This window comes from Erythrolamprus reginae, chromosome 9 (genome assembly GCF_031021105.1).
Source record: "Erythrolamprus reginae isolate rEryReg1 chromosome 9, rEryReg1.hap1, whole genome shotgun sequence".
Classification (NCBI taxonomy): domain Eukaryota; kingdom Metazoa; phylum Chordata; class Lepidosauria; order Squamata; family Dipsadidae; genus Erythrolamprus; species Erythrolamprus reginae.
Window position 1 is genome coordinate 35,732,631 of NC_091958.1, and position 576,716 is coordinate 36,309,346.

At 42.5% G+C, this 576,716-nt stretch overlaps 1 protein-coding gene across 2 annotated transcripts; it reads left to right on the plus strand.

Moving 5' to 3' along the window:
• The first annotated feature begins 2,914 nt into the window (after positions 1-2,914).
• Positions 2,915-441,228, plus strand: RBFOX1 (RNA binding fox-1 homolog 1). 2 transcript variants are annotated; one of them, XM_070760820.1, is made up of 13 exons: positions 2,915-2,955; positions 162,806-163,048; positions 215,878-216,021; positions 230,485-230,538; positions 243,295-243,387; positions 245,545-245,605; positions 258,626-258,679; positions 282,358-282,438; positions 319,337-319,469; positions 330,560-330,599; positions 374,482-374,546; positions 423,965-424,040; positions 440,927-441,228. In XM_070760820.1, the coding sequence occupies exons 2-13, from the start codon at positions 162,839-162,841 to the stop codon at positions 441,047-441,049; spliced, it is 1,134 nt and encodes a 377-aa protein (XP_070616921.1). In that variant the 5' UTR covers positions 2,915-2,955; positions 162,806-162,838; the 3' UTR covers positions 441,050-441,228. The 2 variants fall into 2 exon arrangements, with proteins under 2 accessions (XP_070616921.1, XP_070616922.1); XM_070760821.1 differs by lacking the exons at positions 2,915-2,955; positions 162,806-163,048 and adding an exon at positions 203,377-203,464.
• The last annotated feature ends 135,488 nt before the right edge of the window (positions 441,229-576,716 follow it).

The window sequence follows — 576,716 nt, forward strand, 5'->3', positions numbered from 1 at the left end:
TACAGTCCAGTTCAAAGAGTCCGTGTTGAGACTGCATAGCTGAGTGTGGCTGTATAGCTTTGACACACACCCACTCCCTTCCATCCTGCTTCTGCAATTGGCTTCAGGGGGCTGTGCTCCTGCCATTCCTTTGTCCTTGGCATTGGGTAGCCTAGGATAGAACCAAAAAACCCCATCTTTCTAACCAGAGTGGTGCTGCCTTAAATGCAAAGCTCACCTTGACTGATAGAGGGGAAAATATAGGAAAAATCTTTGCTAAAGAAACATAGAATGCAGCTCTTGCTTCTCCTGTTTTCTTCTCCTTTCTCCCTTCTCCCTTCTCTTCTCCTCCTCCCTTCTTTTTCTCTTCCTTCCTTCTTTCTTCTCTTCCTCCTCCTTCTCCCTTTCTTCTCTTCCTCCTTTCTCCTTCTCCTCCTCCTTCTTCTCTTCATTCTTTCTTCTCTTCCTTTCCTCCCTTCCTTTCTTTTCCTGTTTTCTTCTCCTTCTCCTTTTTCCCTTCTCCCTTCTCTTCCTCCTCCACCTTCCTCTTCCCTTCTTCTTCCCTCTCCTTCTCCTCCTCCTTTCTCTTTTACTATTTTGAGTGTCAAAGGAGATACAAAGCTCTTTTTCTCGCTCTTTTGGGGGGCATTGTTATTTGATGCTGTTGTAGCCTGCCTTTGATGTCATTCCTCCATGAAAACTCTTGGTTTTGTTATGTTTTCCATTATACATAAAACACACATTTATGATTGCAAACCAGTCTAATATTCCTTCTTCCTCCTATTTTCCCCACAACCAGCATCTATCCAGGTGCTTTTGGCTGAGAGGTTGGGACTGACCCAAAAATCATCCAGCCAACTTTCACAGAAGTCAAAAGCTTTCAGCTCATCAATGTTATATTATATTCTAACCTCCACACTGCTGCTGAACGTTTTGCAAGTCCAGGAGGAGTTGGTGTGATATTACTTATTATAAGCCAAAATCTAATTCTTCTTGTGCCAGATTAAATTATAGCCTGCTAGAAGAGACTTTGGAAGAATTTAGTGGCTTTAAGGGTTGAATTAGCACCAGGAATCTCCAAAGCAAGTTTACCCTTCTGCCACAGAACCTCACCAGGTGGCTGTGATCCTGTTCCCCTCCCCCTCTCTCTGCCCAGCCTACCTCACAGGGTTGGGTTTTTTGACATGAGAATAAATGTCTCTCCTTGTTAACCACTTAGAGCTCTTAACAGAATACAGATGTGGGGACAATTAAACCAGAAACCTTCTCATTCATTCATTCATTCATTCATTCATTCATTCATTCAATCAATCAATCAATCAATTTATTTATTAGATTTGTATGCCGCCCCTCTCCGAGGACTCATCCCTTGCAGCACATCTTCAGAACTCAGCAAAAGGGTTTTTTAAAAAAAAAAATGCAACAAGAGACAAACTACCTAGCGCTAGCAGTGCAGGTATAAGGCAACAATTTTGCTTCCTGGTTTACTGAAAGCTGCCTACCCAAGAACGGAAGCCTGCTTTGTTTTAAATCCCATTATTTCCATTCCCTGATTTTTGATTGATTGGATTTATATGCCGCCCTTCTCCAAAGACTCAGAAACGATTAAATTAAATAACATTTAAATGTTATTAAATTACACACACCTCAAGGGGGGGAAATCCCCACGATATCCCCCCCCCCCCCCATAAAAACGGGTCGGGAAGGAAAGCTGCTCGATTTTCCTTTGATTTTTCTTTTGCTCCCTTAGAGACCGACCCACAGCTCGGGAAAGCCCGGCCCTGCCCCGCGCGTGGGGTCACTTCCCAAGCTGCCAATTCCACCGACGAAGCTCGGGGACTCCCTCTCTTTCAAGTCGCGCCCGGCTCCGTTTCCTCGGTTGCAAGCTGCTGGGATTGATAGCTGGCTTTGCAAAGCGAGTTTATCGCCTCTCTCCCTCAATTAATCCATCAAATCCGAATCCGAAGTGGGGGCTGCGTCCTCCCTCCCTCCCTGCCTGAGAATCCAGAGCTCTGCGTTAGGACGCCCGCCCGCATCCCCCCAAAAAAACTCCCATTGTCTTGCCTCTCGTGTAGGTGTCTCTGCCAAGCACCCACACAGGAAAAGCCAGCAAGTGAGGTGTGAAATATATTCATTGTTGAGTTCCGGGAGATGGAGGCGAGCAATTGGCAGTAATAATGTAAGACAGCCGACAGGAGGGGGAAGCCAAAGGTGGGCGGTGATATTTGGGGGTCGCCTTTTTTCCCCTCATTACATGCTGCGGAAATAAGGCAGCGGTTTTGATTAGGGCTCGTTGGGGGCGGGGCGGGTGGGCAAGCGGGGGCGCTGAGAATGACTTTGCCGGACACGGAGGGAACCAGACGGGGAGTCGGCTCCCATAAAGTTTGGAACTGATTTCACCGGACTCAGCCTCCTCTCCTGCCTTGGAAAGGCGGTCTCTGTTTCTCCTCCTTTTCTTGCCAAGATTAGGCTGGCGCTGCTCGGATGTATTTGTACCTTAAGGCGAAAGAAGGAAGGAAGGGGGGGGGAAAGGCGGGGGGTTGAATAAAATAAAAATAAAAAAGAGGGATTGGCTGTGAGGTGGAGGAATGAGTCACCGCAACCAATGGAGGGGTTTTCTCCATCTCTCCCGTAATCGCACCTCGGCTTCTCTAAGGCTCCCTAAAAGGGGCGCTGTGATTAATAACACCGGGGGAAGCCTGTCTTTTGGATTATTAATTTCCCGTCTCGCCCACCCGCCCCCAACCGCCTGGGCACAGATCCCCCCCCCGACGCTTCGCCTTTAAAAGGAGAACGAAAGAGAGAGGGGGAGAGAAAGGGGAGGGGGGAGGATCTTAGGGGGGAATGACTAATTTTTGTGGGGCACTTTTATTTCTAATTTTTGGTTTTTAAACCGCGATTCGGAGCGCGCCCTTCGCCGCTCAGCCAATCGGAAGGGAGGGGGCCCTGCCGTCCATCCTGGCCAAGGACAGAGGGGTGAGTGCGGGGCTTCCCGTTTTGGGGAGACACAGAAGGGAGGAAGGCCAACCCCGGAGGAGGAAGGGAAGGGGGCGCTTGGGAAGTGGTGTTGGGGGGGAGGAAGGAACAGAGGAAATGAAGGCAGAAAGCCAAGCGGGAGCCAGGACGGTCTCTTCTCTAGGTAGTTTAGCCTTTAACTCCCGCAACTCGGCTCCGGGCAGGGGTAGGGGTGGAGGGGGGGCGGGGGGGCCGCAAAACGCTCAGTGGAAATCCTGCGCGCGCGTGTATGCGCATGGGTGGGTGGGGGTGGGTGCGCCTGGATGATGCTCAACCATCTCCGGGATGATGCGCCTCTTGGACGTAGCATTTGCTTGCAAAGGTTTGCCAAGGGGTGGTTTAGGAGAGGCGGAGAAGTCCCAGATGCCTTTGATTCTTTCCTCCTCCTCCCCTCCTTCTCCTGCTCCTCTTCCTCTCTTCTTCCTTCCCCTCCTTGTCTCCTCCTCCTCTCCTCCTTTTCCTCTTCCTCCCCTCTTTCTCCTGCTCCTCTTCCTCTTCTTTTCCTCCTCCTGCTCCTCTTCTCCTGCTCCTCTTCCTCCTCCTCCTCTTCTCTTCCTCCTCCTCCTCTCGGCAGGAGGAGTTCTAGATGGGTGAAGGCGTCTCAGCGAGGAGGCGCGGCTTGGACGAACCGGCCGGGTGTGTGTCTCCCCCCCCCCCCCACCAGGGCAGCGACTGAATGATGCTGAAGGGGCAAATCCCAGCACTGGGACGTGGAATTGGACTCCGTCCGCTCAGCCCGCGGGGATAAACGGGGGGCTGCCTTCCTTTTCCTTGATTCGTTGACCGGATCATGTGGTCCAGTTGATAAAAGAGAAAGGGGGGCAGGGGCGGAAGGAAGTGGTGGGGCATCTCCCTTGAGCCTACACCATCAGGATGTCTTGAATCGAGATTTCGGAGCGACTTTTTCCTACGGCATCCGCGTTCCGTGGACGTGACTGTTCAAGGCGATCCGCGGTCTTTCCTAAAAGTGTTCAGCAAATAATAATAATAATAATAATAATAATAATAATAATAATAATAATAATAATAATAATAATAATAATAATAATAATAATAATAATAATAATGGCATTATTTATATATGTGCGTGTATAAATTGAAAGTTTATAACACGGGAGTTTGCACAGAGCGGCACATCGTTGTAAAAAATAAAACAACCTAACCGAAGGAGAGAGAATAAAATAAAAACAAACTCTCTTCGTATTTTGGAGTTGGGGAGGGGGCGCCGGGGGGGGGAGAAAGTTACGGGGAAAGGGAAATTTGCAATGGATACCTGGGCTTTCCCTGACAGCTGGGAAGCAGAGCAAATATTTAGGGCCAAGCGTCAAAGTCAAGAAGAAGGGCAGGAGTAAAAAAAAAAATGCTTTCCGCACCCCAGAGCCCCTCCTCCTTTCAAAGTTTGAGGGTGATGTGGGTGATAATGGTGGTGGGGGCGGAGGTGGTGATTTCCACCCCACCCCGCACCCGCGCGTGGCGGCCTGTCCATTTAAAACATGCATTCCGAAGAATGACATTTTCTCAGTCTTTGAGCCCCGGTGCTTAGGCGACAGGCACCCCCAGGTAAATTATATCCGGCGTCCCTTTCTCATACTGCTTTTGGCATGGTTGTTGTTGTTGTTTTCTGGGAACCCATGCACTGTAGTAAACTTGAGGCTTCTTTGTTCTTTCTTTCTTTCTTTCTTTCTTTCTTTCCTTCCTTCCCTCCTTCCTTGCTTCTTCCCCCCCCCCCCTCTTTCAACGCTCGCAACGCAAACGATACAGTACTATTATTTGAAGTCAGGTGTTCTCCCTCTGTTTCTTGGGGCTTCTCGCTTGGAGATGCGAAGTGGCTTCGCCAGGCTGAGAGCGAGAGCGAAAGGAACGTGGTTAATTTCAACTAAACATTCGGGAAGGTATTTGTCTTGGAAGAGCGACACGAGTTTCCGACCCCCCTAAAACTATTCCTAATACTTTCCGGCGTGGGGGGGACCATTAGTTTTAAAGCCGTTAGCTAATCTAGCTTTGGTTTGGGAAGGAAGGAGGGAAGGAAGGGGGGAGGGAAGGAAGGGGGCGGGAGGGAGGGAGAGAGAAAGAAAGAAAAGAAAGAAGTGTGAGGGAGGGACATTATATAGTTTGAATATTTCTCCAGGTTTTGTTCTTCTGTTTTGTTTAGTTCTGTTTTTCTTCAAAAAAAATTTCTGGGCGCATTATTAGAAAAAAAAAATTGGCATTGATTGATTGCAGAGCTGTGGCGGCGCTTCCTCTTCCTCCTCCCTCCCTTTTGAACCCCCAACAAATATTAACGAAATAGCAGGGTGGTATCTGAGAATAACCTCGTGATCCCCCCCCCCAGTCTAAATGGAACCATTCGGATGTTTTGCTGTTTTACTGGGGGAGGGAAAGCGAGGTAGCGCGATCAGACAATTATTGGGACACGTTTGGTGTATTTCTTTTTTAAGAAACTAAAAATTCGCTGTTAAGACTGGAGGGTTTAATTGTTCTGCTACAATGACAAAATATATTTGTGCCGGGGGAAAAAAGAAAGAAAAGAAAAGAACGCCTCTTTTCTCCTCCTTTGGATGGCTGCTTAGGTTGAGCGTATTTTTATTTTTTAATCTGCTCTTGTTCGTAATCAATGGTGGATGTACAGCAAAACGATGCTGTTGTGACAATTAGATGCCGTAATTCAGATCTGGAAAGTTGCTCGTAGCTGAAAGGGCGTCCTTTGATTTTAAGCACAGTTAAAAGAATCAATTATTCTCCGGTTTTGTTTTGTTTTTCCCTTCCCGTAGTAAAATATTAATTCCCACGGAACTGAAAAATCTAATTATTTGCTGTCTTTTCTATAACCCGTTTTAACTGCATGGTCTTTCTTTCTTTCTTTCTTTCTTTCTTTCTTTCTTCTTTCTTTCTTTTTTTCTCTTTCTTTCTCTCAAAATGAGTTTTGGAGGGAGAGATTACACGATGCTTTCTGGTTTCACAAATTGGATCGTTGCTTGTATCCCTTGCTAGCCTTTCCTGTCTCGTGTCAGATTTATGAAACGGCATGCATAATCTAGATGGAGACTTCAAAGCTAATTCATTGAGGGGGGAATTCAATTAGTTTGTCATCTGGGGGGAAAATATGAAAAGAATGCAGCTGAAATGGTTGATGAGCAAATCTACTTATTGAATTTCTCATTCTGTTTTTTTCTTGGTCAAAATTTATGGTGCTTGCAATTTTATCTCCCACCCCCTTTTATGAATGTCTAATCTAGTATTTTAAAAAAATCTAGTAAATAAAAGATTCCATTAAAAATATAGTCCCTTATATTTGAATGCTACAATCAGGCATGAAAACATAGGTGTGAGGATTTGTTGTTTTCTAAAATATTTGTTTAGTTCCTGTTTAATTAATTGAAATGCCACAAAGGGTGAGTCTATGATACATCATCCATCCATCCATCCGTGCGTACGTACATACATACATACATACATACATACATACATACATACATACATAATTATTTAGTCTTACATGATGCTCCCAACGTGTAGGATGTGGATAATAAGAGCAGATGCATAGAGGTAGATCAGTAGGTATCTATTAAAAACTGTTTCAGTTGGATTTATTTCTACATCTTTCAGGATTCCTAAAATGGGAACTTTTGCTAAATCCAGAGCATTATTTGATCCATCTGAAAGGAAAGCTGAGCTTCGGCACTTAAATTTTGCCTTTTCCCATTCATTTTTTTAAACATTGAAAGTGTCATGTGGAAGTGTTCACAAAATGTTTATGTGCCAACCATGACCATTTAAGGATCATTGTGAGGAGGCTTTCCAACTCCCTCTTCAAATCTCTGGAAACTATCGTGTTGACATGTTCTTGGTGTATGGTGAGATAAAGTTACAGTAGTTCATTTCCCCCCCCCCCCTTTCTAAGTCTGCCTGTTTGTTAAGCACAAAACCATTTGGAATGACATTCGGAATGAAGCCGGTTATTTTATTTTATCTTATCTTTCCCAATTAAAATCATTTAAAAAATGGATAACAAGTTACACCCCTCCTTCACCACTGATGTTCATCTTGAAAGACCCTGACTGTGATCTCGATCACATCTAACAGGGCATTGCATGACGCTTAAATGTTGCTCTCTTTTTGCCCAATTCAGAATAATTCTCAAGGTAAGTCCTCGACTTACAACTGCAATTGAGTCCAACATTTTTTGTTGTTAAGCAAGGTGCTTGTTTAAAATCTGGCCCCTCATTTTAATGATCTTTCTTGCTTCAGTGAATTTATTTTATTTATTTATTTATTGCATTTTTTTATGCCGCTCACTCCAAATGGACTCTGAGCAGCTAATAACAGGTATAAATACAATATAAGTAAAACACCAATTAAAAAACATCACTAAAATCACATGTATCTATAAAACCATACTTGCAACAATCAGTCTTAATTCCAGGCCTGCCAGAAAAGCCAGGTTTTGACAGCTTTCCGTAAAACCTGTAGGGAGGAGATGATGCAAATCTCTGGGGATAGTTGTTTCCAGAGGGTCGGAGCCATCACAGAGAAGGCTCTTCCCCAAGGTCCTGCCAACTAACATTGTTTGGTGGATGGGACCTGGAGAAGGCTTATTCTGTGGGCCCTTACTGACCGAAATGAGGTATGAATCACTTGCAGTGGTTACGTTAGTGACACTGCCGCTCCGAGGCTTCAGAGAGGGGCGGCATACAAATATAATAAATTATTATTAGTATTAGTATTAGTACCGTGTTTCCCCGAAAGTAAGACAGTGTCTTACTTTCTTTTTACCCCCAAAAGCCCCACTACGTCTTACTTTCGGGGTATGTCTTACATTGGAAAAAAATTGAAAGGGTCGCGTTCCCGAAGGCATCTCCCCAGAGTCCAGAAGGGCAGCCGTGGGACAGGATCCTCGTGAGCCCTTTTCCAAGTTCAACCTCAGGGCTCCAAGCGGCGTGCACGCATGGAGCCACAGACGCGTGTCGGGGAAGCGTGTGTCTGGAGGGGAGGAGCTGCTCTGCGCAGTTGGGCAGCCCCACCTGCCTGCCGGAAAGGAGGCGGGCGAAGGAGGGCGCAGCTCCGGCCGCTCGCCTCGGAGCAGGTCGGCCTCGCTGGCCGCTTGCAGCCGAGCCTCGGCAGGACTCGGTTGCTGGGACGAGCGCCTTCGCTGCAAGCCGCCGCCCGCTCGGCTAGCTTCGGACCAGCGCCGTCCTTCGCTTTGCCAAGCCAGGGAAGAGGCGGTGGCGCCGCGACGAGGTGAAGGCAAGGGGCGCGCGGGGAGCTTGGAAGCAACATCATCGGGCTCCCCCCCCCGGCAATACCCTCGTGTTTCCCCGAAAGTAAGACATATGTCTTACTTTCGGGGTACGGCTTATATTAGCCGACCCCCCTGAAACCCCCGATACGTCTTACAATCGGGGGTGTCTTACTATCGGGGAAACAGGGTATTAGTATTGGTATTAGTATTAGTATTTGGCTTCCCCCTTGACTTTGTTTGACAGAAAGTCACCAAAGGGAATTCCGTGATCCTCTGGACACTGCAACTGCCGTAAATATGAACCAGTGGCCAAGCTGGTTCATATTTCTGAACACATGATCACAGGGATGCTGCAATGGTCTAAGTGTGAAAAATCGTTATCAGTCACTTTTTTTGATGCTTGTTGTCAACAGACTTTCTGTTCTCTCCAACTTTCACCCTTCGCGAGATTGGATTCCTCTTCGCTCAAAATGAGTCCCCGAAGTTCTCAAGCAGCTTCTGCTTTTAGATCTTAGATATCGTATCAATTTTTTTCAGTGGATGAGTAATTCTCAAAGTAATCCAAAGAAAGGAAGAATGAGGGGGGACATGATAGCAGCATTCCAGTATTTGAGGGGCTGCCACAAAGAAGGGGGGGTCAAATTAGCACCGGAGGGCAGGACAAGAAACAATTGTCCCTCCTATATCTTTTATTTATATATATATCTTTTCTTCCATTAGTATTTTCCTCTATTCCTCATTAACGTATTTTATTCTCCTATCTCTTCTTCTACCCTTTCCCTGATATTTACTACTACATGTTTTTATTCTATTTGACTTTCACTTTGTATTGGACAAAATAAATGAATGAACAAACAAAGAAACAAACAAACAAACAAACAGTCTGAAACGGTATAGGTCAGTGATGGCGAACCTATGGCACGGGTGCTAGAGGTGGTACTCGGAGCCATATCTGCTGGCACATCAGCTCCAATGTGCATGTGTTGATTGATTTTGATTGATTTTATTGGATTTGTATGCCGTCCTCTCCATAGTGTGTACTGGCCAGCTGATTTTTGGCTCACGCAAAGGCTCTAAGAGGCATTTCTGGCCTCCAGAGGTCCTCCTGGGGGTGGGGGAAGCTGTTTTCGCCCTCCCCAGGCATTGAATTATGGGTGTGGACACTTGCGCATGCACAATAGTGCACGCGAACGCTCTTTTGGCACCTGAGGGGAAAAAGGTTCGCCATCACTGGTATAGGTTCTCATGCTTGAGCAGGGAGCTGGACTAGAAGACCTCCAAGATCCCTTCCAGTTTATTTCTATTCTGTTATGTTCCTTGTTATTCTGTTACGTTACGTTCCATTCCACTCCACTCTACTCTATTCTACTCTTCATTCCAATATTCCTATCCTATCCTATCCTTCATTCCAATATTCCTATTATTCTATTCTATTCTATATTCTATGTGATATTTTATTCTATATTCTATTCCACTCCTCTTCACTCCACTCCATTCTATATTCTATTCTATATTCTATTCTGTTCCACTCCACTCCATATTCTATTCTATTCCATTCCATTCTATTCCATTCTATTCAAATACCTGCAAATATTAACAGTATCCCAAACGAAAACACCTGAAACCATATTGCTGAATGCTAGCAACTCTAGAATCCGCTTTGGAGGATGGAGCAGTGAAGGGCATGCAAAGCCTAAGATGAGAGCTAGGCTTTTCATTAATGCAGAAAACTAACAAGTTTCTATAATGGGATCAACGAACTGAGGAGAAGTTTTGTAAATTGGGAGTCGTGTGGAAAATGGCCTCTCAGGTCACCCAGGAAGATAATTTCCATACTGTTCAATCAATACAATTTACTATGGTCATTGACCAGTAATGAATGCAATTTCCAAACACCTTTTTCTTCTTCCAGTCAAGCTTGATTTAGTATCTGGGGTTTATTTTTTATTTTTTTTAACACTCAGCTCAAGAGACACCGAGCACTTCCATTTGCATGGGGGTACATACATACATATACACATACATACATACATACATACATACATACATACATACATACATGCAGTCAGGTGCGCTTGCATTCAAAGTCCAGGAAAGAAAAAACCCAACTCCATGTTGATAGAGATGAGTAGTTTTATTAGACAAGACAAATGGAAAGGAAGTTCCGAGGCAAAACACATGTAAATGTATATACAAATACAGTGGTACCTCTACCTAAGAACGCCTCTACTTATGAACTTTTCTAGGTAAGAACCCGGTGTTCAGGATTTTTTTGCCTGTTCTCAAGAAACAGTTTCCACTTACAAACCGAAACTGTAGCCGGAAAAGGCAGGGAGAAGCCTCTGCGGGGCCTCTCTAGGAATCTCCTGGGAGGAAACAGGGACGGAAAAGGCAGAGAGAAGCCTCAGTGGGACCTCTTTAGGAATCTCCTGGGAGAAAACAGGGCCTCCACCCTCCCTGTGGTTTCCCCAATTGCGCACATTATTTGCTTTTACATTGATTCCTATGGGAAAAATTGCTGCTTCTTACAAACTTTTGTAGTTAAGAACCTGGTCACGGAACAAATTAAGTTTGTAAGTAGAGATACCACTGTTTATGTATATTATTCTGTCGAATCACCCTGGAATACCCATATATGGGAAGGGGATACTCTATATGTTAATTATTCTATATGTTACATGTAGAGAATATAGTTTGCTGGCTATAAAAATTTAACTGCCTTGGATATGCCCCTGCTGGGGCTGAGTGGCAAAAAGGAAGCAGTATGCTCCCTCCCATATTTGGATATACCTGGGTGATTGGCAGAAAAAAACATTATCTATCTATCTATCTATCTATCTATCTATCTATCTACCTACCTACCTACATACCTACCTACCTGTTTTATTTATTAATTAGATTTGTATGCCGTCCTTCTCTGAGGACTTGGAGCAGCTAACAGCATATAATATAACAATACAGTACAACAGCAAATCTAATTAAACTTAAAATTACAATCTAAAAATCCAATAATTTAAAAACAATCATACCAGTTCAATCATACAACATATATCTCATTTTGTTGGCCAGGGGGCTGAGACCTAATTGCCCCAAGCCTGGCGACATTGGTGAGTCTTAAGACTCTTACAGAAGGCAAGAATTTTTTTATTTATCTATTTATCTATGTACACACACACACACACACACACACACACTAATATAAAATAATATAAAAATGAAATCAAATCATAAGGGAATTGGGAAAAAGAGGAAATGGTACCAGGTAAAAAGGAAAGAAAGGGAGAGAAAAAAGACAGTGACTTCCAATGTTTTTTTCCAGTGCAGTACAATACAGTTACAAACTCAGTCTTTTGCTTCCCATATTTAATAAGTACTAGCTCTTTCTATAACATCAGAGTTAATTCAGTGATTTAAAACCTAAAATTGAAAGTTTAATTTCTTTCTATTGTGAACACAAAGTCCAGAAATGGTTTCCAAGTGGAAATGATATTGGATAAACTGCAATCTTCAATTAAAATAGTTCATTTGGCTGCCTCCTCCAACTTCATCATGTTCTCCATCCATTCTTCCACCGTGGGAATGGATAAAATAAAGAGATCAGATTTCTGATACAATAACTTTTTGAAAGCAGATGTATAAATTCTAGGACAAACTTAAAGAGTTGATAGTGAGTCAAACAGTACTACATTAATTTAATTTATTATTGTTGTTGTTGTTGTTGTTGTTGTTATTATTATTATTATTATTATTATTATTATTATTATTATTATTATTATTAAATTAGATTTGTATGCTGCCCTTCTCCGAAGACTTGGGGTGGGCCATGGAATACAAAAAACAGTATAACAAGAAATCTAACAATTAAAATTACTACTAAAAATCCCATATATATTAAAATCAACCAACCAACTCATTCACAACCACACATTACATTTCATAGACAGGGGAAGGGGGCTTGATCTATTTGTCCCATGTCTGGGGACATAAATGAACTGAAATAAACTCCCCTGGCTTGCACCATAAGAAACGAAGCTTAGCAGGGCTCCTCCTGAAAACTTCTCCTCCCAAATCCCCTACCCCACCCCCATTACTTATGACGGCTGAAACGTAATTGAAAGATGAAACATAGGGAGGCTGACACTACCTCTATAGGAACACCTGGTAGATTTCTGCTAGATTTCCGCTCCATTCCAATAAATCAGGTGTCTATATCTAAAATGGTGACAAGGTGTTCCTGTAGTCCTTCAAAGTTACAGCATTAGTGCTTAAAACATATTTACATTCATGCAGAGAAAGATCCAGATACATAGCTTCCACATTTTTGAGTGTAATTTAAAATCTCTCTACGGGGTAATGGTGTACTTTCATAAAGGTGGATAATTAAATTTCAGAATTAAAGCAATTAAATCTTTCTGCCTTTTCAACCATGCTGCTGCCGCTAAGACCTCAATCCGTGGGCAGGTGAGCTGGCTCAAAGCTATTGAAATGTTCGATTTTGGCTACAATTATTTAATGAGAATTCCTTCCCTGGATCCATAATTAAGTTGCAGACATCCTCACAAATTATGGTGATCACTACCACCATAGGTGGGTTCAAGGTAATCTTGTGCTAAACCAAAGTACTGTTACTATGGTCTATGACAGTGGTGGTGAATCTATGGTGCATGTGCCAGAGGTGGCCCACCGAGCCCTCTATGGGTACACATGCCATTGCCCCAGCTCTGTTTTGGTCTCTGCTGCGCATGCGTGAGAATCAAACAAACATGCATCCATGCCTTGCAGTTTGGGCAGAGCATAGGTACATGTGTGGAGTGCAAACACATGTGTGGAGGACATCCATGTGCATATGCCCACACCTCAGTGCCTAAAAGGTTCACCACCGCTAGACTATAATAACTGAGTCCACTGTTCATGTACGACGGTAGCATTTCTGGAAATGTAGGGCCCTGGGAGGCCATGAAAGAAATGCATAGGGGAAACAACATTTGGAAAATAACATTGTGCTTCTTGACGTTTGTGCTCTTAAAGCACCCTAACCACTAGATACAGTTGTAGTATCAGAGAGGGTCTATGAAGGTCTTCTTCTGCAACCCTCTGTTCATGCAGGATGCCATGTTGCATATAGCCGCCCCGAGTCTACGAAAATACAAATAAATAAATAAATGAATAAATGAATAAATGAATAAATGAATGAATAAATAAATAAATAAATAAATAAATAAAATATCGAATAGAATAGAATTCTTTATTGGCCAAGTGTGATTGGACACACAAGGAATTTGTCTTGGTGCATATGCTCTCAGTGTACATTTATTTATTTATTTATTCGATTTTTATGTTGCCATTTTCCTTAGACTCAGGGTGGCTTACAACATGTTAGTAATAGCACTTTTTAATAGAGCCAGCCTATTGCCCCCACAATCCGGGTCTTCATTTGACCCACCTCGGAAGGATGGAAAGCTGAGTCAACCTTGACCCGGTGATGAGATTTGAACCGCTGACGTGCAGATCTAGCAGTCAGCTTTAGTGGCCTGCAGTCCTGCACTCTACCTGCTGCGCCACCCTGGTTTTATACATAAAAGAAAAAGATAAATTTGTCAAGAATCATGAGGTACAACACAATGATTGTCATAGGGGTCAAATAAGGAATGGGGAAACTATCACTATTAATAAATGTTAGTATACAAGCAACAAGTTACAGTCCTACAGTCCTGAGTGGGAGGAAAAGGATGAGCCGCCCCAAGTTTTTGGAGAAGAGCAGCATACAAATCTAATTAATAATAATAATAATAATAATAATAATAATAATAATAATAATAATAATCCCATGGAATTAAAAATAATTTTAAAATATTGCGGTGCCCATGAATTGGCACTGACCAAACTGGTTCCATGATGTCATCATGACATCGCCAGTGGTTTGCTATCGGTTCGGGTGAACCGGTCCAAACCAAGAGGAACCCACCTCTGAGGGAAAGTTGAAAATCTCCAAATATTGCTGAATTTCTCACCTGTGTTGGCTAACTGGAAACAGTGAAAGTGAACACACACATACCCATGGTTAAGTTTTAACCCATGGATAAGTTTTCGGGTACAAATGTTTTTCTCTGCCTTAAAAATAAAACATACATTGATACAAAGCACATAATCATTACCTAACAATATACACCACTCAAAAAAAATAAAGGGAACACTTCAACAACAGAATATAACTCCAAGTAAATTAAACTTCTGTGAAATCAAATTGTCCCCTTAGGAAGCAACACTGATTGACAATCAATTTCATAAGCTGTTGTACACATCCAATTTTATATAGAACAAAGTATTCAATGAGAATATTTCATTCATTCAGATCTAGGATGTGTTATTTGAGTGTTCCCTTTATTTTTTGAGCAGTATAAAATTCATACATTCTAATGGAGCATCTTGTGTTTCTATATTCAATTAAATTTTCATAAATTTGTCTCTCCAACATTCCATTTGCTAAACAAAACTAAATATTTAAAGGTAAAAAAAACATTTTAACACCTAAAAATATCTCTCTAAATAAACTTAGCATCCCCTAACACTGCAACACTTATGTTAAGTTTCAGTTCCTTACTATAAATCATTCTCAGTTTAAATTTTCCAGTTGCACAAGTTTCCATACAAATTTGACAGGGGATTCCAAGACCCTTTTGCTTTGTTGTGATTCTGGAGTTCCTTCGCAATAGTTCCTTCGAGGTATGTTTTGAGTTGAGTTGAAAAAGTCTACTACTCTCCAACTAAAACAAACGTTGCAAAGAAATTCTTAACTTATCTACCGTTTCATTTTTTAAAATTAATATTTAGTCATGCCTACAAATTATTACCAGAATTATCCTAGTATTCACATGCAAACCTGGTTTGCATTTTATGAGAGCTTACCTTACTGCATGGGCTAAACTCAGTTATTGCTTGAAATGTGCATTTCTTCAGATATCCCAGGACAGTCCTTGCAAATCTCATGTTCAAATAAAAACCTACTAAGCCTATGTATTTTAAAGGAGAATACAGGCAAACTTGGGCATGCCAGAAAAAACAAAATAACAACATACACTGTCCTGGGAATCCAAATTCCATGCAAAAAATTATTTATTTATTTATTTATTTATTATTTAGATTTGTATGCTGCCCCTCTCCGAAGACTCGGGGCGGCTCACAACAAGATAGAACAAATCATAAATAATCCAAATAACTTTAAAATATTTAAAGATTTAAAAGAACCCCATATACTAACAGACACACACACAAGCATACCATGTATAAATTGAACATGCCCGGGGGAGGTGTTTCAATTCCCCCATGCCTGACGGCAAAAGTGGGTTTTAAGGAGTTTACGGAAGGCAGGAAGAGTAGGGGCAGTTCTAATCTCTGGGGGGAGTTGGTTCCAGAGAGTCGGTGCCGCCACAGAGAAGGCTCTTCCCCTGGGGCCCGCCAACTGACATTGTTTAGTTGACGGGACCTGGAGAAGGCCCACTCTGTGGGACCTAATTGGTCGCTGGGATTCGTGCCCCTATAAGCAGAAAGACACATAGAAATGTATGTTGCTTCATATATTCCTTGAGAACATTTCAAAATAATAACTTTTGAGAATTTAAGATTGAAAAGGAAGCATTAAAGTATGGGAAGCTACTTGCCCACCCAGAAGAATTAAATATTTTGAGAATATTCAAAACGGCAGAATATTATGTTTCACTGGAAGAGAAATTGAGAAACATGCTCTTGGAGACAGAAAGCAGCCCTCACCTTTTTTGATGGCCCTCAGCATGTGTCCGTGCTTAAGAGATAAAGAGATAGCTGGTCTATTCATAAGCAAATTCCATGTAGCAAGGTCTGAACAAAGGATCCTAACCCTATAGCCCTCAGCCACAATAGGAATTGCCCAATAAACCCCTTCATTGCATCAGATAAACTTCAACCAAACTTATCTCAGGCAAATTCCTAGGATTTGTACATGGCCCCTTTGGAGTCTGACAACATCCAATAAAATGCATGTTCTTGCACAGAAACAGGACACTCAAGTGATAAATCCAAGAGAAGACCCTGACTCTCAATTCTGTGTGGTCAGCTGCCCAGAACCCATGTGGTTCTGATTCATCATTAAACAATCTTTCCAATCAGCCCCCATGTTTCCAGTTTCTTTCTCCTAGCTGGGAAGGGAACCAGAGGGATATTTCTTCAAACAAAGGAGAGCAGGAGAAAAAATGACTTATCCCTCATTTCTAGGAGAGCACGTGGCAATTTGCAGAACAGGTCCGAGAAAGAATCTCCTGTTTCCAGAGGCTTAAATTTGTCACCTTTGCTTTAGGGAAGATGGAGGAAGAGAGTGTAGTGATAATGAAGGAATGTATTCACCTTTCAATTCACCTTTTGGGATGGAATCAATGGTGGGATTTAGCAGGTTCTGACCAGTTCTGGAGAACCGGTAGCGGAAATTTGGAGTAGTTTGGAGAACCAGTAAATACCACTGCTGATTGGCCCCGCCACCATCTATTCTCTGCCTCCCCAGTCCCAGCTGATGGGGAGGAAATGGGAATTTTATAGTATCCTTTCCCTGCCATGGCCACCAAGCCACACCACATCCACCAAGCCACCCTGCCTGCCAAGCCATGCCAGGCCCACCAAGCCACAGCACACCTATCATGCCCACCAAGCTACACCATGCCCACCAAGCCACATCACTCCCACCATGCCCACCAAGCCACCATGTCCGCCAAGCCATGCCAGACCTACCAAGCCATGCTACACCCACCAAGCCATGCTACACCCACCAAGCCATGCCCACAAAACCAGGGGAAAATTTTTTGAACCCCACCACTGGCTGGAACAAAGTTTTGCTTGGTTGGGGGTGGGGAGGAAATTATCCAAAGCAAAACAGCCTTGTCTATCTTTGGGCAGAGATTATGTGCAAGGCTGTTTTAAGCTTCCCTGGCTGGGATCTCTCTCTGTACTGTAAATATGCTGCGTCTGGCTACACTTAGGAATTTCTGAAGCTTTTAAAGAAGCAATTACAGTCATGATCGCTCACAAATGGAGCCTTTTTTTCTGCTTGACACTGATCCTGTGATACTCTCCCCACTTAATCCTCCCTGGCAATTTGCGTATAGTAGCTGCTAACAGGAAGTGATTAGAGGAGAGTTTTCTCGTTGCCTTTCCTACTCCCCCACCCAATAACTGGTGTGTTCCAGGCTCCAGAATCAAAGCCGTTTCCCTATTTAACTTAACACACCCTGATGTGTGCTGGCCCCACTTTGATCTAACAAAAGTGCTCTTCTTCTAACATTATTTTAATGTTATCTGTTGGACCATTTGCAATGCCAGTATGAACATTAACAAAGAGAAAGGGGAGGGAGGGGGAGGGAGAGGGAGAGGATGGGAGGGGGAAGAGAGATGGGAAGACAGGGAGAAGGAGAGATGGAGAGAGAGGGAGGGGTAGAGGGAGAGAGAGAGGAAGCCATGGAGAGGGGGAGACGGAGAAGGAGGTAGTGAAAGTTAGAGAGGGAGGGGAGAGAGGGGGGATACAGAAAGGGAGGGAGGGGAGAGAGGGGGCAGAGAAAAAGAAAGGGAGGGAGATGGAGGGAAAGAGAGAGGGAGAGAGAAAAGAAAGAGAGGAGGGAGAGAGGGAGTGGAGAGAGAGAGAGAGAGAGAGAGAGAGAGAAATAAAAATGAATGTAAGGCAGTGTTTGCAGTGTTGTGAGGTTGGGAAAGGACAGAGAGGAAATCATTTCCACTTGAAATGCTCTAACCCACAAATAGAGTCCATCCAATGCCACACGAAACCTATTATCCACTTTCCTCTGCATAAAACTGAAAATTTAACCTCAGCTGCCCATTAAAGATGCATCGAAGGAGAGGACAGGCTCCCGAGAGCTGTACTAAAGAGCTAAAAGCAAAGAGCTTATAATGGCAAAATTTATGTAACTGAGGTTGAGAGGTGGAAGGAAGTTAACTTTTTTTAATGGGAATTTGTAAACAATTTCAATTTTGTTGTCATTTAAAAAAATCACATCCAGTACACAGGTAACACACATCCAAGCCATAGAACACAGTTTTATAACAGATGCTATTTTTTGTGAAAATATGCCTGGGATGCTCAATACTCATATGATGTAGTGGTTGTGACATTGGACTGGGGAGATCAGGTCCAACTTCTTACTAGACCCATGTTATTAAATAAGTAATCTTAGATTACTGTATCTCAATCTTAGCATCCTGAAGATAAGTGGACTTCAACTCCCAGAATTCCCTACCTAGCCAACCCATGCTGGCTAGACAATTCTGGGAGTTGAAGTCCATGCATCTTCAGGATTGCCAAGGTATGATACACTGGACCACTTTCTCAAACTTTTTCATCCTGATAAAGAGGCAGAGATTCATTCCCTTGATGATTTGTTGAACAGTTGCAAATAATTTTCTTGGTAGTAACATTGTACTGGAATTCTTTGAGCCTGAAAATGGGAAAGCAGATAGAAGTAGGTCGGTCAGTCGGTTGGTAAGTAAGTAGGAAGGAAGGAGATAGATGATAGATAGATACATACATAAACAGATGATGGATGGATAGCACTATGAGGCGGTATAACTTAAAAACAGCAATTGTGAGAGGGATCTTGGAGTCCAAGTGGACAATCACTTAAGCATAAGCAAGTTGTGTGTAGTAGCAGCCAAAAATAGCTGATACCCTCCTTGGTTGCACAAACAGAGACACAGAATCAAAATCATGTGAAGTATTTTAGTACCGATTTATAAATCCTTAGTAAGACCACATCTGGAATATTTTATCCAGTTTTGGTCACCACATTTCAAAAAAGAGGTGGAGACTTTGGAAATAGTACAAAAAGGAGTACCTAAGATCCTGGAGACAAAATACTGTTATATGAAGGATGATTGCAGGAATTGAGTTTGGCCAGTCTAAACAAAAGACACGGCATACATGCCCTTGTGTCTCGCTGGAGGAAGGCCATAGAACAGGACGGAGATTATATGGAAAATTAGGGAGTGTAGAAGAAACATCATTTTTTCTTGTGTGTAAATTTCATTGTGTTCAATAAATAATTGCTGAAGGAAAAAAAATGTGGTGCATTACTTTCTGGGTGATCCTCATATGTGTCTCTCTGTGTGTGCGTGCACACACACAGATGCATACGTATACATATTCCAAATTTGCAAAGAACTGATTGGTTATGTAAGTCATGATGTCAGTAGATGGTCTAATAGGGAGTTGTTTAAGAGGGATGGTTTGCATCCATCATACAGAGGTACCCAGGTGCTCGGTGAGGAATTCAGAGCTTTTTTGGACAGGCATTTAAACTAGGTAAAGGGGACAGAGATGTACCAGATGTGGAGGATTTCTGTCCCCGACCAATGAGGATACATCAGTTTCTGGAAGCTTATGAAAAGGGAGCTGAAAATAAAATAGATGTAGTTGTTGATGATAAGGGGCAAACTAATAATGAAAATAATGTTCTTCGGGTAATGTGCATGAATGCTCGAAGCTTGAGCAACAAGCTCTGTGAGTTAATGGCCATAATATCTAGAGATAATTTGGATCTGGTTGCCATAACTGAGACATGGTTTAAGGATTCCAATGAATGGGAAATATCCATACCAGGATATAAACTGTATAGGAAGGATAGAATAGAGAGAAGGGGAGGTGGAGTAGCCATTTATGTTAAAGAAAGTCTAAAAACAATACTAATTCAAAATACATGTAAAGATCTGGAGACCCTCTGGATTTGCATGCAAAATAAAGACGGTTCTGTCATTAGAATTGGGGTGATCTATAGGCCTCCAGGGCAATCTGAGGAACATGACAACAAGATGGTGGATGAGATTACCCTAATGGCAGTAAAGGGAGATATTGTGGTTATGGGTGATTTCAACATGCCTGATGTTGACTGGAATATCCCCAGTGCCCTTACATGCAAAAGTAAGAATATAGTAGAGGCCTTTACAGGAGCAGCTATGGCACAGCTAGTTAAGACACCAACTAGAGGGGAGAATATTCTAGATTTAGTTTTTACAAATGGGAATCGGGTTTCAGAGGTCAAGGTGGGAGAAAATTTAGGTTGCAGCGACCATCTATGTTTGTGGTTTGATGTAAAAACTGATTGTGAGCAATCCTATACTGCAACCAAAGTATTGGATTTCAGAAAAACAAATTTTAATGCAATGGGGGAATATTTAAATAATGAATTAAAGGGGAGGGATAAAATGGCAGGAGCGAGCACCCAGTGGACTGTATTAAAAAAGGCCATCTTAAAAGCCACAAGACTTTATGTAAAGCAAGTAACTAAAGGTAAAAGGAAGAAGAAACCGCTATGGTTTAGCAATGATGTAAGGGCTATAGTCAATGAAAAAAAGGCTGCCTATAGGAGGTATAAAGAGTCTGGAAGTATAGCTGATAGAGAGGTGTATAAAATGAGACAGAAGGAGGCGAAACAGATAATATATGCTGCTAAAGCCTCAAAAGAGGAAGAAATAGCAAAATCTGTAAAGAAGGGGGATAAAACCTTCTTCAGATATATTAGTGATAGGAAGAAGAAAAACTGCAGCATCACAAAGCTTAGTACCGGGAATAATACATGCATTGATGGGAATAAGGAGATCGCTGACCATTTCAATAGCTACTTCTGTTCAGTTTTCTCAAAAAACACCTTACAAAATAATACTATAGAGGGATATAGCATTGCTTCCAGCTGTACGGATTCAGCTCCAGTGATCTTAGAAGCCGATGTCTTAGAAGAACTTGAAAGATTAAAGATAAATAAGGCAATGGGTCCAGATGGCATCCATCCCAGAGTTCTTAAAGAACTCAGATCTGTCATTGCTACCCCCCTGACTGATTTGTTTAACCAATCCCTGTTAACAGGAGATGTTCCTGAGGATTGGAGAATGGCCAGTGTTGTGCCTATCCACAAGAAGGGCAGTAGAGAAGAAGCTGGAAACTACAGGCCAGTTAGCTTGACATCAGTTGTAGTTAAAATGATGGAGACTCTACTCAAAAAGAGGATAAATCAGCATCTAAAAAACAATAACTTATTGGACCCAAATCAGCATGGCTTTACTGAAGGCAAATCGTGTCAGACTAATCTCATTGAGTTCTTTGACTATGTCACAAAGGTGTTGGATCAAGGTGGTGCCGTGGATATTGCCTATCTGGACTTCAGCAAAGCCTTTGATACGGTTCCACATAAAGAGCTGATAGATAAATTAGTGAAGATTGGACTTAATCCCTGGATAGTTCAGTGGATTTCAAGCTGGCTGAAGCATAGACATCAGAGAGTTATTGTTAATGGCGAGTATTCTGAGCAGAGACAGGTTACAAGCGGTGTGCCACAAGGGTCTGTTCTGGGTCCTATTCTTTTTAATATGTTTGTGAGTGACATAGGGGAAGGTTTGGTAGGGAAGGTTTGCCTATTTGCCGATGACTCTAAAGTGTGCAATAGGGTTGATATTCCTGGAGGGGTCTGTAATATGGTAAATGATTTAGCGTTACTAGATAAATGGTCAAAGCAATGGAAACTGCAGTTTAATGTTTCCAAATGTAAAATAATGCACTTGGGGAAAAGGAATCCTAAATCTGAGTATTGCATTGGCAGTTCTGTGTTAGCAAAAACTTCAGAAGAGAAGGATTTAGGGGTAGTGATTTCTGACAGTCTCAAAATGGGTGAGCAGTGTGGTCGGGCGGTAGGAAAGGCAAGTAGGATGCTTGGCTGCATAGCTAGAGGTATAACAAGCAGGAAGAGGGAGATTGTGATCCCCTTATATAGAGCGCTGGTGAGACCACATTTGGAGTACTGTGTTCAGTTCTGGAGACCTCACCTACAAAAAGATATTGACAAAATTGAACGGGTCCAAAGACGGGCTACAAGAATGGTGGAAGGTCTTAAGTATAAAACGTATCAGGAAAGACTTAATGAACTCAATCTGTATACAGTGATCCCCCGTTTATTGCGTCCCCAACCATTGCGAACAGGGTACTTCGCTATTTTTCAACCCGGAAGTCAAAAATACCATCTACGCATGCGTGCCGGGCACGCATGCGTAGATGGCAGTGGCTTCCCTGGGTCTTCCCCCTCTTGCTGGCGTCAGCGAGGAGTTTCCCCACCGCCCACGCAAACTCCTCGCTGCCGCTCGCCCGCCCTTCGCCTGCCCACGCCGTTCGCTCCCCCCTCTTGCTGTCGTGAGGGCGAGAAGCCCTCCCCAGCACCCGCTCGCCCGCCCTTCGCCCTGGCGGAGAAATTCCAGCCCCCACCTGGTCCCGCCCGATCCTCCTCCCTGAGGCAGCTCGCCCTCCCATGGCCGCTTCCTCCACCCTCTATTGCAAGCCTCTCTCCTCCCATATTCTGCCCCCCTCCCAGCTTCCAAGCCACATTCGCCTTCCTCCGCCACCACCAGCATCCAGCTCCCGGCCAAGCAGCCAGGAAAGCCGAGCCGGGCGTGGCGGGGAACATCGGCGCGGGAGGCAGGAGACGGCCGCCGTCACCGCCATACGCGGCTCGGCTTCCCTGGCTGCTGCTCCGGTCGCCCGATCGTCTCCTGCCTCCTGTGCCGATGTTCCCTGCCAAGCCTGGCTCGGATTCCCTGACTGCTTGGCCGGGGGGGGGGGGGCTCGGCCGAAAGGAGCTGGAGACGCAGAGCTGAACACACCCCTTCATCCCCAAAGGCCGGCCTTTTTGTCTGGGAGGGAAGATGACGTGCCGGTGGCACAGGGGCGAGGGGCGGGAGGCAAATCGCTGCGTCTCCAGCCCCTTTTGGCCGAGCCCCCCCCCCTCCGGCCAAGCAGCCAGGGAAGCCGAACTGGGCTTGGCGGGGAACATCTGCACGGGAGGCAGCTTCTGCCGGACATGGGCAATGGGCGGGACAGAGAAGCGGGGAGAATCAGGAGGCTCCTTTGGCAGCTGGGGGCTGCCTGGCTTTGTTGTTTTGGCTGCAGCGGGTGCCAGGCAGCCTCCAGCCGCCAAAGGAACCTCCTGATTCTTCCCGCTTCTCTGTCCCGCCCATTGCCCGTGTCCGGCAGAAGCTGCTGCCTTATTGCTCTTTGCCGGCGGGATGCAAAGTGCTGGGGTGGGAGGGTGTCCTGACAGCCCCCCCACCCATATGCTTCACCTCCCGCCGGGCAAGAGCGCTCGGGTGGCAACTTCTTCTAGATACGGGCAATGTCCACGCTCTCTCTCGGCGCTTTCGAGCCGAGTCCGTGAGCGAGTTCGCTCCCGGACTCGGCTCGAAGGCGGCGAGAGACAGCGCCAAGGAACGGGCCTGTCCACGCTCTCTCTCTGCGCTTTCGAGCCGAGTCCGTGAGCGAGTTCGCTCCCGGACTCGGCTCGAAGGCGGCGAGAGACAGCGCCAAGGAACGGGCCTGTCCACGCTCTCTCTCGGCGCTTTCGAGCCGAGTCCGTGAGCGAGTTCGCTCCCGGACTCGGCTCGAAGGCGGCGAGAGACAGCGCCAAGGAACGGGCCTGTCCACGCTCTCTCTCGGCGCTTTCGAGCCGAGTCCGTGAGCGAGTTCGCTCCCGGACTCGGCTCGAAAGCGCCGAGAGACAGCGCCCCCCGGACCCCCAACCCGGGTTTGGGGGGCTGCTAGGAAGCCCTCCATGCCGGCGGCAAACAGCCGCGCCGCCCCCAATCTTCGGCTCCTCGCTAGCGCTGTGGGAGTAAAAACACCATCTGCACATGCGCAGACGGTGTTTTTACTTCCGCATCGCTACTTCGCGAAAACCCGCTCGTTGCGGGGGCTCCTGGAACGGAACCCTCGCAACGAGCGGGGGATCACTGTAGTCTGGAAGACAGAAGGAAAAGGGGGGACATGATCGAAACATTTAAATATGTTAAAGGGTTAAATAGGGTTCAGGAGCGAAGTGTTTTTAACAGGAAAGTGAACACAAGAACAAGGGGACACAATCTGAAGTTAGTTGGGGGAAAGATCAAAGGCAACATGAGAAAGTATTATTTTACTGAAAGAGTAGTAGATCCTTGGAACAAACTTCCAGCAGACGTGGTTGGTAAATCCACAGTAACCGAATTTAAACATGCCTGGGATAAACATATATCCATTGTAAGATAAAATACAGGAAATAGTAAAAGGGCAGACTAGATGGACCATGGGGTCTTTTTCTGCCGTCAGTCTTCTATGTTTCTATGTTTCTATAAAGAAATAAAGGGAAACTAGTTGTTGTGGTTGGATCTGGGCCAGCTCCTGCCCCGGGGAATTTGGATGTTGGTTTAGGACAGTGATGGCGAACCTATGACACGCGTGTCAGCACTGACACGCATAGTCATTTTTAGTGACACGCGGCCGCCGGAGAAACTTTCGGAGAGAATGCGCCAAACGCACGCGACGAGAGCCAAAAAACCCAAAAAACTCCTCACTCTCACCACCCCCTCCTGTTTCACCTTTGTTGCTGCTTGGAGAAGCCCGCGCCTCCTTCGCCTCCCCCCCACCCAGCCCGGGAAGGAAAAAGCCTGCAGAGCGCAAGCGCAGGTTCTTAAAGGATCCGCGTTGTTGATTTCCAAGCACCAAAAAAAAAAAAAAAAAGGGACGCGGGCGTACGAAGAGCAAGAATAGGAGCCCGGCCCGGCTGGAGCTTCCCTGGTGGTGATGGCAAGTGAGCTTTTGGGGCCCGGTGGGAGGGCGCCGGCCATTATGTGCCCGCACAACCATTAGGAACCCCCTCCCCCGGCAGAAATTTTTGAAGTGGCGCAAAGCCACGCAGTCCTGAATCGCTCCCTTCTCCGGCCAGCAAAGTCGGCTGCCCAGGAAAGCGCCGTATTTGAAAAGCGCACATTTAAAAATCGCGCCACTTTCCCAGGCAGCCGGCTTGCTGGCCGGAGAAGCGAGCGATCTGGGACTGCCTGGCTTTGCGCCGTGATGACAACAATGGCGCCATGGTGGCCTTCAAGCGTCGCCCTTTGTGGCGCCCAACCACCCGTTCCTGAGGTAGATGTCTGGCGCGCTACCGGGAGGTGGAGGCGGCGCATGGCCAGGCGCTGAGCTCCATGGACACCTGGGAGGGCGAAGGGGTGAATGTGGCTGCTGCCTCTTAGGCGGAGGCGAAGGCGATGGCAGAGTCTGCGCTGGGGCCATGCAGGGACGCTGATCCAGGGGGCCACGGACCGGCAAGCCACCCTCCACTCTCTCTCCGCTTTCCCTCTCTCTTTCTCTCTCTGTTGCCGGCGTGGTGCACGAGAGAGAAAGAGAGAGAGAAAAAGGAGGAGAGAGAATAAGAGAGAAAGAGAGAGAAGGAAAGCAAGGGAGAGAGAGAGAGAGAAAGAGAGTGTGTGTGTGAGAGAGGAAGAGAGAGAAAGAAAGAAAGAGAAAGAAAGCAAGAGAGAGAGAAAAAGAGAAAGAGAGAAGGAAAGTAAGAGAAAGCAAGAGAGAGAGAGAAAGCAAGAAAGAGAGGAACAGAGAGAGAGAAAGAGAAAGAAAGAAAGAGAGAGAAAAAGAGAGAAGGAAAGTAAGAGAGAGAAAGTGAGAGAAAGCAAGAGAGAGAGAGAGAAAGCAAGGGAGAGAAAGAAAGCAAGAAATAGAGAAAGGGAGGAAGAGAGAGAGAGAGAGAGAAAGAAAGCAAGAGAGAAAGAGAGAAGGAAAGCAAGAGAGAGAGAAAGAGAGAGAAAGAAAGAGAGAGAAAGAAAGCAAGGAAGAAAGAAAGAGAGAAAGAAAGCAAGAGAGAGAGAGAAAGAAAGCAAAAGAGAAAGAGAAGGAAAGCAAGAGAGAGAGTGAGAGAGAGAGAGAATAAAAGAGAGATAGCAAGAGAGACAGAGAAAGAGAGAGAGAGAAAGCAAGAAAGAGAGAAAGAGGAAAGGAGGGAGAAAGAGTAAAAAAGAGAGGAAGGAAGAAAGAAAGAGGGATGGAGAGAGAAGGGGAAAGAAAGAGGGAGAGAGAGAGAAATAGGGCGAAAGGGAGGAAAAGAAGGGGGTTTTGTCCAAACTTTTTTTAGCCCCCCCCCCGCGCACTCACCGTCCCCCAGGATTTTGTAAATGTGAATAATGTGCCGCAGCTCAAAAAAGGTTGGGAAACACTGCTATAGGCCATTTGGGATTTCTGAATAAAATATAGCCTGTAAATAAAAGAAATATTTTTTCTTTAACAAGAAAAAAGATAAATAAGAGGGAATCTTGTATTCCTTTTCTTTCCTGTTAAAAGCTGGGTCTCTACACATTTGAGTGGATGCCTTCAACCTCAATTGAAGATTTAGCCAATGAAATTCAACAACAAAAAAGTCACTAAATCAGTGATGGTGAACCTGTTGCTGGACTGCCACAGGTTCGCCATCACTGGAAGAATTCCCCCTCCCCCTCACTTATCTTAGTTCATGGCACCACACACAAGTTAAATAATAGCAAGACCAACAAAAGAAACCAACTGACAGATTAACAAAGAAGTCACTAAGCAGATAAGTTAAATAATTATACATATTTGTTATTTAAACTATAAATATCACAAAATTATGTTTTTTTCTCAAGGTGACACACCACCCGAGTTATGCTTGGTTTTTTGGCAAATTTTGACACACCAAGCTCAAAAGGTTGCCCATCACTGGTTTAGGAGAATCTTCAGGTTCCCAGAGACTTGTCTTACTGCCATCGGTTTCTGACAGTGAAGATTCACTGCCAAGGTCAGAAGCTGGGGGAGAAGAATCAGATAGAGAGATGGATGCAGCCAGCCCATTAGTTAATGACCCCATTAGTACATCATCAGACTCTAAGGAGGATCGATGGATAGATGCAAGAATGCGCAGGCTCATGGCTAGAAGAGACCAACTGCGCAGGTGTCGTCGGAGATAAGGGAGAACACCTATTGCTGAGGCAATTAGGTTAATGGGGTTGCTGATAAATTTCCAGTGTTGCAGAGAGTGCATGTGGGAGTTTATCCGTTTGGAGAAGGACGAGTGTTCTTTGGTTTGGACTATTCCAGGACTTACAAAGACTTTTTGGATATTTCACAGTTAAGTACATCTTGTGGACTCTTAAAGGGCGGGGTGTGTGTGTGTGTGTGTGTGGCTGTGATGCCTTCACAGCTGCCTTTATCTGCTTTGTTTTGTTTCTGCCTCTTGCAGCATTCCAGACTTGTTGTTTGTGGGAGAGCACTTTGGCTGTTTAAAGTGCATGCGTACAGCACTCTTTTTTTGATAAACTGACTTTCTGTTTACTGAGACAGTGTGTATGTTTGAATTTACTTTGCTAACTCATTAGAGGGGCTCTTAGCCAGCATAAAACTAGTATAGATTTATTTCAAGCTATTTAGCTCTCATCAGCTAGGCATACCCTTACTGGGATTCGAATCTGGGCTGCTTGCCTTGCTAGGCAGTACTTTTACTCTCTAAGCTATGGGTTCTTCTCCCAAATAAGCTGAGCCAGGGAAAGATTACATGTTTTTTTTTGTTGAGTCACCTGGGTTATCCAAATATAGGAGGGAGCAAATATATATGGCAGAGTATGTGTGCAATGACTAAATTGAGTGGCATTACATAAAAGCAAGCATCTCTTCAATATGGATTTTACACTCTGACAAAGTTAGCAGGGGCTGATGAAAGCTTAGTAGTTTTTTATTAGTTTTAAATAATGTTTTTAAACATTCCAGAGATAGTGAAGTCTATCACTTCTTTATCTATAACTATACATGGGACTTGCTTTTTTGGACAATTATGTATGTATGTATGTATGTATGTATGTATGTATGTATGTATGTATGTATGTATGTGAATGAAGTTTGCAAAACCCAGCAAGTACCCAGCCTCAGTTGTGCCACTGTATTTCTTCTGTAGTACAGATATGCTCATTGTTTGCCGAAGGGAAAAGAAACTAGCATACTATAGTAAGTCATTGGTTGTATTCATGTAGAGAAGTGAAATAGGGCCCTTAGGATAAAAGAGACTAGGATGATTGAGTGCTGGGTTGACTGCAAAGGTTTGTTTGACAGGGTGGGCCTGTCGCCAAACATGAATGAGAATCAGTCAGCCCTCTAAGAAATGAATCTTCCTGGTGATTTACTTTTCCTCCTGCTGTTTTACTTACTTTTTCCTTTTGTTTTTCCATTTTTTTATTTTTTTTTTCCTTTACATCATCATTAATATACTGTACATATACCTTAAAATACCTCTCTGTACTCCTTCTCTTCCTCCCCTTCTACTTCCCTCTTCTTTTGTCCTAATTTACTTCATAATTAGCAGAATGACGGTATATTCTCAAATTTTAAACTCACAGTGGCTCTTCCAGAAATCCTTATTATTGTGACTCCTCCTCCTCCTCCTCCTCCTCCTCCTCCTCCTCCTCCTCCTCCTCCTCCTCTCTGCTGTTTTGTTCAGCAATACAGTTGGAGTCTCCCCCGCCCCATTCTATGGAATAGGAGTAATAGGAGTAGGAAAGAGTATAATAGGGATAGGGATAGCGATAGAACAGAACAGAACAGATTTTGAAATGAAGAATGGAGTGGAGGGGATGGGAGGGAAGGGGAGGGGAGGGAATGGAAGGGAATGGAAGGGAAGAGAAGAGAAAAGGAGAGAAAAGGAGATGGAAGGGACATTGGAGGTCTTTTAGTCCAACCCCCTTCTCAAGCAGTGATGGGCTCCTATGGGAACGATCAGGAACGCAGTTCCGGTAGCAAAATTTGGAGCTCCATCCCAATCAAGGAGAGATTCAACCTAGAAATAAGGAGGGATTTTCTGACAGTGAGAACAATTAATGGAGCAGAAGTTGCCTTCAGAGGTTATGGGTGGTTCATCATTGGAAGCTTTCAAGAAGAGACTGGACTGCCATCTGACAGAAATGGTGTAGGGTCTCCTGCTTGGATGTCCTGCAAGCCCCTTCTGTTAATCTGTTACAAACTTTTCAATCTATCAAGTCTGCATATCTCAGTAGACAATTTTGCAGGTCACCAATGCTAAGGTATATACCCAGGTAAATTAGTTTAGTACCAGGCCAGCAGAAACAAACTCTATTTTTATTCCTGTAATTATAGGGATGCTATGAATTCACTGACTGCATAAATTACAAAACCCTGCATGTGATTTATTTAACAAAAAGGAACAGAGGTTTCTTTTCCCCCCACCCCCAAATGGATCAAGAATGGAGAAGCTCTGTACAATATGAAATCCCAGGGTTTAGAAGGGGAGGGGGAAATACTTTGTGCAATCTTAAAGGGAAAGAGTGCTATGTCTGAGAAGTTGAAGACCTATTTGCTGCAAGCATGTTAGGTAGGTAGTGGAGATCACTGGAGGTATTGGGGTATCTCTACAGTAGTTGAAAGAATTGGGGTAAAATCAAGGAGACCTACTGACCAGAGTAAGTGGCCTAACCCAGGACGGATCTTATTCTTAAAGGAAGAGTAGCTACAGTATTCTTTATGCTTCTTTGGGGAAAAGTTCCTAAATGCAGGGGTAACCTAGTTAGTACTTGAAGGGCTGCACTGTCAGGCAGCCACTTACCTCTCTACCCAAATGGTTCCTGGCAGCCAGTGTGGGAGCTCCTGATACATGCGTATATGTGCAACCCCATGTGAGATTTGGCTCCTGTGCATGCACACCAAACCAAATCTCATTAGATTTTGGCTATTTTAGCTGATATTTTTACTTCTGCACATGCACAGAAGCAAAAAAATGCCGCTTTTTGCCAGAAATCTGTCAGTCAGTCCATTCCTGGGCCATTTCTGCTACCTGGATGGAGTGCCCCCATGTGAGGGAAGGAGCCCATGACTGAAGGACTGTCACAGAGAAGAGGATCAACCTAACCAAGTAACGTAGGAGAGAAACAACCTAGAATGAAGAAAAAAATTTCTAACGATGTGAGCAATCAACCAGTGGAACAGCTTGTCTTTAGAAATTATGGGCGCTCCATCACCAGGGATGGGCAACAGGCAGGACAAGGTGGAACAGAGTTCCACCAGAGGAAATGAATATGCGTGCGCAGATCCAGCTGATTGGCAGCTGTCACTTTCTGGATTACTGGTCTCGGCTCTGCTCTCCTTTTCCCCCCTGCTGCTGCTGCGTCTGCGCTCCTTGCTTTTTTCCTCTTTCCTCCTTCCTGGCCTCAGACGAGTTTTCCTCTCTCTTACCGGCTCCGCTCCAACCTCACATGGCCACCTCCCGCCTGAGGTGCAAGCAGAAGGCATGGGTGGAAGTGGCGCTGGCAGAATTTATGCTTCTGGCAGCACCTGTTTGCCTAGCTACCCAGTCTGAGGTGGGGGACGGCGACTCAGGAAGGAGAGTGCGGGAAACGCAAAGCAAATTGTCACCCCAGTGAGTGACACTGGGAAGATTGTAAGTCAATGACTTAACAGTTCACTTGAACAATGATGATCGTTTAAGCCACTCCCGCCTGGTCACATGGCCAGCAAGCCACTCCTACCCAGTCACATGATCATTAAGCCATGCCCACAAAATAAGCCACACCCACAGTGTGGCAGTAAAATTTTTGGCTGCTCATTACTGTCCATCACTGGAGGTTTTCAAAAAGAGATTGGACTCATTTCTCTGAAATGGTATAGGCAGTGAAGGGCTACCAAAATCTTTACTACCACACTGGCTTATGCATTTTCTTTCAACATATTTCAGTGCAAATTGGGTGCTCTGGGGTGGAGCGCCATTTTCACTACCCCACTGTGTTCCTCCCTATCTGGGCAGTAGCCCACCCTGGATATAGGATAGTGATGGCACACCCCCCATTGCCCCTGGGGGTGCATACAATCCCCCCTTCATCTCCACGCCTGCACACAGGCCTCACTGGGAAGGTAAAAAATCTGGGCAAACCGGCAAACCAGAAGTTTAAAAAAACAGACTTCCAGTTTGCCCATTAGGCTGTTTTTTGCACTCCGGAGGGTACCTGCAAGCTTCCCTGAACCCTCTGGAGTGCAAAATGGCCTTCCCCATGTCTGAAAATCTTCTGTCTAGTGCGTGCATGCATTCTGGAGCTGACATAGGGCAATGCCTCACATGCTCTTTGATGTGGCTCCACATGCAACCTGTGGCATGTGTGCCATAGTTTTGCCATCATAGGTATAGGGTAGTGATGGTGAACCTATGGCACAGGTGCCTCAGGTGGCACACAGAGCCATATTTACTGGCACACAAGCTGTTGCCCTAGCTCAGCTCACACAGAGGCTCTGGGAGGGCATTTTTGGCTTCCAGAGAGCCTCCAGGGTGATGGGGAGTGCATTTTTACCCTCCTCTGGCTCCAGGGAAGCCTTTGGAGCCTGGGGAGGATGAAACATGAGCCTACTGGGCCCACCAGAAGTTGGGAAACAGTCTGTTTCTGGCCTCCAGAGGGCATCTGGAAGGTGGGGGAAGCTCCCCCCCTCTCCGGGCATTGACTTTTGGGTGTGGGCACTCGCATGTGCACAATAGTGCATACACATGCTCTTTTGGCACCGGAGGAAAAAAGGTTTGCCATCACTGGTATAGGTTCTCATGCTTGAGCAGGGGGTTGGACTACAAGACTTTTTTCCCAACGCTGTTGTTGAACGTTCTATTTTCTATGTTCTGTGTTCTAGCTTCCAAAACACCTTTCTGAGGAGGGGAGGTACCCTATTCTTAGCTTAGAATAGAATGAATGAGCTGAAGGTCTTGGAGGTCTTCTAGTCCAGCCCTCTAGATGGAAGATCCAACAATTACTGGATGAAAGATCCTTAAAGGGAGAGCCATCATAAAAATAAGGAGAAATTTCCTGACAATGAGAACAATTAGTGAAAGGGACGGCTTCCCTCCAAAACTTGTGGGTTCTCTGTCAATGAAGGTTTTCAAGAAAAGACAGCCATTTGTTGGGATGATATAATCGCCTGCTCCACCAGAGAGTTGGACTAGAAGACCTCCAGGATCCCTCCCAACCCTGTTATTCTACATTCTATGAACCAACTTGATTATTTTTTGCTTAATCCCAAGAGGCTGGCACCTCCAAACTAAAATGTTTGAAGAGTGATCAAAAGACTCTTTCCAAAAGACTGGAGGGTTATTAAGAAAAAAGTAGTCTTTATTTTGGCTTAGAGATCATGATAGGACCAAGTCTCATGGGCATCTCCATGGAAAAATAAAGGATAAATAAAGGAGGATAAATTTCCTGTTACAGAATTTTACATGTCAAAGTGGTTTGTAGGTGGTAAATATGAAGCTGCAAAGGTTTTCTGAACAGAGTCAAACCAAACACTACTTACACGATGTTTCAATGAAAACATTAACGGCTAATTCTAATCTGGAGCTAAGAAGCTCAAAAGTCTTTCTCAGATTTAAAACTTATTTTTATCGCCAGTGAGTAGGGGCAAAATTGTGTGATTCTTGATGTCTTTTCCTTTGGCCATTATCTGCAAAAAGCAAGAAAATTAAATGTGTCAGGAGGAAAATACATCTGTGAAAAGTAATTAGAAGTCAGACTGTTAGCACTGTGTAGAAATAACTTATTTCAGTTAATTTTCTAAAGCTTTGGAAAATGCTTGAGGTTGCAGTTTTTTATCCACTCAGGTTATAAAACTAGACAGATGGTTTCTCCAGGCTCCCAGCTTTACAAGGAAAGAGAGAGAGTTGGAGAGAGAGAGAGAAGAAAAAATAGAAGAATGAAAGAGAATGAAATAAAGACAGAGTTAATGAAAGAAAAGAAAAGAAAGAAAGGGAGAGGGAAAGAAAGAGAAAAAAGAAAGGAAAAAAGAAAGAGAAAGAAAGGGAGGGAAAATGTGTGTGTGAGTGAGTGAGAGAGGAAATGTATTAATAAATCTTTTAAAACTTAACTGTGTTAAGTATTTTTCAAACAGTCTTTAAAAAGAACAGGAGTGATGCTTATTGATGCCTTCTGTTTTGTTCACTCCTTGAAGGTTAATGCCTCACCATGCCAAAAGTGAAGATCCTTGTACCACAAACTAAAGGTCAATGTAAATTTGCTCAGATAATGCAATATCTTGCTCAGATAATAGAAGTGCGAGGCATGTGAAGCTGCTTCCCAGAGACAGCTCTATCACTGCATTTTATACACCTGGTTGTCAGACACAAGCGATACCACAACAAGTGACAATGAGCGGAGATGATGGGATAGCTTGCAGGACGTAGAGCTTGGAGCATCACTGCTTTTCCAAAGAAAAGTTTCTTTTTCCTAGACCAGACACACCCAATTCCTGCAACAATTCTTCCCAGGTTTTATCCTCCAGCCCCATAATCATCTTTGTTCATCTTCTCTGCACTATTTCCAGAGTCTCAGCATCTTTTTTAGCATTGTGGTGGTGATATATACTAAACATATATAAATTTGTTTAATTCATGATAAATACATAAATCACATTAGTCTCCCCTCTAATTCAAACGCCAGACATTTTGAGTTCTACTATTACAGTTGGGAAACACACAACGAATGTAGACTTACATTTAGATTTAGAATAACTTTATTGCCACTTTGAATGTATACTAATCAGCATACATTAAAATGAAATTTTGTTGCATTCAGCTCTCAGAGGGTCTCCACCTCCAATATACAGTACATAAACATCACTAAATACATACATACAGGGGTGGGCTACTGCTAGGATGGGGGGGAACTCAGTAGGGTAGCGAAAATGGAGCTCCACCCCAGAGCACCCAATTTGCACTGAAAGATGTTGAAAAAAATGCAGGGCATCCTCAGGGCCGCCGATAGATCGGTATTACTGGGAGTGGCGTCAGGGGCCCGGCCAAATTGAAAAATGGGGGGGCGGCACCCGCCAAAAACTCCCCAACCCAGATTGCGACGAACTCTGCCTCTGCGGAGCTTCTCCGACAGCAGCCCGCACCTTCTTCCCACCCCCGCGAGGAAAGAAGGCAGGGAGGCTGGCAGACAGGCAGGGAGCCCCGATGGCAGCCGCCGAAGGAGGAGTCACCGTGGTGGTGTCTCGGCCCTCCGGAATCCAAGCCGCGCTGCTGGGGAAGCGGAATTGGGGAAGCCGGGAGAGGGCTGAGCCCGGCCGGCTTCTCTGCCGGTCTTGTGTCCCCCCGAGGATTGTGAGGGCAAGAGAGCCGCGCCCTTTGGCCTCCGGAGGTGCTGGGCCGGAGGTTCAGGGGGCCATGAACACCGCCCACAGCCTGGAGCCAATGGCTTCTTTTGGGCGGGCGCCGGCTTACTCGCTTGCATTCCTGCTGCTGGCGCTGGGAGCAGGTAAGCATGAGGGGAAGGCAAGTGGAGATCCAGGTCCCTCTTTTCATGCATCCACTCAGTGAGCCTTTCTTTGGAGTTGCCTTTCTTTTCTTTTTTTTTCTTTCTTTCTTTCTTTCTTTCTTTCTCTCATTCTCTCTTTCTCTCTTTCTCTCTTGCTCTTTCATTCTTTTTTTCTTTCTCTTGCTTTCTTTCTTTCTCTTTCTTTCTCTCCTTCCTTCCCTCCTTCCATTTCTTTCATTTCCCCTCTCTATTTTTATTTCTCTTTCATTCTCTTTCTTTCTTTCTTTTGTTCTTTCTTTATTTTGTTCTTTCTTTCTTTCTCTCTTTCTCTTTCATTCTTTTTTCTTTCTCTTTCTTTCTTTCTCTTGCATTCTCTCCTTCCTTCCCTCCTTCCATTTCTTTCATTCCCCCTCTCTATTTTTATTTCTCTTTTATTCTCTTTCTTTCTTTCCTTCTTTCTTTCTTTTGTTTCTTTTTCTTTCTTTCTTTCTCTCTTGCTCTTTCATTCTTTTTTTCTTTCTTTTTCTTTCTTTCTTTCTTTCTCTTCCTTTCTCTCCTTCCTTCCCCCCTTCCATTTCTTTCATTCCTCCTCTCTATTTTTATTTCTCTTTCATTCTCTTTCTTTCTTTTCTCTTTCTTTCCTTCTTTCCTTCTTTTTTTCTTTCTTTCTTTCTTTCGTTTCTTTTTCTTTCTCTCTCTTTCTCTCTTGCTCTTTCATTCTTTTTTCTTTCTCCTGCTTTCTCTCCTTCCTTCCCTCCTTCCATTTCTTTCATTCCCCCTCTCTCTTTTTATTTCTCTTTCATTCTCTTTCTTTCTCTTTCTTGCTTTCTTTCTTGCTCTTTTTCTTTCTCTCTTTTACCTTCCCTTCCTCTATTTCTTCTTTTCTTTCTCCTTCCTACCTTCTTCCCTCCCTCCCTTCCTTCAGTCCTCCCTCTCTTACTCTCCCCTTTCATAAGTTTCCTTGCTTCCTTGCTCTGTTCCTGTCCCTTCCCCCTTTCTTTCTCTCTCTCTTTCTTTCTTTCCTTCCTTCCTTCCTTCTTTCTTTCTTTCTTTCCTTCCTTCCTTCCCTCCCTCCATTTCTTGCTTTCCTTCTCCTTCCTCCCTTCTTTCCTCCCACACTCCCTTCTTTCACTCCTTCCTCTCTTACTCTCCCCTTTCACACTTTTCCTTGCTTTCTTTGCACCCTTCCTCTGTTCCTGTCCCTTCCCTCTTTCCTTCCTTCCCACCCTCCATCCATTCACCCATTCCTCTCTTGATCGCCCCTTTTACCATTCCTTCCTTCCTTCCTTCCTTCCTTCCTTCCTTCCTTCCTTCCTTCTTCCTTCCTTCATAGCTTGCCCTCGCCTTTCTTCCCTTCCTTCCAGATGGGAGTGCCCCCTCAAGACACCTGCCCGACTGCTGGTACCATGCTTTTTCTCTCCCCTCGTCCTTTCCAGCTCCTTGCCAGTGGCTGCCAGGTGTGGGATCCCCCTCCCCTCTCCCCTCGCTAGAAAGCACATGGTTTTGTCAACAAGAAGGGAGAAGTGCCAAGGAGCTGTAAATAAGCCAATGCCAGGAGGCTCTTTCTTTCCCTCGCTGCTCCCGCTTCTTTCTTTCTCCTGGATGAGCCCACACAATCGGCTTAACCCAGTTCCTGAAATAGCCTATGGCAGTGCTTCCCAACCTTGACAACTTGAAGATATCTGGACTTCAACTCCCAGAATTCCCCAGCCAGCGTTCCAGATATCTTCAAGTCTCCAAGGTTGGGAAACACTGGCCTATGGGACCGCCTCGCTTGGCATGAAGCGGGAAATGATCCCCGGGGGATGGAGTGGCTTGGTGACTTAAAATAGTTTTAAAATGGCGGGGGGGGGGCAGACACTTAGGCTGTATGGGGCCCCAAAATTCCTGGGCATCCTGCATAACCATGCCCACAGTGTGGTAGTAAAAAATTTGGTAGCCCTTTCACTGCATACATACATACAGTGGTACCTCTACTTAAGAACACCTCTACTTAAGAACTTTTCTAGATAAGAACCGTTTGTTCAAGATCTTTTTGCCTCTTCTTAAGAACCATTTTCTACTTAAGAACCCAAGCCCGGAAAAACCTCCCAGGAAATTTGAGAGCGGCACAAAGGCCTGGCCAGTTTCCTGCCATTCCCCTTTAATCCCGGCCATCTTGGGCTTTTCTGGGCTGCCAGAGGAGCCTTTTGGTGACGCTTAAGGAGGCTTTGGTAGTCCAGAGCGAACGGAGCATTTTCCTTTCTCTGGGCACTTCAAGAGGAAATAAACCTCTGCAAGTGCCCAGAGAAAAGAAACGCTCCCTTCGCTCTGGGCAGCCCAGAGTGAAAGGAGCGTTTTCCTTTCTCTGGGCGCTGCCTCAGAGTCCCTCTTTTTTTTTAAGCCTTAAAGTTTTGGATTCTTTTGATTCCCCTCACCTCACCTTCTTCCTTCAGCAGCGACTGTCCTCCTCCTCTTCTTCCTCCTACTCCCACCCAAATTCTGAGCTTTTATTTCTTTCCTATTAGGTTTGCATGCGTTATTTGCTTTTACATTGACTCCTATGGAAAAAAGTGCTTCTACTTAAGAACGTTTCTACTTAAGAATCTGCTCATGGAACAAATTAAGTTCTTAAGTAGAGGAACCAGTGTACATATGTGCATACATATTTAATTGTGCATATAAATGTAGTGTAAATCCTTAAATACATTTAAATTCTTCAAGCCCAGAATGGCTCCACCATTTTCCAGTTCTAACCCAATATATCAGAAGCAGTTGAACAGGGTCCTTACCCTTGCTTGAGGATAAATTATATTGTGTAAAAGAAAAGTCTGACTTGGTGGTTATTTGGCTAGACATCCCTTGACAGATATTCTAAAACAAAAGTTTCCCTATGCCAAGGTGGCACAGTAGTTACAACACAGCACTGCAAGCTACTGCTAGCTGTAGTTCAGCAGTTCAGATCTCACCACCGGCTCAATGTTGACTCAGCCTTCCATCCTTTTGACGTGGGTAAAATGAGGACCCAGATTGTTGGGTGCAATATGCTGGTTCTGTAAACAGCTAAGAGAGCTGTAAAAGCACTATGAAGCACTATATAAGTCTAAATGCTATTGCTTAACATCTGCAGACTGCTAGCAGTTCAATCCTGACCAACTTAAGGTTGACTCAGCCTTCCAACCTTCTGAGGTGAGTAAAATGAAGACCTAGATTGTTGGGGGCAATATGCTGATTCTGTAAACCGCTTAGAGAGGGCTGTAAAAGCACTATGAAGTGGTCAGTGCAGTCAGGTGGTAGAGAAAGCGAGTAGAATGCTTGGCTGCATAGCTAGAGGTAGAACAAGCAGGAAGAGGGAGATTGTGATCCCGCTGTATAGAGCGCTGGTGAGACCCCTTTTGGAATAATACTGTGTTCAGTTCTGGAGACCTCACCTACAAAAAGATATGGATAAAATTGAATAGGTCCAAAGACGGGCTACAAAAATGGTGGAAGGTCTTAAGCATAAAACTTATCAGGAAAGACTTAATGAACTCCATCTGTATAGTCTGGAGGACAGAAGGGAAAGGGGGGTAAATAAGGTTCAGGGGAGAAGTGTTTTTAATAGGAAAGTGAGCACAAGAACAAGGGGGCACAATCTGAAGTTAGTTGGGGGAAAGATTAGAAGTAATGTGAGAAAATATTATTTTACTGAAAGAGTAGTAGATGCTTGGAACAAGCTTCCAGCAAATGTGGTTGGTAAATAATAATAATAATAATAATAATAATGATGATGATGATGATGATGATGATGATAATAATAATAATGTTGGTTGTTGTTATTATTATTTTATTATATTATTATTATTATTATTATTATTATTATTATTATTATTATTATTATTATTATTATTTAGATTTATATGCCGCCCCTCTCCAGAGACTCACAGTAACTGAATTTAAACATGCCTGGGATAAACATAGATGCATCCTAAAATAAAATACAGGAAATAGTATAAGGACAGACTAGATGGACCATGTGGTCTTTTTCTGCCGTCAATCTTCTATGTTTCTATGATGCAAATTCTTCCAACAAAGTGAAATATCAGTGACGGAGGACAGCTACTGTTTTAATAAGGGCAGGTCACCTAGAAGGAGATTTGGCTGTTGTGGTCTGCTTTCTGCAAGTGATTAGCCTAGCTTTGGAAAGAGGAAGGTAATTTTACAGCTCAAGTTGATTTATTTCTCAACCTGCCACTTTGCAAATAAAAAGTGGAGAGTCCAGTTGTTTGGGAACCGGGATGAATCTCCAGTGAATCTTGGCTGAAATTAAGCCCGGCAGTCAAGAGGCAGATCAGAAATGCCAGGGACATTGGGAAGCTCTCCCCTAGAGGCAATGCTTCAGGCTGGGCAACTCCAGGATGTCATTCTCATGACCTGCAGAGCTTAAATATCCTTATTTTGAAACTATTATTTATTTGAATCTCTGTCTCTCTATGTATATACTTTGCCCTTTCTCTAGTTTTCCTCACAAAACTAAAGCAAAACAAACTTCAACCACCAGACTCTGGACATTTTTCTCTTGCAAAGCATACATCTGATATTAGAAGTGACCTACATTTGAATGGAGAGTTGTTGAATATTATTATTATTATTTATAAGATTTGTATGCTGCCTCTCTCTGAAGACTCAGAGCAGCTCACAACAGCGATAAACAAAGTGACGAATCCAATACTCAAAAACATATAAAAACCCATATCATTAAAAGCTATACAATTCAATCATACCATACATAAATAAACCACATTAGCCTGGGGATATCTCAAGTACCCCATGCCTGGCGGCATAGGTGGGTTTTCAGTAACTTATAAAAGGCAAGGAGGGTGGGGGTGGTTCTAATCTCAGAGGGGAGTTGATTCCAGAGGGCCGGGGCCGCCACAGAGAAGGCTCTTCCCCTGCGGCCCACCAGATGACATTGTTTAGTTGACGGGACCTGGAGAAGGCCAACTCTGTGGGACCTTATCGGCCACTGGGATTCGTGTGGCAGAAGATGGTCCCGAAGGTATTCTGGTCCGATGCCATGTAGGGCATCGGACCAGAATATGGCCTCTGAGCCTGCTTTGATTTGATTTTCAGGCATACATCCTTTGCAAACTAGATCACTTAGGTCCCAAAACAGAGATAGCTTCTTCCTGGTTCAAGACGGTTTGCCCGAACTGGTAGTAAAACTACTGATGCTATCACAATGACATCATGGAACTGGTTCGGTCGGTGCCTGTTTGAGGGTGCCTCGATTTTTTAAAAAAATTATTTTGGGAAAAAAATGGAATTTTCTTTTTTTGGGGGGGGGGTTCTGGGTTTTTTTCTTATGCGCATGCACAGAAGCTTAGTTTTGGGCACTGCATTTGTGTTGCCATCTTGTTTTCAGATTTTTTTGGGGGGTGAATTTTTTTTATTTTTTATTTTGGCACTGCGCTACAAACTGGTAGTGAGGTAAGTTAAAACCCACCCTGTCTGAAAGGTGTTTTTTCAGGAGGCAACTGGACTTTCTTGGTTTCTTCTTTTGAAAAGGTTTTGCTTCGCATCCAAGAAGCTTCTTCAGCTTTGACAGGATGTTGGGGAATGGAAGGATTTATATTCCTTGCAGACAGCTGGTCACTTGCATCCTTTTAGAGGGTCCTTGAGGCACTTAAGGGTTCCTAAGTGAGTTCCCCAACCAGCATTAAGAGCATTGGCAGATTACTCGAGTATCGATTACAAGATACAGGTCTAAGCTAACTCAATCTCCCGCCAACAATTTTGTAACAGATGAAATCCTAGACTAGTCCAACAAAGTAGGGCCTCTCTAGAAACTCATTTTTTATATTCTTTTTTTCCCCTTTCATGTTACAACCATCCTCTATAACCACACCAGAAAATAAAAATTGGGGAGAAAGAATAAAAAATATAAGCCACCGAGAGCATATACATGCTATGGTGGCCAATATAAATTGGATGGATGGATTGATGGATGGATCCCAATCTAGCCATGGTAGTATCTACCCAATTAGATCAGGGGTAAGCAAAGTTGGTTGTTGTATGACTTGTGCACTTCAACTTTGCCAACTTTGTTTGACCCCTCTGCCCACGCTCGTGCCAGCTCCCCCCACCTCCCGCACTGCCGCTGTTTGACCCTGCTGGGCTTGCTCACAATGGCTCTGTCCACACTCGTGCCAGCTCAGCATCACCACCGCCCCGAGAGCGAGAGGCGAACAGCAGCAGCGCAGGTGGCCACTTACCTTATTTTTGTCAGTTTCTGAGTTTTTTTGCTTCTGCGCATGCACACAAGCCAAACCCCCAAAATCTCGCACATATGCATCCTTGTGTGAGATTCGACTTCTGCACATGCGCTGAAGCTGAACTCCATGTGGGGACAAGTGCACGGGGCATGTGCCTGCCCTCCTGGCTCGTTCCGGTAGGGCGGGTATGGTGGCCAGCTCCTGGGTAGCAGGCATTTCTGCATTACCAACTTATATCTGAAGATGGTCTCTTTTCCTGTATATTTCTAGGTGGATTTTGGGATTGGTTTTGGAGGCCTGCTACATAAAGTCTTATTAGTTGGATGTTAACCTTTGCAATCATGTTTCCTTTGCCTTGCTTCAGGAAAAGGAGTATGTCCAGGATACAATAAGGTATCTTCCCTTAGTCAGTAGAATGTCTTGCTTCTAGAAGTTGTAGATGCTCCATCACTAGAGGTCTTTAAGAAGACATTGGACCACCCTTTGTCTGGAAAGGTCTCCTGCTTGAGCAGGGTGTTGGACTAGAGAACCACTGAGGTCCCTTCCAACTCTGTTATTCTGTTACTTCTGTTGTCTTGACCTGCCTTCAGGTGCTTTGGAGAATAGGTTGACTCCCTCCACTTTTTGGCAACACCTGAAATATTGGAACACTACTATCATGTCATGCTCACATGTTAAATGGATTATTTTTATTTCCTCCCTTCTATGTTTATTTTGCTTTTAAAAAGGTAGAAAGAAAATGGTCGCATATGGTGTGAATATAATTTGAGAATCTATTTTAAATCATCCCTTACAGAATGTCTTTAATATGCTTATGGGTACTCACTTTTTTAATATTCCCAGATTTCAAGTGTGTATCATAAATATGCATAGACATGTAATTGTCTTATTTTATCTCTCTCTCTCTCTCTCTCTCTCTCTCTCTCTCTCTCTCTCTCTCTCTCACACACACACACACACACACACACACACACACACACACTGGTTTTTTGCACTGCTACCTCAGAGGAGGGATTGCATGTTGAATTTTTAAAAATATAGATATTTTTCGCTACCTCTGCCTTTAGAAACACAACGAATATGTGAACCATTCTGTCTCTAAAGGTGAACATGTCATGTAGTGCGATAATTGTGGCTGAAAAGGATGTTCTGATATGTGTGTGTGTGTGTGTAAAGGTGCGGTGAAAAGACACCTTTGCTGTGTTATTAATATTAGGAAAGGTTGCTGCTTTTCCGTGGAGTGTGGTTTTTTACTAATTAGATGAAAGCTACAGTCTTCCATTTCCATAATCAGCATGGGAACAGAAACTCAGCAAAAAGAAAAAAGAAATCCAGTGGTATTTGCCACCGCTTCTCAGTAACATAAAAATGGCTTTTCTTAACATAAAGGCTGTAATTAGAATAAGTCAAACCAGTTGGCAACGATTAAAAGCAAGGACAGAGTAATCTTCCTTCGGTGTATTTTGTCTGGAGCTTACTTCTTACTGCCAAGGTGTAGGTTTGATTCGTGCAGAATGCTTGATGTGACAATTGTAATCTTTCTAAAGGCAAATGAACCTACCTTCCTAGAGAGCTACTGAAGTTCTCTCTCTCTCTCTCTAATATATTGTTCATTGGATGGGGAAGGAAAACCTTGATGTGAATTCAGGGCGGGCCGCCACAGCTGTACGGCTGGGGAATTAATTGAATTGAATTGTGATCCTTCATTTGAAATTCTTCGTTTCTGCTTATCCAAAGCGCCGCTGCGCTGATGGAGGCACTTTAGAGGTCCCTGTGGAATAATTTGCCACATGTCACCGCGACAAGTTGATGCAAGACTCATTGTGTTTAAAATTATAGTCCTGAGGTAGGGATTTTCTGCGTGTTACTTCTCTGACATCAGCTATTAAAAAGATACAAGCGAATCTTGGCAGGTATAGATTTGAAGAAGAAAAGAGATTATGTAAGGAAATCAGAAGGGTTTAATATTAATTAGGCTCCAAAAAAGTCGGGATATTCATTTGGTGTTTCTTTGTAGGGCTGGTTTCTCCATTCATGGACATTTCATTCGTATCCAGGGAACGCCTACAGTTCTGTGAAGGTTTTCACTGCTTTTTTCAGTTACAACTACACACAGAGATAGATGCATGTAATCTGGAGTTATTTGGAGCTCTTCCCCCACCCCCCCATAATTTTGTCCTCCTTCCGGAGAACTCCACATGAGAAGGCAAATGAGTAGATATCTTGATGGAGTAGCTTGCACCCAAGCTTTGAATCCAGGAATGGAGAGAACCTTTCAGACCAAAGATTTTCACTCAGCCAAGTGGATAAAAGAAAGACAAAATGAAATAGTTGTGCAAATGAAATATTCAATGAGAATATTTCATTCATTCAGATCTAGAATGTGTTATTTGGGTGTTCCCTTTATTTTTTGGAGCAGTATATATTTAACTTTTTTGGAAGAGAAATAATCTAATACATGGCATAGGACCCTACATGGCATAGGACCTACATGGCATAGTACCCTACATGGCATAGGACCAGACTATCTCCGAGACCGCCTTCTTCCGCACAAATCCCAGCAACCAGTGAGGTCCCACAGAGTTGGCCTCCTTAGGGTCCCATCAACCAAACAACGTCAGCTGGTGGGGCCTAGGGGAAGAGCCTTCTCTGTGGGAGCCCCGACCCTCTGGAATCAGCTCTTACCAGAGATTTGCACTGCCCCCACCCTCCTCGCCTTCCGAAAGAGCTTAAAAACTCATCTTTGCTGCCCGGCTTGGGACTTTTAGATCTTCCCCCTGACCAATGAATGTTTTCAGTATGATTGTTGAATGATTGGTTTGATAGGTTTTTCTTTTTTAATTGAATTTAAATGGTTGTTTTTTGGATTCATACTATTGTTCTGTTTTTATGTATGTTGTGAGCCGCCCCGAGTCCTCGGAGAGGGGCGGCATACAAATACAAACAAACAAACAAACAAATAAATAAATAAATACATAAATACATACATAAATAAATAAATAAATAGATAAATAAATAAATAAATAAATAAATAAATAAATACATACATACATACATACATACATACATACATACATACATAAATAAATAAAACTCCAAATTGCCTGCTTGTAGCTAGCATTAAGAAAAGTCAGCTCAGTTATGTTTTCAGCATTTTGGTTTACAAGGTTAGCATGTTAAGCTTCCCTCCTGATAAGATTTAATTAGAGTTAAAGCTGCCATTTGCATATTTAATGTCACTCCATTGTTTTCCTTTATGACTTATCTTTTATGTTCCTACATTCTTCATAAACGATCTGTGTTCTGGATATTTGCTTAAATGCTGCTTTGTGGCAAGAAGAGATTAGGAGTTGTTTTTCTTCAAACAAGTACAAAAGAAAACAGAGAGGGTTCTTCATAGGATGAATAAGTGGTAGCTTTGTGTGGTTTAAATTAAACATCCATACTGGTTAACTTGCTTCTCTGTGTGTGGGTCTACATATGTAGTGGTGGAACAAGTAGATCAGTTCACATTACTTGAAAGTAGCCGCCCCGAATCCACGGAGAGGGGCAGCATACAAATCCAATAAATAAATAAATAAATAAATAAATAAATAAATAAATAAATAAGTAATGCATCTGCCAGTCTGTTTATGAGACTGTCTTCTGCCATATAACTCCCAGAGACCAACAAGGAGTTGGCCACCTCCTGGTCACGTTGACTAAACAATATAAGTTGACAGGCCTGTGGGGGAGGGCCTTTTCTTTGGCTGCCCAGACCTTATGGAGTTAACCACCCCCCAATGTCCATACGGCTCCCGCCCCTCTGTCCTTTCGAAAGGCTGTGAAGACCTGGCTTTGCTGGCAAGCCTGGGAACTGTGAATATAACATCTTATTGTGTCCAATTTGTAACTAATTCTGTATATATTATGGGTTTGATTGGATAGTTCATTAGGATTTATTATGGCTTTTACTGTTCTTATTACTGATATTTGACTTTGTTTATTGTATGTACTATTTACTGCTGTAAACTACCCTGAGTCCCATTGGGATTGGGTGGTGTAGAAGTCAAATTATTTATTAATTTATTTATTTATTAATTAGATTTGTATGCCGCCCTTCTCTGAGGACTCGGGGTGGCTCACAACATATCAAAACAATATACAATATACATATCTAAAAAATGCAATTAATACAGCTAAAAAACTTTAAAAACTCTAATAACATTTAAAATCATTCATTCCCATATCAAGACATACTACACTCATTGGCCAGGGGTCTAGGGTCTAATGGCCCCAAGAAAGGTGGCACAGAAGGTCTTTAAACTTTTACAGAAGGTGAGGAGGGTGGGGGCAGTTCAAATCTCTGGGGGGAGCTGAAATTCCGGAGGGCAGGGGGAGGCCATTTTTGTCCTCCTCGGGCTTCAAGAAAGCCTCTGGAGCCTGTGGATGGAGAAAAACGGGTCCAGGGTGACTACCGGAAGTTCTGAAACAAATTTAAAGTTGGGCCATTGGTGACTAATTTTTTTACAATGAAAAGGAGGATGAAAAAAATTAAGAAAAGACGTAAATAAAAGAAACATTTATGTCATTATGAATAAATAAAATTAATAATTAAAACTTAAAACTTGAATAACAAAAGCGATAAAACTTTACTAAATCTATATTTAAATTATTTTACACTTGTGTTGAAAACAGGGTTGTATAAAATTGAATTAATGAATTAATAAAACGTGAATTGCACTTACCTGAGTATAATATTCACTGAGAAAGAAATAATTTAATATTTCCGTTAGAAGTGAACATGAAGTATAATATAGAGGCAATGATGGGAGAAAAGCGTGAGACACATGAAGTTCTCCTGTGCCCTGTGCATGCGTTTCATAATTGCGTCTTTCCGAACTGCACCATCACATGATGTGTAACAGTTTGGCTTGGCATCTCTGAGTACAGAGATTAACAGATTAATTTTAAAGTATCAAAAAGGAGGACAGGTAGGAGGACACTTTTCGAGGAAGGACAGAACCTATAAAAGAAGGACTGTCCTCCCTAAAGGAGGACAATAGGTCACCTTACCATTGAGACATTTTTTGCCCTCCCCAGGCTTTAAGAAAGCCTCTTGAAGCCCGGTGAAAGTGAAAATGGCTTTCTCTTGCCCTCTGGAAGGCTGAAAATCAGTTGGCCAGCATGTACATGTGTGCTGGAGCTGACAAAGGGCAACATCTCACCTGCCCTCAAATATGGCTCTGCGTGCCACCTGTGGAACACATGCCATAGGTTCGCCATCACGGGCATATAACCTTGGACTCCTCTGTAATCTGACATTACTTAGCTTTTTGAGATAAAGTCAAGATTGGCTAGATGTTTCCACCTAGGGACTTTCCTTATCTGAGAGGACTACATATTCCATAGACATGCATTTCTATTCTCCCCAATTCTACAATTGGTGTCCTGACCCAGCTCCCCAAAACATGACAAAACATCTCAAGGTTCCTTTAATTAGGAATGGCGGCAGCCTCAATAAAAAGTTGTTCTCTCACCACAGGCTAATAAGTCTGTCTGGCAGGGAGATGAGTAGTTGTCTGCTACATTTATTCATCTCCACTCCCTGCCTTTTATCCCCAGAGCTTGGGTGGGCTTCACTAGCAGCAGTGATTCTTCCATCCCAAGGATCAGTCCATAGATTTCCCCTGTTTTCCTCTCTTCTTCCTATTGGGCATCAGTGTGTCAGGCATTGGACCCAGCTATTCCTCCTCATCCACATCAGCTACCTCCAGACCTGGGGCCTGTTGACTCTCAATTTGAGGACTGACAGTCACTGCCCAGAGCAAAGGGAGTGTTTCTTTTCTCTGGGCGCTGGCAGAGGTTTATTCCCTCTCCAAGCACCCAGAGAAAGGAAAATGCTTTGTTCACTCTGGACTGCCAAAGCCTCCTTAAGCACCAATCTCTCTCCCTGCCAAATCCATTCCCTCTTCCCCCTCAGAGCTCTCAGGTTGCTTGATGCTGACCCTGACTCCTACACCTCTGTTTCTTCCTTCTCTTGAATCGTCTGTTGGAGGGACAGGCCACAACAGCTGGAATTACAGTGGTACCTCTACTTAAGAACTTAATTCGTTCCATTACCAGGTTCTTAAGTAGAAACGTTCTTAAGTAGAAGCATTTTTTCCCGTAGGAATCAATGTGAAAGCAAATAATGCATGCAAACCCATTAGGAAAGAAATAAAAGCTCGGAATTTGGCTGGGAGGAGGAGAAAAAACAAGAGAAGAAGGACAGTCACTGCTGAAGGAAGAAGGTGAGGCGAACGCCTCCTTTTTCCTTTCTGTGCCCATATGCTCTGGGAGGCAACCTCGTGCTAGATGTATGGGAGGCAGCGTGAGGGAGTCACCACAGTGAAGTGGTTTAGTCCCTCTCCAAGTGTCCAGAGAAAGGAAAATGCTCTGTTCACTCTGGGCTGCCAAAACCTCCTTAACCGCCACTGAAAGGCTCCTCTGGCAGCCCAGAAAAGCCCGACTTGGCCAGGATTAAAAGAGAAATGGCAGGAAACTGGCGGGGCCTTCGTGCCGCTCTTAAATTTTCTGGGAAATTTTTCCGGGCTCAGGTTCTTAAGAAGAAGCAAAAATATCGTGAACACCCAGTTCTTATCTAGAAAAGTTCTTAAGTAGAGGTGTAGAAGTACCACTGTATGTGAAGGAAAATTTCAGAATTGAGGACTAAACTTCATCTGGGGCCATATTACTTCTGCCAAGTTCTTCCCTTACTCCAAAAGCGAGACCAAGAAACCAGTCTGACAATTTTGGTGTGAATCCACAGACGCAATGTTTACAGAAGCTCAGATTTCCTCAATCATCTCTCCGTAAGCAGCAGCTTGATATGTGGGAATCAGCAGGAGGAATGTTTTCACGGCAAAGCCATAACCGCTTTCACTTACAGATCAAGAAAGTATTTTAAGTCGGAGCTGCAGGAGCTTCTACACCACTTAACAATCCCATTCATATCAGGCACGGTGCAGTTGAAAACCCAAGGATACATTTCATCCCATTGCGTTCCCCTATGAGAGGTCAAGCATATCTGTATCGAAAGCTTTTTTGTTTTTTCATTTGAATAGCCTTCTACGACCCTTGATTTAATAAGGGTCTTGTGAATAGGGGCTTTCCCCCTTTCCTACCCTCTGTTTTAAAAATAAAACCTTTTTAAAAAAATGATTAGCCTGGGAACCCACTGAGGCATCCTTTCTAATTTCTTTCTCTCTTTGAGGGCCAAATCATCACAGGTTTCCTGACGTGAAAATGACATTAGAGTTGACAAGACATAAGGACTTACATTTTGACAAATCCTGAGCTGTGTCTCTAAAGTTGCAGGGTGGTTGGATGAGGGGGGGGGGCGACAATCCATCTTTTTCAATTGCAACAGAAGAGGCTCCACGCAACAGACAAGCCCCCCCACGTGAAAGGTGTAAGGGAAAAGTGAATAAAGATGAGCCTAGGCTCACAAAACTGCTTTCGCTCCAGGGTTGGTTTTAATGAGCTATTCCCTAATGACTTGTCCCTGCAACTAGCTTTAGGCCTAAACAGATGAGGCAGGGGTCCTGCTAAATTTTTGATAGGGTTTGCTTGGGTTTTTATGAGCGAGCAGGCAGACAGCGAGTACAGGGTTCTGCCATGAATCTTTTACGAGCGCTCGATTGTTGTTCAACTTGTCAACAAGGTTTTGTAAGACCTGATTTCTACTTGAAGAGGCTGGAACGTGGTTGTAAGTGGGATTGACAAAAAGGTAGCGGTGAGAAGAAGAAGAAGAAGCAGGCTACATCATGGAGGAATTTTATTCTTTAAGGAACAGGGAGACAAAGCCTGGATGACTTTCTTAATGATTAGACAAAGTCAACATTGAGATTCAATCAACACTATCAATGGATGGGATTATTTTTACTCAAAATAACATGCATACAAATACATATGCATACAGTGGTACCTCTACTTAAGAACGTAATTAGTTCTTAAGTAGAAAAGTTGGTAAGTAAAAGCAATCTTTCCCATGGGAATCGATGTAAAAGCAAATAATGCGTGCAAATCCATTAGGAAAGAAATAAAAGCTCAGAATTTGGATGGGAGGAGGAGGAAGAAGAGGAGGAGGACAGTCACTGCCAGAGCAAAGAGAGTGTTTCTTTTCTCTGGGTGCTAGAAGAAGTTTACTCTCTCTCCAAGCGCCGAGAGAAAGGAAAATGCTTTGTTCGCTCTGGACTGCCAAAGCCTCCTTAAGCGCCACCGAAAGGCTACTCTGGCAGCCCAGAAAAGCCCAAGAAGGCCGGGATTAAAGGGGGAATGGTAGGAAACTGGCCGGGCCTTCATGCCACTCTCAAATTACCTGGAAAATCTGGGAGTTGAAGTCCAAATATCTTCAAGTTGCCAAGGTTGGGAAACACTGGTCTATTGTGGATTTGTTTATAGAATTATTTCTGTTGTTGTTGTTGTTGCGGGCATATATGTTTCCTACTCTGGTTATTAAATATCTCCCTTTAGAATCTGTATATATTTCTTTGATTTTAATTTCATTTCTAATATATGTCGCTATACTTTTTTTTCTTTTTCTCCCCCAATGATGTATTCAAATCTCTACTGTGGCGTTTTTCACACTCCAGGAGTTTCAGGGAAGCTTTCTGAAACCCTGGAGTGCAAAAAACCACCCAAAGGGCTGAAGCTTCCGGAGGGTGAAACGGGCTTCCCCAAGGCCAAAAATCAGCTTTGTGCTGGAATTGACATAGGTCAACACCTCGCGTGCCCTCCGATATGGCTCCACGTGCCACCTGTGACATGTGTGCCATAGGTTCACCACCACTGATTTAGGGTCTCCTGCTTGAGCAGAGGTTTGGAGTAGACCACCTCTGAGGTCCCTTCCAACTCTATTTTTCCATGTTCTATGTATAGCTTGCCAATTGCAGAGGTTGATAAAAGCTGTGCTTTGATCTCCTCTCTGAAAAGAACTTGTAGCCATTCAGGTTGCTCTTAAATTAATATTGAGGGGTCTATTCACTCCATCCCACAAGTTTAATCTCTCTGCTGGGGTCAACCCTGAAATGGGTCTGGCTCAGGCGAACCCCACTCCCCTTTCTATACATGTCATTGTTTCTCTTAATTATATAGATTGTCTTTCCGGCTAATAAATTCTTCCCAAGTTTGCAGTCTGAAGACAAAAAATATATGCATGTTCAGCAGTCTGGAATGCATTTTTGGGAAACTGCCACTATGCACATTTAACAAATGTAATAAGCCTTCGCTGCTTCAGTTGCTCCCTATAGGTTTTTGCATCCTACCCTGACATCCACCCACTGGACTGGAAGCAAAATCAATGGCATCCCCCCCCCCCCGTTGGCCGAGTTGCTCTCATTCACGACGTTTGTGTAACATGGGTGTCCATCAGGGGTGGGTTCTGACTTACCTCGCTGCCGGTAAACTTAATTGCATGCAGTGGTGGGCTCCTGCCGAAATGCCTAATTGTGCACAGCTCTATGGCTCTGGCATGCAAGTGCATGTTTCCAGACATTTTTGCTTCTTCCACCTGTGCAGGAAGCGAAATCTCGTGAAGGGACACACGTGTGGGCAAGATTTTGGTGAGTTGTTCCTTCTGAAGCACAATTAGCACAATTAGCTAAAAAAAGCAAAATTAGCTGCGCACAATTAGACATTTCTCAGGAGTTCACCACTGCTTACGTACCGTATTGCTGATCATGTGCTAAAACCCCTGCTTCTGTGCATGCACAGAAACAAAAAACAGTTTATGCACATGCGCAGAAGCAAAAAAGAAGAGGGCGCTCCCTTTGGCGCTGCCAAGAGAACCAGTTTTGGGGCATATCCAGCCGGTCATCACTACCAGTTAGGTGAGCGGTGGGAAATTCCCACTACTGGTTCTATAGAACCGGTCTGAGCTAGCAGGAACCCACCTCTGGTGTCCGTGCATTTTTATATCACACCTTCAGTGAAGGGCTGCCCGTCGCTGGTGCTACTTGTGCGCTACTGGTGACCATTGGGGGCACAAGCATGTCTGGCATGTGTGCACATACCAGCATGAAATTCAGCTTCTCGCGCATGCACAGGAAGCAAAATATCACACAAGGAAACTTGCACGCCCGATATTTTGTCGATTTTCAACAGTAGTGCATGTGCAGAAGCAAAACAATACTGAAAATCGGCAACATCTCACACACACGAGCACCCTCACATGAGATTTAGCTTCCTGCACATGTGCAGAAGCTGAATGTCACACTGATGCATGTGCACGTGCCTTGGGGATTTTCCAACTGAGACTGCACACCGGACCATCCATGCACCAGCCCACTTCTGCACTATTTACACACTGGTTGAAGCAATTGGGATCAGGCAAGAGAAAAAGGAAATAACCAGCTTGCTGATGACTGCCATTCATTTTATTTTTATTTTTTAATCCCATTTCACACCTCAATGAAATTTGTAGTTCCCTGGGTTTGCTTTTTTTTTTAAAGCGGTCGCAGCCGTGCTGCTTCCATCCTTATCTCACACATGCTTTTCATCAGAAGCGTTAAATTAATTAAGTGCCCGAGGAGGCTTTTCTCCATGCCCCCAATCCCCATCGAAAAAAGGGAACAGCCTATGTATGTGCAGCGGTTAGTTTTTAGAAGACGACCGTAATAAGTCTGCTTTTGTTCAAAGCAAGATCCTTTGCTTTGAATCGGCTCCTTTTCATCCTTGCAAATTTAACATTAATTAAAATCCCCCCTTAAAGAGGTAGGACGATGTTGTATATTATTTAGAGTGCCAGCTGGTTTGAACTATTGTCAAATCAGATCGGATAAGAAAGAATATGGGTGAGCTGTTTTCCTTTGATACAGAATTTTGTTCAGTTTCAATATTTGGGAGCTACAGTGGTACCTCTACTTAAAAACGGCTCAAGAACTTTTCTAGATAAGAACCGGGTATTCAAGATTTTTTTGCCTCTTCTTAAGAACCATTTTCTACTTAAGAATCCGAGCCCGGAAAAATCTCCCAGGAAATTTGAGAGCAGCACGAAGGCCGGTCCAGTTTCCTGCTATTCCCCTTTAATCCCGGCCATCTCGAGATTTTCTGGGCTGCAAGAGGAGCCTTTTGGTGGCGCTTAAGGAAGCTTTGGCAGTCCAGAGTGAACGGAGCATTTTCCTTTCTCTGGGCGCTTAGAGAGGGAATAAACCTCTGCCAGCGTCCAGAGAAAAAAATGCTCCCTTCGCTCTGGCCACCCCAGAGTGAACGAAGCATTTTCCCTTCTCTGGGCACTGCCTCAGAGTCCTTCTTCTTCTTTTTTTTAAAGTCTTAAAGTTTTGGATTTTTTTGATTCCCCTCCCCTCCCCTTCTTCCTTCAGCAGTGACTGTCCTCATCCTCTTCTTCCTCCTCCTCCTCCTCCCACCCAAATTCTGAGCTTTGGTTTCTTTCCCAATGGGTTTGCACACATTATTTGCTTTTACATTGATTCCTATGGGAAAAATGGCTTCTACTTAAGAACTTTTCTACTTAACGACCTGATCACAGAACGAATTAAGTTCTGAAGTAGAGGAACCACTGCATTTGTGACTTCTTTAAACAGAAAGAATCTGTGTGCTGGAGAATGCTAGTAAAAGATGCCAAAGGCACACTCATCCTTCCCACATGAGATTTGGCTTATGTGCATGCCCAGGAAGCAAAATCTTGTGTGTGGATGCTCACCTGAGCAAGATTTGGGCAATTTTTGCTGATTTTTTGCTTCTGCACATGTGCGGAAGCAAAAGTATTGGTGAAAATCACCAAAATCTCGCTCCCACATGTTCTCACACAATATCTCCCTTTTTGTGCATGCACAGAAGCCAAAACTTGTGCCAATGGGTGTGCATGTGCCCGATAAGTACATGCACGCCAAAAACAGCCTAGGAGGGCACTCTGGTAGGAGGTAAGACAAGAGCCCCTTCACTGAAAAGGAGTAAAAGAAAAGAATTAAAACATAGTGGCAGGGTTATCTATTATGCTAAACTGTGGTTTATGGAATTGCTAACCGTTATTATATAGGCCATGGTGGTCTGAATCATACATGATCCTAAACATCATAATTGCAGTTTTAAAAGCCCAAAGGGTTGGGTCAGGGGTGAAATGCTACCAATTCGGCCCGGTTTGGGTGTTCCGGTAGCAGCAGTTGCCATTGGTTGGGAGAACCATACCACATCTTGGACATTAACACCCTCGAAAATGTCCAGAGATACTTCACCAGAAGAGCCCTGCATTCCTCCTCCTGTACGAAACTAGACGTACAATCCTGGGTCTTGAAAGCTTAGAACTAAGACGCCTTAAACATGATCTAAGTATTGCCCACAAGATTGTATGCTGCAACGTCCTGCCTGTCAACAACTACTTCAGCTTCAACCACAACAACACAAGAGCACATAACAGATTCAAGCTCAATATTAACCGCTCCAAACTTGACTGTAAAAAATACGACTTTAGTAATAGAGTTGTTGAAGCATGGAACTCATTACCGGACTCTGTAGTATCATCCCCTAACCCCCAACATTTTACCCTTAGACTGTCCACGGTTGACCTCACCAAGTTCCGAAGAGGTCAGTAAGGGGCGTACATAAGTGCACTACAGTGCCTTCCGACCTCTGTCCTATTGTCTCTCCTATATCCCCTATATCTTCTCTTCTATCCCTATATATTTTTTCAATTCTCTCATCGATTTATTTTATCCTGTATTCTCTCTTCTATTCTTTCTCTAATTCTATTTCCTTGAAGGTATCCTCTATTACCTTCATTGTGTATTATTGTGTATTGGACAAAATAAATACAGTGATCCCTCGTTTTTCGCGGGGGATGTGTTCTAAGACCAGCTGTGAAAAATGAATTTCCGTGAAGCAGGGGAAATATAGTTTTTAATGTATTTAATGAGTATTTGGACTTTTAAAATCCACCCTTTGCATTAAACAGTCATTCTATAATGTTTCTCAGCTGGAACTACATGTGATATCCTACCAGTTTCTTTAATAGAGTACAATAGTAGAAGAATATTATGAATTTTTAATGGATTTAAAATTATCAATGGATTTAATGGATTTAAGTCCCCTTTGAATCCGCAAAAGATGAACCGTGAAGTAGCGAGATATTACTGTAAATAAAATAAAATAGTGGCAGCATCACGAGCCTCCGCCTACCTGCCCAGACATCACCATTTTCTTTTTTTTAACCATCTACGCATGTGCAGAGGGTGAAAAAACACAGGCAAACCAGTACGGAAAATAAGTAGATTACACCCCTGGGCTGGGTTCATGGTTTGTGGGAAAGTAAACTCAACAAATAAGATTATAAGGATTGAATGAAAAATATGTTGGTATATTTAATGTGGCATTTACGGAACTGAGGACCACGTTGTGGGAATGAAGAGCCTTGCTTGATGTCATCGGACATTTTGTGGTCAAAAGAGATTTATTTATTTATTTATTTAATTTATTTTATTAATTGGAATTGTATGCCGCCCCTCTCCCCAGACTCGGGGTGGCTCACAGCATATACCAAAAACATAACACAGTTTATCCAATTAATATACTAAAAAGATTCTTAAAAATTCTAACGTTAAAACATCCATTTGCATTCATTCAATAATTACACTAATGACATTCATTGATCAGGGGGAAGGTCTAATGTCCCCAGGCCTGGTGGCAAAGATGTGTCTTTAAACTCTTTCGGAAGGCAAGGAGGCTGGGGGCAGTGCTAATCTCCACGGGAAGCTGATTCCAGAGGGCCGGGGCCACCACAGAGAAGGCTCTTCCCCTAGGCCCCACCAGCCAACATTGTTTTGTCGATGGGACCCTAAGGAGGCCAACCCTGTGGGACCTCACCATACGCTGGGATTCGTGCGGCAGCAATTGGGTTAGAAGAATAAGAAGACTTTCAGAAGGCTGAGGACATATTAAGAATCAGACTATAGAAAACCAGGAAAACATTTCAAGTCAACCCCTCCATTCTTATAAGTCAATCTGCAACCTATAAATAGGGTTATTTTAAATAAAATATTTCCAGCTTCCAGAAATAAGAGCAATACTCTCTTGGATATAGGTGGTGGTACATCAGAAATGAAGCTATACTGAGTAAAGTCACTGACAATTTTAATCCCCCATAGATTTGTCTAAGCTTTTTTACAAGTTGCTTACATCAGTGGCTTTTATTATTTCTTGTGTTTTGCCCTTTCCAGCAATAAGCTGAATGAAGAACTATTTCTTTTGATCTCTCTTCAGTCTTTTTTCTGTGGAGCTTATTCAGATAATTCTTGGTTTTATGAGACATTAATTATTTTTGTTTACATTGTGCACGCCTATAAACATGTTTGAGGTTTCTTCTGTTGATTGCCTTTTAGAGGAAAGATCAGATTCATTCTCGACAGCTAACTTTACTAACAGTCTGTTATTTTTACTAACCGTGAACTTTGGTTATTTTCACACATCATACTAAGCAATCAAAGATTTCATTTGATGAATGGATGGATAAAGCTCCAGCCATAGAAGCTTATAATATGCTATTTTATGGTTATCTTATTGTTTATAATCAAATACTTTGGTCAAGCTATACATTGCATTTAGTCAACCTTCTTCCATGATGAATTTTCACTTCGTGGATGCAATTAAAGCTGCTAAACAACCCAGCACATTTTAAATTGCACAAATAACAATTTATAGCTTACTTCTAATCAGAACATTAATTATAGTAGTGCAAATCATGCCATTTTAATTCAGGGATTTGCATATATTGACATTTTGAGGCCTCTAGTCCATTTCTGTCTTATTCACATAGAATGGGAAAGGGAAAGGGAAGAGGAAAGGGTAGGATGGGATTGAGAATAGAATAGAATAGAATAGAATACTTTACTGGCCAAATGTGATTGGACACACAAGGAATTGGTGCATTAGTTTACATTCCACATGAAATATGTAAGTGAAAACTCATGATCATAGTCATAAATCATATGATTTAGTGTTGTGGCAATCTACATGAAGTCCAAATAGCAATGGGTTATAAAATAAATAAGAGCAGGCCTTTCTTTTGCATGAGGTGGAATGCATATTCATGGGATTTAATTTGAATTTGTATGCTGCCCACTCCCGAAAGATCAGCTCAAGATTAAGTGATGACTTCTATTCTGCCCGGCAGTGAAAACTCTTTTCAGACCCCATTTGCACCAATAAAATTGACTTCATTGCACTTGGGTTGTTGTGGTCTTTGCCTCTTGATTCATCTCCCCTCCATTGAAGGAGGCTGAGTCTCAATAGGCTGTTATTATTCTATTTGCTTTCTTGCTCTCTTGCTCCTGGCTATACTTAAACCCAAACCTTTTTTCTTTCACCTCCTTTGTGGGTCAAACAGGCTCACATGGAAACAAAAAAAGTGTTGTAGGATCGTGCTTTTTCTCTGAGAGAAGGTAGCGGTATTCTCCATCTCTGGAACAGATGCCTACGTCTTAGCTGCCTTTAAGGAAACACAAGAAATATACAACTGGGTGAATTAATATTTGAAAATGGCCCTCATCACTCATCTTTCTCCTTCCATATTGTTTTGATCCAGTTTGCCCAAGCTGTGAACCAACCACTGTGTTGCTAGGCCTGTGGCTAATCAGATATGATGAAGTGTCAGGGGAAAGCAGCCCCGTTGTAGAAAAGAAATTTGATTCCTAAAAGTAGACAGTGTAATAACTGGAACTCACGTATAATTCAGGCCGTTTATTATAAGAACTCGTGCCAGAGCAGGCAGATACACACATGAAAGGTTTCAGCAACAGCATAACATTTATACAGCAGACAGGCTGAGGAGCCAACCAATACAGAACAGCATAATCTCCCGCCTGCATTGTTACTTAGTAAACGCGGCCAATCAGCACCTTGGAGAAGGCGCCAATCCCCGCGGCTTTCCCTGCTGCCGGTCGTCAGGCAGATATAACACTCCTTTCTTCTTGGTTGGAGCAAACGTAATCCCTCAGATAGGCGGGTCTTTTTGAAATCCTGCTGGAGCGTCTGAGTCCTTCCTGACACTCCGGCTTGGCCTCCAACTCTGTCAATCTTTCCCTTAACTCCCTGTGTGGAGAAGCCACTCCTGAACAGATGTCTGGGGCAGGACTTCCTAATTCCCTGACTTGGGGTGGTAATGGAAACACCTCTCTTTCCAGCAACCCTTCCCCTCTCTCAGTGACTTCCTGATCTCTTGCCCGGTCCACCCTGATTTGGTCTAAGTGCCTTTTCCAAACCCGGCCATCCCTTAATATTGTTTCAAAGGAACGAGGCCCCAATGCTCTACTTATAGTTGCCCGCTTCCAGTTCTGCCCCCCTGCGTATGCCCGCACATACACCCTGTCACCTACCTCTATTCTCCTTCCCGCTGGCTCTGGCCACTGTGCAGCAGGGGCATATAAGGGATGTAACCTGTCCAGGGTAATCCTCAGCTTCCTGCCCATTAACAATTCGGCCGGAGTCTTACCCGTTGCCACACATGGCGTGGAGTGCTGAGCCATTAGCAACTCCGTGACTCTCTGGTGCCATGACCCATGTGGCATCCGTTTGAGGGCATCCTTGGCAGAGCGCACCATGCGTTCCGCCTGCCCATTTCCGGCGGGATGCCAAGGCGATGCCAGGGCATGTCTGATGCCCACAGCTGCTAAAAACGACTCAAAAGCCACAGAAGTGAATTGAGGGCCATTGTCCGAGACAAGTATGTCAGGGAACCCATGAGACGCGAACAACGTTTCCAAAACTGTCACAATAGCCATAGACTGAGTAGACCTCAAGCGGGCCACCTCCAGCCACTTAGAGTGGGCATCCACGACTATTAAAAAATTCTCGCCCATAAAAGGACCGGCCAGATCAATGTGTAGCCTTGCCCATGGCCCCGCAGGTGGCTCCCAACTCAACGATTCCGCTCGGGGGGGAAGAGACCTACTCTCTTGGCACACCTGGCAAGCTGCCACCCGCTGTTCTATCTCCTTATCCATGCCAGGCCACCAAACATAGTCCCTAGCTAGCCCTTTCATACGGACAATGCCGGGATGTCCTTTGTGTAACACAGACAGTACATGTGCACGTTGCTTGGGGGGAATTACTACTCTACTCCCACGGAGCACACAACCCCTTTCCACTGACAGCTCTGTCTTGCTACGGAAATATAGGGCAAATTCTTCCCCAGGAGAAGAGGCAGGCCAGCCTCGGAGAATCCACTGCTTAACCCTGGACAAAACTAAATCTTTCCCCGTCTCCCTGGCTACCTCCGGAGCTGCCAATAAAACAGGCTCATCCCCAATGGCCAAAACCGTGCTGGCTGGAGCAGGATCTGACAGGAGCTCCGTAAGGGGACATCTACTCAAGGCATCCGCGTGAGCAATGTGACGGCCCGGCCGGTAAGTCAACGTATAACAATAATTGGCTAAAAATATTATCCAGCGCGACATGCGCGGAGACAGCACAATCGGACTCTGCCTGTTCCCAGCTAGTAACCCTAACAAAGGCTGATGGTCCGTGACGAGCTCAAAGTGCCGGCCATACAGATAGTTGTGGAATTTCCGCACCCCCGCGATCAGAGCCAAAGCCTCCTTATCGATATGCCCATAATTCCGTTCTGCCTTAGCTAGAGTGCGGGAGAAGAATGCCAATGGAGCCTCCTTCCCATCTGGCAACTTATGGCTCAGCACCGCCCCCACGCCGAACTGTGAAGCGTCGCATGTAAGAATTAAAGGCAACGTTGGGGAGTACTGGGCAAGTACACTGTTGGAAGTCAGAATTTCTTTTACCGCCAAAAATGCGGACTCTTCCCGCCGCCCCCAATGCCAAACAGCTTCCTTATCCAGCAGCCTATGGAGCGGCTCAGCGACCGATGCCTTGTGAGGCAAAAATACGGCATAAAAATTTAATAAACCTAAAAATGCTTGCAGCTCTTGTTTTGACTGTGGCCTCGGCGCCTCCTTAATTGCCCTCGTCTTATCCCCTGTGGGGTGGATTCCCTCAGCATCTACTGTGAAACCTAAAAATTCCACACTCGGGACCCCATAAACACACTTTTTTGCCTTTAACTTGAGTCCAGCGTCTCTAAACTTAGACAGTACCTGTCTCGTTCTCATTTCCAACTCCTCCACCGTCCCCCCAGAAACCAATACATCATCGAAATAGGGGACAGTTCCCCCAATTCCGTAGAGCAACCGCTCCATGAGCCCCTGGAAAATTCCAGGGGCAATAGACACCCCGAATTGAAGTCGGTTGCACTTAAACACCCCCCGGTGAGTAATTATCGATTGCGCCTCAGCAGTTTGGGGGTCTACAGGTAACTGCTGGTACGCTTGCGTTAAATCCAGCCTCGCGAACAACCTGCCCTTTCCTAGTGAGTGGAGCAGCTGCTGCACCACTGGCAGGGGGTAGGAATGATGTGCAAGCGCCCGGTTGATAGAACATTTATAATCGCCACACAAGCGAATTCCCCCATCCCCCTTGACCGCAATAACTACTGGGGTTTCCCATTTTGCCTGGTCAATAGGTTCCAAAACCCCTTGGCTAATTAATCTATCCAATTCTTCGTCCACTTTGGGCCTCAGAGGAATGGGTACACGGCGGGGTTTAAGTCGGACAGCTGGGACATTTGGGTCTAAGCTAAAAGAAATCAATGAGCCCTTGTAACAGCCCAGGCTGGAATCGAACACCGAGGGAAATTCCTTGGCCCACCTGTCAAAACCCGTCTCCTCCCTTACAGTATTCACTCCCGTAACAGATAACCCCAAAGCAGTAAACCAGTCCAAACCCAACAAATTGGCAAAAGGCCCATTGACAATAATTAAAGGTAATTTGCCTGAAAAAGCCTTAAATTGAACAGTAAAGGTACCCTCCCCCACAAGAGGAATGAGAGTTCCCTGATAGTCCTTGAGGTTGAGCTGACACGGCCGAAGTTGAGACTTCCGTAGCGCGGGAAAACATTGTTTTGCCGTCGACCAGGACACCAGGGACCGGGCGGATCCAGTGTCGACTTGCATCGGGCAAACAGTGTGGCCCAGGCGCACACACACAGAAATCTTGTCCACCGAGGAGGACGTCTTTCGCACGTACGCTGTAGTCGAACGCGGAGAAGTAAAAATAGCATTGCAGTCTTCCCGGCGAGAATACGAGGATCGTCGCTGCCACCGAGAGCCTGAGTTAGAATAGTCTTTTTGCTCCCTTTGAGCCGGCGGAGGAGATCTACGGGACCGGCAAACCTTAGCGATATGCCCTTTTGCACCACAGCGCCAGCAAGAAGCGCCACGGAAAGAGCAATTTACTCTGAGATGCCCCCCTCCGCACCCACGGCAAGGAGACAGTGGGGCCCGGGGCCGGGTGGCAGGCTGCTCCCGTCCACGACTCGCAGTCAACCGACAAACTTCCTCCTCAGTAGGCGCCGCTGCCCCGTCTGCTTCTGCAGGCACCCCTGGCTTGTCTGGGGAAGGGCTACTTGGCAAGGTGACATTGACTGAGGAGTCCATGGCTGCCACAGATTGCGTGGACAATTCAAATGCCCTGGCCTCTGACAAAGCTGTGTGAAATGATAAATCCTGGATGGCCAATAAACGCCGCTTGAGGCGACCATCTCTTATGCCAAATACCAGTCTATCAAGGAGGTAATCGTTCAAATCCAAAAACTCACAATAAAGAGCTGCCCTGCGTAAAGCAGCTACATAGTCATTTATCGATTCCCCCTCACCTTGATTCCTTTGATAGAATTTATACCGTCGAGCACAACGGGAGGGAGCCGGGGCATAATGATCTTGAAGAGTTTTAAGAAACTCGTCCCAGGGCACATTGTTTATGGAAACCGGGGCAAACAAGGCTCGAGCTGTCTCGAACATTTCCGTGCCGCAAAATCCGAGGAAATAAGCCCTTTTACGGTCACCGGAAATCTCTGAAAATCCATTTGCAATTAGAAAACAGTCAAACCTGGCCACGTATGAGTCCCAGGTCTCCCCTTGTGGATCAAAGGGGGGAAAAGATACGTGGGTAGACATTGTGGTAAGTATAGTTACCCACAATAGTAGGAATCCTCGTCGCCAAATGTAATAACTGGAACTCACGTATAATTCAGGCCGTTTATTATAAGAACTCGTGCCAGAGCAGGCAGATACACACATGAAAGGTTTCAGCAACAGCATAACATTTATACAGCAGACAGGCTGAGGAGCCAACCAATACAGAACAGCATAATCTCCCGCCTGCATTGTTACTTAGTAAACGCGGCCAATCAGCACCTTGGAGAAGGCGCCAATCCCCGCGGCTTTCCCTGCTGCCGGTCGTCAGGCAGATATAACAGACAGCATGAGCTTGAGACTCATAACAGTTCCTCCTGGTTTATGTTAGGTATATGTTAATGTAGACAAAGGCTTTTATAGGCTCTCAAGGTTCTGTTCTAGTACTCTAACCATTGTGGGAAGAAATATCCATCTGGTTCAATTCCTAGCCAGGAGAAAGATAATGGAAACATTGAGGCTGATTGGAAAGATGGTTTAATGATGAAGCAGAACCACCAGGCCCAAGGTCCTGAAGCAGTTGACCATATGGAGTTGAGAGTCAGGAGTAATTATATCTTCTCTTGGGCTTTGCCCTTGAGCTTCCTCTTCCTGTACAAGAAGATGTATTCTATTGGATGTTGTCAGATTCTCATGAGGCCATGTTGGGGTCATGTAAGGGTCATCAGAGGCTCTATAGGCAAAGTACAAATCCTAGGTGTTTGTCTGAGCTATGTTTGGGTGAAGTTTCTGAGGGTGAGGCAATGTACATTGGTACCTCTACTTAAGAACGCATCTACTTAACAACTTTTCTAGATAAGACTTGGGTGTTCAAGGGTTTTTTTTGCCTCTTTTTAAGAACCATTTTCTACTTAAGAACACGAGCCCGGAAAAACTTACCAGGAAATTTGAGAGCGGCATGAAGGCCCAGCCAGTTTCCTACCATTCCCCCTGGGTTTCTCTCTCTGGCACAGTGTATAGGAGGCAGCCTCACACCGGATGTATGGGAGTGTGCTCCTCCTCGCTGCCTCAGTCCCTCTTTTTTTTAAGCCTTAAAGTTTTGATTTTTTTTTTGATTCCCCTCACCTCACCTTCTTCCTTCAGCAGCGACTTTCCTCTTCTTCCTCCTCTTCCTCCCACCCAAATTCCGAGCTTTTATTTCTTTCCTAATGGGTTTGCACGCATTATTTGCTTTTACATGGATTCCTATAGGAAAAATTGCTTCTACTTACAAACTTTTATACTTAAGAACCTGGTCACGGAACGAATTAAGTTCTTAAGTATGGGTATCACTGTACTTAGGAGATTGTGCAACACAGTGAGATCTGTGTCTTAGTGGGTTAATGCCAGGAATGGGCTATGGGCCAGTATGGTGGGAACACTATTCCGGTGTCAGCAATGGAGCATGTAGCTTTGCACCATTGTTGCCAGGCATATGCATGCTATGCACACACAAATGGCACCATTCCAGTAAAAAAATGTCGGGTTTTTTGCTTCTGCACATGCATGTGTGTGCATGTGCATTTACATAAGCAAAGAAATTGCCCAAAATAGGCAAACTCTCTCACGCATGAGTGTCCTCACATGAGATTCAGCTTCTGCACATGCCGAATCTTGTGTGAATGCCCGTGCCCACCACCAGGATTGCACTGCTAGCACTGGCAATGGGTAGCCCTTCCCTGGGACCACCTATAACTAAGCTGGTGAACCTATGGCATGCTTGCCAGAGGTGGCACACAGAACCCTTTTTGTGGGTAAGTACTCCATCACCAGCTGCTCTTCTGGTTACTGGCTCATTGGCCAGCTGGTCTCCATTGGCACCACAGTGCCAGAAAATAGCCGAAAAATGGCTTGAAAACAGCTCCCAAACGCCTCCAAAACAGGTATATATGCACTGTCCAGCTGTTCTTTGGGTTTCTGGTACTCTGGCACAAAAGACCAGCTGGCCAGCTTGCATAAATGTGCCATAAACCCAAAGACCAGCTGGAGGGCGCACACATGCACATTGCCCATCTGGTCTTCGGGTTTCCGATTCTCCAGCATACTCACATGCACAGACATGCATGCACGTTCTGGTTTGAGCGCTCGGTGCCAAAAAGATTCGCCATCACTGACTTATAATATCAGTCTTTAAAAAAGGGGAGAATTGGAGCATCAACAAGCAACCTTGCCTCTGTCATTATTCCCTTGCTTGTCTTCTCCATATATCTGGGATGAAGGTAAAAGATGGAGAACCCCCGCTACCTGCTGCGAGATTTGGAACAAGATCATTGATTTTCTGTATTCAGAAGTATACCTGATGGAGATGAGCTTTTCCATGGCCTTAAAGTTTTTAATGAACAGGAGATGCAATCTCCAAAGAAGGCAGAGACCGTCTCTTCTATGCCAGATATATAGTTTGATGGATCGATCAAACGGAGTCAAAGAAGAGAGACTGTAAATCAGAGGACGCTCTAGTTCCAAATTTCAGGTTGTCATGATAGAAACTCTACAGAGAATTGAAAATACGCAATTGTTTTGCTTCCCCCACACCTCTTATGTGCCAAGGTCTTTGTCTCTTTTCCACATTGTTCCTGCTTATCCCACCATTGTAGTTGCCTGGGAACCTGAGCAGGGGTGTTACCAAGAGGCAGATTTCAAGGCATAACTGGAGCATTCTTTGTGGCCTCCTGGAAATGGAAATAGCACAGTGTCAGCGCTCCAATGAGCATCTGAGAAATAAATCAGAATCCAGTCCATTTCTCTCATCCAAGGTTCGATTTATTAACAGAGCCATGTTGGTTACACTGTAGACATACTGATATTAACTTCCTTCCAGTATCCTACCCAGGATGAGGTTCACCCCTTGTCCCCACACCCACAAGTTCATCAAGTCTGGTTTCGAGAATTCCACCGACCTCCTTCATACATCCGTTGGTGCAGAACAAAGGATGACCTTGGACTCTAAGAAAAGAATTTGTTGTGGCTAGTAACTCTCCCCCTCATGCAACCACCCCTCACAGTACCCATTCTACTGTGGCAGACCAAAGTCTATAACTCCCAACAGTGTTCCCTCTAATTTTTTTTGGGGGGTGGGCGGAAAAGTATAGTGTCTGAGCGGCAGTCCCTTCGGGACTGGGCAGCACAAAAATAATAAATAAATAAACAAGCAAACAAACAAACAAATAAAAAACCCACTCTGTTTTGCCTCAGAGAATTTCAAAATAAAATACTGTACTGTGTGTCTATAAGAGTGAGCTCATAATAGGGCAACTCTATCAATATCAAAATGCCACTTAAATAGTTGAGCTAGTTTCAAACTAGATTTTGATTTTCTTTCTCTCTTCCTTACTCCCATTCTTTTTCTTTCTCTTTTCCTTCCTCTCTTTTTTCTGTTTCTCTCTCTTCCTCTCTTCCTCTCTCTCTCCTTCCCTCTCACTCTTTCCCTCTCGGCTTCTGGGCAGGTTTGGAAAACTCTGAGTTGATGATGATTTTTAAGTGAGCGATTGCTCACTGCTCAGCTTAGAGGGAACTATGACTCCCAATGATGGCTTCAGCCTGACACACAGGCTGCATCAACAGACAGTGGGAAAGTCTCTGTCTCTCTGTGTGTGAGTGAGAGATAGAGACAGACAAGTAGGCAGGCAGATGGACAGACAGACAGAGACAGAGGTATTGGCATGTTGGCTCAATGGTTAAAGAGACTGAAATTGTCAGTTGGACAGTCTGGGTTGGAGACCCGAGTTCTGCATAACAGGGTGAGCTCCCATTCCTTGCTCCAGCTTCACCCACCTAGCAGTTCAAAAGCATGCAAATTTGAGCAGATTAATAGGTACCACTTTGATGGGAAGAGAACAGCATTCTGTACATATTTGAGGCATAGCCATGCTGGCCACATGACTGTAGAAAGTCTCCAAACAACGTTGTCTCCCTCAGCCAAGAAACGGAGATGATAGCAATAGCATTTAGACTTATATACTGCTTTATAGTGCTTTTTAGGCTTCTTTAAGCAGTTTGCAGAATCAGCATATTGCCCCCAACAATCTGGGTCCTCGTTTTACTCACTTCGGAAGGATGGAAGGATGAGTCAACCTTGAGCCTGGTGAGATTTGAACTGCTGAACTACAGCTAGCGTTTAGCTGAAGAAGCCTGCAGTGCTGCAGTCTAACCACTATGCCACCCCGGTTCTGATCAGCATGCTCTAAAGTTAGACATAACTGACAGGAAAGCCTTTATACATATACATACACATGCATATGCACATATAAATATGCAGCACCCAAGGGTAAAACAAGAAGCAATGGGTGGAAACTAATCAAAGAGAGAAGCAACTTAGAACTAAGGATGAATTTCCTGACAGTTAGAACAATTAATCCATGGAATAGCTTTTTTCCAGAAGTTGTGAATGCTCTAAGACTGGAAGTTTTTAAGAAGAGATTGGATAGCCCTTTGTCTGAAATGGTATACGGTTTCCTGCCTAAATGGGGTTAGACCACAAGGTCCCTTCCAACTCGGTTATTCTAAATTCTAAATATACATATACTGTATTTTTCAATGTATAAGACACACCTTTTATGGAGCTAAAAGAGGCTGATAATATGGGTGCCTCTTATACTCTGAATGTACCTTTTTCCCCCCAGCCCTAACTAGCTGCTAACGATCTTCCCAGGTCTTACCTTGCAGGCTCTTTCACTTTTTCTCTCTGCAAAGAATGTTTTCCAAGCCCTAAATCTTTGCAGGTTTTTTTTTCATTGCTCTACTTGCTCAGACTGTTTATTTCCAGGTGCTAATGATGTTCCCAGCTCCTAATGGCTTGCAAGCTCTTTCATTGTTACTCTCTCAGAATCAAATATTTTTAAGCCCTTAACCAGAGGATAAAATAATGTACTGAAGCTGACCAGACTAAGGATGCTAGCCAGATGAATACCTGATAAGCAGATTCTTTTCCCTATTTTCCTCCCCCAAAACTAAGGTGCATCTTATATTCTGGTGCATCTTATACTCTGAAAAATGCGGTAAATATAAATATACATACACATAGTAAGATTTAAATGTATGATCACATGCATGTAATGATCACAATCATGTAAGGAATCGGTAGAACAGTGTTTCCCAACCTTGGCAACTTGAAGATATCTAGACTTCAACTCCCAGAATTCCCCAGCCAGTATTCGCTGGCTGGGGAATTCTGGGAGTTGAAGTCCAAATATCTTCAAGTTGCCAAGATTGGGAAACACTGTGGTAGAAGACATGTTGGTTTCTTCTGAACTGGACATTTTCACGATATTGTTTTATTTGTCCTTCATATCTTTCCGTTTTCTTTCCTCTTGCTATTATACGTTGTTATATTTCTTCCATTATTTCCATTATTGTTTTATCTTCCAGGTTGTATTTCTTGTACAAACTATTTTCCAACTTTTTCTTCTTTAGTTTTCCTTCTTTCAAGTACAGTACTTTAAATTGCTGACATCCTCTCGTAGTTCTTTTTATTTTATTTTCAAGTCGAATTTTCTACTTTGGTGTTCCAGTAGGTTTCTTTTTTTGACATTTTATAACCCAGTTCTGCAGTTATAACAGCAGCTGTGCTGTACATTAATTGGTTGGTTTCATATAGTGTGCTGGATGGAATAGAAGTGAAAATATTATTCACAGCAATTATCAGATCTTTCACTCATTTGCTATGCACTTCTTTTTTCTTTATATGTTTTCTTTGATGTGATTTTCAATCTTTTCTTTCAGCATTTTTGCTAGATCACTTAGCTCCACATCTTTGAGATGTTGCACAGGAGGATCTTCATCCTGTGTGTTGGTTTCTTCCACTGGCTGTTCAGTTTATTCATGTATTTCAGCAGTTTCTTCGACTTGTTCATCATTGCAATATTTCTAGATGTGAAAACTGTATTAAGTATGATGAAGCGTCTTTGATCCACTAATCTTTGGTTAGTTACATCACTTTCTGGGTGTTTTTTCTTCCACAGTTACATCATTTAGTTTTGAAATCCACTGTTAGTTGGATTTAATGGTAGTGATTTCTGACAGTCTCAAAAATGGGTGAACAGTGCAGTCAGGTGGTAGGGAAAGCAAGTAGAATGCTTGGCTGCATAGCTAGAGGTATAACAAACAGGAAGATGGAGATTGTCATCATGCTGTATAGAGCGGTGGTGAGACCACATTTCCAATACTGTGTTCAGTTCTGGAGACCTCACCTACAAAAAGAGATGGATAAAATTGAACGGGTCCAAAGATGGGCTACAAAAATGGTGGAAGGTCTTAAGCATAAAACTTATCAGGAAAGGCTTCATAAACTCAATCTGTCTAGTCTGGAGGACTGAAGGGAAAAGGGGGACATGATCAAAACATTTAAATATGTTAAAGGGTTAAATAAGGTTCGGGAAGGAAGTGTTTTTAATAGGAAAGTGAACACAAGAACAAGGGAGCACAATCTGAGGTTAGTTGGGGAAAGATCAGAAGTAACGTGAGAAAATATTATTTTACTGAAAGAGTAGTAGACGCTTGGAACAAACTTCCAGCAGATGTGGTTGCTAAATCCACAATAACTGAATTTGAACATGCCTGGGATAAACATATATCCATGCTAAGATAAAATACAGGTAATAGTATAAGGGCAGACTAGATGGAGCAGGAGGTCTTTTTCTGCCATCAATCTTCTGTGTTTCTATATTTCTACCTGGTAGTAATATTTGATGATTTCTCAATTTTCTTTGGTTGTCCAAGTTTTGCGCTTTGGTTCCGGTCATTTTGCAGTTGCATGCCCCGATTCTCTTGCAGTAACAACTGAGCCCCGTAGCCCATTTTTTGAGAGATGTCCAGGAGCCCTAGCATCTGAGGCGGTCCTTGTTGACCCGGGCAACAACCAACCCAATATGGAATTCTGTTGATTTCGTCTCATCATTCCTGATGGTAGGTGCCTAGGTTGGTTCATGGTGGTTGAATCACTACTGATCCAAAGATGGTATTCCTATAACCGCAGGAACCACAGAGGATTGCTGTCCAGGCCTAGCCACCTGCCTGTTGGCGACAAAATTGTTGTTATTGTTATTGTTGTCATTGCTATTGCTGTTGTTATTCATTGCATAGTCATCCAGATGTTCAGACTAGGTTTGGCATTTCTGTCTACCTATTGAGTCCTTACCAAGAACTTGGGATAAGTAAATCTTGATGTTTGACTGTGTTAGAGATATTGTTGTAGGATGGAAGCTGTTGTTGTTATTGTTTATTAATCTCTTTCATTCATTAAACATGTAACTCAGTCAACTGAACATTTAGAAAATGTATCACAAATATTGACTGGTGCTGATACGGGTTGCTGCCATCATTCTAGGTATCAAAGAACTATTATTATTCTTATTGTTATCTCTTTTATTGATTAAACAAGAAACTCAGTCACCTGAATATTTTTAAAAGTGTCACAAATACCACTGACTGGTGCTAATGGTTGATAGGGGTTGCTGCCAGTATCCTAGGCATCAACCAAGTGTCTTCTTAAAATACAATGCTCAAAAAAATAAAGGGAACACTTAAACAACACAATATAACTCCAAGTAAATCAAAGTTCTGTGAAATCAAACTGTCCACTTAGGAAGCAACACTGATTGACAATCAATTTCACAAGCTGTTGTGCACATTCAGCTTTGTACAGAACAAAGTATTCAGTGAGAATATTTCATTCATTCAGATCTAGCATGTGTTATTTGAGTGTTCCCTTTATTTTTTGAGCAGTATATATGATGTTCCAAGTGGCACAGTTTTTTGTAATTCTGATGGTGTTATTGCAAGAAGCTGCAATTTCTTGATGTGTTTTTTGCAATTCTTGGACATGATACCAAGTGCCCCGCTGACAATGGCTATCAATGTTACATGGTTCATCCATGGCCAGGTCGCAATATTTCATAATTTTTTTACAGTTATGTTTTCTTTGACTCTGGCATCTCCTGGTACAATGATATCAATAAACTATACTCTTGGGCTCTCGACAACTGTGATAATGGGCATGTTGTGTTCCAAATGATGATCAGTCTGTATTCCAAAGTCCCACAAGATCTTTACTGCTTCATTTTCAGTAATTTTTTCCACTTTGTGCTCCCATGACTTTTAGGATACAGGTACGTCATATTTTTTACATAATGACCAGTGGACTAATTTAGCAACTCGATCATGTCTAACTTTGTAATCACTTTGTGTGATTTTGCTGCATTCACATATTAAATGTGGAACAGTTTCAATTTTTTTGTTGCAAAGTCGGCAGTTTAGATTGTCAGTAGATTTTTGTATCTTCGCTTTCGTGGCATTAGTTTGTATTGCTTGTTCTTGAGCAAAGAGTATTAAACTTTCCATTTCTTTCTTGATGGTCCCCATTTTAAGCCATACCCATGTAAGGTTGTCACCACGTTTTCCTTTAATGTTTTTCAAGTGTTGTCCATCTATTTGGTTTTCCATCTATTGAATCTGTCATCCAGCTGTTTTCCCTTATATTCTTCCTTTGTTTCTGTTGCTTTTATAATGTTCTCCATTTTCACAGCCTGCAACAATTTTTCTGTTCTCTGGTTCACATAATCTTTCAAACTTCGTTTTTCTTCTTCTACATTTTGATAGATTTGTAATAGTCCTCTGCCTCCTTTTTTTTTTTTTTTGGCAGATACAACCTGTCAATGTCACTTCGTGGATGTAAAGCGTGGTACATATTGAAAAGTTTGTGCACTTTCCGGTCCATGTTTTCCAGTTGATGATTCTAGCTGAGTAGCGTGTCACTGGAGTTGCCCATGTCTTAATGGCTTTAATTAGGTTTATAGCATTCAGCTTTGATTTTAATAGTTTGTGGACCCCCTATGTATGCAGATTCCTCTTTTAAACCAAAGCAAAATATCAGTTTGGGAACAATAACTGGCTTTTATTTTCATTTTTACAAACTTCAACAGCCAGTTGTTGATTTTCAGTTCAGCAGTAGGGTTTCTTTTCCAGGTTGTTCTCTTATGTCTTGTCCTGTTCCTTTGCTTTTATATTTATCCTAGGGTGGGCAGGTATTTATTTTATTCATTTATTTGTTTTGTCCAATACACAATAATACACAATGAGGGTTATAGAGGATATAATCAGGTAGAATGTATTAAAGGGGAACTAGAGGAGAAAATAAAGGAGTGAAATATAACTATGAGAGAATAGCAGAAAAAGATATAGGTATAGAAGAGAAGATATAGGAGAGATAATAGGACAGGGGACAGTAGGCACTCTGGTGCACTTATGTACACTCCTTACTGACCTCTTAGGAACTTGGTGAGGTCAACTGTGGATAGTCTAAGGGTAAAGTGTTGGGGGTTAGGGGATGATACTACAGAGTCCGGTAGTGAATTCCACGCTTTGACAACTCAATTACTAAAGTCGTATTTTTTACAGTCAAGTTTGGAACAGTTAATATTAAGCTTGTATCTGTTGTGGGCTCTTTTGTTGTTGTGGTTGAAGCTGAAGTAGTCATTGACAGGCAGGATGTTTCAGCATACGATCTTGTGGGCAATACTTAGATCATGTTTGAGGCATCTTAGTTCTAAGCTTTCTAGACCCAGGATTGTAAGTCTAGTTTCGTAGGGTGTTTCGTAGGTATGGGGGAGAAGGAGGCTGATAAAAACCCAAGAAAATTATCACAATTTCAGAAAGAGCTCAGGCTTCCTCTCCAAGCAATTCCTGAGAGATATTATATCCTTATCTACTTCAGTTGAGATCTTTGACCGGGCTTGTGCTCACCTCCCAATTCTCTAATCTAATCTAGCTCTGTGGTGTTTATGGAGGTTCATTTTTAAGCAGTCAAAGCTGTGCTTTAATTGTTACCTGTGCCAGCAGCAATTTGTAACATCTGGGTATGGAAAAAGAAAAAAGAAAGGAGGAAAAGAAATATATATAGGGGGAGAAAGCTATGAGCAATATAATTCAAGAATAACTTTTGTTATCCGTGATAAAATGTCAAATAATATTGAGACAAAGCAAGAGATAGGGGGAATCTGCTACTTTATGACAGGAGCCAACTTATAAGCAGGTAAATACATATATGAGTAACAATATGGATGGAATGTCAGACATATAGCAGGTTTGGGGATGTCCTGTCTATCATCCCAATTTCAAGCCACCAACTGGTATTTTTTAAAAAAATAGGGATTTTTTTTAGAACGACGTAGGACAATGAGCTTAAAATCGGGACTGTCCCACAAAAATCAGGACATCTGGTCACCTTACCCTAGATGTATCTAGGAATGTATCCCAGTCCATAAGGAGTTGGGTGGCCTACAAATCTCATTAATAAATCTTTTTGCTTTAAATGGAAGATCCCCAGAAGTAGAAGCTGCTATTGGCCTCCAAAATCAATCAAACAAAATTTTAACGGAACTTAAAGGGTCAACATGATGGAAATGTCTGTCTGTTTGCTTGCCTGCATCTATCTATCTATCTATCTATCTATCTATCTATCTATCTATCTATCTACCTACCTACCTACCTACCTACCTACCTACCTATCTATCTATCTGTTCTGTCGGGCTCTCTGGTAGAATCCTCCCAAAAATTCACAGGTACAAATTTCAGACACACACACGTTTGAAAATTCAAAACAATATTCTTTATAATGAAAATTCACTTAAACCAAGCCCTCTTTTGGTATAGCCAAGAGCACTCGTCTCCAAACAAACTGGTAATTTGTACAAGTCCCTTATCAGTTCTGTGATACTTAGATTGCAGCTATGAGGCAATTCACAGTCCTTCTTCTTTCACAAAGTGAAACACACTTTGCTCTGGTTTAGTTTCAAAGTGGGGAAAAATCAGCACACAAAAAGTCAAAGTCAGTAGAGCAGTCACAAAACACAATGATCAGATAATCCTCCACAGGCTGCTATTTATAGCAGCCTCACTAATTACCACAGCGCCACCCAACCACAGGTGGCCTCATTTTCTTTGATAATAATCTCTCAGTTGTTGTTGCCTATGCATCGCTCTCCGCATGCATGGCTGTATCATTAACTCTTGTTCTGAATCCAAGGAGGAGATAGATAATTGATCTCCTTCTGAGCTGTCTGGCCCACTCTCCTCCTCCTTGTCACTCATGTCTTCTTGGTCAGAGGAGCCTTCATCAGCAGATTCCACCGAGGGCAAAACAGGACTGCAGCATATGGATGTCTCCCCCACATCCACAGTCCTTGGGGCAGGAGCAGGGCCAGAGCTAACCACAACACTATCTATCTATCTATCCTCTTCTGAATCCCAAAGGACCCTTTACAGAATGAAACATTAAATAAAAAGCATAGTAATATACAGGGGTTGGCAGCAGGCAGGACAGGGTGGAATGCAGTTCCACTGGCGGAAATGAAGATGCGTGTACAGCTCCAGCTGATCGGTGACTGTTACTTCCGGGATTCCTGGTCTCGGCTTGGCTCTTCTTTTTCCCCCTGCTGCTGCTGTTTCTGCGTTCCTTGCTTTTTTCCTCTTCCTTCCTTCCTGGCCTCGGAGGAGCTTCCCTCTCTCCTGCCCAACTCCCCTCCAGCCTCACGCGGCCACCTCCCGCCTGAGCTGCTAGCAGAAGGAGTGTGTGGAAGCGACCCTGGCAGAATTTATGCTTCTGGCAGCACCCGTTCACCTAGCTACCCAGCCTGAGGCAGGGGGGGGGGGGAGAAACCCAGGAAGCAAACACAAAGCAAACGACACTGGGAAGTTTGTAAGTCGAGGACTTAACAGTTCACATGAACGATGATCGTTCAAGCCACTCCCACATGGCTGGAAAGCCACTCCTACCCAGTCACATGACCATTAAGCCACACCCACAAAATAAGCCACACCCACAATATGGCAGTAAAACTTTTGGCTGCCCATTACTGGTAATAGATATCTACGAAGATTCTCAGTCATCCAGGTCATAGTTGTATCAAAAGTGGTTTTTATTTTTGCAAAGGCAACTGGACTGATTTAAGGAAGAAGAAGAAAAATACATTTGCTTCCCATTCCGGAAACTCCAGTTCATAATTTAAATGATTATTCTTGTTGATATGCATGTGGAATGAATAGAATGAGCTGGAAAGACCTTGGAGGTCTTCTAGTCCAGACCCTGGCTCAAGTAGGAGAACCTATTTCAGATAAATGACTATCTAGTCTCTTCTTAAAACCTCCAGGGATGAAGCCCCCACAGCTTCTGGAGGAAAGCTGTTCCACTGGTTAATTGTCCTCACTGTTAGGAAGTTTCTCCTTAATTCCAGGTTGTTTCTCTCCTAGATTAGTTTCCAACCATTCTTTCTTTTCCTGCCTCATGGTGCTTCACGATATCCAAAACAAACGATGAAGCTTTCAGGATAGGAAGCAAGATGTATGTTTCTCATTCTTCTTCCTTAAAAAATTTAGTCCAGTTGCCTTTGCAAAAATAAAAGCCACTTTTTTGATACGTACATAATTTAAATTCAAATCAATACCGGGCCCAAAAGTAATTATACCAAAAAGAGACAAAGCCTACATTGGCTATTTTTTCCCCATCAAAGTACAACTATTTTTATATCCCATATCCTTGCCAGAGAATACTGTTCTTGAAAATAATAATAATAATAATAATAATAATAATAATAATAATAATAATTTATTAGACTTGTATGCCGCCCCTCTCCAAAGACTCGGGGCGGCTTACAACAGCAATATTTTATTTATTTATTTATTTATTTAGATTTGTATGCCACCCCCTCTCCGCAGACTCGGGGCGGCTCACAACAAAGTGAAAAAACAGTTTACAACAAATCTAAATTTCTACTAAAAACATTTAAAAGAAACCCCATTTTCTAAACACACATACATACACACATACCATTCATAAATTGTATATGCCCGGGGGAGATGTTTCAGTTCCCCCATGCCTGACGACACAGGTGGGTCTTAAGGAGCTTACGAAAGGCAAGGAGAGTAGGGGCAGTTCTAATCTCCGGGGGGAGTTGGTTCCAGAGGGTCGGGGCCGCCACAGAGAAGGCTCTTCCCCTGGGGCCCGCCAACTGACATTGTTTAGTTGACGGGACCCGGAGAAGGCCCACTCTGTGGGACCTAATCGGTCGCTGGGATTCGTGCGGCAGCAGGCGGTCTCGGAGATATTCTGGTCCAGTGCCATTGAAGGGCTTTAAAGGTCATAACCAACACTTTGAATTGTGACCGGAAGTTGATCGGCAACCAATGCAGACTGCGGAGTGTTGGTGAAACATGGGCATACCTAGGTAGGCCCATGACTGCTCTCGCAGCTGCATTATGCACGATCTGAAGTTTCCGAACACTTTTCAAAGGTAGCCCCATGTAGAGAGCATTACAGTAGTCGAACCTCGAGGTGATGAGGGCATGAGTGACTGTGAGCAGTGAGTCCCGGTCCAGATAGGGTCGTAAATGATGCACCAGACGAACCTGGGCAAACGCCCCCCTCACCACAGCTGAAAGATGGTTCTCTAATGTGAGCTGTGGATCGAGGAGGACGCCCAAGTTGCGGACTCTCTCCGAGGGGGTCAATAATTCCCCTCCCAGGGTAATGGAAGGACAGATGGAATTGTCCTTGGGAGGCAAAACCCACAGCTACTCCGTCTTATCCGGGTTGAGTTTGAGTCTGTTGACACCCATCCAGGCCCCAACAGCCTCCAGACACCGGCACATCACTTGCACTGCTTCATTGACTGGACATGGGGTGGAGATGTAAAGCTGGGTATCATCAGCGTACTGATGATACCTCACCCCATGCCCTTGGATGATCTCACCCAGCGGTTTCATGTAGATATTGAATAGCAGGGGGGAGAGGACCGACCCCTGAGGCACCCCACAAGGGAGAGACCTCGGAGTCGACCTCTGACCCCCCACTAACACCGACTGCGACCGACCGGAGAGGTAGGAGGAGAACCACTGAAGAACAGTGCCTCCCACCCCCAACCCCTCCAGCCGGTGCAGAAGGATACCATGGTCGATGGTATCGAAAGCCGCTGAGAGGTCAAGAAGCACCAGGGCAGAGGATAAACCCCTGTCCTGGGCCCACCAGAGATCATCCATCAACGCGACCAAAGCAGTTTCCGTGCTGTAACCGGGCCTGAAACCCGACTGCTGGGGACCTAGATAATCGGCTTCTTCCAAGGATCGCTGGAGCTGGAGTGCCACCACCTTCTCGACAACCTTCCCCATAAAGGGAAGGTTGGAGACTGGCCGGTAGTTATTAAGTACGGCTGGGTCCAGGGAAGGCTTCTTGAGGAGGGGGCGCACAAGCGCCTCTTTATAGGAAGATGGAAAAGATCCCCTCCCCAAGGAAGCGTTGATAATCTCCTGGACCCAGCTCCGTGTCACCTCTCTGCTGGCCGAAACCAGCCAGGAGGGACACGAATCCAGGAAACAGGTAGCAGAACTCACAGCTCCAATGGCCTTGTCCACTTCATCAGGTGTCACCAGATCAAACTCTTCCCAGACAGGTGGACAAGTACGTGCCCCAGTCACCTCAACTGACTCGTTGTCAGCCGACTCTGTTTTCCAATTGGAGTCGAGGTCCGCCTGGATCTGAGATATTTTATCAGCAAAAAACATGTTAAAATCCTCGGCACTACTCTGTAAGGGCTCCCCAACTCCCCTCTGATTAAGAAGGGTGCGGGTCACCCTAAACAGAGCAGCCGGGCGGGATTCCGCTGATGCAATCAAGGCGGCATGATACGCGCATCTTGCCGCCTTGAGCGCCACTTTGTAAGTCTTAATAAAAGCTCTTACAAGTGTTCGATCAGAATCAGACTTACTCTTCCTCCATCGCTTCTCTAGACGTCTCTTCTGGCGTTTCAACTCCCGGAGCTCCTCGTTGAACCATGGAGCTCTACGGGGTCTAGCGCCACGGAGAGGTCGCAAAGGCGCAATCCGATCAAGAGCCTCCACTGCAGCCTTGTTCCAGGCTTCTGCAAGAGACTCCGCCGAACTGTGGACGAGTGCATCTGGAATAACCCCAAGCGCCGTCTGAAAGCCCTCTGGGTCCATCAGGCGTCTGGGGCGGAACATCTTAATTGGTTCCGCCTCCCTGCGAGGAAGGATTGGAGCCAGGAAGTCAAGCCATAGTAGAAAATGGTCTGACCATGACAAAGGCAACACTTCTAAGCCCCTTAGTCTCAGACCATTGCTCAATTGCTCAGAGAGGAATACCATGTTGGGTGCGTGTCCTCCCTCGTGAGTCGGACCCTGTATTACTTGAGTCAGGTCCATGGCTGTCATGGTGGCCATGAACTCCTGTGCCAGTCCAGAGGCTTCGCCAAGTGACGGCAGATTGAAGTCCCCCAAGACAATAAGTCTGGGGAACTCCACCGCCAACCCGGCTACCTCCTCGAGCAGCACAGGCAGGGCTTTTGACACGCAGCTGGGAGGCAGGTACGTGAGAAACAAGCCCACCTGAACCCCTAAGTCCAACTTCATCAAGAGAGACTCACAACCCGCAATCTCTGGAGCAATGAGTCCACGTAGGCAAAGGCACTCCCTGGCTATAATAGCCACTCCTCCCCCCCTTCCCTGGGGTCGAGGTTGATGCCATATCTGAAACCCAGCTGGGCAAATTTCAGAGAGAGGAACTCCTCCCTCAGGGCCCAGCCAGGTTTCAGTAATACATGCCAGGTCGGCCTCCTCATCCAGGATTAAATCCCGGATGAGGAGAGCTTTATTTACCACCGACCTGGCATTAAGCAGCAGCAACCTGAGCCCAGGGCCAGAATTACACTCATCACCAGTACCCAAGATTGAGCTCACAGAGCCAGAACAAGGGACCGTTATTAAGCAACGGTCCCTCGTTCCCCTGGAACGGCTAACTCTGTGGCCCCCGCCATATCTGCCTCTCCCCAGCAACACCGGAATATTCTCACACTCTGTCACGCCAGAGATTAGTGCCCCTTCCCCTCCCGCCTCTCCGGCGTCAGGTGGGCCAAGTCTATCATTCATACTATTTCCATTTATCTCATTCATACCATAATCCCACCCGCCCCAACCATTGCATTCATACCAATCATTCGTCCCATATCTACCCCAATCATCCATTAATTACGAAACCCCCTAGCAATATTAAAATGAATTAAATTAATAATAATTAAAATACTAATAATATATATCACAATATAAAATAGAGAATAAAAGTTCATAGATTAGTAGTTAATAATATAAAATCAGAGCTTAGCTATAAATTAAAGTTGGTAAAGTGCAAAGTTCTAAAGTGCTAAAAAATATAGGAAATGATTAAAAATCAACTATCCATCAAGTCAGCAATACTGACACCAGTTCTTAAAGGTGAGTTCTGGGGAAAAAAGAATTGATCAGGGGAAAGATGTTGTTGAGGGAGAAGTCTTGGCATATTGTTGTTAAGTTTTTGGTGCCAGCCACTGCCACTGGCTGGCACTCTCAGGTCTTTCTCTGGGTTCTCAGTCCTCTCCTCTGCTCTTACAATGCTTCCAGGTCTCCAGACCCTCTGCAGTCTTATAAGGTCTTAATAGAAACTCCATGTGGACTCAGTAGGGCGAGCTTCAGGCACTGTCTCAGTCTCAGTTCCTCTTTCCTCCTTCCTCTTTCTTTCCTCTCCTTCCTCCCACTAGTTCATTCCTCCATAGTCCCTCTGGCGCTGGGTGCTCCCACCATACAGCTCCTTGGCGTCTCGGGTCTATGCAGTGGGGGGAGGGCAATTTCAGACGTCGCCCCTCTTTCTCCCCTCTCTCCTTCCTCTCGGTGCACGCTCTCTCCTCCCGTCAGCTGTCCTTCCTTGTACACTCGAGACCCCTCCAGGGGACCATCAGCTTCAGGAGACCTCCTCCAAAAAAGGCTTCCCCCGGAGTCTGGGTCGTCCAAGCCAGTTGTTTCTTGGTTGGCTCCCTCTCCCTCTCCCTGGCCGTCATGGTCCTCCACTCTTCCCTTCTCCGACTCACCTGACTCACTCCTGACTCACTCCCGGCAGCGCGGCTCAGTTGTAGATGGTAGCCGCCATTCCTCCGTGTCTCCGCCAACCCGACTCCAGGCGTGTTCGTGGCCAAACAGCTCGCCACCGCCACGAACACCGCCGAATCTAGGATTTCAGGAAACGGGGACACTTCGCCTCCCCAGAACTTCAAAGCAGGTTTGCTGACTCAATGGGGGGTTCCTATATTTTTCCTTTGATGTTTAGCCGTAGTCCGGTGGAGCTATATTCCACCCTCCTCCTCCCACCTGATAAAACAGTACAATACAAATCTAATAGATAGATAAAACCCGCTATCTTAAAAAACAATCAATGCTATACAATCACAACCACACATAACTAAATGGTCAGAGAAGGGGGTACAATAATTGAAAATGGTTCTTCAAATCTGCAAATAGAAGGAAATACCTTTCATTGATGCATCCATTCCTATTAATAGTCATTCGAAGTTGCAGGAACTTACATGTCCCAATGAAAACCAATTTAGGATCCCAAGTTAAATTCAGCAGTGTGGGAGGAAGTCTTCAATAGCCTGAGATTAATTAATGAATTTAATTAATCTCAGGCTATGTAAAGCTTCCTCCCATGCCAAGGGAGTGGAAAAGCACCGAGTCTAATTACCTTTTAGCATCAGTTAAACTCTTACCTGTGCTCTCAAGGTTCCTCATTTAATCTGCCTTTCTGCATCACGTTTATCCGGCATGATTTTGCCTTTTTGTGATCTTGTATCTGTTGAAAACTTTTAATCTCATACTGTTTTCACTTTTGAGCTTTGTGGGGTTTCTTTGTACCTCATGTTGAGCTTGCATTGAATGGAGAAGTGGATAAAGGCTGCTGTGAATTAATGCATCCAATAGATAAGAGTCACCGTATTTGTTACCTACTGAGCCCTATTAACCAGATCATTTGGGGGGAGGGGGAATGGGGTTAACATTGCAGACAGTGGAAAGTTAGATGGTCTGTAGCTATTTAACAGGGTTCCCCAGTGGTTAGAGTGCAGCATTGCAGGCTACTTCAGCTAACTGCTAGCTGTAGTTCAGCAGTTCAAATCTCACTGCTGGCTGAAGGTTGACTCATCCTTCCATCCTTCCGAGGTTGGTCAAATGAAGTCCCAGATTGTTGCGGGTGATATGCTGATTCTGTAAACCTCTTAGAGAGGGCTGTAAAATCACTATGAAGTGGCATATAAGTCTAAATGCTATTGCTATTACTACTTCAATGGTCACTGCTAAAAGCTACCTGTCTTTAGTAGTGACGTCAGAGCTGAAGAAAAGGCAAGGATAAGCTCGATGGAGTTCATAAGACAAAGAGATAGCTGGGAAGGAGAATTGATCATAAATTAAATTCCTTCTGCTCCTCCTAGCCTTATTTACTTCAGGCAGGCAGATTTATAGGGAGTCATGGTGGTGCAGTGGTTAGAATGCATGATTTCCGGCTGATTCTGCCCACTGCCAGCAGTTCGATCCTGACCAGTTCAAGGTTGACTCAGCCTTCCCTCCTTCCGAGGTCAGTAAAATGAAGACTCAGATTCGTGGAGACATCATGCTGATTCTGTGAACTGCTCAGAGAGGGCTTTAAAACACTGTGAAGCAGTATATAAATCTATACTGTATATCTATTGCTATTTGCAAAACACCATGGGGAGAAATGAATATTACATGCGTAAACAGAGAAATATTGAGTGGCAGTATTTACCAACTGTCAACTGTCACATGCAGGTCATTCAGCAAATATAGACTTGTGGGCCAGTTTCATTTTCCAAGAGTACAATTTCCTGAGCTGGCATGGATACGGAAGTAACAAAGCTAATTCTAATAGCTTCCCTTGCTAATAGTCTAACTCCTCCTCCAGACTTCAATTACTATGTTTAGAAAATTTACAGCTACGCCGCCTCCGAACTGATTTAACTGTTGTTCATAAAATCATACATCACAATGTGTTAGCGACTACTTCACCTTTAACAACAACAACAACACAAGAGCATGCAATAGATACAAACTAAATGTAAATCGCTTCAAACTAGACTTCAGAAAATATGATTTCAACAATAGAGTGGTAAATGCCTGGAATTCATTACCGGACTCTGTTGCTTCTTCCCCCAATCCCAAAATCTTCAACCTTACATTATCTACAATAGACCTCTCAACTTTTCTAAGAGGTCTGTAAGGGACGTGCATAAGTGCACCTTTGTGCCTACTGTTCCTGTCCTAATGTCTTTTTTTATCTTTCTAATCTCTACTTTATACTTACATTATGTTAAACATACAATACAATACTATATTTGTAAGCAAGCAAGCAAGCAAGCAAGCAAGCAAGCAAGCAAGCAAGCAAGCAAGCAAGCAAGCAAGCAAGCAAGCAAGCAAGCAAGCAAGCAAGCAAGCAAGCAAGCAAACAAGTCAAGTTGCAAATGAGAATATTTTTTCTTCTCTGCTAAAAAGTGTACAAAGACAGTTTCATCAACTATTTCATTAACAGCTACCCATTATTTTTATTGGTAAGCAGCCAATGTCTGATTCGACATTCACTGGGAACCATATGTATTATGCAACTGATGGGGGGGAAACACATTTTATTTTATCTCCCCCCCCTTTTTTTTCATGTAACATTTGTTAGCACCCTTGGTACGAAGCCACAAAATGTTGGCAAATTTTTGAACCTTGAAATGAAAAAGTGTCGTAAATATTGTCCAACACTTCTTGCAGAAGTAGAAGCAGTGTTGCTACCATGAAGATATTGGGAAAGCAAATTGACTGAGCTGGATGAAAATAAATATTAAATGTCAGAAATATGCAAGCGGTAGAGCCGTCTGTTCTGAACGAGGTTGACATTTATGCCAAAATTTAGTTCTGTGCTGTTTGCTAAAAAAGGAAACTGAATAGATCCACGAAAGTCACCAGGCACTGAACTTGACTTGAAGAAGGTTTTACTTTCAGTGATTAATGTAAGAACTGTAAACTGCAAAATCCATTTGTCTGCAGCAAGCAACCGAAAAGCAGATCAAAGAAAGAGCGAAACAGCATGGACAAAAGATTATTTTTTCTTGCTTTCTCCCAGCTTCTCTCTGTTTAGCTCAAGCAGATGAGTTTTACATATTTTGCACCTTCAGACTGGATGCTTTCAATTCTCCATCCATCCATCCGTCCGACCAACCATCCATCCATCCATCCATCCATCCATCCATCCATCCATCCATCCATCCTATTAAAAACACTTCCCCCCTCCCCCTCCTCCTCCTCCTCCTGCAGGACCAAATTCAGTTGTGGAAGTTTTGGTTATTCCTGTCCTCGGTACATGCTCAAAAGTCAGGTAAACAGAAAGCCCGAGAAAAAGAGGAAAGGGAAGAAAATCAGAATTCTGGGCATCTGAACAGCCCACCCCCTCTGGCAGAGTGATGGCCCTTGACAGGCACTTCGCAGTGCTCTGCTCAGATGCCATGAACTCCACGTGATGATGTCAGGTTACCTGTGGTGTTCTTACCTTGATGACTGAAGGGGCTTCGAGCTGGTACTGCCTGGTTAACCTCTTAGGGTGTGCCCAGCTCATACGTACTTGGAACCTTAATTAGGCCTCGCGACACAGTTGTTTTTGAAGTGGAAATGTTAAGTCCCAAATGGGGCCCATCACAGTGTGTAGGTGGCATTCAGAGATCAATATATGGCTATCATGTCAGTGAGCGTGTTGTAGAGTCTCAACGATTCCCTCCATCTTAAGACCCCAAATGCAGCAGGCCTGAAGTTAACAGCCTTCAAAAGTCTGGAAAGCAATCTACCTACCCACAGGAGGGTCCCTTTCCATGGCAATAAAGGGGACAGGGGAAATGAGATGCAGAGATTTAGAGTGTGGTGAGAACTGCTGGATGTAACGGAAGCATATCTGAATTCTGGATTAATTTAATGACTGCTGATTTTGTAAGTGTTGGATGTGAATGTCCAAAGTCTTCTTTCACAGACCCAGGCATATTTAGTTGTGTTTGGCTTTCTGGTGACCTGATCAAAGTGTATGAAATCATGCATGGGATAGAAAAGGTGGATAGAGAAAAATTATTTTCTCTATCACACAATACTAGGACGAGGGGGCCCTCCCTAAGCTCATAGGTAAGAAAGTGAGGACAAATTAATATTTCTTCACCCAGAGGGCCATTGGTTTATGGAATTCACTTCCAGAAGAGGTTGTGACAGCTGTCAGCCTGGATAGCTTCAAGGCAGGATTAGACAGATTCACGGATGCCAAGTGTATTGGTGGTTATTGAAACGGATGTCCATGTGCCACCTCTATGTTGGTTGAGGCAGGCAGGATTCCCTTGGTCCCATTTGTTGGGGGTCAAGGGAAAGGGAGGGTCTTGCCTTCTCTTTCTGCTCAAGATCCCCATGTACAATTGGTGGGCCACTGTGGGACACAGAATGCTGGACTCGATGGGCTTTGGCCTGATTCAGCATGGCTCTTCTTAGGTTCTTTATGTTCTTATGATCACCTTGCAGTCCAAGGGACTCGCAGGAATCTTCTCCAGAGTTCAAAGGCCACAATTCTTTGGCGCTCAGCCTTTCTTATAGCCCAACTTTCACAACCATACATTGCAACTGGGAAAAACATTGCCTTGACTATACACACTTTTGTTGGCAGTGTGATGTCTCTGCTTTTTAGTATGCCGAGAATTATACTACTATACCTTATCTCAACAATTAGATCCAATTCAAAGGGTTGGTTTAACCTGTAAAGATCTTTATTGCATGGGACCAGGTTATTTGGTCTATATCTATCCATCCCATCAGATTTAGCAAGAGAGGCAACCAACAGGTCCCATCTGTTAGAAATGCAGAAGAAAGACTGTGTGGCCTACTTGGAAATCAACCCTATCCCTTCCTTATTTTCCCGAAGACCTCAACATCTGGCTTTATCATCAGATCTGGGGGCTTTTAGATTATTTTCAATCCTACCTTTATTATTTGTTATAAATATCTCAAGGCAGAAAAATGATCTAATACTCCTTCTTTCTCCTGCATTGCCCAGAGCATCCTGTGAAGTGAAATGGACTGAGAGAGATGTATTGGCCCAAAGTTGCCCAATCTTGTTTTTTCTTGCCTGAAATGAGACTAAAATTTACAGACTCCTGGTTTCTAGCCTGGTGCTTTAACCATTAGGCCAAACAGGCTGTTTTTGGGGATGTCGTAAGACTTCAAATCAAGATTGTAGTGTTACGGCTTCTCTTAGTTCCTAAACTACTGCTGACCTTTGGGCTTCAAAAGTTTTAGCAAGGGGTTCTCTGCCTGGTTGCTGAGTGACCATAGTGGGCGTGGTCTACTCAGTCTCCTGTGAAGGGATGGGCTACTGCCTGGACAGGGGTGGGATGTTGTGGTGTAGCAAAAATGGAGCTCCACCCTAGAGCACCCAATTTGCACTGAAAGATGTTGAAAGAAAATGCAGGGCATCCTGCATAAGCCTCACCCACAGTGTGGCAGTAAAAAATTTGGTAGCCCTTCACTGCTCCTGCACCACGACAGGGGGGGGGGGCATTGTTGCCCTCCTCAGCAGGCGGGGGTTGCTACTTGCCACCACTACCAATGTGATCCATGTGCAGGTGTGCAAGCCTATGCCTGCCGTCGAGATTTTGCTTCTGCGCATACGTAGGAAGCAAAATCTTGTGAGAGGACGCACGCACGCATGAGATTTTGGTGGGGGTTTTTTTTGCTTTTGTGCATGCACAGAAACAAAAAAAATTGCCAAAATCTCATGCGTATGAGTATCCCCTAACGAGATTTAGCAAAATCTTGCTGGGACGCATGTGCATGCACACCAGAGCTGCAGAGCTGTGCGCGCAGCTACATTTTTGCTACCGCCATGCAGTGTGGCCCATACCGGGTAGCAACCCGATACTGCTCCCCAGACTTTGGAGGCTTTTTTTGAGCCTCCGGGAGGGTGAAAACAGCCTCCTCCCAGGCTCTGGAGATTGATTGATTGATTGATTTTATTTGATTTGATTTATATGCCGGCCCTCTCTGAGGACTCGGGGCTAGAGTCTAATTGCCCCAAGCCTGGTGGCATAAATTAGTCTTAAGACTCTTGTGGAAGGCTAGGAGGGTGGGGGCAGTATGAATCTCTAGGGGGAGTTAATTCCAGAGGGCCGGGGCTGCCACAGAGAAAGCTCTTCCCCTAGGCCCCACCAAGCGACGTCGTCTAGTTGGCGAGCTCTGAGGGATCTGACCGGTCACTGGGTCTCGTGCGGCAGAAGGTGGTCCCACAAGCAATCTGGCCCAATGCCATGTAGGGCTTTATCGGTCATTACCAACACTTTGAATTGCATCGGGAAAACAATCAGCTGATTGGTTGGAGGCTGGAAACAGGCTCATTTCCAGCCTTCTTGAACTTCCAGTGGCCCTGTTTTTTGCCCTCCTGAGCCTCCTCATTTGCCCCACACTTACCTACATCAAAAATGGGCTACATGGGGATTTCTGGGGAGGGAGTGTGCAGGGTCAGCCAGGAGTGGGATTTGGGATAATCCAAACTGCACATTATTTTAGCTAGCAAACTCCCAGCAGCCCACCACTGCCTTTTGGAAAATATTGGTTGCACATAGCTGTGATGAGGGGAAAAAAACCCCTGTAGCTTAGAGATGTGGAGAATAACATGGGGGGGGGGGGGGGACCAGCAAATTGAGATTTTAATCATATCATATTTGGGAAGGCAGTTGGTAATTTATTGCTCCCAGGGAGGAAAAGCACAGAAAGATTTTCAGTTCTAGTTGATAAGTGGCTTTCCAATTTAAATTTTCAAGATCAGATAGCTGTTTTAAAGCACGTTTAGGACTAAAACGGTATTCTAATTGGAGGATTGATACACACAAAATCAAGAGCTAAGTTGTTGAGTGTAATGGAGATTAAGATGTTTCTTTGGGAGTAAAACCAAACTTTTGCAAAGTAGATTTCACTCAGAAATATAGGGTTCCAGACCTTGTAAGATGACCTGGCATCTGTTCTGTCTGTCCTTGCAAACCGCAATCACTTGATATAACCTAGATATTTGGCTATTGGCTGTATTAAACCTGAAAACAAAAAGAAGTAAAGTTGAAGCCTTCACAATTGAAGTACATTCAGATTTTTAAAATCTCAAAATGCTCTCTTTACTTCTCTGTTTATAAGTATTGCCTTACTTCCCCACAAAGATTTTTGTTACCTGGACTGCTTAAAATGCAATGCAATCCCAACATACAAGTAATAAGCACGATCAAACTATGTTAAAACGTTAATTGCCATTCGAATTCCAAATGAATATAATACACTGCTCAAAAAATAAAGGGACACTTAAACAACCCAATATAACTCCAAGTAGATCAAATTTCTGTCAAATCAAACTGTCCACTTAGGAAGCAACACTGATTGACAATCAATTTCACCTGCTGTTGTGCACATTCAACTTTGTACAGAACAAAGTATTCAATGAGAATATTTCATTCATTCAGATCTAGAGTGTGTTCTTTGAGTGTTCCATTTATTTATTTATTTATTTATTTATTTATTTATTTATTTATTTATTTATTTATTTATTTATTTATTTATTTATTTATTTATTTATTTATTTAGCAGTATATTTTAGTCTGGCACTGGGAGAAAAATGAAATTGTCAAGGTGTGAAATTTACTGTTTTCAGTAGTACTGTTGGGCATCAATGTAGTTAGTGGTAACAGTAGAGAAGTGCATAGGAGACAATACAGTATTATCAAAAGCTATCTGTACACCCACAATAGCACAAAAAGAGACAGACAGACAAAGAGACAAGGGAGAAAGAAAGAGAGAGTGGGAAGGAGACACTATATTCTGTATGTATGTTCTGGCCTCATCAGCTAGCTATATTATTATTATTATTATTATTATTATTATTATTATTATTATTGTTGTTGTTGTTGTTGTTGTTGTTGTTGTTGTTTGTTGTTGTTGTTGTTATTATTATTGTTATTATTGTTACTATTATTATTATTGTTGTTGTTGTTGTTTTGTTGTTGTTTGTTGTTGTTATTATTGTTATTATTGTTACTATTATTATTGTTGTTGTTGTTGTTATTTTGTAAAGGAGAATTACAGTTGACCTCTGGCTTTTATTCCTCTTGGATAAAATGATTAAAATGTCCTCCTTACACAATTACCTGTGTGCTACTCAACAGCCTCTCTGGCTTTGCACTCTTTCCAGTTTGGGGGGAAAAAGGGGGGGGGGGGGAAAACAATTCTATGGATGCATGAAAGTCGGAGAGACTCCATACTACTGGAGAGATAATTATATATTGAAAAACAAGCATTCCCCATGTGTGATTTTAGCTCATCCTAAAGTGAGCCTGCTGTAAATCAGTTCACAAATACTACCAAGAGAAATCTGAATTAATTTTCCCAGCATTCTAAGAGAAAGGTTTTTTTTAAAAACCAATGAGAAAAAAAATGTAAGGCAAGTTTTAGGATAAGGCAAAAGTAAACGTTCCCCCAGACATGTGTGCTGGTTATTTCCAGCTCTCTTCTTTCTAGAACACAATGATGACACCTTTGCAGTCTTTGCAATCCAGATGCAGCCCTGGAAATCACATAAAATGGGGGTTAGCTAGGGCTGTGGTTTGATAAAGCAGGCGGTACTTTTGCATGTCTCTGTGTGTGCGTGCATGTTGCCTCCCTTTTAATCAAAATAGTTTACAATTCATATTTAATTTACAATTAAATATGGTAAAGGGTTGTGTTTTTATTAGGAAAGTGAACACAAGAACAAGGGACCACAATCTAAGGTTACTTGGGGGAAAGATCAGAAGCAACATGAGAAAATATTATTTTACTGAAAGAGTAGTAGATGCTTGGAACAAATTTCCAGCAGACGTGGTTGGTAAATCCACAGCAACTGAATTTAAACATGCCGGTAATAAAAAATAGATCCATCCTAAGATAAAATACAGGAAGTAGTATAAGGGCAGACTAGATGGACCATGCGGTCTTTTTCTGCCGTCAATCTTCTATGTTTCTATGTTTCTTCATTCCCCATTAACAGGAGCACCTGTTGCTCTGAGGAAGGAACCAGACAGTGGTGGATTGGTCTCTTTAAAAAAAAATTACTGTGCAAAGCAGCTCTGGCTATTAGGCAAAACAAAGTGCTTCTGCTTGGAGATAAACTTATTATTTCTTCGTTGGCTTTGTGTCAGGGTGTATCTTGATGGCTGATGGGGAAAATCCAGTAATAAACACAGTTACTGAAAAGTGGAACACCTACAGGCAACCAAAACCAATATAAGCCTTGCGCTTATTCAAAGGATGTAACAGTTAAAAACAAATGACCCAGCAGCCGGAACCACTTGGCTACAAAAATGTGGCTTTCTAAACTGTTATCTTAGCTTCTCCAAGCAGTACAGGGTATTCAGCTATATTGCAGACACCTTAACCATCAAAGATGATGTTGGAGGACCTTGGAACAGGCTCTTGTTGGACAACTGAACTGAACTGAATCACCTCCATAAAAGTGAGTCAAGAAAAACCCGGTTTGGTTTGTTAACCCCCTTGAGGTCTAAAACATTCAGCAATGGAGGAGAGACTATAACCGTGATGTTGAACCTAAGGCATGTATGCCAGAGGTGGCATGCAGAGCCCTCTCTGTGAGTATGTGCGCCATCACCAGATGCTCTTCTGGTTTCTGGCGTGCCTGCGTGCCGGCCACCTGGTCCTTGGATTACCAGCTGTCCTGTGCACATACATGTGCCAGGAACCCAAAGACCAGGTGGCTGGCACATGCATGCACACTGGGCAACTGGTCTTCAGGTTTACTGGGCTCTGGCACGTGTGCATGCATGTTCCAGTTTGGGCACTCTGTGCCGAAAAGGTTTGCCAACAGTGGACTATAAGATGGTAAAAATCAGTTGAAAGGATTGGGATTCCTTCCTTCCTTCCTTCCCTCTTTCCTTCCTTCCTTCCTTCCTTCCTCCCTTCCTCCCCCCTCCCTCCCTCCTTTCTTTCTTTCTTTCTCCACAAAAAAGCAGATGCCCTTATTGAAAAGGGGATCAGCTCCAAGGTTCATTACCCAGAAGGACCTCAGAAATGGGTGACTAATTTATTCTTTGCTACAGGGAAATAGTATAGGCCCAGTAGGAGTTGTGCAGAAGGAGGTATCATATTTTGGATAGGTGCAGGTCAGGTTATCTCAATGGCTAAGGTGATCTCTGGCTCTTCTCTTCTGCACTCCTTTTAAAATATTTTATAAAATACAAAAGAAAAAATAGGAAATTAAAGGTACATAAGAGAATGGGGGGAAAGAGGGTATAAGATAGATACAAAAGGGAACAGAAAAAGGAAGAAAAAGGGTGTTGACTGGTAACTCTCTTAGCAGTCCAAATAAACCCACTTTCATTTATCTGTCTGTCTGTCCGTCCATCCATCTATCCATCCATCCATCCATCCATCCATCCATCCATCCATCTGGTTAGTTAGTTAGCTAGTCAGTCAGTCAGTCAATCAAATACGTATTGGTATATATATAAAAATAAAATCTACGAAAAAAACGATATAACAATATTTAAATACATGATCCTAGTAAGAGAGAAACATTAGGACAGAGGATGGAAGGCACACTGGTGAACTAATGCAGGCCCCTTACTGAGGGGCAGAGTGGTCAACAGTGGATAGTCTAAGGGTAAACCTTTTGGGTAGTGAGTTCCATGCATTAACTACTTGGTTACTAAAGTCGTATTTCCTGCAGTCAAGTTTGGAGCGGTTTACTCTAAGTTTGTATTTGTTCTGTGCTTGTATGTTGTTTTGGTTGAAGCTGAAATAGACTTTGACAGGAAGGACATTGAAGCAGATGAGTTTATGGACTATGCTTAGGTCTTGTTTAAGGTGATGTAGTTCAAATATATATGCAGCATATATGAGGGTACACATACACATACATACATACATACTTTCCAAGGAGGGTTGCCCAGAAAGTAATACATCACATTTTGTTTCTTCAACAATTATTTATGGAACACAATGAAACTTACACACAAGAAAGAATGATATTTCTTCTACATTCCCTATTTTTCCATGTAATCTCATCCCATTCTGTGGCCTTCCTCCAGCGAGACAGAAGGGAATGTATGCCCAGTTGGTACCACTCCTTGTTCTGGTCACGAAGCCATTTTTGCACTGTGCGAATCATGTCTAATGGCCTCACCCTTTGTGCCCAGTGACTAACCTGTCAATTGCAGATTTTCCATAAATGTACTCAAGCATTTGTGAATGTTCCCAATAGTTTCTTTCTCCACAGTGAGAAATTCAATGATGACACGTACATCACTTACACACACCATTTTGAAACACTGCTGCCTCTATGCTATCTGTCTGAAGTAATACAAAATTTACATATGCACTCCTGACAATTCAAATAATGTATATCTAAAGTTTCACATTTGTACCATTACTGTAGGCTGAGAAAAAAATCCCATTACTTTCTGGGCGACTCTCGTACCTCTACCTAAGAAGGCCTCTCCTTATGAACTTTTCTAGATAAGAACCGGGTGTTCAAGATTTTTTTGCATCTTCTCAAAAACCATTTTCTACTTAGAAACCCGAGCCTCCGAAACTGTAACCAGAAAAGGCGGGGAGAAGTCTCTGTGGGACCTCTCTAGGAATCTTCTGTGAAGAAACAGGGCCGGAAAAGGTAGGGAGAAGCCTCCATGGGGCCTTTCTAGGAATCTCCTGGGAGGAAACAGGGCCTTCACCCTCCCTGTGGTTTCCCCAATCGCACACATTATTTGCTTTTACATTGATTCCTAAGGGAAAAATTGCTTCTTCTTATAAACCTTTCTACTTAAGAACCTGGTGACGGAACAAATGAAGTTCATAAGTAGAGGTACCACAGTATATGTATATTATTCGAGGCCTGAAACGTATTGATTTTTTTTTCAGGACAGAAAATTGTGAGGTTTTTATCAATACTGCAAATAAATTAAAACTCAGTAAAGTTTTCAGGCTACCTCTTGATGGTTGGTTCCCCCCTCTCCTCTCAATACTGAAATCTAGTTTTATTTTAGTAGCAAAGAAGGAAGTTAGTGTCAATTGCCCATCTTCGAAAGCTCTCAGGACACGGTCAAGTATAAATTTTATAACTGTAATGAAACTTTATGAAACTTTGCTTCTCTCCAGGTAGCAAATGCACATCAATTGGTGGCAATAGGGATTTCTCTATGCCGGATAGCTAATCTGCATTATTGATTGTCTTATTGTCTTTATGTTTTAAAGGGGAGAAATCTTTATTCAATGGAGAGATCATTAGATATATGTTTCAAGTGGTTTCCTTGACTTTTTAAACAGTTTGGCAAAATGCGTGATTTGCTCTTTGTTGAAGAAAGAAAAGGATATTTTAAGTTAGAGCTTAGGGATCCTTTAATTTATTTATTTTTCACTTTTAAAAGAATTTACAATTTATTTATTTTTTTGCTGGCTTCCAATTTTATTTCAAAACAGCAAGGGAAATCTTCCAGAATGTTGTTTTTCAAGTAACTTGGTTTGCCAAAATCACATTTTTGTTGTAGTTAAGAATAAGTTAGGAAAGATTTTAGTTTGGAAACGGTAGTCCTCTGTCTGAGGACTGAGCAGCATATCTGTAAATAACTTTCAATGGTGGTTTCTTTCTCTATTAAACCCAAGCAACGTCCTCCTCCAATTTGAATGACTTTGAGAATTGGACTCCCAGAATTCCCTAGTTAGCATACTGAGAATGTAGAAAAGTCTGTGTCTTTTAGAATTCATAGGGGGGAAAAATGGAGTTAGAAAGTACCTTAGAGCAATGTTTTTCAACCAGTGTGCCGCGGCACACTAGTGTGCCATGAGACATGGTCAGATGTGCCGTGAGGAAATTAAACATGATTTCCCCAAACTATGGCCCGCGTGCTGGATACGGCCTGCGGAGGCCATTTATCCGGCCTGCCGCCAGCCACCTCCATCCGAACATAAACATTCCCCTCATAATCCCTCCAGCTATCAGCGATAGGAAGAGTGGAGGCACAGGGAACACTCACTGACCAATCACCTTCCAGGATTCATCCCGACCACTAGCAATGAACCAATAGCAAGCCGCCTCTCATCCACACCCAGGAAGGTCCCCACTGCTCAAGCAGAAGAACCTATACCAGTGATGGCCAACCTTTTTTGACTCGAGTGCTGAAAGAGCATGGGCGCAAGCTATCGTGCCTGCGCAAGTGCCCACACTCATAATTCAATGCCTGGGGAGGGCGAAAACAGTCCATCCCCCCCCCCCCTTGGAGGCCCTCTGGAGGCCAGAAACAGCCCATTTCCCAACTCCTGGTGGGCCCAGTAGGCTCGTGTTTCGCCCTCCCCAGGCTCCAAAGGCTTCCCTGGAGCCGAAGGAGGGTAAAAACACCCTTCCAGCCCCCAGAGGCTCTCTGGAAGCCAAAAACACCCTCCCAGAGCCTCTGTGCAAGCCAAAAATCAGCTGGCCGGCACTCACATGCACGTTGGAGCTGATCTAGGGCAACAGCTCACATGCCAGCAGATATGGCTCTCTGTGCCACCTCTGGCACCCGTGCCATAAGTTTGCCATCACTGGCCTATACTATTCTATATACACAATATACAGTATAGTATACGATCCTATACTATAAAGTTCAGGTTGGGTTTTTAAAATGCCTGGAGTTCTCAACTTGCATCCACAACTGAGCCCAAATGTTCTGCTGTTAAGTGAGAGAGATAATTGATAAGTGTGTTTTGTCCCATTTAATTTCAATCCCGCTTATCTTATCTTATCTACATTTAAGGCAGAGGGTTCTTAAATCTTGTTTCTAACAAGGAAGGGAGAAAAAAGGAGGTCTTTTTCATTGACAATGGAGAAACTGTTTCTATAATAACCTCCTGAATCTTGATCGATCTTAGAATCTCACCATTCTGTGATGATTAAATAGATGCATTCCCAAGTCATAGTATCCAGTTCCTTATATCCTTTAACTCTCTCTTGCAATGAGCACTGATTTCTGAAGGACATTTTCATTAATGTGGATACCTACTTTAGTTCTGCGGTCATCTCTAATCTAAAAAAGATTTAAAATTACATTCAAAATCCAATAACAGTTTTGTTTCTTGTTTGTGGGATGGATCTCAGAATAGAATAGGGTAGGGTAGGGTAGGGTAGGGTAGGATAGGATAGAACTCTTTATTGGCCAAGTGTGATTGGATACACAGGGAATTTAGTCTTTAGTGCATATGTACCATGGTTATATATGCAGAATTTCTTTAAGAATGAAGACCTTGCAGCTTGAAATGTAATTGACTATTGACAAATGTTATTGGATATTCTCCTGCAATCTCTTGAAGTCTTTACTTTCACATCTCATCAAAGGAAGGAATAATAGGGACAATTGTAACTGTGCATCACAAAATAATAGAAGGGGTCCAACTACATGAATGAATCAATCCTATACAGATAGTCTTTGATTCATGATTACAATTCAGTGCAATTTTTTCTTGTTAAGTGAAACGTTTGTTAAGTGGGTTTTGCCCCATTTTACAGCTTGTCTTCCCACAGTTCACCAGACTATAAAAAACTTGTTGAGACTTCAGAAAAAGTGCAGAGAAGAGCAACAAAGATGATTACGGAACTGGAGGCTAAAACATGACAAACAGTTAAAGGAACTGGGCATGGCTAGTCCAGTGAAGAGAAGGACCAGGAGAGACATGATCACATCTTCTAACAGTTGAGAGGCTGCCACAGAGAGGAGGGGCTCAAGCTATTTTCCAAGGCACCTGAAGGCCGAAAAGACAAGGAATAATGGATGGAAACTGTTCAAGGAGAGATTCAACCTGGAAGTAAGGAGAATTGAGTGAGAACAATCAACCAAAGGAACAGAAGTTGCCTTCTGGGACCTTCATCACATGAGACTTTCAAGAAGAGACTGGACTGGCATCTCTCAACAATGATGTAGGGTTTCCTGCTTGGGTGGTGAGGGTTGGACTAGATGACCTCTAAGGTCCCTTCTAACTCCATTAACCTGTAATCTCTTCATTGTTAAGCGAATCACAGCAGTTGTTAGTGACACAGTTGTTAAATGTATCTGGCTTCCTCATTGACTGCGTGTCACAAGGTTGGAAAAGGGGAATACATCACCTTGGGACATAGCAACGGTCATAAATATGAAGCAGTGGCCAAACATCTGAATTTTGGTCACATGATTATTGTGATGCAAAGGACACAACTTCGTGAAAAAAAATCATAAATCTCTCCCCCCCCCCCAGTGCTGTTGTAGCTTTTGAACAGTCACTAAACAAACTATTGCAAGTCAAGGACTACCAGCAAGGAAATAGATCAATGAACACATTTTCTCTTTCTGGACACCTTATGGACTCTATAGAGTGTTTTTGGTCCAGGACTGGTTCTTTTGGAGCAAGTAAGCCATCATTTTAATGAAATCTTTAATGAGTGAAGAAACAGTAATCTTTACAAAATGCATGATGTATGATGGCATCAAAGACAATCTTTGGAGAAGGCTTATATTCAGGCCAATTTTTATTTGACTAAGATGGACTGTGAGATCTCATGGAAAATGCGATGCTCCTCTTTCAATTGTTTTGTTTTGGGGAGAAGGATGAATTTACTGCTTGTAAAAGTGAGGAACTTTTTATCACTTTCTCCCACAAAGTAGAACTAAATCAAATTGATAAGACAGGCATCTCCTGCAAATCATGAGAATTAACGTCAATAATGAAATAAAACATTGCAAGCTTTATTTTATAGCTTTCTGAGGTTTATATATATGTGTGTGTGTGTGTGTGTGTGTGTATATATCAGCAAAAACATGTGATATATATATATGACATATATATATATATACATATATCACATGTTTTTGCTGATATATATATATATACACACACACACACACACACACACACATATATAAACCTCAGAAAGCTATAAAATAAAGCTTGCAATGTTTATATATATATATGTATGTATGTATGTATGTATGTATGTATGTATGTATGTATGTATATGTATATGATGGTCTTGGTATATTCGGGTTTCTTCCCGTGTAGGATTTGGAAATTTCTGCCGACGTTTCGATGAGGTCCCACTCATCATCTTCAGGCTGCTGTTTCTCTCCTTGATCTCAAGTGAGCACTGCGAGACCTGAGCTGCATTCCTTCTATAAATACTGGTGGCTGGGTGTGGTTTGATGGCACAGCAATTGCCTGCTGTGTAGAAACTTCCTGGTGAGTCAGAGGGGTAACAATTGGGGTCGTTGATGTAGCTGAGGTATGCTGATTAGTTAATGGTTGTAGATTAGGCGTGATGTCCTGAGTAGTTGGGACTTGCAGGTTACTTGATTGCTTTACAATGTGTGTCCTGAGTCTGGTTTCTGTGGCTGGGATACGTTTGAGGGCTGGTTTCCAAATGTCTGGTAAGCGAGAGGTATCATCTCGCTTGTTCATATTTTGGGGATGTTTTTCTATCTCGATGGCTTCCATGATTATTCTTTTGCTGTAATGTTCTGTTTTGGAAATTAATTTGGTACTGTCAAAATCAATTTCATGTCCTGTGGTTTTGAAGTGTTGGAAAAGGGAGGAGGTTTTTTCTTTTTTCTTTAATGCATTCTTATGTTCTGCAACACGTGCATTTACTCTCCTGTTTGTTTGTCCAATATATGTGGCTGGGCAGATTTTACATGGTATTTGATAAACTCCCTGGTTTTCAAGTTGGATATTGTCTTTCGGGTTTCTTAGGATGTTGGCTATTTTTTTATCTGTACCAAAGGCTGTCTTGATGTTGTGTTTGCGGAGAATTTTACTGATTTTATCTGTGGTGCCTTTGATGTAAGGGAGGAGGGCGATGCCATTGTCCTGCTCTGTGTCTTGGTTCCTGGGGGGTGTCTCTTTTTGGATTAAGTTGTTGATAGCCTCTCTTTGGAATCCATTGGAAATTAATACATTAGTGAGACTGTGTAATTCAGGTTCCAGGTGGTCTTTGTCGGCTAGGCGTTTGGTTCTGGAAATGAGGGTCTTGGCTACGGAATTGATCTGTGCGGGGTGGTGGTGGGATTTTGCGTTCAAGTAGCGGTTGGTGTGTGTCTTCTTCTGGTAGACGGTGTGTCCTAGGGAGCCATCGGGTTTTTTGTAGATTAGGACGTCCAGGAAGGGAAGTTTGTTTTTGGTTTCTATTTCCATGGTGAATTGTATTTTGGGGTGTAGGCTGTTGAGATGTATGAGAAAGCTGTCTAGTTTTTCTTTCCCATGTGGCCAAATTACGAAGGTGTCATCTACATATCTAAGCCAGAGTTTGGGTTTGTATTCAGATTTGTCCAAGGCATTGGTTTCAAAATATTCCATGTATAAGTTTGCGATGACAGGTGACAGGGGTGATCCCATGGGGGCTCCTTCTATCTGTTTGTATCTTTGTCCATTGTGGATGAAGTATGTATTCATCAGGCAGTGGTTGGTCAGATCTAAGATGTGCTTCGGGGGGTTGTATTTGTTTTGGATGGCTGTCAGGGCTTCTTTGATAGGCACTTGGGTGAAGAGAGATATGACATCGAAGCTTACGAGAAGGTCACTGGGTTGTAGGTTTTGTTCCTTTATGATTTCTATGAAGTGGAATGAGTTTTGTACATGAGACATGATGGATTCTGCATAGGGCTGGAGTTGTTTGGCGAGAAATTTGGCAAGATTCTGTAGGGGTGAGCCTATGGAGCTGACTATGGGTCTGAGTGGTGTTCCTTCTTTGTGTATCTTGGGGAGGCCATAGAGCTTGGGGCATCTGGATGATTTTTCTCTGGGGATGATTCTTTGCTGGATTTCTTGACTGATGGGAGAAGCTTTTATTTTGGATTTGGTGGTTTTTTCCAGGTAGGAATAGAAGGAATGCAGCTCAGGTCTCGCAGTGCTCACTTGAGATCAAGGAGAGAAACACCAGCCTGAAGATGATGAGTGGGACCTCATCGAAACGTCGCCAGAAATTTCCAAATCCTACACGGGAAGAAACCCGAATATACCAAGACCATCATACCTGTACCATATTCATAGCTCCGACTTGCTGTGAAATTTTGAAACAAAATGGAAAGGGCGAATATTACTAAAGGTTTGTAGTGTTACTATGACTGAAAACCTTCAAAAACCTTCAAAATCCAACCTATTATAAGATTAAAATCTTCTATGTGAATGTAATACTTAAGCAAAATAAAAGATTGTAAACAGAGGCATACAATCGAGATTAGGTGAAGTACTAAAACCACTTTGTAAAACCCTATTAAGACCACTTCAACCAATTTCGGTCACCATTCTACAAAAAAAGATGTTGAGACCTTGGAAAAAATCCAGAGAAGAGCAAGTAAGTCTAAGATGATCAAAGCTCTGGAGACTAAACCCTGGGACGCCTGCAGGATTTGGGTCTGGTTAGTCTAAAGAAAAGCAGAATTAGGGGTGAAATGATAGCAGTATTCCAATACTTGAGGAAGGGGGGGTGTCAAATTATTCTCCAAAGCACCAGATGGCAGGAGAAGAAACAATGGATGGAAACTAATCAAAAAGAGAAGCAACTTGGAATTAAGGAGAAGCTTCCTAACAGTGAGGACAATACAGAGCCGGGGTGGTACAGCAGGTAGAGTGCTGTACTGCAGCCACTGAAGCTGACTGTAGGTCAGCAGTTCAAATCTCACCACCGACTCAAGGTTGACTCAGCCTTCCATCCTTCCATCCTTCCGAGGTGGGTAAAATGAGGGCCCGGATTGTAGGGGCAATATGCTGGCTCTGTTAAAAAGTGATATTGCTAACATGTTGTAAGCCGCCCTGAGTCTAAGGAGAAGGGCGGCATAAAAATTGAAATAATAATAATAATAATAATAATAATAATAATAATAATAATATAACCAGTGGGCTTGCCTCCAGAAATCATGGGTGCTTCATCACTGGAGATTTTTAAGAAGAAACTAAATAGTCATTTATCTGAAATTGTATAGGTTCTCTTGCTTGAGCAGGGGGTTGGATTAGAGCAGTGTTTCCCAACCCAGGCGTGATAGCAACCCAAACACTGGCTGGGGAATTCTGGGAGTTGAAGTCCAAATATCTTCAAGTTGCCAAGGTTGGGAAACAATGGATTAGAAGACCTCTAAGGTCCCTTCCAGCTCTATTCTATTCTAATTGGTCAAATTATTGATCACATTCAGCATTCCTATCTGTGTTATGGAAGATGCTATCAGTAAAAGAATTATCAGCAAATGGTCAAGTTACCTGTCTCAAAAGGGCCCTTGGTTGAGTACGCTATATTTTTAAACCCATAGAACCTGGATGTTCATCCTTGAAAACCTATTCAGGCTTAAAGATCTAACAGGTCTGCCATTGCCATCAGTTTTTCATGATGTTCTTAGTCAACAAATGGGTCTAGAAATTGTATTCCAAGAAATCCAGCCCCCACTATCAGCCCCCATGAATGCCGCCACAGCTCTGAACACAACGGCACTTTCAAAAGTCCTCAAATCACTTTAAACTCCAAATAAAAATAATTACCTGGGAAGGAGATTACTCTTATGCTCTTGTTATCGGCATTCTTCTCTTTGGATGTTAAAATGTTTAGCACTCCTGCAACATTTGTCTTGATATCACGGTGGACTTGCTGGAGTGTTTCTTATTTATCATGTTTGACCGTGTCTACAAAGGAAACTTGAGTCTGTGGCGCTCAATATCTCCTATGGCATTGTGCACAACTAGATTTCTACTCCCAACTTTTTTCTCTTTTGGTAAAGCCATTGGGTGGTATGTTTTCTTTCTTTCTTTCTTTCTTTCTTTCTTTCTTTCTTTCTTTCTTTCTTTCTGTCTTGCTGTCTTTCTGTCTTTCTGTCTTTCTTCCTTTCTTTCTTTTTCCTTCCTTCCTTCCTTCCTCCCTTCCTTCTTCCTTCCTTCCTTCCTTTTTCTTTCTTTCTTTCTTTCTTTCTTCTTTTTGCTGAAAAGTAAGTCTGCGAATTGACTTGACACAAATTCAATCTAAGTTACAAAGAGCAGAGGAGGTGGGGGAGAGAAATAGAAGCCCTTTTCTAGGTTGTGAGCTTTATAGCTGCTTCTTCTTCTTGCAGACTCAGCTCTGTAAAATGCCTTACAGATGGAATGCTTTGGAAGTGAGGTTGAACATATATACAGTGTGTGTGTGTGCGCGCGCACGTGTGTGTGTGTGTGTGTGTGTGTGTATCCAGCAGATTAAATGCAGGTGATAAAAGAACAGGATGGGCAATCGTCAAACAAGATAAAAATTGTCTTCTTTAACCATTCTAGTTCATTTTGGAGGTGGGAAGGAAAGAGACAATTAGTTTTGTATATTCACCCCTTTTTTTTTAATTCTATCTTTGTAATCACAAGGCATTCAAGGAACCTAATGGGCTTATCCTAAAAATCTTAAGCATACAAACACACACAATTTGGAAAGCTGAAACAGTTTGCAGTGCCTTAATGCTGAAAAAGAGGAGAAGAGAATGGGATTATTATTGTTGTTGTTGTTGTTGTTGTTGTTATTATTATTATTATTATTATTATTATTATTATTATTATTAATATTATATATTAATTAGATTTGTATGCCGCCCCTCTCCGAAGACTTGGAGTGGCTCACAACAAGCAATATACAGAGTACAAATCCAATATTAAAAACAGTATTTAAAAACCTTATAATAAAAAACAATCATACAACCCAAATAGACCATACATAAATCATAATAGCTGAGGGGTATATCAATTTCCCCATGCCTGGTGGCAGAGGTGGGTTTTCAGGAGCTTACGAAAGGCAAGGAGGGTGGAAGCAGTACGAATCTCCGGGGTGAGTTGATTCCAAAGGGCCGGGGCCGCAACAGAAAAGACTCTTCCCCTGGGTCCCGCCAGACGGCATTGCTTAGTCGACAGGACCCGGAGAAGGCCAACTCTGTGGGACCTAATCGGTCGCTGGGATTTGTGTGGCAGAAGGCGGTCCCAAAGGTATTCTGGTCCGATGCCATGTAAGGCTTTATAGGTCATTACCAACACTTTGAATTGTGACCGGAAACTGATCGGCAGCCAGTGCAAGCCACGGAGTGTTGATGAGACATGGGCATACCTAGGGAAGCCCATGATTGCTCTCGTGGCCGCATTCTGCATGATCTGAAGTTTCCGAACACTTTTCAAAGGTAGCCCCATGTAGAGAGCATTGCAGTAGTAGGGATTGTTGGGTGTTTGTATTCAATCACTTGGGAGCGATGCCAAAAAAGAGAAACTCTTTAATCCATATAGACATCAGACAAGCCTTGAAAAATACAGGCATCTTTAAGGAAGCTCCTCTCCTGCCAACCTAATTGAAGAGATGGATTCCTGCAGAGATACACCATTGTTCCATCTTCAAGTCCTAATCTTCTTAGAGCTTTCAAAGCCAAAGCCGGACCCTGAACTCTGCTTAGAAAACAAGCCACTGGAGGTCTTTGAAACACAGGGATAATTTCTTCCTAGAAGCATGTACCAGTTACCAGTTGAAATTGCAGAATACTTGATGTATGGGAAGATTAATGCGGTAACTTCCCAGATGCAATCATGACATAATAGAATAGAATAGAATTTTATTGACCAAGTGTGATTTGCCAAGGAATTTGTCTTTGGTGCATATGCTCTCAACGTGCATAAAAGAAAAAGATACATTTGTCAAGAATCATGTTGTACAACACTTAATGATTGTCACTGGGGTCAAATAAGCAATGAAGAAACAATCAATATTAATAAAAATCTTAGGATACAAGCAATAAGTCCGCGGAGAGGGGCGGCATACAAATCCAATAAATAATAATAATAATAATAAAGTTACAGTCATACAGTCCTAAGTGGGAGGAGATAGGTGATAGGAATGATGAGAATAATTGAACCAAAAGTGTCCTGCCTGCCAGAGCCAATCTTAATTCCACTTACTTACTTACTTACTTACTTACTTACTTACTTACCCTAACTTACTTACTTACTGTACCTACCGGTTGGTCGGTCTGTCTGTCTGTCTGTCTGTCTGTCTGTCTGTCTGTCTGTCTGTCTGTCTGTCTGTCTGTCTGTCTATCTATCTATCTATCTATCTATCTATCTATCTATCTATCTATCTATCTATCTATCTATCTATCTATCTATTGGATTTATAGGCTGCCCCTCTCTGAGGACTCTGGGTGGCTGACAACATATCAAAAACAATATACATATCTAAATATCCAATTAATTTAGCTAAAATCCTTTAAAAACCCTAATAATATTTAAAATCACTCATTCTCATTCAAATAGCAAAACACACATCGGCCAGGGGCCTAGAGTCTAATGGCTCCAAGCCTGGTGGCACAGATCAGTCTTTAGACTCTTACGAAAGGCAAGGAGGGTGGGGGCAGTACAAATCTCTGGGGGGAGCTGATTCCAGAGGGCTGCCCCCACACAGAGAGAGAAGGCTCTTCCCCTAGGCCCTGCCAAACGACGTTGTCTAATTGACGGGATCTGGAGAAGGGTGATTCTGTGGGATCTAACTGGTTGCTGGGACTCATGTGGCAGGAGGTGGCCCCATGAGTAATCTGGTCTGATGTGATGTAGAGCTTTAAAGATCATAACCAACACTTTGAATTCTGTCCTGAAACCAATTGATAGCCAATGCAGTCTGCAGAGTGCTTGATAAATATGGGTACAGCTTGGAAGGGGCAGCGACTGTCCTCCTCCTCTTCCTCCTCCTCCTCCTCCCACCCAAATTCCAAGCTTTTATTTCTTTCCTAATGGGTTTGCATGCATTATTTGCTTTTACATTGATTCCTATGGGAAAAATTGCTTCTACTTACAAACTTTTCTACTTCAGAAACTGGTCACGAATGAATTAAGTTCTTAAGCAGAGGTACCACTGTATTTGGACTTGAACCCCCAGAATTCCCCAGCCATCACAGGATAGCTGGCTGGGGAATTCTGAGAGCTGAAGTCCAGACATCTTAAAGCATCCAAGGTTGAGAAATACTGTCCTGCACCTTAACTACCAAGCATGCTGCTCTAGCATCCTGTCCTCATGATTTGGAAGCCATCATTTCTGCTAGTGTTGTGTGAATGTAACATTTGGATTTCTTTCATAATGTACGCCTAAGAAAACTATAGTCTAATGCAATGTATGAAGCCACTTGACTTGTTTTATAATAACCTAGTTGGCTTCTCTTTGTTCTTCCTCATCAATCTGGATTGTTTATGCTCCCTGTCTATGCCAGGATGAACATCAAAAGCTTTTCAGAATGGTAGAACAAACAGATGTGAACAGCTTGGTGTTTGGTCCTCAATAGATTATGCATGACACATCTGGAATAAAATTGTTCTACTTGCTCTCTCCCTGCCCTAGTATCCCTTTAATCACTGTGCTTGCACAGTGTTCCAACCCACACTTCATAACACTTGTCATTAGAGACTCTGTAACATCTGTTTCCGATTTCACTCCTTCCTCTGTGTGTATGGAGGAAAAAGGCATTAGGCTGAGATCAAAGAGAGGTAGGTTGTTGGGGTTTTTTTAAGGAAAAGGTTTGCATTGTATCATCTATTGAAACATGGAAAAATTGTTGCTAATAGTTGGAAGTTGGAAGTTCTGTCAGATCTTTGTGATTCTGTCAATCTAACTTCCCAGATGCAATCTTGACATAATTGAACCAGAGTTGTACTGCCTTCCAGGGCCAATCTTAATTCCATATACTTATTGCTTGCTTACTTGCATGTATGTATGTATGTATGTATGTATGTATGTATGTATGTAGGTAGGTAGGTAGGTAGGTAGGTAGGTAGGTATCTATCTATCTATCTATCTATCTATCTATCTATCCACCTATCTTTATCATCTATCTCCATCTATCCATCCAGCTATCCATTCATCCATCCATCCATCCATCCATCCACTCCTATCTATCTAGCCATCTGTTTGTCCGTATTTATCTGTCTATCGGACAGGGGTGGGATCTTCTTTGGATTGTTTTCCAATTTTTTTTTTTAAATCATATAATGCAAAGTTTTTTAGACTTTGGCATTGTGAGCTGGGGATGGTTTCCCAATAAATCTGGGGATTTTAACATTACCATATTGTCTAATTATTAAATGTGCTTTTGAAAGTGCAGCTTGTACTGTAAGGGGGTTGCTGTCATTGACAAACTTGGTCTTAAATGTGCTCTGATACAGTCAGGATACATCAGTTTCCCTTTGTGTAGTTTGCTTTGTTTTAGTTGGGCAGTAAATAGATTTAAATAGTAGATCTAGATAGAAAAATAAACCAACCATGTTCCCATGATAAGGAGTACCATGTACTTTAGTTCCATTGTAATGCAGTAGTTGGAATGCAATATTGCAGGATAAGTCTGAGCACTGCCAGAAGTTCAATCCTGACCAGCTGAAGATTTCGCTCAGCCTTCCATCCTTCTGAGGCCAATAAAATGAAGACCCAGATTGTTGAGGCCAATAGGCTGACTCTATAAACTGATTAGAAGGGGCTGTAAAGCTTCCTGGTTGGCAAGGAGGGGCGAAGCAGCTGTGAGGAGGATCTCTCCTCCCCATGACTGCTATTTCCTTCGATTTCTGAGACCTTTCGGGGCACAGTTCGTTTGGAGGGCGACGTGGGTAATGAGGGATCATCCAGGCATCGATTGGTAAAGGCATTTCACAATCGGTGCGAAGGACACCCTCTCTATCGGAGATCAAAGGCGTCTGTCAAGCTGTCACCAGTATGGCGGACCTGAAGCCTCAATGAGCCACCGCAGAGGGAAGCAAGTGAGATAAACAGATTTTCAAATCTTCAGCTTATATTTGTACTGTTGTTGTTAACTTTAAGAAGAACAAGCCTGGCACAATTAAAATTAGACTTACTTTTATTTTGAAAAACACCCACCCCCAATCGGAGATCGGAAGAAAGAAAAAAAAAAACAAAAACTTAAATTAGTAAAAGCGGCGAAGGCGAGAGGAGGGAAATGCCTGATATCTGACCAGATTTGGAACTAAAATATCTGAAGATCAGATCTCTGTAGGGGGAAGAGAATATTCCCAAGCATATTAACTTTGTGATTCTTTCATCTTTGCCTAAAAAAAACAAAACTGACGCAGACATCTAATTGACATTCACTTTCGCTGGGATTTACGAACCGGAAACTGCCTGGGTGAGCCGGAGTTCAACGTGGGAAATTTCTCTGTTTGTTGTGGTGATCAAAACCTTGAAGATTTAAACTGCAGCAGATAATTATTATACAACGGGAGAGACGGTGATTTATAACTGAAGCGACGGTGAGGTTTGACAAGCAGCCGATAAGAAAAGTGAGTGGAGAAGTGAGCGGAGAAACCGGAACAGCACAGGGAGAAAAATCTGACAGAGAGAGTGACCCTGAACACAGCTAAACAGAAAGGAAAGATTTGTTTTGGTGAGACTCTGCTGTCGGGTTTTGGTTTACTTGAACTAGTGAGACTTTACAAGATCTTATCTGGCGGCAGAAAGACTGTGACAGGAGTAAAAGACTTTAGAATAACGGCCAAATTGCAAGAGGCGAAGAGAACAGTAAATGAACTGACATCATATCCGGCTATTAAGTTGCAGTAGAAGATTTGGAACTTGCATATTAGGGGAGTAGGAAACGCTAAGCAGCAAAGAAAGTGTTTTCACAATTTAAAAAGTTAAAAATTTCCTTCTCTCCTTCCTTTTTCTTACCTTTTTCTCTCCTTTTTTCTATATTCTATGTTACAACCTATTAGTTCTCTTTTTATTTAAATTAATACATATATATTAAGTGTTTAGACAAATTATAAAATAGAAGTCTGTATTAATAGATTAATAGCATAGATAATACATAAGTATAGATTTAGACATAGCCTTATAGATACAGTGTTACTTCTTTAAAAAAAAATATATATAGCATATATATATATATATAGTATAAAAATATTAATTGTTTATTATTATTATTTTTGATTCTTAGATATATTTACATAATTGTTAATAGATTAATTGTTTATAACTACACTGATACTCAGATATACTTATATTTAGATATTTAGATATATTTAATATACTAAAATAGTTATTAAGTCATTAAGTGCTATAGAAATTTTAATTAATTATTATAGAATTTGTAGCCTTGTAAAAAACGTTAACATTTCTAAGAAAAATAATAGAACTTTTAAAGTGCATAAATATTTCCTATGGTCATATGGAATAGAATATATAATATTTTAGAAAAGCAAAACCAGATTATAAAAGAAATGGCCAATTACCAGCCCAGAGGTGGTAAAAAAACAACCCCAGCCACACCTTCAAATACACTATCTTCAGCTTCTTCAGCATCACAAAGACAAATAGATGATATGTTAAATCCAGAGAAAGAAAAAGAGAAAGAAAGTTCCTCACTAATGCAAAATATGAATAAAACATTGACAGTTATGCAAGAAGCAATGCTGAAACTACAAGAACTTATTACCAATAACCACCTAGAGTTAAAAACTGATATCCTTAGGTTAGAAAACAGACTGGAAACAGCACAACTTGCAACACAGAAAAATGAACAAAAAATTACACAGGTGGAAGAGAAAATAGAACAGAGTGGGAAAAAAATTGAACAGGTAGATCAAAAACTTAAGGAATCCCATAAGGATCTCGAAAACTCCCTCATTCAGCTGGAGTTGGAACGATCTTCTTATTTTTTAAGATTTCAAAATGTGATAGAGACAGAGAATGAAAACTTAGGGGAGATTATGATAACCATAATTTCAGGAATATTACAAACCAGTCGGGAAGAGGTAATAAGTGAACTGGATGAAATTTACAGAATTAACACTAATTATGCCCGTAGAAACCGACTCCCGAGGGAGATCCACCTGAGATTTGCTAGAAGGATCATGAGAGACAGGGTATATGCAATTTCTAGAGGAAGGAAAATGACATATAAGGGTAAAGAATTAAATATATTAAAGCAAATCCCTAGAAAGGTAAGAGAGAGAAGGAGAGATTATAAGACACTAGCCTCTGTCCTAAACAAAAAAGAAATTACATTTAGATGGATTAATCCCGAAGGGATGATGATAAATATTGATGGCAGAAGAGTTAAAGTGGACTCCCTTGAAAAAGCACAAGAAATATACGAACAATTGGTTAACACTGAGATAGAGTTAGAGAGCGGGGAGAGATTAGAATCTAGTAAAGAAGAAGAAATTGAAATTGACAAACAAACAGGTGGAAGGACGGGGGAGACGGGGGGAGAAAGAGAAAGGGAAGAAGGGGCTAAGACCAGATCCCAAACAGCAGCAGCAGCAGCAGACAAATAGAAACAAACAAACAAAAGGAACTAAAAACAACCAAGAAGGAAAAGCCCTCTTTCTTTTATTCTTTTATTCTTGTTTATATATTCTCTTTCTACCCATTCAAAGCTAAATGCCACTGGGAACTAAACTAATTTCAATAAACATAAATGGTCTCAACAACAATCAGAAAAGAAAAAAGGTTTTCTCCAAACTCCTGAAACAGAAAGCACAGATAATATGTCTACAAGAAGTACATATCAAACTTGCACACAAAAAATATTTAGAATACACCAAATTGGGAGAGCTATACACTTCTCTAGATGAAAAAGAAAAGAAAAGAGGGGTAGCCACATATGTGAAAAAAGAATTAAACCCAAGAGAGATAAAAACTGACCCAAAAGGAAGATATATTATAGTAGAAGTAGAAATCAAAGGAGAGAAAATATTATTAGTAAATATATATGCACCAAATCATGAATTGAAACAATTTTATAAAAAAATACATGAAATATTATTACAATTTAACCAAACAAATATATGTATAATAGGAGACTATAACGGAATAGTGAACCAAAAACTGGACTACAAAATAGAAACCAAGAGTAAAATAAAAAGAGCCACACTACCAACCACATTTGAGAAAATGACGGATGAACTAGATCTGGTAGATATGTGGAGATTAATACATCCAAATGAAAAACAATTTACATTCTACTCTGCCCCACACAACTCTTTCTCTAGGATAGATATGGTATGGCTAAGTAAGAATATGCACAAAAAAATAAAATCTGTTGACATAGAACCAAATACGTGGGCTGACCATAACCCAATAACAATCACTTGGCAGGGGGAAAAGAAAGAATTTAGAAGATGGTCATTAAATACAAACCTACTTCGAGATGAAAAATATACAGAAATGCTAAACAAAGAAATAAAATTATTTCTAGAGGAAAATAAGAAACAACCCACCTCAACTCAAATACTATGGGACACACTGAAAGCATATACTAGGGGAGTTACTATATCATATACAGCTAAAAAACAAAAAGAAGAGAAGGCAGAATATAATCACTACGTAAATAAAATAGCCAACCTGGAAAAAACTCTTCAACAAAACCCAACAAACAAACAGACACAAATATCACTAAGGGAAGCTAAATCCAAAATAAATATATTAGAACAGCAAGAATTTATTAGAAATTTAAAACAAACGAAACAAAAATACTTTGAAACAGCTAACAAACCAGGTAGATGGCTTGCACAGAAAATCAAAAAAATGAGAAGCGAAAAATTAATTTATCAATTAGAGGATAAAGACGGGACAATACAACACATGGAACAACAGAAAAAGGAAATAATACAAGATTATTACAACAACCTATATAAAGAAGAACCAATCGAAATGGTAAAAATTACTAAATACATACAAGAAAATAATACCATACAAATTGAAGAACTCGATAAACAAATTTTAAATGAAAAAATTACTTTACAAGAAATCCAATTAGCATTAAAAAAACAAAAAAACAATAAAACCCCAGGGCCGGATGGACTCCCGGGGGAATTCTATAAAGGAAATAAAGATCTATTTGAACCCATATTACTGGAGACATACAATGAAATATTAGAACAAGCAAAAATTCCAGAATCCTGGAGAGAATCATACATAACGATGATACCAAAGGAGGGGTTAGACAAACAGAAAATAAAAAACTACAGACCAATTTCTCTGCTTAACGCGGATTATAAGATCTTTATGGTAATCTTAGCAGACAGAATAAAAGAAATATTAAATAAAATCATCAACACAGACCAAAATGGCTTTCTACCCTCCAGACAAATTTTCAACTGCACCAGGACAGTTTTAGACGTCTTAGAATATGGTGAAGCCCATCCAGGAAAACAAATAGCTCTTGTCTTCCTGGATGCCCAGAAGGCATTTGATAATGTTAATTGGCAATACTTAAATGAGTTAATTAGAGAATTAAAATTAGGTAACAGATTTGAAAACATTATCAAAAATATATATACCACCCAAAAGGCCAGAGCAATAATAAATGGAGACACTACAAAACCAATTTTGATAGAAAAAGGAGTCCGCCAAGGCTGCCCAATGTCACCCTTATTATTTATACTGACACAGGAACTACTACTAAATAAAATAAGAAATAATAAAAATATACAAGGAATTAAAATTAAAAAAGAAGAATACAAATTACAGGCATATGCGGACGACATGGTGTTCTTTTTAGAAGAACCAACCAGCTCTGGCCCAGAGCTAATTAAAGAAATTGAAATTTTTGGGGAATTTGCAGGTCTAAAAATAAATAAACAGAAAACAATGTTAATGACAAAAAACATGAGTATACGACAAATTAGGAAATTAGAAGAAACTACTAAACTCCAAACTACAAAAAAAATGAAGTACTTAGGATTAATATTAACAAACAAAATAATTACACTTAAAAAGGACAATTATGACAAATTATTGCAAGATACCAAAAAAAATTTAGAGAAATGGAAAGACCTACAAATATCAATGTTAGGCAGAATATCTGTAATAAAAATGGATATTCTTCCCAAATTTTTATATCTTTTTCAGACAGCTCCGATTAACTTGGAACCAAATTTTTTTAAAGAAATCAATAAAATCATCTCCAAATTCATCTGGCAAAACAAAAGGCCAAGAATAAAATATGTGTATCTCCAAGATAATAGAATTAGAGGAGGCCTGGGGCTCCCGGATCTAAAATTATACTACAAAGCGGCAAGCCTAATTTGGATAAAAGAGTGGATTAACTTAAAAAATAAGAGAATACTTGTATTAGAAGGTCATGACTTACAAACAGGCTGGCATGCGCATTTATGGAAAGATAAATTGCAAAAACAAACTATATTTGACAGGCACTTGATCCGTAAATCACTACTAAAAACCTGGTACGAAATTAAAAATAAACACTACGACAAAATTCCAAGATGGCTTTCCACTATGGAAGCCATCATCTACCCAAATTTGATCGACATAGCCAAAACCATCCAGTACAGAGACATATTACACCCAAACGGGGAACTCAAATCTAGACAAGAACTGGAAAGATTAAATCATAAAATGGATTGGTGGACATACGCCCAAATAGAATCCAGATTTAAAAAAGACAATCAAACACCCGGTATTCAAAAATCTATGAACCCATTAGATAAGATTCTGATAGGAAATGAAAACAAACAAATAAGCAGAATATACCAAATACTTTTAGAACAGGAAAGAATAAAAGATACGACCAAAACACCAATGATAGCGTGGGAAAAAAATCTGCAACACACCATCCATATTGCCGACTGGGAAAGAACATGGACCACAATATCCAAAATAACCCTTTCGGCAGCATATAAGGAAAACTATTACAAATTATTCTACAGATGGTACCTCCCACCGGCGAGATTAGCAAAGATCCACCCAACGTTATCAGACTCATGTTGGAAGTGTAAAAAGGAAAGAGGTACGTTTTTCCACATGTGGTGGTCCTGCCCCATGATACAAAAAATTTGGACAATAACTCATACTTGGCTCACAGAGATCACGAAAGAGGAAATAGAACTCACACCGGAAGCTATGCTTTTAGGAGTTTGGAGAAAACATTATTCAAAACAAACAATGCTCCTCACAACACATATTAACACCGCCACGAGAATTGCGATAGCACAACTCTGGAAAAGTGATCAGATACCAACGGAAGATTTAATTATAGATAAGATATATGCATGTGTAGAGATGGACGAATTCACGAATTCAATTAAGGGAAATAAATTAATAGAATCAAAAAGAACATGGCAAAAATGGCACGAATGGGTTCAAAAGAGAACATAAAAGCAACATAATATGAAACAACAGTACAATTGAAACGACCTACAGTTACCGTGTATAATTAATGAACGTAATAGATTTTAGAATTTAAAAATATAAAATACAATGTATATAATGAAAGAAAACCGGTCAAAACTTACTGTCAGAATGTTAACTGAGAACATGTATAATCTGTAATTCAAAATAATATGTGATGGGAATGACATAAGAAAAATTAATAAAGAGATTTAAAAAAAAAAAAAAAAAAGAAGGGGCTGTAAAGCACTAGGAAGCAGTATATAAGTCTAATAGCTATTGCTGTTGTTACTGGCTCCATGTTTTGTATGAAGTTACTCATTGCAGTTTTCAAACCACAGTTTATGTTTGAGCAAAATATATGTAACCTAAACTATTGTGATTTGTTCAACCATCATGAATCCAACAGTATTTTAGTATAGAATGCAAACCTGGCTATAACACCACTGTCTTCTTTGTTTTGGAAAATTCATTTGCAGCAGTCAATGCACAAAAACATTTGATAAAAATGAGCAGGATTTGGAGCAGAACCTTCTAATCCCTTTCCTTGTTCATGAAACTGTGTAAGGAGATTTGCAAGTGACAAAAACTAGCTGCCTACCCACCAAAACTTCATTAAGAAATTGTATTTCAGAAGCTCATTATATACCAATCTTTCTAAAAAAAGAAAAAAGAAAAAGAACAGCCTTTGCAAATTATGCAACAGGATAATGTTCTTTCTCTTGACTTTCCCTTTTTGCTAATTAGCACTGTTACAAAGCATAGTGAATGTAAAACTTCATTTTTTATTGAATGGACATCATCAAAAATGCTATTCTGACTACATTCTTCTTTTCATAATTTCTTTACTCTCTGGCTTGTTCTCTCAAGTATTATCTTTATATATGTAAATTAGATCTGATAAACTCTGGGAAGACAATATTAATTTATGGCTAGGTAGAGAAATTCTGTGGTTTTTCCCAACTTTTCCTACTGTTGGAAGAAATATCCATCAGATTCACTGTGAACATATGCATTAATGATAAATTCTTTATGTGTCCAATCACACTTGGCCAATAAATTATTCTGTTCTGTTCTATTTATTCTATTCTGCCTAATCTAGTCCATTCCATTCCATATATTCTATTCTATTCTATTCCACTCACCCCACACCACTATCTCCTCCCACACTCATTGTTCTCTTCATTAGACTACAAATATCTGATTCCTTTAAGTGTTTGTCCTGCAATTTAGCCTCCAGGCCCCCTGATCATCTTTGTTGCTCTTCTCTGCACACTTTCTAAGGACTCAACCTCTTTTTTTTCTTTTTTTCTTTTTTTGTATCATGGCAACTGGAAAGAGAATTTACTTTCTGAGAAATTCTCATGAGTGGGAAGATTCAGAGCCTGCCACAGCCTTCAGCTTACTCAAAAGTTTACCAGTTCCTATTCTTAAAGACAGTTATATAACATATTATCTTTCAATTAAAGGGGAAAAAAAGGTTAGCCGTTCTTTTCCATAGATGGAGCATAATTCAGACATAAAGAACTAGTCAAGATAGTCCTTGACTTACAGCCACAATTTCCCCCAACATTTGTTGTCCTCTCCCGATTCTTAAGAGGTCAGTAAGGGGCGTGCATAAGTGCAACAACTTACCTCCTGTCCCCTGTCCTAATGTGGCTTTATATCTTACTGTTACCATGCATACGAATGCAGTGGTACATCTACTTAAGAACTTAATTTGTTCTGTGACCAGGTTCTTAAGTAGAAAAGTTTGTAAGTAGAAGCAATTTTTCCCATAGGAATCAATTTAAAAGCAAATAATGTGCGTGATTGGGGAAACCACAGGGAGGGGGGAGGCCCTGTTTCCTCCCTGGAGATTCCTAGAGAGGCCCCATAGAGGCTTCACCCCACCTTTTCCAGCCCTGTTTCCTCCCAGGAGATTCCTAGAGAGGCCCCACGGAAGCTTCTCCCCACCTTTTCCAGCCCTGTTTCCTCCCAGGAAATTCCTAGAGAGGCCCCATGGAGGCTTCTCCCTGCCTTTTCTGGCCTTGTTTCCTCCCAGGAGATTTCTAGAGTGGCCCCATGGAGGCTTCTCCCTGCCTTTTCCGGTTACAGTTTTGGAGGCTCGGGTTTGTAAGTGGAAAATGGTTCTTGAGAAGAGGCAAAAAAATCTTGAACACCCAGTTCTTACCTAGAAAAGTTCTTATGTAGAGGCGTTCTTAGGTAGAAGTACCACTGTACTATTTCTAATGTTCTTCTAATCTTCTACACATGTATATTAATATGTTTATTTCTCTACATCCCTACCTTATATATTTGACAAAACAAAACAAAACAAATAAAATTTCTATCACTCGCCAAGCGGAACTTTTCTCCTTCCCTTCACAGTGGAGCAGCTCCCTTTATAGTCCACCCCTGGCCCCCCCACTCCCGTGTGTCGAAGTACCTTAAAGGGACAGGCAGGCTTCCCTTCGCTGTGAAGGGAGGAAGGAAAGGTCTCCTCCTTCATGGACCAGAGTGGGAGGGGTGAGCGGTAAGCAGTCAGGGATAAGCTTAACTAGTGGGTTGCTATGCCTTGGGATTCATGTGGCAGAATGCGGTCCCATAGGTATTCTGGTCTGATGCCATGCAGGGCTAAATCCCAGCTGATTGGGAGGAAATGGAGATTTTACAGTGTCCTTCCCCTGCTATGCCCACCAGCCACACCCACCAAGCCACGACATGCCCACCAAGCCAAGCCACACCCACAGAACCAGTAGTAAAAAAAAATTGAATCCCGCCACAAGGAATATAATAAACTTTTCCATTCTGCACCATCCAGTCAGAACTGACAAAGCCTCTTGGATGAGAAGCCAAACGCCTTCAAGGAGAAACATGGAAACTCTAATTGCCTTTTGAAAAACTACATGACCCAATGAGAATCTCCATAGACTTTTGATGATAATGTTTGTATGGTTGAATCTCTTGGGTGATCTGAAAATACATTAATTTAATAATTTAATTTAATTTAATTCATTTGATTTCTACATTGCCCAATCCCATGGGACTCAGGGCAGCTTACAAAAATTATAAAATACAATACAATGTTTAAAAAGGTCAAATATTAAACCCTAAAGAACAGTAAAACCCCATTAAAAAACCCAATAAAACTCTCTCCCTCTCTATCTTCTTTTCCTCCCTATTCTTTTACTTTATATTTCTCACATTTGATACTGTATTCTGCACTTATATGCTTGAGATTATATATTACTATTATTATATTACAATACGTATTATACTTTTACTTTATAATTTCCATATCTGATATTGTATTTAGCACATATACACTCGAGAATACAGAGAGAGAGAGAGAGAGGGAGAGGGAGAGAGAGAGAGAGAGTAATCCCTCGCTACTTTGCAGTTCATCTTTTGCAGATTCGCTACTTCACAGGTTTTCAAAGGGGGCTTAAATCCATTAAATCCATTGAAAATTTTAAATCCATTAAAAATTCATAAAATTCTTCTACAGTACTCCTGTACTCTATTAAAGAAACTGTTAGGATATCACATGTGGTTCCAGCTGAGAAACATTATAGAATGAGTGTTCAATGCAAAGGGTGGGTTTTAAAAGTCCAAATACTCGTTAAATACATAAAAGAAATCTTTCCTCTACTTCACGGAAATTCGTTTTTCACAGGTGGTCTTGGAACGCATCCCCCATGAAAAACAAGGGATCACTGTATATATATAAACTGTCCAATCAGAACAAACATACATACCAAATCAATCACCCTTCGGCTATGACAAGATGGTAGTATTCACACACACACACACACACACACACAGGCCTGCCATCAAAGCCAGGTCTTCACAGCCTTTCGGAAGGCCAGTAAAGTGGAAGTAGTACGGACATCGGGGTGGAGTTGGTTCCATAGAGCCGGGGCAGCTGCAGAGAAAGCCCTTCCCCGTGGTACCACCAACTTGCATTGCTTAGTTGATGGGACTTGACTTGTCCCTTGGCAGATGGCCTAGAGATATTTTAAAGAAAAAAAGAACAATAAAGGAGATGAATGCAATATAATGTAATTTTAAAGCAATGTCTCTGTATGAGTTGTAGATGTAATGTACTGTATGTGACCATCATTACTTCTTAATTGAAGACGTAAGAAAGAGAAACGATTGATAGACTGATAGACTTTCTGTCTGGGAGGCCCAATTCCAAATATCAATAAGCATTGACTTATTTATTTAAAACCGATCTTTTTGGTTCAGTGATCCAGCCTCCACCAGCGTTAGCCTTCAGATCTCAGCTGTATTCTGCATATCGGTATTCAGTCTGCTTTGCCAGTTCCCTGAAGATAAAATTTGCTAAGTGAACTTGACGGATTCCAGCTTTTCTCCATATGGCAGGGATAGAGCTCATGCTTTGGAGGGTCCTTGGGATTCAAAGCCAGCTCTTGCCTTATTAAAATGGCAGTGGTTACATCCAAGTCAGATTTGGAGATATTGTTTAATTCTTTTGAACTTTGATATCTGGTTTTCTTGCTGCTGTATATCTTCCCCATTTCACTTTCCTTCTCATGAGAATAGAATAGAATGGAATGGAATGGAATGGAAGAGAACAGAACAGAACAGAACAGAATAGAATATTGGAATGAAGAAGAGAAGAGAAGAGTAGAGAAGAGACTATTGGAATTTAGAATAGAATAGAATAGAATATAGAATGGGATGGAATAGAATAGAATATTGGAATGAAGAAGAGAAGAGACTATTGGAATGAAAAATAGAATAGAATGGAAGGGAGGGGAAGAGAAGAGACTATTGGAATTTAGAATAGAAATGAATATAGAATGGAATGGAATAGAACAGAACATAGAATAGAATAGAATATTGAAATGAAGAAGAAAATAGAATGGAATGGAAGGGAATGGAAGGGAAGAGAAGAGAAGAGACTATTGGAATGAAGAATAGAATGGAATGGAATAGAACAGAACAGAATAGAATAGAATATTGGAATGAAGAAGAGAAGAGACTATTGGAATTTAGAATAGAATAGAAATGAATATAGAATGGAATGGAATAGAACAGAATATAGAATAGAATAGAATATTGGAATGAAGAAGAGAATAGAATGGAAGGGAAGGGAATGGAAGGGAAGAGAAGAGAAGAGACTATTGGAATGAAGAAGAGAATGGAATGGAATGGAATAGAACAGAACAGAACAGAATAGAATAAAATAGAATAGAATAGAATATTGGAATGAAGAAGAGAAGAGACTATTGGAATTTAGAATAGAATATAGAATGGAATAGAACAGAATATAATAGAACAGAATAGAACAGAATAGAATAGAATAGAATATTGGAATGAAGAAGAGAAGAGACTATTGGAATGAAAAATAGAATAGAAGAGAATAGAATGGAATGGAATGGAAGAGAAGAGAAGAGAAGAGACTATTGGAATGAAAAATAGAATAGAATGGAATGGAAGAGAAGAGAAGAGACTATTGGAATGAAAAATAGAATAGAAGAGAATAGAATGGAATGGAAGAGAAGAGAAGAGACTATTGGAATGAAAAATAGAATAGAAGAGAATAGAATGGAATGGAAGAGAAGAGAAGAGACTATTGGAATGAAGAATAGAATGAAGAATGGAATGGAATGGAATGGAGTGGAATGGAATGAAAACTAGACTAGACTAGACTTTTTTTGCTGGTAGACTTTTTTTGCTCGGGTCCCAAAAGCGCTCCTGTGTGATAACGCATGCACATGTACCCACACCCATAATGCAATGCCCTCCCCCCATGCATGCATGCACAACCTCCCTCCACTGCCCCCTGTGAACTTCCGGTAGGCCCATTGGGCCATTTTTTGCCCACTCCTCTAGGCTTCAGGAAAGCCTCCAAAGCCTGTGGATGATGAAAAACAGGCCCAATGAGCCTACCGGAAGTTAGTTTCACAATCCACAGACTCCAGAGGTTTTCCTGAAGCCTGGGAAACTGACATGGGCAATGCCTCAGGTGACCTAGGATATGGCTCCACGTGTCACCAGTAGCACACATGCTATAGCTTTGCCAACACAGCTCTATACTGTCTAATTGTTTCTTTAAAACCTCCAATGATGGAGCATCCATGATTTCTGGAGGCAAACTGTTTAATTGTCCTCCGTGATAGGAAGTTCCTCCTTAATTCTGGATTTATTGGTTGATTGATTGATTGATTTTGACCAATACACAATGAGCGTTTTAGTGGGTATACACATAGCAAAATACATAATGAAGGTTATAGAGGATATACTCATAGTAAAATATATGTAAGAAAGAAGAGAAGAGAAGAAATAGGAATAAAATGAATCAATCAAAGAATAGAAGAAGAAACATAGGAATAGAAAAAAAGATATAGGAGATATAGGCGAGACAATAGAACAGGGGATGGAAGGCGCTCTGATGCACTTGTGCACGCCCTTTACTGACCTCTTAGAGCCAGGGTGGCGCAGCAGGTAGAGTGCTGTACTGCAGGCCACTGAAGCTGACTGTAGATCTGAAGGTCAGCAGTTCAAATCTCATCATCGGCTCAAGGTTGACTCAGCCTTCCATCCTTCCGAGGTGGGCCAAATGAGGACCTGGATTGTGGGGGCAATAGGCTGGCTCTGTTAAAAAGTGGTATTGCTAATATGTTGTAAGCCGCCCAGAGTCTAAGGAGAAGGGCGGCATAAAAATCAAATAAGTAAGTAAGTAAGTAAGTAAGTAAGTAAGTAAGTAAATAAATAAATAAATAAATAAATAGGCAAGCAAGCAAGCAAGCAAATCTGGAGAGGTCAACCGTGGATAGTCTAAGGGTAAAGTGTTGGGGGTTCGGGGATGACACTATGGAGTCCGGTAATGAGTTCCACGCTTCGACAACTCGGTTACTGAAGTCGTATTTTTTACAGTCAAGTTTGGAGCGGTTAATATTGCTTCTCTCTTTGATTAATTTCCAACTATTGTTTCTTGTCCTGCCTCCAGGTGCTTTGGAGAATAATTTGATCCCCTCTTCTTTGTTGCAGCCCCTCAAATACCGGAACACTATCATGTCACCCCCCAATTCTTCTTTCTCTAGACCAGCCAAACCCAAATCCTGCAGCCATTCTTTATATTTTTTTAGTCTCCAGGCCTATGAACATCTTAGTCGCTCTTTTCTTAAGCTTTTTCCAAAGTCTCAACATCTTTTTTTATAATATGGTGAACTAAGTTGGTTGCAGTGTCTTACTAGGGTTTTATAAATACTTTGCTAATTTATTTATTTCCTAATATTTCACGTGATCTTGATCCTATGCTTCTGTTTATAACACCCTCCATTTCAACAAGTTAGAATATGGGGTGTTGCAGTCATTGGGAGAAGTTAAAAAAACAAAAAAAGTAGCAATATTCAGTTAATAACTTAAGTGAAGTTGTTCTTTAACCAATTTACTCAATGAGGGGCTCCCAGATTATTTACTGCCACACTGTGGGCGTGTCTTATTTTGTGGCTATGTCTTGATAGTCATGTGATTGCGTAGGAGTGACTTGCCAACCATGTGACCAGGTGGGAGTGGTTTGACAATCATGTGACTGGGGGATGGCTTAAAGGTCATGTGACTGGGTGGGAGTGGCTTACTGACCAAGATAAGTTTTCAAATAGGTGCTTAGGCTCTTTTTCAGTGGATTATTAAGTCACATTATTTGAAGAGCCCCAAAAGGGACAAATGATAAACAGCATTATTTGTTGAGGAGCACAGTATCATTTTAAGGTTTTGTACTGAACCCACAAATTTCAATATGATAACAGATTAGGCAAGTAGCTCAATTTTCTTTAATTGCTATAAAAGTTCAGTTCTAGATAATGATTAAAATGGTTAAAGCGTTTATGGGTAAAAACATACTATTTAATTATTTCCTATTTTAAATGTCATTAAGGATACCAGAGAAGGATGGACAATTAAAAAAAGGAGAAGGAAGGACAATTAAAAAAACCTATTAAGTATTCAATAAATAGTGCATAAATTTACTACCCCCACTGTGTCCTGCCCTCCCTTGGGGGCAGCAGCCCATTACTGATGTTACTAACTGAAAAACTGCAGTGAATTACTTACCTATTGTGGCAAGAAAGTTCATAAAATGGAACAAAACTCACTTAACAACTGTCTTGCTAGGATATAGAAATTTTGGGTTGAAGTATGGTCAAAATTGTGGTAAATGTTGAGGACTACCCATACAGCAGATAAACTACAGGGTTATTCAAAAAGAATTAACAGATTTCGTAACGCATTGTTTCAGTTCTCAAGCATTGTCATGTAATCACTTAGTGACCATTTGAAAGAGGAATTATGGAACTTTTGAATGGCTGCCACAGAGGTGATGTAGTCATGTTGTTCTTCTGGCAACATTCAGTTGTTTGTTTACCCTCTGAATGGCGAGTCCAAAGGAAAAGGCATTCTGCATTGCGGGCCCAAGACTTTGCTCTTTGTGCTTGGCCTGCAAGATCCCCAGACCTAACCGTGTGTGATTTTTCTTTTCTTGTGGGGATAAGTAAAAGTTCACATTTATGTTCCAGTGCTACCTACTAACCTCAATGACCTTAAGCATCGAATAACAACAACCAGTGGTGGGCTCCTATGGGTACGGTCAGGTAGAATAGAATAGAATTTTATTGGCCAAGTGTGATTGGACACACAAGGAATTTGTCTTGGTGCAGATGCTCTCAGCGTACATAAAAGAAAAAGATAAATTTGTCAAGTATCATGTGATACAACACTTAATGATTGTCATAGGGGTCAAATAAGCAATGAAGAAACAATCAATATTAATAAAAATCTTAGGATACAAGCAACAAGTTACAGTCATACAGTCCCAAGTGGGAGGAAAAGGATGATAGGAATGATGAGAAAGACTAGTAGAATAGAAGTGCAGATTTAGTAAAAAGTCTGACAGTGTTGAGGGAATTATTTGTTTAGTAGGGTGATGGCGTTTGGGAAAAAAACTGTTCTTGTGTCTAGTTGTCTTGGTGTGCAGTGCTCTGTAGCGACGTTTTGAGGGTAGGAGTTGAAACAGTTTGTGTCCAGGATGTGAGGGGTCAGTAAATATTTTCCCCGCCCTTGTTTTGACTCGTGCAGTATACAGGTCCTCAATGGAAGGCAGGTTGGCAGCAATTGTTTTTTCTGCAGTTCTGATTCTCCTCTGAAGTCTGTGTCAGTCTTGTTGGGTTGCAGCACCAAACCAGACAGTTAGAGATACAGATGACAGTCAATGATTCCTCAGTACGCAGTACCTGTAGCAAAAGTTTGATTTTTTTTCCTTTTTTTCCCCTTCTGGGCTCTGGGTATATTTTTCCTTTCACAGTAAATGAGGTTGAATGTGTATAATTTTAGAAGAGCTGTGTGTTTGTGTACATACACTTTATATAGTAGATAATCAGGGGTGGGCTACTGCCTGGACGGGAGGGGGAAACACAGTGGGGTAGCGAAAATGGAGCTCCAGAGCACCCAATTTGTACTGAAAGATGTTGAAACAAAATGCATAAGCCCCGCCCACAGTATGGTAGTGAAAATTTTGGTAGCCCTTCACTGACAACAACTATCCACTCAGTGGATTGTGATATGCTGATATGCGCCTGGGAGGAATTTTCTTATCACATTGATGTTGCCAGTGGGGGCCACACTGAATGCTTATAAGACAGGAAATAAAAGTTGATTGTGAGTAGAATACTTGTGACCTGGCTACAGTTTTGTATTACCGTATTTCTAGGAGTATAAGACCCACCGGAGTAAAAGGTGCACCTTAGTTTTGGGGTAGGAAAATAGGAGGGGAAATCTAACTACCAGTTATTCATCTGGCTAGTCTCCTTAGTCTGGACAGCTTTAGCACATTGTTTATGCCCTGGTTACAGCTGGGGGAAAAAAACTTCGAATGAGTAGCAATGAAAACAAGCCTGCAAAGACTTAGGGCTGGAAATAAACTTCTGCAGAGGGAGTAGCAATGAAAAAAATAATGCAAGCTGGGAAGATCATTAGGGCTGGAAGGAAAAGCTTTTAATTAATCAGAATATAAGACGCATCCAAATTTTCAGCCTATTTTAGCGGGGGGGAGGTGCTTCTTATATTCCCAAAATATGGTACTGTTCCTTAATAAAAAAATTGCATCATGAAATCAGTTAATTCTTTTTGAATTACTCTGTATTCAGTTTATGTTACACATTTGGGGGAAAATAAGATTTACACGTATACTGGTTCTAGGGCAACTTACCTACTCGCTGTGGCTAACCCACTGTGGGGCTACTTACTGCTGCCAATTCACTGCAGAAGAACTCGGTTTGGGGCAAACCAATCCGGGATTAGTTATTATTATTATTAATAATAATAATTAATAATAATTTATTAGATTTGTATGTCACCCCTCTCCGAGGACTCAGAGTGGCTCACAACAAGCCAATCCAATTTTAAAAAACAATTTTAAAAACCTCTTATAAAAACAATCATACATTCCAGACAAATCATACATAAATTATAACAGCTAGGGGTATGTCAATTTCCCCATGCCTGGCGACATAGATGTGTTTTCAGGAGTTTGTGAAAGGCAAGGAGGGTGGGGCAGTCCTAATCTCTGGGGGCGGGGGCGCCACAGAGAAGGCTCTTCCCCTGGTTCCCGCCAGATGACATTGTTTTGTCGACGGGACCCGAAGAAGGCCAAAAAAGTGAATTCTGTGGCACTGTTCCACAACCAGATGGCTGTGATGAGTTGGCCACAGGGAATGGGGTGTATCAAGTCAGCTATAAGAAGGTGTCTGCGGGGAGTTGTCCTACTCCACCTTTATATACAGTGGTACCTCTACCTAAGAATGCCTCTACTTACAAACTTTTCTAAATAAGAACCAGGTGTTTTTTTGCCCCTTCGTAAGAACCATTTTCCACTTATAAACCCGAGCCACCAAAACTGTAACTGGAAAAGGCAGGGAGAAGTCTCCGTGGGGTCTCTCTAGGAATCTCCTGGGAGGAAACAGGGCTGGAAAAGGCGGGGAGAAGCCTCTGTGGGGCCTCTAGGAAACTCCAGGGAGGAAACAGGGACGGAAAATGTGAGGAGAAGCCTCTGTGGGGCCTCTCTAGGAATCTCCAGGGAAGAAACGGCCTCCACCCTCCCTGTGGTTTGCTTTTATATTGATTCTGATGTGAAAAATTGCTTCTACTTACAAACTTTTCTACTTAAGAACCTGGTCATGGAACAAATTAAGTTCCTAAGTAGAGGTACCACTGTACAAGTGTAAAGCTGGTTCTTAAAAAACTGCATTATCTTAGGTAGCCTGGATAGTTTAAACATTCTACACATGCTTAGCTTTGATGTGGCTCTTCTGTACTTAGCTTGCCCTTGTGCGAAATGACTGCACCCCTCGCTTCACCTTTAATTGATTTAATTTCTATCCAGTTACTGAATTGAATGTGAAGAGGTATCTGCTCTGATGAAAAGATTTTCTGTCAGAAATTTGCAGGCAGGTGTGTGTGACACGGGTGGATCAGATTTTTGCTCTCGGAGGAAAGAATCGATGCTTTTCTTAAACCATTCTTTGTGTAACACAAGACAAGCAAAAGGGTTTCAGAATTCTCTTGGTTTATCTACAAAATAAACAACAATATTTTAGGTAAACTGCTAGGGAAAACTTTCAAAATCTAAGTAGGAATCATTTTCTTCATAGGAATATTGATTGATGCAGAATGTTGCAGGTAGCAAAAGTGAAATATTCAGATTTGGAATGGGTAGCTTTTAAAAAGTTTGAATCTGGGCCTCCATATGTCACTGAGTTTATAGGATAAAGTGTGTGTGTGAGAGAGAGAGAGACACAGAGACAGAGAGAGACAGAGAGAGAAACAAAGACAGACACAGAAAGGGAGAGAATTAATTGTTCAAATCAAAATTTATTATTACATTCATAGACCAAACCAAATAAAAACACTTAGTAAATAAACAGCCAAAAGTTGTAGGATAAAATGATAAATAACAGATAAAATCCATGATAAAATCCAGTCTATCAATTACACACAGTCATACTACTAAAATTACAATCCATAGGCTGTGAGGTCTATAGTCAGTTTACTACTATTAGAGAAAGAAATAAACACGGTTGCCACATTAGGCACTTAAAGGCTATTTATTTTTAAACTGCACTGCTAAAGGGCGATTTGAAGATCTACCTATGGAATGTTTTTATTTTTATTTATTTATTTTATTTGTCAAACATGTATAGTGTCAGGATTTAGCAATATAGTGAGGTAATATCTCAATTCAGAAGGAAGGAATATGTAGAGCAGTGTTTTTCAACCAGTGTGCCGCGGCACACTAGTGTGCCGTGAGACATGGTCAGGTGTGCCATGGGGAAATTAAACATGAGTCCCCAAACTACGGCCCGCGTGCCGGATACGGCCCACAGAGGCCATTTATCTGGCCCGCCGCTAGCCGCCTCCATCCGAACATAAACATTCCCCTCACAATCCCTCCAGCTATCAGCGACAGGAAGAGTGGAGGCACAGGGAACAATCACTGACCAATCACCTTCTAGGATTCATTCCAATCACTAGCGATGAACCAATACAAATCTAAATAATAAATAAATAAATAGCAGGCCGCCTCTCATCCACACCCAGGAAGGTCCCCACTCGGGCTGCCATGCACTTGTCATTGTGTGGCCATAGCGAGTAGTTGAAGCTGCTAGTCCTCCCTATGGTCCTGATTTCTAATCCTGGTCAGGACTGGAGGTAAATGTTGCCACCACTAGATGAAGCCTCAGCCTCAGCTGGTTATGTCTATCCTGATGGTGTATATAGATATTTGACCTTTTTCTTTTTATTAGAGGCCTCCCGGGTTTTACACTAAGTAAGTATAAATACATTTAGAAAATATATTATTAAATACTGTATATGTATAATAGGTACTGTGTTAGAGTGTCATTTTTTGTCATTTTGGTTGGTGGTGTGCCCGAGGATTTTGTAAATGTAAAAAATGTGCCGTGGCTCAAAAAAAGTTGAAAATCACTGATATAGAGAATGTTGAGTCATTCTGAGTTAATGAAGCATGCAGCAACCTGATTGAGTGATAAGTATTTAAATACTGTATGTAAGAGCTGTAGTATTGCTCTCTCTGATTCTCCAGTTCTCTGCTCTGTGGTGTGTGCTCTGTTCTCCCTGCACTGATCTGAAGTTCCTGTTGCTGTATTGAAGTATTGATCTGTTGGTTCTTATGAGTTACTGTAATTGAGATAGTTGTAGTGAGATACTAGTGTGATGTATGTATGGAAAGATAGAATACAGTTAATAGTGTTAATGAGAAGTAAATATATTTTTGCAAGACTTCCTGCTGCTGCTGTGTTTCATTGAAGACTTCAACTCCATATCTATTGGTCTGTGGCTGGCTGGTTGGGTTGGTTAGCTGGTTGGGCAAGTTAGCTGCTTGGGCTGGCTATCTTCCGAAAGTGCAGCCCTGACATATAGGATAGTAGTTTGTATAAACATAGCATACGGCAAGTAAAAAGCAATGATAAAAGAGGACAATAGGACAGGGATGGTAGGCACAATGATAGAGGGAGGGGGTGAATTCCAGAGGAGTAGGAGGCATAGGATATTCTGTGTGAGAGAAAGAGGGTGAAGACAGCCTCTCCCCAATAGTTTCCAAAGTATATAGTAGTGTCCTCAGCCTGGAAAGATTTCGGGTGTAAAACAATAAAGAATTCAGATTAGAAAAACTGCCATGTGTCATTCTTGGTCTAAAATGTAAGGAATCTGTGCCTCTCAGGATTGAACTGTCAATTCTTCTATCTTCTCTGAGCTTGAATGCTCCTATAGACATTTCATTGCCCAACTGGGTAATTTCATCAGTATAGAGGAGAGTGAAGTTTGCTCTTAGGAGCTTTTCCTGCCAATCTTGGATTCAGATTATTTATGTATTCACCATCACATTTCTAGACCTTTGGTGCCAAAGGACCATTTCAATTCCACTCAGATTAAGGGTTCTGAATTTTACTTTGGATATTTTTTTTTATTTCACCCTCATTATTATCACGGGATGAAGAGAGGAGATGGAGCTCCAAAAGTGCCTTGCCTGAAGGATTGGATAGGTTAGAATAGAATAGAATAGAATAGAATAGAATAGAATAGAATTCTATTGGCCAAGTGTGATTGGACACACAAGGAATTTGTCTTTGGTGCAGATACTCTCAGCATACATAAAAGAAAAATACATTTGTCAAGAATCATGTGGTACAATACTTAACGATTGTCATAGGGATCAAATAAGCAATGAAGAAATAATCAATATTAATAAAAATCTAAGGATACAAGCAACAAGTTACGGTCATACAGTCCTAAGTGGGAGGAAAAGGATAATAGGAATTATGAGAAAAAAACCTAGTAGAAATAGAAGTGCAGATTTAATAAAAAGTCTGACAGTGTTGAGGGAATTATTTCTTTAGTAGAGTGATGGCATTAAGGAAAAAACTGTTCTTGTGTCTGGTTGTCTGGTGTGCGGTGCTCTGTAGCAATGATTTGTGGGTAGGAGTTGAAACAGTTTGTGTCCAGGATGCGAGGGGTCAGTAAATATTTTCACAGTCCTCTTTTTGACTCATGCAGTCTACAGGTCCTCAATGGAAGGCAGGTTGGCAGTAAGAGGCAACTCAGTCTAGCTATGATATGTGGGAGAAAGAGGATGAAAACAGCCCCTCCATCTTATTCTTATACATGGAGTAAATAGGTGCAGATAATGGAGTCCTTATTTTGGCAAGATTTTGTCTACAGGTGTGAAACAATAAAGAACTCAGCTTGGAAGAATTGCCATGTGTCAATCTTAGTTTTGGGCCTGCAACCTGATCGTTTAAAAGTAATATTGTGTCAAGTTCAACTTCATTTCAAGTTGAAATCAGGAGAAATATTGGGCCAATCTTCTATCTTTCATGAGAAATTAGATTGGAAGCAAACAGCCAATAATCTCAAACCAAGATAAGAGCTACTGATTCTACAGAGGGGACTTTGGTGGTAGCTCCATTTGGAAACAAAACAACTGGTGTTACAGAATGTACACTTGAAGAAAGGGGGAAGGGAATCTTAAAAACACTGCAACATGACAAATTTCCAGGGTGTAGTCAGCACATTCCAAAGAGGGACCCAAACCAAGGGACTGCACAGTCCTGAACTGGGTGGGGGGAAGGAGGAAGAAGGTAGCCACATAATAGAAACTCTCAGGATATACAGTGGTACCTCTACCTAAGAATGCCTCTACTTAAGAACTTTTCTAGATAAGAACCGGGTGTTCAAGATTTTTTGCCTCTATTGAACTTAAGAACTATTTTCTACTTAAGAACCCAAGCCCGGAAAAATTTGAGAGTGGCACGTTTCCTGCCATTCCCCCTTTAATCCCAGCCATATGGGCTGCCAGAGGAGCCTTTCAGTGGTGCTTAAGGCGGCTTTGGCAGTCCAGAGCGAATGAAGCATTTTATTTTATTTATTTATTTATTACTTGGATTTGTATGCCGCCCCTCTCCGAAGACTCGGGGCGGCTCACAACATGTAAAAAGACAAATCATAAGTAATCAACAATTTAAAATTTTAAAGATTTAAAAAACCCCACAAACTAACAGACTCACACACAAGCATACCATATATAAATTCAACGTGCCCAGGGGGGGGGGAAGTTTCAATTCCCCCATGCCTGACGGCAAAGGTGGGTTTTAAGAAGTTTACGGAAGGCAGGAAGAGTAGGGGCAGTTCTAATCTCCGGGGGGAGTTGGTTCCAGAGGGCCGGTGCCGCCACAGAGAAGGCTCTTCCCCTGGGGCCCGCCAACCGACATTGCTTAGTTGACGGGACCCGGAGAAGGCCCACTCTGTGGGACCTAATTGGTCGCTGGGATTCGTGCGGCAGGAGGCGGTCTCGGAGATATTCTGGTCCAGTGCCATGAAGGGCTTTAAAGGTCATAACCAACACTTTGAATTGTGACCGGAAACTGATCGGCAGCCAGTGCAGACTGCGGAGTGATGGTGAAACATGGGCATACCTGGGTAAGCCCATGACTGCTCTCGCAGCTGCATTCTGCACGATCTGGAGTTTCCGAACACTTTTCAAAGGTAGCCCCATGTAGAGAGCATTACAGTAGTCGAACCTCGAGGTGATGAGGGCATGAGTGACTGTGAGCAGTGAGTCCCGGTCCAGATAGGGCCGCAACTGGTGCACCAGGCGAACCTGGGCAAACGTCCCCCTCGCCACAGCTGCGAGATGTTGTTCTAATGTGAGCTGTGGATCGAGGAGGACGCCCAAGTTGCGGACCCTCTCTGAGGGGGTCAATAATTCCCCCCCCAGGGTAATGGACGGACAGATGGAGTTGTCCTTGGGAGGCAAAACCCACAGCCACTCCGTCTTATCCGGGTTGAGTTTGAGTCTGTTGACACCCATCCAGGCCCCAACAGCCTCCAGGCACCGGCACATCACTTCCACCGCTTCGTTGACTGGGCATGGGGTGGAGATGTAAAGCTGGGTATCATCGGCATATTGATGATACCTCACCCCATGTCCTTGGATGATCTCACCCAGCGGTTTCATGTAGATGTTAAATAGCAGGGGGGAGAGGACCGACCCCTGAGGCACCCCACAAGGGAGAGACCTAGGAGTCGACCTCTGTCCCCCCACTAACACCGACTGCAACCGGCCAGAGAGGTAGGAGGAGAACCACTGAAGAACAGTGCCTCCCACTCCCAACCCCTCCAGCCGGCGCAGAAGGATACCATGGTCGATGGTATCGAAAGCCGCTGAGAGGTCAAGGAGCACCAGGACAGAGGATAAACCCCTGTCCCGGGCCCGCCAGAGATCATCCATCAACGCGACCAAAGCGGTTTCCGTGCTGTAACCGGGCCTGAAACCCGACTGCTGGGGACCTAGATAATCGGCTTCTTCCAAGGACCGCTGGAGCTGGAGTGCCACCACCTTCTCAACAACCTTCCCCATAAAGGGAAGGTTGGAGACTGGACGGTAGTTATTAAGCACAGCTGGGTCCAGGGAGGGCTTCTTGAGGAGGGGGCGCACAAGCGCTTCTTTATAGAGTGATGGAAAAACTCCCCTCCCCAAGGAAGCGTTGGTAATCTCCTGGGCCCAGCTCCGTGTCACCTCCCTGCTGGCCGAGACCAACCAGGAGGGACACGGATCCAGTAAACAGGTGGCGGAACTCACAGCTCCAATGGCCTTGTCCACTTCATCAGGTGTCACCAGATCAAACTCTTCCCAGACAGGTGGACAAGTACGTGCCCCAGTCACCTCGACTGACTCGTTGTCAGTCGACTCTGCTATACAATTGGAGTCGAGGTCGGCCCGAATCCGAGCAACTTTATCAGCGAAAAACGAGTTAAAGTCCTCGGCACTACTCTGCAAGGGCTCCCCAACTCCCCCCTGATTAAGAAGGGAGCGGGTCACCCTAAACAGAGCGGCCGGGCGGGATTCCGCTGATGCAATCAAGGCGGCATGGTACGCGCATCTTGCCGCCTTGAGCGCCACTTTGTAAGTCTTAATAAAAGCTCTTACAAGTGTTCGATCAGATTCAGACCTACTCTTCCTCCATCGCTTCTCTAGACGTCTCTTCTGGCGTTTCAACTCCCGGAGCTCCTCGTTGAACCATGGAGCTCTACGGGGTCTAGCGCCATGGAGAGGTCGCAAAGGCGCAATCCGGTCAAGGGCCTCTGCTGCAGCCTCATTCCAGGCTTTCGCAAGAGACTCTGCCGAACTGTGGACAAGTGCCTCTGGTATAACCCCAAGCGCCGTCTGAAAGCCCGCTGGGTCCATCAGGCGTCTGGGGCGGAACATCTTAATTGGTTCCGCCTCCCTGCGGGGAAGGATTGGAGCCAGGAAGTCAAGCCGTAGTAGAAAATGGTCTGACCATGACAAAGGCACTGCTTCTAAGCCCCTTAGTCTCAGACCATTACTCAGTTGCTCGGAAAGGAATACCATGTCGGGTGCGTGCCCCCCCTCATGAGTCGGACCCCGTACTACTTGAGTCAGGTCCATGGCTGTCATGGTGGCCATGAACTCCTGTGCCAACCCAGAGGTTTCGCCGAGTGACGGCAGGTTGAAGTCCCCCAAGACAATAAGTCTGGGGAACTCCACCGCCAACCCGGCTACCTCCTCGAGTAGCACAGGCAGGGCTTTTGACACGCAGCTGGGAGGCAGGTACGTGAGAAATAAGCCCACCTGAACCCCTAGGTCCAACTTCATCAAGAGTGACTCGCAACCCGCAATTTCCGGAGCAATGAGTCCACGTAGGCAAAGGCTCTCCCTGGCTATAATAGCCACTCCTCCCCCCCTTCCCTGGGATCGAGGTTGATGCCATATCTGAAACCCAGCTGGGCAAATTTCAGAGAGAGGAACACCTCCCTCTGGGCCCAGCCAGGTTTCAGTAATACATGCCAGGTCGGCCTCCTCATCCAGGATCAGATCCCGGATGAGGAGAGCTTTGTTTACCACCGACCTGGCATTAAGCAGCAGCAACCTGAGTCCAGGGCCAGAGTTACACTCATCACCAGTACCCAAGATTGGGCTCACGGAGCCAGAACAAGGGATCGTTATTAAGCAACGGTCCCTCGTTCCCCTGGAAAGGCTAATTTTCCTTTCTCTGGGTGCTTGGACAGGGAATAAACCTCTGCCAGCACCCACAGAAAAGAAAAGGCGCTAGCTACAAAGCGAGTGAGCGAGAGGGGAGCCCTTCAGCATGGGAAGGAAGAGGCAGCAGTTAGCAGCAGCAGCAGCCAGTGTATGGGAGGCAGCCACGTGCCGGGTGTATTGGAGGTGCGTGCTCCTCCTCGCCGCCTCAGAGTCCCTCAGAGCCTTAAAGTTTTGGATTTTTTTGATTCCCCTCACCCTCACCTTCTTCCTTTGCCAGCGACCCTCCTCCTCCACTTCTTCCTCCTCCTCCTCCCACCCATATTCCGAGCTTTTATTTCTTTCCTAATGGGTTTGCACGCATTATTTGCTTTCACATTGATTCCTATGGGAAAAATTGCTTCTACTTAAAAACGTTTCTACTTAAGAACCTGGTCATGGAACGAATTAAGTTCTTAAGTAGAGGTACCACTGTATATCATTTAGCTTAGGTGTTTATAGCTTTAGTCTGGCAGAAATCTGTCTATTGGATTTTCAGAAAACATGGACATCACTGCATGTGCACTGATTTAGTGATGACATGGTCAAGCAATGTGTAAAGGCAGACTTTTATGATGCAATCCTTTCTCCTGTAATTCTTCTTCCTCCCCTCCTCCTCCTCTTCCTTCATTTTTGTCTTCTTTGTCTCCATCTTCTTTGTCTCCTCCTCTTCTTTCTCCTCTCTTCCTTCATCTTTTGTTCTTCATCTCCTATTCCCTTGTCTTCATTTGTCTCCTCCTCTTCCTTCACCTTTGTCTTCTTGGTCTTCATTTACTTTATCTCCCCTTCCTCCTCCTCTCCCCTTCCCTCTCCTCCTCCTTCACTTTTGTCTTCTTTGTCTCCATCTTCTTTGTCTCCTCCTCTTCTTTCTCCTCTCCTCTTCCTTCATCTTTTGTTCTTCATCTCCTATTCCCTTGTCTTCATTTGTCTCCTCCTCTTCCTCCTCTTCCTTCACCTTTGTCTTCTTGGTCTTCATTTACTTTATCTCCTCTTCCTCCTCCTCTCCCCTCCCCTCTCCTCCTCCTCCTCCTTCACTTTTGTCTTCTTTGTCTCATCCTCATTTGTTTTCATCATCATCTACTCTTCCTCCATCATCAAAATTTAAATGTATCCAAACATAGCATGCTCCTATGTTTGCAGTGGATTCAGCATATTACAGTGTGATGACCGTGTCGTATGGATCCAGGTTAGCTTTGTGAATCCCATGTTTGAATCCCAATCACTCACCAAAGAGATTCTCTTACATTTGTTGGTCATCTCATCATCACTTGGGATCAAACCTGAACAGGTGCATGGACAAAGAGAAGGCACATTCTTATCAACTGAACAGAGGTGCAGGATCATTTAGGCATGGCTTCAAAAATACCTGGTATGGCCAGGTATTTCTGTTTCAATTTATCCCTTTGCAAAACATTCAGAGAATCTTATTTTAAGAAGATAGCAAGGGAATAATTTTTTTGTACAGAGATATGTTATAGATAATTCTAGAGGCATACCTGGCTTCCTACATGTCTATTTTTGTATAATTTTTCACTAGCACATGTCCAAATAGAGCCCACACATTGTTCTAATATATATCAGATACACACCTTCTACCTCATTACTTCATACCTTCAGTGTGCAATTTTTGCCAACTCCAGCGCTCCCGAAGAAAATTCCGCAGCTATAATTTGGGTCACATATCTTCCAAGTTACAGTGGTTTAACTATAGTTTCTTAAAGAACTCACCTTAGGTTAAAACAGTGTCTCCCAACCTTGGCAACTTGAAGATATTTGGACTTCAACTCCCAAAATTTCCTAGCCAGTAGATGCTGGCCGGGGAATTCTGGGAGTTGAAGTCCAAATATCTTCTAGTTGCCAAGGTTGGGAAACACTAGGTTAAAGGATGCAGTAACTACAATAGCCAGACTGAACTTTGGAATGAAATGAACCTTTTCTCTCTAAGTACAGGTAGTCCTTAACTTACAACATTCATTTAGTGACTCTTCACACTTACAATGGCACTGAAAAAAGTGTTCTATCACTGTTTTCAATGCTTACAACCACTGCAGCATCCTTCAAAGGGAGGTCTTTTCATGTAAAAAAAAAATTACAAAAAAGGACGCCACAGCGGCGCTGCAAGCAAAGGGAAGTCTTTTCATGTAAAAATATTTTTTAAAATTTTTACGTGAAAGGACCTCCCTTTGCTTGCAGCGCCGCTGCGGCGTCCTTTTTCGTAAATATATATATATATATTTCTTTTACATGAAAAGACCTCCCTTTGAAGGAGCTGGGGAATCCCTCCCATGAAGAGATTCCAGTTTCTGGTATATATCATTCATCCTGTGCTACCTCCTTTCCAAATGCTATCATCTGGGTTTTAGAAAATGCGCTTCACTCTCATTTATATTTAAAGTGCTATAGCTTTCTAAATTTCTCTAGGCTATTTGCTGTTTTTCCTAACTATGCCATTGTGCTTCGGTCCCTTTCTAGCATTCTTAGAAAACATATTCCTACTTTCATTTGAAAAAAACCCCTCATTTTATCATAACTGCCCTTAACAATAGAAAATACAGTATCCAAATTTACGTCTCTTTAAAAGCCCAGGAAGGAAAGGAAAAAAAAAAGAATAAAAGAAAAAATTAAAGAAAAAAGAAGAGTGGAAAATATGAGACCTATGTTGGCCTTGTATTATAAAATCAAATCTATACCATGTTCTTGTGATGGAATGAGGTTCGGATTCCCTTGAGGGAAGATAGTGAAATCAAAGGTGCCTTTGCAAAAAGCAAATGGACTTTCTTTGTGTTTTCCCCTTGAAAATGTTTCACTTTTCATCCAAGATGCTTCTTCATTGCTGACTGAATGGTGAAGAACAGAAGGGTTTATATTTATAGTCCTTGCAGACATCTGGTCACTATAAAATGAGAGATAAGTGCTGTGATATCCTTCCTCCTTCCTGAATCTTCACGTTTACAACATGGTCCTTTGAGCATTTCCAAGAAGGTTCCACACCTATTTTCACTATTCAGGTGATCCTGAGGACACAGATAAGTCTCCAAATGGCCTCAACAACTCTCAGAAAGAGTTTAGATTTAGCCGCCCCGAGTCTTCGGAGAGGGGCGGCATACAAATCTAAATAATAAATAAATAAATAAATAAATAAATAAATAAATAAATAAATAAAGATTTAGATTTATATATCACTTCACAGTGCTTTACAGCCCTCTCTACGTGGTTTACAGAGAGTCAGCATATTATTATTATTATTATTATTATTATTATTATTATTATTATTATATAATATATAATATATAATAATAACTACTACAACAACAATAACAATAACAACAATAATAATAATAATAATTTATTTGATTTGTATGCCGCCCCTCTCTGAAGACTCGGAGCAGCTCACAAGAGTAATAAACAATGTTCAAATCCAATACTTAAAAAACCCCATCTAAAACCCATATCATTAAAAAACCATACAACTCAGTCATGCCATTCATAAACCATAATAGCCTAGGGATCTCTCAATTACCCCATGTCTGGCAACATTGATGGGTCTTCAATAACTTGTGAAAGGCAAGGAGGTTGGGGGCAGTTCTAATCTCCGGGGGGGAGTTGATTCCAAAGGGCCTTGGACCCCACAGAGAAGGCTCTTACCCTGGGGCCTGCCAGATGACATTGATTAGTCGATGGGACCTGGAGAAGGCCAACTCTGTGGGACCTTATCAGCCGCTGGGATTCGTGCGGAAGAAGACGGTCCCGAAGGTATTCTGGTCCGATGCCATGTAGGGCTTTATAGGTCATTACCAACACTTTGTATTGTGACCGGAAACTGATCAGCAGCTAATGCAGGCTGCGGAGTGTTGACGAGATGTGGGCGAATCTAGGAAGCTCCACAATTGCTCTTGCGGCCGCGTTCTGCACGATCTGAAGTTTCCAAACACTTTTCAGAGGTAGCCCCATGTAGAGAGCATTTCAGTAGTCAAATCTTGAGGAGATGAGGGCATGAGTGACTGTGACCAATGACCCCCTGTCCATATTGCCCTCCACAATCTGGGTCCTCCTATTTTACTGACCTTGGAAGGATGGAAGGCTTAGTCAATCTTGAATCTACTGAGATTCGATCTGCCAAACTGCTGGCAGCCAGTGATCAGCACAAGTAGCTTGCAGTACTGCACTCTAACCATTGCACCACCGAGGTTCTCGGTGAAGAAGAGTACTACCGTGTTTCCCCAATAGTAAGACCCCCCCGATTGTAAGACATATGGGGGGTTTCAGGGGGGTCGGCTAATATAAGCCATACCCCGAAAGTAAGACATATGTCTTACTTTCGGGGAAACACGGTATGAAGAGACAGTAGAACCTCGACATATGTCCCCCCCGCCGCCGCCTGCAAGCGCTCTGCCAGGCGGCTCTCCCCGCTCCGCTCTTCGATATGCCGGAGAGCCGGAGAAGGGGGTGTCCGGACCCCCCCCAGCAGAAGCCAAGGGGGGGGTCCTTTCAAGCGGCGCTGGGCGAAAGAGGGCGGGCGGCCAGCAGCAGAAGGTGAGAGGTGCCTCCTTCTCTGGCTCTCCAGCAGATCGAGCGCGCGAAGAGGCACCTCTCACCTTCTGCCGCTGCTGGCTGCCCTCTTTCGCCCAGCGTCACTTCGGAAGCCGGCGAACGCTGTCAGGGGGGCGCTTGGCGACCGCCACTTGGCGAGCGGATGACTCGGGGCGGCTTTCTTTTTGGGGGTAAAAAGAAAGTAAGACACTGCCTTACTATCGGGGAAACACGGTATGATCTGATGATTGCAAGGAATATAAATCCTTATATCCTCCATCATTCAGTTATAACTGAAGAAGCAACATCGGCAATAATCACTAGAATTGATGCCTCCAGAAATTATGGATGCTCCGTCAATGGCGATTTTAAAGAAAAGATTACAAAGCTATTTGTCCAGAATGGCATTGGGTTGAAAACCAGGCTTCTCAGATGTTACATCTTTTGTATCCTGTTCTACAGAGTAGATAGTTGGTTTCTGATAGAAAGCCACTTGAAGTGTTTAAAATGTGGATTTACAGGTGGCTAGTACGTACAAGTTAAGTTGACAAAATCAGAAATGAGAAAGTGATAAGCCACCTGGGAAAGCCAAGGGAAATCATCAAAATCATTTTTAAAAAAGCAAAAATTAGAATATTTTGGATATGTGATGTGACACCCAGTAAAATACGGCGTCCTTCACTTAATCCTCCAAGGAAAAATGGAAGGCAAACGAAGTCCAGGCAGAAGAAGAAATATCATGGTTTCAAAATCGAAGGGACTGGTTTGGACAAAACCCAGCAGCACTTTTTTGTGTAGCTGTAGATAAAAATAGCATTGCCAACATGATGAAAGATAAAAAGAAGGAGAAGAAGTAGGAGGAGATGATACAGGATATACATATATCAGGAGACTTTCAAGGTCCCTCTCAACCCTATTATTCTGTTCTCTGTGATCTACATTCTCGAGAATTTCCAATAGGAATGCTTGAAACTTCACCAAAACAAATGCAAAGGCAATTCTCAAGCACACCGAGAACACGATACGACAAAGGAGATTTATTTTGCAGAAAAAGAGAAAAAAATACCGGAGAAACGTTTCCAAGCACAGCTTTATGATACATATATTTATGATACAGCCATCGTAACGGCATAATTCACCCTCCGAGTTGTCTACCTCAGGCACAATCGGCCACATCTGCTCCAGAGTGGGGCGATGCCATGTGCCTAGGCGCACATATGTGCACACAATTGTCCTGCCCAGGTGGAGGAGGTTATAGGCAAGATGCCATCAACAACCTCATTGCAGCATTTCTTAATTCCCAGGGCCTTGCTTTCTTTTTATCTACCATGATTGTACATCCTTGGGTATTAAGAGCTGGCAGGTGTGGAACGGCTAATGAGCATCACCATGAAATCAGCTTCCTGTCCCTTCCAGCAGGATAAAGCCTGCCGAAATTCCTCCGTTATCAGCAAATGTTCTCTTTTATGTCTTTCTCATGAGCTGCAGCTTCACCGATAGGGCAGGCTCGCCTCTGACATGTCAAATTCCAGCCGCCATAAATAAAGCCCACGGAAAGGCTGCTTAATTAAAGCTGCTGGGATGCAGAAATAAGAAACGAGGAAACAGTAAGAAATGGTCAACCTGGACTGAATTATCATCTCTAGCTCAGCAGTCTCCCAACAGCGATTGATTGCCTAATTCCATTTTACGTCTTCATTTGCATTGTGTGCTAATATCTCCAGGCAGTGATATTATGGGCCACCAGATGGGATCTCGCGCTTAATGTAGGTTAATGTGGTAATGGGAAAAAGGGGAAGAAGAAAAAAAAATGATTTTGTTTTTTAAACAGGCCACCAGGCTTTCTGGTCGATGAGAAAGCCAAGCCTGTCTTTGAAGGGACGATAGTTAAAGATGTCTTACATAGAAACATAGAAGACTGATGGCAGAAAAAGACTTCATGGTCCATCTAGTCTACCCCTATACTATTTCCTGTATTTTATCTTAGGATGGATATATGTTTATCCCAGGCATGTTTAAATTCACTTCCTGTGGATTTATCAACCAAGTCTGCTGGAAGTTTGTTCCAACTCTACTATTCTTTCCGTCAAATAATATTTTCTTACATTGCTTCTGATCTTTCCCCCAACTAACCTCAGATTGTGCCCCCTTTTTCTTGTGCTCACTTTCCTGTTAAAAACACTTCACTCCTGAACCTTATTTAACCCTTTAATATATTTAAATGTTTCGATCATGTCCCCCCTCTCCCTTCTGTCCTCCAGACTATACAGATGGAGTCCATTAAGTCTTTCCTGATCAGTTTTATGCTTAAGACCTTCCACCATTTTTGTAGCCCATTTTTGGACCCGTTCAATTGTATCCATATCTTTTTGCAGGTGAGGTCTCCAGAACGGAACACAGCATTCCAAATAGGGTCTCACCAGCGTACTTTCATTCCCCCCCAGTGGTTTATCAGCCTCCTCCTTCCAAGAAAGGAAGAATAATTGGAAAGGAAATTTGCTGTTGTTCCAATCTCACAAAGCCCTACTTGCTTTTTCTCACCATATTTTTTCTCTCAGTTGAATTGACAGGCTAAATTGCACTCGCCGCAGCGGCTCATAAGTTCCTGTGGGGCCAGCGCGATTTTGCTGCTGCACCTGCAGGTGTGCCCATGTTTCGGCAAGGGTTTTTTGCTTCCGCACACGCCAAAACACGGACTCACCTGCGGCTTCGTGCGTGATTTTGCTGCCTCCAGTAGATAACTCTGAGTAGATAAAGAGGTACCACTTTGGTGGGAAAGCAACAGTATTCTGTGCACCTTTTGCATACAGCCATGCTGGCCGCAGGACAATGGAACTGACCTTTGGATAACATTGGCTCCTTCGGCCATGAAACAGAGACGAGCGTCATGCTTTAGAGTTGGACATGACTGGAATCTTGTTCTCTCTTGGTTCAACCAAGAGAAAATAAAAATGAATGGAAGAATGCCATCATCTTGAGTTCTTGGGAGAAAGGAAGGAAAGGAGTCCTTCTAGCGCAGTGATGGCAAACCTTTTTTCCTCAGGTGCCAAAAGAGCGTGCATGTGCACTATTGTGCATGCACAAGTGTCCCACACCCATAATTCAATGCCTGGGGAGGGTGAAAATAGCTTCCTGCATCCCCCGGCCCCCTGAGGCCCTCTGGAGGCTGGAAACAGCCTGTTCCCCAACTTCTGGTGGGCCCAGTTTTGACCTCCCCAAAGGCTTCCCTGGAGCCAGGAGAGGGTGAAAACGCACTCCCCCATCCTCCAGAGCCTCTGTGCAAGCCAAAAATCAGCTAGCCACCAAACACATGAACGTTGTAACTGACCTAGGGCAATGGCTCACATGCCAGTAAATATGGCTCCGTGTGCCACCTGTAGCACCCATGTCACAGGTTCGTCATCACTGCTCTAGAGCCTTGGTGGTGCCTTGGTGGTGCAGTGGTTAGAGTGCAAGTACTGCTGATCGCCAGCAGCCAGCAGTTTGGCAGATCGAATCTCAGTAGGCTGAAGGTTGATTCAGCCTTCCATCCTTCCAAGGTCGGTAAAATGAAGACCCATATTGTTGGGGGCAATATATGTTTAACTCTGTAAAGTACTTAGAGAGGGCTGTAAAGCATTGTGAAGCAGTATATAAGTCTAAATGCTACTGCTATTTTGGGTTTTTCTCCTCTAGGCATTGCTGACTATGGGGGGTGACTATGGTGGCCAGTGCTGTCCAAAAACATTTCTGTGGTCATATGGCCAGCATGACATCACAGAGCCCTTTTTCCTTTTCCACTCCCATCCCCCAAGGTAGTTCCTAATTATCTACTTGCACTGGCATGTTTTCAGACTGCAGGAGCTAGGCAAAGACAGTGTTCGATCCTTCATGCCGTGCAAGGGATTCAAACCTGGGTTGTCAGCTCCCCAGCTGACAAACCCAGCATCCAAATTACTGAGACATTATGCATCCCCCTTCGAAGAAAGGAGATTTTAATATGAAAGCAGAATGGAATGGAAGGGAAGGGAAGAGAAGAGAAGAATTGGAAGGGACCTTGGAGGTCTTCTAGTCCACCCTCCTCCTTAGGCAGGAAACCATATACCATTTCAGACAAATGGTTATCCAATTTCTTCTTTAAATCTTCCAGTGTTGGAGCATTCACAACTTCTGGATGCAAGTTGAAAGAATAACAATAGCTTGGTAATTTCATGATCCCTATCACTATTTTCCTGTCCCATAGCTGCTGTTAAAGCTTTGATAATTTTAGATATGTTACTAGTCTTTCAAGCCACCGATAAAGAAACTGATTGAATCCTTTCAACTGTTATTTATGAGGAGGAGAGAAAAGTCTCCTTAAATTTTATTTCAGGGTAGCAGTATTGGCAGTGGCAATAATAAATATTTTTTTCCTCACCCTGTGATTGCAGTGTTTTCTTTATTATAGTTTCTGCCAATAACATATGCCGCATTAGATCAGTGTAAGCACATGTCATTAAAAAGTTATAAACAGTCAAGAAAAGAAAAGAAAAGAAAAGAAAAAACTAGCTTTGACCAAGTCTCTACTTGATCGGAGAACCTAGAGGAGATTTTGCATCAGCCATTCTTACCAGACATTTGTGGTGACCCTATGTAAGCCATTTTTATTTCTCAGAGAAAAATGGGATACATCCAGGGGTTAAATTCAGCAAGTTCTGGAGAACCGGTAAAGGAAATTTAGAATAGTTCAGAGAACTGGCAAATACCACCCCTGGTTGGCCCCAGAGTAGGGATTTTGCAGTATCCTTCCCCTGCTACGCCCATCAAGCTTTGCTCACAGAACCAGCAGGGAACATTTTTGAATTTTACTTCAAGATACATCTTAAATAAATTACAAAAACAGCACACTTCAAATGAACCATACTAGGAGATTTGTTTGCAATTGCTTTTTTTTAAAAAAAGCTATGTATAGACAGTTAGCACCCAGCCTCTCCTAGAACAATGAAATATTTTGAGAAATATTTTAAAAGGCAGAATATTATGCTTCTCTGGATGAGAAAATGAGAAACATGCTCTTGGAGACAGAAAGCAGTCCCCACCTTTCTTTATGGCCTTCAACGTTAAGCCGCTGTAGAAGCTGGTTATAAAGGTAGCTTGGATGCTATCTTGAACCTTTATGTTTAGCAGGTGTCAGCACTTAGGAGATAAAGAGACAGATAGCTCTATTCATAGGCAAAAATTGTCAGCAGCAAGGTCTGAGCAAAGGTAGGATTAGCCCTCAGTCATTGTAGGAATTGCCCAACAAGCCTCTTCATTACATCAATCAAACTTCAACCAAACTTATCTCAGTCAAATTCCTAGGATTTGTACATGACACAATGGAAGTCTTTCAAGAGCCAATTGAATACATGCAGAGTGGTACCTCTAATTACAAATTTAATTCATTCCGTGACCAGGTTCTTAAGTGGAAAGGTTTGTAAGAAGAAGCAATTTTTCCCATAGGAATCAATGTAAAAGCAAATAATGTGTGTGATTGGGGAAACCACAGGGAAGGTGGAGGCCCTGTTTCCTCAAAGGAGATTCCTAGAGGCCCCACGGAGGCTTCTCCCCACCTTTTCTGGCCCTGTTTCCTCCCAGGAGATTCCTAGAGAGGCCCCTCAGAGGCTTTCCCCTGCCTTTTCCGGTCCTGTTTCCTCCCAGGAGATTCCTAGAGAGGCCCCACAGAGGCTTCTACTTGCCCTTTCTGGTTACAGTTTCATTTCAGAGGCCTAGGTTATTAAGTGGAAAATGGTTCTTGAGAAGAGGCCAAAAAATCTTGAACACCCAGTTCTTATCTAAAAAAGTTCGTAAGTAGAAGCGTTTGTAGGTAGAGGTACCACTGTACTTGCACAGGAACAGGAAGTTCAAGTGCAAAGCCCAAGAGAAAGAATAAACACTCCCCATGTTTGACTCCATGTGGTTAGCTGCACCAGAACCTCAAAGCCATGTGGTTCTACTACATTGTTACAACCATCTTTCCAATCAGCCTCCATCCCAGGAGTAAAATGCTACTGGTTTGGTCCAGTTCGAGCATAATGGTAGCAGTGGCCGCCGATGGTTTGGAGAATCATTAGCAGCGGCAGAATGAGGCTCCGCCCACCCACCCGGACACTGCCATTTTTTTTAACCCTTTACACATGTGCAAAGCCTGCGCATGCCGCAGAGGATGAAAAAGTGTGCACTTCCAAATCAGCAGGGAAAGTAAGTAGATTTCACCACTGCTCCAGCTTTCATTTTGTCTCCCGTGCCTTTCTCCCAGCTTGGATCCGGACTTGGATATTTCTTCCAACAAATGGATTTGATACGGACATTCATTCGTTTGTTCGTTCATTCGCTCATTTGTTTGTTTGTTTGTTTGTGTACATATGTATTGGTAGTATACAAAGATATAATAATGTTTATATACCTGATACTAGTAAAAGAGAAACATTAGGACAGGGGACGGAAGGCACCTTGGTGCACTTATGCACAGCCCTTACTGACTTCCTAGGAATCGGGTGAGGTCAACAGTGGATAGGGTAAACTTTTGGGGGGTTAGGTGATGATACTACAGAGTCAGGTAGTGAGTTCCATGCATTAACTACCAGGTTGCAAAAGTCGTATTTCCTACAGTCGAGATTAGAGCGGTTTATTTTGAGTTTGTATCTGTTCTATGCCTGTGTATTGTTGTCGTTGAAGCTGAAGTAGTCATTGACAGGAAGGATGTTGTAGCAGATGATTTTATGGGCTATGCTTAGGTCATATTTAAGGTGACGTAGTTCACCTTAAACATGACAGATCGATTGGAGGAAACAAAAATGCAAGTGTATTTTTAGGGTTTTCAAGGAATTCTGAATGTGAGACATCAAAGCAGAGTCTTAACAAAGCAGCATCTCGATGCAATTTGTTGGAGTTCACAAGGTGGTTGTAGCCTACATGGTGACTCCTTGTTACTATTACCATTGTCCCAGGATTGGACTAGATCTCTCTTTGCTCTGATCCAGCCCAGCTTTTCCTTATGTTCTTATGCTGGAATTAAATCTCATTCAGCTGCATTTTAATCTGGCCCCGTCATGTGTTTTCATGATGCATTGAAAAGGCAATCAGCAGAAGAGGTTTGTTGTGGTATATACTGCAGATCCAAATTGCTTAATGCAGACATGAGATGATTAAGTAAAATGAAGCCTTCATATTACTGTCACCCTTTGGCAGGGAAGAGAGTTGGCTTTTTGAATATGTCTTTTTAAATATATATATATATATGTGTGTGTGTGTGTGTGTGTGTGTGTGTGTGTAAAAAAAATCCTAATATGATTAAATTTAACTTGACACGAGCGATGTGCCATAACATGCAATTGTGATATTTAAAATGATACATTTTTTTTCCTGATTGCATACCTACAAGCAATCCATTTCTACATAAGGTGGCAATATCTATTCAAAATTCTCTCTGTGTGTGTGTTTTCTCCCAGCCAGAAAGTTCTTGCATACTAAAGCAGAATTTCTGCATTCACGATCCTGCCTGTTCAGGAAATGTAAAGCAAATTAGAATATAATATAAAAACAAAGCAAAACCCTTTTTTGAGCAGAAGAATATTTGCAAAACTAGTGGCTGAGATTTCCCCCTCCCCCCAGTAAATCAGGAGAAAGGCCCTGATGGATATTAATAGTGAATAGGAAGTAGATGGATTAAATGGGTGAACTACAGGCAGCCCTTGTTTTACAACAGTTCATTTAGTGATAATTCGAAGTTACAACAGCCTCGGAAACAATGACTTATGACTGTTTTTCCCATTTACAACTGTTAGAGTGGGGGTGTAGAACTCGATTTCATTGAAGGCCGCATCAGGATTGTGTTTGACTTGGGGAGGGGGCATGGCCAGGGTGGGCGTGGCCAGAGTGGGCATAGCCAGTTCAACTTCACTCATGTCAGGGGCACCTGTGATGACCCAGGCAGGGCTGGTCCCCTAGGATAAGGTGACCAGATTATAACTTTGGTTAAAACGGAACACCATTGATGAGGCAGGGGGAGAGACGCCCCCCATCAATGGTTTCCTGCTTTACCGATGGATGTCTCAGAGCGAATAAAGGGTTTCAGGGTGGCTCTGGATGGCTCAGAGCGAATAAAGCCTTTCCTTTTTTTGGGCTCCAGTGTAAGGAAGCTTCTCCCACCAGCGCCCAGAGAAAGGAAAGGCTTTATTTGTTCTGAGCCATCCAGTGCGAATAAACATTTTTCAGTCATCTGTCTGTCTGCCCCCAATGGTGTCCTGCTTTATCAATGGATGCCTCAGAGCGAATAAAGCCTTTCCTTTCTCTGGGTCCCAGTGGGAGGAAGGAAACGCTTTATTCGCTCTGAGCCATCCAGAGAAAGGAAAATCGAGAATTTTTTAAAACCCCGCTGGATGCGGGACAAATTATTAAAAAGCGGGACTGACCTGCCAAAAGCGGGATGTCTGGTCACCTTAGCCTAGGAGGGCCATTTTCACTAGCAGAGGGCTGCAGGAGGCCATTGCAGCTGAAAACAGGGCCTGGATAGGCCATGCGCCTCCTGATTTCTGTTTTTACTGGCAAAGGCATCTGCTATTTCCAGGGTGACCCCACTGGCCAGATCTAAGCACCCCACAGGCCTGATGTGGCCTGTGTGGGCTGTCGATTTGACATCCCTACATTATGGCAATCCCTGTGGTGTGTGATCAAAATTCAGGTGCTTGGCAACAGACTCATTTTTATGATTGTTGCAGTGTCCTGGTGGAGGGGGGGCATCATGGAGTTTCCTTTTGCCCCCTTCTGACCAGCAACGTCAATGGGGAAGTCAGATTCACTTAACCCTGCTGTTCTCTTCGGATCCTTTTAGTCCGGAAATGAAATTTGAAACCCTGTAAAAAAATCTCCCTGCATATTTGAAACTTGAAATTACATGGCTTTGTCTCATTTGAGGGGTTCTTTCTAAGGGGGGTGGAGGTTTTTTTGGTTATTTAGTTTTTGCTGGGTGAAAATACTTACACTTGTTATCCTCCAGGTCCTTTTAGACCCGGGGTAAAAAAAAGGTTGGTTTTACCTACTGGAAGTGTTTTTTTGAAATGAAAAAAAAAATGATGCTTATTTGTTTATTTTGCTCAGAAAAGGGCCACACACCCCAGGCTAATCTATCTATAAATTGAAAAAATTGCACACAGCCGGGAGGCTTTTCTGAGCAAAATAAACAAATAACCATGATTTTTTTCATCCCATTTTTCATTTTATTGTGTTCAGAAATGTTCAAATTAGTATACTAGTGAAAAAAGTATTCAAAAAAACACTTTCAGTAGCTAAAACCAACTATTTTTTTTACCCCAGGTCCAAAAGGACCCGAGGACCAAAAGTGTACAGTAAATGTGAGGAGAACAGCAGGGTTAAAAGAGTGTTATTAATTTAACAAACTGTGGCAAGGAAGGTTGCAAAAGGTGGCAAAGCTCACCTGGCAAATGTTTCACTTAACCGTAGAAATTTTGGTCTCAACTGTCATCATACGTCGAGGACTATCTGTCCATGAAGATTCCTCCTAAGCAGGCTAGCTCAAAATGAAGTCAAAACTTCCAGAATGTTCTTTATATGAAAGAGAAATCAAAATAGGTCACTAAACAATGGTCTTTCACATTGGCACCACAGAGTTCCTTCCGGAAGCTACTTGAATTACCTCAGTAATGGTGTTCTACCTAGAAGAGTGATTTTTCACCTTTTTTGATCCGCGACACATTTTTTACATTTACAAAATCCTGGGGCACACCACCAACCAAAACGACACAAAATGACACAGTACATATTATACATATAGTTAATAATATAGTTTCTAAATGTATTTATACTCACTTGGTGTGAAACCTGGGCCTGTTTCGATGAACACAAAAGGGATATCCTGGCAGGAATGGTAGAAAGACACACACAAAGCTCTTCCTCAACAGTTCTCAGTCTCTCTCTGTTTTGAGTTTTTATCGCAGTCAAGCCACAATGACAAGCACACGGCAGCCCGAGAGGGGACCTTCCTGGGTGTGGATGAGAGGTGGCCTACTATTGGTTCATCGCTAGTGTTTGGGATGAACCCTAGAAGGTGATTGGTTGGTGAGCATTCCCTGTGCCTCCATTCTTCTTGTCGTTGATAACTGGAGGGATTGTGAGGGGAATGTTTATGTTCGGATGGAGGCGGCTAGCGGCGGGCTGGATAAATGGCCTCTGTGGGCCGTTTCCAGCATGCGGGCCATAGTTTGGGGACGCATGTTTAATTTCCCCATGGCACACCTGATCATGTCTCATGGCACACTAGTGTGCCGTGGCACAGTGGTTGAAAAACACTGATCTAGAAGATGGTGGAAAGTACAGTGGTACCTCAAGATACGAACCCCTCGTCTTATGAACAACTCGAGATACGAACCCGGGGTTCAGAAAAAATTTGCCTCTTCTTACGAAATTTTTTCGTGTTAAGAATGCCAAACCCGAACTTCTGTATTCGGCGTTCGGGAGGCTGCTGGGAAGCCCCCCGGCTGTTTTAAAAGGTGACAGCCGGGCGGCGGGGCTTCCCAGCAGCCTCCGAACGCAGAACCCGGAAGTTCGGGTTTGGTTCATAACACGAAAAAAGTTCGTAAGAAGAGGCATTTTTTTTCTAAACCATTCGGAGGCTGCTGGGAAGCTGCGCGGGTGTTTTAAAAGCTGACAGCTGGGCGGCGGGGCTTTCCAGCAGCCTCCAAACACCGAATGCGGAAGTTCGGGTTTGGCGTTCGGCTTCGGGAGACGGCTGGGAAGCCACCCGGCTGTTTTAAAAGGTCACAGCCGGGCTTGGGGGCTCCCCAGCAACCTCCCGAACCTCGAACTTTTGCCGAATTTCCGGGTTCAGGGTTTGGGAGGTTGCTGGGAAGCCTCCCAGCCCGGCTGTCACCTTTTAAAACAGCCGCACGGCCTTACAGCAGCCTCTGAACGCCGAACGCGGAAGTTCGGGTTTGGCGTTCGGCTTCGGGAGACGGCTGGGAAGCCGCCCGGCTGTTTTAAAAGGTCACAGCTGGGCTGGAGGGCTCCCCAGCAACCTCCCGAACCCCAAACCTTTGCCGAACTTTCGGGTTCGGCATTCGGGAGGCTGCTGGGAAGCCCCCCGGCTGTTTTAAAAGGTGACAGCCGGGCGGCGGGGCTTCCCAGCAGCCTCCGAACGCAGAACCCAGAAGTTCGGGTTTGGTTCGTAACACGAAAAAAGTTCGTAAGAAGAGGCAATTTTTTTCTACACCGTTCGGAGGCTGCTGGGAAGCTGCGCGGCTGTTTTAAAAGGTGACAACCGGGCGGCGGGGCTTCCCAGCAGCCTCCGAACTCCGAACGCGGAAGTTCGGGTTTGGCATTCGGCTTCAGGAGATGGCTGAGAAGCCATGCGGCTGTTTTAAAAGGTCACAGCCGGGCTGGGGGGCTCCCCAGCAACCTCCCGAACCCCGAACTTTTGCCGAACTTCCGGGTTCGGGGTTTGGGAGGTTGCTGGGAAGCCTCCCAGCCCAGCTGTCACCTTTTAAAACAGCCGCGCAGCTTTCCAGCAGCCTCTGAACGCCGAACGCGGAAGTTCGGGTTTGGCGTTCGGCTTCGGGAGACAGCTGGGAAGCTGCTCGGCTGTTTTAAAAGGTCACAGCTGGGCTGGGGGGCTCCCCAGCAACCTCCCGAACCCCAAACTTTTGCCAAACTTCCAGGTTTGGGGTTCTGGATGTTGCTGGGAAGCCCCCCGGCTGTTTTAAAAGGTCACAGCCAGGCTGGGGGGCTCCCCAGCAACCTCCCGAAACCCAAACTTTTGCCAAACTTCCAGGTTTGGGGTTCGGGATGTTGCTGGGAAGCCTCCAAGCCCGGCTGTCACCTTTTAAAACAGCCGCACGGCTTTCCAGAAGCCTCCGAACGCCGAACGCGGAAGTTCAGGTTTGGCGTTCGGCTTCGGGAGATGGCTGGGAAGCCGCCCGGCTGTTTTAAAAGGTCACAGCCGGGCTGGGGGGCTCCCCAGCAACCTCCCGAACCCCGAACCTTTGCCGAACTTCTGGGTTCGGGGTTTGGGAGGTTGCTGGGAAGCCTCCCAGCCTGGCTGTCACCTTTTAAAACAGCCACGTGGCTTTCCAGCAGCCTCCGAACGCCTAACGCGGAAGTTCGGGTTTGGCGTTCAGCTTCGGGAAGCTGCTGGGAAGCCGCCCGGCTGTTTTTAAAGGTCACAGCCGGGCTGAGGGGCTTCCCAGCTTTTCCCGAACTTTTGCCGAACTTCCGGGTTCGGGGTTTGGGAGGTTGCTGGGAAGCCTCCCAGCCCGGCTGTCACCTTTTAAAACAGCCGTGCGGCTTCCCAGCCGTCTCCCGAAGCTGAACGCCAAACCCGAACTTCCGCGTTCGGCGTTCGGAGGCTGCTGGAAAGCCGCGTGGCTGTTTTAAAAGGTGACAGCTGGGCTGGGAGGCTTCCCAGCAACCTCCCAAACCCCGAACCTGGAAGTTCGGCAAAAGTTCGGGGTTCGGGAGGTTGCTGGGAAGCCCCTCAGCTCGGCTGTGACCTTTAAAAACAGCCGGGCGGCTTCCCAGCAGCTTCCCGAAGCTGAACGCCAAACCCGAACTTCCGCATTCGGCGTTCGGAGACTGCTGGAAAGCCCCACCGCCCGGCTGTCACCTTTTAAAACAGCCTGGGGGCTTCTTGGCGGCCTCCCGAATGCCGAACCTGGAAGTTCCAGTTTGGCGTTCGGCGTTCGGGAGGTCGCTGAGAATCCCCCAGGCTGTTTTAAAAGGTGACAGCCGGGCGGCAGCGGTTTTTTTTTTTGGGGGGGGGGGGTTGGGTTGCACGGATTAATTGACTTTACATTGTTTCCTATGGGAAACAATGTTTCGTCTTACGAACCTTTCATCTTACGAACCTCCCCCTGGAACCAATTAGGTTCGTAAGACGAGGTATGACTGTATATTGCTTTGGAAGATACTGTGTTAATAATTGTGTTCGACTTGGAGTCAAATTTTATGGATTGGTAGTTTTGGTTGACTTGTGTAATTATATGAATGCTTTTTTTTGTTTGTTTTTACTATGAACATTTTGATTGTAGGCCTGGGATTTGATGACACACATTTTGTGTGTGTGTTTCTAATGTTATAAGATTTGACAGTTTTACAAATTTAACGACTGAATAAAACCAATGAAATATTCATCCTAGGAAGTTCTGTTAGGCTCTGATTTGAATCAAGGCTGTGATTTGGGGGAGCTTAGTCGATCGGTATAGAAGCATCCACTTTGGATTCTATAATTTGAATGAAATTGAGGATAGAATTGTTGTTTTTAATGAATTTTTTTAAAAAAATTCATGCAGCTCTAATATTGTACGGCAGGGTTGTCAAACTAGATTTCATTGAGGGCCGCATCAGGGTTGTTTTTTACCTTAGTGGGTGGCAGGGTAGCTGTGGCCAGGTGGCTATGGCCAGCTTGACATCACTCCTGTCCAGGGGCGCAAGTATCGGCCTGAATGCTCTGCCAGCAAAAATGGGCTCCTGAGCTCCATTTTCGGCTGCCACAGCCTCATTTTATTTGTTTGTTTGTTTAATTTCAATTTGTATGCCACCCAACTCCCTAAAGATTCTGGTGGATCACAACCAGAAAAGACAAAACAAGACATACAATGTTTACATCGAAACATCTAACCCCCCCCACACACACACACAATTTAAAAACAATTTAAAACTACAATTAAAAAACTATATGTGCCATTTATCACTGGATCTCAATGGTACACCAACCAGTCAACAGCCCCAGCCCCAACAGAAGGCCAGTAGGGTGGGAGTAGTCCAGATTTCAGGAGGTAGCTGGTTCCAGAGAGCCGGAGCCACCACAGAGAAGGCCCTACCCTGCCTGACACTGTTTGGCTGATGGGACCCAGAGGCGACCACTATACGGTAGAAGGTGATTGCAAAGATAGTCATGCAACTCTCTGCCACTGAAAATTGAGCTTGTGGTCCTCCTGGCAGCCAAAAAAGGAGCTCAGGAGCCCATTTTTGCTGGCAGGAACACTGCTGTTGGCCCTTTTCTATTTCCTGATTGGCCCCATGGGTCGGATCTAAGTACCCCATGGGCCGGATCTGGCCCTTTGGGACTTCAGTTTGACATCCTTATCTTACAGGGTTTTAGTGCTGTTTTTGTTTTGTTTTTTTCATTGCTAGATCTTTGAATTTCAGAATGATACTGGCTGTGATTCAGTATTTGCCAAGTCACCTGCTGGAAAGTCCATATCGTTGGAGGTTCCTGGCAAAAAAACTGAATGAGAAATATGCCTAACCAGGTTAGTAGGGATATACGGTAACAGGCCTATGTGAATCAGACAAAATCCAATCCAATTTATTTATCTTTTCCTGTTCAGGAAATCATTCCAATTTGATTTGACTCTTTGAACTGATTTGAAGGAGAGGGAAAAAAGGTGCAGTTTGATTCCTCTGTTCAAATCAAACTGTCAGCTCAGATCTATTTAATTTGCAGGAACGTGTCCTGTGTCTGAGAGGAGTGATACGTGGCTTGTAAAATATTGAGAAGTAAATTTGCATTTAGGAAAAAAGAAAGAAAGAAAAAAATGTTTAGAAAGGTTCTAAATTGGGCATTTAAGACTACCAGATGGGGAAATAAAATGGAATTCACCACCAGTTGTATCATTTTTAGCTGTGTAGACGAAATAAATCTACGGCTGGATAGAACTTTGGCTTCTTCGTTTTCAGCAAAAAATTAAATTCCGCCTTTCAGTACATCTGTCAGTGGCTGGGAAATCCAAACGAGAAAGGGTTTCACAATTTCTGCTCCTCTGTTATTGTGCTGATAGCAAAGCTATTAGTATTAGGTTTAGAAGCCTTATTTTCAGCAAAGGTACAGTGATAAAGATGGTGCAATTATCAAACTGTCCTCCATTCAACTGGGCAAGTCCATGATGGCCTTCAGTCAAAGACTCCCCTGGCCTCTGAAGTTGTCCCTTCACTATCATTCTCAGGGGAAATTAAGGAGAAAAGATAGCTAAACATGGCATCGGACCAGAATACCAGAATGCCGCACGAATCCCAGCGGCCGATTAGGTCCCACAGAGTTGGCCTTCTCCGGGTCCCGTCGACTAAACAATGTTGTCTGGCAGGACCCAGGGGAAGAGCCTTCTCTATGGTGTCCCGGGCCCCTCGGAGATTAGAACTGCCCCCCCCTCACCTTTTGCAAGTTGCTGAAAACCCACCTATGTTGCCAGGCATGGGGTAATTGATATACCCCCTAGCTATTACGGTTTATGTATGGTATGATTGGATTGACAAGGGTTTTTTAGATAGTTTTTAAGTATTCGATTTGTTACACTGTTTATTATTGTTGTGAACTGCTCTGAGTCTTTGGAGAGGAGTGGCATACAAATCTAATAAATTATTATTATTATTATTATTATTATTATTATTATTATTATTATTATTTATTATGTCAGTACAACACAGAAAATGAGATCATTGTGCTGGATTTTGTATTTCATCACCAGTTGGGTGCTTCCCAAGCACCTAGGACTGAGTGAAGTAGCGGCGAATTATGTTTGCTGATCCCAGTAAAGCGGCCTTTTGCAATTGACAGATGGAGATTTTGTCAATTCCAATGGTTTTCAAATGTCCGCTGAGATCCTTTGGTACTGCGCTCAGCATGCCAAGTACCACTGGGACCACTTTCACAGGCTTATGCCAGAGTCGTTGCAGCTCGATTTTTAGATCTTCGTATTTCGCCAATTTCTCTAGCTGCTTCTCCTCAATTCTGCTGTCTCCTGGGATTGTGATGTCGATGATCCATACTTTCTTTTTCTCCACAATCACAATGTCTGGTGTGTTATGCTTCAGAATTCGGTCAATCTGAACTCGGAAGTCCCATAGTAGCTTTGCTTGCTCATTTTTGACCACTTTTTTGGGCTTATGATCCCACCAGTTCTTTGCCACTGGTAAATGGTAGTTCCGGCACAAGTTCCAGTGGATCATCTGTGCCACAGCATCATGTCTATGCTTGTAGTCAGTCTGTGCGATCTTTTTGCAGCAGCTGAGTATGTGATCGATTGTTTCATCTGTTTCTTTACAGAGTCTGCACATTATTATTATTATTATTATTATTATTATTATTATTATTATTATTATTATTATTATTAAACACACAGCTTCTACAAGTCTATGGCAGGTTGTATTTTTCTGTCAAATCACCTGGTATACTCAAATATGGGAGGGACCATACTGCTTACATACATAGGTATTACATACATAGGTATGTATGTGTGTGTGTTTGTGTGTGTGTGCTTTCAAACAAGTGTGTTTATGTGTGTTTGTGTAACATATTTTTGCTGAATTGAAAATGAAGGGAGACTACTATAGATCTATTTTGAGATTGTTTCCCCACATCAGCTAGCCATATCCTCACTGGGATTTGAACCTGCAGCCTCTGCCTTGTAAGGCAGAGAATTAACCTCTGGGCCACATGATCTTCTCCTTTCAGCTTTGTACCAGGGAAGTGGTGTGTGTGTGTGTGTGTGTGTGTGTGTGTTTGTGTTTGTGTTTTCGTAGATTTTCACGGGTACAGGTATGACGGTCTTGGTATATTCGGGTTTCCTACACGGGAAGAAACCCGAATATACCAAGACCATCATATATATATATATATCACATGTTTTTTTGCTGAATTTGAAAATTAAGGGAGACTAGGATAGATCTACAGTGATCCCTCGAGTTTCGCGATCTCGATCTTCGCGAAACGCTATATCGCGATTTTCCCCACCCGATGACGTCACTCTCTTCCTTCCTTTCTCATCTTTCTTTCTCTCTCTCTTTCTCTATCTTGCTTCTTCCTCTCTCACACTCTCTTCCTCCCTCTCTCATCTCTTTCTTTCCTTCTCTCTCTTTCTCTATCTCTCCCCCTCTTGCTGGCGGGCAGCGGGCGGCGGGCGAGCGGGGGCATCAGCGAGGAGCCGGGGTTTCCCCTTTGCGTGGACGGCGGGGAAACCCCGATCTTCGTCTGCTCGCTGACGAAGATCGGGGTTTCCCCGCTGCCCACGCAAAGGGGAAAGCCCGATTCGGCTCCTCGCTGCTGCCGCCGAGCAGATCAGCTGCTGGGCGGCCGCAGCAGCAGCGAGCAGACAAAGATCCGGGTTTCCCCGCCGCCCACGCAAAGGGGAAAGCCCGATTTGGCTCCTCGCTGCTGCCGCCGAGCAGATCAGCTGCTGGGCGGCTGCAGCAGCAGCGAGCAGACGAAGATCCGGGTTTCCCCGCTGCCCACGCAAATTCCACCATCTGCGCATGCGTGGCCATGGAAAAAGGGCACGCATGCGCAGATGGTGTTTTTACTTCCGCAACCCTACATCGAGAAAAATCGATTATCGCGAGGGGTCTTGGAACGGAACCCTCGCAATAATCGAGGGATCACTGTATTTCGGCCTTATTTTGGCCTCATCAGCTAGCCATACCCACTGGGACTTGAACCTGCAACCTTTGCCTTGTAAGGCAGAGAATTATCCTCTAGGCTACAGTTTCTAATCCCTTCAGCTCTGCACCAGGGAAGGGTTACATATTTTTGTGTCGAATCACCCTGGTGTATTGAAGGAACATCACAGCTCCTTATTTGCCTCTCGGCCCAACCCAGGGCCATATCCAAGGCAGTTAATTTTATTGATAGCCGACAATTCTATCTGTATGTGTCACATGTTTTTTTGCTGAATTTGAAAATTAAGGGAGACTAGGATAGATCTATTTCAGCCTTATTTTGGCCTCATCAGCTAGCCATACCCACTGGGACTTGAACCTGCAACCTTATTTTTGCTGATAAGTGAAAAGGAAGGGAGCTTGTTGTAAACCTAGGTAAACAGATGCATAGTTTCCCATCTAGTCGGTTGTGATACTGTATATCTCCTCTATATCATCCAAAGATATTTTCTAAAGAGACAACTGGACTTTTGTTTATTTTTTTTCTTTGAATATTTATTTATTTATTATTTATTTATTTATTTATTGGATTTATATTCCGGCCCTGTCTGAGGACTCAGGGTGGCTTACAACATATAGAAGATACAGTAAAATACAATAGATAAATCCAATTAGTTAAAAACTAGGTAAACTAATCTAAAATCCCCAATTTTGTTAAAAAAATCAATCGTACCCATTCAGACAACAATCACATGTAACATTCAGCAGCCAGGGGGCTAAGATCTAATCGCCCAAGCCTGGCGGCATAAATGAGTTTTAAGACTCTTGCGGAAGGCGAGGAGGGTGGGGGTAGTGTGAATCTCTGGGGGGAGCTGATTCCAGAGGGCAGGGCCCTCCACAGAGAAGGCTCTGCCTCTAGGCCCCGCTAAGCAACATTGTCTAGTTGATGGGTCCTGGAGAATGCTGACTCTATGGGACCTAAGTGGTCACTGGAACTCATGCGGCAGAAGGCGGGCTCACAAATACAGTAATCTGGACCAATGCCATGTAGGGCTTTATAGGTCATTACCAACAATTTGAATTGTGTCTGGAAACAAATCAGCAGCCAATGCAGGCTGCAGAGTGTTGGAGAAACATGGGCATGTCTAGGAAGGCCCATGACCGCTCACATAGCTACATTTTGCACGATTGTAGTTTCCGAACACTTTTCAAAGGTAGCCCCATGTAGAGTGCATAGCAGTAGTTGAATCTTCAGGTGATAAGGGCATGAGTGACTGTGAGTAGAGACTCTCTGTCCAAATAGGGCCCCAAGTAGTGAACCAGGCAAACCTGGGCAAATGCCCACCTCACCACAGCTGAAAGATGATGATTCAATATCAGTTGTGGATTGAGGAGGATGCCCAAGTTGTGGACCCTCTCTGAGGGAGTTAAAAGTCCCCCCCCCGAGAAATGGAGGGACATATGGGCATGTCCTTGGGAGGCAGAACCCACAGCCACTCCATCATGTCGGGGTTGAGTCTGAGTCTGTTAGCCCCCATCCAGACGCTAATAGCCTCCAGACACTGGCACATTACTTCTACTGCTTCAATGAGTGGAAATGGGGTGGAGATGTATAGCTGAGTATCATCAGCATACTGATGGTAACTCACCCCGTGCCCTTGGATGATCTCACCCAGTGGTTTCATGTATATTAAGAGTCCTCGGATAAGGGTGGCAAACAAGTCTAATAAATAATAATACAAATAATAATAATTAAACAGCAGGGAGGAGAGGACCGACTCCTGAGGAACCCCACAAGGGAGGGACCTAGGAGTCGACCTCTGACCCCCTGCTAACACTGACTGCAACTGACCAGAGACGTAGGAGGAGAACCACCTTAAACCGGTGTCTCCCACTCCAAACCCCTCCAGCCGTTGCAGAAGGATACCATGATCAATAGTATTGAAAGCCACTGAAAGGTCAAGAAGCACCAGGATAGAGGATAAACCCCTATCCCGGGCCCACCAGAGATCATCCATCAGTGTGACCAAAGCAGTTTATGTGCTGTAGCCGGGTCTGACTCCTGACTATTGAGCGCCCAGATAATCGGCTTTGTCCAAGGACTGTTGGAGCTGGAACGACGCCACCTTCTCAACAACCTTCCCCATGAAGGGAAGGTTGGAGATCGAATGATAGTTATTGAATACAGCTGGGTCCAGGGAAGGCTTCTTGAGGAGGGGGCACACAAGTGCCTCCTTGTAGGGAGCCAGAAAGGACCCCTCCCTCAAGGAAGCATTGACACTTTAATAGCATCCCATGCAAAATTAGCTGTGTCTTGTTGAATTTAATACAACATTGGGGCAGGCACAGACAGATTTCATCTCCCGTTCGTTTGTCTTATTATGTGGACAGAATGTCAGAGCTAGTGGTTTTTCTCTGTCTATATTCCTTTTTCCTTTTTCTTCCTTCCTGGGGATTTTGAGACATCTCTACATTAAAAAGAAATGCATCCCGAATCCCTATGGCAGCACATGATAGAATAGATTGATGAGAAATATGTATTCTCTAGAGTTCTTTGTATCTCGGCCTGTTTTTTTTTTTTTGCCCCCCTTCAGATCTGTGATTTAATTAGAACTTTAATCTTTCTGTGGACAAGCTGCAGGAGCCTCTAAAGGTCCTTTAAATAATGATTAGATAGCTTAACTTTGCAGGACATATACAAAATGTGGTTGAGGATCATTTCCCTTGCCAGAGCGCAAGAAGGCCATAACCATTTCCAGTTATTAAAACGGGGAAACGGGGATCACATCTTTTTAATTGACACAAGATAACGCTTTGTCCTGTGTGCCTATCAATTCCCCCAAATTCAGAGGCTTTCGTCTTCGTCTTGGCGAAGGAGGTCAATTCTAGGCCTATGGAAAAGAGCCACGGGCACCTTCCTCCCCACTGAAACGCACACTGGGGCTTTTGCGGCAATAGAGAGTGTCGCAGGGTGCATATCAAACGTTTGTTAGACTGGAGGGATTCCAAAAGTCCCTTCCATCTCGTATCCTTGAAATTAGATTTCATGGCACATTGAAAGCATCAGGCGAAGCCAAAATGAACTGTGGAGAAAGCTGGCACCAGGTTGGCATACATAATTCGGGCAAAATCTGCTGAAGCTCCTCTTTCAGAAGAGCCACCCCCACCCCCACAACCCCCAGAAATGAATAAATGCTGTACAGGAAAATCAGCCAAAAATTCAGGAAAAAAACCCACAAATGGCAGCAAGCGAGAACCAGCACAGACAGAATCGGATCCATGATGCCAAAATTACATCACCAGAGGGTTAGGGGGGGTACATCTTTATTCTCATTTGTATTTTTGATTTAATCTTTTATTAGCATAAAAATTTAGTAGTGAAGATAATTAATCATTGCAACATATTATACAAGGATTTCAACAATCATTGGGAAGTTTTCACTTTTTCTGGCTGATCTGAAAATACAGATTGATCGGTCATAGGGAATTTAGGTTTTTTACTGACAAAGAAATAAAGGGATTTTTAGATCTGTTTCAAGCTATTTAGCTCTCATCAGCTAGCCATACCCTTTGGGGGATTTGAACCCTTGTATTAATACACTTGTATTAATCTCTAAGTCACGGGCTCTCCTTGCTTTGTTGGCTATACCAGGAGAAAGATCTTTTTTTTTCAGGGCAACATAGTGTCTCCAATTATGGGAAGGAGCAATAATTAGAGTTTCGTTGGTGCAGTGGTTAGAGTGCAGCACCGCAAGCTACTTCTACTGACCATCAACTGCCAGCAGTTTGGCAGATCAAATCTCTCCAGGGTCAAGGTTTCATCTTTCAAGGATTGGTAAATGAAGACCCAGATTTTTGGGGGCAACATGCTTTCTCTCTGTAAACCATTTAGAGAGGGCTGTAAAGCACTGTGAAGCAGTACATAAGTCTAAATGCTAATAGGGAATATTTTTGTGATTTTAAATATTTTGTTAAGGCATCATTTCTCTTACACATTTGGATCAGCCTCAAAAGTACCTTTTTATTATTACACTATCTAGGAATTGCCAGCAGAGGTTTCCTCCAATTATACATTTAGCTGCTTTTGTTATCTATGTAGCCCTTAGCACAATCTTTCTCAACCTTAGAAACTTTAAGAGGTCTGGACTTCAACTCCCAGAATTCCCCAGCCAGCACTTCTTAAAGTTGCTAGGGTAGAGAAACGCTACCCTAGCAACAGTGAAGATGAACTATAAGAACACAATTTATATCACAGCTTAAAAGGTGGTGGGCTTGCGTTGCTTTTCCAAATTAACCTGGTCTTCTTTGCTTTTGGATCTTCTTCAGCTCCTTACAGTGTTTTTCATCCCTGTGTATGGTTGTTTGAGAGGGGGGGGGGGAAAGAGGGGGAGAGATTATATATACTTTTATGTGTCTCCCCCACAACGCAGTTAAAAAGAACTAAACTTCTAAGTGAGCCCATTTTGGGTGGAAGGAGGGTGAGACAAGGAGAAGCAGGGGTCTTCTTAATTTTTGCATTTTTCTCCTTTGTCCTTTTACCCCAAGGGAACAATGCATTTTGGTTCATTTAACTACAGAATGGATTGTGTGTTTCTCTTAAGAATGCAAAGTATTTCCTACCCGAAGGAACAAAATGGAATGAAGACAGGCAGGGTATTAAAATAAAAACTGGTGGTCTCCTCCTCCTCCTCCTCTTCTTCTTCTTCCCCTCCCTCTCACCCTTCCTCCTCCTCCTCCTCCTGCTCCTCCTTTTCCTTTTCCTTCTTCCTCTCCTCCTCCTCCTCCTTCTTCTCCTTCCCCTTCCTCTTCCTCTTCTTATTCCCTTCCAATCACTTTCCCCCTTCCTCCTCCTCCTCCTCATTATTACTATCATTAGTAATAGCAGTAGTATTATGTGAGTAGACTTTGTCACTCTCAGCCGCCAGGAAGAGAAAGGAGGGGCTGCTCTTCTCCCAGTTCTCCCCACACCCACAACCCCCAGAAATAAATAAATGCCGCCTCATTCAGCAAATGTGCGCTTAACACTAAGCCTCACATAAGTAACATTTTATCTCCCTCAGTTTGTGTGCAAACATAACAAGATTGCTCCTTCTGTTTTGACACTTTTCACACCATTTCTTAATTAGAAAAGCTTTGCGTAACAGATGAAATGGTGCTGGAGGAAAAAAAATAAAATAAATTGGAGACAGGAGGCGTTCAGTGCAGAACATCTGAAACGGTGGCATTTTTAAAAATCGGCATAATGATTTGAAGGATTTTATATATATACAATACACACACACACACACACACACACACACACACACACACACCAAAAGCTTGCATCCCGAAATGATTATTTCCCCCACCAGGTTCTTTCTCTCTTCCCTCCCTTGCTTTCATTTCGCAGCGTTCGGCTTGTAAACAGAAAGCAATACGCCAAGTTTTATACCTTTGCCACGTGAGGCATATTTTCTGAGTTGAAATGTGGATTTCATTAAATTCCAGGCCAGAAACCCCTTTAGCGCAGAGGTTCCTGCATCCTCTTTTAAAAACAAAAACAAAACAAACCCAGACACAATCCTGACACTGTTATGAAATTGAACAGTGCCAATTTCTTACTCGACCAGATGCCTTTTGAAGTTGCTTTTAATACTGTCGTCCTGTTTGTACCAGATCTTCAATTCCAGTCGTTTTGGGTTTTTTTAAAGTAGCACACCAACCCTGGAGGTTCAGCCATTGTCAGGGCATAAGCTAACTTGGGAAGAGCTGCCATTTATTCATTTCGGGTGCCAAGCTTCGCATCAGGCACAGCTGTAAATCTCAACTCTCCAGACACTTACCGTAATCCCTTCTTTCAGGGATTGGTTTACTGGGCAAAAGTCTATCAGATAATAAATGATCATCATCATCATCAACAACAACAACAACAACAATAATAATAATAGTAATAGTTTATTAGATTTGTATGCCACCCCTCTCCGAGGACTCCGAGCGGCTCAAAACAACAATACACAATGTACAAATCTAATGTTAAAGGAACAATTTAAAACTCTTATTTTTTTAAAAAAAACAAAAACACAACCTAACAGATCATACATAAAAACCATAGTAGCTAAGGGACATATCATTTTCCCCATGCCTGGCAACATAGGTGAGTTTTCAGGAACTTTTGAAAGGCAAGGAGGGTGGGGGCAGTCCTAATCTCTGGGGAGAGTTGATTCCAGAGGGTCGGGGCTGCCACAGAGAAGGCTCTTCCCCTGGGTCCCGCCAGATGACATTGTTTAGTCGATGGGACCCGGAGAAGGCCAACTCTGTGGGACCTAATCGGTCTCTGGGATTCGTACGGCAGAAGGCGGTCCCAAAGATATTCTGGTCCGATGCCATGTAGGGCTTCATAGGTCATAACCAAACACCACCGTTCCCCGTAAGCTGTGTGTGTGAGCACGCGCACACCCCAAAATAACCCCCGCGCACCCTTTTCCACAGGCACGCGCTCCCCATCCCCCTGCCAGCCCGCGGGGGGCGGGGAGGCACCGGCAGTAGAAGGTGCTGCCCCCCACCCGCCCGATCTGCCCCCTCTCCTCCTCTTCCGCCGAAAGAAAAGCACGGAAGCTGCCTGCTTGAGCCTCCTGTAGCTCCACCCTGCTTCGCCCTGCCTGTCATCCTCCGTTGTGTTTTCGGGGGGAGTGGCGGGAAAGCCCTGTGCCGGCCAAGAAAGCCGGCTTTCTGGGAAAGCAGCGTGCCTTTTAAACACGCTGCTTTCCTGAACCTCTTTCCGGGGGGGGGGTTGCCTCCTCCCTCCCCCCTGCCCAGGAAAGAGTTGCAAGAAAGCAGCGCATTTGAAAAGCCCTGGCCGGCACAGGGCTTTCCTGCCGCTCCCCCCTGAAAACACAATGGAGGTCCAGGATGACAGGCGACGGGAGGCTCAAGCTGGTGGTGGCAGACCTCTGTTGTGTTTTTGGCTGGGGGGGGCAGGAGGACCTTCCTGAGCCTTGTGCCGGTCAGCAAAGCCAGCTGCCCGCTGGAGACGTGGAGAGAAAGAAGGGGAAGAGAGGGAGGGAAAGAGGAGAGGAAAGAAGGTGGGAGGGAGGGAAGGAAGGGAGAGAAAAGTGAATGAGAGGGAGAGAGAAAGGGAGGAAGAGAGGAAGGAAGGAAGAGATAAATATAAAGGGAGAGAGGGAGAAAGAGAGGGAGTGGTAGGGGAAGAGGGAAAGGAAGGAAAAGAGAGAGACAAAGAGAAAAAAGTGGAAGGAAGAGAGAAGGAAAGAAAGGGAGAGAGAGAGAGAGAAAGAGAGAGAGAGAAGATAGAAAGGAAGAGAGAGTGAGAGAGAGCAAGAAAGAAAGAGTGTGAGAGGAGAGAGGAAGGAAGAGAGTGAGAGAGAGTGAGAAGATAGGAAGGAAGAGAGAGTGAGAGAGAGCAAGAAAGAAAGAGTGAGAGAGAGGAGTGGAAGGAAGAGAGAGGGAGAGAGAAATGATATAAAAAAAGGGGGAAGAGAAATGAGAAAATGATTGAGGCAGAGAATGACAGGAAAGAGAGAGAAACACAGAGAGAAGTGACTCTTGATTTAAAGCATATGGTAAAAGCACTTAAATAATAACAGAGAAAGAAAAACCCAGCCCTCACCTGTTTTTATTAATAGTTATGTTTTTGGATTTGCTGGTTGTTTTAGTTTTAATAGTAATAGAGTTTGGTTTTGTTTTATTATTAATTTCTTTTAATAAAAAAGAAGGGATTTGTTTGTTTGTTTGTTTGTTTGTTTGTTTGTTTGTACTTCTATGCCGCCCAGTCCCAAGGGGACTGCCGCTCAGACACTATACTTTTCCGCCCACCCCCCCAAAAAATTAGAGGGAACATTGACCAACATTTTGAATTGTGACCAGAAACTGATCAGCAATCCAGTACAGGCCATGGAGTGTTAGTGTGACATGGGCATACCTAGGAAAGTCCATGATTGCTCTCGCGGCCACATTTTGCATGATCTGAAGTTTCTGAACACTTTTCAAAGGTAGCCCCATGTAGAGAGCGTTACAGTAGTCGAACCTCGAGGTGATGAGGGCATGAGTGACTGTGAGCAGTGACTCCCGGTCCAAGTAGGGCTGCAACTGGTGCACCAGGCGAACCTGGGCAAACGCCCCCCTTGCCATAGCTGAAAGGTGGTGCTCTATAGTAGTGGTGGCAAACCTCCAGTGATGGAGAAGCTGAAAGGGGAGTGTATTTGTCAGGGATGTGAACCGGAAGAGGAAAACAGAACTACAGTTTCCGGCGCATGTGCACCAGGTTGCTCCTCTTCCGGTTTCTGGAGTGCATGCATGCACGATGATCAGCTGTCCAGGGTGCGTGTCCACGCCAGAAAAATGGAACATCAGCTCTTCCACTTTCCAGCACTGATGCATATGTGAAGGCTGCACATGGACACCAGATATCCGGAAGAGCAATGGGCAAGGCTATGTGTGCTGGGTAACAGGGCTCTGCCTGCCACTTTGGGCACGCGGGCCATAGGCTTGCCATCACAGAATGGGAATCTCTGTTGTGCCGGCCAGAATGAAGCTACAGATGTAGAGATGGGCCCTCCCAGAAGTGGAAATCTTTATTATAAATTATACTGAAAGGTTTAAATTTCAGGATTGGGTTTTTTTCCCCTCTTTCTGAATTCACACATACAAATGGAGACTCTTTGAGATCTTTATGCAATGAAATTTCCTTTTAATGTATGCTGATTAGTGTACATTGAACGGGACAATGAAGTTATTCTAAGTCTGTGATGGTGAACCTATGGCATGCGTGCCACAAGTGGCATATGGAGGCCATATGAGGCTTTGACTTATGTCAGCTCAACTGTTCATATATGCACTGGCCAGTTGATTTTCAGCCTTCCAGAGGGCAGGGGAAGGTCGGTTTTGCCCTCCCCGAGCCTGACGAGGGTGAAAAACAGCCCAACCAGCCTACTGGAGGTTCATTTCTGAGGCTTCTTTTTCACCACCCACAGATTCTGGAGGCTTTCCTGAAGCCTGTGGAGGGTGAAAAATGACCCAATGGGCCTATTGGAAGTTTGGAGGCTTTAGTGTAAGGTGACCAGATGTCCCACTTTCTGCGGGACAGTCACGCTTTTTACCAATTTGTCCCACATCCTGCAGGATTTTTAAAAAGTCTCAATTTTTTTTACATACCAGCCAGTGGCTTGAACGCCGGCTGGAGATTGCATTGGAGCTGCTTGCCGTACTTGAAGGGATCAGCCGGCAAGCAGCTCAGCTTCCATGCTGGGGGGCTGCGATGGGTGCGAGGGATCCTCAGCCTTCCAGGCTCATCGCTGAGCTGCCAACGCCACGCCCCCTCACAGGGAGAGGGAGAGACTGGATGAGCGAGGCAGCTGGTGAGTCCGGGAAGCTTCAAGCAGCGGATTTGCCACCCCGGCCCTCTTCTTTGACAGGTGCTCCTGCTGCCTGGGGGATCATTGGTGGTGTGGCGGGTGCTCTGTGGATGTTCCCGTCTGGCGGCTGCATGGAGGAGCTTCATGGGAAGGGCTCCTTTCCAACACGCTGTTCTGCCTGCCAACAGGCCTGGGCAAAATGCTGGTAGGCGCCGTGGTCATGTAAAATTTATACTGGTGGTTCCCTGGCAGCAAGATCCTTTTCCTGGTCCCTTTCGAGAGAGAAAGAGAGTGAGTGAGAGAGAGAGAGCAAGAGAGAGAGAGAAAGAGAGAAATAAAGAGAGAAAGAGAGAGAGAGAGATCAGAGGGTTGGAGAAGAGACCGCACACCTCCCATCGTATGAGCAAAGTGCAGGCGCTGGTTCACATTTATGACAGTTACAGCATCCCAGAGTTGTATGATCCCCTTTTGACATCTGACAAGCAAATTCAATGGCGAAGTCAGATCCACTTAACAACCGGGTTATTGGTTTATCAGCTGCAGGGATTCGCTTAGCAATCTTGACAAGTGTCTCCCTTAACAACATAAATTTTAGGCTCAATCGCAGTCATATGTAAACAGAATAGAATAGAATTTTATTGGCCAAGTATGATGCAAGGAATTTGTCTTCGGTGCACATGCTCTCAGCATACATAAAATAAAAAAAATTGGCAAGAATCATAAGGTACAACACAATGATAGTCTGGGTACAAATAAACAATCCTATCACCCATCTCCTCCCACTAATGACTGTATGACTGTAACTTAGTTGTTTGTATCCTTACAATTTATATTAACAGATTAACTCCGGGACCGCCTTCTGCCGCACGAATCCCAGTGACTGATTAGATCCCACAGAGTTGGCCTTCTCCGGGTCCTGTCGACGAAACAATGCCGTCTGGAGAGACCCAGGGGAAGAGCCTTCTCTGTGGCGACCCGGCCCTCTGGAATCAACTCCCCCCAGAGATCAGAACTGCCCCCACCCTCCTTGCCTTTCGTAAGCTCCTGAAAACCCACCTATGTCGCCAGGCATGGGGAAATTGATATACCCTTCAGCTATTATGATTTATATATGGTTTGTTTGGGTTTTATGATTGCTTTTTATTAGAAGGGTTTTAAATGTACTGTTTTTAATATTGGATTTTGTACTCTGTATATTGCATGTTGTTAGCCTCTCCGAGTCTTCGGAGAGGGGCGGTATACAAATCTAAATAATAATAATAATAATAATAATAATAATAATAATAATAATAATAATAATAATAATAACCAGTAAATACCATCTCTGCCTGGCCCAAGAATGGAGATTTTGCAATATCCTTCCCCCAAGGAGTGGGGAGGGGATGAGGATTTTTCAGTGTCCTTCCCCTGCCATGCCCACCAAGCTACGCCTGTAGAACCAGTAGTTTAAAAAAATGGATTTCACCACTGCCTTCTCTGCATTCTTTCTAGAGTGTCAACATCTTTTTTATTGTGTGGTGACCAAAACTGGATGCAGTATTCTAGGTTTGGTCTTACTCAGGCTTTATTACCTCAGGTGATCTTGACTGTATCCCTCTGTTAATGCAGTTTTGGATTGCATTGAGACTAATTAAAATTACAGGATTTACACCGAACAATAATATAGTGTCTGGCATCAACCTTCAGATGATACACAATGTAGCCGGGGACCGTGTAGCTAAATATAACATTGGTTTTATTGTAATTTCTTTGTTTGATTGTTTTGAGCCACCAAGAATCATTTAAAGTTGGGCAGCATACAAGATTAATAAATTATTCTAGTTGGTTGCCCAGTCAGCCAAATGAGCCGATTGAATTTGGCATTTTTGTTCGCTTTTGGAATCCTTCCCAAAAAGAAAAACCCAGGGTAGGCAGCTGTTGTTGTTTAACCATATTAAATTATTATTGTTACTATTAGAAAGCATTTTGTAAATAAAACGGTTGACCCTGTTTCATTACAGTTTGCTTGATATGGCTTGCTACTAGCATCAAGTTTAGGGCTGACTTGCTTTTTGATTGAAACCCAAACTGCTCGTATTTTAAATGATTGTGTTTATTTTTAAAATGCCTTGTACTTAAAATTACTGGTTTATCCTTGGAAAAAGTCTAGTAGCCCCTTTGCCATTAACAAATTAACAGCTCCCTTCATCAGATAGCATAGAGAGGTTAAACACTTCTGCTTCCCAACTGTCCGGGAATTGTGACAGTTTCAATTTATTTATTTATTTATTTATTATTTGGATTTGTATGCCACCCCTCTCCGAAGACTCGGGGCGGCTCACAACAAGTGAAACAAATCATAAATAATGCAATTAATTAAAATATTTAGAAATTTAAAAAACCCCATAAACTAACAGACACACACACAAGCATACCATGTATAAATTAAACATGCCCAGGGGGAGATGTTTCAATTCCCCCATGCCTGACGGCAAAGGTGGGTTTTAAGGAGTTTACAGAAGGCAAGGAGAGTAGGGGCAGTTCTAATCTCCGGGGGGAGTTGGTTCCAGAGAGCCGGTCCCCAAGGTTGTCAAGGTTAAGAAACACGGGACTAGACTTTTCTGGGTTTAATTCTGCATAATGGTATATCCTTTCAAACATAATGCCCACCTGAAATTCTCTTTTCCTATCTCAACCTGTTTTTTTCACCACTCTAGAGAGCTTCCATGAGAATCAGAAGTGTTCTTCATAAATAAAGAAGACACTGAGGCTGGGATTTTCCTTTATAACATCTGTCCAGATAGATGAGATGGATAGATAGTACTAGAGATGATAGAGATAGAGAACTATCTCTCTCTCTATCCATTCATGAATCCACCTACCCACCCATCGATCATATCTCTATATCTATCTAGCTGCCATCTGTCTGTCTGTCTGTCCGTCCGTCCGTCCATCCATCCATCCATCCATCCATCCATCCATCCATCTATCTATGATCTATCAGTAATAAGAATTTCCATTGACTCAAGAAGCCTGGACACCATCTCTTTCATATTTCCGAACCCGCTTTAGGGACCATTTGAAAAAAGTCAGATTCATATATTTTTAAGGAGATGTGTTGATGGAAACGTTAGTTGATTTATACCCGAGCATCATTTGGTAGATTAGTTTTTATTTTGCATACAAGTTGCTGAAAGTATAAAACACACTAAACATGGTGTCACAGAGGGTAGGGCTTGAATTCCAATGTTATTATCTAAGTAAGAGTGATAAATAATAGTATGGCAGGATGTCTTGTTCCTTTGTAAGTACTCATGGTTTAAAAATACTTTAAAAAATCCAATGTATTCATTTTTAATTTTTTTATGATTGCTATAGAGTCCTCATTCATTGATAGTTTTGCAGTATAGACTGTGTTTTTCTGGTAATGCTTAAGTATTCCACAATGTATATTCATAATATTCTGCTACTACTGGATATTTGTTAGACTAAGCAAAGAGAGAGAGAAAATGAAATCTCAAAATCAGATTGTTTGACTTCCGTTTCATAGGAAAGCATATTCCTGTGGTTTTTTTTTAAAAAAGGAGCACTATGAATACTCTGTCTGAAAGATTGTTATATTTCTTCTTTGTTTGTCCCACGCTACACGATTTAAGATTTTACCAATAATTTCAAAATTACTGGCCCTCTTTTATGCAGTTAACTGCAATCTTATACAATTGGCAGTTAACTTGCCTTTGGGCTATGAACACAATTTTGCTCAGTGAGCCTCAGTGGTGCAGTGGTTAGAGTGCAGTACTGCAGGCTACTTCTGCTGATCACCGGCTGCCAGCAGTTTGGCAGATCGAATCTCAGTAGGCTCAAGGTTGACTCAGTCTTCCATCCTTCCAAGAGTGGTAAAATGAGGACCCCGATTGTTGGGGGCAATATGTAAACCACGTAGAGAGAGCTGTAAAGCACTGTGAAGCAATATAGAAGTCTAAATGTTATTTCTATTGCTCATAAGGACAATGTAATTATTGGACATTATTGAAGCGATGTTATTTTACCATTGGATTGGGTTGAGGAAGAGAAACTAAAGATGCTGAGTTAAAAAATTGTGTGGGTTCCCCAGGAAACCTTATTTGTGAGTAAAAGCAGTGGCAGCTCAGCGCTTTCCTGCAGATGGATGACTAATGGACCTTCTACTGAGGTCCCAGCAGGAAGAGGAGCTGGACAGAAATGTGATGAAGCACCTTCAAAGAAGCATTAATCTCTGCAAAGCCAAATCCCACTCAATTTTCTCTCCTGTTGTTTTGTGTTTCCACAGGGTAATCAGGAAGCCACTGCACCCCCCGAAACAATGGCCCAGCCTTACGCCTCCGCCCAGTTTGCTCCTCCTCAAAACGGCATCCCAGGAGACTATACTGGCCCCCATCCTCACCCGACCCCCGACTACTCCGGGCAAACCACGGTTACAGAGCACACGTTAAATCTATACCCACCTGCGCAGACGCACTCTGAACCAAACGCAAGTGACACAAATGCACAAACTGTCTCAGGCACAGCCACCGTAAGTAGGTTTTTTCATCCCCCCCCCCCCAACCTTCTCCTTTAAAATATACTATTCGTTCTTCCAAAGCCTCAGCAGACAGAGTCCTGGGCCTGGTGTTCATTTTAGGAACCTATTGAACTGGCCTGACCGTCCCAGCAGAAACAAATATTTGATGAATTTTGACTCTGAGATTTGATTCAGGATAAATTTCAGCCGCTCTTCACGTCCTGCCCGGCATAGATTTTAGCAGAAAGGATTTTGATGTTTTACCAGAACCTGGTTGTCTTCTGCTTTATCACCCTGCTGTTCTGTTTGGATCTATTTGACCCAAAACAAAGTTTGAGACCCTGTAAAAAAATTTCCTTGCATATCTGAAACTTGAAATTACATGACTTTGCCTCATTTGAGGGGTTCTTTCTATGAGTATTTTTTTTGGGGGGGTTGCTTAGTTTTTGCTGGGTGCAATGACAATACACTTGTATTGTTCCTGGGTCTATTTGACCCGGACTAAGAAACAGGTTGATTTTAGCTACTGTAAGTGGGTTTTTTGAATATCTAATGTGAATGTGCTTGATCATAAACAAATGTAAAATGGAATTTGGAATTTGCAGCCTACTCTCTATATAAAGCGAACATAATAGCAAACACCCAGGGGGGCCGGGAGGCTTTTTCTGAGCAAAATAAATAAATAAACATTAATTTTTCATTTCATTTTTCATTTGTTTATGATCAGGCATGTTCACATTAGTATACCAATGCAATAGGTATTCAAAAAAACACTTACAGTAGCTAAAATCAACATTTTTAAAAGTCTGGGACAAATAGACCCGGGAACAGTGCAAGTGTATAGTAAATGCAAACAGAACAGCAGGGCTTTTACTGAAGGAATGAACTTTGTCGAAAGCTGGTGTTTAAACTAGTTAACAATATTTTCAAGGGATGAGAAATAGATACTTGATGGACAGAAGATCCTAGGTTGTGTGGCTGCAAGGGTGCACATGGAAGTGGATGGTCAAAACAATCCCTCAAAGTGTTGGTTACAGTCATGTTGTATATGTCAAAAGGTTAGGACTGTGATTGTGTCGTCAAAGCACTACTTGGATTCTATGGTTATGAAGAATTTCAGAATGAACAAGACAATGCCTTAGAGCTTGTGTAGAAGCATATTCCATCCACCTCTCAATATATTTTACGATTATGGGTTTCCTTTCTAAATCTGTGTCATGTTGCTTCACTTAGGCTGTATTTGTGTGTATTGCTATTTGTGGTAGGAGAAGGTCCTTCTCATGTGTGGGAAGATATACCATGTTTCCCCCCAAAATAAGACATCATCTGATAATAAGCCCAATTGGGCTTTTGAGTGCATGGCAATAAGGTCAAGCACTTATTTCAGAGTTCAAAAAAATATAAGGCAGGGTCTTATTTTTGGGGAAACACGGTGTCTGTCCAACGAACCATCCAACCAACTAACTTTTATCATCCATCCATCTATCTATCTATCTATCTATCTATCTATCTATCTATCTATCTATCTATCTATCTATCTATCTATCTATCTATCTCTATTCTGTTTTCCCCAAAATAAGACATCCCCTGATAATAAGCCCAATTGGGCTTTTGAATGCATGGCAATAGGGCCAAGTGCTTATTTCAGAGTTCAAAAAAATATAAGACAGGGTCTTATTTTCAGGGAAACACAGTGTCTGTCTGTCTTGTCTGTCTGTCTGTCTGTCTGTCTGTCTGTCTGTCTATCCTGTTTTCCCCAAAATAAGACATCCCCTGATAATAAGCCCAATCAGACTTTTGAGTGCATGGCAATTATTTCATGGTTCAAAAGAATATAAGATAGGGGTCTTATTTTCAGGGAAACACGGTAGATGTATTGAAAGCCATGGATTTGTTGCAAACACATTTCTTTTCCACCATAGTGATGTTATATGACAATTGCGGCAAACCCTTTGCGCTGCTCAGTCATTTCTTTTTTAGCGTCGAACCTACAACAGTTTATGGATTGCAATAATCATATAGTCAGACCATGTCAGACCGCCCCAAGTCTTCGGAGAGGGGCGGCATACAAATCTAATAAATTATTATTATTATTATTATTATTATTATTATTATTATTATTAATAATTGACAGACTGGGTTTTATTATAGATTTTAGTTGTTATATATTATTATATACTAGAATGTTTAATTGTATATAAACTGAGTGCTTTTATTTGTTCTTTTTTCTGGTCTAAGACTTTAATAATAAATTGATAATTGATATTAGGTAATTGATATTAGGATACCTAGGTAAGAAAAACCCAAAACACGCATACAAACTGGGCAAAAACACTCTCAGCAGCAGTGAATGTGAGAGAGATCTTGGAGTCTTAGTGGACAACAAACTGAACATGAGCCAACAATGTGCAGTGACGGATAAAAAAGCCAACACAATCGTAAGCTGCATTAACAGAGGAATACATTCCAAGACAAGGGAGGTGCTAATACCACTCTATAATGCCCCAGTTAGACCATACCTGGAGTACTGCATTCAGTTTTGGTCACCACGTTGCAAAAGAGATATTGATACTCTAGAAAAAGTGCAGAAGAGAGCAACCAGAATGATCAAGGGACTAGAAATTAAAACATACGAGGAAATGTTGCAGGAATTGGGCATGGATAGTCTAGCAAAGAGGAAGTCCAGAGGGGACATGACAGCAGTCTAGAAATACTTGAGAGGCTGCCACAGGGAGGAAGGGAACACATTATGTTCAAAAGCACCAGAGAGCCAGACAAGGAGCAACAGTTGGAAGCTGTCCAAGGAGAGATTCAACCTGGAAATAAGGAGGAACTTTCTGACTGTGAGAGCGATCAACAGTGGAACGACTCACCTGCAGAGGTGGTGAACGCTCCAACACTAATGATCTTCAAGAAAACACTGGACTGCTATTGGACTACAGTGATGTAGGGTCTCCTTCACCAGCATGGGGTTGGACTGGATGGCCTGCGGGGGCCCTTCCAACTCTAATAATAAATAAATAAAATATTGACTGCCATAGTTAGAGGTTTTTATATTACACTCTGGTTGTTTGGAGACCTAAGACTAACCTCCTAGCTAGAGCTCAAGACAGTATATATTCATTTATTTATTATTTATTTATTAGACTTCTATGCCCCCTTTCTCGAAGCGACACATGTTTTCCTTACATCCCATCTTATAACCACCACTGTTATGCAGTAGATTAAGGGGAGAGATTCTGATAGCTTAAATTTGGAGTCATCAAATCCATGACTCAAGGCTTCTTGTGAGCTGAAGAAGATTCTGAGACAGACAAATTTAAGATGAATAGGAACGCATACATAAGTGGGCTTATGTACAAACACATATATGCAATATACAGTGGTACCTCTACTTATGAACATAATTCATTCTGTGATCAGGTTCTTAAATAGAAAAGTATGTAAGAAGCAAATTTTCCTATAGGAATCAATGTAAAAGCAAATAATGTGTGAGATTGGGGAAACCACAGGGAGGGTGGAGGCCCTGTTTCCTCCCAGGAGATTCCTAGAGAGGCCCCACGGAGGCTTCTCTCTGCCTTTTCCAGCCCTGTTTCCTCCCAGCAGATTCCTAGAGAGGCTTCACAGAGGCTTCTCCCTGTCTTTTCTAGCCCTGTTTCCTCCCAGGAGATTCCTAGAGAGGCCCCATGGAGGCTTCTCCCCGCCTTTTCTAGCCCTGTTTCCTCCCAGGAGATTCCTAGAGAGGCCCCATGGAGGCTTCTCCCCGCCTTTTCTAGCCCTGTTTCCTCCCAGGAGATTCCTAGAGAGGCCCCATGGAGGCTTATCTCCACCTTTTCTAGCCCTGTTTCCTCCCAGGAGATTCCTAGAGAGGCCCCATGGAGGCTTCTCCCTGCCTTTTCCAGTTACAGTTTCGGAGGCTCAGGTTTGTAAGTGGAAAATGGTTCTTGAGAAGAGGCAAAAAAATCTTGAACACCCGCTTCTTATCTCAAAAAGTTTGTAAATAGAGGTGTTCCTAGGTGGAGGTACCACTATACAATGAAAGTTCACTTATTTATGTTTGATATTTGAAATATGTTTGGCAGTTAGATTGTTAGTAACAGTTTTCTTTCCTGTTGTCTTATGTATTGATTTTTTTTCTTCGGTGCAATTGTCTTGGATCAGAGAATTTAGATTTCCATGCAAAATGGGAATTCTGCCGAAAATTATGAAAGTCTGCCAGAGTTCTAAAATATTATGCAATATTGAGCTCAGCAAAATAATGAACCAACTTGGTATTAAGCAGCTTCTTAAATTTCTATTTTCCTAATTCCATTTTCCTTTTCTGCTCATGTGCAAAATAATTAAGGTAGCTTAGAAAACAAAGCCCCATTAAAAAAAAGCTATTACATTTTATAATGTAACAATCCAGAAACCTGAGTGAAGCAATAGATTACCATGAAGGCAGCTAAATGAGTGCAAGACAGGATGAAATTATGATAAAATCCACCCAAAACAAAACAAACTTGCAGAAGCTGCCACAAAAGTACAGTCTCATAATTCAATTAAAAGTAAGTGAAATCTCATTTGAGTTTGACTCCTGATAATTTTATAGAAACATCTGGGGCTTATCCTAGCGACAAAACTAAATGAGACTAGACTAGACTAGACTAGACTAGACTAGACTAGAAGAGAATAGAATAGAATAGAATAGAATAGAATAGATAGAATAGAATAGAATATTGGAGTGAAGAACAGAATATTGGAAGGAAGAGTAGAGTAGAGTAGGGTGGAGTGGGGTGGGGTGGGGTGGAGTGGAATGGAATGGAATAGGATAGGATAGAATATTGGAATGAAGTATAGAGTAGAGTAGAACAGAACAGAACAGAATAGAATATTGAACAGACTCAAACTCAACCCTGATAAGATGGAGTGGCTGTGGGTTTTGCCTCCCAAGGACAATTCTATCTGTCCATCCATCACTCTGGAGGGGGAATTATTGACCCCCTCAGAGAGGGTCCGCAACTTGGGCATCCTCCTTGATCCACAGCTCACATTAGAGAAATATCTTTCAGTTGTGGCGAGGGGGGCGTTTGCCCAGGTTTCCCTGGTGCACCAGTTGCAGCCCTACTTGGACCGGGACTCACAGTCACTCATGCCTTCATCACCTCGAGGCTCGACTACTGTAACGCTCTCTACATGGGGCTATCTTTGAAGAGTGTTCAGAAACTTCAGATCGTGCAGAATGCAGCTGCGAGAGCAATCATGGGCTTCCCTAGGTATGCCCATGTTACACCAACACTCCGCAGTCTGCATTGGTTGCCGATCGGTTTCCGGTCACAATTCAAAGTGTTGGTTATAACCTATAAAGCCCTTCATGGCACTGGACCAGAATATCTGCGAGACCGCCTTCTGCCGCACAAATCCCAGCAGCCGGTTAGGTCCCACAGAGTTGGCCTTCTCTGGGTTCCATCGACTAAACAATGTCGGCTGGCGGGACCCAGGGGAAGAGCCTTCTCTGTGGCAGCCCCAACCCTCTGGAAGCAGCTCCCCCAGAGATCAGGACTGCTCCCACCCTCCTTGCCTTTCATAAACTTCTTAAAACCCACCTCTGCCGTCAGGCATGGGGGAACTGAGACATCTCCCCTTGCCTATGTAGTTTTTATGTATGGAATGTTTGTGTGTATGTTTTTATATAAGGTTTTTTTTAGGTTTTTAATGTAAAATTGTTATTTTAGACTTAATTGTGACCGGAGACTGATCGGCAACCAATGCAGACTACGGAGTGTTGGTGTGACATGGGCATACCTAGGAAAGCCCATGATTTTTGAACCTCGAGGTGATGAGGGCATGAGTGACTGTGATTAGTGACTCCTGGTCCAAATAGGGCCGCAGCTGGTGGACAAGGTGAACCTGGGCAAACACCCCTCTCGCCACAGCTGAAAGATGGTTTTCTAATGTTAGCTGTGGATCGAGGAGGACGCCCAAGTTGCAGACCCTCTCTGAGGGGGTCAATAATTCCCCCCCCAGGGTGATGGACATTCAGATAGAATTGTCCTTGGGGGGCAAAACCCACAGCCACTCCATCTTATCAGGGTTGAGTTTGAGTCTATTGATACCCATCCAGACCCTAACAGCCTCCAGGCACCGGAACATCACTTCCACAGCTTCGCTGACTGGACATGGGGTGGAGATTTAAAGCTGGGTATCATCAGCGTACTGATGATACCTCACCCCATGCCCTTGGATGATCTCACCCGGGGGTTTCATGTAGATATTAAATAGCAGGGGGGAAAGGACCGACCCCTGAGGCACCCCAGAAGAGAGCAACCTAGAGTTCGACCTCTGACCCCCCACTAACACCGACTGCGACCGGCCAGAGAGGTAGGAGGAGAACCGCTGAAGAACAGTGCCTCCCACTCCAAACCCCCCCCCCAGCCAGCGCAGAAGCATATCATGGTCGATGGTATCAAAAGCCGCTGAGAGGTTGAGAAGCACCAGGACAGAGGATAAACCCCTGTCCTGGGCCCGCCAGAGATCATCCATCAATGCTATTGCTATTGCCATCTTCTGAGTTTGATTCATGAGTTCCTTTTAGATTGATTTAGCTACCCTCATCTATTTTATGGGTTATTCTTAGCTTCAGACTCCAGTTTTGGCCTTTTCAGCCGAATAGAAACTTCTGGGAGTATATGTTCCTTCCAGCATTACCCTCATTCTCCTTGAAGCTACTAAGCCCTTCCATCCTGCCATAATGGTAATTCCTTGTGAGAGCTTATGTGTCATGATATCATTGTCTTAATCATTGTCAATTCTCAACAATTGGGAACTGCACACAAGAAACAGGCTCAAAACCCTTGTGGGGTGATTCTAGTTACATAGAAACATAGAAACATAGAAGACTGATGGCAGAAAAAAGACCTCCTGGTCCATCTAGTCTGCCCTTATATTATTTCCTGTATTATCTTACGATGGATATATGTTTATCCCAGGCAGGTTTAAATTCAGTTACTGTGGATTTACCAACCACGTCGGCTGGAAGTTTGTTCCAAGCATCTACTACTCTTTCAGTAAAATAATATTTCCTCACGTTGCTTCTGATCTTTCCCCCAACTATTTAGTTTTCCCCAAACTATTTAGTTGGCTTCTTAAATGGGTCACATTGAATTCTCTGGTGTGGATATAAATGGTGAGGTCAATTCTGCCCTCAACTGACTCACAATAGACTGGAGATGGGTTTTTTTAAAAAAAAATCAACAAGAAAATAGTTGTCTTTAGGAAAATGTAAATACCACTATTGAGTTGTTCTTGCCCAATATATTTTCTGTAAAGACAAAAAAAATGTGCAGATAGTCATTTGAAGTTTGATCTATACAAAGGTACCTCTACATAAGAATGCCTCTACTTGCAAACTTTTCTAGATAAGAACTGGATGTTCAAGATATTTTTGCCTCTTCTCAAGAACCACTTTCCACTTATAAACCTGAGGCTCTGAAACTGTAACTGGAAAAGGCAGGGAGAAGCCTCTGTGGGCCTCTCTAGAAATCTCCTGGGAGGAAACAGGGCCGGAAAAGGTGGGGAGAAGCCTCCATGGGGCTTCTCTAGGAATCTCCTGGGAGGAAAGAGGGCCAGAAAAGGCAGGGAGAAGCCTCTGTGGGGCCTTTCTAGGAATCTCCTGGGTGGAAACAGGGCCAGAAAAGGTGGAGAGAATCCTCTGTGGGGCCTCTCTAGGAATCTCCTGGGAGGAAACAGGGCCTCTACCCTCCCTGTGGTTTCCCCAATCACATGCATTATTTGCTTTTACATTGATTCCTATGGGAAAAATTGCTTCTTCTTACAAACATTTCTATTTAAGAACCTGGTCACAGAATGAATTAAGTTTGTAAGTAGAGGTACCACTGTATAATGAACATCTGGCTGACTGCATGACAAGCCATAATTATTTAGAATTAAAAGATGAAGATGAAGGGAGCAATTACATTATTGAGGCTGGTCATGAAAGATCTGAATGGAAAGAAGTCTAATCCATACTTTAACCCTAACCTAACCCAACCCCTAACTCTAACTCTAACCAGCAGTCCTCAATCATTGTGGCTTGACAGCCTGATGGGGAAAGGGAAACTGAGCTATGTGAGGGTAGGCTACAGTGGTGGCATTCATTTTTTTTACTACCAGTTCTGTTAGCATGACTTGGTGGGTGTGGTGTGGCTTGGTGGGTGTGGCAGGTGAAGGATATTGTAAAATCTCCATTCCCACCCAACTTCAGGGAAAGGTTTCTTTAAAAATACCCATTTCCTCACAATCAGTTGGGATGCTGGAAGCAGAGAATAGATGGGGGCAGGACCAGTCAGAGGTGGTATTTATCGCTTCTCTGAACTACTCAAAATTTCTGCTACCAATTCTCCACAATTCGACAGAACCTGCTGAATCTCTGGTAGGCTGGTCCTTCCCTAATTCACTGTAGTATGAGAAAATGAAGCCCAATGAGGAAATGAAGCCCAATCAGGCCCAACTGATGTCAATCCAACTGATGAAGCCCAATGATGTCAGATCCACAAGCCCTTCTAGACTGATGTTACCTAGTTGGGTTGTGAAACTTCTCCAAGAAAACAACCAAGCTCTGACAGCACTGAGGACTCTACAGCTTGTTCCTGAGCTAAAAATATTTTCTTCTATAGAACACTATTGCATTGGCATTGGCAACCTTCACTCTTGAAAGATTGTGATATCGTACTCTGGAAAGAGTTCATAAAGCAGCACCTAGTGTGGGTAAAAAGGCCAATCTGAGAGTGGTAATCCCTTCCACACTGAAGGCAGATCCATTCTGTCCACTGCCTGGCCCCTAGATTTTGCTGGTTCCAGGATTGCCTCAGCCTGCTGGACAAGTGTCTCTTCAAAATGGAGAAGGTCATGTTGCGTCTTTAGCCTCCAAGCTGAATGATTAGAGGTCAAGGTTTCCCAGCTGTTAATATCCATTCCCAAGGCCTTTAAATCCCTCTTACAGATACCCTTATCACAGCTGTGGTCTCGCTCCCTGCAAAACTAGAAAACTAAAGCAATACTTTAATGAGATGGGCTGTAACCAGTGGTGGGATTCAGCCGGTTCGAGCCGGTTTAGGCAAACTGGTAGTTAAATTGCTGGCTGTTCCGACCCCAATTATTTTATTTATTTATTTGGATTTATATGCAACCCAACTCCCAAGAGACTTTGGGCAGCTCACAACCCCAAAATAACACATACAATGTAATATGAAACCCCCTTAAAAACAGTTAAACACAATTAAAATCAACAATTAAAAACAATTAAAACAGCTACAAAAACCATGCATGTCATTAATGACCGGATCCTGATGGTATATCATCAGATCAATGATCCCAGGCCTGCTGGAAAAGCGAGGTCTTTACACCATTCTTGAAGGCCAGTAGGGTGGGGGCAGTTCAGATCTTCAAATGTAGCTGGTTCCAAAGAGTCGGAGCAGACACAGAGAAGGCCATCCCCCACATGCCCGCCAACCAACACAGTTTAGCTGACGGGATCCAGAGAAGACCCTTATCGGTCACTAGGAACTATGTGGTAGAAGGCGGTCTTGAAGATAGTCTGGCCCTAAGCCATGTAGGACTTCAAAGATAATGACCAACACCTTGAATTGCATCCGGAGACCAATCGAAAGCCAGTGCACTCGGTAGAGAATTGGTCTAATGTGGGTGTACCTAGATGCATACACAACAGCTCATGCAGCTGCATTCTGGGCCAGCTGTTGCCTCTGAACGCTCTTCAAGGGTAGCCCCATATAGAGCACGTTGCAATAATCTAACCATGAGGTGATAAGGGCATGAGTGACCATGAGAAGAGCCTCCTGATCCACGTAGGGTCCCAATTGGTGCACTAGATGAACCTGTGCAAAGTTTCCCTCCCTGCCCCTTCCAGAAGTCTCCATGTGTCCTATTTTGGCTCCCAGGTAAGTGCAGGTAGGCCTACAATGCCAAAAACAGGACAGTGGAAGGTATGGCACCCCCTTCATGGCCTGCTTTCACTCCCAGGAGGCTACAGGGAGGCTGAGTGCTTCCTGTCACACACCATGGCCAAACCAACTATGTTAGGTGACCAGACATCCCGCTTTTGGCGGGACAGTCCTGCTTTTTGATAATTCATCTCACATCCTGCAACCTTAAAACGGACTTGATTTTGCCCCTTTGCTGAGCCTGGCCTTGTTGAAATGATGGGGGAGGGAGGAGGAAGAGAGAGAGAGTGAGTGAGTGAGAGAGAGAAACAGAGTAAGGGGGGAAGGAGAAAGAGAGAGAGAAAAAGAGAAAGATACAGGGAGAGTGGAAGAGAGAAAGAGAGAGAGAGAAAAGAGAGGAAGGAAGTGAGAGAGAGAAAGAAAAAGAAAGAGAGAGGGAGAGAGAGAGAGAAAGAAAGAGAGAAATAGAAAGGGAGGGAGGAAGATAGAGAGAGAGAAAGAGAGCGAGGGGGATGGAAGGAGGGAGAGAGAATAAAAGAGAGAGGAAGTAAGGAAGAGAGAAAGAAAGAGGGACAGAGAGAGAGAAAGAAAGGAAGGAAGGGAGAGAGAGAAAGAAAGAAGGAGGGAGAGATAGGGAGAGAGAGAGAAAGAGAGATAGAGAGAAAAATAAATACTTTTTTTTTGCTCCATACAAACTAAATATTTAATCAAGAACCTCAACTCACACCCATCAATGGTGTCCCTCTTTACCAATGTTAAAATCTGGTCACTTTACCCTATGGATACACCTACCTTTCTAGTCATTAGGGCAGAGAACTGCTTGCTAAATTTTTTGAATCCCACCACTATTTGTAACAGAATCTTGCCATTATTTTCTAGCTTCCAGGATCTGTGACTTAAAACCATTAGTCCATGTCCTGCACCCTGGAACGAGAGAGAAGTCACAGCCTCTTTCTATGTGACATCTGTTCCGCCGAGGGAATTGTCTCTTTTCTCAAGGCTAAATCGGCCTCTAAACTCTCCTTAAAGACTCTCTTTCATTATTTTCCCAGGGGATGGGCGTGTGTTCAACTGGTTTTGTTTTGTTAGGGGCTCTAAAACTCATGCCTTCAAGTTTTGTTTGACCTTGATCTGCAATGCTTTGAAATGAGGATACGAGAAACAGCAATTCTTAACAGCCTTGTAGCTGGAGGAACACAAACATTTTCGCAGCGATTTAAAATAAAATATGGAGTCTGCATTCGATGTCAATGTTAATTCAAATTTACCAAAGAGCATTAAGATACTTGGGGCATCTTTCTTATACGCCTTGGTTTTTCTTTAAAAGAAAAGAAAAGAAAAAGGAAGAAAATCCGCAATGTCTCTGGGAGTATAAAAACAAAAATGCTGCATCTTCTCAAAGCCTCTTTTTCTAGCCACTGGGCGAAGCAACCTGCTGGGATTTTGATTTAGACTTTCATCATTGCTTGTTTTTTATTTTTAAAAGGATCCCTACAGTGGTGAACATTTTTGTTTTCTTTTTAAAAAAGTATTTATCCTTTGCTTGGGAGAAAATGCTGAAAATTGCCACCTTGATTTCTCCACCTGAAAAGAGTTACACAACTGGCAACTTCAAATCTCAACCAGTAAATGCTCTGTCTTACACATTGGTAAAAAGAATCAGAATACTAAATATAAACTTGGTGGAAATAAACTTGTAGACGACCCTCACTCTGTCAAAGACCTTGGAGTACTCATATCCAATGACCTAACTGCTAGAGCCCACTGTAAGAACATTGCCAAAAAAAGCATTAAGAGTTGTTAATCTAATCTTCCGTAGCTTTTTCTCTGGTAACATCAAACTGCTAACCAGAGCTTACATTTGTCAGACCAATTCTAGAATACAGCTCACCTCTATGGGTTCCCCATTACATATCTGACATTAATACAATCTAGAGCAGGGGTGGGCAATTAATTTTGCCATGGGACCGCATGAGAAATTGGAATGGTTTTAGAGGACTGGACTAATATAATTAACTCAGTTCTACCCAATACTGTAAAGACCCAGACCCTGGCGTGACCTAAACACCCAGACCCACTCTACAGACTAATTGTTTGCTTTACGGCAACACGGTGCACCACAGTCACTGCGCTGCAGTGTTTGCGTGGTTTCTGTGCTCAGCCGCTCTTGGTAGGAGGTCGGGGTCTGCTCCAATGCGAGGATGAAAGAGCTCACCGCATCTGCCAGGACTCCTCCGGTTCCTGCTTTTCTCATGATTCACCAGGAAAGCAGGTACTGTAGGAGTCCCGGCAGACATGGTGAGCTCTTTCATCCTCGCACTGGAGTGGACCCTGACCTCCAAGGCCTGGATAGTGGGCGGGCCGGTCACAGACAGTGGACAGGCTGGATGCAGCCTGAGGGCCGCCCCTTGCCGAGGTCTGATCTAGAGGGTCCAGAAATATTTCACAAGAAGAGTCCTTCACTCCTCCTTCCTTACTCCACCAGACTTGAAATACTGAAATTAGACAATTTACAACTATGTCGCCTCTGAACTAATCTAGTTCACAAAATCATATATCAAAATGTCCTTCCTATTAATGACTACTTCACCTTTAATCACAACAACACATGAGCACGTAATAGATTCAAAATAAATTTAAACCGCTCCAAACTACACTGCAGAAAATACGACTTCAGCAATAGAGGATTCAAAGTCTGGAATGCACTACTGGACTCTGTGGTTTCTTCCCCAAAATCTTCAACCTTAGATTATCTACAGTTGACCTCTCCCCTTTTCTAAGTGTATAAGCAAACCATTGTGCCTACTGTCCCTGTCCTACTCTCCTATTATCTTCTTTTATCATTACTTTCTATGTTATGTTTGTATAAACTACTATCGTATACTTGATTGACAAAGAAATAAAATAAATAAACAAACAAACAAAGAAACAAACAAATAAATAAATAAATTGGGGTGACATTTTAATTTTGTTGAAGCCTTAGTTTAGCTACAGCATTAGCTTTGGATGATAAAGATAAGTTGATTGACGTGCTATTTGTCCTGGAAAAGAGAGGATTAAGCAGTGACATGATATTGGAAGGGCTGTCAGAGAGATAATGGAGCTATTTTGTTTTCCGCGGGTTCTAGAAACTACAACCTGAATCAATGGGTTCAAATTACAAGAAAGGAGATTGAGAAATGAGTTTCAAATATTGGTCCTCATATTACCTGAAAGGGTTTTTCCCCCCCCCCGCTCTGAAGAAGTTTGAATCTCAGAGTTCTTTATAACTTCTTCATTCATTCTTTTGGGAAATGTATCCAAGCTTACAGTTTTTAATGTAAGATGCCACAACTATCATGCAGAAAATTATCAACATTTGTTCAGTGGCTGTTGAAATTTACAATGGCATTAAAGAAAAAAAGGTTACTTACAACTGGTCCTCGCACTTAAGGCCATCAGGGCATTTTTATTAGAGAGGAAGGAAGAAGGAAGGGAAGGGAGGGAGGAAGGAAGGAAGGAAAGAAGGAGAAGGAAATGAAAAGGGAAGGAAAGGGAAGGAAAAGGAGGAAGGGAGGTAGAGAAGATGGGAAGAGAGCAAGGAAGGAAAAATAAGACGGGAAGAAAGAAGGGAAAGGAAGGGAAAGAAGGAAGGGAGGAAGGGAGGAGGGAGGGAAATGGATTCTGCGCATGCATGGAAGCAAGAAAATCACCAAAGGTTTGCATGCACGTGTGTCCCCTTGCAAAATTTTGCTTCCTGCGCATGTGCAGAAACAAAAACACGCTGGGATGTGCACGCCTGGAAGACACCCAAAGCTGTGCGCGCAATGCACCAATAGCATTGACAGGAGCAATCCACCCCTGATTAGCACGTAAGTGAATCCAATCACTATGGTATATAAACCATAAGTGTAGCATGATGTGTCAGTAGTTATATTGATTTAACAAACTACAGTGACACATGTTAGTTTGGCATGTGTGAGCTAGACAATAAGTGTACAGCAGTTACAAAGAAGTATGATAATAAACTCTCCGATTCAGCAAAGATACTGCAAGTTGATATTAAAGTTGTAGAATCATTTCAACCTTGGAAGTATTTGCAAAAAAATAATTCCCACTGGTTGGGGTCTGATTGCTCTTTCCTTTCCTTTCCTTTCCTTTATTCCCTCCCCTCCTCTTCCCTCCCCTCTCTTCCCTTCCCCCCTCCCTTCCTTTCCTTCCCTTCCCTTTCCCTTCCTCTCCCTTCTTTTCTTTTTCTTTTTTCCCTTTTTTCCCTTCTTTCCCTTCTCTTACTCTAGAAACACTAAAATGCCATCCAAAATATCCTTTGGGTATCCTAAGGTTTTCTTATTGGGGACTGTGAAGCGGCCAATGTAAAAAAGCTCACCATTGCAAATACTTCAGGTTAATAAAGAAAACATTAATCTCCTTGATTATTTTTGAAAGTGCAGAGGCTGATTATGTATGATGCATCATGAGTTATTTGGCCTCTAGCTATAAATAGATTAATTTCTTGAAAGCAATTCAGACCCTTCATTTTTGAAAAAAAAAACTTTAGCTTGATGGACAAGGGTTTCCCTACCCAGAAGAGCTGTTCACGCTCTCTTCCTCACCACTCAGTTCTCTGCCTCTTTATTGCTCAGGCACTTTCTCCTGTTGCCAGTTTTTTTTACTGGTCATTTGCCTTACGATCGCCAATGTTGGAAGGAAAATCTGTCTGGTACAGTAATGGGTTGCACCCGATACGGGCCACACTATAGTGTGGTAGTCAGGGGTGGGCAGCAGGCAGGACAGGGTGGAACACAATTCCACCGGCGGAAATGAAGATGCGTGTACAGCTCCAGCTGATCAGAGTCTGTCACTTCCTGGATTACTGGTCTTGGCTGGGCTCCCCTTTTTTTCCTTGCTGCTGCTGCGCTCCTTACTTTTTTCCTCTTTCCCCCTTCATGGCTTCGGGCGATCTTCCCTCTCTCCTGCCCGGCTCCCCTCCAGCCTCATGCAGCCACCTCGCACCTGAGGTGCAAGCAGAAGGCCTGGGTGGAAGCGGCGCTGTCAGCATTTGTGCTTCTGGCAGCACCTGTTCATCTAGCTACCTAGCTTGATGTGAGGGGTGCGGGGGTGGCCCAGAAAGGAGAGTGTGGGAAACGCGAAGCAAATTGTCACCCCAGCGAGCGACACTGGTAAGGTTGCAAGTTGAGGACTTATCAGGAGCTGTTTAGGAATGCAATGGCCTGACCAGCGTGTCTGGGCTTTCTTCAGCAGGGTGGGAATTGATGGCAGGGCTGCTCCAGAGAGGATCTCAGTGTCAGGCACCTTATCTTGCCACTGGATGCTCAGAATTCTACAGAGGCAGGTCAGGTGGAAGTGGTTCGATTGCCTAGCATGTCTCCTGAAAAGAAGGACTAGAAGATGGACACTTTTTCCAAAGCACCGGAAAGCTGGAAAAGAAGAAATGGATGGAGACTAATCAAGGAGAGAAGCAACCTAGAATTAAGGAGGAATTTCCTAATAGTGAGAACAATTAATCAGTTGAATAGTTTGCCTCCAGAAATTTTAGATGCTCCATTACTGGAGGTTTTGAAGAAGAGACTGGATAGCATTTGTCCAGAATGGTATAGAGCAGTGATGGTGAACCTATGACATGGGTGCCACAGGTGGCACTCGAAGCCATATCTGCTAGCACACGATCTGTTGCCCTAGCGCAACTCCAGCATGCATGTATGTGCCAGCCAGCTGATTTTTGTCTCTCACAGAGGCTCTGGGAGGGCGTTTTTAGCTTCCAGAGAGCCTCCAGGGGGATGGGGGAGGGCTTTTTACCCTCCCAAGCTCCAGGGAAGCCTTTGGAGCCTGGGGACGGAGAAATATGAGCCTACAGGCCGTTTCCAGCCTTCAGAGGGCCTCCTGGAGGGGGGGTAGGTGAGAGAAGCTGTTTTCGCCCTCCCCAGGCATTGAATTGTGGATTTGGGCACTCACACATGCGTGATAGCACATGTGCATGGTCTTTCAGCACCCAAGAAAAAACGGCTCACCATCACTGGTATAGAGTCTCCTGCTTGGGAAAGGGGCTGGACTAGAAGACCTCCAAGATCTCTTCCAATCCTATAATTCCATGTGTATGCCTACCCATTTATTCTCCAAATCACACTGAAAAAGAAAAAATCCAAATAGGGATTTCTGCACAGCGCTAATCATTTTATATCACTTGCACATTGGTCTGCACAATAGTATTAATTGAGCATCATGTTCCCCATTATAATATAGAATGCAATGAATGTCTGTTTTTGCGGCAGATGAACAATTAGTTTAATTGTACAACTGCATACATAATTAAGCTGTTTTTGTTTCTTTGTTAGCGATGGCTATTTTTTTCCTGACACTGCTAATAGTAAAAATTTTCTCTCCGAAGCATGCATCTACAGAAATGGAGAGGATTTACATTGGACAGGAAAATTACAAACGGGAAACATTCCCTTGGTTGACTAGTACAAAATGTGCTGCTTCTGGAAAGTTGAAAGCCCTCCTTTCTCTGCTGGGTTCAGTGAGGGGCCACTCTTCTTACCTGCTACTGGAGCTCCCTTGGAGGCTGTTGCGGGCACGCTGGCGCCATTGGACACGCACACACCTGTCAGCGTGAGATGTGGCTTCTGCATGTGCACAGCAAGCTAAAAATCACGCGAGGATGCGCACGAGAGTGAGATTTCAGCTATTTTTGCCTATACTTTTGCTTCTGCGCATGCAGAAAAAATGGCGAAAATAGCCAAAATCTCGCTTTTGGTTTGCTGCGCATGAGCAGAAGCCAAATCTCATGTGCGGGTGCGTCGGGATGCACAGCTGCGCACGCATCCGGGATTTTCCTACTGGAGCCGCACACTAAGAGCACTGCACACCAAGACAACTAGACACAAGAACAGTTTTTCCCTGAATGCCATCATTCTTCTAAACAAATAATTCCCTCAACACTCACACTTTTTACTAAGTCTGTACTACTGTTACTAATGGGTTTTTTCCTCATCATTCCTATCACCCGTTTCCTCCCACTTAGGACTGTATGACTGTAACTTGTTGCTTGTATCCTAAGATTTTTATTAATATTGTTTCTTCATTGCTTATTTGACCCCTATGACAATTAGTGTTGTACCACATGATTCTTGACAAATGTATCTTTTTCTTTTATGTACACTGAGAGCATCTGCACCAAGACAAATTCCTTGTGTGTCCAATCACACCTGGCCAATAAAGAATTCTATTCTATTCTATTCTATTCACCTGGAAACACCGCCTGCTGCCCGTCATTGGCTGGGTTGCAATCTTGAGAAAAGTAACACATTCCATGAGTCCTATTTTCACTCCAAAGTTTACTGTTTAATGGGATTGGCTTTATCTATTCAGATGAGAAGAGGGGAGAGGAGAAGAGAGGAGAGAAGGAAAAGGGAGAAGAGAAACCTTGGTCATCAAAAAAATGCTGGACTTTGCAACAATGAATAGACTTACTTTAGAACTGCAGAACTGTCAATAAAAAATAATTTGTTACTGTATGGGAAAAAAATTATAATTGACTCGAAAGGAAAAGAAATAGAGTGATTGGAATGCATAAAGAAAGTAAACCAAAGACACAGAATTGAAAAATGTAAATATGTTTATGGGTGATACCTTTGTTTTTGTATTTTGTTTTTAAAACTGAATTTTAAAAGAATGAAATTTTGATGCCTGCTCTCAAAAGAATATACCTGCATACCTGCATACATACATACATGCCTACATTACCTCCCCCCTGCACATACACATTTATACACATATACATATACACACAGTGGTGGGCAGCAGTGGCGGAAATGAAGATGTGTGCGCAGCTCCAGCTGATCGGCGGCTGTCTCTGCTCGGCTCTCCTTTTTTTCCCTGCTGCTGCTGCCACTGTGTCTGCGCTGCTTGCTTTTTTCCTCTTTCCTCCTTCCTGGCCTTGGACGAGCTTCCATCTCTCCTGCCCAGCTCCCCTCCAGCCTCATGCAGCCACCTCCCACCTGAGGTGCAAGCAGAAGGCGTGGGTGGAAGCGGTGCTGGCAGCATTTATGCTTCTGGCAGCACCCGTTCACCTAACTGCCCAGCTTGAGAAAGGAGAACATGGGAAACACAAAGCAAATTATCACTCCAGCGAGCGACACTGGTAAGGTTGTAAGTCGAGGACTTAATAGTTCACTTGAACGATGATGATCATTCAAGCCACTCCCACCTGGTCACATGGCCAGCAAGCCACTCCTACCCAGTCACATGACCATTAAGCCATACCCACAAAATAAGCCACACCCACAGTGTGGCAGTAAAAATTTTGGCTGCCCATTATACACATACCGTGTTTCCCCGATAGTAAGACCCCCCCGACTGTAAGACATATGGGGGTTTCAGGGGGGTCGGCTAATATAAGCCATACCCCGAAAGTAAGACATATGTCTTACTTTCGGGGAAACACAGTACTAAAAGCGAGGGAGGCGTTGGAGCAGTTCGCGGCGCCCTGGCGGCGGTTCCCTCCGCTTTGACGGCGCTGGTCTGCTTGCTCGTCCCCGCAACCAACCCGTTTCCCCGACACGCGTCTGGAGGGGAGGAGCCGCTCTGCGCAGTTGGGCAGCCCTGCCTGCCGGAAAGGAGGCGGGCGAAGGAGGGCGCAGCTCCGGCCACCCGCTCAGCTCGCTTCTACAACTTCGGACCAGCGCCGTCCTTCGCCTCGCATTTCCGGGTTGGCGAGCCTGGATTGTTTTTCCTGTGAGCGCTGGTCCGCGCTAAGCCTTCTGCGCCTGACTCGGTGAGGCGAGAGGGAAGAAGGAGAAGCACAAGTGGATGCGGAGCGAAGGAAGGATAAATGCCTCCCGGGCGCTCCGCATCCACTTGCGCTTCTCCTTCTTCCCTCTCACCTCGCCGAGTCAGGCGCAGAAGGCTTAGCGGGGACCAGCGCTCACAGGAAAAACAATCCAGGCTCGCCAACCCGGAAATGTGAGGCGAAGGACGGCGCTGGTCCGAAGTTGTAGAAGCGAGCCGAGCGGGCGGCCGGAGCTGTGCCCTCCTTCGCCCGCCTCCTTTCCAGCAGGCAGGGCTGCCCAACTGCGCAGAGCGGCTCCTCCCCTCCAGACGCGTGTCGGGGAAGCGGGTCAGTTGCGGGGACGAGCGAGCGGACCAGCGCCGTCAAAGCGGAGGGAACCGCCGCCAGGGCTGCTGCCGCGCTGCCGAGCAGATCAGCTGCTGGGCGGCCGAAGAAACCTTCCCTGGGTCTTCCCGACTTCACCCTGTCAATTTGGTGAGTGGAGGCGAGAAACGGTGGGGGGGGGGTATGTAAGACATACCCCGAAAGTAAGACCTAGTGGGGCTTTTGGGAGTAAAAAGAAAGTAAGACACTGTCTTACTATCGGGGAAACACGGTATATACACAAACACACACACATGCCCGTACATACATATACATATACTTGTGAGCCATCGTGGCACAGTGGTTAGAATGTAGTATTGCTGCTCACTCCAGCAGATCAGAGACAGAGAGAGAGGAGTGGTTCAAATCTGAGCATGTTTTGACTTCAGGTGTATTACCAATTTCCTCTTCTTCTATAGCAATTCTTTCATGGTATAAAAGGGAAACTATTCCAACACCTGGGTGATTTTATGAATGAATGAATGAATATATGACTGAGGAATTTTAAAACGGACTTTGGAGAATGAAAACACTAATACCTAGCTTAAACTGCCTCTGGTCTCAGAATCTTGGCTTCACATTATAACAGTTTAATTAAAATTGATCTTCACCTAGGATTATTATCTGAAAGGTAATTCCATTTTTCATTATATATGGAGGGGATAACTTGGGAAGCCCTGACTCAGCTAATAATGTATTCTTCTTCTCATAATTGGCCTGCTGAGGGCAGCTTCCTTGCAATTCAAACAAAATTGTCAGTTGCAAAGTCATTTAGACACTGACAGTATAATCGGGCAAGGGTAATACTTTTACTCAGAATTGAAATTTATTTTTCTTCCTTCCACTCTTTCTCCATGCCATTCTCCCCTTTCCTTCCTTCTTTCCTTCTTTCCTCCCTCCCTCCCCCTTTTAAAGAACCTTCCTGAAATTTACATAGTTCTTGGAAATCCTTCCTCCCTTCCTTTCCACCTCCCTCCTTCCTTCCCCCTCCTATATCATCTCACTTTTCTCCCACCCTCCCTCCCTTATAAAAACCCTTTGAAGACATTTGAATATTGAAACTCCTGTCTTTCTTTTTGCTGATTAGTGGTTTAAAAAAATAAAAAATCCAGCTGTGGCCTACCCAAGTCTAAATGCTCTGGGTAGTCCAGAAAATGGAACTTAAAGCCATCCACTATAAGGTCTGCATAAAACCTAAATTTCCAAAGTCAAAAACAAATAAAGAAGCAAAAAGGATTAAAGGCAACCACAAAAGAAAGAAAACTCTGTCAAAGATTAATAGTATGAACAGATCTACTCCAGTCTTTCTATAGTAATAAACAAATTGGAATTTAGATTTCAGCTGAATTTTTTTTTTTTCTATCTCTCTAAAAACATACTTTTTCAACAGGGAAAAATTGTGCCAGAACAAGTCTATCTCTGCATTGCAAAGGGTTGACACCAACTTTTATGTGATTATGATGACACATAATCAAACAATCAACTGTCCACCCACCAGTAGAATTGTTTTGTTTCACTGATGCTCTTCGACAGTATGTAAAGTATAGAACTATTTTACATACAACTTCTCTTTTCTGAACATATAGGCTGTCTATCTAATAATCTTTGTCCTTGACCCTCATTCCCCTTTGTCCAAATCCAGAAAATAACACATTAATTCAAGTGAGGATGAATCAATGGGAATACAATGGAACCATCCTTCCCATGAGCCAGGAATACTTCAAACTGACTATTCTGTGGACCGTGGACTAAATTTACTGAATGGCAATCTGGTTAGACCAGGGACAGGTAAAGTTGGCTCTTCTATGACGTGTGGACTTCATGTTCCAGAATTCCACCAATCACACTAGCTCAGGAATTCTGGGAGTTGAAGTCCACACGTCATAGAAGAGCCAACTTTGCCTATCCCTGGGTTAGACTGTCTGTCTCTCATAATAATAATAATAATAATAATAATAATAATAATAATAATAATAATAATAATTTATTAGATTTGTATGCCGCCGCTCTCCGAAGACTCGGGGTGGCTCACAACTTCTTCTTCTTCTTCTTCTTCTTCTTCTTCTTCTTCTTCTTCTTCTTCTTCTTCTTCTTCTGCTTCTGCTTCTGCTTCTGCTTCTGCTTCTGCTTCTGCTTCTGCTTCTGCTTCTGCTTCTGCTTCTGCTGCTTCTGCTGCTTCTGCTGCTTCTGCTTCTTCTGCTTCTTCTGCTTCTTCTGCTTCTTCTGCTTCTTCTGCTTCTTCTCCTGATTCTGCTTCTGCTGATTTTTCTGCTTCTTCATCATCATCGTCATCGTCAATCTCTCTCAGAAGATCATAAAAAGGAAGAAACGGATTTTAAAATGTGTACATCCTTGAGAGTGACCATCTAATGAAGCAAATGCGGAGATTACACACAATTTTATCTTCAGGGAAATGTGCGTTGAGGTAGATCACTGACACACACAAACAAACCAAATGAATAAGAGCCAAGTAGAATATGCTAAAAGCATATAGAACTTACTAAATATACACATGAATGGATGGATTGGTGGATGGATGGATGGATGGATGGATGGATGGATGGATGGATGGATGGATGGATGGATGGAAGGGTGGATGGATGGATGGGTGGATGGATAGATGATAGATAGATAGATAGATAGATAGATAGATAGATAGATAGATAGATAGATATTGTAGGCAAGCAGGCAGGCAGGTAGGTAAGAAGATATATATATATATATATATATATATATATATATATATATATATATATATATATATATATATATATATATATATAATAGAGACAATGGATAATTATAATAAGCAGGAAGGCAATAACATTATAAAACTACCACAGAGAACAATTAATGGAATAGATTACTTTCAGAAGTTTTGGGTGTTCCATCACTGGACACTTTTAAGAAGAAATTGGACAGCCACTTGTCTGGAATGGTATAAGATCTTCTGCTTTAGCAGAGGGTTAGACTAGAAGACCTCCAAGGTCCTTTCAGTGTTCATAGGGAAAGCACATTTGGGATAATCATGTGGGTGTCCATATAAGAAGTTCCTTCTATTAACTTTATGTATGAAAATCTGTATTGCTATCAACCATATTGCAAAGAAACTCTCTCTGTGTCTCTCCCTCTCTCTATTATGAAATTATACGTTCTAATGATAGACCAATTATTCTGGAAAAAGAAAGAAGGAAAAGAGAGATGAGTATTAAAGATCCCAATTTACCAAGGAGGTTCTAATGTTCACACTGCAATATAGGACAAATAACTATTGCCAAAAGGGGAATGCGTACATTTCAATTTTATGAACTGCTTTAATAATTTCTTTTGTGCCACAACACTGCATGCAAATAAATTAACTGTGATGCTATTCAATGAACTACAATAAGTGTGTATTTTAGAGACACAAACAACTCTTTTTTCTTTCCAAGCACCCATTCTGAAATTGAATTTACCTCTACTGATTTGATTTCATTGACTACGGCTTCTTTAAAAAAATATTATTTTATTCCTTTCTCCTAGCCATTTTTAATAATTGCTGGTCCTGATTCCAACATCTGGGTAGCAATGCACAATCCAGCATAGGGAAAAACAAGAGCAATCCTTGCATAATCTAAGGGCCACTCATTCATACAAAAATTAGATTTATTTTTTTTTTTAAAAAAATATTATTTATTCATTCATTCATTCATTTATATTATAATAATTTAATAATTTATTAGATTTGTATGCCACCCCTCTCCGGAGACTTGGAGCGGCTCACAACAAAAACAACAATGTGAGAAATCCAATATATTAAAAGATATCTAAAAACCCATTATTAACCCTGCTGTTATGTTTTGAGTCTGTGAGTTTTCAAATTGACCAAATATAAGCACTTAAAATAAAGAATTTTCGGTTCGAGTCACACAGACTCAAAAACAGTACAAGTGTATAGTGGTTTTGAACAGGGCAGCAGGGTTATAACCATGCAACACAATCATACCATACATAAACGATATAAGCCCAGGGGTATCTCAATTTCCCCATGCCTGATGCCAGAGGTGGGTCTTCAGTAGCTTACAAAAGGCAAGGAGGGTGGGGGTGGTTCTGATCTCTGGGGGGAGTTGATTCTAGAGGGCTGGGGCTGCCACAGAGAAGGCTTTTCCCCTGGGGCCCACCAGCTTAGTCAATGGGACCCAAGAAGGCCTTACCGGTCGTAGGGATTTGTGTGGCAGAAGATGGTTCCGAATGTATTCTGGTCTGATGCCATGTAAGGCTTTATAGGTCATTACCAACACTTTGAATTGTGACCGGAAATTGATCGGCAGCCAGTGCAAGCCAAGGAGTGTTGACGGGACATGGGCATATCTGGGAAAACCCATGATTGCTCTTGTGGCTGCATTCTGCATTCTGTGGGACCTAACTGGTCACTGGGATTCGTGCGGCAGAAGGCGGTCCCAGAGATAATCTGGTCCGGTGCCATGAAGGGCTTTATAGGTCATAACCAACACTTTGAATTGTGACCGGAAACTGATCAGCAACCAATGCAGACTGCGGAGTGTTGGTGTAACATGGGCATATTTGGGGAAGCCCATGATTGTTCTCGCAGATGCATTCTGCACAATCTGAAGTTTCCGAACACTCTTCAAAGGTAACCCCATGTAGAGAGCATTGCAGTAGTCGAACCTCGAGGTGATGAGGGTATGAGCGACTGTGAGCAATGTATTAGTGACTATGATTTATTTATTTATTGGATTTCTATGCCGCCCCTCTCCGAGGACTCCATTTATTAGAGTTGGAAGGGACCTTGTAAGTTACCTAGTCCAACCCCTTGCTCCAGCAGGAGACTCTACACCACTCCAGACAGATGGCAGTCCAATTTCTTTTTGAAAGTGTTCAGTGTTGGGGCGTTCACAACCTCCGCTGGCAAGCCATTCCACTTATTGATTGCTCCCATCGTCAGAAACTTCTTCATTTCCAGGTTGAATCTTTCCTTGGTCAGCTTCCATCCATTGCTCCTTGTCTGGCCCTCTAGTGCTTTGGAAAACAGTGTGACCCCCTTCTCTCTGTGGCAAACCCCCAAATATCTTAATACTGCTATCATGTCCACCCTGGACCTCCTCTTCGCTAGACTATGCATGCCCAATTCCAACAACCTTTCCTCATATGTTTTGGTTTCCAGTCCGTTTATCATTCTGGTTGCCTTCTTCTGCACTTTCTCTAGAGTTTCAATGTCTTTTTTATAGTGTGGTGACCAAAACTGAATGCAGTACTCTAGGTGTGGTCTAACTAGGGCATTATAGAATGATATTAGCACCTCCCTAGTCTTGGAGTGTATCCCTCAGTTTAAGATTTTGTTGGCTTTTTAGCGGCTGCTGCACATTGTTGGCTCATATTTAGTTGGTTATCCACCAAAACGCCGAGACCTCTTTAACAGTCGCTACTGTTGAGTGTGGTTTCACTCAGTTTCTATGTGTATCTTAGGTATTTCTTACCTAGGTGTAAGATTTTGCTTTTCTCTACACTTTTTTAAAAAAGTGCCTTGTGTTGTCTGCCAAGACTATGATAAAATTTTATATACTTTAAATAGATGATAGCTAGTTGGCTGGCTGTAGATAGGAGCCGAGGTGGCACAGTGGGTAGAGTGCAGTACTGCAGGCCACTAAAGCTGACTGCTAGATCTGCAGATCAGCACTTCAAATCTCAGTCTTCCATCCTTCCAAGGTGGGTAAAATGAGAACCCGGATTGTAAGGGCAACATACTGGTTCTGTTAAAAAGTGCTGTTGCTAACATGTTGTAAGCTGCCCTGAGTCTAAGGAGGGAAATGGCCTTCTGTGCATGCCTCTTTGCCTGCATATGCACAGAAGCAAAATCTCACTTGGAGCACAGTCACAGAGTCACAGAGTGGCGCGCAGGACACACTGGTAGCGGCAGGAGACGGCAACCCTTCACTGCTTACAAAGCTGTTGTAAGTTGAGGAGCATTTATAATCTCCACGACTAAAAGAGCTACTCTCTTCCTCTTCCGTTAGGCCACAATTCCATTGCAGGTTAAAGCAGGCAAAAATCGTACTTCTTACATTACTCGAGATGCAATCCAATCAATAATATACTGTATTTCTCCATCAAAATTTGTAAGAAGGTGCCTTAAGAAGTCTCACTGAGCTGTACACAAGCAAAAAGAACAAAATACTTCAGATATCTGAAGTGGCTTTAGCATAGCTTTTAGACTCTTCCTAATGTCATTTTTACTTTTCTTGCCCCAAAGCATAACACAGTTCTGCCAAGCATCTTCATCAATTTTATTTTATTTTATTTTATTTCTCTGAGAGGGATAAAATATCTGAAATAGTTAGGCAGTATGTTTTGTCAGAGCTTTTCTCTCAGCCTGTCTCATTTTATATTCTTTCTGATGTTCAGTTTCATTGAAATGGTGTCAGGAAATGCTAAGTTCAAAATGGTGGGAATAAATACTGGGTTGTTTTCTATCAAACTTTCCATCTCAGTTTCTCTTATCCTAGATTTTTTGTCTCACGGTCCTTTAGCCCTTTCTTTTTTCCTTCTCAAAGATAGTCTGTATTTTGATCAATTCAATCTAAACCAAATTGCATGGGAGATCCTTACAGTTGTAACTTCATTGGCAAATATCCAGAGGATTTGTGAAGATCTCAGTCATCCAGGTCATAGTTGTCTCAAAGGATGTTTTAAAAGGCAACTTAAAAAGAAATTTTTTAAAGAAAAAGTTTATTGTCCAAAAGCCCCCACAAACGTATACAGCATCATTACAATGTCATTACATATATACATGAATCATATCAAAAGGAAAAGAAAAAGAAAAACACAAAGAAAAGAAAAACATAAATACGATTAAAAACAAAAGAGATGTTCTTATTCTCTCTTCACTATCTTATTCTTACTATATTTTATGCAGTTATCCATATCATATTGTATATATATTTATGGTCTCACATATTTGATGTATTATGCTTTTATAATCTTAATAGAAATTCTTAATTTTAAATAATTTATGTTATAGTTAGTGTACTTCACCTTCACCTTGGAACAAACTTCCAGCAGATGTGGTTGGTAAATCCACAGTAACTGAATTTAAACATGCCTGGGATAAACATATATCCATCCTAAGATAAAATACAGGAAATAGTGTAAGGGCAGATTAAATGGACCAGGAGGTCTTTTTCTGCCGTCAATTTTCTATGTTTCTATAAATTGCACTTAATAATGATTTATTGATTGAACCCAGAGGTGGTATTCAGCAAGTTCTGATCAGTTCTGGAGAATTGTTAGGGAAATTTGTAGTAGTTTGGAGAACCAGTAAATACCACCTCTGACTGGCCCCATCCCCATCTATTCTCTGCCTCCTGAGTCCCAACTGATCAGGAGGAAATGGGGATTTTGCAGTAACCTTGCCCTGAAGTGGAAATGGGGATTTTATAGCATCCTTCCCCTACTATGGCCACCAAACCACGCCCACCAAGCCTTGGCCACATAACCGGCAGTAAAACAATTTGAATCCCACCACTGGTTGAACCATAATTCACATAATTTTCTGAATCACAAAGATATAATTTGCATGTCGAATAAGATGTGAGCTGTCTCCAAGATGATGTTTCACTCACATTCAGATGATCTATCTAAAATAATCCATGTGTCTTGTGTGAAGGATCAGATTCACACATGATGGTCCAATTAAACTGATTTGTTGCTGAAAGGCTTATGTCCATGAATCAGTCTAAATAATGGTTAGCACCTGCTAGAAATTAAGTAAGGCTCAATGGAATTCAAGGGGAGATTGCACTTTATTTGCTTGTGGGTGTTGTGTATACTGCCGTTCAGCCTGAGGATTATTCAGATTCGAAGTGGAGAGTGATTTTGAATTGGCAGATGGGCCTGATTTACAGATAGAAAGGAATGTTAGTGAAGAGAAGGAGGAGGCAATTGACGTAGAGATGCATTCAGGATCGAGTGAGGAGGACTGGAGTTGGGTTAACCCTTACTTCAGATGTTCTCAGAGGAGGTTAGAACAAGTTTCAGGGAAGAGATATTAGAAGGTGAGGAACTTGTTAATCAGTTACCTCACATCCGGGTGTGATTGGAAGAAGAAGTTGGTTCTGTTCAATCTTGTCATCCCAAAATGGACGTGTTCACGACACGCTCTGTAGTGTGAACTAACAAATGTGTGATTTATTACATGCTTTTATGACTCCTGGCTAGCCCTGATTAGCCCATAAATTTTAGAATGACTTGTGGAATGTTTTTATGTTACTACCAAGGTAATTTATTTAACTACTAAAGATACAGATGAGAAAAGAAAGGACTGCGTGCAAAGCCGATGTATGAATGGGAGGAAAAGGAGAAATAAAGATGTTGTGTTTTTACAAAGATGCATTGAGCAATCATTTATTCCAATTATTATCTGAAGTCTGAAACCAGAACAATGACTATGTAGGGATGCTAGGCTGATCCCTTCTTTAACTCCGCCCCATAGTTCTTCCACTCATTTTATATCATGAGAGTCATTTCCTGATTTTTATACTGAAGTATCTACATTGTCCCGAAACCCTGGTCCCAAATAGGTAAATAAGATTCTTGGCAACTCTCCTAATTTGACCTAAGTAGGGAGGTGGTGGTTCAGGGGCTAAGACACTGAGCTTGTTAATTGAAAAGTCAGCAGTTTGGTGATTCGAATCCCTAGTACTGCGTAACAGGGTGAGATCTGTTACTTGTCCCAGCTTCTGCCAACCTAGCAGTTCAAAAGCATGTGAAAAAATGCAAGTAGAAAAATAGGGACAACCTTTGGTGGGAAAGTAAGTGTTCCGTGTCCTTTTGGTAATTAGTCATGCCGAGCACATTACTATGGAGATGTCTTTGGACAGTGCTGGTTCTTTGGCTTTAAAATGTAGATGAGCACCTAGAGTCAGGAATGACTAGCAGGTATATGTGAGGGGAACATTTACCTTTTTAATTTTACCTTTGGTCCTGCAGTAGAGTAGCAGTAGAGTAGCAGATTCTGAGCTAACAATTTCTTTACTTAGTAGTGAAAGTCCTGCGATTATCCCCTTGTGACATGTACCTGAATTCTCTACCTTAATCAACAACCTTTTGTTTTATTCTTTTTTTACTTAAAATAGCAACAGACCTAACAGAAAACCTGTAAGGAAGAGAAAAAAAGGGGGATAATTATATTTGGCTGCTGCCTTCTGTATTATTATGTTTGTTTCTATTTGGAAACGACTGACAGTGCCAATTGCTGTTAAATGGGGGAAGAGATTATACCACTTCCAGATGGTCCTAAGTGTTATAAATAGGGTGTCTTTGGAGAGTCAGATGATGGCAATAGGGAGATTTCTCATAGTCTAGTCTAGTGAAAAGAAGGACTAGGGGAGATAAAATAGCAGTTGTGCTGTCACCACAGAGAGAAATAGTTAGACTGTATTAAAACATATTTCTTTAAGGCATTGCATTAGGGGAAATGTAGTGAAATTGCACTCTGGGTAATGTAGTTTTACATGTGACCACATCTGTATATTCCTATTGGCTCTGATCCAGGATGAGGGGGTGATTGCAGAGAGCATTCCAGCGGGTTCCTTGTTCTTCACTAAGGAAACCAACATGTAGAAGCAACATGTAGAGCCGGGGATGATTTAACTTCTTTTTACCTGCACAATAGGAAAAATTATATTGCGGAAGTATTGCATCATAACAGTGAAATGTGATAAAAGAATCTGTGATACCTTGTTGTGCTGAGTTATCTTACTGGGAAAAGTTCATGTCCTACCAGCAAAGCAGTGTTCCAGTATTTGAGGGGCTATCACAAAGAAGATGGGATCAACTTATTTTTCAAAGCATCAAAGGTCAAAAGAAAAATGGATGGAGACTAACCAAGGAGAGAAGCAACCTAGAGCTAGGGAGAAATTGCTTAATGGTGAGAACAAGCAACCAGCGGAAAGGCTTACCTTCAGAGGTTGTGGGTGCCCCATCGCTGAGTTTATGCAAAAATTGACTGGACAGCCATTTGTCTGAAATGGTAGAAACTCTCCTGCTGGAGAGGAGGTTGAATTAGATGACCTTCAAGGTCCCTCCCAACTCTTATTCTATGAAAGCATCCATGCCTGAAAAACTAGTGAAGTTGGTTTTGCACAAAGGATGTTTTGGGCCTTAATTACATGCATGCCTTGATTATACAGAGGTTTGATTTCTGCTTTATGTGGTATATAAATTGCTATCTTAGCAATGTAAGTTGGCAATCTATTTGGTGCAGAATTTTTTAACTGATTATGTTACAAGTAATTCTTAACCCATTTGTTTAGTGACCATTTGAAGTTACAACGGCACTGAGAAAAATGGCCTTTCCCCCCACACTTAGGAATATTGCAGCATCTCCGTGGTTACATTATCAAAATTCATTCATTCATTCATTCATTCATTCATTCATTCATTCATTCATTCATTCATTCAATTTTTTATGCCGTCCACTCCCTAGCTGTAGTTCAGCAGTTCAAATCTCACCACCGTCTCAAGGTTGACTCATCCTTCCATCCTTCCGAGGTGGGTAAAATGAGGACCCAGATTGGTGGGGGTGATATGCTAATTCTGTAAACCGCTTAGAGAGGGCTGTAAAAGCACTATGAAGCGGTATATAAGTCTAAATGCTATTGCTGTTTTAGGATGATTATACAATCCACATTTGCATCGAAGAATTTTAAGATTGAAATGATTAAGGAGAGACCATGATATCTGTTTGAAACCCTGCCCTATAAACATTTTAAAATATGTATGGGATTCAACAGTCTCCCCTCACACACACACACACACACACACAAAATGCCCCCCGCCCCTCTGTCTCTCTCTGTCGTGCACAAAAATGCACATGCATAAAAGGAACCTGCGATAGTGTCTTTGAGAATAATATGGTTCCTAATAGATTTAGTGAGAGTTGATTGCATTTTTATGCAATCAGTCAAAGCAGGAATCCAAATAATGAAACCCCCAGTGGGTCAGTATATCATGTTAAGGATTTATGAATCATATTGTCAAATGCTATTTTGTAATACCAAGTATGGGATTTTGTTGATAACATGGAGAAAATGCCATATATTAGCAAACTCATACCGGTTTTATCAGGTTAGGAGGCATTTTGTATCTTGCTTCAAGGCACAATCTCCCCCCACACCCCCACACCGTCCTCTTCTTATTTATTTTTCTGCTTATATTAGTCTTGGACAGTATTATGAATCACAGCTGTTTGGCTATTCCAGTTACATGGTGGTGTTTCTTGAAATAAGCACCAATTCACATTCCGTAAGACATACATTATTAGTATGGCTGAATAAAACTCTTTCTGGCCCCTGTCATAGCTACCCCTCCTCCCCCAGTCCCCTCTTGGCATTAATTTGTGGTTGGAAAGAGAAAAAACAGCCCATGCAAAAATGAAATGTATAGTTTAATACATAATTGACTACATATTTACATGTACTAGCCCAAACGTGCAGTAGCTGCACAATTCTGAAAAGGGGGGGGGGATGGGAGGGAGGAGGAGGAGAGAGAGGGGGGAGGGAGATGTCACCTCCTTCTTTGCTAAGTCTATCTGTTTAAGAAAGGTATCTACAGGGTTAACTTTACTCATTCAATGTTTTTGATGTTTTAATTTCAAATCAGGTCTATATTATGTTCCTAGAATAGCTTCAGAAGAGTGAAATGCGAACAATAATTTTAAAGGGCCACACTCACACCTTTAGATAAGGAACTTCACTCAAAGTAATATGTAACCCCCAAATGTAATCCCCTTTTGCTCTTCTTCCTCTTCCTTTTCCTTCCTTCCTCTTCCTTCCTTCCGTCCTTCTTCTTTCTATCTATCTATCTATCTATCTATCTATCTATCTATCTATCTATCATCTATCTTTCCGTCTTTCTTTCTTTCTTTCTTTCCTTCTTCTGTTTAACCTTGTTATACTGTTTTTGGTCCAAAAACCAAGGAGACAAGGAACAAAATAAATAAATAAAATAAATAAAATAAACAATCAAGAAAACTGCTTAGAAGAACAGAACAAAATTCTTCTAAGCCTTTTCTTTTATACAATCACCTACAGACAGACATCTTGACAAAGCAAACCAGTTGTGTCATTAAAGATATACTCCGAGATTGTCTGGGGTGGAGCTCTCTTCTCCAACCAAACTATCTAAACCTTGGGTGTCTCTTGGTCCTCCGGAATGCAGCCCCTCCCTCCTGGGAATCCAGACTACATTCCATCCCATCTGCTGTGATGATGTTTGTCAAACATGTTCAAAGAGGCCCTTGACATCTAACTGATTGTGGGCTATCCACGATGTGTCTGCAGGTGGCTGGTAAGGCCTATAAAAGCACAAAATGTTCTGTCATATGTTGCAGCATTGGCAGCTCTGAGTTTGTGGAGTGCTTGCTTCTCTTCCACTATACAGTGGTACCTCTACTTATGAACTTAATTCGTTCTGTGACCAGGTTCTTAAGTAGAAAAGTTTATGTAGAAGCACTTTTTCCCATAGGAATCAATGTAAAAGCAAATAATGAGTGCAATTGGGGAAACCACAGGGAGGGTGGAGGCCCTGTTTCCTCCCAGAAGATTCCTAGAGAGGCCGCATGGAGGCTTCTCCCCACCTTTTTCAACCCTGTTTCCTCCCAGAAGATTCCTAGAGAGGCTGCATGGAGGCTTCTCCCCACCTTTTCCGGCCCTTCCAGGAGATTCCTAGAGAGGCTGGTTCTTGAGAAGAGGCAAAAAAGTCTTGAACACCCATTTCTTATCTAGAAAAGCTCATAATTAGAGGCATTTTTAGGTAGAGGTACCACTGTAATTGTTCTGCGGTATTACTGTTGTAAAGGTAGACTCACAATTTTTGGGAGGGGGCAGTTCTACCCACCCATGTCTCTTTCTGGGAAAATAAAAAGGCAGCTGATCAAGGAGTGGTGACTGTGAACTATGGGACCTTCTCGGGCAGCTCTTGACTACCCCCAATAACCAAGGAAACCTGGGATAATATGTCTATTCTTCAGAATCCCAATGATTTTTTTCCTTCCTCCTTTGAAAATAGTTTCAAAAGCAACACCTCTTTCATCACATTAAATGAAAATTGATAGGAAAAGAAAAAAGGAGGAAGAAACTTTACAGCCCAGCAGTCATTCAGTTCAACTCCATCAGGATTTTACAGTGGTCTCCATATATAGGGTGTTCATCAATACTGACAATCTTGTTTGTAAAGGCATCTCTTATTTTTTTAAAAAAAATATTATTAAATATCTATGTATAAAAGGAGTCAAAACAAACAAAACATAGAAAGAAAAAAAGAAAGAGAAATGAAAAAAAAATAGACTAATCGGCTTAGAACATATAAAATGTTCAGTTTCAATTGTGTTCGATATATGCACATATAAAAGACATAATTTGTCGACCATATTGTTGACTATTACTATCAAGCAACCTGATATTAAGTATTTGTGTCTAGTATGTGGAATTGTGTGTTTATTTTCGTTAGTTCTGTATACTATATTTGTATTCATTTTGGATATTTCTGAGGAAGGTCTGAGTTCGTTTTTAGGGGTTTTATGTTCCATTGATTTATGGTGCAGTGTTTCTATATTTTCATTATGTTTGGGTAAGAAAGGAAGAAGTGTCTAGTTTTACTTTTAGGTTTTTTTAATGTATTTTTTTTTTCTTTTTGAGCCATTTGTACCAACTTTCCCATATTTTGTAAAGATGTAAAGGCATGTCTTCTATATAGGGGAAAATGTCAGGTCTGTGCTTTACTTTGTTTTTCTCATTTATTCATTTATTTTATTTATTCTATTTTTATACCGCCCTTCTTCTTAGACTCAGGGCGGCTTATAACATGTTAGCAACAGCACTTCTTAACAGAGCCAACATATTGCCCCCACAATCTGGGTCCTCATTTTACCCACCTTGGAAGGATGGAAGGCTGAGCCGGTGATGAGATTTGAACCGCTGACCTGCTGATCTACAGTCAGCTCCAGTGGCCTACAGTACAGCACTCTACCTGCTGCGCCACCCCGGGGCTCATCTTGTGCAAGCCGTATCAGAGCAGAACGGAAAGATGAAGAGCAGAATAACAGAGTTGGTGTGGACCTTGCAGGTCTTCTAGTCCAGTGTTTCCCAACCTTGGCAACTTGAAGATATTTGTACTTCAACTCCCAGAATTCCCCAGCCAGCATCCGCTGGCTGGGGAATTCTGGGAGTTGAAGTACAGATATCTTCAAGTTGCCAAGGTTGGGAAACACTGTTCTAGTCCAATCCCCTGTACAACAGAAGAACCTATAGCCGTGATGGAACGGCCACAGGTGGAAGGTCCAGTCATATCAGAGGGGCACGAAGCATTGCCCTACATCAGCTCCAGTGGACATGCATGCACTAGCCAGCTGATTTTCAGCTTTTGGGAAGGGAGTTTCAACCCTCTGGAGGCTTCATGGAAGCTTCCCTAAAGCCCCAGAGTGAAATACAATCCCACTCTGCAGGCAAACCAGAAATTCAGAAAATGGACTTCTGGTTTCCCCGTTGTGCTGTTTTTCACATTCTAGAGGCTTCAGGGAAGCATTCTGAAACCCTGGAGTATGAAATATAGCCCAACAGGCAAACCTGAAGTTCAGAAAACAGATTTCTTGTTTGCCCATTGTGTTGTTTTTCACACTCCGGGGCTTCAGGAAGCTTCCTGAAGGCTCCGGAGTGTGAAAAACAATACAATGCACAAACCGGAAGTCTGTTTTTCCGAACTTCTGGTTTGCCCATTTGGCTCTTTTTCCACCATCCCAGGCTTCAGTGTGCATGCACGGTGGTGAGGGAAATTGTACACAAATGCAATGGCAGCACTGGGGGTGCACATGAATGGAGGGAGAGAATGGGCGTGGCCACATGCGCACATGCTAGCACACACATACACCCCCTCTTGGCACGTGAACCAAAAAAGGTTCCCCATCACTGCCCTATAGCATTCCAGACCAATGGTTGTACAATCTCTTCTTAAAAGCATCCAGTGATGGAGCACCCACAACTTTTGAAGGCAAAATCCATTTTATCCCAAAACCAGCCCCGTTTTGGCCAGCAAAGTCCTTCTACAGAGAAATCCTTGAGTCTGTCATCTGCACCTCCATAACTGTCTGGTTTGGTTCTGCAACCCAACAAGACCGACACAGACTTCAGAAGAGAATCAGAACTGCAGAAAAAACAATTGTTGCCAACCTGCCTTCCATTGAGGACCTGTCGACTGCATGAGTCAAAAAGAGGGTTGTGAAAATATTTACTGACCCCTCGCATCCTGGACACAAACTGTTTCAACTCCTACCCTCAAATCGTCGCTACTGAGCACTGCACATCAAGACAACTAGGCACAAGAACAGTTTTTTTCCCAAACGCCATCACTCTACTCAACAAATAATTCCCTCAACACTGTCAGACTTTTTACTAAATCTGCACTTCTATTTCTACCAGTTTTTTTCCTCATTCATATCATCCTTTTCCTCCAGCTTAGAACTGTATGACTATAACTTGTTGCTTGTATCCTAAGATTTTTATTAATATTGATTGTTTCTTCATTGCTTATTTGACCCCCGTGACAATCATTAAGTGTTGTACCACATGATTCTTGACAAATGTATCTTTTTCTTTTATGTACACTGAGAGCATATGCACCAAGACAAATTCCTTGTGTGTCCAATCACACTTGGTCAATAAAATTCTATTCTATTCTATTCAAAGTAGTGCAGGAGGCATCTGTCTTATCTCTCCCCCCACCCTGGCCGGACAGCCTGCAGAGAAGACCTACACAATGCTGATCCATTCGTCAAAGAAATCCAGTTTGACACCTTTGTTGCTAATAATTTGGATCATTCTCAAATCTGGTGAGGCCAGTGGTTGAAAGAGAGCCCTGTCTGTAAAATAACGTTGAGAGTTATGGCTCCTGAGTGCTCATTCCACACCTGCGCAGGTAATTCCTGCCTGTCATAGGGCAAGATCAATATTCCAAGTGTTGCTTTACAGTTTGTGAGCAACTCAATATCTTCAGATGAGCTGCACCTCAACTTTCTTTTCTGTCTCTCAGGCGCCCCTTCATGCATATTAAAGAAATGACCTTCTCAGTAGCAGATTTTAGGGAAGGTTTTTTTTTTTTTACTGCCCTTCACTTTTAGTGATTTAGGTTTTTTTACAGTGGTTGTAGAACTTTCCTTCTCCAGAGACCAAGAGAGAAAGAGAAAGAGAGTGTTTGCCCCTTAGAACTAAACCCTAACCCTAACCCCTGACACTATTGACATCAAGCTGGCTATGCCCCTTACCCCAAGATCAAACACAACTCTGATGCATCCCTCAATTAAATCGACTCCAACACCCCTGGTATAAGGTCTCCAGCTTGAGCAGAGAATTGGACTAGAAGACCTCCAAGGTCCCATCCAACTCTTCTATTCATGCGTCTCTAGAAACCAAAAATAAAGAGCGATTCCACAATCTCATTGCATGGAGCTAACTATTTCTGCTGGCATTTTCCTGGATTGTAAAGCTGAGATCACCCATAGAGAAATGTACAAAGGAAAGGTTTGTTTGCATTGAGGCATGTGTCGGGAGAAATGAAAAGAAGAACAGTGGGGGGGGGAGGTGTTAGGGGGAAAAATGTGGTGATCCCATTGCGGGTCAAGCAAAGAAATGTTTTCATCATGTTGTCACTTTTTATTCCCTTACAACATTCAATGCCGTAATCAGGCAGTTTTTCTCCACGGGGGGCCAGGCATTCACAAGTTGACTCAGTGGTAGGCTGTATAAACACACCTCCCCCAGGAAGGAATTTTAGGTCCTTGACATTAGTCTTGTTCACAGGAGGAAACACCAGAGATGCCAGCCCAGGCGGGAGGTAAACACGACAGCGTGATTTGAAAACTGGCATCTCACCTTGACTTGCTCTCTGCCCCTCTGTAGATGCAAATGATGAAGTGGCCACCCGTGTCAAAAGCATCTGGGGGAAATCTGTGGAGCAGTTCATAGCAATAGCAATAGCATTTAGACTTATACAGTGGTACCTCTACTTACGAACTTAATTCATTCCATGACCAGGCTCTTAAGTAGAAGTTTGTAAGAAGAAGCAATTTTTCCCATAGGAATCAATGTAAAAACAAATAATGTGTGCGATTGGGGAAACCACAGGGAGGGTGGAGCCCTGTTTCCTCACAGGAGATTACTAGAGAGACCCCACGGAGGCTTCTTCCCCCTTTCCAGGTTACAGTTTCCTCCAAGGAGATTCCTAGAGGCCCCACAGAGGTTTCTCCCTGCCTTTTCTGGCCCTGTTTCCTCCCAGGAGATTCCTAGAGAGGCCCCACGGAGACTTATCCCTGCATTTTCTGGCCCCTTTTCCTCCCAGGAGATTCCTAGAGAGGCCCCACAGAGGTTTCTCCCCGCCTTTTCCAGCCCTGTTTCCTCCCAGGAGATTCCTAGAGAGACCCCACGGAGGCTTCTTCCTCCCTTTCCAGGTTACAGTTTCCTCCAAGGAGATTCCCAGAGGCCCCATGGAGGTTTCTCCCCACCTTTTGTGGCCTGTTTCCTCCTAGGACATTCCTAGAGAGGCCCCACCTTTTCCGGCCCTATTTCCTCCGAGGAGATTCCTATAGAGACCCCATGGAGGCTTCTCTCTGCCTTTTCCAGTTACAGTTTCGGAAGCCCAGGTTTGTAAGTGGAAAATGGTTCTTGAGAAGAGGCAAAAAAATCTTGAAAATCCAGTTCTTATCTAGAAAAGTTTGTAAGTAGAGGCGTTTGTAGGTAGAGGTACCACTATATGCTGCTTCATAGTGCTTTTACAGCCTTCTCTTAGTGGTTTACAGAGTCAGTCTATTGCCTCCAATAATCTGGGTCCTCATTTTACCCACCCGGAAAGGAAAGAAGGCTAAGTCAACCTTGAGACGGTGGTGAGATTTGAACTGTTGAACTACAGCTAGCAGTTAGCTGAAGTAGCCTGCAGTGCTGAACTCTAACCACTGTACCACCCCGGCTCTTGGGATGTAGATGATCCGGCGAACAGTAATGGGGTTGGAAGGGGCCTTTGGAGGCCCTCCAATCCAATCCCTACTCAAGCAGGAGACCTTATACCACTGATGATGAACCTATTTTTTTACTCAGGTGCCAAAAGCGTTTGCACACAAAAGTGTGCATGTTTGTGCCTACACCCATAATTCAGTGCTGCCCCAAGTGCCCCACCCTCTGTGCATGCATGTGCACCCCCCATGCAGATCCACGTGCCTGCGCATAAATACACAACCCATCCATGCCCCGTTTTGGGCCTAACAGGCCTCCTTGAAGCCTGTGGAGGCTGGAAATGGCTCATTTCCAAACTTCTGGTAGGCCCAGTAGGCCTATTTTCCACCCTCCCCAGGCTCCAGAGCCATAGTGGGTTGCTACCAGTGCAGTAGTGGACTGCACACCGTTAGTGGCTGCCAGACCCCTTCCTCTCTGTGACAGGTCTTCAAATATTGGAAGACTGCTATCATGTCTCCCCTGACCCTTCTCTGTTTGTACATAATTTGTCCCAAACATTTCTCTGTTTCCTCTGTGTGTGTGTGTGTGTTTTTTGTTGAGTCACCCTGCTATATTGAATGAGTATACAGCTTCCTTTTTGCCTCTTGGGCCCACTAGGGGCCATATTCCAAGGCAGGTAAACTTTTTATAGCCTACAACTATAATCTATAAGTGTAACATATTTTTGCTGATAATGAAAAGGAAAGGACACTACTATAGTTCTATTTGGGGCTTATTTGCCTTCATCAGGTAGCCACACCCTTACTGGGATTTGTAAGGCAGAGGCCCCGAGTTCAAATCCCGGTAAGGGTGTGGCTACCTGATGAAGGCAAATAAGCCCCAAATAGATCTATAGTAATAATAATTTATAATAATAATTTATTAGACTTGTATGCCACCCCTCTCTGAAGAGTCTCCCTTCCTTTTCATTATCAGCAAAAACATGTTTTACACACACAAACAAACCAACATACACATATCAGGCTTACAAATCAAATCAAACAGCTATATTGGAAAAGCTGGGTGATATTTTTTTTCTTCCATTTATAGTACAGTGTATTGAGTTATGCTTGCTTATCTACCTCGGCGGCTATTCTCAGTGGATTGAAAGCAAATGGCTCTGGAGCTTGCAAATTCACTCGGCTATCCAGCATTACTGTTTAAAATCAAGAGGCCCTTTCAAGAGACAGACCAAGTATTCATTACATAAATCAATTTGGGTCAAAAGATAGCCCAGTGGGTGCTCAACCATTGATCACATCATACTGTCAACTTAATCAAATAACGCCTGCTAGACATTAGCTGAACCAATTCCACCCCATTTCCATTTCTTCGAAAAATAATTTGATTCGTTCAGCAGGAAAATAAAATAACTTACTTATATATATATATAAGGATTAATAATTGTGTGGTAATTTCTATTTAACTCTCAGCCACCATAAAGCATAAGACATAGGAGGTCTATCGTATCTGCTCTTTTTTCAGTACACTCTTATGGTACGTTAGGGCAGAAAAGCTTTTAAAAAATGTACATAAAATAAATCAGGATTTATATCATACTTATCATAAAAATAAATCATGGTTTGTGAAGAGGAAACATACTTGCATCTCTGCCAAGTTGTGGTTTACAGAGTTGTTCTTGATACAGGAAGACCTCGACCTCTGACTACAATTGAATCCAAAATTTCTGTTGCTAAGTGAGATGGAGGTTAAATGAATTTCCCCCCATTTTATAGGGGAGGAGAGGAGAGGACAGGAGAGGAAAGGAAAGGAAAGGACAGGGAAGAGAAGGGAAGGGAAGGGGAAGGCACAAGAGGGAGGGAGGGAAGGAGATGGAAATGAGGAGAAAGGGAAGGAAAGGCACAGGAGGGAGGGAGGGAAGGAGGGAAAGAGAGAGAGGTAGGAAGGAAGGGAAGGAGGAGATGGAAATAGGGAAGGGAAAGGGGGAGGGAGGAAAGGGGGAAAGCAAAGGGAAGGAAAGGACAAGAGGAAGGGAAAGGGAAAACAACATATCAAACCTACCTGAAAGTAAAGACTGGGAGTGGGTGGTGGACTCTCTTGAAAGCTAGGCCTTGTGCCATTGTGAGGAATGCAAACTGGCTAAAGAATGATAAATTAAATTTGACATATGAAGACACATTCCGTTGTGAAGATTCATGCATGCCCTGCATATCGTTTCTCTGCGCATTTGTCAATACCTAAATCAAATTTCACCGAGATTAAACTGGTGTAGTTCTGCCTTATTGATTGAGTTAGAAATGATTATGGAAAAAATGAGAGCCAGAGTCCCAGATTAAAGCAGTTGCGAAATGCATTCCACATCTTCAAAACAATAGCTTGGTATTGGGGTGGTTTTCAAAGTATAGGAATGTTGCACAATTGATTTTATTATTTGTTTGTTTGTTTATTTTGAGATGTGGGAGTCTTTCATTCCAGGGCTGTCTTTCTGTGGGGTCTGGGTGGGTTGCCTGTTCCCATAATCCTCCTGGAGCTCACAGCCCAGTCCAACTGAGTAGCCACCATCAATATTTGGAGTCAAAGATGTAATTGTTTATCAGACCTTTTAAATTAAAAATACAATCCCAGCAGAGCCTGCAAAAAGGCATGCCATAAATGGGTGGAAATGACCTTTTCGCAAGAGATGACAAATGATATCTCAAACCTCTGAGCTAGAACCATGCTGGACATTATAGTTAATGTACATAGTGCAGATTTATAGCCCAGGGCACATTTTCTCCCTCCAAGTTCCAAGTCAGTTAACTTACATTCGTTATTTGGAATTCCGTAAAATTATTCCTTTGGTTCCTCTGAATTTAACACCCTTCCTATGGAGTTCGGATCCATAAATCAAGGGAATTTGCAGTAGGGCTAAAGCAGGGAGCCACTATACCCCAGCACTGGGATGTGGCAGGCCAGAAACTGAGCCATACAAATAAGCAAAGCCCCATCCATGGGATGCAGGCAGCATGCAAAACTATGCAAGTGCGGTCTATGAAGAAAACCCTCTTTCTATGGTGTCAGTACTACGTACTTGGCCGGTTGGGTTTGTCATTATATGAACTAACCAGCAATGCATGTTTGGAGGAATTAGTTTAATGTTACTTTAAGGGCTAGGGCTGCAATTATCCATAAAAGGGAGTCAGATGTGTTGCTCTTAGTTGCAATTGTGATTCTTCTTGCTAATGCTTTCTATTGCTCTATTGGTCTTGCTAAGGGTAATTCCCTGATATCACTCTCTGCTATTGTTGTCTGTGTGACTCTACTATAGACTTGCTGTGTGCTAAATATTGGTCTATGTGTTATGTATGTAAGTAATACTTATGGTGTTATATAGAACTGTGTGTTCTGCAGGAGAGGAATATTGTAGAATTAAATATTAAATTAAATTAATATGTGTATAGAATTATATGTTCTGAAGGGGAATATTATTAGTTAGCTGCTGTATTTATAGAACTGTATATTGTGATATCTGGTTTGTATATGATTGCTTGACTTGTATATATACACTGCTCAAAAAAATAAAGGAATACTTGAACAACATAAATAAATCAAACTTCTGTGAAATCAAACTGTCCACTAAGGAAGTAACACTGATTGACAATCATTTTCACATGCTGTTGTGCACATTCAACTTTGTACAGAACAAAGTATTCAGTGAGAATATTTCATTCATTCAGATCTAGGATGTGTTATTTAAGTGTTCCCTTTATTTTTTTTTATTGTTGAGCAGTATATGTAGTTGACTGTTTACTGATTAATCTATTGTATACATTGTAAAAACCCTCTGAGCATGCACAAAGGCTTCTTTGCATGCGCAAAGGTTCATTTCCGGGTGTTTTGCACAATGTGAACCAGTAAGGAAATTAAGTGGAACCCATCCCTGGTCTAAAGTATTCAGGCCTTGAAGCCTTGAGCTGTGTTTCACTAATTTTTTTGAATCTTGGCCTGTTTCCACCTAACTGTATGCAAGAGGGAGTTAACCAACAGATATCTACATGATTAGTTGGATTAAGATGAACTGCTCCCACATTAAAAAAAAACCTGAATTTATTTATCCCCTTTTCCTGCTTTGTAGATGCTGTGCAATTTGGTAGAAGGAAACAGGACATTGCAATTGATCTTAGTTTGTTCCCTTCATCAAGAATTATCCATCAGATATGACCTTAGGAAAATAATTAGGAAACTCTTTACTACCTGTTAATTAATTTGGTTGGTTTGGTCTTTCAGAAAAAGTAGTCTATTCGGTGGACACTGACTATTTTTTTATTTTCAAGAAAGTCTTTAAGGTTGGACAGTTTTGCAAAATCAAGATGAGAATTAAAGTTTGGTGCTTCACTTTGAAGCCTGGCAATTTTATCATACTTTTTTATTATTAGGTTTGGTCACATAGTCAACCAGATGTTTAAGCTGGATTTGGCACTTTTGCCCACCTATCAACTCCTTCCCAAGGATTTGAATAGAATGCAACATGTTTTGTAGTACTCCTGCCAGCAAATTACAAAATACATACTTTCAATACTCTTTCCCCCCCCCCTACATTTTTGTTAGTTTGAGACTCCTATTAAAATCAGCTTGTAGAAATGTTTGCATTAAGGGAAAAGCAAGCATACACAAATATACAGATTGCAGAAAACACAACGAAACATCAAAATCCCCATGTACTAACACAACTAACACAAAATCTCCTGTATTAATCGGGTGGGTTCTAACTGACCTCACTGCCAGTTTCCTCCCTCCTGTGCTGCACGGCTACACCCATGGGCTTGACCATGCACAGTGCCATTGTTTTAAAAACATAAAATTAAATTAAGAAAGGCCAAAATAAGATGGCGACATATGTAGTATCACATGTCCATAAGGAAAAAAAAAACATAATTTTTTTTTTTTAGAAAAGATGGTGGCATCCAGGGACTGGCCCGGACTGAACTGGTTCTGTGACATCATTGTGTCATCACTAGAGGTTTGCTACCAGTTCAGATGAACCGGTCCGACCCAGGAGGAACCCACCTTTGGTGTTAATACATGGAATGTTTTGGACAACATGGAATTTTTAAATGACACCTCCTTTATATAGTCATAATGTCATTTCTTCACAACACAGCTGATGCCTAAAGCAGACTCAGCTAAAATCTCTCATCTCTCTATTTGCAGAGTTTAGCTTGTTCTTAGACACACTTGTGTTTATAGAGGTGGACATTTTGCCTGATAGGCAATTTAAAAGGAATTTGGAGCAAGCCTAGTACTTGAAATTATAGGGAAGAAAGACAAATTGAAGAGGATTGAGAAGGAGGATGGAAACAATCTCAGAGTTTATGAATATTGTTTAGTTGTATTAGACCTGACACTTATTGTCGTAATAAGATTTGTATGGTGGATTTTACAGCTATCCAATGAATCTTCAACCCAGGATTCAATCCAATCCCTGACAATTACTCTGCAGATAACACTATCTAAACAAATTGTAATAATAATAATAATAATAATAATAATAATAATAATAATAATAATGACATGCTAATAATGACATGCTAATTTATTTATTTCATTTTTATCCCATCTTCCATACTAAACTAGAACTCATGTTCTCTTGGCAACTGGCCCAAAGTTAAAATTTCATGCCTAAGGTGGGACTGGAACTCACAGTCTCCTGGTTTCTAGCCTGGTACTTTCATTGCTAGGCCAAACTGGCACTAGTACGTAATGCTTCAGGGTAGTCTTCCCCACTGGTTATCAGAAACATGGACTTCATAGCAATACAATAGCACTTGGAGTTATATACCACTTTACAATACTCTAAGCCCCATCTAAGAGGCTTACAGAGCCAGCCTTTTGCCCCCGGTGATCTGGGTCCTCATTTTACCAACCTCAGAAGGATGGAAGGCTGAGTCAATGTTGAGCCTGGTGAGATTCTATCTGCCAAATTTCAGGCAGGTGGCAGGCAGCAGAAGTAGCCTGCACTACTGCACTCTAACTACTGCGCCACCGCAGCTGATCTTAGGACCATGATGGCGAATCTATGGGGGAAGGCAGTTTTCACCCTCTCCAGACTTTAGGAAAGTCTCCAGAGCCTTTGGATTGTGGAAAGCAAATCCAATGGGCCTACCAGAAGTTTGGAAATGAACTTCTGGTAGGCCCATTGGGTCCATTTCTACCCTCCATAGGCTTTGGGAGGCTTTTCTGAAGCCTGTGGAGGGTGAAAACCAGTCCAATGGGCCTACCAGAAGTCTGGAGGCTTCAGTGAGGCCTGCACATATGGGGGGGGCAGCTTGGAGGGGGGTGTTATGCATGCATGCTCCGGTGAGGGCATTGCATTATGATGTCACACACGCACACCCCATTTTGGCACCAGAGAAAAAATAGGTTTGCCATCACTGTCTTAGGACAATGCTGATTAAGGCATTCTGAAGTTTGCATTCAATTTCTCTTCCTCAACTAGGATGTAAACTAAAATGGATTGCACTTTAAAATCACTGTCCTATCTCCCCCCCCCACCCCCTTTTTTTGTGGATACAATTCTCCTCTGAAAAAGACTGGTACACAAAAATTAATACACAGTGAGTCCTTGACTTACGACAGCATTGAAAAAAGTGACTTATGTGTGAGTTTTATCACTGGAAGCTTTCAGGAAGAGACTAGATTACCATCTCTCAGAAATGGTGTGAAGTCTCCTGCTTGGACAGGTGGGGGGGGGTTGGACTAGATGACCTATAAGGTCCCTTCCAACTCTGTTAATCTGTAACATCCGTTGCAGCATCCTCATGGTCCTGTGATCCAAATTCCAATGCTTGGCAACTGATTCATGTTTATGATGGTCGCAGTGTCCCAAGGTCACACGATCTCCTTTCGTGACCTTTGGACAAGCCAAGTCAAAATGGGTAAGCTAGATTCACTTAATAACTGTTAGTAATTGAACAACAGTGGCAAGAAAAAATGGGGTGTAAATTCACTTAACAATGCTCTCACTTAACAACATGGGCTCAAATGTTGGGCTCAATTCAGCAAAAAACAAAACAAAACACCCCGCTCTTGAAAAAACAAAATATAGATTAGCAGAGTTCATGATAGAATATACAGTGGTATCTCTACTTAAGAACGCCTCTACTTAAGAACTTTTCTGGACAAGAACCGAGTGTTCAAGATTTTTTTGCCTCTACTTAAGACCCATTTTCTACTTAAGAACCCGAGCCGGGAAAAAAATTCCAGGAAATTTAAGAGCTACACGAAGGCCCGGCCAGTTTCCTGCCATTCCCCCTTTAGTCCTGGCCATCTGGGTCGCCAGAGGAGCCTTTTGGTGGCACTTAGGGAGGTTTTGGCAATCCAGAGCGAATGAATCATTTCCCTTTCTCTGGACGCTTGCACAGGGAATAAACCTCTTCCAGCGCCCAGAGAAAAGAAACACTCCCTTTGCTCTGGGCAGCAAAGGAGTCACCACAGTGAAGGAAAGGCGCTGGCTACAGAGCGAGAGGAGAGGGGAGCCCTTCAGCATGGGAAGGAAGAGGCAGCAGGTAGCAGCAGCAGCAGCCAGTGTATGGGAGGCAGTGTATGGGAGGCAGCCTCACGCCGGGTGTATTGGAGGGGCATGCTCTTCCTTGCCGCCTCAAAGTCCCTCTTTTATTTTTTAAGCCTTAAAGTTTTGGATTTTTTTGATTCACCTCACCTCACCTTCTTCCTTCGGCAGCGACTGTCCTCCTCCTCTTCTTCTTCCTCCTCCTCCTCCCACGCAAATTCCAAGCTTTTATTTCTTTCCTAATGGGTTTGCACACATTATTTGCTTTTACATTGATTCCTTTAGGAAAAATTGCTTCTACATAAGAACGTTTCTACTTAAGAACCTGGTCATGGAACGAATTAAGTTCTTAAGTAGAGGCACCACTGTGTTAGGAAAATGTATTCCTGTGTGTTTTCTGTGTCTGTCATTCACATCAGTAGTAGTGGGTTTCACTTATCTTCGCTACTGGTTCAGAACTGTGAATGTGTGCGCATGATTCTGCGCATGCGCAGATCATCTGTGATGACGGCCTCATGAGTGGGCAGAACCTGGTGCTGCTGCTACCAGTTCGCCCGAACCGGAGCGAACTGGTAGCAACCCACCACTGATTCACGTATATGTCTGTGCTGTTTTTATTAATTCATCTGGCTGAACTACTGGGAAATGTTTAGCATTTGAAAACCACGTTTGATTCTTTAGCAATACGATTGTTATGTTTGTGTGTGTGTGTGCATGTGTGCATGTTCATGACAAATCTGTCTTTGCAAAGCAGTTCTTGGTTGCGTTATGAGGCACTTCCTTGCTCACCTATTCTTGGCAGTACATATGAGGAAAATCTTGATTCTGTTATGAGAGGTATAGTTTGTTTGATATTACGTTGTGAAGGTCACATGCAATTTTTCACAAGTTTATAATTCCATGGAGATTGAAAGATGGCAGTGAACTGAATGTTGGTAACCATTGTTCAACCATTACAGTATTGAACAATGGATGGCTAGAAATAGCACAACCCAGTGTTGTTCAACCTTGGCAACTTTAACATGTGTAGACTGGTAAGGACAGCCAAGAAGATTATAGGAAGCTCGCTTCCTGTTATTTATTTTTATTTTATTTATTTATTCATTTTGTCCAATACACAATAATACACAATGAAGGTAATAGAGGACACCTTCGAGGAAATAGAATTAGAGAATATAGGATAAAATAAATCGAGAGAATATAAGAAAGATATAGGGATAGAAGAGAAGATATATGCGATATAGGAGAGACAATAGGACAGGGGTCGGAAGGCACTCTAGTGCACTTATGCACGCCCCTTACTGACCTCTTAGGAATCTGGAGAGGTCAACCGTGGACAGTCTAAGGATAAAATGTTGGGGGTTAGGGGATTATACCACGGAGTCCGGTAATGAGTTCCACTCTTCAACAATCCTATTACTAAAGTCGTATTTTTTACAGTCAAGTTTGGAGCAGTTAATATTGAGCTTGAATCTGTTATGTGCTCTTGTGTTGTTGTGGTTGAAGCTGAAGTAGTCATTGACAGGCAGGACGTTGCTGCATATAATTTTGTGGGCAATACTTACATCATGTTTAAGGCATCTTAATTCTAAGCTTTCTAGGCCCAGGATTGATAGGCACAGGATTGTATTCAGGATACTACTACTTATAGTAGTAGGCTGCTATGTGCTTAAAGGTCAAAGACTTGTGAGAGATCCCACACGCCAGAGGTGGATTCCTCCTGATTCGAACCAGTTCACCTAAACTGGTAGCAACCTGCTGGTGATGTCATGATGACATCATCTTTGCCAGTCAGCCTGTGGCTGTTGAATGCTAATATCGAGCTCCAGCCAATGCGTAATTTAATAGGGTGAATCTAATGACTTCTTAGATTTCTTACACACTTTATTTTTGTACTTTGTGAGCCACCCTGCATCTGCAGAGAAGGGCATCATAGAAATCTAATAAATAAGTAAGGAGGTAAGTAGGTTTGGTCGGTGCCAGTCCATGGATACTGCCACCTTTTTAAAAGATTTTTTTAATGGATTTTTTCTTTCTTTTTTCCTCTGAGCATGTGCAGAAGCTGAGTTTCCAGCACTGAGCATGTGTCACCATCTTGTTTTAAGGTTTTTTGGGGGGATTTTTTTTTTGGCACTGGGTATGCGCATGTCCACGAAGCGCCATGCGGTGCTGAAAAAAGCAAACCAGTAGCGAGATCAGTTTGAAGCCACTCCTGACACAGACCCACTTCATGGTCTGTTTCTGTTGCTCTCTTCTGGAAGGAGATTTTGAAGTATCTATAGCAGGACTACCAGATTCTGGAAAAGCTTTGCTCCCTATGCCATCCGTCTGGTAAACTCCCAAGATTCATGTACATGTAAACATCTGAACTAGACTGTGTTGTTTCTCCGCATTATATAAGATATGTGGGTATATGAATAGTTTTGTATTTATTTATTTTGTCATGTTCATATGTATGAACATATATAAACCTATATATTGGAGGTGATGATCCTTTGAGAGCTGTATGCATAGTGTACATTCTAAGTTACAATAAAGTTTTTTCTATTCTATTCTATTCTCTATTCTCTATTCTCTATTCTCTATTCTATTCTCTATTCTCTATTCTCTATTCTCTATTCTCTATTCTCTATTCTCTATTCTCTATTCTCTATTCTCTATTCTCTATTCTCTATTCTCTATTCTCTATTCTCTATTCTCTATTCTATTCTCTATTCTCTATTCTCTATTCTCTATTCTATTCTCTATTCTATTCTCTATTCTATTCTCTATTCTATTCTCTATTCTCTATTCTCTATTCTCTATTCTCTATTCTATATTCTATTCTCTATTCTCTATTCTCTATTCTATTCTCTATTCTCTATTCTCTATTCTATTCTCTATTCTATTCTCTATTCTCTATTCTCTATTCTCTATTCTATTCTCTATTCTCTATTCTATATTCTATATTCTATATTCTATATCATATTCTCTATTCTATTCTCTATTCTCTATTCTATTCTCTATTCTCTATTCTCTATTCTCTATTCTCTATTCTCTATTCTCTATTCTCTATTCTCTATTCTCTATTCTATTCTCTATTCTATTCTCTATTCTATTCTCTATTCTCTATTCTCTATTCTCTATTCTCTATTCTCTATTCTCTATTCTCTATTCTCTATTCTATTCTCTATTCTATTATATTCTATTCTATTCACTCTGCTCTACTCGACTTGACTCTACTCAACTCTACTCGACTACTCAACTCTACTCTACTCTACTCTACTCTACTCTACTGCAACTCCCAGAATTCCCTGACCAGCATAGTCAAAAACATTATTGGGTTTTATAAACAGGTAGTCCTCAATTTAAAAGAGTTCATTTAGTGACCATTCAAAGTTAAAACGGCACTGAAAAAACTGACTTATGACCATTTTATACATTTAGGACTGTCTATTGAAAATAATAATAATACAGTAATAATAATAATAATAATAATAATAATAATAATAATAATAATAATAATAATTTATTAGATTTGTATGCCGCCCCTCTCCGAAGACTCAGTCATCCAGGTCATGGCTATCCCAACGGTGCTTTTTCAAGAGGACTTTCCGGGGGGGGGGGGGGGTGTTGAAGACCTTTTGCTTCTCATCCAAAAAGCTTTTTCAGTTCTAACTGGATGGTGGGGAATGGAAGGATTTAGCTGCAGTGCTTCAGTGATTAGAATGCAGTGCTGCAAACTGCTTCTGCTGACTGCCGACTGCCTGCAATTTGGCAGTTCGAATCTCACCAAGCTAAAGGTTGACTCAGCCTCCCATCCTTCTGAGGTGGGTAAAATGAGGATCCAGATTGTTGGGGGCCATAGGCTGACTCTGTAAACCACTTAGAGAGGGCTGTAAAGCACAGTGAAGCTATCTATAAGTCTAAACGATATTGCTATTTATACTTCTTGCAGATAGCTGATAATTTGCATTATTTTCGATATGTGTCTCAGGATCACCTAAATAGTGCAAATGGATGCGGAGTCTTCTTGGAACTGCTGAAAGTACTGTGTTGTAGACTGGAGATAAATAATGTTGTATTCCACTTGGCTGTTCTTGCTTTGAAGTCCCTTAAATTATATTAATTAAAACTATCTTACTTTTCTTGTACATACTGGGCTTTGATCCAACCCAATTGGCTGTTTCAAAATGATTTAGGGGGAAAAAAACTTTGGGAAAGATTAAACAGAACAATTAAGAAGTGAAAGCATGATTTTGTAACTTTTTATGAACATAAAAACAATTTTATGCTGGACTTTCCTACCTTGGTACTCAAATTTTGAAACCAACCTATAAAAACACAAACCAGGTCAAAATCCATTCATAGAAATATAAAAATCCATTCATAAAATATAAAAATCCATTCATAAAATAACAGGCTGTTGTTTTATTGCTGCGAACAGATTCCCAGTCATGAAACCGAACTTTTGATATCTTCTTTTTGTTGTTTCTTAAGTATCTAGTGAAAATTAGGTGATCCTTAAAAGTTGAGATTAGTTCTTAGTAAATTACTGCAGAAAATGATTAGAAACCCACATGCAAATTTTCATCCATGTATCTGCATAATACTTTCCTTTCTAGCACCTTTAATCCAGCTAGTTATGTAAAATAATTACCATTGTGATATGTATCCCTGATTTCCCACAGGCTGATGAGATCATCATTTATTTGCCAAAATAATAATAGACACATGCTAAAATCACACAGGCAGGGGGGTGGGGATCTATTAATCCTAATACTTCTTCCCCTTTCCCCATTTTATATATCAAGGATTTTTAAAAGTACCGTGTCCTATGTTTCCTACAGTTATTTACAATTTCAGCAATTTTGGAAAGTGTGGTATAGACAAAGAACAGGTCCTTGGACACTGAAGAAGGTTATTCCTTCACATAGAGCCGGGGTGGCGTAGCAGGTAGAGTGCTGTACTGCAGGCCACTGAAGCTGACTGTAGATCTGAAGGTCAGCGGTTCAAATCTCATCACCGGCTCAAGGTTGACTCAGCCTTCCATCCTTCCAAGGTGGGTAAAATGAGGACCCGGATTGTGGGGGCAATAGGCTGGCTCTGTTAAAAAGTGCTATTGCTAACATGTTGTAAGCCGCCCTGAATGTAAGGAAAAGGGCGGCATAAAAATTGAATAAATAAAATAAATAAATAAATAATACACCCCAAATTGAGCCTTACTGCTAATTGAGACATTGGTTAAGTGAGTTTTGTCTTTTCTTTACAGATGTTGTTAAGTGAATCACAACAGTTATTAAATTAATAACATGGTTGTTAAGAGATTGGCTCCGAGGTCTCTCCCTTGTGGAGTGCCTCAGGGGTCGGTCCTCTCCCCCTTGCTATTTAACATCTACATGAAACCGCTGGGTGAGATCATCCAAGGACATGGGGTGAGGTATCATCAATATGCCGATGATATCCAGCTTTACATCTCCACCCCATGCCCAGTCAACGAAGCGGTGGAAGTGATGTGCCGGTGCCTGGAGGCTGTTGGGGCCTGGATGGGTGTCAACAGACTCAAACTCAACCCGGATAAGATGGAGTGGCTGTGGGTTCTGCCTCCCAAGGACAATCCCATCTGTCCGTCCATTACTCTGGGGGGGGAATTACTGACCCCTCAGAGAGGGTCCGCAACTTGGGCGTCCTCCTCGATCCACAGCTCACATTAGAAAACCATCTCTCAGCTGTGGCGAGGGGGGCGTTTGCCCAGGTTCGCCTGGTGCACCAGTTGCGGCCCTATCTGGACCGGGACTCATTGCTCACAGTCACTCATGCCCTCATCACCTCGAGGTTCGACTACTGTAATGCTCTCTACATGGGGCTACCTTTGAAAAGTGTTCAGAAACTTCAGATCGTGCAGAATGCAGCTGCGAGAGCAGTCATGGGCTTACCCAGGTATGCCCATGTTTCACCATCACTACGCAGTCTGCATTAGCTGACGATCAGTTTCCGGTCACAATTCAAAGTGTTGGTTATGACCTTTAAAGCCCTTCATGGCATCGGACCAGAATACCTCCGACGCCGCCTTCTGCCGCACAAATCCCAGCGACCGATTAGGTCCCACAGAGTGGGCCTCCTCCGGGTCCCGTCAACTAAACAATGTCGGTTGGCGGGCCCCAGGGGGAGAGCCTTCTCTGTGGCGGCACCGACTCTCTGGAACCAACTCCCCCCGGAGATCAGAACTGCCCCTACTCTTCCTGCCTTCCGTAAACTCCTCAAAACCCACCTTTGCCGTCAGGCATGGAGGAACTAAACATCTCCCCCTGGGCACATTTAATTTATACATGGTATGCCTGTGTGTGTGTCTGTTAGTATATGGGGTTTTTTAAATCTTTAAATATTTTAATTAATTGAATTATTTATTATTTGTTTTACACTTGTTGTGAGCCGCCACGAGTCTTCGGAGAGGGGCGGCATACAAATCCAAATAATAAATAAATAAATAATAAATAAATAAATAAGAGAATCTGACTCCTCTATTGGCTTTGCTTGTCAGAAGGTCATAAGAGGGGAATCACGTGACCCCAGGACACTCTAGCTTTCATAATTGTGAGTCAGGTGCCAACTATGTTAATTTTGATCATGTTTGTATCGGGATGCTACAACGAACTTAAGTGTGAGAAATGGCCATAGGTCACTTTCTTCCGTGCTGTTTTAGCTTTGGTCACTAAATGAATTGTTGTAAGTCGAGGACTACCTGAAATAAATGTGTCAGCCCTGAGGTGAACCTGCCTGAGGCCATCTTGGCCAATTCAGGATTGCCACAAAGCAGAAGAAGGTAGTGTTTTGTAGCCAAAACAATAAGGTTTTCCTGTGGGAACCAAGAACATTCTCACAGGTGGCTAGCCAGAGGGGGAGTAAAGTAACCAAGCAACCAGCCAACACCTGGATTGGACAGTGTGACCAGTGACTTGGGGGACAGGGGAAACATTTATTTTTTAACTAGGTAAAAGCCACGGGAATTTTCACCAGTCATGCCAATATGATGTATCCAATAAATCGTTCTTTAAGGAATTTCCTGCCTCAGAATTCTGCTTTCTATGGGTGCGTTGCTTGGAATGCCTATCTAATGAATTAATTATATGTCACACATTTTACTCTGCGAAATTTCTCTGGGCAAATTGCAAAACTTTCCAGCAACCTCATCTGAGTAGTAATTTGTTTGTTTGTTTGTTTGTCGTACAAATATAATATTGTAGTATTTAACATAATATAAGTATAAAGTAGAGATGGAAAAGATAAAAAGAGATTAGGACAGGGACAGAAGGCACGAAGGTGCACATGCATGTCTCTTGCAGACCTCTTAGAAAAGGGGAGAGGTCTATTGTAGATAATGTAAGGTTGAAGATTTTGGGATTGGGGGAGGAAACAACAGAGTCCGGTAGTGAATTCCAGGCATTGACTGCTCTATTGCTGAAATCATATTTTCTGCAGTCTAGTTTGAAGGCAGAAGCACCTTGTGTTTAATATCTTCAGGACCGTCTTCTGCTGCACGAATCCCAGTGACTGATTAGGTCCCACAGAGTTGGCCTTCTCCGGGTCCCGTCGACTAAACAATGCCATCTGGCGAGACCCAGGGGAAGAGCCTTCTCTGTGGCAGCCCCAGCCTTCTGGAATCAACTCTCCCCAGGGATTAGGACCGCCCCCACCCTCCTTGCCTTTTGAAAGCTTCTGAAGAACCATCTTTGTCGCCAGGCATGGGGAAACTGATATACCCCTAGCTATTATGGTTTATGTATGGTCTGTTAGGTTGTGTGATTGTTTTCTTTGTATAACAAGGGTTTTAAATTGTTTTTAATGTTAGATTTGTACATGGTGTATTGTTGTTGTGAGCCGCTCCGAGTCCTTAGAGAGGGGCGGCATACAAATCTAATAAATTATTATTATTATTGTTGTTGTTATTATTATTATTATTATTATTATTATTATTATTATTATTATTATTATTATTATTAACAGGATCCCACCTCTCAAGACATGAAACAATGGGAGAACCCAGTCGGATTTAACTTTGCTTTGGGTGACTCAGTGATTATTTGCAGGTTGTCCACTTCTTCCACCATTGCTGCAAGCACCTTGCCCCAATAACTGCACTGCAGTTTCGGAAGGGAACCTGCAAGTCGCAGTGCCAAATAGATTCTGATCGCTTGATTAACTTTCTCTCCCCTCTGTTTCTCGAATTCTTGTAGCAGACGGACGATGCAGCACAGACTGACGGTCAGCAACAGACACAAACTTCTGAAAGCACAGAGAACAAATCACAGCCCAAGCGGCTGCATGTTTCAAATATTCCGTTCAGATTTCGGGATCCAGACCTCAGGCAAATGTTTGGGGTAAGCAATGATTTCCTTCTCATTACTCTTTCTTTTGCTTGTATTGCTTATCTATTTTCAGTAGGTGTCTATGTATGTATTCAGCTGCCCATCTCACTCTCAGTGACATTGAAAAACAATATAAGAAAAATGTTTATCTAAACATTATTCAACGTCCCAAGACCCACAAATAATACACTTTCTCATTCAAGTATGGAGGAGAGGCTGACCAAATTCCTCGCCCCAGTGCCTTAAGGAACAGTCAGATTTTTAAGTTTTCTGAAAAGCTAAAGTCAAAGTCATTGAAACCTTGAGAGAAATATGTAGAGGCCAAGCATTATGACATTTCTTTAACCAACCATGTCTTCTTCAGCTGCTAGGACTTAGCTGGACAGACTCATTTTGAGGCTGAATTGTGCAATTTACTTATCTACTTCTTTTTGATATTCCACTCCGGTATTTATTTATTTATTTTATTTTATTTATTTAGATTTGTATGCCGCCCCTCTCCGCAGACTCGGGGCGGCTCACAACAAAGTGAAAAAACAATTTACAACAAATCTAAATTTCTACTAAAAACATTTAAAAAACCCATTTTCTAAACACACATACATACACACATACCATTCATAAATTGTATATGCCCGGGGGAGATGTCTCAGTTCCCCCATGCCTGACGACACAGGTGGGTCTTAAGGAGCTTACGAAAGGCAAGGAGAGTAGGGGCAGTTCTAATCTCTGGGGGGAATTGGTTCCAGAGGGTCGGGGCTGCCACAGAGAAGGCTCTTCCCCTGGGGCCCGCCAACCGACATTGTTTAGTTGATGGGACCCGGAGAAGGCCCACTCTGTGGGACCTAATCGGTCGCTGGGATTCGTGCGGCAGCATGCTTGGTTTGCAAAGGACAAAAAAAGAAAAGTAAAGAAAAGTAAAAAGGAAAGAAAAGAATGGAAAAGAAAAGAAAAAGAACAATATGTTATAATCAGTAATGGGCAGCCAAAAAATTTTCTGCCACACTGTGGGTGTGGCTTATTTTGCGGGTGTGGCTTAAGGGTAATGTGACTGGGTAGGAGTGGCTTGCCGGCCATGTGACCAGGTGGGAGTGGCTTGAATGATCATCATCGTTCAAGTGAACTGTTAAGTCCTCGACTTACAACCTTACCAGTGTTGCTCTCTGGGGTGACAATTTGCTTCATGTTTCCTGCTCTCTCCTTCCTGGGTCACCCACTCGCCTCAGGCTGCGTAGCTAGGTGAATGGGTGCTGCCAGAAGCATAAATGCTGCCAGCGCCGCTTCCACCCACACCTTCTGCTTGCACCTCAGGTGGGAGATGGCCACATGAGGCTGAAGGGGAGCCGGGCAGGAGAGAGGGAAGCTCGTCCGAGGCCAGGAAGGAGGAAAGAGGAAAAAAGCAAGGAGCGCAGAGGTAGCAGCAGAAACAGGGGGGAAAAAGGAAAGCCAAGACGAGACCAGTAATCCAGGAAGTGACAGCCGCCGATTTGCTGTAGCTGCGCATGCATCTTCATTTCCGCCAGTGGAACTGTGTTCCACCCCGTCCTGCCTGCTGCCCGCCCCTGGTTATAAAGTATCACATCTTATACAGCTTATAGACTCATGGAGGCAACACTTATGCTTTTAGATGAATGAGTTGGATTTTGTAATTTTTATTTATTTATTTATTAGTAGTTGTTACATGCCACCCAACTCCTGAAGGACTCTGGGCGGCTTCCAAGAGATAAACGTAATATATAAAAACAGTATAAAAAATAAAATATAAAAACAGTATAAAGCAGTATAAAATATTAATAAGTCCCACTAACATGCATACTCTCAGTCACATTCCTAGTAATCTAGGATTCCATTCACTCCACAATTTCTGGCCTGCTGGAAGAGCCAGATCTTTACAGCTTTGTGGAAGGCCGGTAAGTTGGGGAAGGTACTGGAGGAAGTTGGTTCCGTAGAATCGGAGCCCCCACAGAGAAGGCCCTTCCCCATGGGCCCGTCAGCTGGTGTTGTTTGGCTGACGGGATCCAGAGAAGGCCAACACTGTGGGCTCTTATCAGCCGCTGTGGCAGAAGGCGGTCCAGAAGATAGTCTGGTCCTGAGCCATACAGGGTTTTATAGGTGGACACTGTGGCATAAAAGATGTATTATTAACTTCTATTAACAATTTGTGCTTTGCTGTGATTTAGTTTTATGCCTTTTTCCTTTCCCGGAAGAGAATGTAAATAAGACTATCACAATAAATCTCTCTCTCTTTCTCGCTCTCTGATCTATCTATCATCTATCCAGTAATGGGCAGCCAAAATTTGGTGTGGCTTGTTTTGTGGGTGTGGCTTGATGGTCATGTGACTGGGTAGGACTGGCTTGCCATCCACGTGACCAGGTGGGAGTGGCTTCAACAATCATCATCGTTCAAGTGAACTGTTAAGTCCTACAACCTCACCAGTGTCGCTCTCTGGGGTGACAATTTGCTTCACGTTTTCTTCACTCTCCTTCCTGGGTTGCCCCCACCTCAGGCTGCGTAGCTAGGTGAACGGGTGCCGATCAGCTATTGAGAAAAGAGGGAGGAGGAAATGGGCCCCAGGCATCTGCTGCCGGTGCTGGTCTCCCTGCCGCTTTCTGAGGGTGAGGAGGAGGATGGGAGGGGAGGATAGTCAGCTGGAGCTGGGCATACAGCTTCATTTCCACAGGTGGAACTGTGTTCCTCCCCGTCCTGCCTGTTGCCCACCCCTGCTTCTACCATACCTTTTAGCACTGAAGTTGATGAAGCATGCCATTTGACAAAATCCCACTGAACTCAAGTTGAACTGACAAAGATTTTCTTGTAGCTCTTCTGGAAATGGTTAGAAGCCCAGTTTCAAAATTCTGGTAGCATTGAAGACAGCAAATGTAGAGCCCAGGCTGGCATGAATGTAACTCCAAGCAGGATGGTCTCAGGTGACCTTTGCTACCTGAGAAGGAGAGCAGAAAATTCTCCTTGCAAAGTGTCGGATGTTCAAATGGAAGATAATATACAGTATTGGGTAGAACTGGGTTAATTATATTAATCTGGCCCTCTAAAACTATCCCAATTTCTCATGCGGCCCCATGGCAAAATTAATTGCCCACTCCTGCACTAAACCATACTAAGCCACAATACCTTCAAGTCAAGCCACATGCCACTGCATTATGTACTTTTGTCAGCCAATCAGGCCACACTACAATTTGCATATTCATCATGACTAGGTAGTTTTACAATTCTATCGTAAAATTCCAAAATTTGGAATGTTGCATCAAGTAGGCTCCAGTCTTGACACCCCAGGCTTCAGAACCTTCCTAGGGCCCTGGAGTGGGTGAAAATGGCCCATTTGCCATGTTGAACTGAATGTTCTTTTTTTTCCTGCTCTCCCCAGGCTTCAGAGCCTTTCTGGGAGCCTGGGGAGATGAGAACTCCCATACCAGGTGGTCCTCCAGAGGCTGGAAATGTTTTGTTTGATTACTTCTGGTGGAAGTGGGAATTCCAGTTTTTGGCTCTCCTTAGGCTTTAGAGCCTTTCTGGGAGCCTGTGGAGGGTGAAAATGACCTTCTTGTCCCCCCTCCTCCAGAGGCCCTCTTTAGCCAGAAAATAGCCTATTTGCCAAGCTCTGGTTGAACAGGAAGTTTTGCTTTTTCCCCATTCTTCCCAGGCTTTAGAGCCTTTCTAGGATCGTGGGGAGGATGAAAATGGTCTTCTCCCCTCCCCCCGGAAGGCTGTCTGAAGGATAGAAATGTTTTGTTTGCTGACTTCTGGTTGAACCAGAAGTTCCATTTCCTTTGCTCTCCCCAGACTTCAGAGCCTTTCTAGGAGCCTGGGGAGGATGAAAATAGCCTCCCCCCAGAGACTCTCTGGAGCCAGAAAATGGCCCATTTGGCAGGTTCTGGTTGAACCATGTTAATGATGGAATGGGGGCAAAATGATTCATTAACTTGGCCAGGAGCTCAGGCCAGGGCACTTTGTAGACAATTTGGGGAACCACGAGTTGTCTGGCTGTAGAGAACATGGTGTTACCGCAAACATTTAAGAAACAGGCTCTCTGCCGTGCTTCTGAGAGTTGAGTTAAATCATTTGCTTGTAGATAACACTCGAAACATTGCAAGAAATTGTCCCAAGTGTCTGTTGCCAGATCGAACGGATCGAAGGAGGCAGGGTGAGAGCTTTGCCAAGACATGAGTGGGCGCAAATACAATCGAGCAGAGGAAAGCCGAAGCAATAGGCGCACAGCAGAGGTCAGAAGAGAAACCACCAACCCCCCCCAAAAAACCCTCAATGATTCCTTAGGGCCAGAGAGACTTTGGATTGCTCATGGAGGCCCAGCTGAGAAGCACAAAAACAGCGGCAGGACTGGCAGGCGAAGAAACAGCAGAGCTCTCTGTCAAAGTTAGCATTGTGTCAGTGAGAGTGGTGGCAGCAGCTGTTGTGTGTACTCCCATGCCGCGTGAGAAGTTTTCAGATTTGGAGGATGAGTGGGATTTAGAGATCATAAATCTCCCTGCTCTACCAACAGTTAGCAATGTTAGTGAAGACCACGGAGCTAATGACATAGACATGAGTTCGAGTGACTCAAATGGGACACTCGTTTTCGAACATTTCAGAAACACTGGGAAGAAAGAGGGTGGAGATATTAGAGAGTAATTAATTAAGGATTTACTTCACATCTGGGTGTGAAACGGAATAGATGCTGAATTTGTTCAATCTTGCAAAAGAGAATGGCTACATCTCGAACTTGTTCCGAAGCATAGGCTATGATGTGTGATTTATTACTTGTTTCTTTATGACTCCTGGCTAGCCCTAATTAGGCATAAATTTTAGAATGACTTGTGGAATGTCTTTCATGTTACTTCCAAGCTTATCTACTTAGTTGCTGAGATATGATGAGGAAAGAAAACTGCTTGCATAGTTGAAATGTAAAGGAGAAAATAAAGAGGATAATAATAATAATAATAATAATAATAATAATAATAATAATTTATTAGATTTGTATGCTGCCACAACAAACAATATATCTACAAATCCAATTAAAAAAAAACAATTTTAAAAACTACATATAAAACGACCATACAATCCAGACAAACCATTCATAAATCATAATGGCTAGGAGTATGTCAATTTCCCCATGCCTGATGACATAGATGTGTTTTCAGGAGTTTGTGAAAGGCAAGGAGGCTGGGGGCAGTCCTAATCTCCGGAGGGAGTTGATTCCAGAGGGCTGCCACAGAGAAGGCTCTTCCCCTGGGTCCCGCCAGATGACATTGTTTTGTCGATGGGACCCGAAGAAGGCCAATTCTGTGGGTATGTTTTACAATGAGATTCATTGAGAATTCCTTTATTCCATGTATCAGCCTGAAACCAGAACAGCAGCAAGACAATGAAAAGAAAAAAATGGTGGTGTGACCTCAAAGCTGTCAGAGGCACTAGCAGGCAGTGGCAGCGAAGCAAGAAGGCAGAATTGACAGAACACACAGCAAGCAAGACCAAACACCCTCGTCGCCAGTGTTAAGCCCTTTGAAGAACAAGGACTCGTATAAACTGAGTTGCTTTATTTTTAAGGAAGAAGAAGGCGGTCATAATACAGCACAGGCAACCGGAAGTAAAGGAATGTCTCAGGCCTGACCTAACAGCTATTAATACCCTGCTGTCCAGTGTAGCCAGCCAATGGACGCTCTCGGACTTCCCTCCTTAACAGAAAACCAGCTATTGCTGGAATGCAACAAACTGGAAATTCATTTTTTTCACAGCTTTCCCCAGGCTTCAGAGCCTTTCTAGGAGCCTGGGAAGGATGAAAATGGAGGCCCTCCAGAGCCAGAAAATAGCCAATAAGGCAAGTTCCGGCTGAACCGCAAGTTCCATTTCCCTCCCCCCCCTCTCTCTGAGTTTCAGAGCCTTTCTAGGAGCCTCGCGAGGATGAAAATCCCCCCCCCCACCTGAGGTCCTCCATAGGCTGGAAATGTTTTGTTTTCTGACTTCCAGTTGAACTGGGAGTTCTATTTTTTTGTTCTCTCCAGGTTTCAGAATCTTTCTAGGCTGTTTCCCAACTCCCAGTGGTACCAGAAGGCCCAAAAATCAACTAGTTGGCACATGCATGCCCATTTGACCTGAATTTACGTTCACACCAATATGGTTTTCTGTGCCACTCGTGGCACATGTACCATAGGTTCACCATCATGGTTCTAGGTTGTCAGCACTGAGTACCTAACAAACGATGAATATCAAGGCAACATGTTTGTATCACAATGTGTTGAGTACCAAATTCGATGAGTTTCAAAGCAGTTTGAAACCACTATACTTGGTTGTGCCACACATATGTATGCTTTTCCCAAAGTTTCCCCACTTGGGAATTAAGGAACAGGAAAAAGAAAAACTGCAAGAAACAGTACATTTAAAAAAAAAAAGAATATAGGAATTATAAGAAGATACTTTAGATCTTCTTTACTGCAATTAAAAACAAACTAATTATCCCACCCCCACCCACCCCTCTTTTAAGATTACTAAGCAACTTACCTGGACAATGGGAACAAAAGTGCTGATATACTTTCTGTTCAAACCAAGGCCAGCCCACCATTTAAGACTAATTTATCTTAATTCATTAACTAATTGCATTTTAAATGAATGAAGACATCATATTATTAATGGGTTCCTTTTACCATGTAAAAGGAAATAATTTGCAGTTCAATTAAGATGCTTGTAGTGGGTTTGTTAACATTATTGCAAGGGTAACATTTTAAATGTATCCCTTTGACAGCAGCATCCTGGAGCCAAACTCAGATGCCAAAGTGCTTCTTTCTCAAAGAGTTGTGCTTTTATTTATTTATTTACTACATTTGTGTAGCCATCCATCTGGACCAGAGTGACTCTGGGTGGCTCACAGCAATTAAAAGAAACAACAACAGCAACCGTAAAAACAAACAGACAGAACAACATGCAACTCCCAAAACCATGCTTAAAAATGCAATAACATATCATCCCAGTCAAACCCACGAATATTATTTAATGTAGCCATTGCTGAAGCCCAGGCACAACTGCAGAGCTAACTGTTTGAACCCTTCCTAAAGACTGCAATAAAGATTTGATTTGATTTGATTCAGGTGCCAATCCAAGTTTTGAGATAATGATGGGTTATTGTTGTTGTTTTCAAAAGATGGGGAATCATGGCAGAAAAAAACCAAACAGCTCCTCCTGGGTTCCATCCAATGAAAGTCCATAGTAGATGGAACTGGTAAGATGCAACTCTTGCCAGATCTGATGTGGATAGATGTTCAAGGAGAGGCAGTCTCAAATCCCAATACTGTTAACTGTTGCTATTATTGTTCATTGATATTATTCCATCGAGGCTGAATCTGTGTACAGTAGAGTCTGGATTATCCAACATAAACGGGCTGGTTGATAGTCAGATAGCTGAAATTATCGGATAATCCAGACTCTACTGTATGGGGTCTTTACCTGACTCAAAATCAAGGCAGGAGAATTACTAAAAGCAAACGGGTATTCCGTCCACCACTCGTGGACTCTTTCCTTCCCTCCTCGGCTTGCCCCAAGCCGCTGCCGGCATGAACTTCCAGCTGCCCGAGTCTTCGGAGAGGGGCGGCATACAAATCTAATTAATAATAATAATAATAATAATAATAATAATAATAATAATAATAATTCCTCCCAGAGGGGCCCCTGCTGCCCTCGGCTTTGCTCATTCCAGCTCGCTCACCTGCCCACCTGGGCACTGCAGACACCTGTGCCTCCTCTGCCCCAGCTCCTCTTGCGTCACCCTCCTACCTGGAAGATGGCACTGGGTGGCCAGGTTGGTGCACCTGGGAGCAGGGCGATGGGTATCGGGTGCCTTAGGCAGTCCTTTGGGCGGATAGACCTGGAGAAGAGGCCGGGCAGGAAGGGGTGGAAAGACAGCTGGGAACGGGTTATTGGGAGGGTTAGGTAGCACATTCCTCCTGGCCTGCAGGGGAGCTGTGTGTGGAGGAGAGGTGAGAAGTGGCTCTCCCCACCACCATATCCACCTCCCCACCTCTTTCCTCCCAATTGAGGCTTTGCAGAGAGAAGTCAGTCCTTGGGGACTGCTCTCCTGTCACGGCTGCCATATTTGGGGGCATGTCTGGGGGCGCAGAAATGCCTACAGCCACGTCTCCAAGGAGCCGTGACATTGAATGATCCAGAATTTCGGATGACCAAAGGACGGATAATCAAGACTCTACTGTATCTCATTAATCCGAAGAAATCTTAAACTATCCAGCAAGCTGTAGTGGGTATTGTCTGGAAGTTGACTCATGGCACCTGAATTAATTTTCTTGTTGGTTTCAGCTCAACCAAACAGCTTCTTCAGTCTGAGCAAGTTAAAGGAGTTTGAGTAAGCAGAGAGTTGTCAGACTATGCCAAGTCATTAAATTATTAGGGGTATTCCTGCACCAACCTCACCAGTGGCGGGATTTAAATTGTTTTACTACCAGTTCTGTGGGCATGGCTTTGTGGGTGTGCTGTGGCTTGGCTTTGTGGGCATGGATTGGTGGGTGTGGCAGGGGAAGGACATGGCAAAATCTCAGCCGCCCTGAGTCTCAGGAGAAGGGCGGCATAGAAATCAGATAGATAGATAGATAGATAGATAGATAGATAGATAGATAGATAGATAGATAGATAGATAGATAGATAGATAGATAGATGGATAGGTGGATAGGTGGATAGGTGGATAGGTAGGTAGGTAGGTAGGTAGGTGTTCTGTCTGGGTCACTCCGGAAGATATGACCAACCCAAAAAGATAAGCCAGACACACCGGTTGAATCCAAACACAGTTTTATAATGGCAAAGAGAAAAGAAGCCAACAGAAAATGTCCTTACAAGTCAGGAAAGCACTGGAACTCCAAATAGATACACGAAGACAATTGTTCATACAAAAACACAGGATCCTTGATGACAAACGAGGCTGTTGCTAACAGGCACAAACCTCCCACGGGTCTTCAAGACTGCTGAGCCACGAGCCAGGAACAAAACGCTGAGAGAAAAGGAAGATAACTCCAACTCCACTGTGATAACACTCCACGCTGCTGGAATGGTTCTCATGCCTTATAAACCCTTCCCTGCTAATGAGGACCACACCCAAGCCCTGGTGTTCCTCATTCAACGCTGATAATATCTATTCAGTTGCTGCCTCCTTTGATCTATGCATCTCTGTCGCATATTAATGATAGCTTGTGCCTCATCATCCAATGACTCCAGAGACTCCAAGCTACTTGCTTGAGAGAGCCCCTCCCCAGGGCTCCCAGGCCCCTCTTCCTCGTCACTTTCCAGATTGTTATCTCCCCAGTCTGGCTGCCAAGAACTCTCCTCTTCGCTCTGAGACTCCCCCGGGCATGGAGCCAGCATAGACGCAGCTGGTCTTTGATCTTGCTCAGGCTGAACCACAACAGTAGGTAGGTAGGTAGGTAGACAGACAGACAGACAGACAGATTAGATAGGTGGATAGGTAGATTACATAGGTGGATAGGTGGATAGGTAGGTAGGTAGGTAGGTAGGTAGATAGGTAGATAGATAGATAGATAGATAGATAGATAGATAGATAGATAGATAGATAGATAGATAGATAGAATCTCCATTTGCACCCCACTCCCAGGGGAAGGTTACTGCAAAATCCCCATTTCCTCCCGATCAGCTGGGACTCAGGAGGCAGAGAATAAATGGGCATGGGGCCAGTCAGAGGTCATATTTCCCGGTTCTTGAGTCCTTCAGGATTGGGCAGCATACAAGTATAAACAAACAAACACACACACACACACATACATACATACAACAAAATAAACAGTGTACAAATCCAATTTTTAAAAATACAATTTAAAACCCTTATAATAAAATAATCACACAATCCAATCAAACCATACACCAACCTTGACAATTAGGGTGTGTGTTAATTTTCCCATGCCTGGCACCAGAGATGAGTTTTTAATGACTGACGAAAGGCGAGGAGGGTGGGGGCAGTCCTAATCTCCACAAAGAAGGCTCTTCCCCTGGGCCCCGCCAGACAACATTGCTTAGTCGACGGGACCTGGAGAAGGCCAACTCTGTGGGACCTAATCGGCCACTGGGATTCATGCAGAAGAAGACGGTCCCAAAGGTATTCTGGTCCGATGCCATGTAGGGCTTTATAGGTCATAACTTATAAATTAACCAGTGGAATGGCTTAATTTCAGAAGCTGTAGATGCTCCATCACTGGAAAGAAAAGACTGGATAGCCATTTGTATGGAATGGTATAGAGCAGTGATGGCAAACCTTTTTTTCCTTGGGTGCCAAAAGAGCGTACGTGCGTGCTTTCGTGCATGCGAGTGTGCCATAATCTACCCTGTTTCCCCGATAGTAAGACACCCCCGATTGTAAGACGTATCGGGGGTTTCAGGGGGGTCGGCTAATATAAGCCGTATCCCGAAAGTAAGACATATGTCTTACTTTCGGGGAAACACGGAGGTATTGCCGGGGGGGAGCCCAATGACGTCGCTTCCAAGCTCCCCGCGCGCCCTTCGCCTCGCCGCGGCGCCACTGCCTCTTCCCCGGCTTGGCAAAGCGAAGGCCGGTGCTGGTCCGAAGCAAGCTGAGCTGGCGGCGGCTTGCAGCGAAGGCGCTCGCCCCAGCAACCGAGTCCTGCCGAGGCTCAGCTGCAAGCGGCCAGCGAGGCCGACCGGCTCCTAGGCGAGCGGCCGGAGCTGCGCCCTCCTTCGCCCGCCTCCTTTCCGGCAGGCAGGTGGGGCTGCCCAACTGCGCAGAGCGGCTCCTCCCCTCCAGAAACACGCTTCCCCGACATGCGTCTGCGGCTCTGCGTGCACGCCGCTTGGAGCCCTGAGGTTGAACTTGGAAAAGGGCTCACGAGGCTCCTGTCCTGCGGCTGCCCTTCTGGACTCTGGGGAGATGCCTTCGGGAACGCGACCCTTTCAATTTTTTTCCAATGTAGGACATACCCCGAAAGTAAGACGTAGTGGTGCTTTTGGGGGTAAAAAGAAAGTAAGACACTGTCTTACTTTTGGGGAAACACGGTAATGCCTGGAGAGGGCGGAAACAGCTTCCCTCGCTCCTCAGAGGCCCTCTGGAGGCTAGAAACGGCTTGTTTCCGAACCTCTGGTTGCCCCAATAGGCTCGTGTTTCACCCTTCCCAGGCTCCAAAGGCTTCCCTGGAGCCAGGGGAGAATAAAAACACTCTCCCATCCCACCTAGAGGCTCTCTGGAAGCCAAAAATGCCCTTCCAGACCCTCTGTGCAAGCCAAAAATGAGCTGGCCGACACACACATGAACGTTGGATGTGAGCTACGGCTCTTGCCATAGGTTCACCATCACTGGTATAGAGTCTCCAGTAATGGGCTGCTGCCTCCAGAGGGGGACGGGGGACGCAATGGGGGAAGTAAGTTTATGCACTATTTATTGAATACTTAATAGTTTTTTTATTGTCGTTCCTTCTCTAGTACGTTAGTATGATCTTTAATGACTTTTAAAATAGGAAAAAATTAAATAGTATGTTTTCACCCATAAAAGCATTAATCATTTTAATCATTATTTGGAACTGAACTTTTATAGCAAAAAAATTGAGCTACTTGCCTAATCTGTTATCATTCTGAACCTCGTGAGTTCTGTACAAAACCTTAAAATGTTACTGTGCTCCTCAACAAATAATGCTGTCTATCATTTGTCCTTTTTTATGGCTCTTCAAATAACATAGAAACGTAGATTCAGTTACTGTGGATTTACCAACCACGTCTGCTGGAGGTTTGTTCCAAGGATCTACTACTCTTTCAGTAAAATAATATTTTCTCATGTTGCTTTTGATCTTTCCCACAACTAACCTCAGATTGTGCCCCCTTGTTCTTGTGTTCACTTTCCTATTAAAAACACTTAAACCCTCCTGAACCTTATTTAACCCTTTAATATATTTAAATGTTTCGATCGTGTCCTCCCTTTTCCTTCTGTCCTGCAGACTATACAGATTGAGTAGAGACTTAAACAATGTGACTTAATCTGAAAAAGAGTCCAAGCACCTATTTGAAAACTTATCTTGGTCAGTAAGCCACTCACATTCAGTCACATGTGGGAACTGTGCGAATCTCTGGGGAAAGTTGATTTCAGAGGGCAGGGGCTGCCACAGAGAAGGCTCTTCTCCTAGGGCCTGCCAGCTGGCATTGCCTGCCTGATGGGACTTGGAAAAGGCCAACTGTGTGGGCCCTGACCAGTCAATGGGATACATGAGGCAGGAGACGGTCCCATAGGTAATCCAGTCCTAAGCCATGTAGGGCTTAAAAATTCAACATCAACACTTTGAATTGTGTTTGGAGAGAAGTAGGTAATAGTGCAGCATGCGGAAAGACACCTGGGCATATCTAGGGAGGCCCATGACAGCTTGCACAGCTACATTTTGAACCAGTTGCAGTCTCTGGACATTCTTCAAAGGTAGCCTCATGTAAAAGTATACTATTTCAGTAGGATGTCAGTGTTTCCCAACTTTGGCCACTGGAATATATTTGGACTTCAACTCCCAGAATTCCCCAGCCAGCATTTCCTGGCTGGGGAATTCTGGGGGTTGAAGTCCAGATATTTTCAAGTTGCCAAGGTTGGGAAACACTGGGATAAGTATACTGAAGTACAGTAGTTCAGTTTTACCTTGTCATTTTGCTGTTTTGATATCTGCCTGGAGAAATGGGATATTTTGTCTGTGATCAAGAAGTGCAATACCAGAGAAATCAGAATCACTAAAATAAATATTGTGGGGTTTTTTTTTTGGCAAACTGCAAAACAGAGACCGCTCTTCACCAACAGTTTCAGAAAAGCATAACAATTATTATGTTCCTCCTAAGATTGGGCCCTCTAACTCCTGCTATGGCCTTTCAAAATTATTGAACCTTTATTTGAAAGAGCACCAACTATTCTACCGATTCACTGGGTAGCAAAGAAAATGCAGATTGCAATGATTGAATAAGGAGAGTGGCAAGTTAGATCTCCTGCAAATTGTCTGTTTGACTTGGTCAGCTTTGAATTGACTCAGTTCCTAATTTTCCATCTGGATTGTGTCAAATCAATCTGACTCGAACAAGTTCATTCCATTTGACAAAAAGCCACCAAATGTTCCCATGTATTTGGAGGCAACCCATTTTGATCTGACAGTTCAAATCAGTGATCCAATCAGGAAAGTCAATTTGAGTCACAAAATTAATAAATTGCTTTTTTTTTTTTGACGTGGGATCTGTAAATCTTTGCAAAAAAAGCCCTTTCAAAATGATTCATCTACTGCAGTGTTTTCCAACCTCAACAGCTTTTAGATGTACAGAGTTCAGCCGGCTTGGGAATTTTGGAAAGTGAAGTTCATATATCTTGAAGTTCTGAACAACATTGATCTCCTACAAAATCCTCCCCCAGCCAGCTATGAGTTTGTTATGAATTAGTGAGAGATACTTCTGCCTAACTTCAAAATTACCATGCCATCTTCCAATTACAGTGATCTACAATTTTCAGCTTTAGGGACAAGGATCTCCTATGAGAGAGTATACTCCACAGATCCTGTCTAGAGTCTCTTGAGAAACTGCAATCCCTATTGTGACAGATGGGAAATATAGCTCTATTAATGTATTGAATCCTACTTAATTTTCATTTAAAATAAACGTTAATCAAACCAAATGTTTACTTTTGCTTTGAGCTTATTCACTTTTTAGAGGACATCCTTTAAACCAGATGCAACTTGCCAATTTTTTTTATTTATGCTGCAATGCCGCTTATTAATTAATCTTACCTCTGCCATCCAGGTGCTGTTTTAATTATTTTAATGCTTTGATTAACTTGTTATTATGTTATTTTGCTTTTAATTAAAAGGAAGAAATGGAGGAAAGCAGAAAGAATGGAAAAGCATATAAACATATGTATTTAAATATATTGGAGAAGTGAGAATGGTTAAACTAAATATTGCTCTTGGCAAAATCTAAACAAAAAAGAATCTATAGTCAAAAAAAGATTAAAAAATGGATGTTATGTTGTTTTAGGGGGGTTCAATCTGGATGTTAAAATGTTTTTATGGGAAACTGGAAGAGGAGATAAATAATTTAAAATGTGTAAGAGGTAAAATATTGTTGCTTAGTCGTTCATCTTATGATAGTAGGGCTGTTTACAGAATATAAAAAAAATGTTCTGAATAAGATGGAATTAAAAATTCAACAACAAAAATCATGAATTTTGTTATGTAGAAGGCTCCAATGACTTTAATGAAACAATCCCAATTATAAAAATGGCCAAAACAGATATTTTAGCTGAGACTTAAGGAAGGTAATATTGATACCAATTACAATTCCCTTTCAAAATTTGCATAAACATGCAAATCTTTTAGTATTCCGTTAGTTTCCCCTTGGTAAAGATTGCTTAAAATGAAGAAATGTTCCTTCCATACAAATTTAAATGATTGTCGTGGCTTTTTTTTTTTAATCAATACTCATGCGATTTTTCTTTTTCTTTGCAGCAATTTGGTAAAATCTTAGATGTTGAAATTATTTTTAATGAGCGCGGCTCAAAGGTAAGCAACTGAATACACTTGTGGAAATGTTTAATGGATTTAAAGTGTTTACTGAAAAATCAGAGGAAGCAAATACACAACAGTATTAAAATCTCTTTTAAGTATCTCCTTTAACAGAAACACCTACGATGCTCAGGTGTTTGAGGGGATGGTGGGGGGGATGTCATTTACCCAAACAGCATGAAATTTATTAGTCTAATTTTGAGCCCCTTGCAAAGGATAATTTTAACTAAGATAAGCTGCCACCGGTTAAATAGGAATATTGCTGTCTGCTTTTAAATATAATCAAGTGTTGTCTGCTGAATTCCTGATTTCCCATCTCCAATAATTGCCATATTCATTGTGAGATTAGTTCAAGCTTGCAGTGTGGAGAGATGGGTCATTAGAACAAATACACTGCTCTTGAAATGGAAGCAAATAATATAATTTAATATCTTCTGAAGCGATTACTCAATCAAGGATGAATTATGAAATTGCCAGTGTTTGCATGTTTAGTGAAAATTGTTTCTGAATTTAAAGAGATGTTTTTGTTGTCCTAATTTGAAAGGTGAAAGACACTCATATCACATACTTAATTTCCATTTGAACCCACATATACAATTGGCCCATTTTTCTGCACTGTATTATACTGTTATTATATTATACTAGGTCATACGGCTGGATTGATAAATTATTCATCCAGTGCACTGCAGACATAAGCTTTTCACACACACCTTATAGAAATATTCAGTATTCAATTTTCACGAGTTGTGCATAGTATTTTGGCGTTATTGTCCATTGTCCAATCTCAAGTTTCTGATAGAAAAGAATATTTGTTGCTTAGAGTTGACCTTGTGGTCTCCTTTATGCCCTCTGAACCTGGTGGCTTTCTTGGAGATCTTTCATTACCAAACTAGGTGACATGATCTCCAAACACTGATGATATTACCTACTTTGGTAATGAAACATCTGCCAGAAAAAACCATCAAGCTCAAATAGCACCAAGGACCCACCACCTCAAGGTTTTCAGCTCTCTAACCATACACCTCGGAGGTTTACCTGTCAACATTACGGACACGTGAACGCTTCCCTTCAAACTCTCAGCTCAGGGGATCTCCAACCTTGGCAACTTTAAGACTTCTGGATTTCAACTCCCAGAATTCCTCATCCAGCAAAGGTGGCTGAAGAACTTTGGTCATTGAAGTCCAGAAGTCTTAAAGTTGCCCAAGTTGGAGACCCATGTCTTGAAGAATCCAATCAAACATTTTAAAATAGTATTGCCAATGTCTCCTGTTATATCACAATGTCCTTGATGTACATAGTGTGAACATGTTCTGTTTCTCTCCCTTCATTTTTTTGCTCTGATATCAAGGAAATGTCACATTTTTTTCCTCTGTCAAAATGGTAAATTTGGAAATCGAAGCTGCAAGGTGCTATCTGTTCCAATGAGTAGAGAGTGGGTATGAATTGCTTAAAGTATTATGCTAAACACATTTTGGAAGGGTGAGTTATTGGATTAGTGATTTATTTTCATTAAAACATGAGTCCAGGTCTCCCAATTGGAGAATATTTTGGATATGGGCTTCCAGGTTATGCAGTCACAGCTGCATAAGAATTCATTTCATTGCTGGCAGCAAACATGGGAGGCTGTCTGAAGATGTGTCCCACAGTAAGGAACATGATAAATTATGGGATATTGCTAATGGATGAGAGGGTAGAGTTTAAAACCTCAGGCTAGAAGTTGAGAGACTATGAGTCACAAAACAAGCTGGGTGACCTTGGGCCAGTCATTTCCTCTTAGCCCTTCGGAGGTGACAAGGGCAAGCCACATCTGGGCAGTTGCCAAGAGTCAAAACAAAGTAGAATAGAATAGAATGTAATAGAATAGAATTTTATTGGCCAAGTGTGATTGGACACACAAGGAATTTGTCTTGGTGTAGATGCTCTCAGCGTACATAAAAGAAAAAGATACATTTGTCAAGAATCATGTGGTACAACACTTAATGATTGTCATAGGGGTCAAATAAGCAATGAAGAAACAATCAATATTAATAAAAATCTTAGGATACAAGCAACAAGTTACAGTCATACAGTCCTAAGTGGGAGGGAAAGGATGATAGGAATGATGAGAAAAACTAGTAGAAATAGAAGTGCAGATTTAGTAAAACGTCTGTCAGCGTTGAGGGAATTATTTGTTTAGTAGAGTGATGATGTTTGGGAAAAACCTGTTCTTGTGTCTAGTTGTCTTGGTGTGCAGTGCTCTGTAGCGATGTTTTGAGGGTAGGAGTTCCAAAAAGAGGAAATTAACTCACTACCTGACTCTGTAGTATCATCATCTAACCCCAGTGATGGGCTCCTACGGGAACAGTCAGGTACGCAGTACTGGTAGAAAAAATTTGGTTAGGTACTTCTGGGCTCTGGGTACATTTTTCCTATCATAGTAAATGAGGTTGAATGTGTATAATTTTAGAAGAGCTCTGTGTGTGTCTATGCACATACAGTTTATATAGTAGATAATGCATATTTTGGTGTGCCTGTGAGCAATATGTATGTACACATATGGCATATATAGAGAGAGAATTAAATAGTATATTTTGGAGATTCAATAATAGTAAATAGATAGGGAAATTGTATCTCTTTGAGGCAAGGAGAGGCCAGGCACCCTAACCCTTGACGTGAGTGATGTCAAGTTGGCCACCTTTAAGCCAGTCACATGACCACCCCCTCGGTCACATGATCATCAAGCCACTCCGCCTGGTCACATGGCCTCCAATCCAGCCCCACAAAATAAGCCACGCCCACAGTCTGGTAGTAAAAAAATTTGCAGCACTTCACTGTTTAACCCCAAAAACATTACCCTTATATTATCTACTGTTGACCTCTCCCGATTCCTAAGAGGTCACTGAGGGGCATGCATAAGTGCACCAGCATGCCTTCCATCCCCAGTCCTAATGTTTCTCTCTTACTAGCAGGGGTAGGCTGCTGCCCAGACAGGAGGGGGGGGGGACGCAGTGGAGTAGAAAAAATGAAGCTCCACCCCCGAGCACCCAATTTGCACTGAAAGATGTTGAAAGAAAATGCAGGACGTCCTGCATAAGCCACGCCCACAGTGTGGTAGTGAAAGTTTTGGTAGCCCTTCACTGCTTACTAGTATCATGTATATAAATATTGTTATATCTTTGTATACAAACAAATAAATAAATAAGATCATTCCTCATATATTGTTTTTTTTTCCAAAAAGCAACTGGACTGTTGTTGTTTTTCCTTGAGAAAGAAGAAGACAATGTTTCAGTTCTCCTCTATAAAGCTTCATTGATTCTGACAGGAGAGTGGGAGGGTGTTGGAAGGATTAGTTTTGACAGGATGGATGGATGGTGGGATTGGAAGGATATTTTTTCTCCCCAGTCCTTTGGTCATTATCACTCTCCGGTGGTGGGTTCCTACCGATGCTCCACAGGTAGGAACCCACCAATGACGCAATTTTCTGTGATTTTTTTTTCCTGGCGTCTCCATGTTGGAAGAAGTCCTCCCTCCCGCCCTTGTCTTAAAGTTGACCTTTATTCTTCATCCAAAGCACAGCTGAGAAGCTCCTTCACAGGAGATGCTGGGGGAAAAAATTTCCAGATATTTCATCATCAGTGGATTCAGGAGCGGGCTACCATTCCCGGCCCTACCGGAATAGGCCAGGAGCGCCCCCCCCCCCACTTACCCCCCTCGCGTGCATGCGCCAAGTGCAATTTCTGGTTTTTTTTCTCTTCTGCGCATGTGCAGAAGCAACCCCCCCCCAGAAATGAGCCCCCACACCGCCTGCTTGCTGCCATTCTCCTCGCTTGCCTCTCACTCTTGGGGCAAATGGTGAGGAAGTACAGGCGGTGGGGGGAGCCAGCACGAGAGGTGACCAAGGGGCGAACGGCAGGGGAAGGCTGCGCTCGCGGCAGGGCAGGGCAAGCATAGGTCTAGGGAAGCACCGGTGGTGCATGCATGCGCATGCACACCTGGCATCACCACCGGTGCTAGCCTACATGGAACATGGTCGCCACCGGAACCGCGTTCCCCACCACTGAGGCTGGGGCCCACAACTGAGTGGATTCCTTATCAGTGCAGCGTTCTAGACTGCACTAGTAGGAACCCACCACTGGGACTCCCTCTGATAGCCCTTGAAGCCATTTGGCAGTTTATCTGTGCCCTCAGAGTCACCTGAATCAGAGTGCAATTGGTTGTGGAATCTTCTTGGAACAGGTGAAAGCAGTGTGTTTTGGATTGGGGATTGGAGGTACAGTGGTACCTCTACTTATGAACCTAATTCGTTCTGTGACCAGGTTCTTAAGTAGAAAATTTTGTAAGAAGCAATTTTTCCCATAGGAATCAATGTAAAAGCAAATAATGTGTGTGATTAGGGAAACCACAGGGAGGGTGGAGGCCCTGTTTCCTCCCAGGAGATTCCTAGAGAGGCCCCACAGAGGCTTCTCTCCACCTTTTCCGGCCCTATTTCCTCCAAAGAGATTCCTAGAGAGGCCCCACGGAGGTTTCTCCCTACCTTTTCCGGTTACAGTTTCGGAGGCCCGGGTTTGTAAGTGGAAAATGGTTCTTGAGAAGAGGCAAAAAAAATCTTGAACACCCGGTTCTTATCTAGAAAAGTTCGTAAGTAGAGGCATTCTTAGGTAGAAGTACCATTATATCTTATCCCTCCCCCTCTGTTGACATATATGGCCTCTCTTATCCCTCTTTCAAACCAATGGCCTTCTATATCCAGAATGTGGACTTTGCTGTTTTCAAAAGAGCAGCCATTATCTTTCAAATGCAGATGGATTGCAGAATCCAATCCTGGTGGGTTTGTTCTCCTCTGTCCTGTGGGGGGTTCCCAGTTTGGACCAGCTTGCCTGAACTGGTAGCGATCCGCTGGTGATGTCATAATGACATCACAGAACTGTTTCGGTCAGTGTCAGTCTGTGGGTGCCACCATGTTTTAAATTTTTTTAATTTTTTTTTAAAATGATTTTTTAAAAAAAAAATCCTTTTGAGCATGTGCAGAAGCTGAGTTTCTGGCACTATGCATACATTCGCCATGTTGTTTTCAGCTTTTCCCCCGGATTTTTCTGCACTGCCCATGCGCATATGCGCAAAGTGTGTTCATGCACATGAGACATGACCATACAACATGAGAGGAAGCAAACCACCCCATGTGCCATGTGCCAATGGTTGTTTGATTTGTACAGATCTGCACATGTCTCATTGCATTGCACTGCATATATCTCATTGTTCAGCTAAACAGTCCAGTTGCCTTTTGAAAAGCCACCTTTGAGACAACTATGACCTGGATGACTGAGCATCTCCACAGAGAAAATCAAGATCTCTTTCTTTGAAATAAAACACTACTCCACTTAAGCTTGGGAGCAAATCCGGTATGACAATTAGGAATTAAGGCAAAACAGCCAAATCAAATAAAGATTAAATTCCTACCCTGCTCCTCTCCCACCTACCACACACAATTTTTGCTCTCTGTAAAATCAGGTGGGAAACATTGCAGGGAGTTTATTAAAAAAAATATTAAAATGATGTTTTCAGAACAGAACAATTAGAGCTGCTCAAATCTCCTTGCTATTCATCTTTTTAATATCCCCCCAAGTTTTAAAATATAGTCAAATTTATTCAAGAGTCCCTGGAGAACCTCCGTTCATTCCAAGGGAGAGTTATAGGGAAAGATCATTTTCTCACTAGCACATGTCTAGTCAGCGTGGCTGCTGAGCATGGGAGAACTCTGGCAGACTATCAAGAAGGGAAATCCCATCTCACCATCCCTGTTGATGTTAGCAAGGGTAAGAGGTCATCTCCTAGATCCCTCCCTTATGGAGTTCTTCAGGGGTCGGTTCTCTCCCCGCTGCTGTTTAATATCTACATGAAACCACTGGGTGAGATTATCCGAGGGCACAAGGTGACTTACCATCAGCATGCTGATGATACTCAGCTGTACATCTCCAATCATGTCCAATCATGTCATGAAACAGTGGAAGTAATGTGCCAGTGTCTGGAGGCTGTTGGGGTCTGGATGGGTGTTAACAGGCTCAGACTCAACCCTAACAAGACAGAGTGGCTGTGGGTTCTGCCTCCCAAGGACCCTTCCATTTGTCTGTCCATTACTCTGGGGGGGATGACTTCTGACCTCCTCAGAGAGGGTCTGTAACTTGGGCATCCTCCTCAATCCACAGCTGACTTTGGATCATCATCTTTCAGATGTTGTGAGGGGGGCGTTTGCCCAGGTTTGCCTGGTGCACCCGTTGTAGCCCTATTTGGACAGGGAATTTCTACTCACAGTCACTCATACCCTTATCACCTCAAGATTTGATTACTCCAATGCTCTCTACATGGGGCTACCTTTGAAGAGTGTTTGGAAACTGCAAGTTGTGCAAAATGTAGCTGTGTGAGTGGTCATGGGCCTTCCTAGACCTGCTCATGTTTCTCCAACACTCCGTGGACTGCCTTGGTTGCTGATTGGTTTCCGGTCACAATTCAAAGTGTTGGTAATGACCTATAAAGCCCTACATAGCATTGGTCCAGATTACTTACTGGACCGCCTTCTGCCGTATGAGTCCCAGCAGCCGGTTAGGTCCCACAGAGTTGGCCTTCTCTAGGTCCCACCAACCAGACAATGTCACTTGGTGGGGCCTAGTGGAAGAGCCTTCTCTGTGGGGGGCCCGGCACTCTGGAATCAGTTCCCCATGGAGATTCACACTGGCATCACCCTCCTTGTCTTCCACAAAAGTTTTAAGACTCATTTATGTCACCAAGCTTGGAGCGATTAGATCTTGGCCCCCTGGCCAATGAATGTTTTGTATAGTCAATGTCTGAATGGGTACAATTGATTTTTAACAAAATTGGAGATTTTAGATTAGTTTATTTAGTTTAATTAATTGGATTTAGCCATTGTATTTTATTGTTTCCTTTTATATGTTGTAAGCCACCCTGAGTCCTCGGAAAAGGACAGCATATAAATAAAATAAATAAATAATAAAATAAATATAATTTTAAGGGTCCTCCAACTTGAATTATACCCCATGTCAGCCCCGGAGTCATTTTTTTCTCCTGGCATCTTCAGGGTCACTACAGCAGAGACCCTTGAAATGGAAGGAGGGGAGATAATAATGATAATAATACCGTAATTTATTAGATTTGTATGTCGCCCCTCTCCAAGGACTCGGGGTGGCTCACAACAATAATAAAGTAAAATAAGCAGTGGTACAAATCTAATATTAGTAAAACTGAAGTTAAAATCCCTTAATATTAAAAAAAACAATCAATACTACACAATCATACCATTCTCAGGTAGAGATAGCAAAGGGATTGGTGGTATTCAGCCGGTTCAGGGTGGTTCAGGTGAACCGGTAGCAGAAAATTTGAGTAGTTCAGAGAACCAGCAAATACCACCTCTGGCTGTCCCCGCTGTCCTGCCCCTGTTCTATATTCCCTTGTTTTTTACTTCAGCCGATTAGATTGCCATGCTTCAGTTTAGCTAAAAAACAGAGCTGACACCAGGACCGCATGGGCTCAGGGAGGAAAACTTCAATTTTAACTACAGGGGAAACCTGAGGCGGCTTTAGAGTGAGGTTTCCCCAGATGTGTCCATATGATCTACCATTCTACCTAATAAATCTGTACTTTGAGAAATATGCCAGCCTTGGAATTCTGATTCTGTTGGGAGGGTTATTTGGAACGGTGATATTCCACTAGATTCTTGTGTGCCAGACTAATCTTTGGGATGGCTTTTCTCTTACCATCACTTCCAAAACTTATAAGAGAGAGAGAAAAAAGCAGATTTATGCAATTTATCCTTTCAGTGCACAGAAACGTAGCCAAATCATTTCTGAACACCTTATCTGTCTCCCAAAGTGGAAAAGGCCCAACCAAAAGAGTCTCCTTATCAAAGTGAGCTAGTTCTCTTCCAGAATAAAGATCTCACTGAAAAAAGATAGGTCCAAACTGATTATAAATTTTGAGTTCTTCTCCATCATTTTAGTGATTTAGTGATCAACAGAAATCACCACAAAAAACATGACAATAATGTATTGACATAACTTGTATAGGAAAACCTTTCACCTTTATATATATATGTTGAGAAACTCTATTTCTCATAATATATCATGTTCTCCATAATAGCATGTAGGCAAAATCTGTTCCCCCCCCTTCCGTGTTATTATGACTTATATCTTTCTTTTGTCCTCTGATCAAAAGTAGAACTTTTGGATGGATGAATTGATGGATGGATGGATGGATGGATGGATGGACAGATGGATGGATAGACGGATGGACAGATGGATGGACGGACAGACAGACAGACAGATAGATAATGTTCTGCTCTAGCAAATGATTATGTTTGTTTGTGTATGTGTATCTGTGTGTATATATATATATATCTATTTTCTAAAACAACAGTTTGTGTTAGAAAGCATTCTCAGTGGATCAAGTGAAGGTATTCTCTATTGAAGAAAGATCTTCCTTTGAATGTATCATTCCCTTGTTCTATTTATAGTCACCTGTTTAGGAAGGATCAAGAAGTAAGTATTCTACTTCTGTGGAAAAGCCAGCCTACAGTTCTGCTGCCTCCTTTGAAATAAATAAGGGATCTAACATTGTACTGTTGCCAAGACAAAAGTCTTCCAGTTGAGAAATGGCTATAACATGGTAGATCAATGTTTGTCACCATTTACGATTACTCATATTGCTTTTGGGTGGTAAGAATTTGGTGGGGATACATTTAGAGATGGTCTTTTATTTCCATTGTGGGCAACTTGCAAATGTTTTCTATTCACCCGAAGCATAATACTGTAAGCAAATTCTAGCAATGAATAAATTGTTCTGATATGCAGTGAATTGATGAAGGCAACCTTGGACTTATAAACCATGGTGTGAACCAAGTACGAAATGCTAACATCTCCTCCTTAGTGGAGAACCAACCTAAGCTATGAGTTAACCAGAGAAATATAGTCAATTTGGCAATTTACCCCAGTTCTCTATATTCGGCTATTTGGGCAGAAAAAACAAATCTGAATTAAAAAATAAATAAATCAGTTCTCATCTGGACCGATGAAACTCTTTCCAAGAAATTATCATTGGCTGAATGGGATGTTTTTAATATTTATTTAGCAACCAGGAAGGTATGTTGTGGCCTGTTGACTGCCAGCAGAGCTAGCTGCAGAGTCAGATGATGAGAAAGTTGGGAAGGACCTGGGCGAGCCTTTGGAAGGGTCAGATAAGGAAACAGCATTAGAGACAGAGGCAGAGAAGGGGCCTTCCATTCTCCCCCAGGTGGAGAGGGAGCTGTCTTCAGGGCCTGAGCTGGGTTGGGGGGAGGAACAGATCATCCCAGATACACATATGTATAGAGAGGAAAGGAGAGCAGAGCAAAGGAAACAAATAAGCTGGGTCTCAGGGCAAAGAAGACATAGATGTTAGCCAGCCACTCCCTGGCTGGGAAATATAGAGGAGAGGTTTGGGAGTGGCTGGTTGTCAAAGACAACAGTTCATTTCTGGTATACAGTGTTAGTATGTCTCGGTGCAGCTAGGCTGTGAGACCTTCGACATACGCAGAGCAGAGTTTAAGGTAAGAATGTGGATGTGTGAAACAGCCAGTAACGACACAGACTTAGTATGCCAAACAAGTATTATTTACATATATACATTTCTACAAGCACAAAGCAGAAATAAACAACAAACCGCACATAGCAGCATGCAGCAGAATATACTCCCCCCTCAAGGTAAAGGCAAAGAATGAATGAGTTGTCCAGCATCATCAGCTGGCGCCCTCTTATGGCAAACCAGCCAAAGTCCTTAAAGGTATATTGTATCTATAAAGGTACAAACTACAATTGGTAGTTTAAATACATGGCAACCCCAAATTACAGCAAGCAATTTGGATTCCTTGGCCAGAACCAGGTTTTTTGGGACTAATTACATTTGATTTTTTTTTGTTTATCCACATGAATAAAAGACTGTTACTACCCTGTTTTAAAAGGGTGTGTGTGTATCATTTTATTCATGAGCAAACAACTTATCATAACTCGAAAAGGCTGAGTTGGAACAGCATGTCTCATCTTGTACTGTGTAACCAAGTCTTCAGAGGTCAGCAGCCTCCCCTTAACCTTCCACATTGCTGTTAAATCAGAAAATCAAAAATCAGCTGCTAAAAAAGACATCCTGCTTTCAGAAGTCAAGGAGAGGATTTTTCCTTGCAGTGATAGAAAATATACGTAGCTCAGGAAAGCAGTGTAGAATTTTTTTGAGCTTGGCTGTTCATTTTCTGAGGATTCCTCACCCACACAGATAATATATTCAGGGCTGTGATCTTGTAGAACATCTTCAAGTGATTAGAGTTTCCCTTAATCCTGAAGCAATGCTTGTTGTAAGATGACCTGAGTCTCAGGAGAAGGGCAGCCTAGAAATCAGAGAAACAGACAGATAGACAAACAAATAAAATGTGGAGATATTATCTATCCAATTTCTCCACCCACAAATTGGGCAGAGTCAATTTTGGTTGGCTCTTTTAAAAATAATAATATAAAAATGTAAATGGGACGCTAGCCCATTGCAAATTATCAGCTTTTAGGGGGAATCAAAATAATTCTTCTTTGGGGGGGGGATCAAAATAATTCTTCTTTGGGGGGATCAAAATAATATATTCCAAAGAGACCTCATTACATTCTTAGAAAAAATAGTTGTAAATTGTTAAATTGTTGGTGGCTTCCGTGCAGTGCTTTGTTTTGAGGTATCTACTTGTTCAGAACAGCTGCAAGAACATCAAAGAAAGGGAAGAAAAATATGTAATTATAAATAGACCACATTTTTAGGTTATCGGGTGGGGGACAATAATCTCACCAATTAGCTTTTGAGACTTTGGTCTATTGTAATTACACTCTGTAAATGTTCAAGCATCTCAGAGTAGCCATTTGGTCAGAATGTTCTCAAAATTTTGCATCTGTTCATTGGCCAGATAAAATAAAACCCAATGTTCTTTCTGGTTCTAATAATAATAATAATAATAATAATAATAATAATAATAATAATAATAATAATAATAATAGTTGTTGTTGTTATTATTATTATTATTATTATTATTATTATTATTATTATTATTATTATTATGTCAATACAACACAGCAAGCAAGATCACCATGCTGGATTTCGTATTTCATCACCACTCGGGCGCTTCCCAAGCACCTAGGAGTACGTGATGTAACGGCGAATTATGTTTGCCGATCCCAGTAAAGCGGCCTTTTGCAATTGACAGATGGAGATTTTGTCAATTCCGATGGTTTTCAAATGTCCGCTGAGATCCTTTGGCACTGCGCCCAGCATGCCAAGTACCACTGGGACCACTTTCATTGGCTTATGCCAGAGTCGTTGCAGCTCAATTTTTAGATCTTCGTATTTCACTAATTTCTCTAGCTGCTTCTCCTCAATTCTGCTGTCCCCTGGGATTGCGATGTCGATGAGCCATACTTTCTTTTTCTCCACAATCAGGATGTCTCATCTATTATGCTTCAGAATTCGGTCAGTCTGAAGTCAGAAGTCCCACAGTAATTTTGCTTGCTCATTTTCAACCACTTTTTTGGGCTTATGATCCCACCAATAATTATCCCTATTATTATTATTATTATTATTATTATTATTATTATTATTATTATTTAGATTTATATGCAACCCCTTTCCGAGGACTTGTCAGTGAACTCTCAATTTATTTCAGGAGATGGGCAAACCAACTTGGTTCCAACACTTCACTGCATACAGAACACAAACTATTTCAATCAACCTTGTGACAAATGTCTACTACTACTGAATGAAAAGCACTGCAGATATTGTTCAGAACTGATTATTTGCTCTCTGATCTGTATTATCTATTTATTCATGCTACATTATTATAGTAAATGTAGAAAGGTTATGTTTAGTTTCAAACCCAATTCTGTTTTGTTGGTAGTTCTTTTTTGTTCGTTTGTTTTCCTCTCTGTTTCCCCTCCTCTCATTTTATTTTCTTTAAGACCAAAAGAAGTAAATACAGTAGATGACATCCCAATTATAAACAACTCCAGTGTTGCATGTGAGAAATTATTATTATTATTATTATTATTATTATTATTATTATTATTATTATTATTTTGCTCCACAATGACACATCGAACTAGCCAATATATTCAATTGGGTTTGCATTGATTGCTGAAATCGGTACCCACATTTTAATTTGCACAAAGTTTATTATTATGTTGATCAGATCTGCATGTCCTTAAAAAGTGGTTCACTTTTTGTTTCTCTATTTCTCTCTCTCTCATCGTTTTCTTCTTAGTTTTGTTTTCAATGTGATGACATGGTTCCATTGATTTTGAACTTGTTTTGTTTTTTCTTTTTGTTTTATTAGATTTCTTTTCCCCTGTAGTGAAAATTTAGAGAAAAAAAAATGAAAGGTATTTGGTGTTCATTCTTTGATATTCTTCAGGAGGCGATAAACTAACTCGTTGAAAAGAAAGATTTAAAAAAAAGTTGTTGACATTGGTTGCCTTACTTAATTGCACATCTTGGGTATGATTATGATTTCTTTCTAATTTGCATGTTTGTAGAAAATTGAAGACAGAAGGAGAGCCAATTTAAATGAAAGAGTGAGTGAGAGAGGAGATAAAGAAAGGGAGGCAGGGAGAAAGAAAGAAAGAAAGAAAGAAAGAAAGAAAGATGAGCAAAGAAGTGATTGTCTGAAATAATGATATGCATGTTATTTTCCCTTTTCCCACCTGCATGCAGGGATTTGGTTTCGTTACTTTCGAAAATAGTGCTGATGCGGAAAGGGCGAGGGAGAAATTACATGGCAACGTGGTAGAGGGCCGTAAAATCGAGGTGCATGTTCAAAATATTTTCCTTTTCATCTTTTTTATAAATGTTTGCCTCACTCTCATCCGTTGTTTCAGATCCATCATTAACGTCTCTTCTGTGCTTCCCTTTTCCTTCCCATTGAGATATTTTATATATATATATATGTATATAAATATATATATATACACACACACATATATATATGGAATATGTTATATATAGTTACGATTACGACATATTATATAATAAGATACAATATTGTATAATGTACAATTTTATATATATATATTATATGTATGTAGCTACGTATATGTATGTATATATGTATATATATACTTGGCCTATCTTGGTTTGGTTATTTTATGATTTCCTTTCCGTCTGTTTTTCTTTTTTGCATTTTTTTCAGTTTTTGTTTTTTTTAACCATTGTAATTACAGCTAAAAAGAAAAAGAAAATTGTATGCCAGACGTGTGATGAGCTTTAATACCATGCTATGATCTGAAAGGTTTTGTGAGCTAATGGGTGCAATAGATTTAAAACAAAAAAATTGGAAACATTTTCAAAATTAAATGTTGAAGCAAAACAATAAGGCATTATTTTATTTGTGTGCGTGTGTGTGTCCTTAACATTTTTTTGTTTGAAATTTTATTTGGGAATTCTATTTCTTTTTGGTTTTTCCCCTCCTTTTCTTTTCATTGCAGGTTTGATGCAGGATTTACAGTGGCTTTCCAAATTATCTTTTGGCTACCCCAGAAAAATTCCCATTTGAATAGGCGTCCACTTAGATTTAACAAACAAACAGACAAACAAACGTAGACTTTTGTTCCATTTTGGACGGATGCCCAGCTAAGTTCTCAGAAGGTTTAAAGTTCCTTCTAATTTTCACTCCTCCAAGAGATCCCCTCATTGCATATAAAGATGTATAGATAAATCTATCTATCTATCTATATCTTTAAACCACTGGATCCAATTCAACACTGCCTGAGTTGTATTTGTTAGAAACTTAAAAGCGAAAAAAAAGAAAGAAAGAAAGAAAAGCCAATTGAAAATTGCTGTCGTTTTTGAGTAAGATGTTGCATATTTTGCCTTTCCATTCTCCCTTTTCGGCGGTAGCTCTTAGTGCCCTCACCATCTCAGTACCCATGGTAACTGTATACATGCCCCATGCTGGCGATGGTGCTGACTGGTAAGTGGATAAGTCCATCTACCGTTTCACGTCTCTTTTTTTAAAGCGCTGATATTTACCACATGAATTTTTTTGACTTGTCGTCTTAAGTTTTCTTGATGCTCTATTTTTTTATTTATTATTATTATTATTATTATTATTATTCTATACCTCTATCTCTATATCTCGGTACGCCTGTCCATGAGTGTCCGTTTTAAGCAAGCCTTGGAGACACTGACTGAATTTAAGGATATGAATTTTGTGCACATCTTACTCAGATCGTGAATTCCATATTGTGTTAAATAATGCACCCTCTTTTTATCCTTTCGTTAGCTGTGGTTTTTTGAAAGCTTGAATGGTTATGTTAGTTTCCTTGCAATGAATAAACGAGGCTCATGTCCCCCCCCCCCCCCGGTATTGAATGCTACATGTTGCTTTTCCAATGGTACATCTTGAAAGGGTTATGTTGCACACTGCTAAGATTTGTCCTTCTTTTTATTTCATTTTTACTTTTTTGTTCTCTTTTTTGGTGTTACTTATTTTCTTCCCTCTGCGTACCTTGTCTCTTTCCCCTTTCTACTCCACTGCATGCTCTTTCATACAGTTTGTTTTTTTTTAAAAAAACGTTCCGTTTTTAAATATTTTATCGTTTCAGTGTTACCATGGAATAAAAAAAAGCGCATGCTCTTAAATCTTCAATTATGCAAAGCCTTTTAATTTGCTTTTAATGTCTCTTTATTAAACTTTAAAGGAAATGATGTTACTTTATTGAAATGATTTGTAAGTTTTATAAAATGATGATGAGAGTACATGTAATTATAAATTGTATGATTTTGTTATGCGCCTCCTGCCTTTTATTAGTTTTGTTATTATTATTTTTTTAATTTGGGGGAAATAAATTAAATTGCATTTTAAACATGACTAATGCCAAAAATAAAGCATGCATTCATTACTATCATGGACATTTTTTTAATCTCGAAGAAGTGGTACTGATTTCTTGTTTTCTATGTGCTTAGGTAAATAATGCAACAGCACGGGTCATGACGAATAAGAAGACAGTTAACCCTTACACAAATGGTAAGAACTGGAAATTGGGGTTTTTTCTTTTAGTTTCCATCTCCTGATTTGCCTAAGGTAGGACTACATAAACTTATCCTGATCAGCTAAAAAGCCACTGTGACGCATTGGTTAGAGTGCAGTACTGCAGGCTACTTCTGCTGACTGCAATTTGGCAGTTCAAATCTCACCAGGCTCAGGAAATTTTATATTTAATATTATAGTTTATATTTAAATACTCTATGTGGTCACCCTTCCATCCAGTTGCTTGAGACACGGTGGCATGGTTAGAGTGCAGTACTGCAGGCTACTTCTGCTGCCTGATGGCTGCCTGCAATTTGGCAGATAGAATCTCATGCGCAGAAGCAAAAAACCCCTGTACTTTTTACCGGAATTGCGCCAGTTGTGCGTGCATGGCGCTTGCAAGCCCGACGACAATAGAGCTAAGCTACATACTCCATTCCCGCCACCAGAATGGCATTCCCGCTGTTCCAGTGCCTAGCTTATCCCTGGTCTAAGTGCTATTGCTATAGGAGCCATGGTGGCACAGTGGTTAGAATGAAGGCTACATTTACTGACTGCCGGCTGCCTGCAATTTGTCAGTACAAATCTCACCAGGCTCAGAGTTGACTTAGTCTTCCATCTTTCTGAGGTGAGTAAAATAAGGACCTGGATTGTTGGGGGTAAGATGCCGAATCTGTAAACTGCTTAGAGAGAGGTGTAAAGCACTGTGAAGTGGTATATAAATCTAAGTGCTATTGCTATTGCTAAATGAAGGAAATCCTCAAGAAAAGGAGGAGAAAGAAGGGGAAAAGCCATCCTCCAATCAGTTTGAATTTACAGAGGCTGGGGAAAGAACAACTGGCTGAGAACTGTGAGTTTGAGTAAGAAAAGGGGGAGAAAGAAGGGGAAAAGCCATCCTCCAATCAGTTTGAATTTACAGAGGCTGGGGAAAGAACAACTGGCTGAGAACTGTGAGTTTGAGTAAGAAAAGGGGGAGAAAGAAGGGGAAAAGCCATCCTCCAATCAGTTTGAATTTACAGAGGCTGGGGAAAGAACAACTGGCTGAGAACTGTGAGTTTGAGTAAGAAAAGCAGGAGAAAGGAATCATATAACTGAACATTCAACTCCACCCAAACAGGATACAGCTCTCTCACCACATTCCCATAATTCAATGCCTGGGGAGGGCAAAAATTGCCTCCCTTACCCCCATGGAGGCCCTCTGGAGGCCGAAACAGCCCATTTCCCAATTTCTGGTGGGCCTGTTTTTCACCCTCCCCTGGCTCCAGAGGCTTCCCTGGACCCTGGGCAGGCAAAAACACCCTCTCCCATCCAGAGGAGGTCCTCTGGGAGCCAAAAATGCCCTCCCAAAGCCTCCGTGCAAAGCAAAAGTCTAGCTGTCTGGGTTGCACATGTGTGCTGGAGCTGAGCTAGGGCAATGGCTCACATGCTGGCAGATATGGCTCCACGTGCCACCTATTGTACCTGTGCCATAGATTCGCCATCACTGCTTTAGCCTTTTAGTTTTAGAAGAAGTGCTGTGATCAAGCAGGCAGCTGAACCTTCTCTTCTGACACCTAGCCAAATACTCTAATTTCTGCCCTTGTCATATGTCAGTTAAAGAATTATTAAAAAGTTACTGCAGACTGGATCTTTTGTTGTACTTTGTCGCAGCAGCAGAAACTTTTCTGTCTCTATACATTCCTTGTTTTCTCCCCCTTGGGGTATCAATTTCAGTTTTTGAACAATTTTTTTTTGAACGCCTTGGAACTGAGCATATTGCAACCTTTCATTTGGCCTGTTTCCAATATCCTGTAGCTTTCTAAAGAAGTATCTGATATCCCTGACTTTTCTTCAAAAAAAGAGAGAGGAGATTTTACGCAGCTTGATCAAGAAAGAATCAAAAGCAAAGTATTTATTTTTATCCTTCACATATTATGCAGTTCATTCGTGAAATATTTTCCTTCCCTCATTGACAGTGGGGTAAAGATAAATGGAGGTTTCTGTGGGTTGTTTTTAAATGATCCTGTCATGGACCCATCATGGCAAAGTTAAAAACAAAATATGACCTAGGTTTGACATATCATGATTAAGTTACTTACAATACATCGTGGAGAAAGTCTGGTTTGCAAAATTTTCTGGTTTTTCTTGGAAAAGACTGGTTTCTCCCTGGACTACCTTGATTTAAATATAGTTAATAGTAATAGATAGATCTGGTAAATTTTTGGTGGTCTCACTTCTAAGCAGTAGGAGGTATGATCCTGCTTACTTGTAGCTTTTCAAGAGCTCCAACTTTCCCAAGATATTAGACTTTGTTTTCTTTTTCCCCCCCTTCTAATATGCTTTCTTTAAAAAAAGAAAAGAAAAAAATGATGAGTTGTGATAGGGAATTTGAAGAACTGAAGATTTCAAATGATAATGAAATTTTGGATGCAAATGCAAAATTTGATAAATTCATATTCAAAAAAGAAATTCAATGAATCTCTCTTCTCCCTCTACTGCAATACCTGTTTTGTTTCAAATGTTGGTCAATAAACTTGTTTAATGAATGCATTTTCCTCATCTAAGTGACTATGCCAGAAGAGTTAAGAAAAGTACATACTGACCAAAAAAAATGGCTAAAAGATACTATTAAATTAAAAATGTGAAAAGGCTGATTATATTTATGCATATATAAATTCTATATACTGTACATGTGCAATGTATATACATATACTATATGGAAGAGAATACAGTGATACCTCGTCTTACAAACTTAATTGGTTCTGGGGTGAGGTTTGTAAGGTGAAAAGTTTGTAAGGCGAAACAATGTTTCCCATAGGAATCAGTGGAAAAGCGATTAATGCATGCAAGCCCAAAACTCACCCCTTTTGCCAGCCAAAGTGCCTGTTTTTGCGCTGCTGGGATTCTCCTGAGGCTCCCCTCCATGGGAAACCCCACTTCCAGACTTCCATGTTTTTGTGATGCTGCAGGGAAATCCCAGCAGGGGAATCCCATCAGTGTAAAAATGGGTGCTTTGCTGGCAATGGAAATCCGGAGGTGGGGTTTCCCAGCAGTTTTCGCAGCATCGTAAAAACATGGAGGTCCTCGAAACCCCACCTCCGGACTTCCATGTTTTTGTGATGTTGCGATTTCGCTGAGGCTGCCCTTGCTGGGAAACCCCACCTCTGGACTTCCGTTGCCCACAAAGCGCCCGTTATTGCACTGCTGGGATTCTCCTGCTGGGATTCTCCTGCTGGGATTCCCCTGCAGCATCGCAAAAATGCAAAAGTCCAGAAGTGGTGTTTCCCATGGAGGGGAGCCTCAGGGGAATCCCAGCAGTGCAAAAACGGGTACTTCGCTGGCAACAGAAGTCCGGAGGTGGGGCATCCCAGTGGCAACGGCTTGGGTTTGTAAGGTGAAAATACTTTGGAAGAAGAGGCAAAAAAATCTTAAACCCTGGGTTTGTATCTTGAAAAGTTTGAGTGACGAGGAGTTTGTAAGATGAGGTATCACTGTATATAAAAGCCAAATACTACTCACTCATCATGAGATCTCTAGAACTGTAAAGCCTACAAATTTGAAAATTGGCATATGTGTTCCTCTTGGCTTTTAGGATTTTCTGAAATGACCATCAGATGATTAGTATTTCAGATACAGTAATTATATCCACACATTCTGATGCTAAGCAGTTAGATGTTCTACTCCCCCTCCCCACTTGAAAGGAACTCTGTCCCAACTGCCAGTTGTCTTATATTAACATGCTCTGATGCTATGGAATTACACATTCTACTTTATGTTTTCAGGCTTTAAATGTCAATTCATCATGCTCGATCATATGCAGTGAAGCACAGGTGTCCAGCTACTATATAATAAGAGAAAGTCGTTTGGTTAATAACCACAATAAGGGCAAGTAAAGATACAAGCTAAATTATATTTCTTCCTCATCCAGGCACTATCTGCTTAAGAGACAGGTTGTTTTTCCCCTTTCCTGTCTGTTCTAAAAGTTTCTACCTGAGATACGTGTTGTGACAGCAAGACAAATTCCAAGAAATACACCCACAGTGGTGAATTTACTTCCTCTAATGCTGAAGACTTGGTTCCTTGGCAGTTCTTCACTCGTACATGTCAAACTTCTCCTCACACTTGATTAACCCACACAGTTATGGGCCAGCAAATACTTCATTGACAAGACAAAGTAAAGTTTAATTGCTGTTATTTTCATGATAAATGAAGTCTTTGCAGAGCGAGCTTCCCCAAGTTAGATGATGCAGCCATCAAATTGGGTAGGAGATGAAATATGAGAGCAGGTTTCAGCTGAGATCATCGATCTGCATCTGCCCAAGCACCATCTCCCCCTCTCTTTCCTGAAGACAAATTGAGGCACCATTAGTGTAACTTAAAATGTCTGAGGTTATCTTTTATCCTGTTTGACAGAGAAGTCTGACAGGTGTGGAAAAACCAGCCAATATGGCTTATCCGGGCAGAAGTAAAGAATAAAAAGGATTCTAGAAAATTCCAGTAATTAAAGGCTTTTGATCAGTGGTGAAATTTACTTACCTTCTTTACTGATTCAGAAGCCGCACAATTAGCCTTCTGCATGCTTTTTCAACCTCTGCGCATGTCCAGAATCATCATTTCACCTGTGCTTTTGGTGCTTGAATACTTGGCTAAGATCAGCTTGGAAGATTTGGGATGAAGAAAATAAGTCTTGCATTCCTTCTTCCTTTCCTTTCCCTCTCACCCTCCTAGATTGCAGTATGGTTTCTCGCAGGGTTATATGACTTAGTTGTGTGATGACTGCAAAATTGGCAAAAATGGAATGGCGTCAGTAAAATGGAGACATCAAAATTTGTACATGTGCTTTAGAAAATGGATAGACAAAGCAGGACTCCCCTACTCTGGTTTTTGTGTTTCTCAGGAATCTTTCTTGATCAAATTTGTTTGTTTGTTTGTTTGCTTGCTTGTTTGTTTGTTTGTTTGTTTGTGTTGAAAGGGACCTTGCAGGTCATCAAGTCCAACCTCCTGCTCAAGCAGGAAACCCTATACCACCCCATCCAGATGTTCTCTTGAATATGTTGAGAGTTGGGGCATTCACAACCTCTGCTGGCAGGCCGTTCCATTGGTTGATTGCTCTGACTGTCAGGAAGTTCTTCCTTATTTTCAGGTTGAATCTCTCCTTGGTCAGCTTCCATCCCCTGTTCCTCGTCTGGCCCACTGAATTTTATAAAATTCAGCACAGCTCCATAATAAGCCCTTTTATGTTAGGAAACACAAATAAAATGGTTGTGTACAGTGATGGGCAGCCAAAGTTTTTACTGCCACACTCTGGATGTGGCTTACTTTGTGGGTGTGGCTTAATGGTCATGTCACTGGGTAGGAGTGGCTTGCTGGCCATGTGACCAGGTGGAAGTGGCTTGAAAGATCATCATTGTTCAAGTGAACTGTTAAGTCCTCGACTTACAACCTTACCAGTGTTGCTCACTGGGGTGACAATTTGCTTCACGTTTCCCATGCTCTCCTTCCTGGGTCATCCCCCCGCTTCAGGCTGGATAGCTAGGCGAACGGGGGCTGCCAGAAGCATAAATGCTGTCAGCAACACTTCCACCCACGCCTTTTGCTTGCATCTCAGGCGGGAGGTGGCTGTGTGAGGCTGGAGGGGAGCCGAGCAGGAGAGAGGGAAGCTTGTCCAAGGCCAGGAAGGAGGAAAGAGTAAAAAAGCAAGGAGCGCAGACGCAGTAGCAGGGAAAAAACAGAGAACCAAGCTGAGACCAGTAATCCAGGAAGTGACAGCCGCCGATCAGCTGGAGCTACACACACGTCTTCATTTCCGCTTCCCATTCCCATTCTGCCTGCTGCCCGACTCTGGTTGTGTATCTCTATAGCAGCAATGGTGAACCTTTTCGGCACTGAGTGCTCAAACCAGAACGTGTGCACATGCCAGAGCATAGGAAATCCAAAGACAAGCCCGCCCCAGCCACCTGGCCAGATGCAAGCCCGCCCCAGCCACCTGGCCTTTATGCACACCAGAGGGCCGGAAACCCAAAGACCAAGTGGCCGGTACGCATGCATGTCCTGGCCATCTGGCCTTTGGGTTTCTGGCATGCAAACCAGGTGGCCAGTGCAGGTTTCTGGAACTCCGGCGCATGTGAAAATCAACTGGCCGGCATGCATACATGCCACCAGAAACCAGAACTGCTGTCGGTGATGGTGCGCATGCCCACAGAGAGGGCCCTGCATGCCACCTCTGGCAAAGGTGCCATAGGTTTGCCATCACAGCTCCATAATATGCCCAGCTTCAGAATAAGCTTAACTTTGTTTACAAACAATGGCCTCCCCCATCAAATGGAATAAGAATGATGATGCTTGTCTTACTAACGTAACATGGCATCTATTGTGCATAATTAGTTATTATGGTCTGTGCTAATATTAATCATGGCCCTTACCATTGAAAGATTGACTTCTCTGTTTCGATATAGCCATGGCTTCATCATTTCCTAAAGCAAAACATTCTATTAATTTACTTATTAAAATAAATCTCAATTGCACATGGCTAATAGACGTATTTTTTTTTGCAACAAATGGAAATGGTTTGCCATTACCTTACTTTTTCTCCTTTCCTCTTTCTCATCCTCTCCTTCTCCCTTTCTTTTCCTTCCCTTTCTTTCTCTATCCCTCCCTCTTTTCCTCTTTCTCTCTCTCACACCTCTCTCTCTCTCTGTCCTTTTCTCCCATCTTCTGTGTCTCCCGTTTCCTCTTTCTCTTTCCCTCCTCTCTTCCTCTCTTCCTTCCTCCCTCTCTCTCCCTTTTCTCCCACCTCCTGTGTCCTCCTCTCCATTTCTCTCTCTCCCTTCCTCCCTCTTTCTCTCCTAGTCCCTTACACCTCCTCTCTCACATCCTCCTTTTCTCCTACCTGCTGTCTCTCTTTCCCGCGCTCTTTGTCTCTTTCACTCTCTGTGTGCATCTCTCTCCCTCTTCCTCCTTTTCTCCCACCTTCTGTCTCTCCCCTTCCCTCTCTTTTTTCTCTCCCTCTCTCTCCTTCTCTTTCTTCCTCCCTCTCACTCCTTTTCTCCCACATTCTGTCTCCCCCTTTCCCTCTCTCTCCACAACCCCCCTCACACACACTGCCAGTGTGCTTTCTGGGCCTGTCAGTCATCCATGCATCCAAGTACTTATCTGTTCCAACCCATCTTAGTTTACTTTTAATTTATTTATAGAACAAAATTAAGTCCATACCATGTTCTAAATGACTGCAATAAGAGAATAAGTAGATAGACCTTGTAAAAATGAATTTTGCTGCTGTCTTCCATTAAAAACTTGGAAAAGATTTTTGTCTGAAACTTACCAAAAGAAAATAAGTGAACTTATTTTATGGGAAAAAATATTCAGAAGTCAGTGTTGGGCGTGGTTCATTTATATATGAACTCACGTATTGTTGGGGAAACCGAGCCATTATGCTAAGCCATGAAATGATTTATTAGGGCAAGCGTGTTTTATAAGTACACCACTGCAGTTTTCTTAATCCAGGTTTAGGATTTAGTGTGTTGTGAAAGTAAAGTCCTTTTTAAGCCCATCCAATTTAAAACCAGGAAGAAGATTGTCTCTGTTCATCAAATCAAAAGAAAGTTATTCCTTCTTATTTGCAGAGTTATACGGACTTGCATTAAATGGATAAACAGAATCTCTATTTTATGAAATGGGCTGAAATTATATCCCGGTATTGAAAAAAAAGTCAATTGATACAAAGTGGGTTTTTTAAAGTAAAAGATGCCTATATTCCCCCTTCATTTAATGGTCACTTCCACAAAGTGAGTGTGTGTGTGTGTGTGTGTGTGTGTGTGTGTGTGTCTGTTTGTGTGTGTGTGTGTGCGCATGGTGGATGGGTAGTGGCTTTTTAAAAAGCTTTAAAAGGTATTTATTTATTTATTTATTTATTTATTTATTTATTATTTAGATTTGTATGCCGCCCCTCTCCGTGAACTCGGGGCGGCTCACAACAGAAATATAAACAATCGTACAAATCCAAATAGCTTCAATGAATTTAAATATTTAAAATAGTTTAAAAAAGAACCCCACTATATTAACAAACACACACACAAACATACCATACATAAATTGTACGTGGCCGGGGGAGGTGTTTCAGTTCCCCCATGCCTGACGACAAAGGTGGGTTTTAAGAACTTTACGGAAGGCAGGGAGAGTAGGGGCAGTTCTAATCTCCGGGGGGAGTTGGTTCCAGAGAGCCGGGGCCGCCACAGAGAAGGCTCTTCCCCTGGGGCCCGCCAACCGACATTGTTTAGTTGACGGGACCCGGAGAAGGCCCACTCTGTGGGACCTAATCGGTCGCTGGGATTCATGCGGCAGGAGGCGGTCTCGGAGATATTCTGGTCCGATGCCATGAAGGGCTTTAAAGGTCATAACCAACACTTTGAATTGTGACCGGAAATTGATCGGCAGCCAATGCAGACTGCGGAGTGATGGTGAAACATGGGCGTACCTAGGTAAGCCCATGACTGCTATGGCAGCTGCATTCTGCACGATCTGAAGTTTCCGAACACTTTTCAAAGGTAGCCCCATGTAGAGAGCATTACAGTAGTCAAATCTCGAGGTGATGAGGGCGTGAGTGACTGTGAGCAATGAGTCCCGGTCCAGATAGGGCCGCAACTGGTGCACCAGGCGAACCTGGGCAAACGCCCCCCTCGCCACAGCTGAGAGATGGTTTTCTAATGTGAGCTGTGAATCGAGGAGGACGCCCAAGTTGCGGACCCTCTCTGAGGGGGTCAGTAATTCCCCCCCCAGGGTAATGGACGGACAGATGGAATTGTCCTTGGGAGGCAAAACCCACAGCCACTTCGTCTTATCCGGGTTGAGCTTGAGTCTGTTGACACCCATCCAGGTCCCAACAGCCTCCAGGCACCGGCACATCACTTCCACCGCTTCGTTGACTGGGCATGGGGTGGGCAAAACAAGAGGGGAAAAGGGTGATTTTGGTATATTATGATGGAGTGTAAGATAATGGTTTTAAATGTGAATGGTTTGGGATCGGATTTGAAACGTTTTAGGATATTAAGGATGGCTAAGCAATACAAGGTGGATATTATGATTTTGACAGAAACACATAAAAGAAGGGGAGGAAGGGATAACTTGATTAATGATAGAAATTGGAAATGGGTGTTTGAGTCGAGAGGAACACAAAATAGTCGAGGCACAACGATTCTGATTCATCAGAGGGTTAATTTTGAAGAGGTGGGAATTCAGAAAGACAGAGAAGGAAGGTGGATATTTGTTAAAGGGAAAATAAATCAAAAGAAGCTGACATTAGCAGCAATTTATGCCCCAAATGTGAAAACAAAACAATTTATAATAAATACTAAGAAGAAGTTAGACAACTTTAAGGAGGGCTCAACTTTTTTGGCAGGAGATTTTAATATGCAATTAACAAATGGGACTGCAAATAGCAGGATGTTACATTTAAATAGACTTAACATGGTGGATCTACATGCAGATATTTTAAACAGAGCTACATATTATTCAGCAAGATATCACACATTTAGCTGCATAGACTACATATTAATGAATAGGGGAGGCAATATACAAGTTAAAAAAGTAGACATTAAAAGTATATGGATATCAGATCATGCCCCACTATTGGCAGAATTGGAAATAGGTCAGGAACGAAATAAAAAAAATTGGAGATATAATGCAGTTGTAACTGCTAGGGAACAAGATAAAGAGAAATTGCAAACAGAGTTATCAGAATATTTTAGAATTAATGATGTGGGTGGTATTAAACAATCAATTGTATGGGATGCATGTAAGGCCTTCATGAGGGGACAATGTATATGTATGGAAGCAGATATTAGGAAGAGGTGGGGTAGAGAGAGGGAAAGGAAGATAAGGGAAATAGATTTGATACAAGAGCAGTTAAGATTAACGAAAAGTAGAGATTGGAATAGTTTATTGAAATTGAAAAAGAAACAGTTGATGGTGTATGATGAGATTAAATGGAATAAGATGAGAATGGCGATGCGACAAAAAATACAGAGCTGGGGGACAAGATCAATGCAGCAAATGGCGAGATATCTGAAGAAGAGGAAAGAAAAATCATGTATTTTAGCATTGAGGGACACCAGTGGAGTGGTTAGATATGGTAATGACCAGTTAGAGGAGATAATGAGGAAATATTATGAAGATTTGTATAAAGAGGAGCAAGTGAAGATAGGAGTCCTCAAGGTTGGGAAAATAGTAAGTGAAGAAGATAAACAAATTTTGAATGCAGAAATTACACAAGATGAAATTGCTAGAGTAATTAAAGGGTTAAAACAAGCCAAAGCACCGGGCCCAGATGGGTTTACAGGGGAATTCTATAAAACTTATGTGAATGTTTTGTTGCCGCATTTGGGGAAATTGTTTAATAATATATTGTCAAATGGTGATATCCCGCAGACATGGAAGCTTTCAGAAATTGTTACCATTCCGAAGATGGGTCGAGATTTAAGAGAGCCTGGGTCTTACCGTCCGATCAGTTTGGCAAATCAGGATTATAAAATATTTATGAAAATACTGGCAAATAGATTATAAAATATTTTACCAAAAATAATTGAAGAGGATCAATATGGATTCGTGAAGGGAAGGAAAATAAGTGAACCAATTAGAAATGTAATGAATGTGATGCACCATGCTACCGCTACTAAAAGGAAATTGGGAATTTTGAAATTAGATGTTTATAAAGCGTTCGATAAAGTTAACCATAGTTATTTATATAAATTATGTAACAAATTAAATATGGGGGGAAAATTTTGTGAAACTATAAAAGAGATTTATAAAGGAAATGAAGCATATATAAGAGTGAATGGACAAAGAACGCACAGTATTAAAATATTAAACGGCACCAAGCAGGGATGCCCTTTGTCTCCAAAATTATTCATAATAGCAATAGAGATCTTAGCTAATAAGATAAGGCAAGATAACACTTGGGCAGGATATAGAATAGGGGAATTAGAAATGAAAATAAATTTATTTGCAGATGATGCAATTATATTGACCCAGACCCCGATGGAGATGATTAAAGGTATAATAAATATTTTACAAGAGTTTAAGCAGGAATCGGGACTGTCGGTTAATATGGAAAAATCAGAGATTATGTGTTTAAATATAGATCTGAGAGAACAGATAGAAATTAGGAAAGAATCAGGGTTGAAATTAGGACTTAAAAAAATAAAATATTTGGGAATTTGGTTATTGAAAAACCCAGTGAAAATGGAAGAGATTAATTATAGATTAATATGGAGAAAAATGTTGAAACAGATGAGGAGCTGGAAAGATAAAAAGCTAAGGAGACTCTCTAAAATAAGAGCTTTAAAAATGATGATAGCTCCCAAGATGATGTACCTATTTCAGGTGCTGTCGGGAGGGTTATCGGTATGTAAGGTTAAAGAGTGGGACAAAAAATTAAATTATTGGATTGAAGAAGATAAGAGACCAAGAACAAGAAAAAAGTGGTTAATTGCGAATGAAAAAGAGGGGGGATGGGGAGTTCCATGTTTGGAGCTGTATAGGGAAGCTTTTCAAATGGAAAGGTTAATGGAGTTGCAATTAAGTGAAAATAAATGGGCGAAATTGGAAAAACAGATAAACGGGATGAACAATAGAGAATTAATTTTTAGGAAGTGGAATAGGAGTGATATAGGTAAATTAATAGGCCCAATGAAAGGGACTATGGAAATTTGGAAAAAATGGCAAGAGAAAATAGGATTATATAAATCTAAACTGTCATCGTTTTATGTAATAAATAGAGAAAACGAAATTAACTTAAATAGGGTTATAGGAGAGTTGAAGGGAAGAGGGATAACTAAGATAGAACAGTTATACGAGAAGGATGGCAGGCCAAGTAGACATCGTATAGAATGGTGGTTAGGTAAGGGAAGGTGGCTACAAATAAATGCAATATGTAAATATCTAAATGAAAGGGAGAATAAAGAAGTATTATGGCGGGAGGAGACAGGGTTAGAGAAAATAATAAGAGAAAAAAGTGAGGGGATAAAGGCGCAAGCAACTAATATATACAAACTGCTAGTGCAGTCAGATGGGGATACGATTGATGGATGACTAAATGGTGGCAAAATGAGATATTAGTAGAGGTACAAGAAATGGAAAATATAGTAGAAGATATAAGGAAAATTAAAAATACAAGAATTAGGGAAATGAGAAGGAAAATATTACATAAGTGGTATTTCACTCCCGTTCAATTTGCACATTTTCAGCAGAATGTCAGGGGGAATTGTTGGCATGGTTGTCAAGATAAAGGAGTGTTTATGCATATGTTTTGGGAATGCCCGATAGTGCAGGAATTTTGGCAAAAAGTGAAAGAGGATATCAACAGAATGTTAAATATACAATGGACAATCACTAAGGAAATGGCAGTACTAGTAAAAAGTAATGCGATGGGAGAATTTAGAGAAATAAAAAAGCAGCAATAGAAAGCGCTCAGGCAGTAATAGTTTTGGGTTGGAAGGATGCGACAAAATGGACAATGCAAAATTGGTATAGGTACATGGTGGACCATATTCAATTTGAAATTATGGAAAAAAGGATAAATTTGGATAATGAAACTAAGTTGGGACAGCTGATGGGACGGTGGGACAAGGTAAGACGATATATGACGAGCAGAATCCGAGACCAAGCTACAAGAAATAAACTGGAATCACTCTATAATATGTAAACAGATATATTGCTCTTGGGTTAAGTGGATTATACAAGAAATACCCCCAATTTGGTGGTGGGGAATGTGTGTATGTCGGGGTGGTGGGCACAATTCACAATTCACTACGCACTGTTTTATGTTGTGTGATTTTAAATTGTTAAAAATCATATATATATATATATATATATATATATATATATATATATATATATATATATATATATATATATATATAAAAGGACATTATACAATTCTTTACAAGATATAAAATAAAAACTGTACAGTCACAGCCAGCTGTAATTAGAATACCATGCCATAACTTCAAATTTACCAAGTTTGATTTCTTGTCTTTACTACAGGTTGGAAATTAAATCCAGTCGTTGGTGCAGTCTATAGTCCAGAATTCTATGCAGGTAAGCACGTGTGCTATGAAATCTTAGCGAAGGTTGGCTTTTCCAAATGATGCAGTTGGTTGCTGTTGCCCTGTTTCTTTGATGGATCTGATAGAAGCAAGAATTATCAAAGAATGGAGCACCTCCTTTATGATACCAGGTTTCAACGCCTTGGTCTCTTCAGCCTTGAAAGACGGCGTTTAAGGGGTGACTTGATCGAAGGGTATAAAATCATGCATGGGATAGAAAAGATGGATAGGGAAAAATTATTTTCTCTATCACACAATACTAGGACAAGGGGCCTCTCCTTAAAGCTCATAGGTAAGAAAGTGAGGACAAATAAAGGGAAATATTTCTTCACCCAGAGGGTCATTGGTTTATGGAATTCACTTCCAGAAGAGGTCATGACAGCTGTCAGCCTTCATAGCTTTAAGGCAGGATTAGACAGATTCATGGATGCCAAGTGTATCAGTGGTTATTGAAAGGGATGTCTAAGTGCCGCCTTTATGTTGGTTGAGGCAGGCAGGATTCCCTTGAGTACCATTTGTTGGGGGTCGGGGGAAAGGGAGGGTCTTGCCTTCTCTTTCTGCTCAAGATCCCCATGGACAATTGGTGGGCCACTGTGTGACACAGAATGCTGGACTCGATGGGCTTTGGCCTGATTCAACATGGCTCTTCTTATGTTCTTATAAGCCTTTGTCTTGGACGTAATTCAATTATATGTATTAAGAGAGAAAAATACAATTTCCTACATCCTACTAACTTTTTCTTCTCTTTTGTTGAAATCCTTGGCTTAATGGCAAACATGCCAAATTATGTGTTATTAGAAAGAAAAGTTTGCCATCCAAAAAGGCATTGGTGTAACCTTCTTATTTCCTTACTCTAAAACAGGGGTTGCACAGTTTTCTTAATGCTAGTTTCAGGGTTCCAAGTAACACCCCAGCCAAGTAGGACTTCGAGGCAAGCAGTGCCTCAAGGATCCATTTTATTAGAGATGCCATATTGGCACATCTTGAAAATCATGAATCTGAAAGCTCCCAGGATTTCCCCACCCAAAGAAAAGTTGAAGTCCCTTCTCCTGCACCCACATGTCCATCACATGGTCCAATCAATCCACCGTCCCAACTGGAGGTGCCTCCAAGGTATACTTCTCCAGATGCAGGCTAAACATCTTTCTTTTTTTTAAAAAAAAAAATAGTCTTTATTAATTTTCCAATGTTAAAAAAGCACAAATACTAAATACAAATACAAAATATGACAAAGACAAAGAAATTTTAAAAAATAGTAAGACAAAAATCAAATTGAACAAATACAGAATGTGTACAAATATAAACATTAAGAACACCTACAAGATATTTTACAGTATTTCGTGTCAAAATATGGGATGGGATAGAGCAGAGCAGAGCAGAACAGAGCAGAGCAGCAGAGTAGGAAGGGATCTTGGAGGTCTTCTAGTCCAAATAGCCAGCGGAGTTTGTGAACGTCACAACACTCAACATAGAGGAGAATGGACTGTCATCTGAATGAGGTGGTGTAGGATTCCTGCTTGAGCAGGGGTTGAACTAGATGACCTACAAGGGGAACTAGATGACCTACTAGGTGAGATCCTTGTAGGTCCTACTAGATGACCTAAGAGGACCTCACCTACAAAAAGATATTGACAAAATTGAACAGGTCCAAAGACAGGCTATAAGAATGGTGGAAAGTCTTAAGAATAAAACGTTATCAGGAAAGACTTAATGAACTCAATCTGTATGTTAAAGGGTTAAATAAGATTCAGGAGGGAAGTGTTTTTAATAGGAAAGTGAACATAAGAATAAGGGGACACAATCTGAAGTTAGTTGGGGGAAATATCAAAAGCAACATGAAAGAGTAGTAGATCCTTGGAACAAACTTCCAGCAGACGTGGTTGGTAAATCCACAGTAACTGAATTTAAATATTCTTAGAATAAACATATATCCATCCTAAGATAAAATACACAAAATAGTATAAGGGCAGACTAGATGGAACATGAGGTCTCTTTCTGCCGTCAGTCTTCTATGTTTCTATGTTTCTATGTCCCTTTCAACATACATATATATATATACATACATACAGTACATACAGTACATACATACATACATACATACATACACACACACACACACACACACACACACACACACACACACACACACATCTCTACTCAAGCAGGAGATCCTATACATTTCAGATAAATGACTGTCAAATCTCTTGTTAAAACTTTAAGTGGTTTTTAACAAGAGATTGGAGCATCCACAACTTCCAAAGGCAAACTCTTCCGCTGTTAAATCATTCTCACTGTCAGGAAATTTCTTCTTAGTTTTAGGTTGCTTCTCTCCTTGATTAGTTTCCATCCATTGTTTCTTGTCTTGCCTTCAGGTGCTTTGCAAAATAGGTTGTTCCCCTCTTCTCTCTGACAGCCACTCAAATATTGGAACACTGCTGTCATGTCAGCCCTAGTGACGTGACAGCCTGCCTTTCACTAGACTAGATATACCCAATTCCTGCAACTGTTCTTCATATACACGTATTTTAGCCTCCAGTCCCTTAATCAACTGAGGTACCCTATTTCAATGAATTGTGATGGCTGATGTCAAATTAAAAGAGTAAAACTAAATTTTAACTTATTCAAATTCAGTCAATGTTCATACTTGGAGGGATGGGAAATATTTTTTTGTTCCTGCTTTCCCATGTGGCTTATTTAGAGAAATGGAGTCACTTGCAATATATCTACTCCTGAACCAGGATTTTCTAACTGGGAATCATCCAATGATGAAGGATCCTCTCTGCCTACTATTTGTGCCTTTAAGCAGCACTATTAGGTAAAAATTATCTGAAGTGCCATACAAGACCAACTGTCCACAGCAAACTGCAATTGTGCCAAAATGACAACACCAGTCTTGGTGATCTTGGAGTGCCAGTGGACAGCCACATAAATATGAGCTAGCAGTGTGCTGCAGCTACCAAAAAAGCCAACGCAGTCCTAGGCTGTGTTAACAAAGGGATAGACTTAAGATCATGTGAAGTGTTAGTACTACTTTATAATGGAATATTATTTAGTTGCCAGATTCATTCATTGTCAACCTTCAGTCTATTGTACTCTGGGAAGTGTTCCTAGAACAGCATCTAATGTGGCTAAAAAAGCCAATCCGAGAGTGGCAATCCCTTCCACACTGAGCACAGATCCATTCTGTCCCCTGTCCGGCCCCTGGATTTTGCTGGTTCCAGGACTGTCCATTTGCCTCAGCCTGCCAAATTAGCGTCTACTCAAAATGGAGAAGGCCATGCTGTGTCTTTAGCCTCCAAGCTGAACGATCAGAGTTAAAGGTTTCCCAGCTGTTAATGTTCATTCCCAAGGCCTTTAAATCCCACTTGCAGATATCCCTATATTGCAGTTGTGGTCTCCCTCCGGGGTGCTTTCTCTGCACCAATTCACCATGCAGCAGATCTTTCGGAATCTGCCCATCATCCATTCTCACAACATGCCCAAGCCATGAAGACGTTGCTGTTTCAATAGTGTATACAAGCTAGAAATTCCAGCACATTTCAAGACTGTGCTGTTTAGAACTTTGTCATGCCAGGTGATGGCAAGGATACTTTGGAGACAGCACATATGGAAGGTATTCAACTTTCTCTCTTGCCATGGATAAAGAGTCCAAGACTCGCTGCAATACAAGAGTGTGCTCAGGATACAGGCTCTGTAAACCTGGATCTTTGCATGTTCTGTCACTTTCTTATTAAGCCAAGCTCTCTTTGTGAGTTTAGGGTTAGTGGCCACTTTACCAATACATTCATTCAGCTCAGTATCTAGGGAGAGAGTCTCAGCGATGGTTTAACCCTGCTGCTCTGTTAGAAACCACTATACACTTGTACTGTTTACGATTCTGTGTGACTCGCACCAAAAATTCTTTATTTTAAGTGCTTATATTTGGTCAATTTGAAAACTTCTTTCCCTTGGAAACTAGGTTGAACATTTCTGCACACAATGAAATGAAAATTATAAGGGCAGACTAGATGGACCAGGAGGTCTTTTTCTGCCGTCAGACTTCTATGTTTCTATGTTTCTATGTTTCTAAAATTGAAAAAAAATAATGCTTATTGGTTTATTTTGCTCATAAAGCCCACCCCCATTTGTGTGATTTTTTTTTCAATTTATAGATAGTTTTGTCTGCAATGTACAATTTTACTAAATTTGGTGTGACTTTTTTTGCCCAGCAAAAACTAAGCTCCCCACCTCCCAAAAAAAATTCTCATAGAGAGAACCCCTGAAATGATGAAATTTCAAGTTTCAGAAATGCAGGGAAATTTTTTTACATGGTCTCAAACTTTGATTTCGTGTTGCACAGACTCGAACAGAACAACAGGGTTAACCAAGATATACAAAGTCATGGACGACCTCTAATTCTTGTGCAAAGATTATAATATGGGGAGGTGAATCCACCTTCTGACCCATGACTTGCATTTTTTTCAGGGTGATTGTTAATCCAAAATCTTGGCAGGCCTTGCTAAAACAGTCAATGAGTCATTGAAGGTCTTCGGCAGAATGAGCGGTAACGGTAGCATTGTCAGCAAAGAGGAAATCCCATAAGCATTTGAGCTGGACTTTGCTCTCAATCTAGAGAAGCTAAAGAGTTTTCTGTCTGATCTGGTCAGGAGATAGACTCCCTCTGCTACAGTTCCAAAAGCATGCTTTAGCATGACAGCAAAAAAGATCTCGAATAGAGTTGGCACAACGATGCAGCCCTGTTTCACTCCACTTTGAATTCAAAGGAATCTGATGTTAAGCCATCCAAAACTATCATGCCCTTCATTTACTCATGAAAGGACCTGATGATGTTGATCTTGGGGAGGATTTTATAAAGGCCGTCCCCACTAACCAGGTCAAAAGCTTTTGTAAGATCTATAAACACTACACAATGTGGCTGTCTTTGTTCCCTGCATTTCTCCTGCAGCTGTCTAAGAGAAAATACCCTATCATTTGGGTATTGTTGACTCAGAATCCACACTGTGATTCTGGATAGACTCTCTCGGCAAGACCTGGAGCTTCTTCAATATGACAGGAGCAAACAGCTTCCCTGCCATGCTAAGAAGAGATATACCATGGTAGTTGTTACAGTCACCCCTATCACCTTTGTTCTTATATAGTGGGATGATATTTGCATCCTTCATGTCCTGCAATATTCCACCTTCCCTCAAAGAGAGACAGAAGATTGCATGCAGTTCTGTGGGGATGATCTCTTTGCAGCACTTCAAAACTTCGGCAGGGATATTATATTTCCCTGGATGTGGGAGACCAGAGCTGCATTTAATTCCTCTAAGGTTGGCTCACTGTCAAGCTCATCTAAGACAGGCAGGCAGTCAATGCCATTCAAAGCCTCATCAGTTATCACATTTTCTCTAGAATATAACTCAGAGTACTGCTGCACCCAGCGTGCCATCTGCTGTGTTCGGTCCTGGATAACCTCACCTGTAGCAGACTTCAAAGGGGCATATTTCTTCTGTGTTTGTCCTAAGGTCTGCTTGATGCCATCGTACATCCCCTTGATGTTACCTGTGTCAGCTGCTATCTGGATTCGAGAGTAAAGCTGCAACCAATAGTCATTTGCACATCTCCTGGCAGCCTGTTGGACTTTGCTATGAGCAGCTCGCAGAACCTGTAGATTGTGCACACTGGAGCAAGCTTTATATGCAATCAGAGCTCTCCTTTTTTCCTTGATGGCTGGTGTTGTCTTTCTGATCTTCTTACCATACTGACAGGGTGATGTTACAGACAGCATTCTTGAAATATTCCCATATTTTGGACACATTTCCTCCAGCTGGGCCTGGGAGGATTTCCTCTAATGCATGTGCAAATTAGAAACATAGAAACATAGAAGATTGAGGGCAGAATAAGACCTCATGGTCTATCTAGCCTGCCCTTATGCTATTTCCTGCATTTTATCTTAGGATGGATCTATGTTTATCCCAGGCATGTTTAAATTCAGTTACTGTGGATTTGCCAACCACGTCTGCTGGAAGTTTGTTCCAAGGATCTACTACTCTTTCAGTAAAATAATATTTTCTCACATTACTTCTAATCTTTTCCCCCAGCTAACCTCAGATTGTGCCCCCTTGTTCTTGTGTTCACTTTCCTATTAAAAACACTTCCCTCCTGAACCTTATTTAACCCTTTAACATATTTAAATGTTTCAATCATGTCCCCCTTTTCCTTTTGTCCTCCAGACTATACAGATGGAGTTCATTAAGTCTTTCCTGATAAATTTTATGCTGAAGACCTTCCACCATTTTTGTAGCCTGTCTTTGGACCCGTTCAATTTTGTCAATATCTTTTTGTAGGTGAGGTCTCCAGAACTGAACACAGTATTCCAAATGGGGTCTCACCAGCAGTCTATACAGCGGGATCACAATCTCCCTCTTCCTGCTTGCTATACCTCTAGCTATGCAGCCAAGCATTCTACTCGCTTTCCCTATCAAATTGTCAATTTGTGGTCTTCCTTCTTTGAGTAATGCAATCTCTGTTTGCAGTTTTATTCTGATGCACACCAAGGCATGGTCTGTATTGCAGTCAGCACCCTGATAGCTACGTGTGATTGTAATACTGGGAAGATTAGAACATTTATGTACACTTCTCCAGATGCAGGCTGAATATCTTTTTTTAAAAAAAATAGTCTTTATTAATTTTCCAATGTTAAAAAAGCACAAATATGAAGTACAAATAGAAAAAATGACAAACACAAAGAAATAAAAAATCAATAATAAGACAAAAATCAAATTGAACAAATACAGAATGTGTACAAATATAAATATTAAAAACCCCTAGAATAGAACACTTATAAAGAAGCAGCCTGCTAAGGAGAAATTTCCTGACAGAACAATTAATCAGTGGAATGGTTTGCCTCCAGAAGTTGTGAATGCTCCAACACTGGAAGTTTTAAAGATGTTGGATAACCATTTCTCTGGAATGGTATAGGTTTTTCTGTCTAAGCAGAGGGTTGGGCTAGAAGATCTCCAAGGTCCCTTCCAATTCTGTTATTCTATTATGTGTGTCCCTATATTGGATGCACCTCCATAATCACAGCATTTGCAAGTCAACATCATTTCACACGTTCTGTCATCCCCCCCCCCCTTTCATAAATTTCTGTTTCTTCCATTTTGGATTAAAGGAGACATCAAACAATTTCTCATTTTACCCCTGGCTTTGTTTATGGCAATGTGATTGTTGCTGTAATGAGCTTTAATATAGAAGCAACCCAGCCATAACCTTCCCTAATTGATTAATCAGAGACACTGGTTGCTTGATAACAAATTACTTGCCGTTAATGACAAATATCATAATACGTTCATGGTATACTCATGGATTCCCCCCCCCTCCAGCTTATATAGAATTAACTGTCCAAATTCTAATTGCCTTCAAAGAGTAGGCTAGAGGGACTTCACATATTTTGTACATTGCAATCAATACTTTCCATCTCTCTGGATGTTACTTTTCTTAATTTACTGGACTTTCCTTTAGCATTTATTTTGTCTCTTAATTATAAAATGGCATGTTATTGATTTTTGGCATGCAGCCTTATGGAGTTCCCCTAGAGCTATTTTATTGCCAGCCCTGGAGTGAAGGATTTGGCCTTCCTAATGAGAATCTTTATCACTATTAGACTGGTATTAATATGGGGCATGAATTATCATATCTTACTCTTAGAAGATAGAGTTAGCTGGTGAATGTCTAGTATTTACCTATTGAAGATACCTGTTCAGAGCTAAGTCTCCTCTTAGTTTTGGATCTAGTCATTCATGCTTCAAAGCACTGTCAATTCCCAATATTTTCAAAGCTTGTGGCAAATACATCTGAAGTCGTTGGAAGAATATAATTATCTGTACCATGTTCCTCCTCCTTAGTGCATCGCTGGTTGTGCAAATCTCTGTCTGTCTGTCTCCCTGTCATGACAGCTGTCAGCCTTGATAGCTTCAAGGCAGAATTAGACAGATTCATGGGTGCCAAGTGTATCTGTGGTTATTGAAACAGATGTCCATATGCCTCCTCTATGTTGGTTGAGGCAGGCAGGATTCCCTTGGGTCCCATTTGTTGGGGGTCAGGGGAAACGGAGGGTTTTGCCTTCTCTTTCTGCTCAAGATCCCCCATTGTGTGACACAATGCTGAACTCAATGGGCTTTGGCCTGATTCAGCATGGATCTTCTTATGTTCTTATGATCTGTCTGTCTGTCTGTCTGTCTGTCTGTCTGTCTGTCTGTCTGTCTGTCTGTCTATCTTTCCTTCACCCCCCTCTCTCTATCTATCTAGGCCTCAGGCCTGACTCTACTTTTCCCTCAGCCCCTCCCCCCCTTTCTCTCCCATCTATCTATCTATCTATCTATCTATCTATCTATCTATCTATCTACCTACCTACCTACCTATCTATCTATCTATCTATCTATCCATCCATCCATCCATCCATCCATCCATCCATCCATCCATCCATCCATCCATCCATCCATCACAGCCAAATACCACTCACTCATCATGATGTCCCCAGAACTGTAATGCCTACAAACTTGAAACTTGGCACGTATGTTCCTCTTGGCTTCTAGGTGCTTGCCAAGAAATGATTTTTCAAAATGACCTTCAGATCATTACTATTTCTTATACAGTGTTATATTAACATGATTGGATGCTAAGGAGTTAGATGTTCTACTCCTCCTCCCCACCTGAGCAGAACTGTGTTTGAACTGACAATTGCCTTATATTAACACAAACTGATGATACTCCTTCAATAAACTGGGAATGGGTGTAGCCAGCACGTGACTCATCTGGCACGTGACTCATCTGGCTCCATCACTGGAGGCTTTCAAAAGGGTCTAGGGTTGAAATAGAAGACATCCAAGTCCTTTCCAACTCTCTTATTCTACAGGTTGCATTCCAAAAGTAATGCAATTATTTTTAAAAAGTAATTTATTGAACAGATTTGCACATTTACAATTCTTCAAAGTACTGTCCTTGGGCCTCTACACATTTTTTCCAGCGACTCTGCCATGACCGGTACGCACTCTGGAAGGTGTCTTTGGGGACCTGTCGCAAGGTCTTCGTCACAATTGGTTGGATCTCTTCTATGGGTGAAAAACGGTTTCCTTTCAGGGCTGGGGACAAAAAGAAGTCTACTGGGGCAACGTCAGGACTATGGGGTGGTGGGGCAGTATTGGCACCTGGTGATTGGCCAGGAACTCATGGACTCATAGCGCGTTGTGGCAAGGCACGTTTTATGTCCATAGAAGAGATCCAATCAGCCATGATGAAGACCTTGCAGACACCTTCCAGGGTGCGTACGGTCATGGCAGAGTCGCTGGAAAAAAATGTGTAGAGGCTCAAGGACAGTACTTTGAAGAATTTTAAGTGTTTGTGCAAATCTGTTCAATAAATTACTTTAAAAAAAATTGCATTACTTTATTTATTTTTTATTCATTTATTGGATTTAGAAATACACCCTGTATGAATTCCATCAGGTTCAGGACTTCTTATACTTTCCTTTAATAAACAAAATGGGTGTAACAAAGACAAAGAAAATAGGCCATGCCAAGATATAACCCACAACCGATTTAAATCAAATTAAGTATAGTTTATTGAGCATTTCCCATAATTTAATAATTCCTGTCGCTCAAGTATATTCTGAAGGCATTTAGTATTTGTATCTCAGGGTTTAGTATTAGGTTCCTACCGGTACGTCTGATGCCATCGCACCTGTAGCGAAAATGCCAGAAGCCAAATCTCGCGTGAGGATGCTCACATGTTTGAGAGTTCACCAATTTTTGGTGTTGTTTTTTTGCTACTGCGCAGCAAAAAATGTCAAAAACCTGTGAAATCTGTTCAACTTGCATCCTCGCATAAGATTTGGTTTCCTGGGCATGCGCAGAAGCTGAATCTTGTGCAGGCATGAGCACCTGCCCGCCAGTCACCTGGAGCTGTATGTGTAACCAGTAATGGGCAGCCAAACTGTTTACTGCCACACAAGATCATCCATTTTAGCAGCTTCCTGAAATTAAATTCCCAATTCTGAAATATGGAATCCATCTCTTGAGAGATTATTAAAACCTCAACACAAGGGAGAGAGTCCCTTATAATAAGACTGTGGAACGGAAACTAGATGGATTTATTTATGATGCAAAATTAATGTCTGTAAGTAAGGCTGCAAATTAAGCTAATGAGAGAACGTTGTGCATGTATACTGCAAACTCACTCAGGTAATTCAAACATAACTCATTAGGAAATAAATGACTGAGTTCTAATCTGGCTAAATGGGAATTATAAATGAAAGTCAGTTTGCTGTTTGGTAACATCCAGACATTATTGTTCCGAAATCTTATTAGTATAATTCATACGATTATTAATTAATATCTAGGGAAAGCAGTCAGCCGTGCTTTAAACTTTCCCTCGTCTTTGGCTAATAAAGTGGTTATTAACTAAGAAGGTGATCAACCCATTAATATCAGAATAATACAGCCAGATCTAGTCCTGAATTTATGACCATGCAGAAACCATCCAGGCAGTGAAGGGCTACCAAATTTTTTACTACCACACTGTGGCCGTGGCTTATGCAGGACGCCCTGCATTTTCTTTCAACATCTTCCAGTGCAAATTGGGTACTCTGGGCTGGAACTCCATTTTCGCTATCCCACTGTGCCCCCCCCTCGGTCTGGGCAGCAGCTCACCCCTGCATTCAGGTTAAAAAGAGATTTGGTGAGGCTGCATTCAAAGAAAGGTAGAAAAGAAACAATGCTAGTGCATTGCAGCACCTGCTACAAGTGGGATCAGCGATCCACTAGAAAAAATAGAGATACATGGGCATCTCTGTGCCTACCTCCTCGGTGCTTCTCGGGGCTAGGATGTGTACGTGTGAGCCCCGCCACAAGATTTTGCCTCTGTGCATGCACCTGAAGCAAAATGTTGTGCAATTTTGGTGATTTTTGCCCATTTTTAGCTTCTGCGCATTCGCAGAAGCAAAAATATTGGTGAAAATTGTCAAAATCATGCAAGATTTTGCTTTGGGTTTATGCACAGAAGCGAATTCTTGCAGCGGGGCTCACGTTTTTGCTGAATCCAACAGAAAAAACATACATATGTATCACATGTTTTTGCTGAATTTTAAAAATTAAGGCAGACTAGGATAGCGCTAGTTTGGCTTCATTCTGGCCTCATCAGCTAGCCATACCCTTATTGAGGTTTATATATATTTAAAAGAGATATAAGATTATATATATAATATCTCATGAGAGATGAAATTGTTTTATTTTAAAAATAATCAAGTATTTTTTTAAAAAAATAAAAAATATTCCCAACTTCTTCAGAATTATCTTGCCTACAACTGGGTTAAAATTGCATATAAATTCAATAAATAGATGAACAGATAAATAGATAAATAGACAGATAAGTAGATAGTTATAAGAAAAAGGCGCAGAGAGAGAAAGAAAAGAAGAGGATTTTTTTTAATTTTTAAAAGTATACTAGTCTATGACCAAAATAAACCCCTTTCACTCTTTCCATTGTTCAATTTGCTTCATGGCTGACGTGATTTCAAGAGGTTCCAAGATCAAGCACTGATAATAAGCAGCAGAACACAAAATAACTGCGTTAATAAAAAGGAAGGAAACACCAACAGTTCTGTTTTGGAGTTTTGACATTATCCTTTTAGCACTCTCCCTCCCTCCCTCTCCCTCCCTCCCCCACTCACTCTCTTTCTCTCTCTCGCGCGCCCACATGTTTCATGGAAAATTCAAATTACATTGTGCTTGGGTTGAGAGACTCTTTTTTCAGCTGTTAAATGATGAAAGATGTAGCCACTTTGGAAATAAAGATGATGTATCTGCGGAGAAGCTGTTGATTTAAAATATCTTTAATCTTGATAAATAAGTTTTTAAGGAGAGAGGGAGAGAGAGAGGAGAAGGTTATACAAAGCTTTCAGTGTGGCACTGATGAATGGCAAATCCACCCGTTTCTCAATTGGCGGTGAAGGCACACACCACAAGGCATAACCACATTGTACATCATCCCAGCCGACTCATTTCTTTGATTAAATATTCCATCAGCACAGGCTATAAGGCGGTAAAACCTTAGCACAATTCATAAGATGCGCGTCCCGAATATACATAACTCACTTCCTTTGGTGGAGAGTCAGCCGGTGTGTGGGGAAGAAAATTAGAATGGAGTTAAATTACTCCATAGGACAAGATCAATAGAGATAAGTGTGTGATAGGGAAAAGTCCCTTAATGCAATGCAACGGTAAGATATACTTATGACTTGACAACTTGAAGCAGACAATTAAAGTCAAAAATGGAACCGTGTAATGTAATTCAACTCTAAAGCCGAACATAATCATAAATGGTCAAGATACTAGTCATACCTTGTTATAGCTGCAATTCCGCCCTCCCCCACCCAATATGCATGCAGTTCTTTAATCAAAACAGATTTTACTATCCTGTTTCTTCTTCTTTCTTTCTTTTAACAAGAAGGAGGATGACAACTTGGTAGAATAATAAGCAGTCAGCACATGAGAGCTGCAGTGGTGGTATTCAGCTGGTTCAGACCAATTCAGGCGAACTGGTAGTAGTGATCTGTGGGTGGATCTGCCCACCTGCCCTGGTGCTATGCTTTGAAGCCACATGCATGCATGCAAGCTGTCACTGCACACCCACTCACATTTGTGAACCAGTAGGGAAAGTAAGTGAATAATAACTCTGGAGAGCTGTCCAAATATCCATTTTTGTTTGGGTATATGTATGTATGTATGTATGTATGTATGTATGTATGTATGTATGTATATGTATGTATGTGTATGTATGTATATATGTATATGTATGTCACATGTTTTGGCTGAATTTTTTAAAATTAAGGGAGTCTAGGATAGTACTATTTCGACCTTGTTCTGGCCTCATCTGCTAGCCATACCCTTACTGGGATTTGATCCTGTAGGTTCTGCCTTGTAAGGCAGATAATTAACCTCTAGGCTAGAGAATCTGATCCCTTCAGCTTTCTACCAGGGAAGGGTTATATATTTTTTTCCGTCAGATCACCCTGGTATATTAAAGGAGTGTCACAGCTTCCTTTTTGCCTCTAGGCCCAACCCAGGGCCATTTCCAAGGCAGTTAATTTATTCATAATCGACCAACTATATTCCGTATGTGTCACACGCTTTTGCTGAATTTTTAAAAATTAAGGGAGACTAGGACAGTACTATTTTGGCCTATATATATATATTTAAGCCTAAATATATATAGGCCAAAATAGTATATATATTAAATAGTAAAAAATAGTATATATATATAGGCCAAAATAGTATATATATATTTTTGGTATATTCGGGTTTCTTCCCGTGTAGGATTTGTCCCGTATAGGATTTGGAAATTCCTGGCGACGTTTCAACGAGGTCCCACTCTTCATCTTCAGGCTGGTGTTTCTGTCCTTGTTCTAGAACGTCACCAGAAATTTCCAAATCCTACACGGGAAGAAACCCGAATATACCAAGACCGTCATACCTGTACCCATGAAAATCTACGAAGCCATAGAAATTGAGAGGAGCCCCCTTTGCATAAATAAAAGAGATGACACGTCCCGCCTACCAGAAATTTGGAAACCAGCCTTAAACAAAAAAAAAACTTCATAAAAATCACCATGTCAATCCTTCTAATAATTATGATTACACCAACCAATCAGATCACTAAAACATAGTCACCCAATCTATTTGCTACATTCAAACCAAATCTCCACCCCCACACTATATACTAGGAAGAAATGACGGGTACAGGTATGATGGTCTTGGTATATTCGGGTTTCTTCCCATGTAGGATTTGGATACATCGCCAGAAATTTCCAAATCCTACATGGGAAGAAACCTGAATATACCAAGACCGTCACATTTTTTTTGCTGAATTTGAAAATTAAGGGAGACTAGGATAGATCTATTTCGGCCTTATTTTGGCCTCATCAGCTAGCCATACCCACTGGGATATGTGTGTGTGTGTGTGTGTGTGTGTGTGTGTGTGTATATATATATATATATATATATATATATATATATATATATATATATATATATGAAATACCATGCAAAACATGTGCAGCCACATACATTGGACACACCAATCGAAGAATAAACGCACGCATTGCATAACATAAAAATGCAGTCAAAAAAGAAGAAAAAATTTCCTCCCTTGTCCAGTACATTAAAAAAACAGGGCAAGAAATTGACTTTGAAAAAACTAAATTACTTTTTAAAACAGAACACGTATATAAAAGAATAATCATGGAGGCCATAGAGATAGATAAACACCCCCTCAGCATGAACAAACGAGATGACACGTTCCGCCTACCAGAGATTTGGAAACCAGCCTTAAACAAAAAAACATATCATAATCATCACCATGTCAATCCTTCAACTAAATGTGATTCCACCAACCAATCAAATCATTAAAACATAGCCACCCAATCTATTTGCTACATTCAAACCAAATCTCCACCCCCACCACTATTTATAAGGAACAAATGGCAGTTGCAAACAGACTATATTTACAGCAGCACGAAGCTTACAACTTCAGCCTGATGATGGTGAATGTGATTTCACCGAATGGCATATTCAGGTTTCTTCCCATATAGGTTTCAGAGATTTCTGGCAATGAGGTCCCACTCGTCATCTTCAGTCTGGTGCTTTTGTCCTTGTGCTAGAGTGAACACAGTGAGACCTGAGCTGCCTTCCCTCTATAAATAATGGTGGGTGGGTGTGGAGTGTTGACTCAGCAGCTGCAAGCTGTGTTGGAACTTCCTGGTGAGTCTGTGGTGTAACAGCTGGGGTCTTTGATGTAATTGATGTAAAAAATTCCCATTATATGATATCTTTTCAAATGAATTCTTTGTTTCATTCAGTTTATAGTTATAGACAAATTGTTGTAGCAGTTGTAGCATAGATAGCCAGATGCTTTTGTGCCAATTTTCTTTCATGCCTAAGAAATGCAGAGCCCAGAAAATCCCCAAGACTTCGAGAATTCTGGCCAAAGGAACAGATGATAAACACTCTGGCTTGCAAGAATGCATTTTAACGGAGTAAGATCTTACAGGCTATAGAAGCGTAGATAGATACCCATGTGTAGATGTGTAGATAGATAGATAGATGTGTAGCTAGCCAGATGCTGTCCTTGTGTGCCAATTTCCTTTCATGTCTAAGATAAGGGTGTCAAACTTAAGGCCCGTGGCAGTAATGGGCTGCTGCCCACATGGGCTGCTCCTCCCCATGTGGGCAGCAGCCCATTACTGCCACGGGCCTTGAGTTTGATACTCTTATCTTAGACACAGTGGGGGTAGTAACTTTATGCACTATTTATTGAATATTTATAGCTTTTTTTATTGTCTTTCCTTCTCTAGTACCTTAGTATGATTCTGAATTACTTTTAAAATAGGAAATAATTAAATAGTATGTTTTTACCCATGGACACTTTAATCATTTTAATCATTATCTAGAACTGAACTTTTATAGCAATTAAAGAAAATTGAGCTACTTGCCTAATCTGTTATCATACTGAACCTGGTGGGTTCAGTACAAAACCTTAAAATGTTATAGTGCTCCTCAGCAAATAATGCTGTCTATTATTTGCCCTTTTTGTGGATATTCAAATAATGTGACTTAATCAACTGAAAAAGGGTCCAAGCACCTACAGTGGTACCTCGAGATACGAGTTTAATTCGTTCCGGACCTGGGCTCTTAAGTCGAGCAGCTCTTATCTCGAACGACTTTTCCCCATAGGAATTAATGTAAATAATTTTAATTGGTTTCAGCCCTCAAAAAACTCACAAAGTTAGTCTAAATTATGCAGAAAGACATGTTTTTAATGAAGAAATGTACATGTACATATAAATGAATAATACGTTTCTTTCACTTAACTTGTAAACTTTCTTAAACTTTTAAATTTACATATGTTCAACTTCTCTGCCACCCAATCCTGTAGGACAGAGGTCCCCAACCCTTTTTGCACCAGGGACCGGCTTTAAGCGATCAAGAGAGGAATGGGTGAATGAATGGACGGAGGGTGGGAAGGAAGGAAAGAGGGAAGGGACAGGAACAGAGGAAGGAAGCAAGGAAACTTATGAAAGGGGAGAGTAAGAGAGGAATGAGTGAAGGGAGGGAGGGAGGGAAGAAGGTGGTAAGGAGAAAGAAAAGAAGAAATAGAGGAAGGGAAGGTAAAAGAGAGAAAGAAAAAGAGCAAGAAAGAAAGAAAGAAAGAAAGGCAACTTCAAAGAAAGGCTCACTGAGCATCTCTCACTCTCTCTCTCTTTCTATCCCTCTCTTTCTCTCTCTCCCCCCTCTCTCTTTCTCTTTCTCTCCCCCTCCTGGACTCCCGGATCGCTCGCTTCTCCGGCCAGCAAGCATCGCGCCTTTTCAATGCCCTTCCCTGTGCTTCGGAAGCCGCCGAACGCCGTCAGAGGGGCGCGTCAGCGGCTTCCGAAGCACAGGGAAGGGCTTAAGCCGCCGCCTTTTCCCTTCCCTGTGGGAGCAAACATGCTTTGGGGGTTTGGCTGGGGGGGGAGAAGTAGCACCTTCCTAACTCCCTCCCCCCCAGCCAAACCCCCAAAGCATGTTTGCTGCCACATGATTTAGCCAGGACAGGAGCGTTCGGAGCCCGAGAGGGGGAAAGAGAAGAATGGAGAGAGAGCCGTGCGCTGGAGGCGGACGCCGCTTACGCCTCAACAGCAGCCACGGGAGGGGAGTCGCAATCACACCAACACACGTGTGCGACTCCCCTCCCGTGGCTGCTGTTGAGGCGTGAGCGGCAGCGTCCGCCTCCGGCACGCGGGTCTCTCTCCATTCTTCTCTTTCCCCCTCTCGGGCTCCGAATGCGGCGGGCGGCGGGAAGAGGAAACGAGGCAGTCCCGGATCGCTTGCTTCCCCGGCCAGAAAGCCGGCTGAGCCCGAGAGGGGGAAAGAGAAGAATGGAGAGAGAGCCGCGCGCCAGAGGTGGCCGCCGCCGCTGCCACCTCAACAGCAGCCACGGGAGGGGAGTTGCGCGCGCGTGTCGGTGTGATTGCGACTCCCCTCCCGTGGCTGCTGTTGAGGCGGCAGCGGCGGCGTCCGCCTCCGGCGCGCGGCTCTCTCTCCATTCTTCTCTTTCCCCCTCTCGGGCTCCGAATGCGGCGGGCGGCGGGAAGACGAAATGAGGCAGTCCCGGATCGCTTGCTTCTCCGGCCAGAAAGCCGGCTGAGCCCGAGAGGGGGAAAGAGAAGAATGGAGAGAGAGCCGTGCGCCCGAGGCGGACGCCGCTCATGCCTCAACAGCAGCCACGGGAGGGGAGTCGCAATCACACCGACACACGTGCGCGCGCGTGCGCCTCTAGCTAGTCAGAGAATGTGAGTGCGGGGAGGGGGGTTCCTCTCTTCTTATGCCTCCCCGCCACCCCCACCCCTCCGCTTTCTCCTTGCGTAGGCTTTCGCCCCCTCTCCTCCTCCTCGCGCCCTCTGCCTTCCACCGAGCAGCCACGGGAGGGGAGTCGCTGGAGCTGCCCCCGGACTTTCCACCAAGCCCAATGCCGCCAGCCCACATGCTCGCCTCTCCCCGCGGCAGCGGTAGTGCTGCCCAGCGCTCCGGCGTTGTCCGGGCTTCTCCCGCCACGCGCAGCCCAACAGCTCGCTCCAGCTGGCGGCGGCGGAGGAAGGCGAATGCGGCTTGGAAGCTGGGAGGGGGGCGGAATATGGGAGGAGAGAAGCAGCCTCCACGCTTTCCTTTCGGAGGAAGAGCTAAGTGGCCAAAGATGTTCCGCCGCCCTCCCAGCTTCCAAGCCGCATTCGCCTTCCTCCGCCACTTTCTATCCCTCTCTTTCTCTCTCTCCCCCCTCTCTCTTTCTCTTTCCGTCTCCCAAGACAATAAGTCTGGGGAACTCCACCGCCAACCCGGCTACCTCCTCAAGCAGCACAGGCAGGGCTTTTGACACGCAGCTGGGAGGCAGGTATGTGAGAAGCAAGCCCACCTGAACCCCTAAGTCCAACTTCATCAAGAGAGACTCACAACCCGCAATCTCTGGAGCAATGAGTCCACGTAGGCAAAGGCACTCCCTGGCTATAATAGCCACTCCTCCCCCCTTCCCTGGGGTCGAGGTTGATGCCATATCTGAAACCCAGCTGGGCAAATTTCAGAGAGAGGAACTCCTCCCTCTGGGCCCAGCCAGGTTTCAGTAATACATGCCAGGTCAGCCTCCTTATCCAGGATTAAATCCCGGATGAGGAGAGCTTTATTTACCACCGACCTGGCATTAAGCAGCAGCAACCTGAGCCCAGGGCCAGAATTACACTCATCACCAGTACCCAAGATTGAGCTCACAGAGCCAGAACAAGGGACCGTTATTAAGCAACGGTTATTAAGCAACGGTTAGTCTTGCTCGGTGGCCCCCAGATCCCCAAGACACTCTGATCTTCATAAAATGGAGTAAGACCTTACAAGCTATAGATGTGTCACTTGGTAACTGTCTTCTTAGATGGAAGGACAGCAATACAGTGGTATCTCTACCTACAAACACCTCTACTTATGAACGTTTCTAGAGAAGAACTGGGTGTTCAAGATTTTTATGCCTCTTCTCAAGAACCATTTTCCACTTACAAACCCGAGCCTCTGAAACTGTAACCAGAAAAGTCAGGGAGAAGCCTCCGTGGGGCCTCTCTAGGAATCAGGGCTGGAAAAGGTGGTGAGAAGCCTCCGTGGGGCCTCTCTAGCAATCTCCTGGGAGGAAATAGGGCCGAAAAAGGCAGGGAGAAGCCTCTGTGGGGCCTCTCTAAGAAACTACTGTGAGGAAACAGTGCCGAAAAAGGCATGGAGAAGCCTCTGTGGGGCACCTCTAGGAATCTCCTGTGAGGAAACATGGCCGGAAAAGGCGGAGAGAAGCCTCCATGGGGCCTCTCTAGGAATCTCCTTGTAAGAAACAGGACCAGAAAAGGCAAGGAGAAGTCTCCATGGGGCCTCTCTAGGAATCTCCTGGGAGGAAACAGGGCCTCCACCCTCTCTGTGGTTTCCCCAATCACACACATTATTTACTTTTACATTGATTCCTATGGGAAAAATTGCTTCTTCTTACAAACTTTTCTACTGAAGAACCTGGTCACGGAACAAATTATGTTCGTAAGTAGAGGTACCATTGTATTACAATGCTGTTTCCAGCTTTCATAAAGGCAATTAGGCTATGCTTGGCAATTCATATTATTATTATTTCATTCAGTTGCAACATTTGCCCTTCCAAGCTACTGAGATTCTAGGCAGCATGGCCACCTTTATATTTTTTTACCCTTCTGCCCCTGAGAGATGCTCTTGACACCATTCCGTAATCGCACAGTTCTTGGTAATATGATTAATACATGTAGTGCGCTGTTGTACATGCATTACCGTGGCACAGTTTCCCATATTCCCTCAATAGTGTGGTGTTTTCTATTCCCTTAGCAGATTAATACTTTAACACAAATTACTCAAGGGTTCCACTGGGACAGGTTTAGCTGAAGGACCTTGGGAGTTGAAATAGAGCAGGAAAAAGCAACTCTTGATCTTTCAGAAGTGATCGGCTTCGTGTTTTTCAACTGTTTGGTTGGTCTCTAACCGGAAGTATCAAAGTGAAAAGCTGCTAAGTTTTTCTTGGGACAAACTAAAGAACAATATTTGGTGGGCATCATCTGCCTTTGGGGTTGCTTCTCCCTTATGTCCTATAGCAGGGGTCCCCAAACTTGGCAACTTTAAGACTTGTGGACTTCAACTCCTAGAATTCTCCAGCCAGCTGTTCTGGCTGGAGAATTCTGGGAGTTGAAGTCCACATGTCTTAAAAGTTGCCAAGTTTGGGGAACACTGTCCTATAGGATTGTGAAGCTCTCAATAAATAGGCTTTATTTCCAAAATAAAACATATGCAATAAGATCACTTTATGATTCACTGTTCTGGTCCAAGCTTAATGCTTTTCTCAGTCAGACAAAACCCCATGCAAATGGGCAAAACATAGAGATTACATTTATCACCTGGTATCCGGAGTCTTCGGAGAGGGGCGGCATACAAATCTAATTAATAATAATAATAATAATAATAATAATAATAATCATCATCATCATCATCATCATCATCATCATCATCATCATCATCATAGATTTACACATTCAAGCTGAGACTCTTTAGAGAAAATATATTTATAATCTGTCCCATTACACGTAGGTGAAAAGAGATTAATTTTCCCCATCTGCTTTGTTAACACTTAAAAATAGCTGTTGGAGAGCATGACACAACACAGAGATGATGTCACATGTCATGGACTACATTACCCAGAGTGAAATTGCCAGCTACATTCTCCTAATGCTATCCCTTAAAGAAACAGTTCCCAAACTGAGCTGAATATCCCTTTAGACTGTCAGCACATTCACAGATAAAATGGATGGATCGATTGATCATCAATGGATGGATTAATAGATAAGATGCTATAGCTATAGATGTAGATGTTGATATACATGTAGGTATATATAGATAACAAAATAATTACAGAGTTGGAAGGGATGTTGGAAGTCTTCTAGACCAGGTGTAGGCAAAGTTGGCTCTAATATGACTTTTGGACTTCAACTCCCAGAATTCCTGAACCAATCATCCTAGCTCAGGAATTCTGGGAGTTGAAGTCCACATGTCACAAAAGAGCCAACTTTTCCTACCACTGTTCTAGATCAACCCCATGCCCAAGCAGTAGATCCTATTCCATTCCAGATAAGTGACTGTCCACTCTCTTCTTAAAAATTTCCAGAGATGGAGGACTTACAACTTCTAAAGGCAAGCCATTACACTGGTTAATTTTTCTGTCAGGAAAATTCTCCTTAATTCTACGTTGATTAGATTTAGATTCTCTTTAAGAGTTGGAAGGGACCTTGTAGGTCATCTAGTACAAGCCCTCTGCTCAAGCAGGAGTTCCTACACCCTTTTGGACAAATGGCCGTCCAATCTCCCTTTGAAAGTCTCAAGTGTTGGAGCTCTCACAACCTCCACAGGCAAGCTGTTCCACTGGTTGATCTCTCTCACCATCAGAAAGTTACTTCTTATTTCCAGGTTGAATCTCTCCTTGGTCATCTTCCATCCATTTCTTTCCTTGATTATTTTCCTTCCATGACCTATTCTCCTACCTTCTGAGATCTTCTAGTACAACCCTCTGACTAAGGCAGAGGATTTGATATAATCCCCCAGACAAATGGCTGTCTACAATACTGAAATCTTCCAGTAACCCAAAGTTCTAGGAGGCATGCTGCGACATTGATTAATAATTCTCATTGTTGGGAAATTTCTCCTTAAATCTAAGTTGGTTCTCTCTTTTAATGAGCTTTTACCCTCTGCTTTTTGTCATACCTTCTGGTGCTTTGGAGGCTAAGTCAACCCAATCCAAATATCTCCTTTAAAAAACAAGAAATGATGATTTTAAAAATGTAACAATTTCTTTTCCATTCATTTGAAGCAACAGCCCGGGGGGGGGAGAAATGCCAGAGAAAACATTTGCCAAGCACTAATACATGGTTCCACATATATTGTTTTCTTTGCAAAATATACATAAATGGTATGATAAATAGGGTTCGATTAACCCTGCACCAGATATAAATGTATAACCAATTAACTAATTTTAATATCTCTCCCTCTTTTTCTTTGGGAAAAAAAAACATCTGTTGGCATTTTTGTTTGAATAATCCTTGTTTAGTTTCCATAATAGTGTACATTTTAATGAAAAACTCATTAGAATGTAACACAGGGCATAATTAATTCTGGGTGATTCTTTCTATGTAAATAGCTAGCACAGATGCCAAATTCCATTTTCTGCTGGCTTTATTAATTTTTCATACATCAATATTTCAGCCATAATGGGTTGTAACAGCTCCTCAGAAGTTTTAGAAACACATTAACTGCCATCAGAGCTGTTAATCTACTTGGATTTTCACCGTTTGTATTATAATACTTTTAACACTACATTTTTAAAAACAATGGCAACAGCTTTATTTTTTCTAATGTTTGGAAGCAGACATCTATGTATAATTAACGTAACTAATATTAAACAATATTGGTTAATTTCTCTGTATTTAGAAAGAAACTTAATCTATTTTGCAACCTGTTTGCTCAAACAACATTTAGATATTAAAAAAAAAACTGAGAAGAATGTGAAAAATAGCCACATTTTGAAAGAAATAATGTTGTATTATAATAGCCCTTGCAGTTAAAACTGAGAGCTGAGATTGTTTAGCCTTCTCTTCAACTTCAGTGAGATATTTCAGCTGAATATTTTCTAATGTAGACAAGGCTCATTTCTCAGTCTTTCCGTGGTATTAATAGTATTAACTGAAACATTGCCAATCCTTAAATAGTAAGATTTTTATCTCTTTGTTCCTGTCTATTCCAAACCTGCTGTTAATTCTATGGGGAATAGAATAATGAATATAGATTTATTATTTCCTCTTTCTTGAAAATGACAACTTCTCAATTTCTAGAAACAGTAGGTTACAGATGGAAAGACTCATAATCCAGAAATATGTTATCTCTTTCTTTTCTTATCACTTTGGGTCAGGGGTCTCCAACCTTGGCAACTTTATGACTTGTGGACTTTAACTCCCAAAATTTGCTGAGGAATTCTGGGAGTTGAAGTCCACAAGTCGTACATAAGCGCACTAGAGTACCTTCCGTCCCCTGTCCTATAGTCTCTCCTATATCTCGTATTTCTTCTGTACTATATCATCTATAACCTTCATTGTGTATCATTGTGTATTGGACTAACTAACTAACTAACTAACTAACTAACTAACTAACTAACTAACTAACTAACTAACTAAATAAATAAATAAATAAATAAATAAATAAATAAATAAATAAATAAATAAATAAATAAATAAATAAATAAATAAAGTTGCTAAGATTGGAGACCCCTGCTTTGAGTGATGAAGCTCCCAGAAAAATGGTTGATTTAGCCCAGGGTGAAATTCAAAAAAATTTCGTACTGGTTCTGTGGGCGTGGCTTAGTGGGCGTGATGAGGCTTGGTGGGCATGACAGGGGAAAGGTACTGCAAAATCTCCATTCCCGCCCCACTTTGGAGACAGCCAAGGGTGGTATTTGCTGATTTTTCAAAAGTACTCAAAATTTCCACTACCAGATCACCAGAACCTGTCAGAACCTGCTGATTTTCACCCCTGATTTAGCCCAGTAACAGGTTGTTCATGCATCACAGGTGTATGTTAATATTTTGATGTGTCCATGACTCATAAAGATAAGAATGCAATTACTGAGTAACTCCAAACTTTATTGTGTGTTTACTTTAGTGTGACAAGTTGGGACGGGTTGATCTTCCTTAATGTAAGATCAAGGTATTTATACTGGGTGAGAGAAACAATCAATAGACCAGTTTTCCTTAATCTGAGAAATTTCAGGTATTTGCGGGCTACAGGGGTCTAGGTGGAAATCATTGTGGGGTTGAGAAAGTGTTAGGATGGGAACTTTTGCTACAGGGGATTGGGAGGTAGATTTGCATACAAATGTAGCTTACTGAATGTGTAAAAAAAACTATTTTGGTTTTGCATAACTCTGTAATATATTTTCCATATCTGTGCTCCCAATCTCAGAACACTCTCTCTCTTTCTTTCTTTCTTTCTTTCTCTCTCTCTCTTTCTTTCTCTTTCATAGGCAGGGTGCTCCTGTGCCAGGCAAATCAAGAAGGATCTCCCATGTACAGTGCCCCCAGTTCACTAGTATACACGTCCACAAGTAAGCCAATACTCCAGCTACCTGTCTCCTTGAATTGATTGATTTGTTGATTGCCTTGGAAATGTCCTTATGGATCCAGTTCTTGGACTACAGTAGAATGTCAATCATCTGACATAAATGGGTGGGCTGATAGTTGGATAGCTGAAATGTCGGATAATCCAGACTCTACTGTATGTGGCTGGTGTAGCAGCATTCTCTTGGTGTGGGTGGGTGGGGGCTTATTATTAACAAGTTCATTTCCAGGCAAATTTGGCAGTGATGGGCGACGTCAGAGTCAAGGCGTCTCCCTGACTGATACCTCCTGGTTGGAAAGAACTGAGACTCTGATTTCCCAGTTCCTGACTGTCAATTCTGTGTTTTCCCCTCCCTTCGGTGGGCTTTTCTCTCTCTCCCCCCTTATGCAGGCAGAAGAGAGGTAAAACTAAATTAGATTAGATTTATTGGATTTATATGCCGCCCCTCTCCGCAGACTCGGGGCGGCTCACAACAATGGTAAAAACAGTACATAGTGACACATCCAATACCCACCAATCCAATTACAATTTTAAGTTAAGAAATTCATAAAACAGCCCCAATATATATTAAAAAAACAAGCACACAATCAATCAAACACCAAAACAACATGGGCAAGGGGAACATGTTTCAGTTCCCCCATGCCTTACGACAGAGGTGGGTTTTAAGGAGTTTACGAAAGGCAAGGAGGGTGGGGGCAATCCTAATCTCAGGGGGAGCTCGTTCCAGAGGGTCGGAGCCACCACAGAGAAGGCTCTTCCCCTGGGTCCTGACAGACGACATTGTTTAGTCGACAGGACCCGAAGAAGGCCGACTCTGTGGGACCTAACCGGTCGCTGGGATTCGTGCGGCAGAAGGCGGTCCCGAAGATATTCTGGTCCGGTGCCATGAAGGGCTTTATAGGTTATAACCAACACTTTGAATTGTGACCGGAAACTGATCGGCAACCAATGCAGACTGTGGAGTGTTGGAGTAATATGGGCATACTGTACTTAGAGAAGCCCATGATTGCTCTCGCAGCTGCATTCTGCACGATCTGAAGTTTCCGAACACTTTTCAAAGGTAGCCCCATGTAGAGAGCGTTACAGTAGTCGAGCCTCGAGGTGATGAGGGTATGAGTGACTGTGAGCAATGACTCCCGGTCCAAATAGGGCCGCAACTGGCGCACCAGGCGAACCTGGGCGAACGCCCCCCTCGTCACAGGTGAAAGATGAAAAATGAGCCGCTTTTCCTTTGCTTCATGTGGAAATGTCCACCCAGGAGGATAATTTAAACCCAGACTGTCATGTCTGTTAGCCTCTATTTTTCCCTTATTTCCCAAATCTTTGGCCAATAAAGTGAAACACCTTCCGGCAGGGTCGCAGCTTGCCCACCCACCCACCCGCCTGCCTGGGTCTTGCAGCAGCCTTACCCTAACCCCACCCCAACTCCTCTCAGTGTCACCCCCCTGCAGGGGAGCTGTGTATGGAGGAGAGGCAAGAAGTGGGTCTCCCTCCTTCCCACCATCTCCACCTCCCCGCCACTTTCCCCTCAATTGAGGCTTTGCAGAGAGAAGTAGGTCCTTGGGGACTTCTTCCCCATTGTGTGGGTGTGGGGAGGGCACAGAAATTTCCAAACAGCCACAATGCTGGATAATCTGGAATGTCGGATTATCAAAGGACAAATAATTGAGACTCTACTGTATGTGGAACACGAGGTCTAAGAAACCTGCAAAGCTGAGAGTGAGTGGTGTTTTTGGCTACTAAGGAAGTTATGCGGTAGAACTCTCTTATCTCCATCTAGAAGTAGCTGTGCACTTTGCGTGGTGAGATGGCAGTTGCAATCTGACATATCTAGCAGGTGAAAGGTCAGAGATGGGGTTGGTCGCCCTGTTTTCTGCAAGGTGTGGAGAAAAAGCGGTAAGCACCAAAGACTGTGAGGTTCAAAGAATGACATGATGAATTGCTGGACTAAAGCACACTCCCCATAACTATGAGATAAATCCTGCTAAGATTTTAGGGAGGATCCCTTCTGGGCCTATGAAGGCTAATTTATCTCTTCAACACTCCGTGGCCTGCAGTGGCTGCCGATCAGTTTCCGGTCACAATTCAAAGTGTTGGTCGTGACCTATAAAGCCCTACATGACATCAGACCAGAATATCTTCGGAACCACCTTCTGCCACACAAATCCCAGTGACCAATTAGGTCCCACAGAGTTGGCCTTCTCTGGGTCCCATCGACAAAACAATGTTTTCTGGCGGGATCCAGGGAAAGAGCCTTCTCTGTGGCAGCCCCGGCCCTCTGGAATCAACTCCCCCCGGAGATTAGGACTGCCCCCACCCTCCTTGCCTTTCGAAAGCTTCTGAAGACCCAACTTTGTTGCCAGGCATGGGGAAACTGATATACCCCTAGCTATTATGGCTTATGTATGGTCTGTTAGGTTGTGTGATTGTTTTTCTTTTTATAATAAGGGTTTTAAATTGTTTTTAACATTAGATTTGTACATGGTGTATTATTGTTGCAGCATACAAGTCTAATTAATAATAATAATAATAATAATTATTATTATTATTATTATTATTATTATTATTATTATTATTATTATTATTATTGACTTGAGAACATAGTCTTCTGTCCTGAAACTCAGCACCAGATTCCACTACATAAGCCCCAGCCGCAACCCAGAAAAGGAGAGGCAAGAAAAATAGAACCGTCTGGAGGCCTCCGAAGGGCAGATGTGAATATTCTTAAGCAGGGGTGGGCTTCAAAATTTTTAGCAAGGGGTTATCTGCCTGGTTGCTGATTGGATGTGGCCATGGTGGGCATGGGCTAGTCGGCCTCCTGCACCACAGTGGGTGAGGGGCATTTTTGCCCTCCCCTGGATCCTGAGACTTTCCTCAAGCTTCCAGGTTGGCAAAAACAGCTTCCCCAGGCTCTGGAGGCTGGAAACGGGTCCATTTCTGACCTTCCTGAATTTCTGGTAAGCCCATTTTTCACCCTCCCTGAGCCTCTGCAAGAGCCCTGCACTTTCCTGCATCCAAAACAGGCTGCATGGAGACTCCTGAGAGGGGTGGGGGAGGTTGGGCAGGGCCAGCCAGGAGCAGGATTTGCGAGTTCTCCGAACTGCACATAATAATAGCAAGAGGTTCTCCCGAACCCTTGTGAACCCCCAGCAGCAAACCCCTGTTCTTAAGGCCTCTCTAAGATGCCCCTCAAATGATAGGTTCAATTGTCATATTGAAACACAGCTTTTGGATCTATAAAGAGGGCCACACAATTTTTATTACAGTGATCCCTCATTTTTTGCGGGGGATGCATTCCAAGACCACCTGTGAAAAACAAATTTCCGTGAAGTAGAGGAAATATAGTTTTTTATGTATTTAACGAGTACTTGGACTTTTAAAATCCACCCTTTGCATTAAACAGTCATTCTATAATGTTTCTCAGCTGGAACTACATGTGATATCCTACCAGTTTCTTTAATGGAATACAGGAGTACTGTAGAAGAATTTTATGAAGTCTTAATGGATTTAAAAATTTTAATGGATTTAAGCCCCCTTTGGAAACCCATGAAATAGCGAATCCACAAAAGATTAACCATGAAGTAGTGTATTTTTATTATCTATCTATCTATCTATCTATCTATCTATCTATCTATCTATCTATCTATTTAAAAAAAATTATTGAAGAATACATAGTACAAAAGAATACACCAATCCATAAACATCAAATAAGAAGGACAACACATAAAGAAATAAAAAAGGGAGGGAGGAAAAATAACAAGCATTAGAGAGGTACCATGCTCTCTCTTTCCTTCCTTATTATATTTTGTAAATAAACCATCTAATAATCAGTTATTTATTTTATTTTGACTTCTATCCCACCCCATCCCGAAGGACTCAGGGTGTCTTACAATAGTATAAAATTACAAATAACAACAAGAAAAAGAAGTCAAGAAAAAAATTAATTTCTAAAATCCTAATTAAAACCTAAGACAATTCAACAGCATACGTACTAATCATTCATATCAATTCAGACACATGGACAAGGTTGTGGTTGATTTAGGGCCCCCAAGTCCACTAGCATAGCCAGGTCTTTGTGGCCTTACGGAAAGCCAGCAGGGTGGGGGCCATATGGATCTCGTGGAGGGTGGGAAGTTTTATTAATTAAATTTAATATTCTTTTAACTTATAGGGCAATTAAATCAAAATTGGATTTTATCTTAACCCAAACAGACCTCTTTGTAAAGGTGAAGATTTGTTCTGCGAGCTTGTGGGTTGGTTTATGAGGGTTTCATTACCTGGCTAGGTAACATCTTTAGCAGATCTTACCCTGTCAGGTAATGAAATCTTCGGTAACCAACCCACAAGCTTGGAGAACAAACACCTATCCTCATCCTACATCCAAGCTACAGATGTTCACCACTATCACAGTTCTCTTTGTTTCGGATCACATCCAGGATGAGGGTGGAGGGTGGGAAGATGGAGAACCGGGTGTTCAAGATTTTTTGCCTCTTCTCAAGAACCATTTTCCACTTACAAACCCGAGCCTCCGAAATTGTAACCAGAAAAGGCAGGGGGAAGCCTCCGTGGGGCCTCTCTAGGAATCTCTTGGGAGGAAACAGGGCCGGAAACCTATATGGAGCCTCTCTAGGAATCTCTTGGGAGGAAACAGGGCCTCCACCCTCCCTGTGGTTTCTCCAATCACAGACATTATTTGCTTTTACATTGATTCCTATGGGAAAATTTGCTTCTTCTTACAATTTTTTCTACTTAAGAAACTGGTCACAGAATAAATTAAGTTCATAAGTAGAGGTACCACTGTACAGTTAAAAAATGGAAGCATTGACTGAAAAAAAGTGGAAATGTGCATTTAAGGTCAGGGAAGATGCATCATTTTGTCTGACTGTGGTATGACTATGAGAATGTTGATAAAATGAAACGTTATTGTATCATATAGGAAGTATTATGAATAATATACTTCACTATAACAAAGAGATGTTATGTCTTATGCTTTTTATATGAATAATTGTATCAAATGTCAATGGCAAATTTTAAGAGTGTTCTGCCTTAGAGATCACCTTTCAAATTAAAGAATAATCATCAATCCAGGGCACCTAATTATTTGTTTATTTAATGAAATGTGTCTGTATGCTTCCCATGTCCAAAACCTGTTCAATTTATTTATTTATTTATTTATTTATTATTATTTGGATTTGTATGCCGCCCCTCTCCGAAGACTCGGGGCGGCTCACAACAAGTGTAAAACAAATCATAAATAATTCAATTAATTAAAATATTTAAAGATTTAAAAAAACCCATATACTAACAGACACACACACAGGCATTCCATGTATAAATTAAATGTGCCCAGGGGGAGATGTTTAGTTCCCCCATGCCTGACGGCAAAGGTGGGTTTTGAGGAGTTTACGGAAGGCAGGAAGAGTAGGGGCAATATTAATCAATCAACCCATTCATAATGAAATAAAATTGATTTTAAAAAACCTGATGGCTGAAACAATCAGGGCTCAAAGAAGTGTCAGCTCAGCCCAAGAACAATGTAGAACAACAAGCCAAAGTTCAGTTCTTTATTTTGTCACACATGCACAAAAGCTGAATCTTGTAGCAACGCATGCATGCGCCGGTCACCAGGAGTGTTCCAGTAGCGCTGGCAATAGTGAGTCCTTCACTGGGCTTGTCTATTACTCCCATCGACTTCCGGAAAGGTGTCAAACAATGGATGACCTTGAGAATCTAGAAGTAATTTGTTATGGCTAGATTTCTACTTCCCTCATACTTCCCTCTCAAATTCCCACAGCACCAATGCAGTCTAATGCATAATATGGGGCAGGCCAAAGTCTCCAAATCAAACGATGGCTTCGGCCTGACACACATCTCCCTGTGCTCAGAGGGATGCTGCACTTCAATACTGTGGCAACAACCTCTACATTGTATAATGCGTTGGAGCACCCAACATAGCATCGTTCCAAAAGAATTATGGGAACTTTGAAATGGTGATTCATTTTCTTTTTATGATGTAATTGTTTCCAACCGTGCTATGGACAGCTTATGAATGTGCTTTAGGCTCTCTCGACTGATCTGTCATTAATAGCCCTTCTCTATCTCAAAATCTATAAACAGGACCAAAAAAAGGGGGGGGGAATGGCAAAGAGGAGGAAGAATTAAAGACAGGCGTGGTGCGAGAGCTTCTAGATCTGCCCCACACTGCTCTAGTCCTTTCACATAATTGTCTGAGAAAACTTCCATCAGTTTCTGTAATTAAACTAATAGTCTAAATGAATTTCCAGATCACTAGCTATTCATTTTGATATGTCATTACACTGAGTTCAATTAATAGGAAGTAGGTTTACAGCCCATTGTGTCCTTCAAATGCTATTCTATTTCATCAGTTTTAATTAGCAATATTCATTTGGTCACGAACCCCCTCCTTCCCATCTATTCAGGCCATGTTCACTCATTGGATGGGGCAACTCTCAGACTTGGAGTTTCTTTGTTGTTTAGTCTTAAAACAAATAGAGTGAAACATTAGATAATTAGCACTTTAACACATATGGCACACAAAGTTTGTGGGGCCCAGTCCAGTGCTTCTCTCGCAATTGGCATTATTACTTACTGCATCTGTGGCCCCATGGTTTGAATAGGAGGGAAGGAAGGAAGGAAGGAAGGAAGGAAGGAAGGAAGGAAGGAAGGAAGGAAGGAAGGAAGGAAGTTGTTTTAGTAGGGAAAGAGGAAGGGATGGGAGGAGGGAAAGAGGAAAGAAGGAATTTGTTTTGACAGGGAGACAGAATGGAAGAACATGTTTTGATGGATAAAGGAAGGAAAGGAATGGAGGGGGGAAGAAGGAAGGAAGAAAGGAAGGAAGGAAGGACAATAACAATAGCATTTACATGTTTATGCCATTTCACAATGCTTTCCAACTTCTTTAAGTAGTTTACATAATCAGCCTCTTGCCTCCAACAATCTGGGCCTTCATTTTATCCACCATGGAAAGATGGAAGGCTGAGTCAATCTTGAGCTGCTCAGAATCAAATTTCTGCAGATTTAGCCTGCAATACCACATTCTAACCATTGGAAAGAGGGAGGGGGGAAGGAAGGAAGGAAGGAAGGAAGGAAGGAAGGAAGGAAGGGCATTTAGGCTGAGATACCACTTTACTGCCCACTCTAAACCGTTTCACAGAGTCAGCCACTTGCCTCCAACAATCTAGGTCCTCATTTTACCCATCTCAACTGGCTTAAAGACATCCCAGTTGCCTATTCTCTGAACTTTGATCATGATTGCAACTGAGAAAATGGTAATATATCGCTTTTCCCTGTGCTGCTATAATTTCAAGTGGTCACTAAACAAATTGTTTTAAGTTGAGGAATACCTGTGCAGGTTCTTATTTTCTTTTTCTTTCTTTTCTTCTTTTTGCTTTTTGGATTTTGATCTCTCGCTCTTTCTCCTCCTTTCCACTCCATCCTCTTTCTTCCCTTCCCTCGCCCCCTCTCATCCTCTCCCTCCCTCTCCCTGTCTCCCTCCCCCTCTCTCCCTGTGTCTTCCCCTCCCCTCCATTTTATTCTCTCCCTTTCTCTCCTTCTCTCCTTCTCCCACTCCCTTCCTCTCCCCCACCCTCTTCCTCTCCCCACTCCCTCTCTTTCTCTCTCTCTCCATTTCCCTCCCTCATCTCTGTTTCTATCTGCCCCCATTTTTTGTTGTTGTAATATGGCTTGAGCTACTTTTTTTCTAGAGGGCAATCCAACTACCGCCCAGCATTTTTATCCTTCCAGTGCGCTTCTTCTTTGCAAGCATTATGCTCATGTTGATATTTCTTTCACAAAAATACATATGGCAGATAAAGTAGCCGCAGTGGGACACTTTTGCTTGTGTGTCAAAGTGATATTAAAACAATAAACTACATTGCCCTGGGATTTTAGCTTACAAGCAAAATGAAAACAGCACAACAAAGATGAGATCATTTTGAAAGGTGGCAAGGCAGAAAAAGTCCCCGGAAACCAACAATATTACTGACAGAAAATATTTTGAATTGCAAACCTGTTCTTAAGTAGCCATGCTCTGACGACTTTAAATCAACCCCCGATGCACAGTTTGTGTTTCAAATTATCCATCACCTTGATAAACTTACATATCTAAGTGGAACATCTGGTTTATTACACATAAATAATTCTAACAGGGTTTTTTTTTAATGTGGAAGGTTGACTGTTTTACTTTTCCTGTAGAATATAAATTGGCCAAGATCATGAAAAGCTGCATCTGTATGCATTTACTTTACATTTGAAGGATCAGGCTGTTTTTTGTTTTGTTTTTAAAGTTTTATTAGGTTTCAAATATATTTTAAAACAGACAAACAAGCAAACAACAACAACAAAATTAAAAAGACAAAGAAAAAACATTTTTTTTTTGTAATACCAGCAAACATTCAGTATTTCTACATTGCTACATTGGATATTTCATTAATTCCTATAATGATATGCATATTAATTAATTGCAGTAATATTCATATTAATACATACAATCACAAAATTCCTGTTCAAACTATTCATATTTACATATTTATATTCTTTGTTTTACTAGCTTTTATGTATTTTTTGTGATCTTTTTATTTCTATTCCTTAACTCAATCCATCTGTGCCATTGCACCCATATTTCGTAATACTCAGAATCTTTTTGGCGTCTTAATTCCATCATCAGTTTGTCCGTTTTGGAAAATATATATATATATTGTTAATTAATGCTTTTCCTGGGGGAGGGGGGGTCTGTATTTTTCCAATATTGGGCGAAGGAAATTCCAGCTGTAGACGTTATATGTAATATAATTAATTTTTTTTGCTTTACTATATTCCTTTTCGATTATTCCCAATAAGAACAATTGGGAAAGTAAGAATTCTATCTTTGTTTGTGTTATGTCTTTTAATCATTTTTGGATTTTTGTCTCAGAACATGACCACTGCATGTGGAAGAAGGAGCCTTTTTTTTTTTTTACACTGCCAAAAGTTTTGGCTCGATTTTGGATATATTTTAGCTAATTAGGTCAGTGCCAAATACCATCGATAACACATTTTATAGTAATTTTCCTTATAAGATACTGATTTTGATATTTTTAAATTTCTATTCTATATTTGTTCCAAGTCTGCCAAGTGACGTTTAATCCAGACATATTCACAATTGCAGGAAATTTCTGAATCACTTTGGTCTTGTAGGATGTATAGATGTATGCGAGGGGTAATGGTGGATGGGTAGATGGATGTGTGGATGGATGGATGGATGTGTGTGTGTGAGTTAGAGGTAGTGGTGGATGTGTGTGTGTGTGTGTGTGTGTGAGTGAGTGGGTATGGATGGGTGGGTGGATATGCATTAAATCTGTATGAGACATTCAGTCCTTCAAATTGAAAGCAGCCCAATAATTCCTTCCTCCCTCCCTCCCTCCCTCCCTCCCTTCTTCGTTTATGACATTTGTAGGCCGCCCAACTCCTTACGGACTCAAAAAAAAAAGGGAACACTTAAACAACACAATATAACTCCAAGTAAATCTAACTTCTGTGAAACTGTCCACTTAGGAAGCAACACTGATTGACAATCTATTTCACATGCTATTGTGCACATTCAACTTTGTACAGAACGAAATATTCAATGACAATATTTCATTCATTCAGATTTTGGATGTGTTAGTTGAGTGTTCCCTTTATTTTTTGAGCAGTATATTTGGCTGACATGGAGGTGTCCAAGCCTATTCATCTGCCTTGCGTACATTCGTGAGTTTTACTGGTCCAAACTGGGCCAAAACAAATTAGACTGGATTCTGATTAGTAATTCAGTCTAAATAGACTTGGTGATCTATTTGAATTTCTTCTAGAAGAGATTGGACTACATTTCTCTGAAATGGTATAGTGTTCCTGCCTGAGCAGGGGGTTGGACTAGAAGAGCTCCAAGGTCCCTTCCAGCTCTGTCATTCTATTCTGTTCTGTTCCGTTCCGTTCCACTCCACTCCACTCCATATTCTATTCTGTTCGTTTCTGTTCTGTTCTGTTCCGTTCCGTTCCGTTCCGTTCCGTTCTGTTCCGTTGCGTTCCACTCCACTCCACTCCACTCCATATTCTGTTCCGTTCCGTTCCACTCCACTCCATATTCTATTCTATTCCATTCCATTCCACTCCACTCCACTCCACTCTACTCCATCCACCTGCTCAAGGTAAATTATTTTAAAACTTATTGATTGGGGAAAAAAATCCCATTCTTCTATCGCTTTCTTTAGTGCAGTTGTTCTCAACCTGGGGATCAGGACCCCTTCAGGGGTCGAGCAGCCATTTTACAGAGGTTGTCTAAGACCACAGGAAAAGACAAATTTCTCATGGTGTTAGGAACTAAAGCTTCTATTCTGAAGCCTTGGAACATATTTGTTACAATTTGACCAATCAGGCATTTACAGTGAGGTGTAACTCTGACCTTCCTGCCAATCAGCTTAAAGCTCTGTTGGGAGAATTGGCACTAGACTTATGGTTGGGGGTCACCACAACATGAGGAACTGTATTAAGGGGTTGTGGCATTAGAAAGGTTGAGAACCACTGCCTTAGTGGTCCCTCGATTTCCGTGGGTTCGAACTTCGCAAAATGGCTATACCACGGTTTTTCAAAAAATATTAATTAAAAAATACTACACAGGTTTTTTTTCTATACCACGGTTTTTCCTGCCCGATGACGTCATACGTCATCACCAAACTTTCGTCTGCCATTGCTGATTGCCCCAAATCTCGGCCAATCAGTGGTGTTATTGCAAAAATTTCAGCCGTCATTGCTGATGGCCCAAAATCTCGGCCAATCAGCGGTGTTATCCCGGTGTGCATTAGTACTTTTACAACTAGTGTACAGTATTAAAACTTATTGGAAGACATACCCAAGATGCCTCCTAAACGTTCTACACGGAGTGGAGGCTGCGACAGTAAAAACAGCAGGAAGATGCTGACAATTAAAGAGAAGATTGAACTGTTGGATATGCTAAAAGGGGGTCGCTCATATGCGGACATTGGGTGGCATTATGGAATAAATGAATCTAGTGTGAGATACATTCGGAAAGATGAAAAGAAGATAAGGCAAACAGCTATGATCACATTCAACAAGGCAGCAAAAAGGATGGTGACACCTAGAAATAAACGGCTTATGAAAATGGAAGCTGCTTTGTCCGTGTGGGTACAAGACTGCCGTAAGAAGAGCATTGCATTGGATACCAATACGATACGGACAAAGGCACAACAACTCTACACCCATCTGGCGAACAAAGATGCAGCTGAGGGAAAAGAAGATGTTGATGAAGGTGCTGATGACTTAGAAGATCCCCAGCCATCAACATCCACTGCTTCTCCGATCCCATCCCCATTCATGGCAAGTAAAGGATGGTTTGATAAATTTCAACGGCGCTATTGCCTGAGGAGCATGACATTGCACGGAGAAGCTGCCTCAGCGGATACAGGTGCAGCTGAGCAATATGTCCATGGCACATTTAAAGAGATAATTGAAGAAGGGGCCTACCTTCCAGAACAGGTGTTCAACATGGACGAAACAGGCCTGTTCTGGAAGAGGATGCCACCACGCACTTTCTTAATGCAAGATGAAGCTAAAGCCCCTGGTTTTAAGTCCCAGAAGGATCGGGTAACTTTGATCATGTGTGAAATGCAGCCGGCTTTATGATCAAGCTAGGTCTCATTTATAAGTCCCAAAATCCCAGAGCCCTAAAGAACAGAAATAAGAATGTGTTGCCAGTGTACTGGATGCATAATCCTAAGGCATGGATTACAAAAGCCCTCACGTGGGACTGATTTCATCAGTGCTTTATCCCACAGGTGAAAGTTTATTTGGCTGGCTAAGGACTCAATTTCAAAATGCTTCTCCTAATGGACAATGCTGGAGGCCATGATGACCTGGCGCACGAACATGATGGGGTACAAGTCGAATTCTTGCCACCAAACACCACATCACTTATCCAGCCGATGGATCAAGGTGTTATCCGCACGTTTAAAGCGCTGTACACGTGCAATTCCCTTGGAAGCCTCGTGGAAGCAATGGAAGCTGATGAAAACTTCACATTGAAGTGCATCATGTCTGAAGAACATTCAGAATGCCTTAATGGATATGAAGACACAGACAATGAATGCCTGCTGGAAGAAATTGTGGCCAGAAGTGGTGCATGATTACAAGGGATTTGCTCCCGAAGAAATTCAACATGCTGCAGTCCAGAAATCTGTAAAGCTGGCACAGGTACTGGGTGGAGAAGGCTTCAGTGACATGGCACCCGATGAAGTCCATGGGTTGCTTGATGAGCATGGCCTACCACTGACAGACAAAGATCTGGAGGAGCTGACCAGGTCAGCGAGTGAAGAAGAGGAAGAAGAGGAAGCTGAACAAGCTGAGGAAGAAGAAGAGGTTGGCCAACGCTTGAACGGCTTGCAGAAGTGCACAGAAGCGCTGCACATCTCCAACAGATTGTGGAACTTTGGAATCCCAACATGACTCGGTCTATACACTTTAAGACCGCCCTTGACAACATCGTTGCATCATACAGAGCCATGTTAGCCCAGAAAATGAAACTGCGCCAACAACTACCCATAACTATGTTTATCATGAAAAATAAGAGGTCTGTCATGCCATCACCTTCAGCGTCCATTGCAGAAGTGACCGATGAAATGGTGATTGAAGAAGATCCTTAGTTATTGAAAAAAGATCCTTAGTTATGTTAATAATTTTTTCAAATAAAAAACAAAAAAAATATTGTTAATAAATACAATTATGTTTATAAATATCAGGATCACTGTCTTATTCAATGGTGAGTACTGTACCAGTAATAATGGTGAGTAAATGGTTGTTAAGGTAATGGGAAATGGTAATTTAGGGGTTTAAAGTGTCGGGACTGAGCGACATAGAAGAATGAATGAATGAATGAATGAATGAATGAATGAATGAATGAATAAATAATGAATGAATTAATGAATGAATACGTAAATAAATCCCCCCCCTGCCTGTGTGTGTGTGTTTGTGTGTGAACTCTTGAACAAAAACAGGTGAGGGCTGGGGTGTTTTTTCTCTGTTATTATTTAAGTGCTTTTACCATACTGTATGCTTTAAATCAAGAGTCACTTTTCTCTCTGTTTCCTCTCTTTCCTGTCATTCTCTGCCTCAATCATTTTCTCATTTCTCTTTTTTCTCCCCTTTTTTCTATCATTTCTCTCTCTCTCTCTACCTTCCTCTCTTCTCTCTCTCTTGCTTTCTTCCTCTCTCTCCCTCTCTTCCTTCCTCTCTTCACTCTCTTTCTTTTTCTCTCTCTCTCTCCCCTCTTGCTCTCTCTCTCTTTCTCACTTTCTCTCTCCCTCTCTCCTTTCTATCTCGCTCTGTCTGTTGCTCTCTCTCTGTGAGAACGCCTGCCCCGCCTCTCCTGCAGCCCCCTTGCTGACAGCTGGGATGAAAGCGCTTTCAGCTAAGGGACTGTGAGAGGGGCGGGACGGGTGTTCCCAAAGCGCTCAGAGTGGCTAGCGGCTGGATGAGGAGGACAAGACGCCGTAGCCGCCAGCGCTGCTGCGGGAGGACCCGCACCCCAAGAAAACCAGTGAGAGGGGTGGATCAGGCAGGGGAGGGGCAGCAGCGAGAAGCCGGGGGTGCGAGGGGGCCGGAGGCGCTGGGGGTCGGGGGCGGCCGACATTCAAAACAATCTTCACCGGCCTCCGCACTTTTGTCGCTCCCCATCCCCAACTTCAAGCCAGGCTCCTTGCACGGCCTTCTAAAAGGGTGCGCGGGGGGTAGTTTTGGCTGTCCATAGCCAAAAATGGTGTTTTTACTTCCGCATCTCTACTTCGTGGAAACTCGACTTTTCGGGCGGTCTCGGAACGCATCCCCCACGAAAATCGAGGGATCATTGAATAGCAGTTCATTTTATAATAAAGGACAGCAAATTTTATAGCAAAGATATAACGCGTGAATATTTGAAGTATTGCATATTTATAATGGATAACATCAGTTGTGGACAAACTGAAAATGAAGATTTTTAAAATAATTGAGGTCCAGCCTTTGAAAAAAAAAGTCTGCCATAACAAGGATTCTTAGCCCTTGTGGTTTTTCATTTTTGATATGGATAAGTTATCTGTTTGGCACTGACATATATTTTGGGTATGTATAAAAAGTATGTTAATTGGAGCCTTATGATGAAAGCATTTGTCACATAAGATTGATATTTTCTTCCTTTCTTTTTTTTTAAATAGTTCCACATGCCCCAACTCTAATCTTTTATAAGGAAATGAATTAGTCTTTCCAAGCAGTGGGAATAATTTTTTGTTCTTTTTTCCCCTGAGTAAAATTTTGTCAGTATACCTGAGAATACATAAACACCGTATTCACGAATATTCATATCAACATATTATGAGCCGCACAGATACCAGATTATTGTTTATATGTCACTTGAATTAACTCATTACTTCTTTATAATTAGTGGGAAAGCATCTACTGCTGTTAGCTTGAACTTCTTGTCAATGAGGGGAAAACATGATTATTATTATTATTATTTTAAAATTGCAGTCAGCTAGAGAGCTTTGCAGTGAGCCTACCCGAATGAGAGAGATGTAGATAGGATTGTAAGGTTATATTGCAAACACTTTCCCATTTTGCAATGAATAATTGTGAGAAAAAGTGTCAGAAATGCAATATTTGCAAGCGGGAATATTGGTGACACTGCCTTTTCAGATAAATGTTATCTATAATTTGAAATGGGAGGGGAAATTGAAAAGAAGTATTGGGAAGTCTGTTGAGTTCTCCTGAAGATGAACATAAATGCATGTGTTTGGAGCAGGTATTTAAAAAAAAAAGAAAGAAAAAGAAAACAATAGGTTTTGTCACAAATTCAGAGTTTAATCCAAACCTATAGTTGGGGTGGGTTGTTTTTTGTTTTGTTTTTGGTAATGAAAATGGAAATCACCATGAAATATTAAATTCAAAACACATCATATAGGGCAGAGATGGTGAAGCTTTTTTTGCTTGAGTGTCAAATGGGTGTGAACCCATTATGCAATGTGCTCCCCCATGCATGCAAACACACACACACACACACACCATGCTGCTCGCATGTGCGTAGGGCTCACTGAAGTCTCCAGACTTCCAATAGGCATTTTGGGCTGATTTTCCCCTTCCCCGGGCTTCAGAAAACCCCCCTGAGCATGTGGAAGGTGCAAAATGGACCCAATGGGCCTACTAGAAGCTTGGAAACAAATTTCTAGCAACTGTCCAATTAGAAGTTCATTTGCAAACTTCTGGTAGGCCTGTAGGCAGGGTTGGGCAGCAGGCAGGACAGGGTGGAAAGCAGTTCCACCGGCAGAAATGAAGATGTGTGTGCAGCTCCAGCTGATCAGCAACTGTCACTTACAGGATTATTGGTCTCGGCTCAGCTCTCTTTTTCTTCCCTGCTGCTGCTGCTGCATCTGCCCTCCTTGCCTTTTTCCCTTTCCTCCTTCCTGGCCTCATACGAGCTTCCCTCTCTGCTGCCCAGCTCCCCTCTAACCTCATGCAGCCAGCTCCCACCTGAGGTTCAAGCAGAAGGCGCGGGTAGAAGCAGTGCTGGCAGCATTTATGCTTCTGGCAGCACCCGTTCACCTAACTACCCAGCTTGAGGTGGGGGAGTGAGCCAGGAAGGAGAGCTCGGGAAACATGAAGCAAATTGTCACCTCAGCGGGCGACACTGGTAAGATTGTAAGTCGAGGACTTAACAGTTCACTTGAATGATGATGATTGCTCAAGCCACTCCCACCTGGTCACATGGCCGGCAAGCCACTCCTACCCAGTCACATGTCCATTAAGCCACACCCACAAAATAAGCCACCCACAGTGTGGCAGTAAAAATTTTTGCTGCCCATTACTGCCCGTAGGGTCTGGTTTTGGCCATCCACAGGCTCCAGAGGCTTTGCTGAAACCTAGGGAAGGCCAAAACAACCTTCTCCATACTCTGGAATGTCAAAAATCAGCTGGCAAGAGCTGACATATGGCAATGCCACCCTGGATCTTCAGATATGTCCCACAGGTTCATCATCACTGCAGTAGTGGGTTCCTACCGGAATGATAAAGGATGCCGCACGGGTAGTAAAAGTTGAGCTGCACACACAGGTTCAGGTGATTTTTGTGCGTCCCAGTGTGTTTTTGCTTCTCTGCATGTGCAGAAGCCCCCCCCAAAAAATCACCAAAATCTCGCAAGCACATGCATCTCCTTGCAAGATTTTAGGTTTAGGTTTAGGTTTATTGGATTTATATGCCGCCCCTCTCCGCAAACTCGGGGCGGCTCACAACAATAATAAAAAAAACAGTACAGTACACAATACCAAATCCAATGCCCACCCATCCAGTTCCAATTGAAATTAATAATCTCATAAAAAAACAGTATATATAAAAAACAGGCACACAGTCAATCAATCAACAAACAACATGGGCAAGGGGGAGGTGTTTTAGTTCCCCCATGCCTGACGGCAAAGGTGGGTCTTAAGGAGTTTACGAAAGGCAGGGAGGGTGGGGGCAATCCTAATCTCAGGGGGGAGCTGGTTCCAGAGGGTCGGGGCCCCCACAGAGAAGGCTCTTCCCCTGGGTCCCGCCAGACGACATTGTTTAGTCGACGGGACCCGGAGAAGGCCAACTCTGTGGGACCTAACCGGTCGCTGGGATTCGTGCGGCAGGAGGCGGTCCCGAAGATATTCTGGTCCGGTGCCATGAAGGGCTTTATAGGTCATAACCAACACTTTGAATTGTGACCGGAAACTGATCGGCAGCCAATGCAGACTGCGGAGTGTTGGAGTGATATGGGCATACTTGGAGAAGCCCATAATTGCTCTCGCAGCTGCATTCTGCACGATCTGAAGTTTCCGAACACTTTTCAAAGGTAGCCCCATGTAGAGAGCGTTACAGTAGTCGAGCCTCGAGGTGATGAGGGCATGAGTGACTGTGAGCAATGACTCCCGGTCCAAATAGGGCCGCAACTGGCGCACCAGGCGAACCTGGGCAAACGCCCCCCTCGCCACAGCTGAAAGATGGTGTTCCAATGTGAGCTGTGGATCGAGGAGGACGCCCAAGTTGCGGACCCTCTCTGAGGGGGTCAATAATTCCCCCCCAGGGTAATGGACGGACAGATAGAATTGTCCTTGGGAGGCAAGACCCACAGCCACTCCGTCTTGTCTGGGTTGAGTTTGAGTTTGTTGACACCCATCCAGGCCCCAACAGCCTCCAGGCACCGGCACATCACTTCCACTGCTTCGTTGACTGGACATGGGGTGGAGATGTACAACTGGGTATCATCGGCATATTGATGATACCTCACCCCATGCCCTTGGATGATCTCACCCAGCGGTTTCATGTAGATATTAAATAGCAGGGGGGAGAGGACCGACCCCTGAGGCACCCCACAAGGGAGAAACCTCGGGGTCGACCTCTGACCCCCCACTAACACCGACTGCGACCGACCGGACAGGTAGGAGGAGAACCACTGAAGAACAGTGCCTCCCACTCCCAACCCCTCCAGCCGGCGCAGAAGGATACCATGGTCGATGGTATCGAAAGCCGCTGAGAGGTCAAGGAGCACCAGGACAGAGGACAAGCCCCTGTCCCGGGCCCGCCAGAGATCATCCATCAACGCGACCAAAGCAGTTTCCGTGCTGTAGCCGGGCCTGAATCCAGACTGCTGAGGACCTAGATAATCGGCTTCATCCAAGGACCGCTGGAGTTGAAGTGCCACCACCTTCTCGACAACCTTCCCCATGAAGGGAAGGTTGGAGACTGGACGGTAGTTATTAAGCACGGCTGGGTCCAGGGAAGGCTTCTTGAGGAGGGGGCGCACAACCGCCTCCTTATAAAGTGGCGGAAAGGACCCCTTCCCCAAGGAGGCGTTGACAATTTCCTGGACCCAGCTCCGTGTCACCCCTCGACTGGCAAAGCAAAAACATGCTTTGACATGCACGTACACACCCAAAGCTGTGAGTGCAGTGCACTGGTAGCAGCAGTGGGAGCAATCCGCCCCTGCATCACTGGAATAAGTAGCAGCTGCTATATTTTCATTCTTTCTGTTTTCTCCCTTATATTCCAAATCCAGTGGTACCTCTACTTATGAACTTAATTCCTTCCGTGACCAGGTTCTTAAGTAGAAAAGTTTGTAAGTAGAAGCAATTTTTCCCATAGGAATCAATGTAAAAGCAAATAAGAAATAAAAGCTCGGAACTTGGGTGGGAGGAGGAGGGAGCGTTTCTTTTCTCTGAGCCCTGGCAGAGGTTTATTCCTTCTCCAAGCACCCAGAGAAAGGAAAATGCTTCATTCGCTCTGGACTGCCAAAGTCTCCTTAAGCACCACCGAAAGGCTCCTCTGGCAGCCCAGAAAATTCCGAGATGGACGGGATTAAAGGGGGAATGGCAGGAAACTAAGAATTCACCACCACCACCACCAAAAAAAGAGACCAAAAATAATTGTAATGTAAACCTCCTCACAAACAGAAGATGTATTCTGTCTCTCACCACACCTTTAAATCTATTCTAGGTTTGGACGAAATAGGACTCAAGCATCTCACACAATTATTTATCCTTTTTCCATTTCTATTTCCCCCCTAAACATTTTCTGGAGATTTCACTCTTGCTATCTGACACTTATGGCCAAAAAGAAAAAAGGCGACTTCTCCTGCCCTCCATATTCTGTATCTAGATTGATCTAATTAATCCATATTCTGGCTAGCTGGGGAATTATGGCCATTGAAGACCCTAAGTCTTTAAATGGCAATGGTTGAGGGCAGCTAAGGTCTCCACTTACTTTATCCTACTGGTACGGGATCCCGAGGCCGGCACAGGTGCTCATGTCACTGTGCGAGATTTTGCTTCACGCATGCACAAAAACAAAAAAATGGCAAAATTTGCCAAAATCTCACCTGCACAAGTGTCCTCACATGAGATTTAGCTCTGGATGCATGTGTAGAAGCAAAAGGGGGGGCAAAAATTGCTGAAATCTCACCCGCCCAAGTGTCCTTGCACAAGATATCGCTTCGTGCGCATGTGTAGAAGCAAAATCTCACGTGGGGTGCGTGCATACGTGTGGGGCGCACGCACGCACAGCCAGCCCACCCTCTGGAACCCATTAAAAAGTCCTAATGGGTCACCGATCCCATTCTTACCGGGTGGGGCCCATTACTGGTTGAGAGACATTGTTGTATATGACTCCAAGAAGCAAAATTCAGATGGAATATACCTTCATCCATTGATCCACTGGTTATTGAAATGGATGTGCATGTGCTGCCTCTATGTTGGTTGAGGCAGACAGTACTCCCTGCCTCAAACATTTGTTGGGGGTCAAGGGAAAGGGAGGGTTTTGCCTTCTCTTTCTGCTCAAGATCCCCATGGACAATTGGTGGGCCACTGTGTGACACAGAATGCTGGACTCGATGGGCTTTGGCCTGATTCAGCAGAGCTCTTCTTATGTTCTTATGAGAATAGTTCCAACCTTACCATATTGGATCTAACAATGGCATTGACTTTCCATAATTCATGGAACATTTTGCCTAGTTTTGTTCATTTTTTCTGAGCAACTATCTCCCTTAAAAAAAAACAGTAAAAGTTAATTAATCAGGGCCGTGTCAATTTCCTTCTGCCCCATCCATTTGTAGCAAGGTAATTAATCATCACCCCATCAGGGGCAGAGAAAGGGAACCTTCCAGGAGACATTTATCGTTCCTTTGAATGAATGTACCAATAAATAAATTAATAAGGGCCACATGCCACCTCACAGCTAATACGTCTTCCCTTTCATAATATTTTATCGACACTTTTGCATGGTGTAATAGACAGCAGCAGGAAGCAGCTGTAGTTCTATGCAATATGAATATTAAAGGAACAAATCGTAGCGGATTTATAGGTTATTGCTTTTTCTCTTTATGCCAGTTTGGAGATTACACCAAGCAAATGAACAGTGAAATATTACTCTTCCATATGGGGAATGGTGATTAAATTTGTTCCTTAATTAGTCATCATCTTCCTTCCTCTTCTTCTTCTTCTTCTTTCTTCTTCTTCTTCTTCTTCTTCTTCTTCTTCTTCTTCTTCTTCTTCTTCTTCTTCTTCTTCTCCTCTTCCTCCTCCTCCTCCTCCTCCTTCTTCTCCTCTTCCTCTTCCTCCTCCTCCTCCTCCTCCTCCTCCTCCTCCTCCTCCTCCTCCTCCTCCTCCTCCTCTTTCTTTCCCCACTCCATCTCCTTCTTCTTCTCTTTCTCCTCTTTTTCTTTTCAGTGAATTATGCAGAAAACACCAAACTACACTGCTTCATATTGGTGTGGAGTTCAACTGAATTACTAATCTTAACCACATCTTCTAAGAAATAAATAGTGCTCCACTGATGGAGCATCCACAACTTCAGGAGTCAAGCTGTTCCATTGATTAATTGTTCTTACTGTCATACAATTTCTCCTTGAATCTATCTTTACAAAACTTCCACCCTTTACTTCTTGTTTGTTTGTTTGTTGGACAAACAAGTATAGTATTATAGTACATATTAACATAACATAACATAAGTAGAACATAGTAATAGAAAGGATAATAAGACAATAGGACAGGGACATTAGGCACTTATCTGTGTTAGCTGCTCATAGACAGCTGCATCTAAGCTACACAAATTGTAGTGACCACTGGATGGCAGCACAGAGACCAAAGATTAGAATCCTTTTCTGCCCTCTAGTGGTAGATAAGTCAGTAGTTATTTTGCAAAGTCCTTTCTGTAGGGTTTGGTGGAAATGGAATTTCATCTGGGAGACCATCAATCTCTTCCTACACAACATTGTGTCACAGTGTCCTACCAGATAAACACTATTGGAGAAGTTACAGGAAGATTCTTCTTCTTTTTTCATTTAATATTATTTTGAAACATAGAAACATAGAAGATTGACAACAGAAAAAGACCTCATGGTCCATCTAGTCTGCCCTTATACTATTTCCTGTATTTTATCTTAGGATGGATATATGTTTATCCCAGGCATGTTTAAATTCAGTTACTGTGGATTTACCAACCATGTGTGCTGGAAGTTTGTTCCAAGCATCTAGTACTCTTTCAGTAAAATAATATTTTCTGACATTACTTCTAATCTTTCCCCCAACTAACCTCAGATTGTGCCCCCTTGTTCTTGTGTTCACTTTCCAATTAAAAACACTTCTCTCCTGAACCTTATTTAACCCTTTAACATATTTAAATGTTTCGATCATGTCCCCCCTTTCACTTCTGTCCTCCAGACTATACAGATCAAGTTCATTAAGTCTTTCCTGATAAGTTTTATGCTTAAGACTTTCCACCATTTTTGTAGCCCGTCTTTGGACCTGTTCAATTTTATCAATACCTTTTTGTAGATGAGGTCTCCAGAACTGAACATAATATTCCAAATGTGATCTCACCAGCACTCTATACAGTGGGATCACAATCTCCCTCTTCCTGTGTTTTATACCTCTAGTTATGCAGTCAAGCATTCTACTTGTTTTCCCTACTGCCTGACTGCATTGTTCACCCATTTTGAGACTGTCAGAAATCACTACCCCTAAATCCTTCTCTTCTGAAGTTTTTGCTAGCACAATACTGCCAATACAATACCCGAGTCTACGGAGAGGGGAGGCATACAAATCCAATAGATAGATAGATAGATAGATAGATAGATAGATAGATAGATAGATAGATAGATAGATAGATAGATAGATAGATAGATAGATAGATAGATAGACTGACAGACAGACAGACAGACAAACACATACATACATACTCAGATTGAGGATTCCTTTTGCCCAAGTGCATTATTTTACATTTGGAAGCATTAAACTGCAGTTTCCATTGCTTTGACCACTTATCTAGTAAAGCTAAATCATTTGCCATATTACAGATGCCTCCAGGAATATCAATCCTGTTGCATACTTTAGAGTCATTGGCAAATAGGCAAACCTTCCCTACCAAACCTTCCCCTATGTCACTCACAAAGATATTAAAAAGAATAGGACCCAGAACAGACCCTTGTGGCACACCGCTTGTAACCAGTCTCTGCTCAGAATACTCGCCATTAACAGCAACCCTCTGATATCTACCCTTCAGCCAGCTGCAAATCCATTGAACTATCCAGGGATTAAGTTCAATTTTCACTAACTTATCTATCAGCTCTTTATGTGGAACCGTATCAAAGGCTTTGCTGAAGTCCAGAGAGAGGCAATATCCACGGCACCACCTTCATCCAACACCTTTGTGACATAGTCAAAGAAATCAATTAGATTAATCTGACAGGATTTGCCCTCAGTAAAGCCATGGTGGTTTGGGTCCAATAAGTTATTGGCTTTTAGGTGCTGATTTATCCCCTTTTTTGAGTAGTCTCTCCATCATTTTAACTATAATTGATGTCAAGCTAACTGACCTGTAGATACCAGCTTCTTCTCTACAGCCTTTCTTGTGGATAGGCACAACACTGCTCATTCTCCAATCCTCAGGAACATCTCCTGTTAACAGGGATTGGTTAAACAAATCAGTCAATGGGGTAGCAATGACAAATCTGAGTTCTTTAAGAACTCTGGGGTGGATGCCATCTGGACTCATTGCCTTATTTGTCTTTAATTGTTCAAATTCTTCTAAGACATTGGCCTCTGATAAATATATTTCATATATTTATCATCCTCATTTGGAGACTAAAATAGCATATATTGTTTATGCAGGTGTACATATACACAAATAGCAAGGAAAAAAACCCCAATAATCTATGTTAATTTGCTTTTTAATAAGGTAACTTTATTAGATTTTTTTACACTAAACAGATTAAAAAAACCTAGAAGATACTACTAATTAAGATAAGAAAAACAAAACAAAACAAAGAAGTATATAGCAAAGCCAAAAGGAAATTTTCTCAGATAAATTCTGATTTTCTTTTTCATCAGTTATAAAAGCATGAATTTAAATTGACCTCTCACTCTGCAGTGACAACGTTACTTTATCTTTTTATCTACTGTTTTTTTCCCTCTAATCATCAAACCTGTATATCACAATTTTATGTTTCACACAAAATGTCTCACATAAAAAGAAAGAGTGCAAAGAATATCAACAAAGATTATTAAGGGGGCTGGAGGCAATGAACTCCCAAACACTTGCAGAACTTAAATATGAAGAATGGTTGCAGGAACTGGGTGTGAATAGTCTAGTAAAGAAAAGGAATAGGGGAGAGATGATAGCAGCATTAGTATTTGAGGAGTTGCCACAAAGAAGAGTGGGTGAACCTATTTTCCAAAGCACCAGAAGGCAGGAGAAGAAAGAGTGGATGGAAATTAATCAAGGAGAGCAGCAACCTAGAACTTAGGAGAAATTTCCTGATGGCGAGAACAATCAATCAGTGGAATGGCTTTGCCCTCAAAAAAGCAATGGCTATGACATCACTGGAGATTTTCAAGAAGATAATGGACACCCATTAGTCCAAAATGGTATATAGCAGTGATGGCGAACCTTTTTTTTCCCCTCAGGTGCTCTTGTCCCTCGTGCATGCGTGAGTGCCCACACCCATAATTAAATACCTGGGAAAGGTGAAAAAAAGCTTCCCCCATCCCCGGAAGCCCTCTGGAGGCTGGAAATGGCCTGTTTTCCAACTTCTGGTTGGATAATGATCATTCAAACACTCCCACCTGGTCACATGGCCGGCAAGCCACTCCTACCCAGTCACATGACCATTAAGCCACACCCACAAAATAAGCCACACCCACAGTGTGGCAGTAAACATTTTGGTTGCCCATTACTGGATAGATGATAGATAGATGAGAGAGAGAGAGAGAAAGAGAGAGATTTATTGTGATAGTCTTATTTACATTCTCTTCCAAGAAAAGAAAAAGGCATAAAACTAAATCACAGCAAAGCACAGTTTGCATGCTCCTGTTCTGAATGCTCCACCAAGGAATCATGATTCCCACAACATAAGTCAACCTAACACATAAAACACTGAATTATCTTGTTTGTTGTTTCCTGCTGGACAGGTTGTTGTGGGTTTTTTTCTTTTTTTTTCTTTTGTGTTGTGACATTACAGATTGTTTCTGAGTCGAGAAAGTTTCCTTTTGATTTGATCTGAAAGCTGCACAGGCAGTCTTTCCTGTTAAAATGGAGGGGGTGGATGAGTGAATAATCTTAGGCCGAAGGAGATCTATGTAAAGAATGAAATATCTCCAGAGACATTTCAGCCTGGAAGATGAGGAATGGACAACATTACCTGATCAAGAGCCACATTTGGATCTGGAATCTCTTCCAAAAACCCCAGTAAAACGGGGAGAAGAAAGGAGGACAAAAAAAGATTTGCACTTGGTTTCCTATAACATTAATTCAAGTGAAATCCTTGACTCACAACACTTCTATTAGTGACTGTTCAAAGTTACAGTGGCCCTGGAAAATATGAAAATTTTTAGTTTAGTTTACTTTAGTTTACTTTTGTTATCGTTACACCTCATACAACACAATTAAATGCCCTCTTCAGTGGACATTATAACTATAAAAATAAAAACACAAACACGCATCCTTTACGTTCTGTAAAATTGAATTTGAAAACCCAATATTGCACTATACCATAGAGTTCTATATATAATTCTCTATATATAATATAGAAATAAAAGAGCCTCGGTGGTGCAATGGTTAGAGTGCAATACTGCAAGCTCCTTCTGCTGATCACCGGCTGCCAGCAGTTTGGCAGATCAAATCTCAGTAGGCTCAAAGTTGACTCAGCCTTCCATCCTTCCAAGATCAGTAAAATGGTGACCCAGATTGTTGGGGGCAATAAAGAAGGCTGTAAAGCACTGTGATAGAAATGCTAAATGCTATTGCTAAATGCCATAATTCAATATGGCTACTGCCAGTGAAGGGCTACCAAAATTTTTACTACCACACTGTGGGCGTGGCTTATGCAGGACACCCTGCATTTTCTTTCAGTGCAAATTGGGTGCTCTGGGGTGGAGCTCCATTTTCACTACCCCACTGCATTCCCCCCTGTCTGGGGGATATTCAGTAATAGTAAATAGATAGGGAAATTGTATCTCTTTGAGCAGAGGAGAGGCCAGGCAACCCTAATCCAAACCCTTGATGTGAGTGACTGTCAAGTTGGTCATCTTAAAGGTCAATCACATGACCTTTAAGCCACTCCCTGGTCACATGATTTCCAAGCCACTCCCACCTGGTCACATTGCCAACAAGCCACACCCACAAAATAAGCCACACCCACAGTGTGATAGTAATTTTTTTTTGCAGCCCTTCACTGCCTAGATGCACCCACAACAGCTCATGTAGCTGCATTCTGGACCAGCTGAAGTCTCCGAACGCTCTTCAGGGGTAGCCCCATGTAGAGCGTGTTGCAATAATCTAGCTGCGAGGTAATAGAGCAGTGATTTTCAACCTTTTTTGAGTCGCGGCACATTTTTTACATTTACAAAATACTGGGGCAAACCACCAACCAAAATGACACAAAATGACACTCTAACACAGTACATATTATACACCATCAGGATAGGCATAACCAGCTGAGGCTGAGGCTTCATCTAGTGGTGGCAACATTTACCTCCAGTCCTGACCAGGATTAGAAATCAGGACCATGGGGAGGAGTAGCAGCTTCAACTACTCACCACAGCCCCACAATGACAAGTGCGTGGCAGCCCGAGCGGGGACCTTCCTGGGTGTGGATGAGAGGCTGCCTGCTATTGGTTCATTGCTAGTGATTGGGATGAATCCTAGAAGTGATTGGTCAGTGAGCGTTCCCTGTGCCTCCACTCTTCCTGTCGCTGATAGCTGGAGGGATTGTGGGGGGAATGTTTATGTTCAGATGGAGGCAGCTGGCGGCAGACTGGATAAATGGCATCCGCGGGCTGTATGCGGCCCACAGGCTGTAGTTTGGGGACCCACACTGATTGAATAACACTGGACTAGAGGACCAAACAAGTAGTGCCCAAGCAGAGAGATTCATTCATGGCAACACACCTTTCTTTCGACATATGGCACTCTTATGAAAATTCAGAACTGAGCTGGAATGCGAGCAATAATTGGCCATTAAAATGGCTGTATGTTTTTATGGTTTGGATGGGAAATCTGCCTCTCTGTTGAATTTAGCATATGCTACTTTTTTTTTTTCATTTTGTCTTTGGGCTTCAGAATTTGAAGATACAGTTTATAATGTCAACCTCATCTGGGACATCTCCACTGTGGTATGATGGGCACATGGGCATCTGGAGTTTAAGTTGTTGGTTGATACCACCACCCCCCCCCCCCCTTGCAGTATATGTGTTAAAGTTTATTGCCTGATGGCTCTCCAGGCAATTGTTTACTTCATTTAGTATGAAAATGAGGAGTAAATATGTATATGGATTTCATCTGGGATGAATTAGCACTCGACGGCATTTCAGGTGTGAACATAATGGTAAGAACTTCATTGGGGTGTTTATCTTCTCTGTTGCAAATATTCCTCTCTGTTGGCTTATTCAAAATAACAGAGTTGGAAGGGACCTTGGAGGTCTTCTAGGCCAATCCCCTGTTGAAGCAGGAGACACTATGCCAGTGATGGCGAACCTATGGCAGGGGTGCCAGAGGTGGCATGCGGAGCCATATCTGCTGACACGCGAGCAGTTGCCCTAACTCAGCTCCAATGTGCATGTGTGTGCCAGCCAGCTGATACATTGCATCTACTTTTTTTTCAGTCTGAACTCTGCCTAAATAACTCTGTTCTCAAAGTGCAGATGTCAGGTTTTGTCTATAAAACACCTCTCTTCCTCTATTCAGTGTTTTGCCACCCAGATGCATTGTTGGAGTTAATTTTAAGGTTGATTATAGTATAATCATCTCAGAAGACATGGTATAAATCATAATAGATTAAGGGCTAAATTCAATTATCTTTGTCATTCTGTCACTGTGGTTTGCTTTAAAACTTTCAGTTGAAGAGAACATCTGTAGCTTAACAGGGCCCTAAGTTAAATTTTCAGAAACTCTAGTTAAAAGAATTTCAGTCTCAGAAAAACTATGTGAACTTTGCATTTTCTTTATTCATGGAACATGCTTTAGCCACATCCTAAAAATGCTAAGCTGGTTAGTATGAATATTGCTATACATTGGATTGCGAGGTTAGTATGTTCTGTGAATGCAGATCATTGTTTATTTGAGGGTATTCAGCAAATCCAGAAGATGGGCTAATTCCAGTTAGGGTTATTATGTTATTGCATTTGCTAATGCTCTAATTTTGAATGGAGAAATATGCTATGAAACACCGGCAGAGTTTACACAGGATGTTAACAAATTGTGGCTAAGCAAATCAGGACTTAGACTAATATATTAATTAAGATCTTCTAAAAGAGGCAGCGATATTATTATTATTTTTTATTTATTAAATTTAATTGCTGCCCATCTCAAGGGGACCCTTTATGATATTCAAAAGAATAAAATAATACAGAAACATGTATACGAATTAACGTCTATAAAAATACAAAGCATGAGCTGTAACTAAAAGAGAGAGGCATATTCATGTTTGAAAGCTTTCCAGAGTCACTTCTAGATGAGATGAGATCTGATAAATAAAATAAAAAATGCCTACAGGAAGAACCAACTAATTTCTGTAATACAGTGTTCCCTCGATTTTCGCGGGGTTTGCGTTCCAAGACCGCCCGCGAAAGTCGAATTTCCGAGAAATAGCGGTGCGGAAGTAAAAACACCATTTTTGGCTATGGACAGCCAAAAACTACCCCCACGCACCCTTTTTCAAGGCAGCGCAAGGAGCCGGGCTTGAAGTTGGGGGTGGGGAACGACGAAAGTACGGAGGCCGGCAAAGATTGTTTTGAACGTTGGCTGCCCCCGCCCCCCCAGCGCCTCCGGCCCCCTCACCGCTACCGCCCGCCCCGCCCGATCCACCCCTCTCACCGGCTTTCTTGGGACACAGGTCCTCCTGCAGCAGCGCTGGCGGCTACAGCTTCTCATCCTCCTCATTCGGCCGGTAGCCGCTCTGAGCGCTTTGAGAATGCCTGCCTCACCCCTCTCACAGTCCCTTAGCTGAGAGCGCTTTTGTCCCAGCTATCAGCGAGGGGGCTGTAGGAGAGGTGGGGCAGGCGTTCTCACAGAGAGGGAGAGAGAGAGGGAGAAAGAGAGAGAGAGAAAGAGGGGGGAGAGTGGAAGGTAGAGAGAGAGAGAGAGAGAAATGATAGAAAAAGGGAGGAAAAAAAAGAAATGAGAAAATGATTGAAGCAGAGAATGACAGGAAAGAAAGAGAAAGAGAGAGAGAAGTGACTCTTGGTGATGACGTATGACGTCATCGGGTGGGAAAAACCGTGGTATAGAAAAAAAAACCGCGAAGTATTTTTTAATTAATATTTTTTGAAAAACCATGGTATAGCCGTTTCGCGAAGTTTGAACCCGCGAAAATCGAGGGATAACTGTATCACCCTACTCAGAAGTAAATTGTACTTTAACGTAATGGTGTTTTCTTAAAAGCTTTTAGACATAGAATTGGAAAAAAATGTCACAGTCCTATACAAAGCTAGCAAAATCAAACTCAATTTAGTTAAGAAAAGAATATCATTGATTGAAAGCATAGATTTGCAGCCATCTTAGTTAATTAAATCACTCTGGGAGCAATAAATTAAGGCCTTTCTTCTTTGCTTGTTAAGATTGTGGTCATTGTAATCTATTAGTCTAGGAAAGAAAAAGAAATTGAGACCAGATGCTGTCCAAAATTAAATTCAGGCAGTGTAACTGACCCTTTGCACCATTCAAGAAGAGAAATGTAACTTTGTATGAAATCTGATCCTTCCACCCATAATTACAAACTTCTATCTATAGCAAATCCACTCCAAATAATTGAGGGCCCATCATAATTGTATTTGGGGATCCCAATGAGAGAATTAAATGAACACAGACTTTATTCTGTGAACAGAAGTCTACTGATAAAACATGAAGGCCACGTCCATGTTAAGCAATCTACCTTTTCAGCCCTCTGTCCCCAGTCCTCCAGCTCCCCATGTACCCAATTCAGACTGCTTGTTTTCCAGATGACCAACAAAATTGAAATGCTAAGAATAAAATACAAGCAGGGATTTTTGTGTGTGCAACAAACAGGGAAAGGACTATTAAGAGAACACCATTCATTCAATACATGGGGCTTAATTATTTTGGAAAGGTTAAGGGCTGAACTATATATGAGTTTAAAGAATCTGAATACCAGGATAATTTATATTTAAGTAGTCTGTGTGCTCACCCTTCTATCCAGTTGCTTGAGCCATGGTGGAGCAGTGGTTAGAGTGCAGTACTGCAGACTACTTCTGCTGACTGCCGACTGCCTGCAATTTGTCAGTTCGAATCTCACCAGGCTCAACATTGACTCAGCCTTCCATCCTTCTGCAGTGGGTAAAATGAGGACCCAGATTGCTGGGGGCAAGAGGCTGACTCTGTAAAATGCTTAGAGAGGGCTGTAAACAGTGATGGGCTACCAAACATTTTACTGCCGCACTGTGGGTGTGGCTTATGCATTTTGTTTCAACATCTTTCTGTGCAAATTGGGTGCTCTGGGGTGGAGCTCCAAATTTTGCTACCGGAACTGCGTTCCTGACTGTTCCCATAGGAGCCCATCACTGTCTGTAAAGTACTCTGAAGCAGCATATAAGTTCTATCGCTATAGGAGCTGTGGTGGTGCAGTGGTTAGAATGCAGTACTGCAGGCTACTTCTGCTGACTGCTGGCTGACTGCAATTTGGCAGTTTGAATCTCACCAGGCTCAAGGTTGACTCACCTTCCATCCTTCTGATGTATAGAAGTCTAAATGCTATTGCTATTGCTATAGAAGCCATGGTGGTACAGTGGTTGTAATACAGTATTGCAGGCTAACTCTACCCACAGATTGAGGTTTGATCCTAAGCAGCTCAAAGTTGACTCACATTCCCAACCTTCTGAAGTTAGTAAAATGAAGATACAGATAGTTGGGGGCAATATGCTGACTCTATAAACTGCTTAGGGGAGACTGTAAAGCACTGTGAAGCGGTATATAAGTGCTATTGCTATCTATCTAATTTCAGTGTAGTTAATGTGATGTACTAATCGAACTATTCTCCAAAGAATTTGAGGCAAGACAAGAAATTATGGATATAAACTAATCAAGGAGAGATCCAACCTAGAACTTTAGAGAAATTTCTTGACAGTGGAAGACCTTGCCTGCAGAAGTTGAGGGTCCTCCATCACTGAAGGCTTTCAAAAAGAGACTGGAAAGCCCCCTTTCCATAACATTACAAGGCATCCTGCTTGAACAAGGCATTAGACTAGAATATCCCTTCCAATTATTATTCTGTAATGTCTGGTTCTTTTCCAACTCTAACCCCACAATCTATCAAAACTCTAACTGAATTGACTTTCCAAATTCAATTATTTTCATTGACTCATCAAATCAAATTAAATGAGATTCCCTCCATTAAAATGCTGCCTTTCATTTGTAACCATTTCAGAAAAATTGAAATTCAGCATAATTCAACATTTTGAATAAAAGTACTAAATAAAAAGTACTTGATTTTCTGAATCAAATTGACAGTCCTGATTGGATTGGAATTGATCTATTCACTATATCTGTCTACATGCATTTCATTTCTTGGGCATTTGTCACATGTTTCCAGGCAGCCAGAACAAACAGGCCTGAAATTTCAATCCACTACTTCTCTTTCTCTTATGGACACAAACAAAAAATATGTATTTTTCCTTAAAAAAAAGTTTTCCTTTTCCTATTTTTCTCATTTTTTTTCTAAATAAAATATTAAGCAACAAAATAGTGGAGATATTGGTGCCCAACTCTGAGATCCAAATAAAATCCTTTGTCATGATGTTCAAAATAACATAATGCTTTACTAACATTACAACTTCATATTTATGGTTCATTTTTCCTCAATTATATACTGATCATTAACTGTACAACTTATGTAAATTTTATGCCCATTTAACTAATGTTATGTCCCCCTTTTTTTCTTGCTTGTCCATTTTCTCTCTTTTTAATAATATATGGGTTGTTTTATAAAAAGGAGTGGGTTCCTTTTCAGTTCCATAGTTGAAGCCACCATCCTGAAACCTCCTTCCAGTGGATTCCATGACTTAGATCGGGGCTGTAGGCCAAGTTGGCTCTTCTATGACATGTGGACTTCAACTCCCAGAATTCCTGATCTAGCATGATTGGCTTATTCTGGGAATTGAAGTCTACAGGTCTTATTAAAGTTGCCTAATTTGGAAGTGCCTGGCTTAGCCTTGACAATGGTTCCTCTGCCCTAACATGCATCTTCTGGTGGGAATGCAATTTTGGCACATGTTTTAATTATGTTTCAGTCTTTTTTCTTTTTTTTAATATCCAATGGAAGTACGAGACCTGATTTGGTAGCTGACTCATTTTCTGAATATGACTTTCTATGTATCATTAGTCACGATTTGTTAACATCCTGTGTAAACTCTGCCAGTGTTTCATAGTATATTTCTCCATTCAAAATTAGAGCATTAGCAAATGCATTAACATAATAACCCTAACTGGAATTAGCCCACCTTCTGGGTTTGCTGAATACCATCAAATAAACAATGATCTGCATTCACACAACATACTAACCTCGCAATCCAATGTATAGCAAGATTCATACTAACAGGGTTAGCATTTTTAGGATGTGGCTAAAGCATGTTGCATGAATAAAGAAAATGCAAATTTTATAGCCAATTGCTCACATACCCGGTAGTTTTTCCGAGACTGAAATTATTTTAACTAGAGTTTCTGAAAATTTAACTTAGTGCCCTGTTAAGCTACAGATGTTCTCTTCAACTGAAAGTTTTAAAGCAAACCACAGTGACAGAATGACAAAGATAATTGAATTTAGCCCTTAATCTATTATGATTTATACCATGTCTTCTGAGATGATTATACTATAATCAACCTTAAAATTAACTCCAACAATGCATCTGGGTGGCAAAACACTGAATAGAGGAAGAGAGGTGTTTTATAGACAAAACCTGACATCTGCATTTTGAGAACAGAGTTATTTAGGCAGAGTTCAGATTGGAAAAAAAGTAAATGCAATCAGAGGGATAGAATCAAGATCATATAAAGTGTTAATATCAATTTATAATGCCTTCGTAAGGCTACACTTAGAATCTGGCATCCAGTTTTGGCCACCATGAGATATATATATCACATGTTTTTTGCTGAATTTGAAAATTCCTTACTTTGATTGAGGTTTAACTTGATAATGTCATTGTGTTTGTTGGTTAAGTGGTACGCTCTGGAACAAGTGGGCAACTATGGCCTCTTTACGGACTTCAACTGCTAAGCCATTTCTGAGTTGAAGTGCACAGGTCACAAAGGGACCAGGGTTGTCCACCACTGCTGCAAAATCAACTCTCTGTTCATTTAGGCAGAATGGTCATTGTATGTTTTCTCTTTGGTTGGTCTGTGACTCACCTATTCCACATACTAATAAAATCTAATGTTGTGTCTTCTCTGTCATTGTACTATAGAATAGAATAGAATAGAATAGAGTGTAGAGTAGAGTAGAGTAGAACAGAACAGAACAGAACTGAACTGAACAGAATAGAATAGAATTCTTTATTGGCCAAGTGTGATTGGACACACAAGGAATTTGTCTTTGGTGCAGATGCTCTCAGTGTACACAAAAGACAAGATACATTTGATCAAGAATCAATAGGTACAGCACTTAATGATAGTGAAGGGGTACAAATGAGCAATCAAGTCATACCGGGGAACAATCAATATAAATCATAAGGATACAAATAACAAAGTTACAGTCATGTAGTTATAAGTGGGAGGATATGGGTGATGGGAATGATGAGAAGATTAATAGTAATAATAATGTAGACTTAGTGAACAGTTTGACAGTGTTGAGGGAATTATTTGTTTAGTAGAGTGATGGCATTTGGGGGGGGGGAATGTTCTTGGTAGCAATGGTTTTTTCTGCAGTTCTGATTATTCTCTGAAGTCTGTGTCAGTCTTGTTGGGTTGCAGAACCAAACCAGACAGTTATAGAGGTTCAGATGACAGACTCTATTCCTCTATAGAACTGTATCAGCAACTCCTTGAGCAGTTTGAGCTTCCTGAGTTGGCACAGAAAGAACATTTTTTGTGGTGCTTTTTTGATGACATTTTTTATGTTAAGTGTCCATTTTAGGTCTTGGGATATGATAGGGTTAGGGATAGGTATTTAAAGGAGATGGAATTAAAGAATGAATTCTCCCTGATCTCTCTGAAGCTCAGATAAGCTGGGAGAGGCATAGATTCTACACGTTCATTATGCTAAGCCATGATGAGGTTAAACTAACCTTGTTGAATAAGTGATAATTTACCAGATCCGCACAATACACTAAAGCCTGGCTTATATAGCAGTGAGACTATGTTCTTCAACTTTTAACTTGGTGGAATGCATGGATTTGGTTACTGTTTAGTTAAGGGCTACCATTTGATACATGAATTTTAATTGGATTATAAATCAATCTTGCAGAAGTGAAAAGGCTTTCTAAAACCCTTGTTAAAATTTTAAAGCTTTCTTTAGAGTACATCTTGCACTTTGAACATAATCCCAGTATTTACCTGTAATTTTAGACAGAACCTTCGTCCCATTGTAATTATACCACACTTTCCCTTCCAGTTCTGCAGAAAAGAATTAGCTAATCTAAATCAATTAAAAAGAAACTTTGTAGAAACTTAGATTCTTTGGTGTTTTTTTTCTAGCGCTTCTTGGAAATAATAATAATAAAAAAAGAAGGGCAGGTTTGTCTCTGGTGACCGTGGGTGGCCTGCTCCTATTGATTGTTTTTAGAAATGGTTGCTAGACTCCTCTTGAAACTGAGAAATGGCTCTCAAGGTGCCCAGAGGGGAAAAAAACCCTAGCCTTTTATGTAGAATGGGAAGGGGGAAAAGATGCAAAGAGTATGAATATTGATTAATACAAATAGAATTGCCCTTGATACCAGCAGTTTCTGGATCACTTTTGTAATGGTTTCTGAACTCTTATGTAATAAATCACTTATCAGAAGTTCCCAGATTCATGTTGTTGTCTCCTTCTCCTCCTCTTCCTCCTTCACCTTCTCCTCCTCCTCCAACACCTCCCCCTCCCCTCCTCCTCTCCTTTCCCCTCCCTCTACCACTCCCTGTCCTCCTCCTCCCCCCTCCCTTTCCCCCTCCCCTCCCCTCCTTCTCCTCCTCTCCCTCTATCCCTCCCTGTCCTCCTCCTCACCCCGCCTCCTGCCCAGCATATTCTCACAAATGCAGGATCCATTTTTATATCAATGAATGCGTATGTCTGTTTAATTAGTTTCATACTAGCCAGCCGGGTAGAAAATCTGACTCCCGTTCTATTCATTTGCTCAGCCTCTTTAAACCAATTATGAACTAGACAGCTCTTAAACTAAAGGGATGCCTTCAAATAAAAGAACTTCATCAAATTTCCGTGTCAGTTTACTGGTCAACATTTACAGTTCAGCCTCTTTCTAGGATGAAATTCAAATTACCAGCACAAAGCTGTAAATCTATCACTGAAATCCACATGTGAAGACTACAGTAAATATTAATAGATTCTGATGTAGTGCAATGACATTCATGTAAAGTCAGTTTGCTAAGAGTTGCCTTCAATTATTATGAGTGGCTTTGTTTGTTTGTTTGTTTGTTTGTTTGTTTGTTTGTTTGTTTGTGTTAGATACTGGGACTGAAGAGGTTTGAGACAGGTTATAAATGGTGGAGGTGATGTGCCGGTGCCTGGAAGCTGTAAGGGTCTGGATGGGGGCCAACAGGCTCAAACTCAACCCAGACAAGACTGAGTGGCTGTGGGCATTCCCTCCTAAGGACTATTCAATCTGTCCATCCATTGTTCTGAGGGGAGAAACATTGACCCCCTCAGATAGGGTTCGCAACTTGGGTGTCCTCTAGGAACCACAGCTGAGCCTTGATCACAACCACTCAATCAACAACTATCATGGCCAAATTGTATGAATGTCATATATGCATGTTGACGGGTCAGTTTATTATGGCTTTTAATTAAGGTTTTATACTTTAGATTTTAACTAAAATTTAACCTTCTCTGTGGCTGCCCCAGCCCTCTGGAACCAACTCCCCCCCGAGATGAGAACTTCCCCCACCCTCCTCGCCTTTTGTAAGTTGTTGAAAACTCACCTTTGCCACCAGGCATGGGGAAACTGACATCTCCCCTTATCTATTTTGGTTTATGTATGGTCTGATTGGGTTGTGTGATTATTTTATTACAAGGGTTTTTTAAATTGTGTTTTTTAAATATTGGATTTGTACATTGTTTATTATTATTGTGAGCCATCCATAGTTTTTGGAGAGGGGCGGCATACATATCTAAATTATTATTATTATTATTATTATTATTATTATTATTATTATTTGACTTATTTTAATTTTTTATGTAATTTATACTGTTGTAAGCCACCCTGAGTCCTCCGGGATTGGACAGCACAGAAATCAAATAAAGAAACAAACAAAACACAGCTCTTTATTTATTTTTTTTATAGAGAGCTGTCAGATGGCTCGGCCAATCTGCAAACTTCATTTTCCCACCTCTTGGAGTGAACAATACGTATATTTAGCCACCCAACTCATGTTAACATGGCTCAAGATGCTTACAACATTTTAAAAACCCACCATATAATAAAATGCAATTAAAAAGCCCTCCCCTTTCCCTTCCACTCAGAAAACACTGAAGTCCATGCATCTTAAAGTCCACAAGGTTGAGAAACACTGGTCTACTGGGTGGAAATGACACACACCAGCTTTGTCCTATTCATCCCATCTGGAATTTGTTTCATCCCCAATTCAGGCCCAACGAAACAGGCAATCAAACTGCAGCTGACCCAAAGATCTATCATAACCCAAAAACATGTCAATGAAGACTCAGTCATCCAGAACAAAAGTATCAAAAAGGTTGAATCGTGGCAACTGGATTCAATCTTTTATAACCTAGAAATGGGTTTGTGCTGTGTTTTGAACCAAGACTTTTCTTCCCTATGTAATACACCACACCCTATTCTTGCCCTCCATTGTTAATTCTTTTTAAAAAAATAATCTTTATTAGTTATTTACATTAAGAAAAAGACATAAATACCACAAAACAAACGTAAACAAAAAAACCATAAACAAAACACGACCTATACAGACATACTGTATAAATGTCTTTCACAGTTGCAATTGTATATCTAATCTTATAAACACTCAATGATTTACACTTTTGCCAACCTATCTGTTGACACTATTGCTACAGCTATTTTTATATTATTTTGTTTTTTCAACATACTAGTTTACATTACTATATTGTATATTATTACCTAAATCTTAATCTATATTGATTTCAGTCTTAGCACCTGAATCGTAAATTATCCAAAACCAATTGCTAAAACAACAGTTTTATTTTATGTATCTGATGAACGAAAGGAGCTTACATTTTTGTTGTTGTAAGCGGCATATAACTCAAATAAATTAAATTAAATTAACGTGAGAATATTACAAATTTGAGAGAGCAGACTTCATTGAGAAAGGCCTATGGCTGTTCACCCAGGCTAAGTATCCTAACTATTTTGTATCCTAAGTTTTTTATTAATTTTGATTGTTTCTTCATTGCTTATTTGACTCCTATGACAATCATTAAGCGTTGTACCACATTTCTTGACAAATCTATATTTTCTTTTATGTACACTGAGAGCATATGCACCAAGACAAATTCCTTTTGTGTCCAATCACACTTGGCCAATATTTTTTTTTTATTCTATTCCATTCTAAACCTTGATTCTGTTGAATGCTGAATGATCCAGCATCTTCTCCTTTTTGGAAAAAGAAGGGGAAAAAAGTATCAACCACCTGTTGCATTTTTGTCTTTTGTTTAGTGCCGGGTTTCCCGTATCCAGCTGCAACTGCAGCTGCCGCGTACCGAGGGGCCCACCTTCGAGGCCGAGGTCGCACCGTCTACAACACATTTCGAGCTGCAGCACCCCCGCCTCCGATTCCAGCTTACGGCGGGTAAGTCACTGCTAGTCCTGAGTGTCTTCAGCCTGTCGCTCTGCATGTTTCCATCTTCTAACTTCCCACAGAGAAGAAGCCAAAATAAATAAAACAAAATACAATAAAATAAAAAAAGGCAACCGAGCATCTGTGAATTCCCAGGCGAAACCATTTTGTCTCGCCACACCAACCTCGCACAGCGGGCTGCCAATCTCCGTTGCCTGAAGTGGATCACCTTGCACACGGGGGTTGACAAATGATAGTAATTTGCCCTGCCATGGTTGGTGGCTCTCAAGCATTTTGTGCATCCCGTGTTATTATGCAAATTCCCCTTGAGAAGGAACACAAGGCAGAGGAAACGCATGGGAGCAGAGCTGTGTTGGAGGGTGATGGCAAACATCTGGTTCTTGAGGAGATGGAATCATATTTTAAATCCATTTCTGAAGCGGTGGGAGAGGGGAGTGAAAGTTTGACTTGTAACCCAGAAGGACTTAGTGTGTTGATATAGTTATGATGGCTACCTAGGAAGCTTGTGCATGCTTTAAGCTTCATGCTTGTGGAGAACTTTCCAATCAAATGCATAAATTATTGAGGGAAACAGATTTTGTGCTTATTGTCTCTTAAAATGGCACACCTTCATTTTCCCCACATAATAAAAGGTTTATTCACTCAACCTGGAGATTAAGGAGAAGGCAATCCCAATAGGGTAGGGAGAGTCTCTGAATTTGGCTTTTAAAACTGGTGGATTTCAACTCCCAGAATTCCTCAGTCAGCCATGTTGGCTGAGGAATTCTGGGAGTTGAAGTTCAGAAGCCTTAAAAATTGTCAAGTTTAGAGACCCCTACAATAGGACACAAACCTTTAGAGATGACCTGTTCTAGAAATTCAAGAATCCAACCATAGAAAAATTTGCCCATCCATTCTTAAATCAAATAGATCATGGCAAAATATGGAGCATTCCATTCTCTATCTTTCTTGAAACAGAAGCATAAGTCTGGAGATAAATTATTTTTGCTCATTTGCAGCAGATCAATTGGTACAGTCCTTTCTCTTCCCTTTTCCTTCTTTTGGATTTGAATTTGAAAAAGAAGAATACTTCTGTGAAATAGAATGGCTGGCCAAATTACTTCTACTGCTGAAGGTAGATTTGATTCTAAGACTCTCCATCTAGACCTAGTCAAATGATCTAGTCAAAGAAGGATCCCAGCATTGTAAAAAGAGTATAAATCTATTTGCAACAACTTGATAGGACATATTTTACAGAAGAAACAAAGAAACACAAAGGGGGCTTCAGACTTTAGGAAAACTCCATATAAAACTGAAATTTTTATTTTTCACACTGTCTGAAGAGATGCACCAAAATATATTGGTAGACAGTCTGAGACAATCTGCTAGTTCCATATTGTTCATTGATAGTTGGAATTTTGACTTGGCTATATCTAAAAATCCTTGTTTCTGAACAAGTCAGTGCGAGACTACATACTTATTTTATTCCCCTCCCATTTTATCATGGTTCAGCTAAGCTGAGAAAATGATGGACAGAAATCTAGCGAACTGTTGAAAATATTGTTCTGACTTTATCCTTGTCATGGTCCTCCACAGTTTTCCTACTTATATTTACAAGGACTACAAGTGGTCCTTGACTTATGACTGTCATAGAGCCTGCCCATCACAATCTGTTATGACTGTCATAGAGCATATCACTCATGTGATCAACCCAATCTTAGGACCTTTATAGCAGCAGTTGTTAAGCGGACACCAAAGTCATAAAGCCAATGCTAAGTTGTAAAATTAGTGAACAAGTTGTTTGCTGTGGGCCACTATTGTAGGAAATCAGAAGTAAATGCTAACAATGTGACCATAGTAGCGTGGGGCATGGGTAGCCATCAGATCTTTAGAACACCTGGAGACATCTATCGTAACTTTGAACTGTTCAAAGTGACTGTAAGAGATGATCAGGCTGAACCTGAGAGAGGTATGTGTCAAACATATCATCAGCCTCAAGTCCCTTCATGCCCACAAGAGATCAAAGTCCAGCCCACCATGAATTCCTTATCTACCCCCAATTTGGTTTGGCTGTTAGTAGTTCAGATTCTTACAGACACGTTTGGCACATAATGAATCTTTATACAGTGGTACCTCTACCTAAGAATGCCTCTAGTTATGAACTTTTATAGAGAAGAACTGGGTGTTCAAGATATTTTTGCCTCTTCTCAAGAACCATTTTCCACTTACAAACCCGAGCCTCCGAAACTGTAACCAGAAAAGGCAGTGAGAAGCCTCTTTTGGGCCTCTCTAAGAATCTCCTGGGAGGAAACAGGGCCGGAAAAGTCAGTGAGAAGCCTTTGTGGGGCCTTTCTAGGAATCTCCTGGGAGAAAACAGGGCCAGAAAAGGCAGAGAGAAGCCTCCGCTGGGCCTCTCTAAGAATATCCTGGGAGAAAACAGGGCTGGAAAAGGCAGTGAGAAGCCTCTGTGGGGCCTCTCTAAGAATCTCCTGGGAGGAAACAGGGCCAGAAAAGGTGGGGAGAAGTCTCTGTGGGGCCTCTTTAGGAATCTCCTGGGAGAAAACAGGGACAGAAAAGGTGGGGAGAAGCCTCTGTGGGGCCTTTCTAGGAATCTCCTGTGAGAAAACAGGGCCGGAAAAGGCAATGAGAAGCCTCAGTTGGGCCTCTCTAAGAATCTCCTGGGAGAAAACAGGGCCGGAAAAGGCAGTGAGAAGCCTCCGTTGGGCCTCTCTAAGAATCTCCTGGGAGGAAACAGGGACGGGAAAGGTGGGGAGAAGCCTCTGTGGGGCCTCTCTAGGAATCTCCTGGGAGGAAACAGGGCCTCCACCCTCCCTGTGGCTTCCCCAATCGCACGTATTATTTGATTTTACATTGATTCCTATGGGAAAAATGGCTTCTACTTACAAACGTTTCTACTTAAGAACCTGGTCACAGAACGAATTAAGTCCGTAAGTAGAGGGACCACTGTATTTATCTGAACTGCCTGTATTTTCTGACTTCCGTGGAACTTGACAGCAACTGGTTATAAATGAAGGGCTATCTGTAGGGGAGGCGATTTGGGTCTGGATTTGGATTTGGAGGAGGCTGTGGGTGTTAAATCTTCCCAATAATAAATTCTTTAAACTTCTTTTTGTTTTTTGCAAGTAGGATACTCATCTTGAGTTAGAAGAAAGCCATTTTAACAAATGGAGAACAGATGTACAATTATTATACTGGGGAAAAAACACTGTTTGATGGAATGTTGAGAACAGTTGCAAAATATAATGACATAATATACAAGATGTTGTTTTCAGAATGACATTCCATCATTTTTTTCCTGTTGCATTTCCCCCCCATCTCACATACATAAAATCAGGATCAGATGATGCTTCTGAAAAGAACCTTTTTTAATGGATTGCCATTAATCCTGGACTGTAGTAGAATGAAAGATAGTGATCTGTCAGCTTTTCAAACCTAATACACATTATTTCTTTCCATCAAATTTTCTGTGAATAATAGAGAGGGAATCAAATTCCTAAAACTCTCTGTGTTTTTAAGTATTTTTAAGACGAGTCTCTGACTTATTCTCTCATATGAATTCCTCAGAAAATATCCTGTGCCATACACTTTTCCCCTCCAGAAATTAAATAGGCTGAGAATTACAAGTTTTATATTCTTAGGGTATTTCTATATTGACTCCAAGGCCCAAAGTGTTGAATGTAATCTATATATGTATAAAAGCCAAATACTACTCACACATCATCATGAAATCTCCAGAATTGTAAAGCCTACAAACTTGAAGCTTGGCACACATGTTCCTCTTGGCTTCTAAGTGCTCACTAAGAAAGGATTTTTCAAAATGACCATCAGATCAGTTATTTTATCCCCAACCAGGGGATAAAAAGCAAGCACGTGGGCTCCAAACCAGCAAACTAATGTGTTGAAACTGACCAGACTAAAGACTAGCCAGATGAATACCTGGTAGGCAGATTATTTTTTTCCCTATTTTCCATCCCCAAAACTAAGATGTGTCTTATACTCCGGCACATCTTATACTCCAAAAAATACTGTAATAACAGTTGCATTCACATTTGTTAACATGTATTTTTTAAAAATACCCTAAGCTCTGTTTGTCCTTGGTGCTCTCCTAACTTGTTTGTTTCTTTGCAAACTTTTTGTTACCAAACCGCATAACATCGTCAGTGCTAGCAAGAGTGGGGTTTGCTCTCACGTTATATGCAGGCGGGGGTTGCTGCTCCTGCTGCTACCGGTGCTCTGCACATGCAGCTCTGCGTCTCCAGTGTGCACACGTGCATGTCTGAGTGAGATTTTGCTTCTGCGCATGCACAGGAAGCAAACTCTTGTGGGGGGGGACACAAATGTGAGATTTTGGTGATTTGTTTTGCTTCTACATGTGCAGAAGAAAAAAATCATCAAAATGCCACATGCGTGTGTGCCCCCTTGCAAGATTTTGCTTCCTGTGCATGTGCAGAAGCAAAATCTCGCTCGGACATGCGCACAGGCCAGAGACGCAGAGCTGTTTGCACAGCTCAATTTTCACTACTGGTACGATGGTGTCAACCGTACTGGTAGGAACCCACTACCAGTTAGTAGCCACTATTATATAGCCACTAGCCACTAATGCATAAAATGAGAGGAAACCTCAGTCCTTGCTAGCAGTGATGATTTATTTATTTATTTTATTTATTTATTTATTTGTCAAATAAGTATAGTATTATAGTACATATTAACATAACATAACATTAGAACGTAGTAATAGAAAGGATAATAAGACCAGGGCCGCCGATAGACCGGTATTACTGGGAGTGGCGTCACGGGCCCGGCCAAATTGGAAAATGGGGGGGGGGCGGCACCCGCCAAAAACTCTCCAACCCCGATTGAGACAAACTCTGCCTCTGCAGAGCTTCTCCGACCGCGGCCCACACCTTCTTCCCACCCCCGCGAGGAAAGAAGGCAGGGAGGCCAGCAGACAGTCAGGGAGCCCCGATGGCAGCCGCGGAAGGAGGAATGACCGCGGCGTTGGCTCGGCCCTCCGGAAGCCAAGCCGCGCTGCTGGGGAAGCGGAATTGGGGAAGCCGGGAGAGGGCTGAGCCCAGCCGGCTTCTCCGCCGGCCTTGTGTCCCCCCGAGGATTGCAAGGGCAAGAGAGCCGCGCCTTTTGGCCTCCGGAAGTGCTGGGCCGGGGGTTCGGGGGGGGGCATGAACACCGCCCGCCGCCCGGAGCCAATGGCTTCTTTGGGGCTTACTCGAATTCCTGCTGCTGGCGCTGGGAGCAGGTAAGCGTGCGCGGGTGGCCGGGTGGGAAGGGCGAGGCGCGAGGGGGAGGCAAGTGGAGAAGCGGAGAGAGAGAGAAGTGGACCAAAAGAAAGAAAAGGGAAAAAGAGGGAGGGAAAGAGAAATGGAGAGGAAGGAGGGAGGGAGGGGAGGGAGGGAGAGAAGGAAGGAAGAGAAAGGAGGGTAGAAAGAGAGGGGGAGAGAGGAGAGAAAGGAAGAGGAGAGATAGAAAGGAAGAGAGAGAAAGAAAGAGGGATAGAAAGAGAGAGAGAGTGAGAGATGCTCAGTGAGCCTTCTTTGAAGTTGCCTTTCTTTCTTTCTTTCTTTCTTTCTTTCTTTCTTTCTCTTTCTCTCTTTCTCTCTTGCTCTTTCATTCTTTTTTTTCCTCTTGCTTTCTTTCTTTCTCTTGCTTTCTCTCCCTCCTTCCCTCCTTCCATTTCTTTCATTCCCCCTCTCTATTTTTATTTCTCTTTCATTCTCTTTCTTTCTCTCTTTCTTTCTCTCTTTCTTGTTCTTTTTCTTTCTCTCTTTTACCTTCCCTTCCTCTATTTCTTCTTTTCTTTCTCCTTCCTACCTTCTTCCCTCCCTCCCTTCCTTCAGTCCTTCCTCTCTTACTCTCCCCTTTCATAAGTTTCCTTGCTTCCTTCCTCTGTTCCTGTCCCTTCCCCCTTTCTTTCTTTCTTTCTTTCTTTTTTCTTTCCTTCCCTCCCTCCATTTCTTGCTTTCCTTCTCCTTCCTCCCTTCTTTCCTCCCTCATTCCCTTCTTTCACTCCTTCCTCTCTTACTCTCCCCTTTCACACCTTTCCTTGCTTCCTTTGCACCCTTTCTCTGTTCCTGTACCTTCCCTCTTTCCTTCCTTCCTTCCCACCTTCCGTCCATTCATTCACCCATTCCTCTCTTGATCGCCCCTTTTACCATTCCTTCCTTCCTTCCTCCCTCCCTCCCTCCTTCCTTCATAGCTCGCCCTCGCCTTTCTTCCCTTCCTTCCAGATGGGAGTGCCCCCTCAAGACACCCGCCTGACTGCTGGTACCCTGCTTTTTCTCTCCCCTCGTCCTTTCCAGCTCCTCGCCGGTGGCTGCTGGGTGTGGGATCCCCCTCCCCTCTCCCCTTGCTAGAAAGCACATGGTTTTGTCAACAAGGCCTCTTCCAAGAAGGGAGAAGTGCCAAGGAGCCGTAAATAAGCCTCGCTCTGCCTGACCGATGCCAGGAGAATCTTTCTTTCCCTCGTCGCTCCCGCTTCTTTCTTTCTCCTGGACGAGTCCACACAATCGGCTTAACCCAGTTCCTGAAATAGCCTATGGCAGTGCTTCCCAACCTTGACAATTTGAAGATATCTGGACTTCAACTCCCAGAATTCCCCAGCCAGCGTTTTCTGGCTGGGGAATTCTGGGAGTTGAAGTCCAGATATCTTCAAGTTACCAAGATTGGGAAACATTGGCCTATGGGACCGCCTCGCTTGGCATGAAGCGGGAAATGATCCCCAGGGGATGGAGTGGCTTGGCGACTTAAAATAGTTTTAAAATGGCGGGGGGGCAGACACTTAGGCTGTATGGGTCCCCAAAATTCCTGATGGTGGCCCTGAATAAGACAGTAGGAGAGGGACATTAGGCACAAAAGTGCACTTATGCATGCCCCTTACAAACCTCTTAGAAAAGGGGAGAGGTCAATTGTAGATAATGTAAGGTTGAAGATTTTGGGACTGGGGGAAGAAACAACAGAGTCAGGTAATGAGTTCCAGGCGGTGACCACTTTATTGCTGAAATCGTATTTTCTGCAGTCAAGTTTGGAGCAATTTACATTCAGTTTGTATCTATTACGTACTCTTGTGTTGTTGTTGTTAAAGGTGAAGTAGCCACTGACAGGGAGTACATTATGATGTATGATTTTATGAAAAACAGTTAAATCAGTTCAGAGACAATGTAGTTGTAAGTTTTCTAGATGTAGTATTTGAAGTCTAGAGGAGTAGGGTAATTTGTTACGTGAGGAGGAGTGAAGGACTCTTCTTGTGAAGTATTTCTGGACTCCTTCAATTGTATTAATGTCTGATATGCAGTATGGATTCCATACAGGTGAGCTATATTCTAGAATACGTCTGACAAATGTTTTGTATGCCCTGGTTAATAAATCAGTGTTTCTAGAGAAGAAGCTACGTTAGATTAGGTTTACAATTCTTAATGCTTTTTTGGCAATGCTGTTACAGTGGGCTCTAGCATTTAGGTCATTGGAAATGAGTACTCCAAGGTCTTTGACTGAGTGAGGGTCCTCTGTGAGTTCAGTTTTACCAAGTATGTATTTAGTATTCGGTTTCTTTTTACCAATGTGTAGGATGGAGCATTTGTTGGTAGAGATTTGAAGTTGCCAGTTGTAAGATCATTCAGCTACATGGTCAGGGTCCTTTTGAAGAGTAGAAGTATTGTCAGTGGTATTAAATAGTTTAACATCATCAGCAAAGAGAACACAATTGCTTGTGATATTGTCACAGAGATCATTTATGTAGAGTTTAAAGAGAGTAGGTCCTAAAACACTGCCTTGTGGGACGCCACTGTTAACTGGAGTGGGATTAGATATGGCATTACCTATTTTGACCACTTGTTGTCTGTAGGACAGGAACGCTGAAATCCAACCATGCAGAGGTCCAGAGATGCCATAGGATTTTAGTTTCAGAATAAGTTTGTCATGAACTACTGAGTCAAAGGCTTTGCAAAAGTCTATATAGATTGCATCTATTGCTAGATGCAATAGTGAAATATCTGAAAGAAAGCAGTCAAACACCAAGAACCCCACCAACTGTGAGCTACAAATATTCTCTTCTATTGGCATTTGTATACAGACACAGAGCAAACTCCACTCTCTTCTATTAATGATGATATTACTTAGTTGGGTAATGAAATGTCTGCAAGAAAAGATCCAAGCTCAGAGAGCCCCAAGGAGCCCTCATTTCAACCTTGAGGTACAAATATTATCTTCCATCAATGCCCTATACCCACTTTACCCATTGGCGAAACCTTTCCCTCCCCTGCCAAAATTAGCCCTTTCACCATCTATTTCAACTCTTTGAAGGGTGCAGGGCCAAGAAATAGGCAAATTAGGGATTCCAGAAATTATCTTTATTGTTGAGGGGTGAAATAATAATCTTCAAAGCCTATCAAAGCTTTTCTTTTCCCTTAACAAAACCAAGGCACGATCAGTTAGAGGTTAATTATCTTGGTTATTTAGAGTTTCTTTTTCAGGCTTTCCTTCAGGACCAAGTTATCTTCTCTGAAACTTTCCTCATCATGGTCGCTCAGGTTTTTTTTTTTACAGTTCCATGTCCTGGTCTGTATTCTTTCACATAATCTCCCTATTGCCGTTTTTCCTCACGACGGCATCCCAGCAAACTAAATTGGGATGAGTGAGAATGACTGGCACAAATTTGTCAATTCGGTGACTGAGGAGAGAATTATACTTGGCTTTAATTGCTTTCAGAACATGTAACATAATTACATATTCCCCAGGATTCATCCGAAGCAGCCCTTAGGTGCAAATATTTGGGATGAATGGCGGTGCAGATTATTAAGAGGAGTGCCATATTGCTACCAAGGGACCCTTGTAGCTCTGCATTTCAGGGGAATATTTTGGGAGAAAAGTACAGAAAAAGTTGCCTTTATTGGTCTTTTTGACAAATAATTCCTCCTATGAAAGACATCCAGTATTTCTTAGAACACAGCTTGAAATATGAGTTTAAACAAATTCTAGACAGGTGAAAAACCAGCTTCTCCCAGCTGAAGATATTCAATTAGGTCCTTTCATCTTCCCTACAAGGCATAACGATCTGAGGTGACACTAACAAAGATGTGTAAAAGTATGTTTCCTTGTACAAAAAAAAAGATTGCCAAGAGTGTGTAGGCACATGGAAGAAGGTGGTATCATAGAACTGACTACAGATAATTCTTGACTTACAACAGTTGATTTAGTAACATCACACTCTGTTTTGACTTTTTTTCCCCACAACAATTGCAGCATCCCCAAACTTCAGATGCTTGGCACCTGAATCATGTTTATGATGGTCATAGAACCCCAAGGTCACATGACCCTCTATTGCAACATTCTGGCAAAAACCAGGTTCACTGAATGACTTTGTTGATCAATTCATAATTGGAGTGATTCACTTAAACCAGTGATGGTGAATCTATGGCACGGGTGCCACAGGTGGCATGTGGAGCCATATCTGCTGGCACGTGAGCTGTTGCCCTAGCTCAGCTCCAATGTACATGTGTGTGCCGACCAGCTGATTTTTGACTAACACAGAGGCTCTGAGAGAGTGTTTTTGGCTTCCAGAGAGCCTCTGGGGGGATGGGGGAGGGCCTTATTATCCTCCCCTGGCTCCAGGGAAGCCTTTGGAGTCTGGGGACGGCAAAACGGGAGCTTACTGGGCCTACCAGATATTGGGAAACAGGCCATTTCCGGCCTCCAGAGGGCCTCCAGGAGGTGGAGGAAGCTGTTTTCGCCCTCCCTGGGCATTTAATTAAGGGTGTGGGTACTTGAGCATGCAGGATAGCATGTGCTCATGCTCTTTTGGCACCCAAGGAAAAAAAGGTTTGCCATCACTGACTTAAATAATTGCATCAAGCCAGGTTGTAAAATGTGGGGAAATTCACTTAACCAGTGTCTTGCTTAGCAACAGAAATGTTGAGCTTAACTGTGATGTTGAGCTTAACTATGAGCTTAACTGTGATGGTACGTTGAGGATTACCTGTACATACAACCAGTAATCTGGTCTCCAGCACATGTTATAACATCATGGCTGGCATCTAGACGAATAGTAGGTTCTAAAACTCTTTACTCCTGTTTCGTGTGTACACTTGTGTATTTGCACACTTCCACGCATGCACAGAAGCGTCCGTTTGGGTGGGCTGAACCGCCCACCATTGGTGCTACCAGTACTTAGAATTGGGCCAAACCAGGAGCAACCCACCACTGATCTAGACTAATGAAGAATGTTTTGCTTCCCTTAGGGATGGACCCAATTAGCCTCCCCTTGTGAACTTAGCTACACTGCCACCTATGAAAGGGCGTCATCTGTCTAGAAATGGGACAGGTGTTGTGCTAGAATGGTAAAACAGGTTAGTTTAGATGCTGTGGGGTTATCTGAAATTCAGAGGTGAAAATCTTAGCTTGGTATATTGAAAGATGCACTCCCAGCACAAAACAGCTGTCTATTCTATTCTATTCTATTCTATTCCATTCCATTCTATTCCGATTGAATTGATTTGATCTGATCTGATCTGATCTGATTTGTATGCTGCCCGTCTCTAAGGACTCGGGGCAGCTCTCAACATAATAAAAAAAACCAATATACAATATCAAAATATAAAATCCAATTAATATAATTAACTATTCTAAAAAAACTTGGAAAATAAAAAATCATTCATTCACATTCAACAACAAGCATACATCGCACTTTTCAGCCGGAAACTAGGGTCTAGTGACCCCAAGCCTGGCGGCATTGATGGGTTTTCAGGTTCTTACGGAAGGTTCTTGTTTTGTAGTTAACCAGATGTTAATGGTGCCAGTTTACTTTCTTCTGAAAAAAAAAAAGGAAATAAACAAGGAACTTTCAGACCCCATTTGAAATACAGAATGGGCGCCCCACCTGATGTGAATTCTATAATGTATCTATACCCTTATATATCTTTCATTTGCATTCCAATTTGTTTGTTTGTTTGTTTCTTTCCTGTTCTGTCCTTCTTGTGATATGACTAACCTCAAGAGTTTCAGGGGTTGGTAGCATCTGCATGTGGAAATGCACTAATATGAATGTTTTTTTCTTTGTGTGCACATCTTTCCAGTGTTGTTTACCAGGATGGATTTTATGGTGCAGACATTTATGTAAGTATGAATTGATGTGCATGCCGTCCACCTACATTGCTGGAACCATTTTTTATTTTTATTTTTTTCTTTTCTTTTTTTTACGTTTGCTGCATTAAGCTTCGGCTCTGTCCGCTCCCATGTTGCCATGTTTAGAAATTTAATTGGAAGGATTACTGAGTATGGAATAACTCAGTGTTTCTTTGCATCAATTGTCATATGGCTTCATTCACTACCTAGGGGCCTTATAGAAGGTCCAGTGGGTGAATCTGAGCTTGGATTGGCCACATGATCTCATCTGAGAAGGCTCCTATACCCTACTTCCTTAAGGGCAAAGCAAAAATCGGAAAGAGTAAACATCCCACCCCATTGCTTCATTTCCATGTCAGCCCTGCTATCTGGTCTGACCTAGGTATTCCCAAACCATGAAGCAGACTCTTTGTCTTGACAAGAATCCCCCCTTTTAATTAAATTACTGTGAATTCTTCTCATTCACATCCAGGAAAAACTTTCAAGGGTAAATTTACAGTCACAGACCTTATCTGGCTCAAAGAGCTGCCAAGCCGATATCTTCAAAATTTGGAGAGGAGTCTCTGAGAGTCATGAACCAATTAAGCAAAGTAATTGTCTTCTGCAAACTCCCCTCCCTCTTTGCTCCTCTTTTATTCCCTATGGGAGGGGCCATTCATCATCTACCTATGGCCTTACTCCCAAGTCGATCCATGTTCCTCAGCTGTTCCCTTCCTCTGGCAACTCTACACGTGGGCACACTGGGAATAGGCTCCAGCTGTGGTTCTGCCTCACTGATATCTCACTCTAAAGGCAGCTTATAACTGTCAGACAGTCTTGGCCCCCTCTAAGCCTGTGATGCAGAGCCTTCCTCAGACTCCAGGACTGACCCATGTTCCTCCCCAATCTCCTCACTGTCCGAATCTTCTGCCAGCTCTGCTGGCCACTGGCAGGTCACAACAGTATCTTCCTAGATCTCAAGATGCTTTCAACCCCTTAAATTTGATTTGCCTTGCAATTTTCCAGCAGTTGAACTAACTGATAGATTAGAAAAAGAGGCACACCATTTTATCATGGCTGCTCCTTTCTCCTTCCCCTACTCTTTCAATAGGCTGGCACACAGCTTCAGGAGAAGAGTTACCCATCAGCCTGCCTTTGGCTGTACCTCAGCTATCGCAACATCTCTCTTTCTCTATTGTTAAGCTACTTCTCAGAAAGACATATACATATTGTTAAGCTATGTCTCAGAAAGCCATTGGCTCACTGGATTAGGAGCCCCGGTTGACAATTTTTAAATTGAAGAGCTAGAATTTGGGGGGGGGGGGATAGAGATTGTTTATCCTTCATGGGCCAAGGAAACTTTTATGGAAAATGGAAAGATCTTCATGATGAAAAGGTAACTCAGTAGGCAAGCTTGCAACCCCGAGAATCTTTCATTTGTTTAAAGACATCAAGAAGGCATTTTGGATAGTAATCAGTATCTCAGCTGGATTATTGTAAATAAAGCTTATGTTATATTTATGGGTAATTGAATAGTATCTTCCTTCACAAGAAAGATAAAATACAGTGTCTGGGATCTTGGAGTTTTAGTGGACAACCAGCTAAATATGAGCCAGCAGTGTGCAGCAGTGGATTGCAGTGACAAAAATGCCAATACAATCCTAAATTGCATTAACAGAGGGATAAAGAGTGATAAAATCAAGATCTAATGAGGTACTAATACTACTCTATAAAGCCTTAGTTAGACCATACCTAGAGTACTGCATCCAGTTTTGGTCCCCACACTAAAAACAAGATGTTTAAACTCTAGAAAAAGTGTAGAGAAAAGCAACCAGGATGATTAAGGACTGGAGACTAAAACATATGAAGAACAGTTACAGGAACTGGGCATGGCTAGTGTAGAGAAGAGAAGAGAAGAGAAGAGAAGGACCAGGGGAGACATGGTAGCAATCTTTCAATATTTGAGGAGTTGCCATAGAAAGGAGAGGATCAAGCTATTTTCCAAACTACTTGAAGGCCAGACAAGGAATAATGGATGGAAGCTGATAAAGAAGAGATTCAACCTAGAAATAAGGAGACATTTTCTGACAGTGAGAACAACCAACCAATGGAACAGAAGTTGCTTTTCAGATGTTGTGGGAGCTTCATCACTTGAGATTTTCAAGAAGAGACTGGACCGTCAGAAATGGTGCAGGGTCTCCTGCTTGAGCAGGAGGTTGGACTAGATGACCTACAAGGTCCCTTCTGACTGTCATTATATTAAAATAGTTGTCATTTACCACTGTAGACTGCTGTAAAGTCTCCACTGTAGCCTTTAAGATAAAATGTAAAATAAAAATATTCTGATCTCAAAAATAGAAATAACTGAACCTCATTTGTGTTACTACATTGAGCTTTCTGTACCCTACTTGTGTTACTGTTGCATCACTAGTATTGCGATAGCAAGAAATTGATTGCATTAAAATGAAAGAAACATTAAAAATTCATTAAGTAGTACTTTGGGTGGGGGGGAAATCCCATATTTTTTATTTATTACCTATGGCTCCTTTTGAGAAAGGTTAAATTGAAATCATTTACATTTCTTGTGGATGGAAGGGAGAAGAATCTAAAACATTAAAGAAAATGAGAATATGGTAGTAATTACTACTACTACTACTACTACTAGTAGTAGTAGTAGTAATGTAGTAGTAGTAGTAATAGTAGCAGTAGCAGTACAGGGATGGGTTCCTCCCGGTTTGGACTGGTAGGGACCCACTGGTGATGTCACGATGATATCACTGAACTGGTTCGGTTGATTCCGGTCAGGTTTCTTTTTTAAAAAATTGGGGTGTGTGGTTTCCTCCCGCAGCATGGGAGGAAGCAAACCAGCAGTGAGGTAAAATAAGTTGGAATCCTCCCCTGTAGTAGTAATAGTAGTAGCAGTAACCGTAGCAGCAATAATGGCATTAATACAGAGCAGCAACTGTATATTTTGTGCAGAAACCCCACTTTAAAAAATTGAGAGCAACAGAGAACTACGGGAGAGAAAGTAGCCACATATTTCAATAACTGCTGTAGGAAACAGCGTTGCTAAAGGTTTTATGAGATTCAAATTTGAGTTTTCACACTATGACCCATTTGAAAACTAGTGGATTAAAATATAACAATCTCATGGAAAATCTTGGAGATCACAAGAGTATTTTGTAGATTAAAAAAAACAAGTAAGTACCCATCCCATTCATAAATCCTATTTGGTGGTGAGGATTAGACAAAGTGGTAGCCATGGATGTTTCCAGGTGATTGTAGTTCTTCCTCTTCAATCAACTTTAATGATTGTTAGACTGGTCTGCGACCTCTTGGGCCATTCTTTGGGATGTGACCAGTCTAATGTGACCAGAAAGAACACCAAATTTTAGGCCAGCCATGTTTCCCCCCTCAATGCTGGATGGTCCTTTCCATGCTCATTTATAGAGCAGAACAGAGTAACAGAATTGGAAGGGAGCTTGGAATTCTTCTATTCCAACTTCTTGCTAGAGCAGGAGACCCTATACCAGTGATGGTGAACCTTTTTTGGTTCGTGTGCCAAAAGGGGTGTTTGAGGTGTGTGTGCTAGCATCCTTGCATGTGCCCAAACCCCTTTCCTCCCCCTCCACACATGTGCACTCCTCCATGCTGCTCCCCTCACATGCGCACAGGACTTAATGAAATCCCGATGGCAAAAAAATCCCCCAAAGGGCAAACAGGAAGTTCAGAGAAACACACTTCTGGTTTGCCGTTGTACTGTTCTTTGCATTCCAGAGGGTACAGGGAAACTTCTTGAAGCTCGGGTGCAAAAAAAGAGCACAATGGGCAAACTGGAAGTTCAGAAAATGCACTTCCAATTTGCCCATTGTGCTTTTTTTTGCACTGGGGCTTCAGGAAGCTTCGCTGAACCCTCCAGAGTGCAAAAAATAGTGCAATGGCAAACCAGAAATGCGTTTTTCTAAACTTCCAGTTTGTCCGTTGGGGGATTTTTTTTGCCTCCGGGGCTTCAGGGAAGCTTCCCTGAATCATTCGGAGGATGCAATGGCCTTTCCCAAGGATGAAAATCAGCTGGCCAGTGCATGCATGCCTGCTGGAGCTGAAGCCTAGCAAAGTCTGATGTGCCCTCTGATATGGCTCCACATGCCACCTGTGGCACGAGTGCTATACAGGGTGAGTTCCAAAATTAATGCAATTATTTTTTTAAAGTAATTTATTGAACAGATTTGCATAAACACTTAAAATTCTTCAAAGTACTGTCCTTGGGTCTCTACACATTTTTTCCAGCGACTCTGCCATGACCGGCTGATTGGATCTCTTTTATGGACGAAAAACGGGTTCCTTTCAAGGGCTGGGAATAAAAAGAAGTCTGCTGGGGCGTCATCAGGATTATAAGGGGGGTGGGGCATAGTTGGCACCTGGTGTTTGGCCAGGAACTCACAGATTCATAGCACATTGTGGCAAGGCATGTTTTTCATCCATAGAAGAGATCCAATCAGCCATGACAAAGACCTTGCAAGAGGTCCCTGAAGATGCCTTCCAGGGTGTGTACCGGTCATGGCAGAGTCGCTGGAAAAAATGTATAGAGGCCCAAGAACAGCACTTTGAAGAATTTTAAGTGTTTGTGCAAATCTGTTCAATAAACTACTGTTAAAAAAAATGATTGCATTACTTTTGGGACACACCCTGTAGGTTTGCCATCATGGCACTATACCACTCCAGGCAAATGGCTGTCCAGTCTTTTCTTAAAAGCCTCCAGTGATGGAGCATCCAGAACCTCTGAAAGTAAGCCCTTCCACTAGTTAATTCTTCTCACTGTAAGGAAATTTCTCCTTTGTTTTAGGCTGCTTTACTCCTTGATTAGTTTCCACCAATCGTTTCTTGTCTTGCCTTCTGGTGCTTTGGAGAATAGTCTGAGCCCCTCTTCTTTATGGCAGCTGCTCAAACACAAGTATTATGTCACCCCAAGTTCTTCTTTTCACTAAAACAGTTATGGTGAACCGTTTAGGCACCGAGTGCCCAAAGTGGAGGGGCACCTAAACTGCCAGGCGCAGGTATATGTACGGTGCCCCAGATGCTTACTGAAGTGCACAAAATTGACAGTCAGTGCCTCCTGAGAAGGGAAGCTGGCAGGGGGAATCAGAAATTTCAATCAGGTTATCGCAGGCACACTGTAACATCCACAAATTTGCATACAAAGTTGTGACCGCCTTCTGCCTCATGTATCCCAGTGGCTGGTCAGATCCCACAGGGTTGGCCTTCTCCAGGTCCCGTCGGCCACTCAATGTCACCTGGAGGGGCCTAGGGGAAGAGCCTTCTCTGCAGTGGCTCCTACCCTTTGGAACAAACTCCCTCTAGGGATTTGTACCGCTCCCACCCTCCTGGCCTTCCACAAGGCTTTACAAACATAGCTTTGCTGGCAGGCTTGGGGCCATTGAGTACTACATCCTGCTCTGGACATTGATTAGAATATATATGGGATGGTTGTAGATGATTGTTTTTAATGATTTGTGATTTTAGACTGATTTTTAAATTTAGATTTCTTATGTATTGTATCAATGTATTTACTGTTGTGAGCTACCCTGAGTTTGCGGAGAAGGGCAGCATAGAAATCAGATAGATTAGATTAGATTAGATTAGATTGGGTTGGGTTGGGTTGGGTTAGGTTAGGTTAGGTTAGGTTACGCTACGTTACGTTACGCTACGCTACGCTATGCTACGTTACGTTACGTTACGTTAGATTGATGCAACACTGGTCTGAACATTGTGGAAATTTCAATTCCACAGTCCCGTATTTTTTAATACATTATTTCAGGCACCAGACTTTAGATTACTTGATTCAAAGATTCTTGTGACATATAATGCACCTTTTGGATTAAAATGAAAGTACATTAAGACATTTAGCAGTATATCCAGATTTAAGGTTTCTTTTAACATTCCTCTTTAAAAGCGAGGTATCTATTGGTATCATTTCCAGGAATACACCTAAACTGAGTATAATTCTGATGCATTCTTGTGTTAGTTTTCATTCTAAAAATGGAAAGTTGGCTGCAGTCCAATGGTTTGCAGGAAACAAGCAAAAAATAAATAAACCTCTTGGTTTTCAAGAACAAATAGAACATAGAATTATAGGGATGGAAGAGATGGGTCCTGCCAGAAGCATCAATGCTGCCAGCGCCGCTTCCACCCACTCCTTCTGCTTGCACCTCAGGCAGGAGGTGGCTGGGTGAGGCTGGAGGGGAGCCGGGCAGGATGGAAGGAAGCTCCTCTGAGGCCAGGAAGGAGGAAAGAGGAAAAAAGCAAGGAGCACAGATGCAGCAGCAGCAGTGGGGGGAAAAAGGAGAGCTCAGCCCAGACAGTAATCCAGGAAGTGACAGCTGCCAAGCATGCATCTTCATTTCTGCCAGTGGAACTGCGTTCCACCCTGTCCTGCCTGCTGCCCACCCCTGTGTGTGGGTGAGCTAGCATGCATGCAGGTACCCACACTCCTTCACTCCCCCTGTGCATGTGCACAACTCCCCTCCAACCCCCGCATGCACACAGCCCTCAGTGGAGCCTGAGACGCTGAAAAAAAATGGGCAAACGGGCAAATGGGATGTTTGGTAAAAGGGACTTCCGGTTTGCCTGTTGTACTGCTTTTTGCACTCCAGAGGTTTCAGGGAAGCTTCCTGAAGCCCCAGAGTGTGAAAAACAGCCCAAGGGGCAATTGGAAGTGTGTTTTCCGAACTTCTGGTTTGCCTGTTAGGCAGTTTTTCGCACTCCAAGGGTCCTCCTGAACTGTCCAGAGGGCAAAACAGTCTTTCGCCAATGCCAAAAATCATCTGGCCAGTGCATGCATGCACATTGGAGCTGACATAGATTAACGTCTTGCATGCCCTGCAATATGGCTCCATGTGCCACCTGTTGTATGTGTGCCATACGTTTACCATCCAAGTCAAATTGTTGCCCAATCTCTTTTTGAAAACCTCCATCAATGGAGAACTCACAACTTCTGGAGGCAAGCCGTTCTCCAGATTAATGGCTCCACAGAGTCAGGAAATTTCTCCAAGTTCTAGCTTGGATTTCTCTTTAATGATCTTCCATCCATTACCTCTTGTCCTACTCTCAGGCCCATTTGAAAATAGGTCAACCTTCTCTTCTCTGTGACAACCCCTCAAGTATTGGAAAACAAGGATCTATACAAAATGACCACCACTGAGACCATGGACGGCCATTTTGTGTAAATCCTTGCTTTCAATATTCCAAAGGTCTTCTAATTCAACCCTCTTCTCAAGACCCTGTACCATTTCAGACAAGTGGCTGTCAAGTCTTTTCATAAAAATCCTCAGTATTGGAGCACCCACAATTTCTGGAGGCTCGCCATTCCACTGCTTAATTGTCCTCACTGTTAGGAAGTTTCTCCTCAGTTCTAGGTTGCTTCTTTCCTTGTTTAGTTTCCATCCATTGTTTCTTGTCCTTCAGGTGCTTTGGATAATAGCCTGACTCCCTCTTCTTTGTGACAGCCTCTCAAATACTGGGATACGTATTGGTAACCCTCATCTTACAATGGTTTAATGACCATTCAAAGTTACAATGGCACTGGACACTTATATCACTTTAATTGTATTTTCTTCATTTTAATTTTATTTTAATCCAATTCCATTTAGAATTGTTTTCATCAGATTTTAGTAATAGCTTCTGTTTGGAACTCTGCACATGGATATGGCCCTTGGGCTAATCAATAGAGCATCCTAAGCTGGAAATAAAGACCTATGACCGCTGCAGCATCCAGATGGCCATGTGTTCGAAATTGGGACCAGTTTGGCTTGACAACTGGTTCATGTTTCTGACAGTTTCAGTGCAGGAGAGGGCTACCCATCTCCGGACCTACCAATACACTGCTGGAGCCAGCGCATGTGGGCCAGCGTGTGTGCATTGGTGCGAGATTTTGGTGATTTCCGCCAATATTTTTGCTTCCATGCATGCGCAGAAGCAAAAAATCAGCAAAAGTCACCAAATTCTCACTCTTGCATCCTCACGCAAGATTTGGCTTGGGGTGCATGCACAAAAGGCAAATCTCACATGGGATGCACGTGCGCATGTCTGGGATGCGCAGCTATGTGCGCATCACAAAAATTACTACTCAATAGAGTGTCCCGCACCGGACACTGTTTCAGTGTCCTGTAGTCATGGGATCCCCTTCTGCAACCTTCCGACAAGCAAAAGTCACCGGGGAAGCCAGATTCACTTAACAATCATGTTGCTAATTTAAAAACAGCAGTGATCCACTTAAAACCCTGCTGTTCTGTTTGGGTCTGTGAAGCCCGTTTTCGAACTTTGAGACACTGTAAAAAAATTTCCCTGCATATCTGAAACTTGAAATTTCATGGCTTTGCATCATGTCAGGGATTCTCTCTATGAGAATTTTTTTGGGGGGTGGGGGGCTTATTTTTTGCTGGGAAAAAAAGGTCATCAAAGTTGTGTTCCCGAGTCTCCCTGACCCGGACAGAATTTTTTTTATTTTAGGTGCTTATATTTGGTCAATTTGAAACCTTTTTTTCACTTGGAAACTAGTTTGAACATTTCTGCATACAATGAAATAAAAATTGAAATGAAAAAATTAATGCTTATATTTTTATTTTGCTCATAAATGCCCCCCCCATTTTTGTGAAATTTTGAAATTAATAGCATAATTTGTATATAAATTGAAATAATTGAACACAGTGGGGGGTGGCCTTTTATGAGCAAAATAAAAATATAAGCATTAATTTTTTTCATTTCAATTTTTATTTAATTGTGTGCAGAAATGTTCAAACTAGTTTCCAAGTGAAAAAATATTTTTAAAAAGACCAAACATAAGTACCAAAACCAAACAATTTTCAGTCCGGGTCAAATAGACCCGGGAACAGAATTAGTGTACAGTGTGTTTGAACAGAACAGCAGTGTTAAGAACTGCGGGAAGTGAGGTTGTAAAATGGAACCAAACTCTGTTAACCACTGTCTCGCTGAGTAACAGAAATTTCAATCTCCATTGTAAGTGGAGGACCACCTGTGGATAAAGAGCAGGGGTTGGTCCCACTTACCTTCCCAATCGGTTTGCATCACATGTGGGAAGTGTGCATTTTGCACATGTGTGCACACTTCGCTCATTTTCATGCCTACATCACATCAGGGAAATGATCCTCTGAGCATACGCAGAAGCCTTGGTGCATTGCACAGAGGGTTCTTTGCCAACCGTTTCAAGGAGCAGCAACTTGGAGGACCAGTTTGGGGGACGTGTGGCCAACTGCCCATCGCGCCGACTCGGCGAGCCAGGACAAATTTCCACCACTGATACAGAGAAGCAATTCTCTCTGCTTCCACTTTTTCCATTTCATTCCTTACAACTGTAATAAGAAAGGTTCTGTTGTTAATAATGTTAATAGCAATAGCAACAACAACACTAAGAACAAAGTGTTGGTTATGACCTTTAAAGCCCTTCATGGCATTGGACCAGAATATCTCCGAGACCGCCTCCTGCCGCACGAATCCCAGCGACCGATTAGGTCCCACAGAGTGGGCCTTCTCCGGGTCCCGTCAACTAAACAATGTTGGTTGGCGGGCCCCAGGGGAAGAGCCTTCTCTGTGGCGGCACCGGCTCTCTGGAACCAACTCCCCCCAGAGATTAGAACTGCCCCTACTCTTCCTGCCTTCCGTAAACTCCTTAAAACCCACCTTTGCCATCAGGCATGGGGGAATTGAAACATCTCCCCCTGGGCATGTTTAATTTATACATGGTATGCTTGTGTGTGTGTCTGTTAGTATATGGGTTTTTTTAAATTTTTAAATATTTTAATTAATTGGATTATTTATTATTTGTTGCACTTGTTGTGAGCCGCCCTGAGTCTTCGGAGAGGGGCGGCATACAAATCCAAATAATAAATAAAATAAATTAGAAGAACTATGCTGAATCAGGCCAAAGCCCATCAAGTCCAGCATTTTGTGTCCCACAGTGGCCCACCAATTGTCCATGGGGATCTTGAGCAGAAAGAGAAGGCAAGACCCTCCCTTTCCCTTGACCCCCAACAAATGGTACTCAAGGGAATCCTGCTGGCCTCAACCAACATAGAGGTGGCACATGGACATCCGTTTCAATAACCACCGATACACTTGGCTGTCTAATCCTGCCTTGAAGCTATCAAGGCTGACAGCTGTCATGACCTCTTCTGGAAGTGAATTCCATCAACCAATGACCCTCTTGGTGAATAAATATTTCCCTTGATTTGTCCTCACTTTCTTACCTATGAGCTTTAGGAAGTGCTCCCTCGTCCTAGTATTTTGTGATAGAGAAAAGAATTTTTCTCTATCCACTTTTTCTATCCCATGCATGATTTCATAACTTTGATCAAGTCACCCCTTAAACGCCGTCTTTCAAGGCTGAAGGGACCAAGGTGGCGCAACCTGGTTTCATAAGGGAGGTGCTCCATTTCTTTGATCATTCTTGTTGCCCTTTTTTTGCACCTTTTCCAGTTCCATTATATATTTATTTATTTATTTTATTTTATTTATTTATTTGATTTTTATGCCACCCTTCTCCTCAGACTCAGGGCGTCTCACAACATGTTAGCAATAGCACTGTTTAACAGAGCCAGCCTATTGCCCCCACAATCTGGGTCCTCATATATAATTCTTGAGGTGCAGTGACCAGAACTGGACACAGTACTCCAAGTGTGGTCTCACCATCAATTTGTACAGAGGCAATACAACACTTACCTAAAGAAGGAGACAGAAGGTTTGATTCTTGCAGCCCAGGAGCAAGCAATCAGAACAAATGCAATCAAGGCAACGATCGAAAATCAGCTGATGATCCAAAATGCAGACTTTGCAAGGAAGCTGCAATTGATCACATCCTTAGCAGCTGCAAGAAAATCTCATAGACGGACTGCACACGGAGGCACAGCTACATGGCCCAGATGCTCCACTGGAACCTGTGCCACAACTAACATCTACCCATGGTAAAGAACTGGTGGGCAAACCTGAGAAAGTAGTTGAAAACAAACATGTCAAAACACTTTGGGGCTTTTAAATTCAATCAGACATGGTTTTGGAACACAATACACCGGACCTCACGATTGTGGAAAAGAAAAAAGTGTGAATCATTGATGTCACCATACTAGGTGACAGTCAAATTGGTTGCTCCAAATCTCTGGAACCAGCTGCCTCCTGAGATCCAGACTACCCCAACCCTACTGGCCTTCCAGAAAGCTGTAAAGATCTGGTTTTTCCAGAAAAGAAAAAAAATGTGGCTCATTGATGTTGCCATACCAGGTGACAGTCAAATTAATGAAAAACAACAAGAAAAACTTAGCCAATACCAGGATCTTAAAATTGAACTACTGTACAACAACTCTGGCATAAACCAGTACAGGTGGTCCCAGTAATAATCGGCACACTGGGTGCTGTGCCAAAAGACCTCAGCCGGCATTTGAAAGCAATAAACATTGACAAAAATCATGATCTGTCAGTTGCAAAAGGCCACTGTATTTAGATCTGCGCACATCATACGAAAATATACTGTTCAAAAAAATAAAGGGAACACTCAAATAACACATCCTAGATCTGAATGAATGAAATATTCTCATTGAATATTTCATTTGCACAGCTATTCCATTTGCACAACAGCATGTGAAATTGACTGTCAATCAGTGTTGCTTCCTAAATGGACAGTTTGATTTCACAGACGTTTGATTTACTTGAAGTTATATTTTGTTTTTTAAGTGTTCCCTTTTTTTTTTTTTTGAGCAGGGTACATCACACAGTCCTAAAGGCTTGGGAAGTGTTTGATTTGTGATATTGTGATAACGAAATACAGCATAATCTTTATAACAACAAGAACAACAAAACAACAACAACAACAACAACAACAATAATAATAATAGTAATAGTAATAATAATTAAAACTACTACTACAATAATAATAATGATCTGCTCCCCAAGTCCCCAGCAACTCTGAGTATTTTATAATTGTGAAAAAAAAAACATTTCCACCCCAAATTCTATTTCATTAAATTGCACGAGGTTTGCTAGAAAAGAAAATAGCCCAGGATAATTTCTCTTGCTGGCACTAATTCTATTCTTGCTGAGGAGTGGGTGATACGAAGCCTGAAGTTGGAGCCATGAGCAAATCCCCTCTGAGCTTGATTATGTCTTAAATGCATCTCCACGGGCTCAAACAGTCAACTCGGTCAGGGAAGACTTCGCCTTTCTTAATCACTGCTTAAGTTTCACCGCCATTCCTAAACCCTCTGGAGGTGAAACAGATGAGAAATTTTTAACACAGGAAGATTTCTGCAGCTCCTTAGATTGTTACCAGATTTGGCCTCAAGCAAAAATCAAAGTGAAAGTTAGTTTTGGTGAACTGTTACACTATGCTGGGTTCTCCCAGGAGCAAAGCTAGAAGAGACAGACAGCTGTCAAGAGTTGGATTTGAGAAGAAGGAAGAAAATGGCCTAGCTGAAGATAACAGATGGCACCCTGGTGATAGGATGGGTTTTTTTTTCATTCATCTTCCTGAAAGTTGATAAATGCCACCTTGCCCATGAAAAGGATTTTCCAATTAAGTGAAACGATTCGTTCTCTCTGAGAGTAAAGTTCTTGTGGATTTTTTTCAACATGTCCACGTAGCATTCTTGCCAACATTATGGATGTGGCTGGCCATTCTCATCTATCAGGTTGATTTTTCTTTTTATTTTGCCCTACTAGTTGTGTCTGGGTACACAGTTATGACTCAGGAAGAGTGAGAGGGATGGGACATTGGATATTTTCTCAGTCCCAAATGCTATGACTAAATTAGAACAAACTTGTCAAATATATAACTGAGACTTAGAACATAGAATAACGAAGTTGGAAAGGACTTTGAAAGTCTTTCAGTCTAATCCCCTTCTTGATCAAGAGACCTCATACCATTTTGGTCAAATGGTTGTCCAACTCATTGAAAACCTCCAGTGATGACGGACTCATTTCTGGAAGCAAGCTATTCCATTGATTGAATGTTCTCACTGTTAGGAAATTTCTCCTTAATTCCATGTTGGATCTCTCTTCCATCCATTACTCTTGTCTTGCCCTCGGGTGATTTGGAGAATAGGTCAACTTCCTTCTTCTCTGTGATGGTCCCTATAGTATCAGAAGACAGCTATCAACACCATAGACCCAGCTTTCATGTCACTCCTAAATCTTCTCTTCACGCTCGTCAAGACCACACTCCAAAAAAGCCAAATTTCCAGATTCTAACAAGCATGCATGCCCAACAATCAGCTGGTTGGCATACATGTGCAGGCCAGTTTACAGCACTGCCACGCCCGCAATGGGATCGCGCTCCAGAAAAGCTGGACTTACAGATTCTGGCATGCAGGCACACCTGACAATCATCTGGCTGGTGCACATGCAAAGGTCGGTTTACGACACTGCAATGCGTATGAAGGGATCACACTCCAGAAGAACCAAAATTATGAGTTCTGGCATGCATGCGCACCCAACAATCAGCTGGCTGGTGCACATGGACACACCAGTTTTCGGCACTTCCACGTGTGTGAAGGACAACTGATCATCCAGCGCACATGTGCACCAGAAACCTGGAAGTCAAACAGGCAAAGCCACATGTGCTGGTCGACATGGCTTTGCGTGCTATTTTGGGCAGGTGTGCCAAAGGTTCACCATCACGGCGTTATATGTTCATCATAGTGTTTAGCGTCTGCAGTCTTTTTTTTTGCTCTTCTCTGCACTCTTTTTTAGGGCATCTTTTTTGTATCACCATGATCAGAACTGGACACAGTATCCCAAGTGTGGCATCATTAGTTCAGTATAAAGTCTAAATCATATTGCACATTCCTTTTGTTTAAGTTTGAAACAAGTATGTTTCGAGGTTTTTTTAAAAAATCTTCCTACAAATAATCTATTTTAGCGATAAGGGTTCCCCCCCGCTTCTCTCTGAACAAAAGTTACAAAAGCCTGACACAATAATTTAAGAAATTTCCTAACAGTTAGAACAATTAATCAGTGTAACAATTTCCCTCCAGGAGTTGTGAATACCCCAACACTGGAAGTTTTAAAGAAGATGTTGGATAACCCTTTGTCTGAAGTGGTGTGGGGTTTCCTGCCTAACCAGGGGGTAGGACTAGAAGACCTCCAAGGTCCCTTCTAACTCTTTTATTCTGTTCTAAATGGGGAAACTTCTCTTTCTACAAAGTTGCCATTTTTGACTATCCCTGCTCTGTTTCTTCTAATCTTTCTCTCCTCAAAGATCCCACAGCATCTTTAAGGAGACATTGCCCAGCATAGCAATAACTTCCCACTTAAAATTTAATAGGAGAATTTTCTGTCTCAAAAAACCCGTCTGACTCCTTTCCCCCCCCCTACTACGTTCCCAGCGATTTTTCTGAACAGAAATCTAAAATGATTAGATCAGTCTTCCAAGCTCTATGGAGGGTTTTCATATTTCAAAAGGGAGCTGGCTTGGCTCCCTGCCCTACTTGATTCCATTTCCTCTCTTGCTCCCTTCCGTTATTTGCCAGACTGAGTAAAAATATGAGATATGCATGCTTGGTGGAGAAAATATATGGCTGGGAATTTATTAGTTCCCTATAGAGCCCTGAAATATTGACTGGTTCCGAGATCGATGACCTCCCAGCTTCAGCTAAGTTAGCCATTTTAAATGGAAGGAACTGAGACTTTGAGTGTGGGAAGAAAGGTAGAATGTGCTGACAAGAGAAACATGATTTGAACAAGAACAGCAGGGAGCCCAGATAGATACAGGAAGGAAGAGAAAAATATGAAGGAGCCTAGGAGGACTGTGCACATATTATATGAGGGTGATAGATGAGAGAGAAAGAAGCAGAGGTTCAGAAAAAAAACCCATAGCTATCTATCAACAAAAAGAAGCCAAGACATTTCACAGTGGTGAACTTTGTTAGAAAAGATATCAAACGCAGCTTTCTCTGAGTCTTGCAGTACATGATGTGAAGAACCGTTGCTGGAACTTCTTCAAAGCCAAATGATATAATTTATTGGGGTGCTGGAAGTAAGCAGCAAGTGCTTAATTTATTTAATTTGTTGCTGAATGTTCATATCCCATGGATGGAAGAAAAAATCACAATAACAGGATTGGAAAGGAATTCGATGGACTTCTAAACTCATGATGGTGAACCTATGGCAAGCATGCCACAAGTGGTACATGGAGCCATATCAGTGGGCATACTAGCTCTGGCCCAGCATGTATGTGCGTGCCAGCCAGCTATTTGGGGGTCTTCTGGGCCCACTGGGAGTTGGGAAACAGGCTTTTTCCAGCCTCCGAAGGGGTTGTGGAAGGCCTGGGGGTTTTTTTTTGCTCTCTGTAAGCTCCAGAGCCTTTCTAGGAGCCTGGGGAAAGTGAAAACGACCTTCTCCACCCCTTCGAAGGTCAGAACTGGCTCGTTTCCCCAACTTGAAATGGGCCATTTCTGGCCTCCAGAAGGCCTCTGAAGGCAGAGGCCATTTTTGCCCTCCCTGGGTTCCTAGAAAGGCTCTGAAGAGCAAAAAACAGAGGCCAAAAATGGCCCATTCCCTGACTTCTGGTGGGCCCAGTAGGCCCATTTTTTTGCCTTCCCCAGGCTTCAGAGGCTGAAACCGCCCTCCCAAAACCTCTGTTTGAGCCAAAAATCAGCTGGCTGGTACACACATGCATGCTAGAACTGATCTAGGGCAAAAGCTTGCATGCCAGCAGATATGGCTTCACATGCCACCTGTGCCACTAGTGCCATAGGATCACCATCACTGTTCTAGATCAACTCCCTGCTCAGTGAAGGGCTACCAAATTTTTTACCAACACATTGTGGGCGTGGCTTATGCAGGATGCCCTGAATTTTCTTTCAACATCTTTCAGTGCAAATTGGGTGCTCTGGGGTGGAGCTCCATTTTCGCTACCCCACTGTGTTCCACCCTATATGGGTAGCAGCCCACCCCTGTCTCAGGGTCACCTGAGTAGCTTCCGATTCCTGTAGGCAGGATGGGTGGAACACAGTTCCACCGTTGGAAATGAAGATGCGTGCACAACTCTAGCTGATCGGCGGCTGTCACTTCCTGGATTACCGGTCTCGACTCAGCTCTCCTTTTTTTCTCTGCTGCTGCGTCTGCGTCTGCGCTCCTTGCTTTTTTCCTCTTTCCTCCTTCCTGGCCTCGGACGAGCTTCCCTCTCTCCTGCCCTGCTCCCTTCCAGCCTCCCGCGGCCTCCTCCCACCTGAGGTGCAAGCAGAAGGAATGAGTGGAAGCGGCACTGGCAGCATTTATACTTCTGGCAGCACCCATTTGCCTAGCTATCCAGTCTGAGGCGGGGGGCCACGACCTAGGAAGGAGAGCACGGGAAACACAAAGCAAATTGTCACCATAGCGAGTGACACTGGTAAGGTTGTAAGTCGAGGACTTAACAGTTCACTTGAACAATAATGATTGTTCAAGCCACTCTCACCTGGTCACATGGCCGGCAAGCCACTCCTACCCAGTCACATGACCATTAAGCTACACCCACAAAATGAGCCAAACCCAAAGTGTGGCAGTAAAAATTTTGGCTGCCCATTACTGCCCTGCTTATGCCAAGACAATTGGCTGTCCAATCTCTTCTTGAAAACCTTCAGTGATGCAGCTTTTTCAAAAGGCAACTGGACTTTCTTGTTTTTTTCCCTTGAAAGCATTTTGCTTCTCATCCTAGAAACTTCTTCAGGTGTGAAGTTGGGACTGAAAAAAACTTCTTGGATGAAAAGTGAAATATCTTCAAGGAAAAACAAAGAAATTCCACTTGCCTTTTGAAGAAGCACCTCTAGGACAATCATGACCTGGATGATTGAGAATCTCCACAGATCTCCAGTGATGGAAACAACTTCTGGAAGTATGCTGTCCCATTGGTTAATTGTTCTCATGTTAAGAAATGTATCCTTAGTTCTAGGTTGTGTCTTTCCTTGGTTAGTTTCCATCCATTGTTTCTTGTCTGGCCTCTGAGTGAAAAAGTGGGGAGGGAGACCTACAAATAAGAGAAAAAGAGCTTGTGAGAGATATTTTCCAAAATAACTCATCTAAACTTCAAGTACTGGCCATTTTGTTTTGAGTGATGGGAGAGATGTTTCACGTACTGGTAACCATGAAATATTTCATGCCAATGGTAGGAATGATTTTGCTGCATTAGATAAAAAGGATTGCATGAAGTTGCTTTCCACTCAAATGATTGGCTTACCTAATCCTTGGGAAATAGCTTGACCCTTTCTGTGGCAGCCCCTCAAATATTGGAAGACTGCTATCATGTCTCCCCTGGTCCTTTTCTTCACTAGACTAGCCATGCCCAGTTCTTGCCACCATTCATCATATTCTTCTATATTTATATCTATAGGAGCATCCTGGGCTAAATGTGGGTGCTGAAGTAAGGTAATGGAAATATAGTAGTCAGTTATTTCCTAGCTTTTTACTTTCCAACAAAGTTAATTACTAGGGTTTGTCACACACTGTGTGGGAGCGGGAGATGGCTATTTTTCTATACTAATGCACATCACATGAAAGAGATTTTTTTTTAAAAAAAATACCTCTCCTTTCCACAGAGAGAGAGATGTTAAACACAGGCTGCTAAAATAAGACTAATAAAACAAAAGCATATGTGTATAAAGCAAGACTAACTTTATAAACATATGAAATATTTAAGCAAAGGGTCTTCTTTAGCAAAAATGCTACTTCCTCATCTTCAGTCTTGCTGGCTAGAATGTTGGAATAATTTGATAATGAAAGCAAGAAGCAACTGACTCTGGAGGAGAACAATTGCTCAAACTGTGGGGAGCATTCCAGATGTTAACATCTGTAGATTTACCTTCCTTTGTCTGTTGGCTTCAACAGCTCTAGGCCATTGCGAGGATAGAAAAAGAACATCTTGCAAAATGGACATTAAAATAATTTAACTGGAATTGGCTGATTGTCCATCTAGTCTTCCTTAGAACAAAATTACAAAAAGATGATAAGGGGTCAGAGAATCCTTAATAATGATGAACAATTGTTAAGTCCAGTCTAACAAACATAAGGACTAGTCTTCCAATATCTGCTATAAATTTTTGTTATTTTTCTCCACCTTAAAAATATATATAAATGGAAACTCATATATCATCATTATCAATCATATCTATGAATACACACATAAGTCAACGTATGTATATAAAAAACATCTTGTATAGTAAACTAGCAGTCTAACAGCCAGTCTATATCTAAAATAAAAAGAAATACTACTGTAATCTAAAATAGAAAAAAAGAAAAGAAAAAAACCAAGCTATTACTAAAAGGATTAGTAATGTTGGACCTATTTGATGAATTAATTTTAGAAGCCAAAATTCCAGAGACTGGGATTGAGGCTTGCAAATCCTTGATACCAAAAGAAGGAACAGATAACCAGAAAATGAAGAAATACAGAGCAATATCATTACTAAATGTGGATTATATGATATTTGTATCTATAATAGCAAATACAGTGGTACCTCTACTTACGAACTTAATTCGTTCCATAATCAGGTTCTTAAGTAGAAAAGTTTGTAAGTAGAAGCAATTTTTCCCATAGGAATCAATGTAAAAGCAAATAATGCATGCAAACCCATTAGGAAAGAAATAAAAGGTCGAAATTTGGGTGGGAAGAGGAGGAAGAAGAAGAGGAGGAGGAGGACAGTCACTGCCGAAGGAAGAAGGTGAGGTGAGGTGAATAAAAAATAAATCCAAAACTTTAAAGCTTAAACAAAAAAGAGGGACTCTGAGGCAGTGAGGAGGAACATGTGCCTCCCATACACCCGGCGTGAGGCTGCCTCCCGTACACTGCGCCAGAGAGAGAAACCTGGGGGGGGGAGGGAATGGCAGGAAACTGGCCGGGCCTTCGTGCTGCTCTCAAATTTCCCAGGAAATTTATCTAGGCTCAGGTTCTTAAGTAGAAAATGGTTCTTAAGAAGAGGGAAAAAAATCTTGAACACCCTGTTCTTATCTAGAAAAGTTCTTAAGTAGAGGAGTCCTTAGGTAGAGGTACCACTGTAGCCTTAAAAGATTTTTGAATGAATTTATTCTTATTTATTTATTTATTTATTTATTTATTTATTTATTTATTTATTAATTAATACAGTTGAAAGGGACCGTTAGGTCATCGAGTCCAACCCCCTGCCTGAGCAGGAAACCCTACAGCACCCGAGCCAAATGGAAGTCCAATCTCCTCTTGAAGGTGTCCAGAGTTGGGGAGTTCACCACCTCCCCTGGCAGGCAGTTCCATTGGTTGATCGCTCTGACCGTCAGGAAGTTCTGCCTTATTTCCAGGTTGAATCTCTCCTTGGTCAGCTTCCAACCATTGTTCCTCGTCTGGCCCTCTGGTGCCCTGGGGAATAAAGAGACCCCCTCCTCACCGTGGCAACCCCTCAAGTATCTGTAAACTGCTATCATGTCCCCTCTAGACCTTCTTTTTTCTAGGCTGTCCATGCCCAGTTCTCTCAATCTCTCTTCGTAAGTCTTGGTTTCGAGTCCCCTAATCATTTTGGTTGCTCTTTTTTGCACCTTCTCCAGAGTTTCGATGTCTTTTTTGTAGTGAGGTGACCAAAATTGGATGCAGTACTCCAGGTGGGGTCTGACCAGGGCATAGTAGAGTGGTATTAGTACTTCCCTGGTCTTGGAGCGTATTCCTCTGTTGATGCAGCTTAGGATTGAGTTGGCTTTTTTGGCTGCTGCTGCACATTGCTGACTCATGTTTAGTTGATTGTCCACCAAGACTCCAAGATCTCTTTCGCAGTCACTACTGCTGAGTGGGGTATCTCCCAGGCTGTATGTATGTCTAGGGTTCTTTTTGCCGAGGTGGAGGACTCTGCATTTGTCGGTGTTGAACCTCATTTTGTTGGTATGGGCCCACTGTGATAGTCTGTCTAGGTCTTCTTGTACTCTGAGCCTGTCCTCAAGGGTGTTGGCTACCCCCGCCAGCTTGGTGTCATCTGCAAATTTTATTAGTTCCCCTTTTATTCCCTCGTCCAGGTCGTTGATGAAGATGTTAAAGAGTACAGGACCCAGGACAGAGCCCTGTGGTACTCCACTGTCTACTTTTTTCCATGTGGATTTGGTGCCGTTGAGGACAACTCGTTGGGTGCGGTTGGTCAGCCAACTGTTTATCCATCTACACGTGTAGTAATCTACTCCATTTTTTTCTAGTTTGTGGATTAGGAGATTGTGGTCGACTTTATCGAAAGCCTTACTGAAGTCCAAGTATATGAGGTCCACTGAGTTGCGTTGGTCAACTGACTTGGTTATGGTGTTGAAAAATGATATGAGATTGGTTTGGCATGATTTGTTTCTGATGAATCCGTGCTGGCTATTGGATATGATCTTGTTTGTTTCTAGGAAGTGGGTAAGTTGTTTTTTGATTATTTTCTCCAGTATTTTTCTAGGTATAGAGGTCAGACTGATTGGTCTGTAGTTACCCGGGTCGGTCTTTTTGCCTTTTTTGTGGATGGGGACTACGTCAGCTCGCTTCCAGTCTTCCGGTAGGTCTCCAGTGATCCAGGATATTTGGTAGATTAGGAGGAGTGGTACTGCTATGGTGTCTGCCAATTCTTTTAGGACTTTGGGGTGAAGTCCGTCTGGCCCTGGTGATTTGTATTCGTTGAGTTCCCTCAGGTAGTCCCTCACTGTGCTTTTGTCTATGTTGAGTTCGGTTCTGGGGCAGTTTGTTGCAGTTAAATTGCAGATTGGTTGGAGGGAGGTTCCCTTTTGTGTGAAGACTGATGCAAAGTAGGCATTGAGTAGCTGTGCTTGGTCATTGCTGTCTGTGATTTCTCTACCCTCTTCGTTTTTTAGTGTGACGATTGTTTCTTTGATTTTCTTCTTATTGTTGATGTGTTGGAAGAATCTTTTTTTGTTGTCTTTGACTTCCGCTGCAAGGTGTTGTTCATATTGTGCCTTTGCTGTTTTTATTTTTTGTTTGCAGGAACTGGCTGTTTGCTGATATTCCGCTTTGGTTATGAGTCCTTCTTTCCATTGTTTGTACTTAGCTTTTTTTCCTTTTATGTCATCTGCGAGGGCTTTGTTTAGCCATGCAGGTTTAGTTTTGGTTTTCCTGTTTTTCCTTTTCATGGGGATTGCGTTGTTTTGGGCGTCTATGATGCTGTTTTTTAGGATCACCCAGGCTTCCTGAGTGGTTTTTCCTTCTAAGAGTTCGTTCCAGGGGCATTGTTCAAGGTTCGCTCTGAGCTTGTTAAAGTCCGCTTTTCTGAAGTCTGGGACTGTAGTGGTGTTGGGTATAGTAGCTAGTGATTGCACTATGTTGAATTTGAGGATGACGTGGTCGCTCTCTCCCAGTTTCCCTTCTTCTTCTGTTCCCTCTATTGTTTCTTCCCTGTTTGTTAGTATTAGGTCTAATATAGCATTCCCTCTGGTTCATGTTTCAACTTTTTGGGTTAGAAAGTTGTCAGCTAGACTGGAAAGAAATTTGGCAGACTTTCCGCTTGGTGCTGAGTTAGTTTTCCAGTTGATGTCCCCCATTATTGTCATGCTGTGTTTGTTGCATATGTCTGTTAGTTGGCATGTGAAGAGGTCGTCCATTGTGTCTGTTTGATTGGGTGGTCTGTAGTATACTCCAATTGTGGTGTTGCTCTTTTTTTCTTTTATGTTGACCCATATGATTTCTAGGGGGTTATCATCTTTGGTTGGATGTAGTTCTGTGGCAGTGTAGTGGTCTTTGATGTATAGTGCAACACCTCCTCCTTTCTTGTTTGACCTGTTCTTCTTGAAGAGGTTGTAACCCATTATCTGTGTGTTCCAGGCGTGTGTTTCGTCCCACCAGGTTTCTGTGATTCCAATTAGATCGTATTGGCCCTCGTGTATTAATAATTCCAGTTCATCCTGTTTGTTTCCCAAGCTTTGTGCGTTTGTGTACAGGCATTTTAGATGTTTGTGTTTGTTTGCAGGTAGAAATTTTTTATTCTCAGGTTTGTTTGTAGGCTTGTCCCGTTCCCCTTCCTTGTTTTGTTCAGTGTTTTGTCGTATAGTTTGGTCACCCTCCCCTCTCAGAGCTAGTTTAAAGCCCTCCTGATGAGTTGGGCTAGTCGGTTGCCTAGGAGGTTCTTCCCCTCTCTAGTGAGGTGTAGCCCGTCGCTTGCTAGAAGCCCTTCTTGGAGATAGTGCAGGCCATGGTCGAGGAAGCCAAAGTTCTTATGGCGACACCATCCTTTAAGCGAGTGATTTATCTGCAGGATTTTGCATTCTCTGGCGGGGTGTCGTCCTCTAGTGGGGAGGATGGAAGAAAAAACAACCTGAGCACCTGTTTTTCTGATTGTGTTGCCCAAGTGGTTATAGTCTTTCATAATTTGGTTCATGTCTTTCCCTGTGTCGTTGATTCCCGCATGAATCACCAATAGTGGGTAGTAGTCCGTGGGTTTGAGTATTTTGGTGAGGCTTTCAGTTATGTCAGAGATTTTAGCTCCAGGGAGGCAGCACACCTCTCTAGATTGGTTGTCTGGTCTGCAGATGGGAGGCTCAGTTCCCCTGAGGATTGAGTCTCCAATTACCAGTACTCTCCTTTTCTTTTTGGCTGGTTTGGGGTGAGGGAGGTTAGCTTCTGTTGTTGAGGCTTTTGGTGGAGTTGTGTTGTGCTTGGTTCTTGGTGGTTCTTTGTCAGATGTTTGCAGGTTTTCTTGTTCCGAGAGTACTGAATATTTGTTGCTTGTAGGCAGTGGGGTTGGGAGGAGGAGTGTTGGAGTTGGTGGAGGCTTGTTTTTTCGTCTTAGGGTGATGTGTGTCCAGCTATTTACTGCTTCTGGGGCGTGGATTCGGCTTAGCTCCTCTGGGGTGTTGGTTTTGTTGGGAGTCTGATGGATTTTCTCATTGTGATGTTGGTGCTTCAGGGTTGTTAGGTTTTTTTCTAGGTTTTCGATTTTTTCCTCAAGTAGCTGGATGAGTTTGCATTTGTTGCAGGTAAAGTTTTGGAGGTTTGAGGGGAGGAGTGAGTACATGGAGCACAAACTGCAGCACACCATGGATTCAGTTCCGTCTTCATCTATGCTTGTTCGGGGAGTGACTTCTGTGTGCATGGTTGGTGTATCTTCTCTCTCTCTGTGTGTGTGTTTTTCTTTATGTGTGTGGTAGGTTGCAGGGTGGGTGCGGGAGAGTGCAGAGGTGACATGTCTGCTCTTGTTGGTGATTTCCTCTGCTTCCCTGGTCAGCAAACCCGGTGTTCTTTTGCCTCACGGTGACCAGAATGACTTTCTCCCGAAAAGACAGTCTGAGGGGCTGCCATAAAGAAGAAGGGGGTCAACCTATTCTCCAAAGTACCTGAAGGCAGGACAAGAAGAAACTGATGGAAACTAAACAAGAAGAGAAACAATCTGGAACTAGGAAGAAATTTCCTGACAGGGAGAACAATTAATCAGTGGAATGGCTTGCCTCCAGAAGCTGTGGGTGCTGCATTGCTGGAGGTTTCTCACATTGAAAAACCAGATGCTAGCAGAAGGTCCAGCAACCTAGCTTAAGGGCTCTTCCTACATATTTCTCATCATTTCATACTGAGCTTGGTGGTGGAGGATTTATTGCTTGCTAATGATTTATAAGAATAATTTAAGCTGTTGTTTACCAAGTTATTTTAATCTGCTGAGGCCCATCAGAGCATCTTTGGATTGTGGAATTTTGTACATAGTGTGAGTCTTCCACCCATCCACCCACTTTTTACATGGTGATAGAATAAAGGGATTAGCTACTTCTTCAATTATGGGTTGTGAAACCCATAAATGAATGGTGGGCATAAGTAAGATGGGTTTTTCCTTTCTTGCTTCATTATTTGGGAATGTATTCTAGAGGACAAGAGTGTGCCACGACTCCTCTGTCTTGTCAGAGAATCATCAAGAAAGGGGAAGCTTTGTGGCCCATCAAATCCAACCCTATGGAGAACAAGGAAAGTTAGAGATAGAGCATGTTAGAATAGAATAACAGAGTTGGAAGGGACCTTGGAGGTCTTCCAGTCCAATCCCCTGCTTAGGCAGGAAACCCTATAACAGTGATGGCAAACCTATGGCACAGGTGCCACAGGTGGCATATGGAGCCATATCTGCTGGCAGGCGAGCCATTGCCCTAGCTCAGCTATAACATGCATCTGTGTGCCGACAAGTTGATTTTTGGCTCATGCAGGGGCTCTGGGAGGGCATTTTTGGCTTCCTGAGAGCCTCTGAGGGAAATGGAGGGTGTTTTTACCCTCCCCTGGCTCCAGGAAAGCCTTCGGAGTCTGGGGAAGGCGAAACACGAGCCTGCTGGGCCCTCCAGAAGTTGGAATCAGGCCGTTTCTGGCCTCCAGAGGGCCTCCGGGGGAGTGGCGGAAGCTGTTTTCATCCTCCCCAGGCATTGAATTATGGGTGTGAGCACTTGTACATGTGCAATACCACCCACCCATGTTCTTTTGGCACCTGAGGGAAAAAAAGTTCACCATCACTGCCCTATAATATTTCAGAAAAATGATTGTCCAATTTCTTCTTTAAAAACCTCCACTGTTGGAGCATTTACAACTTCTGGACAGGGGTGGGCATCATGACATTTCACACAATTTTATTTCCATGCATGCTCAGAGAGAGGATTTTTCTTCTGTGCATGCTCAGCGAGCTGAAAAATTGCAGAAAATTACAGAGAGAGAGAGAGAGAGAGAGAGAAAGAGAGAGAGAGAGAGATGGCAATGTGCCCGGACCAGCAATAACAGCACTGGAGCCGTCGCACCAAAATTGTATCATTGGCAGGCTTCTACCAGAATGCATGCACCAGACCGCATTCCAGCAGTCAGGAACCTACCTCTGCTTTTGGAGTATTAATTCAAATATTATTTTATTATTATTATTATTATTTATTAAGTGTATATGCCGCCCCTCTCTGAAGACTCGGGGCGGCTCACAACATATAAAAAACAGTGTACATTGAGATAAAAATAAGTTAAAATTAAGAGTTACATATAAAAAGAAACTAAAAAGGCTATTAACATGCACACATCATTCAGCAAACTTACTATATATTCATTGGCCAGGGGGTAGAGTCTAATAACCCCAAGCTTGGAGGTATAAGTGGGTCTTTAAACTCTTACAGAAGGCGGGGAGGGTTGGGGGGCAACATGAATCTCTGGGGGGAGTTAATTCCAGAGGGCCGGTCCTCCCACAGAGAAGGCTCTTCCCTTAGTTCCTGCCAGACGACAATGTCTAATTGACAGGACCTGGAGAAGGCCGACTCTGTGGGACCTCACCGGTCCCTGGGATTCATGCGGCAGAAGGCAGTCCCGTAAGTAATCTGGCCCCATGCCATGTACAGTGATCCCCCGGTTATTGCGTCCCCGACCATTGCGAACAGGCTAATTTGCGATTTTTGAACCCGGAAGTCAGAACACCATCTGTGCATGCGTGCCCTTTTGTTTCTATGGGCACGCATGCGTAGATGGCGCCGGGCAGATCAGCTGCTGGGCGGCTTCCCTAGGTCTTCCCCCTCTTGGTGGGCATCAGCGAGGAGTTTCCCCACCGCCCACGCAAACTCCTCGCTGCTGCCGCTTCGCTCGGGCCGCTTCCCAGCTGAGTACTCAGCTGGGAAGCGGCCCGAGCGAACGGCTTGTCCGCAGCCTGCCCACGCCGTTCGCTCCCCCTCTTGCTGGCGGGAGAGCGAGAAGCCCTCCCCAGCACCTGCTCGCCCGCCGTTCGCCGCTCGCCCGCCCTTCGCCCGGCCACCCGCCGTTCGCTCGCTGCTCGCCCAGCCACCCAGGTTCGTTTGGCTTGAGGGCTCAGTTGGGAAGGCGCGCGGGTGTTTTAAAACATCGCCGCCGACATGGGGGGCTTGCTAGCACCCCCCCCCAAACCCGGGTTGGGGGTTCGGGGGGGTGCTAGCGAGCCCCCCATGTCGGCGGCAACGTTTTAAAACACCCGCGCGCCTTCCCAACTGAGCCCTCAAGCCAAGCGCAGAAGTTCACCTTTGGCGCTTGGCTTGAGGGCTCAGTTGGGAAGGCACGCGGGTGTTTTAAAACGTCGCCGCCGACATGGGGGGCTCGCTAGCACCCCCCCAAACCTGGGTTGGGGGTTCGGGGGGGTGCTAGCAAGCCCCCCATGTCGGCGGCGACGTTTTAAAACACCCGTGCGCCTTCCCAACTGAGCCCTCAAGCCAAGCGCAGAAGTTCGCCTTTGGCGCTTGGCTTGAGGGCTCAGTTGGGAAGGCGCGCGGGTGTTTTAAAACGTCGCCGCCGACATGGGGGGCTCACTAGCACCCCCCCAAACCCAGGTTGGGGGTTCGGGGGGGTGCTAGCAAGCCCCCCATGTCGGCGGCGACGTTTTAAAACACCCGCACGGCTTTCCAATGAGTCCCGAAGACAAACGCGGAAGTTTGACATTTGTCTTCGGGACTCATTGGAAAGCCGCGCGGGTGTTTTAAAACGTCGCCGCCGACATGGGGGGCTCGCTAGCACCCCCCCGAACCCCCAACCCGGGTTAGGGGGGGTACTAGCGAGCCCCCCATGTCGGCGGCGACGTTTTAAAACAGCCGCGCCGCCCCCAATCTTCGGCTCCTCGCTAGCGCTGCGGAAGTAAAAACACCATCTGCACATGCGCAGATGGTGTTTTTACTTCCGCAGTGCTACTTCGCGAAAACCCGCTCGTTGCGGGGGGTCCTGGAACGGAACCCTCGCAATGATTGGGGGATCATTGTAGAGCTTTATAGGTCATAACTAACACTTTGAATTGAGTTCGGAAACCAATTGGCAGCCAGTGCAGATCGTGGAGTGTTGGAGAAATGTGAACATGTCTGGGTAATCCCATGACAGCTCGCATGGCTGCATTCTGCACAATTTGTAGTTTACGAACACTCTTCAAAGATAGCCCCATATAGAGAGCTTTGCAGTACTCGAACCTCAAGGTGATAAGGGCTGTGAGAAGATCTCCTTTGAGAAAATAATGAGCATCCTATAACTTAACATTTTGTAGCATCAGCAAACCAGTTACTCTCTAAGATTTGGAGAGTGTTATTTCTCCAAGCTGAAGGGCATATTTGTTGTTCCTGAAAATATTACCTTAGTGTATGGAGTCCACCGGGATTGGGTGGATTGAGGGGGAAAAGCAGCCATTATCTTATTCAGATTTGTGATCTGATTTAAAAGGAGAGTCAGTTTAAATTTGATGTTTCTATTCAGCTTGATTCAATAAAATGTGTGCATGTAGATGCCTTTAAAGAGATTCAAAGATACTGGACTTGATATATCAACTTAATTTGAAAATTCCGTTTGAGGTTTCAAGAGCGTCAGGATAGAAACTTCACAGAATCCTATTAAGCCTACGTATCTGAAACACCTGCATTTCTTATTACACATTATTACTATTATTGGCAGTTCTTTGTCCTATAGGAATAAAATTCTACTTCATCAACAGAAATAAAAATCAAAGAGTTCAGTTGGAAAAAAAAAACCCAGGAACCTTAGAGAATGTTGAATGTTCCCAAACCTAGCGATTTTAAAACTGTAGACTTCAACTCCCAGAATGACTGGAGAATTTTGGGAATTGAAGTCCACAAGTCTTAAAGTTGCCAAGTTTGAAGACTTCTGACGTAGAACATTGAGGGAAATGATGGTCTTTCTGAACTAGGAGGCAGAGCTTTCATCTCAGGGATAGATGCAGGCAATCAAAGTTGCCTCCTAATATGTTCGACTTTTGAGAAAAGTCTCATTCATGACTATCCCATTGATGATGATGATGATGATGATGATGGGGCTACCTTTGAAGAGTGTTTGGAAACTTCAAATCGTGCAGAGTACAGCTGCGAAAGCAATCATTGGCTTTCCCAGATATGCCCATGTCACACCAACACTCCACAGTCTGCATTGGTTGCCGATCAGTTTCCGGTCCCAATTCAAAGTGTTGGTTGGGACCTATAAAGCCCTTCATGGCATCGGACCAGAATATCTCTGGGACCACCTTCTGCTGCACGAATCCCAGTGACCGGGTAGGTCCCACAGAGTGGGCCTTCTCTGGGTCCTGTCGACGAAAAAATGTCATCTGGCAGGACCCAGGGGAAGAGCCTTTTCTGTGGCAGCCCCAACCCTTTGGAATCAACTCCCCTGGAGATTAGGACCGCCCCCACCCTCCTCGTCTTTCTCAAGCTCCTTAAAACCCACCTCTTACATGGTTGCTGAACCTATCCTAGGGTTTTAAATCGCTTTTTTAACTATTGGATTTGTACTGTGTTTTTTGTTGTGAGCCGCTCCGAGTCTCCGGAGAGGGGCGGCATACAAATCTAAGAAATAATGATGATGATGATGGTGGTGGTGGTGGTGGTGATGATGATGTTATGCATTCTGTCATGTCTGCATTGCTCATAAGTAATTCGGCTGTTTTGAACCCTACTCCATGCCAGTGCTGCATAGAAATGAACACTAGCTTAGAATGAGGTTTAGAATCAAAGAGCTCTTTGCATTCTATCAGGAGAAATCCAAGAGGATCTAACATAGTGATGGCAAACCTTTTTTTCCCTCGGGTGCTGAGAGAGTGTGCTTGTGCACTATTGTGCCCATACCCATAATTCAATGCCTGCGGAGGGCAAAAACAGCTTCCTCCACCTGCCGAAGGCCCTCTGGAGGCCGGAAATGGCCTGTTTACCAACTTCTGGTGGGCCTAGTAGGCTCGTGTTTTGCCCTCCTCAGGCTCCAAAGGCTTTCCTGGAACCGGGAGAGGGTAAAACCACCTCTCCCCATCACCCCAGAGGCTCTCTGGAAACCAAAAATGACCTCCCAGAGCCACTGTGCAAGCAAAAATCAGCTGGCCAACACACAAATGCACATTGGAGCTGAGCTAGGGAGCTGCTCGCATGCCAGCAGATATGGCTCCATGTGCCACCTGTGGCCCCTGTGTCATAGGTTTGCCATCACTGATCTAACACAATGAATTGAGCACATGTATTATAATAGCCGGGGTGGTGCAGCAGATAGAGTGAAGGCCACTGAAGCTGACTATAGATCTGTAGGTCAGTGGTTCAAATCTCGTCACCGGCTCATGGTTGACTCAGCCTTCCATCCTTCCAAGGTGGGTAAAATGAGGACCCAGATTGTGGGGGCAATAGGCTGGCTCTGTTAAAAAGTGCTATTGCTAACATTTTGTAAGCTGCCCTGAGTCTAAGGAGATGGGCGGCATAAAAATCGAATGAATGAATGAATGAATGAATGAATGAATGAATGAATGAATGAATGAAATATGGTATAATATTAACTTCTGCTACTACTTCAAGGAGCTTTAGACCTTATATAGTCTAGATAGCACTTATATACCACGTCATGGCACTCTATAGCCTTCTCTAAGCAGTTTACAGAGTCAGTATATTTTCCCCAACAATCTGGGTTGTCATGTTACTGACTTCATACAGATGGAAAGCTAGAAGTGGTGCAGTGGCTCACCTCACAATCAGATCCTAGATAGAGGCAGATATTTTTCTCTCTGGGTGCAATGGGAGTAAATCTGCTGAACAAAATTCTGCATTGGTGACAGGAAGAGCATCCAGCCAGTAAACAGTCTGCTGGCTCCAATCAATTGCCCAGACCTCACCCCACAAGGTGATGATAAGGAGGGAAGTTGTCAAAGATGACAGTGATGATGATAAGGAGGGAAGGATGAGTCAACCTTGAGCCGGTCAGTATCAAACTGCTGGCAGTCAGCAGAACTAGCCTGCGATACTACATTCCAATCACTGCAGCACTACGGCTCCTATAAAAAGAAAAGGAGCAGTATACACAAGTGCAATATATATTGATGTAACATATATTACATCAAATGGCAGCTTGATTCTGAGTTATAACTCTTTCACAATTGAACAGTCCATCAATATTCATCACTAAATAAAAGTTGAACCTCAGAGACAAGTTCTAGCAAAAATTCCAATTAAAGTTTTTTCGAAAGAGACAAGAATTTTGGAAACAATCTCCTAGGTGAAACATGGTGTTCAACATGGATTGAAAGATGCATGTGCCAAAGGATGCATGTAAATGTTCATTACACAGTCCCCTCTCTGCTACTTTTCATTAAACCTGAAGAGAAAGCGTCGGCCAGAAACTCCTTGGGAAATGGGATAGGTTCAGCCACCATGTAAATGCCACAGCGAAGGTCCCTGAAAAATGGCCTGAGAATTTTGCTTCATCTAAAAAAAAAGAAATCCAAGAAATTATCCACATTTTTTTTCTCTACTTCTAAATTTGGCGAATACTGCATTTTGAAAGGTCGTCTGTGTAAGAATGTTTCTCCTGTTGTGAAGGAAAATAGATCTGTCCTTGGGAAAGGAGCAAGACACTATTAAGATTCGACTTTCAGAAAAGTTAATTCATTCCTAGGAAAGAAGGAAGTGTGAAACAGGAACAATGATGGAATTTAAACCTGATTCTGGGATTGAGATGGGGTCAAACTGAAACACTAAACTTTTTAAAAAGATGCTTTGTTCCCAGGGATGGGTTCTGGATTCGCTCAGGGACGTGCCAGGCAGGCGTGTATTGTGTACTATATGCACACTTTGGGTGCATATGTGTGCACAGTATTAAAAAAAGCTTCTGCACATGCCCAGAAGGAAAAAAAGTTACTGACAGTTCTATAGAACCTGCCCGAAGTGGTAGGAAACCGCCTCTGCTTGTTCTTAAGGAGAGTATGAAAAAGAAACTCATAATAACCCAAACTTGATTTAACAGAATAACAGAACTGTAAAAGGATTTTGGACGTGTTTTAGTGCAAACCCCTGCTCAAACTTTTTATCCTGCTTAGTGGACATGCAAAAAGTGTTACATTTTTTTTAAAAAAATTCAAATGCATACATTAATTCAAAAGATTTTAAAGATTAAGATTCAACTAAGGCCAAAGATGTTTCATTTAGGACTGATTGATAAAAGGCTGGAAAAACCTCCTGGAACTTTGATGTTATATATGATAACGGCAGCATGAATTTAATATGCACAATGGTGGAAAGATCTGATGATACCCACAATCAAAGGGTAGATGGTGAAGATGGTGAAATTTGCTGAGATGGTGAAATTGAGAGCTTTGGTTAGAGAAAAGACATTGACTAACAGTTGTGTTATTCTAATCCAACCCCCTGCTTGAGTAGAAGACCCTATATACCTTTTTGGGAAAAAATGGCTTATTATCTTCTTGAAAATCTCCAGTGATGGAGCACCCACAGCTTTTAGAAGAAAGCAATTCCAGTGTTTGGAAATATCTACCCAGTAGTTCGGAAGCATGCATTTTTTTTTCATCCTCTGCACAGGTGCTAAAATAAGAAATTGTGACATCTGGGTAGGCGGTCAGAACCTCACATTGCCACTGCTTACTGGTTCTCTGAACCACCAGCACCAACTGCTACCTCTATGCCCAAACTGGACCAAACTGGTAGCATTTCACCCCTGGTTCTAGGTTTGTTCATTTCTTGATTAGTTCCCATCATTGCTTCTTGTCCTACCTTCAGATACTGTGGAGAATAGGTTGAACTCTACATTCCTTGTGACATCTACTCAAATATGGACCACTTTCACCCTGTCATTCCTATTTTAAAAGCAACTGGATTTTGTGATTGTTCTTTAAGACCTTTCTTTAAGAATGTTAACGACTGGGTGATTTCAGAGAAAGTAAATCCTTTCAATTCCCCGTCATTGAGAATGGAAAAAAATTATCTTGGATGAGAAGCAAAACATCTTAAAGATTTTTTTTTAAAGTCCAGTTGCCTTTAAAATAAAGACACTTTTTGAACATCCATCACCTGGATGAATGATAACTGCTGTAGACAATGTCCCCAGAACAGGTCCCCAATAGCTGTGTACCAGTTACTCATAATCTTTGATGATAATGATGATGATGATGAGGAGGAGGAGGAGGAGGGTATCCATTATGTTGTGCCCAACCTTTGGCAATTTGATGGGCCAGATCTGCCCCATCCTCCAATCTTGCACTACTTGTTTGAGTTTCCCATGCTCTGGTTGAGGTCAACTATGAGATGTTCAGCTACCATGTTCTTTACATAATACATAATACTAACAGAATTGGAAGGGGCCTTGGAGTTATTCTAGTCCAACCTCCTGCTTAGGCAGGAAACCCTACACCACTTCAGACTGATGGTTATCCAACATCTTCTTAAAAATTTCCAGTGTTGATGCATTAAAAACCTCTGGAGGCAGGTTGTTCCACTGATTAATTGTTCTAACTGTCAGGAAAATTCTTCTTAGTTCTAAGTTGCTTCTCTCCATGATTAGTTTCTACCCATTGCTTCTTGTCCTACCCTCAGGTGCTTTGGAGTATAGTTTGACTCCCTCTTCTTTGTGCCAACCTCTGGGATATTGGAACACTGTTATCATGTCTTTTCATCAAACTAAACAGACCCAGTTCCTGCAACCTTTCTTCATATATTTTAGCCTCCAGTCCCCTAATCATCTTTGTTGCTCTTCTCTGCACTCTTTCTAGAGTCTCAACATCCTTTTTACATCGTGGCGACCAAAACTGAATGCGGTATTTCAAATGTGGCCTTACCAAGGCCTTATAAAGTGGTATTAACACTTCACATAATCTTGATTCTATCCCTCTGTTAATGCAGCCTAGAACTGTATTGGCTTTTTTGGCAGCTGCTGCACACAGCTGGCTCATAATAAAATGGTTGTTCACTAGGATTCCTAGGTCCCTCTCACTATTACTACTATTGAGCAAGGTACCACATATACCGTACCTGTGCATTTTGTTTTTCTTGCCTAAATATAGAACCTTACTTTTTTCACCATCAAATTTCATTTTCTTTGATAGCACCTATGTTCAAGTCTGTCAAGATTCTTCTGTATCTTGAGCCTATCTTCTGGAGAGTTGGCTTTCTTTGATGGCCTTGTTTCCTTTTACTGCTAACCCTTCCCAACATAATAGCTTTCTCTGGTGAATTCCCCTGCATGACATGGCCAAAATTAGTGAGACACACTTTTGTGATCTTGCCGGATGTTATGTACAGTGTTCCCTCACTTTTCGCGTGGGATGCGTTCCGAGACCGCCCGCGTAAGTCGAATTTCCACGAAGTAGAGATGTGGAAGTAAATACACTATTTTTGGCTATGAACAGTATCACAAGCCCTCCCTTAACACTTTAAACCCCTAAATTGCAATTTCCCATTCCCTTAGCAACCATTCAGATTATTACTCACCATGTTTATTTATTAAAGTTATTAAAAAAATATTTATTAAAGGTAGACGAAAGTTTGGCGATGACATATGACGTCATCGGGTGGAAAAAACCATGGTATAGGGAAAAACCCGCAAAATATTTTTTAATTAATATTTTTGAAAAACCGTGGTATAGACTTTTCGCAAAGTTCAAACCCGCGAAAATCGAGGGAACACTGTACTTGTTAATTGCCTTTGCTGTACATGGAGTCCATATCCTTATTTTTATGCAACCCAGGACATTTTTCTCTAGATTAGGAACTCTGAAACTTCAGTTCTTCAGTTTCATAAAATGCCCTGCCTGTACAAAAATTGATTTTGATTCTGAAGCAGTGTGGGACATGACCAGCAGAAACATTGGAATTAGGGAGCATGGCTAGCATCACACGCACAATGGTTCCTCCCTCATATCTCAAAAAACCTCAAGAGGAGTTCAAAATGACAAAAACCATTCCAACAGATGGAGTCGTGTTAGCGCAGTGGTTAGAGTTCAGTAATGCAGGCTAATTCTGCCAACTGCCAGCAGTACAATCCTGACCAGCTCAAGGTTGACTCAGCCTTCCATCCTTCTGAGGTGGGTTAAATTGAAGTCCCAGATTGTTGGAGGTGACAGGCTGACTCTGTAAACTGCTTAGAGAGGGCTATAAGAGCACAGTGAAACGGTATATCAGTCTAAGTGCTATTGCTATTTCTATTCCTCTGTTTTTTAATCAACAGAGTCTTCTATATCCACAATGGGCTACCAAAAGTTTTACTACCACACTGTAAGTGTGGTTTATGCATTTTGGTTCAAAATCTTTCAGTGCAAATTGGGTGCTCTGGGGTGGAGCTCCATTTTCACTACCCCACTGCGTCCCCCCCAGGCAGTAGCCCACCCCTAATTATCTACTATATAAAGTGTATGTACACACAACCACGCACAGCTGTTCTGAAATTATACACATTCAACCTCATTTACTACAATAGGAAAAACATATCCAGAGCCCAGAAGGGAAAAAGAAGAAAACCCCCCCAAACTTTTGCTACTGGTACTGCATACCTGTTGGATCCCATCACTGGCTATATTCCTGCCTTTTGTTGTAGGGTGTTGTCCATGCCCTTTGTGTACAGGCCATTGCAGGGAACAGGCGAATAGTAAGAACAAACAAGCTAAGCTTGCTTCAATTCTGCAATGAGTTCCAAAGAACTCATTGCAGAGTTCCTAATTAAATTGGGTCTTAATTTCAGTATGAAATCAAGGGGCTTGGAGGGAGGTCCACCTCAAGCAAAGCCCACTGATTTCTCCTCTCCTCCCATTAACTGTCGGTTAAATAAGAGGACTACCTTTTGAATCTCAGTAGAGATTGCAATGGGCAAAGTCTAATTGGAATGTAAATGTTGTTTGTCTTATCTATGGAGACCCAGTTCGGGCTGTTAATTGGCATGTAGAGAGATCATTTGGAAATGGTTGAGATAACATCATGGTCTGTTGAACAGGAAGTAGGGCTGTTTTCACAGTTTGATCATCAATGCATCACTGCACGCCATTCCTTCCCAACATGTAAGCGCATCTGTGTGTTTGCTTTGCCTCGCTTAATTGAACAGCTTCACTTGTCACATACAAGTAAATGTTAATTCTGGGGATGGAGGAACTGTTTATTACAGGAATATTCCATAAACCCAGTCAAATTTTGGATTTAAAATGTGTTTCAGCCAGAATACTGTAGGTTTCCTTATCCAACTTACCATAGATTTTGGTTTAGAATCAAAACCATTTTCCTCTGCCCTAAATAGAATGGCATTTCAATGAGCAGGAACAAGTTCTTATAGGGATTTTTAAAAAGAAACAATTTATCATAGAATAACTGAGTTGGAAAGGACCTTGGAGGTCATCTAGTCCAGCCCCCTGCTCAAGCAAGAGAGCATATAACAGTAATGGCGAACCTATGGCATGGGTGCCACAGGTGGCACACGGAGACATATCTGCTGGCACATGAGCCGTTGCCCTTGCTCAGCTCCAACATGCATGTGTGTGCCTGCCAGCTGATTTTTGGCTTGCACAGAAGTTCTGGGATGACCTTTTTGGCTTCCAGAGAGTCTCCAGGGGGTTTAGGGAGGGCGTTTTTACCCTCCACCAGTTCCAGGGAAGCCTTTGGAGCCTGGGGAGGGAGAACCACAAGCCTACTGGGCCCACCAGAAGTTGGGAATCAGGCCGTTTCCAACCTCCAGAGGCCTTCCGGTGGGTGGGGAAGCTGTTTTTGCCCTCCCCAGGCATTATGGGTGTGAGCACTTATGCATGCGCAATAGTACATACGCATGTTTTTCGGCACCTGAGGAAAAAAAGGTTTACCATCACTGGCATGTACCAATTCATACAAATAATAATAATAATAATAATAATAATAATAATAATAATAATAATAATAATAATACGGAGCGGCTCACAACAAGCAAAAACATCATATACAAATCCAATATTAAAACAGTTTTAAAATCCCGAGCAAACCATACATAAAACAAAACAGCTAAGGGTATATTAATTTCCCCATGCCCGGCAACATAGGTGGTTTTTCAAGAGTTTACAAAAGGCAAGGAGAGTGGGGGCAATCCTAATCTCCGGGGGGAGTTGATTCCAGAGGGCCGGGGCTGCCACAGAGAAGGTTTTTCCCCTGGTTCCTGCCAGATGGCATTGTTTTGTCGACGGGACCCGGAGAAGGCCAACTCTGTGGGACCTAATCGGCCACTGGGATTTGTGTGGCAGCAGCCGGTCCTGGAAGTATTCTGGTCCGATGCCATGTAGGGCTTCATAATTGTCCAAATGTCTGTCCAGTCTTTACTTGAAAGCTTCTCCTGATGGAGCGCTCACAACTTCTGAATGCAAGGTGTTCCACTGGTTGATTGTTTTCACTTTTCGGAAATTTTTCCTTAATTCAAGCTTGCTTGTCTTGATTACTTTCCACCCATTGTTTCTTGTTCTGTCTTCAGGTGCTTTGGAAAATAGTTTGATCCTCATCTTTGCGATAGCCCCTCAAATACTGGGAGACTGCTGTCATATATCCTCTAGTCCTTCTTTTCACTAGACTAGCCGTAAATTTGTTGCTTTTTTTTTTCATTTGCACACACAAATGAATATACACAAACATTGTGCTAGTTCCTTTTGGGGTAAACTGTATTAGCATGTCTACAGGGGGAAAAGTAAACATGAAAACATAAAGCTTATGAGTATTTAGGCCCTATTAAGCTTTATTCCTCTAATTACGTTTTCTGTAATTTACATTTAGCAGCCATTATTATTAAACAATTTTTGTAATGACACAAATTAACAGATTCCCAAATTAAACTGCACCATTGCAATATCTCAAAATTAATGCAGAACCTGATAATGTTTCCATTGCTGCATGCCTACAAAAACACATCCCGTTATCACCACAGACAAGTTTTAAAACTAGAAAGCAACATTTTATTTAAAAAGTTTTTTATTTATAATACTTTAAAAAAACAAAACACGTACATAACAATATAACACAATACAGATGGATAACAAAAAGAAAATAAAGGTGCACAATGATCTATTCAGTATATTCAGTAATCCCTCATTTTTCGTGGGGGATGCGTTCCAAGACCACCCGTGAAAAACGAATTTCTGTGAAGTAGAGGAAAGACATTTTTTTATTAATGAGTATTTGGATTTTTAAAACCCACCCTTTGCATTAAACAGTCATTCTATAATGGTTCTCAGCTGGAACTACATGTGATATCCTACCAGTTTCTTTAATAGAGTACAGTAGTACTGTAGAAGAATTTTATGAATTCTTAATGGATGTAAACATTTTAATGGATTTAATGGATTTAAGCCCCCTTTGAAAACCCGTGAAATAGTGAATCCGCAAAAGATGAACCGCGAAGTAGCGAGGGAATACTGATTATTGATTATTCTCCTTTCCCTCCAATTAATTTTCCAATATTTGTTCAAATTTGAATTGATTTAGAACTTCTCCATCATACTCGCTAGTCTTTAATCTTAGTATATTTTTATATAATTTATACCAGGTTTCAAAATAATCTGTGTTTGATTTGTCCTTTAACTCTAACGTCAGTTTGTCCGTCTCTGCACATGTTAGGATTTTAAATAAGTTTTAGAGAGTCCTTGAAGCCCTGGCAAAGGTTTATCTGTGTTGTCAGGGCAGTGAAGGGCTACCAAAATTTTTACTACCACATTGTGGGGGTGGCTTATGCAGGACGCCCTGCATTTTCTTTCAACATCTTTCAGTGCAAATTGGGTGCTCTGGGGTGGAGCTCCATTTTTGCTACCCCACTGAGCTCCCACCCGTCCGGACAGTAGCTCACCCCTTCTCAGGATCACTGAGTAGCTTCCGATTCCTGTAGTCTGCATTTTTTGTCTGAAAATCCCTTTCTACTCCCACACCATTCAAAGGCTGTAGACAGTGGTGCATAATTTAAAGTCTCTAGAGTTTCTCAGCCTTTCAGGTTCGTGGTTGTCTCAAAGGTGCTTTTTTCAGGTGGCAACTGGACTTTCTTGGGGGTTTTTTCCTTATGAAGACATTTCACTTCTCATCTAAGAAGCTTCTTCTTAAAGACTAGAGAGTATGATGGAGAAGTTCTAAATAAATTCAAAGCTGCCTACAGCCTTTGAATGGTGTGGGCAATGGCACCTTTCAGATTGTCCTTTAGTCCCAAGTAAATTGTCATTGGGTATAGACAGTAATGGGCAGCCAAAATTTTTACTGCCACACTGTGGGTGTGGCTTATTTTCTGGGTGTGGCTTAATTGTTATGTGACTGGGTAGGAGTGGCTTGCTGGCCATGTGACCAGGTGGGAGTGGCTTGAACGATCATCATTGTTCAAGTGAACTGTTAAGTCCTCGACTTACAATCTTACCAGTGTCGCTTGCTGGGGTGACAATTTGCTTCGCTCTCCTTCCTGGGTCGCCCTCCCACTTCAGGCTGGGTAGGTAGGCGAACGGGTGCTTCCAGAAGCAAAAATGCTGCCATTGCCGCTTCCACCCACCCCTTCTTCTTGCACCTCAGGCGGGAGAGGGCCGCGTGAGGCTGGAGGGGTGTCGGGCAGGAGAGAGGGAAGCTTGTCCAAGGCCAGGAAGGAGGAAAGAGGAAAAAAGCATGGAGCACAGACACAGCAACAGCAGCAGGGAAAAAACGGAGAGCCGAGCCTAGACCAGTATTCCAGGAAGTGACAGCTGCCTATCAGCTGGAGCTACGCATGCATCTTCATTTCCACCAGTGGAACTGTGTTCCACCCCGTCCTCCCTGCTGCCCATCCCTGGGTGTAGAGCAATCTTCTTCCCCATTCTCCTCCCAAGGATATTTGCTTTCTACCCAAACATGTTTGAATCAGAGTTTTCCAATATGGATGTCTCCATGTGCATTCTGAAATAGCATAAGTGAGAAAGAAAGTTTTCCTTTCGCTGAGGTTTCTAAGCACAATCTATTAATCCATTAATAACAGGTAGGAGATTTCTAGAAGATTTGCAAGCCGTATTTTAACTCTAGCAGGTTTAAGTCCAGAATTAAGTCCTGACCAAATGATGGATTTACTTTTCCCCAGACTGTTCCAACAATACTGTTGGCAGTAAAATTCTGTATCATTTTGCCAGATTTTCCAGTGGGCATGACATAAAATAGCATTAGTCTGAAAAACTTGAAGCATGTGGCTATTTTCACATTAGCTATTATTAGACTGATATGCCTATACAACTTCATCATGAATATGATCAAATGTTAAGATGGTTCCGCGTGGTGTAGGTTTCCGTTCGGGGATCAAAATTCAATTTGATTTGCAGAATCCTAATTAGTAGCAACCTTATTTATGTATTTATGTCATGCCAGCAGCTGAGCATGTTACCAGATATCTAGTGAAACAGTATTGTGTGTTAAAAGAAAAAATATATAACAACTAATTAGAGTCAAATTGTTCTGTAACATGAATGTCATGAACCCACAACTGAAAATCTAATTCGCAAAATAAATGCCACTAACTGCCACATAAATAACATGAAAATCAAAAATCAACAATCGATATAAACACTCCACCCCCGTGAACTTCCTCAAATGATAAAAGGCATCACAAAATCGGAACAGACCTTCCAGAAGAATATCATAAGTCAGTGTTTTTCCAATGTGGCCAGTTTAAGATGTGTTCATCTCAACTCCCAGAATTCCCCAACAGCAATAGCACTTAGGCTTGTATACCACTTCACAGTGTTCTAAGAAGTTTACAGATTAAGCCAAATTACCCAATTACATAGTCTGGGTCCTCCTTCTACCCATCTTGGAAAGAGGGAAAACTGAGTCAATCTGAAGCCTGGTGAGATTCAAACTGCCAAATTGTAGGGAGACAGCAGTCAACAAAAGGAGCCTACAGTACTGCATTTTGTGCCACTATGGCTCATCACTGGGAGACAGTAAATTTTAGTCCCACCTTAGTCATGACATTTCTGGTAGAGTTGACGTCCATTCATCTTAAGCTTGCATAGTTTGCTCTTTAAAAAAAAAAAAAAAAGCTTACATAAGAGTTATTTTTAGTAATGAACATGTCAAAGATATCCAAGCATACAAAACTTTGCTCTTGCACGATGGAACCAAAAGGACTTCTTGGTTGCTTACCTTCAAAGGCAAAAGTGTTCAATCTACAAAGCTGCCAAAGCTCTACCATACCAGGGTTTGAGTCCACCTGGAGAAAAAATTATTACTGGGGAATTTCACTTCTATCTATCTATCTATCTATCTATCTATCTATCTATCTATCTATCTATCTATCTATCTATCTATGACAATCATTAAGTGTTGTACCACATGATTCTTGACAAATGTATCTTTTTCTTTTATGTACGCTGAAAGCATATGCACCAAGACAAATTCCTTGTGTGTCCAATCACACTTGGCCAATAAAATTCTATTCTATTCTATTCTATTCTATTCATATATCTGGGAAATTTCACTTCTATACTCTTTGGCCAACTCAGTTTTGAAACAAGGAATTCTTAACAAGAGAGGGCCAATTGGATTTTGCAGCTTAGGCCCACAATATATGCACATTACCTACCAGATTCCAAATACAAATTGGCTGGTTAGCTGGACAAGAACACCATTTCAAAATTCATAAAAGCTTCATCCTTGGCTTGTTTTAATGTTCCCCCTGTAGCAATTTTGCTCTTGTGATGCAGGTGCAGCCTTTGTTGAGTTTTGCTTCCAGTTCCATAGGGACACTGATTTGCAAGCATGCTCCCCTCTCCCCTCTCTAAATTCACAGGGCATTCTGATTTATTTTGCTCACATTACCTATCAGATAACAAAGGCGATTCTGTTGTCCTTAAATGTTGCCAAGCTTTGTCATACTGTGTGTAAATCCCCCCCCCCCCATCCACCAATAGCTGTAGTGGAAGCTCATAGTTATGCTAATGTCTTTGCTCTATTTTGTTATCGTGATCTCTTTTTTCTTGGTCTATGACTGTCATAAAATCTTATCTATCCCCACCATACTAGGATGGCAGCCCCCAAAGTTGTGTTTTATTTGTTTTTCCCCACTGGCTTCACAAGTTAAAGCCGAATAAAAAATGCAAGTCCAAGAACAGGAATGAAAACTGCTCTGCTTTCCCAGCTTAACCCAAAATTTGTATTGTGATGGTGCCTATTTAAATTCATGCATCTTGGTTGCTACCTCCATGATATGTCATTCCCCATGCATCTCTTGACCTTAAAGTTTTCCCTTCTACTTTGTGAGTGTGCATTGACGTGTGTGTGTGTGTGTGTGAAGCTGAGTTTCACAGAACTGAAGAAGAGAAGATAGCTATTTTATAATAGCTTTGATTTTTAGAAGGTAAATGGGCAAGTCAGAACTCAGCTGGAAGACCTGAACTTTGAAGCCCATGTTCAAGTCTCTACTGGAGGAAGAAGACCAACTGGTGACTTTTTTGACTAGCTTGGATGAATCCCTGGGGTCAGCAAAGAAGGGAGTGGGACTTTGCTTGCTTCAGGGCAGTCAATTATTTGAAACCATGATTACATTCTGACTTACCGATTGCAATTTTGGTCAAAAGTGACGTTGGATCCCTGGTTTGACTGCAGCTTTCTGCTGATTTGTTTCTCTCTCCCATCCAAACGCCAAACCAACCTATTAAAATATAGGCAAATCGACTGCACACAGGAGCAGCTAGGAAAAAGGAGGATAAGCCAGGCACATTATTGACCAAATTGCCATGTTAACTTAGCATGAATTTGCATTGCTGTAACTAGAAAAACTGCACAGATTACTGAATTCCCAACTCATGACTGAAACATGATTTGTTTTAACAATGCTTTATTGCACTAAGTACAATTTGGTTTGGTCTTTGCAGAATGCTAAACCATTAATCATAACATATTGACATACTCTGTGAAAGCCCTTTCTCGTTTGCTTGGCTTTACGTCTCTTTCCTCTGTTTTCTTATCAATGCATCTAAGCCTTTTAAAGATGTTCATAGTCCTCCAATATCTCGATGAAGTCTACTTCCCTAAACACTTTGGAGTTCCTTCCCGAGGAACCTACTGTTCTGACCTAGGATTCCACAAATCACAAAGCAGACTCTTTGTCCTGACAAAAAAAACCCCCTTTTATTAAGTTACTGTGAATTCTTCTCATTCACATCCAGCAAAGTCTTTCAAGGGCAAATTTACAATCACAGACCCTATCTGGCTTGGAGAGCTGCCATATCTTCAAAACATTGCAAGGAGTCTCAGAGAGTCATGAACCAATTGTACTAATTGTACCCGGCAAACTCCCATCCCCTTTCACTCCTCTTTTATTCCATATGGGAGGGCCATTCATTGTCCACCTGTGGCCTTATTCCCAAGTCAACCATTGTTCCTTAGCTGTTCCCTTCATCTGGCAACTCTACACATGGACACATGGGGAATAGGCTCCAGCTCTTCTTCTGCTTCACTGATGTCTGACTCCAAAGTCAGTTTATAACTGTCAGACTGCCCTGGCCCCATTACTGCCTCTGATGCAGAGCCTTCCTCAGATTCCAGGACTGACCCATGTTCCTCCCCAACCTCCTCACTGTCTGAGTCCTCTGCCAGCTCAACTGGCAGGCCACAACAACTACCCAAAAGTTTCTTCCGCAAATTGCCTTTCATTCAAGCCCCCCCCCTCCAAGGTTGATATCCTCATGGAGGCCTCTTAGCCATTCAGCACTTTGTATCAGCAGGTTTCCAAACCTGTCATTTTCAAATTGGGGGGGTGTCTCTCCAACTGAGCATCCCAAAGGTACTTTTCAAAAGGCATTTGGACCCTTTTTCTTTCTTTGAAAATGTTTTGCTTCTCACCCATTCAGTTCTGAGGTCAGAAGCTTCTTGGATGAGAAGTGAAACATTAACAACAACAACAAACTAAGAAAGTCCAGTTGTGTTTTGAAAAGCATCTGTCAACCCCCAAAGCATTCCTGTCCTGCTTTTGAGTTTCCATAGGCCAGGGGGGATGGAAAACCAGCCAAACAGCACAGCAGCCAAAGACAGATACACATTCCATGCTTATATCTCTCAAGGCTGTATCTCCGGGTTACCTACAGCAACCAGAGGGGAGCACCACAAATGTGACTGATGACACACCCTGGGGGGAGGGGGGAAATAGGGTCATAGAAAGAGCAGGGGTGGCGCAGCAGATAGAGTGCAGTACTCATGCCACTACATAAGAACATAAGAAGAGCCCTGCTGAATCAGGCCAAAGCCCATCAAGTCCAGCATTCTGTGTCACACAGTGGCCCACCAATTGTCCATGGGGATCTTGAGCAGAAAGAGAAGGCAAAACTGTCCCTTTCCCTGGACCCCCAACAAATGGTACTCAAGGGAATCCTGCCTGCCTCAACCAACATAGAGGCGGCACATGGACATCCGTTTCAATAACCACCTATGATACACTTGGCATCCACGAATCTGTCTAGTCCTGCCTTGAAGCGATCAAGGCTGACAGCTGTCACAACCTCTTCTGGAAGGGAATTCCATAAACCAAGGACCCTCTGGGTGAAGAAATATTTCCCTTTATTTGTCCTCGCTTTCCTACCTAAGAGCTTTAGGAAGTACCCCCTCGTCCTAGTATTGTGTGATAGAGAAAATATTTTTTCTCTATTCACCTTTTCTATCCCATGCATGATTTCATACACTCCGATCAAGTCAACCCCTTAAATGCCGTCTTTCAAGGCTGAGGAGACCAAGGCGTTGCAACCTGGTTTCATAAGGGAGTTGCTCCATTTCCTTGATCAAAGGAAACTGAAGCTGACTATAGGTTGACTCAGCCTTCCATCCTTCCGAGGTGGGTAAAATGAGGACCCGGATTTTAGAGGCAATATGCTGGCTCTGTTAAAAAAGTGCTGTTGCTAACATGTTGTAAGGCGCCCTGAGTCTAAGAAGAAGGGCGGCATAAAAAACAAATAAATAAATAATAAATAAATAATTTGGGGCGTAAATTACGTATGGTCAACTACTAACTAACTGATTACTAACTTACTGGATTTCTTTGGAAGCTTTGCTCGAGGCTCATAATTTAATTAGGGCATCCATCCTGACAGCATCTTTGAGTAAAACCATGACCTGAATGATTGGCAACCTCCATAGACATCTCCAGCAGAACATGAAAAATTTAAAATGACTTATCTTGTAGGGTTGGGGGATTGCACTTTGCTTGCTCTCTGGATTTCTCCTCTAATTCTGAAATCTTTTGTTGCAGGGGGGTTACGCAGCCTATCGGTATGCCCAACCTACTACCGCTACCGCCACTGCCTACAGTGATAGGTAAGATTTCCTTTCCTACTGAATAGATCCTTGACTTGGGAAGCACCACACTCTTTGGAACCACCTTGGCTTTTGTATCACCATGGTCTTTCCTCGCTCCATGCACAGCAAGAGCTTCTAGACTTGAAATCCATGAATAGCTGGGACTAAGGCTGGACGGCTCTTCTCCAGTGAGGGAGCCACTTACCTGTTCAGCATCTGTGCCCATCATTATGATACACAGCATCCCGCATACCTGGAGGGTACCAGTTGAGGAAACGGGAACTCACCTATTCATCTATCAGGGTGAAGTTAGCATGAAAACAATACTTTCTGGAGTGGGGGGGCAAGAGAACCATTTACAAGAAGACTGTTCCCCAAAGCAGTAAATTGGAGAAATGGTTATGCACAAGCAGTAGAGGGTAAACGAAAATGCATGTGCGTTTTCCTGTGGCTTTTGAAAATATTTATAAGCAGGCATGAAAATTAGATGAAACAAACAGAGAATAAGGAAAGTAAAAAGCAGAGATTGCTGCTACTCCTCCTCTCTTCTGTAGTCTTATTTCCACAACATATTTTAAACCCTTAAGCCATTGAATCAAGTCTTGGTATCAGAAGCAGGAAGTATGTTGCAGTAAGTCTGCAAAGCATTAATTCTATAACAGTATAGATAGACCTGATTGGCCTCTATTCAAAAGTAAATTTTAAGTGTCTTAGTTACTGAGGAGTAAACCTCACCTCTCACCACTTCTGAGTAAACATACCTACGATTTCCCTGTAAACAGAGCGTGTTTAAGATGGGTTTTGAACTAACTTTTTCTGAGTGCTACAATGCACTTAGCTATTAATGTAAAAAAAAAAAAACCAGCTGTTTTTGTATAAGACATGAAGCCACAGCAGAAATCTAAATGACGGTTAACAGTAACCATCTAGTTTCAGCTTGTTGCAAAAATGGAATTGCAGAGTTGTTCATCCACTAGGAAAAAGCTCCTGTAATATAGCTATTGATTTCATCAGGGGAATTAAAACTGGTATTCAGTGTCTCCCTTTGCAAACCCTGGAGTTTTTCACTTCTGCCCATTAGCTGGAAATCAACAAGAACAGGAGCATCAAGGCATCAGTGAATACCCAAGAGGGCATTTGCAAAACTCCCAAATTAAATACTAGTTAAAATGTTTCTAAAATTAAAGCAGCTGAAATCTCACAGGATTGTGAAATCTGGTGAGAACTGGTTAGTCGTCATTGCAAATGACATTGGGGTGGGGAGTCAGTCTTGGAGGCAAGACTGCTGAATTCTTGAGATTTAGACATTAAAAGAAAAATAAAGAATCTCATGCATAATACTTTTTCAATCTATACCTTACAGCCTCAAAAATAAATCCAGCGGAAGTCAAATACGGCCCTTTTAAATACCAAACCGAATGGAAAATCCGATTAGGGAAGAATAATTATTTTTCTCCAGTTACAATTAAATCCACATTCATCGCTCAAGAAGGAGAGAAAGAAAGAGACGGGAGAAAGAGTTAGCTCAGAGAGGTGGATTTTTAAAAAATTATTATTATTATTTGCATTTCCATCATGAGACCAGGCAAGGTGATTGGAACAAGAATCCGATTTGCAGAAGGACAATATTTTCAAGGAGCATGATTGAATGTTATTCCATTTTGAGGAAGAAATGGGGGGAAAGTGCCTTTAAAGGTGAAACAGTTCTTGGGTTGGGTGCCTAGATTCTCAAAAGTGCTGTTCATGGATCCATTTATTAAGAGAAATATAGCTATGGCTATATATTTATATATTTATGTGGAACAATGAATGTTAAAACTCTTGCATGCTGTGTTGCCTTCCCGATGTGCTTATCATGTTCTGGCAGTGAAGACACACACAGACATACACACACACACAAACATGTTTGATGAATCAGACAAATTTGCATGAGCTGGCTGAGGCATGCTGGGTTCTGACAGGTAAGCAAGCTAACCTCTTTGTTTCGTTTTGTTTTTCCCGGACACCTGGATTCTTAGCCATGTCACTCTGGTGTCACTCTGGTTCTGCCGTTTGTGCCTGATATGCAGATGGAGATAGGCTTGGTTTTCTTTCTTCCTTCCTTCCTTCCTTTCTTTCTTCCTTCCTTCCTTTTTTGTTTCCTCTTGAGAAAAATGGATGGCAAACAGCTCGAGAATTCACATTTCATTTCCACAAAGGTGTCTCATTGAGCATGTAGTCGCTTAACAAAAAAAGCACTTTCTCTGTGAGTTTGCAATGCTGAGAAGATTGCTGGTTCACCGAGAGCAAATCCCCCACCCCCTAAAGAGGTCTTACTGATGTTACTGAAGAGACTAAGAAGCAGTCAAATAAACTAGGAATGTTTCAATGTGGGGAATCAGGCCTTAGTAAATGTCCTCCATCTTCTCCATCTTGAGACAGCAAGGAAGCCACATGTAGCGGTGTGGGGTGTTACTTGGAACCCTGACCCGTGGCATGGGTGGCAGGGTGTTATATCGAGGGATCTTCTTCAACTCGGTTAATTAGAAGTTGTGTGCAGGAAAGCCCCTCAACAGGTTTGCTAATAGGTTCATTTTGGGGCGTAGGGAAAACATAACAGCATGGATATGACACAAGGTGACGTGAGGGTTTTGATGCAGCCAAGAGTAGCGCAGGGGCTGCATGAACAAAGTTATGAAACTGTGGAGGGTATTTAGACATTTATGGCATGGTGTTTAACTCACAACTGTGTGTTCTCTCTTTGCGTACGCCTGGTGGGTTGCACCGTGAAAGGTTGGCTTGATCAACTTGCTGGTATGATTCAGTGATGGATACTGAGGAACCTCATCTTCATTTCTCTTAGGTCCAGCAAGCAATCTGAGTAAAAAGTGTCAAATTTAGTGCTCCTAGGTTAGGAATGGCAAACATGTGTTCAGCTGGAATTTCATGGTAGATAGGAATAGGCAGGTGATAGCAGGTGTGCAAATGGGGAGGGAGATGATGCTACTAGTAGTTTCTCATGAGAAAGAGAAGGCCTCTGCCTCTAGGCACAGGGCAATGTGTAATTCATAAAACACAAACCTTTGCAAGGCAGGGGCACTCACTATCCTAATCCAACTTCTTAGAAATCTAGGCACCATTCCAGATTTATCCTAAAAAATAAATTAAAAATCCCTCAGTGTCACCCAAACTTGAAGGTTCTGGGGAGATAATGAGAAATGGCTGTAAATAATACCTTTGTGGAGCTCCAAACTGTCTTTGCAAACTACTTATAGTGTAGTGACGTGAAAAGTGGGGGTGGGGAGAGACTATCCCATTTGTGAATGAATCATCTATGCTTTGGTCCAGTTGCCACACTTTTGCCTTGTTTAGATGCTTTTGGCTGGATAGTTAAGTCTTTGTTTCAATATTGTGAATGAAGCATCCCTTGGATTGCAGAACAGAATGCATTGGAGAACAGATAGGCAGTGTTGCTGGGACTGGCTTTGGGGAAAGCAGGGATATATCTATTTGGTAAAATGCAATGGATTCCACAATCAAACTAATTTGATCTGAAGTTGTCCACTCGATCCTAGAGAGATCTGTTCCAGAGTATTTAGAAAGGTCAGTGACCATGCTCACATTTGCCCTCCCATTTCTCTGCAAGCTACTATCCAAACTGAATTTGAAATAAGGATGTACAAACACACACACAGAGACACCAAAAATAAAAATGATAGGTAGATAAGGATGACTTTCCCAGGAAGTCATCAAATATGTGATGTTTGGAGTTCATCCCAGGGAGCAACAGCAGATGTCAGTTGCCCACAATGACAGGATTTTCTGAGCCTTTCAGTGGCCCAGTAGTTCACAAACACTCATTTTTAAAAAATGATCTTTGTGTTGTTCTTCTTGCCTTTGCAGTAGTTCTCACCCTGGGGGTCAGGACCCCTTTGGTGATTGAACAACCATTTCAGCGGGGTCGCCTAAGACCATGGGAAAAGGCAAATTCACCATGGTGTTAGGAGCTAAAGCTTATATTCTGGAGCCTTGGAACATATTTTTACAATCCGACCAATCAGGCATTTATGGTGGGGGTGTCCCTCTGACCTTTCTGCCAATCAGCTTAAGGCTCTGTTGGGAGAATTGGGGCTAGATGTATGGTTGGGGGTCACCACAATATGAGGAACTGTATTAAGGGGTCGTGGCATTAGAAAGGTTGAGAACCACTGAGAGAGAAAAAGGCAGCTGATCCTATGCCAAAGTACTGTGTGTAAGTCAATAGCAGAGCAAGAATTCTGTTAGCTCAAATTCACAGGTGCATTGGCTTCGTAATATTGCCCCCTTCATAATATTTTCTAGTCCAACCTTCTCAGTTTCCTGTGTTGCTGTTTAAACTGTGTTGTACAAGATCCCCAGAGTCTTGCCTGAGAGAACCCATTTTCAGATCCTGGTCTTATTTATTTATGTATTCCAGCATTCTTCGAAACAGCCTGCTTGGGATACTTAGGCAGTTTCTAGTCCTGTTCAGTCAATTGTCCATGTGTACATCGATCCAGTAAAAACAATGGTCTTTCCATACTATGTCTCAATGGAGTCTTTATGTTTCCATCACAGTTATCTTGCAAAGATTTGTTCAGACTTCTGGTTCCCCCTTGTATAATGCTTCTGTTATTGACCAAGGTTGTACAAGTCTCATGCTGAAGTCTAGAGTAACAGTTCAGGGATATTACTTTGATGTCCATGCAAAATGACTTAGGTTTTATCTGTCTAAGGAGGAATTTCCCAATCTCTCTTTGGAGAACACTTTGATCATACTTAGCAAAACATTTGGTACATTTTTTGCTCTCATTCCAAGAAAAATGTGTATATTTTTTTCAACATGTTAAGAACTCCTGAGATATATGTGTGCTGTTTTCTGAAGGTGGGAATCTTACATTAGATTTCAAATATTGGCAAAGTTGCTAGCTAGTTCAATTATTAATCAATCCTCCCCTTCATCCCTTTGTCAAGGAATTTCTATTGCTCAGGATCTCCAGATGGATATACGTCTTCTGGTATAATGCTATTCTCACTGGCCCAATTACAGTGGTAGCTCTACTTACGAACTTAATTCGTTCATGTCTGTTGGATATGGGGACATTCAAATGGCCGTTGGTGTTGGCTGGTTGCCCTAGATAACAGAGAGAAGGCAATGGGGATTCAGAATTGCTTGAATATGATGAGAAACCACCTGAGTTCATACGGGAAATACTGCTGAAAGAGCACAATTGTCATTTTATAACGGGGGGATGACACTATTCAACCTCTGAATGAATGTTTATGTGTCTACATACTATATTTTCAGAGTGCAGTGGTACCTCTACTTACGAACTTAATTTGTTCTGTGACCAGCTTCTTAAGTAGAAAAGTTTGTATGTAGAAGCAATTTTTCCCATAGGAATCAATGTAAAAGCAAATAATGTGTGCGATTGGGGAAACCACAGGGAGGGTGAGGCCCTGTTTCCTCCCAGGAGATTCCTATAGAGGCTCCATGGAGGTTTCTCTCTGCCTTGTTCGGCCCTCTTTCCTCCCAGGAGATTCCTAGAGAGGCCCACAGAGGCTTCTCCCCACCTTTTTCATCCCTGTTTCCTCCCAGGAGATTCCTGGAGAGGCCCCACGGAGGCTTCTGCCCGCCTTTTCTGGCTCTGTTTCCTCCCAGGAGATTCCTAGAGAGGCCCCATGGAGGCTTCTCCCCGCCTTTTCTGGTTACAGTTTTGGAGGCTCAGGTTTGTAAGTAGAAAATGGTTCTTGAGAAGAGGCAAAAAAATCTTGAACACCCGGTTCTTATCTAGAAAAGTTTGTAAATACAGGCATTCTTAGGTAGAGATACCACTATATTACATTATCTGCCTCTTTCCATCCTAATGTATTTTTAGAGCCTGGGTGAAGGATATGCTGTTGGATTTAAACAGGGATGGGCTTCAAAAGATTTTTTTTAGCAAGGAGTTATCTTCCTGGTTGCTGGATGGGTGTGACCATGGTGGGCCTAGTTAGCCTCCTGCACTATGGCAGGAGGAAGGGGCATTTTTGCCCTCCCCAGGCTCCAAAGGCTTTCCTCTTGCCTTCAGGAAGGCAAAAAATGGCCTCCCCAGGCTTTGGAGCTGTAGTGGGTTGCTACCAGAATGGTAAAGGATGCCGCACCAGTAGCAAAAGTTGAGATGTGTGCCCAACTTCAGGTGACTTGCATGCCAATGCATGCGTCACAGCTTGTTTTTGCTTCTGTGCATGTGCAGGAAGCAAAATCTCACTAAGGGACATGTGCACGAGATTTCGGTGATTTTTTTTTTTGCTTCTTTGTATGCGCAGAAGCAAAAAATTGCCAAAATCTTGCAAACACATCTCCTCATGAGATTTTGCTTCCTGCACATAAGCAGAAACAAAAACTTGCTGGGATGAGAACACTTGCATGCACAACACCCAAAGCTGAGTGCCCAGCGCACCAGTACCAGCAGTATGAACAATCCGCCCCTGCTCTGGAGGCCCTCAGTATGCCAGAAATGGCCCATTTTCAGCCATTCTGAACTTCCAGTAGGCCTGTTTTTTGCCCTCCCAAAGCCTCTGTGCTTGCCCTGCACTTACCTGCATCCAAAATGGGCCACATGGGGACTCCTGGGAAGGACAGAGTGGGTTGAGCAGGCCCAGCCAGGAGTAGGACCTGGGGGTTCTCTTAACTGCACAGAATCTTAGCTAGAGGTTATGCTGAATCGGGAATGGGCTGGGAGAGCTCCCCCGCTCCCCCCCCCCCATACGTGCATGCACAAGCACAATTTCCGGGCATGTGCAGAAGCGAAAAAACCCAGAAATGGGCAAACAAGTAAGTGCCCACTCGCTGCTGCCCGCCACCATTTATCCCCCTACTGCCTGCTTGCTGCCGTTCACCTCGCTCACCTTTCATTCTTGGGGCAAATGGCGGCTGCGCAGGCAGTGTGGGGAGCCAGCTCAAGAGGCGAGCAAGGCACTCGCAGTGGGTGAAGGCAGCACTCGTGGCAGGGGAAGGAAGGGCTTGTGGCGGAGGAAGGCAGCACTCACAGTGGGAGAAGGAAGAGCTCGCTGTGGGGGAAGGCAGCGCTTGCAGCGGGGCAGGGCAGGGCAGGCATAGGCCAGGGAAGTGTCGGTGGTGCGTGCACGCCTGGCATCAGCACCGGAGCTAGGCTACGCGCTACATTGCCACTACCGGAATCGTGTTCCCCACTGTTTAGGGTCGGGCCCACCACTGTCCTGAACCCCTGAGAACCCCCAGCAGCCCATCCCTGGATTTAAACTCCTAGCGTGTCTTACAGTGCTATGCAGCACTGAAGCTTTTTGTAAACACACAAAGCCCAGAATGGCATTTACGATATTTACATTTTCCCATTTAATGAGTTTACTCCACTTCTGACCAACACAATGAAATATTGTCAGAGACAGCCGAATCAAGTAATTAACAATGCAAGAGTTGCTTCCTCTATTTTCGAATTATAAATTATCCTTGGCATGCTAACACATTCAAATTCTCTCTTTATGTATAATTAGAATCACATTAATATCTGTCATTTGCATAATCGTAGGTACTTTAAATAAACCAATTTAGTTCATTTGAATATTATTTGGGAGTGGGACGGTTGTATTTGAATATATGTTTCCTCAACAGAATCAATATTTTTTTTTAATGGTTAGTTGCAAATCCATTAAAATTTCGAATCCCCCTCCCCCTCTCTCTAGAGGAAATTCTAAAATGACTTCAAATAACCTAAGTAAAGAATACTATGCAATGCAGCATTTTATGCATATATGACTTCTAAGTAGTAGATTCTGTTTATTAACTTTCTGCTATATTTCCCAATTCAAGGAAGGATACAGGTTTTTTTTCCACCTGAAATAATTTCTGCATTTCTTGAGGGTGCTGATTTCTTCTAAATAGTAAAATGGGACAAAACAAATATTTTTTTTTCCAAATTGTACCGTTCCTTTCATGTCATTTGCTGCAAGTTTATTGTATTCAAAATAATTATTTCACCAGCCATCTCTTATCATTTTGTAATTATTTTTATTACAAGTATATTTTGTAATAAAATTGTATTACAAATACAAAATATTGTTCCATCTTCCAGATACAAATCTAGTAAATAATAATAATAATAATAATAATAATAATAATAATAATAATAATAATAATAATAATAATAATACATCACGCTGCTACATCACGCAGTCCTAGGTGCTTGGGAAGCACCCAACTGGTGATGAAATACGAAATTCAGCATAGTGATCTCGTTTGCTGTGTTGTACCGACATAATAATAATAATAATAATAATAATAATAATAATAATAATAATAATAATAATAATAATAATAATAATAATAATATATTATTATTATTATTATTATTATTATTATTATTATTATTATTGTTATTATTATTATTATTATTGGGTGCATAGAAAAATAGAACAGAATGGAATTCTTTATTGGCCAAGTATGATTGGACACACAGGGAATTTGTCTCTGGTGCATAAGCTCTCAGTGTACATACAAACAACCAAATGATCAGTCAGAGATCATAAATCATGAGATACAAACAACAACAACTAATAAATCTGTTGTGACTAGCCAGTAACCTGTGCAGCTGGTAGCAGATTTCCACAGAGACAAGGCCTGTAGTAGTAGTAGATAGTGGTAGTAGGTAGTAGTAGGTGGGTAGATGTAGTAGGAAAGATGGAGGTGAGAAAGATAAGAAGCATAATAGCAATACAGTAGAACCCCGACTTACGAGACTAATTGGTTCCGGAAGGAGGCTCGTAAGTCGGAACGCTCGTATGACGAAACATTGTTTCCCATAGGAAACAATGTAAAGTCAATTAATCCGTGCAACAACAAAAAAACCCGCTGCCGCCGAACACGGAAGTTAGCGTTTGGCTTCAGGAGACAGCTGCGAAGCGGCGCGGGTGTTTTAAAACGTCGCAGCCAGCCTGGGGGGCTTGGGGGGAAGCCCCCAAGCCCCCCAGGCCAGCTGCGATGTTTTAAAACACCCGCGCCGCTTCGCAGCTGTCTCCTGAAGCCGAACGCGGAAGTTAGCGTTTGGCTTCAGGAGACAGCTGCGAAGTGGCGCGCGTGTTTTAAAATGTCGCAGCCGGCCTGGGGGGCTCGGGGGGAAGCCCCCGCGGAAGTTAGCCGAACGCGGAAGTTAGCGTTCAGCTTCAGGAGACAGCTGCGAAGCGGCACGCGTGTTTTAAAAGGTTGCAGCCGGCCTGGGGGGCTTGCCAGCACCCCAGCGAGCCCCCCAGGCCGGCTGCAACCTTTTAAAACACGCGGGATACGAGCGCCAAGGAGCTGTCTCCTGAAGCCGAACGCGGAAGTTAGCGTTCAGCTTCAGGAGACAGCTGCGAAGCGGCACGCGTGTTTTAAAAGGTTGCAGCCGGCCTGGGGGGCTTGCCAGCACCCCAGCGAGCCCCCCAGGCCGGCTGCAACCTTTTAAAACACGCGGGATACGAGCGCCAAGGAGCTGTCTCCTGAAGCCGAACGCGGAAGTTAGCGTTCAGCTTCAGGAGACAGCTGCGAAGCGGCACGCGTGTTTTAAAAGGTTGCAGCCGGCCTGGGGGGCTTGCCAGCACCCCAGCGAGCCCCCCAGGCCGGCTGCAACCTTTTAAAACACGCGGGATACGAGCGCCAAGGAGCTGTCTCCTGAAGCTGTGAAAGTTAGAAGTTAGAAAGTTAGAAGAGTGATGGCACAAAGGAAATATATATATATGTAGGTCTACTACTTGCTTTGGCATGCAATGCCTTGTAACAGCGTCCAGAGGGGAGAGGTTGAAACAGTCTATGTCCAAGTTATAAGGGATCAGTAGGTTCTTTTTTAAATTGAAAAGGCAGGTTAACGAAGCAAATAATGGTTAGAAATGATAACAAAGCAACGTTTTGAGTTCAAACCAGAAACATGCCTTTTAGGTATACTGTTGGAAACTTATGATAAACCAACCATTTACATATATTGTTACATATATTGATGACAGCTAGAATTACATATGCTAAATATTGGAAAAATGTGAACACGCCATTGGATTATAACATAATTAGGAAAATTTTGGATTGTACAGAAATGGACAGGTTCATTTTAAAGTTCAACAAAAAGAAATCTCGAAATATTACGGCCATGGAATAAATTTTATGAATAGCTAGAGACAAGAGGTAGAAATGAGGATGGGCTGGGTGGGCGTGGTTAGGTGGTCATGTGACTGGGTAGCATGACCAATGTAATGGTCCATCAAACAATGCACCATAAACTTTAATTTATTTTGTTCCTGAAGGTGTTTTATTTGCTTTTGTTTGCATGCTGTTGTTTTGGTCAATTTTTCTTTTTACCTGATCATTTTTTCAATTGTTTAAGAGTCTAGTGGTCCACTTCAGGACATTTAGTTTTGTAGCAGTTCTTCTGATACGCAAGGAACTTGAGAACACTCTCTATGTCTCTTTTGTTTCTGTCTGTCTGTCTCTCTTTCTTTCTCTCTCTTTCTGTCTCTCCATCCCTCTTCCTTCCTTCCTTCCTTCCTTCCTTTCTTTCTTTCTCTCTCTATCTATTTTCTGGAGGCGGGGGAGGTGAAAACAGGCAGTTTTTGGCCATCTTTTGGCCTCATGAGTCATCTTTTCACCTTCCTCACCTCCAGCAACATTTTGCAGGGCCAAATTGTTGGCCTTATCTTTCAGTTCCAGCCCACAGGGCTCGCGAAGGTAAGTGCTCTGCTCGGCCGAAGTGTGGGCTGGGCAATATGGGCGGGACAGCCTTGTGGTCCTGCACGGGCCAGATTAATGGCTTCAGTGGGCCTCATGCGACATACAGGCCATACTTTGAGGACCAGTGATCTACTAATAATAATAATTTATTAGATTTGTATGCCGCCCCTCTCCAAAGACTCGGGGCGGCTCACAACAGTAATAAACAGTCTACAAATACAATATTTAAAACATTTTTTAAAAAACTCTTATAGTAAAATAATCACAAAATCCATTCAAACCATACACAAACCAAGATAGTTGGGGGATATGTCATTTTCCCCATGCCTGGCTATAAAGATGAGTGTTCAATAACTTACGAAAGGCGAGGAGGGTGGGGGCAATTCTATTCTCCGGGGGGAGTTGATTCCAGAGGACCAAGGCCGCCACAGAGAAGGTTCTTCCCCTGGGTCCCACCAGACAACATTGTTTAGTCGACAGGACCCGGAGAAGGCCAACTCTGTGGGATTCATGTGGCAGAAGGCGGTCCCGAAGATCTAACAACTATCAAATGCTAATTGTTAGTTGAGAAGATGTTGAGAATCTGGAAAGAGTGCAAAGGAGAGCAACAAAGATGATTCAAGGTCTGAAGGCTAAAACATATGAAGAATGGTTGAATTGGGTTATTCCATGATTTTATGAGTTTGCATTATAAATTTAAAATATATTTGGAAATGTAGAAGATTGATGAAAGTTAATAATAGTAAATGCTAAGTGCCTGAAAATTAATTGAGTTTGGAAATATTGAATGAAATATAATATAATTTATGGAAATATATTAATTGATGCATTGGTGTTCAGGTAGATTTTCATAGTATTACTAGATTACTATAATACTATGATAAATATTTAAGAAATGAAGATTTTAAAGCATTTATTAATAGTTGTGTTTTTGGTTTTGCTGGTTGTTTTAGTTTTAATAGTGTTCTGTCTGGGTGCCCCCAGACTTCAACACCAACTGAAAAAAGCAGCCAGACACGCTGGTAAAAGCAAAGGCACTTTATAGTTGGAAAAACAAACACAGAGAAAAACCTGTTCTTCCCAACAGACAGGCTATGAGGCTTCACAGCAGAGTCATGACGGCCAGACAATACAGCAGACTTCTTGCTGGCACACACACCACTGTAGAGAATAAGACCCACGTCTTTCCCCCCAAGGTTTCAGCCTTCAGGGCCACAAGCCAGAGTCAGAAACGCCAAAGATCAGAGCCAGGTCCCAGGACTCCCAAAGATAATACTCCACAATACAGGAAGGGTGGGTCTGCCTTTTCAGCCTTTCTGGGGAGAACCACACCCAAACCCAGCTGTTGCCTATTTAGGGCTGGAAATACCTGGCTAATTGTCCCCTTCGTTGTGCTGCTCTTCTCTGCCTGAGATCGATGATGGCTTGTGCATTTTCATCCAAGGACTCCAGGCTGCTTGCTGGGGAGAGCTCCACCCCGGGAGACTCAGGCTGTTCTCCCTCTCCCTCGGCCTGATATTCCTCCTCCCCGTCTGCCTGGGCCTCCTCCTCCTGTTCCTCATCCTCCCCCTCTGAGCATTGAGCCGGCAGAGGTTCAGCCGTTCCCTGAGGAGCCTCAGATGGAATCACAACAAATAGTAATAGATTTTGGTTTTGTTTTATTATTAATTTCTTTTAATAAAAAAGAAGGGAATTTTTTGTTTGTTTGTTTGTTTATATTTATTTATTTATTTATTTATTTATTTATTTATTTATTTATTTATTTATTTATTTATTTATTTATACTTCTATGCCACCCAGTCCTGAAGGGACTGCCACTCAGACACTATACTGAAAAAAAATTAGAGGGAACATTGATTGGGTTTGTCTAATCAAGTGAAAAGAAGGACTAGGGGATGGCATGATAGCAGTATTGGAATATTTGAGGGGCTGCCGCAAAAAAGAATCTACTTTCAATCTACTTTCCAAAGCGCTAGAAGCAAGACATGAAACAATGGATGGAAACTAAACAAGGAGAGACCGAACCTAGAGAAAAGGATAAATTTCCTGACAGTTAGAGCAATTTTCCCATGGAATAGGTTGCCTTCAGAAGTTATGGGTAAGCCTCACCGGAGGCTTTTAAGAAAAGACTTAATTTGTCAGAAATGGTATGGGGTCTCTTGCTTGAGCCTTGGACTAGAATTCCTCCAAGGTCCCTTTTAACTCGTTATTCTGTTAATATTTCTGTGCATAGGTAAATTAGCAGTAAAAAAAGTTGCCATTGAACCTTCATTTGTGGACCTGATCTAATGTGCCTGACAGATGCCTCCAGGGAGGAAGGAAATCTGGCCAAAGTTCCCAATGGTGCTCTTCAAATGAATATGGATGGATGGATGTGTGTGTGTGTGTATGGATGATTGATTGATTGAATGAATGATAAATACTTTATTGTTATTGTATGTATACCCATACAATGAAATTCACATGACGGCTAAAGAGCAGTCTCTACACACATTACAATCCCCAAAAAAACCATGACCCACCCACCCTGAACCACCCAAACTACTACACAACAAACCAAGTAATAGCATTTAGACTTTAGACTTAGATACAGCTTCACAGTGCTTTACAGCTCTCTCTAAGCAGTTTACAGAGAGTAAGCATATTGCCTCCAACAATGTGGGTCCTCATTTTACCGACCTTCGAAGGATGGAAGGCTGAGTCGACCTTGAGCCGGTGGTGAGATTTGAACTGCTGAACTACAGTTAGCATTTAGCTGAAGTAGCCTGCAGTGCTGCACTCTGACCACTGTGCCACCTGGGCTCTTAATACTGTCCAACTTCTCACTGATTGCTGCCCCTTTAGTTTATTGTTAAGTGTGAGCAGGGCCGCCGATAGACCGGTACTACTGGGAGTGGCGTCACGGGCCCGGGGAAATTGAATAATGGGGGGGGGGGGGCGGCGCTTCTCCTGCTGAGCCCAGTCCTCTCCCGGTGGCTTTCGGCTCCTCCCGCCGAGGAGCTGCAAGGCTGGCCTCGGAGCCCCACGCGGCCAGCGTTCCCTCGTGCCCGGCGGGCTCCCCTTTCCTAAACCCCTGCCAGCCCCCTCCTTCCCTTCCTGCCCTCCTTCCCCGAGGCGTCCCTTGCCCATCATCCCCTGCCGGGCAATGGGGCAGCGGGACTGCTAGATGGGCAGCTCTTCCGGCGAGGGTGGGCAAGGCGCGCCCTTCTCAGCTCTCGGCCTCCGCCTGCGCAGAAAGCATCCTTCCTTGCAGCCAGCGCCGGCCATGGGGGCTTCCGCCGCCGCCTTCCGCAAGGCCCCCCGAGGAGCCGCGTGGGTCTCCAGCCTTCTCCTGGTGAGTCACTGTGGCAAGGATGCGGGCGAGGGAGAAAGGGAAGAACCCGGCGCCTCGGACGCTTCCCTCTTGCTGAGCAGGGGAGGGAAGGAGCCGGCATAGTCAAAATCACAATTTCTTTCGTTTCTTTTTCTCTCTTTCTCTCTTGCTCTTTCATTCTTTTTTCTTTCTCTTGCTTTCTTTCTTCCTCTTTCTTTCTCTCCTTCCTTCCCTCCTTCCATTTCTTTCATTCCCCCTCTCTCTTTTTATTTCTCTTTCATTCTCTTTCTTTCTTTCTCTTTCTTGCTCTTTTTCTTTCTCTCGTTTACCTTCCCTTCCTCTATTTCTTCTTTTCTTTCTCCTTCCTACCTTCTTCCCTCCCTCCCTTCCTTCAGTACTTCCTCTCTTACTCTCCCCTTTCATAAGTTTCCTTCCTTCCTTCCTCTGTTCCTGTCCCTTCCCCCTTTCTTTCTTTCTTTCTTTCTTTCTTTCTTTCTTTCCTTCCCTCCCTCCATTTCTTGCTTTCCTTCTCCTTCCTCCCTTCTTTCCTCCCTCACTCCCTTCTTTCACTCCTTCCTCTCTTACTCTCCCCTTTCACACCTTTCCTTGCTTCCTTTGCACCCTTCCTCTGTTCCTGTCCCTTCCCTCTTTCCTTCCTTCCTTCCCACCCTCCGTCCATTCATTCACCCATTCCTCTCTTTATCGCCCCTTCTACCATTCCTTCCTTCCTCCCTCCCTCCTCCCTTCCTTCATAGCTCGCCCTCGCCTTTCTTCCCTTCCTTCCAGATGGGAGTGCCCCCTCAAGACACCCGCCTGACGGCTGGTACCCTGCTTTTTCTCTCCCCTCGTCCTTTCCAGCTCCTCGCCGGTGGCTGCCGGGTGTGGGATCCCCCTCCCCTCTCCCCTCGCTAGAAAGCACATGGTTTTGTCAACAAGAAGGGAGAAGTGCCAAGGAGCCGTAAATAAGCCTCGCTCCGCCTGACCGATGCCAGGATCTTTCTTTCCCTTGTCACTCTCGCTTCTTTCTTTCTCCTGGACGAGTCCACACAATTGGCTTAACCCAGTTCCTGAAATAGCCTATGGCAGTGCTTCCCAACCTTGACAACTTGAAGATATCTGGACTTCAACTCCCAGAATTCCCCAGCCAGCATTTGCTGGCTGGGGAATTCTGGGAGTTAAAGTCCAGATATCTTCAAGTTGCCAAGGTTGGGAAACACTGGCCTATGGGACCGCCTCGCTTGGCGTGAAGCGGGAAATGATCCCCGGGGGATGGAGTGGCTTGGCAACTTAAAATAGTTTTAAAATGGGGGGGGGGGCAGACACTTAGGCTGTATGGGGCCCCAAAATTCCTGATGGTGGCCCTGAGTGTGAGTATAGCTCTGGGATAAAAAACTAGATGTAGGACTAATCTCTGCATGGCAGTGGAGTGTGAGGTGATTTCTTTGCATGATCACTTGATGTGTTGATAGAATCTCTGTAACACCGTGCCTAGATTTTGACAGATCTATTGCAATGACTTGGGGAATGGCTTGTTTGAACTGATTCTCCAAAGGTGGGCTTCTTTCATATTGACTGGCTACTTCCATCCCTCTCTCTATTTTATGATCTGATCAGGTTACATCTTGGAAGAAAGCAAGAGAATGTCTCAACTGTAAAAATAGAGTAGATTATCTGTGACGATTCAAAATCAAGTTTTTGTCTTGGGAGATAAGGGATCGTCCCATCTATGCTATTTTAGACATGAAGAATTTTTACCGCTCCGATTTTCCCACCCCAGCCCACCCAAAATTCTCTAAGCCCAGAAAATCTGATGTGTTCGTGCATTTATAGCAATAGCAATAGCATTTAAACTTATATGTTTCTATGTTTCTATATACCACTTCATAGTGCTTTTTTTACAGCCCTCTCTAAGCGGTTTACAGAATCAGCAAATTTCCCCCAATAATCTGGGTCCTCATTTCACCCACCTTGGAAGGATGGAAGTCTGAGTCGACCTTGAGCCGGCAATGAGATTGCAAGTGCTGAACTACAGCTAGCAGTTAGCTGAATTAGCCTGCAGTGCTGTGTTCTAACCACTGCACCACCCCGGCTCTATTTATGCATTTACATCATGTAGTATTGCTTGGATGTATAAAATAGATGCAATTAATATCAGCTTGTGAAAGCAGCATGCTTTTCTCCCACCCATTTTAGAATTGTAACATTAAAACCATATTCTGGTTATTGTCCAGTATGATTATCAAGCCTTGATGTCCCCATAAACTTACTTTAAGGGATTATACCTGTATTTTTCATTTGCAGCAACATTAAGATGTGTGGACTTCAACTTGCAGAAGTCCCTCATGTTGACTTGTAGATTCTGGCAGTTGAAATCCACCTGTCTTCAAGTTGTTGAGGTTGAAAAACTTTGGATTAAACAAACCATGGCTGAATTTGGACATTGTCATAGCCTGATCAAGGAGCCCCAATACTCTGCAGCATCATTTCTAGCCAACAACAAGGGAAAACATGGTTTACTTTGCAAGTCAAGGAAGGAATTGCATAATATTCCAGTGTCTCCACAATTATTTCTTCTCAAATATATATACTGTATATTGTTTGTTTTGATTTGTTTTGGGAGTGGGGTTTTTTTTGTATTACATATCAGGCATTAAAAATGTATGGATGAATGAATGAATGAAAACAAAAGTACAAAGTGCATCTTGTTAGGTAAAATTCCCTGAAATAAAATGTGTTCTGCAGCTGTTGGGCAGATCAGAAACAGAATGGGTGAATGGGTATGGAGATACATACTGTGCGTGTGAGAGAGAGAGAGAAGGAGGGAGGGAGGGAGATATGAAATATTCTTACTACGTGGCAGAATTGACTGTAAAAATATATGCATGACAAGAACAGGACATAAAAGTACATAGCTTAACTAAAATCAATTCAATTTATTAGATTTGTATGCCGCCCTTCTCCGAACTCTAGAAAGAAAGAGAGAGAGAGAGAGAAAGAAAGAAAGAAAGAAAGAAAGAAGATAGATGGATGGATGGATGGATGGATGGATGGATGGATGGATGGATGGATAGATAGATAGATAGATAGATAGATAGATAGATAGATAGATAGATAGATAGATAGATAGATAGATAGATAGATAGAGGGTAGGTGGGCAGACAGTATATTCCAATGTCATACAGTTCTATTGCTGGCTACTTGGCCAGGAAACTTTCATGGAATCCAAACCCTGTAGATAAGATAAGACAGTTTAAAAAAAACCAGAAAAAAAATCAATGACAAACTAGAAAGAAGACAACTGCAAATCACTTGAGCATTTTGCCAAGGAATAATTTAAAGTTGTCCTTGAAGACATAGAGAGTCACATTTTGATTGTATAACGTCTCTTACAAAGAACAGCCCTTTCTTTCAATAACTACTTAATCCAGGTTGGATTAAAGCTAAATCATGCCATGAATGGAGAGTACAGGGTACTTCATATTCATTGCTTGTGCTAGATAAAAGTTTCACAGTCCACCTTCTCGCTGCCCATTGAGATATTTATATTTCTACACTGACTTCTAAATACATGTCAACTCATGTGTTTTTGTCCTTTAAAGATAGCCTTTCCTCTTCAATTTTGATGATGCACTTCCTCATTTAAAAACCCCAAACAAATGTATTTTTTCAGAGTATAAGACGCACCAGAGTATAAAATGCACCTTAGTTTTCGGGGGGGGGAAATTGGGGGGAAAATCTACCAAAAAGGTATTCATCTGTCTAGCATCCTTAGTCTGTTCAGCTTTAGCACATTATTTTATCCCCTGGTTAGGGCTGAAAAAATCTTTTTCAGAAAGAGAAGGAATGAAAGCAAGCCTGAAAAGGACAGGAAAAACTACTTTGGGCAGAGTACGAATAAAAAAAGTGCTGCAAGCCAGGAAGATTGTTAGCACCATGTTAGGGCTGAAAAAGCCTTTTTCAGAGGGAATAGGAATGAAAACAAGCCTGCAAAGACTCATTAGGGCTGGAAAAAACCTTCTTCAAAGGGAGTAGGAAGCTGGGAAGATTTTTAGCACCTAGTTAGGGCTGGAAAAAAAAAGGTTTGAAAAAGTTATATTCAGAGTATAAGGCGTACCCAAAATTTCAGCCTCTTTTAGGGAGGCTTATACAGTGGTACCTCTACCTACAAACACCTCTACTTACAAACTTTTCTAGATAAGAACCGTTCAAAATTTTTTTTGCCTCTTCTCAAGAACCATTTTCCACTTACAAACCTGAGCCTCTGAAACTATAACAGGAGAAGAACCCTCCTTGGGCCTCTGTAGGAATTTCCTGGGAGGAAACAGGGCTGGAAAAGGTGGGGAGAAGCCTCCGTGGGGCCTCTCCAGGAATCTCCTGGAGGAAACAGGGCTGAAAAAGGTGGGGAGAAGCCTCTGTGGGCCTCTCTAGGAATCTCCTGGGAGGAAAGAGGGCCGAATAAGGTGGGGAGAAGCCTCTGTGGGCCTCTCTAGGAATCTCCTGGGAGGAAAGGGGGCCGAAAAAGGCAGGGAGAAGCCTCCGTGGGGCCTCTATAGGAATCTCCTGGGAGGAAACAGGGCCTCCACCCTCCCTGTGGTTTCCCCAATCGCACGTATTATTTGCTTTTACATTGATTCCTATGGAGAAAATTGCTTCTTCTTACAAACTTTTCTACTTAAGAACCTGGTCACAGAACAAATTAAGTTCGTATGTAGAGGTACCACTGCACTCTGAAAAATATGGTATGTAGACACATTCGTTCAGAAGTTGAATAGTGTCATCCTCCCCATTATAAAATGACAATTGTGCCCTTTCAGCAGTATTTCCCATGTGAACTCAGGTGCTTCCTCATCATATTCAAGCAATTCTGAATCCCCATTCCCTTATTTCTGTTATCTAGGGCAACCAGCCAACACCAATGGCCGTTTGAATGTCCCCATATCCAACAGAGATGAGGTTGTGTCCCAGGATTGTCTTCAGACACTGCACTCATTTTGTTAGCCGTGGGGTTAGCATAAGACTTCACATGCCAAGACACGCTGTATTCTCAAGATAAGATCTAATGTAAGACAGATATCGAAAGACTGAAGACATTCCTGGCCATGCAGGCTGAAATTTTTAACAAGTGGCTGGCCGCATGGTCCATTTCTCATCCTTGTGCACCAGAAATCCATCCATCTCTTATTGGCTGTGCAATAAATTATCCATGCCACCCCACCACCACCACCTTTATTTCCCTAAGCCATTAATCACTTCCATCCTCATTTGTTTAGAAATATACAAAACTGTAATGTTTTGAAGTTAGATTGTATATCTGTATTGAGAACGCCAAAATCAAATCCTATCTGGTAACTCCCAATGAGCCTTCTAAAAGGAGTCATTTGGTTTGGGGGAAATGATGATATGGATTTTAAACAGACAAAGATAAAGGCAGGGATTTGGACTAGAAGACCATCATCAAGATCCCTCCCAGCCCTATGATTCTGTGGCCTCTAGGTTGATTGGAAGAAAGTGTTGGGTAGAAGAAGAAATGGGCTAAGTTCAGAACTGGGGAAGGCAGTTTTAAGAAGAGCAAACTGGAAGACATCTTTTAAAACTCCTGCCCCTGCCAATGGCTTCCCAGAAGACGCAACTAAAAGAAAGGTGGCCATTCCTAAATTACTGGGATTATCCGGAAAGTAAGGTTACAAGGCAGGTAGCTCTCATGGGGAATGTGGGGGAAATTGGTATTACTATCGTGTAGTGGGAAGCCAGCAGAAGAGAAGGAGCAGTGCCAGTGGTCAGTAGATCATCAACTGGTGTTGTGGTGAAGGTTAGAGATGAGTGTCCCATTCTCTTTCTTGCCAAGTGTTAAGTGTGCACTGTAATACACTACCTGAATGCTAAGGGCATGAATGCTGCTCCGGTGGTTGCCCATGATGCTTACTGAAGCGCACAAAATCAACAGAGTCAGTGGCGCCCAAGAATTTCTTGACCATTTTGAGGTTGAAGGCGAGGCAACAGGGAAGATGTTCTTGCATGCCTTTCTATACTAAATGTCAACAAATCACGGGGTCCAGATGGCATCCACCCTAGAGTTCTCAAGGAACTCAAGTGTGAAATTGCTGAACTTATAGCTAAAATATATAATCTTTCTCTAAGATCAGGCACTGTACCTGAGGATTGGAGGGAAGCAAATGTAACCCCGATCTTCAAGTAAGGATCCAGAGGTGATCCAGGAAATTATAGACCAGTCAGTTTAAACCTCAGTTCCAGGCAGTGATGGAAACCATTATTAAAGATAAAATTACTGGGCACATAGAAAAACAGGCATTGCTGAAAGAAAATCAACATGGTTTCTGCAAAGGCAAATCATGTCTTACTAACTTGTTAGAATTATTTGAGGGTGTAAATAAACACATAGATAAAGGGGACCCAGTTTATATTGTATATCTTGACTTTCAAAAGGCTTTTGACAAAGTCCCTCAACAAAGGCTTCTAGAAAAGCTCTTCAGCCACAGAATTAGAGGACAGGTCTTGTCCTGGATTGGTAACTGGCTAGATTGTGGGAAGCAAAGGGTGGCAATAAATGGTCAATTCTCTGGATGGAAAGAAGTGAGAAGTGGTGTACTCCAATGCACAGTTTTGGGACCTTTACTTTTTAATTTATTCATTAATAATCTGGATGTAGAAGTAAATAGTGAGGTAGCAAATTTTGCTGATGACACTAAATTGTGCCAGGTAGTGAAAAGTGAAACCGATTGTCAGGAGCTCCACAAAGATCTCTCGAAATTGAGTGAGTGGGCAACAAAGTGGCAAATGCATTTTAACCTAAACAAGTGCAAAGTTATGCATATCGGGAAAGAGCCCCAGTTATACCTACCAACTGATGGGGACCAAGATTTCTGAGACAACCCAAGAAAGGGATCTTGAGGTTTTGGTGGACAGCGCAATGAAGATGTCAACCCAGTATGCAGGAGCAGAATTGGAAGGGAATCGAAAATAGGTCAGCAAGTGTTGTATTGCCTCCATACAAATCGATGGTGAGACCACACTTGCAGTACTGTGTATAGTTCTGTCACCGCACCTCAAGAAGGATATAATGGAACTGGAAAAGGTGCAAAAAAGGGCAACTAGTATGATCAAGGAAATGGAGCGCCTCCCTTATGAAAAGCAGGTTGTGTATGGACTGGCCACAGGGTGGCTGAGTGCTTGGCCCCAGCACCCAGCCTCTCTCTCTCAAGAGCCAGGCCACTCTCAGTAGCAAAGAGAAAACCTGGAAAAGCCTCAGAGCCAGGTCGCTGGGCCTTTCAAACAATGGAGCTGTTCCCTCCTGAGGATTCTCTTGAGGGTGAAGAAGCCATTCCTTCAGGACCTAGCCCTGACTGGAATGAGGAGCCCAGCTGAGAAGAGTGAACCCATCCCTCTGTTCCTCCTTAAGGCAAAGATTAAAGTAATAACCATGGGGGAAGAGGGGAAAATACAGACCCTGATAGATACGGGGTGCTCGAGATGCCTTATCAGCAAAGCAGTAGTAGAAAAATTAAGAATCCAAACCAAACCTTTAGCCAACCCCATCCATTTTCAATAAGTGGATGGTCAAATTATTAAGGCAAGTCATAAAGAAACTTCTGGCTGCTAAGCTCTATGTAAAACTTTTCAAATGTGAATTTCACAAGACGTCAGTAAACTATTTGGGATATCACACTTCAAACGAAGGCATAGAGATGGACCCAGCTAGGTGAAAGCTGTGCTTGATTGGCAAGCTCTCCACATGCACAAACAATTACAGAGTTTCTTAAGGTTTGCAAATTTCTACTGACAGTTCATTCCAGCTTTCACTGAAATTGCCTTGCCCCTAACTGAACTACTAAAGACCGGGCCAACCCCTGTTAAGCCCAAACTATCTCAGCCTATTAGGTGGACAATGGAATGCCAAAAGGCTTTTGAAAGGCTCAAGAGTCTTTTTGCAAAGGAGCCAATCCTGCAAAATCCCTAACCCAGAGCGAAAGTTTGTGATCCAGTCAGATGCCAGCGATGTGGCAATAGCAGCTGTGTTGTTAAAAAACAATGGAAGGGGACAGTTGTTATCATGTGCATACCCTTCCAAAAAGCTGACACCCACCAAGAGGAGGTGGGCCATTTGGGAAAAGGAAGCTTTTGCTATACGTGTAGCACTGGTGACATGGAGGCATTTCCTAAAAGTCAGAATAATTATTTTCAAGGTGTGGACTGATCGTAAGAACCTCGAGGCATTAAAGACCCCTTGGAGGCTTTCTCCTAAGCAAGTACGATGGGCCTAATACTTCAGACGTTTCAATTTCACACTGAAACATATCCCAGCTGGGAAGAATCTCCTTGTTGACGCTTTGTCTCGGAAACCCCAATATGACAGTCAAAGAGAGAAATAAATCCATCCAATTATCCCATGTCTCCCACCCCCTTCTGAAGGAACAGAGAAGGCCGCACCTGTCCGGTATCTGAGACCAGACTAGGAGACAACCCTCTCAAGGAGAAAAGGAGTGGGAGAACAAATTGAAGTCAGCATTGCCAACCGACCCATGGTTCAACAACCACTAGGAAATCCTAACACTGAGGGAAGGGTTGGCTTGGAAGGGAACCAAATTATATGTGCCTGCTAGTTTGTGATTAGAGATTCTCCATTGAAATCATGACTCCAGACTAGGGAGCCAAGCATTGCACCTAGCATGGAGGCAGTTCTTGTGGCCCAGGATGAGAGCAGAAGTCAAAGACTATGTAAGGAGTTTTGCCACCTGTGCCACTAGGAAACATAGACCCGGTGAACCTCCTGGATTGTTGAAGCAAGTCGCCAACCCCAGTAGACCCTGGGAAGAAATAGCAATGGATTTCACTGTGGAACTCCCCAAAAGCAAGGGTAACACCGTTATTTGGACTGTCATTGATTTATTCTCTAAACAAGCTCATTTCATCGCTTGTTCAGGACTGCCCACTGCCAGACATCTGGCTAAGCTATTTACAGATTTCATGGAGTCCCCCATAGAATCATATTGGATCAGGAGGTCCACTTCACGGCCAGATTCTGGAGATAATTCGTTTGTGCCATTGGTTCCTCCCAAGGACTTAGCTCAGCTTTCCACCCTTCCAGTAATGGAGCCGCTGAAAAAGCTAACGCCCTAGTGGAACAATACCTCAGATGTTATGTGGGCTACCAGCAGGACAATTGGGCTGAACTGTTGCCTTTTATGGAAGTAGCATACAACAACTCAATACACAGCAGCACAGGACTAACTCCTTTCCAGGTCACCAGTGGACAAGATTTCTCCCCCCCAGTCTGAACTACCTACAGAACCTCCCTCATCCATCACATTGATGGAGTGGATGGAGAAACTAAAGAGAGGATGGGAGGACACCAAGAAGGCACTTGTTGAGGCAGCAGAAGCCTATAAGAAGCAAACAAACATCGATCACTCCAACCCCCTTTAGAATGGCAGCCAAGCACTTTTGATTAAAACTGCCTAGCAAAAAGCTAAATCCTAAATTTTTAGGCCTTTTCCCAATCGTGAAAGTGATCAACCTGGTCACGGTACAGCTTGCATTACCTAGAATCCTAGGAACGATTCACCCCGTATTCCACTTCAGCTGGCTAAAACCGGTGATCTGGTCCAACATTCGACCACGTATACAACTGCTCCCTCTTTTTCACTTCAAAGTGGGTTTCCCCCTGTATTATGCATTTTCCAGGGCCAATTACAGTACTTAATTCATTGGAAGGGATACCTTTTGTCAGAAGCTATCTGGGTTAAGAGTTGGGATGTCAAGGCTGATAAGTTAATTAAACAGTTCCACGAAAAATATCCAACCAAGCCAAAGTGTCCCCTTGAAGGGGTGGAGAGGGGGTTAAAAGCACCCCCTGTGTGTTTTATTCTATTATTTCAGGAGTTGCTTCTTTTCGAAGGGGGGTTACCTGTCAGGCTGAAACCATCATGTGGCATTAGAAGCTTTGGCCTGCCACAGTAGAATAGTATTATGGGAACTGGGAAGGGTAGTTGCATGAGAGGGAAAGTTACTAGCCACAATAAATTCCTTTCTTAGAGTCTAAGGTCATCCTTTGTTCTGCACCAACGGATATAAGGAGGAGGTCAGTGAAATCCCTGCACTGGTTCTCGTGATGAACTTGTGGATGTGGGGATGGGAGATGAACCTTAACCTGAGTGGGGTATGGGAAGGAAGTTAGTATGGGGATGGCAACAACATGACCAACATGACTCTGTTAATAGATCAAACCTTGGATGAGAGAATTGGACAGGAATCTGATTTATTACCCAGATATTATTTGGGCACTGACATCTAGACCAGTGATGGCGAACCTTTTTTACCTTAGGTACCTGTTCTGTTCTGTTCTATTCTATTCTATTCTCAACCCTATCCTATCCCCTATCCTATCCTATCCTATCCTAAAACAGAATAACCTAAATCTGTTATTTGCAGTAAATTCCATAGTTATATTTTTGTTTCCATTAATTTATTTCCACCACTCCTTTTTGTAAATGAGGTGGGGGCATGTCCCTCTTTGTGACAACTGAAGTGGGAAAAAATACTTTCTGGTTTTGAAAGGTACTTGGCTGGCACAGTGGGAAATCTTTCCTTAACTCAATAGTAGAGAATCTTTTGTGTTAATTTAGTTTATCAATGGCCTACAAACACAGGCAGTTATCCACTATAGTTAAAAACAGCAGGAATGCCACATCTGCATTGTGTGTAACTGTAGAAGGCAGTGTAACTGTTTATGGAGTATCTCCTCCCTCATTCCCTGTTACTTAAGATTCCTTACATGAGCTGCTTCTCTAGTAAATTGAATAACAACCCGATTAGTGTCAGCCTTCAGATTCTCCCAAAGGTGCTTTTTCCAAAGGCAACTGGATTTTTTCTGTTTTCCTTGAAGTAGTCTCAGTTCTGATCCATTTCTAACTGAATCTGAACTGAAGAAGCTTTTTGGAGGAAGAACAGAAAAAGTCCAGTATTCTTTGGAAAAAGCACCTTTGGGGCAACCCTGATTTGGTTGACTAAAAATCTCGATAGACCTACAGATGCTATTACGGGCAGATGGGGTTTTGTTTGTTTGTTTGTTTGTTTGTTTGTTTGTTTGTTTGTTTGACTTCTATGCCACCCAATCCCGAAGGGCTCAGGCCGGCTTACAACAATAATAAAAATACAATATATATAGATACCACGCAATGAAAAAAGAAGTCGAACAATATCTAAAACTGAAACTTTATCAGAAACGAAAACCCCATAAAAAGTTGTTTAAAAAAGGCAGTCACAGTCATACACATGCGCACCATTCATAGAGTTGGCCATCAAGAGTTGGAAATAAATTTATGGGCCCCAGGCCTGCCGACAGAGCCAGGTCTTTGTGGCCTTATGAAAGGCTAGCAGTAGTTAGTTCCATAGAGCCGGGGCCACCACAGAGAAGGCCCTCCCCCATGGTCCCACCAACCTGCATTGCTTAGTCAATGGGACCCGGAGGAGGCCAACTCTGTGGGCTCTTATTGGTTTCTCAGAGGTATGCAGCAAGAGACGATCCTGTAGATAGTTCCTACTTACCACCACTACCAGTGTGCTCCATGTAAAGCTCTGGGTGACCAGCAGGCGTGCACATGCCTCCAGGTGAGACTTTGCTTCCTTGCATGCGCAGGAAGCAAAATCTTGCAAGGGGATGTGCATGAGAGAGAGATTTCAGTGATTTTTTTTTTTTTGCTTCCATGCAGGTGCAGAAGGAAAATCTCACTCAGATACGCTCGCGCATGTCGGTCACCCATAACTGTGTACACAGCTCCATTTTCGCTACCAGGGCTATGGTGTGGCCCATACCAGTAGCAACCTGCCACTGGTCACATGCCAGTTGATTCTGAGCATGTTCAATTTTGCATCTTCAACATACAGATTTAAATAACAGGGGACTGTTTAATTTGAGGAACTCTCACTGCTTTCTGCTTAGTAGGGTCTGGGTTGTTTGAGATTGGTTCCTACGACTGCTCTCCTATTCCAGAGGTCAGCAACCTGTGGCTCTGGAGCCCCATGCGACTCTTTCATCTCTCTGCTGTGGCTCCATGTTGCTAGTTGGCTCCACAATTGGTAGGGCCCGGGGCAGGGTCCTCTTACTTTTCTACTGGTGCACTGCGTGCACATCAAAATGTTTCATGCATGTGATTACTATTATCATGCATGTGTGTCTCCTAGCACAATTTTGCTCTCACGCATGCGCAGAGGGACAATTTTTCTTCTGTGCATGCTCAGAGAGCCAAAAAACCACTGAAAATTAGGTGGGGGGAGAAAGACAACACCAAAGCTGTCACACCAAAATTACACAATCGGTGGGCCATTACTGGCGCGGCGCACTGGACCGCACTGGTAGGAACCCACCTCTGGATAGGGCTTTCGGTTAGGACAGGTAGAGGGAAATGGACGCCACAGTAGGAGGAGACACTATGATGGGGGAACCGGAATGGGGGGCTTCCAGTTAGAAACTTTGTGGTTCTTTGAGTGTTTAAGGTTGCCGACCCTTGCCCTACTCTGTCAGTTAAGGTAACCTGAATCACCCTGTTTAATTTTCAGCACCATTTTCAAGCATCATTTTGAAGGACTATGATATACACTATGGTCCTTCACATGCTGTTTACTTGCAGTGGTGAACAATGCTGGAAATTGTCCAGTGACCTCGAGAGGCCGACAATTTCCCATATCCACTTTAGATTTTTCTAAAACCAAGGGTGTATTTTTCTAACCATTGTTTAAAAGAAACCAAAGTACAAAGCCAGTGGCAAGTCTGCCTAGAGTGGTATATTTTTTCTCTCTGGAGCATGCATGTCACGACTTGCTAGAAGCTACTGTCCTGACCGCTTTCCTCTTCAATTAATCCAGAAGAAGAACTGAATGGTTAATTCACAAAATTGATACAAGCAGTTTTAAACCTCCTCATAATATCAACGCTTTCCATGCAGTTTCACATGTAAGGCCCCCGTTTCATGGTAAATTTCATTATGTGACAAGGAAGGTCTTAATGCTTTGAAATAATTCTGTATTCTTGTGTATTTACAAGCTGAACTGAAATATAAAGCAGAAATGTACAGCATGATAACAAGGACTGTTTTTGCAATTTTTCACGGGTATATGTATGTAAATTTTTGTGCATTCCGGTTTCCCCCCATGTAATATTTTGAGTATTTTTTGCAACGTATTGGTGAGACCACACTCACCATCCTCAGACTGAGGTCTTCGGTTTCATGCAAAACCTTTCCTTTCTGCAAAGCCTTGAGTGCAATATCTAAAATATTTCCAGAAATTGCCATCAAACTATAATTTGAGTGCAGCTGAAAATCAGTAAAACCATTAACTGCAAGCAGTTAATTATTTTAATAGCATAAAAATGTAACTTTGCATTAAATCAGATTTAGTTGAAGACTGATCATGCTCAGACCCAAATACTATGCTATTTCATCATGTATAACAGTAGAATCCTCCTATGAGTAAACCCCCCCAAACCCCATCAAACAGCAACAGCTTTTCTGCTGCTGAAGATAAATTTGAATATTTAAATGAAAAGTCATGGTTCTTTGTCCGTCTGCATAGTGGCGACTGTGAAGTTGTATTTGGATAACTGACTAACTCAAAGAATACAGATTTGAGAGATGTCTTGGCATCTCTTCCAGATTGCTACCTGCTACAACAACGAGATGTTTAAACAACTATTTGTTAAATGCACAACTCACATAGTGTGGAATAGTTGTCTATGCATGAGTGATTAATTCATGGCGTCTGTAACATATGGTCAGCTATAACCCATTTCAGGTTAGCTATTTCCCAATTCTCTTTTTCTTCCAAAAAAAGAAATCAGCCCAAAACAAAATCCCAGGGAATTTTGGAAGCCTGGATTAGTGTTCTCACTTATGTTAATTTGCAAGTAATCAAATCCTAGCTAAGATCTTATGTGTTGACTGGAATCAGAAAACATTTTGATGTATCTTAAGATATTCCAACTACACAGGATAAAATGGATTTCTTTTTAATGAGAGTAAGAGAAGTATATATTAAAAAAGCTCGTTTTGATACCAGTTTCAGATGGTTAAGTTGAGAAACTGGGGCAGAGCCAATTATGAGAAATATGTTTGATTGCCTTTCAAAAACCCTCTGATCTGAAAATCTCCCTTCCCCCTCACCTCACCTCGCATTTTGCTCACCTATTACACTTGGAAAATATAAGAAACATTTGCTGTAGTTGAATTCCAACTTATACCTTTTTTTGCTTCTTCTTCTGTTCAATCATATCCGATTCTCAGACACTGCCTGGGCAAGTCACTGCAGTTCTATTGGCAAGATTTTTCAGAAGTGGTTTGCCATTGTCTCCTTTCTGGGGCTGAGAGAAAGTGACTGGCCCAAGGTCACCCAACTAGCTTTGTGCCTAAAGCGAGACTAGAACTCAGTCTCCCAGTTTCTAACCTAATGCCTTAACCGCCACACCAAACTTCTTAACTTGTAACTATCACAGTTGTAATAATTATCATTGAGTTCATTCATTCATAGCACCTTGAGGTCCACACGTCAAACCGTACAGGTTTTCTATATATTATTTGTTTGGGTAAGAATGGAATGGAATGGAATGGAATAGAATAGAATAGATATTGCAATGAAGAATAGAACATAATAGAATAGAAAATAATTCTTTATTGGCTAAGTGTGATTCCACACAAGGAATTTGTCATTGGCGCATAAGATACATTTGTCAAGAATCATAAGGTACAACACTTAATGATTATCATAGGGTACAAATAAGCAATCGTGAAACAATCAATATTAATATAAATCGTAAAGATACAAGCAACAAGTTACAGACATGCAGTCATAAGTGGGAGGAGATTGGTGATAGGAACAATGAGAAGACTAATGGCAATAGTAATGCAGCCTTAGTGAATAATTTGATAGTGGTGAGGAAATTATTTGTTTAGCAGAGGGATGGCATTCGGGGGAAAAACTGGTCTTGTGTCTAGTTGTCTTGGTGTGCAGTGCTCTATAGCGTCGTTTTGAGGGTAAGAGTTGAAACAATTTATGTCCAGGATTATTATTATTATTTTATTATTTATTAGATTTTTATGCCGCCCCACTCCGAAGACAGGGACGGCAGGCATGTTGGTGCGCTTATGAACGCCCCCTTTACGGACCTGTTAGGAATGGGGTGAGGTCCATCTTCATTGGACAATGTCATCGGGGACACCTTGGGTGGGAATATTTACTCTTTTAATTTAGGGCGGAAATCACGGGAACTTTTAGCATTGGTTTTCACTAGCTGTGCTGATATGATGTGCCCAATAAACATGTTCTTTGAGGAATGTACCTGTCTCGGAGTTCTGGTGCTGTGGATGTGTTACTGGGAACCCTGACACTGGCCACATGCATTCCAGCAAATTAATATCAGCTTTCTATGAGGCCTTAAAGAAGTTACCGGGTGTGGTCAGCAGGTGGGGTTGAGCTCATGCACTGGTTATATTAATTTTCTTTGATGGACCTGTTTTTACCATGAGTGCTGTTTTATATGTGTTTCTGAGTGTGTGTTTTTTCTCTTTTTAACCTTTTAACACGGCTAGCCACCCTGAATTATTAATTGGGGATGGGTGGCTATAAAAACTGAATGAATGAATCAATGAATAACTTGGTGAATTGAGTATTTTATTTGGCCAAGTGTGATTAGAACATAAGGAATTTGTCTCCATTCCAAAATGAATGAATGAAACAATGAATGAAACAATAAATCAATATCAGTCAATGAATCAATGAACCAAGAGTAGAAATCAAGTCATAGGTACAACTCAGTGAAATCTGGCAGGAAACGTTGCCTTGGTCTTCCTTTGCAGTCCAATAGAAATTGTAAAATTGCAGTCTTCTTATTTCACAAACAAGATGTCCACAGGAATATCTCGAAGAAGATGTTGACCTGATAAAATTACCATGCGCACAAAATCTTTACCCGCAGTGTACAACCAGAGACATCCAATTTAGTTTTTAATGGAGGATCAGATAGTAAAAGGAAACATGATTAGTTGACTAAAAGTTTTGGGTACAATATAAATTTAGATTTATGGGATACAAGCAACAAGTTACAGACATACAATCATAAGTGGGAGGAGATGATGATAGGAACAATGAGAAGACTAATGACAATAGTAATGCAGCCTTAGTGGCACAGCGGGTAGAGTGCAGTACTGCAGGCCACTAAAACTGACTGCTAGATCTGCAGGTCAGCGGTTCAAATCTCATCACTGGCTCAAGGTTGACTCAACCTTCCATCCTTCCGAGGTGGGTAAAATGAGGACCCGGATTGTGGGGGCAATATGCTGGCTCTGTTAAAAAGTACTATTGATAAAATGTTGTAAGCATAAAAAATTGAATGAATGAATGAATGAATGAATAAATAAATACAATACGGCACAAAAACTGCAAATTGACTAAGTCGGCACCAAGAAAACCTGAATAAAATATATTTTAGATGGTACCTTCCACCAGTGAGATTGGCCTGAGTGTATCTGAACCTTGCACCAAATTGCTGGAGATGTGGAACATATCACCATATTTGGTGGACTTGTCCTCATATTAAAAAATTTTGGAATAAAATCCAAAATTGGTTAAAGGAAATTACAAAACTGGAAATAAATAAAAATCCAGAAACTTTTTTTACTGGGAATAATAGATCAGAAAATGGAAAAAAATATTATATAATGTTACATATATTAACAGCAGCCAGAATCACCATTGCACAAAATTGGAAACAAAAGGAGATACCTGATGAACATATGCTGATTTGAAAAATTGTGGCTTGTGCAGAAGCAGATAAGATGACTATGAAATTAAATGACAAAGAAGCATCCCATTTGTTTTTAATAAGCAAGTGACTTAAGTGGGCGGATGGTTGGGAATGAGGGTTCCTGTTATAACTCATCTCATTGTCTAACGTTGCTTTGGAGAATCTTGGTGGCAGCCACAAACCAAGCACCCAATTTTGTGTTGTTTGCCTGCCCTGGAGATTGCTTGGATGGAGCACGAGAACAGCTTGTGTGTTGGCAGGGGTTTGGGACCGTGTGCCCTCCGTGCCCTCAGCCCTGCCCCTCCCACCGCTGCACATCTGCCGTACATTTCAGTGGTGCTTGCTGGGGGTTTCCAGGCTGTTGTGCATGGTGCGCCTTTCACCGAAGACATTTCACTACCGCCAGACTGTCACTGGAATGATTGCATGAGAAAATGACGAGGCATGATCGTCCAGACTGGAGATGTGGTCGCATAATCAATGGTTAATGATTAATCATCATCATAATTCCTCCTCCCCTTACTCTCCCCCCCTTTAAAGGAAAAAGACAGTTTAAATGTTCTGAGTTCCTCCCCACCCTGTCTCCTTGGCAGCCCTTGTTTACAAGGCAAAACCAATGAATTTGGCAAGTGATGTTTTAATATCAATATCCGTTCTGCAGTTTTGCAATAATGGTAATATGAGGATATGTGGCACCATATATGTTTTGTAAAACTTTATTCACAAAACACATTTGTGTCTGTTTAGAAATACTAAAGACCCCAAGATTTTGCTTTCATTCCTACTACTGTTTTTTTTTAATCCAATAAATTTTGTTAGATCGCTCTTACTCGATTCCTTTTAAAATTAGCTTGCCTTCATTTGGCTGATACAAATGTTCCTTCGTTTACAAAAAAAGAGAACATCTTAATTATAATTTAGCATAAGATCTTTGGTTTCCTTAACTGGGAGTTCTCAGGCTAGAATTGTGTACATATTCCAGAGTCACCCTTATGTCTATCTTAGCAATTTAGATATTCTTGAGTTAATGAGCTCTGCCAACGAGCTCCTCTCTACCTTCATTAAAAGGAAAATGCCTCCATCCCTTTTAACCCTTCTGTAAACATAAAGTCAATTGGCAGCAAACCCATTTCCCAGTCAGCAAGCAGTATTGTGAATCTTATCTTCTCTTGCAGAAATCAATTCGTCTTCGTTGCAACCGATGAAATTTCTTGTAACACCTCGGCAGGTAACAATCATTGATACTTCTTGATGCATCCATCTGAGTCTCAATATCCTTTTACACATGCTGCAGTTAGTCACTAGAGAAAAACCTAGTAAAACCCCAGAGATAAATCTTTGGAATAGTTTCATTCAGATATAACTCCAAGCCTCCAGGCTTTGGGGCTGAAAATACATTAGCGTGTTCTGCTGATGTTGGTGTTTTGTTTCGCAATTACATAAGGGAGGAAAGGAACCATTTATTCTGAAGTTTCATGGAAAAGAAATAATAATCTAAGTCAGCAATGAGGAAGGATGGGGAAGGAAGAGAGGCAGGAAATTGACTGCAAAGAGTTGATTGTCAAAGTTAAAATATACCAGTTTTATTGAACCTGATTATATCTCAGGAAAGAAGGCAAATATACATGTCCTAGGAAAATGTTGCAGGATCCAATATGTGTCAGTTAGCAGAACCAAAGAATTTTGTTTTCTGTGCTTTTGGACTCATGTTGTGGCCCATATGTAAACTCGCAAAGCATCCCTGACCTGCGCTCAAGTTGTCAAAGTCAAGCGGGGATGGGAAACTGATGAAGAAGAATGGCAGCCAAAACAGAAACACATTTCAGACCTCTCTCTCGCAAGGCTGTCTCCCAGGGTTACCCACAGTGGCCAGAGGGGAGTGATCTCTACAAGCCATGAAATTGCTTAATTGGCAAATGTGATTGATGACATACCCGGGGGAGGAGGAGGAGGAGAGATGCAGGGTCATGATTGTGGCATAAATTACATGAGGTCAGAGTTGGCTTCACCGGGAACATGCCAACATGAAGCTTCTAATATATACAGTAGTACTTCTATTTAAGAATTCGTTCTGTGACCAGATTCTTAAGTAGAAGCAATTTTTCCCATAGGAATCAATGTAAAAGCAAATAATGCATGCAAAACCATTAGGAAAGAAATAAAACCTTGGAATTTGGGTGGGAGGAGGAGGAAGAAGAAGAGGAGGAGGACAGTTGCTGCCAAAGGAAGAAGATGAGGTGAGCACCCCTGGGAGGCAACCTCCCACCAGGTTTATGGAAGGCAGCACGAGGGAGTCACCATAGTGAAGTGGTTTATTCTCTCTCCAAGTGCCCAGAGAAAGGAAAACGCTCAGTTCGCTCTGGGCTGAAAAAGCCTCCTTGAGCGTCACCGAAAGGCTCCTCTGGCAGCCCAGAAAAGCCTGAAATGGGAGGGAATGGCAAGAAACTGGCCGGGCCTTCGTGCCACTCTCAAATTTGCTGGGAAATTTTTCCGAGCTCGGGTTCTTAACTAGAAAATGGTTCTTAAGAAGAGGCAAAAAAATCTTGAGCACCCAGTTCTTATCTAGAAAAGTTCTTAAGTAAAGGCGTTCTTAAGTAGAGGTACCACTGTAATTGGGTTTCTTTTAAAGCTTGGCTTGAGGTGCATGATTTAATTAGAGCATCCGTCGGAACCCTAACACCATGTTCAGGGAATTCTCTCTAGCTCTCTAATTTCTCTTTAGCCACTTTGCTAGAGAGTAGTCTCTGATGATGGCATCCAGCATGAGTCCAAAAGCTCAGAAGATTAAAAACCTCTGGTTCTGCTGACTGACCCAAATTGGATGCTTCGTGATTATATCTCTTAAACAACTCATTGATAACCCTGGGGCCATTCACACCAAAGCACAAATGGCAATGGTCTGCCAGGCAAACCATCTAACATGTGTCTTCGTACACACTATTGTTATGTCAGTAGAAGCATTTCTATATTTGTGTTATAATTGTGCAAATTTGGTCATTCTGCAGTCACTGCAATTCGAACCAGACATATACTTAGAAGGGAGTAGTTATCACTAATACATACAGCCACTAATGCAAGTGCCAGGGCTCCTACCGATTTTTTCCCCTCAAACATTTATGAAGATTTCTACTCGTGCCACTCTGTCAGCTGCCATGTTTCTATTAATTTTGTGCTGAAATCTGGCCTATAAGAGTCTTCAAATTCTCTTTCTCTGAAACACAAATCCCTGTTTCCTATCAACAGGCTGCAGGCTAGTGGGGAGGCCTTTAAGCAAGCAGGACAGGGTGGAACACAGTTCCACTGGCAGAAATGAAGATGCGTGCACAGCTCCAGCTGATCAGTGGCTTTCACTTCCTGGATTACTGGTCTCTGCTCGGCTCAGCTCTCCTTTTCTTCCCTGCTGCTGCTGCTGCATCTACACTCCTTTCTTTTTTCCCCTTTCCTCCTTCCTGGCCTTGGACAAGCTTCCCTCTCTCCTGCCGGGCTCCCCTCTAGCCTCACGGGGCAACCTCTCACCTGAGGTGCAAGCAGAAAGTGTGGGTGGAAGCGGAGCTGGCAGCATTTATGCTTCTGGCAGTACCCATTCGCCTAGCTACCCAGCCTGAGGTGGGGGCGACCCAGGAAGGAGAGCGCAGATAATGCAAAGCAAATTGTCACCCCAGTGAGCAACACTGGTAAGGTTGGAAGTCGAGGACTTAACAGTTCACTGGAACGATGATGATCGTTCAAGCCATTCCCACTTGATCACATGGCTGGCAAGCCAGTCATGTGACCATTAAGCCACACCCATAAAATAAGCCACACCCACAGCGTGGCAGTAAAATTTTTGGCTGCCCATTACTCCCTATAAAAGATAGCAGAGGTGAAATGCTATTGGTTTGGACCGGTTCCCCAAACTGGTAATAAAAATTACTACATGTTCAGGAGAACTGGTATATCCGACAATCAATTGTGCGAAAATCAGGTGAGCCGAGTGTTCTAGATTAGCTAGAAAGCAGAATTTCCTGCTTTCTAACTAATCTAAATCGCGCAGCACAGCTGATCCCCCTTTTATGTTCTATGTACCTTTGCAGACTTTGATAGCTTCAAAATGTTCTTTTTCCAGTGCTGCATAGTAGTGCCTGCAGTGCACATGTTTGCACAGTGCACATGCACGCACAAAACATGTGCGAACCGAACTGGTAGTAGACTTCAGAGGATTTCACCCCTGAAAGATAGATATTTGCACTCATTCCCTGTCTGAAGAAAAACAGACTAACAGTGTTGGAAGGGACCTTGGAAGTCTTGTAGTCCAACTCCCTGATAGCATAATCCAAAACGCTGTAGAAATTTAAAATTTAATTTAATTTAATTTAATTTAATTTAATTGTTTAGTTTAGTTTAGTTTAGTTTAGTTTAGTTTTTAGTTTAGTTTAGTTTAGTTTAATAATTTATTAGATTTGTATGCCGCCCCTCTCCGAAGACTCGGGGCAGCTCACAACAACAATAAATACAGTAAACAATAATGCAAATCCAATTAATAAAAGTAGAATTAAAACTCCTTAATATTAAAAACAATCAATGCAACACAGTCATACCATTCTCAAGTGCTATAGTCAGGAGAGAGGGGGAAGTTAATCCCCCCATGTCTGGCAGCATAGGTGAGTCTTTAACATCTTGCGGAAGATGGGGAGGGTGGGGGCAATTCGAATCTTCGGGGGCAGTTGATTCCAGATGGCCGAGGCTACCACAGAGAAGGCTCTTCCCCTAGGTCCTGCCAGCCGACATTGTTTAGTCGACGGGACCCTGAAAAGGCCAACTCTGTGGGACCTAATCGACTGCTGGTATTCGTGCGGCAGAAGGCGGTCCTGTGGGTATTCTGATCCCATGCCATGTAGGGCTTTATAGGTCATTACCAACACTTTGAATTGTGACCGGAACTGATCGGCAGCCAGTGCATGCCGTGGAGTGTTGATGAAACATGGGCGTACCTAGGGAGGCCCATGGTAGCTCACGCGGCTGCATTCTGCACGATCTGAAGTTTCCGAACACTCTTCAAAGGTAGCCCCATGTAGAGAGCATTGCAGTAGTCGAATCTCGAGGTGATGAGGGCATGGGCGACTGTGAGTAATGACTCCCTGTCCAAATAGTGCACCAGGCAAACCTGGGCGAATGCCCTCCTTGCCACAGCTGAAAGATGGTATTATAATGTTAGCTGTGGATCGAGGAGTACGCCCAAGTTGCAGACCCTCTCCAAGGGGGTCAGTAATTCCCCCCCGGGGGGGACCACATAAGCATCAGTTTTCAGAGTGTTGATTGGAGAAACCACCACAAATGATGGAGGACTCCTAAGACAACTGTGTTTCTGAATGTCCTTTCCACCAAGAGAAACACACAGTCTAGGGAGTGGTTGCATTTTTCTTACTGTATCAGGGGTGAAATTCTGCAGGTTCGGACAGGTTCTATAGAACCAGTGGCAGTGATTATATGTAGTTCGGGGAACTGATAAATCGTACCACTGACTAGTCCCATTCCTCTTCTCCCACTCACTCCTTTTCTCTTCCTTCTCTCACTCCTTTTCTCTTCCTTCTCGGGCTCATACACACAGAACAAACATGAGAAGGAGGTGACAAACAGCCAGGTTGAACGCTAGAAGACTTGGCCAAACTTTTCTGTTGATTCTGTGGGTGTGGCACCGACCCACCTTGCCATGAGTGATGTCAAGTTGTTAATGCCCACTCAGTCACATGACCCCCACAAAGCGACACCCACCAAGCCATGCCAACAGAACCAGCAGTGGGGAAATTTGAATGTCAGCCCTGTACTGAACCTATATGAAGTATAATAGTTCAAAGTGCAGACCTCTCCATGTGTACATTAGAATGGGGATGGGAGATCTTTTGTCTTGCACATGTTTGTTTATTTATTTAGGGCAGTGTTTCCCAACCATGGCAACTTGAAGATATCTGGACTTCAACTCCCAGAATTCCCCAGCCAGCGAATGCTGGCTAGGGAATTCTGGGAGTTGAAGCCCAGATATCTTCAAGTTGCCAAGGTTGGGAAACAATGATTTAGGGAATTTGTATTGCCACCGATTTGCACATGGTGACTCAAGGCAGCTTACAGAATACAAAACCTCACATAAAAACAATAAAACTAATAAAAAGGGTCATATAATAAATTAATATACTAAACTCACTCACACCCCAGTCCAGTGACAGCACCTCACATGCAATGGCAATCCACCCCTGATAACAACCAACACTTTGAATTGCACCCAGAAGCAGATTGGCAACCTGTACAGCTCCCACGGGAGTGATGATGCATGTGCACACTGGGGTTTGCACAAAACCATGTGGGCTGCTGCATTTTGCACCAACGGGAGTTCTGGATGCTCTTCAAGGGTAGAGCACATTGCAATAGTCAAGACAGGAAGTGACTAGGACACGAGTGACTGAGTAGTGACTGTTTGAGTTCCACCTTTTTTTCCAGCGTCAGTCAGGGTTTGTGGCTGATGAAATTGGCTACCAGTGGATGGGCCTTTGGTTCAAAATCCTGCAAATGAAAAGAGAAGACATTAGAATAAACTAAACACATGGCCCATTTTCCCGTCAATTTCTTCCAGAAGTGACAATTCAGTCATTGACTTTTGCATGCCATCCAAGCTGTAGAAATTGTAACAATTGAGATGGATAAGGTGATATTTGGTTAGAGTTGGGTAATGAACCCTGATGTTCAAATGCAGGGGGGAAAAAATAAGACTAGCATAAAAATGGGCTGAAATCAAACTTAAGTGAAGAAGTTTAATGTAGCTACTGAAATCTTCCTACCTCTGCCTCCAGAGAACTAAAGTAGCAGAATTTATGACTTCTCTGCCTACCATTGAGAGAGGGTTGGTGTGCTTGATATTACAAAGAGGACTGGAGCAGGAATTCCAGGTTGTAATATCTAGTGCCAAATTAAGACAATGAGAATAGTCAGTAAGTGGAACAGCCTGCCTCCAGAGTTTGTGGGCACTTCATCATTGGAGGCTCTTAAGAAGAGATGGGAGAAGCACTAATCTAAAATAGTATACAGTCGTGATGGTGAACCTATGGCCCATGTGCCACCCAGGTGGCATATGGTGCCATATCTGCCGGCACATGAGCCATCAACCTAGCTGAGCTCCAGCATGCACATACGCACTGGCCAACTGATTTTTGGCTCATGAGGAGGCTCTCAGAGGGTGTTTTTAGCCTCCAGATGGCTTCTGGGGGTGGGGGAGACTGTTTTCACCTCCCCAGGCTCAATGGAAGACTCTGGAGCCTGAGCAGGGTGAAAATGGACTTACTGGCCCACTGGAAGTTAGGGAATGGGACATTTCCTGCCTCTGGAGCATCTGTGGGGTGGGGGAGTGGCTGTTTTTGCCCTTCCCACGATCCAGGAAAGCCTCTAGAATCTGAAGAGGGCTAAAAACAGGCCTACAAGGTCCACCTAAAGTCAGGGAAAGGTTTCATGAATGTGTGTGTGTGGGGGGGGGTGTTAGGCTGCATTGTGGGCATTGAATTATGGGCGTACACGTGTGATAGGGCACACGCATGTGCTTTTAGCACCTGATATAGCATTTCCTGCTTGTGCAGGTGGTTGAACTAGAACAGGGATCCCCAATTCCTTGGATTTGGCCCACTATTGGGGTCCTGGCCTATTTGTAACAAGGCCAGATGAATAGTGAACATCCACTTGTATGCATACCATTCAACCTGCATGAGCAACAGGCTGGTGTGCATATACATGCATACATAGCTCAACTTTTGCAAGATGAACTCTGCATGCATGCATGAATGTGCCAGCCTGCCATTCGAAAGTCCTGGTTCTCTTCTCCCCCACTCTCAGCCAGACCATCAAGCAGCAAAGTTGGACACTGTTGGACTCAAAGACCTCCAAGCTCTGTTATTTTGTTAAGTTTTCCACAGCTGGATTTGCCAGCTTTTATTCTTTACTAGATGAACAGAAGCCAGGTTTTTTAGTTTCCTGGATGGTATGTTTGGTGTTCCATGCTTCAGTATATCTGCAGTGCCTATGGAGATTTAAGAAGTCGAAAAACTCATGCATTAGGTGCAAAAAGAGGCATAACAATATTGGATACTGGTAATAGTGTGTGTGTGTGTGTGTGTGTGTGTACACATACATTCTGCAGACTACTTCTGCTGACTTCCAGTTGCCTGCAATTTGGCCAGTTCAATGTTGACTCAGACTTTCATCCTTCTGAGCTGGGTAAAATGAGGACCCAGATTGTTGGGGGCAAGAGGCTGACTCTGTAGATGAAGAGTGAAGCAGTATGTAAGTCCAAATGCTATTGCTGTAAAGAACTGTGTAGCAGCATATAAATCTAACTGCCATTGCTATTGCTATCAGCACTACTACTATGTACCCACAAAGTAGGGAAACTTTCATTTTCACAGCCAGAAGAGAATTAGTGAACAGGATTATCTGCTTTCTCCTTTCCTGAATCTCAAAGGGATTTTAAAAGTGGTCAGTTTAGGACTGTCATACCAAAGCAACAGTAGTTGGTTTAAAATTTAGATCCTCTTTACATTACACAGTGATGAGAAATTCAAGGGTAACCATATCAGATCAAATTTGCAGAGATTAAAACAAACACAGCCATTTATATTATTTAGGTGTCTACTATACTACATAATAATATACTTGAATACTACATTATTGTAACGGTACCTTGGTGTAAGGTACCGTTACAATAATGTAATGTGAACTGTAGAATGCACAGGAGGAAACAGGGGTGGAAAAGGCGGGGAGAAGCCTCCGTGGGGTCTCTCTAGGAATCTTCTGGAAGGAAACAGGGCCATGAAAGACAGGTAGAAGCCTCCGTGGGGTATATCTAGAAATCTTCTGGGAGGAAATAGGGCTGGGAAAGACGGGGAGAAGCCTCCGTGGGACCTCTCTAGGAATCTTCTGGGAGGAAACAGGGCCTCCACCCTCCCTTTGGTTTCCCCAATCACATGCATTATTTGCTTTTACATTGATTCCTATAGGAAAATTTGCTTCTTCATACAAACTTTTCTACTTATGAACCTGGTCACAGAACGAATTAAGTTCGTAAGTAGAGGTACCACTGTATGCTGGCCAATCCCTTGAGACTCGGGGAAGCTTACAACAGTAAAATAATACAATAAATCAAATATAAAGCAATAAAAACAATAAAGCCACAATTAAACTAATCTGTAACACACACACACACACCCAATATGCTATACAATCACACACACAAACATACTAGACAATCACAATTTGGCTGTGACTTGGTGTTACTCTCATGGGTCCCAAGCCTGCTGGCAAAGCCAGGTCTTCAAGGCCTTTCGGAAGGCCAATAGGGTGGGAGCAATATGGACATCGGAAGGAAGTTGATTTCAAAGATGAACTAGATGAACTGTTGTAAGTTGAGATAGGGATTTGAGCATGTGAAGACAGATTCCAGTGGACTAAGCAGATGAAATCTACTAAAATAGGACAACGGTCATGAAGGCGGTCTCTGGAAGCAATGTGATATGCTAAGAACATGGCAAGACACAAAAGATGCCCTGGTCAACCACCGTGCCCAGCCCATCTCCAACTGTCTCGAGTCTTGTCCTGCTATTAATCCAATTTACGTGCAACTCTTGACATTCTGGGCAACCTTTAAGCTGTGTCTCCTCCTTTGTAGGAACACCAATAGAGATGTAAACATCTTTATCCAGACAGATTTGGCATCCACTACAGCCAGGTGCAGAATTAATCTCCTTGATAAATTTAGCTCTCCCTCATGGTGGCACTCCTCTTTTTTTATTTTTATCACTATAGAAGCAGACGACTTCTGCGGGACTTGACTTCTTTGAAAGCAGGTTAGGGTAAAACCCGGATTATCCCTTTTCTCGCGCGCTGCTGAAGTTTTATTAATCCTTTTTCTTTCACCCCGTGTGAAGGCCTGCCAAGCCTCTCTGGCATCTTTGTCATTATCTCTTTGACAGCTTGCCTTGCTCGGCACTCGGAGTTCTAGGTCAGTTCACATGGCTAGTCAAACGTGACGACTTGACAAGATTACGGCAAGCCGCTTTCTGTAATTTGTAAATAGAGGGAGTTGCGTTCCAATCTGCCGCTGTTAATGAAGTGGCGGCCTGGTGCACTTGTACATCTGTAGATGTGTTTCTCTCTCTCTCCCTCTCCCCCCCTCTCTCTTTCTGTGTGTGTGTGCTTGCAGTTGCAACACTGGCTCGCTCAAGTATTTCTGTGTGTTTTGCACTAGATGCAAAAGTTTCCAGGATATAGCAAGAAAAACTAAAATAAAAAAAAGAACACTCAGGTCATCCAAAGGAGAAAATCAAAGTTTCTGGATGGGCAGAGTGCAGATAGTTGAGTCAGAGAGAGAGAGAGAGAGAGAGACTGATGCTCTTCACTCAGGGGAGAATCTTTTTAAAAGGGTGTCACCAATTCATAGGCAGAATTTTCTGGAAAACTGTGGAAGGCTTTGTTACCTTTCTGGAGACTTCTGAAACTCCTCGTGGATAGGATAGTTAATGCTAGAGAAGTAATCTGTGAGTTTTGCATATCCTGAATTGTTTTTCTAAAAATTCAACAGGGTCTCATCCTTAATCCCAGTAGGATGCTTCTATTTTCCCTTAGTCAGCGCCAATAAATGGGAGACATTGTTAGATGTTTATTTTATCATTATGGCAAAATTCTCCAGAGAAGATGCTTGTGATATTTTTTGGTATCAAAATAGCTGTCCTCCAGCTCATTACCCTAGAAATATAGGCAGGGGTGAGCTACCAACATTTTAGCAAGGGGTTCTCTGCCCGGTTGCTGGGTGGGCAGAGAACCCTTCACCATGGTGTGTGTGTGTGTGTGTGTGTGTGTGTGTGTATTTTTGCCCTCCCTGAGCTCCGGAGGCTTTCCTTCAGCCTCCGAGAGGGCAGAAACTGCCTCCCCAGGCTCTGGGGGTGTTCTGGAGGCTGGAAACAGGCCCATTTCTGGTCTTACAGAACTTCTAGTATGCCTGTTTTTCACCTTCTCTGATCCTCCGTGAGCACCCTGCACTTACCTGCAGCCAAAATGGGCCATAATGGGGACTCCTGGGAGGGGAGGGATGGGTGGGGCCAACTAGGAGTGGAATTGGGGGGTTCTCTCCTGAACCCCTGAGAACCCCCAGCAGCCCACACCTGAAAATAGGCCAATTCCATGTATGGTGCAAGAATTGAAATGACAGTTGGTTATCAACATCTGTTCGGTGAGCGAAGTCACAATCGCCATGAACAAATGACATACTCAAGTCCTCAAAATTCTGGCCATTCCAGCATCCTGCCAATTCAGTGAAGCACTTGATGTGATGTGTTGGTGTTTGGAAACTGGATGGGAGCCAACAGGCTCAAGCCCAACCCAGACAAGACCGAGTGGCTCTGGGCATTCCCTCTGAAGGACTGTTATATCTGTATGTCCATTGCTCAGGAGGGGGAGGCTCTGACCCCCCTCATATACGGTTCGTAACTTGGGTGTCCTCCTGGATCCACAGCTAAATTTTGAACACCATCTTTCGGCTGTGGCCAGGGGAACCTTTGCCCAGTTTCGGCTGCTGTACCAGTTATGGCCCTATTTGGACCAGGAGGCCTTGCGCACAGTCACTCAGGCCCTCATTACCTCCCATCTTGATTATTGCAATGCGCTCTAAATGGGTCTCTCCTTGAAGAGTGTTTGGAGACCGCAGATAGTCCAGAATGCAGTCGTGCGAGCTCTTGTGGGTGTACCTTGGTATACCCATATAACAACAACACTCCGCATGCTGCACTGGCTACCGATTAGTCTCCGGTCACAATTCAAGGTGTTGGTTATCACTTATAAAGCTCTACATGGCTTATAGCCTGACTATTTACAGAACTGTCTCTTGCCACATACCTCCCAGAGGCCTATTATATCGCACAGAATCAGCCTGCTTCAGGTCCCATCGACTAAACAATGTAGGTTGGCTGGGAGGGCCTTTTCTGTTGCTGCCCCGGTTCTATGAAACCAACACCCCCCGATGTTTGCACCACTCCCACTCTACTGACTTTTCGAAAAAATTGTTAAAACCTGGCTTTGTTGACAGGCCTGGGGGCCATGAAGTTAACATCAAACATGCCCAAATTAGGTTTGTATGTTGTTAGATTGATTTGGGGTTCATAATGGATTGTTGGGGTCATGAAGTTTTATTTACTATTGTTGTTCGACTTCTTTTTATTATTGTACTATTGGGTTGTTTTTTACAGTTGTAAGCTGCCCTGAGTCCTAAGGATTGGGCGGCATGGAAGTAGAATGAATTAAATTAAATTATAGGGTTGTGTGATCAGGATTTAGGTATGTGGCAATTGCATGTAGTTGTAGCATCCTGTGGATTGTGATTTGTGTCCTTCCCCTCTGGTTTCCCCAAAAAATATTATTTGGGTGGTTAGTTGTGAGGGACTTGACTGAAAAGATCTGATATTCACTACTCAAATTCCACCTTAATTGTATTAGTGCCAGGAAAATAAGCTAACATAGGAGAAAGAAAGTTGTCAATTGAAGCCAGCATTCTAAAACCTGCAATTCTAAGCCTTTATGTTTATCGTAGTACAGGAGTCAGCAGCCCTCGGCTCTGCAGCTGCATGTGGCTCTTTCATCCCTCTGCTGTGGCTCCCTGTCACTGGTCGACACCAGTATTGGGTTCTATCAGTACAGTGGACGCCATCGTGCAGGTAATAAAATTCGAGCTGCGCGCACAGCTTCCGGTCGCTGCCATGCATAGGAGCACATCCCAGCGAGATATCGGTGATTTTTTTGCATTTGCGCATGCGCAGAAGCAAAATCTCATTGGGATGCGCACGCGTGCACACCAGCAACCCAAAGCTGCAGGTATAGTGCACCAGTAGTGGTGGTAAGTAGCTACCCCCACCTGGTCGGCACCATAATTTTGAGACGAGTTTCCGGTTGGTGTGCTAGGAAATGACTCTATGGCAAAGGGTGGGTTTTCTGGTCAACTCCACAATTGATAGTGCTTTTGGTTAGGACAGGCAGAAGATAAAGGACACCACACTAGGAGATGACATTATGGTAGGGGATCCGGACTTCCAGTTGGCTCCAGAATTGAACGGGGGCCTTCTGGTTAGGACCTTTGTAGCTCTTGGAGCGTTTGAGGTTGTCGACCCCTGTCCTAGTAGGTAACGTCCTAGAACTGCCTGTAAAATGCCTGATGTTCTCCAGATATATTATTTATTTATTAATATTACTAGTGTGTTGCCCAATTCCTGAAGGACTCTGGGTGACTTCCAGCAAGAAAAAAACAATATTTAAAAACAATTTAAAATACTTAATTAAAAACCCTAACAACACATACATAACACTCACTTTCACTCATGGATGGATCTAAGCGATATTTCATCCATTCAATGGCCCCAGGCCTGCCAGAAGAGCCAGGCCTTTACAGCTTTCGAGGCCATCTATCCCAAATTTTACAAGCTGGTTGAAGCCAGGGGTGGGCTGCTGCCCGGACCGGGGGGGGGGCGGCACAGTGGGGTAGCGAAAATGGAGCTTCACCCCAGGGCACCCAATTTGCATGAAAGATGTTGAAAGAAAATGCAGGGTGTCCTGTATAAGCCACGTCCACAGTGTGGTAGTAAAAGGCCATTCACTGCCTTTAAGCCACTCCTCAGTCACATGATTGTCAAGCCACCCCCACCTGGTCACATGGCCGGCAAGCAACACCCATACAATAAACCATGCCCACAGTGTGGTAGTAAAAATTTTGGTAGCCCACCGCTGGGTGGAGCTATAGTTCTGAAACAGTAGCGGGTTCTTATCGGTATGGATAATTGTGCACAGCTTCGCGTCTCCAGCATCCATGCCTGCATCCAAGCAAGATTTTGCTTCTGCACATGTATGTGCAAGAAGCAAAACCTCAGGAGGGGACACATGCATGCACAAGATTTTGGCATTTTTTTGCGTTTGCGCATGCACTGAAGGAAAAAACCCTGCAAAAATCTCATACACAAAAATCTCCCATGAGATTTTGCTTCCTGCACATGTGCAGAAGCAAAATCTCGCTCAGACGCACATGCGCATGCCAGAGACAGGAAGCTGCATGCAATTATTCATACCAGTAGGAACCTGCGACTGTTCTGAAAGCACCTGAAGGGACCCGATTGGAGAAGGTAGTCTCTCTCCATTGGGATCTCCTTTAGGGCAGTGATGGCGAACCTTTTTTTCCTCGGGTGCCGAAATAGTGTGCACGCACACTATCGTGCATGTGCAAGTGCCCACATCCATAATTCAATGCCTGGTGAGGGCCAAAACAGTTTACCTGTCCCCCCTAGAGGCCCTCTAGAGGCTGGAGATGGCTGTTTCCCAACTTCTGCTGGGCCCAGTAGACTGGTATTTCACCCTCCCCAGGCTCCAAAGGCTTCCCTGGAGCTGGGGGAGGGCAAAAATGCCCTCCCCATCCCACCAGAGGCTCTCTGGAAGCAAAAAACGCCCTCCCAAGGCCTCTGTGCATGCTAAAAATCAGCTGGCTGGCACACACATACATGTTGGAGCTGAGCTAGAGCAACGGCTCATGTGCCAGCAGATATGGATCCGCGTGCCACTTGTGGCACCCATGCCATAGGTTTGCCATCCCTGCTTTAGGCTGTAAATCCAATGTTTTGTATTCTGTGGAGCAGGATGATTAACCATTTTAACAAGAACAGATTCCAGAATAAAGTCTAATATTGCAGAATAATTTCTTGCTGTTCCTTCTCCCTATCACTGGTCAACTGAAATGTAGAGTCCGTGTTTGTACACCTCAATGTATAAGGAATTTTTTTTTTCTAAAAAGGAATCACTAAAGTTTTGTTGAAAGAAACACAGTAGTCCCTGGGAAGGAAACGGACCAGGTTTCTTTGTTCCCACCTCAACAATGTGACTTGTGCTGCAGGTAGCATCTGCAGGCGGAAAGCGCAGCTTTTGAACTTCTCAATTTTCGTAGCATGCAAAGGCGTGTTTTGGAATTAGAATTTAAAAAGAAGCTGACACTGTTCTTTTTCCTCTGTGGAAATGAAATTTGTTAATCATAATAAAATTGTCATATTCGGAGAGTAGAGGTTAACCTGAGGAAGGGAAAAAAGGGCCTATTCATCAACTGAGAGAGGACAATGATGTATGGTCTTAGGTAACATTTATGGGTTGGTACTTTGGAAAGATCTTCTTCCATAGAAGTATTGTTGTGTGACAGATTTGATGCTGGGTGCTGTTAAGAGAAAAGCCAGACCTTTCAAAACACAACCTGATTTGTATTCCCTGCTTATCCTAAGCAAGACGCGTCCATATAAACTGGACGTCGTCTAATTCAACTGGTTCATCCATTTAATTTTTTGAGGAGGAGTTGAATAAAATCCTGAAGTTGGATGTAAAGCAACATTTGAATCCCTTCCTCCCTCATCAAAAATGCCTGATTTGAGAAAAGCTCAGAAAGTTTCATAGCCTATAGTAACATTTCCCAAGAGGAATTTTACACATTCCTCATTAGTCTTCAACAGATATGGGGGTTGGGGTGGGGAAAAGGAAGTACATTGTATAAGTTAGCTGTTGAATACATTAGGGCTATTCATTGTTAGAAAAAGAACAAAAACATAATTCGCCAAATGGACTTTTGGTTTCAACCTAATGTATTTTTTTGGGATTTAGCGGTAAACTACGTTCATTATTCTTTATTATTTCAAAAGGCAAAGTAAACTACTTGTCCAATTCATGAAAGTACAGTGTGATGTGTAGAAAATTCAGTATATTAATGCTATTCATTGTTAGAAAAAAACCCATATCTTTATCTATGTAAGTAGATAATACCCTGTTTCCCCGATAGTAAGACACCCCCGATTGTAAGACGTATCGGGGGTTTCAGGGGGGTCGGCTAATATAAGCCGTACCCCGAAAGTAAGACATATGTCTTACTTTCGGGGAAACACGGGGGTATTGCCGCCTCCCTCTCATCTAGCTGCGCGCCGCCTCCTGCCCACGTCCACACCGTTCCCCCTCCATACGTCACCGCGTCTGCCACCTCCCTCTGATCTTAATGACCGCCGCCTCCTGCCCACTTCCGCGCCGCCCCCCTCCATACATCACCGCGTCTAAATGTTAATTTTATGGTTAAAACAAAAAATTCGACAATTTTTTTCCAATATAAGACATACCCCGAAAGTAAGACATAGTGGGGCTTTTGGGGATAAAAAGAAAGTAAGACACTGTCTTACTTTCGGGGAAACACGGTAGGTAGGTAGGTAGGTAGGTGGGTAGGTGGGTAGATGGGTAGATGGGTAGATAGATAGATAGATAGATAGATAGATAGATAGATAGATAGATAGATAGATAGATAGATAGATGATGGATGATATAGATAGAGATATAGAGATAGACATAGAGATATAGACATGAGAGACATGTGGACAATGTAACAATATGTTACATATGTAATATGTGGCCTCTGTCCTCATACCTCGCTGCAGTCAGTATGGGCCCACAGAGTCGACCTTCTCCAAGTCCCGTTTGCCAAACCATGTCAGTTGGCAGGGCCTTGGGGAAGAGCCTTCTCTGTGGCGGCTCCGACCATGTGGAATCAACTACCCCCCAGAGGGTCACACTATCTCCTTCCTACAGGTCTTCCAGAAATTTGCTAAGATTTGGCTTTTCCAGTTGGCCTGGAATTAGAACTAGATTGATTGTAACGTATGCATGGTTTTTAAAAAAAATAATATTATCATATTATACTGCTGATTTTATTGTTATATTTTTTACTGTTTCTTTCACTATTGTTGTATTTATAACTGTTGTTAGCTGCTCTGAGTCCATTTCGGAATGAGCGGCATATAAATACAATTAAATAAATAAATAAATAACACATGAAGCAAGATAAAACACAAAAACCAAGATTAAAACACAATAACCACAACAGCCATAAAATTGTAATGGGATAGATGTTATAATTCAATGTCTAATAAAGCTAAGCACCTAACTACCAGGAGCAGTAGGGCTGCCATGAGATCATGCCAGGTGGAATGGGACAACACACCACAACCAATTCAATAATTCCATTTAGTTAAAATAATTTTAAAATATTTTTGTCATTCATATTTCATTCTGTCCCTCCTTTAGCATCCTTCCTTTAATGATTCTATCCCACCATTTCTTTGCTCTTAGTCTAACTCTTGTACCACGGCAAGTTAGTTGGCCATGGTAAGTTATCTCCTGGTCAGTTGGTCTTGGCCAATTGGCTGCAAGTGAGTTGTCCTAGACTCATATCAGGAGCCTTGAAATTTCCAGGGGGGACATTTTGAACTATGCTGTATAGCAGTGTTTCCCAACCTTGGCAACTTGAAGATATCTGGACTTCAACTCCCAGAATTCCCCAGCCAGCATTCGCTGGCTGGGGAATTCTGGGAATTAAAGTCCAAATATCTTCAAGTTGCCAAGGATGGGAAACACTGCTGTATAGTCTAAACCACTGCAATTCTTACTACCTCAAAGGAAGATAAAATGTTGCCCATATGTTATCGTCTTGTCTATTGAAAATGTTGAATGTCTTTGTTCTGCAGCCTTGCGTGTTGGCTGCTTAAGGTTAATCTCCTCCAGCTAATCATACATTTCCGATCGGCCCTGATTAGAGTCGCGGTGGCTCAGTAGTTAGAATGAAGTCCTGCAGGTTACTTTTGCTGGCTGCTGCCTGCCTGCAATTTGTCATTTTGAATCTCAAGGTTGACTCAGCCTTCCATCCTTCTAGATCAGTAAAAGAAGGACCCAGGTTGTTGGGGGGCGGGGGGCAATAGGCTGACTCTGTAGATGAAGAGTGAAGTAGTATGTAAGTCCAAATGCTATTGCCAATGCTATTAGGGTTCTTTGTCACCCAATCTCCAGAAGAGATTGCTTCTGTAAAGTGCTGAGTCAGCTCATTTCTAATGTAATTGGGTAGAACGGGATGTCTGATTGCGTTCCTTTTGCTAGATTAACCCCTGTGATTGATGCTGTTTCTTTTTCCATATTTCTTTGTACTTCTTTGTTCTTTGTTCTTTGGTGTGTGTGTGTGTGTGTGTATGTTTGTATGTATATATATGTATGTATACATACCTACCTACCTACCTACATACATACATACATACATACATACATATACATATATACTGTACATGCATGCATGCATGCATACACACATATACATACATACATACATACATACATACATACATACATACATACATAGTTTATGTGTAATTTACTTGCATACCATAGTTTATGTATGGTATGATTGTGTTGTATGGTTTTAATGAAGGGTTTTTAGATGTCTTTTTACTATTGGATTTGTTATATTGCTGTAATTGTTGTGAGCTGCTGCGAGTCTCCAGAGAGGGGCATCATACAAATCTAATAAATTATTATTAATTATTATTATACATACACACATGCACACACACACACATATATATGAAGGTCTTAGCATATTTGGGTTTCTTTCCATGTGCCCGAATATGCCAAGACCTTCATACCTGTACCCATGAAAATCTACGAAAACATATAGATGTATATGTATATATTTACATTAATTCAGAGATTTGCTTCCTTTGTAGTTACGGACGACTTTATGCTGCAGACCCCTACCACCACACACTTGCTCCAGCAGCCACCTACGGCGTTGGTGCCATGGTAAGTGTTTTTTCCTCTTCCTCCCCCCATCTCCTTCTAATCCAGCTTCCTTTTTCCTCCCTTTGTCTCCTCCAGCCTTAACATGGTTGATGACATCTCCTCACTTCTCCTTAATTGAATTTGTCTCTTCTGCTAATGGCTACTAAAATGTCACCTTAGATCCTTCCCAGTAAATATATATATGTAACATATTTTTGCTAATAATGAAAAGGAAGGGAGACTACTATAGATCTATTTCAGGCTTATTTGCCTTCATTAGGTAGCCACACCCTTTTAATGGGATTTGAACCTGAGGTCTTAGCCATAAGGTCGTACCAGGGAAGGATTATGAGTGATTTTTTGTTGAGTCACCCTGGTATATAGAAGGAGCATCACAGCTTCCTTTTTGCCTCTTGGCCCCACCAGGGATCATATTCCAAGGCAGATAAACTTTTTTATAGCTGACAACTATAATCTATAGATGTCACATATTTTTGCTGATAACGAAAAGGAAGGAAGACTACTATAGATCTATTTTGGGCTTATTTGTCTTCATCAGCTAGGCACACCCTTTTACTGGGATTTGAACCTGGGGCCTCTGCCTTATAAGGCAGAGGTCTTAGCCATTAGTTAAGGGGTGTGGCTACCTGATGAAGGCAAATAGGCTCGAAATAGATCTATAGTAATCTCCATTCCTTTTCATGATCACTTACCTTAATGCAGTGGTTCTCAACCTGGGACTTGGGACCCCTTTGCGGGGGTCGAATGACCATTTCATAGGGGTCACCTAAGACCATTGGAAAAGACAAATTTCCCATGGTGTTAGGAACTAAAGCTTCCATTCATTAGAAAGGTTGAAAACCACTGCCTTAATGGAATAATTAGTCATTTTGATAATTAAATCTATCACAAATAGGTGTCCATGCTCCTCACAACCTGCTCCTACACCAATGGAATTCATTCAGTGCTGAGGTCCAAGTCACACCAGTTTCTTACAAAAAGCAGGCAACAAGATTTCCAAATGGGTGCAGGCAGCTTCTTTCTTCCTCTTGATTTGAGTTAATACAAAATGAGTCCCAGGGCAAGAGAGGAAGGCTATATTTTGCCCATCCTTGACTTTCAGGGAATACGAAATATCTTGGTTCAGAAGAACCTGTACTTGTACAAAGCTAAGGTGTACCCATAAAAAAAAAAAAACCCAAAGGGAAATTGCATTGGACACTGTTGATCTTCTGAGCAAACACTGCTCCTGGAATCAAAAGTGAAGCCATGTTTTTTTTTTTAACCATGAAATTAAAAAAACATATGGATAGAAATGGAGACAAACTTGCTTCACGTTAACCTCTGAATCAAAAAAACCAAAAGACTCAAGCCACAATAATTTTTGTTCACCCCTGGGAACCCTCATTTATTTTGTGTGTGTTTGAGAGAGAGTGTGTATGTGTGTATGTGTGCATTCCAACTCAAAAATATATATTATATAATTTTCTAGGACTTGATGTAGAAGTGTTATACCGTAAGCTTTGCATTCCTGACTTAAATTGTATTTCAACTTAAATACTAAATATTTATTTATATTTATAAATTTATATTTATTTATAAGGCCAGATCAAAATACAAAAGAGTGAAGGAAATAATCCAGTATAAAAAACAAAGTCTTAAGCTATCTAGCTGTATCATCCTTAACAATTTGCCCCGGTTAAATTTGCCCTGTGCTCTTCAGAAAGAAGGCCATTTTAAATGTTATATTTCTTAAGTTCTAACCATGCATAAAATATAGGTCGTTCCCAACTTAATAATAATAGTAATGATAATAATGATAATAATGATGATAATAATAATAATAATAATAATAATAATAATAATAATAATAATAATAATTTATTAGATTTGTATGCCGCCCCTCTCCACAGACTTGCAACAGTTTGTTTAATGATTATTGAAAGTTACGACATTCTGGAAAACAAAGTGACTTATTTTCACACTTACAACCACTGCAGCATCCCCATGATCATGTGATCAAAATCATGTGATCAAAATCCAATGGCTTGGCAACTGACTCATGTTTATGACAGTTGCAGAATCTCGGTCATATGATCTTTTGGTGACCTTACGGTAGGCAAAGTCAACAGAGGAGCCACATTCCTTAAACAACCATCTTTTAACCACAACATTCCTTTAACAATCCAAATAATCCAAAATTATATCTGGAATTAGTCACTTAACAATAATAATATAAATACAAATACAAATAGATACAGAACAGTAAGAAGAAGTCGAATATAATATCTAAAACTATAAAACCCCGTATTAAAAATATATATAATCACATGCACACATACCATTCATGCAGTTTGGCCTTGTCATGCCCCCTCCCCCCAGGCCTGCCGACAAAGCCAGGTTTTCATGGCCTTACAGAAGGCCATTAGGTTGGGAGCAGTACGGACCTCAGGGGGTAGTTGGTTCCATAGGGCCCGGGGCAGCTACAGATAAGGCCCTCCCCCATGGTGCCACCAGCCTGCATTGCTTAGTCAATGGGACCCGGAGGAAGCCAACTCTGTGTGCGGTTATTGGTCTCTGGAAGTTATGGGACAAGAGGCAGTCCTGTAAATAGTCTGGCCCTGAGCATACCTGATGATACCTCACCCCATGCAGTTGGATGATCTCACCCAGAGGCTTCATGTAGATATTAAATAGTAGTGGGGAGAGGGTGGGCCTTTGTGGCATCCCACAGAGTAGACGCTGAGTTGTGGACCTCTTCCCCCCCACTAACACCAACTGCGAATGACCAGAGAGATAGGAGGAGAACCACCGTAAAATGGTGCCTCCCACTTCCAATCCCTCCAGTTGTCACAGAAGGATACATGGTCGATGGTATCGAAGGCCGTTGAAAGGTCAAGGAGCACCAGGATAGAGGGCCTATCCCGGGCCCGCCAGAGATCACCCATCAGTGTGACCAAAGCGGTTTCCATGCTGTGACTGGTCCTGAAACCGGACTGAAAGGAATCCAGATAATCAGCTTCATCCAAGGACCATTGGAGCTGCAGTTCCACCACCTTCTCAACAACCTTACCCAGTCTCACTTGCCGGCTAGGCCAGGGGTAGACAAAGTTGGCTCTTCTATGACATGTGGACTTCAACTTCCAGAATTCCTGAACCAATCATGCTAGGTCGCGAATTCTGGGAGTTGAAGTCCACATGCCATAGAAGACCCAACTTTGCCTACCCCCGGCCTAGGCAGTCCTGATCCGCCCAAGCAGGCACTATTTGTTTCTGCCTCCATCAGTTTAATCCTTCACCATCTGGTAATGTTAATTCTTCCTCAAACCGACTCCCCCGTCTCCGTTGCCAGCCATTCTCATCTTCTGGCAACTCAACAGTGATATAGCTCAGCTCAACAGTCCATTCATCCTCTAAGCTCCTTTGCCCCCCCCCCCCCAGTGCTCAGTCCACATAAAAGTCCTTTCTGTCTCTGCCCCCACCACCTCGTTACCGTAGCTGGTTAACTGCCAGTTACTCTCACTTGCTGACAGTCCAAGATTGAATATCAGTAACTTGCTTTGGCTTAGCGAGGCACAATAGTGAGGCTCAATAACGTCCTAGGTGAGGCTCGATAATGTCCTTCATCCTCCCAGTTGAAAATTAAAAATTCCCTCACCGCCGTTCACTTATCGCTGCTATCTTTCGTCAAACTGACCAGCAATAAACTCTTCTTAGACTGCTATGGCTCGCCCTCTCAGACAATTCAGCCAATTAGCTCACCAGAATTCAAGGAACTCCCTCACGGTAGTTGGGACCCTGAGCAAAGGCTTGTTAGGTGTAATAATCAAGAAACCATTGTTACCGGCAGCAGAGCTCTCCTCTCGACCTCCTACCTCTGCTGCCAGTACCGTATATCTTCAAGCAGGATGCCCCTGAGGTACGAAAGGTTGGTGACCCTTGAGCTAGAGAATCCAGAAAAGGAATTCCTGGGACATTGTGCTTCCTAAAAGTGAAACTTTACTGAGTATGCTACATTGACACAGAAGAAGCAAAACCAGAATAGAATAGAATAGAATAGAATAGAATAGAACAGAATCTTTATTGAGAATAGAATAAAATATTAGAGTTGAAAGGGACCTTGTAGGTCATCTAGTCCAATCCTCCTATCCGGGACAGGATTGTATTGTTTTGGAGGGTTTTTTTTAACTCATATTCATGTGATAGTCCACTAGGACATCTAGTTCCTACTCAAACTATCATCAAATTTCAAAGTATTCCCAAATGACTTTTGGATACTGTCCCCAAACAAATTTTCATTTTAATATATTCTTATATGATCAGGATCAATTTGTTTTGGCTTAGCGATCCTGTCTAAAGATCCTGTCTAAATTGAAATGGTCCCTCCATTTATGATTGTTGTAACGATTGATTTATATAAAAAGAAAAATCACAGTGGGGTAAAATAACCCTTATATGAGCCATTATTTCTTATAAATAAATCTCATAAATTGGGGAAAATCTTAATTTAATCTGTGCCTCCCCAAAACAATTGCAGGTGACAATTTAGTTCAGTTTAAAAAGTTCATTGACTTATTCTGCAAAAATCAAACCAGGCCTTTTAAGTCATTCTCAGCAGTCCAAAGATGCTGTGATGCAAATGTCAGATTTTAAAAAAAATTCACTCATCTGAACTCCGAGTCTCAGTGATCTCAACTCTAGTTGGAATAACAACACTGAAGAATTAACTCCACAGCCTTAAAACTATGGAGAATTGCTGTCAATCAAATGCTGTGCTGATACATTTCTCTTAAAGATGGATCATTTAACACTTGGCTTGCTCAACTAGCCATGTCCACTCTTACAAATCAGCAAAGTACTAACAGATTAACACAGTTGGAAGAGACCTTGTAGATCATCTAGTCCAACCTCCTGCCCAAGCAGAAGACCATACCTACACCATTTCTGACAAATGCCTTCAGTGATGAAGCTCCCACATCTTCTGAATGGCAGTTTCTATTCCATGGGTTGATTGTTCTCACTGTCAGAAAATTTCTCCTTATTTCCAGGTTGAATCTCTTGTTTAGTTTCCATCTATCATTCCTTGTCTGGCCTTCATGTGCTTTGGAAAATAGCTTGAACCAGCTCCTCTTTGTAGCAGCCCCTCAAATATCGGAAGACTGCTATCCTGTCTCCCCTGGTCCTTCTCTTCACTAGACTAGCCAGGCCCAGTTCCTGCCACCATTCATTGCGTATTTTAGCCTCCAGTTCCCTAATCATACTGGTTAATTCTTCTGTGCACTCTTTCTAGAATCTCAACGTCTTTTTTATAGTGTAGTGACCAAAACTGGATGCTGTACTCTAGGCGTGGTCTCTCTAAGGCTTTGTAGCGTGGTATTGGTACCACGCTGGTGGTTAGATAATTCCTGCATTGTTCTCTAACCTTGCACCACTGAGCAAGGATTAGAAGTAGAACACAGATTCAAACAAACCAAGGATAAGTCAGAAAGCCACAAACAAGATACAAATCTCAATATGCACAGGTCATTGAGCCAGCCACTATGAGCCAGTCAGAATCGAACTCTTGGAGTTAGCAGTGAGTTAACCTGGTACATTGCATTCTAACCACTGCATCACCATGGATCAATATTGTAACAATATTACAACAATATTTAACAATGATTAAAGACCTGATTTAACAATGATTAAATAATTGGGAATTAGTAGATTATGAATAAACATGGTCAGAAGTGACATGGATTAGAAATGCGGAAAACAGAATAACAGAATAAATGAGTTGGAAAGGACCTTGTAGGTCTCCTAGTCCAACTCCCTAAAAAAGATCCTAAACCATTTCAGTCAAATAGCTATCCAATCTCTTCTTTAAAATTTCCAATAATAGAGCAACCAAAGTTTTGGAGGCAAGTTGTTCCTTAATTTGATTGATCAATTGTTCTTACTGTAAATAAATTTCTCTTTATTTCTGGGCTGGTCCTCTCCTTGATTAGTTTCCACCCATTGCTTCTTGTCCTGCCTTCAGGTGCTTTGGAGAATAGCTTGACTCCCTCTTCTTTGTGGCAAACCCTGAAATATAAGAATACTGCTCTCATGTCTCCCCTGGTCCTTCTCTTCACTAGACTAGCCATGCCCAGTTTCTGTAATTGTTCATCTTATGTTTTAGCCCCCAGGCCCTCAATCATCTTTGTTGCTCTTCTCTACACTCTTTCCAGACCCTTAACATCTTTTTTATATCATGATGACCAAAACTGAATATAATATCTCTGTATAATAAAGTTATCTTTCCGTAGTAGTTGAGAAATTACTTTATTTCTCTCCAAATATAACTATCCTGATTTGGGCTCTTAATGGTTTATTTCAGTAGACCGTACACATATTGCAATTGAGTTGAGTCTGGACTCCTTAAAATGGATTATCTTTCCGACTTTTCATTCTGAATATACCTTTGGGCAAAACTGTGCATCAAACCTACTATACTAGTAGACATGTAGTTATAAATATTGATGTATTAAAAGCTATGTTGCCCTGGGTTATAACCTTTCTAGTTAAAAAATACACAAAGCATGCTCTGTGACATTGGCCAGTGTGCCTGAAAAACACCGCACTTTCTTGAAAGTGCAAACGTCTATGAAATTATCCTGAAACAGTCTGAGGCGTCTTCTCCATAATAAGGTTTGGTGCCTCCCTTGTTATTGAGTATACTGTATATTATTGATTCCATTTCTAGACTTACCAATATGCCCAGTTCCCTGGGTACTGTACAGCTTATTAAAATGGATGATTTAAAAAAGAAAAAGAAACACAGCACTACAAAACAAAAAGTCAAAGTTCCAGAAGTAGAAGAAACATCAGCAATATAAAATAGCCAGTGTTTATCAAAGTAAGTTTTAAGATATCTGGACGTCAACTCCCAGAATTCTTAGAGATGAAATCCACATGTCTTCTTTGGCAACTTCCCAAAATGCTGCAATAGGTCATGGTGCCATTACAGCAAATGGCATGGTAGTTTTGCTAGATTTCCTAGAACCAGGGGTGGGCTTCAAAAATTTAACAAGGGGTTCTCTCCCTGGTTCCTGGGTGGCATGGCCATGGTGGGCGTAGCCTAGTCGGACTCTTTCACAATGGCAGGAAGGGGGTGTTTTTGTCGTCCCCAAGCTCTGGAGGTTTTCCCTGAGCCTCCGGAAGGTTGAAAATGGCCTCTGCAGACATCCTGCACTTACCTGCATCCAAAACGGGGTGCATGGGGACTCATGGAAGGGGCAGGTGAGATGAGCAGGGCTAGCCAGGAGTGGGATTTGGGGGTTTTCCAAACTGTGCAGAATCTTAGCTAGAAGTTCTCCCAAACCCCTTGTGACCCCAGCAGCCCACCCCTGCCTAGAACTATGAAAATTCACTCTGCCCAGTTCTTTGGACAGCTATTGTCTTCGGACAGGGGCGGCATACAAATATAATAAATAATAATAATAATAATAATAATAATAATAATAATAATAATAATAATAATAATAATATTAAGCACCAAGGATTCCTCCTGCATTTTAGCCCAGAGCGTCACAATAATCCTTCTCTAAAAGCCAGAGGATTGGGCAAATGAAAATGCAACCAAACTTGCCAGCTTGGTCCCAACATTTGGTATTCAGGAAATAGAATAATATGGTCCATATTGGTAAGCGTGTCTCAACAACTTAGGGCCGAAAAGGGATGATGCAGAATTGACTTGATCTTGCAGGAGCCTAGAGGCCTGGAGTTTGGGTGGGAGTTAGGAGATCTCCGGGATCACCTGGTTAAAGGAAGGGCTACTGTCTAGTTCAGGAGTGTCAAACCTGATTTCATTGAGGGCTGCATCAGGGTTGTGTTTGACCTTGGGGAGCCCAGGTTGGCGTGATCAGAGTGACGTTACTCATGTTGAGGGCATTTGTGGTGGCTAAGTTCTAAGGCAGAATTTCCCTCAGACCCTCCCTCCTTCTCGTTCTAATCTCCTTGCTTCATTTCTTTTCTTCTTTTTCCTTCTCTCTTCATTCTCCTTTCTTCGTCCCTTTTTTCCTTCTTTTTTCCTTCCTTGCTCTTTTCCTGTCCCTTCTTGGACACTTGAATGCAAAAGGAGGAATGTTTCTCCTTTTATTTTGTTTTTAGTTTGTTTTGCTAGCCTTCTGCCAATGTAAATGGAGCCTGGGAAGGCTGCGCATGGCCCTCCCAAGCTCCATTTTCACTGGCAGAGGCACGGAAGACCCATTCTTTGCTGTCTCCAGGTCAATCCTGCAGGCCAATTCTAAGCACCCTGCAGGCCAAATCCAGCCTGTGAGCCTTGAGTTTGACACTCCTGGCCTAGTTATTTAACAATTATTTAACAGAGGAGAATGGCTCACATGGTTAAAATTCTGGATTGAAGGTTCAAGCCCCAAATGTTCTGTGTGAAACGGTGAACTCTCCAGCTCCTGTCAGGGACATGAAAGGAGCCCCAACTGGCTATCCCCCAAGCAATATTAATGTCACTAGTTTATTATTATTATTACTTATTTATTAGATTTGTATGCCGACTTAGGGTGGCTGACATTTTCGGGTTGATGGGACCTGGAGAAGGCCAACTCTTTGGGTCCTAACCAGTCACTGGGATTCATTCGGCAGAAGGCAGTCCTGCAAGTAATCTGGCACGATACCATGCAAGGCTTTGTAGGTCATTACAAACACTTTGAATTGCATCCGGAAATCAATCGGCAACGAATGCAGTCTGCGGAGTGTTGGACAGACATGGGCATGTCTGGGTAGGCCCATGACTGCTCACGCGGCTGCAGGATTTGAAGTTTCCGAACACTTTTCAAATGCAGCCCCATATAGAGATCATTGCAGTAGTCGAACCTCGAGGTGATAAGGGCGTGAGTGACTGTGAGTAGAGACTCCCTGTCCAGGTAGGGCCGCAACTGATGCACCAGGCGAACCTGAGCAAATTCCCCCCTCACCACAGCCTTTCAAACTAGAAGCACCTTGGTCCTTTCGACATTAATGCAATTTAACAGTGCTATATCCCTGTGATCACACTTGCAGGCACATCCACTTTTAAGGGTAGAATAGGGATAAATTATTTTAACTGTTCCATAAAGCTGTGGCTTTCTTCATCCCATATAATTGTCCACACAACTTGATGAAGGTCTAAGGAGAAACCTTCACATTATTCTCCATGTGTATGGGAATACCATTTAAGTAGGGACTTGTCACCTTGGCTTTTAAGTGATTTGGAAGGACAAAAATGGGAAAAGCATCTTTTCCAACAGACTTGAAATGAAAAAAAAAATCAGAAAGTAATAGAAAGTTCTTATTGAGAGCTCTTTTCTTTAATTTGGAAGAATTCACATATTTGTGAGAAATTAAACCTCAACATCTCCAGTATCGTTTCTCAGGTACAGTCCACTTTTTTGGCAAAAGAAACATGTTTAAACATTGTTAAGAAATAGATATTTTGACTACTATCCCCAAAATTATTTGAGATTGGAAGCAGCAAGCCAATGAGATGGGGGGGGGGGGAGTGTTGGAGTTTTTAAGCAGTCTAAAAAATAAATTAGATAAAGACCTCTTTCTTTTTCAATTTACTGAGATTTTTTAAAAATTAAATTTAACATTCAGTGGACAAAATTGCAAAAAGTTATTTTTTTTAAAAAAAACTTCAGTATATGTCTCTGTGTGTGCGTGTGTGTGTGTGTGTGAGTCTGTGATTACAACTGTCGACTAAATTTTTTCTCAGATTTTCATTTTACCCACAGAGTTTATGTAAATTATTTGGTCCCATTTGTCAATCAATAGGTTGTTTTCTTTGGAAGAAAAAAAAATCTTAATAAATGCATTTCTGTATAGACTGGTTTTCAAGATAACACTACTCTTGAAAAGATCTCATCTGTTTACAAAACCTAGCCAATAGTTTAGCCTGGTATAGAAATAGAAATAGCCCTTAGTCTTATATACCACTCCACAGTGCTTTACAGCCCTCTTTTGTTGATTGCCTTCAACAATCTGGGTCCTCATTTTACCCACCTTGGAAGCATGGAAGGCTGTGTCAACCTTGAGCTGGTCAGGATCGACTTGTCAGCAGAAGTAGCCTACAGTATTGGGTTCTAACAATTGCACCACCACAGTATAACAGAATAACAGATCTGGAAGGGACCCTGTAGGTTTTCTAGTCCAACTTCCTGCTCAGGCAGCAAATCCTGTACCATTTCAAACAAATGGTTGTGCAATCGCTACTAATTCTTTATAATTTACATTTCTGCATCTAATTACTGAGCTGTTGCCCACTTAGACTTCCTGCATCCCAATTCTGCTACAGCTTTAGGTAATGTCATTTTAGTAAAGTCTTATAAAATTATTGGATAAAGGAAATTTCTAAAATCTCCCTTTCTTGCACTGCCCGTTCCAAGAAAATTTGCCAGAACTAAGATCGTATTCTTAAAGTTCAGCAAGCCCACTAAATTTAGAGGACAAGCAGATATAATCCAGAGCTCGGTATTAACCTATCCCACCATTTATTTATTTATTTTTTGTTAAAGGAACATCTGTATGCAGGAGAAGGAGCACCACATACCATGTGAAATATGAGCACCTTCAAGCGCCAGCTGCTTTCATCCAAATGGTCAAAGCAGCATCGGGCCCAAGGTTCACAGCTGTGTGGCCAGCGCCAGGACACTGCTTTCATCATTTTGACTGGCAGATGCCAATCATGGGAGGCCTCTCTTTGGTTCACAGTGAAGCTTTTGAACCCAAAGCCCTGTGTGCAAAGTGGCTTCCCCTTGCCAACGGAGAAAGGGATACCTCTAAAGCTACTGATGGAGCTCCATGGCAGAAGTCTGAGCCCCTAAGAGACTTGGTCAGTACGTACTGTAGATCCAAGAACATTTATCCTTAGGACTATGCATAGTTCACAAATGATTCTGAAGCAGTTCATGCCTCTCTAATGCACTGGGTCTCACTGCTCTTCATTAAATCAGCTCCTCCTCTTTATATGAGCCTAAAGAGGGAGCAGCTGCCTTTTAGGAATCAGACATCTATTGATCTATCTGTCTGTCACTCCATCCATTAATCCATCCATCCACTCATCTAGCCATCTCTCCTGCAACAATACATTCTCTGCACCAATTAGACTGTATATATGTATGTATATATAGTACGTGCACACACACATATATAATATAGTATACATACATAAACACATATACATACGCATATATACAAGCACAGTTAGTGCATACATGAATGTAAAATCAGGACACACTGAAACAGTCTGTCTTGTAGTATAACATCCAACTTCAGTGGTAATTTTGCCACAAGCCAAGACTCATTGGCAGGGCTGCAGGTAAATCCTAGATCCATGCCGCAAGCTGGCTTTTGCATCTAGAGTTGCACTCGTATACAATCTGTACTAACTCGTCTACAGTGGGTGGGGTTGGTGAATCAAGAAGCTATAGCCAAGTTGGGCAGATAGAAAGTCAGCAACTCATGCCAGTCCAGTTGACTTCTGAGTCCAAGTATGGCTCAGCTTGTCCACAAACCCTCTACAAACAATGTAAGAATTTCTCGCAAATGAAGGCAAATATACAGTATGTGTCCCAGGATAATGTAGAAGAATCCAATCTGGGTCAACTGCTGGGACGAGAACTTTAGTCTACTATTCGGCTACCAAGATTGTTGGACAAGCAGGCATAAAAAAAAAACCAAGCAGGAAAGTGATTGAAGCCTGGGAAATGGGCCCCTCTTTGGTCAACAAGAGTGCTGATTTACCACCACTCAACAAGTACTTAGGAGGTTAGGATTTGGCAAGTACAAGGAAACAACAGCCAATGACTTAATAGCCAGTCGTCAACATCCACAAAGCCACATAAAACAGGCCCCATATAAATACCATACACAAAATAGCCCAAAATACACATTCCAATAAAGAAAAGTTCCCTAAGGACAGGCTCCAGCACAAGTGCAAAAGCTTGGAATACTAAGCCTCTAGTCCTGATGATAAACCCAAATTGGATCCTGTAAGGATTTCTCTCCAGGCTTTGCCATGATCCTGAGTCAGCAGCATAGGAATATCACAAACAAATGAATTATTTGACTATAGATTCATTTGTAGATTTAAGTGGACTGCAGAGCTGGAGCACAACATTTTGAGTTAGATGTTGGGTAGTGGGGGTGGGGGAACAGTTACCAAAATACAATTCAGGTCAGGATAAAAAATAAAACATGTTCTACATTTTATTGGCCTTTGATGGGAGTGAAAATATATATTTTAAAAATAACACTCTTAATGACATTTAATATTGCAATTTGATAACACTTTGGGGAAATCTTTGAGGGCCCACCCATGTGCTTGAGTGGCAGTGAATCCTTATAAATGTGTACCTGTTTCATGGAGGCAGAAAAGTTAAGTCAAAGTTTGGGTTAGGGCTCTAGTTCTAAGGCCACATTCAACCAGAGGAGCCCAACCATGTAATGACCAGTAGTGGGTAGCTATCAGTACGGTAGACGATGGTGCACCGGTAGTGAAAGCTATGCTGTGCACCCAGCTTCATTTCTCTTGCATGCATGCGCATACGTCCCAGTGTGATTTTGCTTCAGCAGATGCACAGGAAGCAAAATCTCATGAGGGGACATGTGCACAATTTGAGATTTCGGTGATTTTTTTGCTTCTGCGCATGACCGGAAGCAAAAAACCCGCCAAAATGTCATGTGCATGCATGTCCCCTCGTGAGATTTTGCTTCCTGTGTATGCACAGAAGCAAAAACACACTGAGATGCGTGCGCACACAAGAGAACCAAAGCTATGCACTCAGCACCCCGGTAGCAGTGGTAATAGCAACCCACCCCTGGGAATGACCCTAGACCAGTGATGGTAAACCTTTTTTTCCCTTGGGTGCCGAAAGAGCATGGAGGTGTGCTATTGCGCATGTGCGAGTGCCCACACCCATAATTCAATGCCTGGGGAAGGCGAAAAGAGCTTCCCCTGCCCCCTGGAGGCCCTCTCGAGGCTGGAAACGGCCTGTTTCCCAACTTCTGGTGGGCCCAGTAGGCTCACATTTTGCCCTCCCCAGGCTCCAAAGGCATCCCTGGAGCCAGGGGAGGGTAAAAATGTCCTCTCCCATCCCCCTGGAGGCTCATTGGAAGCCAAAAATGTCCTCTCAAAGCTTCTGTCTGAGCCAAAAGTCAGCTGGCTGGCACACACATAGACACTAGCTAGGGCAATGGCTTGTGTGTCAGCAGATATGGCTCAGGGTGGCACCCGTGCCTTAGGTTTGCCATCACTGCCCTAGACAGTAACACCCTCTCAGACCAACTGACTTCAGAAGGGGATCCCTGGGTCGATAAAATCTAGGATAATCCCCTGGAAACCATTTTGAGATCTCAAAGAAAGGCAGAATATAAAGCGAACCAACAAGTAAAATACATCAGACACTTAGGTGGAGCTTCTACTTTGTTATTATTCAGGTTACTGAATTTATCCCTTTTGAGATTTGCAGAATGTATGGAATGACTAATGAAATATGTGGAGTTGTCATTGTGGGTTAAGACAGCCAGGCCTAAAAGGAGGGAGAGGCCTAAACATGGTTTAAAAGCAACAACAAGCAAACAATGTGCAAACACTGTTTGATAGTCCCCAAAGCAGGGGTGGGTCCTAACTTACCTTGCTACCGGTTCGCTTGCTCCTGTGCCTTGTGAGCATGCCTTGTGGGAAAGCCTTGTGGGTGCTCATGTATAAGCACAGTGCCGAAATATTTTTAAAAATTCAAGATGCACAGTGCCGGAAATTCGGCTTCTGCACATGCTCAGGAGAAAAAAAATAAATTAAAATTTAAAAAACATTCAAAAAAAAGGTGGCAGTGCCCACAGACCAGCACCGAATGAACCAGATCTGTGGCGTCATCGTAACATCACCAGCAGGTCACTACCAGTTCAGGCAACTGATCTTGACTGGGAGGAACTCATCCCCAGCCTGAAGGTAGAATTTGGGGACTAATTTTGGGCTAGACCAAGTGCGTCCAGCCCATGAACTGTGGGATGAATGTGGCCTTAAACAGCTAATAATGCAATCCCACCATATCCTAAACTTTTAACATTATTATGTGATTATAATATATGTACAGTGGTACCTCGTGATACGAACCCCTCATCATACGAACTTTTCGAGATACGAACACAGGGTTCGGAATTTTTTTGCCTCTTCTTACGAACTTTTTTCACCTTACGAACCTGCCACCGCCACTGTGATGCCCCGCCTCCGGACTTTCGTTGCAAGCCAAGCACAGGTTTTTGCGATCCTGGGATCCTCTGAGGCTCCCCTCCATGGGAAAACCCACCTCCTGACTTCCGCGTTTTTGCAATGCTGTAGGGAAATCCAAGGAGGGGAATCCCAGGATGGCAAAAAAGGGTGCTCTGCTGGGCAGAGCAGGGGGGACAAAAACAGGAAGAAAAGACTCATGGAGCTCAAGAGAGGCTCTTTTCACCTTGTTTCGTTGGGACTCCCTTCCCCCACTCTGTTCACCTCAGCTTTGTCTGGCTGCCGCTTTTTTTAAAAAAGCCTTAATATTTTGGATTCTCCTAATGGGCTTGCACGCATTATTGGCTTTTCCATTGATTCCTATGGGAAACATTGTTTCATCTTACGAACTTTTCACCTTACAAACCTCGTCCCAGAACCAATTAAGTTCGTAAAATGAGGTATTACTGTATTTATATTATAAGATCATTCCTCTTCACTCAATACGTCCCAAACAGCTCCAAAAGTGAGACAGAGTTTCTCTTGAAACCAAGATAATTCACAGAGTGGCTGGGATACAGAGAAATGATCCCATGCAAAGAATGAAGGGCTACCAAAATTGTGGGCTTGGCTTATGTAGGACGCCTTGCATTTTCTTTCAATATCTTTCAGTGCAAATTGGGTGCTCTGGGGTGGAGCTCCATTTTTCTATCCTACTGCATTCCCGCCCATCTGGGCAGTAGCCCACCCCTGCATATAAACCATCACTAGATTCTTCAGGGGACACAAGGTATAAATTGAATAAATAAACCTGTGAGAGAGATCGACAATATGTACCCAATCATACCTCTGAAGATGAAGGAAATCCAAGCAGTAGGTTTAGTATCAGCCCTTCAGCAGGAAGCTTAATCAGGGAGACCAAGAGATGACAGTTAATGGTGATACCCAGAAAGTTGTGTTTTGTGTCATTGATGGATTGTAGCAGAGGAGAGCACATGTACAGAAAGCAATTTTTGGGTGCAAATCATCTTACACTTCCCCCCCCCTGCCCCCCTGCAGCCAATTTAGTAATCCTCACCGTTTTTGTGCAGTCTGCATTTCTAAGAGAAATGAGCTGATCTGCACCAACTGAAATATTACAACAATGGCCAGGCTGTGGTCCTGCCAATGGGACATTTATTTGAATTTTTGCACAGCACTTTTCAGATGACAAAAAAAGGGGGGGGCTCAACGGTACCTGTAAAATGTTAATACAGATGAAAGGCATTTAATGGTGCCACCAGAGAAAGAAAATGAATGTATCTATGTGCGTTTGGGCCCAAGGAGATGAAAGATGATAGAGTAGACTCAGAGGACATAATACAAGTGTTTACATAAATAAGAAGAAAGAAATATTTATAGGGCCAATTGATTTTCTTGTTAATGCCATCGGTGTCTGATTATTAAAACAACCCCCCCCACCACCACCATTGCCAATAGAACAATGCAGTCCACGCACGCACACACACACACATGAATGCATTTTCCCTTTGTGGGTTTTACAAATGCCTGTAAAATAGGAGATGGGATTTTTGACTATCTAATTAATGAGGACAAAAGTTCACCAGCTAAGTCACCTTGGGGATTTTAAGCTGTGTGGATTTAACTCCCAGAATTCCATCGCTTGGTGGGAAATTCTGGGAGTTGAAGCCCACGAGATCTTCAAGTTGCCACAGTTAAGGAAGTTGGATAACCATTTGTCTGAAGTGGTGTAGGGTTTCCTGCCTTAGCAGAGGGTTGGACTAGAAGACCTCCAAGGTCCCTTCCAACTCTGTTATTGTTATTATTATTATAAACACTCACCAATGACCACTTTGCTGAGATCTCACCTTCTCTGTCCTAAACCTTCCTGCCCCCAAGTGAAGATCCCACTGTCATTGTGTAGTTGCTATTCGTATCCTTGCTTATTAACGAAGAATGAACTCTGCAAATTTCTACATTAAAAAAAAATCCAACAAGGGTGAAGTTTGGACCAAAATGAACTGAAATCTATTTGATGAATCAATGTCAGTCCATTAATTAATCAGGACTTAGGCCATGAATCCTTGTTTGGGCTGATGATGATTCATCGGGAGAACTGCGGCTGGCAAAGTTTGGAATACAGGTAGTCCTCAATTTACATCTGAACCAACTTTTCTGTGCCTAAGCAAAACATTCAGTGAGTTTCGCCCCAGTTCATGATCTTTCTTACCACCATTGCTAAGTGAATGCTGCAGTTGTTTGGTTAGTAACATGGTGGTCAAGGGAACCTGGCTTTCCCATTGATCTTGCTTGTCAGAAGGGGATCCCATGACCCCTTTTGACATTTTGCTTGTCATAAAAGGGGATTCCCATGACCCTGGGACATCATCAACATGAACCAAGCATCTGAATTTTGATCGCATGACCACCGAGATGCTGTTCACGGTTGTAAAGAGTGAAAAAAAATTGTCATCTTTTTCAGTGCCGTTATAACTTCGAACGGTTGTAAGTTGAGGACTACCTATAGTACGTTTTGAAAATGGCGCGTGGCCAAGAGTTGGAGCCAAATCCCCAGAAGGTAGCAAAATAATAATAATAAAATTTAAAAATTTGCAGATCTGGTTATGGCAAAAAAAAAAAAGTGGAAGTCAAACACCCACCCCCTCAAATTGCTTTGTTTCAGAATGCTTTTACACCCCTGAGTGATGCCAAGAACAGAAGCCATGCTGATGATGTCGGTCTCGTTCTTTCTTCATTGCAGGCTAGTATATACCGAGGGGGATACAGCCGTTTTGCTCCATATTAAATGACAAAAAAATAAAAAATAACCATACCATAATTCCTCCCCAAACGGGGACCCAAATGGAAGCTTTCCGAGGCCAGGGGATGGCAATACATGCAGTAATGCATCATTTTAGCGACTCTATTAAAAAAAAACACAAATAAATAAGTGAAACAAAATAAACAACTACATTCAAAAAAAAAGGAGGAGAAAAAAATATTTACATTTTTTATCTTATACCTCATATATTTTGTTCTGTGTATTTTAATATTGTGGGTCTTTTCATTTCCGGAGGTTACATAGTTTGCTGGCTGTAGAAGGTATTTATTATTATTATTAATTAATTAATTAATTAATATTATTATTATTATCATTATTATTATTTTCATTGTGGTTGAACTAAAAAGCTGCTAGAAATGAATTTGTCCAGGGGTGGGCGGGCGGGGGGCACCATCAAAAGTTCCATATCATGTAAATGAATTATATATGAAGAATATTACGCTGTTGGGATTCCTCACTTGTTTTGTAAGAGTGTATGTGATATCATGATTTATTTATTTTTCCTGCATAAGACATTTATTTTTATTTTCAAAAGGGATATATGGGGGGGGGGGGAGAGAGAAAGAAAGAGAGAGAGAAAGGAACGTCAGGAAGGTGGAATAGGGGCTCCCACTAATTAACTATAAAAATGGGGACCCCCAAAGGCACCTTATAATTCTATATCAGCTGTCTTAAATTATTCACTATTTCTTCAAAGCCAAAGGTTAGGTTGTTAATTCTGAGTTGGGGTGTGGGAGGGAGGGGCCGGGAAAGTTACAAAAAGGGTGCTTCAAATGACATCTGTACATAATGTCTTATTAAAAGCTACAGAAGGACAAGCTTTTGATGCATTCCATCAGGCAGCATTTAGCTCCAGTCGTAACTAGCTGTTTAGGCAAAAAGAACAAAAACAAAAAAAACCATAAAAAATAAAAATGAAAAACCTAATATATATATATATATATAAATATAAATATAAATATATAAAAAAAAGTTAAAACATAAAATTAAGTAAATAAGGAGAGTTAACCTGCTCGTTAAACCATACAACAAGCATTCTTTTTTATATTTCTTCCAGTATAATAAATTATTGATATCATTGCAGAACTTTTATATTACGGGAGAATTAAAAATAAAAATAATAAAAAAAGAGGTGATTAAAGCACTGTTTCTATTTTTTTTCTTGTTTTTTTTTTCCAAAAAAAAACAAAAAACAAAAAAGAAAGTAATAATAAAATGTTAAATTCTTTGTACTGGTTTTAAATAATAATAATGATGATGATAATAATAATAATAATAATAAAGAAGTGTATAAAATTTACATCTGTGAAGTAGAATTATTCAGTTCAAGAAATTTACACATTGACAGTGTTTTAGATTTTAAACCCAGTAGATTATTCTTAGTTAGAGAGAGAGCGGAAAAAAACCTCACACACACACATATAGTACACACACATGCTCACCCATCCTCATTTTTACATGCTACTTCTAGTCCAGATTTATAGACGCATTTACAAATTCTGCAATCAGTGAGTAGTGATAATCATGCCCTTCTCATCTTTTTCTTGTTTTTTGAACAAACATCGTGTAAACAAACTGCAATTCTTCAAAGGGTCCAATTCTCCTACCTGACTTCTGATTTCAAAAGCAAAGGCCTCTTGGGCTGTTCCATGATTATTAGGTCCATGAGGAATGTATTGGGTCAGAGGTATCAAACTCAAGGTCCGGGGAGGGCAGATCCATCCTGCGGGATACCTAGATCTGGCCCACGGTGAAGGACCAACTGGCAATACCTCTGCTAGCAAAAATGGTGCCCCCAAGGGCTGCCTGTGGCCTTCCCAGGCTCCATTTTCGCTGGCACAGAGTTGCAGGAGGCCGTCGCAGCCAAAAAACGGAGCTCGGGCACCCATTTTCCCTGGCAGAGTGCTTGGGCCATTTAAGGGTGACATTTATTTAATTGAATTATATTTATTAAATTTATCAGCCGCCCAATTCTTTTCGGACTCTGAGCTGGCCATGCTCACCCTGCCCTCCCTGAAGTCAAACACAACTCTGATGCAGCCCTCAATGAAATTGAGTTTGACACCCCTGTATTAGGTCCTCATAACTGAAGCCCGTCCTCTGCATTTTTCCCACTTGTTTCTGCAATTTTTGCAAGACACAATGCCAATAAAATGCAGACTCACTAAGGGTGTGTGTGTGTGTGGAATTGCAGTTTGTATGTGCATATGTTATTACCTATGAATCCTTAGTTGGAGTGTTTGTCAGGGTTTCTTGGTTTTTTTGTTTTGGGTTTTTTTGTTTTTGTTTTTGTATTTCAAAGATATTAAAAGTAGTTTTGTTGAAGATAGTTACATACTCATGTGTGCCATGCAGAATCAAAAAAAGGGGGGGGATGGGGGCTTCAGTTAAATATAATTAATTCACCGCTGTTAACTTGCCAACTTGCTATAAGCAATTCTGCTGTTTCAGAAGTGTTTGTGACCAGGCTATTTTCCTCTTTGTCATTGTTTAAATGTGCATGCAATATGATCAGTTGAACAATTAACCATCAATAAAGTTTCACCAGATTTGAAACCCAGGTTTCTGAAACATTTGTATCAGGATTGAGTGCAGCAAAGGAGAGCGAGTGAGGGGGGGAAAGAGAAGGAGAGGACCCACACAAAAACCCCCATTGAATGACGAACAACATTGGCTACTAAAAGAATCATTATTTGTTTCTTTTATTTTATTTTAAAAGACATTACCAGCAGAGTAACTGCTCCACTACCATTTTGCTGTCTATTATATTCAGCAAAGATTGAATGAGGACTTTTAACTGCCTATGTTTTATTCCTGAGGTGATAGATTTTGGAAATTTAGGTATCAATCAGAAATATGAAGGTTCTTCATATACTTCTTTATATGTTGTAAGCGGCATATAAATCCGATTAATAAAACAAATATATAAAATAAATAAACTGCTATCTCCGACTCTCCCCTGTCCCAGTAAATCAAAAACTGTTCCAATCAAATGTCCATTTGCAGGCAGTAGAATGATCCAAGCATCCAAATTCACACATATAGTTGATGTCCCTCCAGATTAGAGGTGGTATTCAACCAGTTTGGAATGGTTCGGAAGAACCAGTAATGGAAATTTTGAGTAGTTCGGAGAACCGGTAAATGCCCAGTCTCGCTCTCCCGCCCCCCTGCCATTCTCTGTCCTCTATTCCAGTGTTTCCCAACCTTGGCAACTTGAAGATATTTGGACTTCAACTCCCAGAATTCTGGGAGTTGAAGTCCAGATATCTTCAAGTTGCCAAGGTTGGGAAACACTGCTCTATTCCAATGTAATTTCTCTAACCACCAGGGCAAAATTTTAGGGCACATCAAGGAGAACCGCCATGTTGTTCCTCAGTTTCTCTTGAGTTCCTAGAGAGAAATATAGGTGTGTTTCCCTCTACCCCCACCCACCCCCACACTCTCCTTTTGTGCTCGTGGCAATAGGGAAGGAAATATGAATGTTTAGGATCGAAGGGGCCATTTGATATGTGAAATTTTCAACACTGGGGGAAAAAAAAATCTAGCACAGGATATTAAACTTTCTGAGTTTAGAAACCGAGGGTGCATACAGACGTACTTTTCAACTGGGCTCTGCTTCTTCTATCTCCTCTGAAGCAACCCAGCTTTCTTCCAATTTTGCAACAACGCCTTTTGGCCAGATTTATTTAGCTACTATTTGAATAATTGAATGAGCCTCTCTTCTTCCTCCTCCTATTCAACACAGGGAGTTTGTCCATTTGTTCTTTTATTTTATTATTATTATTATTTTGTTGTGTTAGAAAGAAAAATCTCTATAATAATAATACAGGGTAGGAGAATTTGTGATTTCATCTCTCCCAGCCAATAGTGCTGTGCACACTGCTTCTGCTACAAACCTGTAGAGCTGCTTTCTTTAAATTTTTAAAAGAGAAAGAGGGAGAGAGAGAGATTTTCAGATTCCCAGACTTTGGGGGTTTGTTATTCCAATCCTGGACAATGCAGTGGGGATTAATTCCATTGTGATTCAATTGCTTGAAAAATAAAATTTAAAAAAATGCACGTCTGTATGCACACGGAAACACCTTTTTTATTAAAAAAAAAGAGAAAGAAAACAAAAACAAAAAATGACTGTGAAATAAATATTTATTTTCTTACAGAAATTCAGTTTTCAACACATAAATCCTCCTGATGTTTAAGTGATAAGTCAATGTGTCATTTTGGTTTGAATACAGTGGCTGTTTCATTTGGTGCAATCTTTCGTTTAAAATAAAATAAAATAAATCCGATGTTTATTCTTGCACACAAATGAGGTCGCCACACACTGTTGGAAAATATTTTTGTGGAAATAATACTTTAAAAAAAAAACTTAGAACACTCCAATCATTCATTTTATTCAAATGTATGTCTCATATAGGGAATGTTAATTTTTTTTCTGGTTATATAAATTATTACTGATTATATGAATACTGATTTTAAAAATAACTGATTAATACCATATGTAGAATATTGTGACTTCAAAACAACTACAGATCTTTAAACCCAACAAGTGTGTATATCTGTCTTTAGAAATTAGTGTTTATATCACTACAGTGATTTGTGAATAAAGGAAAAAAACAAATGGTTTGTAATATTAAAAATAAAAGCTTAGTCTGAAATGGTGTAAATAAAATGTGTGTCCGGAGTGGTGTTCTTTCTAATTTTTTTAAAAAAAAATATTTACTTTGTGGGCTACCGATTTATATTACGCTTATATCCACCATCTTTTCACAAAGAATGGAAAGGAATGAATATCACAAGTAGTTGGAACTCAAGGGATTTGTTGCCATTACCCCCAAGGAGAGGAGGCAGTGAGTTATACCAAGTTGTACTCAGAGTCTTAATACAGGTAGTCCTCAACTTACAACAGCTCCATTTAGTGACCATTCAGTACAGTTTAGTAACAGATATAGATTAACAGAGTTGGAAGGAACCCTGCAGATCATCTAGCCTAGGGTTCGCAAACCTTAGCCGCTTTAAGGCTCATGGACTTCAATTCCCAGAATTCCTCAGCCAAGTTTGGAGAACTCTCATCTAGACCAACCCTCCCACCCAAGCAGTCTCTACACCAGTGATGGCAAATATTTTTCCCCTCGAGTGCCGAAAAAGCATGCATGCCTGCTATCACACATTAATGAATGTCCACACCCATAATTCAATGCCTGGGGAGGGGGGTTGTCAGAAACTCGGCCTTATCATTCATGGTTTATTTAGTTATTTAAATCTTTGATATATCCTCTCCCATAAAATATCTCCACACGATTTACAATCAAATTAAAACACACACACACACTAATAATAGTTGTGGTTAGCTATGGCCCAGCTCCTGCCCCAAGGACTGTGGATGTGGGGGAAACATCCACATGCCGCAGGCCTGTTTTGCTCCCAGTGGAATCTGCTGATGAAGGCTCCTCTGACCAAGAAGACATGATTGACAGGGAGGAGGAGAGTGTGGCAGACAGCTCAGAAGGAGATCAATTATCTCTCTCCTCTTTGGATTCAGAACAAGAGTTAATGATACAGCCACGCATGCGGAGAGCGATGCATAGGTAGCAACAACTGAGAGATTATTATCAAAGAAAATGAGACCACCTGTGGTGGCTGGGGCTGTGGTAATTAGTGAGGCTGCTATAAAGAGCAGCGTGTGGGTTTGACCATTGTGGAGGATTATCTGATCATTGTGTTTCGTGCCTGCCTTGCTGACTTCGATCTTGGTGTGTTGCTTTTTCCGCGCTTTGAAACTAAAGCAGAGCAAAGTGTGTTTCACTTTGTGAAAGAAGAAGGACTGAATTGCCTCACAGCTGCAAGCTAAGTATCTCAGAACTGATAAGGGACTTGTACAAATTACCAGTTTGTTTGGAGATAAGTGCTCTTTGCTATACCAAAAGAGGGCTTAGTTTAAGTGAATTTTTGTTATAAAGAACATTGTTTTGAATTTTCAAACGTGTGTTTGTCTGAAATTTGTATCTGAATTCTTGGGAGGATTCTGCCAGAGAGCTCGACAGAACAAATAATAATAATAATAATAAACAGAATTGCTAAAGGAGCTAATGTAAAATGTATTTATTAAAAACGAATGGGAAAGAATGGGATTTTTGAAATTGTCCTGCAGAGAAGTCTGGTTATAGACCAAAAAACCCATACCCACCAAGTCTTCAGCAGGTGCCTTCGAATAGGTTATTTTTAATATAGAATTTTTACTGATTAATTTCCTTCAAATGTTTATTAGACCTGCACAGCTGGGGAGGCTGCATTGCACCTTTTCAATTTGGACGGTCCTGGCATTATTAGCTTGTGTTTCATTACAACCGACTCCAAGTAGCTCACAAGCGAGAACATTTTCCGCTATTAGGGTTGCCAGCCCAGGACTCAGCAGTAAATCTCCATTTCCTTCCAACTTCCCAAGCAAGCTCATTTTGGCTGCTAGCTTCAAGCTTGGCAGAAGTGTCTCCAACATAAACACAGCAGAGTTAGAGAAGGTTCTTTATTGCAAATGAGAAGCAAGCCAACTTGAAAGGTGGAATTGCTTTCTGTCAGCCTGCAGGAAGTCTGCTTCTTGCACGTAACTGTGGTTTAAAGCAGGGGTCTCCAACCTAGGAAACATTAAGACCTGTAGACTTCAACTCCCAGAATGCCTCAATGCCAGCTTTGCTTTGCTGGCTGTGGGATTCTAAGAATTGAAGTCACAAGTCTTAAAGATAGAGCAGAACAGAATAGACGTTGAAATGAAAAAGAAGAATGGAATGGAATGGAATGGAATAGAACAGAATAGAATAGAACAGAACAGAACAGAACAGAACAGAAGAATGCTGAATCAGGCCAAACCCATCGAGTGCAGCATTCTGTGTCACACAGTGGCCCACCAATTGTCCATGGGGATCTTGAGCAGAAAGAGAAGGCAAGACCCTTCCTTTCCCCTGACCCCCAACAAATGGTACTCAAGGGAATCCTGCCTGCCTCAATCAACATAGAGGTGACACACGGACATCCGTTTCAATAACCACTGATACACTTGGCATCCATGAATCTGTCTAATCCTGCCTTGAAGCTATCAAGGCTGATGGTTGTCACAACCTCTTCTGGAAGTGAATTCCGTAAACCAACGACCCTCTGGGTGAAGAAATATTTCCCTTGATTTGTCCTGAAAACAGAACAGAAATAGAAGTTGGATGGGACTTTAGTGGTCTTCTAGTCCAACCCCCTGCAAATGCCAGGGTTGGAGACCCCTGTTTTAAAGCCATTGCTGCTCACCCTCCCCTTGTTTGAGTAGATGGTCTGCCCCATATTTTGTGACCTTGAAGGGAGAACGTTTGGTTGTTGACCGACCTGACCTTGCTGTATTGAGAACTCAGGAGATCTCAGCTGTGCTCTCACCCCAACATCTTCAGGCAAAGTCCCTGTCCAGATGTTCAAGAGGCGAGTGTGCAACTCTCATTTCTCCATCAATGTGCAGCTTCCCATAAATCCAAAACGATAAAGGTAGATAAGAGAACCTTTCTTATCACTGTTTTCTGTGAAAACACTGGCACACATTAAAAAATGAAATTATGATGCCCGCTAACAAAAGGACATATTTATATTCTTTTTCAGTGATGGTGAACCTATGGCGCACATACCACAGGTGGCACACGGAACCATATGTGAGAGCACACTAGGCCTTGCCCTATGTCAGCTCCGGCATGCATGCACGCATTGGCCAGCTGATTTTCAAATTGGCCAGCTGATTTTCATCTGTTTTTGCTTTCCCCAGGCTTCAAGAAAGCCTCCTGAACCCTGGGGGTGGCAAAAGACAACCCAACTACTGGTTGGCCCATCAGGCCATTTTTCACCATCTCCAGGGTTCAACCTTTCCTGAAGTCTGGGGATGGCAAAAAAACCAACCCAACTGGTGGGTGGGTGGGTGGGTGCAGGGCCACCATCAGGAATTTTGTGGCCCCATACAGCCTAAGTGTCTGGGGCCCCCCCCGGCCATTTTAAAACTACTGCCCCCCAAATCCCGTGCCATGCCCACCATGGCCACACACCCTGGGCAAGCCCTCCCCTGGCCCTCTGAGGTCAAACACAGCCCTGATGTGGCCCTCAATGAAATTGAGTTTGACACCCCTGGCCTAGAGGCTAAATCCTATAAACAAGGGCAAAGAGAACGAGTATGTTTAGCTCAATAAATAGAAAACTGAGGGGGAATATAATAGTAGTTTCCCAATCCTTAAAGGGCTGCCACAGAGCAGATGGCATCTATTTATTCTCCATGCCACCTGAAGGTAGTACAAGAAGCAATGGGCGGAACCTCACCAAGAAGAAATGCAATCTGGAAATAAGGAAAAACTTGGGACTGGGCGGCATAGAAATAAATAAAAAATAAATAAAAAAATAAATCCCTTCTTTTTTATTAAAAGAAATTAATAGAAACATAGAAACATAGAAGACTGATGGCAGAAAAAGACCTCATGGTCCATCTAGTCTGCCCTTATACTATTTCCTGTATTTTATCTTACAATGGATATATGTTTATCCCAGGCATGTTTAAATTCAGTTACTGTGGATTTACCAACCACGTCTGCTGGAAGTTTGTTCCAAGGATCTACTACTCTTTCAGTAAAATAATATTTTCTCATGTTGCCTCTGACTCTTTCCCCCAACTAACTTCAGATTGTGTCCCCTTGTCCTTGTGTTCACTTTCCTATTAAAACACTTCTCTCCTGGACCTTATTTAACCCTTTAACATATTTAAATGTTTCGATCTTGTCCCCCCTTTTCCTTCTGTCCTCCAGACTATACAGATTGAGTTCATTAAGTCTTTCCTGATACGTTTTATGCTTAAGACCTTCCACCGTTCTTGTAACCCGTCTTTGGACCCGTTCAATTTTGTCAATAATAATTAAAAAAAACCAAAATCCATTACTATTAAAACTAAAACAACCAGCAAAACTATTAATAAAAACAGGTGAGGGCTGGGTTTTTTTCTCTGTTATTATTTAAGTGCTTTTACCATATGCTTTAAATCAAGAATCACTTCTCTCTCTGTTTCTCTCTCTTTTCTGTCATTCTCTGCCTCAATCATTTTCTCATTTCTTTTTTTTCTCCCCTTTTTTCTATCATTTCTCTCTCTCTTCCTTCCTTCCACTCTTCTCTCTCTCTCTTTCTTCCTCTCTTTCACTCTCTTCCTTCCTCTCTCATCTCTTTCTTTCTCTGTCTCTCTCTTGCTTTCTTTCTCTTTCTCTCACTCTCTTCCTTCCTCTCTCATCTCTTTCTTTCTTTCTCTATCTTGCTTTCTTCCTCTCTCTGACTCTCTTCCTTCCTCTCTCATCTCTCTCTCTCTCTCTTTCTCTATCTTGCTTTCTTCCTCTCTCTCTTCCTTCCTCTCTCATCTCTTACTTTCTTTCTCTCTCTCTTTCTCTATCTTGCTTTCTTCCTCTCTCTCACTCTTCCTTCCTCTCTCATCTCTCTCTCTTTTCTTTCTCTCTCTTTATCTCTCCCCCTCTTTCTCTCTCTCTCTTTTTCTCACTTTCCCTCTCTTGTTTTTCTTTCTCTCTCTCTCTCTTGCTTTCTCTCTCACACTCTTTCTCTCTCTCGTTCTCTTTCTCTTGCTATCTCTTTCTCTCCCCCTATTTCTATCTCTCTCTCTCTCTCTCACTTTCTCTCTATCTTGTTCTGTCATCACTCTCACTCTCTCTCATTCTCTGGAGGCTGGCGAAAGTAATTTTCAATGTTGGGCGCGCGGGCTGACGTGCGCTCTCCCCATCCCCCTGCTGCCAGCCCAACCCGGAAAATTCAAAGTAAGAAAAACCTTCGCTCTTACTTTGAATGTTCCAGGCAGGCTGACAGGGAGATGGAGAGAGCACGCATCAGCCCGCACGCCCGACATTGAAAATCGCCTTCGCTGGCCGGCGGTCCCCACTGTGAGAATGCCTGCAGAGAAGAAAGAGAGGCGGAGCGGGCGGGCAGGCGAGGGAAGCGGCAAGTAGCCACGGGAGCGCAAGGGGGCTAGAGGCGCAGGGCGGTGGCCACGGCTTCGTGCGCGCCCTTGGAAAAGGGGGGGCCTTTTGGGGGACGCTGGCACACGCGTGCGAAGCCTACAACTTGCGCTTGTGTTAAATTTTGTTTCTTTCCTAAGCAGCCTTCTGTGTAAAAAAATCCATTTGGGAACGACTCGTTCCCAAATGGATTTTTTTACACAGAAGGCTGCTTAGGAAAGAAACAAAATTTAACACAAGCGCAACTAACACACGCGCAACCGCCACCCCGAAGGGGCTCCTACCTTCGCCGCACACTTTATTCTGGGACTGGAGGACCGCGCTGCCAAAGGCTCCGTCGGGGCTTCGAGTCCTGCCTCGCGAGGGCCAGAGGGCCCGCCTTTTTCGTTGGTGAGGCAGGCGGCCGGCAAGAGAGGGCCGGTACTGCGCATGTGCGAGGAGCTGCTCACTGGGCACAAATTACTGTAGGCGCCAGGAGGCCGGCGGGCAAAACCGGGCCCCCCTCATTGTTCAATTTGGCCGGGCCCGTGACACCACTCCCAGTAGTACCGCCCTATCGGCGGCCCTGGGTGGGTGGGTGGATGGACGGGAGAGAGACAGACAGACAGACAGACAAGAGAGATAGAGATCAATGGATATTGACAGATGATAGATATAGATACATTGTCGATGAGATAGATATAAATGAGCTTGGGTGGCACAGCAGGTAGAGTGCTATACTGCAGGCCACTGAAAATGACTGTAGATCTGTAGGTCAGCAGTTCAAATCTCCTCACCAGCTCAAGGTTGACTCAGCCTTCCATCCTTCCAAAGTGGGTAAAATGAGAACTCGGATTGTGGGAACAATATGCTGGCTCTGTTCAAAAGTGCTATTGCTAACATGTTGTAAGCCGCCCTGAGTCTAAGGAGAAGGGCAGCGTAAAAATTGAATTAATTAATTAATTAATTAATTAATTAATCATAGACCATTTGGAATATATAGTGGGGGGGGGGAAGTCTTGAGGGTTAACAAGATTGACACTATCCTATATATTAAATGACTGTATAGTGTGGTTGATAGTACACAAAAAGAAGACATTATTTGTAGTTCATTTGTTTCCCACTCAAGAGAGAGAGACTACAAAGTGATGCGTAGAGATCCATAACTGACAACAACATTCAACTCCAACTCACCACAACCAAGTTAGCTCAAAAGCACCCTGCAAAGCAATTCCAAAAACTTAAAAGTCCCGAGAATAAGGTGCTTATTGGAACCTGGCAGACAGCTATCATCGAAATAGATGAACTAGACCCAGAAAGTTCCAATTTTCAATTCTGGAGTCCTTAACAGCCTCTGGGGCTGCTGGACACTTCCAAAGGCAATGACGATCAAAACATTAGTAAGTTCCACCAAAACTGCAGGGGGCGATGCTTTCTGTATCTACTCAGTTCCACGCTATACTAATAATCCCCTGGTTTCTTTCTCGGTCTTGGAAATCTGATTTTTCACATTGTAAAACCTTTCATCTTCCTCAAGCTGCCTATTGCTAATGAATTTTTTATTTGTTTACTCACTGAATCTCCCAGATATAAAAGTGACATTTAACTTAGGAGGGAGGGAGAGAGGGAGGGAGGGAAGGAGAGGGAGGGAGAGAAAGGGGGATGGAGAAGTAAAAGTGATTGGAAGAAACCTCCCTCTTCAATCAAAGCTAAGTCTTGGTTGTATCAAACCCCTTTTCATGTACTTTTATTTCTTTAGATCTGGATTATTGTTTCCATCACAAAAGAAGAAGTAAAGTAAATAATTCGGGAGGAGGGTTCTGACTGCATATGAGAAGGCTGAATTATTCATTCACTGACCTCTCAAGACCCTGGGAGCATATTTGTGAAGACTTTGTGTTCTCCATGTGCCAAATAAATGAAAAACCAAGCTTTTTTCTTTTAGGTTTTTTTTAAAAAAAAAAACTTATTTTGTCTGTCATCTGAAGAACTTCAGTTGGCCAATCCAGAACCTAGATAGTCTTCTGTTATTGAACATGGACCCACACAGTAATCATTTAGCGACTGAGTTATTTAGGAACCGTTCGTAATTATGACAGAGAGGAAAACATAACTTTGTGATCACTTCCTTATATTTGCAACCTTCCCAGCCTGTAAAGCTGCAGTAGTAGTAGTAGTAGTAGTAGTAGTAGTAGTAGTAGTAATAATAATAATAATAATAATAATAATAATAATAATAATAATATAATAATAATAATAATTTATTAGATTTGTATGTCGCCCCACTCCGAGGACTCAGAGCAGCTCACAACAAGTAAAAGCATCATATACAAATGCAATATTAAAACAGTTTTTAAAAACCCTTATTAAAAACAATCGTACAACCCAAACAAACAATATATAAACCAAGACAGATAAGGATATATCAATTTTTCCATGCCTGGCGACATAGGTGGGTTTTCAAGAGTTTACAAAAGACAAGGAGGGTGGGGATAGTTCTAATTGCCGGGGGGGGGGAGTTGATTCCAGAGGGCCAGGGCCGCCAGAGAAGGTTCTTCCCCTGGGTCCTGCCAGATGACATTGTTTTGTCGATGGAACCCGGAGAAGGCCAACTCTGTGGGACCTAATCGGTCGCTGGGATTCGTGCGGCAGCAGGCGGTCCCGGAGGTATTCTGGTCATGTAGGGCTTTATAGTAAGATCATTATTTCACTTAGTAACTCTTTACTATAAATCATCATTTAACAACCTCATAATCCCTTGCAAGATGGAGTTGGCACAACTTAATGTAGCAGAGTATTTACTGGCTGGATGTCTTTCCTGTCACCAATGTGGAGTTTTGTTCAGCAGATATATTTTCATTATGCACAGAAAGAGAAATATCTGTCTCTACCTAGGATCCAACCAGAAGCAAGGTCATCTTACCATTTCCTACCGGTGCACACAGCAAAGTCTCCTGCAATTTTACTTTTGCGCATGTGCAGAGGTGCTGTCTTTGCTGGTCTGTGGGCGCTGCCATCTATTTTCATTATTTTTGGTGTTTTGGGGCTCTCTGAGCATGTGCAGAGGGAGATTTTACTTCTGATATACCCAGAGAGCCGAAACATGCCAAGAATAACCCCCCTCCCCCAAAAAAAGAGAGATGGTGGATTGGAAAGACAGCATAGGAGCCGTCATATCAAAATTGTGGCCCACTACCAGAGCGGCACAGCAGAACCGGTAGGAACTCACCTCTGGATCAAACTCACATCCTGTTTCTTTGAGCTGGCCTTCGAGGGCTAGATGCGTTTCATACAAGGTCGCAATATTAATGTTAAATCTTGCGACCTCTTTGGAAATCTGGGCTCTTCTTCTTTCTGGTTGATTTGCTTAGAGGTTGTCTTGAAATTTTTGTGTGTTCCATCTGCCAATGGTGAGTGGTGTCACCTTACATTTTCTTAGAGATTTTGTTACTTGTCCACATGAAATGGGATCCCCTCCAACCGAGGTAAGCTGAACTGGGTTCTAAAAGGCAACAATGTTTAGGGCACTTTTTCTAGCCCCTTCCTCTTACTATGGAGATGAGCAGTGTGGTCCTAGAGAGGGCTGCTCAATCACTTGGGTAGAATTCAGCTGTTGTTGTTAGCAGGAAGACGACCTAATGTTGAAAGAAAATGCAGGGCGTCCTGCCGCACCCACAGTGTGGTAGTAAAAATTTTGGTAGCCCTTCACTGCCAATGGTCCAGGGGTGGGCAGTAGGCAGGACGGGGTGGAACGCAGAAATGAAGCTGTGTGCCCAGCTCCAGTTGACCATCCCCCCTTCCCATCCTCCTCGGAAAGCGGCAGGGAGACCAGCACCAGCAGGAGTTGCAGGGGGCCCATTTCCTTCCCCCTCTTTCCTCAACAGCTGATTGACACCCATTTACCCAGCTACCCAGCCTGAGGAAGGGGGCGACCCAGGAAGAAGAGTGCGGGAAACACGTAGCAAATTGCCACCCCAGAGAGCAACACTGGTGAGGTTTTAATTCAATTCAATTCAATTCAATTTATTGGATTTGTATGCCGCCCCTTTCCAAAGACTCGGGGCGGCTCACAACAGTAATAAAACAATATTATAGCGAAACAAATCTAATATTAAAAGAAGCATATAAAAGCCTATCATATTAAAAAGCAAACAGCACATACATACCAAACATAAATATAAAAAATATAAAAAAGCCTGGGGGAAAAGTTGTCACAACTCCCCCATGCCTGGCGGTATAGATGGGTCTTGAGTAATTTACAGAAGAGGACTTAACAGTTCACTTGAATGATGATGATCGTTCAAGCCACGCCCACCTGGTCACCTGGCCAGCAAGCCACTCCTACCCAGTCATATGACCATCAAACCACACCCACAAAATAAGCCATACCCACAGTGTGGCAGTAAAATTTTTGGCTGCCCATTACTGCAATGGGCCAACCAGAATGAACTTCTAGTTGGCCTGTTGGCCTCTTTTTCGCTATCCCTAGCATTCAGGAAATCCTTCTGAAGCCTGGGAAAAGTGAAAAATGGCCCAACGGACCAAGTGGATGTTTGGAAACAAATTTCCGGTTGGGCTGCTGGGATGTTTTTCCCCATTCCCCAGTGCTCAGGAAAGCCTCCTGAAGCCTGGGGAGAATGAAAACACCTGAAAAGAAGGCCCCAAATCAGCTGGTACTGACACAGGGCAATACCTTGCATGCCCTCAGATATAGCTCCGCATATTAACTATAGCTAGTAATGGGCTGCTGGAAGTAGTAGGTTTATGCTCTATTTATTGAATACTCGATAGTTTTTACTGTCCTTCCTTCTCTTAGTACCTTAGTATGATCCTTAATTACTTTTCAAATAGGAAATAATTAAGCAGTATGTTTTTACCCATAAACGCTTTATCCATTTTAATCATTATCTAGAACTGAACTTTTATAGCAATTAAAGAAAATTGAGCTACTTGCCTAATCTGTTATCATATTGAACCTTGTGGGTTCAGTACAAAACCTTAAAATGTTACAGTGCTCCTCAACACATAATGCTGTCTATCATTTGTCCTTTTTGTGACTATTCAAATAATGTCACTTAATCAACTGAAAAAGAGTCCAAGCACCTATTTGAAAGCTTATCTTATTATTTATTTATTTATTTATTTATTTATGTATGTATGTATGTATGTATGTATGTATGTATGTATGTAGTTAGTTAGTTAGTTAGTTAGTTAGTTAGTTAGTTAGTTAGTTAGTTAGTTAGTCCAATACACAACAATACACAATGAAGGTTATAGAGGTTATCCTCAAGTAAAATATATTAGAAAAAGAATAGAAGTGAAAATTTAGGAATAGAATATATCAATTAGAGAATAGAAGGATATTATGAGAGCAGTATAAGAGGATTAGAATAGAGGAATAGTAGATATGATATATGAGAGGAGAGACAATAGGACAGGGGACGGGAGGCATACTAATGCACTTATGCATGCCCCTTACTGACCTCTTAGGAATCTGGAGAAGTCAACTGTGGATAGTCTGAGGGTAAAATGTTGTGGGTTAGGGGAAGATACTACCGAATCCGGTAATGAGTTGCATGCTTCAACAACTCGATTACTAAAGTCATATTTTTTACAGTCCAATTTGGAGTGGTTAATATTAAGCTTGTATCTGTTGTGTGCTCTTGTGTTGTTGTGGTTGAAGCTGAAGTAGTCATTGACAGGCAGGACGTTGCAGCATATTATCTTGTGGGCAATACTTAGATCATGTTTAAGGCATCGTAGTTGTAAGCTTTCTAGACCCAGGATAGTGAGTCTAGTTTCGTAGGATATTCTGTTTCGGGTGAAGGTGTGAAGAGCTCTTCTGGTGAAGTATCTTTGGACATTTTCAAGGTTAGTAATTTATTTATTTATTTATTAGTTGGACTTGTATGCCGCCCCTCTCCGAAGACTCGGGGCGGCTCACAACAAGTAAAACAGTCACAACAATGCAATTAATTAAAATATTTAACGATTTAAGAAAAACCCCATGTAATAGCAAACACACTCACAAGCATACCATGTATAAATTAACGTGCCCAGGGGAGATGTTTAGTTTCCCCATGCCTGACGGCAAAGGTGGGTCTTAAGGAGTTTTCGGAAGGCAGGAAGAGTAGGGGCAATTCTAATCTCCGGGGGGAGTTGGTTCCAGAGAGCCGGTGCCGCCACAGAGAAGGCTCTTCCCCTGGGACCCGCCAACTGGCATTGTTTAGTTGACGGGACCCGGAGAAGGCCCACTCTGTGGGACCTAATCGGTCGCTGGGATTCGTGCGGCAGAAGGCGGTCTCGGAGATATTCTGGTCCAGTGCCATGAAGGGCTTTAAAGGTCATAACCAACACTTTGAATTGTGACCAGAAATTGATCGGCAGCCAATGCAGACTGCGGAGTGATGGTGAGACATGGGCATACCTAGGTAAGCCCATGACTGCTCTCGCAGCTGCATTCTGCACGATCTGAAGTTTCTGAACTCTTTTCAAAGGTAGCCCCATGTAGAGAGCATTACAGTAGTCGAACCTCGAGGTGATGAGGGCATGAGTGACTGTGAGCAATGAGTCCCGGTCCAGATAGGGCCGCAACTGGTGCACCAGGCGAACCTGGGCAAACGCCCCCCTCGCCACAGCTGAGAGATGGTTTTCTAATGTAAGCTGTGGGTCGAGGAGGACGCCCAACTTGCGGACCCTCTCTGAGGGGGTCAATAATTCCCCCCCCAGGGTGATGGACGGACAGATGGGATTGTCCTTGGGAGGCAGAACCCACAGCCACTCCGTCTTATCCGGGTTGAGTTTGAGTCTGTTGACACCCATCCAGGCCCCAACAGCCTCCAGGCACCGGCACATCACTTCCACCGCTTCGTTGACTGGGCATGGGGTGGAGATGTAAAGCTGGGTATCATCGGCATATTGATGATACCTCACCCCATGTCCTTGGATGATCTCACCCAGCGGTTTCATGTAGATGTTAAATAGCAAGGGGGAGAGGACCGACCCCTGAGGCACCCCACAAGGGAGAGACCTCGGAGCCGACCTCTGACCCCCCACTAACACCGACTGTGACCGGTCAGAGAGGTAGGAGGAGAACCACTGGAGGACAGTGCCTCCCACTCCCAACCCCTCCAACTGGTGCAGAAGGATACCATGGTCGATGGTATCGAAAGCCGCTGAGAGATCGAGGAGCACCAGGACAGAGGATAAACCCCTCTCCCGGGCCCGCCAGAGGTCATCCATCAAAGCGACCAAAGCGGTTTCCGTGCTGTAACCGGGCCTGAAACCTGACTGTCGGGGACCTAGATAATCGGCTTCTTCCAAGGACCATTGGAGCTGGAGTGCCACCACCTTCTCAACAACCTTCCCCATAAAGGGAAGGTTGGAGACTGGACGATAGTTATTAAGTACGGCTGGGTCCAGGGAGGGCTTCTTGAGGAGGGGGCGCACGAGCGCTTCTTTATAGAGTGTTGGAAAGACTCCCCTCCCCAAGGAAGCGTTGGTAATCTCCTGGGCCCAGCTCCGTGTCACCTCCCTGCTGGCCGAGACCAACCAGGAGGGACACGGATCCAGTAAACAGGTGGCAGAACTCACAGCTCCGATGGCCTTGTCCACTTCATCAGGTGTCACCAGATCAAACTCTTCCCAGACAGGTGGACAAGTACGTGCCCCAGTCACCTCGACTGACTCGTTGTCAGTCGACTCTGTTTTACAATTGGAGTTGAGGTCGGCCCGGATCTGAGCGACTTTATCAGCGAAAAACGTGTTAAACTCCTCGGCACTACTCTGCAAGGGCTCCCCAACTCCGAGATATGGTATGGGTTCCAAACAGATGAGCTGTATTCTGGATCTGGCGAAAGGTTCTTGTTCGGTAAGCTAATCCCACCTGATCACATGGCCAGTAAGTCACTCCTACCCGGTCACATGACCACCAAACCAAACCCACAAAATAAGCCATGCCCACAGCATGGCAGTAAAACTTTTGGCAGCCCATCCCTGCCTGTAGCACGCATGCCATAAATTCACTATCACTGGGGTATTCAGTCCGTGTGATGACCCTGAGCATGGCACAGAGGTAATACAGCTGGCAGTTCAAACTACTGCTTTATTGCTTCAAATGTCCCCAAACACTCCCACATTTCTGGCAAGTCCCAGAGCAAAGTGATGACACATCCATACCCATGCCTCAAGCAACCTGCAAATAGTCCAGCCCAATGCTGTGAACACCATGGCTGCAAAGCAAGAAATCCAGCGGGGCAAATCAAGGAGCTCAGAATCAAAGGAGAAGGTGTTATGCCGGACTTCTCGTTAATAGCCCCCAGTGAAAGAGGAATGCAAAGTCAAACACACACCCACGCTGGCCAAAAGAAATAAAAGTAGTTTATCTGAAACAGTGTTAAAAGCACACACGTTTAAGCAGAGTCAAATTTATCTCACCCAGATAACAGTCCTGGTATGCGGTCAAAAGCAGGAACAAAAGGGAGCAATTAAGGCAGCTGTGATTCCGCACAGCTCCCCCTCCTTTGAGTCCACAAGAGTTAACTGTGAATTGTCCAAAGAATCAACAGAAATCCTGAAATAGTCCAAACCTTGGCGATGATACTTCTCCAAACGACTAAACGCCCACATGTTCACTCTCCCATGCCCTTAATTTATCATCAACCCCATTAACCCAATTGCCTCAGCAACAGGTGTTCTCCCTTATCTCAGACAATACCTGCGCAGTTGGTCCCTTCTAGCCCGATCCTCCTCGGAGTCTGATGACTCACTAATGGGATCATTAACTAATGGGCTGGCTGCATCCATCGCTCTGTCTGATTCTGCTTCCCCACCCTCTGACCTTGGCAATGAATCTTCACTATCAGACGTTGTTGGCAATAATAAAAGTCTCTGTGAACTTTAGGATTCCCCTAGACCAACATCCAAATCCCCCATTGTAGGAGCTGGCCCAGAGCCAACCACAACACAAGGGAGGTATCCAAAAATCCAGAAAGAATGCAAGGAATTCAGGAAAGTTCAAACATTTGCAGTCAACACTCCATGAATTCAGCATTTGTTCCTAAAAATGTCCCTCACCACAGTGTCTCCTTATATCTCAGTCCCCAGGTGTGCCTCATGGAGAGAGGCAGGGTGCTCTCCTCTCAAGTAGCTGGATTAGTCTGTGCTGTTCTTGACTTCTCTCCACTCTCTGTTCTCAAGGATAAGGAGGGGGTGGTCCCTGCTCATTGCCCGAGCTCTGTCTCTTATATTCACTGTTTAGCATCTCTTGGTCATCCTACCCCACTTCCTACTTGCCTACAAGCTGTCCCAATCATGAAAGGCCATGGCCTGACTGGGCTTGCTCCTCCCCATTCTCCTCCAAAGCCAATAAAGCCATCCCCTAAATTTCTGTTGGCTCCAGTTCCAGCTGATCTTCCCTGCAAATTCAGGCATGACACCATTCTTGAAAGCCTCCATTGATACATCATCTCTGATTCCAGGAGTCAGGTGGTTCTACTGCTTTACAGCTTTCATAATCCACCCCAGTTCAAGCTTTGATTTCCCTTTGTGAATCTTCCACACATTGTCTTAGCTGTGGATTTGCCTGCACTTGGATTGCAAAGGTGACACCAGAAGGCAGTTTTCTGAGGTACTACCAGGACCTCAGCACAGCCAGCCTGTTAGGAGGGTGACTAGCTCTCAACCTTCACAATGGCTTTTTCTCTGTCCACTCCTGGCTTGAGGGCCCAGAAACTTTGGAACTGCTTCCAAAGATAGCAATAAAGGAGAATATTTGCAGCTCAGACTCCACTCCTATAATATTACCTGGTTTGGTTAATGAAACATCTGCAAGAAAATAACCAAGCTCAGGGAGCCCTGAAGAACTCCTCATTCCAAAAATAAGGTCTTGAATGCAGAGGAAGGGAAAGGGCAAGACTTTGAGGACATGCAGAAAAGGAATTGGGGAAAGAATCATGAAAATTGATTTGGGGTAGGTTCATTTAGCTGAATAACAGAATAACAGATTTGAAAGGGACCCTAGAGGTCTTCTTGTCCAGGGGTGTTAAACTCAAGGTACATGGACCACATCTGGTCCATGGGGTGCTTATAGTGGATCTGGCCACAGGGTGTATACAGTAGATCTGGCCCACAGGATGCTTACTGTAGATCTCTCCCACGGGGTGCTTACAGTAGATCTGTCCCACAGGGTGCTTAGAGTAGATCTGGCCCACGGGGTGCTTGGAGTAGATCTGACCCACAGGGTGCTTATAGTAGTCCTGGCCCACGGGGTGCTTACAGTAGATTTGGCCCATGTGGCTGCCCTAGAAACAGCAAAGACATGGGTCTCCTGAGCCCAGTTTTTGGCTGCAATGGTCTCCTATAGCCCTTTGCCAGAAAAAATGGTGTTTCTCCCCAGCTCCATTTTCATTCAGCTTTTTTTATAGTTACTCCCTCCAAATAGTTTTTTCCCAGCCCTAAGTCTTTGCAGGATTTTTTTTTCATTGCTACTCACTCTGAATAAGGTTTTTCTCAGTCAGGGGATAAAATAATGTACTGAAGCTGACAAGACTAAGGACGCTAGTCAGATGAATACCTGGTAGGCAAATCCCCCCCCCTATTTTCCTCCCCAAAAACTAAGGTGCACCTTGTACTCCAAAAATTAGGGTACATACCCTGACACACACAGTCACACACACACATACAGTATATATATCAGCTAGAGCTGTAGTATTGAAACAGACATCCACTCCATATATAATCCTAACAGTAACCAAAGTATTTAATCATTCGATGGAGGATCCCGTCAAATCCTGTCAAATCCCTGACAGACTATCAAAAGTGTGCCTTGAAAATGAGCACACTTCAGTCTCCCACATGAATCAATCAATTTCTCCAAATAATCTCACGTCACAGTCTCTCAACACAACATTTATTGTTATTCGTCCAAGACAATATTTAAACAAAGAATTTTTGGATGATAACACACAAACTGCTTTACAATCACTTGCAAATATTATCAGCTGGCTAAAAATGCAGAAAAAAATTACTTCGTATTGGGTTTGACCTGACACCATAGGATATCCCTTATTAAAGCAAGATTTAATCAGCCAGGTTTTATGGTTAAATACAGATGATTCCATCAAGCACCCTGTCTTGAGAGAACATGTTTTGTGGAGCATCAGAAAAAGAAGATTATGCACAAGTTCTATTCAATTATGAATTATATTTCTCGGTGAGGGCTTGGTACTTACATACATTATTTGACAGAACCATAAACTGGGACTCTAACAAAAGATTATTTCCTTCGGGGATGTAGTCACTAGAACAGTTACGTTTATAGTCAGAGGACAGATTTTATAGAAAATATTTGGTTTGCATCCAAAGGTAATGAATTCACCAAAACACACATTGCTTTTGAATGTTCAGTGGTACCTCTACTTAAGAACTTTATTCGTTCCATGACCAGGTTCTTAAGTAGAAAAGTTTGTACGTAGAAGCAATTTTTCCCATAGGAATCAATGTAAAAGCAAATAATGTGTGCAAACCCATTAGGAAAGAAATAAAAGCTCAGAATTTGGGTGGGAGGAGGAGGAAGAAGAGGAGGAGGACAGTCGCTACCCAGAGTAAATGGAGCGTTTTCTCTGGGCGCTGGCAGAGGTTTATTCCCTCTCCAAGTGCCCAGAGAAAGGAAAATGCTCCGTTCGCTCTGGACTGCCAAAGCCTCCTTAATTGCCACCAAAAGGCTCCTCTGGTAGCCCAGAAAAGCCCCAGATGGCCGGGATTAAAGGGGGAATGGCAGGAAACTGGCCGAGCCTTCGTGCCGCTCTCAAATTTCCTGGGAGATTTTTCCAGGCTCGGGTTCTTGAGTAGAAAATGGTTCTTAAGAAGAGGCAAAAAAATCTTGAACACCCAGTTCTTATCTAGAAAAGTTCTTAGGCAGAGGTAAATACTTCAAAAGAAAAGGATTTAGGGGTAGTGATTTCTGACAGTCTCAAAATGGGTGAACAGTGCAGTCAGGCGGTAGGGAAAGCAAGTAGGATGCTTGGCTGCATAGCTAGAGGTATAACAAGCAGGAAGAGGGAGATTATGATCCCACTATATAGAATGATGGTGAGACCACATTTGGAATACTGTGTTCAGTTCTGGAGACCTCACCTACAAAAAGATATTGACAAAATTGAACGGGTCCAAAGACGGGCTACAAGAATGGTGGAAGGTCTTAAGCATAAAACGTATCAGGAAAGACTTAATGAACTCAATCTGTATAGTCTGGAGGACAGAAGGAAAAGGGGGGACATGATCGAAACATTTAAATATATTAAAGGGTTAAATAAGGTCCAGGAGGGAAGTGTTTTTAATAGGAAAGTGAACACAAGAACAAGGGGACACAATCTGAAGTTAGTTGGGGGAAAGATCAAAAGCAACATGAGAAAATATTATTTTACTGAAAGAGTAGTAGATCCTTGGAACAAACTTCCAGCAGATGTGGTAGATAAATCCACAGTAACTGAATTTAAACATGCCTGGGATAAACATATATCCATCCTAAGATAAAATACAGAAAATAGTATAAGGGCAGACTAGATGGACCATGAGGTCTTTTTCTGCCATCAGACTTCTATGTTATGTTTCTACCACTGTATATGGAGATTCTCAGTCATCCAGGTCATGGTTGTTTCAAAGGTGCTTTTTTCCATTTGACTTTCTGGTTTTTTCTTTGAAGATGTTTCACTTCTCATCTAAGAAGCTTCTTCAGCTCTTTTTGAATGAGAAACAAAAATGTCTTCAAAGAAAAAAACCCAAAATGTCCAAATGCCTCTTGAAAACAGCATATTTGGGATTGCTTTGGAATGTTAAGATTTATATTATTATATAGCTTTGCATTCTATTGAACTACTTTGCCTTGCTCTTTTCTCTTTATCTTACCTACTACATTTCCATAAATTTTATCTCAATATTATACCCAACTCAGTTCTAGACATTTCTATTTTAAATCTTAATGTGCATCGAAAGCAGACAATATTAGACTAGCTGGGCAGAGGGATAAAAAACTTCGCTTGGGCTCATATTGATGACTTTCTACTGTCTGCAAAGCGAAACCTGATACTTATTCCAAGAAAATTCAATTCAATCAACTTTGATGAGAAACTTTTTTTAAAAAATGATGGAAGTAATTAAAGAGGTAGTTTTCTCTCCAGAGATTTGCTGTGTTATAAAGGCATGGAAATTGCTAGCTCTCATCAACTGCATTCTGCTGAAGTCTATATATAAATTAATTAAATGTTTTAATGGTGGATAATTGTTTTTTTAAAAAATTGCAGGGAGAAAGGACATAATGGAAAGTCAGTTTCAGTCTGCTGCAATCTTTGGATTATTGCTAATATTCAATTAAGAAGAAAAGTATAAAAGCAACTTCTAGAGAGAAATAACTGAGTTAAATATTGAAGGTTGCCTTATATTTTCTCCCCTTAACAGAAATCTGTTAGGAATATTTACATTGGACACTGGACCTGCCAAACAAAATGCAATTTAGTGGTTAGGAAAGTACGGTCCTATACACAGGCAAGAAAAATCAAATGCACAAGTACAGAATAGCTGATACCTAGCTGAGCCACAGGAACTGGGAGAGGAATAGAATAGAATAGAAGAGAAGAGAAGAGAAGAGACACGGCACAAAACAGGATAGAATAACAGAGTTGGAAGGGACCTTGGTGGTCTTCTAGTCCAACCCTCTGCTTAGCCAGGAAACCCTACACCTCTTCAGGCAAATGGTTGCAATACTTCTATGTATCCTTAATATCAGCAATGGGCAGCCATTTGTGGGGCTGCTGGAATGCTCTGGTGTGGAGGGATGTGCATATTGTTATTGTTAATTAGATTTGTATGCCGCCCCTCTCCAAAGACTCAGAGCGGCTCACAACAACAAAACAGTACAAATCCAATGATTAAAAACAATTTAAAACCCTTAATATAAAAAACAGTCATACATGTCATACAAACCATACGTAAAGTGGAAACGGCCCAGGGGAATCAATTTCCCCATGCCTGATGGCAGAGGTGGGTTTTAAGGAGTTTACAAACGGCAAGGAGGGTGGAGGCAATCTTGATCTCTGGGGGGAGTTGATTCCAGAGGGTTGGAGCCACCACAGAGAAGGCTCTTCCCTTCGGTCCCTCCAGGCGACATTGTTTCGTTGATGGGACCCGGAGAAGCCAACACTGTGGGACCTAACCGGTCGCTGGGTTTCGTGCAGCAGAAGGCGATTCCGGAGATATTCTGGTCCAATGCCATGAAGTGTGCACTCATCCTTTGGCTTCCTGCGCATTTGCAGTGTACCATTTTGCAAATCCCTGGTATTTCCTTGCTTCTGTGCATGCACGGAAGCAAGGAAATGCCAAGCACCTGAACAGCTGTGCTCTCCTGGCGGGTTGAAGGGCGGGTGTTTGTGGAAGGGCGGGGGGGGTTGGAAGGACTCAGGTGCTCGGTTGGGAAAGTTGCCCGGGAATCAAATGGCAGGCGAAGGTCACACCGGGGCAATTTCCATGCAGGAAAAGCTCTGCGAAGGAAACTTTTTTTCTGACTACTGTATGACGATAAATTGGGTTGAGTATGTATGATTGTGTAGTTGATGATTTTATGATACCCGATTATGTTATATTAAAGTTTTTTAATTAACTTTTTAAAATTTGTAACATTAGATTTGTACTGTGTTGTATTATTGTTATGTTGTGAGCCGCCCTGAGTCTTTGGAGAGGGGCGGCATACAAATCTAAATAATAATAATAATAATAATAATAATAATAATAATAATAATAATAATAATAATAATAATAATATAACCAACAAGAAACACCCGTGGATAAATTAGATGTTTTTTTAATGCATTTACAATTACAGAATCACAAACGTTCACGAGAAGAAAGTGGTGCTCGCCCATCTCCCTGCCTCTCCATGCAAATAAAGCAGGCATGTATACAGGCCGAGGGGGCACTGATGGTTTTTTTTGGGATGCTATACATTAATTCCAAATTACTTAACATATTTTAAAGAGTATAAGACACACCTGAGTAAAGTAGGGTCATGCCCACCCTGGCTCCACAAAGACAAAATTATTATTATTATTTCCCAGCTAAGCGCATCGCAAGAGAAGAGGGGTGGAGGCGGGGGGTGGAAGGACCCACCCTACAACCCGCTTCGCTTGCTTTTCTCCTCAGGCATGGAAGCCTGTGTTCTGCTGCCGGAGCTCGGCGGCCTCGGATGCCGCCTTTCCAGCTACTTCTCTACCCCTGGTGGAGATCTTGGTTCGGCTTTGCCCTCCGCCAGCAGGGGCATGGCCATTGACTTCTGCTGCCCAGTGGTGGCAAGGATGATGGGGAAGCAGGCTCAGCCTGAGCGGAGAAAATTGTCCCAGCCATCAAGGAGGCTTTTTGGCCATCGGATACCGGTCCCCCTCTTGTGGGATCCCTGAGCTCTTCTCCCCCCAGCCGAGTCGCGAGGACCTGCCTCGCCTCCTTCTTGTGTTCACGCACAACTGTACTCTCCTGTGCCGCAGTAGGCATCTCTCAGCGCGGCAATGGGGCAGTCGAGCGAGTCGTGGCCCAAAGCACAGTGCTGGAGGCCCAGCCAGAGGGCATGCCACTCTCCACTGAACCCAGACCCGGATGAATTGGCTGCAGCAGCAGAGAGCGAGGGGAGCAGACAGAGCGTCCCTCTGCTGAGTGACATCCTCCCTCCATCGCTTCTGCACAAGTAAGACCACCACGATGTCTTACCTGTGCAGAATTGGGTGAGGAGGAGGGAGGATCTTGCTCACTGGAGGGATGCTCTGTCTGCTCCCCAGATGTGTCAACATGATACTATAAATAAATAGTAATAAATCTATAGTTTGAGGAATATGCTTGCCTTGGAGTTTTGATTCCATTGGGTGTGTTAGTTGGAACCACGACACAACCAGTTTGGAGCTCTGAAAGGTCCTTAATATTCAGCCTGTGACTGCTCTGACATCAGATCGGACTATTTGCAGTATTGATCAGCAAAGCTATTGCTGAGAAATGAGAAGAGAATGGCCTCCTTCAGTGCAAACGGCATTAACAAAAGAACTGGGCAAAAAAATGGGTCTTCTAATTAAGGTGATGCTTTCTGGGGGGGGGGGGTTTAACCAGGAAGTGCCAATTAAAAGAGATTCTATTTTTTTCTGTTCCATTCCTTCAGGCAAGCCAGCAGGTGAGAAAACAAAGCGCTGCAAACTTAATATTTGAGAACAGGGAGCATTAAAGAGTTTCATCTTAATGAGAGACGCTGCTGATTTACTGGAATAAAAAGCTGGGGAATGAAGGAAGGAAGGAAGGAAGGAGGGAGGGTGGGAGGGAGGAGGGAGGGTGGGAGGGAAGGAAGGAAGGAAGGAAGGAAGAGTTGTAGGTACTCCATCACTTGGCTCTTCAAGAATAAATTGGACAAGCATTTATCTGGTATTAGATCTTCTGCTCAAGGTCCCTTCTATCCCTGCTATTCTATTTTCTAACTTAAATCTTCTTCTTCCCCTTGCCCTTCCCTTTGCCCTCCTCCTCCTCCTCCTCCTCCTCCTTCTTCTTCCTTCTCCTCCTCCTCTTCTCTCTTCTTCTCTTTCTCCTTCTCCTCCTCCTTCCTCCTCCTCCTCTCTTCCTCTCCCTATTTCTTCTTCTCTTTCCTCTTCCTCTTCCCTCCCCTCCCTTACCCTCCCCTTCCCCCTTCCCCCTTCCTTCCCCTGCCCCTCCTCTTCTCTCCCCTCCCCCTCCCCCTTTCCTCCTCCGCCCCTCCTCCTCTTCGTTCTTTCCTAAGCAGTTTCTTCAGGGAATAGTTTAGTTATATTTGCCATTGTGCTTCCTAAAGTATCAATCTGAAATGTCTCCACTTTGCCATGAAGTCCAAAATGACCCATTTCTTCAGGGGCTGTGGCACACACATATATATCCCTCGCTGCAGTTTCACATGTACACATAATACTCCTCCAAGGAGATGAACACTGCCATGACCTTTCTGCTGAAGCTCCCCATAGTTGGAAGTCAGGCAAGTAATAACATTGCAATATTAAGCTGGCCAGGATTACCGATAAACAGCTGACCCCAGAAGACCCCAGAAGAGCCCCCTCGCTCAAAGCTGCTTCACTTCCCCCCCCCCCCCTGCTGGCAGAAAACTACTAACACAAAACATGAGACAATAGTTCACTTTTCATTAACAAACAAAACAATAAGATGGGGATGTTCAGCTGTGCCCATGATACTGAAATAGCTTCCATGTTGATACCGAATAAATGCAAGCAGACAACAGTTCACTTAGGGCAGTGATGATATCAAAAGCGCATGCATGCACACTATTGCAAACATACAAAGACCTAGACTCACTTTCTGATTGGTCCAACACATGGCAACTCCAAATCTCAACCAGAAAATGTTCTGTCCTACACATCGGCAAAAAGAATCAGAACTTCAAATACAAACTGAATAAACAAATTATCACAGATAATCCCCATTCGGTCAAGGACCTCGGAATACTAATAACTAAAGATCTAAGTGCCAAAGCCCACTGCAACAACATCACCAAGAAGGCCTCAACAGTTGTTAATCTAATCCTACGTAGCTTCTGCTCTGGAAATCTCACACTACTTACCAGAGCTTACAAAACTTTTGCCAGACCGATCCTCGAGTACAGCTCATCTGCTTGGAACCCATACTGCATCTCGGACATTAACACCCTCAAAAATGTCCAAAGATACTTCACCAGAAGAGCCCTTCACTCCTCTACCTGAAACAGAATTCCCTACGAAACTAGACTTACAAGACTATTTCAGCTTTAATCACAACAACACAAGAGCACACAACAGATTCAAGCTTAATATTAACCGCTCCAAACTTGACTGAAAAATTCGACTTTAGTAATCGGGTTGTCAAAGCGTGAAACTCATTACTGGACTCTGTAGTATCATCCCCTAACCCCCAACATTTTACCTTTAGACTATCCATGGTTGACCTCTCCAGATTCCTAAGAGGTCAGTAAGGGGGTTACATAAGCGCACTAGAGTGCCTTCCATCCCCTGTCCTATTGTCTCTCGTATATCTCATATTTCTTCTCTACTATATCCTCTATAACCTTCATTGTGTATTATTGTGTATTGGACAAAATAAAAATAAATAAATAAATAAATAAATGTACAAGTGCCCACACCCATAATTCAATGTCCCCGACCATTTATTATTTATTTATTACTTAGATTTGTATGCCGCCCCTCTCCGAAGACTCGGGGCGGCTCACAACATGTAAAAACAAATCATAAGCAATCAGACAGATTTAAAATATTTAAATATTTAAAAAACCCCATATGCTAACAGTCACACACACAGACATACCATGCATAAATTAAACGTGCCCGGGGGAGATGTTTCAGTTCCCCCATGCCTGCCGACAAAGGTGGGTTTTAAGGAGTTTACGGAAGGCAGGAAGAGTAGGGGCAGTTCTAATCTCCGGGGGGAGTTGGTTCCAGAGGGCCGGGGCCGCCACAGAGAAGGCTCTTCCCCTGGGGCCCGCCAACCGACATTGTTTAGTTGACGGGACCCGGAGAAGGCCCACTCTGTGGGACCTAATCGGTCGCTGGGATTCGTGCGGCAGGAGGCGGTCTCGGAGATATTCTGGTCCGATGCCATGAAGGGCTTTAAAGCCCTTCATGGCATCGGACCAGAATATCTCCGAGACCGGAGATTGATCGGCAACCAATGCAGACTGCGGAGTGATGGTGAAACATGGGCATACCTAGGTAGGCCCATGACTGCTCTCGCAGCTGCATTTTGCACGATCTGAAGTTTCCGAACACTTTTCAAAGGTAGCCCCATGTAGAGAGCATTACAGTAGTCGAATCTCGAGGTGATGAGGGCATGAGTGACTGTGAGCAATGAGTCCCGGTCCAGATAGGGCCGCAACTGGTGCACCAGGCGAACCTGGGCAAACGCCCCCCTCGCCACAGCTGAAAGATGTTGTTCTAATGTGAGATGTGGATCGAGGAGGACGCCCAAGTTGCGGACCCTCTCTGAGGGGGTCAATAATTCCCCCCCCAGGGTGATGGACGGACAGATGGGATTGTCCTTGGGAGGCAGAACCCACAGCCACTCCGTCTTATCCGGGTTGAGCTTGAGTCTGTTGACACCCATCCAGGCCCCAACAGCCTCCAGGCACCGGCACATCACTTCCACCGCTTCGTTGACTGGGCATGGGGTGGAGATGTAAAGCTGGGTATCATCCGCATATTGATGATACCTCACCCCATGTCCTTGGATGATCTCGCCCAGCGGTTTCATGTAGATGTTGAATAGCAGGGGGGAGAGGACCGACCCCTGAGGCACCCCACAAGGGAGAAACCTAGGAGTCGACCTCTGGCCCCCCACTAACACCGACTGCGACCGGCCAGAGAGGTAGGAGGAGAACCACTGAAGGACAGTGCCTCCCACTCCCAACCCCTCCAGCCGGTGCAGAAGGATACCATGGTCGATGGTATCGAAAGCCGCTGAGAGGTCAAGGAGCACCAGGACAGAGGATAAACCCCTGTCCCGGGCCCGCCAGAGATCATCCATCAACGCGACCAAAGCGGTTTCCGTGCTGTAACCGGCCCTGAAACCCGACTGCTGGGGACCTAGATAATCGGCTTCTTCCAAGGACCGCTGGAGCTGGAGTGCCACCACCTTCTCGACAACCTTCCCCATAAAGGGAAGGTTGGAGACTGGACGATAGTTGTTAAGTACGGCTGGGTCCAGAGAGGGCTTCTTGAGGAGGGGGCGCACAAGCGCTTCTTTATAGAGTGATGGAAAAACTCCCCTCCCCAAGGAAGCGTTGGTAATCTCCTGGGCCCAGCTCCGTGTCACCTCCCTGCTGGCCGAAACCAACCAGGAGGGACACGGATCCAGTAAACAGGTGGCGGAACTCACAGCTCCGATGGCCTTGTCCACTTCATCAGGTGTCACCAGATCAAACTCTTCCCAGACAGGTGGACAAGTACGTGCCCCAGTCACCTCGACTGACTCGTTGTCAGTCGACTCTGTTACACAATTGGAGTCGAGATCGGCCCGGATCCGAGCGACTTTATCAGCGAAAAACGTGTTAAAATCCTCGCCACTACTCTGTAAGGGCTCCCCAACTCCCCCCTGGTTGAGAAGGGAGCGGGTCACCCTAAACAGAGCGGCCGGGCGGGATTCCGCTGATGCAATCAAGGCGGCATGGTACGCGCATCTTGCCGCCTTGAGCGCCACTTTGTAAGTCTTAATAAAAGCTCTTACAAGTGTTCGATCGGATTCAGACCTACTCTTCCTCCATCGCTTCTCTAGACGTCTCTTTTGGCGTTTCAACTCCCGGAGCTCCTCGTTGAACCATGGGGCTCTACGGGGTCTAGCGCCATGGAGAGGTCGCAAAGGCGCAATCCGGTCAAGAGCCCCCGCTGCAGCCCTGTTCCAGGCCTCCGCAAGAGACTCCGCCGAACTGTGGACGAGTGCCTCTGGAATAACCCCAAGCGCCGTCTGAAAGCCCTCTGGGTCCATCAGGCACCTGGGGCGGAACATCTTCATTGGTTCCGCCTCCCTGCGGGGGAGGATTGGAGCCAGAAAGTCAAGCCGTAGTAGGAAATGGTCTGACCATGACAAAGGCAACACTTCTAAGCCCCTTAGTCTCAGACCATTACTCAATTGCTCGGAAAGGAATACCATGTCAGGTGCGTGCCCTCCCTCGTGAGTCGGACCCTGAACTACTTGAGTCAGGTCCACGGCTGTCATGGTGGCCATGAACTCCTGTGCCAACCCAGAGGTTTCGCCGAGTGACGGCAGATTGAAGTCCCCCAAGACAATGAGTCTGGGGAACTCTACCGCCAACCCGGCTACCTCCTCGAGTAGCACAGGCAGGGCTTTTGACACGCAGCTGGGAGGCAGGTACGTGAGAAATAAGCCCACCTGAACTCCTAAGTCCAACTTCATCAAGAGAGACTTCCAACCCGCTATTTCCGGAGCAATGAGTCTACGCAGGCAAAGGCTCTCCCTGGCTACAATAGCCACTCCTCCCCCCCCTGACCATCCTGCACATGCACCTATGACCCCATGCTGTCACACCTGCCATGTATGTGTGCACGATCCACTCCTGCTCTCCCGTTTCCTGATTTCAAGTGGCCCCAGTAGGGCTGTTTTTTACCTTCCCCAGGCTGCAGAGGCTTTCTTGGCACTTGCAGAGGGCAAAAATGGCTTCCCCTCCCTCCAGGAGGCCCTCCAGAGCCTGTAAATGACCCCAGCAGGCCTGTTTTTCACACTCCCCAAGTTCCAGAGGCTTCCCTCATGTGCTGGGAGATACGGTTCCGAGTGCCACCTGTGGCACACATGGCATAGATTCACCATCACTGACCTGGGGTCTGTTCAAAGTTACAACAGCACTGATGAAAGTGATTTCTGATCATTTTTCAAATTTACAATTTAACCCTATATTAATTGTTTCCTTCTGTTTTTTCCATTATTGGCAACCACATTTTCATCAAAATCATTGCAACTCTGTTAGGCTTGGATGGGTTTCATTTTATTATTATTGCCCACGGTTCCATCGAGATTAACAGAACTTTTGTACTTGTTGAATTGTCTTGAGGCTGGATGTCCTGCAGCAAGTTGGCCACAGTGAGTTGTCCTAGAGTGAATTGGCTGGAGTGAGCTGTCCCATTCTACTCTCCAGCTGTCTGCAGCCTCTGTGGCTATCCATTCCTTGAATGCTGGAAGCCATGCAGAGCCACATATGGGCCGCAAATAAATTCAATATTTTTTTTAAAAAAAGTTCCTTCATCCAATGCAAAGGAAGACTTCACTTTAGAATTCCTATCAAAAGCATAAGAACCTAAGAACCTAAGAAGAACCCTGCTGAATCAGGCCAAAGCCCATCAAGTCCAGCATTCTGTGTCACACAGTGGCCCACCAATTGTCCAAGACCCTCCCTTTCCCCTGACCCCCAACAAATAGTACTCAACATAGAGGCGGCACATGGACATCCGTTTCAATAACCACTTATGATACACTTGGCACCCATGAATCTGTCTAATCCTGCCTTGAGGCTATCAAGGCTGACAGCTGTCACGAACTCTTCTGGAAGTGAATTCCGTCAACCAAGGACCCTCTGGGTGAAGAAATATTTCCCTTTATTTGTCCTCACTTTCTTACCTGTGAGCTTTAGGGAGGCCCCCCTCGTCCTAGTACTGTGTGATAGAGAAAAGAATTTTTCTCTATACACCTTTTCTATCCCATGCATGATTTTATACACTTCGATCAAGTCACCCCTTAAACGCCGTCTTTCAAGGCTGAAGAGACCAAGGCGTTGCAACCTGGTTTCATAAGGGAGGGGCTCTATTTCTCATTTTACCCACCCCCGAAGGATGGAAGGCTGAGTCAACTTGAGCCGCTGATGAGATTTGAACCGCTGACCTGCAGATTTAGCAGTCAGCTTTAGTGGCCTGCAGTACAGCACTCTACCTGCTGCACCACCTCGGCTCTCTATGAATGAGTTCTGTCCTGAGGTTAAATCCTCTGAAGTCTGTTACTGGTTCACTTTATGTGATCTTGGTGCCCTCATGCGCAGCAGACACTACCATGCAGCACTGAAAAAGGAGCATTTTGAAGCTGTCAGAGTCTGCAAAGGTAAGCAGAACGGGAGGGGGAGGATTAGCTGTGCTGTGTGATTTAGATTAGCTAGAAAATGGCACAGCTGATCGTCACATGGGTGATTGTCAGATATATCAGTTTTTCCAAACCAGTAATGTTTTTTACTACCAGTTTATTAGTTTAGTAGTTTAGAACTGGTCTGAACCGGTAGCGTTTTACCTCTGGTTCTGCCCCTGAGAAACAATTGGATCATTCTTCCTAGTTGAAGTGAGGAGACATTATCCATCCAGTGTCAGTCTGAAGCCATCGTGGACTTGGAGATTTTGGCCTGCCACACTTTATTTTTTTAGAATGTACTCTTGCTGTGGAAACTCGGGAGAGGCTGCTGCATGAGTTGTAGAGATGTAGCCATAACAAATTCCTTCCAGATTCTCAAGGTCATCCTTTGCTCAGCACCTGCCCGGAAGCCGATGGGAGTAACGGACACATTGGCAGAAGAAGACTGGCTAACATGATGGACTTTGTGGGTGTTGGAGCAAGGAAATGAACTTTAAACTGGTAGAGAAACCCTGGTAGCTTTAGATTCGGGTTTCTCACAGATGTGCTAATAAATTGAAACTTTGAGGAATGTTGTGCCTCGGATTCAGATGCTATTTGGAACCCTGACACTCAGTTTACCCCCCCCCCCCCGAAAATTTGGGTAAAAGTATGCAAAGGCCATTTTGCCGGCATCCGACAATGTTCTCTTATCATATTTACCAAAGCATACATCCCTCCCATTCTTGTTCCGCTTTTGCACAGACAAGGAAAGGTTCACAGAAGGTAGCTGTGTGAATAAACAGTGCCAATTATATAATTGGTACAACGTCCTCCTTGCCCCTGCCTTTCTTTTCTTCTTCTTTTTTTCCCCCACCTGCAGCTGGGCTTGTACAGCATGTTCCTTCCATGCCAAGAATTTGCAGTATTTGCTCTAATTGACACTAATGAAACAAATTGCAACACGATGTGTGACATGTCAGGTTACATTAGAGACTTGGGCTGTCGCTTTATGAATCTCAAGTGCAGCGGAAAAGACTCTGACCTGGCCCATCCTGACACTTCAGAGGCGCTGGTAACTTTATCAGCAAAAGTGGGCAGATGTTGCTAATGACTGTCTCCAGTCAATTTGATTGCACAGGTGCAATAGTGGAGGGGGGAGGGAGGGCAGTGGAATTAGGACTCTGCAGACAGAAGTTCTACAACATCTGATCTTCTTGGTTGCCAATGTTTCAAAGAGAGCACCTCAAGAGGGCGAGTTTCTGTTTTTAATAAGCACCCCATGAACTTAAAGAACAAGGACTATAAAGTGGTACCTCTACTTACTAACTTAATTCGTTCTGTGACCAGGTTCTTAAGTAGAAAGGTTTGTAAGAAGAAGCAATTTTCCCCATAGGAATCAATGTACAAGCAAATAATGTGTGCAATTGGGGAAACCACAGGGAGAGTGGAGGCCCTGTTTCCTCCCAGGAGATTCCTAGAGAGGCCCCACAGAGGCTTCTCCCCGCCTTTTCTGGCCCTGTTTCCTCCCAGGAGATTCCTAGAGAGGCCCCAGAAAGGCTTCTTCCCGCCTTTTCCAGTTACAGTTTCGGAGGCTCGGGTTTGTAAATGGAAAATAGTTCTTTGGAGGAGGCAAAGAAATCTTGAACACCTGGTTCTTATCTAGAAAAGTTCGCAAGTAGAGGCGTTTGTAGGTACAGGTACCACTGTATTCATCTCACTTATTCCTCCAAGACCTGTAGAGAGTCTCAGTCATCTACAGACTTTGAGCTATGCAATTAGGGATGAACATCCTTTGAATGGTGTGGGAGTAGGAATGGATTTCCAGAGGGGAAAAAATACAGATTACAGGAACCAGGAACTACTCAGGTGACCTTGAGGACACAGATAAAGCTTCAAGGACCCTCTAAAACAGTGGTTCTCAACCTGGAGGTCAGAATCCCTTTGGGGGTTGAATGACCATTTCACAGGAGTCACGGCAAAGTTCAGGTGAGTTCGCTGAACCCGAACTTCGTTGGGTTCACCCAACACTATCTATTATGCCTAAAAGAAAATTTTCTGGTTTTAATATAAGTTTTAATTTAGTCATTTTGAAAATCCATAATTTTACTTTTTCCCATAATTTCTTTATTTCGGGGCATGTCCACCACATGTTTATTTCTACACCTCCAAAAATTTGGTCTTAACAAAAGTTGCCTTCAGAAATTTTGGAAGCTTCATCACTGGAAGTTTCCAAGATGAGACTGGACAGACACCTGTCTGGAATGGTGAAGGGTCTCCTGCTTGGGCAGGGGGTTGGATTAGAAGACTTCCAAGGTCCCTTCCAATGCTATTGTTCTGTTTTAAATGACTTACTCCATTACAGAAGAGATACTCAAGATTACTAGACCAGAGAGAGTCCCAGTGAGAAGAAAATTTACGCTTTTGAAATTATGCCCAATATTAACAACTTTCCAATATGATGTATGAGAAGAAGTCTCATACATCTTTGTAGTATTTGTTTGTTTATTTATATTTCATATTTTCTAAGCACCAATCTCCTCTAATGTTCCTTGCTGCATAGGTAATACCTATCCACGTACATCACTCACTTCTCTCTCTCTCTCTCTCTTTCACACACACACACACACACACAAACACTTTTCTACCCTGTAGACAAACATCAAGAGCTCCTGTTTCAGAGAGAGCTAATTGGAAAATGCTTCCTAAGCATTTGAAGAGTCTTGAAACGGACAAGTGCCCACTTAAACATTTTAGAGACATTGGCATATATTGACAACGTTGTAAGCTCCTCTACGGTCAATTATTCAAATCAAGAGGAGATTCAATAAGCAGTTACATAGGCAATAGATACACTTGAGTGCTCGTTTTACAGAGATGTAGAATGACGGCAGCTTCAAGGTCTTTGGGCATAAATCAACCCTGATCTTCGCTCAATCCTCCTCTTACCATGATTGATCCCAACAGAGTTCTTTCGGATTTCAGCAAGTAGTAATTCAACTTCTTTTAACAAGAGCTGTCCTTGAGAAACTCATTTGCTAGAGCATAATGCAACTTGTTTAGTCTTTGGGTGATGGGGATGGACATTTTTGTGGTCTATGGGTCACAAACTGCCTTAATGCCAGCATGCCAACATCAATCTTTGAAGTTTGGTAGTGAGCCTGACCAATCACTCCAGTCCAAAACTTTGGAAAATATTGAAAATTTGACCCCAGATCTGAGCTCCTGGGGAAGGTTAAGTTTAGAAGTCACTGCAATTCTTTTCCTTTCATTTCCTTTTATCTTGCAGGGCCTTTTCAGTTTCCCTTGTAATCTTTATTTCCATTTATAAGAAACTCTAATAAAAAATTCTTTTAAAAAGGTTAAAAGTTGATGCCAAGTATAGCAATTAAGTTATGCTAAGACAAAGAATTTTTTCCCCGGGTATTATTGTGGCCCTGCAGCTTGCAGTTTTCTTGACTTCAATTAAATCCCAGCAAAGTAAACATGGAGAAATTCCTTTAGTGGATAGGTCAGGGAAGCTACAGGCCAATGGAGTAACTTTAAATAGAAAAAATAAACCCTTGCCACTGATGTCAGCTCAAAAGCCCTCTTCAAAGAAATTTGAAAATGATTTTGGAAGTCAGATCAAAACAAAATGAAACCAGATAGCCCTAAAGGCAACTTTGCAGGAAAAGTCAACCTCTTAACAATCTGGGACAAGATTTCAACATAGTATTAGTTACAGTTGCTTCCAAGCCAAATCTAAAACATTTCATTTTTTTCTCCCTGAGCAAATTACCACATTAGAACGTTTGAGACAGTGAACATCAGTTGTTTATAATTAGGGAAATTGACCAGTCTAATTCCAATCCTGTGAGTTGTATGGACAGATTAACATTATTCCTTGCTAAGGTGTTTAGGAAATTATGGAAAATGGATTTTCTTTCATGTTCTGCCTAACCTGCCATTGTTAATAAACTTTTGCAGACCATCTTCAGAATGATCAGTTTCCGACCTTGTCCTTCAGGTCTTGGTCTCCTTCAGCAACATAACTGAATCCCCTGTGTCTGACCATCATTTTCTTCTTTCTGCTTGTAGACTTCTCAAGAGAGCTCAGTCTTTAAACTGTGTCAAAAAGATAATTTGAGCCTGATGATTTAACAGAAAAATAGAATAATGGAATAACAGCATTGGAAAGGACCTGAGCTCTTTCCAATGGTCTTCTAGAACAGGGGTTGGCAACTTTAAGACTTGTGGACTTCAACTCCCAGAGTTTCTCAGCCAAAACAGGGATCTCCAACCTTGGCAATTTTAAGACTTGTGGACTTCAACTCCCAGAAAAGCAAAGCTGGCTGAGAAATTCTGGGAGTTGAAGTCCACAAGTCTTAAAGTTGCCAACCCCTGTTCTAGTCCAAAATCCTGCACAAGTAAGTGGTTTGCTAGCTCTATCACTCCAGACAAATGGCTCTCCAGTATCTTTTTGAAAACCTCCAGTGATGGAGCACTCACAACTTCTGAAGGCAAGCTGTTCCATTGATTGATTGGTCTAACCATTAGAGATTTTCTCCTCAGTTCTAGGTTGCTTCTTCCCTTGATTAGTTTCTATCCACCAAGGAGAGAAGCAACCACACAGAAGAGTGGGTCAACTTATTTTCCAAAGCACCAGAAGGCAAGACAAGAATCAGTGGGTAGAAACTAGCCAAAGAGAGGAGCAACCTAGAAATAAGGAGAAATCTAGGAGAAAAAATAAAAAAATTCAGACATTCTCGTAGGAGGAACTCGGATTATGACCACTTAGCCAAACCCACTCAGTCACATGACCATGAAGCCACGCCCACCATCACATGACCATCAAGCAACTTCCACCCAGTCTCAAGCCATGCCCACAAAATAAAGATACATCCACAAAATAAAGCCACACCCACAGAACGAGCAGTAAAATAAAAAAACAGAACTTACCCCTATATCTATCCTCAACTGCAGCTTTTGGACAGAAAATGCAAGCTATGCCTATCTCAACATCCCTCCCCTGCTCTCTAGTTTATTTTTCCTTCTAGGTCTTTGTTTTTATTCCTCCCTGCTTCTAACCATTTAACTACATACTATCACAAACGGCAAAGAGCGTCGAGGTCAAGAAAGCATTTGCTGAAAACAGCAAGCTACCAATTTTGTGCCCGGATTTTCCTTTGCAGTAGAGATGCCTTCGGGATTCACATATGGCTCCCTTTCATGATATGTTGGTACTGTGCTGAATAATATTTTGCAAGATGATATGTTATGGGATGGAATGGGATGGGAGGGAATAGAATTCAGAATAGAGTAGAGTAGATAGAACATAACAGAATATTGGAATGAAGAATAGAGTAGAACAGAACAGAACAGAATATTATTTCTTGGCCAAGTGTGATTGGATACACACTGAAATTTCCCTTCAGTGCAGAAGCTCCCAGTGTACATACAAACAACAAGGTAATATAATCATAAGATACCAATAGTAGAAGGTAAAAGGAAAGACTAGAAAGATAATGGTAATACAGCTATACTGCGTGTGTATATATCTTTTTAACCTAAGACAATGCTGTGGGAATTAAGTGTTCAGCAAAGTGATGGCCCAAGGGGAAAAACTGCCCCTGTAACTAGTTCTTTAGGCACACAATGCTCTATAGTGGAGGTCTGATGGGAGAAATTGAAACATTTAATGTCCAGGATGTGAGGAGTCCATGGAGATTTTCTGAACTTCTTTCTGGCTCATACACTATATACAGATCCTCAATAGAAGGCAGGCTGGTTGCAATTGTTGATGCATCAGATCCTAAAATGGAACGACGGGGATTTAATTTCATCTTTGTGTAAAAAAAATATTTCTGTAAAGCAAAATAGAACAAATAACAAATGTTTAGCCTAACAAAGAGATGGCTTAAGGGAGAACCGATAGCCATCTCCCAAATCTTGAAGGGCTCTCGCAGGGAAGGGGGGGGGGTCAATCTATTTCTCAGTGGCTAAGACCCTGAGCTTGTTGATCAGAAAGGTATGCAGTTCATCAGTTCAAATCCCTAGTATAGGTCTCCTGTGTGATCAGAGGGTTGGACTAAATGACCTTCAAGGTCCCTTCCAACTGTTACTGTTATTCTCCAAAATCCCTGACGGCAGGACAAGAAGTGGTCGGAAACTGATCAGAGAAAGATCTAACCTGAAACTAAAGAAAAATCATTATGATTGCTGGAACCTATTCTATTATTGCCTTGAAAATAGGAATAAAACTTATGGATATACATAGTTCATAGTTCAGATCATTATACAGTCTTGCTGTGCACCCGCCCATATTTTATTAAGTGTATTTCAATTGATGTATTGTTTTGTTTTGTTTTTTATGTTTTTGTGAGTATGATTATTGTCTTGGTATTGTTTTATGCATTTATATTTGTAAATAAAAATTTATTAAAACAAATCATTCCCTGACAGTGAGAATAATTAATCAACAGAAAACACTTGCTTCCTGGGGTTGTGGGTGCTCCATCACTAGGGAAAAGATGGACAATCATTTGTCTGTGATGATATAAAGACCCAGCTTCCTGGGACAGGAAGGTAACTATAAGACCTCCAAGGTCCCCTCCAGCCTCTAATTCTATGATTTCAAAATAACCTGTTCAAAAGGAACGGATCATGCTGCCATTTTGAAGGACGCCATGTTTCAGAAAAAACATTGCAAAGCTGCAAATAATCGAAGAAGTTGTGAGGGGTTGCGCAAAGTTGGGGCGGTGGTTGGTGGCAACAGTCACCCAGGAATTAAATGCTAAAGGAGCAAAACGGAAAGACAAAATATCCGTATTTCCAACACCGTATGAAGAGGAAAAGAGCCAAATTAATTTCCACACATAAATAAAACATGGGAGACAACAGTGTTTTCTTCTTAACTGAAATAAATTCCTGAGGTAATTAACTTTTCCAGCGTGTGACCAAATGAAGAAATAATGTAATGTAATAGAAACAGGAGGAGAGAAGGGGAAAAAAATATCTGTATCAGAGAAAAAGATTTTGTTTCATTGTATTGGGCTTATTTATTAAATGTTGAATTTGGTCATGCTTTGTAACCTTCCCGTAAGAGAACTTATTAGTTCAAGGAAGGGCAATATAGAACTTTCGGTGCTGAGGTGTTCAAGAGAGCAATAGCAATAGCATTTAGACTTATATACCACTTCACAGTGCTTTACAGCAGTTTACAGAGTCAACATATTGCTCTCAAAAATCTGGGTCTTTACCTTTCCCACCTTGGAAGGATGGAAGGCTGAGTCAACCTTGAGCCTGGTGAGATTTGAACTGGTGAACTACAGCCAGCAGTCAGAAAGAAGCAGCTTACAGTACTGCACTCTAACCACTGCGCCACCAAGGCTTACTGATGTGGGGTGAAGAAGTGATGTGGGTAAAAGAAACATAGAATAACAAGGTTGAAATGGACTTTGCAGGTTTCCTGTTCCAACCTCCTATTCAAGCAGGCAACCTTATACCATTCTGGACAAATCTCGTTGATCCAATATCTTCTTGAAAACCTCCAATAATTGAGTACTCACAACTTCTGGAAGCAAACTGTTCCATTAATTAATTGTTCTCGCTGTCAGGAAATTTCTCCTTAGTTTTAGGTTGGATCTCTCTTTAATGATCTTCTATCTTCGGAAACTTCAGATCGTGCAGAATTGGGCCACGAGAGCTATTGTGGGGTTACCTAGGTTTGCCCACGTCTCTACAACACTCCGCGGTCTGTATTGGCTGCTGATCAGTTTCCGGTCACAATTCAAAGTGTTGGTAATGACCTATAAAGCCCTACATGGCATCAGACCAGAATACTTCCGGAACCGTCTTCTGCCGCACGAGTCCCAGCAGCCTATAAGGTCCCACAGAGTTGGCCTTCTCCGGGTCCTGTTGACTAAACAATGTCATCTGGCGGGCCCCAGGGGAAGAGCCTTCTCTGTGGTGGCCCCGGCCCTCTGGAATCAACTCCCCCCAGAGATCAGAACTGCTCCCCACCCTCCTTGTCTTTCGTAACTTGCTTAAGACCCACCTATATCGCCAGGTATTGGGGAATTGAGACATCTCCCCAAGGCTTATAATGTTTTATGTATGGTGTGCTTGTGTTGTATGGTTTTTAAATGATGGGGTTTTTAGATGCTTTCTTTTAAATATTAGATTTGTTACACTGTCACATTGTCATTATTATTGTTGTGAGCCGCCCCGAGTCTGCAGAGAGGGGCAGCATACAAATCTAATAAATTATTATTATTATTATTATTATTATTATTATTATTATTATTATTATTATTATCTGTTACTTCTTATCCTGCCTATAGGTGCTTTGGAGAATAGATTAACGCTCCTCTTCTCTTGTGACAGCCCTTCAAGTATTTGAAGACAGCTATCACGTCACCCCAACATTTTCTTTGTTAGCTACAGTAGATATGCCTAATCTTCTGAACAGTTCATCCTATAATTTGATCTCCAGACCCTTGATCATCTTTGTTACTTTTCTTTGCACTCTTTCTAGGGTTTCAACACCATCTTTGTTTCATGGTGACTATTGTTTGGTATGATCTTGATATCGGATACAAAAAAGAAGTCAATGTGTCTTTCTTGTGTGCTCCATAGAGGCCATCAGAATTTTTTTTAAAAAATATATTCTCTGAAGACACCTCTGTGGATGCCCAAATTGATTCAAATTATATGTAGTTTTACAAATGATCTTAAACAATTGAAATGGCAGAAAGTTTTGTGATTGCTCGATCTTGTGTGATCTTGGCTACTCACTCACCACTGTCAAACTATTCACTAAGGCTGCATTAGTCTTAGTGAATTTCTATTAGTCTTCTCATCATTCCTATAACCCATCTTCTCCCACTTATGGACTATATGACAGTAACTTTGTTGTTTGTATCCTTACGATTTATACTGACTGGTTGCTAATAAGATTTGATTGCTTATTTGTGTTGTGAGCAATCATCCTGGTTGCTCTTCTTTGCACTTTTTCTAGAGTCTCAATATCTTTTTTATAGTGTGGTGACCAAAACTGAATGCCGTTTTGGTCTTACTAAGGTACAAAAACTTCAGAAGAGAAGGATTTAGGGGTAGTGATTTCTGACAGTCTCAAAAGGGTGAACAGTGCAGTCAGGTGGTAGGGAAAGCAAGTAGAATGCTTGGCTGCATAGCTAGAGGTATAACAAGCAGGAAGAGGGAGATTGTGATCCCGCTGTATAGAGCTCTGGTGAGACCACATTTGGAATACTGTGTTCAGTTCTGGAGACCTCACCTACAAAAAGATATGGGTAAAATTGAATGGGTCCAAGGATGGGCTGCAAGAATGGTGGAAGGTCTTAAGCATAAAACTTGTCAGGAAAGACTTAATGAACTCAATCTGTACAGTCTGGAGGACAGAAGGAAAAGGGGGGACATGATCAAAACATTTAAATATGTTAAAGGGTTAAATAAGGTTCAGGAGGGAAGTGTTTTTAATAGGAAAGTGAACACAAGAACAAGGGGGCACAATCTTGGGGGGGAAATCAGAAGCAACATGACAAAATATTATTTTACTGAAAGAGCAGTAGATGCTTGGAACAAAATTCCAGCAGATGCGGTTGGTAAATCTACAGCAACTGAATTGAAACATGCCTGGGATAAACATAGTTCCACCCTAAGATAAAACACAGGAAATAGTATAAGGGCAGACTAGATGGACCATGAGGTCTTTTTCTGCCGTCAATCTTCTATGTTTCTATGTTTCTAAGGTTTTATAGAATAATATTAGTTCCTCACATGATCTTGATTGTATCCCTCTGTTAATACAATTTAGGATTGCATTGACTTTTTGGGCTGCCACTGCATTTCATTTTCTGTTCAGCATCCCCCACCCCAAAGTGATGATTGATTCTTAGAGAGTAAGTCTATGGTCTGAGTAAATGAGCAGAAGACAAAAGAGGTAGGAGGAGGAAGGGCTTCCCATTATGTAGGTTTGAGCCTTATTCATCACTTTGCCCAAGCATGAAAACTCTTATGACAATGTTACCATTCTGCTAATGGCTCATGGCCGGATGGATACCCTCCATTGCCCTAAAATATGCAATCATTTAATTGTCATTGCAATCCTATTATATTGCCATTATGGAGCGTCTGGTGTAAAAAAGCTGGGAACACACTGCTAGTTGGAAAATCAAGCTAAATCACAGCACTTTCCTAAATAATGCTGTTTGCATTGCACACTCCATGGACAGCTCAGTGATTAGGTAGCTGCGTAGGTGAGATCATCCAAGGGCACGGGGTGAATTACCATCAGTATGCTGATGATACTGAGCTATACATCTCCACCCCGTGTCCACTCAGTGAAGCAGTGGAAGTAATGTGCAGGTGTCTGGAGGCTGTTAGGGTTTGGATAGGTGTTAACAGGCTCAGACTCAACCCCGACAAGATAGAGTGGTTGTGGGTTCTTTCTCCCAAGCACACTTCCATATGTGCATCCATCACTCTGGGGGGGGGGGGACTTTTGACCCCCTCAGAGAAGGTCTGCAACTTGGGCATCCTCCTCAATCCACAGCTGACTTTGGACCAGGGGGTGGGGGGTTTGACCAGGTTCACTTCGTGCACCAGTTGCGGCCCTATTTGGACAGGGAGTCACAACTAATTAATTAGGTCACGATACTTCAGTTTTCTCAAAATCTCCTCCATGTCAACTTTCATGTATTAAAATGTCCTTTAAAATAAAGAGAAAAAATACATTTTAAAAAAGGGAGCAAAAATTTCTAATTACCTCCAACGGTATTTAAATTAAACCCAACCCTTGCTAAAAGATAGTTTATATATACAGTGGTACCTCGGTACTCGAACGCTTTGGTTCTCGTACATTTCGGATACCGAACAAAATTTTCGGCAAAAATTTGCTTCGGTATCTGAACAAAAATTCAGATACCGAACAGCCACAGAAAATTTTGTTTATTATCCGAAATGCTACAAGATCTGAGGGGACGGGGTGGGACGGAATGGGAGTTGGAATCCGACATGCCCATCCTGGCCGCCCACTAAACAGCCTCCCAGTCTCTAGTCTAAGTGCTCCAAGCTGTAGGAAGGGTGGGGGCGGCTGCAATACCGGCAGTTTCGGGGGGGCCTCCTTTCCTCAGTGGTTCGTCTTGTTCCCTTTAAGCAGCTACACCAACTTTCCCTTTCCCGATGGTGGTGGTGGCTTTCCTTCGAGCAGCAGCAGTGCCGGGAAAGTCAGCGGCTTCCCTTTCTCATGTGACATTCACGGTTCTGCTGCTGCTTGAAGGAAAGCCACTGCCACCGTCGGGGAGGAGAAAGTTCGTGTAGCTGCTTAAGGGGAAGAAGACGAACCACTGAGGAAAGGAGGCCCCCGAAGCTGCTGGTATTGCAGCTGCCTCCACCCTTCCTACAGCTTGGAGCGGAAAGGTGTAGGAAGGGTGGGGGCGGCTGCAATACCGGCAGTTTTGGGGGGGCTCCTTTCCTCAGTGGTTCGTCTTCCCTTTAAGCAGCTACATCAACTTTCTCCTTCCTGATGGCGTCAGTGGCTTTCCTTCAAGCAGCAGCAGCGCCGGGAACGTCAGCGGGTTCCCTTTCTCATGTGATGGTCCCGGCGCTGCTGCTGCTCGAAGGAAAGCCTCTGCTGCCATTGGGAAGGAGAAAATTGGTGTAGCTGCTTAAAGGGAAGAAGACGAACCACTGAGGAAAGGAGCCCCCCCCGAAACTGCCGGTATTGCAGCTGCCCCCACCCTTCCTACAGCTTGGAGTGCTTAGACCTCAGATCTTTGTCCCATAGAAAATAAAGGAAATAGGGGCTGGAAACCAATTAAACCCATTTCCATTATTTCCTATGGGATAAATTAATTCAGTACTCGACCAAATCAGTTCTCTACCACACTTCTGGAACAAATTGTGGTCGAGAACCAAGGTACCACTGTGTGTGTGTGTGTGTGTGTGTGTGTGTGTGTCTATATATATATGTAGATTGTTCTGAGTTCAGGTTTTGCCCCATGTAATGTTTTGAGTGTCTATGCGACGTTTCGGTGAAATCACATTCACCATCATCAGGCTGAAGTTTTAAGCTTCGTGCTGTTGTAAATATGGAATGTTTGCAACTGTCATTTGTTCCTTATATATAGTTTTGGGGGTGGAGATTTGGTTTGAATGTAGCAAATAGATTGGGTGACTATGTTTTAGTGATTTGATTGGTTGGTGGAATCACAATTGCTTGAAGGATTGACATGGTGATGATTATGATATTTTTTTTGTTTAAAGCTGGTTTCCAAATCTCTGGTAGGCGGGACATGTCATCTCTTTTATTCATGCAGAGGGGGTGTTTTTCTATCTCTATTGCTTCCATAGTATAAATTTTCTGTTTTGGAAAGTAATTTAGTTTTTTCAAAGTCAATTTCGTGCCTTGTTTTTTTAATGTGCTGGACAAGGTAGGAAGTCTTTTCTTCTTTTTTTAACTGCATTCTTATGTTCTGCAATGCGTGCGCTCACTCTTCGATTGGTTTGTCCAATGTATGTGGCTGCACATGTTTTGCAAGGGATTTCATAGATTCCTTGGCGTTCTAGTTGGATTTTATCTTTTGGGGTTTTTAGGATGTTTGATATTTTTTGGTTAGTGACAAATGAAGTTTTGATATTATGTTTGTGTAGAATTTTACTAATTTTGTCTGTGGTGCCCTTGGTGTAAGGGAGGAGGGTGGTACCATTATCCTGTTCTTAGTCTTGATTTTTTGGGGGGGTGTCTCTTTTTTGATTAGGTTTGTAATAGTTTTCCTTTCAAATCCATTAGAAATTAATACATCTTTGAGTTTGTTCAATTCAGTTTTTAAGTGCTCATGGTCAGCTAGGCGTTTGGTTCTGGTGATGAGAGTTTTGGCTACTGAGGTGATCTGTGCGGGGTGGTGGTGGGAGTGTGTATTTAAATAATGGTTGGTATGGGTTTTCTTTTGGTAGATGGTGTGTCCTAGGGTGCCATTGGGTTTTTTATAGATTAGGACATCCAGAAAGGGAAGTTGATTATTGGCTTCTGTTTCCATAGTAAATTGTATTTTGGGGTGTAGGCTATTGAGATGTGTGAGGAAATTGTCTAGTTTTTCTTTTCCATGTGGCCAAATTACAAAAGTGTCATCTACATATCTCAGCCAAAGTTTAGGTTTGTGTTTAGATTGCTCCAATGCATTATTTTCAAAATATTCCATATAGAGGTTGGCGATGACAGGTGAGAGGGGCGATCCGATGGGGGCTCCCTCTATCTGTTTATATCTTTGTTCATTATAGATGAAGTATGTATTTGTCAGACAGTGGTTGGTTAGATCTAAGATATATTTTGGGGGCTTGTGTTTGTTTTGGATAGCTGTTAAGGCTTCTTTAATAGGTATTTGGGTGAGAAGGGATACGACATCAAAACTCACAAGTAGGTCACCAGGTTGTAGGTTTTGTTTTTTAATTATTTGTATAAAGTGGAATGAATTTTTTACATATGAGGTGATAGTTTCTGTATAGGGCTGAAGATATTTGGCTAAAAATTTGGTGAGATTTTGTAGAGGGGAGCCTATGGAGCTGACTATTCGCCTGAGAGGTATTCCTTCTTTGTGTATTTTTGGAAGGCCATAGAGTTTTGGACATATGGAAGATTTTTCTCTGGGGATGATTCTTTGTTGGATTTCTTCACTGATGGGAGAGGCTTTTATTTTGGATTTGGTGGTTTTTTCTTGGTAGGTGGTAGGATCTGTGTTTAGAAGTTTGTAGGCAGGGTTTTGTAGTAGGATGGAAAGTTTTTCTTTGTAGTCTGATGTGTACATCACTATTGTGGAGTTTCCTTTGTCTGCTGGGAGGATGATTATATCATTGTCTTTCTTCAAATTGATAAGTGCATCTCGTTCCTCCTTTTGTATGTTGCTTCTAGGTGGTTTGCTGGAACAGAGAATATTGGTGACTTCAAGTCTGATTTTGTTGGCTTCATCTGGGTTGATTTTATTTAGGGTAGTTTCAACTCCACATATGATGTTTTCAGTTGGAATGCATTTGGGGGCTATTGCAAAATTGAATCCTTTTGAAAGAACATTGGTTTCTGCAGTGGTGAGGGACCTGTCTGATATGTTATGTACTGTTTTTGTCATAAGTTGTTGTGGAGGGCTGGGTTTCTGCTGTTTGTCTAGTTTGTGGAGTTTTTTGTTATGTGTGTCTGTCTTGTATTGGGTTTCTGTTTCAGCTCTCCAGATTGATATTTGTTTGAATTTATCCCAGAGTATAGGGTGCATTTTGTCGCTGAGTTTAAGGTGAAGAGAGAGTAGACTTTTGTTGATTTCATCAAGTATGAATCTTTTCTTGTGGAGTTCATTTCTAATTAGGGCTAATTCAGTTCTTTTTAGGATCCTCTCAATGGCTGGGGTTTTTGGGTGGAATTTTAGTTGGAAGTATTTGGGAATTATTCTTTTGTCCCTGCAGTTGCGTAGGAATGTGAGATCACATAAGATGGAGGCTTTTCTGACTTCAAGTTTTTCATAGGTCCTAATCAGTAGGAAAGTATCCTCCCCATAGAGGTAAGATATTTGTTTTCGTAGATTTTCACGGGTATATGTATGTAGATTGTTCTGAGTTCGGGTTTTGCCCCGTGTAATGTTTTGAGTGTCTATGCGACATTTCGGTGAAATCACATTCACCATCATCAGGCTGAAGTTTTAAGCTTCGTGCTGTTGTAAATATGGAATGTTTGCAACTGTCATTTGTTCCTTATATATAGTTTTGGGGGTGGAGATTTGGTTTGAATGTAGCAAATAGATTGGGTGACTATGTTTTAGTGATTTGATTGGTTGGTGGAATCACAATTGCTTGAACGATTGACATGGTGTTGATTATGATATGTTTTTTTGTTTAAGGCTGGTTTCCAAATCTCTGGTAGGCGGGACATGTCATCTCTTTTATTCATGCAGAGGGGGTGTTTTTCTATCTCTATTGCTTCCATAGTAATTCTTCTGTATAAATTTTCTGTTTTGGAAAGTAATTTAGTTTTTTCAAAGTCAATTTCGTGCCCTGTTTTTTTAATGTGCTGGACAAGAGAGGAAGTATTTTCTTCTTTTTTAACTGCATTCTTATGTTCTGCAATGCGTGCGCTCACTCTTCGATTGGTTGGTCCAATGTATGTGGCTGCACATGTTTTGCAAGGGATTTCATAGATTCCTTGGTGTTCTAGTTGGATTTTATCTTTTGGGTTTTTTAGGATGTTTGAAATTTTTTTTTGTTAGTGACAAATGAAGTTTTGATATTATGTTTGTGTAGAATTTTACTAATTTTGTCTGTGGTTATATATATATAACCAAATCATCAGTGGATATTTTTAAGAAGAGACAATCACTTATCTAAAATAGTCCGGGTTCTTCAGCTTGAGCACGGGGCTGGACTAGAAGACCTCCAAGGTCCCGGCTCATTCTATTCTAATCTGGTGCCTTCATCACCTAGACAAACTTACCCAGCCTGTAACTTCCATGCAATTTTAGATCCTGCTCTGAATAAATATGCATGCCTTTACACCAGAGGTGTCAAACTCAGGCCAGATTCTGCAGGTGGGGTGCTTAGAACTGGCCTCTGGGACTGCCCTTGAAACAGCAAAGGACTGTCCAGTGGCGCCATTGTCAGAAAAAACAGGCCCCGTTTTCAGCCAACAACAGCCTCCTGCAGCCTACGATGGCCTCTCGAGCTCCATTTTCACTGGCTACAGAGCTACAGGAGGTCGTGGCGAGCTCCATTTGTGCTGGCAGAGGGCTAGCAAAACAAACTAAAAGCAAATCAGAACAAAAGGAGAAATGTTTCCCCTTTTGCAGTTGAGCATCCAAGAAAGGACAGGAAAATAGAAAGGAAAAGAGGAAAAGATAAAGCAAGAAAGATGGGAAGAAAGCAAGGAAGGAAAAAGAAGGAAAGAGGGGAAGGAAGAAAAAAGGAGAATGGAGAGGAAGGGAAAAAAGAAAAGGAAGGAAGGAAGGAAGATTATAATGAGAGAGAGAGAGGGTCCGAGGGAAGTCCCGCCTTAGTAATTAGCCACCAGAGGTGCCCTCAACCCCCCTACCCAAGCAAACACAACCTTGATTCGTACCTAAATGAAATAGAGTTTGACACCTCTGCAGTGAAGGGCTACCAAAATTGTTACTACTACACTGTGGGCATGGCTTATGCATTTTCTTTCAATGTCTTTCAGAGCAAATTGGGTGTTCTGGGGTGGAGCTCCATTTTCACTACCCCACTGTGTCCCCCCCACTCCCGTCTGGGCAGTAGCTCACCTCTGCACCTCTGCTTCACACAAAGGTTTACCATTCTGCATCATTTGTATGATTTGCGTTCACCTTTCTAAGGACACTGTTGGACTCAGGCACCTTTCTTTATAACCATGAGGTTCATAACACATCCACACCCACACACATACACACACAAAGACACAACTCTCAAGAATTCTGTCTGCATGCTGAATTTTCCTTGCTTGTGAAATGAGATGAGATCCACAGTCAGCGTCCTCCTCCTCCTCCTCCTCCTCCTCCTCCTCTTCTTCTATAAGGATCGTAAATAAGGCCAACACAAAGCTGTGGATGTTGTCATTCTCTCTTTTCACAAATAGAAGATAGACAGCCCCCTACCACCACCACCACACACACAAACACACACCACCATCTATGGCACATCCTCCAAAAATTCTTTGAAAGCCTGCCAGGATTAGAATAAGCGCTAGTAAGTTGGAGGAGGAGGTTGCAAAAAGCTTCCCAGTTTGACTGTGTGAAGCAGCTGAATTACAGCCGCCGCCACAAGAAATAGGCTTTAATATATTATGAATAACTGCAATTAAATGGAAGTGAAAGTAAAATAAATCTGCGTTTTATCTGCATTTTCCCTTCCATTTAATGACAAACCAAGCTGTTGTAAGCTTTTATTTTTATTTTTTTCTGACTCCAGTAACATAAGGGGGAAACTTTTGCTGAAGTAAGATCAAATTACCACATTAGTCTAAGTGTAAGCAGTTTATAACTCCAGCTGTTTTGCAAGAAGATGCTGAAATATACATTTTTTTTCTTGGCCTCTCCCTGTGAATTCGTCAAGCATAGCAGGACATCTTTTTTCTACTCTAATGGATGCATTTGGTTACCTGGGAAGGAAAGGCACCCATTAAAATGTGAACGATGAACCCCGCACACTCAAGGATGAACAAGGTTGCTTGATATTTATTTATTATTTGGATTTCTAGGCTGCCCTTCTGCATAGACTCAGGGTGGCTTACAAAACAAGAATAATACAAATATTTATTTTTTTATTATTTATTTATTCGATTTTTATGGCACCCTTCTCCTTAGACTCAGGGCGGCTTACAACATGTTAGCAATTGCCCCCACAATTCAGGTCCTCATTTGACCCACCTCGAAAGGATGGAAGAAACATAGAAACATAGAAGTCTGACGGCAGAAAAAGACCCCATGGTCCATCTAGTCTGCCCTTATACTATTTTCTGTATTTTATCTTAGGATGGATATATGTTTATCCCAGGCATGTTTAAATTCAGTTACTGTGGATTTATCTACCACGTCTGCTGGAAGTTTGTTCCAAGGATCTACTACTCTTTCAGTAAAATAATATTTTCTCATGTTGCTTTTGATCTTTCCCCCAACTAACCTCAGATTGTGTCCCCTTGTTCTTGTGTTCACTTTCCTATTAAAAACACTTCCTTCCTGGACCTTATTTAACCCTTTAATATATTTAAATGTTTCGATCATGTCCCCCCTTTTCCTTCTGTCCTCCAGACTATACAGATTGAGTTCATTAAGTCTTTCCTGATACGTTTTATACTTAAGACCTTCCACCATTCTTGTAGCCCGTCTTTGGACCCGTTCAATTTTGTCAATATCTTTTTGTAGGTGAGGTCTCCAGAACTGAACACAGTATTCCAAATGTGGTCTCACCAGCATTCTATATAGCGGGATCATAATCTCCCTCTTCCTGCTTGTTATACCTCTAGCTATGCAGCCAAGCATCCTACTTGCTTTCCCTACTGCCTGACTGCACTGTTCACCCATTTTGAGACTGTCAGAAATCACTACGCCTAAATCCTTTTCTTTTGAAGTATTTGCTAACACAGAACTGCCAATACAATAGTCAGATTGAGGATTCCTTTTCCCCAAGTGCATTACAGTGGTCCCTCGACTTGCGCGTTCTCGATTAGCGCGAAACGCTGCAACGCGGTTTTTCAAAAAATATTATTTAAAAAATAAAATATTAAAATATTATTTTTTAAAAAAATATATTAAAAAATAAATTTTTTTTTATTCTGTTCCCTGAATGGAGACCGCCGGCCGCTCAATCGGGCCGGCAGGGAACAGAATGGAGCCTTCCGCGGCGGGGCTGGTAAGGGGGGGAGCCGAGTGGGGAGCCGAGCCCAGCCCCGTGGCATTCGCTTTCCTCCCGCCGGCAGCCGACTGATCGTGGGCTCCTTCGCAACCTCGGAGAGCTTCCTGGTTTTCGTGAGCTTTCATGCCCCGGAAGCTCTCCGAGGTTGCGAAGGAGCCCACAATCAGTCTCGGCTGCGGGTGGGAGGAAGGCGAATCCCCCGTGGGCTCCGTTACATTTTCCGCTGCCAGCCAGGCCATGCTGGCGGCAGCGGAACAATCGCTGGGTGGAAGGCGTGCTCGGCTCTGCCGCTCCAGCCGCTTTCGGCCGAGCCTCCCCGGCCAAGCAGCCAGGGAAGTCGAGCCAGGTGTGGCGGCGGCAGCGCTGCTTCTCCGGTCGCCCGGTCCTCTCCTGCCTCCTGCGCCGATGTTCCCCGCTGCGACGGAAGGCAGTCGCTTGGCTAGGGAGGCTCGGCCGAAAGCGGCTGGAGCGGCAGAGCCGAGCACGCCTTCCACCCAGGGAGTCCTGCCCTTTCATCCCCGCCGACCACAGGGGCGAGGGGTGGGGATGAAGGGGCAGGAACATCGGCGCAGGAGGCAGGAGAGGACCGGGCGACCGGAGAAGCAGCGCTGCCGCCGCCACGCCTGGCTCGACTTCCCTGGCTGCTCGGCCGAAAGGGGCTGGAGCGGCAGAGCCGAGCATGCCTTCCGCCCGGGAAGTCCTGCCCCTTCATCCCCACCCCTCGCCCCTGTGGCCGGCTCATCCAGGGGGGCGTGTGTGGACTGGCAAGCGGCAAGCGGGAAGACCAAGGGAAGGTTCCTTCAGCCGCCCAACACCTGATCCGCTCCGCAGCGCGGCAGCAGCGAGAAGCCGAAGATGGGGTTTCCCCTTTGCCTTTACCCCATCTTCGGCTCCTCGCTGCTTCCGCGCTGCGGAGCAGATCAGCTGTTGGGCGGCTGAAGGAATCTTCCCTTGGTCTTCCCCGCCGCCCACACGCAAACTCCACCATCTGCGCATGTGCGGCCATGAAAAAAATGGCGCACATGCGCAGATGGTGGTTTTACTTCCGCATCCAATATAACGCGGAAATCGGTTAGCGCGGGAGGTCTTGGAACGTAACCCCCGCGCTAACCGAGAGATCACTGTATTTTACATTTGGAAACATTAAACTGCAATTTCCATTGCTTTGACCATTTATCTAGTAAAGCTAAATCATTTACCATATTGCCGACGCCTCCAGGAATATCAACCCTATTGCACACTTTAGAGTCATCGGCAAATAGGCAAACCTTCCCTACCAGACCTTCCCCTATGTCACTCACAAACATATTAAAAAGAATAGGACCCAGAACAGACCCTTGTGGCACACCGCTTGTAACCTGACTCTGCTCAGAATACTCGCCATTCACAACAACCCTCTGGTGTCTATGCTTCAGCCAGCTGCAAATCCATTGAACTATCCAGGGATTAAGTCCAATCTTCACTAATCCCTAGATAGTTCAATGGATTTGCTGAGTCAATCTTGAGCCGGTGACGAGATTTGAACCGTTGACCTACAGATCTACAGTCAGCTTCAGTGGCCTGCAGTACAACACTCTACCTGGCTCATAGAACATGTAAGAATCCCACATGTTAAAACACATCTAAATCTAATCTAAAAATCCCAGTTATTAAAAAAGCAATCATCCATCATTTATTCCATCACAAAATATACATACGACTGGAGCAGGATGGCAGTGCTCAATGGCCCCAAGCCCACTTGGAGAGGTGAGTTTTTAAAACCTTACGAAAGGCCAGGAGAGAGGGGGGGAGTTGATTCCAAAGGGCCAGAGCTGCCACAGAGAAGACACTACCCTTAGGTCCTGCCAGGTGCTTAGCCGACAGAACCTGGAGAAGGCCAACTCTGTGGGACCTGAGCGGTCGCTGGGATTCATGAGGCAGGAGATGGTCTTGTAAATAACCTGGTCCTAAGCAAGGGTGGGCAGCAGGCAGAAATGAAAATGTGTGTGCAGCTCCAGCTGATTGGCGGCTGTCACTTCCTGGATTACTGGTCTTAGCTCGGCTCTCCTTTTTTACCCTGCTGCTGCTGCACCTGCGCTCCTTGCTTTTTCCCCCTATCCTCCTTCCTGGCCTCAGACGAGCTTCCCTCTCTCCTGCCTGGCTCCTATCCAGCCTCACACGGCCACCTCCCACCTGAGGTGTAAGCAGAAGGCGTGGGTGGAAGCAACACTGGCAGCATTTATGCTTCTGGCAGCATTCATTTGCCTAGCTACCCAGCCTGAGGTGGGGAGGGCGACCCAGGAAGAAGAGTGCGGGAAATGTGAAGCAAATTGTCATCCCAGCGAGCGACACTGGTAATGTTGTAAGTTGAGGACTTAACAGTTCACTTGAACGATGATGATCATTCAAGCCACTACCACCTGATCACATGGCCAGCAAGCCATTCCTACCTAGTCACATGACCATTAAGCCACACCCACAAAATAAGCCACACCCACAATGTGGCAGTAAAATTTTTGCCTGCCCATTACTGGTCCTAAGCCATGTAAGACTTTTCATGACCAACACTTTAAATTGCGTTCAGAGCCAATCGGTAGCCAATGAAGCTCATGGAATGGTGTTGAGATATGGGCATACCTTAGAAAGCCCATAATGATTCACATGGCTGCATTTCGCACTAACTACACTCTGAACATTCTTTAAAGGTAATAGTAGAAAGATCCCAGCCAAATGTGAATGTTCTAAGTTTCCCTCCAAAACAGTTGAAGTTAACAGTTAGGGTCACCTAAAAGTTAGTTTCACTTTATCTGGGCTTAGAACCACTCCTGTATATATACTCACTACGTGACATTCATGTCCAATCAAATTTAAAAGAGATATTGTTATAATGGTCTCCTGAGGAATGCAACTGTGATATGTTCCCAAGCAGCTGACCATGAGACCATGCTGGTAAAGGAACTGTGAACTTACATTCCCCCAAAGAATAGCTAGACTGCTAGATCTGCAGGTCAGCGGTTCAAATCTCATCACCGGCTCAAGGTTGACTCAGCCTTCCATCCTTCCAAGGTGGGTAAAATGAGGACCCGGGTTGTGGAGGCAATATGCTGGCTCTGTTTAAAAAGTGCTGTTGCTAACATGTTGTAAGCTGCCCTGAGTCTCAGGAGAATGGCGGCATTAAAAAAAATTGAATAAATAAATAAATAAATAGCCCCCTCCCACTGGGCCTCCAAATTTTATGGCAGACTAGCACCCAAAGAAGTTTTCGAAGTATTGAGGTGGCTTCTTCTCTGCTTCCACAGAAAGAAACATTACAGGGAACAGATAAAACCTCCTAGAAAGACATTTTTGTCCAATGATCTGGGCTGTAAAAATTCTTCCATCCAGGGAGAATTTTCCTTGGTCTCTTCTTATCAAGTCAGGCAAGTTGGCTTATACACACACACACACACACACACACACACACACACATTAGATTAGATTTATTGGATTTACATTGCTGCTGCAGGTTCAGATTGGTTCGGGTGAACCGGTGCTTCCAACTATCAGCTGGCTCTGCCCAGCCGCCCCTGCGCTATCCTGTCCTATATTTCCTTCTTTCTGGCTCAGCTGATTTGCATGGCAGAGCTGATTTCCAGGCCTCTGCTGTTCTACTTACGGGGTCTGCTTTAGAAGGAGAGCAGCTGAGCTTCAAATTGTTGTACAGTGGTACCTCTACCTAAGAATGCATCTACTTATGAAGTTTTCTAGATAAGAACCAAGTGCTCAAGAGTTTTTTGCCTCTTCTCAAGAACCATTTTCCACTTACAAACCCGAGCCTCTAAAACTGTAACCGGAAAAGGCAGGGAGAAGTCTCCGTGGGGCCTCGCTAGGAATTTCCTGGGAAGAAACAGGGCCGGAAAAGGTGGGGTGAAGCCTCCGTGGGGCCTCTCTAGGAATCTCCTGGGAGGAAACAGGCCGGAAAAGGTGAAGAGAAGCCTCTGTGGGGCCTCTCTAGGAATCTCCTGGGAGGAAACAGGGCCTCCACCCTCCCTGTGGTTTCCCCAATCGCACACATTATTTGCTTTTACATTGATTCCTATGGGAAAAATTGCTTCTTCTTACAAACTTTCTACTTAAGAACATGGTCATGGAACAAATTAAGTTCATAAGTAGAGCTACCACTGTATTTTGAATGCTGTGCACAAGAGTGTTAGATTAGGTTAGATTGCAGAGCTTACGATCACCAAACTGGTTGTTAAACCAGTTGTGGCCCACCACTGCATGCACACACATACAAACACAGAGAGAGAGAGAGTAGGGCAATAACCGGCAAGAAGCCGTCTAGTCTATCACACTAACAAAAGCCTCAGTGATGCAATGGTTAGAGTGCAGTTCTGTAAGCTACTTCTGCTAATCACTGGCTGCCAGCAGTTTGGCAGATCGAATCTCAGGAGGCTCAAGACTGACTCAGCCTTCCATCCTTCCAAGGTCAGTAAAATGAGGACCCAGATTGTTGGGGGAAATATGCTCACTCTCTGTAAACCACTTAGAGAGGTCTGTAAAGCACTGTGAAACAGTATATAGGTCTAAATGCTATTGTTATTGCTAACAAAGGACAGGTGGACACTTATTCAGAAGGCAGCAGCCACAAGTCCACTGCATTATGTGGGCAGGAGGAAAAGTTGCAAGAAACCGAACTTCGATTTGATTATAAAGAGGTCCTGCATTGATCTATAGCAGCCACTGAGATTCTCTCAAAACAGCTTCTCGAGTTTTTGCAATGATCTTTTGGGTGATGGATGTCCTTGAATACCTGTGTTTGCTCCATTTCGGTTTGGCAAGAGAAGCTCAACCGTCCAGCAAGCAGGAGAGTGTGTCCCCCCCCCTCTCTCCCCCTCCCTCCCTCCTACTCCCCCCTCCCATTAGAGAGTATGCAACATTTACCTTCTGCTTTTTGGCAACTGGAGCATCTTTAATTCATTCCCTAATTTTGGCAACCGGAGCATCTTTAATTCATTCCCTAATTATTGTGCCTAATGTCACCTATACCTGTACTGCTAATGGTTTTTATATTAGCATTGAAGCTCAAAATATGAAAGCTTTGCACTTGGGCAAGGCTCTTACTCTTATTGAGCAGTTCAACTACCAAAGTCTTTTTAATCCAAATGCAATTAGGCACCAATGGAAGTTTTCAACCCCATCATTATTTCAAAGATAGGGAGGGAGGGAGGGAGGGAGGGAAGGAGGGAGGAGAGAGAGAGAGAGAGAGAGAGAGAGAGAGAGAGAGAGAGAGAGAGAGAGAGAAGTTCCCCTCTACAATACAGTATGGATTCTTTTAGAAGGTTAAATTCTCGCTGGAGAATGCACAGGTGAAGAGGGGCACCACTTTCAGGTTTCCCAACCTTTTTGCAGCCTGGAGAAATGAAACCCAACATTTCCTTAAGAAATAAATAGACTTGAGAGAGAGATTTTTATTGCTCCTGGAGAAAATTTTCAATAGGAACTAAAAAATAAACAAAAGCAAAAGATCTCCATGCTTGGTCTTACAGATACAGATTAACAGTGTTGGAAGAGACCTTGTAGATCATCTAGTCCAACCCCTCCACCCAAGCAGGAGACCCTACACCATTCCTGACAAATGGCAGTCCAATCTCTTCTTGAAAGCTTGCAGGGATGAAGCTCTTACAACTTCCGAAGGCAACTTCTGTTCAATCGATTGATTGCTCTCACTGTGAGAAAATATCTCCTTATTTCCAGGTTGAATCTCTCCTTGTTCAGTTTCCATCCATTATTTCTTGCCTGGCCTTCAGGTGCCTTGGAAAATAGCTTGACTCCTTCCTTTCTGTGGTAGCTCTACGAATACTGGAACACTGCTATTATATCGCCCTTGGTCCTTCTCTTCGCTAGATTATCCATGCCCAATTTCTGCAACCATTCTTCTCATGTTTTAGCCTCCTCATCATCCTGGTTGCTCTTCTCTGCACATTTTCTAGAGTCTCAAAACTGGATGCAGTACTCTAGGTGTGATCTTACTAAGGCTTTATAGGGTGGTATTAGTACTTCCCTTGTTCTTGATTATACCCCTCTATTAATGCAGCTTAGGTTTACATTGGCTTTTTTGGGCTGCCGCCTCACACTGTTGAAATAACGTCTTGAAATAAGACTGATGAATTGGTAGCTGCTAAAGGATCCTCCAGAAATTTCAGCACTTCATTCAAAGGTTTTCCTGGGAAAGGATTATCAACACATTCTTCGCAGAATTTACAATAGGTTAGAATCCATATCCCAGCCTGGCAGCCGTCTCCAACTCAAGACACAAAATGTACAAACAGATATCCTGAAAAGCCAACATAAACAGGAATCCCCAAATAAAATCCATAGCTTGATCCCAAGGTGTATGTGTGTGTGAATGCCACTTTGGTGGAAGGCAAACGCTTCTCTTCATATCAAAACACAGGATCCCAATTCCAACCTTCCCCCATCCCTCACACCACAATTAAATGAGAAACTTTTAGTTGCATACTGATCAACTTTCTCTGGCTCATTAACATGCATGTCTCTTCTAATTAGTGTTCTAATTCACACTGGGTAAACAGCCTCAGACAGCTACTTTTCTCCCATTAATCACATAAAATATAGTCTTCACAATCAAGGAGGAAATTGAAAACTAGGGTGAGGAGGAGACCATGACATAAAGATTCACTGAACTTGGCAGCTCAGAAGGGCTGGAAATGCCAGATTTATCATCATGTAGCTTGGAGGAAACAAGCTTAGGTACAGGTAACGGGACCAAAATTAAGTCAGTGTTTAATTTTTAAAGAACTTTTAAGCTGATTTTTTGGGGGGGGGGGAAAGGGCATAGGAAGCCCCTACCATGACGCTGGTTTTCATAGCTATTTGCTGTGTCCAGAGATGTGAACAACCCCTATCCTCAAAACAATTCTATAGAGCTCTGCACATCAAGACAACTATATACAAGAACATTTTCCCCTAATGCCATCACTCTGCTAAACCAATAATCTCCTCACCACTGTCAAACTATTCACTAAGGCTGCATTACTATTACCATTAGTCTTCTCATCATTCCTATCACCCATCTCCTCCCACTTACGACTGTAACGTGTTGCTTGTATCCTTATAATTTATATTAATATTGATTGTTTCCTAATTGCCTATTTGTGCCCGAAAAAAATCATTAAGTGTTGTACCTTATAATGCTTGACAAATGTATATTTTATTTTATGTACGCTGAGAGCATGTGCACCAAAGACAAATTCCTTGTGTGTCCAATCACACTTAGCCAATAAAGAATTCTATTCTATTCTATTCTAATCTATTCTACTCTACTCTACTCTGCTCTATTCTATTCTATTCTACTGATCAATCACTAAGGGGCATGCATAAGTGCCTACCATCCCTGTCCTAATGTTCCCTTTTATTCATATCCATTTCATGTATTCATAATTATGTTTGCTTATATCTGTTATCTAATACATGCCTGATGAAATAAACAACTAAAATAAAATAAAATAAAATAAACGTGTTTCAACCTTGGCCACTTGAAGATGTGCGGGCTTCAATTTCCAGAATTCCCTAGTTTTTGCCATAGCCGTGGTAGTATAGTGGTTAGAATGCAGCATTGCAGGCTAATTCTGTTGACTGCTGACTGACAGCATTTCACTATCAGTCAGTCAGTTAAGATCCCAAAATTACATACCATTACTTTTTATTAAAGAGCTGCTGATCCTCTCAGTTCCCAGTCAAGCTTGTTGTTCTTTCCAGTTCTCAGTCCAATTTCTGGTCATGGCTTTAATTATGGTCCGGAAATTGGATGCTATTACTTTTCTGAAGGGCTGTTGTCCCAAACATTTGTTGCGAGTGGTCCTTGTCCAGCTCAGCCGGTCACAGATTTCAAGGACCAGGAGATGGATGCATATTAGTATCTAGGCCAGTGTTCTTGTCACCTGAGTCTGAGAGTGAGGAAGAGTTAGAGTTGAAGGGTCAACCAGAGAATGTAGCACCCCCCAGTTATAGTATTAAGTGAGTCAGAGGAAGATGATGAAATAGAGGAGGAGCCCATCTTAGACACACGGGAGAGAAGGACTACAACTAGGCATGAATATTTGAGAAGAAGGGTTCTTGGTATTAGTAGCTCTATAGGACACTTGGCCACGCCTTGCCAGTATATAAGGGACAGTTTGAGGGGAAGTGGGCATGGTGAACAACATTTGTAATCATGGCAGTTTGTGAAGCAAAGCTGAGAGAACTTTCTGCTTCCAGAGCCTTTTTACTCATGCAAGTTTCATGGTCTGCAAAGCTTCACTGATTTGTAAATTTGGTCAATCTGCCAGAATCACTTCAAGAATTGAGATTAATGACTCTTTGAAATACTTTAGAGTTAGCCAGTTTTTTGTCTGAACTTGTTTTAACCAATATACTTTGATATAATCAATTTTTGAAAGTTTTTTCTGATTGTTGACCCGTCCAGACAGAATAACAAACATTGTGTCCAGAAATTGGATGCCATTACTTTTCTGAAGGGCTGTTGTTCTTTCCCATTCTCAGTCCAATTTCTGGTCATGACTTTAAATATGGCCCAGAAATTGGACACCATTAATTTTCTGAAGGGCTGTTGTCTCAAACATTGTGTCCAGAAATTGGACACCATTACTTTATGAAGAGTGTGCTCCTCCCAGTTCCCAGTCAACCCTACAGCCTTGGGAATGGCTAAACAGGCATGGCTCCACTGAGGTTTGGAGTGAAGGTTCTCTAGGTAGTTTCCAGCCTGATATGGTCCTCAAATCAAGGACTGAAACTGAGACTAAGGCCTTTGGATAATTTCTTCCATGTAAGGGGAAATTTCACTGCACCAAAGTAGTGGAACTGAGAACAAGCTCAGCTATTTGCTTCTACTTAGTCTCTAAACAAAAAGTGGAAAAGGGGGACAAATGTGAACTGATTCTCTTCCATTACTGCTGTCATCTTTAATACACAGTTGCAAAAGGAGATGGAAGAAAGAAAATTTTCATTTACTGCAGAGGATAGGAAAAAGCTCATGGTGCCATGGCGTCCTATCAAATCTGATCAGCCCTGATGAAATGACCAGATTGTCCAAATGTAAAGTGAATCCAAAGCAAAGTTATTTCCTCTCTGAATACAGACCAGGATGAATGGCATTTTCCTCACCCCTGGCCTTCCATCCCTCCCACTCTCATCACCCCTACAGCCTAGTTATTGAAAGCGGTGGGGCAAAATTGATTTTGAGGGGCTCAGCATTTTTACTATTGAAAGAGGATAAATTGGAAAGAACACAAGAATAGGGAGGCTTCGGCAGAATATTGACTTAATAGAGATTGAACAGAGGCAAAGGGGAGGCGGGAAGATGATGATTCCCCCAACCAGCAAGTTGGGAACTCCATGTTGCCTCATAAAAAGACTTGGCAACAAATAAACTGCCTCTGTGGCTTGCCCTGTGTGCTTGGTACTTCACTCACACTGCTAGGGACAGTTGGATAACTATCTCTATCATCTCTATCTCTCTATCTCTTTATCTCTATCATCTTTATCTCTATCTCTATCATCTCCCTCTCTACCTGTATCTCTATGTCTAACATCTCTATCATATCTCTCTCTCTCTCTCTCTCTCTCTCTCTCTATCTATCTATCTATCTATCTATCTATCTATCTATATCTATATCTATATTTGTTTTCCCAACATGATACCTCCTGCCTGCCAGACATCTGGAAACTAGCTCTAGTCAACAAACAAATCACAACCACAACTCCATCAAGTCAATCAACTAACCAAAATATGACTCCATCAACCAATCAAAATATTACAACACAGCCATCCAATCCACTTTTGCTGTTCAGCCAGCATTCCACACACCCCACCACTACTTATAGAAAAATGGCAACTCCAACCACACTTTATTCTCAGCAGCACAAAGCCCAAAACACCAGCCTGAAGATGATGAGTGTGATCTTGTTGAAACATCGCAAAGACACTCTCAATCTTACACGGAAAAAGACCCAAACACACCAAAACTTACACACACACATATAAGGGTGAGTAAGTAAGGGTGTGGCTACCTGATGAAGGTAAATAAGCCTGAAATAGATCTATAGTAGTCCCTGTTCCTTTTCATTATCAGCAAAAATATGTTACAAATATAGAATGTAGTTTGTCGACTATAAAAATTTAATTGTCTTGGATATGGCCCCTAGAGGCGTTGAGAGGCAAAAAGGAAGCAGTATGCTCCATGTGATTTAACAGGAAAAAACCCCATATAACTCTTCCCTAGTACAAGCTTGGAAGAGGAGAACCTGTAATCTAGAGGTTAAAGCTACTGCCTTTAGAGGCAGACTCCCCAAGTTCAAATCCCGATAAGGATATGGCTAGCTGATGAGACAAAAGTAGCTTGAAATAGATCTAGTCTCCCTTCCTTTTCATTATCAGCAAAAAATGTCACACGTGTGTGTGTGTGTGTGTGTGTGTGTGTGTCCATGTTATCCCAAAGGCAACTGGGCTTCCTTTGTTTTTCCTTGATGAAGACATTTTGCTTCTCATCCAAAAAGCTTCTTCAGTGTGGGCTGAATGGTGGCAGGTGGGAGGATTTAGATTCCTCAAAATGGATGTGAATGTGCTGCACAGTACCAAAATGACAGCCTTAGCACAGGGTGGGTTCCACTTATCTTCCTACTGTTGTGAGTGCTCCTTGTCCCCCTCTGGTCATGTCAAATTCTGAGGAGGATGAACCAGGCCCCTCTGGATACTCTGGGCCAAGGGGGTTGCCAGCTGAAGCAGAGAGTGAGAGTGAGGGAGAAAGTGACCTAAGTAAACCTGAGGAACCACTAGAGGGAGCTGATGTGACAATGGGGGAGTGGTCCCAGTCAGAGGATGAGGAAGACATGAGAGAGGGTAGCCCGTGGATAGACAAAAAAAATATCCTGTGACCTGCAACTCTTACACTGCAAAAACATATGGATTACTCATGTAGCTGAATGGTCTAACAACTGGCAATTCCAAATCTCAACCAACAAATGCTCTGTCCTGCACATTGGTAAAAAGAATCCGAATACTAAATACACACTTGGAAAAAATGAACTTGCAGAGGATCCTCACTCAAATACTTTGGACTACTCATTTCCAGTGACCTGTGCCAGAGCCCACTGTAACAGCATTTCCAAAAAAGCACTAAGAGTTGCAAACTTAATCCTAGGCAGCTTTTTCTCTAGAAACACCAATATACTAACCAGATCATACAAAACATTCATCAGACCAATGCTTGAATACAGCTCTCCTGTATGGAATCTACACTGCCTAACAGACATTAATACAATTGAAGGAGTCCAGAAATACTTCACAAGAAGAGTCCTCCACTCCTCCTCACAACAAATTACTTTACTCCTCCAGTCTTCAATTACTACATTTAGAAAATTTACAGCTACGCTGCCTCCAAACTGATTTAACTGTTGTTCATAAAATCATACATCATAATGTACTCCCTTTTAGCGACTACTTCACCTTTAACAACAACAACAACACAAGAGCACGCAAGAGATACAAACTAAATGTAAATCACTCCAAACTAGAGTGCAGAAAATACGATTTCAGCAATAGAGTGGTCAACGTCTGGAATTCACTCTCGGACGCTATTGTTTCCTCCCCCAATCCCAATCCCAAAACCTTCAACCTTCCATTATCTACAATAGACCTCTCCCCTTTTCTAAGAGGTCTGTAAGAAGCATGCATAAGTGCACCTTCATGCCTACCGTCCCTGTCCTACTGTCTTATCCTTTCTGTCTCTACTTTATACTTATGTTATGTTAATACATACTGCAATACTATACTTGTATGACTGACATACATACATACATACATACATACATACATACATACATACATACAATTGTTTTTTCTTGCCTAACTATGACCTTACTTTTCTCCAAATTGATTTTCACTTTATTGGATAGGGCCCAATGTTAAGTCTTTTGATATATATATATATATATATATATATATATATATATATATATATATATATATATATATATATATATATATATATATATATATATAATTTCAGCTTTGAGAATGAGGGAGTTCAGATTCCCCCCCCCCCAAAAAATGTTGGATTCCTACAATGTGTTAAAGGCTAAATGTAGATTAATGAGATGCAGTTGCTATTTTAGCATACCATATGCCAGCCAAATGCCTGAGCAAAATAGTTTTCATACAACATACCAAAATAATGGCTGGGTTTCTACAACATGCTCAACTGCAGATTTACAATCCCCTTTCTTGTTATAATCTGCCATGTGCTGCAAATCCAGCCAAGCTGTACAACTTTTTTAAATAAAGAGAAAGGGAGATTTTCCTCCCCTTCTCGCCCTCCTTCATTTAGAGCTAAACTCTATAGATTCTACATCTGAATTTGAAATGATGAAAATCTGCAAATTGCCGGTTCGGGAGCATGGACCACTGTCACCACTGGTGTTTTACTTCAGGGGGAGGCGGGGTATATGTGGTCGGTTTGACGTCATTTGTGTTTGGGGTGCCTGTGGTGGTCTAAGTGCTTGTTAGTACTGTATATAGAACGTAACCTACTTGGGTGTTGCCATACAGTAACTAACAATGACAGTTTGTATAATGTGAAGACTGTACCTTTAAAGAACTTTTACTGGTTGGCCATAAGAGGGCGCCAACACCTTTCCCTTTGGGGGGGGAGTTACTTTGTTAGAGATATATTTGCTGTGAGCTGTATTCTTGCTGTGTGCGTGGTTTGTAAACTATTGTTGATTCTGGCTAACCCACATTTCCTACACCACAACAACTCTGCTTAATGTGTGTTAAAGGCTTCGTACCGAGACATACTAACAGTGCTCTGCCAGCAAAACAGGTTTGTGAACCCTGTTTTCAGCTGAGATGGCCCCCTGCAACCCTCTGCCAGTGAAAACGGAGCTCGAGAGGTCTGCGCAGGGCACTCCTGCACTTTGTTTTCACTGTCGAGGTACTGAGGACCAGTCCTTTGCTGTTTCCAGGGTGGACCCGCAGGCCAGATCTAAGCATCCCGTGGGCCGAATCCAGCTCATGGGCCTTGATGATACACTGATGATACTCAGTTGTACATTTCCACCCGTGTCCACTCATTGAAGAAGTGGAAGTAATGCGCCGGTGTTTGGAGACTGTCAGGGACTGGATGGGTGCCAACAGGTTCAAGCTCAATCCAGACAAGACAGAGTGGCTGTGGGTACTGCCTCAGAAGGACCCGTCCATCTATCCATCCATTACCCTGGGGGGAATTGTTGACGCCCTCAGAGAGGGTCTGCAACTTAGGCATTCTCCTCGCTCCATAGCTGACTTTAGAACACCATCTTTCAGCTGTGGCGAGGGAGGCGTTTGCCCAGGTCTGCCTGGTGCACCAGTTGTGGCCCTATCTGGACAGGGAGTCTTTGCTCACAGTCACTCATCATCTCGAGGTTCGACTACTGCAATGCTCTCTACATGGGGCTACCTTTGAAGAGTGTTCGGAAACTTCAAATCTTCCTAAATGCAGCCGCACAAGCGGTTATGGGCCACCAAAGGCATACCCATATTTCACCATCACTCCGCGGACTGCATTGGCTGCTGATTAGTTTCCGGACATAATTTAAAGTATTGGTTATGACCTACAAAGCCCTACATGTCATCGGACCAGATTACCTCCGAGACCACATTCTGCCGCATGAATCCCAGTGTCCAGTCAGGTCCCACAGAGTTGGTCTCCTCAGGGTCCCATCAACCAGACAATGTTGACTGGCGGGACCTAGGGGAAGAGCCTTCTCTGTGGGGGGCCCAGCCCTCTGGAATTAGCTCCCTCTAGAGATTCGTACTGCCCCCACCCTCCTTGCCTTCTGAAAAAGTTTAAAGACTCATTTATGTCACTAGGCCTGGGGTCATTAGATCTTCCCTCCTGACCAACCAGTGTTTTAGTGTGTTTCAAGGAATGAAAGGTAATGAATGTTTTTAATTACACTAGAACTTTTATGGTTTTAATTATATTAATTAGATCTAGATGTACTGTTATGTTTTCTTTGATATGTTGTGAGCCGCCCTGAGTCCCCGGAGAGGGTTGGCATACAAATCCAATAAAAATAAAAATAAAATAAAATAAAATAAGTATTCCCTTCTTTTGCCATTTAATTTTCTCTCTCTTTTTTTCAGCATCTGAAACACATCTGGCACTGTGATGAAAGACAGAGAGCAAAAGTTCCCTTTGCATTGCTTCTTTCTGCCACAGGTGCAGGTCTCCCAGCCGCCCTGATTGGGGTATCAATCTTGCTGTGACAATAACCAACTTTCAATCTAAAAATGCATCAGGGAGAACAATACTTATTTCCGTCTCCAAGGGCCACTTCTGGCACAGTGCAGAAGATTTCTGCCTTTGCTTGAAAGCATTTTCAGTCCAAGGCCAACTTTGATGAAAGTTCTCTGCTGGCTGTGCTGGACTATTGAGAGAGCACCAAAAGGCTGGTGCTTATTTATTTACAAGATTTCAAAGCCATTTTCTGTCCCTTGTTCCCCAAGCACCAGACAAAGCAGACATATAGAACAGCTTAAATCTGCAAAGAATTAGTTTTGGAGGTCAAGTTGTATTGGTCTGATATAGATTTGGACTAGCAATCAATAGGAAACGTCAAAGAGGGGGAAAATAGTCTGGCCTTCAAGCTTCTCCAAGCATCAGAAGAAATAGGAGATGAAAGTTTGTCAAGGTTCCTAAGACTAGAAAAGGATACCAGTTATACCGAAGAAGTGACTGTTTCCATGGGTCCTGAGGGCTGAGATCAGGGGTGGGCAGCAGGCAGGATGAGGTGGAATGCCGTTCCACTGGTGGAAATGAAGATGCATGTACAGCTCCAGCTGATTGGCAGCTGTCACTTCCTGGATTACTGGTCTCGGCTCAACTCTCCTTTTTTCCCCTCCTGCTGCTGCTGTTTCTGCGCTCCTTGCTTTTTTCCTCTTTCCTCCTTCCTGGCCTCGGATGAGTTTCCCACTCTCCTGCCTGGCTCCCTCCAGCCTCACGTGGCCACCTCCTGCCTGAGGTGCAAGTAGAAGGCAAGGGTGGAAGCAGCGCTGGCAGCATTTATGCTTCTGGCAGCACCCGTTCGCCTAGCTACCCAGCCTGAGGTGAGGGGGGGGGTGATCCAGGAAACATGAAGCAAATTGTCACCCCGGCAAGCAACACTGGTAAGATTGTAAGTCGAGGACTTAACAGTTCACTCCTACCCACTCCTACCCAGTCACATGACCATTAAGCCACACCCACATAATAAGCCACACCCACAGTGTGGCAGCAAAAATTTTAGCTGCCCATTACTGGCTGAGATGCCATATCATGTTCAACTAAAGAGTTCCTTGTGCCCACACATGCATTTTTGGAGACTGGTAACAATTTGGAGCAAGCAAGACCTCACCCAATGTTCTCTATATGGATGTCAGTCTAAGAAAGATATGCAGAGTTTCTTCTTCAACTGCATCCAGTTTTGGTCACCATGAAGTTGAGACTCTAGAAAGAGTGCAGAGACTCTAGAAAGAATGCAGAGAAGAACAACAAAGAAAATTAGGGAACTAGAGACTAAAACAGATAAACAATGGTTGATGGAATTGGATATTTAAGGGGCTGCCACAAAGAAGAAGGAGTCAAGCTATTCTCCAAAGCACCTGAAGGAAGGAAAAGAAGCAATGGATAGAAACTAATCAAGGAGAAAAGCAATCCAGAACTAAGGAGAAATTTCCTGACAGTTAGAACAATTAACTAGTGGAACAACTTGCTTCCAGAAGTTTTGAATGCTGCAACATTGGGAGATTTTAAGAAGGGATTGGATAACCGTTTGTCTGAAGTAGTGTAGGGTTTCTTACCTAAGCAGGGGGTGGACTAGAAGATCTCCAAGGTCCCTTACAACTCTGCTATTCTATTTTTAATTCTATTCTATTAGTCCTCACCTATAGACAGAAATCTTGCCAAACTAAAGCAAATTATTTGCATCATTAAAGATATAATGCAAATCTTTAATGATGCAAATCATTAAGATTTTGAGAACCTGGAATTCTCCTCCTCCCAGCCAAAATGTCTAAATTTTGGTCCTCTGGGATGCAACCTCTCCTTCCTGGGAATCCACATTCCACTACAGTAGAATAATCTCAACACAACCAAAGAAGAAACTTGTCAAAATTATCTACATCTTCCAGAGAATGATTAGATGGAGGGAACCTGCAGAAATTAAGACAGCGTCCAGGTTCATATTCTCTTTGAAGGAGATTGCCCTTGTTCCGTTTCTATGACAATGTGAGAAAACTGAGGTTGTTTTTATAATTCTTCATATCATGCTAATCTGCCCCATCATACAGGCCTCACAGGATGTATCCGCAGGGAGGTTTTCAGGTTCATAACAAGATAAAACCACGAAATATGGCAGTTCTCATTGTTACTGGCATCACACAGATACAGGAGAATTTTTTGTATGAGGGGAGTCTTGTCTGATCCCATTGTATCATCCAATTTCTTCAAGACGAGGGTATGAGCAAGTTTGCTCTCTTAGAGAACTGATTAGAGTTCCAGGACTAGTCACTGCTGGTGTCTTGGTCAGATTGGAAATGGCAGCTGTCAACTTCCTGTTGTTGAAAAGGAGGCCATGAATTTTCATTTTGAAAGAAAGAAAGAAAGAAGGAAGGAAGGAAGGAAGGAAGGAAGGAAAGAAAGAAAGAAAGAAAGAAAGAAAGAAGGAAATAAGAATAAAGGAAGAAAATAAGGAAAGAAAGAAGGTAGGAAGAAAGAAGGAAAGAAAGAGGAAGGAAGGATCAGAGAAAGAAAGAAGGAATGAAGGATAGATAAAGGAAGGGAGGAAGAATGACGGAAGGAAGGAAGGAAGGAAGGAAGGAAGGAAGGAAGGAAGGAAGGAAGGAAGATTTATATTAGCCCAGTCAGGGTTATCTGGAAGGAGCAGGACTTTTCCAAACTTTGCCTTGAGATAAACAAGAAGATATTTGAATTTTTTTTCTCTCTCTCTTCCTCTTGGATATGATTTTCCTGGGAGGTTTGATGCAATGCCAAGAAGTATTGTTCACTGGGGTTATTTCCTCCCACATTTGTTTGGTCTTCTGGAGCAATAAATCAAAGCCTTTTGTTCAATTTCCTTGAGCAACAGCTTGCCTATGCATGTTTCTCTTCTCTGTTCTGATGTCATAGATAATTCATCAGCCCATTCACCCATCCATCTCTTTTCCTGTATAGTTAAGCTCTGGAATTCTATCTTCTAAGTTATGGGAAAGACCTCTGTTTTGGTGAGCTTACAAATAGCAAAATGCACACAGTGTCCAGCCTCCATTGAGATGGCTTCTAATTAGGATGGCTATAGAATGAGTATGAACAAACCTTTGGAGGACCACGACAGGTAAAATTATGATACAGAATGAAGAAATATGGTTATTCTGTATTTTTCAAAGGTTTTTTTGAAATGGCTTTTTATAACAACAAGAAGAAACAATGTTGAGCTTATTTTTTGGAAATGCATTGCAATTGTACAAATGAGTCAACTACTAATTTTGGGCAGAAGAAATTCAACAAGATGAAATGGTATAAGTTCTCCTGCTTCTCCTTCTCCTTGCGTAGGAGGCTAGACTAGAAGACCTCCAAAGTTCCTTCCCCCATTCTATTCTGTTCTGTTATGTTATGTTCCGTTATGTTCTCTCTCTTCTCTTCTCTTCTACTCCCTTCCATTCCCAATTCCTTTCTATTCCCTTCTCTATTCTCTATTCTCTTCTAATCTAATCTATTCTAAAGATGCAGTTCAGTGGTGAGAAAATTAAGATCCTACTTAGTTGGGAAAACCCAAATGCATATTTACAGGATAGTAAGAAATTCTAAGGGAGAACTAGGAGTTCTGGTGGATCACCACAAGTATAAGCCAGAAGTGAGCTGCAGCTGGCCAAAAAACCAGCTTAGTTCTACACTATATCAAGATCACAAGAATATTACACTAATGAGGCCACACTTGGGAATTATTGCATCCAGTTCTGGTCATAATGATGCAAAAATATGCCAAGACTTTAAAATAAGAATGCAGAGAAGTGCAACAAAAATGATAAAAGATCTGGAGGCTAAACAGTTAAGGGAACAAGGTATGGTTAGCCTAATGAAGAGAATGCTTAGGATCGACATGGTAGGTGTCTTCCAACACATGAAGAGCTATCACAGAGAAAAGGAGGTTGATTTATTCTCCATAGCATCAGCCTGGAAATAAGGAAACATTTCCTGATGGTAAGAATGATTAAGCAATAGAACAGCTTGCCTCTTGGAGATGTAGGTGCTTCATCCCTAAAAATTTTCAAGAAATAATTGGACAACCAGAAATAATTAGACAACGTTTTGTCCAACCATTTGTTGAGAAGGAGATTGACTGGAAGACCTCCAAGATGTCTTCCAGCCTTGTGCTGGCTGGAAAAAAAAAGACTATCCAGGGACATTTAGTGGCGATTTAGTGGCCTGTGGGTTCTTTGATGCTCTCTGGACTTGGTTGCTTTATTTCAGATGTTTCATTACTCAACTGGATAATATCATCACTACTGAAGTTTGCAGATGATACAACAGTGATCAGACTTATTTGAATCCGCATACAGATGGGAGGTTGAACAACTAACTTTGTGGTGTGACCAGAACTGAACACACTCAAAACCATAGAAATGGTGGCAGACTTTAGGAGAAACCCTTCCATCTTCCCACCTCTCACAATACTAGACAACACAGTATCAACAGAAGAGACCTTCAAATTTCTAGGTTCTATCATATCTCAAGACCTAAATGGGTCACCTAACATCAAAAACATCATCAAAAAAGCACAACAAAGAATGTTCTTTCTGCGCCAATTCAGGAAGCTCAAACTGCCCAAGGAGCTGCTGATACAGTTCTACAGAGGAATAATTGAGCCTGTCATCTGCACCTCTATAACTGTCTCGTTTGGTTCTGCAACACAACAAGACCGACACAAACTTCAGAGGAGAATCAGAACTGCAGAAAAAATAATTGCTGTAAACCTGCCGTCCATTGAGGACCTGTATACTGCACGAGTCAAAAAGAGGGCGATGAAAATATTTACTGACCCCTCGCATCCTGGACACAAACTGTTTCAACTCCTACCCTCAAAACGTCACTACAGAGCACTGTACACCAAGACAACTAGACACAAGAACAGTTTTTTCCCAAACGCCATCACTCTACTAAACAAATAATTCCCTCAATGCTGTCACACTTGTACAGAGTGATCTGTACAACCCATGAAGTTGCTGTATTGGCAAATGTGATTGATGATACACCCTGGGGGAGGGGTCATATTTGGGGCATAAATTACATAGGGTCAGAGCTGGCTTCACTTGGGAAGATGCCCACATGAAGCTCCTAATAAATAACTGGATTTCTTTTGAAGTTTGGCTTGAGGCTCATGATTTAATTAGGACATCTGTGGGAACCCTGACAGCTATCTGAATTGTTAGTTCCTTGATTGGGGTGTTGTTTACTTCTTGATCTGGTATTCCTCTTGGTGTTTATTTCTGCTTATTTGGGTGTTGATTAATGATAAAGTGGTATTTTGCTCTTTTTGTTTCCTTTTTAACTTTTATTGTACAAATTGCAATTTGACCAAATTCTTCTGAAATTGTTTTTATTGTACAAATCAGCATTATCTTTTGACCAAGTTTTTCTGAAATATTGGCCCAACGGTGGCCTGATTCTAAGCATGATACAAATCTGTTTTCTTTCTTGCAAACCTATTCATGCATTACTTGCATGCACAACTGATTCAAAAATGACTGTTTACAAGTATTGATGTCACTCTGTGCCAAATGTACGTTGGCCCAGACCGTCATGGAAATGAAATCTGTTTGCTTTCCCACTGTAAAAGATGACATTTTTCTAATTAGGGCAATGTTTAATTTACTGTCTAGTGGCTTTTTGAATAAATATAAATTGTCATGCTAAAGTGACAGGTATAAAACCCAGGGTAGCTGTGTTAGTGAGGTTAATCTGTTCTTAATCAAATCAGTACTGCTTTGCTTTCTCTGGGGAAGTGAGAGATAATAGCCCTCTTTAACAGGAGATAAGACAGACTTTTGGCTGGAATTCCTAGAAGGTTAAATTGGCCTTGATAACGGGTAAATTCCTCTCTGTGTGTTTATGGGGGCAAGCATGGTTTAGAACTGTACTATTTCCTGCTTTTAAGTTGGCACGGGGTGGGGGTGTCTTGCAATTTAATTCAGCAGTAGAATTTGAAAAAAAAGATAGTTACTGGACAAATGTACATTAGACAAATGGCAAAACCATCAGAATTCAGAATTCTCAGTTGGAGGCTGGGGAAGATGATAGGTATTTAGAACAAAGAATAATAAGGTTGGATGGGATCTTGGAGATCTTCTCTTCCAACTCCATGTCCAAATCCATCCCCCGCAAAAATGGCTGTCCAACCTCTAGTGGTGGAGCACCCACAACTTCTAGAGGCAGGATATCCCATTCATTAATCGTTCTTATTGTCAGGAAACATAGAATATAGAATAATAGAATTGGAAGGTGTTGTGAAGGATCGTGATCACGGATTCCGAGGATTGAGAGACGAGTGTGGGTTGGTATCCATGTGTCTGATAGCAAGGAGGTTGGAGAGAGGATATGGGGTCAGAGGCTGAAAGCCAACCAGGGCTGGTCACCAACTGGTGGTCTATGGACCACTGAGGGTCCATGAGAAAATTTTGGTGATCCACAGAAAAACCATTTGCATTTTTTATGTTGCACTAAATCAAACTACAGCCCTGTAATGGATACGTGCAATAAATGCTTGTGTTACTGCAAAGAGTCTCCCTCTTTGGGTTCTTTTTGTGTGGGTCACATGGGGGCAGAAATTCCAACTGGGGATCTGCTTTAGCCTCCTGGTGTGGGGTTTTGGGTGAAGGCTGGAGGGAAGCATTGCTGGTGGCGAAGAGCCAGATGATCTTGTTCCAGTGGGACTGCATCATGGCCTGGAACTGGCTGATCATCTCAGCCAGCTGAACCTTCAGGGCACCGGATCTGGCCTAACATTCCTGCAGGTCTTCCGTCTTCTTGGAAAGCCTTTGCTCATAGTCCTCAGTGAGGTGCTTCTACTGTTCTACAGTTCAAATGCAATTTGAACTGAGCCAGCTGCTTTGCAAACTCTTTCTTATAGTAGCTGCTTGCTCCAACAACTGCTTTCTTATTGGGGACTTAAGGAGCCCAGGTGGGGAGGTGGGGAGTGGCTGGGAGAAGAGGGGTGAGTAGAGGCCAGTGAGGTATCCCTCAACATGAGTGACATATAGTTGGCCACGCCCTCCCAGTCACATGACCACCTAGCCACACCCATCCAGCCACTTATTAGGCAGATCATATTAGTGGTTCGCAGGATTTAAAATTATGAATGTAAAGATCCCTGAGCTCTGAAAAGTTGGTGACTCCTGCCCTAAAGCCTCCCATCGCGCAGCTTAAGATTTTCCAAACCAAAACCTCCATAATGTTAGGACTTTTTAAAAAACGGGCTTTCATTTATGGAAGAATGCTAATTGAATGGATCCTTATTCAGCCTTCTGACATTAAAACTTTCCACTTGGATTATTTTGGTTGAAAGATTAAAGACTTTTTCCACTCGCTCTGTTTCTTCCCCACTCTTCCTCTCTCTGCCATAAATTAATGATATAATAAATAATCAGCAGATAGCAATTGCATATCCTTCAAAGCACAGCAGGTTTTATTTATTTTTTCCTCATACAACCCAGCCCATGTATGTATTTATTTCCAATGAAATCATGCAAGTAGAAAATATGCACAAAATATGAATTTGTTTTTCTTTCTTTCTTTCTTTCTTTCTTTTTTTCTTTCTTTCTTTCTTTCTTTCTTTCTTTCTTTCATTTTTTACAAAAAATCCCGAACACAAAAACTCTGGAAGTTAGCCTCATTGTATGTAAAACAAGCTTAGCCCTTTTTTTGAACATGTTTAAAGTCCAATATATTTTGTGTACTGGGCAAAGGAAGACAGATAGATACCATCACTTTTCTATTATTTATAACCTTTCATGTCTTCCCACTGGCATTGATGAAGAGTTTATTGTCTGTGTAGAAGCTGGCTATACCATAAATTGTAATGTTATATGATAAACTGGAAGTTTATAGCAGGAGCTGGTACATAAGAAAGGGGTTTGGGGAAGGGGCAGGAAATACATTCCACCCACAATGATCTATTTTGGGCTTGAGCTGTAACGCTTGTCAACTTGCAAAGCTTTCAAGTTGCCATAAGTAGGAGTAGACTGGGGGAGAACTGAAGGAGCTGCTGGGCTGTCCCAACTTAAAGGATATTCCACACACATATAAACACACACATACATATACACACAAAGATAGAATGGAATGGAATGGAACGGAATGGAGTGGAGTGGAGTGGAGTGGAAGGGAAGGGAAGAGGAGAGGAGAGGAGAGGAGAGGAGAGGAGAGGAGAGGAGAGGAGAAGAGAAATATACTATTTCTGTATTTTATCTTAGGATGGATATATGTTTATCACAGACATGTTTAAATTTAGTTACTGCGGATTTACCAACCATGTCTGCTGGAAGTTTGTTCCAAGCATCTATTACTGTTTCAGTAAAATAATATTTTCTCGCTTTGCTTCTGATCTTTCACCCCAACTAACCTCAGATTGTGCCCCCTTTTTCTTGGGTTCACTTTCCTATTAAAAACACTTCTCTCCTCAACCTTATTTAACCCTTTAACATATTTAAATGTTTTGATCATGTCCCCCCTTTCCCTTCTGTCCTCCAGACCAGTGTTTCCCAACCTTTTTTCAAAATTCTGGGGAACACTGAAGGGGGGGGTGGGGGGGGCGGGGGGGCTAAAGAAAAGTTTGGACAAAAAAAATCTCTTCCTCCATTTCACTCTATTTCTCCCTCCCTCTTTCTCTCTCTTCCTTCCTTCCCTTCTTTCTCTCCATCCCTCTTTCTTTCTTTCTCTCTTTTTTCTCTCTTTCTCTCTCCCTCCTTCCCTCCCTCTATGTCTTTACCTCTCCCTCCTTCCCTCTCTTTCTCTCTCTTTCTTGCTTTCTTTCCCTCTCTTTCTCTTGCTTTCTTTCTCTCTCATTCTCTCTCCCCTCCTTTTTCTCTCTCTCTCTTTCTCTCGCGTTCACTACGCCGGCAACAGAGAGAAAAAGAAAGAGAGAGAGAGAGCCAGAGCCTCTCGCCCTCCCAGACCTCCCCAGCGCCCGGCCACGCGCCGCCTCCCATTAGCCCGGCCGACTTTTCCCTGCTGCCATTTTCTCTTCATGGCGCAAAGCCACGCAGTCCCGGACTCCCGGATCGTTCGCTTCTCTGGCCAGCAAGCCGGCTGCCCAGAAAAGCATCGTGCCTTTTCAAGGCGCGGCGCTTTCCTGGGCAGATGGCTTTGCTGACCGGAGAAGCGAGCGATCCGGGAGTCCGGGACTGTGTGGCTTTGCGCCATGAAGAGAAAACGGCAGCAGGGAAAAGTCAGCCGTTTTCTCTTCATGGCGCAAAGCCACACAGTCCCGGACTCCCGGATTGCTCACCCCAAGGCAGGAGGCGGCGGCGGAGGAGATGGGGCAGATCACGCCCCAAGACAGGAGGCGGCGGCGGCGGAGGAGAGTGGGCGGATCGGGCGGGCAATGGGGCAGGGCGGAGAAGCCAGGGGTGCGTTTGGCCAGAGGCACCGTGGGGAGGCAGGGGCGGCCATGGCTCCCTTTACTCCTACTGCCGCACCTCCCTGCCCCTGCCTCCTTTTTCCCGCCTTCCTTCTTTGGGGCCCAGCAGGAGAACGCCGGATACGGCGGTCCGGCACCGGCAGCGCCCCGCCCAGCTGGAGCTTCTCTAGGTCCTAGCTTCGCGGCACACCTGACAGTGTCTCATGGCACACTAGTGTGCCACAGCACACCGGTTGGGAAACGCTGCTCCAGACTAGCCAGATTGAGTTCATTAAGTCTTTCCTGATAAGTTTTATGCTTAAGACCTTCCACTCTTTTTGAAGCCCATCTTTGGACCCGTTCAATTTTATCAATAGAATAGAATAGAATAGAATAGAATAGAATAGAATTCTTTATTGGCCAAGTGTGATTGGACAAATTTGTCTTTGGTGCATATGCTCTCAGTGTACCTAAAAGAAAAAGATAAGTTCATCAAGACTCATAAAGTACAATACTTAATGATAGTCTGAGTACAAATAAACAATCCAATCATATCAGGAAACAGTCAACATAAATTGTAAGACTACAGGCAACTAAGTTACAGTTATACAGTCATTTGTGGGAAGAGATGGGTGATGGGAACGATGAGAAGATTAATAGTACTGCAGACTTAATAAATAGTTTTGACAGTGATATATATTTATATTTATGTATATATTTATTTCTCCAAGGGCGAAAAAGAAAAGAGAAAGGAGAAGATACGATTTGACCCTGTGAAACATATTTGCAAAAAGATGGAACTTTAGCTTAGATCTTAAAACAAACAGGCAAACTGTGAAGTGTACTTGTGAGTGTGTGGGTGGGTGGCTGTTCATATTTGTAAATATTCTAATTTAGTGGCGGAAAAGCTGAGCTTTTTTAAAGAGCATTGTAGCAACAGAGTTAATGTGCAATTTCATAAGAAAGGCCAGTTACTATTTCTAGAAGACTAAATAAAAGCCATTTATAGAAAGGGGGGAAACTGCCTTAAAGTTAATTTAATTGCTTCTAGTTAACATAAAAACATAATATAGGAAAATGTCAGTAAATGTTAATTCTCACTTCTCCTAGTGGTTGTTAACAACTCTTTCTGTTATTAATAATTTTATCATACGTGTACACACATATACACACACACACACCCATGACAGTATTTATTTATTTGTAGCATTTTTCATTCTGGGCAATCCTCTGAATTTCCAAACATCTGTTTTTTCAAAGATCATCATCCAACTATTGCTTAAAAATAAGGAGTCACACTTCTTTTTCCCCAGATTCATCCAGGAAATGCAGTGATTAAATTTGCCTCTCCATTTTCCTTTAGGAATTAAATACCAGGTTCTGAAGTAGAAAAGTTTGTAAGAGGAAGCAATTCTTCCCATAGGAATCAATGTAAAAGCAAATAATGTGTGCGATTGGGGAAACCACAGGGAGGGTGGAGGCCCTGTTTCTTCCCAGGAGATTCCTAGAGAGGCCCCATGGAGGCTTCTCCCTGCCTTTTCCGGTTACAGTTTCAGAGGCTCAGGTTTGTAAGTGGAAAATGGTTCTTGAGAAGAGGCAAAAAAATCTTGAACACCCGGTTCTTATCTAGAAAAGTTTGTAATTAGAGGCTTTTGTAGGTAGAGGTACCACTGTAGTCAGGAGGGAGGAAAGGTTTCTTCATCCTTTATCTTCAACAGAATAATTCTGAGAAAATTGGGAGAATAACAGAGTTGGAAGAGACCTTGGAGGTCTTCTATAGACAATTGGCTGCTCAGTCTTTTTCTTATTCTCCAAAGCACTAGAAGGCAAGACAAGAAACAATAGTTGGAAACAATGTTCCCTCTAATTTTTTTTCAGTGTGGGCGGAAAAGTATAGCGTCTGAGCGGCAGTCCCTTTGGGACTGGGCGGCATAGAAGTATAAATAGATAAATAAATAAATAAATAAATAAATAAATAAATAAATGAATGAATGAATGAATGAATGAATGAATGAATGAATGAATAAATAATTCCCTTCTTTTTTTATTAAAAGAAATTAATAATAAAACAAAACCAAAATCTATTACTATTATTCCTATCTTCTCCTCTTTTTCCATCCCTGTCTCTTCCCCCCTTGTGTGTGTGTGTGCGTGTGTGTGTGTGAACCTGGAATTAAGGAAAAACTTCCTAACAGCGGAGGATAATTAACCAATGAAACAGCTTGCCTCCAGAAATCGTGGGTGCTTCATCACTGGAGATTTTAAAGAAGAACTTGATAGACAATTAGCTGAAATGGTATAGGTCAGGAATGGCAAACCTTTTTGGTTTATGTGCCAAAAGGAGATGTGCACATATGTCCCCACACCTATTCCCTCCCCCCATGCATGCGCACCCCCTGAGCTTTCCCTTGGACATGTACACAACCCCCTCCGCTCCCACATTTGCACATAGGCCTCACTGAATTTCAGGATTGTGAAAAAACGGCCAAATGGCCAAACCAGAAGTTTAGAAAAATGGACTTCCAGTTTGCTTATTGTGCTGTTTTTAGCACTCGGGAGGCTTCTTGAAGCCCTGGAGTGAGAAAAACAGTACAATGGGCAAACCGGAAGTCTGTTTTTCCTAAGTTCAAGTTTGCCCATTTGACTGTTTTTGGCACTCTGGGGCTTCAGAAAGCTTCTGTGAAGCGTCCGGAGTATCAAAAACAGCACAAAGGGCAAACTAGAAGTCCATTTTTCCGAACTTCAGGTTTGCCCGTTGGACAATTTTTTGCACTCTGTGACTTCAGGGAAGCTTCCCTGAAGCCTCTCCAAGGCTCAAAATCAGCTAACCAGCACTCCCATGTGCGCTTGACCTGATATATCGTTCCATGTGTCACCTGTGGCAAGCTTGCCATGGGTTCAACACCATTGGTATAGGTTCCCCTGCTAGAAGACCTCCAAGGTCCCTTCTAGCTGTATTCTAATTCAGCCTGAAATTATTATGTTATCACAAATGGTCCGGTCTCTCTTGAGCATCATTAACTTTTATCTAGCACCAATTCTTAGAGCAAATAGACAAGAGCAATAAATCAGCTTAGCTAATGTGAGGTCCTGATTCTTCATATTTGGCATTTGTCAACGTTAAAGTACATTATTATTGTTGTTATTTTTCTTCTGAAGAATACTCAGCAAATCCTGATAATTTACAGCCAAACCAAGCTTTAACCCAAAGCTTATGAATTGCCAGCTGTGTGGTTCCAAACACAGCTGTTTTTTCAAAAGTAAAATGTTGTGACATCAAATAATTCCAACAATTCCATTTTTACTATCCTAATGTTGCAATTAGATCAGGGATCCCTTTTGCCAATTTATTCCACACTCTCTGTGTTTCATCATGTCAACGCTTCACACCCATTCTCACAGCCAGAACAGCAGAAAACAACAGCAAAATAAAAAATAAAATTTTGACTCCCAGCTGCAGAAGTGTTATGAATTACAATCGGATAAAGGCTGGCTATATGAAACCAAAGAAATCTGTGACCCCCCCCCTTTTTTTTTTTTTGCAAGAGATGGAACCAGAAAATTCAGCTGCCAGATAAGATTCCTGCTTTTGACCATATAAAATATAAATTAAACAAACCTCTTGATGTTGGAACACTTGGAAATTGCCTCCAATAGCTGGCGTGCTCTGCATTTGCTGAATTTAATATGCTCTCCTCCTGCCCTTTCTTAGAACATTCACTTATTTGGGGCAATGGCACTGACCTATAGAATGGGGTTGATACTGAGTCAATGGAAATCGTAACATAGGGATCCCCAATGTCTGGCCTGGGGCACCAGTTTTTGGCATGCCTTCTGGGATACCTTCGGGACCGTCTTCTGCCGCACGAATCCCAGCGACCGATTAGGTCCCACGGAGTGAGCCTTCTCCGGCTCCCGTCGACGAAGCAATGTCGCCTGGTGGGACCCAGTGGAAGAGTCTTCTCTGTGGCGGCCCCGGCCCTGTGGAATCAATTCCCCCCAGAGATTAGGACTGCCTTCACCCTTCTTGCCTTCCACAAGCTCTTGAAAACCCACCTATGTCGCCAGGCTTGGGGAAACTGATATACCCCTAGCTGTTTTATTTTATGCATGGTTTGTTTGGATTGTATGACTGGTTTTTTATAATGGTTTTTTTTATAACTGTTTTTAATATTAGATTTGTATTTGCATTATTTCTTGTGAGCCACTCTGAGTCCTCGGAGAGGGGCAGCATACAAGTCTATTATTATTGTTGTTGTAATTGTTGTTGTTATTGTTATTATGCCAGAAAGCAGTCCACGCAAATAGGTGGGCTCATCCCTGGGATGCAGGTAACACACAAAACCACTGTCAGGGTTCCAAGTAATAACTCCCTAGAAAACAGAACTCGAAGGCGGGGTAGTTCCTCAAAAAACAAATTTATTGGAGCTATCATATTGGCACAAACCGGTGAAAACCGAGTCTGAATGTTCTTGGGGTTTTCACCTGATTACAAAGTGCAATTCCCCTTTCCCCAAACAATCACATGGTCCAGTCAAAGTGTTGGCTGGTTGCCTGGTTACTTTTCTCTTTCTCTCTCCAGCCACCTGTTGGAATGTCCTTGGTTCCCACAGGGAACTATTTTGCTTTGGCTACAAAATCCTCCTCTAACTATGTCCCCCTCCCTATCTCTTCTTCACATTGTGGCAACCCTGAAGGTTCCAAAATGACCCCGATCAGGTTTGCTTCAGAGTCAACAACCACACAACCCTCAACTTCTGAAATCTCTGGGGTCGCCATAAAGAAGAGGGAGTCAAGCTATTCTCCGAAGCACCTGAGGGTCGAACAAAAAGCAATGGGTGGAAACTAAAAAAGGAGAGAAGCAACTTAGAACTGAGGAGAAATGTCCTGACAGTTAGAACAAGTAATCAATGGAACAACTTGCCTCCAGAAGTTATAAATGCTCCAGCACTGGAAATTTTTAAGAAGAGATTGGATAACCAATTGTCCAATATCCCTTCCAACTATGTTATTCCATTCATGAAAAGTAATTTGTCATTCATCATTTCATCATTTCTATTCTCTTCTATTAATTTGTTCTGTTCTGTTCTATTCTATTCTGTAATTTTGGGGTGCAATCATGAATTGACTTAAGGACTGCATATTTAATTACTGAAACGAGTCGTACATTTGTTTTTGGCTTATGTTAACAGGATAACAGCCATAGGGCAGTGTTTGAAACCCTCAAACTGGTGGCCACAATTGTGTGATTGAGGCCCTGCCTTTTGCATAGTCATCAGCATTGAGTGTGTTTAGAAGAGCTTCCATCATACTGCCAGGACCACCATGAATAGGCTTGATGCTTGCTCTCCCTCCCTCTCTCCCTTCCACCCTCTTCCTCCTCTTCCTCCTCTTCCTCCTTCCTTCCTCCTCCTCCTCAAATCTTGAATTTTCTCCTTTAGAGGGATTACATTGTCAGCTATCAATCACCAAAGAAAGAATGAGTTTGGCGAGCAGATATAAAGAAGAATATGCAGACTGAACAAGAGACTGGGGTCTCTGTCTCACCCTTCCTTCCATATAAATTAGTGCTGTCTTGTTTTATGTAGAAATGGGTCAAGTTCAGCAGTGGGTTGCTGAACCCAGTAGTGTCAGCAGCTCGAGCCTCCACCTACCTACCAAGGAAGCTTCTGCGCATGCGGCAGAATATTTTGCAACCCACCACTGGACGAGTTAATGGCATCATCTTAAACCTGTTCATTTGGAAGCAAGCTCCACCACCGTTAATGGAGCTTAACATCAATGCAATGGCTGGAGCCTTTCCATATGCCGAACAAAGTCAGTTAAAGATTATTGGTTGCATTTGCATAATATATGACATTTGCTTAGCTTTAACCTTACGTCTTCTGTTGCTGGGGGTTTTGTTTCTCCTGATTTAATATATTGTACAAAGCCAGCCTGTTCAATTATTTTATGGTTCACCGTATTGAATGAGCCTACAAAATGGATTAATTCAAATAACCATGGTGTGTGAACATACAGCCCCTTTGTTTCAGGCTGCAGCTGAAGCTGTAGAAAAGTTAAATGCCAGGATCTCTTCATTTTATTGTCTCTTTTGATAAATGAAAAGAAAATAGAGGCAGATCAAACAAAGAGCCTTCAAAAAGTCTCCTCATCCTTATCTCCCTTCTCTCATCATCTCCATCATCTCCATGTATGATACAGCGGCTTTCACAGCATTATGCAAAAGCATATCTCTATCTGTTTGTGTGTGTGTGTGTGTAAAGCAAAAATCTATTTTAATTTGAATCTAATTACTTGCCTCCAACCCAATCAAAAAGAAAACCAGAGGAATCTGAAAACTACAGTCAGCTTAACTCTTCCTTGACTGCATTCACACATTCTGCCAAACCCCACTTTTCCTAAATTTGCGTTGTTGAATAAACCATATCTGGCTACGTTCACCCAGCAGACTAAATCCAAAACCAAGATGCTAAAATAAATTCATCGTTTTCTGGATTAAAACAAAATAAGCAATAGCTCAATTTTTCAACTCTATGAACAATTTTAATTTGCATTAACAGAGGGATACAATTAAGAGCAAGTGAGGTACCAATACCACTCTATAAAGCCTTAGTAAGACCACACCCAGAAAGTGAACAAGGAGAGAATCGATCTAGAAATAAGGAGGAATTTTATGACAGTGAGAACCATCAATCAACAGAACAGTTTGCCTTAGGAAGTTGTAGGAGCTTCATCACTGGAGACTTTCATGAAGAGATTGGACTTCTATTTGTCAGAAATGATGTAGGGTGTCCTGTTTGAAAGGGGATGGTGGTCTACTAGATGATCTATAAGGTCCTTTCCAACTTTGTTAATCTGTTAAATCCATTGAACACTCTGGGAGTGCTGTAATAGCAGCTGCCTGCCCTGAGAACTACGTATAACTCAGGAATTTCCAAATTACTTCAAATGTTTTTACTCACTACATTATGGAGCGATTAGAGTTTACAAATCAAGAAAAATCATACTCATATAATTTATTTGTGATTTGTAATCCAATTCCCCAAATCAATTGGATTCAACCGAAATTTGATTCATTCCATCAACCCAATTCAGCTTGGAGTCCACATTTTGAGAGAGAGAGAGAGAGAGAGAGAGAGAGAGAGAGAGAGAGAGAGAGAGAGAGAGAGAGAGAGAAGGTCCGGGTTCATTCAACAGCATCTGATTTGAAGCAAAGATTTGAATAAATGTACCAATTCAATCCAGGACTGAATTTAATTTGGACAGTTGATTAAATCACCTTCCAACTAAATCTCTGAGCCAAGTATTTGCATGCTTCTAGTAACAGCTTTGTAAAAAAAGCTCATTCCTCCTTGCTCACTAAGGCTTATCTTGGAAACGAAGTAAATTATTTTTTCTCCCTGATCTAATAAGTTCTTAAAGTGTGTAAAAGGGTTGTTTGCATTATCTAAATGCAAATCTTATACATGCACATACACGGACGTACATAAGCCAGCGAAGCTGAGATATCAAGATCCCAGAGAATCCAAGAAATGTTGGTTAGCATGGGATAGAATGTGGAATAGTTGTTTTGTTACACAGCCAGTCTACAAGACCAATGACCTTTGCCCTTTGGCGTGAAAATCCATCCCTGGCAACTCCAAAGTTTGTAAGTAGATTTCATTATGGAAATGCAATTGGGGGTGGGGGCGGGAGAACGGCCACAGGCAGAAAAATCCATTAAAATGTTTTCAATTGCTTTACATATTCTTCTGTGGTAAAAAATAGCCCCTATTTTTGAATTTAAGAAGGTTTTCTCAAGAGGGACCAGATGGATTTTAAAGAGATTATACCAAAGAAGGGCATTACAGTATTGACAAAATAAAGTAGACACCAGATAGGATGAGAGAAAGGGGTTTCATTTGTTTGTTTCTTAAATAGCTTTCAAGGGAAAGATCCTAATAGAAAATTGGAAAGGTGTTATCAAGAGGTTTCCTACAACATTGCATTCTGTCCCCATAATCAGGGTGTATGGCACCCACTGGTGAAGGGGTAGCGAATTTGGTAGATTCTGATTGAAAAGGCCAAGAACATTACAATTCCTTCTATTCATAAGTAAAGGTAAAAGTAGATGTTCCCTTTGCACATATGTGGTAGTCATTCCTGACTCTAGGGGGCAGTTCTCATCTCCATTTCAAAACCAAGGAGCCACCACTGTCCAAAGACGTCTCCGTGGTCACGTGGCCAGCATGACTAAATGCCGAAGATGCATGGAGTGCTGTTACCTTCCCACCAAAGGTGGTACCTATTTTTCTACTTGCATTTTTTATGTGCTTTCGAACTGCTAGGTGGGCAGAAGCTGGGACAAGTAATGGGAGCTCACTCCATTATGCAGTGCTAGGGATTCGAACCGCCGAACTGCCGACAATCTGGACCCTCATTTTACCCACTTTGAAAGGATGGAAGGCTGAGTCCACCTTGAGCCTGGTGAGATTCAAACTGCCAAATTGAAGGCAGGCAGCACTCAGCAGAAGGACTGCACTCTAACCACTGTGCCACCATGGCTCATAGAGGTAGAAGTCAAAAAGTACACAAATTGTGAACCAGAATCTTAGAAATAAAGTTCGCATTGAAGGTAGGCAATGTGTTGTATTGCCTCTGTACAAATCGATGGTGAGACCACACTTGGAGTACAGTCCTGGTCACCGCACCTCAAGAAGGATATAATGGAACTGGAAAAGGTGTAAAAAAGGGCAACAAGAATGATAAAGGAAATCGAGCACCGCCTTTATGATATCAGGTTGCAACGCCTTGATCTCTTCAGGCTTGAAGGACGGCGTTTAAGGGGAGACTTGATTGAAGTGTATAAAATCATGCATGGGATAGAAAAGGTGGATAGAGAAAAATTCTTTTTTCCATCACACAACACTAGGAAGAGGGAGCACTCCCTAAAGCTCATAGGTAAGAAAGTGAGGACAAATAAAGGGAAATATTTATTCACCCAGAGGGTTGTTGGTTTATGGAATTCACTTCCAGAAGAGGTCGTGACAGCTGTTAGCCTTGATAGCTTCAAGGCAGGATTAGACAGATTCATGGATGCCAAGTGTATCGGTGGTTACTGAAACGGATGTCCAAGTGCCGCCTCTATATTGGTTGAGGCAGGCAGGATTCCCTTGAGTACCATTTGTTGGGGGTCAAGGGAAAGGGGGGGTCTTGCCTTCTCTTTCTGGACAATTGGTGGGCCACTGTGTGACACAGAATGCTGGACTCGATGGGCTTTGACCTGATTCAGCATGGCTCTTCTTAGGTTCTTAGCTTCTTGGATATGAGAAGCGAAACGTCTTCAAAAGAAAAAAAACCAAGAAAGTCCAGTTGCTTCCCTGAAGAAAAGCAGTTTTGGGACAATATCATATTTTAATGACAAAGAAACGTTAAGAAGAAAAGGTGGTTGCTTTCGCTTATCAATGCTTCTGGCACTGGTTTAAACCTGGAGGGTTTTCATTACTTGCATACATTTAAAAGTCAGGCTCTCAATCTCTTTTCCTCAACTCTTATTTTGAATTCTGGCCTTTTATTTCTATTCTAATTAACTTTGGTGCAAGACAAGAGCTACAGTAGTGCTCCTGAACTTTCATCTCTTCTTTCAGACTACAGAAAGACATGCCCATTTAAAAAAGTAGACTTTTAAAGCTGTTGACTGTATAGGTCTGGGTTGGTGGGTTTTTTTTAAAGAAATCAATATTTTCTTTCCTTGCAATCCATTGGGCTGCCGATATTTTGCCTTGGTTTCCCCTGATGCTGCTGTTTTAATATTTAATCAGCTCTACCCTATCAGAGAAAAGCAGCCTGGCCTCATTAGACAATTAATGGCAGTCTTGCATCTCATTTGCTTCATTTGAAACAAGGTCAGCCAATAATTAGAAGAGGACTTTTTTAAAGGCTCTGCTTTTGATGCAGTCCCTAGGTTTGGCCAGCTGTTTAGGAAAGCTTTGTTTGTTTGTTTGCTTGCTTGCTTTTGCTTGCTTGCTAGGAAGGAAGGAAGGAAGGAAGGAAGGAAGAAAAAAGAAGAAAGTTAGAAAAAGGGAGGAAGAAATTAATAAAGGAATAAATAAAGAAAGGAAGGAAAGAAAGAAGGAAGGAAGGAAAGAGAGAGAGGGGAAGAAAGAAAGAAGGAAGGAAGAAAAGAGATAGATAGATAGGACAGACAGACTGACAGATAGAGATAAGTAAAGAAGTAAGGAAGGAAGGAAGGAAGGAAGGAAGGAAGGAAGGAAGAAAAAGAAAGAAGGAAGAGTTACAGTTTTGCACATCTATGTAGTTCCAGGAACAATTGGTGGCCAAAAAAAATTCCTTTTTTAAAAAAAGGAGGGGAGGTCATTCGAAGATAATTGGGTAATTCTATGCAGGACAGCATGTGCAAAACCATCAGCCAAATGAGGCACAGGTACAAATAGGCTTCACACTATGGTGTTAATTTATAGCACTTCTAATAGTTTAAATTAGAAGGTGGGGAAGGATGTCTAAAGCTAGAAATGGTGCAAGCTGATCTGAGTAGAAGCGGAAATGAACTTCCTTCCTTCCTTCCTTCCTTCCTTCCCTCCCTCCCTCCTTCCTTCCTTCCTTCCTTTCCTTCTTTTGCATTATTTAAAGAATTCCTTGGATTAAATCTCTAAATTCTCTGCTTATATGACTGATTCCCCATCAAGTCAAAGAGCATTCCCTACCCCCACCGCTCATTCCAAAGAATGTCTATAGCAGTGTTTTTCAACTTTGGTAGTTGGAGGCGTGTGGACTTCAACTCCACTGTCTTTCAGATTTCCTGGTGGTTGAACTGTCCAATAACTCTGGTCCTGCTTTTTTTGAACCAAAGAAAAGGTAATGAAGTGCCGACACCTGCTGGGGTTCTACGCCATCCAGAAAAGTCAGGGGGGAAAAATGCCCCAAGAAACCTAAGAGTGCAGTGTTTTTTCACCTATGGCAACTTGAAGATGTGCAGAATTCAACTCCAAGAATACACAGCAAAGAGCGCCCTAAGCGTGCTGTAGCCTGTCATTTACTACTCTCCCTCCCTTTTTTATTATTTATTTATTTATTTATTTATTTATTTATTTATTTATTTATTTATTCAATTTGTACGCTTCAATTTGTACATATTGGAGATATCAGGAAGCTTGCAATGGTTGGCAAAATGCCCAGAAGCACTTTGCAGGAATAATGCCAAGAACAAGAGCCAAGCAGATGTTTCAGAAGCCCAGGCACAAAGGCATATAAATTAATATGTTGTTTCCTCCAAAGTGCCACCTGCCTACAGGAGTGGCCAATTAGCCCCAAGCCTACTCTCGAGGAGACCTCCTCGTGAGGAAACACTCCTGCCGTTTATTTGTTTGTTATTGTTATTTATTTATTTATTTATTGTTTGTTTGTTTGTTTGTTTTTTGTTTGGACTTACATGCCACCCTTCTCCGAGGACTCATCACCGAGTCCTCTTTGGCCTCATCACTGTCCAACTCAGGTGCCAGCTGCACAGGCCACTAGCACATCACTGCATCAGCCTCATCTTAGATGGGATGTGTCAAATTTAAATTTAGCTACAAAGAAATAAAGAGAGACTAGTGTAGATATTGAGGATGTGGTGTCTCAGTGGCTAAGATGCTCAGCTTCTCAATTAGCAGGTTGGCAGTTCAGTAATTCAAATCCCTAGTGCTGCATAATGAAGTCAGCTCCCGTTACTTGTCCCAGCTTCTGCCAACCTAGCAGTTCGAAAGCACATAAAAATAGGGACCACTTTAGTGGGAAGGTAACAGTGCTCTGTGCGCCTTTGTGGTTTAGTTATGCTGGCCATGGAGATGTGCTTGGACAGTGCTGGCACTTTGGCTTAGAAATGAAGATGACCACCGCTCCTAGAACCAGAAATGACTACACATATGTCTCTCTGTGTGGGAAACCTTACCTTTTTATTGTAGATATGTAAGCAGCCAAAGGTTCGAATCCCAGAAGAAGGGTATGGCTAGCTGACGAGATCTAAATAGCTTGAAATAAATCTATCCAGGTCTCCCTTTATTTCACAATGGTACAATTAAATTTAACACAAAAATAGTTTGCCGTGAAAGTGACTGCCTGCAAAGGCTCCTGGATTGGGGCTGAATGGCAAAAGTGGAAGCAGTATACTCCATATAGAATAGAATAGAATAGAATAGAAATTTATTGGCCAGGTTTGATTGGACACACAACAAATTTGTCATTAATGCATATGCTCTTAGTGTAAATGAAGGACAAGATACATTTGTCAAGAATCATGAGGTACAACACTTAGGAACCAGTCAATATAAATAGAAGCAATAAAGTTACAGTCATTTGTTGGAGGAGTTGGAGGAGCGATGGTGATATTTTGGTAGACCAGGCTGTCAAGATTAGAACACTCAAATTCTTCAATATTTGCACTGGATGAAGACCTTCACCACCTGAGGTTTTTTTGTCCCCCCCTTGTTTTCTTTTTAACTGAAGAACCTTGAGGGGTTCCTCCCTCCCCTCGCCAACAAAGCATACCCTACAAAACACAGAACCTTCCAGGTTTTGACTGCTTGCTGTTACAGCTGCCGTATTGATTCTACAGACCTTTGAAAGTCTTCCTTTCTTCCTGGCAAGGCAACCTTCTGCTACTGCAAATGAATCCAGGGTGAGCTGTAGGGGAGACAGGTTGCTTTGACAAGGAAGACCCAACAATGAGAATGTTTGATGTGGTGCGAGAGAAAGCCGGCCAACCGATAGTTCCCAGGGACTGTTTACATTCCACCGAGGTTTTCCTTTCATTTATTGATTAAGTTGCCATTCGGGATCAATTTCTCCCTTCTGTGGATTGTTTTCAGAAGGTCTTCGTTCCCCTCCTCATGCATTCATAAAACCCTTGTGCAGTTACTCTCCAAATATGCATCCCTTCCTCCGCACACGTCTTTAAGACTTCCTGGCGGTTTGAACTGTCAAGTAACAACCAACCTGGTCCTGGTTTTTTTAGGGTTTTTTTTAAGGAAAATCTAACAAAGTATTGACTCCTGCTGTGGTTCTGCACCATAAAGAAAAGTAGAGGAGGAAAAGCCAAAAAAACTGTATAGAGCAGTGTTTTTCAACCTTTGCAGCTTGAAGATGTATGGGCTTTCTGGGAAATCTGGGAATTAAAGTCCATATATCTTCAAACTGCCAAAGTTGAAAAGCAGTGCTATAGAGATTCTTAAAGCACCTTCAGAATGGGGGGGGGGATCCTCTTTTTTTCAGGAAAGGGGGAAAAATCCAAGACACTGAAAAACAAAATATCTGCTATTGAGTTCTGAATTAAACTATCAGTTCTCGCCATGTCGGAATGTCAGACCAACAAACATTCCTGCTCTCGGTTCTCAAGAGTAGCAGGAAAGTTATGGAGAAGGTTTGTCTGTCTCTTTCTCAGGGCAACCTTCTGGGGGGCATTTGGATTAAAGTTGAATAATATTAAATCATTGTCATTGGCATCCTTCAGTCTCGAAAGATTATGGTATCATGCTCCGGAAAGAGTTCCTAAAATGCCTAATGCAAAGCTGGAGTAACTTCTCCAGAGCACAAGGCCTGGGTAGGTTAGTATCAAGGGTGGGCTACTACCTGGATGGGGGGGAACGTAGTGGGGTAGCGAAAATGGAGCTCCACCCTAGAATACCCAATTTGTACTGAAATATATTGAAAGAAAATGCATAAGCCATGCCCACAGTGTGGTAGTAAAACTTTTGGTAGCCCATCACTGGTTAGTATAGACTGTTACCCAAGCAGCAGACACCCCCTCTCCACGTCTCCGAAATATTCCAATGGAATGGCAAAGGCCAATACGATGGGTTCCAGCTACGTCGCAGGAGATATCAGAACGTGGAGGTTTAGAGTAAGAGTTTCTGTCTTTAGCAAATTACTTAAGACCCACCTGTATCGCCAGGCATGGGAGAATTGAGACATCTCCCCCAGTCTTTTATAGTTTTATGTATGGTATGCGTGTGTTGCATGGTTTTTAAATGGTGGGGTTTTTAGATGTTTTTAAATATTAGATTTGTTTACATTGTAACACTGTTATTATTGTTGTTGTGAGCTGCCCTGAGTCTTCGGAGAGGGGCGGCATACAAATCTAATTTTTTTTTTATTATTATTATTATTATTATTATTATTATTATTATTATTATTATTATTATTCCCTTCTCCTAGAAGAGGAGTTTGACGCTTTGTCTACTGTTGGGACGTAGAGTCCTCTTCTGCCTTCAGAACAATTGAACACCTTCTCCTGTAACCCTGGAAAGGGTCCCTTAAGAGGTGCTACCAACCAGGCCAGCTGGACCAAGGTTTTTTTAATGAGGTGTTACCAGGGGTGGGCTCCAGTCAGAATGCTAAATTGGGCTCGTGGCAGCGGCTCGTGAGTGCTTGCGGGCCAGCGCGATGTTGCTTTTGCACCTGTGGACATAGCAAAATTGCGTACGGAGCCGCAGATGCGCCTGTGTTTGGGCATGCATGGAAGCAAAAAATCCTTGCGGAAACACGGGTGCACCTGCGGCCCCGTGCACAAATTTGCTATCTCCACAGGCCGTGGCGGCGAGCCCAATTTAGCATTCTGGCTAGCAGCCCACCCCTGGGTATTACTCCTCCAGCACCATGGTATAACAGACAGCGATCTTCCAATTGTTTGTTTGTTTGTTTGTTTGTTTGTTTGTTTGTTTGTTTGTTTGTTTGTTTGTTTGTTTGTTTGTTTGTTGATTGATTGCCGCCCTCCTCCTTAGCCTTAGGGCAGCTTACAACATGTCAGCAATAGCACTTTTTAACAGAGCCAGCCTATTGCCCTCACAATCCGGGTCCTCATTTTACCCACGTCGGAGGGATGGAAGACTGAGTCAACCTTGAGCCTGTGGTGAGATTTGAACTGCTGACCTACAGATCTACAATCAGCTTCACTGACCTGCAGTACAACACTCTACCTGCTGCGCAACCCTGGCTCTATGTATTCATGTAAATTTGGACAACTTCTCCTCCCACAATCAGGATCAGAAATGGGGGAGGGGGTTTAGGAAAGCATTGCCCATTGATGGCAAAGGGCAGGACCAAGAATGGAGGGGAGGAAAAGGCAGGATCAGGAATGTGGGGGTGGGAGAGGAAAGGGTTTAATGATGTTTAATCACATGAGTCTAAAATTTCATTATAGCAGCCATACACTCCCACATTCAGTCTACATAAAACAAAAACACGGGGAGAGATAAGACCTTCCATGGAGTGAGTAATGAGAAAAGAAAAGTTGGTATATGATTGATTTTAAGCATTGTTGTTGTGTTTATAACTATATATTGTTCTACTTTATGGTGAAGAAAAAATAAAAAATCTTATACAAAAAGTAGCTTTGATTGATGTATCATGGCCATCCTATTTGAAACGTCAAGCTAGTTTTGGCCAGCCTATTGGAGCCGTTGCCCAGGGTGTGGCCACTGCGCATGCTACAGCTACTAGGAGCCACAGCTGAGAGCTTTGGTGGGGACCAAAGGTGAGTGAGCTGCCCTGAAATGAGTTGCCATAAAAGGACACAACATGCCCCTACACCAGAGATACTACCCCTCTCTGAACACTCTATATATCCCTTGGGGGAGTAGCCATTGGGTCACTGACCTATAGTGAGCTAGGGACTTGTCTATCCTGAGCATGTAAAGACAGATGCTGGTGGACTGGAGCAGATGAAATGTCATCTGGCGGGACCCAGGGGGAGAGCCTTCTCTGTGGTGGCCCCAACCCTCTGGAATCAACTCCGCCTGGAGATCAAGAGTGCCCTCACCCTCCTTGCCTTTCGCAAACTCCTAAAAACCCACCTCTGCCACCAAGCATGGTGAAATTGATTCCCCCTGGCCGTCCTGTTTTATGTATGGTTTGTTTGGGATGTATGACTGTTTTTATATTAAGGGTTTTAACTGTTTTAATCATTGGATTTGTACTGTGCTTTGCTGTTGTGAGCCGCTCCAAGTCTTCAGAGAGGGGTGGCATACAAATCTAATAAATAATAATAATAATAATAATAACAATAATAATAATAATATATACTGTATGTGTATGTACACACACACATGCACGCACAGCTATTCTAAAATTATACACATTCAACCTCATTTACTGTGATAGAAAAAACATACCCAGAGCCCAGAAAGGAAAAAAAAGAAAACATTCAAAAATTTTCTACCGGTTCTGCATACCTAACCAAAATCTTTCTACTGGTTCTGCGTACCTGACCGTACCTATAGGTCACTGAGCTCTCTGAGCCTCTATTTCCAATCTGACATGCTTGGAAATTAGCATTTCTTTTTTTTTATTCCAACATATGGCATTTTATCAAATTTGTATATAAATTACCTGATCCTTCATACAACTGATATTCTTCCAATTGCTTTAATAGAGCATAAAAATGGAAATACCATGGTATACCATCAAACACTTAGCCACTTAAGCCAGCAGTATTCCTTGTTTAATAGGTTTTTTTTTACCCATTTAACACCTACGATTTGTAACCGGGTAAATCTAAACTTAAAAGAGGATGAAGAAGTATAGCAATTCCCAAGGGAACTACTCTGCACTCTTATACCTGAAGGGCAATATTAATTGCTTTCTGAACCCAGAGCCGGTTTTAAATGAAGTTAGGCTCCAAGGATTACTAATGAATGACGTTTCCATTGTACCTGTTCAAAGCCTATAGGATGTCTTTTCTTGTCTCTGAAAAAGAGCACTTGAAATGTAAAGGGTCTTGTAGGTAGCTTGAGGCTGCCAATATTTTTTAAGGGATCAGTCTTGATCAGAGAAAATCAAATGGAAACTGATCTATCAAAATGAGAGGGCAAAGGACTTGCACCTTCTATATTCATGGGATAGAATCAAGATCATGTGAAGTGTTAATCCTTCTTTATAAGGCCTTGGTAAAGCCACATTTGGAATACTGCATTCACTTTTGGTCGCCACTATGTAAAAAGAATGTAGAGAATCTAGGAAGAGTGCAGAGAAGAGCAACAAAGATTATTAGCGGACTGGAGGCTAAAACATATGAAGGAAGGTTGCAGGAACTGGGAATGTCTAGTTTAATAAAAAGAAGGACCATGGGAGGCATTGTAGCAGTGTTCCAATATTTGAGGGCTTGCCACAAAGAAGAGGGGGTTGAGCTGTTGGGTGGAATTTAATCAAGGAAAGAATCAATGCCCCGAGTCCACGGAGAGAAGCTGCATACAAGTCCAATAAATAAATAAGAAAAAAAGAAAGAAAGAAAGAAAGAGAAAAAGAAAAAAGAAAGAAAGAAAACAAAAGAAAGAAAGAAAGAAATAATAATAAGAATTTATTAGATTTGTTTAGAACCCAAAGGTTCTTTTTCAAAGGCAACTGAGATTGCTTTGTTTTTGTTCTCGAAGGTACAGTGGTACCTCTACTTACAAACTTAATTCATACTGTGACCAGGTTCTTAAGTAGAAAAATTTGTAAGAAGCAGCAATTTTTCCCATAGGAATCCATGTAAAAGCAAATAATGTGTGCAATTGGGGAAACCACAGGGAGGGTGGAGGCCCTGTTTCCTCACAGGAAATTCCTAGAGAGGCCCCACGGAGGCTTCTCCCCTCCTTTTCCAGCCCTGTTTCCTCAGGAGACTCCTAGAGAGGCCCCACGGAGGCTTCTCCCTGCCTTTTCTGGTCCTGTTTCCTCCCACGAGATTCCTAGAGTGGACCCATGGAGGCTTCTCCCCACCTTTTCTGCCCCTGTTTCCTCCCAGGAGTTTTTTGAGAGGGACGGCATACAAATCTAATAAATTATTATTATTATTATTCCTAGAGAGGCCCCACAGAGGCTTCTCCCCACCTTTTCCGGCACTGTTTCCTCCCAGGAGATTATTAGAGAGGCCCAACGGAGGCTTCTCCACGCATTTTGTGGGCCTGTTTCCTCCCAGGAGATTCCTAGAGAGGCCCCATGGAGGCTTCTCCTCACCTTTTCAAGCCCTGTTTCCTCCCAGGAGATTCCTAGAGAGGCCCGACGGAGGCTTCTCCATGCCTTTTCTAGCCCTGTTTCCTCCCAGGAGATTCCTAGAGAGGCCCCATGGAGGCTTCTCCCCACTTTTTCAAGCCCTGTTTCCTCCCAGGAGATTCCTAGATAGGCCCGACGGAGGCTTCTCCCTGCCTTTTCCGGTTACAGTTTTGGAGGCTCGGGTTTGTAAGTGGAAAATGGTTCTTGAGAAGAGGCAAAAAAATCTTGAACACCCAGTTCTTATCAAGAAAAGTCCATAAGTAGAAGCATTCCTAGGTAGGGGTACCACTGTATTTCACTTATCATTCATGAAGCTTCTTCATTTCTGGCTGAATGGTGGAAGATGGAAGGATTTATATTCCTTGCAGTCATCTGGTCATTAGCACTCTTTCAAGCAGTATTTAACTATGAATGGGATAATCCTAGGATCCTCCCTCCTCCCCTTTGTTTCAATATCCCTTATCTGCCATTAGATTTTGTGTTTCATCTTATATTCCTCGCCCACTTCCCCCCTAACAGTTGGTTTATAATAGAAAAAGATACGGATGCTCTCTGTGTTGGATAATGATGTACCATTATATTAAGATCCATCTTCTAACTAAGATTCATCAGGGAAGTTGAAAAATTAATCTACACATTAGGTGCTTTGGTAATTCTGCCGTGCAAGAACATTTTGTACTCCTCCTAGGACAACACAAAGTGATAGATTAATCTGCAAGAAGTACAAGTGGGATTTCACTGTTAACTTTAATGGCTAATTTCTTATGTCTCTAATTATGACTTTGGCAAAATTGGATTCATTTTTGAAGACAGCCTGGTGGAATACTGAGAGTTTGAACAAACAGCAGCACAAACAAAAGAGTCGAAGAAGGTTGGTTGGAGGAGAAATAAGTTGAGATTCAGGAAGAGAGATTATTGGCTTGGCTTTTGGAATAGGAGTTTGCTGAATTGTGCACCTCCAAACCTTAATAATAATAATAGTAATAATAGTAATAATAATAGTAATAATAATAATAATAATAATAATTTATTAGATTTGTATGCGGCCCACAATAGAAGTCAAATTAAAAAATACATACATGCAAACATAATTTTAAATCCCGCAGACCACTAATATGAATTTTTAGAAAAAGATAAATAGTATTCAGTGCAATATAAAAAATGCAAATAATTTTCCTTTGGACAATCACAATTTTCTCAAGGGCTGCTGTTAGTAACTGTTGCTCTAGCTGGGCAACTGACAATGACCACAATTAAGCCAAAATTTCTGTTGCTCAGATAATAATAATAATAATAATAATAATAATAATAATAATTATTATTATTATTATTATTATTATTATTATTATTATTATTATTATTATTATTTAGATTTGTATGACACCCCTCTCCGAAGACTCGGGGCGGCTCCCAACAAATCCAATAATTAAAGATTCTATCTAAAAAATCCTTATCAATAAAATAACTACACGACCCAATCATACCATACATAAATCTTACATAAACCTTGGGTGAGTTCTGAGTTATTTCGCTGCCAGTTTGTGAAGTGTCAAAAATCCTGCTTCTGCGGCTGTGCAGCACTTCCAGAATTTCCAATACTTCCAATAGGCCTGTTTTTTACTCTCTGACACTCCAGAGGCTTTCCTGAAGCCTCCAAGGGGGCAAAAATGGCCTCCCACAGACTGCGAAGGTCCTCCGAAGGCCAGAAACAGTCAATTTCCGGATTTCCAGGAGTCCCATTTTCTACCCTCCAAGAACCTCCACACTAGCCCTTTATTTATCTGGCATCCAAGGGGCAGATCAGCATTGGCATCAGTCTCAGTTTCCTACCAGAACAGGGGGGACGCCACACTGGTAGTGGAAATGGAGCTCCTGGTGACTGGTTTGTTTTGTGTGTGTGTGTGTGTGTGTGGGTGGGTGTTCGTGTCAGAGTGACATTTTCCTTCTGCCCATGTGCAGGAAGCAAAATCTCATGAGAGAATGCAGGTGCATGAAGGAAAAATACATTGTGCATAAAATAGTTTAAATTCTATTTTCAGAAGATCAATGTCTGTTGTTTAAATTCTCTTTTCAGAAGATAAGTATTTCCTGTTTTTAAGTTGTGTGTCTATTGTTTAAATTCTGTTTTAAGGAGATAAGTGTTTGCTGTTGCTCTTGCCGAAGGGACAGTTAACCAATTCATATCTGTTTAGGGCATATGATAAATCATATAAGGTGCTATTCATCTTTAGGAGAAAGGAAACAGGATGTAGACCATATTTAGACAAGGAATTCTGTGTACCTCTGTGATAGGCTGAAACCCACCATGCTAGATTAGCTTGCTAGGATTGGGAGGCCTTTTAATAGTATATAACCTGCTCTTTAGCTTTTGTACACTGTCTCTTGATTATGAGGAGTACCCGCTTTGCAAATCGTTTTTGATATACCCAGAGAGAATAAACATTTCTGTTCTCTTTGTCCAAACTTCACGTGTGAACTTTTTCATCAAATTTCAGTGCACATGCGCATGAGCTTTCAGCGATTTTTTTGCTTCTGCACAGGCATCAAAGCAAAAGAAATAATCAAAATCTTGTGTGCCTGCAGAAGCCAAATCTCACTCTGGCATGCACGTGCATGCACTGATGCGCATGTGTGCCCACCAGTCACCCAGAGCTACAAAGGCATCGGCACTGGCAGCAACAGCAAGTTGGAACCCCTGTTTGTTTGGCATGTGTGCACATCTCCCACTTGTATGGCAGAGACTTGAAAATCAGCTGGCTAGTGGGAGGCACACACACATATGTGGTGGAGACAACCTAGGGTGACGGTTCTCGGGCCCACAGAGATGGCTCTGTTTGCCATAGGTTCACCATCACAAGTCTATATAATTTCAGAAAAAAGTGGCTGTGCAACCTCTTCTTGAAAACTTCCAGTGCTGGAGCGTTTGCAGCTTCTGAAGGCAAATTGTTCCACTGGTTAATTGTCCTCACTCTTGAAAAATTCTCTTTAGTTCTAGACTCAGATATTTTGAATGTGTGTTGTCTTGGGTTGCATTTGGGTCAGGGATTGTGTCAATCCTGAAACTGACCTGACAAAGCCTTCTTGGAGCTTCAGTGTTGCTACAATGAAACTGAGGGATAGGGAAGGGGATATTAGAGGCATCTGGGGTTTTATAGCCAAAACAAAATATTTTCTCTTGGGAACCAAGGACAAGTCTATACCTGGTCAAAGGAAGGAGATGTCGCCAAGCAACCAGACAGTGCCTTGATTGGACCATGTGACTGTTAGTTTGGGAAGGGGAAGAACTTTTACTTTTAATTAGGTGAAAACAATTTTCACCAGATCTGTGCTAATATGATTCTTCCAATAAAGCAAATCTTTGAGGAAACTACCTTCCTTGGAGTTTTGCTTGCTATGGGTCTATTACTTGGAGCCCTTACACTTTGATTGCACAATTGCAACCCCCACCTATCTACCTCTATTTATTTCTCATTCTTATATTTATGCCTCACTACAACCCGGGAGGACTCTTGGTGGTTTACAGGAATATATAACCATTAAAACGTTGACAGTCAGCCTTTAAATAATAATAGAAAGGTTTTTTTAAAAACCCACCAAAGTGGCCAAAATCCAGGAATCAGATTGAAAACGCTTTCCAGAACAGGTCTCTTCTTAGTTATTTCTAGGAAGCAGTTAAAGCAGAAGCTAACCTAACAACATTCCTTGGAGAAATCACATCTCTGAACATTGAACTTTCATACCTCCCAAAAATATTTTGTCTGGGCAAATTCTTTTTTTTTTAATTAGAAATTTTTATTTACAAATATAATACAGAAAAAAGAAAACGATACATATACAATACTCACATACACACAAAGCAAAGACAATACAGCGTTAAAATACATATACTAAAATGAGGGCGAGTGCACAGCAAGTCTGTATAGTAATCTGAACTAGATATATTCTCTTTAGTCAGGTTATAAAGCTAACTATAAAATTCTATATAACATGAGAAACAAATAAAAGTCTTAATTAATAATTCATAGCTTTATCTTATGTGATCCAATAGGCTTTCATAAGGTGTAATTATTATTTACATAGTCTAATGATTTACATCATATTTAATAATTTTTATTTAACTGTTGTCGAATAATTCCTAATAAAAAGCATTGTGGCGTTTTGTTTATGTTTATCTTTAAAATTTCATCAAATTCTAATGGATAAATGTAGTCCTGAACTAGTTTGGTGCCAAGCCAACTTGAGTTTTTATTTTAATTACAACTCCCACCCCTCTCCTCTTCGTCTGACACTGGGTAGAGGAAGACACCTATGAACGTCTATGAACTTCTATGGACTTGTAATGGTAGGAATGACCATGGGAAACTGGAAGTCAAGCCATAAGCATTTAGTTGGCAGAGCAAGAAGCTCAGAGAGAGCCTCTCAAGATATCAGGCTCTAAACATGAAAGCAGATATGATGTGTCACACTCCTAACACTTTTCAATTTATCCATTAGTTGTAAAATAATTTCCTACAGGTTGGACTTTCTCCAGCCAACTGGAAAATTCAGTCAGAATTCCTATCAGCTCCTCCTCCCTCCTCCTCCTCCTCCCTCCATTCCAAGCAATTGCGGTTGATCAGAACTTAAATATCAACAAAACACTTCTTTAAATGACTGTAACTGTTAACTCCAACTATTTTGGAGAAAACCTTAAAACATTCATATTTGGGCAGGCTTTTTCAAGTATTATTATTGATTAAGGCCCTGTGGGCCCAGAGTATAATTTACAGGGATTTTCCTGCAGTTTCTCAGTTCCAGTTTGAGTCGACAAATGCTGTTGTAGCTATGCTGGTATGCTTTTTGCCTACCGAAGCCCACTCCACAACAATTATCAATGGGTAGTTCTTCACCAAAGTCAGTTGAGAAGGGAAATCTCATTCCAAGAGCTCTGTTTCTCATTTCCCCCCTCCCCCACTGAAGAAAATACTAGGGATTATAATAGCAATGAGTAGGAGACATGATCGATGGGCAATTCCATGGAAATCTGCAGGTGTAGGAGAAGGGCATCCATCATTGTACATCCTGGGTGCTTATGATGCAGAACCCAAGTAACACTCACCGTGTGTGGTGTAAAAGCAGCCAGAATGATAATCAGGGTGAGGTAGAGAAAAATAGCCAGATTTTAATAAGTGTATTAAATGACTTCCAGAGGATATTCACAAAACAAATGGTAAACAAACAGGAACATTTTTTTTGAAAAGCTAAAGAGCTACTGCCAAGCAAAGATCATACATAAAAAATCCTTTGGAGTTTTAAATTAGATTATTCTTTTTAAAAAGGTTAGTTTCACTTTAGAAGGGTGAAGTTAACAGTTAGGGCAGGGATGAAATTCAGCAGATTCTGACAGGTTCTGGAAAACCAGTTCTAGTTTGGAGATTCGGCAAATACCACCTCTGGCTGCCTTTAGAGTGGAGTAGGAATGGGGATTTTGCTATATTCCTCCTCTGTCACACCCACCAAGCCACACTCACAGAACCAGTAGAGAAAATTTTTGAATTTCACACCTGTATTATACTATAGTTAGGCCATGTGCAACTGATAGATTAGTGGACAAATTTTGATTTTAATATAGATTTAATCTGTTATTTATTGTTTTATTTTCAGAATTTTTAATTGGATATTCCTTGAGTGTTTTTACTCGTATTTGACTGTAACAAATTTGATTTGATTTGAAACATTAATCAGTGGAACAAGTTGTCTCCAGAAGTTATGAATGCTCCAAAATTGGAGTCTACGGAGAGGGGCGGCATACAAATCTAATAAATACATAAATAAATAAATTGGAGGTTTTAAAGAAGAGATTGAACAAACATTTCTCTGAAATGGTATAGGGCTTTCTGCCTGAGCAGGGGATTGAACTAGAAGACCTCCAAGGTCCCTTCAAACTCTTATCTGGTTAATTCCAGATTGCTTCTCTTCTTGATTAGTTTCCATCCATTATTCCCTGTCTTGCTCTCAGGTGCTTTGGAAAGAAGGTTGAGCCCTTCTTCTTTGTGGCAGCCCCTCAAATACTGAAATTCTGCTATCATCTCACTCCTAGTCCAGCTTTTCTTTAGACTAGCCATACCAACTCCTCAGATAATAAATATTATCTCTTTATCCCAACATTCAATCCCATTTCCAACAGAACTGCCTTCAGATTGCTGTGAATGTCTCCAGGCATTGTCTGGAATCTTTCTGGATCCATCTGTACTCACCCAAAGACCAATTTCTTTGTGCTGGTTGAACACAATGCATTTCGTCCTTTCTTCAACCTCAAGAAGATCCAAGTTACAACCCATTCCATCTAAATCAGGGAGCAATCTGAACACATCAAAGTTTGGAAGGAATGTGCTCCATTTTCAGATCATACAAAACTGCTCTGAAACAAAATGAGGCCATATTTCATTTATTTACTAGTCAAGCGTGTACAAGGTAGTAGGTATTGGTATAAACATAAACATTAGCAAGGTAGGTAAAGGTAAATTAGGCAATAGGACAATAGGATCCCGTTGACTAAACAATGTCTTCTGGTGGGACCCAGGGGAAGAGCCTTCTCTGTGGCTGCCCTGACCCTCTGGAACCAGCTCCCCCCGGAGATTAGAATTGCCCCCACCCTTTTTGTCTTTCGTAAACTTTCTAAAACCCACTTCTGCCACCAGGCATGGGGGAATTGAGATATCTCCCCCGGGCCTATACAGTTTATGCATGGTATGTTTGTGTGTATGTTTTGCCCAATGGTGCCCAATGGTGCACTTATGCACGTCCCTTAGAGACCTCTTAGGAATGGGGGAAGGTCGACTGTAGACAGTCTAAGATTAAAGTTTTTGGGGTTTGGGGAAGAATCCACAGAGTCAGGTAGTGCACTCCAGGCATTGATCACTCTGTTGCTGAAGTGGCATTTTCTGCAGTCGAGTTTGGAGCAGTTTACATTCAGTTTGAATTGATTGTGTGCTCATGTATTGTTGTGGTATCTCCAACTGATTGAGTTGGGCAATAGAAATAACATCTGAGATATGTTCAGTTCTAATTATGGACCAGTGATCAGATGTAGCAAAAAAACCCTCCTCAATATTTCCAGTTTAATATGTAAGATCTACTTCCATAATTCCAAGAAAATCACTTTATGAGCCCATAAGAAGTAACTGCGAAGCTTTAATTTTTGAATAAGAAGTATCACCAATACCCATGGCATTCCTCCTAAATTGTACATATGTATTTTTCCTGTTTAGCCTATTTATCTTGCAACAGCATCACATGATAAACTATGTTTCTCTGCATATATAATTGTGTATTACTAACTCTTCCCTAAACACTAATTAGCAGAACTAATTAATCCTGAGAAGTGAAAATTATTCTTCCTTTGAGATCACTTTCATACTTAAAGGGGGGTGGGGGAACCAGATAATTCAGAATTATCATTTGATTTCTGAAATATCAGCCATGTGTCCATTAGCAACATCCCCAAAATCATTAAGTTAAAACAAAATAATACAAAAGAATTTATGTTGGGTCATAATTCAAATTTGTAGCAGCCAGCTGCTGATTGGAGAAGTGAGGCACTAGATTTGGCCATAGAGTTATTATAGCTGGTCCCTGGTAACCAGAGAACATTAAGTTGATGAGTTTCTAACTTTGTGAGAACAATGCTTTTAGTTAGAGTTGAAAAAAGAGGGAGGGAGGAGGAGGGAAGAAGGCAAGAAGGGAGGGAGGGAAGCAGGCAGTCCCTGGGATTGGCTGTTTGGCAAAGCTTGTTTGTTTGTTTGTTTGTTTGTTTGTTTGTTTGTTTGTTTGTTTGGAAGGAGGGAGGGAGGGAGGAAGGGAGGATGGGAGGATGGGAGGAAGGAAGGACAAGGGGATAAGGAGGGAGGGAGGAAGGGAGGGAGGAAGGAAGGAAGGAAGGACAAGGGGATAGGGAGGGAGGGAAGGAAGCACAAGGAGGACAGGGGGGAAAGGGAGGGAGGCAAGCAGGCAGTCCTTGGGAATGGCTGGCTGTTTGGCAAAGCTTTTTGTTTGTTTGTTTGTAAGGAGGGGGAGGGAGGGAGGGAGTGAAGGAGGGAGGGAGGGAGGAAGGACAAGGGAATAGAGAGGGAGGGAGGCACAAGGAGCGCAGGGGACAAAAGGGAGGAAGAGAGGAAGGTAGGAAGGCAAGCAGGCAGTCCCAGGGATTGGTTGGCTGTTTGGCAAAGGTTTGTTTGTTTGTTTGTTTGTTTGGAGGGAGGGAGGGAGGGAGGGAGGGAGGGAGGGAGGAGAAGGGAAGGGAAGGGAAGGAGGGAAGGAGGGGGGCAAGCAGGCAGACAGGAAGCAAGCAGGCAAGCAAGGTTGGTTCTGAGCTCAGATGCTGCACACAGAGTAACCCTTGTATTATTATTATTATTATTATTATTATTATTATTATTATTATTATTATTATTATTATTATTATTATTGTATTTGCATGCTACCCCTCTCTGAAGACTCGGGGCGGCTCACAGGATACAATATAGAATAGTGAATACAAAACAAATCTAATTAATTAAAAAAGCTACGTAAGCTAAAAACCCAGTATATTAAAATCAATCAAACAATTCAATCGCAGCTATACATCACCTATATTGGCCAGGGGGTCTAGATCTAATTGCCCCAAGCCTGGCGATATAAGTGAGTCTTGAGACTCTTGACTTATATGCTTGACTTATACCACCTTCAGCCTGATTTAATACTACCCTTCAGTATGTCCTCAGCTGAGGATAAGCATCACTAAAAAAAGAATATGGCTTTGCTTTTTGTGCCAATCTTCATCGAATTACAAGGTTAGAATTGCAGAATTCTTCATGAACACCATCTTCTCTATTTTAGTTTTTTAAGGTTAAACAAACCACCGAAAAACATAATTTGAAATGTAAACATACTCAAAATATTCCATTCAGACAAGTGAGCGGTTAGGATTCATTGTGAAAAGTGAAAGGCCTTTACAACTGATTTTGCCATCCAAATTACATTCTAAAGAAGATACACCACTATACAGAAATTAGGAAAGTGACAATTTGTTTAATCTTCCTACACTCGCATCGGGAGAAATAATGAAGGGATTTTTCAGAAAGGACTTTTGCAATATTCACAGTCAGATTTATGAGCAGCGATAGATGCTTCATCTTGCATCTTCATCAACTCAACTGGAATATGAAATAATTTAGAAGAATCCATCTAAGAAAAATGTCCCCCTGGAAGCATTTTGCGAAAATTCAACATTCAAAGAAATTGTGAAGTATTTGAATGAGTGGAAATTAGAACAATCAAGTGTTGGGATGGAATCTTTCCTTAAAAGACTTCCTACCTTCATTGATATTGTTGTGTATTGAATATATATAGTGGTGTTAAACCCTGCTAAAGTGAAACTAACCTTTAGATCAGTGTTTTCCAACTTTGGCAACTTGAAGATATTTGGACTTTAATTCCCAGAATTCCCCAGCCAGCGAATGCTGTCTGAGGAATTCTGGGACTTGAAGTCCAGATATCTTCAAGTTGCCAAGGTTGGGAAACACTGCTTTAGATGACCCTAATTCAGGGGTGAAATTCTATTTTTTCCCCTATTGGTTCTGTAGCCGTGGCTTGGTGGATGTTGCAGGAGAAGGAGACTGCAAAATCTCCATTCTCTTTTTCTTTTTTTACCAAATAATATAAATTGTATTTCAATCAATACAAGCCTGAATGAAAACAGTTCAAATTTCTCAAGAAAATAAACTGCATATACCGTACATAACAAAAAACCAATTAGTGTTACATGTAAAAGAGTAACAAGACTCAAAATTCGGTGGAAGAATGCAGATGAAGGCAAAGGAGATACAGCCAAAATGGCTACAATATTTGTAAATTGCAAAATCTCCATTCTCACTCCACTCCTGGGGAAAGAATATTGCAAAATCTGAATTCCTTCCCCACTTGAGGTGGTCAAAAAGTGAAAAGAACTTCACCCCGTCCACCAGCCAGATGGAAAGCAGTTGAATTGTAGGGTCCCACCTAAGACTGCAGCAACCCATGCTTTGAACCAACAAGGGGTGCAAAGTGCTATCAGTGTGATCAGGTCGGCCACCACACCACCAAGTGCCTGGCACCAGCCCCCATCATTTAGCCAAAGGACAGGCCACCTCCCGCTTCCAGGAAGAGGGGGCTGCAGTCAGAAGAGTACCCTTCCCCTCCAGATGAGGATGAGACCTTGCCTACAGAGGAAGCGGCAACCCATTGAGACAAAGGGAGCAGCGATGAAGACGACCCGATGGTGAGTGAAGCAGTTCGCCCATTCCTCATACAGACAAGGAAGCAAAGAATGGAAACTAATTCTGACAGTCTCAAAATGGGTGAGCATTGTGTTCAGGTGGTAGGGAAAGTGAGTAGAATGCTTGGCTGCATAGCTAGAGGTATAACAAGCAGGAAGAGGGAGCTTGTGATCCCGCTGTGTATAGCGCTGATTAGACTCCATTTGGAATATACTGTGTTCAGTTCTGGAGATCTCACTTACAAAAAGATATTGATAAAATTGAACAGGTCCAAAGATGGGCTACAAGAATGGTGGAAGGTCTTAAGCATAAAACGTATCAGGAAAGACTTAATGAACTCAATCTGTATAGTTTGGAGGACAGAAGGAAAAGGGGGGACATGATCGAAACATTTAAATATGTTTAAAGGTTAAATAAGGTTCAGGAGGAAAATGTTTTTAATAGGAATGTGAACACAAGAACAAGGGGGCACAATCTGAGGTTAGTTGGGGAAAAGATCAGAAGCAAAATGAAAAAAATATTATTTTACTAAAAAAGTAGTAGATGCTTGGAACAAACTTCCAGCAGACGTGGTTGGTAAATCCACAGGAACTGAATTTAAACATGCCTGGGATAAACATATATCCATCCTAAGATAAAATACAGGAAATAGTATAAGGGCAGACTAGATGGACCATGAGGTCTTTTTCTACCGTCAATCTTCTATGTTTCTAATCAAGGAGAGAAGCAACCTAGAACTAAAGAGAAATTTCCTGACAGTGAGAAGAATTAGCCTGACTCCAGAAGTGGTGGGTGCTGCAACACTTTATTTGTTCATTTGTGAATAATATTGCAAAATCCCCCTCCCCTCCCCACTTCTGGGGGAAGGTTTTGCAAAATCTCCATTCCCACCCCACTCTGGAGCCAGCCAGAGGTGCTCTTTGCCGGGTCTTTGAACTACTCAAATTTTCTGCTACTGGTTCTCCAGAACAGGTCAGAACTTGCTGAATTTGGCCCCTGGCCCTTAAACTGTGAGGCCCATAGTTATTAAACACTTATAATTAATTAAACATTAAAAGGCAAGTATTTCACAAGAGGAAGGGGGTAGGCTGGAGGCATGTGGGGGACGTGGGTGGCCGCAGCTCCCTGCGTGTCCCTGGAAAAGGGTGCGCGGGCGGGCATTTTGGGGTGCGCTGGCGCAGGCGTGCACAGCCTACAGGAACGGTGGTTAGGGGTGGACACTATGGAGTCCGGTAGTGAGTTCCACACTTTTGACAACTCGATTGCTAAAGTCATATTTTTTACAGTCCAGTTTGGAGCAGTTAATATTAAATTTGTATCGGTTGTGTGCTCTTGAATTGTTGTGGTTGAAGCTGAAGTAGTCATTGACAGGCAGGACGTTGCAGCGTATGATCTTGTGGGCAATACTTAGATCATGTTTAAGGCGTCGTAGTTCTAAGCTATCCCAGGGTAAGAGAAATTTGTGAGATCAGTTAACCAGTAGAATAGAAGTTGCGTTCAGACGTTGTGGGTGCTCCATCACGGGAGGTTTTCAAGAAGAGACTAGACAGCTACCTGTCTGGAATGGTATACGACAGTGATGGCAAACCTTTTTGATGCCAAGTGCCAAAAGCATGCACGCACGCCCCCCCCCCCCCACACATGCAATGCAATGCAAGTTGTGGTGCAGGAGGCTTTTCAGGCCCAAAATGGGGCATGGGTGGGTCACATGAATTTGGGCTTCCAGGTTGGTGCAGGAGGCCTTCCAGGCACCAAATGGGATGGGTGTGATTACGCACTCCCCCAAAATGCAATGTGAGTGTCCCTGTGCATGCAACCCCTTTGCACATGTGCATGCACATCCCCCACATGCACTCCACACATGCGCAGTAGAGCTGAAGATCAGCTGGCTCCTGGGAAGTGCACACACATGCGTGGCGGAGCTGGGTTAGGGCAATGGCTGGCATGCCTGCAGAGAAGGCTCTGGGTACCACCTGTGGGATGTGTGCCATAGATTCGCCATTATGAGTATAGGACAGTGATGGCGAACCTATGGCATGAGTGTCAAAGGTGGCATATGGAGCCATATCTGCTGGCATAAAAGCTGTTGCCCTACCTCAGCTCCAACCAGGCATGGGCCCCAGATGGAACGGGTGGTACGCCCCTTCCACCGGGGAAAATGCGCTGTGCACATGCAACCGGAGCGATTCCGGTAAAGAATTACCATTTTTTTTTGCTTCCGACCATGCACGGAAGCAAGGAAACTGGCAATTTTTGCGTCCGGAAAGAGATTTTGGCTGCTGCACATGCGCATCAGCCGAATTTCGCTCCTGTGCCTAGAGTGGCAGCTGGGGCCAGTAGCAAAAGTGGCCTGCCATAGCTCTGGGCACATGGTCTGCTCTTTGATCTCCCGGGCTGCAGGAGAGATGCCTGCAGCACGGGAGAGCATAGAGCAGGCCATGTGGCCAGAATTGGGGCTACCCAGCCTGCTCTCTGTGCCATGGCCCCTGCAGGAGGTGATCAGGTAAGCAGGGGTGAGGGGTGCAGCAGAGCAAGCGGCAGGGGGAGCCTTTGTATATGATCTTATGTGTATTAAGATATATTTCACGAGAAGAGTTCTCCACTACTCTGTTCACAACAGAATACCTTATGCCACCAGGCTTGACAAAATAACATGCGGTATGTGTGGCTGCCTTGCAAATTTTAGTACAGAAAGTTCTCAAGTTTCTGAGAATTACTTGACCCAACATTATTTAGAGAAGATCCGTGATTATTAAATTTCCACAAAATCAATTCTGTAATATCCTGAGTCTCAATGGGTACACATACTAACACATACTAACTGTAATTTACACACTGAAGCATGCGTCCAGTCCCCTAAAGGACTGCAATATTTCTTTTGAGTACAACGATCCATCAGGATAGAAGCATGCTGCTATTATTTGCAACAGATACAATCAAATAGCCAACTTCGCATTAGTAAATCATACACACGTTGATGACTGGACCAATCAGGGAAATGAGGGAGTCATTCCTTGCCTCAAGTTCTTCTCAATAATTTGGATTTTTTTCTTCCTGAGAAAGATCAGCTCTGCCTAAGTTCGCCTGTTACTCTGTGCAGTTGCTGACACCCAAAAGCCAAAGAGTTATAACAAATAACAACAACAGAGTTGGAAGGGAGCTTGAAGGTCTTCTAGCTCAACCTCCTGCTTAGGCCTTACACTATTTCAGACAGATTGTTAACTAACATCTTCTTTAAAACTTCCAGTGTTGGAGCATTCACAACTTCTGGAGGTAAGCTGTTCCACTGGTTAATTGTTCTAACTGTCATGAATTTTCTCCTTCATTCTAAGTTGCTTCTTTCCTTGTTCACTTCCACCCATTGCTTCTTGTCCTACCCTCAGGTGCTTTGGAGAATAGGTTGACTCCTTCTTCTTTGTGGCAACCCCTGAGATATTGGGACACTGCTGTCATGTCACCCCTGTGTTGTGGTTGGCTCAGGGCCAGATCCTCTGGTAACAGATTTTGAACCGGATGAGTCAGATCTGTTGGACCTGTGTGGCTTTTGGAGGGTTCATACGGAGAGGGGGAAGGAGAGATGGAATCTGATGATGCTGGAGAAGTAGAGGTGGAGGCCCCTGCAGTGCCTGTGGAACCTCCAGTAAGGGCCTCGTCTGGATTGGGCGAGGAGGGGGTTATTAATGACCCCATCCTCAATGTGTGGGTGCACAGGATTATGGGATGACAGGAGCAGCTGCACAGGCGCAGAAGAAAATCCTAATCCCAGCTGGGAGTAATTAGGGAACTCTGCAGCAGGCTTAAAAGAGGAGGTTTTGTGGGAATGTGGTTTGCAGGAGTTATCGTTCATAGTTTAACAGAGAACAAGAAACAGACCTGGAGTTTCGTCTCTAAACCAATATCCTCCCAAAAACCCAGCTTTGTGTTTTGAAAGACTGTAGCTCTTGAAACAAAGAGTGAATACCTTTGCTGCAAAACAGTTTGGAGGCATTTTTTACAAACCTTGGGGGGGGGTGTATTTTGAGATATTGGCAGATAACCCTGACCTTTTGGTCCTAAACAGACATTCTTCTGCCATCATTGCGGCTCTCAGCCAATTTATAAAGTAATACATTTTGTGTTTCAGAAGCCTCCAGTCTCTGTATGTGTTTTGTCTTTCCTTGCTGCTCATCCAGCCCATCAGGCAGAATACCCTGGTCCTTCTTTTCATTAAACTAGCCATGTCCAGTTCCTGCGACCATTCTTCATATGTTTTAGCCTCCAGTTCCCTAATCATCTTTGTCACTCTTCTCTGCACTTTTTCTAGAGTCTCAACATCCTTTTTGGATTGTGGCGACCAAACTGAATTCAGTATTCCAAGTGTGACCTTACCAAGGCCTTATAAAGTGGTATTAACCCTTCGCTTGATCTAGATTCTATCCCTCTGTTGATGCAGCCTAGAACTGTGTTGGCTTTTTGGCAGCTGCTGCACACTGCTGGCTCATATTTAAATGGTTGTCCACTAGGACTCCAAGATCCTTCTTGCAGTTACTACTGTTGAGCAATGTATCACATATACTGTACCAGTGTATTTTGTTTTTCTTGCCTAAATATAGAACCTTACTTTTTTTCCACATTGAATTTCATTTTGTTAGATAGCGCCCATTGTTCATGTTTGTCAAGACCCTTCTGTATTTTGTGCCTATCCTTTGGAGTGTTGGCTATTCCTGCCAGTTTGGTGTCATCTGCAAATTTGATAAGTTCCCCATCTATCCCCTCGTCCAAGTCATTGATGAAGATGTTGAAGAGTACTGGACCTAAAACAGAACCTTGGGTTACATTGGCAAATATATTCCCCTCTCATGTTGACAAGGAATGAACAGTGTAATTTTCTTGTGTCACACTTTCAAATAAGCGGTAAGCTCCGTGAGACAATGGCAATAAATATGTCAGTGCCAAACTAAGGACAGGTTTCTTAAGGCTGCCATCAAATGAATAAGCTCGGGATTGATTTTGTTGGGGGAATTTTACTCCTCTCGCTCAGTCTATGCAGAACCTACATTGCTGGAATGATGGGAGACGCAGCTGCTAAAAATTAAAGGGGAAAAAAATCACAATGTAATGACAGGAAAGGATGTCGGTACTCTTGCTCTTATTTAGCTTTTATTGGATTTATTTCTTAGCTTTCACTCAGGAACAAAAAGTGGCATTGCTATGTTTGCATCATTGTGACTTGCTGTGGATATTTTTGAGGATTAGCTTGAACAGAACTGTGATTTAAAGCATATAGCTTTGTTTTTAGGGGGACAATTAACAGGATAACAGAGTTGGACTGGACCTTGGAGGTCTTCGAGACCAATCCCCTGCTGAAACAGGACCCCCTAAACCAGTGATGGTGAACCTTTTTTTCTTTGGGTGCCAAAAGAGCATGTGTGCATGCTATCATGCATGAACGAGGGCTGACATCCTTAATTGAATGCCAGGGGAGGGTGAAAACAGCTTCCCCCACCCCTGGAGGCCCTCTGGAGGCCAGAAACAGCCTGTTTCCCAACTTCTGGTGGGCCCAGTAGGCTCGTGTTTTATCTTCCCCAGGCGCCAAAGGCTTCTCTGGAGGGTAAAAACGCCCTCCCCATCCACCTGGAGGCTCTCTGGAAGCCAAAAACGCCTTCCAATGCCTCTGTTTGAGTCAAAAATCAGCTGGCAATCACAAACAAGTATATTGAAGCTGAACTAGGGCAACAGTTTGCATGCCAGCAGATATGCCTCCATGTGCCACCTGTGGCACCCATGCCATAGGTTCGCCATCACTGCCCTAAACCATGCCAGACAAGTGACTGTGCAGTCTCTTCTTCTTCAAAACTTCCAGTGATGGACATTGAAGGTTTCCTCCTCAGGCCTTCACGGGCATGTGGTATCCAGCGTGTGCGCCCGTTGTCACAAAATTCACCTTCTGTGCATGCACAGCAAGCAAATTCTCATGTGATGATGTGTGCAAGAGCGAGATTTCAGTGATTTTCACCGATACTTTTGCTTCTGTGCTTGCGCAGAAGCAAAAAATAGTGTGAAAATAGCCAAAATCTTGTTCATGCGAGAGTTGTCGTGTGAGATTTCACTTGTGCATGCGCAGAAGCCAAATCTCATGCGGAGGCACACATGTGCACATTGGGGATGCATAGCTGTGTGCACCTTCCAAAAATTGCTACTGGGCAGAGCACCTGACAGTTCCGGTAGCAGCTCACTACTCGTGATGAAGCACCCACAACCTCTGGAGGCAAGTTGTTCCACTGATAAATTTCAACTGCCAGGAAATTCCTTCTTAGTTTTAGGTTGGTTCTCTCCTTTATTAGTTCCCATCCATTGCTTCTTGTTCTGCCTTTTGGTGCTTTGGAAAATAGGTTGACTCTTCTTTATGGCAATTCCCCATATATTGGAATTTTGCTATCATGTCACCTCTCGTCCTTGTTTTCACAATATTGGACATATGTGCAGCTGTGTGCTGGTGCATGCTCACATTTTGAACTGGTAGGTAAGGTAATTAAAAAACATCCCTGATCTGAGAATACTCGAATCTGAAAGTTTCCCACACCAAAAGCAAAGTTGAAGTTCCTTCCCCTGCACACACATGATCGAATTAGGTCACTGTCCCAACTGAAGTTAACTCCTAGTCACACCTCCCTATATGCAGACTGACCAGTGAAGGGCTACCAAAATTTTTACGACCACACTGTGGCCGTGGCTTATGCAGCACAACTTATTTCTGTACAAATGATTAAAAGTATGGCTTTTTCTAATTGGATGTTTGTTTGTTTTTAATTGTCATTGAAGGTGCTTTTCATGGCTGCTAAAGTAGGTTGCTTTTGCTTTTGCAAAGAACAAAATCAGAACAAGAAAATGTATATTTTTGTGTGCCTGTATGTAATATGTATGTACACACATGGCATATATACATAGAATTAAATAGTATATTTTGAGTGTTCAGTAATAGCAAAAAGATAAAGAAATTGTATCTCTTTGAGGTGAGGAGAGGCCAGGCACCCTTAACCTAACCCAGACCCTTGACGTGGGTGATGTCAAGTTGGCCACCTTTAAGCCAGCTACATGACCTTTAAGCCACACCCGGTCACATGATAATCAAGCCACTCCCACCGGGTCACATGGCCAGCAAGCCACACCCACAAAATAAGCCATGTCCACATTTTGATAATATTTTTTTTTGCAGCCCTTCACTGGTGTATGTACACACACACATGCATGCACAGCTCTTCTAAAATTATACACATTCAAACTCATTTACTGCGAAAGAAAAAACATATCCAGATCCCAGAAAAGGAAAAAAAGAAAAAAAAATCATTTTTTTTTCTACTGGTTCTGTGTACCTGGCCGTACCCATAGGAGCCCATCACTGCACTGTATATCTGGGAGGGGAAGGGTGCTAGAGATGGAGACAGAATTTCTGTGTAGCTTGGACTTGGAGAGTTGTTTAACGTTGCCAAGGCCAACCACCCTGGCATCCAAGTGCAAAGAGAGAAAGAGAACCAGAGACTTTCTTGGCTGATGATTAAACTCTCATTGCCTGGACATGGGAGTGTGTGGACTCTGGGGCTTGTTTCAATTTGCTCCTTCATGCATTTTTCCTTCAGATCTTGCCTGGCTTCTGCTGAACCTAAGAAGAGCCCTGCTGAATCAGGCCAAAGCCCATTGAGTCCAGCATTCTGTGTCACACAGTGGCTGACCAATTGTCCATGGGGATCGTGAGCAGAAAGAGAAGGTAAGACCCTCCCTTTCCCTTGACCCCAAACAAATGGTACTCAGGGGAATCCTGCCTGCCTCAACCAACATAGAGGCAGCACATAGACATCTGTTTCAATAACCACCAATACACTTGGCATCCATGAACCTGTCTAATCCTGCCTTGAAGCTCTCCAGGCTGACAGCTGTTCTGGAAGGGAATTCCATAAACCAAGGACCCTCTGGGTGAAGAAATATTTCCCTTGATTTGTCCTTGCTTTCTTACCAATGAGCTTTAGGGAGAGCCCCCTCGTCCTAGTATTGTGTGATAGAGAAAAGAATTTTTCTCTCTCCACCTTTTCTATCCCATGTATGATTTTATACCCTTTGATCAAGTCACCCCTTAAACGCCGTCTTTCAAGGCTGAAGAGACCTAGGCGTTGCAACCTGGTTTCATAAGGGAGGGGCTCCATTTCCTTGATCATTCTTGTTGCCATTTTTTGCACCTTTTCCAGTTCCATTACAGTGATCTCTCGGTTAGCGCGGGGGTTACGTTCCAAGACCTCCCACGCTAACCGATTTCCGCGTTATATTGGATGCGGAAGTAAAACCACCATCTGCGCATGTGCGCCATTTTTTTCATGGCCGCACATGCGCAGATGGTGGAGTTTGCGTGTGGGCGGCGGGGAAGACCAAGGGAAGATTCCTTCAGCCGCCCAACAGCTGATCTGCTCCGCAGCGCGGAAGCAGCGAGGAGCCGAAGATGGGGTAAAGGCAAAGGGGAAACCCCCTCTTCGGCTCCTCGCTGCTGCCGCGCTGCGGAGCGGATCAGGTGTTGGGCGGCTGAAGGAACCTTCCCTTGGTCTTCCCGCTTGCCGCTTGCCAGTCCACACATGCCCCCCTGGATGAGCCGGCCACAGGGGCGAGGGGTGGGGATGAAGGGGCAGGACTTCCCGGGCGGAAGGCATGCTCGGCTCTGCCGCTCCAGCCCCTTTCGGCCGAGCCTCCCCGGCCAAGCAGCCAGGGAAGTCGAGCCAGGCGTGGTGGCGGCAGCGCTGCTTCTCCGGTCGCCCGGTCCTCTCCTGCCTCCTGCGCCGATGTTCCCCGCTGCGACGGAAGGCAGTCGCTTGGCTAGGGAGGCTCGGCCGAAAGGGGCTGGAGCGGCAGAGCCGAGCACGCCTTCCGCCCGGGAAGTCCTGCCCCTTCATCCCCACCCCTCGCCCCTGTGGTCGGCGGGGATGAAAGGGCAGGACTCCCTGGGTGGAAGGCGTGCTCGGCTCTGCCGCTCCAGCCGCTTTCGGCCGAGCCTCCCTAGCCAAGCGACTGCCTTCCGTCGCAGCGGGGAACATCGGCGCAGGAGGCAGGAGAGGACCGGGCGACCGGAGAAGCAGCGCTGCCGCCGCCACGCCTGGCTCAACTTCCCTGGCTGCTTGGCCGGGGAGGCTCGGCCGAAAGCGGCTGGAGCGGCAGAGCCGAGCACGCCTTCCACCCAGGGAGTCCTGCCCTTTCATCCCCGCCGACCACAGGGGCGAGGGGTGGGGATGAAGGGGCAGGACTTCCCGGGCGGAAGGCGTGCTCGGCTCTGCCGCTCCAGCCGCTTTCGGCCGAGCCTCCCCGGCCAAGCGGCAGCCTTCCACCGGTTGGCTCAGCATTCCGTCAGTCGTAGCGCTGGCTGTCAACTTTTCTTTTTAGCACTGGGGAGGCAAGTCAGCTCCTGCCCAGTTTTAAAAAGAAAAGTTGACAGCCAGCGATTGTTCCGCTGCCGCCAGCATGGCCTGGCTGGCAGCGGAAGATGTAACGGAGCCCACGGGGGATTCGCCTTCCTCCCACCCGCAGCCGAGACTGATTGTGGGCTCCTTCGCAACCTCGGAGAGCTTCCGGGGCATGAAAGCTCACGAAAACCAGGAAGCTCTCCGAGGTTGCGAAGGAGCCCACGATCAGTCGGCTGCCGGCGGGAGGAAAGCGAATGCCACGGGGCTGGGCTCGGCTCCCCCCTCGGCTCCCCCCCTTACCAGCCCCGCCGCGGAAGGCTCCATTCTGTTCCCTGCCGGCCCGATTGAGCGGCCGGCGGTCTCCATTCAGGGAACAGAATTAAAAAAAAATTATTTTTTAATATTTTATTTTTTTAAATAATATTTTTTGAAAAACCGCGTTGCAGCGTTTCGCGCTAATCGAGAACGCGCAAGTCGAGGGACCACTGTATATCCTCCTTGAGGTGCAGTGACCAGAACTGTACACAGTACTCCAAGTGTGGTCTCACCATCGATTTGTACAGAGGCAGTACAACACTTACTGACTTAGTTTCGATTCCCTTCCTAATCATGCCAAGCATGGAATTTCCTTTTTTTACTGCTCCTGCACACTGGGTTGGTTGACATCTTCATTGAGCTGTCCACTAAAATCCCAAAATCCCTTTCTTGGGTTGTCTCAGAAAGCTTGGTCCACATCAGTTGGTAGGTATAATTGGGGTTCTTTGCCCCGATATGCATAACTTTGCACTTGTTTAGGTTAAAATGCATTTGCCTCTTTGTTGCCCACTGTATTCAGTTCTTTCCTAGTAAAAAATACCTTTTCTCCAAATCTATGGAGTCACAAGGTTTTCTTTCCTAGGGATTGAATGGAGGCAGCCTGACATTAACAGTAATTCCAAGAGGATCTTTTCAAAGCGTGGACAAATGATGGCAATATACAGTCCTTCTTTTGACTATTAGTGTGCCATTTCTGCATGAAAATTGGTTCACATTTAAAGGGGGGGGGGATCAAATAAACGCTAACTAGTATGCCATGCATTCTGATGTACAATATGCCGTATGACCGGAAGATCAAGGGATTTTTTCTGTTTGCTATGCACATCAAAAACATATTGGCAAAATGGATTTTATGCATATTTTAGATGCTTGCAGTACCTTTGACTGGGAATAAGATTCAGAGAGTGTGTGAGAAAGAGAAAACTAGGGCCATTCGCAACTGGGAAGATAAGCTGTAATGAAAATGCATTGCTGAGTTTTCATCTATGAGCATAAAGACATTAAGAAAAGTCTAACTGAATCTAAAAAAAGAAACTTTTTTTTTTCATAATGTTTCAAGGCTTTGTCCTTGGGATTTCTCCTCTCTGATGATTTAAGAATTTGACGCTTAATGTAGCCAGATATTGCTTGGGCTTGGCTAATACCGAGGGAAAATCCCACAATAAAAACTGTTTTAGGATGAGGCAGACTTTGTGCCCTGAATGTAACTTTGAAGACACCGTTCCGACATTACTGGATTCACACATTGTATAAAACCATAATGCAATCAGTTTAACTCAGCGATGGGCATCACAAATTTTAGCAAGTGGTTCTCTGCCCGGTTGCTGGGTGGGTGTTGCCATGGTGGGCGTAGCCTAGTCAACCTCCTTCACCAGGGTGGGGGGTGGGTGTTTTTGACCTCCCCAGGCTCTGGAGCAGGGATGGGCTACTCCCCAGACTGGGGGGACATAGTGGGGGTAGTGAAAATTGAGCTCCACTCCAGAACACCCAATTTGCACTGAGAGATGTTGAAAGAAAATGCATAAAACATGGCCACAGTGTGGTAGTAAAAAATTTGGTAGCTGGAACAGGTGCAAAAAAGGGCAACAAGAATGATAAAGGAAATGGAGCACCTCCCTTATGATACCAGGTTACAACGCCTTGGTCTCTTCAGCCTTGAAAGATGAGTTTAAGGGGTGAATTGATCGAAGTGTATAAAATCATGCATGGGATAGAAAAGGTGGATAGAGAAAAATTATTTTCTCTACTAGGACGAGGGGGCCCTAGAGAGCTTCAAGGCAGGATTAGACAGATTCATGGATGCCAAGTGTATCATAGGTGGTTATTGAAATGGATGTCCATGTGCCGCCTCTATGTTGGTTGAGGCAGGCAGGATTCCCTTGAGTACCATTTGTTGGGGGTCAAGGGAAAGGGAGGGTCTTGCCTTCTCTTTCTGTTCAAGATCCCCATGGACAATTGGTGGGCCACTGTGTCACACAGAATGCTGGACTCGATGGGCCGTGGCCTGATTCAGCAGGGCTCTTCTTAGGTTCTGATCTGGAGGTCTTTTCTCAAGCTGGAGACTGGGGAGGCAAAAATGGCCTCCCCAATCTCCGGAGGCTCTCTGGAGGCTGGAAATGGGCCCAAACATCAGGTAGGCATGTTTTTCACTCTCCCCAAGCCTCCATGGATGCCCTGCAATTACCTGCATCCAAGGCCGGCTGCATGGGGACTCCTGGGAGGGACGGGATGGAGTGGACGGGCCAGCCCAGATTTAGGGGTTCCCTGAACTGCACATAACCTTAGCTACAGGTTCTCCTGAACCCTTTTGAACCCAGGCCACCCCGATTTAACTGAATGTGGAGTCAGAAAACTGTCTTATGGTCTAATAAAATAGGCCATAGATCTACTAACTGTAATTTATTTATTTTTTTGATCAAGCCAGGGTGGCGCAGTGGTTAGAGTATAGCACTGCAGGCTACTGCAGCTAACTGCTAGCTGACGTTCAGCAGTTCAAATCTCACCACTGACTCAAGGTTGTCTCATCCTCCCATCCTTCCGAGGTGGGTAAAATGAAGACCCAGAGTGTTGGGGGCAATTATGCTGATTCTGTAAATCGCTTAGAGAGGGCTGTGAAAGCAGTATGAAGTGCTTTTACTGTTCTAAGTCTAAGTGCTATTGCTATTTAAAGTAAACATGCTTCAAAGAAAGCGTAGCGTCAGTTCCACAATCACTGGTTTGGTTAATTGCTGGAGTCCTTCCATTATGGCACAAGTGGGGGAGGGATGGCAGGGTGTTATTGGGGGCTATTGCATTAATTTCAAATGTGGGAACATGGGAGGGGGAAGTGACAATGGAAGAAGACCAGGTCACCAAACTGGCTTGTATCAGGATCTTCAAGGCCGTTTCCCGAGACCATTTCAGACAAGCAGTTGTCCAAACTCTTCTTAAAAGCCTCTAGGATGGAGCACCAACAACATCACAAGACAAGCCATTCCACTATTTGATTGCTCTCACCCTGCTGTTCTGTTCGGGTCGCATGTGACCCGAAGCCAAGTTTGAGTCCCTGTAAAAAATTTTCCCTGCATATCTGAAACTTGAAATTTCATGACTATTCATCATTTCAGGGGTTCTCTCTATGAGAATTTTTTTTGGGGGGGTGGGGGGCTTAGTTTTTGCTGGGTAAAAAAAGTTACAAATCTTCTGTTCCCGGGTCACCCTGACCCGGACCGAAAACTCTTCATTTGAAGTGCTTATGTTTGGTCTTTTTGAAAGCTTTTTTCACTTGGAAAGTAGTCTGAACATTTCTGCACACAATGATATGAAAATTGAAATGAAAAAAGTAAATCTTATTGGTTTATTTTGCGGATATAATGCACGCCCCCCCGTTTTTGTGAAAACTTTTTCAATTTATGGATAGTTTTGCTTGCAAAATGCATTCTATTTTACTAAAGTTGGTGTGGGATTGGTAGCTTGAACATTTCTGAATATAAAAAAAATGTAAAGGAACTGAAAAAAATGATTCTTATTGGTTTTTTAATATCAGAAATAAGGCCTTCCCCCCCCTCGGCTGCTTGCAACCATTTTCACTTTTTATTTTTTTATGCTCCAAATCCGAAATATTCTTTAAAATCTTAGGCATTAATTTACTCAATTTAACAATGCTGATCATCAAAAAATATTTTTGGGGTGGTGGCTAATTGTTTTCTGGGCAAAAAAAAATCATAACTTCGAGTCTGTTTCTGTTCGTATATGACCGGACCAAAAATAATTTTTTTAGGTAATTGAATTTGATCTTTTTGAAAACTTTTTCAACTGGAAAACTAGTTTGAACATTTATGAACATAATGATATGAAAATTGAACTGGAAAAATTGAGACTTATATTTTTATTTTGATCAAAAAGCCCCTCCCCCTATCCTTTTTGAATTTCGTGTCAATTTCTATTTTTTAAGGCTACAAATCCCTAAGGAATTTCCCCCCAAAAGGTTTGATATACTAAATTGAACATTTCTGAATATAAGAAAAATATAAATGAACTGAAAAAAATGGTTCTTATTGGTTTATTTTTGCCACAAAAGGGCCACCACCACCCGGCCTTGCTATGTGCCATTATTGTCACTGTTTATACATATTTGTCTAGAAATATTTGGAATATCCTTTTGAAAATCAACCACATTGTAGCCAGAGAACTAATTTTATGAAACAAATCCATTTTACTAAAAAAAAGTATGTAAGTTTGAAATTAACAGCATAATTTTTATATAAATTGAAATAATTGAACACGGGGGGAGGCATACATTTATGTGCAAAATAAACCAATATGCATCAATTTTTCCAGTTCAATTTTCATATCATTATGTTCAGAAATGTTCAAGCTACCAATCCCACACCAACTTTAGTAAAATAGAATGTATTTTGCTAGCAAAACTATCCATAAAGTGAAGACTATTTAAAAAAAAATGGGGGGCGTGCATTTCATCAACAAAATAAACCAATATGCATCAATTTTTCCAGTTCAATTTTCATATCATTGTGTTCAGAAATGTTCAAGCTACCAATCCCACACCAACTTTAGTAAAATAGAATGTATTTTGCAGGCATAATTATCAATAAACCTAAAGAAAATTCACAAAAACGGGGGGGGAGGCATATTTATGTGCAAAATAAACCAATAAGGATTAATTTCTTCAGTTCAATTTTCATATCATTGTGTGCAGAAATGTTCAGACTACTTTCCAAGTGAAAAAAGTATTCAAATTGACCAAACATAAGCACTGCAAATGAAGAGTTTTCGGTCCGGGTCAGGGTGACCCGGGAACAGAAGATTTGTTACTTTTCTTAAACAGAACAGGAGTGTTAAGAAATGTCTCCTTAGTTCTAGGTGAAGAGTCCTTCGCTCCTCCGCTCACCTTATTCTGCCAGGCTTGAAATACTGCAATTAGGCAATTTTTTAAAAAAGTTTTATTTTAATTTTCAATTACAATAAAAAAGAAAAATATCTCAATAATCACATGCAGATCGTTACCCGTTTCAAATTCAATTTGTAAAAGTCTTGTGTCTAATTTGATTACCTTCATCAATGAGAAAAAAGATAGGAAAGTGAATAAATTTTATCTTATTCAATGTTATATTTGTGTACATTATTTGTTATAATCTAAGTTTGTATGATTCTCTTAGCATTTCTTTAAGTTGTTCTATTCTGGATCCAGTTGTACCATTTATCCCATGGTTTGTGTGTTTCGTTGACTTTCATGCCCTTGATATCTCTGGTCATTTTGTCCATCTCAGCACACCTATAAATTTTCTCAATTATTTGGCTTTCTGACTGAGTAGCTTGGTTTTTCCAATTTTGGGCGTATGCTATTCTCATTGCAGTAATTATATGCAATTAGGCAATTTACAAATATGTCGCCTCCAATCTGATCTAACTGTAGTTCATAAAATCATATACCAAAATTTCCTTCCTGTTAATGACTACTTCACCTTCAACCACAGCAATATATGAGCACATAATAGATTCAAATTAAACATAAACTGCTCTAAATTCGACTGCAGAAAATACGACAAATAAATAAATAAATACCGCTACAAACTCGACTGCAGAAAATACAACTTTAGCAACAGAGTAATCAATGCCTGGAATGCATTTCTTGAGTCTGTGGTTTCTTCCCCAAACCCCAAAAACTTTAACCTTAAATTGTCTACAATTGACCTCATCCCATTCCTAAGAGGTCTGTAAGGGTCGTGCATAAGCACACCATTGTGTCTCCTGTCCCTGTACTACTGTCCTATTGTCCTTTGTTATCATTACTTTTTACTTATGACACATTTATACAAACTACTATCCTATACATGTTTGACAAATAAATAAATAAAAATAAAAAATAAAAATAGATTGGTTCTCTTGATTAGTTTCCATCAATTGTTTCTTGCTTTGTGTTCTGGTGCTTTGGAAAATAATTCGACCCGGTCTTCTTTGTAGGAGCTCCTCAAACCTTGGAACAGTGCTATCATATCTCCCCTAGTCCTTTTTTTCACTAGATTACAAATCAAATTTCTGCAACCGTTCTTCATCTGTTTTAGCCTCCAGCCCCCTAATAATCTTTGTTGCTGTTTTCTGCAATATATCATATTACAAAACATTTCCAAATAATTGTTAATTATGATCATGTGTTAATTGCCTTTTCCCATGTAAGATTGATCTGCAAACATCAACAAATCTGCAAGCATCAACAGCATCAACTACTCAAGGTGTTACCCCAACAACTAATCAGGATGTTCAACATAGCCAACCAACCTACTTGCAGCAGTTGAACCAGCACTCCATACACACACCATCAGTATTTATAGAGGGACAGCAGCTCCAACCACATTTTTTTCACCCTAGCATGAAGCCGAAAACACCAGCCTGAAGTTGACAAGTGGGACCTCATCAAAACGCCACCAAGATTCTTTCTATCTGTTATGCGGGGCTATTGGCAATTAGCCCCCAGTGAGTACAGAATAAGTTTCAAACACACAACCAGTAGAAATAAATCAAGTTTTTAGACAGTCTTGAAAAACAATCTCCAAGAGGAGTCAAGTTACTCTCACCCAAAAGTCCTTTGGTGCTGGAGCGTGCCAAAACAAAGGAGTAAATGGTGCAGCTATAAAACCACACTGCACATACGCCAAAATCCTCAAAGCTCCTTCACACTGAAATATGTAAAGTTCCCCAGAGTCCTTGAACAACAGAAAACACTTTACACTGCTTCAGTCTTCTTCCAAATGGATAAAATGCCCATGCCCCCACAGTCCCGACCTTCCTTATTTATCATGAATTAATTAGCTTAATTACAGCTTAAAAGAACATCTGTCCGCTCTTATCTCCTTTGACGCCTGCGCAACTGGTCCTCCAAAATAGTGTCCCCTTCAGAATCTGATGACTCCCTAACTGTAGAACTGACTGGTGGGCTGGCTGCACCAATCCCCCTGTCTGTCTCCTCTCCCCCACTGTCTGCATCTGCTTGTGAGCCAGCCTCACTCTCTGATTCAGCTGGCAACCAAACAGGTCTCCAATAAACCAAGGATTCCCATAAATCTACATCAAAATCCCCAGCTGCAGGAGCTGGCCCAGAGCCAACCACAACACTACCTACCTACCTACCTACCTATCTATCTATCTATGGCCTGCTCTTGAGTTGTCATAGGCAGGAAGGAGGAATACTGACGGACCAACATAGCAGCAACCAGAAGCACATTCCATGCATACCTTCCTCAAGGTCACAGCCTAGGTTACAGACCCAATTGGACAGGGGTATTCTCTACAGCCCGAGAAAGTGCTTCGTTAGTGGGATGTGATTAATGACACACCCGGGGAGGAGGGGGAAAATAGGGTCATAGTTGGTATGTGGGGCAGAGCTGACATGTTGCTCCTAATAAATAACTGGATTTCCTTTGAAACTTGGCTCGAGGCTCATGAATTAATTATGGTAAATGTTGGAACCCTGACACAGTCAAAGATTGCAAGTAGCCTAATAATTCTGTGATATGATGGCTTGCTGATCCAATTGTATTTCATTTGCAGAGACATCCATATCTTTTGAGAAAAGAAAAGTACACATTTAAAAAATGGCCATACTGCAGTGAGAAATGGTTTCATAATTGCATATTTGGGAATCCTCCAGCAATATGGTCATTTTATCTTCTAATCTGTATGATTGATCACTCCACTTGGAATAATAGTTACTCTCTTTTGGAGTTCTAATTATTCCTTTTTATTATTCATTATTTTAATGGGTTGTGTAAAAAAGGTCTATCTGCCTCTTAAAATGTATAATTTATGGAGAATTGTATGTTGTGCTTCTTTTCCTTAGAGGAGATTTCTTCCAAACTCAAGTTCTTTGCTTTTATCAAAGACCAACAGATTTCCTTCCAATACAATTGTATGTATAGCTGACTTAAACATTGAAATATCTTTTTTTATTATTTTGCTGCCATCACAGGTCTCTTTACCTTTCTGCAATTGCACTTTATGGTGAACGAGAAGACAAAAATTGGATTGAGTCGCGTATCAAGCATTTTTACAGAATAACAGAGTTGGAAGGGAAGTTGGAGAGTGTTGAGTCCAAACATCAAGCAAGACACCTATAGGCCAGTGATGGTGAACCAGGTGGCACACGGAGACATATCTGCTGGCACGCGAGCTGTTGCCCTAGCTCAGCTCCAATGTGCATGTGTGTACCAGCCAGCTGATTTTTGGCTCGCACAGAGACTCTGGCAGGGCATTTTTGGCTTCCATAGAGACTTCAGGGGGATAGGGGAGGGCGTTTTACCCTCCCCTGGCTCCAGGAAAGTCTTTGGAGCCTGGGGAGGGCAAAACATGAGCCTACTGGGCCCACCAAAAGTTGGGTAACAGGGCGTTTCCAGCCTTCAGAGGACCTCCAGAGATTGGGGGAAGCAGTTTTCACCCTCACGAGACATTGAAAAACGCCCTCGGGGAGGGCGTTTTTGGCTTCCACAGAGCCTCTAGGGGGATTGGGGAGGGCATTTTTAGCCTCAGGAAAGCCTCTGGAGCCTACGGAGGGCAAAACATAAACCTACTGGGCCCACCAGAAGTTGGAAAACAGGCTGTTTCCAGCCTCCAGATGGCAGGGGAAACTGTTTTTGCCCTCCCCAGGCATTGAATTATGAGTGTGGGCACTTGCACATGCACAATAGCATGTGTGCACGCTCTTTTGGCACCTGAGGGAAAAAAGGTTTGCCATCACTGCTATAGCCGCTCTGAGTCTGTCTTGGAATAAGTGGCATATAAATACAATAAATAATAAATAAATACCAGTGATGGTGAACCTTTTTTGGTTCACCTGCCAAAAGAGGTAGGTGGGAGTGTGATAGCATGCATACACATGCCCACACCCCTTTCCTCCCTCCCCATAAATGGACACACACCCTGTACTGCCCCCCACTCATGTGCACAAGCCTTACTGAAGCCTGGTATGTAAAAAAATGCTCAAACAGGCAAACCAGAAGTTCAGAAAATGTACTTTTAGTTTGCTCGTTGTGCTGTTTTTTGCACTCTGGGGCTTCAGGAACCCTCCAGAGTGCAAAAAACAGCACAACCGCAAACCAGAAGTGCGTTTTTTGAACTTCTGGTTTGTCCGTTGGGTGCTCACTTGGCCAGCATGTGCGTGCATGCTGGAGCTGACACAGGGCAAAGTCTCACGTACCCTCCGATATGGCTCCGCATGCCACAGGTGGCAAACATGCCATAGGTTCACCATCATGGCTCTATACCAGGGATGGGCAATTAATTTTGCCATGGGGCCCCATGAAGAATTGGGATGGTTTTAGAGGGCCGGACTAATATAATTAACTCAGTTCTACCCAATACTGTAAAGACCCAGACCCTGGCCTGACCTATACATCCAGAGCCATTCTACAGGCCCCTAATTGTTTGCTTTAAGGCAACACGGTGCACCATAGTCACTGCGCTGGAGTGTTTGCGTGGTTTCTGTGCTCGGCTGCTCTCGGTAGGAGGTCGGGGTCTGCTCCAGTGCAAGGATGAAAAAGCTCACTGCGTCTGCCAGGATTCCTCCGGTTCCTGCTTTCCTCATGATTCATCAGGAAAGCAGGAACCGGAAGAGTCCCGGCAGATGCGGTGAGCTCTTTCATCCTCACACTGGAGTGGACTCCGACCTCCGCTGACCAGTCATAGATAGCGGGCGGACCGGTCGTAGACAGCAGGCAGGATGGATGCGGCCTGCGGGCCGCCCCTTGCCCAGGTCTGCTCTATACCATTCTGGACAAATGTCTGTCTTTTGTCTTCTTCAAAATTCCCACTTATGAAGGCAAGCTGTTCCATAACTACCAGGAAATTAACTCCTGCTCATTTGCCTTGACTGTTCATAGTTCAGATTCTTGTAGGGAGCATAAACTTATGATAAATCTGCATACACATTTAAACTGCCTGGATTTTTCTGATTTCCCTGATACTTGAGAAAGCAGCAAAGAAAAGGAAGATGATCATCCCAGTTGCCCCATAGAGTTGTGGGTGCTTCATCATTGGAGGTTTTCAAGAACAGTGTGGACAGTTTTATTTGACTGAGATGGAATAAGGATTCTTGGTTGGAGCAGGGAATTGGACCAGAAAAACTCTCAGGTTCCTTCCAGCCCTTCTAGTGCTGTTCTACTATCATCCCAAACTTTAAGAAAGGCCATAAATCTGATCCCACTAGTCTTAGTAAATTAGTAAATTGACTAATTAGGAAAGCAATTAGCAAAGTATATGTTAAACAATTGCATGAGAAATGCACTTGTTGGCTAGGAGACAAGCAAGTCTTAGCTAATTATCAAATAGCCTTTAGGACAGAATAATCAACAATAGTTAAGTGTATTATCCTGAATAATATTTTAATCTTGACATTCTTTTGATGCTGCCCTTTGTAGATTTAAAGATAGTTTTCTATTTTCAAATCAAATCTTCTACAAAAGATTATTGAGGAAATTACATAAGATATCTATGGATTACCGTTTTATCAGAGTTATCATAATGTTCTATGGGAGTACATAGAAACAGGTTCTACAGTAAATGGAGGCCTACCAAAGAATAAATTAAATTAGATTGTATTCTGCCCTCTTTTTCTGCTTAATCGCTCAATCCAGAAACATTTAAAAGGAGAGAAAATAACACTACATAAACACAAGTAAAAGTGTACAATAATCTGTCCTAAATCTTACTAAATCCTTGGAGAGGGGCGGCATACACATGCAATTAATAAATAAAAAAGGCTCTCCTGATGAAAATGTGATATCAAATAGCAAAACTTTGCAACATTGCAGGTTATATACAAAAAAAACCCCTTTTATCAGTGAGCAGAAAATCAATGTAGCAGTGATGGCGAACCTTTTTTTCCTCAGGTGCACATGTGTTAGTGCACATGCCTGAGTGCCCACACCCATAATTTAGTTACTGGGGATGGCAAAAACAGCTTCTCCCTGCCTCCTGGAGGCCCTCTGGAGGCCAAAAATGGCCTATTTCCCAAGTTCTGGTGGGCCCAGTAGGCTCGTGTTTTCCCCTTCCCAGGCTCCAAACGCTTCCCTGGAGCTGGGGGAGGGCAAAAACACCCTCCCCCATCCCCCTGGAGGCTCTCTGGAAGCCAAAAATGCCCTACAGAGCCTTTGTGCAAGCCAAAAATCAGCTGGCCGGCACACACATGCATGTTGGAGCTGAGCTAGAGCAAGTTGGGAAACAGGCCATTTCTGCCCTCCAGAGAGCCTCCAGGAGGCGGGGGAAGCTGTTCTGGCCCTCCCCAGGCATTAAATTACAGTTGTGGGCACTCATGTATGTGCGATAGTGCACACACACCCTCTTTCGGCACCTGAGGGTAAAAAGATTCACCATCACTGCCCTATACCATTTCAGACAAGGGGTTATCCAATTCTCAGGATTTTTTTTTTTAAGGAGGCAAATCTTTATTCAATTTACAATTGCTGCAAGAAAATTTTGGATATAATTAAGGATCCTGTGTCAGAAGACAATTAAAAAAAACAATTTAGTTCATATGCTGTTGTACAATATTCTAGTTCAAGATTGTAAATAAATATAGAAAAAAATAGGATAGAAAGCTCAAATATGTAACGGGTATGTTGGCACCATTACTCATATCAATTATTAAATGTATTGCATATATTTCATATTTCTCTCTCTGTGGGTTCCTTATCCATCTATCCACTTCTGTTTCATTATTGTATTTAATTTATGCTCTAGCTTTCCAATAAACCAAATGGAAGCCTGAGCAGGAAAGTAGGTAAATTATTATTATCATTTTTTTAGATCATCCTGATGACATTTGAGGAACATTTTCAATCTCTTAAAAGTTTTAATCTGTCTGATTAATTAGTTAGTTGCCCTTCTAGTAAACCCACCTGCTTGATCTCCATAATTCTATATCTGTCCCTGAAACGGGCAAGGTAAAACGTAAATTATCATCCAAGGCAACTGAGGTGAAGTCCTTCCCCTTCTATTTTCCCCAATGCTGGAAGAGATTAAGAGCTCGTTCCATATATTTTTTTGACAACTGTGTCTTAATGACCTGGAAAGAAGGTATCTGAGCAAATGCACAAGGTCTTAAATCCCTGAAGGAATACAAACAATTTAGTGTCTATAATTGACACTCAGACAAAATGCCATAATGCATCAAACTGAGAATAGGCCGAAGAGTTCACAGAAGAAATTCATATTAAGAATACTCTGAAGAGCTTTGAAGAAATTCATTGCAGCTTTTTCAGGCCATTGACTCTACAGTTTCCCAAAGTGGGACTAATAGTTTGTACCATTTAACATGATACCTCTGCTGATTAATCCTATTGTATAAGTGTTAAAACAACATTGGTTTGGCTTCCCAAAGCAACTTCATCTCAAATTCACTAAGAAAATTGATTCACACAAACTACAGTAGTACCTCTACTTACGAACATAATTCATTCCATGATCAGGTTCTTAAGTAGAAAAGTTTGTAAGAAGAAGCATTTTTCCCCATAGAAATCAATATAAAAGCTACCTTACATTATTTACAATAGACCTCTCCTCTTTTCTAAGAGGTCTGTAAGGGGCGTGCATAAGTGCACCTTTGTGCCTACCGTTCCTGTCCTGATGTCTTTTTATCTTTTCTATCTCTACTTTATACGTATAGTATGTTAAACATACTACAATAAAATACTATATTTGTATGACAAATAAAATAAATAAATAAAATAAAATAAATAAATCACAGGGAGGGTAAAAGCTTTGTTTCCACCCAGGAGATTCCTAGAGAGGCCCCACAGAGGCTTCTCCCTGCCTTTTCCAGTTACAGTTTTGGAGGCTTGGGTTTGTAAGTGGAAAATGGTTCTTCAGAAGAGGCAAAAAAATCTTGAACACCCGGTTCTTATCTAGAAAAGTTCGTAAGTAGAGGCATTCTTAGGTAGAGGTACCACCAGGGCCGCCGATAGACCGGTACTACTGGGAGTGGTGTCACGGGCCCGGCGAAATTGAACAATTAGGGGGGCCCGCAGTCAGCAGCTCCTTGCACATGCGCAGACTGTACCCTCCCTCTTTTGCCGACCGCCTGCCTGAGCCTCACCTCAGCAAAGTAAAAGGCCCGGCCAAATTGATTAGGTGAGGCAGGCGGCCCGGCCAGCAAAAGAGGGAGGGTACAGTCTGCGCCTGTGCAAGGAGCTGCTGACTTGGTGCCAGGAGGCTGGCCGGCAGGGGCCCCTAATTGTTCAATTTGCCCGGGCCTTTTACTTTGCTGAGGTGAGGCCCTCACCTCAGCAAAGTAAAAGGCCCAGCCAAATTGAACAATTAGGGGCAGTGGCGCCGGCAACGGGTCGGTGGAAGAGAAAGAGAATGGGAAGAAGGTGCTTCGGCCTCGGAGTTCGGTGACCACAGCTTGGATGATCTTCTATAACATCACCATGATGGCCGGAATCCCACCCCCGCGAGGAAAGAAGGCAGGGAGGCTGGCAGATAGGCAGGGAGCCCCGATGGCAGCCGCGGAAGGAGCTCGGCCCTCCGGAAGCCAAGCTCCCCATCACTATGGGAAGCCGGCCGCTTCTCCTGCTGAGCCCAGTCCTCGCCCGGTGGCTTTCGGCTCCTCCCGCCGAGGAGCTGCAAGGCTGGCCCCGGAGCCCCGCGCGGCCAGCGTTCCCTCGTGCACGGTGGGCTCCCATTTCCTAAACCCCCACAAGCCCCCTCATTCCCTTCCCGCCCTGCCCTCCTTCCCCGAGGTGTCCCTTGCCTATCATCCCCTGCCGGGCATGGGGGCTTCCGCCGCCGCCTTCCACAACACCCCCTGAGGAGCCGCGTGGGTCTCCAGCCTTCTCCTGGTGAGTCACCGCGGCAAGGATGCGGGCGAGGGAGAAAGGGAAGAACCCGGCGCCTCGGGCGCTTCCCTCTTGCGGTAGAGGGGTAGGTGGTTTATGGGGAGCAGGGGAGGGAAGGAGCCAGCATAGTAAAAATCACAATTTCTTTTGTTGCTTTTTCTTTCTTTCTCTATTTCTCTCTTGCTCTTTCATTCTTTTTTCTTTATCTTGCTTTTTTTCTTTATCTTGCTTTCTCTCCTTCCTTCCCTCTTTCCATTTCTTTCATTCCCCCTCTCTTTTTATGTCTCTTTCATTCTCTTTCTTTCCTCTTTCTTTTTTTCATTTCTTTTTCTTTCTCTCTTTCTCTCTTGCTCTTTCATTCTTTTTTTCATTCTCTTGCTTTCTCTCCTTCCTTCCCTCTTTCCATTTCTTTCATTCCCCCTCTCTTTTTATTTCTCTTTCATTCTCTTTCTTTCTTTCATTTCTTTTTCTTTCTCTCTTTCTCTTTCATTCTTTTTTTCTTTCTCTTGCTTTCTCTCCTTCCTTCCCTCTTTCCATTTCTTTAATTCCCCCTCTCTTTTTATTTCTCTTTCATTCTCTTTCTTTCCTCTTTCTTTCGTTTCTTTTTCTTTCTTTCTCTCTTTCTCTCTTGCTCTTTCACTCTTTTTTTCTTTCTCTTTCTTTCTTTCTTGCTTTCTTTCTCTCCTTCCTTCCCTCCTTCCATTTCTTTCATTCCCCCTCTCTTTTTATTTCTCTTTCATTCTCTTTCTTTCTTTCTCTTTCTTTCTCTTTTTCTTTCTCTCTTTTACTTTCCCTTCCTCTATTTCTTCTTTTCTTTCTCCTTCCTACCTTCTTCCCTCCCTCCCTTCCTTCAGTCCTTCCTCTCTTACTCTCCCCTTTCATAAGTTTCCTTCCTCTGTTCCTGTCCCTTCCCCCTTTCTTTCTTTCTTTCTTTCTTTCTTTCTTTCCCTCCCTCCATTTCTTGCTTTCCTTCTCCTTCCTCCCTTCTTTCCTCCCTCACTCCCTTCTTTCACTCCTTCCTCTCTTACTCTCCCCTTTCACACCTTTCCTTGCTTCCTTTGCACCCTTCCTCTGTTTCTGTCCCTTCCCTCTTTCCTTCCTTCCTTCCCACCCTCCGTCTATTCATTCACCCATTCCTCTCTTTTTTTTTCTTTTTTTTGTAATTTTTTTTATTAATTTTCTTAAAATAAACAGACACACATACAAACATTCAACATAGAGTGGGGGTGCATTTCCCCTGCTTATCTTGAAAGTATAAATTCAAATACAGAAAAAGAATACATAGTTAAATATATATTGAATATTAAAAAGTCTAGTAAATTTGGGTTAGAATTTTCCAAATTTTAACTACTATGCGTATATAAACCAAAATTCTTAATATGTTGCTTATACATAAACTAATATACCATAATCATCAAACGATACATTTAAACTAATATTAACATTGTTATTACCCAGGTAAAAACAAATACAAGAAATTAACTAAAAGTAAATTTGTATATCTTATTTTTTCTTGTCTATCCATTTATAAACATTGTTCCATGTTTCATAGAATTTAGTATCTTCTTAATCATTTAAACGTCTTGTCATCATATCCATTTCAGCGCAATCTAATATTTTTGCTATGACTTCTTCTTCCTTGGGGATTTTTTCCCCCTTCCAATTTTGCGCATATATTATTCTAGCCGCAGTTAGTATGTGTATAATTAAATAAAGAATTTCTTTCTTAGAAGTCTGATTGGTAATTCCTAATAGGTAAAATTCCGGGGTGTTTTCTATATCCTGCTTTACTATTTCTTTTATTATTTTCTCTATCATCTTCCAGTATATTTTAGCTTTACCACATGTCCACCATTGATGGTAGTAGGTTCCTATTTCTTTCTTACATTTCCAACACAGTGGAGATGTTTTGGGAAACATTTTTGCTATCCTATTTGGTGGGAGATGCCACCTGTAAAACATTTTAATTTGATTTTCTTTTAATGAGACTGATTTAGTCATTTTCCAGTTGTTAATCCAAACTTTCTCCCATGTATCTATATCTATTTCCTTGCCAATATTTCTGCACCATCTTATCATAGTGTCTTTTAAGGTCAACTCTATATTTTTGTGTGCAATGAGGAATTTATATATTTTACCTATCATTTTTGTTGGGTTAGTAGTAATTAAGTTACTTAGCAAATTTTTACTTTCATTAAAAATATAGAGGGTTTTATCCTTCTGATATCTAGATCGAATCTGGGCATAATGCCACCAATCAATTGTTATCCCTTCTTCTTGTAATTTAATCCTAGATTTTAACTTCATCTGATCATTTAGTAATTCTTTGCATCTAAAAAATATTTTCTTGTCTTTTATAGACTTCGGATGTGTTATTGCTTCTAGGGGGGCAAGCCATTCTGGGATATTTAGAAAGTGGTTTTTCCTTATATCTTTCCAGACCTCTAATAGATACTTTCTTAATGTGTGTCTTTTAAAATATGAGTGGTTTTTTTCCTTGTCATACCATATAAATGCGTGCCATCCATGCATAAGATCATGTCCTTCTAGGTTTAATATTCTTTTATTCTCTAGAGTTATCCAATCTCTAATCCATGTTAAGGCGGCAGCCTGATAGTATAATTTCCAATTTGGAAGGCCAAATCCTCCTCTTTCTTTAATATCTTCTAGACAAGGTTTATTAACAACGCATATGTTTGAAATCAATTTTCTTTTAAAAATAACACTGCACAAAAGAAGAAAAGAAAAGAATTTAAAAAAAGACCAGGGAAGAAAATAGTTATTTTAAAATACAAAATATCAGTATTATATACTTATGTTCTTCTTATAAGTCGAATAGTTGTGCTGGTAAATAAGGGTTGTAAATCCAAATGTCAAGGGGTAAAGTTGTATTTAGTTCCAATTTCAAATTCAAAGGCAAAGTCAAGTTAAAAGTTTTCGTTTGTTTAAAAGAGTCGGTTTATTTTCCAAATCCTAGACAAAGGTAAAGAGGCAAATCCTAAAATGGAGTCAGGTTAAGTTTCGTGCACCAAGGCAGATGTTGGGAAATTCTCAGCAAATAATCCAGAAACGATCAGCAAGTAATCCAAATACGTTAATCCAGAAGTAAATAATCCAAAGGAAAGGCTGGATAAACTCTTTTTGATTTAATATTTCAGTTCCTTTTATTTTCCATTTATTTTAAAGTTATTGCGTTATTTCATTATTGTATAGAAAAAAACAGCAAGGTGAGAAGAAAGGCAGCAAGACTGTGTTCCTCCGCTGTCAGAGTTAAAGCCCGGAACACTATGTTTTTAACGGTCTAAAAAATACGAATTCCAATCATCATTGCAGATTTCCTTTAGCAATTTAGATTTTTTCTATAATCATATCAAATTTAAATTGTTTTATTAATCCATAGAGTAAAAAAAATATTTTTTAAGTTCCAAAGTTCAAGTTCAAGATGGAAAAAACGAAAGTGAAAAAATTAGATTCGGCTGTTATTTGCAGATGAATACAAATTGTCCAAAAAAAAACCTTTCACCTTCGCCTTGTTGAAAAAAAACTTTCACTTGAAACTTTTACTGTGATCAAATCTTCTGTTTTTAAACATGAAACGAAAAAAGAATTTTTTACCTTAGGTCTTTTTGTCTGTTGTATTCCTTTTCAGTCAGATAGATTGCAATAATTTCACTTTCTATAGCTTTCTCTTGCTTCCCGCTAGGTATGGAGAGAATGCACTGGCCGAATCTTCCTAAGGAAGGAAGATCGGTTCTCCCTTCTCCGAAGCTGCGGGGCGAACCGCTGCCTCCGGAGCTTCAGCGATGGCTCCTCGGACAGACGGGAGCCCCCTGTTCTGGGATCGGGCCATCCGAGCCCGATCCGATCGCAATTGGCGACCTTTGGAGGGGTAGAAGGAATCTCGGGGCAGAGCGCTGCCGAAGAGATCCTGCTGCGGTCTCTTCCAGACCGGAAGTCCCCCACCCATTCCTCTCTTGATCGCCCCTTTTACCCTCCCTTCCTTCCTTCCTTCCTTCCACCCTCCCTCCTTCCTTCATAGCTCGCCCTCGCTTTTCTTCCCTTCCTTCCAGATGGGAGTGCCCCCTCAAGACACCCGCCTGACTGCTGGTACCCTGCTTTTTCTCTCCCCTCGTCCTTTCCAGCTCCTCGCCGGTGGCTGCCGGGTGTGGGATCCCCCTCCCCCCTCCCCTCACTAGAAAGCACATGGTTTTGTCAACAAGAAGGGAGAAGTGCCAAGGAGCCGTAAATAAGCCTCGCTCTGCCTGACCGATGCCAGGAGGATCTTTCTTTCCCTTGTCACTCCCGCTTCTTTCTTTCTCCTGGACGAGTCCACACAATCGGCTTAACCCAGTTCCTGAAATAGCCTATGGCAGTGCTTCCCAACCTTGACAACTTGAAGATATCTGGACTTCAACTCCCAGAATTCTGGGAGTTAAAGTCCAGATATCTTCAAGTTGCCAAGGTTGGGAAACACTGGCCTATGGGACCGCCTCGCTTGGCGTGAAGCGGGAAATGATCCCCGGGGGATGGAGTGGCTTGGCGACTTAAAATAGTTTTAAAATGGCGGGGGGGGGGGGCCAGACACTTAGGCTGTATGGGGCCCCAAAATTCCTGATGGTGGCCCTGGGTACCACTGTATATATGTGGAGAATAGATAAAGATCCACCATGGAATTAGATTCAATGTCTATTTGGCTGTTTAGGCAACATCCCTTTTCTCTACAGGTCATACAAGAGATGTACAAAATGAGGCATACTAGGTTGATTCTAGAATTGCAGTACAGATGTTGCCAACAGAGAATCCACTGAAGCCTTCCCAGGTACAAGAAGAAAGATCTGAATAAATGTTGAATCCTTGGAGTCCAGTTGCAACATGAAGCTTTTCACCAATGGCCTTATTAGGTTCACTTCTCCGTGTGAAGGTATGGCCTTACCATGACCATAAGTATTTTCAATTTAGACAATCTTCTTCTTCTTCTTCTTCTTCTTCTTCTTCTTCTTCTTCTTCTTCTTCTTCTTCTTCTTCTTCCTCCTCCTCCTCCTCCTCCTCCTCCTTCTTCTTCTTCTTCTTCTTCTCTTCCTCCTCCTCCTCCTCTTCCCCCTCTCCCTCCCCCTTCATTTCATTTCTATATTACTTATCTGGAAATGATTTGTGACAGTCACAAAAGACTGTTTTAGTGTAGCTCTACACTTTAAAATCATGGAACATAAAATATAGATGCATAGGGCTGGGAGAGACTTTGGATGTCTTCTAATCCAACTCCCTGTTCAGGGCTGCAAGTCTTATACCATTCCAGTCAAATGGTTGACCAGTCTCTTCTTCAAAAACTCACAAGTTCCAGAGAGAAAATATCCACTGATTCATTGTTCTCATAATCAGGAAATTTCTCCATAGTCCTAGATTGGATCTCTCTGTAATGTTCTTGCACCAATTACTTCTTGTCCTGCCTTCTGATCCTTTCCTCTGTAACAGCCCCCCAAATACTGGAAGACTTCAGCAACCGAGTTGTTGAAGCGTGGAACTCATTACCTGACTCAGTAGTGTCAACTCCTAACCCCCAACATTTTTCCCACGATTGACCTCTCCAGGTTCCTTAGAGGTCAGTAAGGGCCGTGCATAAGTGCACCAGTGTGCCTTCCGTCCCCTGTCCAATTGTCTCTCCTTATCTCATTTATCTTTTCTTCCTTTCAAATATGTTCACCTATACTTTTATATCTTTTCTTCTGTTATTTTCTTTATTTATATTACTACATAGCTATTCTCTTCAATGTGTATTATGTATTGGACTAAATAAATAAATAAATAAATAAATAAAATAAATAAATAAGACAGTTATCATGTTTCCCTAATCATTGCCAGTGTTAGGTAGGCAAAGTTGGCTCTTCTATGATTTGTGGACTTCAACTCCCAGAATTCTTAAGCCAATCATGTTAGCTCAGGAATTCTGGGAGTTGAAGTCCATATGTCATAAAAGAGCCAACTTTGCCTACCCCTAGGCTAGACATATCTAGCTCAATAATCCTTAAAACCCTAAATATGTTGGGACTGTCCAATGTATTCAAAAGGACATTGGTCAAAACTGTATGTCATCTATAAGGCTTGAAGAAGCTGCTTCAAATCTTTTTGGCATAGGCCAGCTGGGTTAGATCTCAAAGCTTCTGGCCAACAGAGTTGCCTCCATACTGAAAGAAGAAAAGTTTTATTTGCATCAGCCTGTTTTCTCAATAACTTTTTGTAGGACAAGGACTAGCAGAACCAGGGACTGGTGAAAAGTGAAAAGAGGGACCAGCCTAGAATCCCTATATAGCCATAACTGATCAAAGTCCAATCCCACCTTGACTGCCTTTGTCCCGTATTTAACTCTAACCAGGTATTTGGCATGAATTGAGGAGATTCTTATGTATAGGCTTTTAGCAATGAAGCATTTAAATTAACTCTTCATGTGTAGACCTGGCTTATCATGCCTGACAGCATCACAGGTAGCAAAGAAGAATTATTTGAATGAATTGTTAATGGAAGTTTTTTTAAAAATTAGAATTTTAAGGATTGTTTTTTTAATGTATATTAATTGGATTGTTTACTGCTGTCTCTTTTATATGCTGTGAGCTGCCCGGAGTCCTCAGAGAGGGGCGGCATACAAATCCAATTAAACTTGAAACTTGAAACTGTAACTATTTGCAATCCTGCACCAAATAATGAGAAGACAAGATCTACCAGGGTTACAAAACAACCAAGGTGTTATAGGCTAATGGCTGCACTTGAGATTAATCTATTTACATTGCAATATTTTTATTTTCATGCATAGTTTATGCCTCAAAATGGTGGGAAGTATTCCCGCTGGATGCGGCTGCAATTTTTTTATTTTCCAGATTCTTAACCTTGGCTCTAGGAACTTGTCCTTCAGCAGGTAACTAAAATGCAAACAAAGATGAAGTCTGTGAGGCTCAGATCTATCCACTGCAGTGAAATCTAATCTCTTTTGGCTGTGGCCAGGGGGACCTTTCCCCAGTTTCGCCTGGTTTACCAGTTGTGACCCTATTTGGACCAGGAGGCTCTATGCACAGTCACTCAGGCCCTCATCACCTCCCATCTTGATTATTGCAACACACTCTACACGAGGCTACCCCTGAAAACTGTTCAGAGACTGCAAATAGTCCAGAATGCAGCCGCGAGAACTGTCATTGGTATACCTCGGTATACCTATATAACACCTGTGTTCCTGAGCTGCATTGGCTTCCTATTAGTCTCCAGGCAAAATTCAAGGTGTTGGTTATTACCTATAAAGCCCTACAAGGCTTAGAGTCAGACTGTTTATGGGACCATCTCTTGCCACATACCTCCCAGAGCACAGAGAGTTGGCCTCCTCCAGGTCCCGTCGATGAAGCAATGCAGGTTGGCGGGACCACAGGGGAGAGCTCTGTGGCCACCCCGGCTCTATGGAATCAACTACCCCCCAATGTCCATACTGCTTTCTATTTATATTATTATTGTAAGCCGCCCTGAGTCCTTCAGGATTGGGCAGCATAGAATGGATAAACGGCGTTTATCTGTTTGGGAAAGAGAGACTTTTGAAAGAAGATTGCTACAGCATGGAGAGCTTGTAGTATTCAAGGACTTTTAGTGAACTTTGGATATTTCATGGTTAAAGAACTTTTGAGAACTTTTGGTGTGTGTGGCTGTATGGATTTACAGCTGTCTTATCTACTCCTTTGTTTCGGGTGAGAGTAATTTGACTCCTCTCGGAGCTTGTATTTCAAGACTGTTTTATAAACTTGCTTTCTTCCTTTTGACTGTGTGTGTTTGAAACTTATTCCGAACTCACTGGGGGCTAATTGCCAATAGCCCAGCATAACAGATGGATAGATAAATAAATAAATAAATGAACAAACAAACAAATAAATAAATGTAGGTTTTGTTCCAAGATTGAAATTCTTTATTCTTCCTCTTCTTTTATTTTATTTTATTTTGACTTAATGGCTAAGTGGTCATTTCATTCAAAGCTGTGGGAGCAGGGGTGGGTTTTAACTTACCTCGCTGCTGGTTCACTTCCTCGCTATGGTGCATACAGACCGTGCACATGTGCATACAAAGTGCCCCCCCAATAACCCCCCAAAAGATGGTGACTCATGCACAGTGCTGGAAACTCAACTTCTGTGCATGCACAGAAGAAAAAAACCAGGAAAAAATATTTTTTTAAAAAATAAAGAATTAAAATAAAGATGCTGGCATCCACAGACCTGCACTGACTGAACCAGTTGTGTGACAACATTGTGACATCACCAGCAGGTTGCTATCGGTTCGGGTGAACTGGTCCGAACCGGTCTGAACCCACCTCTGTGTGGGAGGCATTTGGAGTACACTGTTATAATGCTTTTTCTTAAACTCCAGGAACTTCTCAGCTCCTAGCTTGCCAACTTTATTTCTGGCAGAAGCTGCTCAGTGACAACGTGAAGGGCAAGAGAAATCTTGGAGAAAGAAAAGAAAGAAAAGAAACCTGTTTTTTTTTTTTTGTTAGGTATAACCTGTGAAAATTTAGGGGGGAAAATAACCCTCCACATAACGACAGCAGCGAGAATAGTGTTTGCACAACATTGGAAAAACAGAAATTTGCCTATTAAGGAAGATATACGGTAATTGAAAAAATCACAATGTGCACAGAAATGGATAGTTTAACTAAAGAAATAAAAAATATAGACGAGCAAGAGTACATTAACTGTTGGAGTAGGTTTTATCACTGGATGGAAAAAAGTAAAATCAGAGAGTTAACAAATATTAGATAATATGGGAAGTAAATGCCAGAGAATCGGTCATAAAAGGAAAACCAACAGATATACCAGAATAAGCTCTTTGCCAAAACTCGATGTATATATGTAAATACAATTTATGTAATAGTAAATAAGCACCATTAGATTTGTACTACAGGCAAATCACAAAGTGTCCAACTTTTATTTTAATGCTTTTTTCTTTTACTGTGTGAGTTTAATTGTTTATATTTTATGTGCTTAAATAAAGTTTACTTTTATAAAGAGAGAGAGAGAGAGAGAAGTCTTGGAGTATGTCCATCTCTTTTTCTAAAACAATGCACAACTATGTCTTTATCT

What these genes read in the sequence shown, in the direction of transcription:
- RBFOX1 (XM_070760820.1), top strand. Translation starts at nt 162,839, where the DNA reads ATGGCCCAGCCTTACGCCTCCGCCCAGTTTGCTCCTCCTCAAAACGGC. An exon ending in TAGTCCAGAATTCTATGCAG is followed by an intron (nt 258,680 to 282,357) that starts GTAAGCACGTGT and finishes TCTCTTTCATAG; the next exon opens with GCAGGGTGCTCCTGTGCCAG. An exon ending in CCTACGGCGTTGGTGCCATG is followed by an intron (nt 424,041 to 440,926) that starts GTAAGTGTTTTT and finishes GCTTTGTTTCAG; the next exon opens with AATGCTTTTACACCCCTGAG.